At 40.3% G+C, this 569962-nt stretch overlaps 38 protein-coding genes and 3 long non-coding RNA genes across 67 annotated transcripts; 21 read left to right on the plus strand and 20 right to left on the minus strand.

The window, feature by feature from the left end:
• The first annotated feature begins 4373 nt into the window (after positions 1-4373).
• On the plus strand, positions 4374-16234 carry rnd1a (Rho family GTPase 1a). Its single transcript, XM_044038017.1, has 5 exons — positions 4374-4639; positions 5474-5561; positions 10649-10758; positions 11585-11719; positions 12723-16234. The coding sequence occupies exons 1-5, from the start codon at positions 4520-4522 to the stop codon at positions 12966-12968; spliced, it is 699 nt and encodes a 232-aa protein (XP_043893952.1). The 5' UTR covers positions 4374-4519; the 3' UTR covers positions 12969-16234.
• An 8521-nt stretch (positions 16235-24755) lies between these two features.
• Positions 24756-31463, plus strand: ddx23 (DEAD (Asp-Glu-Ala-Asp) box polypeptide 23). Its single transcript, XM_044037992.1, has 17 exons — positions 24756-24850; positions 25768-25901; positions 26030-26149; positions 26406-26499; positions 26591-26656; positions 26753-26891; positions 26981-27114; positions 27294-27406; positions 27510-27653; positions 27785-28010; positions 28295-28440; positions 28562-28739; positions 29017-29259; positions 29342-29493; positions 29585-29693; positions 29903-30077; positions 30728-31463. Exons 2-17 carry the CDS (start codon positions 25768-25770, stop codon positions 30949-30951), a joined length of 2397 nt encoding a protein of 798 aa, XP_043893927.1. The 5' UTR covers positions 24756-24850; the 3' UTR covers positions 30952-31463.
• A 905-nt stretch (positions 31464-32368) lies between these two features.
• Positions 32369-56026, minus strand: cacnb3a (calcium channel, voltage-dependent, beta 3a). 4 transcript variants are annotated; one of them, XM_044037999.1, is made up of 15 exons: positions 55580-56026; positions 54097-54189; positions 43691-43810; positions 42625-42747; positions 42407-42522; positions 42233-42312; positions 42125-42144; positions 41138-41215; positions 40925-40983; positions 40699-40799; positions 39766-39917; positions 39563-39667; positions 37909-38079; positions 36776-36821; positions 35193-35256 (listed from the first exon to the last, which is right to left on the minus strand). In XM_044037999.1, the coding sequence occupies exons 1-14, from the start codon at positions 55661-55663 to the stop codon at positions 36792-36794; spliced, it is 1332 nt and encodes a 443-aa protein (XP_043893934.1). In that variant the 5' UTR covers positions 55664-56026; the 3' UTR covers positions 35193-35256; positions 36776-36791. The 4 variants fall into 4 exon arrangements, with proteins under 4 accessions (XP_043893932.1, XP_043893933.1, XP_043893934.1 ...); XM_044038000.1 differs by having other exon boundaries at positions 39572-39667; positions 55580-56023; XM_044037997.1 differs by lacking the exon at positions 36776-36821 and having other exon boundaries at positions 32369-35256; positions 55580-56024.
• Positions 56027-59200: 3174 nt separating this feature from the next.
• On the minus strand, positions 59201-59864 carry LOC122777067. Its single transcript, XR_006361283.1, has 2 exons — positions 59676-59864; positions 59201-59571 (listed from the first exon to the last, which is right to left on the minus strand). It is a non-coding gene; the product is annotated as an uncharacterized LOC122777067 (long non-coding RNA).
• On the plus strand, positions 59264-106916 carry LOC122777042 (adenylate cyclase type 6-like). 2 transcript variants are annotated; one of them, XM_044037981.1, is made up of 24 exons: positions 59264-59538; positions 62986-63268; positions 63358-64297; positions 85779-85928; positions 89089-89210; positions 93008-93119; positions 93404-93531; positions 93652-93810; positions 94944-95085; positions 95397-95525; positions 95624-95652; positions 95752-95899; positions 95991-96088; positions 97996-98083; positions 98181-98297; positions 99530-99688; positions 99866-100041; positions 100231-100257; positions 100349-100378; positions 100743-100875; positions 101005-101268; positions 102210-102414; positions 102530-102654; positions 104012-106916. In XM_044037981.1, the coding sequence occupies exons 2-24, from the start codon at positions 63249-63251 to the stop codon at positions 104138-104140; spliced, it is 3630 nt and encodes a 1209-aa protein (XP_043893916.1). In that variant the 5' UTR covers positions 59264-59538; positions 62986-63248; the 3' UTR covers positions 104141-106916. The 2 variants fall into 2 exon arrangements, with proteins under 2 accessions (XP_043893916.1, XP_043893917.1); XM_044037982.1 differs by lacking the exon at positions 59264-59538 and adding an exon at positions 61054-61331.
• A 3092-nt stretch (positions 106917-110008) lies between these two features.
• On the plus strand, positions 110009-116052 carry LOC122777051 (polypeptide N-acetylgalactosaminyltransferase 6-like). 3 transcript variants are annotated; one of them, XM_044038005.1, is made up of 8 exons: positions 110344-110406; positions 111318-111734; positions 113052-113227; positions 113989-114138; positions 114292-114526; positions 115105-115219; positions 115301-115495; positions 115590-116052. In XM_044038005.1, exons 2-8 carry the CDS (start codon positions 111361-111363, stop codon positions 115746-115748), a joined length of 1404 nt encoding a protein of 467 aa, XP_043893940.1. In that variant the 5' UTR covers positions 110344-110406; positions 111318-111360; the 3' UTR covers positions 115749-116052. The 3 variants fall into 3 exon arrangements, with proteins under 3 accessions (XP_043893942.1, XP_043893940.1, XP_043893941.1); XM_044038007.1 differs by lacking the exon at positions 111318-111734 and having other exon boundaries at positions 110009-110406; XM_044038006.1 differs by lacking the exon at positions 110344-110406 and having other exon boundaries at positions 111289-111734.
• A 1423-nt stretch (positions 116053-117475) lies between these two features.
• On the plus strand, positions 117476-128647 carry LOC122777049 (glucose-6-phosphate 1-dehydrogenase). Of its 2 annotated transcripts, none has more exons than XM_044038001.1 (13): positions 117476-117687; positions 119669-119790; positions 121120-121157; positions 121287-121395; positions 121866-122083; positions 122223-122381; positions 122876-123001; positions 123906-123999; positions 124924-125110; positions 125206-125441; positions 125849-125925; positions 126960-127052; positions 127578-128647. In XM_044038001.1, exons 1-13 carry the CDS (start codon positions 117522-117524, stop codon positions 127666-127668), a joined length of 1716 nt encoding a protein of 571 aa, XP_043893936.1. In that variant the 5' UTR covers positions 117476-117521; the 3' UTR covers positions 127669-128647. The 2 variants fall into 2 exon arrangements, with proteins under 2 accessions (XP_043893936.1, XP_043893937.1); XM_044038002.1 differs by lacking the exon at positions 117476-117687 and adding an exon at positions 117703-117883.
• Positions 128648-129306: 659 nt separating this feature from the next.
• On the minus strand, positions 129307-138787 carry LOC122777056 (glycerol-3-phosphate dehydrogenase [NAD(+)], cytoplasmic). The gene is made up of 8 exons (XM_044038013.1): positions 138627-138787; positions 136497-136674; positions 136259-136399; positions 135562-135700; positions 134675-134787; positions 132250-132486; positions 130767-130873; positions 129307-130695 (listed from the first exon to the last, which is right to left on the minus strand). Exons 1-8 carry the CDS (start codon positions 138668-138670, stop codon positions 130599-130601), a joined length of 1056 nt encoding a protein of 351 aa, XP_043893948.1. The 5' UTR covers positions 138671-138787; the 3' UTR covers positions 129307-130598.
• A 6726-nt stretch (positions 138788-145513) lies between these two features.
• LOC122776802 (zinc finger protein 184-like) lies at positions 145514-147692 on the minus strand. Its single transcript, XM_044037526.1, has 4 exons — positions 147250-147692; positions 147071-147152; positions 146376-146547; positions 145514-146179 (listed from the first exon to the last, which is right to left on the minus strand). Exons 1-4 carry the CDS (start codon positions 147443-147445, stop codon positions 145514-145516), a joined length of 1116 nt encoding a protein of 371 aa, XP_043893461.1. The 5' UTR covers positions 147446-147692.
• Positions 147693-156867: 9175 nt separating this feature from the next.
• LOC122777045 (PDZ domain-containing protein 4-like) lies at positions 156868-176340 on the plus strand. 2 transcript variants are annotated; one of them, XM_044037990.1, is made up of 8 exons: positions 156868-159494; positions 168043-168096; positions 168470-168786; positions 169429-169516; positions 169606-169704; positions 169797-169859; positions 170692-170793; positions 172597-176340. In XM_044037990.1, exons 1-8 carry the CDS (start codon positions 159435-159437, stop codon positions 174577-174579), a joined length of 2766 nt encoding a protein of 921 aa, XP_043893925.1. In that variant the 5' UTR covers positions 156868-159434; the 3' UTR covers positions 174580-176340. The 2 variants fall into 2 exon arrangements, with proteins under 2 accessions (XP_043893925.1, XP_043893926.1); XM_044037991.1 differs by lacking the exon at positions 168043-168096 and having other exon boundaries at positions 156869-159494.
• A 126-nt stretch (positions 176341-176466) lies between these two features.
• On the minus strand, positions 176467-195988 carry kdm5c (lysine (K)-specific demethylase 5C). Of its 2 annotated transcripts, XM_044037978.1 has the most exons (29): positions 195646-195988; positions 193719-193866; positions 191785-191862; positions 191568-191690; positions 191311-191481; positions 191024-191158; positions 189457-189513; positions 186897-187020; positions 186343-186617; positions 185837-185995; positions 185623-185742; positions 185380-185538; positions 184252-184433; positions 183969-184131; positions 183764-183883; positions 183488-183682; positions 183169-183350; positions 182938-183062; positions 182698-182845; positions 182534-182624; positions 181969-182351; positions 181736-181874; positions 181405-181584; positions 180519-180647; positions 179674-180417; positions 179526-179568; positions 179229-179428; positions 177563-177751; positions 176467-177479 (listed from the first exon to the last, which is right to left on the minus strand). In XM_044037978.1, the coding sequence occupies exons 2-29, from the start codon at positions 193860-193862 to the stop codon at positions 177471-177473; spliced, it is 4767 nt and encodes a 1588-aa protein (XP_043893913.1). In that variant the 5' UTR covers positions 193863-193866; positions 195646-195988; the 3' UTR covers positions 176467-177470. The 2 variants fall into 2 exon arrangements, with proteins under 2 accessions (XP_043893913.1, XP_043893914.1); XM_044037979.1 differs by lacking the exon at positions 189457-189513.
• Positions 195989-197550: 1562 nt separating this feature from the next.
• iqsec2b (IQ motif and Sec7 domain ArfGEF 2b) lies at positions 197551-229981 on the minus strand. 5 transcript variants are annotated; one of them, XM_044037828.1, is made up of 14 exons: positions 228216-229981; positions 206396-206693; positions 205939-206253; positions 204709-205763; positions 204425-204586; positions 204120-204242; positions 203860-204026; positions 202985-203124; positions 202747-202872; positions 202546-202645; positions 202281-202442; positions 201767-201958; positions 201480-201529; positions 197551-201136 (listed from the first exon to the last, which is right to left on the minus strand). In XM_044037828.1, exons 1-14 carry the CDS (start codon positions 228680-228682, stop codon positions 199958-199960), a joined length of 4536 nt encoding a protein of 1511 aa, XP_043893763.1. In that variant the 5' UTR covers positions 228683-229981; the 3' UTR covers positions 197551-199957. The 5 variants fall into 5 exon arrangements, with proteins under 5 accessions (XP_043893763.1, XP_043893762.1, XP_043893764.1 ...); XM_044037827.1 differs by having other exon boundaries at positions 197551-201160; XM_044037829.1 differs by lacking the exon at positions 228216-229981 and adding an exon at positions 206786-207660 and having other exon boundaries at positions 197551-201160.
• A 2880-nt stretch (positions 229982-232861) lies between these two features.
• LOC122776803 (histone H3.v1-like) lies at positions 232862-235100 on the minus strand. Its single transcript, XM_044037527.1, has 2 exons — positions 234919-235100; positions 232862-234715 (listed from the first exon to the last, which is right to left on the minus strand). Exons 1-2 carry the CDS (start codon positions 235098-235100, stop codon positions 233893-233895), a joined length of 1005 nt encoding a protein of 334 aa, XP_043893462.1. The 3' UTR covers positions 232862-233892.
• Positions 235090-276702, minus strand: LOC122777518 (membrane-associated guanylate kinase, WW and PDZ domain-containing protein 1). Its single transcript, XM_044038812.1, has 18 exons — positions 276418-276702; positions 264501-264790; positions 261601-261717; positions 256335-256454; positions 252373-252546; positions 250430-250619; positions 248596-248666; positions 247277-247438; positions 245959-246481; positions 244462-245014; positions 243352-243412; positions 242862-243269; positions 238530-238730; positions 238367-238443; positions 238134-238280; positions 236167-236305; positions 235704-235807; positions 235090-235226 (listed from the first exon to the last, which is right to left on the minus strand). The coding sequence occupies exons 1-18, from the start codon at positions 276498-276500 to the stop codon at positions 235158-235160; spliced, it is 3489 nt and encodes a 1162-aa protein (XP_043894747.1). The 5' UTR covers positions 276501-276702; the 3' UTR covers positions 235090-235157.
• A 1964-nt stretch (positions 276703-278666) lies between these two features.
• gpkow (G patch domain and KOW motifs) lies at positions 278667-286185 on the plus strand. Its single transcript, XM_044038815.1, has 11 exons — positions 278667-278858; positions 278978-279147; positions 280478-280623; positions 281823-281929; positions 282267-282471; positions 282569-282701; positions 283318-283495; positions 283631-283751; positions 284914-284983; positions 285479-285564; positions 285654-286185. The coding sequence occupies exons 1-11, from the start codon at positions 278683-278685 to the stop codon at positions 285774-285776; spliced, it is 1515 nt and encodes a 504-aa protein (XP_043894750.1). The 5' UTR covers positions 278667-278682; the 3' UTR covers positions 285777-286185.
• pqbp1 (polyglutamine binding protein 1) lies at positions 286186-289361 on the minus strand. Its single transcript, XM_044038816.1, has 7 exons — positions 289296-289361; positions 288625-288692; positions 288404-288515; positions 287835-287935; positions 287425-287622; positions 287285-287342; positions 286186-286828 (listed from the first exon to the last, which is right to left on the minus strand). The coding sequence occupies exons 2-7, from the start codon at positions 288689-288691 to the stop codon at positions 286678-286680; spliced, it is 687 nt and encodes a 228-aa protein (XP_043894751.1). The 5' UTR covers position 288692; positions 289296-289361; the 3' UTR covers positions 286186-286677.
• On the plus strand, positions 289342-292614 carry timm17b (translocase of inner mitochondrial membrane 17 homolog B (yeast)). The gene is made up of 6 exons (XM_044038817.1): positions 289342-289417; positions 290698-290797; positions 290881-290944; positions 291087-291215; positions 291306-291416; positions 291747-292614. Exons 1-6 carry the CDS (start codon positions 289356-289358, stop codon positions 291806-291808), a joined length of 528 nt encoding a protein of 175 aa, XP_043894752.1. The 5' UTR covers positions 289342-289355; the 3' UTR covers positions 291809-292614.
• Positions 292615-293053: 439 nt separating this feature from the next.
• Positions 293054-316545, plus strand: cacna1fa (calcium channel, voltage-dependent, L type, alpha 1F subunit a). The gene is made up of 47 exons (XM_044038813.1): positions 293054-293716; positions 294706-294895; positions 295067-295172; positions 297177-297316; positions 297449-297594; positions 297685-297837; positions 298488-298684; positions 298768-298871; positions 298978-299120; positions 299208-299276; positions 299362-299428; positions 299531-299557; positions 299898-300058; positions 300167-300392; positions 300492-300699; positions 300812-300932; positions 301358-301430; positions 301551-301614; positions 301704-301761; positions 301853-301949; positions 302133-302262; positions 302348-302407; positions 302502-302608; positions 303621-303708; positions 303834-303941; positions 304059-304111; positions 304225-304371; positions 304832-305033; positions 305115-305273; positions 305363-305473; positions 305557-305640; positions 306740-306757; positions 306863-306991; positions 307096-307161; positions 307303-307394; positions 307785-307944; positions 308835-308962; positions 309464-309560; positions 309651-309753; positions 309858-309959; positions 310306-310430; positions 311137-311474; positions 311557-311739; positions 312885-313273; positions 314036-314148; positions 314251-314580; positions 315807-316545. The coding sequence occupies exons 1-47, from the start codon at positions 293698-293700 to the stop codon at positions 316011-316013; spliced, it is 6198 nt and encodes a 2065-aa protein (XP_043894748.1). The 5' UTR covers positions 293054-293697; the 3' UTR covers positions 316014-316545.
• A 2088-nt stretch (positions 316546-318633) lies between these two features.
• Positions 318634-335317, plus strand: sypb (synaptophysin b). Its single transcript, XM_044038989.1, has 7 exons — positions 318634-318714; positions 320679-320744; positions 330241-330365; positions 331605-331803; positions 331913-332104; positions 332194-332506; positions 333599-335317. Exons 1-6 carry the CDS (start codon positions 318697-318699, stop codon positions 332473-332475), a joined length of 882 nt encoding a protein of 293 aa, XP_043894924.1. The 5' UTR covers positions 318634-318696; the 3' UTR covers positions 332476-332506; positions 333599-335317.
• A 1524-nt stretch (positions 335318-336841) lies between these two features.
• Positions 336842-348393, plus strand: plp2b (proteolipid protein 2b). Its single transcript, XM_044038955.1, has 5 exons — positions 336842-337258; positions 344576-344731; positions 344823-344921; positions 346299-346395; positions 347012-348393. Exons 1-5 carry the CDS (start codon positions 337160-337162, stop codon positions 347023-347025), a joined length of 465 nt encoding a protein of 154 aa, XP_043894890.1. The 5' UTR covers positions 336842-337159; the 3' UTR covers positions 347026-348393.
• A 1748-nt stretch (positions 348394-350141) lies between these two features.
• On the plus strand, positions 350142-373754 carry prickle3 (prickle homolog 3). 2 transcript variants are annotated; one of them, XM_044038700.1, is made up of 11 exons: positions 350142-350348; positions 357532-357614; positions 365510-365693; positions 365912-366025; positions 367260-367397; positions 367736-367939; positions 368413-368599; positions 369422-369766; positions 371079-371384; positions 371469-371846; positions 372278-373754. In XM_044038700.1, exons 1-11 carry the CDS (start codon positions 350307-350309, stop codon positions 372724-372726), a joined length of 2430 nt encoding a protein of 809 aa, XP_043894635.1. In that variant the 5' UTR covers positions 350142-350306; the 3' UTR covers positions 372727-373754. The 2 variants fall into 2 exon arrangements, with proteins under 2 accessions (XP_043894635.1, XP_043894636.1); XM_044038701.1 differs by lacking the exons at positions 350142-350348; positions 357532-357614 and adding an exon at positions 362071-362132.
• A 38-nt stretch (positions 373755-373792) lies between these two features.
• Positions 373793-377343, plus strand: fam110a (family with sequence similarity 110 member A). Its single transcript, XM_044038702.1, has 2 exons — positions 373793-374397; positions 375645-377343. Exon 2 carries the CDS (start codon positions 375810-375812, stop codon positions 377097-377099), a length of 1290 nt encoding a protein of 429 aa, XP_043894637.1. The 5' UTR covers positions 373793-374397; positions 375645-375809; the 3' UTR covers positions 377100-377343.
• Positions 377344-377853: 510 nt separating this feature from the next.
• Positions 377854-387308, plus strand: mfsd2al2 (major facilitator superfamily domain containing 2a-like 2). 4 transcript variants are annotated; one of them, XM_044037264.1, is made up of 14 exons: positions 378328-378761; positions 379420-379539; positions 379608-379732; positions 379841-379973; positions 381337-381415; positions 381489-381652; positions 382516-382606; positions 382695-382816; positions 382945-383028; positions 383138-383221; positions 383897-384009; positions 385230-385373; positions 385483-385647; positions 386561-387308. In XM_044037264.1, the coding sequence occupies exons 1-14, from the start codon at positions 378657-378659 to the stop codon at positions 386856-386858; spliced, it is 1827 nt and encodes a 608-aa protein (XP_043893199.1). In that variant the 5' UTR covers positions 378328-378656; the 3' UTR covers positions 386859-387308. The 4 variants fall into 4 exon arrangements, with proteins under 4 accessions (XP_043893200.1, XP_043893198.1, XP_043893199.1 ...); XM_044037265.1 differs by having other exon boundaries at positions 377854-378761; positions 379841-380047; positions 381337-381652; positions 386602-386707; XM_044037263.1 differs by having other exon boundaries at positions 378314-378761; positions 379841-380047; positions 381337-381652.
• Positions 387309-387821: 513 nt separating this feature from the next.
• LOC122776919 (peptidyl-prolyl cis-trans isomerase FKBP1A-like) lies at positions 387822-393154 on the plus strand. Its single transcript, XM_044037718.1, has 5 exons — positions 387822-387993; positions 388091-388138; positions 389576-389688; positions 390382-390556; positions 392251-393154. Exons 1-4 carry the CDS (start codon positions 387957-387959, stop codon positions 390511-390513), a joined length of 330 nt encoding a protein of 109 aa, XP_043893653.1. The 5' UTR covers positions 387822-387956; the 3' UTR covers positions 390514-390556; positions 392251-393154.
• A 2737-nt stretch (positions 393155-395891) lies between these two features.
• Positions 395892-401090, minus strand: LOC122776924 (syntaphilin). Its single transcript, XM_044037725.1, has 5 exons — positions 400980-401090; positions 398940-399055; positions 398347-398475; positions 397996-398145; positions 395892-397325 (listed from the first exon to the last, which is right to left on the minus strand). The coding sequence occupies exons 2-5, from the start codon at positions 398981-398983 to the stop codon at positions 396083-396085; spliced, it is 1566 nt and encodes a 521-aa protein (XP_043893660.1). The 5' UTR covers positions 398984-399055; positions 400980-401090; the 3' UTR covers positions 395892-396082.
• Positions 401091-402381: 1291 nt separating this feature from the next.
• On the minus strand, positions 402382-409503 carry rad21l1 (RAD21 cohesin complex component like 1). 2 transcript variants are annotated; one of them, XM_044037724.1, is made up of 13 exons: positions 409350-409503; positions 408823-408952; positions 407956-408055; positions 407536-407639; positions 406777-406881; positions 405739-405840; positions 405516-405623; positions 405112-405341; positions 404937-405018; positions 404707-404849; positions 403632-403742; positions 403347-403421; positions 402382-403170 (listed from the first exon to the last, which is right to left on the minus strand). In XM_044037724.1, exons 1-13 carry the CDS (start codon positions 409494-409496, stop codon positions 402994-402996), a joined length of 1614 nt encoding a protein of 537 aa, XP_043893659.1. In that variant the 5' UTR covers positions 409497-409503; the 3' UTR covers positions 402382-402993. The 2 variants fall into 2 exon arrangements, with proteins under 2 accessions (XP_043893659.1, XP_043893658.1); XM_044037723.1 differs by having other exon boundaries at positions 406777-406884.
• Positions 407779-436418, plus strand: LOC122776928. Its single transcript, XR_006361275.1, has 5 exons — positions 407779-408003; positions 408851-409922; positions 411447-411500; positions 422116-422239; positions 432041-436418. It is a non-coding gene; the product is annotated as an uncharacterized LOC122776928 (long non-coding RNA).
• Positions 413598-422172, minus strand: LOC122776926 (opsin-5-like). Its single transcript, XM_044037730.1, has 7 exons — positions 422109-422172; positions 421052-421118; positions 417058-417148; positions 416778-416940; positions 415966-416093; positions 415502-415836; positions 413598-414992 (listed from the first exon to the last, which is right to left on the minus strand). Exons 2-7 carry the CDS (start codon positions 421091-421093, stop codon positions 414555-414557), a joined length of 1197 nt encoding a protein of 398 aa, XP_043893665.1. The 5' UTR covers positions 421094-421118; positions 422109-422172; the 3' UTR covers positions 413598-414554.
• LOC122776920 (EMILIN-3-like) lies at positions 430448-433973 on the minus strand. Its single transcript, XM_044037719.1, has 4 exons — positions 433825-433973; positions 433547-433666; positions 432869-433407; positions 430448-432643 (listed from the first exon to the last, which is right to left on the minus strand). Exons 1-4 carry the CDS (start codon positions 433971-433973, stop codon positions 430692-430694), a joined length of 2760 nt encoding a protein of 919 aa, XP_043893654.1. The 3' UTR covers positions 430448-430691.
• Positions 436419-442973: 6555 nt separating the features above from the next.
• On the plus strand, positions 442974-452906 carry samd10a (sterile alpha motif domain containing 10a). The gene is made up of 5 exons (XM_044037731.1): positions 442974-443313; positions 446225-446406; positions 451242-451410; positions 451504-451644; positions 452487-452906. Exons 1-5 carry the CDS (start codon positions 443301-443303, stop codon positions 452507-452509), a joined length of 528 nt encoding a protein of 175 aa, XP_043893666.1. The 5' UTR covers positions 442974-443300; the 3' UTR covers positions 452510-452906.
• A 63-nt stretch (positions 452907-452969) lies between these two features.
• LOC122776921 (uridine-cytidine kinase-like 1) lies at positions 452970-466591 on the plus strand. 3 transcript variants are annotated; one of them, XM_044037721.1, is made up of 15 exons: positions 452972-453138; positions 457055-457242; positions 457488-457594; positions 458648-458818; positions 459647-459718; positions 459849-460038; positions 460126-460187; positions 461623-461639; positions 461811-461909; positions 461983-462076; positions 463560-463622; positions 463711-463833; positions 464081-464188; positions 464443-464599; positions 465151-466591. In XM_044037721.1, the coding sequence occupies exons 1-15, from the start codon at positions 453050-453052 to the stop codon at positions 465231-465233; spliced, it is 1623 nt and encodes a 540-aa protein (XP_043893656.1). In that variant the 5' UTR covers positions 452972-453049; the 3' UTR covers positions 465234-466591. The 3 variants fall into 3 exon arrangements, with proteins under 3 accessions (XP_043893657.1, XP_043893655.1, XP_043893656.1); XM_044037720.1 differs by lacking the exon at positions 465151-466591 and having other exon boundaries at positions 452971-453138; positions 464443-464975; XM_044037722.1 differs by lacking the exons at positions 461623-461639; positions 461983-462076; positions 465151-466591 and having other exon boundaries at positions 452970-453138; positions 464443-464975.
• A 936-nt stretch (positions 466592-467527) lies between these two features.
• Positions 467528-485630, minus strand: si:dkey-70p6.1 (uncharacterized protein LOC570575 homolog). Of its 3 annotated transcripts, none has more exons than XM_044037728.1 (7): positions 485067-485630; positions 476745-476971; positions 475235-475292; positions 475016-475049; positions 473480-474027; positions 470645-470782; positions 467528-470040 (listed from the first exon to the last, which is right to left on the minus strand). In XM_044037728.1, the coding sequence occupies exons 2-7, from the start codon at positions 476876-476878 to the stop codon at positions 469513-469515; spliced, it is 1440 nt and encodes a 479-aa protein (XP_043893663.1). In that variant the 5' UTR covers positions 476879-476971; positions 485067-485630; the 3' UTR covers positions 467528-469512. The 3 variants fall into 3 exon arrangements, with proteins under 3 accessions (XP_043893663.1, XP_043893661.1, XP_043893662.1); XM_044037726.1 differs by having other exon boundaries at positions 473480-473943; positions 474971-475049; positions 485067-485627; XM_044037727.1 differs by having other exon boundaries at positions 473480-473826; positions 474971-475049; positions 485067-485625.
• Positions 485631-487494: 1864 nt separating this feature from the next.
• LOC122777433 (sodium/potassium-transporting ATPase subunit beta-1-interacting protein 3-like) lies at positions 487495-490336 on the plus strand. Its single transcript, XM_044038674.1, has 3 exons — positions 487495-487740; positions 488495-488632; positions 489932-490336. Exons 1-3 carry the CDS (start codon positions 487687-487689, stop codon positions 490031-490033), a joined length of 294 nt encoding a protein of 97 aa, XP_043894609.1. The 5' UTR covers positions 487495-487686; the 3' UTR covers positions 490034-490336.
• A 3974-nt stretch (positions 490337-494310) lies between these two features.
• spats2 (spermatogenesis associated serine rich 2) lies at positions 494311-513737 on the minus strand. Its single transcript, XM_044038673.1, has 13 exons — positions 513638-513737; positions 510076-510364; positions 508811-508890; positions 507968-508076; positions 507437-507486; positions 506968-507190; positions 506412-506591; positions 506159-506294; positions 501629-501687; positions 499681-499790; positions 499410-499512; positions 498262-498407; positions 494311-497949 (listed from the first exon to the last, which is right to left on the minus strand). The coding sequence occupies exons 2-13, from the start codon at positions 510098-510100 to the stop codon at positions 497698-497700; spliced, it is 1473 nt and encodes a 490-aa protein (XP_043894608.1). The 5' UTR covers positions 510101-510364; positions 513638-513737; the 3' UTR covers positions 494311-497697.
• Positions 513738-515287: 1550 nt separating this feature from the next.
• On the plus strand, positions 515288-519644 carry pym1 (PYM homolog 1, exon junction complex associated factor). Its single transcript, XM_044038647.1, has 3 exons — positions 515288-515586; positions 517585-517678; positions 518171-519644. Exons 1-3 carry the CDS (start codon positions 515556-515558, stop codon positions 518682-518684), a joined length of 639 nt encoding a protein of 212 aa, XP_043894582.1. The 5' UTR covers positions 515288-515555; the 3' UTR covers positions 518685-519644.
• A 2550-nt stretch (positions 519645-522194) lies between these two features.
• Positions 522195-527119, plus strand: LOC122777413 (matrix metalloproteinase-19-like). The gene is made up of 9 exons (XM_044038641.1): positions 522195-522853; positions 524131-524219; positions 524305-524435; positions 524513-524725; positions 525270-525515; positions 525597-525695; positions 526211-526375; positions 526530-526657; positions 526740-527119. Exons 1-9 carry the CDS (start codon positions 522752-522754, stop codon positions 526977-526979), a joined length of 1413 nt encoding a protein of 470 aa, XP_043894576.1. The 5' UTR covers positions 522195-522751; the 3' UTR covers positions 526980-527119.
• LOC122777414 (transmembrane protein 198-like) lies at positions 527120-535844 on the minus strand. 5 transcript variants are annotated; one of them, XM_044038642.1, is made up of 5 exons: positions 535685-535844; positions 533687-533977; positions 530463-531038; positions 530225-530358; positions 527120-528648 (listed from the first exon to the last, which is right to left on the minus strand). In XM_044038642.1, exons 2-5 carry the CDS (start codon positions 533817-533819, stop codon positions 528499-528501), a joined length of 993 nt encoding a protein of 330 aa, XP_043894577.1. In that variant the 5' UTR covers positions 533820-533977; positions 535685-535844; the 3' UTR covers positions 527120-528498. The 5 variants fall into 5 exon arrangements, with proteins under 5 accessions (XP_043894577.1, XP_043894578.1, XP_043894580.1 ...); XM_044038643.1 differs by lacking the exon at positions 535685-535844 and adding an exon at positions 534537-534979; XM_044038645.1 differs by lacking the exon at positions 535685-535844 and adding an exon at positions 531922-532026 and having other exon boundaries at positions 533687-533739.
• Positions 535845-537833: 1989 nt separating this feature from the next.
• LOC122777576 lies at positions 537834-542743 on the minus strand. The gene is made up of 4 exons (XR_006361340.1): positions 542426-542743; positions 539061-539162; positions 538176-538328; positions 537834-537905 (listed from the first exon to the last, which is right to left on the minus strand). It is a non-coding gene; the product is annotated as an uncharacterized LOC122777576 (long non-coding RNA).
• Positions 542744-542977: 234 nt separating this feature from the next.
• LOC122777575 (thyrotropin-releasing hormone receptor-like) lies at positions 542978-545347 on the minus strand. The gene is made up of 2 exons (XM_044038901.1): positions 544472-545347; positions 542978-543951 (listed from the first exon to the last, which is right to left on the minus strand). The coding sequence occupies exons 1-2, from the start codon at positions 545249-545251 to the stop codon at positions 543553-543555; spliced, it is 1179 nt and encodes a 392-aa protein (XP_043894836.1). The 5' UTR covers positions 545252-545347; the 3' UTR covers positions 542978-543552.
• A 3942-nt stretch (positions 545348-549289) lies between these two features.
• Positions 549290-557533, minus strand: LOC122776775 (osteoclast stimulatory transmembrane protein). Its single transcript, XM_044037476.1, has 3 exons — positions 557503-557533; positions 550114-551128; positions 549290-550020 (listed from the first exon to the last, which is right to left on the minus strand). Exons 1-3 carry the CDS (start codon positions 557529-557531, stop codon positions 549667-549669), a joined length of 1398 nt encoding a protein of 465 aa, XP_043893411.1. The 5' UTR covers positions 557532-557533; the 3' UTR covers positions 549290-549666.
• Positions 557534-559048: 1515 nt separating this feature from the next.
• On the minus strand, positions 559049-569381 carry slc13a3 (solute carrier family 13 member 3). The gene is made up of 13 exons (XM_044039208.1): positions 569113-569381; positions 568403-568668; positions 567905-568083; positions 567147-567216; positions 566032-566211; positions 565826-565951; positions 565546-565638; positions 565329-565433; positions 565151-565248; positions 564149-564261; positions 562495-562656; positions 561753-561890; positions 559049-561670 (listed from the first exon to the last, which is right to left on the minus strand). The coding sequence occupies exons 1-13, from the start codon at positions 569218-569220 to the stop codon at positions 561500-561502; spliced, it is 1809 nt and encodes a 602-aa protein (XP_043895143.1). The 5' UTR covers positions 569221-569381; the 3' UTR covers positions 559049-561499.
• Between the last annotated feature and the right edge of the window lie 581 nt (positions 569382-569962).

The raw sequence follows: 569962 nt of genomic DNA on the forward strand, positions 1-569962 counted from the left end.
CCCATATTAGAAGAGAAATATGAATTTAAAAAATAGATCATAAATAATTTATAATAATTTATAATAAAATACAAGTATGCAATCACACTAGGATATTTGTTTCACAAATATCTACAACAATAAAATGCAGTACATAATGCAAGTACATTTTATGTTGGGAAAACAAATTTAAATATTTTATCCACCAAGAACTGGCAACATCCCTGCAAAAGATACCTAAGAGAAGTGTTTTGAATTTATTCCGTTGTTGGAATCACCATGCTGATTAAAAGGCTCTTTCTGTAATTCTTTTTTTACACAGACAGAGGGCAGCACACTGAGAGGCAGGGGGTTCATCACTGAGTTCCATATCTTGGAATTGTAGATAAATGGAACCTGTAGACACGTGCCCATGTCTGTTCTCTTCAGGCTGTTGTAAGACCAAGAAATATTCAGGTTCACAGTGAAATGCTGTGACATCAAGATGACACATGGCTTTTTTGTTTATTTTTAAGAGGTAGATTTTTGTGATTCATTCCTTTATTTTATATTTTTCTGTCTGAGGAGGTATGTGAAATGTGTAGGAACAGCATTTGCATTACTGTAATTTCATACAGCCTAAAACCCAGTCTCACTGAAGTGCTGTTCAGACTGAAGGCTGAGAGCTGTGCAGTGTTGAGAGCCCTTGTCACTTATGGTCCTCCTGAAATATAATATAATACAACACTCACTCTCTGCACGGTATTCTGTACATTATTGCCCACTACATATGATCAGCTCTGTATTTTATTTACTCTGTATCAAATCATGACTTATCCATGATTGACATTCATATACAGTATGTACCATGATCTTGACATTTACAACAAGACCATTTTATTTTTCTAAAGCTGTATATACTGAGAGAGGTGGTTTGTATATTAAATACTTTAATAATGGACTATAGTTTCTTTGTTTTTTGCAGCTTCAGTGAACTGTGACAGTGTTCAAACACAATTAACAGACAGGTATTACAAACACATTTCCCACCTTCCATGATTGCACTTGTGTTTATGAGAATACTCTTGATTCACACCCTGATCTACATAATGCAAGAGCTTTCAACCACATCATACTTGAATTATGTAAATTACCTTGCTTCAAGGCATAGTGGTTGTGATGGGTTTTCCTTTTCTTTTTCTTTTTTTTGGGGTGGGGGTCCTTTCTCAGAAATGATTATTGGATTTGGGATTAATGCATCTCTCCTTCTCTCTCTCTCTCTCTCCCTTTCTCTCTCTCTCTCTCTCTCTCTCTCTGTCCCTCAACCATCAGTCCCTTTGTATGTTAATAATTTCAGTGCATATTAATGCACATGATGTACAACAACTCATAAAGTGAAGCAGTACTCCTATACTTGATATTTCCAGCAGACATCAGAAACATTTTTCCACATCTGTTCACAACTGTTTCCGAGACTTCAGAGGACATTACTTTGACTAACAGTCATATCCTGGAGAATCCTACTCATGCAACATGTCTGCACTTAAAAGTGAATAGTTTTACGTTACGGGAAATTGTTGTTTGTCCATGGAAGGAAGAAAAAGTCCCCATAAAGTGACTGTGTAAACAGATTTAGGTTCCCACAACAGCAGTAGTACCTGGAACACACACACACACACACACACATACACACACACAGTGTCAGTGGGGCAAGGGTAAACAACCCTGAGTGTGATAAATGTAGGTCAGACAGTTGTCAGGTGCCCATGCTTGCATGTATATTCAGCGTGGTAACTGTACATTCTTTTGTACTTTATTTGTTTTGAAAAGAAAAAGAACCATTCCTTTTTTTACTTAATCTTAACTCTATGTGAAATGGAAACAAACTTAACTGGAAGGAAACAAATGTATTCTATTCAGTTTATATAAGTTTGGGATGTATGACAGAAAATCAGTGTGAACCCTGAACCAGCGGACGCTAAATTGGACTAATCATTTCTCAATTTTTTGTGTCCAATACCGATATCACAAACTGGAGTATCTATTGATACCAAAATTAGTCCGATACAGTCATTTTCGACCACTTGAACTATGAAGCTGTTAACAATGCGACACGAAAGACACCAATCTCCAACTGTGTAACTGTGAAGATATAAACAGCCCAAACATGACTCAGCTAAAATGCTTTTGCTGATTTGTATTTACATTTTTACAGCCAGTGCATAGTAAAGCATGTGACATAAGGATTTTTCTGATTGTATGGGATTTTGACCAATATTGGACTGATCCAGATACTGACCGACACTGATTCCCATCCCTGGTTTAAACCTGGGATTTTCCCACCATGACCTGTCAGATGGCTGTCGTACTCCCTCATTAAAAGAAACAAAAGGAAAGACAAGGATTTCTCCACAGTTGAGGTGTTGGTGAGGGATTAATTGTGACACACTGAGTCTTCAACCGTCTGTAGCTCAGTGTCTCCCAAAATCAGTGGGAGAAATGGAGCGCGAGGCATTAAGCGGAGGTACTGTAGGTGAGTGTTTATATATCGTGTATGTGTGCGTGTGGAGGCAACACGGCAGGAATTCCAATGAAGCAGCACTGTGAGGCGGACAGCGTATAGTTTTACATCTCTGCACAAGGCAGCAGGTGCAAATCATGTCCCCCGTACAGATTTTCCACACTTTACATTAATGCCATCATTTATGTTCAGCACAACACGCCACGCTCCGCTTACTCCTCGAATGGCTGACACTCATGAATTCTGTTGTACCTCTGATTGATGAAGCCATCTGTCATGTGTTTGGGGGCTGGCAGGGCCGCGCTACACTTGTATGAGCATATGTTAGCTCACTCATGGGTTACATGTAGAAAAAATAATCTCTATCTATCTATCTATCTATCTATCTATCTATCTATCTATCTATCTATCTATCTATCTATCTATCTATCTATCTATCTATCTATCTATCTATCTATCTATCTATCTATCTATCTATCTATCTATCTATCTATCTATCTATCTATATCTATCTGTCTTCAAAATATTCAAAATACACTTTCACAGAGAAATGACGTTCTTGTTCCTGTATCAAGTGTAAACACGGTAATATTTCGGCCCGCAGTCAAAGACACTTCAGGACTTCCCATGATGAGTCCTCTGTGTGACAGTAAAAGTCCAGATCATGTTCTCCGTGTTTACCCAGAGTAGTTGAAAGTTATAGTTCAGTTTGACACACAGTCAACAGTGACTTCACTAAGTAAACGAACCATGACCAGGAAACAGCCTGACGCCCTCTCACTGATAACAAGTCTGACAAAACATAAGAAAAACTCATATATCAAGAATATGTTTGACACCTTATCTTACCTTAATGGACAACTTTTTCTGAGTGGAAAGTAAAGGTTTGTTAAAGTCTCCTCCATAGAGAAAATCATAGTTTTTCTCAATTCCGTTTTTTTTCAATTTTGAATCAGAAATCTGACTTTTTTTCTCTCACAATTCTGACTTTTTTCAAAAGAAATTTAATTTTGACTTTTTTTCCCCTCAGAATTCAGATTGTTCCTCTGAATTGTCAGACTTCCTCAATGTTTCTGAATTCTTTTTTGACTCTTTTTTCTTCACAATTCGGACTTTTTACTCATAACTCTGAAATCAAAGACACAATTCGGACTCTTTTTTCCTCACAATTCGGACTTTTTACTCATAATTCTAAAATCAAAGACACAATTCTGACTTTTTTCCTCACAATTCGGACTTTTTACTCATGATTCTGAAATCAAAGACACAATTCTGACTTTTTCCTCACACCGACTTTTACTCATGATTCTGAAATCAAAGACACAATTCTGACTCTTTTTCCTCACAATTCGGACTTTTATAATTCTAAAATCAAAGACACAATTCTGACTTTTTTCCTCACAATTGACTTTTACTCATGATTCTGAAATCAAAGACACAATTCTGACTATTTTTCCTCACATTGGACTTTTTACTCATAATTCTAAAAATCAAAGACACAATTCTGACTTTTTTCCTCACAATTCGGACTTTTTACTCATGATTCTGAAATCAAAGACACAATTCTGACTTTTTTCCTCACAATTCGGACTTTTTACTCATGATTCTGAAATCAAAGACACAATTCTGACTTTTTTTTCCTCACAATTCTGACTTTCTTGCTTTGTTTTTTTTCAAGTTTAGTTTCCAAAAACATTCACACGTGTCCCTAATCTTCTTCCATACGGCAGTGTCAGGTTAGTTTAGGTGGTGCATTGGTGTCAGTGAAAACCTGGCTACAGCCCTGCAGCTCTGCCCTCCTCCTCCTCCTCCTCCTGCTCCTCCTCACTCATTGGTTGCTGTGCTAATATAAAGTTCAGCTGAGGCTCTCCTCCCCTCTGCTCTCCTCCCTCTCTCTCTCCTTCTCTCCTTCTCTCTCCCTGTATCTCTCAGACTCACTGACTGGCCGATCAGCCGAGGAAACACCAGCAGAGAACAGAGGACTTCACTCCATCACTCCCACCACTGTGTTTCTGTTGATTTTCCACATTAATCTGCAGCATGAAAGAAAGAAGACTCCCCCAGCCTTTTGTAGCGAGGTGTAAACTGGTGCTGGTCGGTGATGTCCAATGCGGGAAAACTGCCATGTTACAAGTGCTGGCCAAGGACTGCTATCCTGAGGTATGAGAGGATTCATCTCCACATTTATTTATTCATTCATTTATTTGCTGTCTGCACTTATTATTGTAGCATCACTTCATTTATTCAGAAAGGCAGGAAAACTGAATATGCCTGAAACAACACAAGGAGCTTTTAAATTGTTTTTCCTGCACCACATATGTTTTTATATCAAGTTTGATCTCCTATTGATACACATTAATACATCACATATTATTTTGTATATATTAACTCTCAATGCATTTCTGTGCACTGTACTGTTTTTTGTGTACTGCAGTGAAGTCAAGATTGTTTGACTAGTGTGAAATAAAATATAATATGAATTGTAGGGCGGCTCTAACGATTATTCGATTATTAATCAGTTACTAAATTAATAGTGAAATAGTCCACTATTTTGTTTATTGGTTTGCAGATTTTTCAGCTTCTTATATGTGAGAATATTTTTGCTATTTTGCTCCATAAGACAAAGAAAAATCATGAAAACTGAATCATTACCTGATCATTTCCAGGTTTGGTGAACTTTGATACACATGTTTCAGGATTTTCTGACAAAAAAGTTCTTAATTAATCATGAAAATAATCGACAGATTAATCGATGATGACAATAATCCTTAGTTACATTTCTAGGAGTGATATTTTACAGGATGTGTAAGCTCTTTTAAAGCTTGTGAATTGATTGGTTTGGTTCATTGGTGAGTCTCTTTAAAAAGCTACCAGGAAGAAAATCTCCATTTCATGCCACTCCTGCTGTTAGTCAGATTCAGTAAATACACGTTACATATAATAAGCAACGTATAAAATCAAGCTGAATGTGCTCCTTATGTCCCTCATGTATAGACGTACGTCCCCACTGTGTTTGAGAACTACACAGCCTGTCTGGAGCTGGAGGAGCAGCGAGTGGAGCTCAGCCTCTGGGACACATCAGGTGAGGCTTTGTGCTCTTCTTCTTCTTGTTTTTTTTTTACTCACTCACACTTGAATAAAATGAGTGTTTACCTCACAGTCCGTTTAAAAAGCCGCCCTATCTGCCATGATCAAGGTGTTTGGGTTTGAGCAGAGATTGAAGGAGTCGGTTTCAGTGCTGCATTCAAAGGTTAATTTGTGGAACTTGTTTACCCTCCCAACACCACAGTCAGTCTCGAGAGAAGCCCACCGCCCCCCCTCCGTCCACCATTGTTTTAGCGGCAGTGTCACTGTTTACACAGACGTCGCTATCTGTCAGTCCTGTTTTGGTGCATTTAAAGCACCTTTTTAACTGGTGTGAAATCTGCAGAGAGACCCTGCCGGGGGATTAATCACAGACAACAAACAACTGTATACAGTGAATAATGTAAATGTATTAGACCAGCTAGCTGCAAGAGAAATCTTTCAAAATGGAACGTTCTTTATTTGGCAAATAACAAGAAATAATAATGTGCTCTACTATTTGATCCTGTTTTTCATGTAAAAATGAATGGATAACAGTAATAATTGTATTTTAGCTTTAAAATGATAATTTTAGGTGAAAGAGCTTCTCCATACTGATGTATTAACCATTACAGAATTTTTTTTTTTTGATAATTACCAATGCTGTTAATTTAGGGCAGTTGTGACTGAAATACATTCAAGATTTCTTTATTGTCATTCCAACACACATTAGGACATGAAGTTGGAACACAACTGCAGTCTCTAACACCCAAAATATAACAAAAAAAGAACTAAACCGTGGTGACTTATGGCATGACGGTACTGAGGTAAAATGTATAAATGAATTAGTGCAAAAGTGCAAAAGATTTGTTAACCATTGTATCATTTTGCACATGGAGTCATTGGAATGAATAAATGAGCCAAAATGAAAACAATTACCAGAAATACTCAAAAATTCTCATTCAGACTTAATTTCAATAATATCTCAATGTTCCTGCTGCTCTCGTTGATTGAAACTCTGCTTAAATCCCAGGTTTAAACAGGTTTTTGCCAGTTTAAACCAGTGTGAATGTGCTTTAACAGCATTCAATCTCTGGTCAAATGACTCTGGAATGCACTCTGGTTTTTATTGGCTTGGGCTCTGATTGGCATCAGCAGGATCATAAGGGTGCAAAGATGCTAATTCTTTCTACGTGTCTGTGTCTGTTTTTATCAGCGATGTGCCGTTTCTGGTGCAACACGGCAATGTTTTCTATTCATCTTTGCAGCAAAACATGGCTGTAATAAACCCATGTTTCTCAAACTGTGGTACGTGTAGCACCAAGTGGTTGTTTCCCGGTGACTCCAGGTGATGCAGGGTTTAAAAGGTTGTTATTGTTAGAGGCTAAACCAGATGAAAATTAGAATTAGAAATAAAAACAAAGCATAAGTTCTTGCACCTTCACACCATATATGCGTTCATCATTGCTGATTGGTCTACGTTAAATGGTCTGTATTTATATCGTGCTTTTATAGTCTTGGTGATCATGCAAAGCTACTTTACACTACAGTTTTCACCCATTCACAGGAGCAACGTGGGTTAAGTGTCTTGCCCAATGCATGTAGACTAGTGGAGCTGGGAATCAAACCCACAACCTTCAAATTGAAAGAGCTATCATATTCATTTGCATTCTAATTCAGTATATACACACACACAAACCGTATTAGAATATTAATCTGCTCTGTTTTATTTAAAGAATGAATCTTTTATTACATTATTGTTGAATTTCCATTGATATTAGTGTAATTCAGTCAGGATGTTCTAGCCTTTTAATTAGCTGATAAAAATGTATCCATATTATAGTTTGCTCGAGCCTCAGGAGGCTGTTTCCTCTCAGTCCCCTCATTCGTTCCTATAACCCACATGTCTCCAGTCTCACTTTCACTTTTAAAGCAAAAGTTTAAACAAAACCCCACTGAATAATTTGGGACTTTCCACATCAGACACATTTCCCAAGGCAGCCTCATCATCATAAACACTTTCAAGAGCAGAAACTATTCATGGTTTAAAAATGTTAACTTGTCATCTTGACGTACAATTTTCCAAACATGTAACTGGCAAAAATAATCTCAAATTACAGCGGGCCGCTGACATCATGACCTGATGTAGACATACAGTACATACAAAAATCATGTAAATAGGAGAAAGAGGAGAAGCCGTGCACTGCAGTATACATTTCTTTCATAACAGTTCTGGTTGAGGCATTGTGCTCAGAGGAAGTGGAGCCGTGCCAGTTGGCCTCCAGAGGGGTTGTTTCACAGGAGAGAGGGGGAAGCCTCGTCCATGCAGGGGGTGGAAGTCTGTAAGAGTGTGGGCAAGTGTGTGTGTGTGTGTGTGTGTGTGTCTCTCTGTGTATGTGTGTGTTGTACAGTTGCTGTGAACAGAAGGCACAAGTGAGGGAGACGTAGAAAACATCTACACAACCTTCTTTGTGCCTTATGGTGTTTGCTGCCTTTAAAAAAACAATGTATTATGTAACTGAACAAATGTAGGTTTGTGTGTTTATCTCCCACGGAGTACAAACTTTATGGACAGTCGCTCCTTTCTGAGGAAACATTACATAAGCCCTATTTACATTTGCAACACACACGCGTGCACGCACACACACACACATGCAGTAAGCATTCAGGTCATGGACACACTAATGAATCTATCTTTTTTCACTCTCCTGCTTTATTATTAAGTTTAATAGTAGAAATCACAAGATCATAAAATGAACAGTGATCATCGAGGTTTCTTTATTATCCCTCCAAAAAATATGAACATAATTAGAACCACATCACAGGAAACAAATGTTAAATACAAGAGTAGAATAAACATTGAAGATCCATTCAGACGGCTGATTACTGCAGGAATAAACAATGATTTAAAGCCGTTTGCTCTGCACCGATGGCAACAACATAAAGTGTTCCCTCTGAGGATGATTCAGGTCGACCAGCACCTGACCTGATTTAGTTCTTGGAGGTCGTTCAGTGCTATTCTAGTGATTCTGCTGCACACATTTCATGATGCCCTACAAGCTAAAGAAAGTGACCTGTGCCAGTAAATAAAAGAGGAAAGTAAGAACAGAGTTCATAAAACAAGAGTAAAACGTTTTCAAAAAAGTGGACTGCGAAGTTTACGATAAAAAATGCACTCACTGATGTTATTATTGCTGCTTTTCCACGACATGGTCCCGACACGACTCGCCTTGCCTCTGTACAGCGCGGTTATTTTGCTTTTCCATTAGCAATAGTACCTGGTAACTGGTAACTTATTTAGTACCTGTTCTGGCAAGGTTCCAAGCGAGATGAGCTGATATTATGATACTGCCGGCCACTGATTGGTCACAGCCGTCACAGGAAGAGGCGTGAGCAAGACGTCCGACACAAGAATCAAACTGAACAATGCCGAACTGTAGCTCAAACAACTTTTAGCATGGAAATGTCTGAAATGTCAACATTTAACAGAGGAGCCGCTGTATTTCAGTTCAGCGACAGACAGAACCTGTCTAGTCACTAGTTGGTGTTTGTCGTATGTAAAAAAAAGTTTACGGCAGTTTCATGCAGTCGTGCAGTGATGACTCCGCCCACACTGAGGAGGTACTATATGGTAAGGGTTAGGGTTACAGAGTCGAGCCGTGCCGAGGCGGTGGAAAAGCGCCATAAGTGCCTTTTCGCAGACGGCATCGACACAGGGTTCAAAGCACATCGCGTAGTCGACGACAGTACTGTAGTATTTGTACTGTTGTACTATTTCGACCAGCAACCACAGGAGAAACAAAGGAATGTCACATGTCACAATATCACATGTTTAAAGACATGTTTAAAGACTGCTCCGTGTAGTCAGGATCATTAAAAACATAATTTTATTCTTAGGAACAGACATGATTTTGGTGGGTATTTAAGTACGTACGTATTTTAATGCCAGGTGGTAAAATCTGTACTTAACCCTGTCCACTTATGCTCTGATCTCCGTCTAGTACCCAATCATTTGGTTCATTTGTGAATGAATGAATTTGTGGATTCACCTAATGTCCTCACGATTGATCTTAAAATAATAAAAGCTTAAAATAATATAAAATGTGTGTGTCTCAGAGACCTTAGATCACAGCAGAGGTGACGGCTGCTTTGATTCGCTTCAGAGAAATGTTACTGATAGATTCTAGTCGTACACGTTGTCCTACTTCATAGACTGGATATAATTCCATTTGAAACATATTAGAAGTATCTATTCTTGGTATCATTATATTGTCTTTTATTTGCAAGAAGTGGTTCTGGTCTGCATTTGGCCCGTTGGGACACGGTGTAGGAAATGAATTGTTAGCGTTGTGGTATGAGGAGTGATAAGGTGGCAGAGTGAAGACAATAGAGAGCGGACATCCTCCACGTCTGTTTATAGCACAGGAAGCTTCCGGAGAGAGAGCCAGAAAAAGCTCCACACTCTGGATAAATGTACTGTTTTCGGAAACTTCCTTCGCACCCTTTTACTCACATTCTCATTACTGCGGTGTCACATTAATGTGACAACAATGAAAGTAGACTGTGATTGAGACCGTCCATAGAGGGCAAGATTAATACTTACCACTGGTTAATAAACCAGACACAGAACTGGTAGAGATGTCATTTCAGTTCTTCATTGTTCACATTTAAATTATTTCTGACTTTGTGATATGAAAGGTATAGTTTGGATTTTTTGAAGTGTGGTTGTATGACATTTTATCAATATTGACAGGCCACCAGACAGAGACCCATACAGATTTTGACCATTTAGAGTTCATCTCGCTGTCAGACAGCTGGAAACTTTAGTTTGTAAAGCGCTCGCTCTCCTGCACCAAAGTCCATAGAAAAAAAGTGTGTTTTTAGCTTGTGAAGACAAGAGATGCACTGGACTACTGTTTCTCGTTTGATAAGTTGACATTTTCGAACACTGAAGTCTCAACATAACACATTTGGAGGCAGCAGTGGATTGACAACTCCTGTGTGCTGTGATGTTTCTCTTTGTTACAGGGAAATAGCGGAGAGAATGAAAAATCATGTTCCTTAATATAAAAATGAAACTTCAATGACTGTGTTCTCTCCTGTCAGGGTCGCCATACTACAACAACGTGAGGCCCCTGTGTTACAGCGACTCTGACGCAGTGCTCTTGTGCTTCGACATCAGCCGACCTGACACGGTTGACGGTGCCCTGAAGAAGGTACGAGGACGACAACACTGTATTAACTGTGTATTTTCTCAATGCCACTTTTATGTGTCCATGTTTGTGTTTCAGGGTCACTTTTGTACACTTTCTCTTGTCTTAAATACAGGTTAAAGACAACAGTTGTGTTGTTTTTGTATAAGGAGGATGTCGTCACCTCCTCAGTTTCCTATAAAGCTGCAGTAAATAAATTCTGATTTGTATCTGTTATAGTGATGCTGCCAAACAGAATCAATACACATTTAGGTTAATGACAGAAGCTGTTTTGTGTATTCAGCTACATTACTGTAAGAATCAATCCAAATAAGCAGGTAGTGCCAACTATCGGTTGTTTTTCTTTCTTTGACTCTTGGCCAGCTTATGTTGTTAAAAGGCCATTTTGGAACATCTCCACCTTGATCAGTCTATTATTCACAAAAAGTTTAATAAAACTTTAATATACACTTACGCTTTAGGTAGTTATGTGTGCATTAGGGCTGAATGATTTTGATTAAATATCTTATTGTGATCACTTTGACTGAAATATCGATTGTGATATGATTTCGCAATATGAGAGGGAATTGTAATATTAATTTGAATAATATATTTAAAATGATTCCTGTGTGACATTTGTGCTGATCTGTGAGAAACAAAGATCTGTTCTTCAGTCTGTAGAATATGATGTGTACAGGTCAGGACAGTATTTAATCTAAAATGGTCATTTGACACACATTTTGCAAATTGCAGCCCTAGTGTGCTCCCTCATCTTGACTCTGCAGTTTATATATTCCTTTGACAGTCTGATGACACTTCTCTTTATTTATTTATTTTCTGGGGGGTAAAGTGGAAAGCTGAGATCCAGGACTTCTGCCCCAGCACACGGATCCTGCTGATAGGCTGTAAGACGGACCTGCGCACGGACGTATGCACACGCATGGAGCTGTCCAATCAAAAACAGAGTCCCGTCTCCCATGAACAGGTTTGTTTTTTTTACTACTGCATTTTAGATTTCTCTTGCTTGTGTGTAAGAATTAGTGACACCTAATGGGACTGTAGATAGTTCATTCATTCATTCATTCATTCATTCATCACGGGTCCCAGCTGACATAGAGCAAAAGGCGAGTCACACACTGGACAGGTCGCCGTCTCAGGACCACATGAAGACAAACGACCATCCACTCTCACACTCACACCTACGGTCAATTTAGTGTCCAAGTAACCTTTTGCATGGAAAACTCCTCCATACACACTGGGATTCACCCTCAAAATAGGAAACATTTGTTCCTTCAGGCTGTTGAGGAACCCTGTACCTGTATCTGTAACTCAGAGCCCTTTGCCTACAGTACATATTTCAGATCAATTATTTACTTATGCAAACATACTTATGGGTAGGTGTGGCTAGTTCTTTCAGAATCAGCTGTCCATCAAGTCTTACGTGATTTCCGTATTCCCGTAGCAGCCTCCGCATAAAAACCACTTGAAGCTCAGCTTTAACTGTTCTCTATGGGATGGCACAGGATTTCACTGCGGTTAGCTCGACAGTGATTGGACAAATGCGGGGAAAAAAACGTCACTTCCACGGAAGCTCATCTTCTCTCGGAGTCAACGGAGCAGTGGGAGCGGGGCATGGACGCTGTGCTTCTGTATGATGATTGGAGGAACTGTGTGAAAGGCGGAGCCAGTTTTTGATCGACAGCCCTGCAGAAACATACACAACAGCGGAGTCTTTTCTGCCTAAGTCCTGTGTGGATTTTGCGAGGGAAGTCTGCAGACAAATACCTGGTCGTTGTGTGTTATTTCCTTAAACACTATTATAGCATTTCAGTTTTACATAATTATCACATTTTCTTGCTCTAGTTGTTCGTTTCCCCTGTTTCCAGCAACCACCACTGCAACAAACCCTCTTAAATGTTACACACGGCACCATCACTCTACTGTAACTCGTTATTCACTTTTACCTGCGTATATTTTTTCCCTCCTAGGGTTTGTCCATGGCCAAACAGCTCGGAGCCGAGGCGTACCTGGAGTGCTCGGCGTTCACATCGGAGAAGAGCATCCACAGCGTTTTCCGTACGGCGGCGCTGGCCTGCATGAACAAGCTGCAGCCTGCCAACAAGCCCAGCCCCGTCCGCCGCCTCTCCAAGAGACTCCTCCACCTGCCCAGCAAGACGGAGCTGCTCTCCTCCACCTTCAGCAAGGACAAGTCCAAGAGCTGCGCCATCATGTAAATACTGTTGGGATCACGGTGGAGGACGAGCAGACTGTTGAGTGCTGTTGGAGCTGGTTTCGGGGCACAGATGCAGGGAGAGAGAGAGCAAATACGTGGATTCCTTCCTCTTTCTTTCTCTCTCCCTCTCCATTGCAGCCCAAACTCCCTCGACCATGTCACGCATCTGTCTCTACTCTGAATCTGAACTTTTTGGACCGTCACCAGCAGTCGTCACAGTGACAGTGATACTTTTTTGTTGTTCTGAGAAGTTTAAGTTTAATTCTTTGCAAAGCGAGTGTGTGACAGGCACTTACAGTAAAGGTCCTGTTTTCTCCTCTCAGAGGCTGATGTGATCAGTCAGCTTAAATAAGGCCAGTACCTCCTCGTTTCCAAGGGGTTGTAAACACTGCATTACCCTGATGAGACCCACTTGATAATCTTGATAGTGGCGCCCCTTTCCCCCACCATCTTTTGATTTAAATGCCTCCTTAAGATCACAATACGGGCTGAGTGATGAGACAAAATGTAAAGTCTGACAGGGCAGGAAGCCGTATGTACACATTTTAAACAGTGGTCCCTCAGGAAATGATTCCCCCCACTTGACCCCCTCACAGTGTTTTGTTCCGGAATTAAAGCTGACGGTGGAGGAACGAGGAGAAAGAAGGGAGGGATTTGGCAAGCAAGAGTCTTCACTTGTAGAAAGGTGGTGGGAGGACGAGCTGCCGAAGGAGCGCGATGTGACTCAGCACTCGCATGAGCCACGAAACGCCGCAGCGTGGATGAAAACAAACAGAATCTGAGACATGTAAAGACTGAACATGTTCTATCAGATTAGACCTTTCATTCTCCTTTCAGTCTTCATATATCAATATGGCTTGATTTTAGTGGAGTTCCATACGTGTTCCAACAAAAACATTAAATATTCTTTCTTTTTTTAAAAAAGATAAAACAAAGATTTCTTTGAATACGAGCTAAACAAGATGGATTTATTTATATCTGTTGCTTCATGGATATTTATTGAGGAGTAAGTTGGGACTTTTTATTGTAGTTACATGTCTATAGTGAACACAGTACAACTTTTAAATCTTAATTATTTGATAATTATATTTAAGACACCCATGCTTCCATTGTTAATATCTGCATTGGTTTCCATTAGCTCCCAAAGTTTTGGAGAAGGTTGTTGTACCAAACAATGCAGACTGAAGCAAACATGTGACTAAAAGCTGACAGAGAAAGAGAGAATGTTCACATGATCATCTGGACTACAGAAATTGTGATATTCTTCTTCTTCTTCTTTCCGCTTCTCACTTAAGGCCACAGCATCTATCTTCTCAGATTTTCTCTTTTTCTTCCCTCTAACAACCAAGGCTGAGCAAATCCATCATTGTCTAATTGAAATGGCAATTTGAAACAAAGCCATTAGCAAATCACAAAGGGTTGTGTTTTATGCCAGTGGAAAAGAAAAATGCAATACATAGATAATAGAAAGGCTTCATGTTTTACAGTTCTTATTCTTGTGATAAAATGTAGTAGTTTATATTTTTGATGGCATTTTTCAATGATTTGAAGGTCACACCATCCTGGGTATTACAACCTACTCAGAAAGGCTTTAAATTGAATTCCCGCCACACGTGCATCAACACTAAATGTCTCCTGAGATGGTGGCCTGATGTTGCAGGGTTTTTGAATCGATTCATAGGTCAGCTCCAGGTGGAGAGATTTATTATTTTCTTTCTTTTGAGGTTTTAATAATATATCATTTTCATTTTCCCTGCAAACTACTAAAGATTTTCTACTTTTAAATCCGCTTTTGTCTCGGATGTTTCTACACTTGCTTCCCTGTGACGGTTCCGTTAGCTGTTGATGTTGTTCTTCTAGTCACTCGAGTCTTCAGGCATTAGCCGCTGTTGACAGCTCAGTTAATAGAGGAGTCTGTGATTTGTAGGTCTGCACCGAGAAGCCCCGGACTTCTCTGGATGTACAGCACACTGGAATTAATGCGTTACCTAGCAACAGCGCGAGCATGGACTCCTGTCTCCCGGAGAAAGGGGAGGGATGGCTCTCCGAGAGGGCGCCTCGCCTTTTATTTGTAGCATCAGACAGAAGCCACAGCGAAGGTGACGGCTGGACATTTCAGGGAGCAGCAGACACTTAAATAACTCAACACTGGCTTTAAAGAAATATGGGTTGTTGGGAGCAGTAGCATTCCGTCTTAGCTCATGTCTCTGCAGTTCTTATTCCATTTGTCCTGCCATCATAAACACTCTAAATTTTGACATTTATTATCTTAGGGTGTGTGCAGATGATTCTCAGACATTTAACTCACTTATAATAGAAATACATACAATGTGAGGTGTATCCTGAAAATACAACTAATGTGATCGGGTAAGCAATCGAATTTATTTATTTAGTTTTTAATTCTCCTCCTTCACTCTCCTTATGGTATATATACAAATGGACAGAGTTTGCTGGTTTCAAGAGGGGACATCTCCACTGGTTGCAAAAAAGAACTCCATTTTTCAGAGGAGTTAATGGTCTCAATTGCTAGTTTCAGGTTCAAAAGAACCGATAGAACGTGGTGTCAAATTTGTGTATTATGCTCACATTTAAAGGAAAATAGACAATAATGTGCGTTACATGTGAGTGGACACATCCAATAGTCACCTGGTGACATCTGTGAGCTCCCGTTTGAGAAAAAATGTGAACATGGTCGCGGCTACGTCCTGAATCTGGAGGCTTCAAATTCAGATTCTCATGGATGACATCACACCCTGATTGCCACTTTTGTCCATTCTGAGTCGATGATCTTCCTCCACTGCTGCGATTACAAGCGTTTGCGTCACAATTATCGGCACAGTTGACCACTATCATAACAATGACGTGTCTCAGTAGTTTACGTCTTCCGATAAGACACACACACACGGAAATAACTAAGAAGAAAAACTGTTGCTTAAAGCATCCACAAGATGGGATTTATGACTTAATATTGCATTGTTATAATTGTCTTCTAAAGACGTCTCCTATTTGAGATATTTAATTGAATGCCTTTTTTTAAAAAAAAGAAAAACCTGCATATACTCTGTATTTTTTTCTGTTGTACATATCCTTTCTGTTAAAACTGTTTTAAAAGGAATTTTCCCCTCTGGAACGAATGTTACTGAAGCAAAACTACATGTGTCAAGTTGCCAGTTACGGCTTAAATTATTGACTGAATTCTGTAATTGTTATTGTGATACGCTATTTTCATCTCTGAGTCTTTATTTAAATAAACAAGTCTGAAGTTCATTTTTTAGAGTATTGTTTTCTGTGCTAAAAACACGACAAACACAAATCGTGTAAATGGTAACATTACTGTATGTCAGATACGCTTGTCTTTTTATCTCTCAACTTCATTTTAGTTTTAATTCTGTATCTTTTCTCTCACGTCAAATGACACCAGATTGTGTTTCTTAGATTCAGGAGCTTTTATCGAAGTAGGCCAAACAATTATTTAGGTAATTAAATCAAAGTCAAGGCTCTCTGTGGAAAAAAAAGTCTATTTTGTCTTCATAAAGAATGATAAATATACTTGTTCCCATGCCATGGACACTGTGGGTTCAGATACAGATGCTATCACTGTCTGTCTGACAGAGGCCAAATCATTTCAAATTTGCATACGTTCCAATTTTGGCACAACAATTTTTTTTTGTTCAGTCCCTCAAGACAGCGTGGCCTCCAATAAGATGATTATAACAGCTTCACAGTCAAAACAAATATAACATTAAAAGTAACAAAAAAGGACAAGATAAAGTTAACTGACTTGTAACAATCTGTGAAATTCTAATCTTAATACAAGGAGAAATGTATGTGCTGTCTTCTTGTGTCGGTAATTATATGTTACCCATTATATATGTTCTCACTTGACTACTGAATACAGTATATTTAAATTAGCCACGAATAATAAACTTTCTACTCTTCTCTGTTAAATTCTATATCACATGCAAAAGTCAAACGCTAGAAATTTTGGGTAAGTTTCAGTTTAGTTTATGAGCAGATGGGGATTCTGAGAGAAAGTAACTGAAAAGTCTCTTTTTTATGTCCACAACTCTGGCTGTAACTATCTTTTTTGTTGCCTTTTTCAAGTTTGTCCCAGTAATTTTAGATCTTTTAATCTTAGACTCATATTGGGGTTCATATTAGACCACATAAGAGGTCTTTAAATGGGGAACATGTAGATAAAAAGTCAAAGAAAACTCCAAGGACTATTGTTATAGTGGCATGGCCATGTTATACTGTTTAAAACAAACATAACATGAACAATTAACACAAACACAGGGCTAAGGCTGAAACACGTCAGTACATATTACATTAAAGTTACATTAAAAGGTTATTAATAGTTCATAAGAAAGTACCTCAGAGTTTTTCTTTTACTTTCTTTCTAAAGAGGAACTTTTGTTTTGAAAATAACCATGAAGAAAATGTCTGTTTTGGAAATACATGTGTGACATGAGCTCTCTGCCATGTTGTGTCAACATTATTCATCATTTTGTGTTTCTTAATTACACGTCAGACAGCGATTTTTTGCTCCTCCTCAGTCAGTTTCAGCTGTGACACCTCTGTCCTTTCAGTTTCTGCCACTTCATCTTATCAGAAAGCAAAATTAACATTTTAAGAGAATTAACACTGCTAAAGCAAACACGCCACCACATGAGTGTGTGAGTCTGCTGTTAGTGCTCAGAATAGGATCTATATGAAGGATCCATATTTGTTCATATCAGTCCTATTAATACACAAACCAAGACCATGTATTGACTATATTGATGTCTTGGGGATCAATCTTCCTGCTGGAGCTCACGTGTGGCTAAGGCCATAAAGCTATAACAAAATATTGCTTCAAAAATATTAAATATTAATTCTGCTGCTACTGCTGTTTTCCCCCTCCTGACCTCCAGTATTATATTTGCTTCGTCTTTCACTTGACTGATAGCGGCTCTTATCTGGAACTTCCTGGCTTCGTCCTGCTGTCACACTCTGCCCGCTGATGTTATGAGGTGGATAAAGTGGTTAAATGTTTGTCATTCCTGAACTATCACACACACAGGATACAGCGGCGAGACTCATGACCTCTTTATCCATCACCCTTATACAACAGGAGGGGAGGAAATTGTGACTGTACACCCGGCCTCGCTCGGATAAAATTCAGTCTCCTGTCGACTCCAGCATTGATTTTCCACGGCAAGAAATGTAAAAGTGGTTCGATCATCCTGTGGATAAAGTGAGCAGCCAGCCTGTGTGTCTCCAAGGCTCCTCTGTCTTATCTTCCTGTCTCTCTGTCTCTCACATATACACACATTTATCAAGAAGCGGCCCGATGTCGTTGCATGTCTCTGATGAAGAAACATGGAGCCTGTCACACTTTAACTGTTGTTTTTGCTGCAGAACATCCTTCAAGGCCTCTTTCCATCCATCCATTTGGGGGAGAGAGAGAGAGAGAGAGAGAGAGAGAAATGGTGGAGAAAGTGCAGCTGAAATTCCTGGTTCCAGCACAGACAGGTGATCTGGTGAGCATAGATTTGATGAGTGGGCAAACAAGAGGGAGGGGGTGGGCTATATGGGGCAGACTGAGACTCAAATTTATCCAGCCTCCTGTATGGCATCACATAATTATTTGGTAGACAGCAAGCAAGAAAGAAAGGTAGGTAGCAAGGAAGGAAGAAAGGTAGGTAAAAAGCAAGCAAGAAAGATAGGTAGGTAGCAAAAAACAAAGACAGACAATCAGCAGGTGATTTGTGTAGTCTAGACATATTTGTGTGTTTCTTTCTGGATGATGGAGACTGCAGCAGAGACAGAGAGACAAGATCGGGAACCAGAGGAGGGATGATTTAGGGAAGAGTTCTGTCATCTGAAACCCTATAAGGGAGAAAGCTAGAGAGAAAGTGGTCACAGTGCGGCGCAGCTCATTACCACATGGGCATGTCGTCTGCCAGACATGTCAGTCCAGTCCAGACACACTTAAAACCATGCATGTGATGCAGTGTCTACATATTCATACGACTGAGCCATCAGAACTCTCAACCACCGTGGTGGTAGCAGCAGCAGCGACAGCAGAGATGAGGCTCTGCAAAGCTGCTGCATGCTGCCTGGTTACTGATGAGCTAGACTGACGTACTGTAGGTTACATTACCACACACACACACACACACACACACACATTTGTTTTTCTATCTACATGAGGAAACCTCAGAGACATAATGCATTCTCTAGCCCCTTACCCTAACCTTAACTATCACAAATAAATGCCTAATCCTAACCCTTTCCCTAAACCTAAACATAATTCTAAACCCAAAACCAGGTCTTAACCCTGAAAAAGCCCTTTAACCTAGTGGGGACCAGACCTTCTGTACAAGGTCAAAATGTCCCCATGCAGAGAGAGTTTGTAGGTTTTTGGTCCCCATGAGGATAGAAAAACATGGTTGGTTAATGCCTAACTCTCACCTTAAACTAACCACAAGTCAAACCTAAACTTAACAAGCTCCTCAGAAATTAGGTTCTGCCTCATTAGGACTAGGTTTTGGTCTCCAGGACAGCTTCCCTGACAAGGTCAGTGTTTATGCCAAAAAAGGTCCTATAGAGGGGACAAATACACAAGTGCGCACACACACACACACACACTGACACACTGAGCTCTGCCTCAGCTGCTGTGACAGTGTCATAACTCCTGTCTCTGGATAGAAAATGGGGTTGTATGTCAGCGGCTCAGCTGGGTGATGAGTCGGGGGAAAGAATGTCACATATGGTCGTCTGCCTCTGTGCGCTTCCCTCCAGAGGACATGTCCACTGTGACAAGCAGTGTGATGTCACTACTGCTCTGGACATGGACACAATCACAGCAGCAGAGACAGAATGAACTGAGCCGAGGGGATGAAAGGACATAAAAAAAATTAACATTAACATCAGGAAAATAGACCAAACAGAAGAGGAAAAAGACGATGACGATAGTGACAGTGAACGCAAGAGCAAGAGAGAGGTTGTGTATTTGTTCAAAAAATTCAAAGTTGTTTTCTAAAAAAACAACATTTCCATATGGATAAAATTTGACAGATTCTTTTCAACTTGTTCTCATGTGTTTGGGCCCTGAGGGAGTGTTTGTGTGTATACAGCACCAGTGCAGGGGCGGGTGGGTATGAGAAGTATTTTTTCCTATCAAATTGCTCAATGACCAGAAGTCAGAATTCTAACCTTTCCCCCCAGAATTCTGAGATGTAAGTCAGAATTCTGAATTTTTTTTAATCTTTTAAATTTTGTTTCCCAAAAGAATTATATATAGAGTCCCTAATCCGCTTCTGTACTTTTAACAGCCCGTTAATAATTCCTCCTCTGAGTAAAGGACCAGACCACAAACGGCACATGAGAAGAATAGAAGCCAAATTTCGCTGACTGCACCACCAGTTATCGCAGTGACGTTTGTTTCTTTCAGTCAGTCCACTCCTCCGTGTGTGATGTGACAGGCTGGTTCAGGCAGCCGGGGAAACTCTCAGCCTCTGTGTGCTTTGAGCTACTACTCAGTCAGGCACACAATCATCACCAGACAGCAAACCGCAGTCTTTCTATAGCTGTTAGCCCCGAGGACTGACTCACATTAATATTAATGTTAAGCTGTATTAGCATATTGTGCATAATATGATGAGAATAAAGTGTAATAGTCAATAAATAGACAGTAGGCCTTATTTAAATTACATTTACAGTTGTAATTATGGTATTTAACTATAGTGCTGCTGTGCCAGAACATTCCCACTGTCTCTTTTTGTGTCTGTTGTTGAACACTGTATTTGCAGTGATGTGTAATGATGTGCGTGTGAAGTGTTGTATGAATGTGTGTCAGTGTGTGCGGTGTATACTAAGCAGACTCTGCTCTTCATATTGCAGTGAGGTGAGCCAGGTTCACACACCTCGGGTGCTCAGCTCAGGTCTGCTGGAAGATAAGACCCCTACTGTATGTTCCCCTGCCAGAGGTCAAGGAACCTCCATTGTCTGTGCACAATGATCACCTTCACCACATCTACACCCACTTCATGCCCACGTGGCCCATATCGGAACACCCCGAGGGAATGTCAAGAGTGAGGGCTCCTCCAGCGGTTTAATTAGACAAGCCTGCCTGACATGCGGAAATATGGAGGGAGGGAAGCTGTGGAGAGACAGGGGGTGAGGTTCTTGGGATGGGGGTTGACTGTAATTGTAGGAGTCATTGTAGGGAGAGGGTTACTGTTGGAGATGTGGTGTGTACATCTGGAGGACTTAAAAAAATAAATAAATCTGAAATAGCTGAAATTCTAAGAGGAATCAGCCAGAATCATCACCATGTTGAACAAGATGTTACACCAATTTTTAAATATGGTCACTGGCTCACAGACCAATTTTTAGAATTTTTTTTTTCGAAAAAATTGTAACGATTACTTTTAAAGCTCTAGTAAGCAAGTCTAAATATATAAAAAAGATGTCCCTTACATTCAAACCACTCAGTATGTTTACATACAGTTTAATCAAGCTAAGGCCGTAGTCCGACTAAGAGAGGCAATCAGACAACTTGCAGAGTCTGCCTCCATAGGTGGGGCTGTATCTCTATAAGATAGTGTGTATTGAATCAGTTTCCTGCCAGCGAAGATGGCGCGATGGACGGTGAGATGGATCATGCTGTGGTTCTGTATGTTTCGTACCTGCTGCACATGATAGTTTATACATAGAGATTTGGGAGATTTGATGCATGCACAGAACTACAAGTTCAACTCCAGTCTGACATGACATAAAGAAAACCAAATTATTGTCTTTCATTAAAATCGGATTTTTAACATGCATGTAAACACACTGTGAAATGAGTTCAGCTCCACGCGACTTTCTCTCTCTGTTTCTCAGTATGATGGGGTTTTGTTTTTGTGTCTGTAGTGACACTGTGGTTGATCGTAAAAATTAAAGGTGACTGAGCCATCTATGTTTGGCCTCAGTGAAGCAAACACATTGTCTTCTCTTAAATTCACCTTTTTAAAACTAGCTTTTATTGATTTTATTGTTTGTTTTCAGAGTTTGTGCTTTGTAACTTGCCTTTGAAAAGTGCTATATAAATAAAGATACTACTATCATTATTAAAAACAGTCATATCTGTGCCATCCAACACTGACTCTCTAACCAAAGTGTGTTTTCAAAGCTTCAATTGATTCTAGAAAATATTTCCCCTTCGGTCAAGACTTTTACCAAGTTATATCTTAAACTCAAAAGTGTCTTGACTGTAAGCATTGACCCCTAAAACACATTGTTTGCCAACCTTCTAAAATTGATCCCTCTTCTTGCACAAAGCCCCGCTCTAATCAATAGTCATCGATGTGAATTAGGTAATAGCTGACATTACACAATGCTGGCAGAAACCAGTTCAGCTGACCTGAAAAGAAATGCTGTAGAAAGGCAGTTTTTGGTGGTTAAAAAACAGCTGAATTGTAGCAAACTTTAATTCACCCCTTAGTTGTTTCTTTCCTCATAGACAAGTGAAGCTATGTTGCACATTAAAATTAGACAAAACAAGACAGAAAACAGGACAATGTAGAACTAACACATTTGAAACAGCAACATAATTCAGGATTTTAAGCAAGATCGATGAGACTTTAAATTGAATAGTAAGAGGATACCTGATAGTGGATGACTGTTCCAGAGCTTTGAGGTTGCAACAGAAAGCATGTTTCTTCAGATAAAAGATAAACGGTGTGTTTATCTCTTATTGAGTCTTGTCACTGTCACCCTGCTGTGTCATCTCTGTAAGAACACCAAAATAAAAATCATATGTCATGATAAGGTTTTTTTTCTCCAAGATTCTTATTTTGTATGCTACTAAATCCCTCGCTGGAGTCAGGTGTTGACATACTACTGTCACCTAATGACACATGATGATGTCATGGAGATGGGGAGGTGCTGAAAAATTGGGAAAGAAAGTGTCATGTAAAAGTGCTACCAATTTTACAAAAACAGCAAACTTCACAATGGACCACAGTGTTTAGATTTCAGATTTAAACCAACATAACAATAATAATAATAATGCACAACATTAGACACTACTAAGTGTGATGTATAATGTATAACATTATCATTCAAGATTATTTATTGTCATGTACATAGATAGCATGAGGTAGAAAATAGATAATTCTCCATTCAACCACTTAAACACATATGATATGATACGATATGACTAAAAACATTCAACGGCATTTTCCTTTGTTGACTGTGATTAGTTGACCGCAGCTGGAGATAATTAGCTGAGTTAACCAGTGAGAGAAACACAGCTGAGGCCGATTAACCTGCCTAATATACAGTGAGAGGTCTCTGATTCCTTCTTCATTTTGGGTCTGAGTTGTCAGCGAGAAAATATCTCTAATGGTGTCTGGCTGTTTATTGGCCAGACTTTGAGTTTGGGTTGTTAATTGTAACTTTTGAGTCTTTCTGTCACTTTTAATAGACTTTTTGAACTGGGCTTTTTTGTTAGTTTCCTTGAATATTACCCCTACCATTTAGTGTTTGTTAAAAAGGTAAAGGTAACATATGTACAGTAATTAGTTAGTCCAGGTCTGTCTAGTACATGTAATCCAGTCTTTGACTTTTATCTTTCCAGCTCATTGTTATTTATTTTACCCCACTTTCTTCCATCATTGTGTGTGTGAATTTATTTTTATACCATCAACTTTGATCTGCTTCTCCTGAAACTGCTTCACCTTCAAAAGCCCTCCATAAATCTCTCGTGGATGGAAAAGGCAGGTCCGGAATATGAACGAGCATCCAGCGAGTGTGGACTGCAGTCAAGCATGGCAGCATGCTCGACTACTACAAACGCCTTTCATCTGTTTGCAGGAGCATGCATACTCTCAAAGACACCAGAGGATTTTACAAAGAAACATTGTTTGGTGTCTGTACTGGCTGCACTTCTTGAATGTTAATATGCTTCAGAGGTTGTATGTTTTTAAGAGGCACTGGAACATTGTGTGGTCAATAATAAACTCTGACTGCAGAACTTTTAATCCTCTTTCAGGTAATCATCAGACTAATAAGAGACTGTCACACTGGAGGATATTGAGGCAAGGTTTGTTGTTCAGTCATGACAGTATAAATTAATACACTAAATGGACTGAGTCCGACCAACTTTATCATTTTACTTCATTGTTTTATAGAAATGTTTTTATCTTTTTTGTGATAAATATTAAAAACCCCATTCCACCTTTCATCTTTTCTTATATCTGTCAGGACACAGCTCCTTCTACTAATACAAAGTCTGACAGGCTGTACACTGAGAGGTGTAATGCTGCCCTCTGCAGGAGAAAAGAGTTTTGTTGTTGAAAAAGAAAATATATGTATGTATGTTTGTGTTATGTTTAAATCATGTCAACGTAATGCAATAATGTCATACAACTGTAATAAATCTACAGTATTTGTATTTGTATGTTTATTCTGTAAAGGATTAACTCACCGAAGATGTCTGTTATTAAATCCAAGAATCACGAACTTTTAGTTACGAATAATACAGTTACTTCTTTGGGTCAATCTTGTCATGATTTTATGTTTTTGAAGTCAAGGTACGCCTAAAAACGCCACTCTGTCACTCATTTCCATCACTTTGTAACGAAGATGCCACCTTGTTGGCTTGTACTGCTATTTTAGACAGGCATTTAGATGTCCATGTGCCAAACAACCGGGGTCCTGAGAGCACACCGCCATATTGCAGGGAAGTGTAGTTTAAAATCCACTTACTCCCAATCATTTCCACACTAACTGCAACTCTAAGTACTACAATCCCGACAGAGCCTTGCTTGGTTCAGCTCGTGTCGGCGCACTTGCAGCGTCTTGTTGAAGCGTAGCCGTATCGTAGTGAGTTTGTTGACAATTGGAAAAACGGTAAGTTTAATTGTTGCAAACCACGTTTTAATGTGCTGTTTTTCATGACGTGTATATATCTGACACAAGAGAGTGTTTGAATGTTGTAGGGTTTAAGCTGGTTCTTGAAAAGGATTAGCCTTTTTTGATAAGTTGTTAGCTAACGTGAGGAGCTAGCTTGCACACACTGTTCACTACATTCATTCTGCAGCTAATGTATTTTGTCACTTCAGTTAGGACGAGCTAATCTGTAAGTATTCTGAAAGACTAGCACGAATCTCACTTCGATTATTTGTGAAATTGGACCATAAAAGCGGATGTTTAAGGGTATCTTGTGTTGTCAAAACTGCGTTGTACAATATTCAGCTTGAAACGGAAGGTCATTATAAACGGAATAAACTAGTTTATATATGCACACATTTCAGTTTTATAAAATTATTTTGCTCTCACAACTTGGTGTACACCAGGGCTGCAACAGCTTGATCTCGGAAATGTGCAAATGTTCACAAGTGCAATGTCAAAATTGAAAGATTTGCAATTATTTAAAAAATAAATAAATGTGACAGCGACAGCGTTATTATCGATTATTTCAGTGCTGGATGAATTCACCTGCCCAAAAATATTTTTAGCCCAATAATATGTAGGTAATCATGTTTATTGATACACATCATGATTTTGCCTTTTTCTTATGTGAATGTAATGTCTGAGATGCAAAAAAAATATTATTCTTATCATCTGTGAAACATATCACAACCATAATATTCTTTAATTGCACATGCACCTCAATACAGACATCTAATTGCACTTGTGTATCTTAATGCATAAATGGTCTGGTGACTTTAATCTGTAGTCTTCAATGTGTAACTTGAAAAACTTCAAATTGTGCCATAGCAGCGAAACTGTAGTGTTTTGGTAAAGAGAAACATTTGTGTTTGCAGATGGCTGCCGAAACAGACAAGAAGGATGCAGAATCCTCAGGGCCAAAAGACAGAGAGCGGAGACGCAGCCGTTCCCGAGATCGTAAAGTCCGCCACAGGTCTCGCGAAAGGAATCGCTCCAAATCTGCAGAACGGTAACTAAAACACAGACACCAAGACGTTTCTTATAAACTTCACTCACACATTTTGTAAATTTAAAATCTCATAGTCCTAAATGTCCCGTTGGTTGGGTATTAATGATCTGATTATTTCATATTTACAGGGACCGTCGCATGAAAGACAAGGACAGAGACAAAGATCGAGACCGAGATAAGGACAGAGAGCGGGGCCGTAAGGAGAGAGATGCTCATCGGCGTGATAAGGATCGGAGCAAGAGGTCCAGGTATGTGAATCTTGAGATGCACAGGTTTGTAAAGTGGAATTGAAACAGATGTGTAATTACTGAGTTTTAACAAGGAAGAAGTCCTTTGTTGTAATTTTTTTAACTGTTTTAGGTCATGATGTTTTTACCCTCAGACTCAAAACAGCTTATGATCATTGCCATTTTCTCAATCTATAAATATCATTCACATCAACATCCAGGTTGTAATAATAACAGGGAAAATGTTTAACATACTCTCCATCTTTCTCTTTTAAAGGAGTCTCTCCCCAAAGTCAAAGGATGCAAAGCTAAAGAGAGAGAGGGATATAAAAACAGAAGAGGAGGAAGATGAAAAGAAGAAGAAAGATAAGGTTTGAATTTGCCTTGACTGAATCTTTCATAGTGTAATTTCAGGTCCCATGTTGTTGTTTTGAGTCTTTAAACTGCATTGCTTCTTTTCAGGCCCAGCCCCTTTCATTAGAAGAGCTTCTGGCCAAAAAAAAAGCAGAAGAGGAAGCTGAGGCAAAGGTGAGACATAACCTGAGGAAAACATTTTGTTTTAATTTTAAAACTGTTATTTATGTTTTTCCTCACGTATGACTTTTTCCTTTTTTTCCTTTTCAGCCCAAATTTCTGTCCAAAGAAGAGCGAGAAGCCGAGGCATTGAAAAGGAGGGCACAACAAACAGAGGAGAGGAGGAGGTTGTTGGAAGAAGATAGGAAAAAGAGAAGAATGTTCCAGGACATGGGGAGAAAAATGATGGGTGTGTATCGGCGTCTGCTCTGTTGCAGACATTCTCCATTTTATTATACACGTTGACATGAAAATAGTCAATGACACTGTCTGTTACAGAGGACCCACAGGAAAGGGAGCGACGTGAGCGGAGAGAGCGAATGGAACGAGAGAACAATGGGAATGAAGATGATGAAGGAAGGCTAAAACTCAGAGAGGAGAAGGATAAAGGCAAAGAGCTTCAGGCCATCAAGGTTTGTCCTCCAAGAAAATGTTTAGTTGTGTAGTTTAGTACTTGAGCATTTAAAATTAAATGTGTAACTGATCTGTTAGTTGACCACTACATAATCGTAGAAGAAATACTATTACTATTAAACTATGTCTAACTGCATTTGGCTTTCCTTTGGATCTTTACAATTTCTAATCTTTACAGGAGCGTTATCTTGGTGGGCTCAAGAAACGTCGGCGAACTCGTCACCTGAATGACAGGAAGTTTGTGTTTGAGTGGGATGCTTCTGAAGACACATCAGTGGACTACAATCCAATGTGAGTCAGCAGCAGGCACACATTTAGTTAACTTCAATCATAGCAGGTTTTGGTTTGCTGGAATGTGTACGATGTGTCTAAAATGATATGATCTGTCCCCTAGTTACAAAGAAAAGCATCACGTGCAGCTGTATGGACGAGGCTTCATCGCTGGCATCGACTTGAAGCAGCAGAAGAGAGAGCAGTCACGTTTCTATGGCGACCTGATGGAGAAAAGGCGCACACTGGAAGAGAAGGAGCAGGAAGAGTGAGTAAATCATCAGCGAGGGGCATATTCATCTAATCCAAAAAATAAACATCAGAAATCTTAAAATGTGTAATTTGACTCAACAACTTCACCTCCACCCCCAAACTATCCAATCTTTCTGCTCCTCTCAGGACGAGACTGAAGAAGATGCGTAAGAAGGAGGCCAAGCAGCGCTGGGACGACAGACACTGGTCCCAGAAGAAACTGGACGAGATGACGGACAGAGACTGGCGAATCTTCAGAGAGGACTACAGCATCACAACTAAGGGAGGAAAAATCCCGAATCCCATCAGGAACTGGAAGGAGTACTCACTGCCAGCACATATTTTGGAGGTCATCGACAAATGTGGCTACAAGGTCAGATCACTGAATCATGTGGTGTTTTTGTTGTATAAAAAAAACCCATTTGATTATTTTTGTTATCTGTATATTTTTAATGTTAAATCCTGCACATAGTCCAGTTATGTTGCTGCTAAGTTGAATATAGAGCTGGTGATGATTTGGTAGAATGAAAGGAAAAAAAGAGTGGTAATGTAATTTCTTATGTAAAAACACTATTTTACAAAATTAAAGCACACCCCAAATGTCTTTGGTCAAGGTAACATAATTTGCTAATAGTTCATTTTTCTCTTTAAATGCAGGATCCAACACCTATTCAGAGGCAGGCCATTCCCATTGGCTTACAGAACCGTGACATCATCGGTGTGGCTGAGACTGGCAGTGGTAAAACTGCTGCTTTCCTGATTCCACTGCTTGTCTGGATTACTACTCTGCCAAAAATAGACAGGTAAAACCATCAAGTACTGACTGCTAATTTTGTCACGCTCCATTTTAATTTCAATGCTTTTTATTAATGCTTATATCTTCTTCCTTATGTAACAACTCATTTTATTCCCCCGTCGCTGCAGGATTGAAGACTCAGACCAGGGTCCTTATGCTGTGATCCTGGCTCCTACTCGTGAGTTGGCGCAGCAGATTGAAGAAGAGACTCTGAAGTTTGGTAAACCTCTCGGCATCCGTACAGTGGCTGTGATTGGAGGAATCTCCAGAGAGGACCAGGGCTTCCGTCTCAGGATGGGATGCGAGGTGAAACATTCAGCAATTACACTTGAGAAAAGCCACTAAAACAGTAACTACTTAATTTAACTAAAGGAGTACAGTTAGCACCTAGTGACCACAAAACTGTGAAAGCTGTGAAAAACTATACAGCGTGTAAAACAAAAGTCTCAGTTTGAAGTAATAATAATGAGCAAGGCATCCTCGTGTTTAGTGTTGGGAAATGGGAAATGTAGTTCCAAAATGTATGTGATCTTAAATACCAGAAAGAAAAAGAATATCATTGCTCATTTTCCTCATCTGACAGATTGTCATCGCGACCCCTGGTCGTTTGATTGACGTGCTGGAGAACAGATATCTGGTCCTGGGCCGCTGCACCTATGTGGTACTTGATGAGGCCGATCGTATGATTGACATGGGCTTCGAGCCAGATGTCCAAAAGATTCTCGAGTACATCCCAGTGACCAATCAGAAACCTGACACAGATGAAGCAGAGGACCCTGAGAAGATGAAGATGAACTTTGAATCAGGAAAACATAAATACAGACAAGTATGTTTATCAGTGTTTTTGCAAACATCTTGATTCTCCTGTACCCATTTTAGTTTTTTAACTGTGCATTTGCACCTTGCAGACGGTCATGTTCACAGCTACCATGCCTCCAGCTGTGGAGAGACTGGCCAGGAGCTACTTGAGACGTCCTGCGGTGGTGTACATAGGGTCTGCTGGCAAACCTCACGAGAGAGTCGAACAGAAGGTCCTGCTTATGTCAGAGGGAGAGAAGAGGTGAGACAGACACAAACCATAAACTCAAGAGAATTACGTTCTGATGAAAGCGACAAACTGAGTGTTTGTGGTGGTTTTTTGTCTGATGCAGGAAGAAGCTTCTGGAGGTGTTGTCCCGTGGCTTCGAGCCTCCCATCATTATCTTCGTCAACCAGAAGAAGGGTTGCGATGTGCTGGCCAAGTCTTTGGAGAAGATGGGGGTGAGTAACCGAAGCCTGGGCCACAGTGTTTCTCAAACCACCATCAGTGTTTTTACTGATTCTAGTCAAATGTACCTTAGTGATGGTTGATCTACTCAACGTGTTAGTAGTACTCTTAATCCTGTTTTAATGTGTCCTCCAACCTCAGTAAAATTAATTAAGTGTTGAACAAATGTTTAACTTTGACTGTCTCTTCCACATCGTCACAGTACAATGCCTGCACGCTGCACGGTGGCAAAGGCCAGGAGCAGAGAGAGTTTGCTCTCTCCAATCTCAAGGCTGGATCCAAAGATATTCTGGTGGCCACAGACGTTGCTGGTCGAGGTATTGATATCCAGGACGTCTCCATGGTCCTTAACTACGACATGGCTAAGAACATTGAAGGTAAGAGTACTACAAAAAAAAAACATACAGTACACAAAGTTGCAAATACGTGAATGTGCAGGCGACTGTATCGATCTAACTGCTATGAACTGATCGGTGGCCTGTTCTTAATGTTATGAAACATTATGGAGGTAATATGGTTATGGTTATGGTTTAATGGAGCTGCTGTGCTGCTGATTTCTTAATTGTGTTGCTTCAAACAGATGAAGAAGACTCTCACGAGACTCGCTACACTCACGACAATCAATATGCTTGCAAAACTAGTTAAAGATACAAGTTAAAAACGATTCACCTGAAACATGTAAAACATTGAATGAAAACATGGATGTCTCTGAAATGTTTTAGTTAATATATAAATATATAAAATAATATAGGATTCGCCAGTCTTTTATGAAGTATTTGTGACGGTGAGCAGTAATGGATTTAGCTTATTCTAAATCATGGTTAGTAAATTAATGTCTACATTGAACAAAATATTATATTCCATGGAATCAGAGTGAATGGTTCCAGAATAAAAACTGTCTTAGTGTCATTACCTCTCATTGTATCTAATCACAAATCAAAATATCCTCTACTATTTGATGATCCTCCTGTTTTCATAATTTCACCGTGGTAACAAAGCGCCCCCCTGGTCTCTTCTTGTCTTCCAGACTACATCCATCGTATCGGTCGTACTGGTCGTGCGGGTAAGAGTGGTGTGGCCATGACGTTCCTCACCAAAGAGGACTCGGCTGTGTTCTACGACCTGAAGCAGGCCATCCTCGAGAGCCCGGTCTCCACCTGCCCCCCAGAGCTGACCAACCACCCGGACGCTCAGCACAAACCTGGAACCATCCTGACCAAGAAGCGACGCGAGGAGACCATCTTTGCCTGATTTGCTGCGGCCGATTCAGACTCTTTTTGTCCCGTGTCGTATCCACACACAATCTGTCTGTCTCTGTTCTGCATCTTACATTTTGAAGTGATTTGTGCTCATGGTCTATTTCTCACCTTATTTCCCATTCTGTCAGACTGTTTGTGTCTGCAGACAGAAACACATCAGGTGCCACAGAATTGAACCCAGCAGTGAGATAAAAAGTCAGTTTTCATCATGTCTGTAAATGTGAGTATGTTTGCTCATTTCAGAGACTTGGATTACTTAACAGGACACTGATCGTCTACACTGTAAAATGGCTGCTCTCTATTAAATGTGATAAATACCAGCTGGGAGGCCACTGCACATGTGTAGTAAGTGCTAAAGTTTTGATTATGTTTTTTTGGAAACCATTACATCATTTGAGTTTGCTCACTGTTGATGAGACCAATGCCAGTGCTTTTACTTCAAATTCATCAGATGACTTAATTGCAGTTTGTTGTTTTAAATACATTTGTATGAAGTGAATATAACACATTTCTCTGATATTTGTTTCTTTTTCCTGAATGACCAAACCTGTGCATGACCCGAAATTCAAACAGCGTTTTTCTAATTTTAGATTTTGAGATTCCCATTTTCCTCAATTTATTCTTTTCAAGGTCCCAATTTGGGTCACAGCCAGTATTCTCATATAAACATATAAATATTATTAGTGCCACATCACAGGAAACAAATAGAATCAAAATCCATTAAGAAGACTGATTACTACAGGAATAGATGATCTATCCTGTTTGTTCTGCACCTGGGCAGATTCTATCTGTGCCCTGAAGGCACCAACAAGAAGTTGTCTCTCAGGATGATTCGGGTCGGCAGAGATGGTCTGATTTTTTTCCACTTTCAACTGTTTTCTATTCCAGCGATTTTTCTGCACAATTTCAGGATGTGATGCAAGTGAAAGTGACCGGTGCCAGCAGATGAACACCCAAGTAAGAACAGAACAGCTTAGGGCTGAACGATTTGATCAAATATCTTATCGCTGAATTGCATTACATGGTGCACGATATCAGACGGCATGGTACTTTTTTTTTACAACTCATTTTCTTTTGAAAAACATTTGAAATGATTACCGTGTGATATTTGTGCAGATCTGCGTTCTTGTCAGATTTGTATAGGTCAAGACGATAGTTGATCTAAAATTTTGACACATTTTGTTTTTAACAAATATTGCGATCATGAATTGAGATAAAATTTCAATTAATTGTTTAGCCCTACAACATTTTCACAAAAGTGGTGTTGAGGTTAGAACTGCGTGGTTTATGATTTAAAAAATGCATTCAAATCTACCTTTTTACAGACGACATTAGTCAGTGGGACACATTGGGGGGTTTTAATCCCCTGGGAACTAATGAAACACAAGAATGACACAAACAGTTAAAAGTACATAAAATGTGATGTTTATTTTTACTCTTTTTTTAGTCATATTTTTCCTCAGCATTGTAAATCTATTTTCAAATAGAAAGCATTCTATACAGCATCAGGCAGGAAATGTCGTACTTTTTACACATTTTGCTGTCTCTTCTGTTTAAATAGAGGGAAGAGGCGTGTCGGGTCACGCTAGCACGCTGTGGTCATCTGGTGGATACATCGTTATATTTAGTGCAGTTATTGCATTACAAAGCAACCATCCCTAAAACAAAGTAGTGCAATTCTTTTTTTCTTTTTTTTCTTTTCTACTCACATAAAAGAGGAAGTCCAGATGGTCTAAGGCGTTCAAAGTTTTTTTTTTTTCAATGTTCGGCTTAGTATTGCATACAGAATAAGACAGAGGAAATTAAATGATAACCTTTGTAAAAATTGTGCTTCATAAATTGAAAAACTTCCAACTGCTTCATCAGTTGCTAAATTGGTCCGCTTTGAAGAAACATACTCTGCCAAAATATAATGAAATAACTGGTGACGTGAGACATGCAGGGCTTTAAGAATTCACTCAATCCCTTTTCTTTTTTTTAAATACATAAAAAAAAAGAAATCATGGGCCTGATCTGGGGCAAATATCTAAGTGAGTGATTTTTAAAGTTACTCCAAAAAAGCATGTCCACCCAATATCATGGAAAAATGTTCTCTCAATATCCTGTGGCTAAATCAAGATGTGTGTTCAGATTCTTAGTAATAGTAGTGCTGTTAGTGGTGTGAGGAGTGAGTAGCCCCGAAGACAAGACTATCACTACAAGACGACGAGGAGAATCAGAATCAATGCATTTACTAAAATACTTAACCGTAAAAAGAAACAATCAGATTTCATGCAACACTTGCATAGATTTTTTTTTCTTTTCTTTTTTTTTTTTCCTCAAATCATGCTGATTTTTTTTTTTTTTTTTAATGTTTCCTCTTCAAAATATACAGAACACTAGATAGCAATACCTGTGAGACGTGGAAGCAGTAAAACCCCTAAAGCAGACCATGACAGTAATGACCCTGTTTGTGTGTGTGTGTGTGTGTGTGTATATTAATATATATAGATATAGATATATATCTATTTATATCTATATATATGTATTTATCGGCTCATGGACTAAAAATGGCGCAGGAACAGAACGGTGTTGTGCCACGGGGGTGCTACGAGTCTTCCAGGAGCACGACACCTTCTTTTTACATGAGGTTGAGCGAGAGATGAGTGTGCGGGACTCAACACCTGAGGATCTGCCTTGATTCAAACAAACAAACACAAAAACTGCAGTACACAAAATGAAAGACAAAAGAAGGGGAGGGGTGAGATTTTTAAGGGTAGGAAATGTGGATGCTACAATCAGTAACGTGCTACAATCGAATTACGGTTTGGGTTTGAGAGACCGGGGGTGGGGTGGTGCAAAAGGCATGCGAGCTTACAGTACATTCTCTGAAGCCTGGATCTGAAGAGCAGCCGCGGCTGCGTGTGCTTGAAATATAATATCAATGAGTCGACGTAAACAAGCAGTTTGGCAAATAATTCATCCCTCGAAAAGACAACATTCCCTTTCTCAGTTGTGTTAACATTCTTTTTTTTTTGTACATTTTCAGAGTGATTGTGCGACAGCAAAGACACGTGACTGTACTGTAAGTGACACTGACGCTGTACTGCAGCTTCATACGCTCACACTGTGTCTGCTTTACAGAATGACAAACTGTGTGTGTGTGTGCGTGCGTGCGTGTGTGCAAGTCTCCCCAAATGTCATTCGCCGTCTTCAGAGTAAAAAACTGACAACACATGGATGACGGCATTTTTTTTTTTTCTGAAACGCCAAAGAAGTCCGTAATAAACAAACAAACAAATCAATCAATAAGTAACGTAGCAATGGATCAAAACCAGGTGCCCATTCACTATATACATTGAAATCAAATGCATCACTATTCCCCAATAAATTGATTCAACGGTAGACATTCCTACATTGGTTAAATCTGGACAGATCATTCAGCTCCTGTTCTGACTTAATGTGCAAATAGTCTTAAAATAATTATACTCATGCAATAGTAAAGATAGTTAAAAGTCTTAGGAAGTTTAAGGCCAGTAAATGAGACATCGTACATTAGAGAAACCTTTTTTACGCAAAGCAGCTAAAGTTTGAGTTTGCGTAGAGCTGGTAGCCTGAAACCTTTCCACTGCAGAGGTGAGTAGCCCTGTTTGACTTTAATCTGGACGACTTGACCTCGAGGAGGTCACTACATCCCCTCAGTAGAGAGAGAAATTAAAAGTGGGAGTCTGGAAGAATGAGATTGTAAAATACTGAACGTCTACACTGTTTCATAAACTGTTTCTGATTCTTGTTTGTTTTTTTTTCCCTCTAAACGTTGTGTAGGGGACTGTTTTGGCTGACGGTGGGCTGTGGGTGATGTGGACGCTGAGGAGAGAGGCTGGGGCCACCTTGTTCCTCAGTAGGTGTCTCTGGGCCACGGGCGGCTGCGCTGGCGGTTATTCCTCTGGTTGTGACCTTGCTGAGCTTCGCGCTGGAGCAGCCTGTCCTGTGACTCGTGCCCGTTGGCACTGTGAGCACTCCCCGTGTGCCCACGGTGAGGCGGGTACATGTCCCTGTACGTGCGAGCATGGCAGGGAGAGGCATACTCATTTTCCTCCTCTTCTTCCTCCTCCTCTTCCTCCTCCTCCTCCTCCTCTTCCTCCTCCACCCCCCTGTGGCATGGGCTCCCCCTGCAGCCACGAGACAGGGAATCGCTGGCCTCATCGGACGGCATGAGACTGTCCTGCTCCAGGGGGGAGTGGGCCTCCTCGCCCGCCTCTTCCTCCTCGTCACCCTCCAAACCCACCGCCTCACAAGGCTGGGGCTGGTTCTTGTTCTGGAGGATTTGTTGCACCACAGGGGAAAAAACAACAACACAGCAAGAGTGAAACAAAGGAAGATGCTCTGAACCAGGACAACATCTCACAGTAAGTTTTTCTGCCACAGACGCACAGAGGGTGGACAAAACAAAGCTAACACTACATCAGGAAGGATTTTGAAGAGATGGTTCAAGTCGATCAATCTGGGAATGTTCTCTGTTATCCAGGTTCTGTTTGTTATTGTCAAGAGTGTAAATGTAGGCAACTGGACTTAGTGGCTTTAGTTGAAAACATTTCACTTCTCATCCAGCTGGTGGAAAAGTCCAGATATCTAAATTCCAACTGAACTCTTTCAAAATTTGTTTCAGTATCTCACTTCCTCACTCAGAGAACTGTGGTAAGAATTCCTTACCTTCCCTCCATCACTCATGACATAAAATGCTTCACACTGTCACTAAAACAAAACGCAGCTGTACTGATGAACACAGACAAAAGGGATTGTGCAAAGTAATATGGCAAAGGTTTTAATTCAGGGGTGTCTGATGATGTGAATATTTCAGGTCACTTCAGACTTCAGACAGTAACATTTACTTACAAATGCACTGTTTTATAAAAATTAAATTTTTATTGTCACAATGAACATAACCAAACCAAAAAAGAAAAGAAAGAAAAGAAAATGGCCTTTCTTTTACATCTGGAGTCAAATTAAATAATTAGAGGATAATATATCTCCTTAGCTAATAGGTACGTGACCAATTTTTCGTCCAAGTCCCTTCCTGGCCACAAATAATACATTATAAAGCCGAAGCTGCATACATACGGCAAATTCTTGCACACGTTCATAAATCTGAGCATGTATATAGAGTGGGATGCAGTATCTCAACATGCATAGGTGTAAATGATGTTGCTGTAATATGGCAGCCCCGTTGATGGTTGGCTGTTATTACATTTTGAGTCTCTTCAAAGTCCTCCAGTGAAGTGTTCACAGTGTTTTATCTGCATATATACACTAAATATATATATGTACAGACAGTGAACAGAAGAAATGCAGGTGAAACATTTGAATGGAGGGTTGGGGGTTCTTTGTTCTTTGCATTTATTTCCACTCAGTATATTAAAACTCTTTTAAAACTCATTCAAGGTAGCATTATGTGCCACTGTGAGCCGGGAAGCATCATTCACAAAGCATGCTGGGAAAAGGAAATAGAAAAGAAAACAGGTGAAACGGTGAAACATTTCATGATTCCCCAAACGCAATGTTCACCGTTACGGCGTTAAAATTAAAGCCGGAGCTGAAATGTGTCGTGAACGTTCTCCCAGGAAGCGTGTGGAGCAGCTTAGATTCACTTGAGACCATTAAACTAAAAAGGAAAGATGCAAGAAAAGAAAAGAAAAAAAGAAACACGTCTTTTTCCTGTGGTGAGATCTGAATGAATACAAATGCGGTTCATTCGCCGTCTCAGCCCCTTAGTCGTGTTCAAGTGAGTAAGAGTTGAGGGGTTGAGAGTACAAATGTGAATAAACCCTACTACTCACCCCGTTTTGTAAGCGGTCATTCAATTAATTCCTGTGTTTCAGAAAACTGCAAAAATGTCAAGCATGGATGAGTGACAGGACAAACAAGACAACCTGAGACAATCAGTATAAAAAATACAGGGGATCTGAGATGGAAGAGCTGCTCAGGACAGTGACGTGTAACATGTTCACAACAAGATTCTGACTTTAAAACAGTTAGCAACACAGTTCAGTAAAAACCCGAGGTGAATCTGAATAGTCTTTCCTTGGGGGATCAATACGCGCCACTGCGATTGATAATCTGACATGGTGACCATCGTGAAAGACAAAAATATTGTGTAGTCTGACCCCGGCATAGGTTTAGAATTGCTTTAAAATAAAAGTTGTTTGTTTATCGTAGCATTAGAATAAATCTCTCATGTTTACTTCAGGCAGGAGCCACCATCTTGAGCTGCAATATTTCTACAGCAGACCAAACGGACGTTGGTTTATGAAACTTTTTCACTATAAAGTTCTAAAATGTGATGTCACCGAACAATGCCGAACTGTAGATCAGTTAAAAAAAGACTTAAAAAAGCTAAAAACATGCATTAATCTCCAACATTTAGCAAGGGCATTTCTAAAATCTCAATATTTAACAGAGGAGTCTGGTGTAAATAGCGACAGTTCTGCTGATAGCCAGCGATCGTGAGTCGAATCACAACCCGTTCAGCCATATTTCAGTGATTCTGGTCAGGCAGGAAGTAGTGAACTAATCTTTTTAATTATCTGATCCTTATGATTCCGAACACCGAAACCAACAGCTTCTCTATCACTACTCACTATTTTGTGTTTGTGTCACGTATAAAACGACATCACGGAAGTTTCGTGCAGACGTGCTATGACGAGTCGAGATAAGAGCAGTGCTAGAACTGTATAATGGAAAAGCACCATCAGTGTTTTGAACATGGATGTCACTAAACTGCTTCCCCCACATGAACTTGAGGCATAAACCAACAAAAATAAAGAAGAAACGATAGAGGAAGTAAGAGAGAAGAGAGAATTCGAAGGACGTATTTCTATAACTCGCTCATTTCTTTTCGTCAATAATCACGGGACTATTCAGAAACACCCCTGCTCTCCTGCCTTTGAAAAACACATGAAGACAAACTCACCTGTAAGCTAGAGATGGCAGAGGGCGGGGTCATCAGACTCTGCTCCAGTAGGGGATTGAGGGGTGTGTTTCCAGGGAGGTGAGTGGCACGCCAGTAGATCTCCAGGTATTCAGCCAAGTGCTCGCAGGCGTCTTCCAGCTGGTTCTCATCCAGAATGACATCAAACATATCCTGCAGGTGCACAACGACAGACAAAATAAAACAAGATGCAGAGTCTGCAGCCGCAGTGGCTGCTCCGAGAGAGCCTCGACTACAACATGCTCACAAACATGAAGCTAATCTGCTGAAGAGATGGGACAATCTATCAATTCATCAAATAAATGATCAACTGAAAATCACCCTGAGACTATACAGTGTGATTAGACAGTGTGCTATTGCCAATAAGCCAATATTTATTAGTTTAATTACTTAAACTCCATTTGGTATTTTCCTTTTTTTTTAAATTAGGGCCCGAGCACGGATGCTAGGGGCCAAAACGGCTCCTGGCACGAAATCGTGTGAGTAACCTGTTGTTATCTTTCAGATTATTATTATTATTATTATCCATGGCTTTGCGGTCATTTTTGAGGAGATTAACGTGCATAAAATCTTTGGAAACTTTGCACAGAGGTCAGGTCTGGCGAAAATGCGATATGGGCATAGGGCTCTGACCTGTGCGTTGCTCAAGGGCTCTATAGTGCCACCTAAAGTGGAAACAGCCAAAATTCCACAGGGAGATGGTATAGCCCAAAACGAACAAAAAAGTTGGAACCGTTTTGAAATTTGTTCTAGTTATCTTTTGTTTTGTTCAATTTGACCTCATTTTGTAATCGGGCAACGCCAAAGGCACCTCAAGTTTTTTTTTTTTTTTATACCTGTAGGTACATTAGAATTCTAATTTTATTTTGCCAGGAAGATCCATGATGTCTTTAGTCAATGTGGACTAGAGCAGTGTTTCTCAATCCTGGTCCTCAGGGACCCACTGCCCTGCATGTTTTTGATGTTTCCCTGCTCCAACACACCTGACAGTGGCTCCCAGAGGACCAGGATTGGGAAACACTGGACCAGAACATGGATACAAGGGGTGGGTCGGGCCAGTTTTGGACAAAAAACGTTTTTTGAGTCAGGTGTGGTCACGACATGGTCATTTGTAGTTCTTTTCGTGAAACATATAAAATGAAGTTACTCAAAACTGCATTTTTTTTAATTGCTATATAGAAAAACCAGCATGCACATTTAATAAATAAGTGATAGTAAGTAGAATCTGACGTAGGGTTTCTGTTTTGAAGTGGGGTTTACTTTTGGAAACAGACACCTAGGATGTTGATGTTCTCCTTTTCTTTCCTCCACAACAACTCAAAATAAACCACGGAGGTTGGATTATGTAAATATTTATCAGCGGTTACAGTTCAACAAGAGTTGGTGCTTATTTAGTATATAACAGCTGTGTGTGAGTGGAAATAATCAGTTTCAAGAAGAGAAAACAAGGTTTTGAGTGCTGTAGTGAAAATTCCAAACCTTGGAGTTCTTATGGCATAAATTACATTGTTTTGTTTTATATTTGACAAGTAATCAAATATGTGTGTAAGTCAGTTTAGTCATATAAACCATTCAGATTGTACAAGTTAAATAGGCTTGAACATGCTTGTAAAAGAAGAAAATCTAACCCACTCCCCTCACTCACAGGAGGACACTGAGAGAGTTTGTCTGCAGCCATCAACTGCACGTTCAGGTGTTTGCTCTGAGACTTCCCCCTGGATTTTATGAGCCTCTGGAGCACCTGAGAGAAGGGAAAGATGACGTCAGAGATCGAGGAGGACGAGGCCGCCCTGGAGGTGACGCGCGGCTCGGTGAGTGAGTGAAGTAAAGCTACTGTACCTTTGGTGAGGAAACTTTAACGTAAACGATGATGGGCGCGAGGGAGGTTTTGGCGAGCTGAGCGGGATGGTTGATGGTGTCGGCGTCCAGGACCACCAGCTGTAGGGTTTTGGCGAGTTCAAATATCCTCTCAATCTCACTCTGAACCTCCGCTGCACACATTTGAAAAATTTGAAAACTTTAAGTGTGAGGTTTTCCACAGATATTTAGAGACATTCACTTTCAGGAGCTTAGAAAATCTCTAAGTCAAAGGTCCAATGAGGGTTTATTAGGCGAAATTGAATATACTACCCATGTGTTTAAGTGTATAGTAAGTTTGAGAAAACATGATGCATAAACCAACAAAAAAGAAGGAGGAATCAGCAGAGAGAGTGGAAGAAAGGAGAAAGTTGAGTTAAGAGAGTTGTGAAAGAGTATTTAAATTATTTTTGATATGGAAAGGCTTCAGTGTCCTGAGGTGATTTTTTTTTTTGACTGACGATCCAGGCAACACAGATACATAATTTTACTATTTTTTTTCAATAAAGTTGTATAAAAAGTGGGGAACAGATTAAACCAGGGGTCACCTTTCACTTCATCTCACTTGCATGTATCCATATGATCACTCAGTAAAATATTATTGATATCGTTTATAAAAAAACTGTGATAATCGTTAGGAGTAAGCACTGGAATTAATGTTTATACAATTGAATGCATAATATTCATCATTTAAATGTTAAATTGCATAAAATGTTAATATGGTAGTAGTCCTCCATATTATTCTCTACCCTTCAGGTAACTCTCGGTCTCAAAAGGGTTGGTGACAGTCTGTAACGTTTGGAGAAAACGCTTCAGTATTCATGGTAAAGATGGGAAAAAGAATAAAATGAAAATAAATTGCAGATGGGAATGTAGCCAGCAGGAGCCATATAGTGTGGTGAAATGATGCATTACCTAGGCTGGAACGAGTGTTGGATCTCTCCATTATGGGTCTTTTGTTGAGGACAGATCTCTTGGCTAAAGACAGGTCGGCAGTTACACGGGTGATTGAGATTCTACAAAAAGCCATAAAATGCACGGAGATAAATGTTTGGCCAGACATTTTTTACGAGATCATTTTTAAAGGCCTGAATTTACACAACTGCGGCGGCCGTTCTGTGAATTTCTCAGCTTTACTTACCTTCCCTCAAATCTGTGTTTCAGGAAGTCAAAGAGCGCTTTCTGCATCATATCTGTCACCTTGATTTGGAGGATAAGAAAAAGACAAACTGACAAAATCTGAAGTGTTCACTAACTTGAGCAAAGATATAGAGGAAACACTACATTTAGATTGCTAACAAAGCATGCAATGCTGCAGCGGTCAACTTCAACAATTCATTCTGCAGACACTGACCTCATAGCCCTTCAGCGATGGTCCCACGAGGACCACTGGCCTCATAGAGGGCACCACGTCGTAGGGAGGGACATGTTCCTGCCAGAAATAGGGGAAGACAATAGGTGAGGGACGAAGAACATAGAGAAAAAAGATGGGGTCAGGTTTGTTTGTTGTGAGAAACTCTGAAAGGACGTCTTTTTAAGACCAATTACATTTAAATATCCTGACTTTCATCACCATTTCATGTAATCATTTCCGAAAATCATGGAAAACCAACAGAAAGGTCCACAAATATTAAGTAAATAGAGTTTGCATAGCTGTATTTTACAAATATTCTTCCTAAGATGACATATATCTTTATTATAATAATAAAGTAACATGATTATTCAATTCAAAAAGGCTCATACTGTCTTCTTGGTAATATACTTGAGCTTGAGTTTCCTTCAGTCAGACAGAAAAATAACATTTTAGGGTCACATGACGTTACACATGTGTGACACATGTAACCGGATCTCCGGAAACGGAACAATCGACCCGGATGAGGGACCTCCCATCCTATAATCGCACACCTGGGACGCTGTCCTCGACAGGACGTCAGACAGCAGGGGGTGTAGTCGTCCCCCTGCTGTCTGACAAACCTGTATCAAACAGGAAGCAGGACACGGGCACATGTAACATCACGTGACCCCTCGGGGGAAGACCCCAGGAAGTGAAGTCCAAACATGTCAAGGTAATAAAGAAAAACAACGTATTTCTCTGTCTGACAGAATTAAACATATGCTCAAATATGATTAGTAGTTTTAATATGATTCATCTTTCATCTTACCTTCCTCGCTACTCGAGCAAACTACAGTAATAATAATATCTAAAATCATTTTAGATGTTTAACAAATGTATGTTTTTATCCCTTGAATTCAGTGATGGAATGTGTCCCACTGGTGTCTTGATAATGGCCCTTAAAGTCAACATCTATGCATTAAAAGAGGGTGCTGTTTTTTTTGTTACCTGTTTTTGCTTCTGTTTGGCTTGAAAAGACAAGAAAAAAAAGATTAAAGGACAGCAGTGGTGAAGTGAAGCAGCTGCTTTCTGCACCAGCAGATCTGTAATACTTACATTCACCTGCAGATGGCGGTGTGGTCCTCCAGCTGCCAGTCACCATGTCCCCTAAACTGGAGGAGTTACCTCCTGTTTTCCTGCGACAGGACAACACAAATGTGTCAAACCTGTGTGTTTGTGGTGGAGATGATGTCATGTGACAGTAACGTGTGGTCAAACGTGTGAACTGACCTCTGTTTCTGCTCCTGTTTGAGCCTCATGGCCTCCAGTCGCAGAGGGCTGGGGATGAACGTGATGTCTGCCCCCTCTTTAACGAGCCGGCCGATCCACCAGTCATTGTTGTACTTCTGTGAAGTCAGAGTCCAGCGCAACATCAGCTCAGCCTCTTTCATAAATCTGATTTGTTTAAATATATGCAGGAGGCGGTTGTCCTCCAGACAAGCACTCACTTCTTTGATGTGCAGGAAGTCTTTGGCATCAAAATTGACTGCAGCTCCTTGGACAGGACAGTCCTCATCCAGAGCTCCACAGTAACTCACATTTGTCTTTACTGCAAACGCTACAGGTTTGGACTGTGGATGACAATAGACACACAGAAATAACGAAACAGGCGGTCATTGATGGAAACTACAGTATAGATCACACATTGGCAACATAAGGTCCAGGGGCTGGATTCGGCCCACAAACCTGGCCCGTGACGTCCTCATAGGTTTAAATGTTGTGATATTAACAGCCTTGGAACTAAAGATGTTTTTAACCAAATTATGATATGATGAGATATGTGAGGAGACGATGCTCAGGAGTGCTATAACATTTTTACTGTAAATGCAGACCAAACATTTCAGCTTTGCACCTTCACATTAATACAGATTTCTCAAACTTGCCACTTTAAATCAACTTCTAATGACTTATTGCTGTATGTTTTTTGTATTATTCATTTTGCATCATAAAAACCTTTTTTATATTGTCAACGATATATCAGTCCATAGCAACAGAGGCACTTTTATTTTGAAATGCTGCAAAAACCACCACTCCTGAAGAGTTGCTTTTCCCCAAAACATTTAGATTTATTTTTCACTTGACTGGCCCAGTGTACACAGTGTATAAATGGCGGTCCATAACTGGATTCATAGTGGCCCAGTGAAATAATTGAAGAAATAACTAGAGAAACACTTTTCACTGTCCCTCAAAGACACCTACAGTAGATCTATCAGGTTTGATAGCACCAATAGTTCTTTTGTATTCAGTTAAAGGCACTGTTTGTGGGTCGTATGTGACCTATATTTATTTCTATAGGACAATTTCATTGCTAGTTCTTTTATTATTTTTTGAATGCACAATTTTTCATGTACATTTTATATTTGTCCTCACCTGCTGCTGCTTACTGGCTGCAGGAATTGCTGAGCCCAGCTAGATTTCTTGGGTTGGAAAATGCGGCCCAACTGAGTTTTGTTATCGAACAGTCCTGCTCTACAGTGTATCCAAGTATAAAAGTCAGTGGACACAGAAACGTACCTTAGCTCTGTCGAGCTGCAGTTGTGCCTGGCGTTCGGCTTCACGCCGATACGCCTCGCGGTCCTCCTCTGCTGACAGGTCTGAATCCGACGGTCTACTGGTGTACGAATCAGCTGACCCCTGTCAGGAGAGAGCCCACAGTGCATGTGGTCAGGTTATTATGTGTGATATATATATATATATACAGTATTGAATTATACTTTCTTGTTACTATGAGGTCAGTATTCACAGAAGCGCTGGTTTCCCTGTTCTTATTTCTGCTTTCATGTGTTCGCCGCTCTGCAGTGTGCGCCGCGTGTGCAGGTGTGCGCTGCACTGCTGCACTAACACGTCTCTGTATTCATGAGCACATTCATGTGTGTGCTTCTCCAACACAATGCGCTGCTCTCCCACACCAGCCATCTCCTGGCAGACCAAATATAGCACAAAGGCGGCAACTGCTTCCTCTTCTCTCCTGCTTGGCCCCAATCCATTCCATCATCCCCCACAGTGCAGCACATATACATCCTTTCTATCCCTGTTTATTCGCCGAGGGACGGCTCCTCATTAGCAAAATATATACGCCGGTTATCATTTTTCATTGTAAGTGGTTTAAGGACACGTTGCTCCCAGCAATGGTCGGCACATTACGCTGGGAGCTGAAGATAAAGCAAACAAAGACCGAGGCATTTTACACAAATGTCCAAAAAGAAAGACCGAAAAAAAGGGTGGAAATCACTTGTATATTTGCTGCCGCAACAAGAATCCTGTGACGCTTTTCCCAAATATCTGTCTCATACTGAATTGAATCATAGGTGACTTATTCAAGTAGTTGACGGAGTCAAAATGAGTCATGTCCTTTGAAAGAGCAAAACTGCCACACTGTCACAGGTTCTAGACGCCTTCTCAAATAATAAATATTAAACTAAATATATTTGCAATGTTCGTTTTTGCTGAGGAACAAGAACTAGAACTCACCACAGAACCTCGGGGATGATAATGAAAACATTAGCCATATCATAAAAATAAATCTGTTAACTGAAAGGAGTAAGAATATAAGAATTATCATCAATTAATTGAGAAAACGCTGATATTCTTTTAATGGATTTTATGCTCATTCCTGTTTAAAAATTAAGAACATAGTGTTCTGTAGACACTGTGTGTGTGTGTACTTTTTTTTATTTCATCTTAACTTTTTAATTTGTCTGTTTCATTTTATCTTAACCTTTGTGTGTTTGATTTATCTTCTTAGTGACCTTGAGTATTTGAAAGGCACGTCATCATCATTATTATAATTAATATTATTATTTACTTGTATTATGTACCATGTCAGGGCTAGTTGTCCTCATGCAGACCAAAACCTGCTCCTCATGAGGCAGAACCTAATTTCTGAGGAACTGGTTTAAGTTGGAGCTAAGATTTGAATTGTAGTAAAGTGAAACCCTCAGTGCTCACACGGCACAGATCAGTGCCACAGGTGCACTCTTGGTAAAGAGGGTGTGTGTTTAGAGGTGACATCTTCTCACATATATGTCTCACATATATGTCTCTTTTATATCGTTCTTTTATATTGTTAGGGTTTTTTTTTCTTCTTAATCGTGAATAGCGATAATTAGATAACAAAATAGACAGTTTTCCTTTTATTTTAGCTCAGAAAAATAAGCCAAGAGAACTCTCATATTCTCATATTTCACAAATTCTATCTGATTTAAAAAAAAAAAACCTTGAGTACTTTTTGCTCAGGTGTGTTTATCCGTTAGTGCTCACGTGGCACAGATCAGTGCCGCAGGTGCACCCATGGTAAATGGGAATAATACACAACTCCTTATATGGACATCCTGAGGTGGTATGTTTATAGGTCACATATTCAGGCTTTAAAAAAATGCAATGTTTTTTCTTCGTATGTGTTGCTGAGTCAAACGTGTGATTCATTTTATATCGCATTTTTAGTTGTGATATAATATAGCAATAATTGTGCAGAAGTCACAAAATAGACTGTTTTATTTTTGTTATTTCCAAATTTCACAAATTCAATCCAATTGAGTACTTTTTGCTCAGGTGTTTTTGTATAGTTATAATTGTGAGTTGGTGAAAATGAAAAAAAAAAGTTTCATCAGATTGCCTAGGTTGTGCTGAAAAAAAGCATATAAGACACTCTATATTGTACAGTCTTATAGCCTCTATATATACTGTGTTTTGACACAGTAATGGAAAAAAGCAGCCTAAATGCTCTAAATTGACTGGTTATAGTTTTGGTTACTGCTTTGTAGGCCGGCCAAAATGAATGAAAGTCAATGTAGTGTCCTACCTACAGCTGCACACATGTGTGAGTGTGTGTGTGTGTGTGTGTGTGTGTGTTCCCCTATATTTGGTATCCGTTAGGCTTTGCTAAAGGAACTTAGTCCTGAATCTGTCAGTCAAGAGAACGGCTGCAGCAAAAAAAACAATTCAAATCAGGCAGAGGGGGGAGAGAGAGAGAGAGAGAGAGAGGAGGAAACAATGTGACAGGAGACAAACATGAAATGAAGAAGGGACAAATGGAACACACCAGTGACACGACTGAAATGAACGCTGGACACGGGTCTTACAGAAACGAAGCAACCATGTTAAGAAACTATATAACGGCACATAACACAGTCATCTCTTTGGTTTTCCTGTGCTCCAGAGTGCAGGGACTCAGTCCACGGTCATCCATCTTTTGCCAACGTATACAAATGGATCCTCTAGAGGACCAATTAGCACCACAAAAATACTGGTGGTGGTGGGGAGGGGGAGGATGGAGAAATGCCTGAACATGAAAAACAACCAGCACCATTTGTCTTTCTCTGCACTTCAGAATGTACGCGTATAATAATATAGAATACAAATATGAATCCACAGCAGAGAAGCAGCAAGCGAGCAGCTACTCTTGTTTCTTTCGTGTGTGTGTGTGTGTGTTAGATAACTAGATTTTTTAGCAGGTCTGCAAGGCAACACTGCGCCAGAGCCAGGGATGCACCGAGAGAAAAGACAGACAGATCGACGGATAGATAGATGTTTACAAGAATGTAAAGTGACTGATGGATGCTCAGAGCAACGAGAGAGGTATAAACTATTTATATGACGAGATAAAGCAACGCTGTCTCAAGGGGAAGATGAGATTAGAGCATAATAAAATGCTATGAAAGAGTGGAGTGAGACCCAGATATCCATCCTTGTCGTAGATGTGGGAGGGTGGAGGGTGGAAGGTGAGGAAGCACCGTGGCCGTGATAGACAAAAGACACAAAGATAGCAGAGATGAAGCCAGAGTTGCATACCTGGCTGATTTAGACTGAAAAGTGGATTAAATATGGTAGTGGGAGGAGGAGGAGGAGGAGGAGGAGGGGGAAGGTGTTACTACGTCAGCAAGCTGTTCAATGATGTCAGAGCACAGACTGCTGCCTCCTCTGTCATTCATTCATTCATTATTAATGGGTTTTTTTAAGACTCGAGGCTGTGGACCTGCGCTGCACATGCTCCTGTTTAAATCCGATAAAAATGAAAACATTGTTGTGTCTACAAAACCTGCATTTCTTTACTTTCTCTTTTTTTGCTGGTTTTGCAGTACAGAGTAACAGTCTCTGTTTTCTTTTTCACTGCTAATGTCCCTGTCTGGAGGCTAAATTTAACTTCCTTTTCTGCTTGTGTGATTCTTTTTTTTTTTTTTACACACTGCAACAGGGGCCAACAGGGAATGGTGTCATCCAACAAGTCTAATCCTCCAGGGGACCGAGTGGTCCAACAGTAGGACTGAGCGATTTCGAATAAATATCTAATTACAAATATTTTGACTGAAATTGCGATATGAGATTGAATGGTTATTTTTTTCCATAATTATACTCATTTTCATTTGGATAACAGGAAAAACATTTTTTTTTCTGTTTTCTTCGGCCTGTAGAATATCATATGTAATATATAATCTAAAATGGTCATTTCACACACATTTTGCCTTTAAGAAATATTGTGCATCCTGCGATTGTAATTTTACGGAACCCCGGACATGACATGGGAAAAAAAATCTGATTTGTTGCCATGAAATACTAATTTGTGGACACGCAATATTGTACGAAATACTAATTCTTTAGTACTAATTCGTTCCCACAAAATAGGTCAAACGTAGGCACGGAATGCTAATTCGTTGTCTATATCATAATACTTGATTATGTTTAACGGGGCGATGTCCTGATATATGCATGGACTATATATACATGGACTTTTACACTGCCAGTGGTGTCAGAAGACTAAATAAAGATGGCTTAATAGCAACAAGAAACAAAAAAATGCAAACCAAACAAGAGCCTGGGTCATATGAGGTTAAAGACTCAAATTTATCATTGTAAAGTGGAACTTTTAATGAAGTTTCTCATGCAAGTAAGGCAGATTTATAATGTGCTTGTAGAGAATAAATGCATAAGTGCCATTCAACCTGTTTCTAACTGATCCAAATAACTGTCGTCAAATTTCCTGTCTTCTCTAAGCCCGTCCAATAAAAGGAAAAATGCCATAAAAACAAAGACGAGACAAGACTTGGAAGGAAGGAAGTCATTCTTCATCTTGCACATGAAAAGTGACAAACAGCAAACAACAGAAGGTCAGCTCTTTTTTTTTCTCACTTTCACACAACTGTGCGGTCACTATGTGAAGAAAAACACTGTTGCTTTCAGAAAACAAACCAATGTTGGACGAGGGACAGGGCTGTGGAAGATGTCGAACCATCTGACAAACACAAAGCATACGTATTGGCCTCTGAGTCACAGCACTCACAGTATGACAGTGACAATGCTTTGGCATTGAACAATATGTAGTGAGTAACTTGCTATTATAAATTATTGTCCATTAAATTCACGCTATTGGCAAATGAGTTCTTAAAATGCTGATAAAGCCCATTTAGCTCCATGAAAACTCTCCCTGTGTCAGAGTCCTGCCCGGTAACTGCGATTAAATACACACAGTGTCATACTATCATGCTTCGTTTTTTTTTACTCGCACATTTTCTATACGAATTTCAGTTAACCACGGCCGGTGATAAGAAACATTTAAAAGATAAATAGATAAACTTCACGCGCACTCACAAAATATGACAAAACCTTTAAGAGGTCAAAATTAGAAGTAAAAAGTATGACAATGGCTTTCAAAATACAGTAAAAGAGTTAATAAGAGTGATTTATGTTATACGGCACATCTTAAAAGTAGTTTTATTATGAAAAAGAAGTATATTTTTGTCACCACCCACAGCCAGTCTTGTATAAAGTACTTTAAGTAATACGATATTTTCTGGTAAGATACTTGTACCCAAGTATCACTTTAAAGGCATATTTCACTGTTGGAAAGATGAATGTCTATTAAAACTGGGTCATCTATGTAGTAGAACTGTGAAATAATATTTGAAGCCAGTGCCTTCTTGGCCGAGAAAGGCAGGAAAAAAACAACAACAACTCCCAGCATGCACTGTGCTCGCTGCCCCGTGAGACTCTCAATGTCTCCAGCTTCAAAGCAGACGGCACTAGTTGTGTAAACACACAAATCCCTGTGAGGAATTAAATATATAATAAATATAAAAATACAGGCAGTGGTTGCCAGTCAGCTTCTGGTCAGTTTCTAGTTTTCACCGAAATGCAGGTCTTTCCACTTGCAGCCATATCAGTTTGAAAACTACATTGGATCATTGTCTGTGTTAGCGCGAGTCAGCGTAGGGCAACATGTATACAACTCTTTTACTTTTACAAAATACTTCTGCTATTCTAGCAATACAAAGCCACATGCAAGTAAAAGTCTTAAAGTGTATGACATTTACTGTCCTGAAGCTCAGTGGTAGGGCAAGTTGTCTTTCAAATGGAAGGGTGTGGATTCAATTTCTGGCTCTGCTAGTCTAGATGTGTCCTTGAGCAAGACACTTAACCCCATGTTGCAGCTTGTGAATGGGTATGAAAGATGTGTGGGGGTGGAGTGGCTCAGTGGTTAAGACCCTACCTTGTGTACCAAAGACATCATGGTCGCAAGTTCGATTCCACCCCTGGCTAATTGTACTTGATTCCATTGTAAGTCGCTTTGGATAAAAGCGTCTGCTAAATGACATGTAATGTAATGTGTGAATGGGTGAATGACAAAACAGTAGTGTAAATACTATCGCTATAAAATACAGACCATAATACCCACTCTTCTTCTTCTTCTGATTTGATAGTAACCAGTATCAAAGATAGTTTGAGGAAATGTAGTGGAGTAAAAGTTGCTAGAAATATAAATAATAAAGTAAAATACAGATACGTGAATTTTGTTCTTTAGTGTTTGTACTTTGTTACATTACAACACTGCCTGCAGCGTTTAGGTCATTTTCGCCCGTGCTCGAACTCTTACACTGTCTTTTTTTTTGGGTCACTCGTCAAGTCCCAGTACTCGACTCTGTTCTTCTCGGTATAACAGTGTTCGTGAATCAGAGTCGTGTCACACCCAGTGACATTCCCGCACAACACATGAGGGAGTCATTTGTTTTACGTCAACAGCGATGAAGGCGAGGATGAAGCACGACAGCAAACGTAGCACCAGCAACGTGAGACACTGAGAGTATTGCTGCAAAACGGCAAGAAGCGTTCAAGAAAAGCTTCAGAAGAAGATTGTATACTTGTTAAAGAGCATGGATGTTCAACAGTTTGACAACATACAGTAGAGTCTTCTAGCAAATAGGGTAGCGGATCTACCACCTGAGAAATTACTGAGCTCTCTAAGTAACACCATTATCACCGACGTTAAAATACAGTGGCGTAAATAGGTCGAATAGTATTTCTCCTTGGGAACCACGGTGCTAAGGGATTCAAAACCAGTTCCAACTGTTATTTTTAGAGTGGGATTTTCGATCTAAAGCTGCAACAAATTTGAAAAATCTGTGGACAAAGCAGCTGTTTTCAGTGTTGCCAAACTGAATTATTTATCACCAGACTCCCTTTAATCTCACTGAATGCTGATTGATGTGCGACATAAATTCTTTGTCTTCTTTCTCTTCTTTTTTTTGAAGACACTGTCCAAATTAATACCACCAGAGGAGGCTCACGTACCACAGTTTGAGAACCATGGATTTAGACATTATGTGAGGTAGAGGTGCTACTGTAGCAGTGTTTTTGGTAATTACTCAGAATTCCCCAGGGAGGCGACGGAGGTTACCGTGCATTAAAGAGTGAACCGATGACGGCGCAACATCAATAATTACAAATTCAACCAAGTGTCATCCATCCATCCATCTGTCCATCCGCCCATGTCGACACCTTGGACATGTCACCAGGACAGTTTGTAGAGACAAACAACCATTCACACTCACATTCACACCTACAATTAAGTCAGAATCTCCGGTTAATGTAATGTCTGTGGACTGAGGGAGGAGTAATAATAACAATACATACCTGGACACTTCATGTCTCAGTGTGTAAATTGTATGATTGAATAAATGGATTAGAAACACACTTTCTTTCTTTGAAGTTATGTAAAAACAAAAAAAAAATGCAGGGAAGGCACTGCTAAAAATCTAATTTCTCTGGCTTTATTTGCAGGAAAGAGATTCTGCACAACAGCAGAATATATTATTCAGGAGGCTAAAACACCTTTTCCTCAGAGGGGGGGAAAAAACTGCACGCTCCAGTGATTTGAAAATCCAGTCGCCACATATCCAATTTCAAAAAGTGTTCGATTAACTGCACGGGTCATAATTCAATGTCAGCACATGCACATAAGGAGCTCTCTCTCTCTCATACACAATTCGATAAATAAATCGCTCTCCGGCTACTGCAACAACAAACGTCCCAGACTGGCTGGGCAGGACCGGCCACGACACACGGGATCAATCGCAGCAGCAGATTTACAGACGTGTGGAGACGTCACACGCGGGACGGTGCCAATCAGAAAGTAAAGGACAGGTGAAGGAAGGAGAGAGAGGGGAAGCACGGAGGGTGGAGGACATGAGGGGAGTTTTCAGACCGGTAGAAGGAGACGCAGACTGTGCTGGGAGTCATTTGTACTTACTTGGTGAATGTGATGCTGCTGCTGCTGCTGTTGCTGGTCCCTTCCTCTTTGTAATGCTGTGAAATGCAGACACACTGCCGTGCTGTGCTGTGCTGTGCTGTGCTCCGTCCCCTAACCAGGGATGACCTGCACTGAAGCAGGCTGCTTCGTCTCTCTTCTTCACCCCACCTTAGACCATCACATCACTTCACATCCCATGCACGAACAACAACAACAAACGCAGGTGTTTGCGTCACTTCATCAGGGCCGCCTTTTTCTAAATTTAAACCACAAATTGTCCGTTCACTCAAGACAATCCAACGAGCGCAGCACGAGAGGGGCAAGTGCCCCCGTTTCGATCACACGCGTGTATCTACAAATCGAGAGCTCCTACTTGTATAGATTCACACGCCATACATCCACACTTATGGCAGCAGCAGCAGCAGCACGCTGCTTATTGTATCCTGCTGCAGAAATGAGTCATACTCCACTGCTCCTCCATAGACACCCCACCCCTATCACAGACAAGGAACTATCTGCCGTGTCTCTTAAAAATGTAACTCCTCTCTGCAGGAAACACCGAGTCATGTGAGGAGGTTGTGAAATGACTGAAATGAGGCTGAATAAAAAAAAGGTGAACAACACATCATGAAAACACCACATCATGTCATAGGCCTCCAAAATCAAAGCGTCATGAATGTTTAATGCCGTGCAACATTAGGATAAGTAATGTCCCCTCATAGAGAATGTGTCTGCTCGCCTCACGCTGCTCCACATTCTCCCCTCATGCTGGAACAGTGCAGTATTCAGGTATTTTCAATCATGTTTGCAGGCCAGAAAAGGAGTTTCATGGAGACCTTATCAATACAAATGTGTTAATTCTTTCTGTTTAACTACTTCATTCCCAATTTAGATTCACATTTAAAGAAAAACATACATATTTTATGATTATTTTGTTATGATTCTGTCATTTGTTGGCCAGGACCCAGTTGTTAAAGACATTTTTTTTTCTTATTGGGACTTTCCACCCCTCTCTGCATGGAGTTTGCATGTTCTCCCCGTGTGTGCATGGGTTTTCTCCAGGCTTTACCATGCAGACCTGATGACTCATTTTTATTGGCTCTCTCATTAAGTGTGCAGCTCACTAAATAATAATAACAATAATAATAATAATAGTAGTCATAATAATAATAATAAAAACAAAAAAAACAATATAAGGTTAAGTCTACTAGTTACTACAACATTATCCAATGATTATTAAAGTTGTATTTAAAATTCTTCCCACTCTGACTAACAGACTAAAACCACAGACAAGGTTATCGAGTAAATTAAATAATAAACTCAAGTACTTTTATAGTACTTTATATTATAAGTATTTCCATTTTCTGCCTCTTTTTTACATTTGGTCTCCTACAAATTCACAAACATTTTACTCAACAATATTTAGCTGATAAATGTCTTACTTTGTATGAACAAGTATAATCAGCAAATAAAGTGCAACGTGTTATTGTTGTTATAAGGTAATATAAATCTTTATTGATCCCTTTATTGATTTTCAAACCACCCAGCAGTGAAGTAACATGCCGGTGCCACCTAATTGTGATCGAATAATATAACAGTTATAACGTGAAGTTGTGAACATGTTTAAGGAGCTTTAATATGAAGGAATAATTATGTTATTTTGAAATGTGGCATGTGTAACGTTCGAAATGTTTAAGTTCTATGTTGGAGCCAGATGATTTTTTTCACCCCAATGTTCAACCATTGTATTCTTTTCTGATGTTCTCAGCTCTGGATGAATAAGTCAAAGCTGAGGGAGCGGATCAAGGAGACACTGTGTGATCTTTAGGAGGAGGAACGTTCTGTCCTCTTTGATGTATATGGAGGAAGCTCCAGAACCTCGGGGATCTGGTGGTTTGGTTTTGGACTGAGCTTCATCAAACTTTTCAACTCCCTTTTTTTCCCCCTACAGGAGTCAAAGTCTCTCGAAATGAGTCAGAATGCAGCGTCAGAAACGACACGTGGAGGTGAAACCCAAACCACTTTGATTATTATACACCGTGTATTCTTTTTTTCCCCCTTCCACTCACACAGATTGTCTTAAATAACACTTCCTCCCGAGTCTTCTGAGGCACGAGCATGACCTAAAAACATTAATTAAAAATGGGATTTTCATGGAACACACAAGTCCACTTTCAAGCGTGTTGCTGCCCTCTACTGCCCAAGAGGGTAACTGCAACTTGTCAGACAGCTCAGTGGGTGAAGATGCAGATTAGAAACCTTAATGAACTGGATTCCAGTGGAATAAATGGGTTGTTTTTTGTATTAGATATTATTGGCGGATAGTCTACCAACAACAGAATATGTCTGGGCAATAATCCAGCACATGTATGCAGTGGATGGATAAGGGAGAGGTTTGTACCTGACGTTTGATGAAGCTGGATGTTGTGTCAGACGACGTGCTTCCATCTGAGCGTTTGAAGCGGCTCTTGCGTTTAGGCAACTTCCTGGGCAGCTGTGATCAAAGAGAGACATAATGATGAGAGAGAAAAGCACAGTGAGGTACGTGTGTGTAAGGTAGGGGAAGTGTGTGTGTGAGGGAGTATGTGTGCTTGTGTAAACCTAAATATAAGATAACATTCAACAAAACAAATGTATCTACATTTATAGCAGGTTCTTCACCAAACATGAGGTATGATCTACATTCTAATAGCAGTATCACAGTTAAAAGCTGTATACATCCTATATTATTGTATGTTGATATTGCTGATGATGATGACGATTATGGAGCAAATTGAAATTAGAAACAAAGGAATCACAATCAATTACATTATTTTGTTTTTTTTTTAAATGACATCATTTAGCTTTACTTTGGTTATATTTCCATGTATTGTTTGTTTTCTTCTCATTTTTGGTACAAACATTGTAATGTGCGCTTGCATATACTGTTGATATTATAAGATTTGTCTTCTTCCTGCTCCATTGTTTTTGGATATTACATTGTTATTGTTGGTTATTGTTATTTTTCGTCAGAAACATTTGTTTCATATGTTTAATGAAATAAACTTGACAGACAAATGATCTATATCATGTGAGGAAGGTAAGAGGGAAGGGTCCTCAATCCATTGCTCTTCCCTTAAGTCCAAGTTCTCTTTTTCAGATTTCTTCCTTCTCTCTGGTAGATAAAAACCCACATTTTGACAAAATGCAGTACATTTTTTACATTTTCAGTAAGATTTGTGTTCATAACCAGCTCTAACTTTGCTGTAATCACAGATGAGTGGAGCTGCACCTGCTGGTCAGTGTTCAGAGGCCTCCTCCTCCTCCTCCTCCTCACACAAAAGCATGGATGTTGCAGTGAAAAGCTTTAAGGCTACAGGTGAGTTGTCTCTCACACCTTTAAACACAACAGTCACATGAGGTGACTGCTGTTTACTGCTCTCTGAGTGTGAGTGAACAGTGTTGCATTAAACAAATAAATAAATGAAAGCATCAACACACAGTGATGCACAAAAAAAAGGCCTGATGTGAAGAAAACAGGAAAATGCACCCAGATTTTCTGTTTCACTGTGTCCCTGAACGCAACACTGTATCATCGCACCAATGGCGTTTTTCCCCCCTGTTTTTCCCCCTCATTGATCAAACGCCGATTTGCAGTTTCAAAGAAGGCGGGGGTGTTAATAATAATAACAATAATAATAATAAAAATAACAATAATAATAATAATAATGATGATAATAATGATAAAATATAAATAAATGAATGACAAAAAAGTAGCCTGGTACCAAAACGCGACGTTTCGAATGCAACAAGAGCCGGAGGAGACGCTGTCTGACTGTGTTCCACTCACACTCCTCTCTGTGACTGATGAAATGACACAAGTGTGGACATTTTCTTTTTTTTACCTGGAAATAGTGCGACTGAGAGCCGGTTTCCATGGCAGACAGAGGGTCTACGACAGGCGATTTGGACATTTTGACTTGCACCATCTATTGAGAGCGCAGGGAGGCGGGATGCACACAGACATGGGTTCACACTGGAGGAGGAAACAAGCGACGCCAAATACATCTATATCCAGAAAAATGATAAAGATACTAAAAAAAAAAAAAGAGAGAGGATAAATGAAAGAGGAAGCGGCAATGAAGGCGATTAAAATCCACGTTCACGTCATGAGGAGGTGCTATAATATAAATCAAAAAATTAAAATTAAAAAATAATAATAATAAAAGCGCGTGTTATATCGGAGAAGATGTGAGGCGGCAGGAAAAACAGCGGAGCGATAATAAACCGTTAAGACTGAAGCGTCATCGCTCGAGCAACAGTACAGGTCTGTACTAAGTGTATGTTTGTGTGGGGGGGTGTCAGGGATGGTTTAACCGGCAATAAATAAAACCACCTGGTCACACTGACATTTTAACCAAACACTTCTGTATTTTTGCATTTATTTCTCTTAATATACTAATATACACATGATATTTGTGGATGTTGGGATTCATAATGTCGAAGTAGAGGAGCTGGTGAGACCATGTTCTGATCAGCACAGCCGTATTCATCTCCTATAGGGGCTCTGGGGCAAAAGTGTGTTGGTCGGCCCCCATTGTGTAAGCATTTCCAATGTTGTGTATAAAAATAGAAAATTAAATGTCTTTCTGTTACCGACCTACCTACCTACCTTTACTGGTGTAGTACTCGAGACCGGTCTCGGTCTCAAGATAAATCAATAAATTGCCTGTGCATTTTTGGATTAACTTGTTAATATCATTACTGTGATTTTGCGTAAATCGTATTGCTTCGGGTACAACCAAAAACTTGACTCATTTATCATTTGAAACTCATCTATAATAAAATGTGGTTACCTGAACCACAAAGACTTTTTGTGCATAAATACTTCCAAAAGAAAACACAGCACAACGTGTAAATTATGCAAAGCGACGCTAACGGAGACGGCTGGGACCACGTCCAACTTTTACTCTCTTGGTCTTGTCTCGGTCTTGACCCCTCAAAGTCTTGGTCTTGCCTTGGTCTCGATACACTGTGGTCTTGGTCCCGACTTGGTCTTGGTTTAGGTGGTCTTGACTACAACACTACCTACCTTTCCTACCGCTCTCAACGGGTTTGGTCCGAAAAAATCTGCAAATGAGGAAACACATTTCTTGCAGTTTGTAAATCATGTGTGTTGAAGAGTAATTCTGGCTGCCTGCTTAAAGGGAAAATGTACAACAGTATGTAAAGTACCGCCTGTTAACTGCGCAGCCTACCATTTATTTCTGTCTTCCTTTATGTCGCCTACCTACCTACTTTCTTTCTTTCCGTCTTTCTGTCTTTCTTTCTGTTACCTACCTACAGCCTTTCTTTCTGTTACCTATACTTACCTACCTACCTACCTACCGTTAAGACAGTTCCTCCAATCGTCATGCAGATCGTCCCCTTGTTCTAAGCACACGTTTAGTATTGAAATGTAAATACAACACAGTACATATTTGACGTTGACATTCTAGAGGCAGCTGAGCTTCACTTGTTGTCTTTGAGCTTAGAGAAATGCTAAGCTCTCTAAGACTTAAGAACATTCTCAAATGTTCATATCCCATCTGTTTTATAATGAAACGTTAAAAGCTGCTTTAAATCCCTCTTGTGATCGTAGCACTAAAGTTGTTTTTTGTTTTTTGTTTTTTTTTCATAGGCCTGGTAGCTTGTTTCTCTCCCAAGACATGACATGGCAGATTTGCAGTTAATTATTTCCCCGCATTAGAACACTGTATGTGAAATATTTAGATAAATAGTCATATAGAATAATAATAAAAAAAAACTCCCACTGAATTTCATAGAAAATTTTATTAGAACTACAATCAAATATGTGTCCTGCTCAGATAGGTTCATCAGTTAGAAATGATCTGATTAGGAAAGTAAATTGTAGATTTACTGAGGGCCCAAGAATGTTTTATTTGCTCCAGGGTCATTTTCAGAGGTTATTCAGAGGTTTGTTTAAAACAAAACAAAACTATGAATTCTAAAGAGGATTAAAAACAAAGGTTCAACACCTTTGTTTTCAATCCTCCGTGTTGTGCGTTTACATTTCCTCTGCGTTATCCCTGAAGGACTCACTCTCTCATGCTGGAGATCACACAGTTGTGTTTGACAGGCTGAGCTGAGCTCGCTGCAGACGCCAATTCACCACTAGAGGGCGTGCCGAGTTACTGAAAGTGGGAACATGAGAGAGAGTGGTGTGAGCAGCGGCGCGCCTGAGCTGAGCCGAGCTGAGTCAAATCTGCCACAGTGACACACCACAAAAACGGAACTTTGTGTGTTTCCATTTCAGAATTAAAGCTTTTAAGAAAAAGTCAAGCCGTGAACAACGTACAGTGGCGATATTTTTTTAAGCGTTACAACCAATATAAAACGATTTAATTTAATATCATAAATCATAATTGTGTTAAGGGGCTTTACTGTCTGCCTAGCACACAACTAAACCTTACAAAACCGTTGTTTTGTTTGTTTGTTTTGTCTTGTTATGGTTTTGTTTAGTTTTATCTTAATTGTTGGTCATGGCTTTGCAGGTTTTTTTTATTAATTGAATTGAATTGAATTGAATTGAATTGAATTGAATTTTATTATTTATCTATTTTTCTTTCTTAGTGGGAGAGAAGGGATAATGGGTAATTATGGTTCTACATCTGTTCTGCCTTATTTTAAAGTTTTTGTTGTGGTCAACACACCTTGAGTAGTGTGAACATTTTACCACCTGACAATAGAAACCTGCATGCTTGGTATTTTTAATGTACTGCCATATGTGACCATAAAACATTTAACCAATTAATTGAAACATATTCATTTATGAACATCAACAGACAAATACACAGTATAACCAATGAGTAAATAATCCAATGTATTTTAAAAACACAGCACTGGCTACCATAGTTTTTAAAACCCCACTGTGTTTATAGCTGCATTTCACACATGGTATTTTTGTTGCACTGAATACTTTTACATTAAATATTTAAAGTACATTTCCTGGTTAAAGTGTATACAAACAATAGTACTGTGTATTAGTACTTGAGTAACATTTTCAAAACAGGTGCTTAAATATAAAGATATTATTTGAAAACTGTTTTGTTTATGTTTCTCAGTCAGATTCTCAGTCATCCAGTTTTTCTGTTAGATTGCTTTCCAGTTGCCTTTATTCTAGCACTTCAAGACTTTATGTACCAATCTTTTCATCTATCATTATTATTTGACTTCAAATCACACTAAGAAAACATATGTATTTTATATATTCAGTTTAGGCCTTACACAACAGACTTTTAAGAAAGAAGAAATCTCTGGCAGAACCGGACTGAAGAGAGTCTGAAAGGAGAGGGACACAATACTACCACCACCTCTACTACTACTACTACCACTACTACTACTACTACTACTACCACTAATACCACTACTACCACCACCACTACTTATACTACCACTACTACTAGGATTACTACCACTACTACTACTAATGATAAAATAATAATAATCATCATCACATCTGGAGCTTGAAATTATTGGGTTTTATTTAAATGATTGGCACTTTAATTTTGAAAAAGGTAACCGGAAGTGATGCGTCTGTCTTCCCCTTCAGTCTTGACTGTGGTGCTCGGAGCTGAGAGAGGGTCAGGGGGAGGAGAGGCAAGGGAGTGGAGCGAGAAGACGACAAGAGAAGATCAGCCACAGGGTGACCAAATTAGGCGCACCATCCTCGGACAGTGAGGCCGCTGAATGCTCCTCCACCCTGACAGCTCCACCCGACGACCACCGCGCGGAGGAGGCATCATCCCGATCCTGAACGCTGGCGATTGTCCTGTCGGGGGAACAGCGCGAGAAGATGGTCACGGTGAGTCCACGTCTTTCTCCATGTAAACTGACGCTGACACACACACACACACACACACACATACACACACAGCAAGCCCACATATAATAACAACAACAGTGATAATAATAATAATAATGATAGCTAATGTGTCTCACATGAAGCGCCCGCTCTACCACTTGTCTGTCAATACTCTCCATTTCTGCTGCTGCTGCTGGAGTGAATGACATAGCTGGCGACAGTTGCTGTAAGGCCTACGCACACACATACACACGCGCGCACACACGCGCACACACACACACACACACGAAAAACAGTCAGTAAATGTCCAATATTAACATTACACGTGTGTGAGGCATGAGATAATGAGACTGAGCTGCATCACGTGTGTTCTGCTGTTAACACAAACATATGTCCAGTTCTATATGTGTATAGTTCTATATATATATATATATATACATATGTGTGTGTGTGTGTTGTTTTAAATGAGTGTTAGTCCTCCACTCATTTACTGACAGATGCTGAGGAATGTGCAGCAGCACCAACATGTTTATATTCTGTGTGTGTGTGTGTGTGTGTGTTTATTTGTCCATGTTTGTCTGTCAGTGCACTATAATCCTGCGCGCTACTGCTTTGCTGCGGGCTGAACATTTGGATAAATAAATAAATGAATAAACACACTCACATACATGAAACACACACACACATAGGGAGATAGATAGGTGTGTGCATGTGAATGTGTGTGTGTGTGTGTTAAGTTGAGCTACCGGACGAATGGCTTCATGGTTCCCGCTATGGCTGTCACACAGGCCACAGTGTTATGTAACAAGAAGCCTACGCTGTTTGAATGCCCCGCTCCTATCCCCTCTCTCTCACACACACACACGCGCGGACACCCACACGTGCACGCGCGGCATGCATGCCTTCCTGTGCATGGCTTTCATACAGCGGATCACAAACACATCATCATCATCATCAAGAAGAAAGAAAGAAAACAGATGGAATGCAGGGTATATATATATATATATATATATATATATATATATATATATATATATATATATATTAAGCATTGTGATTGCATGATCTATGTATGCATCTGTATCGTGTCAATGACGGGAGAGAGAGGACATGTCTGGCCTCCGTGAGTGGTTGTGCAGTACAGTATAATGCTGCTGTTTGCGCCTGTAACAATGTAACAGAGTGTGTGTGGATGACTGTCCGGTTGAAAATGTCTTCTGCGAACAGTCAGAGAGTCAGAGTCACCCCCGCCTTCCATTCCCTGCCTTCCCCGCCTCCCCCCTCTCTCTCACTGTGTGTGTGTGTGTGTGTGTGTAGGCACCAGGCAAACACGCACCAAACGCGACTGTGGCAACGCTTGCAAAAAGGGTACAAGCGCAAGTCGACCTTGTGCAGGGGAGTGAGGGACGCAGCAGCGGCAGCCGGTGAGGTGGAGGGGAGGCGTGTGTGTGAGTGTGAGAGAGAGGGAGGAGGTGGAGGAGGAGGAGGAGGTGTGGTGTTCTCCTTGAATGTGGTCGATCCGCTGCCAGCTGCTGGGAGGAGGGACACAGCCCGGACGGATACGTGCCAGAAAAGGGCGCATGTATGCACGCACGCACGGACGCAGGCAGGCGGGCTGGCTGGCGAGATATAGCGACGAAATGCTATTTTTTTGCTGCAGTAACTCAGCATGACTTTCTGGTGAAAGTGCCGGTCGAGGAGGAGGCAGCGGCTGCAGCAGCAGCAGAAGCGGTGGCTGCGTTTGCGTATCTGCGTGTGCGCACTGTGCGGATCTCAGAGCGTCTGGAGGCCTGGTCAGTGCTTAGACCAGATGATGGCAGTGGCTGCTGAGGCTGCAGACTCTACTGTGCGTGTGTGTGTGTTCATAATTCATTCAGGACATAGATGATCTCTCCACCGAGCTGTTATTACATCTGCTATTGACTAAGTGCTTTAAGGATGTTATATCGTGACATCACAGCAGATATAAATAACATAGAAAGGTGATCAGGTCAACATAAAGATGCATCTGGCCCACTTTAAAGGGACAGTTCGGGTTTCCAGGTTTTTCCATGAACCAGCCTTGGTGCATGGACGCCGATAACGTGACTAACACAGGACTTACACAATGAAACTGTTAGTTTGCATGATTCCATCAGTAAATTCAAATGATGTTATGTTGTGACTTCGGGGTTAGCAATGCTTTGTTTGGATTTATCCAAATGACACAACATTACCACAAGAGGTAAAGAGATAAAAACAGCAGCTCCAAGGTCTCATTAAGCAAAAAATCAACACATTTTCTCTCTGGACTTGGATGCAGTAGAGTGACTGGACTGCAGACTTCAGTTTCTTGAAGAGCAAGTCAGAGATCGCAAACACAAAAGAGTCGGAGTAAGTGAAATTGCAAAGAAAAAGTGTTTTTTCAAACAAATGAAATGCAATCATTTTAAATCATTCATTTGATATTTTACTATTTTTTGATTTTGCGGTTCATTTTTGTTTGATCAGTTCATAAAGTGTTGTTTGCCTCTTCGTGAAAAGATATTGACACAAATCTAATTCCCGGACCAAGACCAGTAACTAGTAATGTCTCAGCAGCGATGGGTTTAATCTAATGCAAAAAGAGCTGCAGATCCTGTCATGGTGTATATATTATTACTGTGTGGATATTTGTCTTGACAGTGTTCCTGTTGTCCAGCAGCATTTATCTGTGTTTGTTCCCCATCTTTTATGATTGTACGTGATGATAAACAGAGCCACAGTTAAGAAAAGGTGTCCTTTTTTTATCTTCGGCCACAGCTGCCTCCAAAACGCTGATATTTTGTGTTTGTGCCAGAGCTCATGGTCGCGCACAAGGGTCAAACCGACCAAGTTCTGGTTCACCTTTAAAGAAGTGCTGTCCCGGTCTTTGTGCCCCATAGATTTGAAAGCCTCTTGTTTTACCTGTAGCTTTTTATACATGAGACAAAATCTCAAGTGTGTGCCTGGTTATCCAGGAAATTAGATTAATGTGCATTTAGCAGAAAATTCGATGCATTTTATATCCGGTAAAATCTGTGACGAAGGAGTGCTTTGTGAAGTCTGAATGCAGCTGGGAATGCTGAGTCCTCTGCCTTTCACTCTGTCTCCATTTGTAGTCTATGGGGAAAAAATGGCACAATGTAAAATATTTCAAAAATAGGAAATATTGGACAATAATTGCAATAATAATTGTGGGAGTTTAGCAACCAAAAAGGGATGGAAGAATATGAAGTTTTATTAACGATAATAAACAATAGGAAAAGATTGGGAATGCTGACTCAACAATAAGTCACTGAATGTGACACGGGCCTGTTTACTAACACGAGTCTTAGCACTGACACAAGCTGTCAACTTTATTTCCATGCATTAATGTGTCTCATCTGATGTATCTGGCTTTTCCTGTTTGTCACTTTTCACAATTTTTACTGTGCATTTGTCCTGTAGACCCAGCAGAAGCCGTGGAGATAGAGGCCTGGCAGCAGTGACGAGTCTTCACATTAACTGTGGTCCCCGATTCCTGGCTCTGGCACAAACATCTGGAGCTTTTGTGAAGTGACTGGCACTTCCCGCCCCACCCCGCCCCAACTCCAGTCACTACCACCCTGCAGCCCTGCAGTGTGGCCTCCACACACACCCCTCCTCACTACTACAGAATTTTGTCCAGGGGGATAAATGAGTGAACCGGCAGCAAGAAAAAGGGCGGGGACATGTACCAGAACCCCAACAGGTAAATGTACAATCGCAGATTGATAGAGGAGGAAGTGTTCTTGTTGTGTCTCTCACCTGTACTCACAGTTTCTCTGTCTGCCCTCTTAGAATGTCCTGGTTCAGTGGTTTCCTAGTTGCCAGGGTGGACGACCGAAAGACTGCGTGGGGGGAGCGCAATGGCAAGAAATCCAAACGGAAGGGAGGCTCATCTCTCTGCAACCCGCGTTACATGAGCTGTCTGCGGGACCCGGATGCTATGGAACCCCCCTCCGGAGCCCCCCTCCACCAGCATCACCGCGGAGGGGTGGCAGGGGCTGCGGGAGGCGGGGGCAACTTTGGCGTCCGCTGCGGCTGGCAAGAGGACCACTACGGCAAAAGGGGCATGCCTCACGGGGAAGGGGTGGGGTTGAAATCGGTTAACTTGGGCTTTGAGGACGGGGAGCTGAAAGGAAGGAAAGCGGGGTGTAATGGAGGAAGTGGCGACATGGGTGACGAGGGCCCCAACGGCGCAGCAGGGGTGGTGACGGCTGCGGACTGCTGGCACAGGGTGGTGCGGGTGTTCCAGTCCAAGAAGTTCCAGTCCCGCAAACTGGAACGCTTATACCAGCGTTACTTCTTCAGGCTGAACCAGAGCTCCCTCACCATGCTCATGGGGGTCCTTGTGATCGTGTGCGGCATCATGCTGACCTTCCACTGTGTCCACGCCGCCCCTCACGTGGCCTACGCATCGGCACTCTCCGTGGCGATGGCCCTCTTCATGGCTCTCATGGTGGTTTGCAACCGCAACGGCTTCCACCAGGACTACATGTGGATGGTCAGTTACCTGGTGATCGGCGTCTTGGTGTCGGTGCAGGTGTTTGGGGTGCTCATGGTGGCACCCAGGAGTGCTTCAGAGGGCATATGGTGGTCAGTGTTCTTCATCTACATCATCTACACGCTGCTGCCGGTGAGGATGAGGGCGGCGGTGCTGAGTGGAGCGGTGCTGTCCATCATCCACGTGGTCACGACATGGCAGATTAACCAGGAAGACGAGTTCCTCTGGAAACAGGTGAGAGATTCTCTTTGTTTGTTTTGGCGCCAGTGGTACTTTTGTTTCAACTTTCTTTCATGAAGACGTCTACACTGCAATTCTTTCTGATTAATCAAGTTTATGGATCAACTTTTCCTCACTTTGAACATGTTGATCCTTTGATGAGTCCAACAGCACGGATGCATGTTGTGGAGCCAAGTTTTGCTCAGGTTCTAAAGATTTTATTTGGATGATCTGGCGTGATGAGAGTTGAAGAGACTGTTCTATATTTGGAAAAAATATCACAGTGGCTTTGTCCAGCTAGTAATTCTGTCATGCAAAGATCAAGTTGTGCTTGTCTCATTCTGCCAATAGTCAAGTGAAAGTTTATTTGCAGTATATTGTACTTTTGAAGCGACCATAGTGGGCCAAAGTATGGAACATGATTAAACTATAGGATTAAAACATAGGAACAAATATGCATCTAAAGAGAATAAATAGAGAAAACAAAAAGCAATAAAAATAACTTTAACATCATAGATCTTGAGCAGATGAAATCAGGTCTGAAGCTCACTTTGAATTGAGAGGACGTGTGTTGATATAAATGTCAGTGACTCTCTCAGTAAAAGTCCATCCTTCTATCTTCAAACTGGATCTTGCAGAAGCATCAGGTTGGTTGACGTCAGTGCTTTTGATGGCGCATTCAGCCAAAGAATATTTGAATATAACAGAAAAACAAACCACCTCTTCAGGGTTCAGTTGTATTCAGGTTATATTAACATGTGGCTATATTGGCAACATTGCAAAAATGGTAAACACAGCATGGACACATTGACACAAGGAGCTACTGTTTTTGGCTGAGACAGTGTGGACGGTGTAGCTTACAGTTGTCCATATACATTTCCAGGGAGAGCATTTGCATGGCTGTGTTGTTGAATCCTGGTTCAACTGAGGGCCTTTCTGTGTGGAGTTTGCATGTTTTCCTCATGTGCGCGTGGGTTTCCTCTTGATTCTCCTGTTTCCTCCCACAGTCCAAAAACATGCAATCATATGTGCATGTGAATGTGACAGTGAATGGTTGTTCATCCCTGCGATGACTTGTCCAGATTGTTCCCCAGCTCTATGTCAGCTGGGAGTGGCTTCAGTTTGCCACGACCGTCATGTTGAGGATAAAGCGGTGGACAATGAACATAATAATAATAAAAATCTGCTGTTTTTCATCAGCTTGTTGCTCTCTGTCAAAGCTACTTGTTTCTTTTAGAGCTGAAGTTAGCCGTCTGCTGCTGGAAATTGGGTCAAAGAGTATGGATGAGCTGACGCAACACTCAGTGTCAATACTGGTCCAAACCCCAGTGGATTAGCTGTATCAGAAAAATCCTTCATATCACATAAATGCTTTACTAAACACAGACTTCTAAAGTGTAAAGTGTTAAATCATGACGTGGGCTGTTTATTTCTTCTTTATGAGGCAGAATATTTGTCACATTATGTTTTTGAAATGGCTGGAATCTGTGTCAAACATCAAAAGTGGTACGAGCCATCCCTGAAGGTTTGCTGCGGTGCATCATGAGAAGAGACACCTTTGACAAATATTAACTAACTATAACTATATTAACTATATTAACTTAACTGCTCTAAATAGGATTCAGCTTCACATTCCTGCCAACTATTAATTCATTAACAAACGGTGTCTGGACCAATATTAATACTGCCAATAATACATGCGTCTCAAATGAACTCATATCTAACACAGTGACGTACATAGTGGAGATTTGTTCATGGGGGAGACACAATACAATATCTGAGGACACTGTTGCGCTTCAGTTTCCTAAAACAAAAATAATGACAATAATAGTTAAAAAAAAATCAACTTTGCACTGATGAAAGGATTAATCGAATATTGATTGATAACGAAATACATTTTTTTGATAATTGATTAATTGGTTAATTAAGTTCTTTAATTTTTTTTGTTTCTTATATGTGAATATCTTCTGCTTTCTTTGTTCCATATGAACTCAAAACATATTTATTCAGAATGACTTAAAATTCAGTAGCATGCCAACACATTTTTCTAATTTTATTGATTCTTATTTTATTATGCTTTTGTGGATTTTATTACTTATTTTAAAAGTTTATCCTTTCCGTTTTATGTGAAGCAAAAGTGCTATGTAAATAAACATTAATTGACTGATTAATCGATTCTTGGTTGCAGCATTCGTTTGAAGCCACTGTAAGATTAAAGTAGGTAAAATCAGCGTAATAACTGGTCACATGATCATGTCTCATCCTGTATTTAAACTGATATTTATGATACCATGTGAAGTGGCTGCACAGCTGGTGCTGTGTACGTACACACAGTGTATATTTATCTATATATATCTCTATATATATAGAGAGAGATGTAAATATGCATGCATGCCACCGTGTTGTATCTGCATGTTTATATTTACTCTGAAGAGTCCTGCTGAAGGTCAGTGGGCTGCCCCGACTCGGCTGGACCGCTCTGTGTGTGTGTGTGTGTGTGTGTGTGTGTTTGTGTGCTGTTGTGGGACAGTGGGAGAATACCATGATATAAAGCGGTATCACTCAGGTCTCTGTGCTCTCACACAAGGGACGCTTTGTACTTTCTCCAAGGGTGGGGTGATGGCCGGGCCCAGTATGGTAGCTGCCTGCTCTCTGTGCAGCCGGAGCTGCTTTTTTACAACTGTTCATATCCTTGGGGAGAAGTTTTAATGGCGAGACCATTACAAGAAAACAATAAGGGGATATAGAGCCAAACGCTGTGAGCAATCAGAGACATGTTCTCACGTGCGTTCGCTGGATTTCTGACAATGTTGTGATTGTTTGTTGTACACATGTGGAGGGAAGTACAGGAGAGAGTACAAGGTTTGGGGAATCGTGGGAAGTCGCTAACATCCATGAATGATATACCAGAGTACAATCCATCACGACATTGTTTGCCGTCGTTTAACTGAATGAATGTCATGAGATAGCTGCAGCAGCGGCAAGGCTGTTTATTCCCGAGCTCGTCAGCGTGCAAAGTGTGACACGGTGATACGGCGTCATTAATCACTGCTTTACGCTTGTGTACAACTATTTCCTCTTTCTGCAGTAACTCATTAACCTCACTGGGTTTCTGTGGGTGACTACGGATATCGTCGGATTTTATGTGGTGGTTTACGGATAATGCTATGTTATACTTTAGTGCTGCAGGCAGTGTTGTAATGTAGCAGAGGATCTGTACTTTTCCTCCACTGCATTTCCTTTAACTATCTTTGTTGCTCGTTACGAGGAGAAGAGTTGGTTATGGTCTGTATTTATACTTTACACTATAGTTTTGTCACTCACACATCGTTCATACCCATTCACACGCTGCAACATTGGGTCGTGTCTTGCTCAAGGACACACATAGACTAGCAGGCAGCCAGGAATTTAACCCTCAGCCTTCCAGTTGAGAGACAACTCGCCCTACCACTGAGCCACTTTGGCTCAATCCTAACTTCTCACTTTTTTAATACTTTTACTTCTAAATCTTAAGTACAGTTTACATCAGAAAATGACTTTTGATACTTAAGTGCAGTAAATGTTATATACTTTAAGACCTTTACTTAAGTAATAATATAAAAATAGTGGCATTTTCTGGTCAGATACTTGTACTTTTACTCAAGTATCCCTTTAAGGTACGAGACTGGCTGCAGGTATAAAGTTGTGAATACATCTGTACAGCTGTGTTCAGTTTGAAATTGTATTGCTGACTGGGACAGTAATGTTGGATTTATACTCATTGCACTTATAAAATGTCTTGAGTGAGAGAAAGTGTGTATTTTGGACATTTGTAAGTTGCTTCATGCCCCAGTATCATTTTTCAACTGTCAGACCAAAACATAATCTCCCTGTTGCTCTCTTGATTGTTTCACTGGACACCTCCTTTCTTGTCCTCCTCCGTTATATCAAGGACTCCATGAAATCCATCATTTACATACTGTATAAACCCATGTTTATCAAGTTTATTGTCATTTTTTGGCAAAGAAAGTCTTTCATTCATTGTCAAGCGCTTTATCCTCCACATGAGGGTCGTGTGGGGCGCCGGAGCCAATCCCAGCTGATATAGGCGGAAAGACAAAAGATGAACGCTCACACTCACACCTACAGTCAAACAGTGTCCAATTAACCTCTGCATGTTTTTGGAATGTGGGAGGAAACTATAGTAACCAGAGGAAATCCACACACACACACACACACACAGGGAGAACATGCAAACTGCACACATAAAGGCCAAAACTGGGATGTGAACCGGCAACCTTCTTGCTATGCGGCAACAGTGCTGGCCACGTGTTCCGCCGCTTGGCACCTCAAAGAAGAAAATGAATGAGTTATCGTCGATACTTTTTTTTGGTCATTGACAAATCAATCAGCGAGTAAGTAGAGTGGAGCTATTTGTGCGTCACAGTCTCTGTTTGTGTTTCCCTTTTTTATTTTAAACTCAAGGTTTGCAGAGGAATATAAATGACCCACATATGAAGTTCACACATGAAAGATGTGGTCACTGCCTCAAGCTGTTTGGCTTCTCCCCCACCCCCCCAGCCCCCAACCCCGACTTTCCTGCCTCAGAAAGTAGAGCAAAGGGTCAGAGATCAAAGTCAGTGTTGCTACTTTTGGGTCAGCAGCACAGCGACAAACTCCAAACCACGGGAGAGCGGCAGCCGCAGTAAAGATCATTTAAAGTCTAACAATCCAGTTTCTCAAGGAAAAAAAAACACAGTTATTTATCCGAGTTATGACCGTTCAGCTCTTTTGTAATGAAAGGATTCTATATGCCGCGTTTAAAACAGTTGTGTGGATGTTTCCTGAAGTTGTCGATCAAATCCGCTCATGATGTTTAAAAACATGATTATCACGAGACGGTTGTTTCTGAAGTTGTATTGTTCTTGTGGTGTTTTGTGTTTTTATTTTTGGTACGCGTGTTTTTGCAGGTGCGTTTAGCAGAATCTGATGTACTGTACTTGTTTCCACGTATTTGACGTTCGCTGTTCTAGCCTTACCAGCCGCAGTGGTTTCTTATGTTTTGGATACACACACACACACAGACACACACAGGGCCTTGCTCTGCTGTTTCTTCTCATTTTTTGTTTTGCCAGTGTCTCTGATCCTCGGACTCCTCAGCTGAAATCAATTAGCTGCAGCAGTAGAGCACACACATGTGCGTGATCCACCCAGTGACCCATCAACACACACACACACACACACACACACACACACCACATCCCATCCTTTGTTCTGGTTAAGGCCTTCTCTCTTGAATGTTTGTTTGAATTGAATCTATTGTCCTGCATCTTACGCGCCTGTTTAAGTATGAATGTTGTCACGATTTATACATGTTTTATACATGTTCGCTTCACACCGATCTGTGCTGATAATGTTCTTCAATGGAAAACTATTGGATTTAGTCTCGGACACGTCTTAAAGCTGTACATTCTTGACTGCGGCAAGTATTTGCTTTATGTCCCCAACAATGGCGAGCATTGTTGTGTGGATGTTGTTGACACAAGGACTGTGAGAGGTCGAAGACTGGTTCCTAAAAATATCCAGCCCGTGGCGTTTTCATGTTAACTGTTGCGTCACATGGAACAGTCTTATCAGAGCCTGCGTCAGAGCACCAGGCAGGTTCATCTGTCCCCATCGTTTCTCTGCATTTATACATGCTGGACCTGGACTTTCACAATCTCACAAGCCACACACACACATAAACACAGGCTCACGCATCCCTATCCCTTTAAGTACTCTTATAGTCTTGGACAGCTTAACCAAAGTGTTATCCCTAACTTTAACCATAACCAGCAGATGCCTAACCCTAACCTGACCACAATTCAAATCTTAAGTCTAAATCTTAATTCTGCCTCAGTAGGATCAGGTTTTGGTCTGACTGAGGACTACTGGTCCTGACAAGGTCAGTGTTTATGCCAGAAGAAGGTCCTTAAGTGGTAACAAACACAGATTTAAGCCACTTATGAAAGACCTTTTAAGCTTATGATATCTTAAAAATATGATCGCTATGTTCGCCAGTAGACGACTTTTCTGTAAACTGCTCACTGCCCGCACCAAAGTCCGTAGAGAAAACCAGTAACTGCTGTGTCCCTGCGATATAAAAACACTGTTTTTACTCTATGAGCTTTGGTGCAGGAGAGTGAGCGGTCTACAAACAGGAAAGGCTTATAAAAATGAGTGAACACAATTGTAGACTTAAGCAGGTGTAGATTTTATGAGGTATTTTTATTAGGTGCAAGTTTTATTAGTGGCTCAATTTTTTTTTGTTTCCTTTTTTACCTGCTGGCGGCCATTTTATCATCTAAGACCGAGTCTCTGACTCCTTGGTGGTTTCATGGTGGTGCAAGCAATTCAAAGTCAGTACCTCATTTAAATCTGAACTGAATCTCTTCATCTATTTAAACTGCATAGACTGACCAAACTTCCAAACCGTAACTCTTCAGTGCAGATGCATGCGTATGCTTCTGCACACGCCAGGGACCGTTTTATTGTTATTTCATCGAAAAAAAGTGTTCTTTCTTTCAAAAGATACCAATATAAAGATCACATAATTTCTACTTTTAAAAGTAGAAATGTAAAACACAGGTTTTCCCTTCGACGTGATGGCGAACCACGAGCATACGACTGCTGAGCTGTCACATAGGCCATGTAATAGCCTGGACAATGACACATTGTTTGATTGACACACATAGAGACAAACCACATACATGCTGCTTTAACAGTTTATTATTGTTAAAAGGTCGTCAGAACGTGATAAACGTCGGTGTAAAATCAGGAATGTTTTAGTGTTTTGACGTGCGACTTGAAACGGGGAAAGACAAACTAGAACGAGACAACCTAATCCCTCAAAAGCCCTTTCAGACTGCCAAATTGTCCTTATAAACATAGAATAACACAATACACTACACAAAGGTGAAGGGGCTGCTCATGTAGTTTATTTATGGACCTGGATGATTTAAAAAAAAAAGTAATCTTTGTTACTAAAAGCAGACCCTGGTGCATTCTGTGATGATTTGTGGTCTTTGACCACAGCAGAGACAATGGTCTAACCCCTAAAAGCCCATTAAACAACACGGAGGACAGATTTGGCCTTTACGTGGGCTCCGGGTCAGGAGACCGCCAATGTGTTTCACTGGTCTCCATGTCAAGCTCCCACTAAGTGTTTAAAGTGTTCTGTATTAAGATAGAGGGGAAAAGACGCTGCTGCGATGCACTCAGACAAACGGACATTTCCTGTTTTATTTCTAATTTCCAGGATGTTATAAAGACATTGCATATACTTGCACTGTATCAGCTGTTCACTGATTAACCTTATGTGCCCGACGCTGCGAGAAACTCTGATCCCAGCATCAGGTGGTGACGATCGCCTGTGCCAAAGCACCAGCTATAGAATAAGACACCAAGTGTAAGGTAAAGGGAGGAGGCAGTGAGGTGAAAATCCGATATTCTCCCCACGCAGACCTTCCACTGCCTCCTTGATAAATAATTTGTGTGATTAACGCGGCGGCAGCATTTTAACAAGGATACCTGTCACATGTACACTTTGCTCCCGACCGTGATGAGCACTGACTGATCGGATCACACACACCTTTAGTCATGTTTAACCTGTCTTTTTCTTTATTGTGACAGTGTTGTCAGTATGTTTGCGTAAAAATCGGATTGAAAAATGCTCTGCATATGGAAACACACTTCTTACCCCCAGTGAATACCTGGAAATAATAGAACATCATAAACGTAATTAAAAAACAATACAACAGCAGGTCAAGGTTTTAGAGGAAAGAATAAAATAGCACAATCGTGTTGAGGCAGACGCTCTTCATTCAATAAATCAATTTCCCGCTAGTGTGTTTACACTGCGTGTCAAAAGTCTGATTTTAGTCGGACTGTGACAATAGTTCGGCTTTCTTAATGTCATGTAAACACGTTAGTCCGACTAAAATCAAGCTAGTCTTAGTCGGACTAACATACCAGGATAAAGCGATTCATAGTTGGACTATTCCTGCATGTAGACGGACTGGAGTCGGACTTGGCGTTCTGCGCATGCGGTCTTTGCCTTTTACATCAGATGTTTTAAAATAAACGTTCTGCTTTTTTATTGGATGTTTTATAATTTTTTTCCTCTGCATTCTTTTAAATCACGTTGAAAATCAAGAAGATGACAATAATAATTATATTGTAGCATTAAAAATATCATTTTGGTTGAAGAGCTTCTACATACTGGTGATAAAAAATGATTTTGATAATTACCAATGACATTGGGTGGTGTATATCTAGCTATATATATCTTTTTCTATATACAGTATCTATCTATCTATTGATATATATATATAGATATATGTATACATATATCTATATATATGAAATGTGAAAGGATGAGGGTTAAATGGATACAGGCAGTCAATATTTGGATCAATAAGAGCACCGGAAAAGGTTGCAGTCAGTAAAGCATCACTTCTGAGAACGATGGGGAACAAACAACATTGCTACAGTGTGTGTGTGTGTGCGTCTTCTTCCCTCAGTGCCTGTGTTCAGTTAGACCCCGCCGTTGTCATGGAAACAACTACAACTCAAGCAGCCGAGACCCAGTTCAGCTTGCTGGTGTACAGTTTGGTAACCATTGCTTCGAGTAAGAGAAAAGACAAGAAAAGAAAATCAGGTCAAAACTGATTACAGTGGTTTCCTTCTCCACTCAAGCTCCAGTTTTGGTTCTGGAGGAGGGAGGGGTCCTTCCCTCCTCCAGAACCGTCTTTGTCGAGATGAGTCCCTCATTAAATGGGGTGATGAAAGAGGAGAGGTCATACGTGTGGAGGTGGGGGGGAAGGGAAGCACAGGATGTTGTTTGCCAGTTGTTAGGTTCATGGACGTTTATCTGTGGTCACTCACGGTGACTGTGCATGTTTGGAGAGATTCACACGACTTCAAGACAGTTAAATAACTGCCCTTGTTTTCTTCTGCTATTCATTTATGTAAGTTAGTTTCTTTCGCTGGCAAAGATAATTGCTTTTTATTGCTTATTGCAGCATTTTTTTTGTTGCTATAATAGGCTCTTTTTTCCCCCCCGTTCTTTTAACACAGCAGTTATTGCTGAACCTGTTGTCAGTCCACAGCGTGTGAAGCCTAGCAGCCTTGCAGGGGGGCCCATGTGTTCCCAAAGAACTTGATAATATTGTGAAAATAACTCCTTAATTTTCCCTCAAACCTCCCTCTTTTTTATGCAGCTTCTACTTTTCAATGCCAAAATATGCTTTAATAGTCACACTATCTCCACAGAACTCACACCGGCCTGGTTGCCAACACAAATGTGTGTGGTCTGGAGTAGTTTTTGTTTTTAGTGTTGAGGGTTCTGTCTCCCAAGAAACAGGGAGGAAAAGGGAAAACTGACTTATAGTGGCAAAAAAAATGCTATTTTTCTAAAGGTTCCTATGGTTTTGCTCGCCGCTACTGAAGGGGCAAATGTTTGATGTACAGATGCACAAAAAGAAAAAAGGGAAAGGTTTGTAAAGAAAATGGGGGCAACGTGATTTAAGAATCCTTTCAGTACTACTTAAACCATGTGTCGGACCAGTAAAATAATAGCATAATAACCTATAAACAACAGGATCTCCACATTTTCCCCTTTGTTTTATATTTAATGACAAAATTGAAATTTTGAATTCTTGAGAAAAATAAATGCAATTTCAACATTATTATGCACAAGTTACACAAAACATTAAGTCACAGGTGTCTGGAACTGACAAATGTAGTTTTTCACATTATGAGCAGGCAGTTTTGGCCCGCAGGCCGTATGTTTAACACCCCCTGATTTAACCCTGACACTGAGCGCGCTTTGCATTACCGCAATTACGCAACGGTTCGTGCCATCGGAAACAAATTGCAAAGGTTTCTGAAAGCTGAGAATCAAAGCCAACATGTGGTTATTACGGTAATTTCACTCGTGCTGTTGCAGGAAGCCAGCAAATCTAGAGTTCGAAAAACACCTGTACATAGTTTCCATTCTTTTGGCCTGTTTTTGCACATTGAGACTCAAACAAATGTTATTTTAAATATGTTTTCTAGTGTTCAAATTTCAAGTTTAACACGCAAAAATCTGGTATGTGTACAACTACAGTGTTTTTCTTCATTTTAAATTGTTAATACACTATTTTAACATGCAGTAAATTGTACATAACTGCAAAAAAGTAGATTAATGTATACTCGCATGTATATGTTTGAAGATGAGAAAGAGAGACAGAAAAGTAGTTATTGCATTCATCCCAACAGTAGTCACGACTGTCGCTGTGTTCAGTGTTTTTATTTCCCCCAAAGAAAATGTTTGTTGCAATGAAAAATGTTCCTGAAATAAATTTCACTTTGGGGAGCAGAAACTATTACAGCTTATTTGAAGCATTTCCTGCTATGATAGATTATATCAGCCGCCCATTTTCTTTTATGATTCATGCCATGCATTAGTTAGTTATTCAGTTGGGCTCATACACACTATTCTTCTTAAATACACAAGAAATACATCACTAATTGACAAACTCCTGCTCCTAATGGAGTCTTGAGTAAACTGCGTTTATTATTATGAATGACCACATTACAGAAAAATAAACGTGTTGATGTCTTATTGAAACACATATTTCTCTGTAAATGAGGTCTGGAGTGACAATAAATTAAAGTGTGATTAATTGACAATTGAGTTACAGTGTTATAATGTGTGAATATGGCGATTTTAGACACAGCAAAACAAATACAATCAGATCTTTTTCTAATGAAGAAATGAATTTATAAGATTAATGAGCGGCTTTGTGGTCTCTTTGTACTTTGTAAACATCCATGATGTTTCAACTTCCGGTTATATTTCCCGTAATATTCATATTCCCCTGCTGCGTGTGCATGATTTTAACATGAAATTATGAAACTATTTTGTAAATTCAGGCTATTTACGTTCACGTCTTATACAAATGATTTCATTCACGGTGGCTTATTACCACTTTTCCACGTCTAAAATCTAAATGTCACAGTGTTGAGCAGGGGTCTCGGGGGCCACTGAGTGTCTAGTTTGGCCAGTCGGGGGCTGGTCAAGTGAAAAAATCTTACTCCAACTCTTTGTGAAACATATAAACATTATTATATATATGACGATGTTTCACATAATTCTAAAATAAAAGTGTTTTGTTTTGTTATGGGGCGATTTGTATGATGCATAATGAATCTATTATTAAAAAAAACATACAGAAATAACTGTGGTGGGCCGAATGAAATTGACTGGGGGGCTGCATGTGGCCCACGGGACGCAACTTTGAGACCTCTGGTCTTGAGTATCTACCAATACCAACATTAGTTTGTCTTTTTCATCTTTTGTGCCAAAATAAATGCATGCAAACTCAGTCTGACCCAGAATGTGTATATTAACTTGATATATTTTGTTTTCCTGTATCCGGTTCACGAGAGAGTAAAAGGATTTCCGTGGTGTGTGTGTGAATGTGAACGTTCTGTATTTTACCAAAAGCTTTAGATAATGAATGAATGAATGAATGAATGTTTTGTTTACATTGTGCTGCTTCTTTTTCATTTTGTTGGATGTTGTTCCTGGAAAACCATTTCCTTAGAAAGGACAAAACTGCCCTGCTGTTCACCCAATCCCTCGTCTTTAGACATGACAAAAGTGACACGGGCGGGTTATTGTGTCTCCACAGATTAAAGGATTATTATTAAGGATTATTTAACATTTACCAGGTTGAGACACAAGTGTGTATGTGTGTCCGCTCACAGAGCATCTCTCACCTTTTAGTGTATAGTCAGTGTATAGTGAAGACGAAAACAGAGTGACAGACAGTGTGAGCAGCCATGACTTGACTCTTTATCTGCTGATGCGGTTCTGGTCATTCCAGATAAGAGCTGTGTGTAGACACGACGCTCAGGCTGAGTACACAACACACAGCAGCAGCTGCCTGACACACACACACACACACACTCTGTAACAAAGGCTGAAAGTGAGAGTGCGCAGGAAATGAAAGAATATGTAAACAAAAAGCCAACACTCACAGTGAAAGTTAGACGTGAGAGACTCTTGTTGTGTGTTTTGCGACAAGTGAAAGTGTCGTCATCGTGTTTTTGGTTTTCCAGAGTGTGTTTTACACGGCCTGATGTAACGCAGATGTTCTAAGGAGTTTCCAGATGTTCCTCAAAGGCCGGGGCTAAGCTCTCGTTGGCTCGAGTTCAACAGCCAAATTGTGATCAGTCACCGCTCTCCCTCTGGAGAATTCTAGAATCAGCGGCTCTCTCTCTCTCTCTCTCTAAAGACGTTTACTGGACGCCGCGGCTTCGTGCTTTATTCCATGTCAGCAGGAAATAGTGTTCATGTTGTGTTTACGCGCAGTGACCTCGACAGTCTACGAAAGCTGCGGGTCGTGTGAAATTAAGCAGGATCAGTCAGTCAATCGACAGATTGTCTAACTCCTCCCACAAACTGTGCAACTAACAGCAATCATATTTTTAATGCAAAAATACAATTGTTATTGTAATCCATTCATTTTCAAATGGACTGTTTTACAAAAGAAACAAACAGTAAAGCACATTTTTATTTCTTGATTAAGATAATTATAATTATAATTATTTACTTGCTTTCCTGAACAACTTTTTGAAAGTATTTATCTTTTATCGTTTTTACGACGGGTAATGTATTTGTTAAGAACTCTATGTTATTGATTTATCATGTTTTTGTCCAATACTGTAGTAGGTAAAACAATTATTTTATGCTTATATTATATATATTCAGGTGAATTGTTAACCGCTTCCGACTACTTAATGTCCTGTAAGAAAATGAGACATTAACCCCTTCCTGGTAATCTGTGTGGTTTGCGTTTCCACCGCACCACAAAGTTACGGAAAACGACGCTTGTTTCTCATCGTCCATCCCCTTGTCGTACGTCCTTTTCTCCATATTATTGAAATGACTGATAGCGAAATGAATACGTTCTTCTTGCCACATCTTATTTTAAAGGTCTTGCAGCTGCACTGTCTTAATCAGTGTTCTTCAGCACACAGCCCCGCCCCTCTGGAGTTCCTGGTAATCTAAGAAAGTCCCTAGTCATGAGTAGGTTCTTCTTTTGGTGGTCTTGTTTGGGGTCTAGAGAAAGGTTTTCGACGGGGACGCGCCAAGGTCTTTCATGGTAAATGAGTCAAGTCTGTGCGGTGGAAGCGGAGCTAATGAAAGACAGTTTAATCAAATGAACGTCCTAGATTTAGCGTTATCATCCACAAATCATCATACAACATCATACAGAACAAATACCCAGCAAACTCAAGTTCCATTTACACAATAGTCATCATTTGGTGTTGTATTTGAATGCAGATCACAGATTAAATGGATGGATGAATGGATGAATATAATACAGTGCAGTACAGCGACTGATCTTGACTTCTAATATGACTTTAATATTACTTGAATGTTGTCGCTCTACAGTGTTTGGTTGCTGCGCTCTGTCCCACGTCTGCCTTCACATAACGTTTCCACAGGAATGTCGACTCTTGACATTCAGGAATAGATTTAAAAATCATAGATTCTTATGAAAATGGATTCAAATGACAGTAATGAAAACTAGAATTTGTACTAACAGCTTGAAACAGCCATGCAAAGACTATGAAAGTAGCAGCCGACATTAAACCTGTTCTAAAAGTTGATCCACTCAGCGACATTCAGGGGGTGGGAGCTTGTGATGAGTTTTTTTCTACATGGTGGTTGTTATTGTTTTTTCGCCCACTCTTAAAAAAAACTCCAACTGTTGTTGACTGCTAAAACTGTCAAGTTGAAAACAAGTCAAGCCACAAATCCAGTATGCTCTTGATGCTCTCAATTAGACAAAGTCCTGAGTCTCTCTCTCCCTCCTAGTCCTCAGCAGGTCCCCACGCTGCTGCACCCTGTCTGAACCTGGGTGGGGGACTGAGTGCAGGTCTTTGGAGCGAGCCTGTGGAATGTGGGTGATAGTTGCTAAGTGAAAGCTGCGCTGCCATCTCTGATAATTCACAGCCTCCGTGGGTGTGAGTCTCGGGCCAACACTAAGCAGAACCTTTCACAAGACTGAGAGAGAGACGGAGGGAGGGAGATGCTTCATCGACACTGAGTTGAAGTGATGATGACAATGATTGTATATACATATACTGTATATACAGTATATGTATATGCACTGTATATACTGTATATGTACTGTATATACTGTGTGTGTATATATGAACAAAGTGAACATAATACCCACATACAGTGATACACCTACACCAAGTACAACCACAAATATTGGACTACCTAAAGCAGAGGTCTCTGCAACTTAATATCAAGTTATAATGAGTTATTTTAAAAACATTTTCAGAAGCAAATTACTGGATGTAAAATGTCAATTAAATCATGTGAGTGATGCTGGTGTAAGTGACACCAGTGTACACTGATCATAAATGAGTCAGACTGAGTCTGAATAGATGAAGTGGTGCATCAAAAATACCAGTTGCCAGGGGAAAAAATGCTACGCTCTCTCCTTGACCTGCTGGTTTGTTTTGTGCCGCCGCATGAACATACATTCATTCACATGCTAACCTTCCTGTGAGTGTTGTGAAGTGAGATGGAGAGCCGGGCAGGATGGGGGCGATTAAAGGACGAGCCACTGTGTGTGAATAATACGGCAACAAGGTGATATTATAGTAATGCTTTTGTAACAGGGAGGTCATATTTTGGTATCAGAATACATACAAGCCCTGTATGTGTTTTCAGTTGCATTAGTTTGGACACAGAGATACTACTAGAGCTGCATGATATGGTCAGAAAATTGTATTTTGACAGGTAATGAGATGGGATGTTATTCATAATTGGAACAACTTACGGCTGAAGACCGGGGGCTTTTATTCTGAAAATAACACTTTTAATCGGTATAAACGATGTCTGACCTCCTGTCCTGCCCGTCATCCGGCAATTCTGGCAAAAATAGAACACATGCATTCAGTGAAATCCCCATGTTAAACACACAGGGATATACAATACATCCAATAATTTATAGTTATCTAAAGGTTAATTCAAAATTTCACATTTTTCAAAGCCACTTTTTTTACGTGTAATAAATTCAATTTTTTATCAAGTCACTGAGTTTGATTTCAATTTTGACCCCAAATAATCTGGATTAATCAGTTTTTTCCATAATCGAGTAGCCCTAAGGAAGACTCATCATTTTTGCATCTTAACTGTCATTTTCATGATGAAATGTATCAAAATCATGATTTTTAATTTTAGTCTGTCAACTAATCACATAATTACAATGTCTTTTGATATTAATATTCATTTACTAATTGTATATTAAATTAAAAACGTAAGGTTTGGGTTAAAAAAGTATAAAGAAATCCAAGAAGACCAGTGTAAATCCACTGTTTATGCAAAAATATGGATTATATCTGCTCAAAATGCGCTCTGATTCACTGATTTGTGTCCGTCCTGTAGGTCTCTTATAGTCCACAGTGTCCTACGTTCCTCTCTCCTCTTAAAACTCTGGCCCAGACTGAAAAGGGGCCTGATGGCCTTAAAAGTCGATGTTTATAGACTCACTGTCAGGACCACAGACTTCCTGCTTGAGTTAATAGCAGGTCTACTAAATCCATCGTAAAGGAGAAAAGAAATTATAAATAGAGATTCAGAATATTCCATTAGCACCCCGACTGTCTTGGTCTGCTGGTCCACTGTGGAGATGGTCACCATAGTGATGAGTGACAGGCAGTGCTCACCACACTACTAATACTATCTTGGATTTACTTTTATTTTTTTCTTCTTCTTGAAATGAAGTATCTCATGGTTAAATGGGACTGAAATTCTTACTCACAGTGCCAACTTAGCAGCTGCCAAGTAGCAGGACTGCAAAATAAATAAAAACATGGTGTGCATAACAGTAACAAAGTATAAACATTTTCTTAATACAAAATATACATTGCTTGACAAAAATTATAGTTATTTACTTAAATATTTAAGTAAATATTTGCAGAAAAAATTAGTTTTAGTGGTTGAATGTTATGCTTGACTAATTTTGACTCAAATTTGGGCATAAAAAGGTGAATTCAGTTTGTTACAGGTTTTTGAATTTTTTTTTAAGTTATTTATGTTTTCTCGTTTTTTATGACAGGTGGTCTAATAAATCTGTTAAGCACTGTATATAAACAAGTTAGGTTTTGTTTATTAAATATGTTTTAGTGAAACATTTATTGGCGCATGCTGCAGCTGAATATCTGCCCCCTCACTCACAGAATATAATGTAGCCTGCACTTCAAACTCAAAAGACGTTTAGTTTGTTCACTTGAGTAGAGCTGATATAAATTCTCATTCTGTGGTAATGAAAAACAACAGTTCATACAATCAGTTGAATGTACACTTCTAATACTAATGATTTTTTCAATTTCTGCCAAATAGCTTCACCTAAATTTTACACACTGGACCTTTAATATCATCATTTCTATATCAGCTTGTGATGTGATTATGCCGTGGAGAATGTTTGTCGTGAACTACAGTACATTTTAATCTCTGTTGTGCTGAATGGCCAATATTACTGTTCTGTCTATATCAGAGCATTTCTTACATAACGGCATTTGATATCCAGGGATTAGGCTGAGGTCGTTTCCACAGAGTGGCTGGTTGGCTGCTATGTCAACCATCAACACCCAGAGATATACAGTCTACTTTAACGGCAGAAAAAAAATGATTTCTTGTGACAGGATGTTGAATTCCTGGTTCATTTTAGTCTTTACAAACTGAACACAACCCCTATAATAGGCCGTAATCACACTGGTTACCCAGTAATGGACACCACCTGGCAAAGGACAGTGCAGTGAACAGAATAGAATAGAATGCATAGGGACATAATAGGGACAACTGAGTATAATAACACACTAGAACTACATGCTAAAACTACACAATAACACACTAGAACTACATGCTAAAACTACACTATAACACACTAGAACTACATGCTAAAACTACACAATAACACACTAGAACTACAAGCTAAAACTACACTATAACACAAAAGAACTGCATGCTAAAACTACACTATAACATACTAGTACTACATGCTAAAACTACTCTCTAACACACTAGTACTACATGCTAAAACTACACTATAACACACTAAAACTACATGCTAAAACTACACTATAACATACTAGAACTACATGCTAGAGCTACACTATAACACACTATAACTTCATGCTAGAGCTACACTATAACATACTTGTTCTACATGCTAAAACTACTCTCTAACACATTAGAACTACATGCTAGAATTACACTATAACATACTAAAGCTACACTATAACACACTAGAACAATATGCTAAAACTACACTATAATGTACTAGAACTACATGCTAAAACTACACTATAACATACTAAAGCTACACTATAACACACTAGAACAATATGTTAAAACTACACTATAATGTACTAGAACTACATGCTAAAACTACACTATAATGTACTAGGACTACATGCTAAAACTACACCATAACTACATGCTAAAACTACACTATAACAACATGCTAAAACTACACTATAACATACTAGTACTACATGCTAAAACTACTCTCTAACACACTAGAACTACATGCTAAAACTACACTATAACATACAAGAACTACATGCTAAAACTACACAATAACATGCTAAAACTACACAATAACACACTAGAACTACATGCTAAACTAGCCTATAACACATTAGAACTACACCACAAAAACTACACTACTAAAACACCCCTTACAAGTAAATAAAGCTAAAAAAATTAAAGGGTACAGCTTTGTTTATCTTCTAGCCAGCACTTAACCTTTGTTGTGAACAGTTTCACATCTGATATTAATTTGATTTCAGTTGGCAGTGTGTTCCCGAGTCGACAGCCCTTAATGGAGAATGTGTGATTATGACAAAGCTGGACTCAATGGCACAGGAAAGGCAGACGGTATATAATACATGATGAGTTGTGATAAATGAGGGTGTGGTTGAGCACAGAGGGCACATGCAGGTGCCACAGTCTTACACCGGGAGTGTGGCAGCATGCATAGGTGAAAGCAGGTGAGGGCTGTGCCACTGAGCTCTTTAAGTGCCCGAGTCCTGTTGCGTAAACAGGGGACATTTTACTGTGTGCTCTGTAAACCCACCAGCCTTTGCCCTTTTGAGAAAAGCAAGCAATTAGTTTGCGCCTGTGAGCTCAGACACATGGAGTGTGACATGCATGTTGAGTGAACCTCAACACATGAATACTGAGAGCAGCCACAGCTGATCACATGTGGAGAGAAAACACACACACATTTGCGCAGCGTTTGTACTAGTGAGCACACCTCATAGACATGATGTGTTCCTTAGCCCTTTGCAATAACCTTAACCATCAACCCTAACCCTAAAACAAGGTCTTAACCCTGAAAAAGTCATTTTAAGGGGTGACAGAAGGTGAGGACCAGCCATAATGTCCTCACTTCCTATGTTTTATATGTTTGATTGGTCCTCACAAAGATATCCATACAATAACACACACACATGCATGCGTACACACACACACACACACACAACACTAACAGGAGATACTCACCTACTGTACAAACCCTGACCTTAACCACACCACAAACTTAACTTAATTCCTCATAAATGTGGTTTTTCCACATTAGGGGACCAGGTTTTGGTCCCCATGTGGACTACTGGTCTTGACGAGGTCAGTGTTTAATAGAAGCACACGCACACACACACACACACACACACACACACACAATGCTCCAGGTTTCACTTTTGTCTCACGGCTATTTTTGCTTGAACAGTGAGAGTAATGTAAACAGAGCTGAGCGCTCTGAGCCATCTGCCTAATGTCACTGTGGCCTATATCTGTCCTATCTGTCTGTCTGTCCTGCTGTCTGCGTGCCTGTCTGTCTGTCTTGCTCTTGATGTTCTCATATTGTTTTTTCCTTCCTCATCTTCCTGCTTCTTACCACTTATTTCCTTCCTTCCCTCAACATCTGTCAATTTCTCTGATTCATCTGCGTTCATCTGCGTTGTCCATTACTGAGGTGTGTTTTTTCTTTTTTTTGTTCAGCCACACCCCTCGTTTGCCTTCTTTTTATGCTCATCTGCTCGTTACCCATCTGTCTCTATTATTGTGTCTACAATACCTTTGGTTCACCTTTATCCTTTACTGCAAGTACAAAGGACTCAAGGATTTTAAGTATTTTATTTAGTGTTTAAATGTATTTATTTTTTTTAAATCACCATTTAAAGTGCATGAAAGGTTTTTGAAGTCCATATTAAGAAAGCAAAGCAGCTTTAATGAGTGGATCTTAATTAGGAATCAGATGAATGAAAAAGAACATTTGTTCATGAAGTTAATTTTTGGATTTATTTTATTATTTCAAATCAAAAGTGATTCTGTGAGAGGAGAGAAGCAGCAAGATTACTCCTCAACGTCTCCCAGCAGTGCTGCAGCATTATTTCTTTCTTTATTTATTCATTTATTTCACTTCCTGTTGAAGCCATTGATCCACAGTCCCTTTCCCTAAGTCACATTGTTTTCCAGTCTGGTCTGTTGAGCTGCATTCACCACACAACAATCATTAGCTGTTTTGATCCCACACCCAGAGCGCAGAGCAGCAGCTCCACACACACACTCCCCGTGTAAACAACGTGGTGCACTGCATGTGAGGCGATTAAAAACAACAACGTGATTTAAAAAACAACAACAGGTTATGCCCGGCCTTTGCCAAAAACACAATGACAGCAGCCACTGCTGTTGCCCTCTGATGGACAGTCAAGAAAATACACGCTTCACTTTGCAGAGCCTGTAGATGACACTTGTATGTGATTTTTTTTTTTTTTCATTATTTTGATACAGATTTAGACAGCTTTACCAGGGGAAACTGCAAAAGCAAAGGAAGCGTGAGGTGATCTATGGACAAAACACAGAGATGAGATTCTCAGTAAGACAAATGGATCATAATAATGAAACGTGCCACATGAGCTGCGCAGATACTTTGACTTTTCTTCCACATTAGATACAATAATGCTCCAAAATGTGTTGCAGATTTTAGGATTATATTCTGAGATATAAACTGGATCCACATGTTAGCCACCAACAAAATAATAGCATGTTTCATTATAATAGTAATCATTGCTCATCAAATAAAAATATGTATACTATTTATTAAATATATGATAGTTCTGCACTAAAAGGAGGTTTTATTGTGTATCTTTTCAGGAATCTGGGCTTCCTCCTTGTCCACAAGTTGCCTGTAGAGTCACGTGTGTCACTTCCAGGCTGTAAACAGCAGCAGCTCTTTAAGGAAGTGGCCCTATTGTGGGGTCAGAAGCACTTCCACAATGCAGTTGGAGAATGTTTTTTTTGTACATTGGATGTTTTTTCTCTGACACATTAAAACACAGACAACAGACTCACACACAGTAGAAATTATTAGACGGTCAGCGAACTATGAGGAGCAAAGTGGTCCCACAAACAGAACTGTTTCCTGTCAGAGGAAATGTTTTGTGTGTGTGTGTGTGTCATTTATAAGCATAGATTAGCTACAAATACTGTGCAGCTGCAAGTAAACGTTGCTTCCTTTTTGTCTTCCTGTAAAAATGTGCAGATGCATTTTGATCCCGGAGAGCAGTGACATAAATATAGAAGATAAACAAACAATCTATTTAAAGTCTGATTTGTACTTTTAGCCTTTATTGTCCTCGTCTGCTGTGGACACCGCAGCAGTGGAGACAACGCTGACAACTTCCTGGGGCCCCAGGAACAACTGATCACAATATGGCACTTCTCCACGACACAGTTCCAGCACGTCCTGGCTCGACTCTACTTGCTTTTTTGCTTTTCCATTAGTAATAGTATTTGGTACCTGGTGCTTTTTTAGTACCTGTCTCCAACATTTAGCAAAAATATGTCTAAAATGTTAATATTTAACAGAGGAGTCTGTTGTATTTAGTTTAGTTTAGTGACTGTGTCAGACGGAGAAATCTTTTTAATTAAGTCACTAGTTGCTATTACTATAGCAGGTACTCTATTAATGGAAAACCACACCAAACCAAGTAGAGTCGAGCCGAGTCGTGCTGGAACTGCATAGTGGAAAAGCCACAGCATTAAAAATTATGTGTAAAGATTAATGACATTTGATGGTCAGACTGCAACAAAAGGAGGAGTCCTACACTCATCCCCAGGAAACTACGGTGGCCTTCATATACCAGAAGGCCGCCACAATTAACTTATTATAAGTGCTTTTAATCCTGATACGCAATTATGCCCATATACAAGGCTTATTTTAAAGCTATGAGAACTAAACAAGTATTATTTTAAAGCATTTATATAGTTATACAAACATACTTGTGGCTACTGTATTCAGTTTCTGCTAGCAGTGATCACACATTGCTGTATATCTATTGTCTGTCTTCTCATCTTATGATTGCCTATGTTGTTTTTTCTCACCCCCCTGTTCAGGTGAGTGCTAATGTTCTGATCTTCCTCTGCACCAACATCATTGGAATCTGCACCCACTACCCTGCTGAGGTTTCCCAGAGACAAGCCTTTCAGGAGACCAGAGGATACATCCAGGCCAGACTGCATCTGCAGAGGGAGAACCAGCAGCAGGTATGTTTGAACTCATGTCAAAGCTGTAACTGTAGTTCAGCTGTAGTCAAGTGTGGTTGTAGGGCTCAACAATAAATTCAAATCTTATCAAAATCGCAGTATGGCAAACTGCAAGATGCGCTATATTTTTGAAAGGCAACATGCTTGTCAAATTACCATTTGAGATTAAGTCAATACACTTGTCACGACACAAACAAAACTTTTTAAGAAGCAAACAACAAATAAAAAAATCTATATATTTTATTTGTTTAAATTTAAATTTTATTGTTTGAAAGTGCACTTGTTCTTTGCGCTCTGTGATTTGTGAGGGAGCGCAAAGAACAAGTGAGGGAGTTCAAACAAGTGAGGGAGTGCAAACAACAAGTGAGGGAGTGCAAAAAACAAATGAGGGAGTTCAAACAAGTGAGGGAGCACAAACAACAAGTGAGGGAGTGTAAAGAACAAGTAAGGGGGTTCAAACTAGTGAGGGAGCACAAACAACAAGTGAGGGAGTTCAAACAAGTGAGGGAGGTCAAACAAGTGAGGGAGTGCAAAGAACAAGTGAGGGAGTTCAAACAAGTGAGGGAGCACAAACAACAAGTGAGGGAGTTCAAACAAGTAAGGAAGTTCAAACAAGTGAGGGAGTTCAAACAAGTGAGGGAGCACAAACAATAAGTGAGGGAGGTCAAACAAGTGAGGGAGTGCAAAGAACAAATGAGGGAGTTCAAACAAGTGAGGGAGTTCAAACAAGTGAGGGAGCACAAACAACAAGTGAGGGAGTTCAAGCAAGTGAGGGAGTTCAAAAGTTCAAACATGAGGGAGTTCAAACAAGTGAGGAGCACAAACAATAAGTGAGGGAGGTCAAACAAGTGAGGGAGTGCAAAGAACAAATAAGGAGTTCAAACAAGTGAGGGAGCACAAACAACAAGTGAGGGAGTTCAAACGTGAGGGAGTTCAAACAAGTGAGGGAGCACAAACACCAAGTGAGGGAGTTCAAACAAGTGAGGGAGTGCAAAGAACAAGTGAGGGAGTGCAAAGAACAAGTGAGGGAGTTCAAACAAGTGAGGGAGCGCAAACAACAAGTGTATTTTCAAACATTAAAATACAATAGTTGTATTGTTTGAAAATATTGACACAAATCTGAATCATAAGTATTGTACTGACCTACAGAAAACACATCTTATTCTATCTTTGTTTCACACAGATCTGCACGAATATTACACAGTAATCATTTTAAATAAGTTATTCAGATGAAACTGAGAATAATTATGTCAAACTTACCATTCCCTCTCATGTCGCAAATCATAGCGCAATCATTTCAGTCAAAATGAGATATTTATATAAAATGTGTTCAACCCTATGTGGTTGTTTGTGGTATTGACATAATTTAGCAGCTCTTACCTTTGCTGCTGTCACTGATCACATACACACGGCTGAATGAAAGAAAAACAGGTTTTGCCACCAAACAAAAGGCTCGCCTGATTAAATATACGCCTGCTTAACCCTACGACGCGTTATAGACGTCAGTACATGGCTGCAGTGCTCCTGCATATTGACGTATTTCTGTTAAAATGAATTACGAGGAGTGAGTTTATTAACTGACATTTGGGGACACGCTGCTGCTGCTACCATCAGTAGATTTTCTTAACTGAGCGAGTTAAAAATGCTCAGCTACTTCTTCATGTGTTTATAAAACTGAAAAGCAGTTTGTTTTGAATTTTTTTACTGAATTACCAGATTGTGAGACTGTGTGTGCACTTAAAAAGGATTGATTTTTTTATTCAAAAACAAACTGGATTCCACTCAAACAATTGTATTCCATTCCAAATCTCAGTCTTCAGACATTCAGACATAAAATGCCTCTTCGCTGTTTTTCATAAAGCAGGTGTTTATGTTAAAAACCTTTGAAATAGAAAATTAAAAAAATGTGCAATTTGCTTAATGCAAATGAAAAATCAACTTTCCAATAATCAAAAGATGCTCAAGATGTTAACATCAAGCAATATTGATTTTTGATAATATCCATTTTTAATTTATTTGTTTTGTGTCAAATAAAATTCCATGCCAAACAATTTATTGTATTTTAAAATAATATTTGTCTTATCTTATATATCTTGTGTCATGGATCACCTGTGAGTATTTACACAGCAGAGAGACTCAAACATGAGCAATAAATAACAAACACGCGCAAATCTGCATCAGCAAGCGTCCAGTCACTTTGAATCCGTCCAGATTTTAAATGCTGCTGCTTCTTATTATTTAGTTATTATTTTATATTTTTATATACTATATTTTTTTATATACTATTAGATTTTTTGACATTTGTAATGTTTTCTGTCGATTTTATGTGAATTTAATGAACAATAAAGTAGTCTGAAGTCTGATCATCAGGGAACTACCTTCATCTGAAAACGAATAATTGCCATTTTCAAAGTAGAAATTTGTCTCCTCTTTTATGTCCCTTTCTCTTATTATGAAGCTATTGATATGTTATTATTGTAATATTACAGTTATTATTGTCCATATTATTTACTAAAGTGTTACCTTCAACTGTAACATTAATATCTATCAAGCAGCATCTGTCATGTGGGTTTTTGTGGTGTATAGAAAAAGAAATTAAATAAATAAATAACTGAATAATTGGAAATCATTCTTAATGTGAGAGTGATTTTTCTTCCTGGAGTCATTTGACCTCTTGATCACGTGATTTGGGTCACACTTCATGTTGCTCGACTCCTGCAGTTTAATTGAATCCCTTCACGGCAGAAGAACGAGTTTTCTCCTAATAAACGGAACAATGCGACGGTGTTGTGTTAGATAGTGTTGTGTAGCAGGTGTCCGTTTACTGACGACGACGACACTCGTCAGAGGATTCACTTCATTGTTGCTTTCAGTCTTTTCTTTTCATGTCACACGTTGCCTCATTGTTTCACTGTTGTCTCAACATCTGTTCCGGTCACAGATGCTCGGCAGCTGTGCGGAAACTATGCACTGATTTTACTTTATGTAACAGCCTTAATATGGACATACATATGAAATATGGACTCTCATTCAAGCTCAGACTTGTCGTCACATGATTGCAAGAAGGCACACGTTTGTCTGATTTGTACAGAGACAGAGAGATAATGTTGTCATTGACACCATCTGCCTTTTTTTGTTTCTTCTTCCCTGTGTTTTCCAGGAACGTCTGTTGCTGTCAGTGTTGCCAAGGCATGTTGCCATGGAGATGAAGGCTGACATCAATGCCAAGAAGGAAGACATGATGTTTCATAAGATCTATATCCAGAAGCACGACAATGTCAGGTCAGCAGGGAGGGGACGCTCTTTATTCACGGCTTCATTTTTTTAATCACCTTTATTTTCTTCCCTATGGCCCTATGAGTTATAACCTATTCTATATCTGACCTGTTTTACAGTATAAAAGAATATTAGGACCACATGGTTTATGGTTTCTTATATTCCAGATACATATTATGGCTGTAATAATAAGTTCAAGCACTGATTATTTTTTAACCATTTAACAGCGAGCGTATCACAGACAAAACGTTTGTAATTACTGTAATTACGCGTCTGTTTGTGTTATCGGGAAAATTCCAACAGTTTCTGAAAGCTGACAAATTTCACATCAAGGCCAACGTGTGGTTATTACGGTAATTTCCCTCACGCTGTTGCAGGAAGCCAGCGAATCAGCGTCTTTGTCGCCAGAGAGGGAAAAAGTAGGAAAAACGCCTGCATATAGTTTCCGTTTTTTTCACGCAAAATCTATGTGTTCGCGTACAACTACATTGTAGGTTTTGTTTTTCTTCATTTTAAATTGCTTATACACTATTTTAACATGCAGTAAATTGTAAATAACTGCCAGGTATTGAAAGTTATTCTGGAAAAAATGGGCAAAAGCACTTTTTGCCCATTTGACCAGGACATTTTCTGGTCAAAGGGTTAAGAACCTAAGTATTATCTGTTCATTCCTATTTTATTTTACAGGGTTAGGGTTTTAAGTCCTGTTCACCTGTCATAGGACAGAGTGTCTTTTATTAGTTTTAATTCATTTTTTATTAGTAATTCCTTTGCAGCTGAAGTGCTCATTCAATTAAACCAATGTACAGCATACATGTACATTAAATGCACCACCTTGAGTCCATCTACAATATGGCAGGTCAAAAACAATAAAAACAATTTTTGTTTGTCAGTGACGTCTACAGTACATTTAAATAAGAATACACTGTAAAATAGCTGAAACTAATGCACTCATTCATTAATGAAAAGTTGTTTATTCATTTATGATTAAAGTTATTAATCACCTTGCAAAACAACAATATCTACTTTTCTTATTGTTTTATAGTTTGTCGTCCAGGCTAAATAACGTCCCGTGCACTTTATGGCGTCCAATCATCCAAACGTTATGTCAACAAGCACGCGCTTATTTTGTCGTGTAAACTTCCTGTTATCTTTAGGAAGTGGCCCGGTCGGTGTTTTATCGCGTAGCTTGACATCTGCTGCTCGCGATCACCTTCCACCTAATTTTTCTTTTCTTTTTTTTTAGCAAATATTTGAGTAGTTTTATAATCTGACAAACAGTGTGAAGGACTGATAGAGCTGTAGCCTCAGGAGAGACTTTGACAAACACTGACTTCTCTTTTTTTTCTTTCCTTTTTTCCCCTCGCATAACAGCACTAACTGCATACAGTAGCTCTGGGATCAGTTCCATTTATATTATTATTAATATTTATCTCATGCATTAATCACTCTCCACTCTCAGCTGTCACATGACACGGATAATGTTTGTTTACTTTACTGTGCAGCTGTTAATGGAGACAAAACATCCACAGCACAAGTTTTTCTGTCTAATAACAAAACATGGTTGCACACATGAAAACATGGTGGTCTTGACTCTGATATTAAACCCTGACTCGAGACAAGACTAGAACTATCTTGACCCTTCCTATCTTTGTGATCTGCTCCCCACAGTCACTAAGATCTGCAGCTCTTCTCAGTCCAAAAACAAAGCTGAAGCTGAGAGGAGTGCTCGTTTCCAGCTCCTCAATTGTGGAATGAGCTGCAGCTCTGCATCAAACAGGCCCCCACACTTCTTTGTTTTTATATTTTGCTTAAAAACAAGATTTATTGTCTTTGGCTTATAACCCAGAATGAGTTATGTCTTGTTAATCTTTTTTAGTCCTCTTATTGTGTTGATTTTGTATCTTGTGTACTGCGCTTTGGTCCAACCTATGGTTTCAAAATGTGCGTCATCAGTAAAATTGGATCGGGTTTGGACTAAAAAGGTAAAATCAGTAAAATTATAAAACTAAATAAATAAATACAATTAGTATGAAATGGTAGAATAAATGAGATGATATTATATTATATTAGTGCAGTGCCCAGGGTGGTTGTTGTTACTATTACACAGCAAAGGTTCAGTGACTTTTTTATTTGCATATGGTAGAAAGCAAAGACTAATACTGACATAATAGCATACCATAAATATGGAAAACTGAACCACATGGTTGCATAACAGTTGGTTGGTTGTCACCGGGATGCAGAGCTAGAGTTCAGTAGGGTGACAGCTGCAGGAAAGAAGCTTCCAACAGATATGCGAATAGCACTGACAGACACACACACACACACACATACAGACAGACGTTCCTGGAATTTACAGATAGATTTATGTAGAAATCCATTTCCCACGTCAGAGTATTAGGGCCCAAAAAAATAATACAGTTGTAATACTATGACATTTTGTATCATTATTTAATCTAATTTTAAAATTGAATTGCTCTGCGTTTCTCATCTTGTCGCAGCTTGCAGCTCTTTGCTCGATTAACAACGACGTTATTCTTTATTAGAGTCAAGTCGTAATATTACGAGAAAAAAAGTCTATGGAGTATATGGATGTGTTTATCTTAGAAATGTAAATTCAGCTGTGTAAATGATCAGGGCTGCTAATTTTAACTCATATTTATGTTTGTCGGGCCCCATGGGAGTGGAGTGGCTAGCACTGTTGCCTCACCGTGAGAAGGTCTCCCATTCGAATCCCAGTTCGGCCAAGGGCCTTTCAGTGTGTGTGTGTGTGCATGAGTTTTCTCCAGTATCCAGTAACATGCAGAGGTTCATTTTAATTGTGGTGACCTGTCCAGGGTGTGACTGCGCCTCTCACCCTATGTCCAGCTGTTTTGGCTGCAAAGGTTACACACTGCAGATTTAAGTGGTATTTTTTGTTTAACTTGTAAATGTAAACAGAAATGTTCTCCGCTAAAGATTCACCCACATTCATGCACAAAGACGCACAAAACATGCACACGTATACACACGTAGTGTCAGAAGAGGGGAGAGTGAGTTTGACTCACTCTTTGAGCTACTAATTAACATTAGGGAGGGGATATTTAATCACCAACAGCCAAGATAAGATAATCCCTGAAGATGCAGAACTTCAACACATATTCAATTAAATGTCCCCCACACACACACACACACACACTGACAAATCTCCTTCAGAAGATGTTAAGGTCAAATCTCCTGCCTCTGTCAAGGTCAGCAGCTCTGATAAAAACAAAAGTCAGCAGAAATACAGACACTGTGATAGTAAACCACTCGAGCTCTATTTAGTAACATTAGTAACATTAGTACAAGTTAGTATTCACACGTGGGTTACAGTGTTTCTCTGGACAAGGTGTGGATGATTTCATGATTTCAGTATCTGATTTCAACCCTCACTTCAAGCTGGTCAAGTCAGAATCACAGAATCACATCCACTGCCTGAAATGTCCTTTATATACATCTGTTTAAATTACTTGAAGCACTTAATTATTATTATTAAGAAAAATAATAATAATAATAATAATAATAATACTAACAAAAATTCCGTGACTAAAAATGCCATCCGTCCTAGGCCGGAACAAGTTGTCATATTCAAATCAAAACACAACTACCAAAATAAAAAAACGTGCAGTTGAACTGATCTATTTTCATTTGTGCTACTGTCATTGGAAAATTAGAAACTGTACTCATATCTCAAAGTTCTCCTCCTTGCAATAGAATGTTTTTTTTATAGTTTCTCAGCGTCTCACTCTGTGTCTTCCCACCTCTTGCTCTTGTGTCCACAGTATTCTGTTTGCAGACATCGAGGGTTTCACCAGCCTGGCCTCTCAGTGCACAGCTCAGGAGCTGGTCATGACGCTCAATGAACTCTTTGCCCGTTTTGATAAGCTGGCATCGGTAAGGAGACGCCGCGTCGTATGTATTTTTGTCAAAGGAATAGTTTCACATTTTTGAGAAAATCGCTTTAGCGGAGTGGACTGTGACCAAGTTTGCTGCAGACGCTGAACTTTTAAACATAAACAAACGTGCGATAGATTCAGCAGCTGAGTTAAAATAAGAGAAATAAATCAAAATGCCTGTTTTATTTGGATCGATTAAGATTACTGTTACAAATGTGACTGATTTATGTGAAATCAAACTGTTCCTTTAATTATTTTTAACATCACACACCTTCTCTTTAGGAGAACCACTGTCTTCGTATTAAAATCCTGGGCGATTGTTACTATTGTGTGTCCGGACTGCCTGAACCGCGGGCTGACCACGCCCACTGCTGTGTAGAGATGGGCGTGGACATGATCGAGGCCATCTCGTGAGTAGTGGCGGTGTTTGCTTTTTTTGTTGTTGTTTGTTGTGTTTAGTTTAATCGTCCTCCTTCACACTCACTGATCCTCTGGGTCGTTTGTTTGTTTGTTTGTTTGTTCGTTTGCAGGTTGGTGCGTGAAGTCACGGGCGTCAACGTGAACATGCGCGTCGGCATTCACAGCGGACGCGTGCACTGTGGCGTCCTGGGACTCAGGAAGTGGCAGTTTGATGTGTGGTCAAACGATGTCACGCTGGCCAATCACATGGAAGCAGGCGGCAAAGCAGGGTAAGGGGGGGAGAAAACACGGGGTCACATACGCTTGTAGAGGAACTATTTCTATGTCTTGTTTATGTCTGACAAAAGGTGACAAAATAAAAAATAAAATATTCGTATTCAAGGAGATTAAAGCTGTCAACTACCCATCAACTTTCTTTTGATTTGCTGCTCACTTGATCAATTCTAATCAGTGAGAAAGAAACATACGTATGTAGATAGTCTCAAACAGAGGACCCCTTTCTTTCCTAAGCATGTGAGGAAACTACGGTGGCCTTGGCTAACCACAAAAGATGTCAAACGTATTCTGTTGCAAAATACAAAAGGCAAAAAGGCAACATAAACCGTTATACACTTATAAAAACAATAACCCTTTCCTAAATGTTACAAATTGGACTTTTAAGTTTCTGTATAAAGTAGGTTTACTTGAAAATGCTTCCTAACTTCTGTAGTTGGGTTCTCTTCTCTCTATAATAGTGTAAGGTCTCTGCCTGAGATCATTTATATTGTGATATGGTGTTATATAAATAAATAGGATTTTATTTAGTTGTAATTTATGCTATTATGTTACATCTGTTTTTAAATCAGTATAGATAGATAGATAGATAGATAGATAGATAGATAGATAGATAGATAGATAGATAGCTAGATGTGTGCAACATTTACAATGACAACACATTTACATTTACATGTCGTCACATGTTTGAAAAGGAATAGGCAGAAGTATAAACCTATATGTACCGATGCCCCATTCCTATTACACACACCTCAATATATAGACTACTTTATCCCATCACCAAATATTTACATATTTACAGTCTTTTATACAAAGTTGTTAATGGTCTGAGTACACAACACAAGAATATTTCCATCACCGTCCTGGATTAACCTGCTGTTCTTCATCCTTATATTTATTTAAAATGTGTATTTTGTATATTCTTTTAAACGGATTTATGTTTTTTACTCTGCATTAATTCATCTGTTGTTAGACTGTTCCATATGTTCATAAAGGATGACTTTCATTCGACTAATCTTCATTAACCATTAGTCAAATAATCATAAATCAACATTCACAACAATAAGCTGAATTTCACACTATTGTCGAACGATGGGTAAACTTCTCTTTTGTTTTTTTGCCTGTGCAGGAGGATCCACATCACTAAGGCCACACTGCAGTATCTTAACGGAGACTATGAGGTGGAGCCCGGCTTTGGTGGCGAGAGGAATGCATACCTGAAGGAGAACAGCATCGAGACCTTTCTGGTCCTTGGATGCAGTCAGAAAAGGGTCAGTGCACAAAAAGCCTCACACACAGCTCAGTGCAACTGTAAAAGGTTTTCATTCTCATTTTATCGGCCTGGACGTGGAGGTTTGATGCTTTTGGTGTTTGGTGAAATAGCCCAAACTTTCAGGGGCTGTGTGGACGTGATTCCTCTGGCACAGTTTAGAGTTTAGAGACTATGCAAATGAATGAGGTGGCTTCATCGTTTTCATTCTGAAGAAGCAGCAGAAGCTGGTTAACGAGTTCTGTTTAGTGTTAATCATTGTGTATGAGTGTCGTGGTGAACGAGAACCTTTCTGTCATTCGTCGTGAGCAGAAGGAGGAGAAGGCGATGATGGCGAAGATACAGCGGACGAGAGCCAACTCTAACGAGGGGCTGATGCCACGCTGGGTCCCAGACAGGACCTTCTCCAGGACCAAAGACTCTAAGGTCTTCAGACAAATGGTGAGACTCAACATTAACACGCCCGAAAAAAAACAAAAAAACAGACTGCAGCGCGTCTGTGCAAGTGTTCATTTTCGTCCATTTGCTTTCTTCTTCAGGGGATCGATGAGACGTCCAGTAAAGACAAGTGAGTTCTGACACTTAATGCACTCATAAACGTGTGTTTGGAAACCGCTTCTCTCTTCATCTCCCATCTGATCTGTTTCTCCTTCTCCTCTCTGTGCAGCCGTGGCGTTCAGGAGGCCATGAACCCGGAGGACGAGGTGGATGAATTTCTCGGGCGAGCCATTGACGCCCGCAGCATTGACCAGCTAAGGAAAGACCACGTGAAGAAGTTCCTGCTCACCTTCCAGACTTCCAGCCTGGAGAAAAAGGTTCAGATGAAGACTTACATTTAATGTGCTTGCTTATCATTTCTGTATGCAGCTGCCCCTCCTGATGCTCCTCCTCTTTTCCCTGTGATAGTATTCTAAGAAAGTGGATGATCGTTTTGGAGGCTATGTTGCTTGTACTCTTCTCGTATTCTGCTTCATCTCCTTCATACAGATCGTCATTTTTCCACAGTAAGTACTAAGTGCACTCACCAAATAATCCCTAAATATTTGCTCAGTACCTTTACATGCACAGTTTAATCCAGCTAAGGCCGTAGTCTGACTAAGACAGGCAATCGGACAACTTGAGTCTGAGTATACATGCGGAGGAGAAAATCCATTTACTCGCGCTGTACGTCTGACTCCGCCTCTGTAGGTGGCGCTGTATTTCCCATATTTCACGCTAGTGCCTTATTGAATCAGTTTCCTGTTGACCTTTACGTCTCAGAAAAACACACAGCAAATGGTGAGATGGGGTGAAGTGGATCGGGCTTTGGTTCTGTATGTTTCCTACCTGCTGTACAAGTCTCTTCGTCAGTCCAAAAGTGGGTCTCTGTAGCTTTCGCTCTAGCTGACGCCATCGTGTTGTTTTCCGGCAACAGTACTGCAGGTTTTACTGAATTATTGTCTTAGTCCGACTAAAATCGGGCTTTTAAATGCACGGTTTTTGTTACAGCTGTGGCTTTGCTCATTAAATTTGGACCTAATCATTTTTTTTTTACATTTTTACCGTTTAGATTTTGGTCCCTAGTCACACAAAAATGGCTAAGTGAGTGAGGGGCATTCTATAAGTCAGTGCATTTACAAACATGTTAAAGTTTGGTTTCAGATCTCAGTCGGACTAACATACCTGGATAATTTGTTTCATAGTCCGATTACTCCTACATGTATACACTTAGTCGGACCAGAGTCGTTTCCAAAATCTCCTCCCTGGTCTTTGACCTGGAAATAGAAGGAGACGGCGTTTAAACTGCAGTACTGTTGCCGGAAAAGAACAAACAACATGATGGCGTCAGTGAGAGCGAAAGCTCTATATAAAACAACACGTTTGGACTGATGTACAGCGGGTTCGAAACATACAGAATCCACAGCATGATCCATCTCGCCATTTATATGTGTTTTTTTGTGACGTAAAGGTCAACAGGTTGTCTGGTTGTCTGTCTTAGTCGGACTACGGCCTTAGCTTGATTAAACTGTGCATGTGAACGTACTGACTGAAATCTAAACATATTAATTGTGTTATCACCTTTTACTGCGTACATGAAGCTGGATTTTCTGTTGATTTTCATGTTAATCTTTGTAGTGAGAGCAGTAAAGTGAACTTGAAACTATTTTCTAAGAGATGATGAAATCAAGAGTTTAAAAGCGTTTTTCTGCAAACTGTCAACCATAAACATAATAATCACTAAAGTCATGAGTAAATGAATTATTAACACGGTAACACCATTAACTATAGTTTATCAATTCTCCACAAATGGTATCTCACCTGTGCTCAATAATAAAGCTGCTGTCAGTGTAACAGTTGGGTTGAGATGTGTTTTTAATGCCGATCTATTCTAACAGCTGTCAACTGATCTGTGTCACGGGTGCTTTTTGAGTTTCTTACAACAATTTATCCAAGAATGAACTCCACAGTGAGGCAGTCCTCTCTGCTTGTGAGTTTAGGCTGTTTGTCAGTGAATGAACGTCCCTCCTTTATCAAATACACTCACGAAGTGAGATAGAGAGCGTGTCGGGAAATGACAATGTCGACTATGGACAGGAAGTGAGCCAAAAGAGGACTAAGTCTGCAACTGGAACTCGTTACATGCTGTATTATAAAGTAGTTAATCATAATAGACCTAAAAGGTAATGTAGAAGTGATAAAACCCACTGCAGCACACAAGGACTTCAAACACCAACACTTACAGGTGATGTTTACATAAATGTTAATGTTTGTCTAGAGGTTTATTCAAAAAAACTCCAAAGCTTCGGTATTGTTGTCATTGCTTTAGATTAACCAGTTTGACTGCGGCAGCTTTTATCCCAGACAACAGCTGATTTGTGAAACAGAAACAACATTCTTTGTTATAACTGCACTCACATGTTCTTTCCTGCAGCACCCCGGTCATGCTGGGAATCTACATCAGTATTTTCTTCATCCTCGCCAACATCCTCTTCATCTGTGCCATATACTCCTGCATTAAGGTTAGTGGAGCTCATTAAGACACGTAATGGTTTTGGTGTATTTACTGTATGAATAATATGCAACTCGTTCATCTTTGCTGTTTGTTGTCACATGAAGCTCTTTCCAGGTGCGATGCAGACTGTTTCCAAGAAGATTGTCCAGTCTCGCACCAACAGCACCCTTGTTGGTGTTTTTACCATCCTCCTCGTCTTCATCTCTGCCTTTGTTAATATGGTAATGATGCAAGTAAACGTGCGACACAAACACACAGACATCACTGGAAAATAACAAAACAAACGAGTACATTTTAATCGTCATCAGCGTTTCCCGATCTCCAAGTTTAAACTACATGATACATTTCTTCTTCTAACCAAACTGCATCACAACCAGCTGCTGGTAAAAGGTAGGACAGACAGACCAACAGACAGAAACATTGTTTCATCAACAAAATGAACAGACACTAGGTAATGACAGTAAATCTGTGTAATGCAGCTATACTGATGCTTAAAGCAACACTATACAACTGTTTTTTAACCTCAAGGGGGTTAGCAGGTAGGGATACAATGAGAAGTGTGTAGTATGTAACATCTGTTTGGGTTTTCTGGCAGAAATTAAAGATACTACCCATAAATATGTTTTATATAAGCGTATAATCAGTTTAAATAAAACAATCTTCTCTGTTTCTACATTAACCCAAATGGAAAAACCAGCCAGAGCAGAGTGAACATGAACATGGAAGAATGTTCCATTCCTGGAAAGCAAAAGCCACCATATAGTTTTCTGATGCACTTGGGAAATGAAAGAGGAATTTTTGGGTTTATTTCAAATCTGCAGTTTCACTGTTTATCAGTTGTCACTTATTTTGACACACTGGCCCGTTAAAGAAATGCAGCTGCTCAAACTGCCACAGTCATACAACACATTTACACGCACAGTATAATCAAGCTAAGGTCATAGTCCGACTAAGACTCGATTTATTGGTTAGTCTGACTCCGCCTCCATAGGTGGCGCTGTGTGTCGCTATAAGCTAGTGCATATTTAATCAGTTTCCTGTTGACCTTTACGTCACAGATATGTATTGAATTATCCAGATGTTAGTCCGACTAAGACTAGCTCGATTTTAGTCTTACTATATATCTCAGTCCGACTAAAATCAGACTTTTAACATGCATGTAAACGCCCTGAGTGATAACAAATTCAAGAGTAGTGCTGAACTGAGGGTCAGTCAGAAGGCTGTTACATAACAGACAGTGACAGTGAACATTAGAGGTGACTTAATGTCTTAACTTCACTGCTGTATGTTCGTCAACCGTCACTATGCCAGTAGATCATTGTTTAGGTGAAGCTCTATTTACGCCCGTGCACACGGAAACACAGAGGTTTACGCACACAGAGCTCCGTGAGTTTAAGTTGGATGTTCATACCATTCTGTCCTGAACACGTGTATGTGTGTGATTTTGCCGCAGTTTGCTTGTGACACTACAAGCTTGGCGACGTGCGTTGCAGAGAAGCTGAACACGTCTGCGGCGCTGGTGACGCCGTGTCTCATCCGCAGCTTGAATGTGTCAGTGGACGGGGGTCTCGAGAGTTGTCCCAGCCAGGGTCCGTCCTGCCCCTTTCCCGAAGTACGTTCATTTCTACTGTTCATCAGCGTTTTGCTGTTTTAAAAGTTTGTGTCTCGTGTGCAACCAGTGGAGCCACTTTGAAAAGACTAAAAAGTCACATTTGCATCTGTGTGTTGTTGTTTTTTTTCTGAGACGCGCTGATTAAACCTCTTTTGTGGTGTTGCCGTCTGCTGTCAGTATTTCAGCTACAGTGTGCTGCTGACGCTGCTGGCCTGCTCAGTGTTCCTGCAGATCAGCAGCATAGGGAAGCTGGCCCTCATGCTGCTCATCCAGCTCATCTTCCTGCTGCTGGTGGAGTGGCCACAAGTAGCACTTTTCGACAACGCGGACCTCTTTGTCACCTCCAATGCCATGTAAGTGTATATACAGTGTACTGTATATATGTTGTTTAAGTTAGATTGTACATAAAGCTTCATCCCAGTTCATTTCATGAAAGTTATTTAGGGTTTTTTGAGTATAAGTGTGTATGTGAATAATAAAACACAACCTCCAAATCGTGGTGTATTAATTCTAATTCCTGTTTATTTTGAATCTCTTCACAGTGATTTAAATGAAACTAGTGCTCAATGGTAAGATCTTATTACATTGTAATTTATATCACAACAATTATAATGCTCTATTTACCAAAGTGTGTTTTTTTTTTTTTTTTTGCACTTTTAGGTCCAGTTTCAATGAAACTACAAACCAGTGGTAAGAATACGTTCATTGATTCTACTCCATTTCTCTCATTTATCCAGTAATGCAAAGTAATAAAGTACATATACTTGAGTGCTGTTTGTAGTCATGATTCTTGTACTTTATTAATATTTTCCCTTAAGTTTTATTGCTTCCACTTCTTTCTTTCACTGCATTAGTTCAGGTGTTATTTTAGATAAAACTTTAAGTTTTCCACTGGCAACAGTTTATTTTGAATGTGACATTCTACAAAATGAGTACTTTCACTTAATGTACATTTGAAATTCTCAATGTGACAATTTTGTCCGAAAAAGACTCCTGCCACTGTTACTAATTCCGTAAATGTGCCTTTAATGACCATGTTGTCGTCTATTTGCAGCCCATTTGTTGTGACCAAAGTGTCCCTGAGGGTCATGACTCCAGTTATCCTCACAGTCTTTGTCCTGGCACTGTACTTGCACGCGCAGCAGGTCGAATCCACTGCACGCCTCGACTTCCTGTGGAAATTACAGGTATGTGCTTTGCCGCGCCACAAGAGGGCACCGTCGCACCACCAGACTAATGAAGGCTGCCTCACACAGATGTGGTTTTGTACTGTCACAGCTGAATATATATATCTAATAAAGACTCTTTGATCTCAGGCCACAGAGGAGAAAGAGGATATGGAGGAGCTGCAAGCGTACAATCGTCGCCTTCTCCACAACATCCTGCCTAAAGACGTAGCCGCCCACTTCCTGGCACGTGAGCGGCGCAATGACGAGCTGTACTACCAGTCCTGTGAGTGCGTGGCGGTCATGTTTGCCTCCATCAGCAATTTCTCAGAGTTCTACGTGGAGCTGGAGGCCAACAACGAGGGAGTGGAGTGTCTGCGGCTGCTCAATGAGATCATTGCCGACTTTGATGAGGTAAATTTTGTTGACGTGCATTTGTGAAGTAGCACCAGTCATTACTGGTGTGTAATAAGATTGGTTAAATGCAGACATAAATTCACTATGATCAATTTGTGTGTGTGTGTGAAAAAATAAGAAGTTCTCATTCTAATTGGTTCGGACCAGATGTGACTCAAGTCTGACTTAAGTTGCAGTTTTGAGGACATGAGACTTGCTTGGGTAATGTTGGTAAAACACTCGACTCAGACTTAAGTAAAACGACTCGACATTTTCTCAAATACTGAGGGGTTAACGTGACAATTTGTCTTTGAAACACGGAAAACATTGAGTGTCTGCTTTTGCAGTCTGGTGTACAAACCTGGCAACCGAGCGACACCAACACCACACACAGGTTAGGTGGTTGCTATTTAACGTCTTGGTGGGTCAAAAGCTGGTTATGATAAGCGCACGAAACGCGCTTATCATAGCATAATTTTTTTAGATTAATATTTCAAATGCATTTCCATGGTTTAATGTAGGCCTAATGTCAGTATTCTAAAATTTAAAGCCATGTAGGTTTTTTTTTTTCATTTTATTAATGTTAATTATGTGGGTTTTTTTTTATTATAAACAATTCAGTTGTATGGGAATATGAAGCAGTCCTTCCATATGTTTTTACTTCTGTTACATATAAAACTTATGCAGTTTAAAATTGCTGTCATTTTATATTTAAATTTGGAATATCTGGGAAATCACAGTCATGTAAGAAAACACTAAAGATTATCATAATACAGTATTATAGGGCTACAGGAGCCATATTCTTTTCTTTTGTTTTTTCCAGACAAGTTGATTTACTGATGTTATCGCGACATAAAAATGACCAGTACAGCTGTAACAGCTGAATCCAGGATCAGAATATCCAATCCACTTTGGTTGGTGCCAAGTTTTAATTTGATGTCATTTTTTTCATGTCTCAGATCATCAGTGAAGAGAAGTACAGGCAGCTGGAGAAGATCAAGACAATTGGCTCCACCTACATGGCGGCCTCGGGTCTCAACGACTCCACCTACGATAAGGAAGGCCGTAGCCATATTACAGCACTGGCCGACTACGCAATGAGACTAAGAGAACAGATGAAATACATTAACGAGCATTCTTTCAACAACTTCCAGATGAAGATAGGTACCGGAAAATGACTTAACTTAATATAATTAAAAAATAATACTTAATAAGTACTAACAACAATGCTTTTATTGATGCAATGAGATGTATCCTTTATTTTATCTTTGCTTCCCAGGGCTCAACATTGGACCTGTGGTAGCAGGGGTTATTGGGGCACGGAAGCCTCAATATGACATCTGGGGAAACACAGTCAATGTGGCGAGTCGTATGGACAGCACAGGTGTACCTGACTGCATACAGGTAAAGTTGTAATGTTTTATATGTTCAGTAAAAAACAATACAAGTTATTAGTACTAATGTTGATGCTGCTTCATTAACAAAAGGTCTGATACATAGTGGTGCAAGATAGCAGCCTTGTTCTAACGCCACAAAAGCTAAATTATCTTTATTTTATAGCAATTATACACTTGTGCAATGATAGTATATTTAATATCTGCCATTAAAACCTTCGCCTTATGTTCCACATATATGTGTTCTCGCTGTCTAGCAGATGCTAAAGTAAGTGGTGATTGTTCATTTATATAGCACATACAATAATAGAAATGTAGGTATAATTTAGGCAAATTTGTGACATTAGGCATATATGGAATCATCCCTTCGCCTAGAGCCCCAGGGCGCTGTCCTCTCCCATGCCCAAGCAAGGGACTCCTCTGCCGGACACAAGTGCCTCATGCACCCCTCCTCCCTGGAGCTCCAGGATTCTTTTTCTACTCTGCTAACACACGTGCCCCTATTAATATTGTTAATGCCATTATTACTGGATGTTGCGAAACTGAAATCTGCAAATAACTTCCACAATTGTGTCAAATGTAGTCTATTCTGATATATTAGCAGTAGGAGCAACCAATATACTGGTACGCATTTTTTTTCTTAGCACAATTTTCCTCAAATTTGGAGAATTTCCCGACATTAGCAGCCAAGACCTATGTGTTCTGCGATCCAACACAACCGGGTTTAGTTTACGCTCCGGCCACTAGATGGTGGCAAAGTGCTTCCAAGTTTGATCCTTGGTATGTGTGGAATATGTGTCAACCAGCAATATTGGGATACATACTGTACACCACCACCTGTGCAAGTTTAAAATGTAAATCTATAAATATACATTTTTGTTTGATTACATCTCAAAGTTGATCATTTTTTTTATTTAAAATGTGTGAATATGGGACATTTAACTTGAAATGTCTCTAAAACTGTACAGTTAAATGTCTGATTTACAGTATGCTAGTAGTTATAGATGTCCTGAACACAACCCAGTCAGAACTTATGTAAAATGTAAATTTTACTACGTCTCAAAGTTGATCATTTTTTTATTTAAAATGTGTGAATATGGCACATTTAACTTGAAATTTCCAACTTTGCCGCTCCCTATCTCGTACACCATGCGACATTAAGATAAACGTCCAATAACTCTAGCTCCTTGACCTGTCCACAATGACCTTATTTTTATTTTACAATTACAACATGTAAAATATGTAATATTTTGTCACCAATTTGACAATAAATCCTCAATGCAAAAGAAAAAGTGCTAGAAATCTTTTAAGTGGACATTTCAAATGTATGCAGCGTCCTGTAAATGTGCCTTCTGGTCTGCTCACAGGTGACCACAGACCTCCACCAGGTGCTTTCAAACAAAGGATATGTGCTGGAGTGTCGCGGCGTTGTTAAAGTCAAAGGTAAAGGGGAAATGACGACCTACTTCCTGAATGATGGACCGCCCAACAGTTAGCAGCGGCAGCAGCGGCGGCAGCAGCAGCGGCAGCAGCAGCAGATGCTGGGAGGATCCCCACTGCATGGACACTGCACCACTGAGTGAGGACTCACCGTGTGAGGCAATGGCTACAAAGCAGAGATGCCATCACTTGAATCCCAAGCAAAGAGGAAAGGAAAAACTTTCAAGACTCCAAAACAGAAAGTGTTTCTTGATGAGAGGAAAATGTTCTCGGGTTGCGTCTGCCATTTTGGGCTCACGTACACATGTTGAAGGACAAGTGTTTTTCCTCACGTCTAGCCTCTCTCTCAGGCTTTTTGAAAGATGCAAAGTCTGTTTATTTAAAACAACGCCTTTTAGCCTGTGTCAAAAGAAGATTACCGCTGTACATAAGGCTACTTTTTATTGTTTACTTTGTGTTTTGTTTATTTCTGTCATTATTTTTTTTCTCCCACATGAATTATCAACAGGTACTCATGTATCGTTTCTGAATTATTAATAATTTATTTTGGATCTCAGTGTTTTTGTGCAAAGAAAAAAGGTCCTTTTATGAAGAAGTGTGAACACGTACTGCACAAATATCCAGTTTATTACACGTTTAGGAGGTGTGTATGTACATGCATATTTGTGTGTGTATGAATATATATGTATAAACTGAAGGAGGAATATATCGACCAAAGACTAAAGTATTTACTAAAAGCAAGGCAAGACATGTTTTAAATGTTCTCGCTAACGTCAGCAATGACCACCGCCTCTGTTCTTTTAGACAGCAGGCCTGAACCTTTTGATTTTTTTTTTTATTCTTTTTTTTTTTTTTGCCAGGCTGCGACGGCTGCTTCATTAGTTTCATAACATATGTACAATTACTTTGTTTTGTCTGTCGATTAGGCATCAAAAAGCAAAACGATTAAAATGGAATCGTTTTGTATATATATACATATATATATATTGCCCACAATCTTTAGGAAAAGATGAGCAAGGATGTTTTTGGAGAGCGTTATATATGAAATGTATATTTTGAGAGTAGAAGTGGCTCCGGCGAGAATTCATGATCACTTCCTGTCAGATGAGTTCCTCCTAGAGCTCGAGCAGCCCGTGCACGGCGAGTTTCAGCCATAACAGTATGTCGTCAACAACAACAGCTCCTTCCCTTTCAGAGATGTATTTTTTTGGTCCGAATGGAAATGAAGGCACTCGGGTCATAGAGTTGTTCCAGAGCCATCGGGGGGGCTTGGGATGAATGGATGAATGGGTGTGGGAGGTTGGATCAGGGGGTTGGATTTCAGCGCAGTAGTCCCCAACAGCCCGATTCTTCTATGAAGAAGAAGAAAGAGATGAAGGGAAAAACAAAAAAACATCGAAACAAATATTGATTTTGACTGAATTACTGTGCTTTGTAATCCTGGATGGGGCATAACTATTTTCACTGTGAGGTTTTTATGATACAACAAAACTTGCTTTCTTGCCAAATCATAACCGCTTTGAAGCATGTCTGATTGTGGTATCTCAGTTTTTTTTTTTCAACTTTTGTTTTTGTTTTAATGTGAGGTATTTTTGTATCACTTCTGTATCCCATCATTTGTATATTCTTAATATTATTATTATTATGATGATTCTGATTATAATTATTATGCTTATTCTGATGATTTCATTCCAACGATAAGGATCAAAGACCAGCACGCTTTCTCTGTAAAAAATGCCAGTTAAGAAGCTCACGCTTACTGGTAGCAACTGATCAACTGCAGCCAACAAACTCTGCCATTCACTCCTATGAAACGTACAATACAGTATTTCAGCTGGCGGTAGGCGTGATCATGTATAGTAAGTAATAACCAGTAGCTGCCTTTGCAGCTGAAACCGGAGTGTACGTATGCAGACACACACATATAATATACAGATGATTCACTGTGCTTTTTTTAAAAAAACATTTATTTATGCCACAACTGCAGTATTGTAAATCTCAGTCAGACGTAAAGGTGACCTCTCCTTCCACACGTGAAGTTTCCCCTGGTTTGACACTGTGTGAGCAGGACAGGCAGCGTGAGTGGGGTCGACATGCATTTATTCATTACTCACTCAGTTTTGATTTGCCTTAAGTTAATAAAAAAAAAAAAAAAACAACATCCTAGAATAATACTAAAACAGGAAAGTGTGCCTGCTCGCTCTGTCTGGACTGCTGATGTTTGGACTGGGAGGACAAAAAAGAAAGAGAGATAAGGGCTTGTGGAATTATATTATTATTGCAGTGATTCTGAATCAAACTCCGGGAGAATCAGCCCTGACTTAAAGCTCAACAACGACAACAAAACACTTGATCATGTTTGTACCAAAGCCAGCACTCGCAGCCTTGTGCTATTTGGTCACTCCTGTGCAGCGGTATGATATTCGGCCTCGGGAATGGTGGGTGCACCAGAGTACAGTAATGTAAGGGAGATCACCAACTATCACGCCAACTGTGACCAATGAACGATGAGATTCATTTAAGCAAAGAGTTTATAGAATGGACTTGAGTTTATAAAAAATGTGCATTGTATGTATTCTATTTCTATTGGCTGTCCATAGACTTGTGTTGATTGTTAACTCTTGGGATGTTTTTTTTGGGGGGGGGCGGGGTGAAGCGAGGGGAGGAAGGTTGTCCCCCATACTACTGAAACAGTGTTTTTGCTCAGGCCTGATGCATCCTTTCCATATTTGTTTTTGTTTCATTTGTGTTTTCCTTCGGTTGGAGGAGTCGAGAGGAGGGGGAGTGTTCTGCAGAGATGAAGGACAAGAGGAGTTTGAGGACTATGACAAAGAGAAAAATAACATTTCCCCTTGAAGAAAAAAAAAATAAAAAAAATAAAATCAATGGCAGTTGATTTTTTCTTGTGGTCATATATTATTTTACTCATCATGTTACTCAACAGTTGGGAATCAGAACAAAACCTCAAGTATCGGTATCGATAAGCAGTATCAGTATCGATAAAATCTTACTACCATCCCTAGTGTGTAAACAGTGAAGTATTAAAAGTTACATCCGAGAGACAGTTAGCCTGTGTTTTCTGAAGCTCCCAGCAATCATCCATCCATCTTCTAGACCGCTTTGTCCTCCACGTTCACAGGGGGCGCTGGTGTCAGTCCTGGCTGACATAGGGCGAAAGGTGGGGTCACACCCTGGACAGGTCGCCAGGCCATCTCAGGGCGGAGTGTCCAGTTTTTGGAGGAGGAGTGGGAGGAAACTGAAGAACCTGAAAATCCACATGGGGAGAACATGCACACCAGTGGCAGGTGGTGATATATTTGTTTTTGTATTTTAATGAAAAGTGTGTGCATTCTCAGTACTACAGCGAGTAAGTCTGCGGTAAACATTTTCCTTGTTTTTTATAAATTATTTTTAGATGATTCTAAATCATGGGGCCAATCATGGCCCTCAGTCAGATTTTGTATGGCCTGCTGCTCCTGTTTTATAATGTATTATTTATGGCCGGGGGGGGGGCCATATTAATAATAATAAAATCTGGTGAGGAGTTGCGTTTTGAAACCAGAATTCAGGGTTTGCAACCCAGCTGTGGCCGACGGCTACAGCCATTTATCTTTTATTGTGTTATTTTGGTATTAGACTGTGATAGAAAGGCAGATATTTTTCATTGTTTCACTCCTGCATGGCTTACATTTGGTTACATAGCCATTTAAAAATGACAATTGTGACAATGAAAATAAAATTATTTTCATTGTCATTGACATTCAAAGAAAAACAATGAAAGACTAGTACCATCAGCGGTTCTGAACAGGTTCGAGCTCGAAACGAGTCCCTGTATTTTTTATTCTGCCGTGGGTGTTAACTGCAATATTTTCGAATATCTATATTTTTAAAGAAGAAAAAAATTCTACTGATATTTATTTTGTCATCATGAATTATAAATGAAACAGTTAAAAACAATGTGATGTGTTATATATATAGTATGTTACTTTGAAACCAATGATATTTAACAGTCTGCGGTTGGATTAAGCAGTGAGAGAGTTGAACATTTTGGTTTTATTAACAAATAATCTACCGCCGAGCCTTAAACCTTTTGTGTAAATTACTGGATTAACCATTAACCAGCAGGTTCCCTGCTTTTCTCTAATTAATCAGAGATTATGCAAAAATAAAAGCTTGAGTTCTGAAAACTGATCTGTTTTTTAAAAAAAAAAAAAGTTGAGGAAATACTGTATCTCAAACTGTTTGAAGGTCATCAACAGTGGATCTTAACTGGGCTGAGGGCGCCCTCTGCTGTTAGAGGAGAAGCTTTGGGTTTCAGGGGCAGTTGTTTCATTTAGTATGGTTGTGGTTTCTTTCTCTCAAGTGTGCACAACATTTAAAAAGGTGACTTTCTACAATTGATATAGTTTTGACTTCCAAGTAGTGCTCGACAGACTTCTAAAAACAGGCTGAAACACTGGTGTTTCATTTAAAGTTCTGTTTTATTTCACGTGTGTTTTGTGCTAAATGAGCAGATTTGAGATGTATTTTGCTGTTTGTTATGGTGAGCTGTGATTCAATTTGTTGTTTAATTTTTATTCCTTTCAATGCTAACATACGGGCGTTTCATTTCACAACATTTTCAACAATTTTCTGTTTTCATGTGTTCACAGAAGCCAGTGTCCGTGTCCACAAACCGGCAGCAAAACACACAGACTGGATTTCACTGACTGAACTGGATGTGATTTACCTGTGTGAGTAGACAGACTCATTTCTTGCTATTTTCTTTAGTTCTTTCTTTCCTTTCTGTCCTCCTTTCATCCCCTCTTTTGTCCTTTTCCCCTTCCTTCCAGATGTTGTTTCTGTCTACCATCGCTCCTTTCTTTTCATTCCTCATCCCTTCTTTCATTTCTTTCATTCTTTCATCCCTGCCTTCTTAACTTCTCTTCCAGTCCCTTTTTTTGATTCAATGAAGTTTTAGTGCAACCAGCAGGGGGCGTCACAGCCACTTCACCACATCAGCCTCAGTAACAGTGGTGCAGGTGGAGAAGCAGAATAAAAGGAGGAGTTTGAGGAACTTTTTTTTCTTACATTAGTAAACTGCTCTAATTTCTTTTTTGATTTGTTTTGTTTTTTACGTAAGTTTGAAAAGTTTATTATTTTTCATTTATAATTCACATTTCAAGTATTGTCTTGGTTGTCGTTCCTCCTTTTATGGACCAGGGTTTATGAACATAAGTTATTGTTTTTTTTGTCATTATTATGTAAAGCTAACTGCATTTTCTACTCTTTATTGCTTTGCATGAAATGTCATTTTTACTTTTAAGACTTTAATCTTTCTACATCTTTATAACCTTTTTACCTTGTTTAACTTTTATGTTTTGTTTCGTATTAGGGCCACATTGAGAAAAATAAATTCACAGGCGTCGAGAATAAAGTCTTAATTTAAATGATTAGAGTCATACATTTACGAGCATATAAAGTCCACTTTATTTAAAATAGAATCAGAGATACTTTTTTGTAGCAAAAATCTGACTTTGCATTGTTGCCATGGCAACACCGTTAAAAGATTTGTCAACATGTTCAGCAGGCATCATCTACCATGTGTTTTAAGTGTTTTCACCAATTTTGAGATCGGGAACCACCTGCCAATGATAGTTCGGGAGGCGGACACTCTCTCTGAATTTAAAGTTTTTGATACTCATCAAAAACAGGTGACTTTTTGGACTGTCCTGACATGATTAACATTTGTACCAACTTTTGTTTATGTACTGTATGTGAAACATTTAAAAAAAAAACAGTTGTTTTCCCATTTTGTTTAGCCCCTCCCACTTCCAATTTTCAACGCTTTTTCACCGAACAACTTTCACAGTTGTTTTAAACCAGGACTGATGCGGCTGCAAAAATTAAAAAAATACAACATGTGGAGTTAAGGTTTAGTTATAGCACATTTTAAAACAACAAAAGCTGGTCCAAAGTCCTTCATACTAGGGAATCAGATAATCGAATAATAAAATGATAAAACATGAGACTTGAACAGAAGGTGCGTATATAGAGACAGTCATCAGATTTGAAGCAGCCTCTGAAAATAAGATCCAAGAGAAAGTGGTTAACAGCAATTTACAGCGTATCATAAATCTATTGTAAAACGAAGAAACTGCACTAAGAAAACTTATGGCATTATTACAATATTCAAGACTGTTCCTGGTAATGATACAGTAGCTGTAAAAACACAAGCTTTTTATATCGTCTGTCAAACTGGTTTGAGCAGTCGTTACGTCTTAATGTCTAAGGAAGAGCACAGGTGGAGGAGTTTGTTTCTGAGCTTCAGCCAAGAAGAAGAGTAAGTACAACAATCTATTATTCTGCCTAAATATTGCAGGGAACTCAACTATTATCAAACATTATTATAGTTGGATGTCAACATGGATTTTGACCATTTTATCAAACACCTTGACATGTTTTATCCGGTGAGAAGTGTCTTGTAGAAATACTGTGTCTTGTACAATACTACATGTGTACAAGTTGTACACTTGTAGTATTGTACAACAATGCACAGATCTGTTATACGGTTGTACTCGGTGGTGGAAAGCAATGAATTACATTTACTTGCGTTTCTGTAATTTTTTTACTTAAGTATGTTTTTTTTTCAAATACTGTACTTCACTACATTTTAAATCACAAAAAAACAGGTGAATTAACCTTTGACACATTTTGACTGATACATTATGTGTTTACATATTTTATTTTGTCGGCACTTTAATTTGTAAAGGGTTGCCTTTAATTAAAAGCATTTTTATTTTTTGCAATACAAAGAACCCCAACCTTGTTAAAAAAAGTAACTAAGTAACTTTTACTCCATGTACATTTTAAATGAGCTGCTATTTTACTTTCACTTAAGTACATTTTACTTGAACTTAAGTAGAATTTTATCAAAATAGTGGTACTTTTACTTGAGTAGAATGTTTCTGTACTCTTTCCACCCCGGTTATACTGCATAATACACATAACTAAATGAATACATGTACGGTTTTAGCAAATTAATTTGTGTGTATCCACACTGTACCTTTCATTTTCATAATTTGCATCTATCAAAAATACATTCTGCATGTGTGTCTGTAGAGAAACGTTTTCCAAATGATTATAACATGTGTTATAAACATGCAGCACCTTAAGACTTTGCTTAAAAGTGAAGAAAAAGTAACAATTTCATTTGTGTGATGTATCTTTGGACCTTTCTCTTTGGAATCAAAGGTGCTGCTCCAGTCTCTGAAGTCCATCTTCCCATCTGCATATCATGTGTCGCAAACTCAGACGACCAGTGGTTGCAGTCTCCTGCTTTTTAATTTTCCTTTATTTATTGATGCAGTTAGCAGGTGTAGTGAGAGTGAGTGGACCAGTCTTACCTGTTGAGCCGTTCCTGCGTACATCAGGTTCAAAATGTTTACCTGGTTTTTACACCAAGGAGGAGCTGGAGCCTCACTTTCGCAGGCCTCCCCAAAATGCCAGTGCACCAGGAGCAAATGGCGAAGCCTTTGTTATGACACATAAACTGACTCTGGATGAAGAATATGAGAAGTTATTTGGGCTCAATAACAACCAGTTCTACCAGTTTGCCAGTGATCGTATCTCGCTGCATCGCGATCTTGGCCATGACACCCGGAACACAGAGTGAGGACAAGCATTGTTTTTTTATTTCTGTATGTAGACTCAGAAACATGATTCTGGAGAAGATATTAGTCCATGGGCCAGGGACCAACATTTCATTTGTCGGTACAGCTAAAGAGGACAAGACTTGGTCATAATCTTTGAAAAGGTCCATGTCTACAGTAGAGATGACATTTTAGCATGATCGACATTCCTGGGTGGCAACTGTGTCACAGTAACTACGTCAAGTGAAACAACCCTAAAGTAAATAGCAATGTCAGACGCTGGTGCATATCCTGGTTTAGGTTCATGGCCAGGGCATTTTTAAATGACTTATAATATTGTGTTTGATGTCATTTCAAAGAGAAGCTTATCATGGGCAGTTATTAACCTTAAATAATCCTTATTGACATGTATTTTTTTGTTGCGTTACCACACAACTATATAAAGAATAGTTTCTAAATGTGGTGAGGTTCATGTTTTAACAACTTCCCCCTTCTACTGTAATTTATGCCTCATATCAACATGTCACAATGGAATCGTATGGTGCATTTCCTGAATCTTTAAGAGTCCTGTGAGCACTACACTTTCTGACTTTTGTCTCTGATCTTAAAGGTCACAGAGATAAAATGCTAAATATATTTAACCCTTAGTGCTCACAGACACAGATCTGTGCCACAAGTGCACCCATGGTAAATTGCCGTGGGAATAATACACAACTCCTTATATGGACATATGTGGGATTTTATAGGTCACATATTCAGGTGTTAAAAAATGCAGGAGGGATTCCGTCTTCTTATGTGTTGTTGAGTCAACGTTATGATTAATTTTATATCGCATTTTTAGTAGTGATATAAAGTAGCAATAATTGTGCAGAAGTCACAAACATAGACCTTTTTTTTAGACCTTTTAGAAGTGAACTTTGAACTGTGATGTTATTACCAAATTTCACAAATTCAATCCGATTTTAAACATTTTGAGTACTTTTTGCTCAGGTGTGCTTATATAGTTGGTGAAAATTAAAGAAATGTTCAAAGTATGTACATCAGATTGCCTGTAGGTTGTGCTGAAGAGCTGAAGTGAACTGCATTGTTGTGTGAAAATATCCTTAATGAGGCGTAAATGAAAGTAAATAAGCTCCCCCTTAAAATGATGCCAAACACAATATTCTATAAGTCATTGAAAAATGTCCTGGTAATGAGATAAACCAGAATATTAACCATTAACCACTAACTTGGGTTGTTCAACATACCAAAATATTACAGAGGAACATGGTACCAAAACCTGGTCTGGCCCATGGCCTATATGTTATAAATGTGACGCCTGTTTGACTCTTGACAGTTGCCTGGAACAAAAGTTTTGGAGATGTCCTGGTCTCCCAAAAACGTCTGTGATCATCGTGTTCCATAATGAGGCCATGTCCACTCTGATGAGGACAGTCTACAGTGTCTTACACACAGCGCCTGCTGCTCTGCTCACAGAGATCCTACTGGTGGACGATGCCAGCACAGATGACAGTGAGTGCAGTGAAATTATTGTTATTATTATTATTATTTTGTGTGTGTATTTACAATCATCTGAATGTAAGAATTGTTTGAAGTTAATTAATATAATTAATAATTAATAGCCCTCTGTATGTCGCTCTGTATGTTATATATACTAGTATTATACCAATGCATACATGGATGTGTCACTGGAATTATTTTAACATGGAAAAGTCTAATTTGTACAATTTTCTTTATTGCTTTGTGCATTCTAAACTTAGTTCATAGAGTAACTTTGGAAAAACATCTGTACATAGTTGCCATTCTTTTGGTCTGTTTTTGCGCATTGAGACAAAAACTCAAACAAATGTTCTTTTAAATATGTTTTATACTGTTCAAATTTCAAATTGAACAGGCAAAATCTGGTGTTCATGTACAACTACTGTATAGTATTGTTTTTTTTTTTTAAATCTTCATTTTAAATTGTTAATACACTATTTTAACATGTAGTAAATTGTAAATAACTGCCAGATATTGAAAGTTATTCTGGAAAAATGGGCAAGAGCACTTTCATTCATTCATTCATTCATTCACTCACTCATTTTCTGGCCCTTTATGGTTAAAATAAGCAACAAAAGATTTGAAGGTGTGAAAGAGTTAACATTACATCACATTTCACATCACATAGTAACAGAACCAGAACGTTAAAGACAAATAAAGGAGTTGTCAGTAATATCAGAGCTAATTGTGTTTCCACTAAAGTCATAATAACAACAGTAATTAGTTTTCTTCAGATGACCTGAAGACTCTCCTGGATGAACACGTACAGCAGCTGAAGATAGTGCGCGTGTTACGACAGACACAGAGAAGAGGCTTGGTTGCTGCCAGACTGCTGGCAGCAAAGGCTGCACAAGGAGAGGTCCTCACCTTCATGGATCCCCACTGTAGGTATCCCATAATATTTTCATGCTTGGGTTTGATTGGTATGTGAGAAGGGAAAACACCACTGTATAATCACCTGCTATCAATAAAAAAGTCCTCTGATGTAAGTCGTACAGCAAGCAATTAACCATGCACAAATATTCATGTGTTCATAGGTGAATGCTTCAATGGATGGCTGGAGCCTCTTCTAGCACGTATATCGGAGCAGCGCAGCACTGTGGTCAGCCCACTCATCTCCGTCATTGACCAATACAATCTTAAGTTCCATAAGCCGTTCCTTCAGCTGCAGTATCACATTAGAGGGAATTTCGACTGGAACCTCACGTTTGGATGGGAGCGCATTCCTGAGGAAGAGAAGAAGAGGAGGAAGAACGAGACATATCCCATTAGGTAGTCACACACAATTCCATGTAAATGTCTTTACCTGAAAATCTAGTTATTAATGTTATGGGGTCCCCACAACATAAGGAATACCAGGCACACACATTGTATATAACTAACTAAGGTAATCCATTTCAGATCTGCTAAATTTGCTACTTTTATGAATGAAAGTTGAACATGAATGTGAATTCAGATCCATCTTAAATACACACAGTGGTTCTTCACAGTCATGCCAACGAAAAGTACACATTTAAGTAGTCGGTAATTGATGCAGATGACGTCAACTGCCATAAAACACCAAAGAAGAAAAAGAAGGGGCATGCCAATCATTCAATTCACATATTTGGATACCGTCAGCTTCTAAAGATATATCAACATTTTGGTTCCTCACAGTTCAGGCATTATGAGCCAGAGTGCTGTGAAAACATGCTATTATAAAATTGCAGAAAAGAACAACAGGAAACAAAGCAATAATAAAAAATAACTTAATTCACACTAACTTCTTCACAGTTCCTTAATGATGTGAAGGCTTTCTTTGTTTCTTTTGTTTTACCTACATCATTATTGATTTTTTTCTGACTTCATAGAACACCCACCTTCTCTGGAATTGTGTTCTCTATATCTAAATCATACTTTGAGGATATTGGGACTTATGACGACCAGATGTTCTGCGGCGGTGAGAATTTGGAATTGTCCTTCAGGGTAAGAGATTAAGTGTGTTTCATGATACAGTACACTACATGTTAGTACTGTACAAAATGGTAATAATCTTCTCTACTGCAGGTCTGGCTGTGTGGAGGTCAGCTAGAGATCATTCCCTGTTCTGTTGTCGGCCACATTTTCCGAGAAAACAGCCCCCACACCAGCTGTAATGAAACTATCGCCCGCAACCTAGTGCGTCTGGCTGAGGTCTGGCTGGATCACTACAAATGGGTCTTCTATCGTGAAAACAGAAATGCAGCTGCAGTTTTTCTAAAGGTTCGCCTTCACAAATGCGTCTTCCCAAACTGTTTGATGTTGAAATACACGGTACAGTGTCACATGTTTCTTTTGTGTGTGTGTTTTTCTCCAGAGGTCCTTTGGAGATGTTGGTGAACGTCATAAACTCAGGGAGAGATTAAAGTGCAGGAACTTTGCTTGGTACCTGCAGAACATTTACCCAGAGGCCAATGTCGCTCACATCCCGCCTCCCATCCATCAACTGGCCAACAACTTTACCAGCATTGGATAGTCTCTCGAATGTTTGCAGTTGTAAAACATGCAACTGCACTTTCATCCAAAGAGAGGTTGCAGACCCCTGCACTTGTTTAGTGCAGGGGTCTGTATAGTTCTACATGTAAAAAATGCATATATGTAAATATATATATAAGAAATATTGTCTTAAATTAGTCTCAAAATAAGAAAATAAGAGGACATGCAAGGTACATCTTTTGAAGAAGGTTAAACTCTGTTGGAACACATTTATATGTCATGCAGATTGTTTGCTGGCTCAATTTCTTTTCAATTATATCTACTTTTGGTGTGTTGTGAGAGCACAAACTGTTTCATTGTTTGTTTCAGGTTAATATTTCGGCAGTTTTCCACCATGATCCCAGCTCGCCTTGACTTGACTCGCCTCACCACGGCACGCCACAGCACTTTTTCCACGTTTTCCACTACAAAAATAGTACCTACTCAAAGTGGGCGGAGTCATCACTGCGCGGCTCGTTTTACACTCGACACACAGAAACACACAAACGAGTGACTGGTGACTTGTGAAGCAGTTGTTTTCAGTCTAATTGAATCATTAGAATCAGTTAATTAAAACTATTTGTTCAGTACTTCCTCCATGACCAGAGCACAGACTCCGTCTGACACAGTCACTGAACTGAAATACAGCGGCAGGGTTTGTGATGTCTCTAAATACACCAGACTCCTCTGTTAAATGTTGAGATTTTAGACATTTCCCTGGTAATTGTTGGAGATCAACCCATATTTTTAGGATTGTTAAGTAGTTTTTAACTTATCTACAATTCGGCATTGTTCGGCTTGATTCTTGTGTCGGACATCTCTTCCTGTGACGGCACCCAATCAGTGGCCAGCAGTCTGGTGATGTCACGCATAGTATCGCATCGGCTCGCTTGGAACCTCGCCAGAGCAGGTACTAGTACCAGGCACCGTGGCGAGGCGAGCCGGTGGATACACGCCATTAGATTATTGAGAGAGCTAAACCCACACAAATTTATATGATCTGTGTTCTCCACTTAACATATTTACTGGTTTTGTCTAACAAACACATTTTTGTGCAAACCCTTGAAAAGATATTCCTTCAACTGTGTAGCAACTCATATTGCAACACACGCTTCCTGGTTGCACGAGGAAATAATGCAATTTCAGTTTCCTCATTCTTGTCACTACTACGATACCTCTACATTTACTTGAAATTCAGTTAAGGGCAGAAAGTATGTGGTGTTTTATATCATTGTTTTCATACAAAACTACTTAAGAATGACGACAGTGTTTATCAATGTTTGAGGTATTCCATACGGTGGCCTGGAAGTGTAAACCATTATTATTATTACAAAACATGAAACACTAACAAATCCCATAAGAAATAATTCTTTCAGTTTCAAGAGGGTTCTATGCACATTGAATAATTTTTGTGAAATTATTCAATTTGTCCACAAACCAAAACGATTCAGCTTGAATGATTTCTTAGTTATATGGAGCAAAGAAACCAAATATTCACATTTAAGAAACTGAAAAATCACAGAAACTGGTTTTAATTATTTAGAAAACACTCAAACTGAATAATCGATTATCAAAATAGTTGAAGATTAATCGTTTCAGCCCTAGTGTAAACATACACAAATATCACTTAAGTGAAAACAAGTGAAAACAGCACTAAATTTGGCTGAATTGGTATGAGCGGTAAGATGAAGAGCCGTTTGAGGGCCTCTTCTCTTTGGCTCGGCTCTTCTCGATGAGCCGAGCCAAATGATCTCGCTCACTACAAAGAGCCGGAATGCCCATCACTACCACAGCCCTCTCACAGCCACAGTTACCTGTAAGACCTTCACAGCCCACTAGGAGGCCGCAGCCTATACTATGGGTTCACGTAAGCCACACCCTCTGGCAATGGACCGTGACGTCACTGAGTTCGACAGTGATGGGCACACAAGCGAGCGCTGGTGAGTTTCTCCCAAACCAATAAAATCCCTCAATTCTGCCGTGTCACTCTAACAGGGAAGTAGGCAAGTCTCGCACCCTCGGTAGCAGACTGCCTCCTCCTGCGTGAGTCAGCTCCGGACAGTGTGTGTGTATTTATCTGTCGCCGGTGCTTCAGTGAGGGTCTCTCTTCCTGCTTATCATCTCATTACCGGACTTGTGAGTAGCATCTGTCGTCGCCGCCGTTTACCGTGTCGGTTGTTTTTGTTTTTCTTTGAGCGTGGTGTAGCTTGTCACTCCCAAACTAACAGACTGCCTATCAACTACTGTTATCATAATATCTGCATGTGAAGCTAAGAGCGCATGACAGAGCGGTTTTATCCGCACACATAACCAGTGAAACTGTGTTCGTTCATTAACAACGCTGTGTCTAACTGGATGCCTCGAGCCAACATGGACGAATAGGAAATTATCGACGAGTTTTTAAATGTTAGCTTGTGTTGTGTTGTTAGCCCACGGTGCACGGCTTCACCGCGGTGTTGTGCAGCGAAGTTGAGCCCTCTAAATACGGGATTTGGTGGTGGAGGATTTGGCTAATATCATTACAGTTTGGTGCGTATACTGTTTTTCCTGGTATAAACAATGTGCTGTCAGGAGCAGTAGCCCTGATGCTCTGGTTGAAAGCTTTTTGGAGGTAAAATATTGTAAATTGTGGTTAAGGTTGTGGTCACCAGTATTCAGTGTCTATACAGCACTGAATATCACCATGTTCTTTAGGGACATCCTTTGGGACACTGTCATGTAGGGGCAATAGGGAACTTTTTAACTGCACCCTTTTTAGTTGGAAGGGCACCCACAGGAAACAACAGTTGCAACTGTATAGTGGAAAAGTGCCATTCAACTCCACACGTCTTTGGTCGCTTTCCATCACTGTAGTATAGTACCTCCTCATCGTCATACTACGGCTGCACAAAACTGCTGTGATGTCATTTTATGTGACAAACTATTGACCAGCCTAGCTGTTGATTTTGGTGTACTGAATCTTTAGAATCAATTTATTAAAATGTATAAGTTCAGTACTTTGTGCATTAACCAGAGCGGACACAGTCACTGAACTGAAACGGTAATAAATCGGTAAAAAGGTTTACCTGATAATGTCAATCAACCAGCAACTTTTCAAACAACCAATGATAGACCGATAGATAGAAAACTTTGTCCTGATTCAACAAAGTTACACCCAGATTACTGTGTATGAGCAACAAAACAAAGTATATCATTAATCATAACTTGGTGTTCTTAGATGTTGGGGGTTGGTGCTTTATGATGTTGCAATAACAAAAAAATTCAATTTTCTTACTGAAATGATAGGTCAGTTTATACAGAATATGCGCTACTGCATAAATATAATCTTATTTCTCCCTGGTCATTAAGTTAGAATGTGACATTTGATCAACCTTCACATTGATTTTGTAATTGTTTACATTCCTCTGGCCTCAAGTTTTTCAAAGATGTCATCATGAGAAGCCTGCATAGTCACCTAACCATGAACAACTAGAAGACAGTAATTAAATGAAACCATATGTCTTTTGCTTTGGCTAAAATGAAGTAACACTCAGAGAAAACTCAAACCTTTTACTTCTCAGAAGCATGCTCTTCCTTTTCTTTCATTGTTGGATGTTGAACAAGGAAGTGAAGAAGGAAATTGTGATGCTTTAACTTATTTACTTATTATTTGCCAGCTTACCATATTTCTTACAATAGCACTGAATGTTTAAGTTGAAGATTCTTTTAAGGTAAAAAGGAGAAAACAGGATTTTACTGATCTTTGTATGATTGGTAATCTCTGAAGGATGCTTTTATAAATGTTTTATAAAATGCTTTATGAAACACATGCTGTGAAGCGATCTCTGCCACCACTGTCTTGTGACAGGGATGTTAGTGAGCGCTGCAAATGTTTGCCATCCCTATTTTAAAACTGGATTTTCCGTTTATCTGCTCTTTTAGAGAAAATGAGCAACATCCCCCTCTCTCGCTCCGAGGTGTTTGGAGAGCTGAGGCAGGAGCTGTACGATGATGAGGAGTTTCATCAGACTGACGTTCACGTCTTCTTCATCATGGGAGCATCGGTGAGAGTCACAGTCTACAATCCACAAAATGGATTGAGTGCATGTTGACATATTTAAAACATCTGCAATAGTTTTACATGGTTAGTGAAGGAAATGTTGAAACTGATTTCATAGAGATTCCACAAACAAGCACAACTAATGATCTGAGCCTTTAAACGCCCAAAGATAAGACTTTATTAAACTTTGCCTATTTTGTTAATAGTTTATGGTACTTCTGACTGGAAGAATGTGCATCATACAGAATACTTTTTTGTTGAACAGCAGGTTTGCTTGACTATACAAATATGTATATGGACATTGGATTGGAAAAACCCCACCAATTGTACTCACTGAACATTTGTACATAATTTCTCTCTTAAAGGGATTTAATAAACCAAGAAATAAAAAAATAAAAAATCCTCAAAAGTTTAGTGTTTTTTTGAACATCCCTCCACTCTGCTTATTTTATTCAGCAGTAGCTTTTAGTAGCTGTGTCTGTTCTCCTGCTGCTGGTTTTTGCAGTGTCACTGGCTGTCAGCATTTTTCTTTCATGCGATACACCAGTCTGTGTGCAGCTTTTTGTTTGCGCCTGTTTTGTGTGAGTGTGTGTGTGTTGCTGCAGCGGTCGAATGTGTTGTCTTTTCAATTTTATTATAGATTGATTACTGTAACTCCACCCCGTTTTCCACACATGCACATTTACTTACTGCTTCTAAATTAATAGTAATTGTTATTCAAAATGTGTGATGAAAGAGTGCATCAAGTTAGATATTGTTGCTTTGCATATGAGCTCTAATGACTGAACTGAGAGAAATTTTGAGTGTCCACATAATCTTAAACAAAGGTGTTGCAGAACAAGTTTGTTTAAACAGAGATGACCATGTACAAGCCAGCAGTGTACTATTGTAAATTTAATTTATTTTGACTTCTTATTTCTGGGTATTCTCATACTTAATTTTAATGATGTTCATCTGAGTTAGCTGTTAGCTGGGGTGCCTTCTGACACTGACATACACATCAAATGGCATGTTGCCATGTACGTTGGTGTAGCCGGAAAAGCAGGCTATTGTTTATTGTGTTCCTCAGCATATTTAATTCAGCAGCAGGACACTGTTGGCTGATGTTAAGCACTTGCTTCCAGTGAGATTAGTGGAGTTGTGTGATTCTTAAAAAAGCAAAGCAGCCTGCTCACCTGCTGTCACACAGCGTGACCTGCAGTAATGCAGCGTCTTTTGCATTGTGGTGTATTATTACCACTTTTGCATAGTGCAGAAGTATTATGTATTCATAAATGTGTGCGTAAGCTTTTATTTAAGGTGAATAATTCTGGTTGTGTGTTTGTACTTTTAGGGGGATCTGGCTAAGAAGAAAATCTACCCAACTCTGTGGTGAGTAAACCTTTGACCTCACTTGAAAGGCTTTTACACGAATAGCACAGCAGTGGATGGTGAAAGATTATAATCTGAAGTAGAGCCGCTGCTGAAGGTGTAATGGACAGTAATGTCTTTCTCTCCCAGGTGGTTGTTCAGAGACGGCCTCCTCCCTGAGCAGACGTATTTTGTAGGATTTGCTCGCTCTAACATGACAGTAGATGCAATTCGAGCTGCTTGCTTGCCATACATGAAGGTGAGACTAAAGACTAGACAACATATTATAACTATGTACATTTAAAATGTTCAAAAGCAAAAAATGAAAAATGAAGAATAAACTACATAAGTATTGAAGTTATTTTCTTCTTGTTTGTGTGCAGTATTCATTTATGATTTGGTGGAGTAGCAGTGAGTGTCAAAGTAAAGTAAAATAATCTTGAATTAATGTGTTGACAGTTTATTATTATATTGAATTAGTCAATGTTTGCTGATTATAAACAAACGTTGAATGAGTCAATAAAAGCTCATAAAGCCTTTCCTGCTGCCCCCAGGTGGCAGGTTTTTTTTTTTTTCTTTTTTTTTACAAAATAGTTAAGTCATCACAAAATGATTTTATTCACACTATATTCACATATTCACTTATATTCCGCTCGATGTTTAACTGTTGCATGTTAAAAGAGCCAGTTAAATCAGCACATGCTTAAATGTTCTCATTCTTTGGCCCAGGTGACGGACACAGAGGCAGAGCGAGTGTCGGCCTTCTTCAGCAGAAACACGTACATCAGTGGGAAATACGATGACGCAAGTTCCTTCACTGACCTCAACACGCATGTCCTGTCTCTGCCTGGAGGACCCAAGGCAAACCGTCTCTTTTACCTGGCCCTGCCACCCACCGTCTACCACAATGTTACAGAAAACATTAAGCACCACTGTATGAGCACAAAGTCAGTGCACACCCTTTCTTCTTTGTTTTCCTCTCATGTATATATTCCTGTGTTACACTGTTTACTTATTCCACTCTGCAATGTTTCACTCTTCAGAAACATTTTTTTCTTCTCACGGTTTTGCATTTGTGTTATTTAGTGGGTGGAACCGGGTAATAGTAGAGAAGCCATTTGGACGAGACCTTCAGAGCTCTGAGGAGCTCTCGGCTCACCTCTCCTCCCTCTTCTCTGAAGACCAGATCTACCGCATAGATCACTATCTGGGCAAAGAAATGGTGCAGAATCTCATGGTGCTCAGGTAAGACAAATATCTTTGGAATAAGTTTGTGTCCGGTTTTCTTGCCTTTTATTGAATATGAGCACTATGAAAATGATTAGTTTTAAGTGGTATAAACAGGGAATAATGTAATGTAAATATAAGGATGATGCATTCATTTTTCAATCGAGATTACATCAAATTTGTTTGTGGTTATGGAAAGAGACTTGCATCAGTTATGTTGATTTTATGGGAAGCCGTTTAAGTAAGAATTATAATCAAACCATTATTTTTTTATGTTGATTCTGTATGTGGACAAAATAGATTATATTTGACTCTATATTGGTGTCTGTTGAGTCAGTTTCTGCTGGCTTGTTGTTTAGAACCCTGTTAATATAATGCACAGTAAAATAGAGACTGGGCTTCAGTGAAGAACATAAAAGAGTATAAATGTTTATTGATGTTGTCACGCACAGATGTCACTTGTGTAGCCCTTCCTGTTGAGCACAGAGCATTTATGTTTATGTTTGCTGCAGGTTTGGGAACCAGATTTTTGGGCCAATCTGGAACAGAGACAGTGTGGCCTGTGTCGTCCTCACCTTTAAAGAACCGTTTGGCACTCAGGGACGAGGGGGCTACTTTGATGATTTTGGCATCATCCGGTGAGGGGGCTGTGACATATTGTCTTTGTGGTGTGAATTTAAATATTGATGTTTTGTGTACCCACACTTGGAGTGAAGCTACAACTAACTGCAGGAGATTTTGTCTTGTATTTGTTAGCAGTTAGTGTACAAGTGATAATTGTTTGTCAACAACTGTAACCTGTGTAACGAATAAAGGGTAATATTGTCCTTCAGGTATAAAGGTAAAAAAAAGAAACTAGGTCTAATATTGATTTAACAACAACAAACTATTTATATAGCTTTTAACTTAACCCGTAGTGATCTTGGGCATGGATCTGTGCCACAGACACAGTTGCTGTAGACATAATACACAACTTCTTATTTGGACATCGTGTGTGTGTGTGTGTGTATGTTCATGTTCATGTGTCACATCTTCAAAAAAAAGAAATCTGAGTACATTTTGCCCAGGTGTATCTATATAGTTGGTGAAAATGGGAAAACAAATAATAATGATTCATCAGATTGCCTATAGGTTGTTCTGGGGAAAAAAAGGACATAAGACACTCTATGTTGCACATTTTTACAGCCTCTGTGTATACATTTTAATATAGTAATGTAAAAAAAGCTGCCTAAATGTTCTGTGTTCTAAGGGTTAACTATAGAAACTAGTATCTAGTAATATTGAAAAGAGAAAAAGAAAACCTTGGTGGACTTGATATTTGACAAACGTCTCACATTACTGTAGTCCAATAATAGTGAAGTGTAACTTGTAAAAGGTGATTAATTATTCCGCTTACTGTAGTAGCTTAGTGACCATGCTTAGGTTTGACAGTTACAGTCCCAATTGATCACATGATCAGTTGTAATTGTAATCAGTGTAATCAACTGCATGCATTTTCTCTCTCCTGTATGTGTGTCCACCCGCTTTCCTTGTCGTGATCAGTGATGTCATGCAGAACCACTTGCTCCAGATGCTCTGTCTGGTTGCCATGGAGAAGCCAACGTCCACCAGCTCTGACGATGTCAGGGATGAAAAGGTACACCATCATGTTAAAGATATACTTTTTTTATTGTCATTTAAATTGTTATTATTCAAAGACGTCTTACGATATGTTGCCACTGGCTCAACATGTATGGGCATATGGGCACATCCATATCTAACCATAAAAAATAAATGTATGTCTCAGTACCTGATCCAGCATGATAGCTGAGGAGACCTGCAGTATATTAACTGTAAAATCTCAGTAGTAGCCAATGACTTTTTATTTAAAGTCAGGAGCCTTTTATTTGATAAGTTGTGTGTCCTCCATCTTTGTCTTGGTAAATTCAGTTTTACAAGAGTAAGTTTCACTTCACTGGGTTACCTTACATAAAATATTTGCCCAACACTACAATTAATTCATCAATAGACTTTTAATGTGAAAAAATAATGTTCTCATATGATGGGGTTAACGTTAATCAGGCGTATGTTTTTTTGACTGATGCTAATTAGGACAAAAATATTGTGAATTTAGATATTTTTGTTAAATGTAGAACGTGATTGTTGGTGTGATGTGAGCTGCTGTAATAAGACACATGTAACCCCACCTCCTTCAGTTGCTTTCGGCTTCTCCCTGTCTCGGGTTTGCCACAGTGTTTGACATGCACACATGATCAATGATCAGCCCTCAGGCCCTGACGTCCCAGGGTCGTGATCATGTTGGCCTATTACATAATTTTTTTTGGGAGGGGGGGCTTTGGAGTTGGCATGGAGAAAAAGGAGAAGACAAAAATATTTGCCTGCTCTGTCTCCAATATTGGTAGAGACAACCTAGCTTTCTCGACATAATGGCGGGAACACGTTGGCTGCCCCCTTGATAATAGCCTCTATTTATTGTTACTAGTCACCAGCAATAATTAAACTCTACCATTATTTAATTATTGAAAAAAATTATTATGATTTTTGTCTTTTTTTCTTGAAGGTGAAGGTGCTGAAGTGCATCTCTCCAGTGACCATGTCAGATGTGGTGCTGGGCCAGTATGTCGGGGATCCTGACGGTGAGGGAGAGGCTAAACAAGGTTACCTCGATGATCCCACAGTTCCCAAAGGATCAACACAGGCCACCTTTGCCACCACTGTGATCTATGTGCACAACCATCGCTGGGATGGTTCGTATATTGTTTCTTTTTTTTTTTCCCCCAAATACTACTAATGTTACACTTTCCTACATTCGCCTGTAAGACATGAGATTCCTCCTCCTCAGGGGTTCCTTTCATCCTTCGCTGTGGTAAAGCTCTGAATGAGAGGAAAGCTGAGGTGCGGCTGCAGTTCAAAGACGTTCCGGGAGACATTTTTGCGAAACAATGTCACAGGAATGAGCTGGTTGTGCGTGTGCAGCCCAATGAAGCCATCTACGTCAAGATGATGAGTAAAAAACCCGGCGTGTACTTTAGCCCAGAGGAAACTGAGCTGGACCTCACCTACAGGAGTCGATACAAGGCAGGTTCAGGATGATTTAATAAATGCAGTACACACTGTGGCCGTGAAATTAAAAGAAGACGATATATTGTTATTTCCTCAGTTTTGTTGCAAATAGCGTCCTCTGCCAGAGAACGGTTGCATTCAGATTTCTATACTTGCCCAACCATGAGTCCAAAATCCATGGTTATCTAATAATCTGAGGAACCTGGAGCTAGTGAGGTTTTCTCCAGGTTCTCCGGTTTCCTCCCACTGTCCAAAAACATGCAAATTTGGAAATGATGCCAATTGGACACTCTAAATTGACCATAGGTGTGAATGTGAGAGTGGATGTTTGTCTCCATGTGGCCCTGTGATGGACGGGTGATCCATCCAGGGTTGCAACCCGCCATTCGCCATGTCAGCTGATTCTATGCCCTTTTTTTTAGGACGTGAAGCTTCCTGATGCTTACGAGCGCCTCATCCTCGACGTCTTCTGCGGGAGTCAGATGCACTTTGTACGCAGGTATGTCTTCCCAATGGACTATATGCACGCAGCGTATATAGTCCTACTTACAACTTCTGCTTAAATATAAGCCAGCTCCATTACCTTCAGTCCGTTGTTGCTAATGGGAAACTTAGACTTAGTGGGGTAATATTGGTGATTAAAACATACATTTTCTTTCAGTAGTTGTTTTAGTAGTTTTCGGGATTCAACTTAGCCTTAAATGAAAAAGGCATCTAAAGCTGGACGCAATCGGGGTGTGTGTTTTAAAGTGGCTCTGAAGAACAAATCACAAATAGGAAAACACAACATTAACTTAGGAAAACATAACAACATTAACTTAGGAAAACACAACAACATTAACATTAAACACACACCCCAAAGCAGAAAACACAACAACATTAACATACGTTATGTGTCAGTCAATGTCGTCGTGTTTTCCTATTTTTGTTGGTGATTTGCACTTCAGGGCCACCGTAGTGTACTGATTACTGACCCAACTGCAAATGGATGCTGCTAACAGCCAATGAAAAAAAGTAGGTGGGACTCAGGACATGGTGTCAGAAGGACAAGAAGTAACATCACTTCACACATACCTGTCTTTTCTTCTTTAATTTCTCAGATAGCCGCCAATCAGTTTGTCGTCCAAGTTTGTTTACCCTTCGCACTGTCGCTCTTGTCGACTCCCCTGCGAGAGTTTGCGTGTGATGTGTTCAGTTGGTTTGACATCCAGTCTTTGATCCCTCGTCAAACGCAGTAGTTCAATGTGTGATCCCCAGTCTTTCATTCATCATAAAAAACTATGCTTAAACCAGTCCCAAGCTTTAATTTTATCGTCATGAGGGGATGACAGTGGAGCAATGCTGGGACTGTGCGCAGCCACTGCTGAATTCTATTCATTGCTAAATACTCTTGGGCTGGCTTATTAAAAACCTGTTATGACATGGCTTTTGTAACTACTTAAAGTGTGCTAATGGTTTTGAACACTAGATGGCGCCAAAGCTGTCGAGTCACTTTATGACGACATTAACTGCTCAATGGTTTCATCTCTGCAGTGATGAACTACGGGAAGCATGGAGGATCTTCTCGCCTCTCCTCCACCAGATAGACAACGACAAGCCAAAACCGGTTCCGTACAAATATGGGAGGTAGGAAATGTTCATCATAATTTGCAGTTGTTATTCGCAGACATCTTTCTTGTTCCCTGAACTGCCCCCTTTAGGAAGGGGTTTTACACGACCACAATCCCTAAACATGTCTTAAATCTTTTGAACCAAGATAGATTTTACTTCTGCAACTTTTTGCGGGCTGCTCTTTGTATTTTCTTTCAAGCTCAAACCTGTTTGCAGCCGTCTCACCTTACAGTTGCTGTTGCCTCAGTCTGTCCTGACATAAAATGAATCGCATCCTGTTTGCAGCACATGATCACGAGAGACACAAGACCTAAACGCCACTATACTGAAAAACACAGTCATGTGGTGTGAACTAGAGAAAAGCTCTCCACTTTTTACTATGTCTCTTTTAGATTTTTTAATTATTTGTAATAAATGATTCATGTTTTGTTTTGATGTGGGGGCAAAACCCAACTTTCCACCTAAATGAACCTTAACAGCCTTCGCAGTGCTTTTAACCGAGAGATGAATTAACTGTAGAATATTTCTCTTCTGTTTTAGCCGAGGTCCAGCAGAAGCAGACGAGCTTTCAAAGAGAGTTGGATATCGCTATGCCGGCACGTACAAATGGGTCAATCCTCACCGATTGTAGAAGGGTGGAGCGTTGGGATAGTAGGAAGGGTGTGGTAGTGTCAGCGAGTCATGTCATGTTCTAGTATTGGAGTGCCTTTTGAGGAAGAAGAGTGTTCCACGAGGTGAATCCATCACATTGGCAGCATAACAAGAAGCTATTTGAAAAAAACAAACAAAACAAACTCAGGTGTAGCAGATATTCCATGGTGCCAGATGATCAAACTGAAACTGTCATCACAGTTTTACATTATACTACAATGTTTTGGTACTCTCTGTCCTCCATTAATTCACAGTAGCTTACTTAGTTTTAATTTAAAGGTTGGACCAAGTCAGTTGCAAAGGGAACAAAAAAAATCAGGATGTTTAGGAAAAGCTTTAAGTGGCTCTGTGCTACCGTCTCTACTAAATAGACCTTTGTTTGTCAGGATTGTTTAATGGACGGCTAACGAGAACAGAATGCAGTGACAACAAAACAGTCTGAGTCTGCACTCTGCCAAAGATGGGAGTGGAAGTGGACAGAGCAGAGACGATGATTGTCCACCTCTTGTCCTGCTTATTAACCATTTGATTATAGTACCTATAGTGCTTTGGCTGCATTTACTGATCTTTAAGCTTTGCTGACAGGGAGTTGAAGTTATTTATACAGCTTGTATTACTGGATGTTTCATTCCTCCGCCTGGGACCAAGGAGAAGGTGCACTTTCACTTCAAAGCATTTACACTGAAATAGTCTTATCTTATCGTATCATTCTGGACCAGGAAAGTTGGCTTTTTTGTTTTGTTTAGTAGCCTCCCTCTCAACTAGTCCCTTATTGATATTTAGCAAAGTTTAATTTTCTCTTGTTTTTGTTTTCCTTTATTTCATAGACAGCAGTCATCTCTGTTACAGGTCATCAGTGAATGTCTTTTGTAAGGTCCAACTGCATACTATTGCTGTTAACTCCACACTAATGTTAAATTAGCTCTATTTCCACAACTTGTAATAAACAATTGACCTTGCTCTTGTGTTCATAAAGTTTCACTGCCACCAGTAATTGACTTATCGATGGGTTGATGCCCAGAAGCCATTTTAATAAGGTCTGTTCACTAAATATTAAGTTGTATTATAAGTTGAAAAATAATAAATTAAACATTTGTAAACCGCAAAAAGGTTCATTCTAGCTCACAAAATGCTTCACTCTAAACTACGCTCTTTTCTTTGGCTAGTGTAAGGAGGTTGCACCGTCACTCCAACCTTGAAATTACACTGGAGGTCACAGCAATATCACGTGATTCTTCTGAGAAGACTGCAGTCAAAACTGTCAAGGTAAACAAACTTGCACTCGCCAAAGAAAAGAACAGTTAAGAGTAAAAAAAACAAAAAACATTTTTGATTTACCAGGGACCATCCACTTCTCTGTTAAGTGTCAATACAGCCGGTCTCAGATTCTGAATTCCTATCCGGACCACCACTAAAATCTAATAATTTCTTCCTTGGGGTATATATTATATATGAGCTTCTATCCACTGAACATTTCATCAACCTCCAACTGCTAACAAACATGGCTAAAAACAATCTCTTGGTGATGGTAATGGATGGAATATTCTGGCAGTTTGTCTACTGGTGCTGTGTCGACAGACTGAGATAAAAGAGAAAAGAAATGATTCCACAAGTGTTGTTTGATGAGGAAATTCATTTACTCACAGGCACATGTTCACATTATGTCCAACATGCATGAGCCACGACACGGACGCTGAGTGTCGGACAGGGTCACAGTAACAAGCGATGTAATGGACGGAACGTTAAGGACTAAAAGAAAAATGGACGATGGTTAAGATTTAGCAACCGTGCGTCCGGAGGCACTTTTCATTTTTATGTTACAGTATGTTCATAATACAGTACACAAGAGGAAGTTAAAGATAAATTGTGGAAGAAATAAGGTAGTATGGTATTGCAGCTATGAAAAAAATGGACATGAAGTGGCCATGGCATTCTCTGGATGGCAACACACATTTTAAAAGGAGGTGCCATGGCCTGAGTGGAAATCTGAAAGTCTGAATGCATGCGAGTTTGGTAGTAATTGGAAGTCTTTTCATGACTAAATGGACAAAGAGTTAACTGTCATGTGCAGTATTCTTGCATATTGATGATTGATGAGGCAACGTGGCGGTTTTAGTGTTGTGATTTGGCTGTCGTTTAAAAGTAGACAACGTGTTATGATTTCATCCATACGGCAGGAGTAGTAGGCCCAAATAAAGTCGCAATTTTACAAGAATAAAGTCGTAATATTATGAGATTCTTTTTTTTTTTCACTTATTATATAATGTATTATATTAAATAGCAACAGGACACAGACGTAACCAGCGACTGCTACCAGCCATTTCCTCCTCCTCCAGTCCACAAAAGAGATGATTTCCTCCAAGTCTGTGTGATTCAACAGACTCCGTTTCTTTCACAATCTGTTCAAAGTCCTGATGCTAAAGATAATGCGGTGCTGGTGTGCCAAAAATATTAAGTATTTCTGTATTTGTGAAGCCCCAATCAAAATGTAACTTCACAAAATGCTCCACGTTTCTCATCTTGACGCAGGTTGCAGGTTGCTTGCATTATAGTTACGACTTTATTCTCACAATATTACGACTTTATACTCTGAAGATTTTTTTTTTAAAAAAGAGAAAGATTCTTCAGTTTTCCAAGTAAAGTAATACAATTATTACAGTTTTAAAGTAATAAAATTAGGCAAAACTGAAACCAACAATTATCCTTTAAGTTTCAGAATTATCCATGAAATAAAACTTCAGCTGAACACTGAAAAGTGAGTGTAAAAAAATCTACTCACGGGCTGGAGGTGTTAAGTTAATGTGCAGCCATGGAGTGACTGATCATCCTGCCCGATCATTTCTGATGGGCAAGAGGTGAAAGGTGTGATTTCTCTAATGTAGAAGGCACTTGGTCAGCTTTGTAATTCTCTCACATGTGCTCCGGGTGGTTCTGCAAACAGCTTATAAACTCTGAGACCGGATGACCCTGGAAGCAGATCTCGTACACTGCGTTGAACAGAGGGAACCTGGAGGAAGAAAGAGCAACAGTTAGATTCATGTCTTTTTTGTTGGCGTGGTGCGCTGCTGCTCGACTCACTTGTCAATGAGGTTCTTGTGCTCGAGGATGAGATGGACCTCAGCTGCCGTCGCTGGTCCCTGAAGCTTCTGACCATTCAGCATCTCTTGCTCCAGCTCCTCAATGGACTGGAAATAAAAGAGGAAACATAGCGTGTGAAAGTTTGAACTTGTGAGAAATTGTCCACACGCAGCAAGTTTGCTGAAAATATGACCTTTGATATTTGATTACATTTTAAGCTGATATACACAACTCTTGAACGTGTTTATAATATTAAAATGGGACAATTCAATACAGTGCATGAAGAAACTGTGTTGTTCCCTATCCAGAACAATCAAGAGGATGGAGTTACGTGACGGTAGTATGAGGAAAACACCAGATATTTCATAATATTGATGAATATTGTGGTGGAGATGATATGACTTGTGAAAAATAAAGTACTTAAATATTAGTCTAAAGCTGAAAAGAATGATTATTTCATGATGAACCTGTTGATTTTTTTTCCCCTCAATTAGTCGAGTACTTGTTTGGTCCAGAAAATGTTGAAAAATGTTAATCAGTGTTTACCAAACTGGAAACCGATGATGCTCTCAAACGTCTTGTTTTGTTGGTAAACCAATTATTTTCAGTTTTAACAAGTGTCAAATGGAGCAAAGAAACCACAAAATATTTACATTTGAGAAGCTGAAAAATCAAAGAGCTTGTTTTAATTATCAAAAAACCTGTCTAAAACCAAATACTTGATTATTAAAATAGCTGATGATTCATTCAGGAATTGATTAATAATCGTTTCATCAAATAATTGTTGCAGCCCTTATTCAGTGCCCTTTTAGCTTATTTTGATACGAAAAGTTTCATGCTTTTAATTTGAAAGACAAAAGCTCATAGGCGAAAAAAGTGTTGCTGGAAATATCATTTGACAATTAAACAAAATATTTTTAACATATTTTCCTGGGTTATTAGGTTGTGGTCCAGGACTGTAAAATGTGAACCAGTCAACCTGGAGAATAAACATTTCTTTCTTAGTCAGTGTCCTGATGTGACTCTTGAAAACCTACTTTGTTTATTCAGCTCATTGCTGATGAAAGCTCGTCAGTATTTCATCTCACTGACGTTCACTGACGCTTCTGTGACTTCCCTGACGCTCAGTATCTGGTTATACTTTACAACAAAATACAACAAATCAGTCTATTTACAATGTGCTGTTATTTCTATGTCTCCCTTCTGTTACAGTGCAGATACATTAAAAGAAGATTCCATAATAATAATTTAAGAGAAAGAATTATAATTTGATTTATCTGGAGCTTCACTTTACCAAATAACTATTTAAACATTATGCAAAAACTACTCTGATACTGATTTTAAAGTGGATCCAATACATTTTCCACCTTCCTTAAATATTATAAGAGAGCATTTAAATAAATTCATGTATTCTACTATCATCGTTAACAAACTGAGACCAGCTGTAAACTTGTGATTTCTATTAAATAAACTCAGTTCTCACCTTCCCTGTCTTGACAAAGGCCTCCGCTACTTTGCGGTTACGGCCGCCGTAGCAGGTGGTGATGAGGTCGGCAACGCCGCAGCTCTCCAGGAAGGTGGCAGAAGACACTGGTCCAGCCGTGCAGAAGATGCGAGCAAACGCGATCATCTCCATCAGCCCCAGTCTGATCACTGCCGCCTTCGTGTTGTCCCCGAAGCCCAGACCGTCACAGAAGCCGGCCCCGACTGCAACGATGTTCTGAAGGACGGACAGACGAGGAGGAGGGGAAAAAACATGAGCAGACTGTGGACACAAGCCTGCAGAGACACCTGGAGGACAATTACAACAAGTGTCTTTCAAGAGGGAGGAGCCATGCATAGAGGTAGAATTGCACAATTATTTTTATCTTAAATGAATCAAGAATATTTTGACATTTTTATGTTCACACAAAGGACAATTTGTTCTATTACGTCATAAGAGTGTGGAATATTAATTTTCTGGTCATTAGGGATGCAGGATATCAGACTTTTTGCCGATATATCCGTTATATCAGGAGTGCTTGCGCCGATAACCGACACCAATACTGATATATATGTCATTTATTCTCTTCTGCAGTGAAATTAACCCAATATTTTCCATACTCATTTTAAATATCTAAGCATAAAAAACAATAGCTGTAGGGGGCCCTAGCATAGAAGTCAAGGAGGTGGCAGCTTTTTCAGTCTACTACTTTAGTCATATCGGTGGATCTTGGCGTGTTTGCTGATATCCAATATACAGTACATACATTTTAAAGCCAATATCCGCCGATACCGTATTCCTACTGGTTTGTGTGGTGATATTTCTCTATATCGATATTCACACTTAGGATGTAATTTTTTAACTGATATTACAAGAAAACATTAGCATAAAAATGAAATAAATCAATTGACGTTTCAGTCCACTAGATGGTGCCAAGTACTCACTATATATAATTTTGCAAATACTCAGTATTTTTGCAATATCATGATAATATATCGTATCATCTCTGGTGATTCCCACCCTTAATGAGAATAGTAATCTAAAACACAGTTTTCAGGTTAACTGATAATTCAAATAATGATTAGCTGTTCCTCTGGTGAGAAGGACGGAGCTTTTGTCTTTGTCTGTGCAAACATTTGACAGTTCAGAGTTAATACAGAGGTATTACTGCAACCTCAAAAGGATGATGTTCTCAAATGTTTTGGCCCCCCCAAACCAAAATTATTCTCTTTGTTATGTGGAGCAAAGAAACCAGAATAATATTCACATTTAAAAAGCTGAAAAAGTAGAGAACCTGTATTAATTAAAACAAAAACATGAATTGATAATCAAAATAGCTGACTATTCATTTAGCGAGTGATCAATAATCAACTAATCATTGCAGCAAATGCAGAATTAGTTATTTTTACTATTTTCCAACAGTGGACTTGTATTTGGATTAAGGCTGCAACTAAAGACCACTAAATCCACTCCTTTTTTGTTAAATTATCAAACAGAAAAAAAAAAAAATTACTTGTATTGTTCAAAATGTCAACATATATAAAATGATACAAACACAACAAACAGTGAAATTTGAGAAACTGGAACTTAATTTATAATATATACTTGTGTATATAGGGATATATTTATTATAATTATTGTTGTTATTATTATAATAAGAATAAGAATAATGACACAGACATGTACAGTATAAGTCACTTCAGTTTGCATTCTGGAGATATTTTTTAAACTGTTGATCTATTTTAGATGTCATTTCAACACTGAACTGGGTTGGTGAACTTTGTATTGTATAAAAGGTAAAACAGTATGTTCAGACACACTGTTCCATAATTACAGCTATGGAAGCTAGACTGTCAGCTCAGTAAGACTAATAAAAAACTTAAAAAAAAACCCTAAAGACACACATATATGTATATGTATATATATACACACATATGTATAACAACAAATTATTATAAGTCTCCAATTTCCCCTTGGGGTTTAGGTGCAATCAACCACAACCTAGAGTATGCAAAATGGGAGCTCCTGCTATTGTTAAAAACAGTCAAATTGTTCCTTTTAAATTTACACTAGATTCAAAACAATGTCCCGGGTTTGATGAATGTTGATTTCTGTTGTGGCACAGTGCACTTTCAAACTCACTTCAAAAATGAATACAACTGCCTTCCCCTCAGAATAACAAGTGTCCCTTTTTGATAAAACACTTGAAAACACTTCACACACCACTCTGAATGCTATTTTTATAAAAAAATAAATCAGATTTCCCCCAGTAGGATTGATATAATGCAAATGTGACTTTCATTAGACTTTTACAGAAAAAAATACTACTAATAAAATAGACGCCTCTCATGCACACAGACACACACCAATTGTAGTGATAGACAACCCCTAACCTAAACCAAATCACAAAAACACAAAAACTCACCTTCAGGGCTCCACAGATTTCCACCACATCGTATTCCTCTACTACAGTTACTCTAAAGTTGTCGGTCTGCATGAGTTCCTTTAGGAGAGCACCATGGTTTTTATTCTTACATCCTGGGGCAGAAATAATACACAGGTCACCTTCAATCAAATACATATATTATTTTATGATGAGTTACTTTTAGATATTAACTAATGGACAGCAAGTGAAATTTATCAGCTGTGGCCCAAAAAAATACTAAACCGGTCATATCAGGTTAGTGTTTGTTTCACACACACAGTTAATCCTGTGATGGCCGCCGACATATAGGGATTTCAAAGCATATGCCGACCTGAACCGGCACAATCTGTCATTTACACATCATCAGTAAAAAGAGATTAAGGGTTTACTCTCAACGTGACAATGCACGGAGCTCAAGAACACAAACGTGCTTCTCATTTCAAGGCCAAATTAAAATCTGAATCCAGCTGCAACCTTGGCATAAGTAAACAACAATACTTTCATTTTAAAAAACACCAGCACTGTGCTAGGCCCTAAAACATATGTAAGGGTGAGTATATGATACCGATATTAGTCTTTTTATACCATTTATGAATTATGAAGCCATGAACAACACAGTTGTACTGAGTCATTTCAAAGACATAATTGTCAAACTGTGTAACAAATATTTTTCTCCCCAAAAAGAAGAGATAAACAGCTAAAACATGACTTTCATTTACATTTTTTTAGTCTGCATGTAACATGTCATATTTTTTTCGATTGTATCGGATTTTACATTTTTATGTGTCCGATATCCAATCCAGTGACTTTGACCAGTACCGGACCAATACTGATACTGACTGATACTGATTCCCATCCCTATTTTAATTATTAAAAAACAGTCTCACCAATGGTGGTCTCGCAAAACTTCCCATCCGCAACCTCATTGGCAATGTTGGCCCCCATCAGCACGCTCATGGTGATACCCAGCTTCTCCTGGATGACGTCAGAGATGAGTTTAAGTCCATCGGGTCCCTCGTCTACACCCTGGTTAAACAAAAAAAAGAGGCATATTTACAATAAGCAAGACCAAGCTGGAATTTGGGTCAAAGGTCACACTGACTGCACAACTGCTTTGCAGCTGCTTCAACAAGGACATGGTCTGTCCTGATAAGAGCAGGAAATCGGGCTGCGTGATTTTAGGAAAACCTGTGAAATGTAATAACATTGTTGAATACTGCGATGAAGATATGATATATGATAAATAAATGAAGAAAATACTTAAGAATATGCTTTGGGTTTGCTGCCAACATAGAGCAAAGCAGTGAGTAGCATATGCAGACACTGACATGCATTATTTCTATTCTACCAACATGGTTTTACTGACCAAACTAATCCAGCACAAGGAACAGTCAAACGTGGTTTGAACAGTCCTTGTGCATCATGTTGACATTGCAATGATGGTACATTTTAGAGATACGGTGCAGCCTTACCATAACACACGAGGTAGCACTCTTTGCTTTTGAATTCTGGAGACAAACAGTGATAGTTCATGTTCGGGAATAAAATAAATGTATTCAAAAAAAAGAAAAAGCCAAATCAAACCTTGATGAGGGAAATCCCCAGTGCATCACTCTTAATCTTCCCCTTCATGGAATCACACGCTTTCCCAACAAACTGATGAGGGATCACAAATACCAAGATGTCTGCATCTCTGGACGCCTCCACCAGGTCTGGGACGGCCAGCTGATGGAGGTGAAGACATTTAAAATACATCAGCAGTTAGAAAACTAAAACAAAATCTTGGGAATAGAGCGCATTTAATAGAACCATAACTTCTTACCACATTTGTGGGCAGCTTGTGTCCAGGAAGGTACTTCACGTTTTCATGCTCGGTGTTGATTATTTCAGTCAGTTTGCGTCCGTTGACCATCTCCTCAAATACCCACATTTTTACAGTGTTGTCAAAGTTTGAATTCTGAGCAGCATTGGTACCGACTATCTTGGCAATAGCAGAACCCCTGTGTTGTGAATAATAATAATAATTAAAAATATTTTCAACTTACAATGCATGAGAATTTGTGAAAATGGGAAGCAACAAGGTGAGAAAACTGTTAACGTGCATCTCAGGTACAGCTACTAAATTAATTGCCAGTTAATCAATTATGAATGATTGTTAGTTGCAGCCAAGTCTTGAGTGGTCTGGGTTAGTCCATTAGTCCATTCACACCTTGATGGGAGGTCTAACCAGTGACTGAATGACAGACTTGTAATTACCTGTTTATTTCTATTGCTTTGATCTATTACTATTTCTCCATTTGAGCAGGGCGACCCGGTCAGCTGCATACAGATGGATATGTATGTGTACAATCATACTAGGACTGCAACTAAGGATTATTTTCATCATCGATTAATCCTTCAGTCAGAAGTCATAAAATGTCATAAAATGTCAGAAGATGTACAAAAATGTTGATCCGTGTTTTTAAAACCTGGAAATGATAATGTTCTCAACAGTCTTAATGCTTTCTTTGTTATATGGAGCAAAGAAACAAGAAAACATTCACATTTAAGAGGCAGAAAATCAGAAAACTTGTTTTAATTCTTTTTTTTAGAATTATTCAAATTTTTCTTTTTTTTTTTAAAGCAAAAGTTTTTCCCTGGTCCTAACTATAGATGTCATTTAGTCTCTTCTGTAGTAAAACTGTCATACTATTTTATACTCATGTCGCAGCAGACATGCACACATTTTCTTCACTGAGCAAAATAAATAAACAGAAATAAAATAGTAGTTCTAGAGGGCGCCAGCATAGAAGTCAAGGAGGTAGTAGCCTATTTAGCCTACTGTTGTAGTCATTAGTCATAATGTGACTCTTGGTGTGTTTACCGATATCCATAATACATCTATCAGCCAATATCTATAATGCTATTGTGCCAATAATATAGCACATCCCTAGTTTTATTAGTTGAATTCTGTATTTTCAGTCTTTCTGTGAAGTACAGTGAGTCACAGTGAAAACAAACAAAACTGTATATTTGATCTGTAACTGTCTCTCTCTCTCTGTCTGTCTGTGTGTTTTCCTTCAGATGCTGTTATGCAAATGTGGTAAACATTAAACATGAGGTTTAAGAAAACAAACTAAGAAAATGTAACACACATCTCCACTCTCAGGCAAATGCCTGAACTTCATTTTCCCAATCTCCACATAATCTCAACCATGATGTGATCTATGACAGGAACATTTCACAACCTGACACATGATGTCTACAGTACCAGAGAGTGTCTACAGTGATGATTAGCCTACAGTAACACACGGTAGTGACACTACAGTGGAGCCAGCCCTCTCAGCCCCCCTTCAGGAGACATGAGCTCTCCTGGAAACATGATTTGTGAGATTTTGATGTGGTCTCTAAAATATTGGTAAAATATTGTGTTTTGATTGATTTGTACATTTCATTAATTTGGCAGGTGAATGCGCTCTGATACGTGTTTTGATGAGGAAATGAGACGTCATCAGGAGGAGGAGTGTTTGCCAGCGAGCAGGTTAGGTTCACGGAGTATGTTGCCGGGGTAACTGACTCAGCATTAAGCTGAACTGGCTTTGTGAAACCGAAAAAACAGAGTTTCCCTCATCTCAGGGTTAACTAACTCAGAGTTTTCACTCAACCTTCTTTCTGAAACGGGCCCCAGGTGTAAACCACGGCGAGATAACGACACCTGAGACCACAAAGTCCACACACCGTGACTGACATGTGGACAGTTTTTCTGAACGCGTCCCCCTATTTTCCCTACACATAAAATAAACGAATACAGAAAATACACGACTATAACCAGCGTTAGCTGACTGTTTTTCCATACTGACTGTGCTAGCAACGATCACCGGGTTCACCATCACCAACACACACACACACACACACACACACACGATAACAAGACTGTTAAAAACACGGTTTGACAGCAGCAGCAGCAGCTCACCAGTTTCCCGAGCCGATGATGCAGACTTTACTTGGAGTTGCCATGATTGTGATGAGGTAAGCCGGTGAGTGAAGTTGGACATTCACGGTTTGACTGAACCGCAGTGGGATTATGCAAGCGACACTAACACACACACACACACACACGCACACACACGCGCGGACCAGCGAGCTGATTTTATTGGTCTGTCTGAGAGGAGACACTGGCTCCGCCCCCTGTGCGTTGCCAAGTTTGGTCATTCATGAAGCTGGTCTATAGGTCAGTGTCCTCCAAGCGACGGGGACAAAGGTCTGCTGCCCTGATGCTGAACTAATAAATAACACATGGACCGCCATAAAACTCTTAAAGGTCCAGTGTGTGACATTTAAAGAAGATGTTTTCTTTTCAAAAATGGAATATTGTTCTTTAAAAGGTGTACAATTACTTTACAAAAAAAAAAAATTTAGTTGCCACAGCTTTATCCTAAGTGTTTTATGTATCTTACAAAAGCCTGAATGGACAAACTAGCCAGAGCATGCGTCATTTTTTTAGGCTCACAAACACATACAAACCCAGCTACTTTCACTGTTAATTCCACTTGTGTCAAAAGCTGCTACTAACGATTATTTTCGTCATCGATTGATCTGCCGATTATTTTCTTTATTGATCGAGTAATTTTTTGGTCCATAAAATGTCAGAAAACATTAAAAAATGCCAATCAGTGTTTGTCAAATGTCTCATTTTGTCCATAAACCAAAATAATTCCGTTTGAATGATTTCCATGTTATATGGACAAAGAAATGAAGAAAATGTTCACATTTAAGAAGCTAAAACAATCAGAAATTTTGTTTCACTTATGAAAAAAGCTTCAAACTGATTAATCGATTATCAAAATAGTTGACCATTAATTTATAGTAATCGATTAATAATTGATTAATTGAGTAATTGTTTCAGCTCTACTTGTGTCCTATTTGTTGTGTTCTGTCATGAATATGCTACTACTTCACACCACTAGGTGACATGGTTGTAAAGCAGAGTTTTACAGACCTGTGTAAGAGTACAGAGGAAGAAGATGGCAACTACCTGTATGTCTTCTTACGCTGCTGTGCAACAACCTGATATTTTTGTTACCATTTGTTCAGTAAACAGCCTTGTTAAAAGATTCCCGAATCGTTTGTTCATCAGTTAACATCACAGTATTTGTTTCACTAAAAGTCACACACAGTACTGTTCAATTTCAACGATACAATATTATCACAAAGTGACCTTGTGACCCTATCCTTAACCTCGTGAAAGGCCCTATCAAATTGAAGTTATTGTTATTGTCATTATTATTATTATTATTATTATAATAATACCACAATTGCAAAATCAGCTCCAGTGAGAGCGAGCACTTGGCTCCATCTAGTGGACTGAAACGTCAATAGATTATCTTTATGCCACAATTTACTTTGATACTTCTCAAAAGCGATATAATATTGCCACATAAAACATCACAATATTTCTCTGTATCGACTGTGCTTTGCTTTTTTGTCAAATACCACGTAGAGCCTTATTATTATTATTATTATTATTGTTATTATTGACGGGTATTGCTAGCTTGAGATACGTTTGCCTCCATGTTGTTTTCTCTGAACCCCTCAGTTAAACGTGGTCTACTCAGGGATGGAAATCACTCCCTGTTTCAATCTCTGACTTCCCATGTAAATGGAATGGAGCATTACTACAATGACAAAGAGGTCAATCCTTTTGGAATGCAAAGGCCACCATCATTCCCTGAAAAGCTTCTTTGTTTCTTACAGTCTGCAGTCTCAGAGGTGGTTTGAGGCAGTCCTGGTCACTGAGGCAGTTTTTTTGTAACTCCTCATGAGTCTCACAAGTTATTACATTTACAGTTTTCTGTAGATGCATTACAGCAACCCCCCTTCTGCTCCCTCTTGGCTCAGACCTGGTCAGAGGATGTCTCTGTGAGAACACATTTTTTTAAGGTGGCATAAATTAAGCAGTGCAGGACATGTACCAAACCCTTTCTTTGACCTTAAGCTGCACAGCCTTTCCCATTTGTGGAGCAAAGGATGTGCTGGCAGAGAAGGTTATTAACAACACAGTTCTCAAGGAGTGAATAACTTTTTAAATTATTTCTGAATATTACAGCTCAGCATGCTTTATTAAAAATGACATAATCATTATGTCAAACCGAGTCTAACTAAATGAGAACCAACCTGATCAGGTTATTTATTAACTTTTCAATCTGTCTGAGCCATTTGGCAAATCTGTATTATTTAACAGCCCTAAGTTTGTAAAAGAAATAAAACTTTATGGGGGATTTTCACAGAAACTGATAGGTGTTGAATCTACTTTTCGTTGTTGCTGTTGAACTGTACTGTATTAGATTTTTTCCACTCCCACTTATATCAGTCAGGGTAAGTATTTAATCAATTTCTAAACAGGATGTTCACTTGAATTGGCAAAGGAATCATCATAAGGGAAGGTGGATATATGTTTGCTCCACAGAGAGACTGTTGTGTTTGCTAAATAAGCAGACACATTCAAATTCACAAGAGCAGCCACACTCTCTCCAGGAGAAAAATAAATAAAATGATGCGGTCTAACAGGCTGAAACAAAAAGGGGACTTTATTGCGCAACAGTTGGACAGAAAACAAAAGAGGCGACTTAGGAAGGAACTCAGTTTGAGATTCAGCAGTCTGGTTTCTGTGAGTCAACACAAATGGAGAGAATCCAGCTTATTCTGACAGAAAGTGTCCACCGCAAACATTATGACCTACAAGTGCTTCCTCTTTGTACTATCTCACTAACATTCACTCAACAGTCATTGATTTTATACATTATTTGTGCTTTATGCTACAGTACATCTGCCAAATTTTTGCAGCTGTTTGAAAACAGAAAAGCATTATAGCCATGTTTAAACATATTAGCATTACACAGGGAATACTGTATAGTATAATTTAAATGTGTATTTATATGCATATAGTACCCTGAAAAGAAACATACTAAAACAGCCATTCTTTGTACTGTATTGTTGCTTTGAATTATACAAGAATACGATTGATATTGCAGGTGTTTGGTCAGAACCAATAAAACTAGAAATTTCAGCAGCGAAATTTCGAGTGTCTCTGCTGTTCTTGCTGCCGATGTCGTCGAGTGCAAGACTTGTGCTGGTAAAGGAGTAACATTTGGGTGTATTGAACCTTTAAAAATTTAACTATTTAGACAAAGTGGTATTTTGGTGGAATCACCCTTTAAAAGAGACTGACTCTTAAGCTGTGAGGATCCAAACTGGGCTGGATTGTGATCATTTCGTCGATCGTCTCCTATTCATGTGTATGTGGAAATTATTCGCATTTTTTGCAATTTCTGTCGCCATGGTTGCTCGAAAAGCTAAGAAAAGTAACAGCCCACCATTCTAGATCAAACTGCATGTTTTGATATAGGATAGGATTTTTGTCAAATTTTGGGCAATATACTAAACTATGATATTTTTGTCAAATTTTGGATGACATACTAAAGTATGACTTTTTTGTCAAATTTTGGATGACGTACTAAAGTATGACTTTTTTGTCAAATTTGGACGACATACTAAACTATAACTTTTTTGTCACATTTTAGATGACATACTAAACTATGTCTTTTTTGTCACAGTTTTTGTCATTTGTCATAGTTTTTGTCACATTTTGGTAGACATACTTCTCTCTCTCTCGCTCTCTTTCGTTCCCTCCGCAATGCAGTTGCCTCACGACTGCATTAGCACCATGTTACAGACACCCAGTGTGTCCAGCTGTGGTGGTGCACAGCAAAGCAGCGTAAACATGTTGTTTGGAGAAAGAAATCGGTGAAAGAGCGTCACCTAAACCGGCGGCATTAACGCTGCTACTGCTGCTACTGCTGCTGCTGCTGCTGACTCTGACCCCCAGCCCCCACAGTGACAGACAGACATGTCAGTTAGTTTACCCGGGGAAAACTCACCCTCTCTGGGCAGCAGCCGGAGGTTCTTCCCCGCGCGTGTGTGTGTGTGTGTGAGAGAGAGAGAAAGTGCGCGTATGTGTGTACCCAGCTGCTTCTATGTCAGCCTAAGTGAGTGTGTATGTGTGTGTGTTTTAAACCCACTCGGTCCAGATGATGCTTCCCAGGATGACTCCCATTGTCACAGCATCAGCACCATTTGCCTCTCGTCCGCGATGCCACGCCGAAGACACGTCAGCCAATCAGCTGCTTAGATGCGAGGGCTGAAGCCCTGCAGCCAATCATAGACTCCGTTTCATTTGAACGACAGCTGAGAAGATCAATCGGATTCACCGCTGATCTATAAACCGGCGCCTAACAACCAATCGGATGTGTACAGTTGTGCAGACGGACTCACTCTTCATCATCACAGGGGAGAGAGTGATCTTTGGTCGAGAAATCAAGTGTGTGTGGAAATGAATCATAATAAAAACAGAATACACATACACATACTTTTCTGTAAAGTAATTATTTAATTTGGGCTTGTTTTTAAAGGAAAGCTGATTTATTTATTTTTAAGTGAGTGTTCAGCATATTTTTATCATATGGCTTCACGTCCAATACTTTATTTAAAAGGTCCAGTTTTTACAAATGCCTTCATTAATGTTGAATTCAGTAATTTTTAGTCAAGTTTGTATATATATATATGTATGTATATATACATATATATATATGTATATATATATATTAGAGAGAGAGAATAATATCTAAATAACGCAGTTACACACACGAAAACAGGAAAATGAAGGCCCTTGTTCAGACCGGGTCGTGAACCCTGCTCTTTTTTGCTACAAGGCAACAGCTCTAAACACTACCATACAGTGTGGCCCTGATAATATTGTTTTATTAACCAATAAAATATGCATTTATTCAGTTCAAAGTCCAAAGAAATGAAGGCATGAGGGCATATTATTGTTCTTGTACCGTGTACCGTACTCTTTTTCTGCAGAGTGATTGTATGAAGAGCTCACAGAATGTCGAGGTTATATGACACAATGATTTAAGAGGTTGTTCCCAGAAAAGAGGCAGACATTTTGGGTCCATTGCACTAGTGCCACCGTCAGGATAAATCAGAGAGAAAACTATAAACCATGATTTCTTTTTTTCTTCCTTTCATAAAACATAGATATGTTTTATAAATATAAATATATTTTTATAACTGTATACATACATTGACATTACATTGTATTATTTGCATGATCATTTTGGTCCAATTCTAGGTACAGACACAATTGTGCACTTTGAGATCATTGTATAACATGCCTTATAAATAAAATGTGTTATTATGTATATGAAGGCATTCTGTGTCAAGTCTAGTACATGTAGTGACATTATTCAGTAGATGAAGTAAAAGTAGTCTGTAAATACTTAGTGAAACTTTTACTCAGTAGTTGTAATGTGTATCATCAATGATCATCAACTGAAACTACATTTAACCCCATGTGGGATTGATAAAATTCATCTTAAAAATATGAAGTAGATTTAAATAACTGCACTTTTAAAGACTACTTGAAGTTGATCTTAAGTGGTATTCGTCTCTGAGGTCAGTTAGTGAGTGAAGTGTGTTTAAAGACGCACATATGAATGTATGACTTGTCTCTTCACAAAGGTCAGTGTGAGTCATCCATAACTCTAAATCCCTGCAGCAGACAGAGAACTACTGTCAATTCATTGTAAATTATGATTTCTCAGTAATTCACCTTCTCAACAACAGTCAGAGTTTAATATCAAAAACATTAAAGTTGTATTGCATACAGTGCAAATTGTACTACAGCACAGATTAAACCTTTATTACAGGCACAGTACAAAACATCCAACTCCTGAATTGAGAAGTAACATCGTCTCAACTGAGGAGCTCTCACCGAGTATAAAAATAGCAGCTTAATGGGTTTAGTCCCTTACATTAAAATATAACAGCAGGTTATGAGGAGAAGTATTTAAGTGGAGAGTGCAGCCGTACAATCATAAACATATAACATAACAGTACTTCCATACAAGCCCAAATTATCTTACGCTTTAGTGTTAAAAGAGTTATGCTAGAGACAAATGGGTCAGTCTAACAATTTGGCAAATTATTTGTCACAAACGTTTAACAATGCTGATCCAAGGCCTTCTGTTAAAAGTGAGAAAAGTCAGATTTCAATTTCCATGTCATAAGCAATTCTTTCTCTCTTGACTGGCTTGGTGATTCGCTTTTGGGGAGTAACATGTGGCAGTTTACGTGGTTCCTCCTTCACCACAGCCCCCTTAACATTTACTGGATTGCTTAAGATATAATCATAATTTCTTTTAACCTCAAGAAATGCCGATGTGAGGTATTGAGGTGAAAAGATCTTTAGTGAGGTTGGGAGTTCTGGGTGCTTGAGAAAGGCAGCAGGGCATGGAGGTGGGGGTGGCCTAAACAAGTTATTTTTCTTTACTGAGGGCTTGTCTGCTGGTGCGTGTGGCCCCAAAACATTATTTTTCTTCACCAAGGGCTTGTCTGCTGGTGGGTATGGCAGAGAGAAAGTTTTTTTCAACCGTGATACAGGGATTTTTGGTATGGTTTCACAGTATGAGACATTATGGTCCTCAGATAAAGGTGTAGGGATTGGGGGTGCAGACATAGTAGTTGTGAGCAAAGGTGTTACAATCACAGCATTCTGAGCATCTTCATCCATTTCACGAGTCTGGCTTTGCTGAAGCATCACCAGTACACTGTAATTTGGTATCAAATTATATTCATCAGGTGAATTTCTTTCCTCTAGTAACAGATTACTTTTTTCTGGCATTAGATTATTTTCTTCTGGCATCAGATCGCTTACTTTTAGCTTCAGATCACTTACTCCTGGCATCAGATCACTTACTTCTGGCATCAGATCACGTACTTCTGGCATCAGATCACGTACTACTTCATCAGATCACTGAATTCTGGCATCAGATCACTTACTTCTGGCATCAGATCACTTACTTCTGGCTTCAGATCACTTACTTCCAGCATCAGATAACTTTCTTCTTGCATCTTTTTACTTTCTTCTGGTATTGTTTTAATATATCTGTTACTTTCTTCATTTTCAGAGCAATCCTCTTCAGTCTCAGGTACAGCCTTAGCTATAGGACACGACATAACGTGGTTATGACGTCGACAGAAGAGCACTCCACACTTGCCGCACTTCCTGGCATCTTTGACGTGTAGCAGTTTATGACGCTTCAGGTATCTGCTTGAAGTGAAAGATCGGTGGCATATGTTGCACGGAAAGGACGGCTCATCATTTTTAGCACAACAGTGCTGTGTAAGACTGACCTGATTTGTGAACAACATTCCACAATTCACACAGACTAATTGTGTTTGTTCTTCATGCAGTTGTATGTCTCTTACGAGCCGAGATTCAGCAGTGGAGTCCTCATTGCTCAGCGCACACCAGTACCCACTTTCTGGTACAACTATACGTTTCAGAAGCACAATAGGTTTCGTTTTGTTTATATTTAGTGTGCATGCTGATACTTTTACTGATGGGGATGTCTTGTTTGGGGTGGAAGCTTGTGGCTTGATTGTTGTAACTTCAGATTCATCCTAGAAAATGAAGATACATCAAAATAAGAAAACTGTTTCTTTGTATATATATATATATATATATATATATATATACAAAAATGCTCACTAAATAGGTTGATCTCTTTCTACCTGACATTCCCCTGCATACACTGCAATGCCTAGAATGCAAAGATGTATGGATATAGATACAGAAATAATAAATAAGTGTTATTACCTTTGTTATTGAAGAGGCTGATGGTGTCTGTTCGTCCGGTGAGAGTTCAGTGTTAGTGTCCATCAAAACAGATGACTGGTCGTCCACAGGAGAGTCAGCCTTGGATGGAGATTTTAGATTATCCTTGCTCATGATGGTTTTGTGGAGGCGCCTTCTTTTACCAGTAAAGTATCTTTGAAGAAAGTAATTTGAAAATAATGATTGATCTAAATACAAAGTAAATATAACGCAGATGTATTGGGAACAAGGAAACGCAATACAATCTAAAATAAAATATACTTTCCACATCCTCCAGAAGTATTCTGTCATTTCAGCCTCTGTTTGGCCTTCATTAACAGAAACTATTTCATTTGTATTTGTATGACAAACTGAAAACTGGCTCTGTCGAGGAACACTGTCAGACCTGACTGAGGGAGCTTCAGTGTGTATGCAGCTGCAGTGTCACCATGGCTTTTATACTGCCAATTACGAGAAGTAAAAAGCAAACTGAATTGAACAGGCCTCGATAAAAGGACATGATTTGAAATTATATGTAACTAAAAGCATGTTCATGTCCATAAAGTGCTACAATGTCCATATTTACTTACTTGTGTTGTTGTTTAAATGTTGGCACACTGTGATGCTACTACCTTATTTAACTCATCAAGTTTAAATGCTTTACACTGTGAGTGTGGACTGTGATTTACGTGTCTTACTTTTTCGCTTTCTTCTTTGGGCTCCGTTTAGTAAACACAGAGGGAACAAAGTCAGGACTGTTAGGGTCCATGGACGCAACTCCTGTAAAACGCGTAAACACAGTTCATTGGAGTTAAACCACGTTTCGCCACACATTGTGTGCATTCAAAACTATATAAACAGCACGCTTATAGCTTACTTGATGTAAAATGTGCGCCACAAACGCGAGCATTTCCGTTCAGTTCCTTGGTGCTGCCGTTGGCTTGTTGAATTGCTTGCAGCCACAAACGTCTTCGGTTGACTTGATGTCCCGACGGTAACCGGTAAAATTTAACTTTGGTGGATGAGGTGCGAAGGTTTTCACAACCAGAAACACAACAGTCCAGGTTCTTCATTTTAAAACAGCCCGTTTTTTTGATCAGAGTAGAAACGAGTCAAAGGGGCAGCAACAACAAACTCCATTTCCGCACGTGCATGACTGTGGCACGTTGTCGTGATTACGTCATTTAATTATCAACGCTTTGTTTTTAGCTGTGAAACAACTGATAAACAACAATTACGTCCAAACACGACGTTCATTTGTTATTCAAGCAAAGTTCTGCCAACATTTATTCAAATTTTTACAAAAAAATTATGAACTCAAGTAACAGACAAATGACCCGGAAGTGAAAATAAAATTCCAAAAATAAAAGCGAGTCGAAACAGTTAAAATGAGAAAGTAGAAAAACAACTGTTTGGTTATTATAACTATATTATTATAGATTTTTGGCATAAGCCCAATGCTAATGTCGTCTTAGAGCACTGGGAATTTATTTCAACGTTCTCTATAGAATGTTGGAATTCCGTGGAGTTCTTATGAAGCTACTTATGCACTTTTTCTTTTCTTTTTTCCTTCAAAAAGAAAAGTAATTTTGGATTCATACATATTGCTATATAATTTCAACTATTTAGATGAATCTAGATGCTTTTCAGTGGTTTCATTGTATTAAATAAATCTGCACAAACATAGTACAAACCAATACATATAATTTGACATATGAAAGAGTATTTTTTTTGTACTGATCTACTTCATTATAGTGTCCTGGATGTTCAGCCTTGGTTTAACTGTGCTATTGTTTATTGACTGAGTTTCTTGAGTTATTTTGTAGAATCAGGCTTTAGTAACACATAAAATAATTGTTCAAAACACATATCATGGTCCAGTGGGCATTCATCATTCCTTGGTAAAAAGAAATTATATTTATTTGGGTAAAAATGTCTTTCTTTCTTTTACAGTCTATTGTTGAGCACACACTGAGGATGTACGTGTAGGAAAATATCAACTATTTATTTGAATAGTGAATTGTTCAATTCATGGCTGCTTTTAGACTTCTCTTAATTAAGATTTGTTAAAAAAAATATATTTCAGTTCTTTGTCAGTGTTCCACCAACAGATGTCACTGTTGTGTAATGTAGGGGTGTGCTTCTTGAGGATTTCAACATTCTACTATAAACAACACCATGCACTATTTTATTTAAATAATCATTTGATATAAACTTTAGTAATGCTTTAGCTATCATCAATCCTTCTCGTTCACATTGCCCGAGTCCTTTTGCAATATCTCACTTGAGCTCAAACCTAAATCTGCTGCTGTGCCATAAGTTCACAATAATGACCCAGCAGAACTTATGGACAGCTCTATTGTTGGGAAAAATGCTGCTTTGACATCTTGTGGTGTGTTCTCATACACTCAAATGAAAATCAATCTGTAATGCTGGCTCTGAGAATTGAATCGATATCATTTAATTTCCACTTGCACCTGCAACGAGACAAAGACCAGAGTCGTGCTGACTCCATCGTTAAAACTAAAGAGACAGACTGCTGAGGATTCTACAGACAATTCTCAAGTAGTTATCACATGCTTTATCCTTTTTTTTCATATCCTGTACTCCACTGCCCACTGCAGTTTCATTGCTCATAGCATGGTTCTCCAATATCAACAAGCTTGTGACCTGAAAAAAAGATAAATTGGCATTGCCACTGTGTCCCTCACTTCCCTCCTTCCCCTCTTTCTCCCTCAAGGTGACTCCTCCATCTGCCCCCTCCCTGCTTTTGCCAATCCCTCTCTCTGCAGTTAATCAAGGTACAGTTATTGGGATTTGCTCTGGTTTTGAGAGCTATCACTACCCCAAGCAGTGCACCTCCGCCAAACCTTTGCACTGCTTATTTGCCTCTTAGTCTAATAGTTGTGGGTCATAGAAGTTGTCTTACATTTCATGATAATATATTTGCACTCCTACAGCCCATGAAAACACTTAATCTGTTATTTTATCCTGCTATAGGAATGAGTCGTGTCTTCCTTTCAGTACACAGTGTCCCCCATTTTAATTACCCTCATATTCACCTTGTCTGGCATCTCTTTAAGTAGGAGGTGAAAGGACAGGGAAGGAGAATAAAGAGGACATTGAGGAGGAGGGTGGGGTTGGCTGTGGAAGAATGGGTGGCCTGTTTTTGGATGAAGGCTGTGGAGAGAAGAAAGAGACACAGAGAGAGGGATGCGAGGCAACCTGTCTCTGTTTTTGTTCACAAGTAGGTCAGTAATACAGAGCAGATTGATTTTTTTTTTCTTATTTTTTTATTTTATCAGGCACGATTATCAGAAGTCATTCTGCAGCAGCACCTCTGACACATGCACAAGCACAGCATCTGTGTCTGTCACTTTGCAGGAAGCGGCTGGCATGTTGTTACCTGGTGGAGATGACACCTGTACACTGACACTGACAGCCTTTTCTCTGTTTACCTATCAGCACAGCAACACACAGCCATTTCCACCGGGGGACGGGGACGGCCGTCGTCTCCGTCGTCACCGGCTGTGTGGTGAAGGGTTGAGCCCCAACAACGCAATTACACGTTCACTTCACCCACACAGTCAGTCAGTCAGTCAGGCTCCCTCCCCTCACGCTCCCTATCTCCTCCCTGCTTTGCTTTGCTCTGCTCCCCCCTTCATGTTTCTGCAATGTCTGCCCCGAACCCACCGTCTCTCGCTTTACATGATACGCCTCAGATTCTTCTCTTACACCTTTAACCTCCTGCAGGATCCTGTGGTAAAGCCTACACAATATGAGGAATTAGTTCTGGTCACTGGTGCAAAACAAGAATACAAAGAAAATACAACATTTAAGAGTGAGAGTGCAATTATTTATAAAAGTGAAATACAAACTAAAATTTGTACAGTATGTAAGAGCAGAAATAAAAGACTGGACAATTTGTTGGAAGTGCAAAGTGGCAATTTATGGGATTCACACACAAAGGACAGTGGCTGAGCCAGAGCTACCTGGGGCGAGAGTGCGGAGGTGGAGGGCACAGTGCTGAAGATGAGAGTAAAAGCAGGAAAAACAACAAGAAATGGAGTGATTGTGAGGGGGGAACAGAGTATGAGAGGAGTGGGAGGGAGGGAGGTGAGGTTTTCTGGATGAAGAGTGGGACGTGAGTGGAGAGAGAGTAGGTAATGATATATTGATTTGCCTGAGCCTGGAGCAAATCAGTCAGAGTGCGTGGGAGGCGGAGATTCACAGCTTGCAGATGTCTTAAAAACACCTGGTGGGATAAGTTTAGTTTATTATGTGTTCACAGTGAAGAGGTATAATTTATACACATCTTCAAGGCTTAAGCTTATTTAAAAAATAAACAACACTATTCATAATTCAGGCTTGCATTGCAGTGCTCACATCTACAGAGCGATATGAGGGAGGGGGTTTAAATTGTTTTTGTGTAACGAAAACGATATTTCAGCTGTCAACGAGAGTACCGAGCTGGACCGGAGTTATATCAAAGCTTCTGGCTATAAAAGCAAGCATTACAAGAGGAGACAGTCACTGGGGATCACATTAAGTGAGATCACTAAGGGGGGAAAAGGAGGTGTGGAGTGGAATTAATGGGATTTTGTCTGTTTTCTCTTCATAATGCATCGAGGTGTGCGTGTGTGTCCTTGCACATGTGCCCCTGTGGGCATGGAGGTGAAAAATGTTCATATTGATTATTAAATACATTTCTGGTTGCATGATAGGGTCATCATTGATTGGAAGAGTCACTAAAGAAAAGCTCTGTATAAATATGGACCATTTACCATAAAGATGATGCATTTTTGCTGAAAACTGTCAAAGGAAAACTAGGCTATTGGCACTTTTCCATGGCTTGGCACGGCACGGCTCGACTCAAAACAGTTTTATATGGTTTTCCATTACTATAAAACCTCCTCAGCGTGGGCGGGGTCATCATAGCACGGCTGCATGAAACTGACGTGATGTTTTATTTACGACTCACACAATTCAGTGTAACTGAATCATTAGACTCAGTTCATTAAAAAGGTTTGTTCACAGATTAGTTCAGTACTTCCTGCGTGACACAGTCACTCAACTGAGGTTGTGATGCGGCTCATCGCAGACGGAGATTAACACACGTATTCAGGATTTTTAAGTCTTTTTAACAGATCTACAGTTCAGTTTGATTCTTGTGTCGGACGTCGCACTCATGATTCTTCCAGAATCCAGTACTGACACTCCGACAGTCTGACAACGTCACACATAGAGTCAGCTCAGCTCGCTTGGAACCTCGTCCGAGCAGGTACTAAAAAAAAGTACCAGGGACCAGGTACTAGGCTTTGGGAAAGCAAAAAAAAAACCCCGAAACATGCCGAGTCAAGCCGTGCATATGTCAGGGCTGCTGCACCTTCCCCCCCAGGACTAGGCCTGGCTGATTGCTCACCTGCGACCAATCAACTCCACCTCCTTCACTGTATTCAAGGCAGACTGTTTCTAGTCGCTTCTGCTAGTAATCAATTAGACGATCTTAAACGTCCAATCCGTCATCGTATTCTTGTCTTCAAGCTTAACAGGCTAAGAATTTCCTGGAATTCCACATTTCACATTGTCACAGGGCAAGCAGCTTTTTTTTTTCTTTTTTAATGTGAAATCTGGGATGATTTATTAGTTTAGGATATTGAATTAGCTCTCGCTGAGCCTTCCTTTAATCCAGAACTCTACGTGACTGCTGAGGCAGCGCCAGCAGACTTCCTGTTGTGCTAATACGGCAATAAAGTTTCAGCCCATGCTGTTGCAGCATGTCGACAGAAGGCTGAAGAAGCGGCAGGAGAAAGTGAACAGTCGCACAAGCAGTGGATAGGAAGACTCCATATTGTTGTCGCTTTGTTAGCACTCAAATTAATTAGGCCACCCTCACTAAGCCTTCCTCCTCCTCTACGGTACCATGGTAATCACCTTTCCCTGAGGAAAATCTCAACGCCTACGACACTTCTTCTATGACTTACTCACCCAAATCCTTTTGTTTCTACATCTGTAGAATCTCCTCCACCACCAAACTGTCTCTGCTTCGATGCCTCCTCTCATCGTTTGTGATGTTTCTTTGCAAAAAAAGAAGCTCTTGAAATCTTGTTCTCACGTTCATTTGTGTTTCACAGGTGAGTTATTGCCGTTCAAAGTCACTCCCTCCCTCTTTTACTGCTAACCTCCCTTTTTCTCCCACCTCTACTCCATCTTTGCTCCGTGCCAAGACGTTTATGACATGAGAGCAAAACACAGTGACAGTTGGGAATTGAAGATCTGGAGTTGTGATGAATGAAGGATTTGAGAACAGTGATGTGGCTGACGTTAGGGAATAACACTCCTCCCGTACCTGCTCCATCTGTGTGACGAGCAGGAAAAGCCATTCATTTGTGTAAGAGTACTAAGGCAGTCGGCGTCTTGAGACGGACAGAAAATTCATTTATTCTAATAACACTCAAGTGTCTCACTCATAAAAACTTAATTCTTTTAGTACATGTTGTACCACAGTTTTTAAACATGAAGCTTTTACTTTAGATCTTCACTTTAACCAAGAACAAAAACTCTCTTTCCAAACTGCTGAGGATGATAAATAATGACCTTTTGTAGTCTGCCCTATTAGTATATAAAGTATGATAGCTTTGTTGAGTAATGAATCAAACACTGGCAGCGTGGTAAATGGTTAAAGGTAGCGACAGAAACATTTGAAAGTTTCATCCCAAAATGAGTTACATGTGATTATTTTTTTTTGGGAATTTCAACATCATAGTTACCCAGACATATCATTAAATGTATATAATAATACAAAAATAAACATCACATCGTTGTAATGAATGTAAATATATAAATATCTTTATATCAACATTAAAAGTTTTTTAAAATCTTGTTTGAGGTTAATCAGACGATCATCCGCATAAAGAAAAAAGTACATTCAATGCTTTTAATTAATAGAAAATAGTAGGTGGTTAATTCTGGTCCTTGTGGGACATCATTATCAGTCTTCTTATGTCTTAATTGTTATAGTTTTCTTTAAAAAAAGAATAAAATTAAATATTATGTTCAAAAGTAGAGATGGGAATCGGTATAAGTCCAAAACACCTATATAACGCAAGCTTCACTATGTAGACTGTTAAAATGTAAATACAAATCAGTCATGTTTGGGCTGTTTCTCTCTTCTTTTTTCGGAGAACAATATTTTGGTTCACAGTTGGAGAATTCTGTCTTTGAAATGACTCAGCACAAACGTGTTGTCAACAGCTTCATAGGTCAAAAATGGTCAAAAATGACTGCATCCAAACAAAAAACACCAAAAAAAGTGGCATCGTCCCATCCCTATTCAAGAGTATCTAAGGTTTTGTATTGAGCTGCAGACACAATAACAAATGATTTAAGACCTCAAGGCAGAATAGATCAGTCAACATCTTCCTGCTCTCCTATGATACAAGTGTTGATTTCTGTCTTGAATCTCTTTTCTTAGTCAGTTAATTAACAATTCTGCCTTTCTGCTGAATTTGTTTTCGCTCAAACACAATTAGGCACAGTTCTCAGTTTTGTATCCCTCGCTCTCCCTCTCCGGCTTTCCTGAATCTTTCTTTCGCTTATTTTTCTCCACAGTCTAAAAGTCTCCATCTTGTGACATCTCCACGGCGCTTTGGGGTGACTGACCTTCATCGTTATGTCCGTGAAATAGCTTTTTTTTTTCCACAGAGTGAGTTTTCCAGAATGTGAATGACGCTGCTGCCGGGAGTCATTTTCTGTGACCTGTCACTCATCACCTTTGACTATGATATGGCAGTCAAGTCACTTGCTCACACTTAAGACGCAAAAGAAACAGAAAATATGTGCAATATGTACAGTATATAGCAGCATTGTAGTATGTATTGGCAGTCTATTCCACAGAGATGTAAATAAATGATGAGAGCACTTAAGATTCTGCCAGTATTTCACCGCTCTGCAGCTTTCAGCCTTCTGCTCGTCTCTAAAGAAAATAGACTTCACAAAAACAAAGAAGTTGTTTTTCTGTCTTTTTTTTAAACATATTTCTATTCTCTGAACTCTGCTCATCCCTCTCTTCAGCTCCTCCCCCTTTTATTCCCCCTCAGCACACTTCTCCCTGCTGAGTCACTGTCAAACGCTGCTCTTATTACCTTTTACTTTCACTCGTGTATGCATATTACTTCGCATTAACATGAATTCAAGACAAACTACAAGACACCACTTTTCCCTGATGTGGAATGTGGGGAAGTACAGCGTGGAACATTATCTTTGAGAAGATGAAAATGTGTTTCAGATTTTGCTCTCAAGATAGAGAGGTCAGCCTGCATACAGGAAGCATATTTCAGGCTACCTGACCTTTGGTGAGGTAGCTTCAGATGTTCAGGTCTGTGTTCAATGACCTCATATTTCAAGAATAATTTTTTCACGTATGGATTGACCACCAAAACAGAGTCCAGAGCTTAACCCCATTGAGACTCTTTGGGACGTGCTAAAGGACACACAAGGTCTGAGCAAAACAAATCAACGCAACTTTGGCTTGAAATCAATGCTGTGACATTGCATAAGCTTAACAAAGCAATACAGCAGTGAATGTGTGTCATAATCAAAGCTAAAGGCACCGTTTAATGGTGACAGGCATCAAGACAAGATATCTGTCTGTCTGTCTGTGAGTGAGTGAGTGAGTGTTTATGTAAGTCAGTGTTAAGTACAGTATGTGTCGTGCACTTGGTAACAGTGGCTCTGCATCATTCTAAAATATGTGTGTGTGTCTGTTGAACCAGACGCTGTCACCATGAAATGATGTTAGAGACTCACAGCTCACAGCACAATAATACTGCAAGAGGCGAGGCTGTGTGTGTGTGTGTGTGTGTGTCTTATATTTGTCGCTCTGAGAGACATTTTCACTTCTTTTATGGGATTTTTGGTGTTAAGATCTGGTTTTAGGGCTAGGCTTAGACACTTAGTTGTGACGGTTAAGGTTAGGGTAAGAGGGTAGGGAATGCATTAGGTCTATGAGTGTCCTCACTGTGAATGTAGTGCAAATGTGTGTGTGTGTCTTCCTTGTATGGGTATCTTTGTGAGGACCTAAAAACCAAACCAATTAGGACATTTTGGCTGGTCCTCATGTTCTGTCACAGGGTTGGGACCTGGTTTTTGGGTTAGAATTGGGTTAAGGTTAAGGTAAGACACTTAGTTGTGATGGTTAAGGTTAGGGTAAGCGACTAAGGAATGCATTATGTCAATGAGTGTGCTCACTATTAATGCTGTGAGTCACTAGATTAAGTTGCTAGATTAACTAGTCATGGTTAAGGTATGGTATAATGCTTTGTTTAGGGCTCTAAATGAATGGAAGTCAATGCAGTGTCTTAAGAAGAATAGCTGCGCAAACCTGTGTATTTGTGTGTGCGCGTGAGTGTGACCCGCGCTTACAGAGGTTGCTCTTTATTTCTTGACAGCTGATAAATAACTCGATGTGATGTAGCGGAGAGATAAAAAGTTCAAGCACATGAACACAGAAAAACAGAGAATTTGAGAAGTAGAAAATTACAGCATCCCCTCACAAAGGTCAGCCCTGAGTGTAGATGTGTTCTGTAAACAAAAATCTCTCTCAGCTTGTTGTTGAAATTGGTGCCTCTAATCCCTGTTCTGCCTCCGGGACTGTCTCGCTTCCTTGGCATTGGTGCTGCAGCAAATGTGCCAATGAAGCCGTTTTTTAAAAACTGTAAATTAGCAAGTGAATGGTGTGACTGGAGTGTAGAGGTGCACAGGGGAAATTTCTCTCACAAGTATCTGCCAGGCTTCTTGATACTTAAAATGAAATATCTCCATATGTATCTCCCCTTCCCTCCCTCGACAGGTCATTTGATTACGGCACAAAACTGTTGTTCCACACCATCTCCGCTTTTCCACCGCTCTCCCACACAGTCATTTGCATTTTTCACTCTTGGCTCTCCTCCATGTCTTTCAATTCTTCCTGTCACACCTGTTATTCACTTGTTTTCCCCCTCCTCCCCTACCCCTAATTCCTTTTCCCCTCCTTTGTGGCAACACAGAAGCTCATCTAAATGCACTGCCACTCATGAGCTGCTTTGGGCATTTTTACTGATATGAAGTGCATGCAGTCATCCCCTTCTTTTTTAAAAACCATCTCATAACAAATCAAGGTGACACAGGACTGCCTAAATGCCATAAGATGAAGGTATATCAAGGTACTTCCCCCCAGTACCTTGATATGTCAATTACTTTTATGCAGCTTTGCAGGTTATCTCGTCCTGTCCTGCTCAAATAATATGCATAGGCTTTCCTGTGCTTGCTCACTTGCCTGCAGACAAGCAGAGAGGGGGAGAGGAGAGGAGGAGGAGGAAGAGGGTAGCAAATGAGGTGTGGGTAAAAATTATGGGGGGCTAGAAAAGAGAGAGCTGTAGCCCAGCCCTGGCTATGGAGAGAAAGAGGGTGGGGATAACACAGAGACAGAGAAAAGGAGAGAGAGATTATGCAGTGTAAAATCCAGAGGCGCTTCAGTGGTAGTACAGCGTACATATCAGCAGGCTCCCTCACCACTGAGGAGCAGCCGCTTTTTGTGCTCCCCTCCCGGCTGCAGTGGGGGAGTGCATTTACCGTCGCGCCCAAGGGGAGAACCCAAGAAGTATCCTCCAATCAGCCGTTAGTGATTTCTCTCATCTCGTGAGGGTCCTGATGGTGATTTATCACTGACCCGAGACAGGCGCTGCATTCTCTACTCAGCACTGTAGCCACCTGGAATACTCACCATGGTTTTTATTTCTTCTCTTAAACACAAATACCCTCCTGTGGATCTTTCACACAGACTGACCGGAGGACAAAAGGAGGATTTAAATGGACTTACTGACTGCCTTTCTTGAATATCCCCCATTTTCTCTCTCCCTCTGCAGATTAAAGATGGACTAACTTTTACATGTGGATTTTTGCCATACGAGGGCATCTTTTTTTGTTTACTCGGTGCTTTATAGCTTTATAGTAGACGTTTTATTCTGAAAGTACTTTACTTCGCATGTATCATTTTAGACAGTTTACTGCAATAATCATGTAGGACTGATACATAGACAGAGACACACCTTCCTGCTGAGCATGTCTCTCTGGGGATTGCCCAGTGTCTGCTTTTGACTATCAGATTGTCTTTAGTGTTTCTCCGTGAGGTGGCATGAGTTGTAACAGGCTGTGTTTGTGCATGATTTATTGGTCTGAAGCCAGAGCTCAGGATTACACTGGTTCTTTTGTGCAGAATACAGGTGTAGTCGAGCCTTGAATAAGGATCAGCAGCTCTAACACCTTGTCGCTGGCACCACACAGGGCCATGGACCACTCAGACAAGCCTCTCCAGCTGCGACTAACAGTTATCTGTCAGGGGATTAAGATAAAAGTTTGAGCAGCACGATGAGAGGTCAAGGACGGAGGCTGGAGGACCGCGGAGAAATTTATTTCAGGTTATCCTTGAGGAATGAAGACTGAGGCTAAACATAGAGTAAAAAGAATACAGGGCTGGTTTTATATATGAAAGCATAGTAGGAGAAATGAAACATCACAGATAAATTGTCTGTGAATACACACGTTTTATTAGCAACATAAAACCTGTCAACATAAGTCAAATTATCGGTTGAATAAAAAGCAAACCGTGATAAATAGCCTCAATATCGGCAGTAACTGAGCGAGCACAAAATCAAATTGATCCATGAATTGGTTTTGATATTGATTTCTGTCGATGGCCAGGACAGAGTCTTGTCTGATCCCTACTAAAGAGGTCACTAATTTAATCATAATCCATCATTCGGCCTCATTTCAGAGTGCTGAGTATGAGAGTTCTGCTTTGAGAATCAATCTAATGCCTGTCATTATGTCGACACACTGAATGAACACAACACACTCCTGCTGCAGTCTACAATAGCAATGTGTGCATTATAGATTTCTGGGCGTGTTCTGTTTACACATCTTTAATTATTTGGGGAAATAATGATTTGGTTCTGCTGACATTTAGAGGAAACTTGGCCGGTTGTGTGTGTGTGTAGTAAGACGTGTGATGATACACATATGGTTGCCTGTCTTGATGCGTGTGGAGTTGTGCACACTTTTTACCAGTATGTCCGCTGCACTCTGCTTATCTTAGTTGCACAGGTGGGGCTTAAGGATTTCGGTTGACGGTGTAATGGTCGTCACTTTGCACAACTTGGTGAGTTACATTCGGGGAAATTAGGTTTTAACAATGCATCGATCCTGAAGTGGAGGACCAGAGGTGGTAGGGAGAAGTTATCACAGCACACACACACACACACAGTCATCTTTCAGCAATCCTAGAGAGTCTAGTATGTGGGACGTTCAGTGTGGGAGTGAGGAAAGCAGGAGAAATTCTTTGATAGCTGCATTGTTTGCAGAGCACTTGTTCAAAGAGCATTGCTGAATGTTTGCTGATGGGAGGTCTAGTGCTGGGAGTAAAAAAGACAACAACTCAGAAACAGTGTGAGGGAGTTCAGCTGGAGTTCTGCTGGGGGAAAAACCTCCTCTATCCTGCACTGTGCAAAATTAGCAAACAAAACAAAACTGTCTATTGCAAGTGTCACCTGTGATTTCTGCAGTGATTTGTCTCATCGAGCCAGAAGGACTCTTACAACACGTCAGATCTCTAGGTCCAGTCTGCAGTTATGAGATAATCCTGAAGTAAACTTGGACAAGTCCCGGTTTTAAACAAATAAATGGAGACAGAGAAGGACAAGTGCAGCTCTGAGACAACCTTCACTTTTAAATCGACTCTGGGTTACAACACTTGATTTGTGAAAAAGAAGAAGAAGAAGAGGAGGAGGAGGAGGAGAAGAGTGACGCAGCCAATTAAACTGTGTCGCCATCGCTGGCAGGGATGAGCCGTGTGTGACTCTGAGGAGAAGTGTGATACACCACAATCCTGCGAATGAGGGTGGGGCTCTCCCACTGCTACAGACAAAGACCGGTCCTGGTGTAAGACGTGGAGTAAGACGGCCCTGGTGTGACAAGTGGTCAGTGGCTTTTGGACTCGCAAGGTCCAGCACTGTGTCAAAAGTCACAATGGGGTGCAACATGTGTGTGGTTCAAAAGCCTGAGGAGCAATACAGGGTCATGTTCCAGGTGAGCAATCAGTCTCCTCCCGTTCCCCGCTCTCTCTCGCTGTCTGTCTGTCTGTCTGTCTGTCTCAGTTGTTTTTATTTCTCTCTGAGTTGTCAAATATAAGCTTCTTTTGTGTCTTCAACTAAAAGTTATGTTCTTTTATTTTGGAACCTTATGTCCCTAATGCTGCTGGATGAGTAAAAATGTAAACAAAGAGTTCTGTCTGCAGCAGAAACTCATCATGTCACACTCATCCATCCATCTTCATCCTGCACATGCCAATCTCAGCTGACATAGGCAATAGGCGTACACCTTGGACAGGTCACCACATAGAGACAAACAACCATTCACTCTCACAATCAATTTAGAGTGTCCAATTAACCTAATCCCAATATTGCATGTTTTTGGACAGTGGGAGGAAACCGGAGAACCCGGAGAAAACCCATATACACGCGGGGGAGAACATGCAAACTCCATGCAGAAAGGCCATTGTTCCATGTCACACTCACTTAACCCTAAATCATTCTCAAATTAAATTCCCAATGACCAGTCAGGCCCAGTTATTTTTACTGATAGAGGTACAGTTAAAAGTGAAAATAAGCCGTCTGTTTATATTATTACAGTAGCTGATTAAAACTCATCTCACCTCTGCAAAAAAACAATCTACCTTTTGTACCAGATTTGTTTTCATCTTTGAGCAGAACTCACACAAAAGAATGACCCATCACTGCTTCAACAAGGGTATGAATTACTTCATAGTCATTCAGTGAAGATAATAGTGACAATTATGATAATAATGCTTCACAGTGATTAGGATCACATCAGAGAAACAGAGCCCAGCTTCATGTTGGCTTAGATGAAGTAGAGTGGTGCAGAGCCACAGAGGCAGCAGGATGGATGGGCTGTTAAAGCTTGGCTAAAGTGTTATGGAAGAGAGGGGTTGCCACGGTTACCGCCTCAGTACCACCTGCCAACTGGGACCACAGACTGTATGTGAGTAAGCTCATCTGGCTGCGTGGTGCCAGAGGAAGCCAGTGCTCGGTGACTCCGTGATAGATGTGGAGACCGGAAAATAAGGGGCCCCGTGCTTAGTAAGCATGAACGCCGGCTCAGCACTCGTGGGTGCAACACTTTGAGTATCTGTGGCACCGGGAGCCACAGCTGGGGCTCTGTTGCATGTTGGAGTCAGTTAACTGGGCCACGTGTGGTGCCAGAGGCAACAGCAAGAGACAGAGGAAACATGCGAGAGACTAAAGGCACAGTAACGAGCCTTAGAGGGAGACAGTTTAAATGTCAGGCTGATTTTCTGCCGTTTGCCCTCAGTTATCAAAAGGTAATTGATTTGAGCGCTTCACGGAGCAGGAGTAAATAGAAAGGTTTGAAAGACTTCTCAAACTTCTGAGGGGGAGAATAATGACTGAGTGTCTGTGTGAAGTCTGAGATGTGATCATAAAAGCTGGAGCAGGCTCTATAATTCCATCAGCAGTGAACGTATCTAAGAGGGTCAGCAGCACTGACTGCATTTAGAGTAAAAATCTAAAAGATCTGCTCTTGTGACAGTGTGAGGTCAACTGTCTTTTTCTTAATGCCTGAATCCCTTTCAGCTCAGTCAGACGCAGCATCCCAACATGGCTTCCAGACAGGTGTGGTCATGAGAAGAGTATGCATGGTGACTAATATGTGGTAGAGAGGTCTAGTAAGCCTGAAACAACAACAAGGCTGGAGGAGACACAGAGGGCACTGGACCAGAGCCAGAGCCCTTGGCTGTGAGATGTTAAACTAGTGCACTGTAATGAGTGCAGATCCAATAAAACCCTATTGATATTGTGTTAACTTCTAGAGCACAAAAGAAGAAAGAAAGACAAAAAATGTATGAAGAAAAGATTCCAAAATTCCGATAGCAGTCGAGAGGCAACATGCTGCTCTGACCGTTAAATTTTATCTCAGTTATTACATGTAATCATTACAAGCCCAGCGATTTTACTGCGCAGATGGCTGATTAATGCCACGGTCATGCCAAGCGAAAGACGGAGGTGTCCGGTCATTAAGAGGAATCATCATGAACCTCACATTTATCTCGCCCACATTTCATGGCTGCGTATCTTCCACTTGGAGGTTTTAAGGCTACGAGGTGTTTTCCTTAACTAACATGTTTAATTAGACCCTCAGATTAGTCTATACAGAACGACTGTGCCTTTAGACAATGAGTACAGCATTAACAGCTCGCGGCAACATCAGCCTTGAAAAACCAGAATGTTTAATTTAACTATATCAAAACACTTGCTTCTCTTGCCAAAGGAATAAAACTCATGTATTATACATGGGGACCTCTGCCTCACATACATATGTTTCATGTTGGGGCTTGGTACACACACACACACACACACACACACAGACCTCTCTACAGACTCAAGTTAAAAAGCAATTTTTTTTTCTTTGTGTGATGATTGACAGACTCGGCCGTGCAGCTAATTTTGAGCAAGGTTTAATTTTTTACATACATTTCACAGAATTCCTGACCCTCACACTCACTCTTGCAGTAAGCTCCTGCCCCCCCCCCTCCCTCCCTCCTAGCCCTTCAGCCACTCCCTTCTTTTTCCCTTTTCTACCACGGTCACTGTAAAGCGGGAGGCAGTTTCCGTGGCAACCATGCAGCATCGTTAAACAAACCTAATGTGCCTTCGTGCCCAAATACACGCGGAAACATATGGGAATCAATGCACACTAACAAGCCGATGATGATAGTCACTGGGTAGACAGAGATGAGAGCACACAGTGAGGGAAGGCGGTCACAATAAAAGGAACACCTGATTGTATATGGTGTGTGCTGGAACAAAAGAGTGTTCCAGTTATGTATTTTGTCCTCTCTCTAGTGTTTACAGGTGAAGCTGCAACAATGAACCAGTAAATTAATATTTTGACAATTGATTCATTGGTCTGATCAGCACTTTTCACCATTTTCAGACATTTCTGGACCAAGAAACTAAATTAATCAAGAAAATGAAAATACAACTGTTGATTGCAGGCAATACTGACCCTGCGATGATGTGTATATATACATATATTTTTTATATACCGTACACATATATACAGATATATACACATATGATCATCACAGTATATATATATATATATACATATACACACACATGTATACACATATATGTATATGATCATCGCAGTATATGTTACATACATATAGTTTTCCTTCCATTATTCCACGAATTGCCATGTTTAGCTCCCTTTATATACAATAGAATCTACTATGTAAGCATTCAGTGCATATAAATAAATAGAGCAATAAAATAAGAAATACATACAAAGAAATTAAATACGTTGTTTTACAAGTTTGCTAAAGCACACACTATTTTCAACAGTATTATATATTATTTGTCGTTTTATTGTCCTTCATTGTCTATTTATATATATTTCCAATAGGCAAGTGAGTAAAAGTGCAAAAGAAGCAACTCATGAATTTGTTCATCATGAATGAATATGTGGCTATTTAAGCGGCATAAAGTTTAATTATTATTATTTACCAGCATCTGTCTGTGAATGATAACGGGTGGAGTTAAATTTCCTCATCACAAATCATACAACAGTGTAGTACTGTCTGTCGGCTTCCTGATCTTTGCCACCTGCAGACTTGTGACTGACTGACATGTAGACAACACATCAGGGGGTGTGAGGATGAAGAGGATGTCTCACTCCTCAATCATTCATTCATAGCACAGAGGAGTGAAATGGAAAAGAAAAATAGAAGGTGGATGCCATTTATTCTAAGGTCATTTCCTTCAGTATTGAGCATTTTCTTTTAGTTTTTTTTAAAACGTTATTCTATCATCATTACCAACACAACAATTCTGGTCAATGATAAATGCATTGTACGTGAATGCATATTCATATACTCCGTATTCCCACTGCGACTTATTAGCTTCATCAGCATCATTTCAGAGATTCTCTGAGCTGCCTTTGAATCAATAGCTTCTTCTCACAGTGTTATCAGTTTATAATAGACACCCCCCCGTGTGTATATTTAAATGAGATCTGCAATATCAGACAACAGGGGTTTTATAGTGTGAGCGGGTCAACGCCGTCTCCAAATTAATTGATTTGCTGAGGATGTTGCTGCTCCAGGCTTCAAAGCACCGACGATGAGAAAAATCAATTACTGAACAAGTGGAATTCAATGTGTTTGGGGGGAGAAGGTGTGAGCCATGCATGAGATTCTTTTGCATGACCAATGTTAAAAAAAAAGCAAAAAAAGGGGGGCAAAACATGAATTACCACAATTAAGATTAAGACTGTGACAGTGTTTTTTTCCCTCACATGGAGTGTGTGTGGGATCATTTGTAGCCATGTCTCATCCTGTTGTACTGCACATTCATTTGCTCCTTAAAGAGCTTTCAGATAAAACCTAATTATGCGTCGACTAGTTAATTCCACACGAGTTTCTGTCCTGCGTGTGTGTGTTTACATACAAGAGCTCAAACCTATTTGCATTCCTTGAAAGCTTGTTTTCCTCATTGCTTCTGCATCATTACCCTCTCTTCACCTCCCCCCGTCTCCTCCGTGCACTCGTTGTCTTTCTTTCTTTCTACACTTTGAACTTTGTGCGTCTCTTTCATGTCTTCACTCACATCTTGGCCCTGTCCCCGCCCTCAGCTTCACAGTCACCACGGCCCACCACCTGCTGTGAATTTATTTTCCTCCAAATTTCAGCTCTATTTTTAATCCTGAGAACAACATTACAAAGTTAAACGTATACAGAGGCTATAATATATAATATATAATATAGAGCAGGGGTGTCAAACTCATTTTTGTTCAGGGGCCACATAGAGCACAATTTGATCTCAAGGGGGCCGGACCAGTAAAAATAGTAAAATAATAGCATAGTAACCTATGAACAACAAGAACCCCTTTGTTTTTTCTCCTTTGTTTTATATTTACTGAAGGATAATTTTACAAAACATGAAATTTCTTGAGAAATAAGTGCAATTTCAACAATATCATGCCTAAATTTACTATTTACACAGCACACTGGATCTATAAAGGCACAAACATTTAGTCACGGGTATCTGGAGCATTTGACATTACATTTAGATTAGTGTGAAATTTTAACAAATTCATCCTGTGGGCCGATTGGACCCTCTGGCGGGCCGGTTCTGGCCCTTGGGCCATATGTTTGACACCCCTGATATAGAGTGTCTTTTTTTAGCACAACTGATAGGCAATCTGATGAAAATATATATTTAATTCGGATTAATCGGATTGAATTTGTGAAATTTGGCTAGTTTTTATGAAAACAAAAATAAAATCTGTCTATTTTGTGACTTCTGCACAAATATCACTACTAATCTCTAATAATCACATAAAATGAATCATGTCTTTGACTCAACAACACATAAGAAGACAAAAGATGCATTTTGCAAAGCCTGAAGATGTGACCTATAAACACACACTCCCAGGATGACCATATTAGGAGTTGCGTATTATTTACCTAAGGATAAAACAGACATAAGTAGAATAAGGGTGGGGTTTGGTACTCCATCACTTGCATATTGTGCAGCTCATTAACAGCAGCTGTATGCCGTGACCCAGTAACCCAGAGATGATAGAGAGCAGCACACGTCCAAGGGTAATGGATTCCCGAAAAAGCCGTCTAACACACATCAACCATTACCCCGCGTGGAGTCTTCTTCAAAGCAATCTCAGCACCTCTCATTGATAATGAATGAGAAGTCGGCCTCTCTTCTCTATCAGTATTCATACCTGTCACTCATGACCTCATGGAGCACTTTTCTATTAGCCCCTCTCTAATCCTGCAGAGATTAGCCATGTGGTCATGAGAACAGTGCACTGAAGCACAAACGCTCTTTGGTGAGTTGGTGATGTTACCCAGTGTATTCCTCTAATCTCCCCATACATGCTACACGGCATTAATTCCTTCATCATCAACAGAAAGGAAGCACCTTATTTGTCTCCAAGAGAAGAGGCTCATTAAGAAAGACAGCGAGATTTATGAAGGAACATTAGCGTGAGGGGGCACAAACACACACACAGACTTGGAGAAGATGGAGAGCTGGAAATAGATAGAACCAGAGGAGTGTGAGTTATCATCTGCGGGGAAGGGACACAGCAGACAGAACTGCTGAGGCAGCGCGGCCAAAGAAAGCCAGAGTCTGGAGAGACCGGGGATGAGAGGAAGCAAGAGTGAACATATAGGCAGCGGCGGATAAAAGGACAGGAGGGAAATTAATGTTTGCATTGAAACACAATGGCAAAGGAGGAAAGATGCACCAGAGGAGCGGTCGTGGTGTTGTTGGAGCGGGATGAGAGAGAACCATATACATTATTAATAATAAAAAAAAGAAGAAGTAGAGAGAAACGGTTAGGTATGTAGCAAAAACGTTTTTGTGCTCGGCTGCACAAGGGAACATTGATTTGACATGCAATTACTGGAAGGACATGAGAGGAGAGAGGGAGGCCGGGTGGTAAAGATGTGGAGACAGTCAAGGTCAGTGACTGTGCACATAAATGAGACTCTACAAAGGCCGTCTGGCACAGTAACTGTTACTAACATCGTGTTACTCTCTGACTCGCATCAAATTCATTCTAGAAAACTGATTCTACTCACACAAGGTTTCTATAATGAATAAGAGCCCTCAACAACAACAAAAAGCCATATGAGTACGGTTATTTTTAAAGGAAATGTAAAGGATTATCTACATAATCCAGACTAACTTCTTGTTAAACAAAAGATGAATAAATCATTTTAATTTGGCTTTTAAATGAGTTGGACTTTGTATGCTGCTAAATTGTAATTTATTGTGATATAACAACACTAACTAGTTACACCATGCTCAGGCAGGGTTATTGTCATACTACAATAAATAAACATGTGGCATTAAAGAAAGCGGCATAAAAGGTTTTACAGTCTAACTCACCCGTAGTGACGTGAACTGTGCAAAAACACACGTTTAAAATGTTTAAACAAGGGAAAAAAATAAAAATAAATTGTATTGAATTCCATTTTATACCAAGCCTTAGCCTACAGCTATGCAGTAACCCATGTGAAGGTCCAGTGTGTAAAGTTTAAGGCGATTTATTGGCACAAAGTTACAACAAAAAAACAACATATTAAGCCCAAGTTGCCCCAATTGGGGGACCCAGAGAGGTGCTGGGTAAAAATATTGTGGAATACTGCACTAAACAGAATATAGTTATTGTTGCACATCAAATTAAACAGCTGGGCTACGACTCCATATTTTAAATGTCACAAACAAAGCTAAAATAACAACTAAATGCATGACTACATATCAAACGTTTCTGGATCTAACTCTACAACACTTTATCCTGAACACACAACACAGTGCGAACGAAAGCAGAGACTCCACAGATTCTGAGGATATAAGTCAAAGCTACTCAACAGCAAAAGCACCACTGAGATATCGCCTTACGACTGCTGTTAAATCTGCTCTTACCTTTGATGTTTCTCCGTCAGAAGTTGATCAGGCCAGACACACTTCCTGTTTTACACTCAAATCATTCCCGGTGTCTCAAAACGGACATTAGGACCCTGGGGGAAGCATTATTATCTCCATATGCAGCAGCAGCCTGTCTTGGTCACATGCCGGCGTTCTGCTGATTCTGATTGGCTGACAGTGCTGTTGATGTCATTTTGGCTCAGTCCTGCCATCTTGTGTTCGTTTTTGGAATGGGAAATATAAAGAAGTCTATTTGAACATTAAAACAAAGTCATAAACTGTTTTTATTGAACACTAATTGTGATTTAAAAAAAGAAAGAAAAAGAAATATGTAGTTTTATGCATGAGAGAATACAAATGGCATAGATGAGACCTCGCCTGTACTTTCTGCACTAAAACCTCTCTAATTTAGTTTTGCTTCACTTGATCAAAAGCAGCCTTTGCAGAGATGATGTTCACATATTGTACTATGATTTAATAGAAGTTGCATCATTCCATACTCAGTTGTTTTCATTTACTCTTCACCAGTAACACATGTAGTGATATTAACAAATCTCACAAGTGTCCCCGTTTACTATGACACACAAACTATTAAAATAAACCTTGCGGTTGCAAATTTCTCTATCAATTCATCACATTTCCACCTAATAATTCTGGTCTACATTCACACATTCAAATTCAAGCAGAACATGTCTCAACTAGAATTGTTTCACGTCTTCCAATCTGATAATACGAGGCCCCAGAACAAATTACATTAGTACTTTTGAAACACATTTTCCTTTTTTGTAATATAATTAGGTTTTTTTTTTAATCCAAACGTATTTGTGGAGAAAAAAAAAACTCATTTCTAATTCACACAAAAGAAAGATAACAATGTTTTGCTGGAAAGTGCTCACCAAGAGACGAGTATGCAAATGTTATGTACAAAACACAAGTCAATTTAATGACTCTTCTCAAATGTGTGCCTTTTTCCTCTTTCCTCTTTTCTTTCTCTTAATGAAAAGAAGCAACGTGTTCTATTCAAGGCTGTAATAACTTTCTGAAACAACCGTTTTCCTGCTTTCTTTGTTTTCTCTCCACAGAAGGGTCACATAAACGACATGCTGCGCTCTTTTGATGCCGATGGTCGATTAAAGGTCTTTGGTTTAACAGTTTTCTGTTCGTCTTCGTGTTCTGTGCTGTTGAAATGTTTCTCCCCACGTTGCTGTTCGCTAATATAACCTCTTTATTTTAGGTTTGTAGCTGTAGTTTGCCGTCCTGTTTCCTGTCTTTAACTAACTCTGATAAAAACCTGTCTATTCCTCCTGTCTTGTTTGTCTTTTCACTCAGCGTAACACATATTATTTTTCAAACCCCCGTCTGTGTCTTGGGTATTTATTTGTAGTAACTCAATGTCTAGAATGAAGGTAAACTAACTACATCATAGTCTGTGCCACAAGATGTGGTCATTTGTTTTCATGGAATCGATTTTCTTCCATCTCTTTGACCTTGATGAATTTTGTTTTCCAGGTGAACGGGAAGGAGCTGTCCCGGCTCTCTGGGGATCCCACTCTGGACTTACGGGACCCAGTACTGTCCAACATACTGAGGCGGGGGGCCCGCAGACGGGCGGGTCAAGCAGGAGCTGCTGCTGGAGGAGGATTAGGGCTAGTGACCATGGGCATGGCTGACTGTGTGGACAGCTGCACCCAAACAGACATCAGCTTCCAGCATATGTTGACTCTTAACAAGAGCGGCCAGCATCCCTGTGGAGCTCCACCCCCACCTGACCCTCCTCCGTCCCCTCCCCTGCCACCATTACTGGAGCCATATCTATTCAATGAACTGTGAGTTGGAGTCGTGTCCCACATGCCCAACTGCAGTCTAGTATAAAGTACCTAAAAGGGTTACGTACAAGTATCTCACCAGAAAATGACTTCGGTAGAAGATGAAGTTACTTTTTTATAATATTACTTAAGTAAAAGGTTTTTTTTAAAAGTGTATGTATATGTATACATATATATATGTACTTATGTACTTAAGTTTTAGAAGTAAAAATATCAAAAAAGTAAGTAAGGATTGAGTCATAATGGCTCAGTGGTAGGGCGAGTTGTCTTTTCAACTGGGAGGTTGTGGGTTCAATTCCTGGCTCTGCTAGTCTATTATGCGTCCTTGAGCAAGACACTTAACCCCACATTGAAGTAAAGACTAGAAAAGCTCTATATAAATACAGACCATAATACCAACTCTTCTTCTTCTTCTTCTGATTTTATTTGGTAGTAATGAGTAACAAAGATAGTTAGAGGAAATGTAGTGGAGTAAAAGTAAAAGTTGCTAGAAATATAAATTACAAGTACAGACACGTGAATTTTGATCTTAAGTACAGGAACAAAGTATTTGTACTTTCTTACATTACAACTCATCTGCTGCTTTGGTTCTAGTTTTATTTCACACATTTGAAGTCATATCCCGAATATTCTCTTCCTCAGCTTTATAGAGCCTGTTTACTACGACCCCACCGACTACTTCGATATCACTCAGCATGAAGTGGACAGGCAGGACGAGCTGGAGTATGAGGTAAGAGCCCATTAACAAGTCGACATCTCGCACAGAACGCAGCCCCACTGTTCTGCGTCTGACAGAATCTAACTTTTCCTTCACGGCAGGAGGTGAACCTGTGCAAGTCTCGTCAGCAGGATAAACTCGGCCTGACAGTGTGCTACAGAACCGATGACGAGGAGGACCTGGGGATATATGTGGGAGAGGTAAACACAGTGGTGTGAAATCAAGTGTTCAAACAGTTCTCTCGCAGTCACTCACCTCACCCTGTAAAACAAAATCTTTCTCTTTCTTCCAGGTGAACCCCAACAGTATCGCTGCCATAGACGGTCGCATCCGCAAGGGAGACAGAATACTGCAGGTGTGCATCTCTGAAACCTCAATACGACTCTTCATAATTCAACAATTACAATAAGATAGATAGATAGATAGATAGACAGACAGACAGACAGACAGACAGACAGACAGACAGACAGACAGATAGATAGGAAGGATGTAGGTAGATAGGAGGTAGGTAGAAGGTAGCAGGTAGGCAGTAGGTAGATAGGAGGCAGGCAGGCAGGATGCAGGTAGGTAGCAGGTAGAGGCAGGGTGTAGGCAGGTAGATAGGAGGTAGAGGCAGGCAGGCAGGCAGGCAGGGTAGAGGTAGGTAGGGGCAGGCAGGTAGGATGTAGGTAGGCAGGTAGGATGTGGGGTAGAAGGTGGTGGTAGGGTGGGAGGTGGCAGGCAGGCAGGCAGGCAGGCAGGCCAGGAGGGGTAGGAGGTAGGTAGGAGGTTAGGTAGGTAGGTAGGTGGGTATGTAGTGGTAGGTAGGAGGTAGGTAGGTAGGATGTAGGTAGATAGGAGGTAGGTAGGATGTAGGTAGGTAGGAGGTAGGTAGGTAGGATGTAGGTAGATAGGAGGTAGGGTTATCATTGTTATCCATGAATTCTCAAATGTACCGATTTACAAAAATAGATATATAATACAGGTTCATCACATGAGGTTGCTAATAGTGCAGCATTCATTCTCAATCCTTTCATAATAGACTGAAGGTCATCGCCCTCACTTTAAGCTTTAAGAGATTTCCATTTTCAAATTCTAAAGAAATCACGTTTCCTGAAATGAGTTGAATTAATTGAATCCAGCCTTCGTGCAAAGGGTCTCACATTATCTGACATTAACTCAGCTTCATTATTCTCTTCCTCTGTCAGATAAATGGAATGGACGTCCAGGACAGAGAGGAAGCAGTAGCTATTCTCACCCGAGAGGACAGCACTAATGTCTCCTTACTCCTCGCACGACCCGAGATAGAGGTGAGGAAATTATGGAATTATACACAGTCTTCAGGGAAAACTGCAACACTCAGTCTTTATATTAACCTAAAGAACATTCTTCTCCTTTTAATTCAATGTTTAAACTGAAACAAGTGGATTTATTTCATATGCTGCATGTATAGTGACTATACTCTATAATAATATTTGGTAACACAAGGTCAGTTTAAAGCAGAAGAAAGAAAATAAAAGCAGAACACGTGAGCGTGCACGGTTCTCTGCTCCGATCTAACATGGTTACGAGGTGACCCGCGTAAGGAGGCATGAAAACATGATGGTAAACACAGATTACATGAAGAGAGAGAGGCAGAGACAAATAGTGCTTATACTCCTGGTGCTAATGTGGCCCTGCTTTGTTTCCCTCAAGGTCATTCTTGCTGCAGATGAGGGCATTGTGCACACCAGATGCTCCTCAATACACTTTGTGCACAGTGTTTGTGAATTAAAAGTGATTTTTTTATTATTATTATTATTATTATTATTATTCACCATCAGACAGACAGACAGAAAGATCTGTATGCTGGCTGCATTTGTACAGATGGAGTTTGAGGGCAGATTTAAGAGGCACTCATTAAAATGGACAAAAACACACACACACACACACACACACTTCTTCTCTGTTTAAATATGTCCTTGCTTTTGGAGAGATGAGCACTACCTGTGAAAGGCTGATGAGATTTATTTTGCCGAGGCACATTCCCACATTAAGATGCGTGAGAGCGTGAGAGAAAGAGAACCATCAGAGGAAAACGCGCACGCAGAGATTAAAGCTAGAGCTGTTGTCTTTGGGGAGAAAGAGAGAGAGCCGAGTGAAAGTGGTTGTCGAAGAATAAGAATGAAGACGATGATGATAATCAATACTTCATCTCGCAATCTGCACACAATTCACATGCAAATCAAACCAATTAGCTGAGATGAACTCCACTGTGAGGAGTGGGTTGTTTACTAATTTGAGCACAAGTATTTGCATTATATTTGATCCCTGGTTGGATCCCAAACAGAACAGAAAAGTAAACAAATAACAAACAATAAAAAAACTATTCATGTGTGAATGTTGGATCAGTCAGGATCAGCATTTCATCCTCTATTAAAAAAAAACAATGAAACTAATCCCTTTACCATCAAGTAAAACATATATATACGTGTGTTCCTTTGTTAGATTTTTATTTTATTTAGGTGATTCAGTTGAAACTAAAAGCTGTTGCAGGCGTTAACGTGGCGTGAGACTGTCACGCTGCTCTGACTCCATCTAGTGACGGATATGAAAACTACCGTTTACCGTCGTTGTACAAATGTGCAAAAGAGAATGAAAGAACTCGACTGGTTTTAAGGATTGGGGTTAGTGGGTTATCACAAATATTCCACACAGCTTTTTCTTTTTCTTAGCTCACTGTTTTCATTCATTCATCTTCTAACCGCTTTATTCTCCACATGAGGGTAAATCCTAGCTGACATTTGGGACAGGTACTCCATCACAGAACCACGTAGAGACAAACAACCGTCTGCGGTCAATTTAGAATGTCAAATTTTGCCTAATCCCCAAATCTGCATGTTTTTGTGGGAGGAAACCGGAGAACCCAGAGAAAAGCCACTACACGTAACCGTGTGGCCTGTTTATTGTTTTCCTGCCCTCAAAAGGTCAGTGTTGTTCTGATCAAATTAACAAATAAATCACACAATTAGACTCATCTCTTCTACCCAAAAACAAGAGGCACGTTTGTTGCCATCAAGTATAAAGTTTTCCTTTTTCTTATGTTTTCTTCAACAATGAACTTTCTTTGACAGAATGACAACCAGCTGGATCCAGATGAGTTGGACCTGGATCCACTGGACAACGAGGTCCATCTGTCCAACAGCCACACAGCGAGGAACGGCACCTCTATCCTCGGCGCTGGACCAGATGCCGTTGCGGGTAGAGGTGGACCAGGTGGTCACGGTTTCTCGCTAAGCAGGGATTCGCCCGATTTGCTGCAGACCGTGCTGAGCAACAGCCAGGAGCTGGACAGTGGGGTGGGACGCACAGACGAAAGCACGCGCTACGAAGAGTCGTCGGAACATGACCTCCTGGGAGACGACCACACGAGTGCCTCCAACACAAACGCCACCAACACACCTGGCAGCATGCGTAAGTTTTTGTCGAGCAGAGGGGACAGTCCGCCCTTGCTGCAGTCCCAGGACCTCCAGTTCAGCACTGACTCCCTCTTAGGGTTGGACTGCGTCAGTGGAGGTGGGTTGGAACAGGTGGAGCGACTGGAGAGGAGCTACATGGCAGATCCCATGAGGGTGATGATGCCTGGGCTGACTGAGGAGGAGTGTGAGAGGTACAAAGAGCTGCTGGAGATCAAGTGTTACTATGAGAAGAACAGTAGCGCCCTGCAGATACAAGATGGGGGCTGTGTCCCACTGGATGTGAATAGGAATGAGAGCCTGACGCAGCACGAGATGGCTCTACTGGAAGAGGAACTGCGCCACTTGGAGTTCAAGTGTCGTAACATCCTGAGGGCACAGAAGATGCAGCAGCTGAGGGAGCGATGTCTGAAGGCTTGGCCTCTAGAGGAAAAGAATGGAGCAAGCGCAGGTACGTTGGTCAGTGAGGACACCTGTCACCACGCTCTGTCAGATATCAACGAGCTTCCAGAGAGAGAGCGCTCAGATAAAGACAGTACGAGTGCCTACAACACTGGAGGGGAAAGTTGCAGGAGCACACCTCTGGTCCAAGAACAGTACCCATCACATTCTACCCAGAGCCTGGATGGAGGAGAGTCTCTTTGCTCAGCAGGTATGCAGTGTCCAACATCCACCAGGCAGAAAGAGAGGGGAACCAGGCCCGAAAGAGGGGATGGGGTGCAAGTGAACTTGAACCAACTTTACTCACACACTCACAGAAGAGCAGCTGATGCAAAGACATCCAGTCCTGGAGCTAAAGTTAGGTCACTGTCCCGGGATGGAGGAGCAAGGAGGGGCTCAGATGGTGGGATGAGGCGTAACCCAAAAGCCAGCGTGACAGCAGAGAGGTCTGGCGGACGCAGTGCAGAAAACAGCCCCTACCTGTCCCGTCGTCAAACTGAAACAAATCCACCTCCGCGCTACCTGAGCTGCATGCAACTGAGGTCTCTGTCCACCACCGAGCAGCTCGGTGGACTCAGAGGGACTCTCAGAGAGGGCGGCATGGAGACTGAGGGAGATGCCAGCCCGATGAGCTTGGGGAGCACATGTAAAGGTGTTGCTCAGGCTCCAGGTGCCGAACCATTACCCTTGTCCCCTTCTCTGATGCCTACCTCCCCTCGTATGGAGTGGAAGGTGAAGATCCGCAGCGATGGCTCGCGCTACGTGGCCAAGCGGCCGGTGAGGGATCGTCTCCTGAAGGCGCGCGCCATGAAGATCAGAGAAGAGCGCAGCGGTATGACGACGGACGACGATGCCGTCAGTGAAATGAAGATGGGCCGCTACTGGAGCAAGGAGGAGCGCAAGCAGCAGCTACAGAAGGCCCGAGAGCAGCGGCGGCGCCGAGAGTTCATGATGCAGAGTCGCCTTGACTGTCTTAGGGAGCGCGAGAGGGAGCAGGGTGGCAGTGGTGGACAGCAGGGGGCGACACAGCAGCAGGAAGCAAACACTATCCTGGAGCTTTGCCACCGCAGGAGCATGAAGAAGCGCAGTCGCAGAATCCTGGACAACTGGATCACGATACAGGAGCTGTTGGCTCATGGGGCCAGGTCTGCTGACGGGAAGAAAGTCTATAACCCCCTGTTATCTGTCACCACAGTCTGAGATTGAATAACAGCCAAGGTGGGAAGCAGAGAGCCAGGGAGAGATAAGAAATGTTTAGATAAGAAATGTTTAGATAGAGCCAAAAGGCTGAACACAGCCTCCTTCAGTACATCTGAGCACAAACATTTGTCTGCAGCAGTGCAGCGACACAGCGAAAATAGCAAACCTTAAATCGTTGGACTGGAGAGAGAAGAAGCACATGACTGAGACTGTCAGGGTTCGTGTGTCCAGTAACAATCACATCTTCCAAAAATGAAGAAACAAATCACACACGCATATTTACAATAGCACTGCGGTGAAGCCGCCCTTCATTGCATAATCCCAAAAGGCACAGTGTGTAAAACAGTTAATGGTACAGTTGCATGTTGCAGCTGAATCACCTCACCCTTCAGACGTGTTGGTGAACCTCTGCAGAGCAGACTCATTTACATTAACTGTCACAATGAAAAGCAACAATTCATACAATCAGGCGACTGTGTAGTTATTTATATTTTACTTTGCTGCCAAATGAAAATAATTTCACCTACATTTTACACACTGGGCCTTTTAAAAATGTGTCTGACTGTGTGGATGTAAAGCAGTCAGGAAAATGCTTTCCAGTCATTTCATGATGTTTTACTTTCCACGTGTTACACATTTCATCCAAATTAAATGAATTAAAAGAAAACAGGCCTGTTTGGGGACCGGTCCAGGGTGTGATCCCGCCTTCCATTCTGTGTCAGCTGGTTTTGGCACCAACGCCCCCCCACACACGTCGACCCTAAAGTGGAGGATAAAGTGATAGAAGATGAGTGAGTGAGTGAGGCCTGCTGGGTTGAAGAGTGGACAGAGATGAGATGAGGTGGAACTGAACATACTTACATTTTTCAGAGTGAGAATGCTGCAGCGAGAATTGTCATTCATGACGCGTCTCTAGACGAGGAAGAGATGCGGTGATGGTGATGGATGGCACCACCTGCTGTTCAGCCATTAGACACGTGTTGTAAAACCTTTTGTGAAAAAAAGAAAATGACAGAGGAGACAAAAGTCTGACGCGTGTTCAGGAACCATGCAGCTGTGAAAAAAGAAAACACTTCTGTGCCATGAAATTGTATAGTTAGTGTCCATTCAGGATCTGTTTTTCAAAGCAACATCATGTGTCAGTTAATGTAGTAGAGACATTTTTCCTTATTCCTGTCGTCTGCATGTACAAATGCAACATTTGCTGTCGCAGCACAAAGGCTTTTTGACAATGACGAGCTGAGCCGTGCCTTTGTTTCAGGCTGATTTACAGCACAACTTTCCAAGTCTTAAGGACTGAAATACTGTAGCTAAGAGAGTTGAAGCACAGATTCTGACAGGCCATATCGAGAAATAAAAAAAATAAAAAAAAGCACAATGTCAATTCTGCTTTACATAGTCAGGTCAAAATGTACTGCTGTTACACTTCTGTCATCAGTCGCAGTGTGAGCTCTATCCATGAACTATCCATGTCCTGTCTGATGTATTTCCAAATCAGATTGAGAAATGTGTTTTGACTTTTTAATCCGATGCTGATTTTTTTCCATTTGGCTTAGATGCATGTTTTGATATTGACACCTTGTAATTTGAGACTACGCGCCTTTAACATAATAATGTAATTGTGAATGTCTTTCTATGAATGTGTTCACTGCATAAAGAAAAAGAAACACATGGTGTATTTGTTTGTTGAATATTGTGACGTCCAGTGTCTGCCATTTTGCAGTGAAAGCTTTTCTAAATAAACGCTGTGATCATGAAAAACTGTTGTCGGTTTTACTCGATTTGGCGCGGCGATTCGATCACGGATCTTTAGAAACGGATGAGTCGACATCTCCTAAACAATTCTAAACCTTTATTTTTCTAACAAGAGTGAAAAGAAACAAAGGCAACATTTAAATGAAAAGTTTATACACAAACTCACGACAACTGCGTGTCTGCAATATCAATAATAATAATAATAATAATATAATTTTAACCCAGAAAACAAAATAATCTGTGACAAAGTGAGTTACAGTGAAGTTACCTTAAATCTGTAAAGAGAGAGACAAAAGGCCAAGTGGAAAGGAATAAAAAGGGTGGAGAGTCATAAGGATGGGGGGGTGGGGCTTAAAAAAATGAAGGAAAACAGAGGTGAACAACAAAAACAAGGAGGTACAGATAATCATTTTGGGAGAGTAGCACCAAAAACATTAATGCCTGTTTATAACACTTCCCAAAATGTACTCAGTTTATTCAAAAAATGCATATCCCCTCAGAACCGCACCAAACACAAGATTCAGTACAACTAAAAAAATACAAGTGTAACCACGGCGCTGCAATCTACGACCAGCCTTCAGAACACTGTGCCACACCTCGGCTTCAGACTGTCCCGCGTGACCCGACAGCTTCTCCAGCGTCCAGACGATGAGCTCGAGTGACGTGAAACGGCAAACTGCCAACGCTGACGCAGGCTCCGGTTGAACAAGCGTTTAATACAATTGGGATAACATACCATACTGACTTGACCTCAGAGACGACTCTAGACCAATGACATTCCTATCACATTAAGTCCCACACCTGTCCTAACATGTTCACAGAGGGGGGTGGAAACGGATCCAGGGAGGTGGAGGATAAAGTGTGGGGGAGGACGAGGAGTCTGGGAATAGGTGATGGGACAAGATACGTCGGAGTTATGCATGAGGCAATGGAGTGTAGAAGAAGAGTCATTGCTCTGTTAGTGTCTGAATGTATCAATGACAGATGAGGAGGGCGGGGGGCGGCGGAGTAGGGGAGAAAGGGGGGGGGATGTCCTGCATCTTTCTATAGCTTGACATGGGTTTCTGGCACAGAATGCTCTGTCTCTTCAGCTCTTCTGACGTGTCCAATTTAACAGAGCTCCAGCGTCGACTACATCACAAAATCTGTCAAAAGATAAAAAAGATTTCAGTCACTTCCTGAAAATAAGAACATATTTATAGTCCTGGTAAAGACAGGGGGCCGTTACCTCTGCATGGGTCTGAACAGGTAGGTGAGGGGAGGGGCTGTGGCTGAGAGGACAGGTTTTCTTGGACTCCGAAGCTTTCAGTGACTGTTCTCCTGCTGCCTCTCCGCTGCCCCCTCTGTGGCTCTTTCGCTTCCTTTTGGACTCCTTGGTTCGGCCGCGGCTGTTTCGTCTCTGCTCCGCGAGCTCAATCTGGGGGTGTGCGGTGTTGGATATTAGTCTTTACACTGGCTTCCAGTCACTTATAGAATAAACTTTTCGATAGATTCTACAAATCACTAAATGCCTCGCTCCAACACACCTGATTCAAATGAATGGGTCGTTATCAGGCTTCGTCAGAGCTTGATGACGAACTGATTTGAATCAGGTGTGTTGGGGCAGGGACACATCGAAAACATGCAGGGTAGTGGGAAACACTGACATGACATTTTAATGACATTTAAAGAATATACACCTCATAGGGCTCGGAGATCTACTGACTTAGGTCAGATAGTCAAGCCCAGAGTTCAAACTAAATATGGTGGAGCAGAATATAGTGGTTGTGCTGCACACAAGAGGAACAAACTACCAGAGGAACTGAAATCAGCACTCAATGTGAATATTTTTTAAATACAGGTTTGAGATTATGATTCAACTCTTTAAAGCATTTCTAAATCTTGATCTTCTGCACATAACATTCTTTTAATTGACACATTTTATGCTGCACTGTCATATTTTATGCTCCATATAATCAACCTTTTTGTTTTCTTCCATTCATGTTATTACTCTGTTTTATTTATGTTGATGATCTTGTTTAAATTGTACATTTTGATGTTTCCAAAGTTTAAATGTGAATTTACGATACAATGAGTTGCCCTTGTGTGTGAAATGCCATACAAATAAAGCTGCCTTGCATTAGAGGGGAAAACTGAAATGTAACAAAACACTGCAACTCATTTCCCCATGTGATGTTGAAATTCAGTTATATAGAGTTGAACCCTGAGACAGTGAAACTCAACACAATTACTACTTCATCACTGATTTAGCATTAAGACTGGACAAGGCCAAACAGTGACCCTGGAGGAAAAGATATTCACTATATGGCACATACACATTTTCTAAAAGGTCAAATTCAAGCTCTTTTCAAGCACTTTCAATGTCTATTTCAAGCACTTTTCAGCTGTAGTAAATAACTTTCTCATCTGAAAACATACAGTACATACTTAAAATTATTATTCATGTGTTTTGTAATGAAAGGAGGATAAGAAATTAAAGAAAACATATTTAATGTTTCAAAAATGTGAGACGAGTTTTCATCTTACAAATGATTTCATTTGTCCATCTAACTCAGATAGTTATTTTTTGTGAATTGAATTCACAAATTAACACTGTATCCGTGTTGTGCAAAATCAAAACAACAAATGAGGGAGGACAAACACTTTCACCCACAGCACTACTGTAGTAAATCTACACAAATATTAAGTGCTTTTCTATTTTTTCCCCAAACTGGGTAGTGGTTTCAGACCTGACTGTAGGTGCAGTTAATGTTTTGCATTTACATTTTATTCTTCAGTTTAATATTACATGTTTAATGTCCCTTTTTGATTATATTGATACTATGTTGCCAGCACTCTTATCTGAGTTTTAAGAGGTTATTGTTATTTATTCATGAACTGTTTCTTTTCCAGACCTGAATGAGTGTGTACAGTGTTCCTCTCGGTGGGACAGACGACGCTTGGAGAACTCTGTGAATGGCGTTTGTCTGGTCCAAGGAAACCTCCAGCAGATCTCCTTCCAGCTGCAGCTCCTCCAGCTGGGTCACGGTGGCTGGGGAAAGCTCCACCACCTGGCCTTTTAGTAAAGGCAGCAGAGGCAGCAGGGACCCCACACCTGAAAATTATACACAGAGCAATGTTTGACATGACTGGTGTCTGCAGTAAAGAGTGAATGAAAACAACCTCTGGTGGAAATTAACACAAACTATTACCTGTAACATTCGACTTCTTGTTGATGCCATTTTCACATCCAGCCTGTGGGAAGATGAGCCGTGTTAAAACAGGTAAAAGCAGTATATTCTGTACAGTTTGCAGTGATAAGTCTACAGTGCATAGACACAAGAGGAAGTGGGTGTTAACCTGAATGCCGTTGCTTTGTTTTGTGTTCTTTTTGGGTGAATCTGTCAGATCGATGACATCATCTCCTTCCCCCCCTTCAGAGTCTGACAAAACAATGACTGAACTCTTTTCAGTCTTCTTTTCCATGTCTTCCTCTTTCTCTGCTTCACACTCCAGAGTGTCTTTGAGTTCCTGCAGCTTCTGCAGAGCCTGCTGCAGCTCTGTCGTCTCCAGCGCCTCTTTAGCTCGGCCCTGCCAGGTGATGGCCCTCTCTGTGAGGCACTGCAGTGCTTCCCCTTCAGGCAGACGCACTGGCAGCCTCTGCAGGGCGACGAGTAACGCCAGGATTGTTTCCAGGCGAGGGCGCCGCGACCGCTGGCACCGCGGACACAAGAAACGTGAGTCCCAGTCCCACCAGCAGAGGGGGTTAGTCAGTTGTCCAGAGGAGGGGAGCAGGGAGGGGAAAGGGACGCAACTGCCATGGAACCAGTCCTTACAGAGACGGCAACGGAGTTGAGGAGCACAAGGCTGCCCGCCGCACACACACACTGACTGAGGAGGAGTGGTGCCTGTGTGGTTGCTGCTGCTGCCGTTCTCTTTTACAGAGTTCTCTGAGTGGCTGGATGTGTCCGTCTCCATGGCGTCATCCCACCTCCCGTTCTCCTTGCAACTTGCAGAAATATTTCCAGTTTTACACATGTTCATTTGCTGCAACCTTAGTAGTGCGTCTTTCTCCTGGTGCTCTCCTTGTTTGAAGGCCATCACCTGTTGTCAAGACACAGATCAGGTGCAGGTAAACAACCAGTGATCATGCATCATGGCATGAAATGGATACGAAAAGAAAAAGAAAAGTTCCATCGACTCACAATAGCTGCAGGGTCCCTCAGGTCCTGAGCGGAAAGGCCCAGAGTGTTGGTATCGGAATCATCCGACAGATCATCCAACGCCTCTGTAGCATTCCGCCTTTCCCTTCTTTTTGCACATGGACATAAGACCTGCAACAGCAACACTGGAGTCAGATGCCTAATATGGACAGCTTTTAAAAGACATAGTTCAGATTTTATTGCGTTTGAATGAGATATTGACTGTTATGTTACCGTTGACCAGTCTGGGAGCCAGACACTCACTTTCACTGACAGCATGGCAGCCATCAGGACAAACCTGATAAAAAATCTACCCCAGCTTGTGTTTGATATCTTGAGAATATGTGGAAACTTAAGTTTGAAACCACTCACTCTCTTGCACCAACATCCATAGAGAAAATCAGCACAAACACACAGGGACACAGGAGCTGCTGGCTACTGCTGCTTTATGTGTTAGGTTTCTGCTATGTAGTCAAATCCAAACAAAGAACTTTAAACAAGGAATTCACAAGATAACATATTTAAACCTACTGATAAGGGCAGCAGGAGAACAACAACTCCTGAGGGCCATGACTTGAAATTGCAGAAAACATATCCTCGAGATATTGACTTAAGCAGGTGTAGATTTGTTTTAGGTGAGGTTTTTTTGTTCCTGGTGGCAGCCATGTTAGCAAGCGTCGGGTTCCCTGGCATGTCCACAGAAACACCAGTGCTCAGCGGCAGCATACTCGATGTTGATAATACATATTAATACATCATACAAACGGCAATCAAAAAACCCGATCTATCCTTTTAAAGTGGAGTGCAAAGTCGGTTAGGCTACACAGACATATTATATTGTTGTTTATTTCAGTTTAACTGTATTTCCCATTTTATCCTATGTGCTCACCTCTAGCAGACTGTGCTGACTGCTCTTCTTCAGGAAGGTCTTGGTAGCCTTGTCCCTCCAGGAGTGAGCGCTGGCCACCTGCAGTTCCAACTGCCTCAGCTCCTCCATGTAGACAGGCAGGTCCCTTCCAATTGCCACCAGGCCCTCGAGGTCATCCAGACAGGGGTAATGCTCACCATTCTTCAACAAACAAAGATAATTAATATTAAACACAACATAATGTGGTTTAAGGCATCTTACAATTCACAGTGTTACAGTTAAATAACAAACTAAACCACTAAAAATCGAAATAAAACAGCCTTGGCTAAAAGACACTCTTTTTTTTTTTTACCTGGATTTCCTCCAGGTCTGTTACCCAGGCCCGTGCTCGTGTGAGACAGCTCTGTAGAGATAGAATGTTGGGAAGCTTGACTGGGATAAGCTGGGCCTCATTGACAATTGCCTCCAGGGTAGAGAGTGGATGTTTTTGCCTGTAAGAAGAAAACAGTGACAAACAAACCTTAAAGTCTTTGAAACAGGACAGACTGGCTGTGAAACGACAATCCCAACGCTTATTAGTTTTACCTTTGCTCTAAGCAGATCTGTGCCTTCTCCTCCCAGCGTTCTGCAATCGTAAGCAATTCCTGAAGCTCTGCCATGGCCGTCTCCACAGATATACTCTGAGGCACGTTGCAGCCTGCTTGCATTAGGTTCCTCAAAACCTCCAATGTGACCTCCTGCCTTTCACCACCTTCTGTGCCTAGGGTGCGCCTCACCTCTTCCAGCCAGTGGCCTTGCTCCTTCAGGCCCTGAAGCAAATTACACTCTGGCACCACAACAGGCAGCTTGCTGCCCTGCTCCAACAATGTCTGCAATTGTTCCGGAGGTGGAGAGTCCCTCCTCCAGCCCCTGTCATTGACCAATGCCTGGGCCTGTCTCTGGAAATCCTCAACTAAATGCAGAATTGCCTTGAAAAGCAGAGGATACAGAGGTTAACCTTGGGTGACCAAAATACAAATAACATTTAAGCTAAGAACATTATAGCAAAGATATCAAGTACATATTTTAGAAGTGTATTCAATCAGTCTTGGAGGAAAAGATGAAAATAAAAGCTTTGTTTAGCTACTTTCAGTCTGGTTTTTTTTTTTACCTGCACTCCCTCCAACTGGCTCATCACACAAGGCAGATTGTGCATCTTCTCTACCAACGATTTCAGCTCGGCCAGCATCATCTTGCTTTCACTGAGAGACAACCATACGTAAGCACATGTAGGTGTACAGACAGTGTAAACTTCAAATGCATGTTCTCTCCTACCTGGTCTTTGTGTTACTGAGGAGTTCAGTACTTGTCTTTTGGCAGTGATCTATGTCTTTAAGGACTGTGTTGAGTTTCCGGAGAAGTTCGTTGTCTGGAAACTTTTTCTCTGTTGCTTCCATCTTCAGGGTTTCCAGGTCATCAATACCTGCAATTAAAGAACCATTTGATCTTGCCACGTTCTTTTAAAATCACATCTTAATGTCAAAACCAAGGGATTTAATCGTGTGTCTTTCCCACCTATCTTGCTTCCCTCTTCTTGCTCAAGAGCCTCCTTTACTCTATTGGCCCAGGAATCGAAAGACTCAGATCGAACCTTTAATCGGTGTAACATGGCTAGCAACTCATCGAGGGTATATCTGTACCTGTAAAGTCAAGGGATAGAACAAAACCACAAGATTCAGTAAACAGAAAATCGACACAGTGGTAACATTACCACCAAACATAATGAAAATATTTAAGTTACACAACCTGAGGTAGAGTTTGTCAGTGGGGCAGTTGCACAGATCCTGAGTGTGATAGAGACACACCAGATGCTCTGGACAATTTGAGCAGGCCAGAGCAGAGAGGAAGCATGTGGTCTTGCATTTATCACACTGTCTCTCATCATCAGGCAGCAGCTCAAATGCCTCACGCTCCGCTTCAGTAATACCCTGAAGGTGCAGGACATATGTTTTTGAACAATCACAAACAAAAGGAAGTTAGACATGGTAATTAAATCAAACCACTATTCACTTACGGAGACAGAATCAGGAAATAAATAAATGGAGAATCTACATATATATCTCACCCTCTCCATCAGAGCCTTCCGCAGCTTCCTCTCTTCCTGAACGATGATGAACATTTCACGGTGTGTAGCAGCGGCCAGGTTGAGATCTAGTTTCTCTGGGCTGGTAGCCATTTTACAGGTGAGCTCCTCATGGGAGAATACACAATACCTCCTTAAACGCCGGTAGTGCTCGATACAGGAGCGGCCAAGAGGCAGCTAAGTGAAAGAGAGAGGAATGATCATGGGAGTCTTGTGTACGATGTCACAACCTGAAACAGAGAGTGTAAACAGACATACCCAGTCTGCAGTGCAGAAGTTGACAGCTTCAGCAAAGTTGTATCCCTGATTGAAGCCACTGTGGTAGGCTCTGGGGAAGGTGATGACAAACTCACCAGCACACTGGTTGGTTCGTACAACCTGCAAATCAAACAATGAAGATTTAAGCTTTTTTATTATTATTTAAAATATTTCTGCTGTATGCATGCATTTGTGTACAACGGACCGGTACACCGTGAGACATGAGGATATTGGGGTTCATGATGGTGACGAGCTGGTGCAGGAGGTCAGGCTGGAACTCAAACAGCTCTGGCGTAAGCTTGTTCATCACCTCCTCAAGTCGCTCTGCAGCCACAGAAGGAACTCCATACCATGTCTTGGGTTCACCCCTTTAAATAATAAGACATGGGTAGACAAGGTTAAGGCTCATAATTGTCTACACATTAAAAGATGCCATCATTTTAGCCAACCATGCACAACACCCACAGAAACACACAAGAATTTTGTACCAGTGCAGGTAGTTGATAGAGTAGCTCCAGTGGTCCTCAATGTGCCAGCAGAAAGCTGAGAACACCATGCCAACATAAAGCCAAGGAACCTTCATCCCAGAGATGTCTCCATTAATATGGCACAGGAGTGACTGCTCCAGCACAGGCATCACATTCAAGTTCCAGCCACTGCGAGCATATTCCTGACAGAAAAGGACAGAGCGCAAATTACAGGTAAGCATGTAGTTACAAGTAAGCTGTTTCATGTAAAACAATAGACTCAATGCTGCATATTTATGTTTACAATGACAAATTGGTTAATTGAAAAATGATGGGACTGTCACAGAATTAATATCTCCTCTTCTTTAGTGGGACAGTGGTAACAATGTCGTTCAAATGTACAGTTTTTCTGAGAAATCTGACATGTGCTTTTGCAGTGGTTTTGTCTCTACCTGTGTTGTATTGTTAATAATGCCTGATCTGCCATGACTGTGAATTCAAGAATTTGGGAAAGCATGTACACTATATGGACCAAAGTATTTGGCCACAACTATTAAATATTGACATTTTGAACAATGCTATGCTTGCAACATTGTGGAAACTGTTTGAGGAAGACTCTTTTCTATTCCAACACGATTTTGCCCCAGTGAACAAAGCAAGGACTATAAAGACATGTTTTGACAAGTTTGGTGAACAAAGCAAGAACTATAAAGACATGTTTTGACAAGTTTGGTGTGGAAGAACTTGACTGGCCTGCACAGAACCCTGACCTCAACCCCATAGAGCACCTTTGGTATCAACTGGAACAGAAATTGTCCAGCAGCCTGACCTAATAAATGCTCTACAGAATGAATGGACACAAATACCCAGAGAAACACTTCTATATTGAGGAAAGTCTTCAGAGAAGTGTGGAAGCTGTTATAGCTGCAAAAGAGGGACCAACTCCATAATAAAGTACTATATATGTATTTGTATACATCATTACATTGCCTGTTGGTACTTTTGTCCATATTGTGTATATTTTATGTAATTAGCACATTATAGAAGTTTCACATTTTACCACTGTTGGACTGCAAAAGTTGTCTGGTTGTAATCAAAAGCACTCAGACTATTGAGATTACAATAAATAAATAAATACAATGTACATACCTCCTCTTCCTTTGTGAGCTTCTTCTTGCCATTGTTCATTGGGAAGCCACTGCCAAACTCCTTGGAGTGTATGTCCGCTCCGTACTCCACAGTCACGTCTTCCTCAATACTACTGACTAGCCTCCAAAACTCCCTCTCCACAAGCTCAGTGGGGACCATCTACACCAACAAGAACAAATATCCTTGAGTTTAGTCACCACAAAGTGCCAGAAATATGGCTGTGACTTGTGTAGGCACGCTTACATGGACAGGCATATTGAAGTAATCTGCTTTGAATGAATCAGCCATTTCCCCAAAACTCTGCAGAGTGTACTCTCGTGTAGCTTGTTCAAACCCAAATGCTTCTGTCGGCTTCTTGCACTCCTAAAAGTGGAAAAGTCAAACACAATGTTGCGAGTTAGGAGAAACCCAACCTATGTTGAGAGTGTTACAGTCACAGACGAGCACTTTTTCTTACCTCTGCCACACATTTGGGACATCGCCAGTTGCCTTTGGGAGGATCAGAGAGCGGGGGTAGTAGACAGTAGGTGTGATAGTTATCATCGCATCCATCACACAGCATGAGTTTATCATCATCGTCACCCCGACCACACATTCGACAAACAAAAGACTCCACCTTTACAAAAGCGAGAAGAGAAAAAAATTTGGGTCTCAGGATTAGAGCCAGAGGAGTAAATGTTTGAACAATTACTATGTCCCTATCAGGAACTGTTTGCATGCTTCAGCGCCTATTAAATTCAAAGGTTTACACTATGAAAAGAAGAAGTCACTGATCTGTCATACCTAGTATGTAGTTTGACAATTAATAAAGAGCAGAGTGCTTTGTGTTTGCACCGACATCTTGTGGTGGTTGAAGATTTCAGGTAAGAGAGTTACACAGCATGTATCGAACACAAATTTTTGTTTTGTTTTTAAACAAATCAGCACAACCTTTTTCTCGGGTGCATCTTTTGATCTACTTACACACTGTGGGTTGTTGAGGTTGCTTCTAAGCCTCATAGTCATTTTGGTGCATGGCTTATCTGGATCATCATCCTCCTCCTCCTCATATTTTCCATTCTGTGGTTCTTCTTTCTTTACTTCTGGCTTAATTGTGAGGCTAGGTGGAGGCAGTTGGGGACTAGATGTGCCCCCTTCACTCTGCTTCTCCTGAGGCTCCAGTGGCTCTGCTTTCACTAAGGTATCAGCAGGTGCAGCAGACACATCTTCCTTGATATTAACAGTCTGAGGCAGCTCGTCTAAAAAAAGAACGAAAAAAAAAGAGAGCATGGAGTGTTCAGAATCAAGTTTCCAGCCATCACAGACAATAAAATCTTCACAGACAATAAAATCTTCACACTATAGGGTGATGGCATGACGTATGTTATATCCAAACTGAGTCAGAAATACTTGACTTTGTCTTATTGCTTAAGCTATGTTTAATTATTTGTGAAATTGAAATTTCTAGGTTTCTCATTGTTACAAATGCCAAAAGTCAATCAACTGTATGCAAATTAGAAGGTGGTTGCGGCAGTTACCTTTCTTCCTGATGCCTTTATACCTCGCAACCAGTCCAAGTCCCATCATCTTTGGCCCTGCGCCATAAATCTGTAGCTTCTTCAGTTCTGGGTTCTTCTCTATGTCCTCCTCTGTCGGCTCAGGCTGGATAAAAGTACATTCCCATTAGTAAGGGACAGAAAGGCTGCTCCTACTTTCCAAAGCACATAGAGCAAAGCACAGGCTAAGGCCAAATGCAGAACAAACAGTTGAAACATAATAGCATAGCAGTGCATCACACCAAGGGTTTGTGCTGGGTTAGACAGTAAAGAAAAGTTAGCCTACTTAAAAGTGAAAGCTTCAAGGTTAAGACCCACCACCAAGACACACAATCACCAGCAGTTGCAACCATACAGTTATACTTGAATGTCTTTTAGATTTTATCGACTAACGATTCAGTTTTTGTTTTGTTTTTTTAAATCAAATCCTGATTTGTGTTTTTAGTGTTTTGTTTATAAGAAAAATCATCAAAGGGAAATTTGTATTTTGCAATTGTTTTGGCTAAAAAACACAGAAAATGCACAACATAGGTTTATAACTTAAATTTGAGCCATAAAGACTGCTGAGATAGAGCTCTACTGCCTCTTCTGCTACAGTCCATTTGTTCACTGCTGTCAATTCCAACATTTAAAACTGTTGTGTTGTTTCTTTGTCAGACAAACTTTTTTTAGATGCGTAGAAATGTATGGTAACATATGGAGTTTATTAACTGGCTTAACCTTGCAAACCAACACATTTGTTAAGAAAGGTGCATTTCAAATCAAGTTTATTATTATTATTGTTATTATTAATAAACTAAAATATTCTGATTTTAGTTGAATATTTTTGTAGTCAGGGTTGTTTCCTGATCTTGTCACATTTTTAACCCGAAATTCTGGGCCACCAAAGCTTTGACAATGGGACATTGGAAGAGGCGCTTTTACAGAGCTTACTTGTCCTTTCAATCTGGAAACTGCTCAGATTTGGAGAGTTCTGCCACTGCTGCATTTTTGTAACCTTCCAAAACTTTCAAGTCAGCTATTTAAAATGTCATTTAATATGAATGCATGTCTTTTATATTGCACTGGCTAACATTGTTGAAGCCTATTCCTATACAGATGGCATGTGTTATCAGCCCTCTCACTGAATATTGAACAAGTGTATTCCTTCAAATCATTTCAGTGCAGTTATTACATCTCAGTTTCACGATTATCTTTAGAAGCCTGGCTGCAATGTGGGCGCTGGTTTCAGTCAGCCATATGATTGCAAACATCAGCAACAGACACAGGTCTTAACACAACTTTCAATAACCACTCACTGGAACTGAAAAGCACAAAAAAGTGGAACAAAATTCATATATTTCAATACATTTAGAACAGGCTCCATGTCTGGACTTTGTCTCTAAACATCCATTTTAAAGTGCTATAAGCTTAGTCTGGGAAAGAGTTCACTCTTCGATCTGTTCACCGCTCAGGTGTGGACCAAAAACACAGCACACATGTAGTTAGACCACAACCTGTATTTCCACAGCAAGAACTCACTCTATACTTGTCATGACAACATCGCTCGAGTGTCAGTCATGTCACAAAAACAGGACACAACATCCAAGGTGGATGTGTTTGCCACTTGTGTGCAATTACACCTTCATCTGTGCAGACATTACAAAAGTGCATTGACCAAGTGTCTATCCAAGTGGGATGAGGACTGAACACAGCAGACAACAGGACGTGATAATGAAGGGGAATAAACACAACGTTTGGCTTAAAAAAAAAGAAAATTTACAGAAACTTTAAGGCCAACACATGTTAAAAAAAAAACACGTTAAGCTCCAGCGCTTCAAGACACCCAATACTTAACCTCCTGCCTGACTAGCACAAGAATATTAATCCAACATTACTGGGTTCTTCTGTGAGTGCACTCTAAAAGAGAGCGCATGCAGCCAGAAGGCTTAGCTGCTGTATTGAGTACAGAGCAAGGCAAAACAACAAAGGCACACAGACAGCCCAGCATTACAAGTCAAGTACAACCACAGAGAAAAGTGCATGAGTGAAAGGGAGAAAGCTACAGAGCACAAGAACTTAACTAGACTCTAAAATCGTCAATTTGGGATAAAGTGAAAGATTCTACATATACAATGGACTGTGCTATTGCTGAAGTATTAGCTCACAGTAACTTCCGCAGTAACTTTGTAAATTTGCTTACCTTTAAAATTTTAATTTAAAAACAAGAGACCTCTGTTCAATATGAGATGGCACGGTCTTGTTTTTTAAAAATAATTCTCGAGCTTGTTCCTGAAGAACAGCGTTTTAAATTAAATTATACAAGCGAGCAGGTTAAGAAAATCTTCCACTTTGTTTACCGACTGATCTGGAAATCAAAGTGCATGTATTACTATGGCAACATATCTGCTACAGTTATGCCACCCACTACACATTCGATGTATGGCTGCATGTTAATGAAAAGTTGGAAGTAGTTGGTGAGGTGGTTTAGGTAAGGAGGAAGAAAAAGTGTGTGTGGGGGGGGGGGCGCAGAAGGTGAGCTCATGTGCTCAAGAGGCAGTACCGCAGAGATGAGTTCAGAGCCAGTGGTGAGAGGATGGGGGGCCAGATCCTCTGGACCCTGCAAGGGGAGACAATAACAGTAACAATAAACTAAGACAAGAGGGGAAAGTGGAGATGGGAGGAGGGGGAGAGCCGGAAGAGAACAGAACCAGCTATTGTAGGAAAAATATCAGTGGGACACATTATGAGACATGGGTCATATTCATTGAAGGATATATTAAATCCAACAGGAAAGCTATGCATAATTAAGATTTGTTTTATTTACACTGCAGTCTGATAGACCAGTGTGTTGCTAGATGGTTTTACTGGTATACATCAGTGTCTTCTGATTGAAGTTGAAAGATACATTAAAATCCGTTTGGAAAAATCCAATTGCTCCATTATGACTGTGAAGCTGCATGTTGTAAACAGCTGATTATGCTGTGGCACCTACACGATTTGTATGAAATGAGGTCAGTATGGGAACACAATTTAGGTTGGAATATGATTCTTGTTACGTGAATGCAGTGTTTGTTTATGTGGGGGATTTAACAAATGAGAGCAAAACCATGGTACCACAGTCTTGAATCACATAAGAGAATTAGGTAACCAACCATGATATTCTAACCCCAAACTTGCTGCCACTGGAGAAGATGGTGCAGCCTGTTGAGCTTTCAATGCTTTATTAATGTAAGAAAACTTTTTTTCTTTTAATTAATACGAACATTCTCCACTGGAGCATCTACGTATTTATGCAAAACAAAATGTGTGTTCCAGCATGAGAAATGAAATAATATGATGAGTAAAAGGAGTGTTAGGGTTGAAAATGACCATCATCAGCTTGCATTTCATTAGCATGATTTAACATTATGGTTTGCTGGTCCTGTAATGACAGCATTAATGTAAAGCACAGATTTGTGTAAACATGTGACTTATGAAAATGATTGAGGGGATGGAAGACAGTAGAAAAACAAAGCAGACACTTGCATAAGCCATGGAGCAGAGAGTAAAAAAAACAGCAGGATTAAGCATAGCAGCATGGCAAGATGGAGGATAAGCAAGCTTGGATGCGCTCGAGTGCTACATCACATTTACCCCAACAAATTTAGGAAACAAAAGTTTGGATTTTCTGTTTTTATATCCTGGGTGTTAAAAAACCTACATCATAGCACATTTTGTATCAAATTGGCAATAAATATTGAACACGTAATAAATGAAGCCAATTTACAAAGCTGCAATCATTAACACAACAAGTACAAGTAACATCATCTGTGGCAATGGTTTTGATATATGGTTTGGAGCATGTTCTGTGAGGAACCATCAGTGATAAAGTGCTTACAGGTGAGGACACTGGATGGTTAAAGTTTACAAGTGGCACTGCTGAAAAGGAACTCTTCTTTGACAAACCATACTTCAAATGATTCAAGGGATTTCTGTGTGCTTGAAAAGTGCAACATAAAACATTTTTTATCTTGATGTGGTAAGACACACTTGGAAATGTCATCCAACAAACTGTTTAAGTGACAAAGAACAGACTGGTAACAGGTAAAGTTACCCAATGACAAATATGAGCAGGTACGCTCACTCACATCAGGCTGGCATCGGTTTGCTCTGCGTCCATACGTGCTGGTTTTGGACGGCTGCACAGACTGTCGCAGGGGGATTGAGTGGGGCTTGTACTCTTTATCCACATCCTCACCATCGTAATGCTTTGGCTTACAATGCTAGAAATGACATAAGGACAGAGTTTACATGAAAACATATCCATAAATACCACACAACGTTTCATATGTGACAGAAACAACAAAAAATGTATACTGAATACCATCTATTGACAGATAACACAAAAAGTAGGGACAAGAATGTGAAGAGATACCGGCAGGCTGGAACCAGACTGGAACGTTTCAAAAGGGTAGACAATCCTCTCATAATGTGAGCGCAACAGAGAACCAATGTTTTTGCCTGTGGGGTAACCAAGCCTCTGGGCCACACGAGCCCAGCGTCGTTCCTTACAGACCATCTCAAAACCTCCTTCATCTGTTACAATCTGGAAAAAATTGCATTTTGTGACCAATTTAGCATGTATATCTCAAAATGTATATTCAGAATAAAAGCAGTTCTGTTCTTACTTACCCTTGACAGACTGAAAAGATCAAGGATGCGCCTTTCAATGTGTGGGATTTTTAGTGAGGATGCCTGGATTTCCCAGAACCTGGCAATGCGGTCCAGATAATTGAGCTTCACTCTGGTCTCCGCCTAGAACAAAATGCATGACCACCAAAATTACTGGCCAGTTGAATGAAGGACTTGATCGCATGATGACAACGTGCACTGTTAAGACAAAACGTACCTCCAGCTCATTAAGCCTTTGGATGCGAGGTGTGAAGCGGAAGGTCTCCAGCTCCACTGAAAATGGTGGTTGCCAGTCCTAAGTGGCACAAAGACACAATTAAACTTGTAAGCCTATGTGCTAAAGCATTAACAGATAAATTACCCCTGTCATTCAGGGAGCTTACTAAAAAAAGCAAATGGACATGGGCATAGGACATTAATGAGATTGTGAGCTTTGTTTGGTCTGACTCAGCTTTAAGGCTCAAGAACTTGGCTTCAGTTTAATATAAGTGATAACTAAGGCTGCCTATTAAAGAGCAAGTGAAGTTCACACTACAATTAATGCCTTATTTCTTTCCTATCACCTCATCTTGGGATGGACATGGTAGTGATAAGGCTTTAATTAATAAGGCTATGAAGTTACAGAGGTTACCTTTCCACATTAAGTAGGCCTCTCTTGTCTGTTTTTAAATCTCTACTTAATATGCACCTCTTTTTCTTGGCTTTTAAAACAGTGGGAGATGTTGCTTTCAAGCTGCATATATTCTTTAGGGTTTCTCTCTTTATTTGAAAGGCCTTTTGCTTGTGTTTTATTGCGTTTTATGCGTAAATGTTACTGTACAGCACGTTGGCTGACTGTGTGGTTTTTAAAGGCACATTATAAATAAAACTGGATTGGAATGGATATAATTACACACCATGTGTAGTTTTCCACAAGTAACCAGTCAACTCTCTACTCTCTGATGTTTTGATGTAATTATTGTAAGCATATTAAGTCTTCCTTGCAATTATGGGAGAATCAGAAAAAGTTATATAATATTCTAACTCATCACATCAGAATAGATGCTATTGCACGTTCATACCGAGATGACTGAGATGCCACAAAAGTGGCGTCGTGCCTTCACTTTTTATTCCACGTTTAGACAAGCGTTTTCAGGAGGAAATCAGCGTGCATAGGGTGACGCAAAAGTGTGTGGAATTGTGTGGACAAAGTTAGCCCACCATCAACTAGATCTCCCAGGTTTCGTCCAAAGTACTGGCGCATGTATGTGACGTAAACGTGTACGCGACGTGAGCAGATAGGGTGACGCAAAAGTGTGTGGAATTGTGTGGACAAAGTTAGCCCACCATCAACTAGATCTCCCAGGTTTCGTCCAAAGTACTGGCGCATGTATGTGACGTAAACGTGTAGACGTGAGCAGATCTGAGCAGAGTTTTGCAGCTGCCAGTGTAGACGGAGACGCTACAGCGGAGCGTATTCTAGTTCTCCACTCTGGAGGGTGGTTTCAGATTTTTGCGTTTTTTTAACCCCAAAAACGCCATCACCGTCTAAACGAAAGGCACTTCCGATAAAATATTTTGTCATTTTTACCCGCAAGCATCCTCGTGTGAACGGGGCTTCAGATAATTACAAAAAGCATTCCATCTGTGAGCACACTGGTAATACAGGATCATCAGTCATGATATGAAAAAACATGTTTACTCAAAAACAGCTTCACAACACAAAATAGAGAAAAATAGAAATCTACATCACTGATGTCACCAGAAATTGTGCCTCTTGATGATTTAGTTAATATCTAGTCTAATTTCAAATTCATATACCTTATAATTACGGGGGTGGAGTGGCTCAGTGGCTCAGTGGTTAAGACCCTGCCTTGTGTACCAAAGACATCATGGTCGCAAGTTCGATTCCACCCCTGGCTAATTGTACTTGATTCCATTGTAAGTCGCTTTGGATAAAAGCGTCTGCTAAATGACATGTAATGTAATGTAATAATTTCCTTCATAAATAAACAATCTGTGCATGTTACATGATACTCACAGAAAACTAAGAACAATCAATTTATTTACACTACACTGATGTGTGATCTAAATGTCATGACCGAAATGAACATATAAATAAATAAATACATTTATTTATTTAACATAAGTCAAGCACAAGCAAATATTTACTTGAGGAGGTCGGATTTTGCAGATTCCAGACTTCTCTGCAATTGGACGTATCTTGGCGATGTAGCCCAGGGGATCTTGGAACTCCTCCCATGATGGCTCAAATACTGGACACTCCGGAGGAGGTACAAACTCTTCTCCCTCCATTGCCCTGACAACAGGAAGGTCAACAATGCAAAACAAGTTAATGAACTCTGGCAGATTCACGAATGACTGTGACTGCATCGTACAACATCCCAAAGAGCAATTTTGAGAGAGTAATTCTTATTTTTCTTTGTTAAGTACAACTGTGACTAAATTACCTCTTCACATTGTGGAGGAGTTCAGTGTGGTGTAAAGCCAAAAAAGACTAAAGCAATAGACAGAAAGGTATACTTTTACAACCATTTAACCTTCACAGACAACATATACAAGACATGTATTACAATAATGTTTCAAATTACAGAAAGCACTACCTAAGCAAAGGAGACTCAGTTTACCTCTGTGTTAATACCTACCTCTGTATCACAATTACAACCTAATACTTACTTCCTTGGGCCCTAACCTACATCCTCAGAAAGTTTATGCAAATTTCATCCATTACATTTTCCACTACACTGCACACAACCAAAAACATAACCTATTCGGCAGAGGTAATAACAGGCAAAAAAAAAACAACGGCCTGTGGGCACATTCTATTTCATAAGGTTAATGAAAAATTCAATAAGAAGTCAATACAACCAGGGTTCGCTAAGTCTAAGGGCATATTACAAAGTATACAATAACTTTCTGCACTTGTTCAGTGTAATCAATTCATTACTTAATGGCCCAGTGGCACTAACTAAAACATTTGTTAGTCTCTATATGGTTCAGAATTCATCATTTAGCCAAGCACTACACTGACCTAGTAAATAGTTATTAACCACAGACAACACCAGGATGGGAATTTTTTCCCCATCAAAGTATTCATTGTTTAACCCCCTCCCCCACCACCAGACACAACAAAACAACTGCCATGCTTTGGTCAATCAGTTTTCCCATTGTGGGAAGGGGCAACAGTTCTGACTATGTAATGCTTTATCAGACACAAGACAACAACAAACAAATAGTTTAAACACAGAGGAGATGACAACGTTTACGTAAGCACGTGAGCAATACAGCACTAGGTAAATTGTGATCGCAATAATCATAGAACACTGTTCTGTGTCGTCACTGGGGATTCCTAGAAGTCATAAAAAAAGAGAGAACTTGATGCCATGGACTGGCGTGGCATGTGTCCCACCTAACTTACTCTTGATGGACTTACAGACAAACAATGGCGTGGAGGCCATGAACCCTGAGGTATGGAGGGCCATGAAGTCATCACTACTCGTGAATGGGTTGACCGACATGACTATCCTACACCTAAAATAATTAATCAATTATGCTTTGGTCCAATGATGTTCACTGAATTGTTTAAATAACACGGGATACAAACAAGAGTTAGCTTCTAGCAATTAAACTTGGGATAACTGGCATTAAAACCATGCTTACCTTCCAAAGATAAAATAAAGAAAATGATATGACTTCGGTTATTCATAGGTGGTTGTCTATGTGTCAGTCCTGTCTCATATTTGGCCAATCATGAGGTCCAGTGTTGTCTATTGTTCATCTTTCATGGGCAACAACGCCGCTTACAGCTAACGTTAGCATCGAGGCCTCCACTTCTTCCTCAGCTCTGTCTCATTGCTTCTCACGGTTGTTAGACAACTAGCTAGGCTAACATTGTGGGAGGCTTGACAAAACTAAAGTCAACACTATCAACCATTGATAAGCACAACCTGCCAACTAAAACGATGCTAATAACCACACATATGACATTAAACTGGTCTGTGAAGCAAAAAAAACTACATATACGGTTATTAGTCGAGCTCCTTTCATTTGAGTGTGTGGTTGTATTTCCGAGACTGACCCAAAGACACCTCGATGTCCCGGGGTATGATAGGGCTGCTGGCTGCTCTCCTTCCTCTGTTGTTGTGGTGACTGGTGGTTAGCTAACGTTGGCCAGCTGTGCTCGGTCCAGTTGGCTGCTAGCTACCGCTGCTAGCAAAGTTGACCGTATTTCAGCCTCGGTTCTCCATAGACTCCGTCGTGTCAAACGACACGGGCTCACAGCATGAGTGGCAGAAGTTCGTTTAATGGTAAATGAGAGTATCAAACTTAATCGGTCGAGTCGTTCTCAATCATTTCCCGATCATCACCATCACTCTCTTCAGGCCATCCTATCTTTCTTGACGAGACGCCATCTTAGTTTTTTTTTTCTCACGACCAAAGCACAACCTGTAATCTTCACACCACGTCCGTCACGTTTACTCCCTGAAAGTAGTCCCCACGTACGCACATCAGTCGTGTAATTATCATATCTGGGTCAGCTGTCATCACATTTTGTATCCATCGATCAGTATTTTATGCTATTTCTGTCACATTAATAATATTTTTTTTATGAATACGCGTGTATTGAATTAGTTTACATTTTTTCATTTCAAATTTCTTGTTTAATGTCGAATGCCTATTATTCAAGGACCTTTTTAAATTTTATTGTATTACTCTCTATTCTGATGCAGGTCATACTCACTCTTATCCGTCTTCTTGTCTTGCTTAGGATTTAATATTCATTTATTTATTTATTTTTAACTGTGCCTCTTGCGTATCCTCTTGAAGAAAAACCTCTCTGAAAGCATTTCCTCAAATCCTTTTTTGTGTTTTCCATTTTTATGACGTATTCTGGCCTTTGTGTGCATGAATTGGAATGTGTTCTATATATACATTAAACGGAAGAGAGCTAAAGGTTTTGCTTAAAATAGCTTTTAAAAAAGTCAAAAGCCAGCTCAAGTCTAGCTGAAATTTAAACAGATGACAACTAAAGGTTAGCTTAAACTCATCTGAACAATAGCTTAAAAAGGTCAAAAGCTAAATTAAAGTCAGCTGCCATCATATTTTGTATCTATTATCAGCATTTCATGTTATTTAGGTCACATTTCTAATATTCTGCATTTATTTCATGAGTTTTTAAATGTCATGTTTAATTTTTAATGCCCATTAATCAAGAACCTTTTAATAGAAAAAGAAAATTACTTTCTTACTCTCTATTTTAATGCATGGCAATGCTTGTCTTGCTTAGGATTTCATAAGTATTTAATATTCATTCATGTATTTATTTATTGTTAACATTACCTCTTGTGTATCCTCTTTGAAGACTCTTCTTCAGATAGCATTTCCTCAAAAAAGCTACCTTTTTGTGTTTTCCATTTTTAATGATGTATTCTGGCCTCTGTATGCATGAATTGATATACTGTGCCTCCTGTGTATCCTCTTCTTCAGGTAGCATTTCCTCAACTCCCCTTTTGTGTGTTCTATTTTTGATGATGTATTCTGGCCTTTGTATGCATGAATTGAATGTATATGTATACCAACACACACTTATTTTGTGCATACTCTTTGAAGAAGTAATATTCAGATAGCTTTTCTTTTGCTTCTTCTTTGTGTTTTCAGTTTTTTGATAACGTATTCTTGCCTTTGTGTGCATTAATTGAATACATACCTTTGTGTTACATGTTATTTATCTAAAAATTGCTTAAGAAACAAGTTGACAAGCAAAATAAGTCATAATAGTAAAAGAATAAATGGTAATTTTGTGATAATAGAACAATAATTTAAGGGTCTGTATTATTTTTATAAGGTGGAATATCACGTGGTGCATCATAAGTTATGTGAAAAATACATTGATAAACCACAACACTTAAGCTGGTGTTTGTTTTTACTGTTGTGAGTGATCCAGTTGTGTTTAAAACAGACAAACTACACACAGGCAGGTGACTTCACTGCAAGGACACTTTAATTTATCAGAAGCAATAAATATTCACATCTCAATTCTCTATTCTTTCGGTACACATAATACAAACACAAAGAAAAAATGTAAATAATCTGTTTAAAATAATATCAATAAGTGCACTGACATATAATCTTTTTTAGGCCTTAATAATTTACGTCATGGTAACTCATTCTCTCACCTTCAGTCTGAAATAATAAGAAAAAAGAAGAAGCCAGTTTTTCCTTTTGGCCAACATCTATTCCCGTACCTCTTTTACTGTATATGTACATACTTAGTGGCACTCACATGCACGCACTTCAATACAGACTGGGAGCAGATCATCCCATAGTTATGATAAGAAGCCTATCTATAATATAATATGTACATTCAGGTTTATACAGTACAATCTATTCAATAAGTGCAGACATTTTCATGCAAGAAGATTTTTAACTGACACCATAAAAATAAAATGCTAGCCAACAAAGCGCTATAAAATATTTGTCTGACATTCATCACTCTGTCCAAATCTCTTTGAAATTCAAATCATCTTGAATTTCTTCATCTTCTTCACTTTGACTTGTCCTCTCTGATTCATTCTCCCCTGAATCAGAGTATGTGTGGCTTCCCTTGGTAATTAATGGCACTGGAGGTAATCCACACCAGTGCTTAATTTCAACTTCAAAAATTGCAGTAGCAAAAGGGGAAAACACTTGCACAAGGCCCACAGAAAAAAAGGGAAATACAGTATATACCTGCAGGCTATGTTACATTCTTGACTTTGCTATACTTTTTAAACACCCCAGGTGCCCTCAACAGGATGCCATGGCATCAAAAAATAGAATAATACATTTCTAAAAGTGGCAGAAGAGGGAGGATTAGAAGAAGGCCATTTCTGACTTTAAGACATCACGTGTGCAAAACCACAAAACCTCATGTAAAAGCGTGCTTCTGCAAAACATAGAAAAACACACATTGACTAAATCTGATGACTACGCGGAAGTGAGCACAGTTACCTGGAGTCAAAATGAAGGAATAGCATCTTCCAAAATAAATGTTTTTTTTCCACAAACCCGTTTTCTCCTTTACTGGGAGCCTCATAAAAACCAACAAATAAACAAATGCATTCAAGTGCAAGTTTTGGTAATCACCCTGGTTGGCAAATTGTGCCCCTGTTTGCTCATGTCAAACAAAATAGAAAAGGAGGAATATTGTGTGTTCAAAAATTATTTGAAGAAAACTAAACCTCATTCATTGTTTTCAACAATCGATAGATAATACTTATGAATAAAAAGACGAAATTTAATGGAAACCGTGGTACTGTGTAAATAAATCACACATCACATATTAGAATATCCTCGCACCATTGTGGTAAACTCAGGGGATTTATATGTGCGTAATACTCTCTATAACCATGTACAAACATCTGCTGATATAATTTATCACTGATCAAAACAAGTATTGGACAATATTCATCACTCATAGCAGGTATATTATAATATCAATAAAACAGCAAGAAGCTTCAGAAACATTCAAAATATATTATTGATTGTATCATTAATTCCCATACCCCCACAAGGAATGCCTTATAAAGCCAGGTAGCTCCTGTTGACATGTAAAAGACTGGTAAGCAAAAGACTGTTAGGAAACCGTGCACTGGTTTTGAATTTTAAGACAAAGCAACATATCTGAGGTCTTCTTTAGTGAAAAAGATGTTTGTCAGTAAAGCAGAATCGGCAAAAGTGGACAGAGACATCATGAAGCCAAGGAAATTATTGCAAAGTCAAGGGACTTCTTTTTGCAACACTCTGCTCTTTTTAACGCCAAACCCCTTTTTAATGCATTTGGGCATTTGGTGGTTTACACTTATCTTTTTACTTGAGTCATTATTTACATCCCCATGTAAGCAGCTGGATATATATATATATATACAGTATATATATATATATTGTTCTCTGTTTTTCCAGTGTCACTTTATCACATCGTGATACTTTACATATGAATATGAATAGTCTCATACAGACTCAGCTAGATTTCAAACAATTAAAACTGAGGCAATATACCTATATAAATGTAGTTCCATCTTCGATTATATGGCTATAGACTCTATTGTGTGTGGAAATGTGGGACATGGTTGGTTCTGCAGTTGTGCATATACTGTAGGTGTTTGTTTTCATGTGTGCAGGTTTCAAGGATCTGTGCAGGATCTGTTTAACTATAGCTGTGCTCTTTATCTCCACCTACATATGTGGGAAACGGAGGTGAAAGTAACAGAGGCGTAGCAAACTGCGTTTCCTCTTGTCACTAGAGCCGCTGCTGTTACTTTCTGTCCTGGCAGACTTGGTTCTGACCCTCGGTCTGCCCACCTCCTCCACTCTGTCATCTGACCTCTGACCCCTGGGGCCCCACATTCTGCTCATACCACGGTACTTATCCGGTTGATAGGTTTGGATTTGGAGCTGCCCCCTGTACCTGTCGCTCCAGCCCCCGTCACCTGTGGCCCCTGCTGAGGCTGCCCGGGGTGCTGGGGGGGGTGAGGGGAGAGAGGTGTAAGAGGGGTAAGGGGGGACGAAGGGGGGGGTAAAGGGGAGTGCGGTGGGGGAGGGGGGATGGAAGAGAGAGGTGGGTACTGGGGCAGATACGGGCCGACGGGCGCTGCGTGATGCGCATTGACGGTAGCGGATGGTAGATTGTGGGGCAGAGTGCCGAATATGAAGTGTGTTTGATGGGTGGAGTGGCTGGCTGGGTGTGGTGTGTGCACGTGTCCGGGGTGGGTTTGGGAGTGTGCGTGGGGGTGGGAGTGAGACAGGGTTAGTGGAGGTTTGGTACCAGGGCCTCCGCCCCCTCTGATAGAGTGTGCGGGCTGTGCGTGGTAGAGGGCAAACTGTGGGTTCGGGGAGTGTTGGGAGAGAGGAGAAAGGGGGGGGGGACATCCCACCACCATGTTGGCGTAACGACCCGTGAGCCCATGCTGGGAGAGCTGGGAGAGATGGGCCAGCTGTGGGTGCTGGGCGTGTGTTGGGCCAAGCGGTGGACGACAGGGTAGCGGGCCTCTCTGTATAGTATGAGGGAGCACACCTTGCAAAGGTGGAGGAACAGTTGTGTGGACGTGGTAGCGATGGTGATGGTAATAGGGTGGTGGGGGCTGCACGGGGCCCACGTGACAGAATTGTGTGTGCAGGGCCTGGATCTTGGAAGGCCCCCCCTCCACCTGGCACAGAGATGAAGGGGAGTGAGGAGGGGGCCCTCCCGTAGTCAGTGGGGGTACAGGTGCGGGGTAGGGTGGCCCCGGTGGAATAAGGGGCCCTGGCGGTTTGGCGCGTTTGCTGCCAAATAGGGAACCCAGGAAGGAAGTGCTGTTGTTGTTGCTGCTCCCCCCAGGACCGCTCCCCGCTCCTGCTCTCTCTACACTGCTGGAGACTCCCCCAACTCCTGTCCCAGCAGTGGTGTGTTGTTGCCCCGGCCCACCCCCCACCCCCATTCCGGGGCTCAGGATGGGGCGGTGAGGCCGGAAATCTTCTGTGCCGTAGCAGCCAGGGACTACACCTGGCACTGGATAGCGCTGGTGAGGCTGTGGGCTGCTAATGATGGAGCCCTGGGAGGATAAGTCATCATCATGCTTCAGAAAAAAATACACCATCAGAGAATTGTAATACAGCTTCTGATCCCAGGTACATCATCATTCACAGGAAATATTTGTATTTGGAGAGGAGAGACATGCTTGGGTAAATATGGAAGATCACAGCCATGCAGAAGGTGTCAGATGCGAGACAGATACACATGGACACTATGCAAAAGCATGTACTGTGCACACACACGCTACCGACATGCACAGTGTGCACACGTGGAGCTCGCTTGGGAAGGTAAAGCAAGTGAGTGAGGGGAAATGTAGGTCTGTTAAACGTTACAAGTGTACATCTAGTCTGACTGAGACTTACTTCCATGGTACTGTCCAGAGAACCAACACTGTTCCTGCGACCACGTTTCCCTGCATCCGACCAGGAAGAATCAAGTTAGCAAAGAGTGAAAGGCAGGAATGTTTGCTCATGTGGTGCAATGTTTTTCTTTTGCAAAGATAAGATCTGCGTAAGCTGTGTGTAAATGTCAGCAAGAAAGAGCAACAGGATGTAGCAGAGATGCAAATCATTGTAGGAGCCCTGCAATTCCACCAAGATGACAGGAAGGAAAAGGAATTAACCCCATCGCTGTGGTTCCGCCGTCTCACCTGTCTCCGATAGGTCCCTGAGAGATGAGCTGAGCGCCGTGCGTTTTAGACCCTCGCCCACTGAGCAGTTGTCATCAAAACTTGTCCTTCCCAGGGTGCCATTCACAACATCACCCTTCACACCTACTCCCCCAACCACACCTCCAGTCAGCAAACTGGGCCGCATTACACCTTTCTGTTTCTCCAACTCCGCTGTAAAAAAAAATGACAGAGAGACACAGAATGCAGAAGAATTAGCCTTAAACCAGTTACCCACAGGGTCAAAACACTCAAAAGCATAAAGCCCATCAACATGTGTGATTGGTTAAGAAATCACCAGATCTAATCTAATGCATTCTTCTTTGCTACAACCTACATCCCCAGATCATGTCATCAAAATCTGTTGTTAACTTTGTGAGGTATGCTGTTCACAGACAGACACGGACAAGAACATAACCTCCTCGGTGAAGCTAACAATGATGATGCGTCCTACAAGACACACTTCACAGTAGTGACCAGTAGATGGCGTACTTACACTCAACCCTGTATTTCTCCATCTCCTGCACTTCAGCAATACTCTCCCTGAGGTCGCTCACAAAGCGGGTGCGGTCTTGCTGACTGGGTGCCATAAAGACGATAAGAACCTTCCTCTCCCCACCCAGAACTGCTGAGGTCAGGCGGATACCATGAGGATAGTCTAAACATGTAAACAGAGAGAAATAAATGCCTGGATCATCATAGCTGCAGGGTGAGCACAAATAGTTTATTATAATTTGCAAAAGGACAAACGGTTTCCTCACATGAGTTCTGAAACATGTGCACTTGCATCTCAACCAACGGGAATGATTGTCTGAAACTATAAGTCACTGAGGTTTTCTTCTTCTGGAAGATTTTGGTCACCTGTCGCACAAACCGGATGGCATTTTTATACAGGGTCCTATATATGAAGTACATCATTAATGAATGTGTATTTATGAAAAAATAACGAGTGTCAATCTTACCACCAGAAGGTCATTAAAGAGGAAGACCTCTCGTTGGTGCACTCCTGTTCTCTGAGGTCTGTTTGGATCGGGCACCTCATAGAGCTGGCAGCAACACACCAGCCTACGGTGGGGAAGGGACAGCACCTGCGGCGACAAAGAATCAAACTTGACAACTTGGAGCGACAGCATCGCATTGCAGGCTATAACAAGACCTTGCACAATAACATGTTTTGAATCTATGCCCCATGTAACTCACAGGCTTCTTGCCCACAATGACCCTCTCCACCGCTTGCACCTGGGACACATGGTCATCATTGGTCCGAAGTTCCCATTTCTGTATCCGCTGATAAATCCCAACAAGCAGGTCCCTGGGTATATCTTGACCGTTGTCAACACCTTGGTTGGACACAGGGGAAAAGATTAGCAGGGGGAAACTACTAAACTACTACTCCAATCTACTTATACTTTGTGGGTTGTGAGGGGAGCGAATCCCAGCTGACATCCTGGACAGGTCATCATCATTCATGCTGACAGTCACACCTAAAGGCCAATTTACACCTCATTCAGACCTGGTATTATTATCTGTCCTGAGTGATCCAAGAACAGGTCTAAAAGCCTCTTTTATGTCCTGAAAGCATCCTCAGATCCAATCACAGAAACTACATGTGGAGGCGGTCTCTCTCTGTCACACACACACACACACACACACAGTGACAGCAGACACATCTGTACTGTCAGACTTAATGAAAATTTAATATTGTCAGTGCATAAAGTCACAGAGGACTGTGTATTTTTAAATAAAGGGTGGAGACGCCAGAGTCAGCCATATGTGACAACAGGAGACACATTCAGGGCACATTTGAATGACAGGGGTGAACAGTCCTACTTATCGCTGTCCGTATGTGAACAGATCACTGAGGAAGACAGTTAAAATTAGGTCTGAGCGGGGCCTTAGAGTCTAAAATGACCCTGAACCCATCTGTCTGTCTTTGGGCTTTGGAGGGAGGAAGTCTGAGAATACGCACAAACCCACTACACACACAGAACGACAAGATTTAACCCTGAAATCATCGTATAAACCTTTTTACTGTTAAGACATATATCAAGTACATATTTCAGCATTTTCAGCACCTCTCAGATTCTTGATAAAATCGTCCAGTTTCATCTTCCTCTCTGCTTTGACGTTGGGACTGTACATGTCTGTGTTGAGGAGGATTATGGCAAAGGCCAAGATGAAGATGGTGTCCGGGTTCTGGAACTGCCGCACCAGGGTGGGATTACACACACAGTATCTCTGACTGCATGAGGAACAGAACCAACACGTTCAAACATTAATATTTTCAAACTTCAGCCACAGTGGCACAAACCCTGTGTATCTGACACAGACAGACCTGAACGCCTCTATGAGCCGCTCCACTTTTTGGGCTTCTCCCTGGACTTTAATCTGAGCCTGGAACTTTCTTAGCGCATCATCCAGGTCCATTCCTGAGAAGTCCATCTCATCCACCACACAGCTGAAAAAGGAGGACATTGCATTTTATTTTAAAGCAGTGTCAGTAAAATACTGATTTTATCACTGATCTTATCAGGTCTGTCAGTAAATCTAGAGGAAACATATATTATTTAGTATTTCACGTCTCTTTATGAAATCAGGAACAAGACTGGAATCTTTCCGTGTTCTCAGTTTCATACTCACTCTAAAACATCTTTGTTGAATTGTTTCTGGCGGTTTCCCAGGAACTCTCCAATCATTTGTCTGCTGAGGCCCTTCCTCTCAAGGATGAAGCGAGCAATCCCGACGGGAGTGTCAGAGACAAACCCTCTTTCAATCAGATACTGGATCCCTTTCTCCGGCTTCCTACAATCAATGCAAAGTGAAGACAAGATGTCTTACAACAATATCCTTCGTTCAACTGTATAATTGCCATCAAAACAGTTGCACTTATGCACTTTTCGCTGATTTGCGCTTCATTATCTTACTTGTTGAAGAGGTTAAGACCTATGCGGTACTGGCGCCTCTGCACCACATCACTGTTGAAGGGCGGAGAGTCCCAGCTGTGGCGGCTCTCTCTCTGGTAGGTCTGCTTGCCCAAAGGTGGCAAAGGCTCCCGCAGGCTGTCCTGCGATGAGGAGCCTGAGCTGCAGTTGACTGTCTCGTTGGAGTTGGTGGTGGAGTTGAGTGAGTCATTATCACCATCAGAGCAGCACGGCTGCTCCAGACCACCGGGGGGAAGAGCCGTAGAGGAGGAGGATGAGAGTGGGGTGGTGGGGGGCTGCTGCGGGGACGAGGAGGATGAAGGTGTGTCAGAGTACTGATGGTGGTGGATAGGATGGTGGTGGTGATGGTGGTGAGCAGCCACCTGGTGAGGGATATGTGTTGGTATGGGTCTGCTGGGGGCCCGTGTTTGACCCTGGGCCGCTGCTGTGGAGGACTGGCGGGGGCCTGTGTTAGGGGAGTGTTTGAGGGTTCCCTGAGGGGAGCCAGCTCCCACCCCAGACTCCTGCTCGTAGACCAGCTGTCTACTCAGAGAACCACGGTCTGAACGGTCACTCATATCCACTGAACTGTCACTGGGCGGCTCAATAGTGAGGAGAGGCAGATGTGCGCCCCTCAGACGATAGTCCCTGCACTCTGTGCAGGGAGTGCTGCGTCGACTGTTACTGCTACCCCCTCCCTCGGTGTCCCTGCTGTCCTCGCGCCCTCCAACACCACCACCGGGGCCCCAGTACTCTGTATCTGTGCTGCTGGGTGCTCGGTCAAGGGACAGCGGAGACGACGGCATCCCATCATCCATGTATAGGGTGACATCACTGTACGAGGTGGCTGTGCTGTCGCCATGCATACTCAGTCCTCCTCCAGCTCCCCTTGTTCTCTCGCCCAGACCTCTTTGGGAGGAAGGGTTGCTGCTACTACTCCACACACACTCCCCAAAGTCTTCACTTATGCCTCCACCCTCCCTGCTGCCCTCCTGGGAGTCATTGCGACCTGCACGGCAGGTAAGGGCGTCATCTATCGAGTCCGCTAAAGACTTGACCTGAAGGAAACACAAAGCGGAATCAGCGTTAATAATGTTGACTTTGGAATGGCAGAATTTAAAACGTGGGATTATACTTTATGGGTTACATGTTTGATAACAGACGAGCAAGAGACGAGCTGTATTCTTTACAATGTCAGCAGCACGGCACAGAACAGAAAAGACACAATGTTACCTGTTTGGAGAAGGAGTCCTCAAGGTGGGTGTAGTCTCCTGGACGCTCTGTGTCTGGCGAATGAGGAGGCCCGATGGCCACGCTGTGGGTGAAGTTGGTCTGTGTCTGGGCCTGCTGCTGAGGTCGCTCGTCAAAGGAATACTGCAGTCTCATGTTGGACAGGATGATGCGGCGCGTCATGCGGCTCTCTGAGGCGGAGCTTCTGAGGCGCTCAAAGTTCTTGTTCATGCGATACTGTCTAAAGGCAGTTTGGATGGTCCTCGCAGCTCTGCGACTTACAAAAGAGCCACCGTACTTTCTCTCCAGCATCTCCACCTGGCAACGAAACAGAGACAAGGATTGCATTTTCACTAACTATGATTCCCCAGTGAAAGGAATTTAGCATTAAAATGTTTGCTCATGTTGTCGTTTATTTATCCAAACCTTTATTTCACATTGAGATTCAAATCTGTCATACCTTCTTGTCCTGCAGATCTGTTGAGAGTTCATAGCTGTCTGAAAGGGCCTTGCATCTCTTGTTCTCTTCTTCCTCTTGCTTGCGGAGGGCCAGACTAGCAGGTTGGTGCCGCGTCCGTAGCGCCCAGGCCAAGCTGGCTGAGCTGGAGCTGGCCACGCATTGGGGGCCTCTGGCCCCAGAGGGTACACTACTGCCGCTGTTGTCACTGTAGAGTTCGGAGCTGCGCAGGTATGGCATCTGGCTGAACGAGCCGTCTTTGTGGGCGCCCGTCTCTGGACACTGGGACTCACCTTCCACACTACAGAAGCAAACGGAAGATGTGGGCAAAAATTACACCACGCATACGGAGGATAGGCGACAGGATAAACTATTGAATATAATGGGACTTACGTGTAGACCTTAAAGCGACGTGAACCTAACCATCTCTTGGTGGAAGACATGATGAACTTGGATCACCGGTTAACTTCTACTGAGACCACAACATTCCCTCTCTATATCACACGTTAATGATCCAGTACAGTACAGGCCTCTGCCCTCTTTCCTTTAATGAGTTCCAAGGATGGGTTAATCTTTAGATAGTCATTCACTGCTTCTCACCTTCTTCTTCTTCTTCTTCTTCCCTCTTTCAGTCACTGTCTTTTTCTCAGCCTGTGCTGCACAGACATTGCAGTGACGCCACATTTCGAGGAATCACCAGGCACCAAATCATACTCCTCCTCTGACACATACCAGCAACACCATACTGACAGGAAAAACCAGGTTGTTATGTCAGTAAAACAGGCACCTGCGGTATGTCGTTAAATATCGAGTGACAAAACACACGAAAGCAACGTCTCACTCAGTCTGTCCCAGAATCAGCCACGAATTCTCTCACCAAATCACTTGCAGAGTTTGTCTGGCTCAAACAGTCCGGTCAGAATAGCAGGAAGAAAACAAGTGAGACAAGAAATCCTCTGGTGTCCTGCTACGCGTTGTTGCCCCAACAAATTCCAGCCTGAATCGAAAACTCTGTGAGAACGATACAGTCACACGCTCCTGCCCATATTTCCTGCACTAGTAATGGCCACACCCCCTTCTCTCAGCTGTGACCTGTCCCATAACAATACAATGAGAATGAGGACAGGGTCAAAGATGTGTGAGTCCATCTGTAGTCATTCAGCACATGACACCCATCACAATGACAAATCATATTCTGTGTATGTTGTTTCTAACATTTGTATAGTTTAGGTTCTAGAACACACTTTAAAAGTATGAAAAAAAGGACCGAAATGGTGCTTTGTTGACTTTGGCCGTCGACACAACTCGACAATGTCTGCTTCCCTTCCATGTTTGCGTTCCACTGGCTGGCAGACATTTCCTGTTCAAGTGTTGACTTGAGACAAGAAGGAAAAGCCGTGTATGAACATAGAAATGCCATGTGAGCATCTCCACTGGTTACAGATTTAATCTTGTGAGGAACACAACTAAGATACAACAAACACTGCGGTTTCTTCCTGTGCTAAAATGGAGGAAATATTGTACAATGCACAGACTTTCAGCAGGACATCCTGTGCCTCCATGCAACACAAGATATTGTTGAGTCTCCCATTATGTTGCATAACGTGAGTCATATAAAATGCCAGGAATAAAATTTGACAATTCTGACATCTACAGGACGCCGCACGTCGCAGCAGCTAAACCATGTAACATTTAAGAGGTGGTATTGGCAGGAAGTGGATATACTAACCATACATGTGTGAACCAGAAAACAATTGGGTTTCTTTGCTGTAGAATAAGTGTTTTAGGGCCTTGCAATTTTGTGCAGCCTGAACCGACATGTGTTTTGATAATCAATCTGTCGCCTCACCGTTAGATGTCACTGATTCTCACACACTGGACCTTTCATTCAACTCTTTGCAAGGAATAAATCATAACATTTTGTTTGTTTCAATTACAATTATTTGTAGATCAATTACACGCAACATGTTTTTTTTTCCCCCAGTGCAGTATCATTTAACATTCCTCCTCCTCCTCCTCTCCTCCTTAAATAGAGAAGCTGAGAAGAGGGAGGGAGGGGGGGAGGGGGGGTTGCTTGGTGACTGTTGCTGTGGGACCTTTGTGGGCGGTGAGGTAGTTGTTAGGATGAGAAGTGTAGTTGCCATGACAATGTATTGACTGTTATTACCATTGAGGTGGGTGTTGAAGATGCTGCACAGGTTGTGAATGACAGTCTACATAATGTAGTTGGTCTTCATATGAAAAGTGTAAAAAAAACACAAAGACATCATGTACGTTTGCAGCATGAGCCGTGAAAATATCATGTCAACTTAACAGCGAATGCTCGAATTTAATGCCTGAATTAATCTTTGAATAACCTGTGTGAAATTGGGGGGCCTTCAGAGCTGCATGAAACTGCTCCTTTTAAGGAATGGAAACTGTAGCCACATGATGAGTGCCTCTGCACAGTGCCAACAGGTACACACTGCAGGCAGGGACTCAGCCGAACTTCCTGCCATCCACATCAGCAGGCACAGATGGTGTTTTCATCAACTGAGTCACAGAAACCTTAAAATACATGCAACGCAGCAGTAGCGAGCGACAAGGCCAGTTTCATCAGTGTGATAAATGTTGATTTTTGCACTGATTTTACTTCTCAGATCTAAGCTAATACAATCAAAGCAGTTACCGGGCGATTTTATAGATCACAAAACAGTTTTTTACAGTTCAATATCTATTCTATCTATATCTCTGAATATGCCGATATCAAATTGCATTGAATTGAATCAGAATCGACTCACTTCAGGTAAAACTAAATCAGAGATCCACTCAATGGTTAATGTGACAGTTTCCACTGTGGTACTTCTCTCCAGTTTCTATGCAGCAAGAAATTCCAGCGTTTCCTTGAGGCCAATCAAAGGTCTCATCTGTTTCAGCATTGACTTTTTTTATTCTCTAAGCAAGACCTTGAACACAGCGTCTAAGGACACATGCATTCTAGAAAACTTTCATTTCGTATTTGCCTGTGGCAATAATATGTGGCGAGGATGATATTGAGTTAAAAAAAAAAGAAAGAAAAGAAAAGTTTCTTGTATAAAACATGAGTGTGGCCATATCGCAGCTGACATCTGCACCTCATTATTTATGTAGGAAACCCTGTATTCCTGTTACAGGTCTGTCTCTGTCTGTCTCTCTCTCTCTCTCTCTCTGAAGAAAGTGAAAAGAATTCAGAATGCAGAGATTACTGGTATTTGCTAAAGGAACGAAGTGAACTGAAGTCAGGTGCATTCCCAGTAAAATACACTGTCAGCTGCATGCCGAGCCCAGACTCATCTCCCCTGCTCATATAATAATAATGAGCTGACTCTGTGTGTGTGCGTGTGTGTGTGTGTGTGTAAAAGTGAAAGCGCGGCAGTAGGTCTGACTGTGCCATTGAACCCACAGCAGGACATGAAGACAGAGGGATTAACCTCGCTGCTGCCAGCCATGGAGACGCCAATAACCACATTGATCTGTCTGTTAACTCGTTACAGCCTGAGCATCGACTCGAGAGCAGTTATCTCGAATCTTTACTCATTACTTCACTGCCAGCACTGGTGTCAATTTCACTATTTTTCTAAAAAGCCAAGTCTGACTCATTGGTCACTTTGTGTCCAAAACAGACTCAACGTGACTGTATTTCTTTTATTAAGATGTTTCAAATAAGTCCTGAGGCTTCTGTGAAGAAAGGTTAGACTGAACTCCTATTTTAGGCTGAGGCTAAGAACACCTGTCTGAAGAGGAGGGGTGTGAATCACAGGTTACCTCAACGGGTCCATGATGCCAAAAAATATCACTGATTCAATGATTCTGCGATAATCAATATTGCGAGACAACCGTACAGCGATACATCATGATATCCGTCTAACTGAGCCTATGAAGTACATGTGACTCCTGTTTAATACAAGTGGCACAAAGGCCTTCAGCAAGCTGGAGGCTCATTACTTTGGTGATGATCTGATGGTGTTTGCCGTTCGTTTTTCTACTTTTTTTTTGTTGCGAAAAAGAGATTGAAAACACAACCTCTGAAATGTCAACGTCCTCACTACTATGAACTCGTTGGCACATGCGAATTCCACTCTTTCAAAACGGCCAAACTGACAAGAGACAATCGAGATCATTCATGGGTCAGATCGGCACATTCTGCAACCGCCAACGCTCCCGGGGCCACTTTGTCGTCTCAAGCTGTGAGCTTTTCCCTTGACGCACGCACACACACACGCACACACACACACACACACTCACTCCAATTCTTTGTGCGACTCAGAGCCTCCAGTACAGTCAGACTCAGTGGTTTTATCAGCGGAGGTTTGCAATTTTATATTGACGCCAAGTAGCTAGTGGATTAACATTTAAAAGGCTTACATAAATGTGTAGGACGAGGCTGAAAGTTGGCCGTGTGTCACGTAAGCACCGGATAATCTCTCAACACTGACGCTGGAGAGAATAAAGAGAAGCAGTTTTGTATAAAGAAAAACTATTGTAATCATTCATAAAAAAAAAAAAAAAAGGACTTTTCATCTTTCTTATGATAGTGACAGTTTGTGTTCGACATCTGCTGTGGCATCTTTTGTGACGATCCTCATCCGCATAATTAGAATTTCTCAGAGTTTGTGCTCACATAATCACACACGCTATAGCTGACAAATCCCCCTGATGACCATCAAACTAACATGGCAACCCTTTGTGTCACTGTTTCTCATTTTAAATACTGATTTAAGGAGTTATTCAACAAGTCATACCATTAGTTTCTTTCGCAGCTGTATACTATAAGCCAGTGTATCGTACCGTATAACTTTGTGAATAAAATGTCATTTCTGAATTGTTACTGCCTTTTCTGTGCTATTTTGAATAGGTAAACCATTTTCAAGACATATATAAACTTTTTGTGAACAGATACTCATACATCTACCTAAAATGCTATTTTTCTGTGACAAATATGCATATATATATATATATATATACATAAAGATCCAAACCCCAATCTCTGGGAAAGAAGACTGCTCTTTCGGCATGTAAGTGTCTGGCCCTTAATTCTGACTTTCAAAAGTTTGTGATCCGTCATCTGAACAGCCTGTGTGCTGTCACACGGGTCGCTGTGTAAGTGTCACTCTCCCACCAAACGGATTACTTCTTTTAACAACAATAGGTCAGTGATGACTCAGTCGTATTGTATGTATAACTGTAGGTAATCTACTGTACAAACACACCCATGTACAACAACACCATGGTGCCAAAAGTAAACAGTCTTTTATGACAGTGTTACAAGTTAAAGAAAAGTTCTTACCATGCTGCTACTGTCAGAGAAAAGTCCCACACTGGCTGGAGTCTCGTAATATAAACACTCCCTCTCTCTCTCTTTCTTTTCTTTTTTTTCCCACTCTCTCGCGCTCATCCACTCACTTTCACTCAGGCTCTTGTTCGCCCTCCAAAGCTGTACAGGTTACATTCTTGACAGGCTTCTTACAGCGACCGACTTCCCTCTCGCCGCACCGCAGCACCACTGACACTTTTATTACACAACAGGAACAGACAAATAAGAGACACGTATAAGTGCATTATTTATTGAAATCAGAGACGGAGGCATGTCATTACTTAAAATTAAAAAGGATTATGAATTAATTAAAATGATTGGTTTACCTTGATGGATGCAGGGGAGAGCAAGGACACATGGAAAGTGTCCTGATGGCTTACGGCTTAAACAGAATGAATGCACATATTCCAAATAATATTTTTCTTTAAATGACACATGATATGGTTCAGTCACTCCTGTATTTGCTGCAGTACAGCCTATACAGACACACATATACAAAGGTGTACGTATGCATGTATTTCCTTATCAAAGTTAATATTCAATACTTACATCATTATTATTATTGTTTGTGTCTTTTTGGCATTTTTCTCTCTCTCCCCTTTGTAGCATTCATGAACTAGCGTTCATGGCTATGGTTTCTAAATAAATAGAAGCCATAAACATGAACAAAAACCGCTAAATAAATAGTATAAATCAAGTCTTTCAACAGTGAAAATTTATAAATTAACTAAAAGATTACATGTTCTCATTTTTTTCCGTTTCTCTTAAGTTCACTAAACTGAAAAATGTGGCAAAAAATCCCCAAAAAACAAAGATGATTTTCAACCAAAAATAGATACGTTTCCACGCAACAGCAGCAATAATATGCTAATCAGGTTACCAGCAATTATGTGGTGGGTACGGAGTGTTCTTTGGGGGGGGGGGACACACATTGACAATTCAAGGAATCAGGGATTAAGTGCACCACACCATCAATACATCACTGGAAATAGAATTTCTATTATTAATTTTCCCGAGCTGAGGCGTATGTGTACGAGCAACATTCTTACACCGACACAGAACAAGTATTTCACCTTCAGACACTTCAAAAAGAAAGAAATGGAAGCGTCTAAAGCACGGAAGAGATGTTGATTTTGTTTAGAATTGAATCAGCGACATAAAAGTCCCTGAGGTCAAAAAATAAACATCATATACAAGAGTTATATAGAAGATATGGAGTCTTTCACATATGAGGCTTGGTTTCTATGATGCTGCATACTGACAGATCCAAGTGACATGACGTAAACTAGTGGATGTGCACGACAGTAATGAGCAGATACAGGTGATGCATTCTGACAGTGAGATATGCTGCAAGTAAAGAAATAAATAGCAGACGACACACACACACACACACACACGGAGCGAAAACGACATCAGGCTTCCTCAAAATATAAATAGCAGCACGAACCAACGTGTGATACACACAGAAACTGTCACAAAGACTACAGAGTTGCATGCAAATCGATCTGTTTTCCTGCCTAATATAGACATTTTTTTTCCCCTGGCAGCGTAAACTGTGATGTAGTCACAGGTGTATACGGACAAGTGCGACGTGGTGCGGTCAGTCACACCTCGGCTCAGCGGGAGGAGGGGCTGCTGCAGCCCGAGGCAGAGCAGCAGAATTGGTGGGCGCCCTCTTCCTCAGCCTCCGCTCTTGGAAAAGCAACGTGGGACGAGTCAAAAAATAAATATGAATAAATAAATAAATAAATAAATAAATAAAAATACAGAGGAGATGGCAGAGGAGACAGGACACAAGACAAAGAAAGGGCAGAGAGCGAAAAGCAGCATGAGACACAAATAAGCAGAGAGAAAACACTGTAAGCACACACTACATCTGGCATCTTTATGAAATGCCATTAGGTGGCAGTGTTGGAGCACAAAGCCCTGATGTGTCAGAGTCAGTTTTAAAGGGTAGCTGAGGGAAGGAGAGAAGAAGAAGGTGAGAATTCACCAGGTTCACATGTGACTCAGTCCACCTCAGTCCCACAGCTTATTGAAGATAACTGCTCCCTCTCCCCCTCTCTAGAAAGGTGGTAAATGTGCCTAACTTCAGCGATTAGTCACTGCTGGGAGCAGTAAGAGACGAAAAGCACATGCTTTTTGGAAGGGTGATAATGGGTGCATGAGGCAGGAGAGCAGGCACAGCGAGAGCAAAGAGAGTGAGTGATGATGATGATGGACAGGTTTGAGGGAGAGCTGGAGGCTGCTGAGAGGCTTTGGGAGATATTTAAGGGACGTGCAAGGATTCTTATGGGACTTCTTGAAGGGATTTTAAAATATTTCAATGTGTCACACTCATAGACTGTATATAAAAATCTGATTCATACTGGTCTGCATTTGAAAGAGGCAATAACATCTTGAGATAAATCTCTTCATGCATGTGCCATTTCCTGTATTTCCTGCCCAAATCTCGCGGGATTGTCAATGTCACACGCGAGATTTGACTGCTTAACAGACTGTAATAATGCACTCAAACAAGGCATGGATACAGGCCAAGCCACAGCACCCTCTGCTGGACAACTTGGAAATGACTTCAAACTTTCTAATGCAATTCTAGGCTGTATATTTCAAACTCCTGTGGGTTTTTAAGCTTTGAGTTTGAGTCACCTATGACTGTACTGAGGAGCTTTATTAAATAAAATAATTAAGGTGACTACTTTATGATAATGATTGTACATGATGCACCAGGTTAGAGAGATTGGTATGCAAATGGGACCTTGTGAATCAGAATCAAATTGAATCGAGAAGTCAGTAGCAATACCCAGTCCTGGACGTAGTCGTCCATTTGCAAAACAATCTCCTGTTGGGAATCTTTAAGATTTGCTCTTTGAAACCGGAAGTTCACAAAGGTCACCTGCAACCAGGCAGGTGATACCAGCTGTCAATCACACTTGACCTGAAACTCATCAGGAACATTTTAAAACGGAGTTCTTTTTTCCAGCAGTCACCCCCGGTGGATACCTGGTACTTCCATCAAACTTCCTCGGCTTCAATCAAACCAGAAGATTGAGTCACTTTCTTTATACAGTCTATGGTTGTGTTGACTGTACTCAGGCCGCGTGGCGGCCCTTACCTGTCCTGCTGCTGTGAGCTTTGGTCAGAGGTGGGACAGCAGTACTGATGGAGACTGATGAAGCTGTGAACAGTCAGACTGGCGGGGAACAGTGTGGCAAAGGCAGCGCTGCTTGCCGCTGTGGGAGTGGCGGGAGCCGAGGTGGGCTGCCCCGAGAAAGACGGCAGCCGGAGACTTACGGGGACCAGAGACAGACGACGCACAACACGGTCGAGACATGAAGAAAGCAGAGAGAGACAAGACACACAAAGAGTCAGCGCCAAAGCAGAAAGAAAGAAAGAAAGAAAGAAAGAGACAAAGAGAGAGGGCAAGTCATAGAGCGCCAATGGTAGCACAAGGAATGGCACATTCATAAGAAAAGACAGGTAGATGTGTGATCATTTGAACAGGGTGTTACAACAGCAAGGTGACACTCTAACACACACACACAGACACACACACACACAGACACACAGATTTGTGCAAGCTAGTCTTCTTAGGAAACTGCTCAGGACCAAACACAGCGTTTTCTCGAACCTAACCTAAATCTCAGGTTAGAGTAGCTACTATCCTCCTTTCAGTTGGTGCAGGACTGGATCCACCAACTACCCTGCAACCTCAAGTCTCTGGGGAGGAGGAGAAACATGAACAATGCTTTCCAGTATTTGTTTTATTTGTATAAGACTTTTTAACCCTTTAACACCGAGCGCATCGATGCTACCAGTGCGTGGTTACCTGATACTGTAATTTCACTCGCGGTGCTGCAGGAAGCCGGCGAATCAGCGTCTTTTTCACCAGAGGAGCGAGCTGGAAAAACACCTGTACTTGGCCTGACATTGAGACTAATTTTTTTTATTTTAAATAAGTTTCATACTGTTCAAATTTCAAATGCAACATGAAAAATCTGGTGTTCATGTATGACTATGGTGTTTTTTTCTCTCAATAAAAACCGTGATTGCAGTAAATTGTAAAATTGGCAAACTCATTTACTCAAAGGATAATTTAATGGCCCTTTTAAGGTTAAAATAACCACCCAAAAAAAAAACCCAGACAGACATTTTGAGACTTAGGTGTTAAAAGGGTTAACCTCTAGTTGCATATCCAACATATAGCCCTTTTAAGAGGTTTTTTTTTATTTCTTCATGAAACATCAAGCAGTAGCAGCAGCAGACAGCGCGTGTATGAGAATGGGAAAGCTCTCTCCGTAATGCATGCACACAGAATACAAAAAGCTACTCTTCTGCTTGAACTCGAGATGTTCCATGTGCAGATTGTGAGTGTGCAGCTGATGAGTGAGCAGTGGTTGAGATAAGTATGTAAATGGCTGGTTTCTCACTGGGGCCAGCTGCTGTCAAGGACACGCAGTCCCTGTCATTTTAGCATGGGAACACTCTCAAGCCCCCCTTTCTCTTTTTTTCTCTTTTAGCACGGCTCATTCAGAGAAGCATAGGGACGGAGATGGGATGCAGAGACGAGGGCGAGCACGGGGGCAGTTGCAACACTTGAGCAATTCTCTCTGCAGTGTGTGCTGCTTGTTTCACGGCCAGCTGTGAAAGACGAGGCGGCCAAACAGAACAACAGAATGTGTTATTCGCTTTAAAAAAAAACACAAATCCAAAAAGGCTGAAACAAGGAAACCTGATTTCAACTTGAAGCAATAGAATCTCTTCTCGAGTCTTACTGGGCTCATACTCTGCCAGAGCTTCTGAGCGCTATTTCTGTCCACAAACTATTAAAAGCAAAAATCACTGAGCCAGAACATAGAACTGGGAATCATGTCGCCTAATTACCATGATCACAGACACTGTAGAGTTAATTTGGAATCAAACCCCACGTACACAGTACATTACATTGGCTAAAAGTGACCAAAATTCAGCTTTTCTTTTAAAAAGACACACTCACACCAGCTGTAATCAGAATGAAGTGCAATAAGCATCTATGAAATGACAATACAAGATATGGGATCAAGTCAAGTAATGAGAATAGTGACATGATTATGCAGCTCCTCTCTGCTTCATAGTGCTTTCATAATATCTGCAGCAGGCAGATTTTTCATCAGGTGGTCACACTGCAAATGAACTCACATCATGTTCTTCTTTTAAACCCTTTTACCCAATAATTTCGCTCAGAAAACTACGAAAAAGAAAGACAGAAACAAACAAACAAAAATAAAAGGAAATATTACTCAAAAAATAAGGATTTTGCTCTGTTTGTGTGGGGTGTTTTCAGTAGCACCACGTTCCACAGTCATTTGTTTATATTTATTCGTATTTAATTGACATCTCTCTACATCATGTGTACATAGTAAGCAGGTATTTTCCTACATGTTTATTTGTTTCAGACGCAAACTTAGTCCACACATAGAAACTACTCCTGGGCTCAGACCTGAGAGCAATAGACTGATAAGTTGAGACATTTGGAAATAATCACACTTTACAATTTCCGTATCTACAATAATATTACATTTATTTCCCTATTCCTTTTAAACATGAAACCACGAGTGTAGCAGACTGAACAGCGAGCGCCTGTGAGACAGTTTAATGGTTTCTAACCAGAGGGGAATGAGAGTGGTAAAAAATGAGAGTGTTTAAGGATATAATCATGTAGGTGGAGCACTACGGATAAAAAAGTTCCAATTAAAATGAGAATGAGCTGCTCCGGCTATTTTAACTGTGCACCGCGAGGAATAAGTGCACAAGACTATGCCATGATTAAGATTAAGATTCGAACTGTGGGGACTTTGTCGCGCTGTAAAAACCGAGACGCAGAACATTGTGGACGGGAGAACTTGCTGGCGACTTGTTCGGCTCTGACTGGAGATATGAAGCGAGGCAGAGGTGCTGTTATGTAAGCGTGAGCCATGCTCGTACACATGTGGGGCTGTGCGCTGCCAACATTTGAGTTTCACCAGCAGTAACTGATGCCTTTCCGTTCCAGTATCCCCGCTGTGGCAGGTGTTGAAAGGCTGATCTACGATCCCAATTCTCCGTTGGATCCCTGAGTGCCATATAAAAAAATCATATACACACACACAATGCAGCGGTCCTCCTCCTTCTCCTACTCCTCCATAGAAGAACAAAACACACAGACAACCCACACACACACACACACTCTCTCTGTGTATGTATAAACCTCTCATTCTGTTAACAGGTGCTCACAAAATAACACAATCACATTATACGGACCAAAAACATCAAGATATGAATCGACACCGAAGCACAGGTCACAGCATTTTAGTGGAGAGCAGAGAAGACACAGGATGTCCAGGTGGCACATGGGGGGAGTGTGTGTGAGGTGGCGGGTATTTTGGTGAGCTGACAGGAGAGAGTGGGAGGAGAGAGAGAGAGAAACACACGAGTGTGGGAGAGGTTGAATACGGAGGAGGGCAAGGGTGAAAATAATCAAGAGAGGAGGAATGAAGGGAAGGAGGACATGGAGGGGAGGAGGAACGAGAAATGGAAACAGGATGTGGAGTGATGGCCGTTGCTGGAATAAGTGTTTCCTTGAACATGTGCACTGGCATGGGGGTGTCAGCGTGTAGGTGAGTCTATGTATAGACGAGCGAGGAGAGAGAAAGAGAGTGGCCGTGTTGTGTAGAGCTTCACAATTTGGGTTGATTTTTGCCATGTTATTTGTTTTCAAGTTAAGTCTCTTTTCCTCTGGCTGCTGTTTTAGGACAAAAACAAGGCGAACCAGAGCGCAGTCTTATAATATAAAGTACCTTAAAGTATCTTACCACAAAATGACTTTGGTAGAAGATGAAGTCACTTTTCGTATAATATTACTTAAGTAAAAGTCTTAAAGAATATGACGTTCACTGTACTTAAGTATCAAAAGTAATATTCTGATGTAAAATGTACTTAAGTGTTAGAGGTCAAAGTATTAAAAAAGTGAGGAGTAGGGATTGAGCCACGGTAGCTCAGGGGTAGGGTGAGTTGTCTTTCAACTTGAAGAATGTAGGTTCAATTCCTGGCTCTGCTAATCTATAAGTGTCCTTGAGCAAGACACTTAACCCCACAATGGGTGAATGGTAAAAGTGCAGAGTAAAGCAGATTATCAAGACTAGAAAAGCTCTATATAACTACAGACCATTACCAACTCTTCTTCTTCTGATTTTAATTTTGTAGTAACGAGTAACAAAGATAGTTAGAGGGAATGTAGTGGAGTAAAAGTAAAAGTTGCTTGAAATATAAACAATAAAGTAAAGTACAGATACATGTTGTCACAACCCCAGGGTCATGGTTTCTTTTCCTTGTCTGTGTGTGTGTGTGTCTGCAAATGAGTGTGCGACGGGTTTGCAGGTGTGTGTATTTGATTAAATGACGTGTGTGTAATTTAATAAAACCCACACCTGCAAACCCATGGCACACTCACATGCACACACATACATGTTTCCCCTGTGCATAACTGCAGAGGTAATAGTCTCTTCTGTAGTGAAATGAACCTACTATTTTGCCCACTCATGTCACAGCAGATGTAGATATTTATTTTCTTCATTGTGAAAAATAAATAAACGTAAAAACAAATCATAATTGTAGAGGGCGCCAGCACAGAAGTCAAGTATTAAACCTAACAAAAATGCTTTACAGTTTCTGGTTCAGTGTTGGTAGAGCTGAAAGAATGACTTGATTAATCGATTATTAATCGATTAATCAAGTCATTCTTTCAGCTTTCATCATCAAAACAAGATTTCTGGTTGTTTTAGTTTGTAAAATGTGAATATCTTTTTATTATTTATTTGCTCCATATAAATAAATCATTGGTTCATGGACAAAACAAGACATTATTTCCAGGTTGATCAACATTTTTCAACGTTTTCTAAAACAATCGACAGAATAATCGATAAGTAAAATAATCGTCAGTTGCAGCTCTATGGGTATAGTGGTTAGCACTCTCGCCTTGCAGCGAGAAGACCCGGGTTCGAGCCCCGGTTGGAACAAGGGCCTTTCTGCATGGAGTTTGCATGTTCTCCCCGTGTGTGCGTGGGTTCTCTCCGGGTTCTCCGGCTTCCTCCCACAGTCCAAAAACATGCGGGGATTAGGTGAAGTGGACACTCTAAATTGACCGTGAGAGTGAATGGTTGTTTGTCTCTAGCTGTGTGTGGCCCTGAGATGGACTGGCGAACTGTCCAGGGTGTACCCCGCCTATCGCCCGATGTAGCTGAGATTGGCACAGCACCCCCCGCGACCCTCTGGTGGAGGATAAAGCGGTAGATGATGATGATGACTGCAGCTCTATGTGTGGGTGTCCTTGCTGTCTTCACGTGCTGCAGATCACATCTCCTTCAGGATCACAATAACAGTCCAAGTTGAAAAAGTGATGATCGAGATGATGTGAGTGTGTGTATGTGTGTTACATTTGTTTAACTGCAAAGAAGATAAAACAGTCAAAAGCCCGACCGTCCGCTAATTGAATTATCTCAAACAACAATCGTTCATTGTTTCAACAACTGTTTGATGAAGCCGCCCGCAGTCCGAGAGCGCTTCCATCTTCATCCACGTGGCTTTACTGGAATATAATCTGACAATCTTCCCATCTAATTCAACTGCAGTGTGAGCCAAACTGTGATTTCACCATTCCAACCCCATTGTCTATGAAACAAGAGTGTGGGAGCGCACTGCGTCATCCCACCTCCAGCGTGTGACCCACCTGACTCCTGCTGACAAACAGAGATGTTTGATAACCACACATGCTGCACCGTAGCCCAAAGTTAAGTGTGTTTTTAATACACCCCCCACCACCCCTTTTTTTTCCCCCTCCCTATCACCAGCCTCCCCCCTCTGCTTTCCACTGCGAGCTCGAGTCTCCTGCTGCTTGGCAACAGTGTGAACTGACTGTGTGGGCGTTTGGCGTCGAGTGCCAGGCGAAAAAAAGGAGGGGCACAGTTACAGTTACGGCTAAACTACGCACACCAGGCACCTGCTGTACGCTGTGAGTCTGCGTGCATAGGTAAGAGTGTGTGTGATTTCACCCAGATTTCAATGAAACGTCATGTGGGAGAAACAGAAGGAGCAAGTCGAGGAATTATGTTCCTGCAAATCACCAAAGGGAGATTTGGTTTGGAGTCTGAAACGGATCCCGGTCATAATTGTCTGTATTTCTCACCATGGAGAACCCACTCTGAAACTTATTGAAGGAAGAACCTGTGGTGAATAAAACGCCGCTGCGCTCATCTGTCTTCAGTACGTCTTCTTCTGTCTTTCACCCCTCTCCCACACTCCTAACCCTCTCTTCTCTTCACTTCTCTCCATCTCTCTATTCTGTGTCTCTCGCCCACTGAGTTCTTCACAGAAGAGCTCACAGCGTTCCCACGGTAACCAGTCTCCCTGATCTGCTCCGCAGAACGCGTGCACGGGTGTTTGACAAACATCCCGCCTGAAAGTGACACTTACTTTTTTTTTTTGATGGGGTAAACAAAAAACAATAATGAGTTAAGTCATAGTAGCAGCTGAGAAAAGAGAAAAGGGCTGTGTGAGTGTGATTAGATCCACAGTGATGTTTAACCCGCTAATGAAGGACCAGCAAGCCTGGCACTCTGCCTTCCACACTAATAACAAAGCAACCATCAATCTCTGCTCTAACTGACCATGGCTGCTGTTTAGACACAAGTGCCACTTAAAGCGAAGCAAAGAGAGGCTGATTCCAAATGACAGAGGGGTAAAAGGAGGAGGAGGAGGAACAAGAGGCAGGAAGTCAGGATCGGGAAATGTCAGTGCCGTCCCTGCACCTCACACCTGGATAGGTGAGGGGAGTCGGAAGTGGAGGGAGGGAGGCAAGGGAGGGAGGGAAGAGGAAAATGCAGTATAAAAACTGCATCGACGACAGCGTTACAGTTTCCACAGCAACTATAGCTCTTGCAGCGCTCCAAGGACATTCTACTTCCTGATTTAAGTTTTACATCACAGCTGCAGCGGTCACTTGTCTCATTGCCATTTTGAGGACAAAGACATGTGATGAAGATGAGGGTACGGATGATTATAAAAAAAAAGGCAGTGTATACAGTGTGCAGAGGCTTACGTTGGTGACACTCTTCTTCTTCTCCTTCTTCATCAACTCTTGTCTTTGCAGCAAGAAGACCCGGATTTGTGACCCGCTCGGAACAAGGGCCTTTCTGTGTGTTTCCTCCCACAGTGCAAAAACATGCAGATGTGGAGGATAAAGCGGTCGAAGATGAATGAATGAATAAATGGATGAATATTCTTTGTCATTGTGCTGTCCAGATGCTCCATGAGTATCTGGATTTGTGTAGTTTCTGACTCTTTAACTTGTGTGTTATTTGTTATTATTATTTACTTTTTTGGGGGGGGCCACAGCAAAGTACCGCATATGGAACTGACCCTGGATTCTCTGAAAACGGGCCCTCTGCCTTATGGGCTCTACCACCTCTATCAACATATACTGTTATTATGAAGGAATCTTACCAGAATATTTCCACCCTTAACTTTCATTAAGCATCGCCCGATGTAGCTGAGATTGGCACAGCACCCCCCGCGACCCTCTGGTGGAGGATAAAGCGGTAGATGATGACTGACTGACTGACTGACTGACTTTCATTAAGCATATTAATACAAACACTGGTATTTTTGCATGGCCTGTAAGACTGTAAATGCTGCATTGTGCTGAACATAAACATCTGCAGAGAGAGACGAGGTCACTGGTGTACAGCTCGGGCTGAAACTGTTACCTGAGTGAATCATCAACTATTTTGATAATCGATTTATCGGTTTGAGGGTTTTTGCATTATTAAAAGAAGCTGTCTGATCGTTTCGTCTTCTTAAATGTGAATATTTTCTGGTTTATTTGCTGCACGTAACAAAGAAATCATTTTTGTTTGTGGACAAAACGAGAAATTTGAGAACATCATCATTTCCAGACTTGACAAACACTGATCAATATTGTTCTACATTTTCTGACATTTTACGGGCCAAACGATTAGTCGAGAAAATACTCGACAGATTAAGGGATTATGAATATAATCGTTAGCTGTAGCTCTAAATGCAGCCACTGCTACTTCAAAACATGTGAGCAATTTACATATAGTTATTATTACAAGTATATTTTCCTTTTTTGTTTTTTGCCTGATGTGTGTGTGTTATATTTCACCTCCATTTATACTAAATGACTATTTGTAAGGGTCGAAAATACAAATAAAAATGAGTGTTTTGTGCAAATGTGCTGCGTGAGGCCTTCACTCAGAAATGCAGAGTAAAAGGCAAAAAAACACCACCTACGTCCACGTGCCTCCAACGCACACATCCGTCATTTGAATTCACATCAAGATAAACTGCATCAGTAATCATTAGCTCAACTGTGATGCTTTAATTTGCAGACAAATTACATATGCTGTTGAATCCACTGCATATCCAGAAATAGAAAATCCAAGCAGGATGGAGACCTTAAGAAAACAGCTGCTTTTCGCGGCTTCACTTTGTTTGTTCGTGGTTCTATAAAAGTTCTGACTCCAGAGAGATCATCTCTCATCACATCTCACACCGTTTGGAGAAGGTTAGTGCAGCCTCAGCTGAGCTTACCCACACATTTGCCTGAGGCTATTCCTTTCTTTTAGATGCATCTGAACTATCCTAGCAACGGTATAGGATGGAAAAACAAACAGGCGAAATACACTGATGAAAAAATTACATTTAATTAACTTTCCCAATCTGACAAAAATGGAAGGAGAAAGGGAGAGCGGGTGAAGAAAAAAAATACAGTAGCACAAAAGTCATTTCTGCAGTTTCTCTGAGTCATATCTGCAGCAGTGGGAAACAGGAGCAGTGATGGGGGAGAGAGAGAGTGAGAGAGTGAGAGAGTGAGTGAGTGAGTGAGTGAATGTGTAAAGTGCGTGTGGGTATGTGAGAGAGTAAGCAAAGAGAGGGAGAGTGGGGGGTTGTAGAGGGGACGGTGTTTTGGAGTTTGACAATTATGCTCCTGCAGGAACAAAAGCCAATTACTGTTCCCCAAATTCCCCGGAACTACATTAACGTCCGCATGCCGAGAGCGATGCCTACAGTGTCCTGCGCGGAGAAGAGGGGAGACGGAAGAAGACGAAGAGAGACACCAGCGCCTTCACAAAGCCTCCGAAGAAAACGCTCACACAGCAGTCTGAGCAAAGCGAAGAAGGGGAATGATAGCTCTCCTTTTGTGTGTGTGTGTGTGTGTTATATAATTACACTGCTCTGATTTTTCAGCATCACCAGGACCTGCAGCTGCCCCCGCCTCTCTATCACATGAGCTGCATGCGTGGAGCACATCATGAACGATACGGCGAGACCTGTCGCACCACTGAAACATGACAGCCTGCGAGGCAGACCGCAGGGTCACACGAGTAGGCTTCTTAATAATGGACATCCCAGAAAGGACACATCAATCACCCACACACACACACACACACACACACACATACATACAGTAATTATCACCCCTGGGCTGGTGTTAATGATAATCTGGTCACACTAATTAACCTCTCACGCACGCTGTGTGTGCTTCACTCACACATGGGGATGTGAGAGGATATAGATACATGAAAATGTCATGATATTTCATGGCAGTGTGTTGATTCTTTGAAGCTCTGTATTGAAGTGACAGCAGTTTCCCTTTGCTTGTTGTTGTGGTTGTACTTAAGCCTCCGACCACTAGTTCGACTCACTCCCTCTGCTTCCACTCCTCTCACTAGACTAGACCAGGTGGTTTCTCAATCCTGATCCTGGGGGACCCACTGCTCTGCCTTGCTCCAACACACCTGATTCAAATAAATTGTTCATTATCAGGCACCACAAGGTCCAAGGTCCAAATCCAATACAATTTCTGATGCAATACAATGCACTATACATTCACTTAAGAGACATTTCAGATTCCCTGCCAATTTTGCTGGGATTATGAATGAGATTTTCACAGAGTTCATGCTGCACATAAATCTGATCTCTCGCTCTATCCTGGTGCATCATCAACTGTCCTCCACATGAGGGTCGCGAGGGGCTGCCAATCCCAGCTGACATAGGGCGAAAGGCGGGGTCACACCCTGGACAGGTTGCCAGTCCATCACAGGGCCACATAGAGACAAGTAACCATCCACTCTCACACCTGCAGTCAATATGTCTGTCCAATGTCTGTCCACTCCAAGATTGTCCAATTTGTCTAATCCCCAAATCTGCATGTTTTTGGACTGTGTCAGGAAACCGGTGAATCCGGGTCTAATTGCTGTTTTGTGGTGATAATGAAGTGCACATAAAGAAAAAAACTCTTGAGCAGACAATCACGACACCAAACATCTAAAAAAAAAAAGTATTTCTGGTTCTAAACCATTGATGGAAAAGTAAAATCTGCGGACTCAGCCATCATGCAGTGACTGTCACCCGAGAGCAAGAGTCTCCCAAAATCTGTGCATAGCAAACCGGAAAAGCCATAGATTAAAATTATCAATGTCCTAATCCCAATATATCCCAGTATATTACATCATCACCCCTGTATAGGGAAGCAATGTTATGTTCTTACCAATACACAGCCCTGCTCACACAGGCACATCCCATTTTATAAAGACACACCTATTATCTAATATAGGCTAATACAAACTGCACTTGCATCGAAGTGATTGTCGTTTACAGCGGGATAATGGTGGAGAAAGGTACGTTAAGAGATGCTCCATCCATGTTCAATACATAGACTTTATGCACTTGTTCTCCATGTTGTGAATAAATACAGAAATCCTGGACTTTTAACTTCTCACAGGCGTTTGGTTTGCTTCAGTTAGACAGACATCGTGATGTATCGCGATACGATTGTCTGGCAATGAATTGATTATCAGAGAATCGTTGATATTGTGATATTATTGGTATCGTGGAGTCATGTGTCGTGTCGTGTCGTGTCGTGGGGGACTCTGTGATTCCCATCCCTACGCATGCACGACCTCTCCAAAAATAAAATTAAAAAACGAAAGAAAGAAAAACATCTGCCATGCTCACAACAGGCTGTGGCAAAGCCTTCAGTCCTGCTGCTACTTGGAGGAGGGACATAAAGTCAAATATCATTTCACCCTGAGGCGTCTCAGACTCTCATTGTTCACACTGCCATTAGCAGGAGGAGAGGGGAGAATGGGGACAGCATTGGGGACAGCTGTTTATTTACATACTGCTGAGAGAAACAAGAGGAGACCAGTAACTTTGTTCTGATGCAGTTGCTACCAAAACGACTTCCTTGTCTGGAAACAAAATTGTGAGAGAGATGAGGACTCCTGCTGGCAGGAAAAAAAACTAATTGGGTAAAAACAAAGACTGCTCCCTGAGCCTTTTCCTTCTCTGGCCCAGGTTGCCCTCTCATATCTCCCTCTCTCACACACACACACACACACACACACACTGTTGACAGATGGCAAATCAGTATGTGTGTTCCACCTTTTCTCTTTTAGATGGAGGCATGCTGAGGGAGGTTACTCAGTCGCTTTCGTCTCCCCTGTCATCTTTTTCCCTCGCTCGCTAATATCTTTCTTCTGTCTCTCCCTCTGAACCACGCCATATTTCGAGTGTCATGACCACTGACGATGAAGGGACTCGTGTTTCTGTGTCTGATCCATTATTAGAGCGGAGGGTGTTTGTGGCTGACCTGAACTAATAGGCCAGCTTTGTGCCGGGCTGAGTCACAGCCAGACGGGGACAATATGGCTCTACAGTGTGGGCGACTCTTTATTAAATGTGACAATTCTTATGACACTCTTGTCTCAGCCTGGATTCAGAGTCAACTACTGCCACGACGGGGGAAAATAACAAGGGAGGCGCTGCAAGATTATTACATCTGCAAGATACAGTTGCAGTTCCTCACTGGCGGTGAGAGCCAAGTCTGGAGGTGTTGGAGAATTCAGTAGGAATCAGACACGAAGGGAAAGTTCAGTTCCCTCTTCACATGCGAGCAAGAAGGAATCAACCAAGTGCAAGTCGGGCTACAACATCACATTTTCAGAATCCACGTGGCTGAGAACAGCAGTGGTTCCCACCCTTGCTTGTATCTAAGACAAACCAGTACCGCCCAGCCCACCCCAACCCAAACCCATCAAAATCACAAAAATCACTTCCTTGTTTTCTTTTTTCGATACCAGTGAGTCTTACGTACTTTGATGTTTCTCAGACATGTGATATTTTGTTTTACAGATGCTGACAACAGGAACGCGATCAGGTATAGCTACGCAGTAATCGTCACAGATTGTAATGTTTACAACCTTACAACCTCAGAGCTGACAAATCTGCACCCCCACGTGTGATCTAGGACCCCAGGTTGGGAACCAGGGCTCGAGAGCCAAATCCCACCCACAAATCTGCTGCGACAGCTTCCATTTCTGAGCGTCACATTCACAGGAATGACACATGTAGGACTCTTGTCGCTGGTAATGTGAACACACACAGCCAAGTGCACACAGTAAATGCAGTATAGCTCTATGGAATTGGAATTGAAGACATCATAAAAGAGTGAAGTCTCGCTTCTTTCCATAAATGGATCCATGAAAAAAAGCATAATTTAAGCCTTTACGTCAGACTACTAAGATATGAATGTCTTGCACATATAAAGCGCAAGTGGGCATACATACTCACTTTATTATCTCACTATTGAACACCCACATGAATAACTAATATGTGCTTCTGTGTAATGACTCAATCACCACCTGGGAGGCGGGCAGAGAGTTAGACAGTGACAGAAAACTCTAATCATTAAGGGATTTGGTCAGATTTGAATAAATCACTGAGAAAAGAGAAAAGATCCAGTGAGAATTACTGAGGTGATTGTGCGAAGGTAAGAGTGTGTTGAAGGCACACAAACTACAGTTACACTATGTACTTTTTCACATTAATATCTGCCTACTCACAAAGCGTAATGCTTCCAGAACAAAAGCCTTCTCTCGCTGAGCAACTAAAAGTAGAAGACAGATGCACTTGCTGTTTGCCAACGCTGTGTTTGCAGCAATCTGACATCAGGTTGGCCTTGAGTTGGGGGACGGAGCAAACAGTGGGTGTATTCTTCATACAGAAAAGTTCTCATCATCATCATAAAGAAAACATTAGAAGTATAACCTTCCTGCCTGGGCTGCAGTTTCTCCTCAGCAATACTACTATGCAACTCCTACGCACATCATTACACAAATCAAACTCTCTGTGGGCAAAATTACACCAAGCATTTTGAAAAATGGACAACACTTGCACTTACCACTCTTCCACATAATCCTCCAGGATTCTGGACAAGGATATTGGACGGCATATTAAAATATCTATTCATAGGTTTGGTAGCATAATGAAAGGATTATCTCTGGTGACTAGAAGGGCTGCAGCTCATCATCATCATCATCCTGATATTATAAAAGGCTTAGTATCTGTCACACAAAAAAAAAAATCTGTAACACGCCATGAAGAAGAACTTACTTTCTACGTATGGTGGAACTGGCGTTGGTGTCTGTACTGTCGGTGCGTTCCAGCCGGTCTCGCTCGGTGGTAGAGGAGCCGCAGGAGAGACCTCTGGTCAACCTGGTGTGGGTCCTCCTCTCTCTGCTGGGCCCTGCCGTCGTGGTTGATCCAGTTGTCGCCTGAGCTGTTTGGGCACTACCGTTCCCGCTGCTGCCACCACCACCACCACCACCACCACGATGGCTGGTGAGCGACAGGGGCTGACTGTGGTTGTGGTTCTGCTCCGGTGTGTCCGAACCCGGTGTCTGCGGGCTGCGGTCTTGTCTCAGGCCCTGGTTCTCCTGGCTGACCCGGTCCAGCTGGCCCTCCAGCTCTTCTATGCGGCGACGCTGAGTCTCCAGGAGCTTGGCCTGGCTCTCAATGATGTTGTTGAGCTCCAGGAGGTACTCCACCGCCCGGTTAGGGCTCTCTGGGCTAGTCTCCATGGTGGACACCCTGCCTCTGAGGGTATGACCACCACCGCCGGCCGCCGCCACCACAATTTTGACCCCGTGGGGGCCCGGATCCACCCCCCCCACCAGCCCTGATGAGTGGGGGGGAGGGAGGCACCGAGGAATGCTCTGGTGAAAACGAACAGTGAGCTTCAGGTGTTCACAAACAGGAAGTCACTGAGATTTAAAAAGGGTTGAGAATGTCAGCGTGACTACATGTCCTCAAGCAGATACGACCATTATAGCATCTTAGCGGCCATTAAAAACGATGCAACGCCATGACGAGAGTTCAAAGATCAAAAAGAAGCTCAGCACACTGGTCCCACGCCCTGAAGTCACATCAGCAGGGAGCAGTTCAAGATTTAGGGGCATCATGGTGAATTTGGAGGTTGAACCCAATTATCAATGGCATAAACTGATATTTGTGAGTCAGAAGTAAATATTTAATCCACTTCTTCTTGTCCCGATGATTCCGAGTACAGTATGGAACTACGAATATTAATAAATCTACTTATATGTGGCTCATATCTGCAAAATATTGTATTTAATAGCATCAAATACATAAGAACTTTCTAGACAAGCAGGGGAAAGGGGGGGTGGGGGGTAATTAGGGAAGGGTGGTGCTATAGTTATCTGTCACTAATGAGGCTGTCAGGCGCTGTCAATCATTACATAAGACAGAAAAATCTGCTCCCTCCCACGGAGAACATCCCCACAGTCTCCCACTGTTACTTTCAACCCATGGCTTTCTGTGTCTTTAAGGCGCAGAAACTGAGCACAGGAATCTTACGAAGTTCATGGTTGAGGTACAAAAAAAAAGATTCCTCCCCTCTGGTCCACAACAACTACATCCCAGTGTCTTATTTTCAGATTAGTTCCCGGAGAGCGCGTCTCTGCGGGTTTTCATCCAAGAAAAAAACGCGAGTTAATTTCCACGTCACGCATTCACAAGGACTGAGAAAAAAAAACTTGACACACCTGTATCAGTTATCCAGAGTTTTTTTTGTTTGTTCGTTTGTTTTTATCGACTGTCTGAAAGTCCAAATAGGCTGTTAAATGCAAACTGGAGGCTACTTTAGTTGTTGTTGTTGGTCGGTAAGAAATGCGTCGTGACAAACAAGGATTCTTAATTTCCTACTTATCTGTGGAGACGAGTTTCAGTCGCGTCGTGTCGGTAAATCCACGCAGCGGCAGCAGCAGCAGACAGCAGTGGTGCGGTGCGGTGTGGCGCTCTTCTTTGCGTACAGTCTCGCAGAGGTTTCGCTAACCCTTTGGCGTCTGGAATTCAAAGATGCGTGCGGCTGTTTCTCCAAAGCCACCTCTGTCAAGTCAGACGGAACAATACATGCACGACTTCCGCCAGAGACTTTCAAAATAAAAGTCACAGGGGAAAGTTTTAGACAGCAGGTGGAAACTGCACTTGCAAACCACATTGAATAATCTAGATCCCAAGAAAATGTCCTCAAAATCTGTCCATGACAAAGCACAACCTAATCCAATATAAAATATAAGTGGACACACATAAAGTTACACACAGTTCTGCCTTTGCAACAAAAAAGACCCGGGTTCGCAGCCCAGTCAGAATAAAATGTACTAAGTGTTAGTCAAAGTATTAAAAAGGTGAGTAAGGATTAAGCAATGGTGGATCAGTGGTAGGGCGAGCTGTCTTTCAACTGGAAGGTGGTGGGTTCAATTACTGGCTCTGCTAGTCTATATGTGTCCTTGAGCAAAATACACCAACCCCATGTTGGAGTGTGTGAATGACAAAACTGTTTACTAGTGTAAAGCAGCTCATCAAGTCTAGAAAATCTCTATATAAACACAGACCATTACCAACTCTTCTTCTTCTGATTTTATTTGGTAGTAACGAGTAACAAATATAGTTAGAGGAAATGTAGTGGAGTAAAAGTCGCTATGAATAATAGAAATAACAAAGTAAAGTACAGATGCATGAATTTTGTACTTACGTTCAGCTCACATACAGTAAGTGTCCACCGCACAGCACATAGACAAGGCATCAGACAAGATGGGTGCAATTTTATGAATATTCTTTCCAAATCATTGGAGAAAACGTCCCTGTAGAATAAAAACTACTAGTACAACGTGAAGGTGATGTTTTATTTTGAAGGTACAAACATAATCTTGAATTTTCATCCTTGTTTGTAGCTTTACATCCTACACAAATCCTGTTGAGTGCCTCAGAGCAAAAACACAAAGTAATGCAAATGCCTACAGGACAGTGTAGGTATGATATTAAGGGCACTTTAAACACATTACATTTAGCAGTTATCTTGATGTGAACAGTTAAATGCTTTAAGTGTATGTCCTTCTGCAACATATACATACACACACACACACAAATACATGTATGTGTGTGATACCAGAGATTTTTTCTTTTTTTTTCTTTTTGAATCTGAGCTGACTCGAACAGAAGGATGCAGCTTAGGACAAGAGAGAAAGACAGGCCCCAGAGCGATGTTATTTTTAGTGGCGGCACTTAAGTGCACACATCTAAACTGAGATGCAGTAAATTCCTCTGTGTGTGTGTGTGTGTGTAAGAGCCCATACACCAACCACACACGCAGGTGAAGCTGCTGCTGCTTTACAGTACAGGAAATAGATATAAGTGTTGCAAGAAAATCCTGTTCTTGCAAAAGGCAGATTAAATAATTCAATCTTTTTACCACCTGATTCATCCCGTCCTCTGATTTCTATGGATGCATTTTATGGAATCCTTAAAATACTGTCAGATTTCGTCCTCTCTGTCACACACACACACACACACCATCATGTCAAATCTCATCTCTCCTAATACACTGTAGCCTATCATTTTGCTGCCATCTGCTGTCCATTACTGTGGCTCCCGTGGCGTTGAAAGAAGGACATGCATTACCACTGAGGGGAAATAGGTTCAGCAGTTTTATTTGTGGTTTTATTAGAATACAGTTTGAATACAGTTCAGCTATGTAATCCCCCCATAGGAAACAAAAGTCTAAAAAAAAAGAAGAAAAAACAGAAGTTTAGCAAACATTATAAAATAACTCTTACATATAGGTGACTAATGCAGTTCTCCTGAATCATCAGAGCAGGTTCATTCAGTCCTGTGGTTTGGATTAGGATTGCGGGGGCACACATGAGGGAACGATTTTTTTCAACACCATCCAACCTTTAGAATATTATGGTCTGGTAATGAACAGCTGTAACAGTCTGCGTCTTCAAATGCCACTGCTTTAACACTGAGATCGTTTGAATCCACCGCGCGTTATGAAACTGATGTGAAGTCACTCTGTCGCTTCTCTAGAGCAACGTGTAATGAAGACCTGAGTATTTCCAAAAAAGATAATTTCGTAGAAAAATAACATCTCACAGTATCCACTCAGCTTGGCTCCTGCTTTTAATAACACAAAAGGAAAGAAAACAACAACAATATGTGCTATTCTGTCATCTCAGATTCTGCAGAGGCTGATGACGCTTTTCATTTCTGTGGATTTACTTATTACTTTCTTCTTTCTTTTGGCATGACTGACATTACTAAGCAGCCCACCCACCTCTCATATTAGAGACCTCGGAGCAAGGGTTTTTCACAGTAAGAAAAAATCTGCAGTTAAGATAAAGTGGTTTATGTTACCAAGGCAACTGTACGTGGCACAATGAACACAGCACTCTCTAGAATCAAGACAGTGATTTTGTTCTGACTGCACATACACGATATTAACAGTAGTGGAAATATGCACAATGGATGCATATTTTTGGCATCTTGTTTTCTTCTGAAGTAGAATATGACGGAGAGCATCCCTAATCCACACTCAAGCAGCATATTGCGAAACATTCAGTTTAAAATCAGGGTTGGGTACAACATAGATCTGTTTAAATTTTGACCCTTCACAAAAGCTATAGAGCAGTTTTCATATTTGTCATCACACAGTAATATATAATATGAACTTTTAGCTGTTGTAATATATAGATATAATGCATGTCTTCACATATAGTTATTCAGAACTTTTCATGTATTACAATACATTAATACAAATCAGGGCTTGGCTCCAGTTAGTATTCATATATGTATATATATATATACATATGTATATATATATACATATGTATATATATGTATATATATATACATATGTATATATATTTTTATATATATATATATATATATATATATATATATTTTTTTTTACAATAGGTTCTGTCATTTATTTCTCTAGAAATTTACAGAATATAGATTTCACACCTGCGGTCAAAAGGGGATCTGCATTATAACAATCATATATTCACGTTGAGTATAGAACAGCGTTACATTTTGAGGCAAGGTCCACAAAAGACAAAGAGGATAATGTACAAAAAAAAAACCACATCGCACCGTCTCCTCTCAGACCAGATTGACACGTTACAGTCATGGACTGTTGCATTATTATTGCTCAGTATCTTCATGAGGTATAAGTGAAAGTCTTTGTGGGGAGGGGGGAGGACACTGTGCTGATATAGCCAGAGAAGCAGAAAGTGAATAAATGTGCCTGGAAAAACTCCTAAAAATATCTACGGCGACGACTGTGAACGTGAAGGTAATGAGTGCAACACAGTGTGGGGCAACGGTCCCCACGGAAGACAGACAGAAGTGGAAAAACACAGAACTTCACCACGTGCAGGTGTCATCTTACAAGTTAAAATATATGAGAGTGACATTTAACATCAGCCAAAAGAGTTTGGCTGCAAAAAGGCACAAAGTATATGACTTCACACGATCGCACGACACCGTAGATATCAAAGTGACTGAGGGAGAAAATGTGGAGTCAAGGTCTAGCAGTGTGAGATGGACACAAACTGGCACTACTTTCCATTACAACTTAAAGGAGCTAAACGTTATAGTTTTCTACTATAACGATACGTGTGGCTGTGGCTGAAGTGCAGCCTCACTGCTGAGCTCATGACAGACGCAAACAAGGATCCTGAGCTCCAGCCCAAAACAGTGACAGAGGAGACTGCAGTATTTTACTCGCGGACACGTGACACTGATGAGGTAACTAAAGCAACGCTCCAGTCTTTGCTTCGGCATCTGGAGTCTGTGTTTGTTGACGTTAGCCAGACTCTATTCCTATACACACTTCAACAACTCATGCACTACTTGCTTTGGTAAAAGTGGGGGGAGTCAACCGCTGATGAGTATAACATCACATCTGTCCCTACTCCAATCAGACCGTTCATTCATTGGAAATAATCGAAGAGACAGCACTTCTTCCTCGTCCCTGCCTCTTCTGTCCTCCAGGACGCCTGTTCCTCGCTGTGACCTGTTCTGACCGCTGTTGGCTGGGTGTGAGCCAAGGGCCCGGCAGCACCACGGCCCCTCGCCTGCCTGCGCCTGTGGCAGCCAGAGAAAGGCCTGAGATACTGGCGGCAGACACGCTGCCATCAGACTGGCTGCCCCCAGACTCTGACTCATCGTCCCCCAGCTGCTCCACAGACAGCGTGGAGGTGAGGAAGGAGAACAGCTCTCTCTGGGACACTGGATCTGTCAGATCGATGCCTGGTAGAGGCCTTTCTATACTCCCACTCTCAGCGTCATCATCATCATCTCTGTTGTCATAATTCCCCTCTGTATCTTCATTTTCACCACCATTATTAACCCATGACCTCTCCTGCTCCTGCTCCTGCTGCAGGTTCTTCTGCCTCCTCAGCTCCCTGTACTCTGTTGCCATGTCCCAGTTTTCCTCTTCAGCTGCCTCCCAGTTTTCTTTGGGTCTAGGAAGCTTTTGGTCAGGACTTGGAATGGGTAAATTAATATTTTCTTCACTCCCTTTCCCCTCAAATTTTGCTCTCATCTTCTGCACCTGCCGCTCTTGCTCATGCTGTTCCTCCTCCTGCTGCTCCTGTTCCTGCACCTGCTGTTCCTGTTCCTTATGTTCCTCCTGCTGCTGCTGCTGTTCCTGTTCCTCCTCATATTTATCTTCCAGCCTCTCCTGAACAGAAGGTACCCTCTCTTCCTCCTTAGGCTCCTCCTCAACCTCTGCCTCCCTCTTCCTCTCCCTACTCCTGGTTTGCCTGCCTCTGCTTCTGCTCCTCCTCTCCCTCTCTCTACTCCTGCTTTTCCTGCCTCTGCTTCTGCTCCTCCTCTCTCTCTCTCTACTCCTGCTCTTCCTGTCTCTGCTTCTGCTCCTCCTCTCCCTTTCCACTTTCCTTCCACTGATCACTGTTCCTTTTTCTGTGTCACTCCCGTCATCACTCCTCACAACATCTCGGGGTAAACTCTGAGATCTTGTTCTCCTCCTCCTCCTCCTCCTCCTCCTGTCCCTGGCCTCCTCAGACGTCTCTCCCAGCTCAGAGACGGGGCTCTGCAAACCTGAGCGCCCGCCTCCATCCGAGTGTCGCCTTCTCCTCCTCCTTCCAGTCCCCTTTTCTTTCTCGCGTCCATCTGCAGACCTGCTTCTCCTCTTATGCTTGGAGCTGCGCCCCCTCTGCCCAGTGGAGTCTACTGCAGCCAAACTCTGCTTCTTGGAGTGATGCAGGACTGAGGGGGGAGTGATTCTGCGCTCATGGCCTGGACCCACGTTACATGAAGAGAGGGGAACGGAAAAACAAAGATAAAACAGATTTAATACGCTGAAAACATTGTGGAAATCTCTTGTTACACAGCTCTGTAATGATTTCTTTCTTATTTTATCATTATCATTATTATTTTTGTAAGCGGTGCATTGGGTGAGATTATGAAATGGCTCCTTTTCTTTCCTTTTTTGGACAAAAACCTTATTAGAAACACAGATAATATCTATTAGTGTGTTTTATTATAGTGCACTTGGTGCATTCTTCACAATACTTGTTACATTTGCATAAATATGGACTGAAAAGCTGGTGAATTGCACTCACAGGTAGGCCAATAAGCACAATATTGTACATTTCTACATGAAGATCATGTTATCGTGAGGACGTTTCGCACAGGCTCGTTTCACTACAAGTGAAGACAGCAGTGGTGAGGGAGCAGAGGGAATGTAGAGAGAGAGAAAATGGGAGAACTAACAGGAACCATTACCAACCGCGTATTCTCTGTCCGTCCAATGACATAGAAGCAAGGTTCGCCTAGCTTGGAGTTGGTCATACATAGAGACAAACTGGAGAGCTCCACTGAGAGAGAAAGAGAGAAAAGAGTGGAGGAGAAAGGAACGTTGGGAAAGGGCAAATTTCCAAAAGAGGGAAACCAAGAAAGCTCAAATGAAGGGAGGAATATAAAGTGAGTATGTAAAAATAAAAAAAATAAAAAGAATAAACCAGTAATGTGTTAAAGGTGGGAAAACGTCCAAAGGGAGAAGGAAACAGAAGTGATTTAGTTAGAATCAATACCACAGACAAAAGTAGAAAGGACATTCAACACATGACAAATGCACCGCATGCCAAAGACAGGTCGATTTTATGATGATTTTATGATTTTATAAAAATGTGGTAACGGCCAGAACTGACACCCACACTCTTCTACCAGGTCTCACCATAGTCAGGCACGTAGCCGTTGCCTCTCTTGAGCACCAGGTGGATGCGGTGGCCTCCTCTGCGGATCTGCTCCACAGCCTGGCTGTGGGTCATCCCTGCTGTACTGTCGCCGTTGATCTCCACAAGCTGATCGCTCACCTGCAGTCACGACAACACAGAGGCAACAGTACTTTGTTATCGATTGTGTGACTGGTGGTTTATTACAGGCCCGGCGACACCTGGGGTCATAAGTTTAAGCTTTATATCGATAGAAAACTATAGAATTATTGGCTGTGATGCAAGTGACATGAGATGGAAGTCACATCACTAACAGAATTTTGCCTTTATGAATTATTCTATAGTTAAAGCTGCAGTGTGCAACATTTTAATCATTATAGAAATCACATGGGGCATGGCTGTCGTGGCTGATGTGTTATCCACAAATAAAGACGCTGCCACTGTATGACTTCCTGCAATAGTACTGCAGTTAATACATCATCTCCTTCTACTTCCGGGTCAAAGGCCAGGGAAGACATTTTGATGCATGCGCAGAAGTCTGACTCCAGTCCGACTAAGCATATACATGCAGGATTAATCGGATTATGAATCAATGTTACTGTTCAAGTATGTTAGTCTGACTAAGACTAGCTCAATATTAGTCTGACTTATGTGTGCACATGACATTAAGAAAACCAAATTATTGTCTTAGTCCGACTAAGATCAGCCTAAGTTCATTTAAAATGCACGTAAAGGTAGAATTCACTTCTAAAACTGGGTACTTCAATCTTTTTTCAGCTGTTTTACTTTACTAGAACAATACAGCTGTTGTTTGTCTTGACTTCAAATGTATCACTTCCTGTGTGCAGCATGTCGACGGGCGATCAACCAAGATCAACCAGTGTTGTGTGAACTCATTTGACAATGATATGAATGTAAGAGACATTTGTTCTTTATGGACTTTTTTCTATAGTAAAATCAACACATTTTTATTTATATATATATATATATATATATATATATATATATATATATATATATATATATATATATACACACACATATATAATACTTGATTAAACAATATTATCCTATATTATATCATATATTATAGTGATATATAAGTGAAATAGAGCAGGGGTGGGACCTGATAAGATTTGAACATGAATCATTTAGATTAATTTATATTTTATGTAAATGTTTCATCATCATCATCATCATCAATGACTTCAGTGGTTCTTCACAGCAATAAGGCTCTTGGTTTTTGGAGAGTTACTAATAAAAGACAGTGAGCCACTTGTCACAACTATGCGCAAAATAGAAATGGAATTCAGCCATCACTCATTTAGGTGCTTTTCCTTGTGTGACCCGCTGTGATTACACTGTGGTGACTGGGTGACACATTAGTCACTTTCATTACTAGAAAAATGTCGAGACTTGACAGTTCACAGAGGCTGTGTGTAGTTTTACTAAGAGCTACAGTTAGAATGTCATTATACACACACACACTGGTAATACCACTCTCATGTTTATGGAACAAAATACTGAAAATGAAAATAAAAATGAAGTGATAAATTACCAAGTGATCTGATTAATCTGAAGTCACTTTGATTAAATCTAATGCAAAGGAGGCATTAATCATTTCCCCTGTCTTTTGTTTGTCATTCATCATTCATTTAGACAAATCTGCTCTTTGGCCTTGATTTCACCATCTTTTTGTTTGGCTTTTTATTGATTTGCCAATTAAGATAAAGACACTTTATTGATCGCCAACAGTCAATGACATACAAATACTGTATACTAATTTAATATAATATAATATAATATAATATAATATAATATTGGTAGCTATATTGTTAATACATTTCAATATAAGAGCAGTAGATGTACTTGTCTGCTCCCAACTCTGCTGCTGTAATAAGTGACTTTACTAAATCAAATCTAATCTAATCTGTATGTATGTGTACAAATGCCAGACACAGACACAAACCTGGATTTTCTGGCTCCGTGAGGCTGGTCCTCCCTCCATCAGCCCCAGGACATAGAGGCCCATGTTGTACTCACTGCCTCCTCTGAGGCTAAAGCCGAAACCTGAGGGACCACGATCCAGGTCCACACTGTAATATCTGGAGTCACGCTGGAAAACAAGGGCAGAGTCAGTGGGAGGACTGTAAGGATTATCAGAAACATGTGACTGAAATGAGCTGATGGATATGACCTCACCTTCGGACGGGACCGCTGACCTTTTCTGCTCCTGTGACCGAGGTCATTTTCTGCTGTTTCTGAAAGGCTTGAAGTGTCTGGAAGAATTAGGACACAGATTAGATAGTGAATTAAGAGCCGGGCTGCATTTTACACTGCATCTAGAGTATGAGTTGGCGCTCACATGTGCTTGGACGGGGGACGATGGTGAGCCTCAGGGTGTTTCCCGCTCGCCGTAGTATCTGAGCGAGCTCCCGGTGTGGCAGCTTGACCACCGAGCGTCCCTCTACGGCTTCTAGTCGATCTCCGGGCCGGATCTGCCCACTTTTAGCGGCTGGGCTGCCACGACGGACCGTCACAAACCGGTGAGGGAGGAGAGAAGCAGCTGAGGAGAGGACAAAAACAAACAGTTACCCATTACGACTACCTTAAGTGACTAAGCAACTTGGAACGTTCCCTTTAAGTGAATGCAGAGAGTAAGGAGTGTTGTCAAATACTGATACATTTAATATCAGAAAGATTTATCTCACTTATGTCTATGCCAGATTTTCTAAAACAAGCTGTAATTAAGCTTTGGATTGCTTTTGGCAGGGTTTACTTGATAAATTACATCACAAAAAAGTCTGTCTTTAGAGCCCCCTCCCCTCACTGTCTCCTTGAAACACTCTGCCCTTCTCCTTTATCTTTATCTTTGCCATCTATCAACCCATTATCTCCCCCCGCTGACACAACGGGAACTGTTCTTTCACTGTTAGATTATAATCTGTCTTTGGAAGTCCCAAATCTGTCAAATTTCAGATGATAACAGACTTCGGAGAGTTACACTTTACTCGGCTCTTCAAAGATCCCCAAACTTGCAGACTGTCTGCATTGGCGTGCCACTGGCATACAAAAACACTGGTAAACCCAGAGCAGAGATACTTGCCGCCACCACATAATATCTCATCTCTGTGCAGATGAGTGCTGACCATCTAGAAAAGACACCACATATACTGTAATTGTGTAGATAAAGTTGTGAATAATGTGTGTTCTGGTTTTTAATACAAAGAGAAAATTAGTCTTATGTAAACATAAACTCATTCCTATCCTCTGTGCACAGAGACTGCTCACAAATAATCTTGTCTTTTAATCCCCCTGCACCAAATAAAAAACCTTGTACAGTTTTTAGTGAAACAATTTGTCTCTGTCTGCTGATTCTTCATAATCTATCTTCTCTCCCTCTTTCTGTGTCTTACTAAACTCTCTATTAATCGACCTGTGACCCTTCTTTAAGGCTATGCTGTGCTTTGCTGACAGCTGGGCCCTCTAGAGACTGATGTGAACCATCCAGCAGAGTGCATTTAAAAAAAAAAAGACTCATTCAGCATTTTTAAAGAAGAGTAAAACAGAGTGTTAACAGTGTGTTAACAGAAGAAAACTGTGATGAGTGAACTGTGTCATATGAGCCCAGAGACACAATCTGTCTGTGGCCTAATCTGGGTGACCCAGGCAGAAATGGCAATCAGGTCAAATTTAAAGCAAAGGGAGCTTTGCAAATAGTCTTCTTATCGTGCATTAAAACATCAGTTGAGCATCAAGAGTCGCTTAAAGCACACGAGTACACATGCAAACAGACACACACTGACCTACGCACAGGCAAAGGGATTGGGACAGATGCACTCATCCTGTGCACACACACACACAGACTTAAACTACACAGATGCATGCAAATGGACTGATTTATGCCATAGTGACTTTTCCTCTGGCGCTCGGTGTACTCCCGTCTACAGTAATCCCACTGCAGTACGCGCAGCAGACTCTGACACTCTGCACTGTTCGGTGCTGAGGAGAGGGCGCAGTCTCGGATCGTAAAACCCCACTCTGCAGCCACAGAAGCACTGGCCGGTGCAGACATTTCCCACACAGCAAAACTGATTAAACTGATACCAAGGAAGAGAACAGTGTTGACAGTACAAGTGTAGGTTAGTTGCTGCTTAAATCCGTCCACTGTCCTGCCTGTGTGGCTCAATAATGACTCTAATACACAGACGTCATGTCATGCTGCTTTAAGCCTGGCTGGATTAAAGAAAAATATATCTTTTTTCATGCTCCTCTTGTCACTGCAAATATCAGTATGCATAACTGACAATAGCCATTAGTTAATGAGAGCAGGTGAGCTAACTTTCACACAGACAGAGTCAACAGGCAAACTTTACACACACAACAACACAACAGTATTTAAAACCCGTTCTTGGTCTCACACATGCACAAAAGCTGAACGTGAAATGCTGCACCAAATCAAAGCACCCCCACCCCCCATTTTTAAAGGTAAACATACAACAATAATCCCAAGCATATAATTACGTTTGGACTCCTTCACAGTTTTTAAAGCAGACTGTAGTCTCTCCAGCATGGCTCTTTCATTAGCAACGTGCAGAAAAAAAACAAAAAAAAAAACGCAACGACAACAACAATCCTATTTTCCACGTCCTGAGGACGTTGAGATTCACATGTGAGCGGGTTTTGCTGTTCGCTCTGTTGCTCCTCTGTGAGGGAAATGTTCAGTGTAGCATTCAGAGATGGAGAGCAAGAGAGAGAGCGAGGGAGAGAGAGGGGGGAGAGTTTTAATCTTTTTTTAAAAAAAAGCAGACGGGATGCTTTTACTGCAGAGTAAGAAGGAGAGAGAGTGGGCGGGAGCTTGTGAGGGAAAAGCAGTGCAGGGGGAGACTGATGGAAGGGGAGAAGCAAAAGATGTGTGGAGGCAAAGGGGATTTCTTTTCTCTGACATGTCGGGAGTGAAATGAAGGGGTGAATGAGGACACGGAAGACATAGAGGTGAGAGGAGAGGAGAGGAGAGGAGAGGAGAGGGAGAGGAGAGGAGAGAGGAGAGGAGAGGAGAGGAGAGGAGAGGAGGGAGGAGAGGTCTCTGAGCTGTAGCGACACGAGCATCCAACTACCATAATATCACCATAAAAAACAGAAATGTGTGTGAGCTCAGGCCATAAAGCAAATTGAACCGCATCAGACTGGAAGAATGCAGCCAATGTGAGGCATGGGAAGGGGGAGAGGCAGTAATACATCACTGATGCGACGCTGCGGTTATCCCTCTTTCCATAAGCACAACAGTAAAAGCTACTATAGTCAGGATACGGTCGCGTCAATGTCCTGTCAGGTCAGACTGCATGGAGTGAGGTGGATATGAGACTTTTGGCTAAAGTTAATTCTAAAAACAGACAATACAGCTCAAGTACACCCCCAGAATGGTACATATAAATCCTGTAAATAACCTATAATATTCTTTAAAGAAATGTTCTTCCACGAGTATGGCAAAGAGGTCGATATCCATCCCATGTCAACACAGATATCATATTGCGTTTGCTAAATCGATACACAAATGTAAAAATTACACAGTTTTATGAAGTAATGGGGGTTTGTTGCCTTTGGATAAAGTTATACTTGTTACTCCACTCTGTCTCCAGGCTACCTGAGAATAGTGTCAGTGTTCTAATCTAAAATGATACAAGTACATTTAAAAATGAAAAGTATGTATAATATGCATGCAACCATTTCATTATTAAAGTAAGCCATGTTCGTCGAGAGACTCTGACTCATCCAGTCCCAGAGCCTGGATCAGCTGATCCCTCAGGAGGTGCAGACAATTCATATAAAAACCCACCGGAGAGAAAATGTGTTCTTGTGGGAATAGAAACAAAGGTAAACATGTGTGTATGTGTGTGTGTGTGTGTGTGTGCAGGATGAGTACATCTGTCCCAATCCCTTTGCCTGTGTGTGAGTCAGTGTGTGTCTGTTTGCATGTGTAAGCATGTGTGTGTAAAATCTCAGGACATACAGTATTTGGGTTTTTTTTAATCTCTCACATAAACATTGTAATAACTGGTCAAAGAAATGCTGATCATACGGACAAGGAGATGAGATGAAATCCACATGTTTAACGTTGTGTATTTTGTTTATATTTTGTGGTAAGATGTATTTAAAATAACTATAATATGAAAACCAAGCAGCACTCATGCCCTTACAGCAAGAAGACCCAGGTTCGGACACTCTAAATTGACCATAAGTGTGAGAGTAGATGGTTGTTTCACTCTATGTCAGCTGGGATTGGCACCAGCGCCTCCTGCGCCCCTCATGTGAAGGATAAAGCAATAGAAGATGGATGGATGAAAACCAAGACCTAAAAGGATCATGGATCATCTACTTTCATTTTGATTTCCAGAAAACAGAGCTATATTCATGCCAAGTAATAAAGTCCAGGATAAGCCAAGTCATGGACATCATAAAACAACCTGAGGGGTTAAGAGTGAACCATGACTCAGCTGGTTTCATGTGGCCACGGTCACTACTGTGTGACCTGTAATTACCTAATGGTGCATGTGTCCACAAGGGCATCCAAATGAAACCTGTTTCCCTGGGCATGTGACCAAGTGGTTCTATTGGCCCAGAAAAACCAAGGCCCCGTAGTTGCATAAAAAATAATAAAAAAAAGAAAGTTTGAAATTCAAAGACACTTGGCTCTCACCTTTGCCATTCTCCACATCCTGAGAGGCAATGACAAAACCAAAGCCCTCTCCCGGCTTTCTCCTGAGCTCCACATCAAACCCTCGCAGTGGCCGGGTCTGTTCGGCAGTCTGCCTCCCCAGACCTGAATCAGGCACCATGACACCATCCGCCTCATCCTCCAGGCCTGTGTTGATCCAGTCTTTGGGCTCCATCGTCAGGGTCACTGGGATTGACTCCAAGAAGCTGGTGCTCTGGACCAGCGAGGATCGTGTAGGGGTTGGAGGCATGCTCATGGAGGTGCGGGGCACAGGCAGCGTCTCGGGGAGTCTGGTGGAGTCTTCTGAGTCGTCGGGTGGGGGAGGTGGGTGGAGAAGGGGCGGTGGCAGTCTCCGACCAGAGCCGGGGGAGACGGACGAGTGATAGATACCTGATAATGACAGAGAAAGTAAGTGTGAGGTAAATGTAGCCACACTGAGAAAAATGTTCGATCACAGGCTGCAATAGTTTACCTCTGTGAACCAGTAAGATGACTTCTCCCAGTTTGGTGTGTTCTTGGAGAACGGTTTGTACCTGTGAGCAAACACAGTATATTTTACTAAAACTTTAACATTTACATTTCAGCATTTAGCAGACGGTTTTATCCAAAGCAACTTACAAAAGAGGAATAAGCTACATACAAGAAGTCTTGGAAAGAAATCCACTAGATAGGAACAGTGGCCTGACAGAGGGTGAGAGTGCAGAAGTGGATCCAAGTGCAGAAGGAGATTGTGCAGGGGAGGAGGTAAAGGTTAGTGCTAGGACAGAAGATGCTCTTGGAAGAGCTGGGTCTTCAAGAGCGTCTTGAAGACAGACAGGGACTGTCTGTTCCTGTTCTGCTCAGAAGGTCATTCCACCAGCGTGGAACGACACATGAAAAGAGTCTGGACACCTCATCCTAATACTTACTGTTGTATTAGTGCTTTTCAAGTCCTGATGACATTTACACTCATTTACAAACACATTCCCACAGCAAATCTTTATAACTATCACACATCTTGTACTGGAACACATTGCCATGTAGCCTAACAGAGCCAGGGATCAAACCCCCAACCTTACAGTTGGAAAACAACCCCCTCTAACACTGATCCACAGCCACCCTGTTATCTTTTCAAATAGTCTTTAAGTAACAAGGCTCCTATTGAACAATACCAGCTGTCACTCACACTGGTGTCCACTCAGGTGCAGTGCTTTCTTGTCTGTTTTCCTCTTAATTGACCTAAAAGACTAAAACTAGCAACTGAGAACATTAACTGCCCAGGAAAATGTTTACTGACGGTTTACTTACTGTAAATCAACTGAAAAATAGGATCATTTTCCCTTAGACCTCAATTCAAACAGGGTTCTCAATCAGTGGAGTCACCCCCTTCCTTTTTCTCCATGTCACTTTTCAAGTTAAAAGACTGTGTCCATTTAAATGTAGTCTATGGTCTTACCCCAGTGATTACTTAGAGATGAATAATAGTATTATCATAAACAAAATTATTACGTTAAATCTTTTTTGTGAAACTGTTGTGTCACTCCATGGTGCAAAAAAAGCAAAAAAGAAAGGGATTATTCAGATTACATTATTCGCCAATTACCTGTGAAAAGCTTAGACTCTGAACATCAGCACCATTGATTTTGACAATAGCATCCCCTGGCTGCAGAGAGCTGCACTGCTTCCTGTCCCACACTCTTCTCACAACAGTCATCCTGCCTCCAGAACCTCCGGCCGCCACGCTGAAGCCGAGGCCGCCGTCTCCTTCAGACTGAGCCAGGACCACTGGCACCAGCTCTCCCCCACTCCTCGCTCCTGGAGAGGACACCCTGTTTGGACTGGCAGTGGGGCTGGCGTTGGCATGGAAATCGTTGACGCTGTGGTGGTGGTGGTGGTGGTGGTGGTGGTAGGGGTTGTCAGAGGTGGAAGGAGGTCTGAGGTGGGAGGTCTGCGGTCTGTAGAGATGGGACTGAGAGCTGCGGGGGCCGCCGGGCGAGGACTCTGCTGGTCTTCTGGGCGACTGAGGCATTGGCAGCCGGGATCCGGACAGGGTGCAGGTGGAGAGGTCGCTCTCAGACGACTTTGATGTGCCGTATCGTACATGATGTTGGGGTGTTGAGAGGGAGTTGTTGTTGTGATTCCGAATCATTGATGCCCTGATGAAGAAGAGGAAGCAGAATTGTAATCATAATAAGGAAACTGTTCTCTGGTGTCAGTCATGAGTTAATTTGAAAGATTTTATTGAAGGCAGCTCAGATCAGGAAGAACTGAGACAACACCAGATTCTAGTGAGCAGAGTGCCAGCTCTGATACATACAGATAATAAGCCTTGAGATGGTATCTGGTCCCGATACCTGGTGCCTTAGTATCAAGGGAGAGAACCTTGAAAGGCGCCTAGTTTGTGTCTTATCATACATTATGGCTGTTTATACTGAACACCAGGTCTGGTTATAAGAATATGTGAGTAATTACACTTAAAGATGGTTGAAGATTAGAATTTTTTAGGCCTACAACTGATGATTACTGAATATTTATGATTGATCACTCAGTCAATTACTGTCTCAATTAATCATTTAGCTTCAGATGGTGAAACCGGCTCATTACAGTTTCCTGCAGCAAAAAATCTAAATGGTTGTTTTCTGTTTTTTTTGTTTTATTTTGTTTTAAATTTTGGAGAGAAAATAATCAAAGATAAAGCTGGAACATTAAAATATTGTAATCATAAAAAACAATTCAATGGCTAAAAATCATAAAGGATGACAGTTGCTAACAAAATGATTCAGATTGGTTTTTGGTGTTGATTTGGTTTATGTTTACTGGATTTTGTAGTGTTTTCATGGACTATGGTTTGTTCTCTATGTTTTTTGTGCGTTATTTATTTCCTGTTTTTTGTAGTTTTTTTAGCTTTGTTTTCCTAGTGTGTATCTTTTACAACCTGTCTCTCCGTGTTATTTGTCTGCCCCAAATGTCTCGGGTGTTTCTTTGCTCCAACACACCTCAGATTCAGATAAAATGCTCGTTATCAGGCTTCTGCAGAGCTTGTTGATGAGCTCTCTATTTGAATCAGGTGTGTTGGAGCAGGGAAACATCATGTTGTTACCTGTGAGAGCCAATCGCTGACACAACTTCACTGTCGCTCTGGCTGGCCTGGTCAAGAGACTGCAGCCGGGCCAGTCTTCTCAGGGATCGAGGTGGACGAACGGGGGACAACGTGGCAGTGTTGCTCAGACTGGAGCGTCTGTACGGCGGCGGCTGCCTGACTACGAAAGACATCGCGTTTCCATTTGCATCCAGAGTCACTCCTGGTTCCATGTAGTTCACGTCACCGTGGACCCCATTAAAGTCGAAATGCTGGGCGTGGTGGGTGGGTGTTGGGAGGCGAGGTCGCTGGTGAAGAGGCTGAGGCTGGGTGGTGGTGGTGGGGGGCAGGATGAAGGCACCGCTGTCCAGTGGCCTTGGCGGGGACTGCTTTGGACAACCGTCGGGGTTGTAGAGCATTGGATACCCTCTTCTGACCTCGACGTCCACGCTGTGGCCCACAGGCACCGACTTCAGCATCTCCACTGCTTCTTTGTGAGACGATCCCAACACGCAGACGTCATTGATGTAGACGAGGATGTCCGCTGATAAAATATTAAAGGAAACACACATAAGACACCTTATACAACATTTTTATTGTCAACTTCATCTGTTTTGTTTTTAGGAATATTTTTTCAGAAGATTTAGAAAGTCACATCTAACCTTTTTTTTTGTTGTTCATATGCTTGATTGTACGTGTCGATTGCCAGTGAAACAGCGTCTGTGTGTTTTATGTGGGTGTGAATTAATCCAACAAACTAATCCCTCTAAAGCAGCCTATTAACTGATATGAACTAGATCAGTCCCTGCAGAGACACCCTCTGCTCTGGATTCCCAGCGTGGTATTAACTGTGATTAAAAAAAAAAAAGTGTAAGTGGTGTGAACACTATTTTGGCAACCCAAAATTTCACAGGATGTGGATTTGGTTCGGTTAGGGTTAGTCTAACGTTAGACATGAATCAGTTAATACTGTAGTTGAAGCTATTCTCTCGGAAGTCACGGAAACATGTGTGTGTGTGTGTGTGCGTGTGCGTGCACGTGTGTGTGTGTGTGACCTGAATGTGTACAGTGGCATATGCATGTGTAATAATGCTAGATTATGGTGTGCTGCGACTGATTTGTGATGCACACTTGCTGTGGGGAAATTAGTACCCACAAGTATAATCCCAAAGAGAAGAGACCGAGGACTAGAGAAAGACACTGCAGTCTGCTGCTATAACAAGCATATTATTATTGTAATTTCATGGGATTTATCTCACATATATGTACATATGTATATTTTTATTACAGCAACACATCTTTGTTACTTTTCTATCGCATCATTTCATTGTATTTTTACCTGTCTTGAGTGCTGACGGTCCAATCTCAGTCACACTGTAGACCTGGAGGAACTCCCTCGGCCTGCTCCCGCCCACAATGTTGAAACCGAACCCTCTCGATCCTTTGGTCAAGTGTGTGTGCACAGGAAAACCACGCAGATCCTCAGGCAGATCTGTGAACCCTGACCACAGACACAGAAAGAGGAGAAGAGACTGACTTACGTTTTTGGTTGAAAGATTCCATGAAAAACATCTCACCTCAGCACTATAATGTGGGTCATTTTCATGTTACTTCACATGAGAGCAGTAGGATAAAGCCAAAAGTTATCATGATAAAGGACAACTGGTTGAGATTGTCATGCCCCGCCTTCTTCTCTGCCTGCGTCTCCTGTTTTTCCTGCATTCACCACGGCGTGCACTCAGTTCACCTGCGGGCGGGAGCTCACCTGCTCCCAATCTAATCGTCAAGCCTCTACTTATTTCCTGGTTCTCCAGCCTCTCGTCGCCAGATTGTCACTCAATACTGCGATGAAATACGAGATAATTATAGATTCAGCTTTGCTTCTGAGTGAAAGTTGAAGAAATCATTTACTACTGTTTTAAACTGTGGTTTGAAACACTTAATAAACACAAATGTTTCATAAATCTGAGGTAAAACATTAATAGCAATTATGTATTGTGTGTCGCAGAGAGAATTAATAAACTAATATAACTAGTAAATAATAGTATTGATATAAAAATGTGCCCTACTTTAAATCATACACGTCTGCAGAAAATATAATTACACATATTTTGGTTTCCTTTTCCTTTAATGCTGTTTTTGTTAAGTGTTTGTCGGTCTGTTATGCATATTTACATGTTATTTGTACCAAAATCCACACTAATCCCTTAAACATGCAGGCAACTGTTGCCACAACAGTGATTATATCACCTCCTCCTGGGGAGATGAGTGTACTGCACTTGACTGACACAATCTGATGGCTTTCCTGCATTTGGCAATTAACAATATTTAGAAAAAAAACGTCAAAAATTGACGCCGTCCTTGTTCAAATCTAAAAAACAGTAAGTCGCCAGTCACATGTCATCCATGTGCCGACCTCAGCAGTGAGTCTGGCTCTTTGCCAGTAGCGCCGAGCTTCAGGCCTCAATCACTTACGTTCTCTGATCACCCAAAAGCTCATTCCGTCTCATTTGTCTCTAGCGAGCCGGCTGTGTCTCTGATTTCCGTTCTTAACAGAACATGCGGCTTCATCGACAGTGAAATGTGTCACCCGTGTTAAAATAACTGCATCTTGAGAAAAGAAAAAGACAAAGAAAAAAAGAGAGAACAGAGGCTCACAGTCGTTGTTGTAGACGGTCTCCCTGCTGAAGGCTCGAGGACGCTGCCAGCTGGTCCTCTTTGGGTTGCGACTAAAGAGACAAAAGAGGGAAAAGAAAAGAAAAGAAAAGAAAAGAAAAGAAAAGACAAGACACTCTCCTTAGAACCCTAATATTACTGGAATTAATATGACAGCCTTGGACTGTGTCACAGTTAGAATGAGAGATGAGTTCCACTGCAATAAGAGCATGTTTAATAATTAGTTTGACATTTTAGGTTACAGGTTTAATAGCTTTCTTTCTGAGAACTAGACCAGCAGATCAATAGCGCTCACTCAACAGCCCATTAAATACGAAGGCAGAGGCAGGAGATAATTAGCTATAACATAATTAAGCTTGATTTTAATCCGTGCTAAAAATGAGAGTCTCGTTTTGCTTCCAGTGATGTCTGTTTCCTCCCTAAATAGAGAATTAAAGCAAAACTGTGTCTGCTCTCCTTTAAATTCTGGTTACTATTCGACTGGCCTCTGTGGTCAGAAATCAAGCTTAGGTTATAACGTAGTCAGGGTTCATGGAATTAGATTCAAGATTATTAATGGTCACGCGGGTTATACAAGTACACACATGTGGAAAAACTTGTGCTGGTATGTTCCCTTTGGAATGAAAAATAATAAAATACAAATAGAATAGAATAAGAATGGAAATAATAATACATTTGTCAACTGCTGTTGTTTTTTAAAAATGTGCTTTATTAATAAAATTGGATTAGATTGGATTAGAAAACGGTGTTTCACAAACTTTATTCTGTATGGTGACTTTTATACATTTTAAATAACCAAATTAATAATACACTGCAAAATGTGACAAGATGATCAAATTTGTGCATACTGTGACGTTTCTGACCTTTCTGTGACCTCTAATATCATACTGAAGAGGTAAGTCAGCCGTTTGCAAGTGTTGACTTATTTAAAAACGTATGTAACATTATGTAAATCTTCAGCAAAAGGCTGGACAACATGTTCTTTTGCAATTTTATTCCACAAAATATTTCCTTCCTGAGATCCAGCCTCTGCAAACGACTGCTCTAGATCAATGACACAGTAACTGTCAGAATATGGAGCTCTTTTACACGTACAGTACTTTTCCCTGTCAGCAGCTTTAAGTGACTGGGTAAGGGAAAGGTTGGACTGTGGTTATGCAAACAGAAAGTGACTATTTTTACTTTACTTGTGTTTCCTGCTTTTGTCGTTGTGTTTTATGTTAATGTTGTTGTGTTTTCCTAAGTTAATGCTGTTGTTTTCCTATTTGCCGTGGTGATTTGCACTTCAGGGCCACCGTAAGTGACTGATGGGAGTAGGAATCTATTTGGGCTAAAGGGGAAAGTAACTTTCTTCCAGACAGATTCTTATGTTGCTGTTTCCGCCTTTTTTCCAGACTTTATGCTCATTATTTCCTTGCTTCACCTTTGTATTGTGCAAATAGACTTAAATGATGAAGAAACCTTTCCTTTAAAGGTCCAGTGTGTAACAGTAAGGATGGTTTATTGGCAGAAATGCAATATACTACCCATGAAACTGTTAAGTGTATAATTGCTGTAAAATAAAAATGGTTTAGCCTTAGAATAAGCCTTTTATATGTACTTTAGGAAAGGGTCTTGCAGATATACTGTGTCACACAGTGTGCATTTTCAACATCTTCTTGCAAAGGTCACTGCAGTTCCCTGAAGGGCTATGAAAGGGAGGATTGGGTGGAGGAGTCCTCCATTTAAAACAATCTGCTGTGTCACCATTGGATAGGATTCATTTGTACACACTGGACCTGCATCAGAGATGTGTGTAGACCAGGTGGGCACTCACTCTAAGTACAGAGACTCTCCTGGATCACTGAAGGCCTGTTCCCAGTGATCAGGCATCGCCGCTCTCACCCTGGCCCCACGTCTGCTGCCGATCACCCCATTCTCGATGAAGCTGCCGTCCCCGCCGCTGCTGGATGCTCGGGGCCGACCGGAGGAGCGGTGGCTGCTGTTGATGCCTCCTGCAGAACCTCCTGTGATGATAGGTGATTAAAAGAAAGGTGTTGAAAATCCACCCCGCCCCCAAAAAAACACTGTGGCTCATTATCGAACAGATGCAGTAGGTGAGAAAGTGTCTCCTGTGCTCTGTAATGACCTGATGCCGTGAATTCCATGGGGGTTGTCGGGCAAAAAAAAAAAAAAAAAGACCTGTGGTCAGCATCTTAGACTGCTTTGTCCTCACTTTGAGGAGGAAACAGTGTGTGTGTGATTGCCATTCTAGCAGAGGAGGGGGAAACAAGAGTTTCCTCTGCGCAGCTGTCCTTGTAGCTGTCCTTCAGCTGTGAGCTCTACCATGGATCTGAGACACATCAGACGGAACGTGCGGCGCCACGAGTCCTGCTGCACACGAAAAACTCTGGCCAAACCCAACCACCCACACTATAACACCTTAGAAAGTGACTCAGCAGAGGTCAGAGTGTTGGATAACTCGTCCACTCCATCCTGTTTTCATCCTACACCCGATCCCAAACTACACGCTGCTCTACCTTCCTGTTTTTAACACGTCCCTAATTATCTGGATCTCTGCCTGCCTGCATCTCTCACCTCCCACTAGCCTCGCTCTTATATTCTGTATCATCCTGGCTCCCTGCCTTCACCTTTACTACCTCTGTCATTACGACCCCTGCGATATCACTGCCTTGTCATCTTACCCTGACCTGCTCTTCTACTCTTTCCCAAAAACAGCCCTTGTAACTTATAATGTCGCCCCAAAAAAATTTAACTATAGTTAATTTATTCAAGAAGATAAAAATTCTGCATGCGTATTTCCATTAAGGGTTATTTTATTCTTCTATATACTTCATGGGGCATTGACCCTTTTAGAGACTTTGCACAGATCTAGATAAACCTATAGAATACACAATGTATTCATTAATAATAAACATGAATTGAACTTTTCGGCTTTGTGATGCAGCAAGTTAAATTACCATAATAACCACATGTTGGGTTTAACATGCAACTTCTCAGCTTTCAGAAACCGTTGGGAGTTTTTCCGGAAGAACACAGAAATGCAAAGTGCGATGCGCTCGGTGTTAAAGGCTTAAAACAACATTGTGAAGCAGAACTTCTTTTTCACTCACTTTTTGAAGAGCTTATGTATGAAGTAGTAAGAAAAACAACCATATCACAACAGTGCATCAATACTCAGAAATATCAGTCAACACTTAGACAACACTAAGTTAATTAAGACTTCTGTTTTGATTTTTGATTTCTGATCGTATATCTGAAGGCATTTGATCCATTTAAAACATAATCAACCTAGATTAAATTGCTTTATCATGGTGAAAAAGTATCTTCAATAATCCTGTGTTATACTTACCGTGACTATTATTTCAATTTATTTAAAAAAACCTTGTTTCTTAGTTCCTCCTCCATCACATCCTTGTGTGCAACCTTGCGTCCTTCCCTGTGCAGCCTAAAGCTAATGACCTTCCCCTGGATGTAATTCAGCAATCGATGAGGCCACAGCCCCGCTGAGAGTTTACAGCATACTAATCGTGCTAATGATTGATTAATGTGAGTATCCGTGAAAGGAGCGATAGATACAGGGACAAGTTAGCATTTAGCCGCTGGCAACTGTGCGGCGTTTAACAGACACATTTTCAATAGTGTCGATACTTCTTTTGATTCTTAAACCTATTACATTAAAAGTATTACGCCTCGGTTTGTCTTCATAGTTTACACATTCTGCTGTGCATGTATGAGCCAGGTGTCGGAGACGCTTACCTGACAGGCCTGAGTCGTCCTCGCTGTTTTCACCTTCGTCCACGCTCTTCTCCAGGTTGCTGAGCGATTTGCTGCGTGTGCGGAAGTTTCTGAGGAGGTTTCGATGTTCCTGGTAGGTGATGGGAGGGCTCTCTGTGCTGATGTGCACGGGCCGAGGAGTGCCGTAGTAATTTCCTGTGACAGAGAGGCAGAAAGTCCAGATTATAAATCCGATACACTGAATAAACTGTTCTTATGTTGCAACTCTGTTGATATAAATATTAAAGGGATACTTCATTTGCATTTAGCTTTGTATTAGTAGAATAGGGGTCGTATTTTTGAAAAATTGTGCTTCCCAACCTCATTTTCCCCTGCATCGCTAATTCCCCACTTTCTAGACCCACTCAAAGGGGGGCGGGACCTCATTCCCAGTGTCCGCCATCTTTGCTAACAGTTACGCTAACAGGACCAAGTGTCACTGGTGGGCACGTAACAAAGAAAAGAATGAAGATATTTCTCAACTCAGGGTAAACTGAGGTTAGGAAGCCCTTTTTTTCAAAGATTCTAACAATATTCTAGTAATACAAAGCTAAATACAAAGCAGTGAAGTATTCCTTTAAGATCCATAGCAGTGCACAGTCTGCATTTATAGTAGCGGTAGCAGTAATAGTACTTTATTCAGTTATATGCAAACAGCACTGACTGCAAAGCCACAGACAAAAGTTCATGTATGCCTTATATTATCCCCAGAAACATATGCTACTTCTCTAAAGATGAAAACAAAAGAAAGAAAGAAAAATATAAACATAAGGGTAAAAAGATACAGTACACACAGTGCATATGCAGTTGTCCATATGCTGTATATACACATACAAATACACACTTACACATGCACATACTAACATAACTTAAATCCCTCAAAAATAACACATTATATAACACTATTCCAGTGGTTCTCACACTTTCTATACCAAGTACCACCTGAGAAAATATTGGGTTTGAAGTGCTATACTTCATATGGTATAGTGAAATCAGATTAAGATGGCATGGGCCATAAGGTGGCTCTAATTATTATGATTATTTTGTCATTTGTTTCTTTTTCGACACAATCTGGTCAAAATTCCTCAGCTCCACTACGATCACATACTCTCGTGTATACAGTAGAACAGTACTTCTGATTTTCCTCCAAGTACCACCAGAGGAAGCTCGTGTACCACTGCTTTATTTGTTTGTTTGTTTGTTTGTCAAGTTTATTTCATTCATTTTGAAAACTTAAACACATAAAACAAATCTTTCTAATGAAAATAACCATAACTAAAATGTTAAGGAAATACAATGAAATGTGTTAAATTTGAGTAACAAATGGATGTTTTTTTTTCCCAGTTTTTAAATTTGCTTTTTTGTCTAAACTACTGGGAAGGGAGTGAGTTTGTGTATATTATTGTAATTTTGTTTTATATACTATGTAAATTGATTACTTGGGATAAAGGGGCAGAGATATTATTTTTCTTTCTGCTCCTTTTCTTTCAATACTTTTCTATTTTGTGTTTATATTATGTTGGGTGATTTTTTTTTATTTGTGAACGAAATTAAATGAATAAACTAAAATAATAAAAAGGAGCAGAAATAGGGAAAAAAATCTTATAGTATCTGCCGCTCTTTTACCGTGTGCTAGTGCACAATACACGAAGATAACAAAACAAAACATGGAAATATAACCAAAATAAGGTCATATTTGTTCAAGAAACCGTACCACAGTTCAAGAACCGTCTGTTCTACACCCTCTGTACATTACATACAGTATATTGTTAATATAATGAGTTCCAAAATGCTTTGAGTACCTGATTTAACAAATAAAGCAAGGACAGCAGGGTTATACTCCATGTCTGTGTGTACGTTGTATGTACATGATGTCTCCCTGGAGATCACCTGCTGCATAATATGCTCTATGTTCTGCTGCAGCTGCTTAAGAAGAAATGAAATTACCTCCACCCCACCTCCATTTGGCTCACGGAGATCCAAATGGGATGAGGGAAAACATTAGATTAGTGAACTCGGCAGCAGGGTCACCAGCCGTCGCCCATTTACCGTAGATTCTGCAGGCTCGTGCATGCACCGTGCCGCTGAACCCTCCCCGCTGCTCTGCTGTAGGGATGTGTCTGTCAATGTCACACGTAAGGCAGGGGAGGGTGACATTTATCGCTGCCATTAAACTCTTATAAATTATGGATGCTAATGTATGGAGGCTTTTTAATCAGATGCAGCAATCTGACCCTAATGGGGGGGGCGGGGGGAGGACGGCAAAGTAGATACTAGGTAAGCATCACCTGATGGCATTAATATGCCAGACAAGGCTGTAGACTTTACCAAGAAAAGTCTGCTCTTATTAATTATGCAAACCTCATTCCTCACAAGAAGAAACTGTTGAATGTTTATTTGGCAGGAGGACACGTTGAGTAAATACAAAAACGATCAGAAAACGCTCTTCAAAGGAGCAGTTTGACATTTTGGGGGAATATTTATGAGAAGTTGCATGAGGGTGCAGCCAATCTGAGCAGCATGTTAGTTTAGAGGAGGAGACAGCTTGGCTCAGTACAAATGTAACACAAGCTGTTTCCGTCTGTTTCCCAGTTTTAAATGATAAGCAGAGGCCATTGGCTGCCAGCTGTAGCGTCACATTTCACATTTACTACTAGATATGAGAGGGAGATAGATGGGGTATCTTGTCATGGGGTCAGTTCCTGCCCTTTATTTTTGTTAAAGTTCTTGGTTTCCTGTGTAGTGTGTTCTGCTGGCTGGTTGGCGGGGCGGAGCTTCTGAGCCACTCACCTGCAACTCATCTCCTCGTTTACTTCTGCTATTTTGACTCTGGTTTCTGGATGGTCTACTCCGTGTGGTAACGACCCTGTTTCTGTGATTCTCCGAGACTCTAGATTTTGTTTTGTTTTGTTTTGTAAAAAAATTTGTTTCTCCTTTTTTTTGCAAAAAAACGATTATTTTGGGTTCAGTCAGTTTATCTTTTAATATCGTCACCTATCTCGCTCTCTTTTTTTTTTTATCAAACTCTACTCCAATGTCAGACTGTATCTTTGAAGTATTGTTCCTGCAATGTCAGTTACATAAGATACCGACAGCTTGCACCTGCAATAATACCTTCTTATATAGGGCAATGCATAACTGCAGCTGTTATATTTTAGTCACCAATTATTTTAATTACACTGTTTATATGTTTGTTCAGTATTCAAAGAAACTGCAGTATTATAATTAAACGGACCTGGATAATTACACAACCAGCACTGCATTAAACACAACAGAGTAGAGTTTAGTTCATAAAGGTAGTTTCAAACAAGTTAAATGTGGTTGTCCAGTGTGTAACATTGACGAGTAATGTACTGCAAATAAATATGTTTCTACTGGGTAAAAATAAATGATTTGGTTTTCAAAATAATGCGCTTGAGGCAAGGGCCTTGCTTTCCAGAGGCCGCTATCTTGTACCGTCGTGTTTCTACAGCAGCCTGATAACGACAAACCAGCCAGAGCATGTGATTTGTGTTTTGAATTACAAGCTTACTAAGCAAACAAAGAAGAACTGTATTATTTTTGCTGCAGAGAGGCCACTGTAGTTCCCTGAGACCCTCGGGAACGAGAAAGGTGAACAGAGGAGTCCTCAGTATGTAGTAGTACACACTGGACCTTTAAAACATCTTTAACAGTCATTGAAATACTTGGAAACTCAAAATGTTTCATTGCAGGTCACTACAAGAGTTAGTTTTTTGGGTTTTTTTGTTTGACATTTTTAAAAAATATACCATTTACATGTAGAATCAAGATCAGTGAAGTTACCATATATGGTTCCTTGCCTGTCTAGGGTAAAACATTTTTCTAAAAGATGTGTATATATAAAATTATTATTATTTTTAATGTTAGGGTTACACTGTTTTTGCACAAACATTATAATTACATGAGATGTTCAACATCTTCACCTTTGAACTTGCCGCTCTCGAGCAGAGCTCCGGACTCCTCCAAGGAGAAGAACTCCTCAATGGAGACAAAGTTGTAGTCCACACCTGAGATTTCCCCGTCTCTGGGCAGCCTGGTTGTACCTGTGGGACGGAGACAAATAGGAAATATTATGTTATACATCAGAGCCATAAAGGGAGAGAGAGAGGGAGAGAGCTACCGCTGGCTTCACTGCGGTTGACATGTCAATTAATCAAGGCCGGTGCCTCTCATCTGGAGCGTTCAATCTGAGTTCAGTGTTAAACAAAACAGCAACTCAGCAAGCTATAAATAGCCCAAACATTAGTTTGATAAATGATATACAGTCATTCATTCATTTTCTACTGCTTATGCTTTACGGGGAGTGGTCGGAGCCAGTTACACTGTGTGAGAGGCAGGGAAACAATCTATACAGGTGGTCAGCCTATCCCAGGACAATCCAATCCAACTTTATTTATAAAGCACATTTAAAACAACTGAATTGAAATCTGTACGTACATAGTACACGGATAAACGAGACATGAACACATACAATAAAACAACAAAAACATGAGAACATCCACAAAATCAGTAAAGCACCAGGAATAAAGGTTCAACTCATGTTGTGGTAAAAGCTAATGAAAACAAATGTGTCCAAACAGGAAGAGAAGAAGCCTGACAGCCATATATGGTTATAAGGTATATGGTTAAATACACTTCGACATAATGTTTATTTATTCCACAAACACGCTTGGCAGTATATGTACTGTGTATGTAATCACTTTGAATGTTTAACCTCAGACAGTGTGTTTAAATATGTCTTTTAAAACCACAATAAACTCGTTTCTTCAACTTTCTCTCAACCACAAACACCCGTCTTTAATCATCTGACAGACAGTCATAAAAAAATGTTTTATATTGGCTTTATCATGATAACTGATCAACCAGCCCTACACAGGGCCAAAAATACAAACAAACAAACCTTCACCTCTGTGGTCAGTTGAGACTCCAAATAACCTAACCCCAATCTGTATGTCTTTGGATGATAGGAAAAGCTACATGGACAGAATATTGAAATTCCACAAAGACCGCAGTCAAACCAGCTTTAGTTAAAGGTGGAGTGGAAGATTATTTAATTGTTGTAACCAATTAATAAATGCATTGTCACAAAAATGAAAAATGTAGCCTGATCTAACTGTTTCTAGAGGATCTCCAACCCTACCTTTAAAGCATTCACCCTCAAACCAAAAATGTGCCCTTTGTTATTAGGAAGATCACAATAACTATGGCAGGCATTTACCAAAGCCATGTATTATGAATAGACCAGTAAGAAGGGAATTAAACATTCATGAGGCAGTGTGAAAGTCTTGAAGTCTTTCCATCACCTTTGCAAAGATGTTGCACACAGATGATCAATAGTCTGTCATCGTAATTGATTTGCGCTGACCTTGGCCTGGGAGAGAGCAGTGGGTCCAAACCACCACCACAAGAAAAAATACATCTCACTTCATCACAGGGCTGAAGAAGACGTTTTGCTGTATTTCTACCCAAGTTTCACAGATCTCACTATTAAATACACGTTTGGGCATGTAGTGTGAAATGTATCACGTTGGTTGAGTGAAAATCTCAAGTAATTTACAGACGGAACTATGAGACGCCCGCTCTGACCTTGAGATGACTTATTTCTCCCCCGAGGACAAAGACATACCAAAGGAGATGTCTCTGTCCTTCTCCTGATGGACCACATATGATGTCAGTGTGGAGCCGACAGGAGGGAGTCACACCCAGCTTCCCTATAAAACCTATGATTAATGCACCGCTGTCCTGGGAGCAGCTCCCCCAGCCACAGTGACACATGTGCAGGAGTGCACAGAACATGCACGCAAACACACACCATGCACAGTGCAGCACTACATTGACCTGACCTCTCCTTTATTGTGGCATATTGCATAGTTACTGTAAGGAATATGGCTGTGCCAGTAGTTGTATAAAGCTATTTCTGTTGGGCTGAATATGTTTCCACAAAGCAAATAAGATGCAACACTCGATTAGAGCTGAACGATGTTGAATAAATACCTCATTGCGGTTATTTTGACAGGAATAGCAATTGCGATATGACTTAAAAACGATTATTGTGTGTATTTGCGTACATCTGTGAGAAACAAAGACGTTCCCTTCAGTCTGTAGAATAAGATGTGTGTAGGGTAAGACAATAATGAATCCATCCATCCATCTTCTACCGCTTTTAAAAACTCAGGACATTCAGTTTTCCCTCACAGAAGAAAAACCCAACAACTTGGCAACACTTAACTTTGTGTCATTTTCCCTTTAGGAAATAGTTGCTGACAATTCTTCCGTTCATTGACTAATTGATTGATCGACTAATCAATCCAGTTTTTTCCCTGTTGAGCTCCTTACAACTCAGCCAGAGGAGTCTGACCCTCAGTCCCTGGCTCATCAGGAAACTGTCTGGTGCTTTTTAAAGACGATGAGAAGAGCTGTGACGTGATTGGCTCCTGTAAACTCCACCTGCTCGCACTGTTTTAGTATCAGTGCAGCACCAAAGGCTGCGTGTGCGCCCCAAAAACCTCATGCGTGCCCACAGGATTGAGCTTGCAAACCGTTAAAAGGGGAAATAAACTGTCCATGTGTCTTAATTGACGATCCAATAGCGAGACATCTGAATGTGTGTGTAATTCTTCTCCTTTCCCTCAGGACACACAGTATCACTCCAACTGATATGGTGCGAGGCAGGGATTCATTATCTATGCACCCTTCTCGAAGATATATATGACATGTCAGCAGGGGAACAGGATAGATTATTGACATCTTCTTCTTCCCCCCGCCCCTTCCCTGTAGGCGCCGCACACTGATCCCCCCGGGACTCGGGTGAGATAGGGATTTAAGAGGTAATTACACAGAAGTCTGTCTCAACACCCTGAGAGAGCTGTCTGTCAAGATCATCGCACACAAATAACTAACAATGAATCCTCCAGTTGAAAAGGCCACAGACGGTCTGCCCGACGACGCAGCAGCAGCAGCAGCAGCAGCAGCGGCAGGCGTCTTAGAATAACTTAATGATGATGTTTCTTATCTCTGATTAATTCTTATTACAAAGGACTTTTTCATGAAGGAGAAAGAGACACAGACGGTCTTTGAAACCATGACATTGGCTCTGAATTGTCCAAGGCCACATGTACAATTGGTTACTTCAATGAAAGGAAAATATATATGGGAACGTTCAGAAGGGTAATGTGAGGTCAGCAAAGCCAGCACTCACACAAATTGGTACGAATGTAGAGAGAAAAGAGGGCAATCGTCGAGTGCGTGGTAGAGAATGCTATGTTACTATGTTACATAAAGAGGTTTACACGTTTACCTGCTCCCCAGGCTGCCTCAGTATGAGACCAGCAGACTGCAGTAAGCCCCTCCTCCACTCTGTCACTCTGGCACTCTGATTTTTGCTTTTAATTTAATTTCCTGCTTTAGATTATTGATACACTGGTCCACATTTCACTAATTCTATCATTCATTTCCATTTTTATGCACTGCCCTCCTGACAAAGCCTTTGTCATGATATTTATTGCATCGGTGCCAACTCAACCATCAGACAACACTGTCTCGACAAAAGGATTCAGCGAGCGAGGTCCTCTTTAAATAGCACCGTGACACTGAGCCACAGTTTCAGAGGAAGAAATAACATCCAAAAGGAACAAAAAAAATCTAAACTTAAGCTTTCTAAAAACCTGAATGATTCACGAGACGAGGCAAATAAATCTGCATTATGTAACGTATCGTTTTGATTATTAACAACATAAGCATAAATACTATGACAAGATGTCTCCTGAAACAGGAGGAACATACATGGACCTGAAGGGGGCCACAATGAGCCGCCGACAAAAACGTCTCAGCTGTTACATCAAACACAGCTGCCTCCTCCCAAGAAAACAACAAAAGCAAGAAGAAAACTCTGCTGCTTCTTTACACGTACAAGTGTTCTGAAATTAGATTTCATGCTCCTGAGCCATCACGTGTGTCCTGGTATCAGCATGAGAACAACGGCATCTTACTGTGTCATCTCCTGCAGATCAGAGGATTACACGACAGACTGAGCCTCCGTCTAGTTGTCACTACGAAAGGAAAATGAACTTAAAGATGTGGAGTGGTCCGAAGTTTGACGCCAACAACGCGGAGAGGCAGACTTACGACATTTTAAGGAACAACAAATGTTCCGTTTCTATAAATCCTTATGTGAACAAATCTCAAAGAGGTGGTTCATCTGATTTCTTCCTCCATTCACTGTTTAATTCTGATTAGAAAACGCTAAAGGCACAGTTTCTTTGTGCAATGTAACATAATCTGTGCACATGCATGACCAAGCATGGTATGAATACAACTGCAATCACACTATATTATATTATGAGTGCAGGTAAATAGATTGAGGAGCGCTGTGGGGTTTGACCTGTGTCATCTTCTGTCAGCCAGTGTGTGGTGTGGTGGCAGACTGTCCCACATGACCTACTTCCCGGACTAAAAGAGAGATTAGCAACAACTCTGCACACAGCCACAGCAAGGTTAAGACCACGGACACACTGGGTGTTCTGTCTCCTCCGTGCCACCTTCTGCACGTGAATAAAAATGGATATAAAACGCAGAAAACGCAGCAAAACAACCAAAGCTATCACACGACTCGGCTGCTACGTCCTTTTGTGCAGTGACATCATATTATAGAGGATTAAGACAGCAACAGATGTACAACAACTACGCTGCCTTTGAGCTTGATTTTATTCATACTCATCCGAATGAGACTGTTCACTGCATGTCTGGAAAACTGTGCAAATGAAAGGAACAACCCTTAGATGTAGCACCAACCTACAGAAAGCAATAGTCTGGGGGCAAAGGGGTGAGGACTGTGAGGGGAGAAGCCACTGAGGCTAGACCTGCTGTCTTTGTGACAACACATTCTGTTGCTATGGAAATGGATTGCACATGTGGCATTTCAGTTTCATAAACAAGCTTTCCGGCGATGATGTATAATTTTTTTTTTCTCTCCCCTGCACAAGTTGCATACATTGTCACAAGAAAGTGTGGGAAAACATTCCTGCAGGTTTAAATGCCAATTAACACCAAGACGTTCACACGGCGACAACTATGTGATGTGTTATCAGGCGATTAATGAGCTCAGTAACTGTGGCTGCGAGGACGTGAAAGTGGAGCAAATGAAACAAGATTAAGAGTGAAATGTGGCGTACACGAGGCAACGGGACTTACAAGGGATGGCGCGGAGGTAGAGGTTCTCTCGGATGACCTGCTGGAGCTGGCTGTCCACTGAGCCCGGTGTGAAGCACTTGCTCAGATACAACCTGAGATCCTTGCACAATGTGGAGCCTGAGGGAAGGGCAAAGAAAGAGGAACGACATGAGAGAGGAGGAAGAAGAGGCAGACGAACACACACACACACACACGTGAAGATATCAGCTGTTTATGCATCAACAGCCCGATGATTAGATTTGGTTGTAGCCTGTCAAACAGAGACTGATTTAACACATCACAGCCGTAAACTCGCACATTCACACATACTGATCTTTCTATATCACGTCTATCCTGGGTTTATGAGGTGTTTCCCCGAGTATCTCATGCAAACAACCCACTGAGGTTGATTGTTCCAGACAAACAGGTGGGATGCTGTCACCCAGGGAGTCTGGGACGATCACCCGGGCTCAGTTTCCTCTCCCTCTCATCTCTTAATATCATCTCAAGTGCTTTAAAGCCTCCGATGACAGGCCACTTGCTGTTACGAATGGTTTAGGCGCATCTCCAGCTTGTCACTCTGACAGACGACCACTCTGTCAGTGCCTCCCCTGCAGACTGACACCCAGCAGTCGACACCTCTGCCTCCCCTTACCCCCTACCTTCTGTTACTGTGGTTCGTGCAGGTAAAAAGAATGTATCAGAATTGTCAGAATGCCTTAAAAAAGAAAAAACCCTCACAGTGGCGTAACTTTGTTAGTGCAGGCAGTTGACTGCGTGTACATATGAGTGGCCACATATGGCATTTGCCTATAAAGAGAAATGAATCTAGCCAGCTGCCTTTTGGGAGATGTAATGGGCTTTTGTTCATTATGTTACGAAACAGCTGCTATTTTCTAGTCTATTGAAGAGCGAAAATCTCCAACCTGAGCGTCAGCTCTTTGAAACCAAATGAGCCGCCTGTGCTGGGGGTTTTATAATAAATGTGAAATCATTGTACCTTGTGCAAACATTTCATATAAACATACAAGACGCTATTAACGTGAGGCAGTCGGGTGTCAAGGTTAATGGACGACACAGACGTGAAGCAGTAGCATGCGGTCAGAAACCACTGTGGGAAAATATAAATCTTTTGAGTGTTTAATGGATAGATCACATCACTACTCTGGTCCACAGAGTAACCGCATTAGTACTAAACCTTCAAACTGCTTTCTACCTCTGGGGAAAGAAGCCAAGCGTCCTTTGTTTGAGATTTGGAGCACAGGGAGTTGTTGTAGGAGTAGGAGTAAGGAGGAGGTGTGGTACAGCAAACCTGCATATCAGCTCATCCATCACTGTCCACACTGTATGCAGTCAAGCTGCTCAGGGAGAGCCAGGCATACTTCAGGAATGATAATGGATCCACCAGCAGCAGAGGAACTGGGAGCAAAGGTCCTCGTTTATACCCCTGTGGCCAAATCAGCCATCAATCTGACCAGCAAGGCCATCAGGAGCAGCAGTCAGGTGACACTCTGGTGACTTACTGCTCTGTCCAGAGCCAACAAACACATCCATTACCCCCAGCACCCTGTTCTTAACACCAAGGCCCCTCACGAGTGACAGACATCTATATCGTCACACATGTCACCCACAATTTTGACCCCCCCCCACCCCCACCAACATATTGACAGATTGCCTTGACATATTCAGACTACTAACTGACGAGTGCACATCAGCATCAGAGAACAGTCCACAGACTGCAGATTTGGCTCGTGGGTGTCAGAGCGCGGTTACTGAACAGGATCATCATGGATGACAGATAACGCTGGAGAAACACAGTGAAACAGACTGATGAAGCAAGTGAAATGAGGCGCAACATGTGAAACCGCCTACAGCTTTATAGGGAGGCAATTAAAGAATTAACGCATGATTATGATTGATGTGTAAATCGTACATGCCAGTAGCAGAAGAAAGACGCGTTTATCTAACTTATAGAGAGTGAGTTAAATGCAAAGTGTGTAAATTCTCCTGCTTAATCCAAACAATAATGAAAGACCTAGTTTGATGACATCAGGAAAGAGCGTGGGATCATCGCAGACTGTGGACTACAGAGCGTGGGATCATCAAAAGATAACACACTGGCTAACTGGTAGAACCACATTTTTGTGTTTTTAGCCTTTAATTTCAAGATTATTTTATCCTTTCTTCATGCATATTGTTAAAAATGTATGCCAGGTTGTGCATTTTTGAGAGTTCTCAATTTTGTTTTCATGTATTTTTTTTATTTTTTGTCTACTGTAAAGAATGTAAAATACTCACACTGAAACACCTACACACAAAACTGTGCACTATTTTCTGATGCATTATGACAGAAAACGTGGCAATTTAAGGGTTAAAACTTTAAAAATGCATTCATGTTTGATATGTATGACGAGGACTGATGTTAGTTTAAAAAACTGCTTTCAAAAAAAATTATTATTCATCCAATTTTTATAGCTTCATTTTTTATGAGCAGACTTTGGCACTCTAGTGTGCTAACGAAAACCAAAATGCATATAAACAAATGTTTCTGCTAATCTTTCACATATACCAAAAATAATCGGTGGCATGAAGTATATTGAAATTCATTTATTTATTGTGTTTTCAGACCCATTAAATGAAGGTGCATCATGACAAAAATGTGGCAATATAAGGGTTAAAACTTAAATTTGATATGCCTGGAAAGGACTGCTGTTGACTTAAAACAACTAAGTGTTAATAGAACACAAGTTAGAGCAGAGATAGGTTAAGTGGATGATGTCATTAAAGGGCGTACAAATTGAAACAGTTCAATACCTTTGATAGAAATACTGATTATATAAAGAAGAGTGCTGGAAAAGTTGAAATGTATCACATTTTAGCAGAAATGTTACATGTTATCTAATCACTTTGAAAAACCATACCTGGTGACACAGTTTTGATGCGGATGGGATGGGGACAGGAGTTGAGAACGCCACGCACGTCTCCTAATGTCATCCCTAACACAGGTGTCCCACCAATTTCTAGGATGATGTCACCCACTGTGAGTCCGCCCCCCGGTGCCGACGTAACAAAGGGACACTCTCCATAATCCGCTCCGCCGCCAATGGCGAGCCCGAGCTCCCCCGACGAGCCGAGCAAAGGGACGAAGCTGTCCTGGACCCTGGAACGCCAGTGCAGCTTCTTCACCGCTGTCTTAGACATGGCAAATGAGCTGGAGAGGAGGAAAAAAAAGAAAATGAGATTAAAGGGTGGGCAGAAGGCGTGAGAAAAAAAAAGTAGCTAGGGAGAGATCATGTGACTTCTGGTAGAAGTTTTTTTTTTGCTATTTAACCTTTGCCAGCTGTCAAGGTCTGAGGTCGAGGGAGTTGGTGTGTGTGTTTCACAGCAGAATACGTGAAATCCATGAATAATTCCAGCTTCGTGGGTTGTCTCTGAGACCGGACGAGTTTGATGATGCAGGAATAACACAACACTCTTGTTTTATGCAAACATACTACGGCATAGTACACGAATGTCCAGTGCAAGTGAACAGACACACAGACACTCTCCCGCATGCTCTGTGCAGTTGCTGCAGGCTGATGGTATGTTTTCATGTAAACACACACACAAGGAGGAGTGAGAGCACATTCCACCACATCGTGAGTCACATGGGAAAGTCTGTTTGGCGTTCGATAAATGTACGGGTCAATGAATGCACACTGGTTGTGACAGGCAAACTGAGAACCTGGCTACAGATAAACACCACTCATTTCTGTATCTACAGAGACGCATGGCGCTTTCACACCAATATGGATTTTCATAGATTTTCCTGGACATTGAATAATTACCCCGTTTTTGCCTGCATATTGTATTCCCGTGAACAGACTCTTTCTTTTCTCTGCTTTAGACACAGTGTGATTTTTGGTGAACAGAAGGGCGAGAAGCCTGAAGGTAAAAAAGCAGCGCCGAAAATAAAAGCAACATGTTTTCTCCCGGTGAGCAGCTGTGCGTGTCTGAGCTGAGGATGGAGCTGACACATCTGAGACGGCCGGGATGTGACAGCTGTGATATCCGGAGAGATGTGGTCAGTGTTCCTCTGACATCCTGACGGCGGCATCGTCACTTTGACACACGCAGGACTGAGTAAACAGAATCGCACAGCGTGTGGGCAGTTTGACAGAGAGAGAGAGCTCCTTATGGAGAGAACTAGTTCAAATTTTAGATCATAAACGAACAATTGTCTCAGCATGCCCTGACACAAGTGAAATGTGAAATGTGGCCTTGGCTGTTTTGTCCATTTTGGCTGTTAAATGACATAAAATGACATAAAAAGGCTAATTCTAACACTCTGAAAAGCAAACTCTTTTTTATTTTAACACTGGACCTTTAAAGTTCTCCTCCTTGCATTAGAATCAAGAGTATTAATCATCCTGACAGTGTCAGACAGTGACACTTGGGCGGGACAGCGTCAATTGTTCCAAAAATAACTCTGTTTATGTAAATGAAAAAATGCCTCTCACTTGATTTATTACACCAGTTTATTCTCTATTTGAAGAGTTTAGGTATTCAATCACTAATTTCCCGGTCTTCTTCAATACATCATGTCTATTTTGTAAGTTATGGTCCGAGTTAGAGTGGAATAGATTAGTGTTTCCCAAACTTTATATGTATGGGGACCCACTTTTTAAAGATGACAAACTGTCACGACGCCACTTCACAATATAAATCCTTACAAGAGCAAATCTGTTTCTAACTGTAACATTTCTAACTGTGTTTACGACCATTTCTGCAGCTGCTAGTGTTATTTTTAATAGCTGACCCACTCATTTCCAAGTGACACCGAAACAAATGATGTCCCACGACACATCTCCGGGTTCAGACCCAGTCTCTAGGAACGACTCAAATAGACAATCAGACTGGCACCAGGGGTCCCTCAATCAACACGCTAAGTTTTTGACTAGTTTGGTGGTGTCGTGAAGCAGCGTGGAATCGGTGGTGGTCCATTACTGACAAACAGACACCATTTCCTTCCACGCTCTGATGTGATGATGTAGCGGTTTGTCCACATGTGGTACAGTAGTACACAAATGTGTTTGCAGCATTCGATATGCGCTTTACGGTAGACATGAAGGTAACCAGTGCTTTGTAATACACAGAAGAGTCATAGGAGAGTATTTAGTAAGTGTTGTTGCCTGTTCTGGCGCTCAATAAATTCAGTCAAAGTTCAGGAAAATTCTCCACGGTCCTTTAATAACAGTAGAGACGGGGGAAAGACGATGTCTGCTGACCAAACTAGTCCGTTACCTTGGATGTACATAAAGATTTCCATGGATCTAAAGAGTGTTGGAAACTCTTGACTAATCTAAGCAAACTACTCAAAAGTCGAAACATTAGTCTTGATGTTTTTAATTTTTAATTTGAAAGCAGAAATGTTAACGTCACATATGTACGAAGTGCATTGAACTCATTTGGAAGAAAAAAAACTAATTTTTTTCCCCCTCCTGTTTTTCAGGGCAAAGTCCTCAGGTGCCAGCATAAAGTCGACAAACTACTGGTAATGCCATCGATGTGACTATCAGGACTATCTCCCAGTGTCTTAAACCCAGATCAAAGTAAAACTTGATTAAACTAAACAAGCCGTACATGTTGTTATAAATCGAACTCTCAATAAAGGAATGAATGCGTTTATTGTTTCAAATGCGCTCGAAACTTTACTCAGAAAAACCAACCATGAAAATAAATTACTCAGAAAAACAGACCAACATTTTTTTTTTCAAGTGAATGCAATGTGCTTCCGTACATATGCATACTGATGGCAAACAGTGACCTGTCCGTCCTCACACTTCCCAACACCACCTTCTCATCTAAATATGGTCTCTTCTAGTTTTTAAAAAAAAACAGTGGACGTCAAGGCGGATTGACATGACAGTGACATATTCACAGCAATGGTTGTTGCTCATTTTTGCCAAAATGTCACACCCTTTCACTTACTTAAGAACACCAGCGCTGACACAAACCAGCTCTCTAACATTGCAGTTACTGGAGAATATTGACGTCGCAGTTTTCACACGTCACTTCACCTGCATGTAATCCTGTTACTGTAAGTGACTGTGTATGACTACGATAAACCCTCAGCTGGGCGGGTGTGGAAATAACACAGTGAAAACACAGCCCCAGTGGTGGCAGGCTGGACCTTTTCACCCAGCAGACCTAATGAGACTGCTTTACAGAGTGTGAGAAGGACAGGACATGAGTAATCCTCTCCACTTGATTGGTCATTCGACTGGCAGATCTGACAGAGATCCTCTATTTCCCTCCTCTCTCCTGCTGCCACAGTAAAAAAGAGAGTCTCTTTTTTTTATGCACAGACATGGACAGAATGGGGAGGAGGAAAGCCGGGAGCGAATAGATTAAAAGATAAATAGGGTGAGGGTAACGTTTATCAATGAAATACAGATGGATTGCACACATTTGGGGGAGGAGAGGAAAAAAGGGGGGCACACAGAGAGAATGCATCACAGTCTGTGTTTTGGCAGAGGAATCTCTCGTTTGACCTTGCAGCTCAGGTGACACGAGTCAGAGCCTGAAAAGCGATTGAGTCGGTTGCCAAAACACTGAGAATCCAAGAACACACATTGTGCATCTCAGCCGCTGGTTCAAAGCCAGCATTCATCACTGTGACACTGTTTACAACGGCGTTGTTTTATCATGGAATTATGCGTATTATTCCATCGCTGCTAAACAGCGCCTCCAGTTACTCTCTCCCTCTCTTCCTCTGTCACTCTCTAGCCCACTACCCCACTGTGAAACCTTCTGCGGCAACGTTGTCGACCTGCTTCCCCAAAGCCAGCCATCCACCCACACAGAGAACAGCAACGCGACATGCGTTAAGTGTGTCGTGAGACGGGAATTAGAAGAAAAACATAAACTTTTTTTTTTCCCCCATCTAATCATAAAAACCATGTTTCCCCCGTGCATCAATCTGCAATCGTAATACTATAAGCTGTTAGTCTCTTCATGCTTTATCTAAAGATTTTGCGGCAGTCGTGATTAAAGTGCTAAAAATAAAACTGATAGTCTGACGGTATTATCCTTTCCTGTTGAGCCCACAGAGTCTCAGTGTGTATCTATTATATGCAATGGAGGCTGAGTGTGTTGTGCACAAGTGGTAACTGTTGTCTTGACCCCGTGCGTCTGACTGGGGTTTAATGAGACCCGGCCTGTCAAGTCCGCTGAAGCCTGGACTCGTCCAGCAAACACACAGACACACCCTGACGCTGCTTTGCTCTCGCTCTGCTGCTGCTGCTGCTGGTGTTGATGTTTCAAACTGGCCCTGCACGCTCATCTTACTGTGTCCATTAAAAACAGAGCGCTGGGTTGACACTGAGGCTAGAGAGGAAAGTTGTATCCTCACATTAGACACCATGTCTAGTTTTATTATAATTACATATGTAGTATACAATTTAATGTATATAATAACTTTTAAATATTAACAAATGTCCGTTACATTCAATGAGTTCACACTATTATACTGATTAAGCCCATCAGCTCCAAACAACGTGTTTCTCAGTGTGTGTAGGTGTTGAGATCATACAGTGACATTCCCACACTGCACACAGGAAGTGATTTGTTCTATGCTGACACGGATGGAGGTCACAGCAACATTGCGGTAGCAGCTACAAACTGGTTGGAGTATGACTGAAAACACAAAGATGCGTCCGCAAAAAAGAAGTTTCAGAAGTGACTGAATGCTATTCTCTTACAGTATTTCTCTGTGCCGTAAATTGAGTTGTGATTGTAAATTGTAATTGTAAAGAGTTAAAGAGGCTGAAAAGTGGAACAGTGTTTTACTCTTGGACAAGATACACATTGATGAAGTAACTAAAGCAACATTCTAGTGTATATGTACATATATACAGTATATATAGATACACATATATACATATATATGTATATATATATATATATATATACATATATATATATATACATATACTATATATTATACTATGTCTAGCATAGTATCTACTACTCCATATAAGTTACTATTATCAACTACACTGAGGAATACAGGAAGATGCATAACATCACTTCTTTCACAGAAAAGTTTGCCTGACTCCAATTCATATAAATGAATTTCTAATGAATGAAAGTTCATTCATTAGCATTAAAAATTAATAATGCTGAAATAGCCTTACGTACGGCGCCTTTACTGTAATTGTCCATGAAAGTCACTCCAGACAGTTTCTGGAGCTTCTCCTGCCACAAATTTCCTGATAATATCAAAGTGAACCCCTGTGAGAATACAGCAGCAAGTGGAGGATTGTCCTGTCTCCTACAAGCTCAAGCCAGGCGCCACCGTGCCCTGGGTGTTCTGGACATTCTCCTCCCGTTGAGCAAGTGTCTGACCCAGACAATATCCCGTCGTGTTCATCATGTATGGACAACAAACAGAAAATGTCCAGGCCATAATATTTCTTCATACATTTTCCATAGCTAATGCCTGGAAACAACTCCCGTGGCAACCAAGGCTTACAGCATAGGGGACAATGTAAACGTGCATGGTGTCATTTGTCTGTAGCCATTACGCTGCACAATTCATTTCAACATCATAAAAAGGTTGTCAATTTCATCTGAAATGACAGTCCTGGATGAAAAGACGTCAAAATATTAACATCAATCTGTCAGGTTGAGGTATGATGGAAACCTCTTGATGGCTAAAAAAAAGAGTCAGGGAATCATGAAAGACATTAGAATTCAGTCACTGCAACTATGTTTGTAATTTCATGGCTCGCGACTAACTCACTCCAGGAAAACAAGCACATCAAACAGCGAGGAGGACACACTATCCTGATTCAAGGATATCTAACGCTATAAAAAGAGAAGCTCTGAGATTTCTGACCTTCAGGTCATGAAAGAGCTGACCGATACATATCTTGTTTCACTGACTTCCTCTCCACCAGTGACCTCCTCGGAGTTTCTACAGCTTGCAACCGTGGTCCTCATGTGTAATTTCAAACCACAGCAATCTGTCGCTGGTACAACACACACACACACACACACACACGTCCTCTTTAAGCTATTCTTAGTGTTTTCTTCCTTTTGCTCATTGTTTAATCAGAAAGCATAAATCATAGGCTCGAGGTTATTATGCCTCAGTGTATAGTACAAACAGCTGTGCCTTTTCACTCTAAATGGCATTAACAAGTGTTTTTAATCATTTCAGGGTGATTATTTCATCTCAACTAGGGACTGGGAATGAATATTTCATTATTCATGCCCACCATTTATTACAAAACGTCAATTTGTTCACGTGAAATTTTCGTAAAAAGATGGCAAGCGGCAAAGTGGAAAATGATTTATCAACGACTGCATCTGTTATCTACGGAAGAGTATTAACGTAGAAAGATATTTTAAAAACCAAAACAGTATGAATTCTGAGATTCAAATTAGACTTTAATCTCAGAATTACGACTTTAATGTCAGAATTCTGACTTTAATCTCAGAAGTCTGACTTTTTTCTCAGAATTCATGCTGTTTTTTTGTTGTTTTTTTACATGTGGCACTAATACTCTTCCGTATTCATCACACTGTGTCGGTAGTGGCGAGCATTTAGTGAGTGGACTGCGCGTGTGTTTGCAGAAGTGATCAAATTGAAGAGATTTGTTGAATACATCTTGAAGCTGCTTCTCTAATCTCAACACACTGCAAACCCTGCATTACCTTTACTAGCTCTGGAGTTTAAAATAATTAAATATTCACAAATAATGTGAATATAACATTAACAAACAACAAATGTCTACACTCTACTAATACAGCATGTATAGGAGTGCTAATAATAAAATCTTAGGTCCTGAGTCTAAAAAAGCCGGGACCATTTTTCCTTCTCCTCACAGCACATCATCATAGTGAAAGCAATATATTTATTACAGTATAAATTAAGTGAGGAGTTATTTCAGGTTAGATCTCTGGGTATTCATTTATTAAAGTTACACAGATAAGCTCAATAATTCAAAGTCAACTTCAAGCAACAAATCAAGGGCAAGAGGGAATAGCGGTTGACTTTCGGCTGGAGAGCATCTTGAAAGACCTTGAGGAAAAAAATGGTTCTAAGATAAACACATCAATTAAGGCGAGTGAATAATTGAATTTCTCAGAGGAAAGTTACTCTTTGCAAAGGCAAAGGAAACAACAACTAATCCCGGCAGATTTATGCAGCACATTGTACTTTGCGGATGCACACATTTCCATTTGAAATGGCACAATTTCAACCAAACATCAATCAAATAACGGTTAACTATGACTTTGCCCTTGCTGGACCTTGTTTTTCATCCTTGTATCAGTGACGTGACTGAGGAGAAAAGCAGTGACCATCAGCTCTCATGATCCAGCCCCACCATGTTCCTGATGTCTATCGAGATGCCGGGCCTTATCCTCATCAAAGCCGCGTCTCAGCTGGTGGAGCGCTTCCCTGACATAATCGGCTTTGACCGCAGCTGCAGAGTTTTATCGAACTTCTGCAAAAAGAAACTTTTTAACACAATTAGCAGCTGCTGCTTTGATCTGACTCTGATGCTTGGAAAGGATGACGTACGTCACTGAGCGGAATGTCTGTGCCGCACGAGCAGCAGAGACGTTGTGCTGCTTTGATTTGGTGGAGCCAGACTCGTTCTGTTGTCCGCGTTCTGTTTCAACTCTAATGAAATCAGCCTGTTCATAAAATCACCCAGAATACACTCATGCAATAATGTTGCAATCTTATTTGGTATTTGAAGGATAAACATTTGCTGCACGTCCTTCTGTTGAATGAGGACGAACGACGAACAAAGTATTTAGTCAATCAAAGATATACAGTTCAAATCACAGTAAACTGAGGTCGGCACTTAATAATCAGTGAAATCATAGTTTTTCTGATTAACTAATTCATCGATCAAATGGTTTATCACCATTAAAAAAATGACTGACACGAGGGGTCACTGTGGCTAGCATTGTTGCCTCACAGCAAGAGGGTCGCCAGTTCGAATCCCTTTATGTTCCCCTGTGTGCATGCACTCTAAATTGAATGGTTGTTCGTATCTAAATGTTGACCCTGCAATGGACTGGATACCTGTCCAGGGTTTACCCCAATTTCTGACTTCTCAGATAAGAAGCCCAGTGAGTCGGCTCAAATTTGGATATAAAAAGGTGAATTCTGTTTATTTTTTGCCAAATAAATAAAAATAAACATGTTTTTGAAAGATTTGTATAGATATGTATGTGTGTTTCATCTGTTAAGCACTGTATATTGGGCTATAACTAGTGATTATTTGCATTATTAGTGCGCTTGTTGTGCTCATTATTCAATTTTTAATTATTTGGTCTAAAACTGTAGAAAAATATTTCTAAACGATCATTTGTCTTCCTTCAACCAAAGCAAAGGAAAAGCCAAATATTCAAAATTTACTATATAAACTCTAAGCAAAGCAGCAAACGACCAAGAGCGATATTAAAATCAAACAATAAATAATAACAAATCTTGTGCTGCCCTAATTCCACCTCCAGCTGCAAAGTGAGGAAAACTAAATCTTCACTTGAGCCCATCCCACACCTTTCCAACACTGAGCTCCTCTCGTCCCTCTAACCTGCAGTGAAACACACATTGTTGCTCATCTTCCAGCATCTTCCCATGGGTGGTGATGTTGGAGTCGAGCCAAGTGAGGCATCTTAAATAACCAGTGTCCTTAAATTTAACTGAACTGCTGCACTGGTGCAGTGGCAGACAGAGTCTTTCTCCCGGGGCTCCGACCTCACCATCTTATCTGATATCTGTGTCCCGACCTCTCGCTGCGAACACTGACACCAAATGTGCCGTGTGTAGCAGTGAGCTAAAGCTCCCCGATGCTCGCTCCCTTTCAAATCTAGGGCAAAATAGACAATAGTGGCAGATCAAAAAATAAAAGATTTAATGCTTTTGGGGCTGTTAAATAGTGACATAGAATTGCACTGAAACATTTCCCTTCCTTATGCAGACAATAAAAACAATAACAACAGCCTTTCTGCATTCACTGCACGCCATCAGTAAATGCAAAGCCTATACCACTGTGTGCTTTTATTAAAGCCGCTCTTGTTTTGACACAGTGCAGACGGATTTAGAGTAAGATTACAGCATTGTTAAGCGACTAGAGTGACACCTGTACATGTGGCAGGATATAACACCAGCTTCTTTAATGTCACGGGACAGGGCACACATTAGCAGCGGGGCATGTTGTGTTGTGTACACTCGGGTCTGCCGCACACTACCACTGTGACAACAGGACGTCCTACTCAATCTGCCAGGATGTACAACACCCCTCAGTGTGATCAGAGACGAGCAGTTTAATTAAACTGAGCAGATCAGCAGCCTCGGCGGTCATGACGATGAGTAAGAGGACGAAATGAGGAAAAAGCAGGCAGAAATTGGAGTTAAAAGTGGATGACTCGAAAAGAAAGAGAAAGCAGACATGGGTTAGTAGACATACTAACCTTGACTGTTGTCGTCTTTGGCTGAAATCATAATCAAAAAAAAGATTTTTTCATAAGTAAGGACAAGAGTTCATGCACGTGTGCTCGCAGAAGTGGTCACTTTTATAAGGTCACAGTTTAGTAACCTAAGCAGGCCTTTGTGTGTGTGTGTGTGTGTGTGTGTGTCTAAGAGGGATAGTGCTGATTCAGTAGTGATGCTGAAGGTGACCCTGGCCTGCTCCTGCTGCCTGTCTCTCCACCTGATATTGATCCCAGTTGTCCAACTCAGATCGGACTCAAGGATACATGGATTCATTGCCTTCTTGACATTTCAAATATGGCACTGTGTAAATCGTCTCCCCAGACACACTATGATTGATTAGTTATTGATTTGCTACCCGGGCCTAGTGTCCGAGTCTAACCATTTGGCAGCAGCTTAGCTCATCCCAAACATTTACTCTCATAATGTAGGTAAGCACACACACACAAGCAATCGGCCCGGTGAGGAAATGTCATTTTTTTACATGTCGAATTTTCATATCGGATTTCACTTGGAAGAGTTGAGAACTAAGAATAGAAAGGGGTTACAACTGCAGAATCCAAATGCAGTGGCTGGGAGCAAAGGTTTGGAACACAGATGGGCGAGTGTGTCTGTGTAGCCCTGCCCTGTCAAGGGTAAACTGCCCCCACACACACACATGCACACTTTGTTTTCACCACACCTTAAAACAGCAACATGAATATGCATGATGGCAAAGGACACAGGAGGCACATAATTAGACAATCAGCAACTCCCTCGTGACAGACAAGAAATGCTCCTCACTTGTCAGCCGTGAAAGCGGAGTCATGCTAGTTTGTCAACAGGCAGCCCCCGCTCAAACTTGGGACAAAAGAACTGGGATCAAAACATGGACAAACACGGAATAAAAATTAAAAAAAACAAAGTCTTTGCTTTAAGCAAAACACGTGCTCATGAGACGGGAGAGAAAAAACAAACAGTGTGGACACCATACATGTCTCTTCTTCTTCTTCTTCTCTCTCAGTCAATGAATGATTCATAACACATCAGCATAACCTTGACAGCACTACAAACCTGAAGCAATGAACACTGTTAAGTCAGGGTCACACATCCATCACTTCTAAACAAGCTCCCTGTATCAAGCATGAGACACACCCATAAAAACAAACAGCAACAGTACTCACATACGGAGGAGCCGCGAGGCACACACAGTCCTACACACCTGGCTGTGAACTGCACACTGCATTAACTGCAATTGTCTCTTTTCTTATTGCGAATCCGGCACAAGTGCAACCACAGTTTACGCCTTCATGTGCCCGACGCCTCAGTCGTTGCTATGCATTTATTTACAAAACCATTCTGGGTTTGATTCTATTCCTCTATCCGTCGTGTCTTTTAACAAAATCGTCTTCAGTCTACAGTGTCTGTGTTTTACGCGACTTTAATTGTATCTGTTTTTTGTTTTTGTAATGTAATTATGCTGCTGCCCACTTGGCCTGGTTTTCTTACAAACTTTACAAACGCATGCACACAGGTAAGAACATGACACAACACTTTTTTTGGATGTTCTCCAGTGTCCACGCTTGCATAATATATGAAAGGAATCCTCGCATTAAATATTTTACTGCAAAAGAGGCAAAATCGACAGGCATGTTGGCACACCAGATGAAAAAAAATCTAAATTAATCCAGACTAAATTACATAATGCCAGCTCTGCACGTCATAGTTCACTCAAAATGTCACGGAATCAGGAGAAACCGATCAAGGAATCTACAAGTTCATTTGCTGATGATTCAATGACATTTAAACATAAACAAGCAGATTTTTTGTGTATTATTATTATTATTTTAGAGTCAATGATGAATGTGCTCTTTTAGATTTGGTTCCGGCAACAAGAAAGGTATGACTGTGCTGAATCCAGAAACACACACAAGCAGCTATTCTTCTGTGGACACCACATTGACCCCCATTCATATGGACAGACTAAACAAAGCGTTATCCTCAACCTCAACTATAACCACAATTCAAGACTAATCCCTAAACTTCACCAGTCTCTCAGACACCAGGGTTCTGTCTCGTTAGGACCAGGATTTTGGTCTTGACAAGGTCAGTATTTTCAGTCCTAAAAGAGACATACACACAAACAAACACCTGCTGTCATCTGTCAGGTTGACACTCTTATCCTTAAGATCTGCCTCCATCATCACATCCTCACTGTCTCACTCACACACTGACTTACACAAACTCTCCCTCACTCTCTCTCTTTATCTCCCTCTCACACCCTAACACACACACACACACAAGATTCTCACATTTCTCATATTTAGGGATAATAATAAAATAACAATAATAATACTGACCTGCCTTGTCGCTGACACACACACATTCTCTTCAAGCAGCTCAGCCTTTCATAGAGGATCCGTTTGAACGCGTCTATATACATTGACCCGACTGATGGTGTGACTTTAGTTGTGATATTGATGTGAAAATAAATATGTGTAAAAGCAGCAGCAGCAGCAGCGTGGTGTGGGTGTGTGAGTGTGTGCGTGTGTGATACAAATCAGCTGTGGGGAGTCAGTGATGAAAATCGATGGTATCCCAAAGAAAGTCTCGAGAGGATGCGCGCGGCTGACGGGATATTTGGACTCTAGTGATGCTCTGAGATGCTCTGTGTGTGGTGATGTTGGAGAGAGAGAGGGAGAGAGTGAGAGAGAGAGAGGGGGGAGAGAGAGAGAGAGCACTCACACACCAACTGTGCAAATTGAGCAGCTGCTGAACTGATAAGAAGGACAGTGTCATGCAGAAAATGGACGCTGAAAGGTCAATAAAACAAAAAACGTGCTGTTTTAACTTTAACACACCACAAGTCGTTCCTTCACTTGAACAGTCTCTTACCGTCATGCTCTCTCTCTCTCTCCTCCGTCAAATCCTTCTCCCCTTTTTTAGCAGAAGAACCTCGTGGACGATTAATAATGTGTTTGTCATGTAAAATACAGACAAAAGTCCGCGGCGTCAATGTAACCAGTGGGTGTCATTGAAGTGCAGGCGCGGCGGCGCTGTTTGTTTCCAGGTCGCAGAGACGATGGATGAGATTATAGACACTCACACACACGCCGCACACATCTGTGAAGCACAAAGGCAGGTTTTTGTGAGTTCACGCTGCTCTTCTTCCTTAAATACACTTTTCCGCGTACTAGGAAACACAAAAAAGAGGCTAATGAGGAGGTTTCTTCTGAACAAGTTAGGATGTATAACGCAGGGCAGGAATGAAAAGAGTTAAAAGTACCGCCCCTTATTATTCCCTGAGTGTGTGTGTGTGTGTGTGTGTGTGTGTCCACCTGCATCAGCAGCATCACTTTTCGCTTACGAGGTTACAACCCGTGGGAGGATAGTGTGTTTTTGTTTAAGTGCCTAACTTGCATTATTGTGCAGCTGTGACAGGACAAGGTCACAGCAACAGATCCTGAGGTTATTAAGTTCTGTCCATAGTGTACTATAGTATTTAGACCAACTTCCAGTCATTCCAACACAAATATTAATCGTCACAGAACTTAACACCAATAATTCATGCTTTTCAAAATCAGAAGGCTGGTCCATGACTTTACTCAAAGTGTTGTCAAAAAATAGAATTGTATGTGATGCACAGTATATATATAGTGCAATTAATATAAAGTGATTTAAAATAAATAAATAACTTGTAACTGCTCTAACCCAGAGGCCATTCTACAGTTTCTTGGGGCCCTAGGCAAAAATTCACAGGGGCCGCTCCAACCAGTGTTCAGCCTTTTATGATAAATAATCTGAAACTCACAAAAAGGTAATGTAAAAATGTTTTGATGATGATGATGAAAAGTGCAAATAAGTATCTTCTCAAAATAAGAATATAAACATTTACAAGATGCAATTTAAAAATTGCAGAATTCTGAAGAGCAATAAAAACATAATAAAAACCTCTTGCTCTTTTTTCTGCTTTCTTTATCTGGACATTATTAGGGCCTACCACTGTCATTGCAAACTCTCCACTTTGTCAATGCTGTAGTGATTCAAAGTTGGGGCCCCAAGCATTTGCCTGCCTTGCCTGTTGGCAAGCAGCGCCCCTGTCTAACCCAGTGGTTCCCAAACTTTTCACAGTCCCGTACCCCTTCAGACATTTGACCTCCAACCATGTACCCCCTATTCCTGCACACAAAAAAAACCTTGTGTCTCTCTGTTTGTCTTTGTGTACCCCCTACATCACTTCATGTATCCCTGGGGGTACAGGTACCCCAGTTTGAGAACCTATGCTAGCATATGTCTGTCTAACAGTAATACCTAGCGTAGCTATGATAAAAACATCAAAGGTACAAAGGTCAACAGTGGCCTTTAAGATGACATCGAAGGTCATAAAAGTACCACGATACCACAAAGAATATGACTAAAACATGACTATAAGAAGCAAAATATAGGAACCAGAAACAGTATTTATATGATGTGCAATATGGAGGTAAATGGAGACAATAATTATGAGAGCTTCTCCTCATCACCTCTGCTAAAGAGTTGCCGTACCTTTAATTTAGCTGTATGGTGGGAATTGTAGTCATTTCAACGCCGTGCCTTTCCCCTCCCTCTGTCGGTTTCAACAAAAAATGGCGTCGCACGGAGACGATTCAACGCCGTCTGAGCAACAAGAGGAGAAAAAACCCGCAGTGTCGTTTGGTTTTACGAAAACACTCAGCAGATTTAAACCCTCTACTCTCGACGCCGATAGAAAGAAGGACGACAGAGATTTCTTGACTGGAATTGATAGAAAAGAACTGCAAAGGTGCGTATGCTATTGCTAACCGGCTCAAAGCTAGTGTTTGGATTAGCTTATTAACATTGGACTGTTACAACGTATGTATAATATGCGGCTTCAGTAATTAAAATGTTTATTTTTAACAGTACAAAACCGTCTGAGAAGCCCAAAGAGCTCATCATCCCTCTGATCCAGAAGAACCGCTGGCAGAAACCGGACCGAGCGGGTCAGAACGAGGGGAGAGAAGGCGAAACACATGAGACAACCAGGGGCAATGACTCCGTGGAGTCTCAGGCTGTCAAAGAACTCATCGAGGGTATGTCGGTGTTTGTCCTGCACACCTTACGTATGAATATGTCAATCTTTAAAGTAAATTGACATCAATGCAACTCCTGCAACACAACATACATTACAATTAGGGCTGGACGATCGAACTATCTAATTGCGGTTATTTTGACTAGGAATTGTATTTGTTTTTACATATGCATTTGTTTTGATTTGAATAACACATTCAAAATGAATACTTTGTGATATTTGTGCAGATCTGTTAGAGACAAATATGGCTTCTTCAGTCTGAAAAATACACTGCCTGGCCAAAACAAAAGTCGCCACCTTAACTAAGCAAATAGGTAAGGTTTGCTACAGTTGGTCAGGTGTAGGTTCAGCAACATTATGTGCCCAAAGAATGAGGTCAGCTGACTACCTGAATATAATGAATGACCAGATTATTTTTTTTCTTCCCTGATGACATGGGCATATTCCAAGATGACAATGGCAGGATTCATCAGGCTCAAATTGTCTCAAATTGTGAAAGAGTGGTTGAGGGAGCATGAGACATCCTTTTCACACATGGATTGGCCACCACAGAGTCCAGACCTTAACCCCATTGAGAATCTTTGGGATGTGCTGGAGAAGGCTTTGCTCAGTGGCCTGACTCTCCCATCATCAATACAATATCTTGGTGAAAAATGAATGCAACACTGGACGGAAATAAATCTTGTGACATTGCAGTAGCTTATGGAAACAATGCCACAGTGAATGAGTGCCATAATCAAAGCTAAACGCGGTCCAACGATGTGACCCTTTTCTTTAGGTGGCGACTTTTTTTTTTGGCCAGGCAGTGTATAATAAATAGATGTGTGTGTGTGTGTGTATATATATATATATATATATATGTATATGTATGTACAGTATATACATGTAGGTCATTTGTTCTAAAATTACATTTTGGCTTTAAGAATTATTGCACCTTCTGCGATTTAATAAAAAAAAAAAAAGATTAATTTTTCAGCCCTAATTAAAAGATCCACTTCTTTTTGATGATGTAAGGCTTAGTTATAAACATGTTTTTCAAATTTTAGTTATCTAATGGATGTGGCAACTGCGTGGCACATGAGACATTGCACAGAGACAGGATGGCTTCTCTCACAGGGCAGTGATCTAAGTTGAATCTCTAAATCCAGGGTGTAATATGTAAAACTAGCGCAGCAACTATTAATCGATTACTAAATGAATCGTCGAATATTTTGAGCTGTTTTTGCTGTATTCTGTGTTCTGCATGTGTATTTCATGCTAGATCGAAAGGCTGAAGGCATTAGGCGCTCCAATTAAAATGCTCCTTCTTCTTGTCTAACTTATGTTTGTAGATTCACGGAGGCAGCTTGATGAGTGGCAGAATGGCCCACAGGCTCAAAGTGACCCGAATCTCTCCATTCCCTTGTTGATGCAAAACAAAGTACCTGAAGGCTTTGAGGATGGAGACCTTGTCAAGGTGGATTTACGGCCTGAATCTGTAAGTATGGAGAACAACACAGAAACAGTAATTCCCTGCAATCTGCAGCTGAGAGTTTGTCTTTAATTCAGTGGTTAAGTGCATAGAAAAGATGCTTTTAAAAATGTCTTGAATGGCTCTGATGTAACATCAAGATCTTCCCACTGCATTGCACTGAAGTAGATAGGTGATTTCAAAACATGAATTACTTTTAGTCAGATATCTAATTTTTAGTTTGTGAAAGACGGTATAGCTGAGTGCATTAACACCCTCTGCATGTGTGAATGTGCATGTGGGTCAGTACAGTATGGCGTTGGTGGCAGACAGCCGTCAGCATTATCCCCCCTAGATGTGAAGATGACCTCTCTCTGTTCCCTCTTATCAGACGCTTGACACGTCCCGTCGCTGTCATCCCCTATCTGCTCTCGGTCACTTTAGATGTGCCTGTCAGAACATAAGAAACTTCACTGGGGCCTGGAGCTCATTTTAATGCAGTGTTGCCTGTGAGGTTAAGCCCTCAGCTTCTCTCAGAGGGGAAGCCTTCAGCAGAGTTAGATAAGCAGAGGGGTCACTGCTCACTGCCTGATCCGTCTGTGCTGAGTCTGACAACGTGAAGCCAAATGGCTGAGTAAGACCAACATCACTAATGGCTTCAAAGTCTTTCTGGGTTCCATAACTCAAATATTACATAAGCACCAAATTTAAAGATATAATATGTAACATTTCTGCATAAAAATTTCTAATGGCGAGACGACTGATGACAAAATGTTTCCAAACATTTTCTTTTGGACCGTTTAATTTTGGTTGTCGTCGATCTGCGCCATCCACTTTGCTGCTTCTGCTTTCGGAGGAAACCTCCTATTAAACAACACAAGGACATATTTAGTACTACTACTTAGCCAGTGTAGTGTCTTTTTAGTATTTCTGTGCATTTGTCACTATTGGATCAGAACTATTCATTGCTTTTTGCTGTGAGTTCTGTGATCAAAGCTTTCCCATTGACTGAATGCACAGTTGAACCAAATGAGACAACAAGGAGACAAATAATTAGACAAATAATTTTGATTCAGAGGCCCATAGCAGCAGAAATGTCATGTCATACTATGCATATAAACACCTATTTCAAAAAGTTTTTCTTTGGTTGTTTGAGCTGTTAAGATACGTGTTGAGATTTCAAAATTTATGGAACCGTACTTTGTTTTTTGTTTTGTTTTTTTTAGTCGACCGAGGCAGATTATGACAACATTCCTGTGCAGGCGTTTGGACTGGCTATGCTGAAGGGGATGGGGTGGAATAAAGCGGAAGGCATTGGACGCACCTTTAAACAGTAAGTAACACATTGACACCTTGAACCGACGACTTTGTCCACAAAATAATTGCCTAGCAACCGTTTTGATGATCTGTTAATTGTTGAAGTTGTTTGTATAAGCAAATATACCAACATACTTTAGACTGTATGATGAAATGTGGGAATGTACTGCCTGATTTTCAATCAATTGAACAAAATAATGGTATTATTTTCATTTTTACTATCTCACCCACAAAACCCAAGCTGTAACAAGCTTCTAGCCTGTTTCACATCTTCCCTGTGTGTGTCTCTCTCTGTTTGTCATTTTGAATGCTGAAGAGATTGTTTGAACTCAGATCTTTACTGTCTGCTACAGAGATGTGAAGCCAATTGAACACCAGCTGCGTCCAAAGGGTTTGGGTCTTGGAGCAGATCGTGCAGCGATAAAGGACCTGGAACCCACTAAACGTCGGCGACCTCCCAAGCCAGGCGAGGAGCGAGAGAAGGAGGAGGAACTAGTGATGGGTCCTGGGGGGTTTGTGCTGGTGCAGTCAGGGGTTCATAAAGAGCTGTATGGCAAGGTACAGTAGATTACACAACTCATACAATACAAATAGTACAACTGCCTCTTTTTTTATGTATATTTTCCTCTGACTTTCTGTCTTTACTTTGATGCAGATCGAAGGTCTGGATCCAGACAATGCTCGAGCTATGGTGAAGCTGGCAATCGGTGGCCAGACTATAACTATCAGCCAGCACACTATCAAACTCATCGAACGCAAAGAATATGAGAAATACAGCAAAGACCTCAGTGAGTAACTCTGAACACATGAACAGAAAAGTGTAACATATGCTCTTAATGGGTTTGATTTTATGTTCCTTTGTCTGTTTTTGACCATTTTCTTACCATTAGTAACATGATTATTTATATTATGTTTTTTTAATCACACATCAATGTGGGTTTTATCAATACAAAAACATCGGAAATAAGAAACATAAAGCTTTTTTTCTCAGTGAACAATTTGAAGCAACCTGCTGTTTTGTGAATAGATTAATTGCTTAATGGAGTATCATTTAAAAATGTGATTACCCATTCAGAGCACAATGTAACTGTGAGTTAAACTAATTAACATAGGCTTTGGGAAATTCTTTTTTTACTATTTATAGAACACTAATTGAGGAAATAAATGGCAGATGAATCTGTAATGAAATAAATGACTGAGCTAAACAGGTTTATTCTCTAGAGACATTTTAGTCTTTATGTGGTCGGAAAAAGAATATGAAAGAACATTTTAGCGACTGCTTGTTTTAATACACATGTACTGTATTTGCCCCTCACCAAGAATAAGAAGTTTGTCTTCATGTTTGTCACCGTCATCACATATTATTTAATGCCATACAAATAATACTGTCAATATTTTGACCAGGTCGCCTCAGTAAAGCTCACAAAGACAAGGAAAAGCAGAAAGAACAAGACAAGGAGCGCGAGAGACAGAAGGAGAAGGAGAGGAAAAGTAATGGTGATAAGGTCAATTACAAGTCATCGGAAAGGGATGGAGGAAAAGAAGAGAGGAAGAGGAAACGTGGAGAAGCAAGTGACGACAGGTATGTTTCTACTCAAAGATGGAGAGACAACAATTTGATTCACTCACTATTAATTTTTACCACATTGCACTTCTATTTATTGGCTAATAAAATTCTTCATCTTCTATATTTTTGTTTTTCTTCTGTTTCCTCTAGAGAGAAGCCTCCAGTGAAAGAAGTGAGGCGGCCGCCAGCGCCACGTTCCTGGCTCCAGAGAGACTTGAAAGTTCGCTTCATAGACAAAATGTTTAAAGGGGGAAGGTACTACAACTCAAAGGTACTTAACTTATTAATTCTCTTCTGGGTGCATTTTAACTCTATTTTATTAACCTCAATTAAAATATTGCAGTGATTAGATGTTATTCAATGTTATTTTAATTCTGATAGTGGAACTGGTGTTCTTGTTTTTGTCAGAGGTTTGCTCAAAATATAATTGCATAATTGCATCATAAAAAATGGAAGAGAGTGATAAAGGACAGCTCAGACCCCCTGGTCTACCTCCATGTGATGTGGTGGTGATATCCAAGACCACAGATAATCTTCCATAATTTTTGCACACAGAATTTTCTTATATTCACATAAGTCAGTGGCTCATGTATTTGTGATATCTTTGAATATCAATAAATGGGTGCAAAAGGCAAAAGGGTATTTAACAGCTGTATATAGAGTAAACTAGCGCCTTCTACTGGCCATAGGCTGCTATAGCACACACATATTACTTTATAACAATATTAATTACTAATTTCAAAGTAAAGTCTCAGTAGGTAAACTCCTGTTGCTTTACATTATTCCCTTGTGTGATCAGTCACTGGACTGAACACGTCAAACGCCTCCCAGATAAACATGAAGGAAATTTTCCATTTTTCCTATTGCAAATTGGAAATATGATGATTTTAGTGAGGGGCTAATTTTAATTTGCACAAATAAGCAGAGGGAAAAATGCTTTTCCTGAAGTTCTATTTTGTAGGATACCTCTGTTTTGATACACAAAATGTTGATGTCGTCAAAGGAACCAACCTCAGTTTACGGTATAGAACAGCATGAAAATAGAGCTCTTATATTGGGTTAATTATGTATTCAGTCGGACCGTTTATACAGTTCAGCCAGGCTTTTTCTCTTCATAAGTTTTCATTAGAAGCTGCAGTTCGCTTGGTTACACCTGGCTTGACCAAGCTGCACCTTCTCGTCCTGGTTTGACGTTAGTGCAGCTGACTAAGACAGGATGAATTTAGTAGCATAGATTAAGGCCCGCTTTCTCAGATATCTTATATTTCTTAATTCTACTTTTGTGTACCAGGCCCTGGAAACGTGTTTTTAGTCCATCTTGTTTGAAAAGATAATTTCCCATTTAATTTTACCCGTACATCTCACTCTGGTGCAAATACTTGTGGTAGATACTGGTGTGATACATTTGAACCATCTACCTTGTTCTCTTCTAGATGTGTGTGGAGGACGTCCTGACGCCAAATACGTGCGTGTGTCGAACTGAAGAGGGAAGACTGTTAGACGGTACGTTATTAGTGTCTGTTGGTGTTAACTCTAGTTTCTCTCCCCTCACTCTCAAATTAGAACTGTAAAAGAAATAACATCTGCTAAAGCTGTTGAGTTGGGTATTTCCCTCTGCTTATAGATGTCCATCTGTTTTTGTTAAACCCGATGAACTGCAGGAAGTAGATAATGTGGTTTTTAGATCACTTAAAGATAGTTGTAATAGATTATACCATGTTAGTTTCCACTCCCTACAGCTATTTTGAGATGTTACAGTAGACAAATCATAGATGTCAATAATGAAATTAATGATGGCTCGGTTCCATTTAGCTTCCCCAGTTTCATGGTGCATGCGCAACCAGCATTAATGTGAATATATATATATATATAAATACATGTGAAAATGGCTGTTATGCAAAGGGCCCTTTATTTTCTAATATATACTGATACATTATTATTATTATTATTATAATATATAATAATAAATTTAAACAGTGTTTCTTCTTGTGCCAGCAGATGTGAAGCAGGATATGGTGGAAACCATTGTTCCAAAAAGTGAACATGATTCTATAATGGTTGTACTGGGTGAACACAGGGGTCAGGTAAGTGATCTGCAGTCATAATTTCCTGCTGCATAAGATTGAATGTGATGGACTGACACTAATAACTTGTCATCAATTTGTCTTTTCAGGTCGGCCGTATCCTCCAACGGGACAAGAACAAGTGCAGAGCGATAGTTCAGCTCGACCAACATGAAAAAGTGCTCTCGCTGGACTATGACTCCATATGTCACTATGTTGGTGCAACTGACTGAATCAAATTTGAATTTCTATTATTGTGATAATCGTGAACGGAGATGACGTCACGTGAGTGACTTTTGTTACTCGCCAACATACAGTCCATGTGATTTATTTTCTAATGTGCCACAATGGGGAGCTGCATCTTTCCTCATGACGTATTATGATCTTATTCAATTATTTTTCACAGAAAAACTGTATCCCATCTGCGATATTTCTGACCAGTGTAAGTGTAGACAGAAGGCTGCACTAAAACAAATTTTGTTAAAAACTTTTCAGTCCTCGCAATATCGTCAATCGCAATAATTTTATCAGGATTATCACGTTGGGAAATGTTTACACCGTCCCATGTCTAGTCAAATGTTACCAGTTCTTTTTCATCCCATCTGTTATGTAATATTCAGAATAAAATGAAATGAGATTTTATTCCACAGCAATTTTTTTAATAAAACATTGTCAAAAGCTGCAATGAGTCATTTTCAGTTTGGTTCAATTTATTATTACATAATGCACACTAATAACAGGCCTTTTTGACATGTGTTAGCAGGTGATGCTGAAAACATTAACAATGGCTCATACTAGTCAGGTATCTATGACATTAAGCCAACATGCACCCTGAAAATGAGGACGCTAACTGGAACTCAGCCATACATCATTTTATTATTTTCACCTGTGCTTTTCCTACCGCGACCTTACAAAATGTCTGCCATGAAAAGCCCTTACTGCCCTAAAAACAACAAGAGGGTCAGTCGAGTTCATATAAAAACATATTTACAACTGATCTACATGTTTGACAAGAGTGTAAATGCACTAGTAGCACATTTTCTGACACGTTGACACGTTTCACAACAAATACGGGATATCGTTCAGCAAATGCTGTGTCAGGCGAGCTGCGTCTCCCCCGTGGCAGTGAAGTCTTTACTCCTTAGGTATCTGGTTTGCTGCATTAGCCCGGAGCACAGCTCCTGGACTGGGGTACGGCCGCTGCTGGAACAGAGGCCCTGCTGCGGTGGTGTCAGCACCCGTCTTTGCCTCGTTGCGCTTGGGCAGACCACTTGACCACGAACCCCTGTAATGATGAACATATCCTTTAATAAACTGACTCAATATGTAACGACCATACTCCAAATATTATAGATCAGTTTAATGAACATGACAAGCATGACTCCTCTTATAATTACACATACAGTACATGTGATCGGTGACTGTGGAGAAGCTTTAAGTCTGTGAGAATAACCGTGATGGTATCAGAGTGATGTCATTGCGCTTATTAGGTGTTGTGTTTGAAAGAATTGGGGTTTATCAGGAGGTGACTAATTGAAAAGATTTAAGTTGGATTATGGGAAATGTAGGAGCAAGGGTTTCCTTAGGGCTTGTGCAAAATGTATGGACTGTAACCATGTCTGTCAATTCCCAAGATGCAGTTTCCTAATGTTCATATAAATTGGATGTGTGTATGTTTGACTTAAACTGTGTGTGTGTGTGGTCTAGTCTCCCCTTTACTGACTGTAAATAATTATTTTACCTTGGAGCATCAGAATAAGCACTTGGATCCATGGGGTCCATCTCATCATCCTTTCTACCTGAAAGCAAAAAAATATATACAACCTCTGTTCATAAAAACATTGTAAGTTTAAAAATGCTTGGGTAGGAAGTACACGTTACCTCTTTTGTTCTTGTTGTATGGTACAATGTCTTCCCTCCTTGGCTTTCTTCTGTCTCTGCTCTCTCTGTCCCTCACATCGTCCCTGTCTCTGTCTCTGATACGATCCCGGTCCCTTTCTCGCTCTCTCTCCCTGTCCCGCTCTCGCTCTCTGTCCGGCTTTTCAAACTGCCTCTCAGCTCTTTCCTCTCCTGCATCCACTGAAAGTGAAAAAATAAAATGAAGGCACAAAGTAAATCCCTGCTGGGATTGAAGAAACAAAGAAACTGCATACTAATAGACATTTTTTTCCACATTTTGACATGAAATAGTTACTAAACATACTTTTTTTCTATTTAGGTGAATATACTTGAAGCTACCTCATTTTTGCAAGTGAACATGAGAGTACTACAGAGGCTTAATAATGTCATACCTCTTATTTTCTTGGCAGCTTTTGTTATCACTGCGGTTGGGTCATTTGGGGACAGCCAGGCCACCATTTCTGTCTCCACATTCCAGTAATAAGGAAGACCACTGTGATTTGAAGGAAAAACAACAATAAACTGACAAATTAGCAACCATATTATGTTCTCCGATACACATTTTTAAGTTAGGGATTAAACTGCATCTCACTATCTGTAGTTAGTGTAATAATAGGACCAATCATAAAAATGGCTCATAAAAAGAAAACATGCAGCACTGCAAACACGCAGGGCTGCAATGATTATTTGATTAATTGCTTATAAATCAATTACTAAATTAATCGTCAACTATTTTGATAATCGATTAATCAGTTTTAGAGATTTTTTTACACAAGATATATATTACAAGATTTCTGAATTTTCAGAGTCTTAAATGTGAAAATGTTCTGTTTTCATTGCTCCATTTGAAAAAGGAATCATTAAACCTGAAAAACTTTGGTTTGTGCATAAAACAACACGTTTGAGAACATGATAATTTCCAGGATTAGAGTATAGCGTATCCAGTACAGAATATACTTACCAAGCAGGGTCAAACACTTTGTACCAGTTTGGCGGTAGATTCTCTATTCTGGTGGCTTCGTAATCTACATTGTTGTCGTCATAATCTTCAGCAATAATCTCTTCATCTGCCTCTGATTGAAGATGGAGGAGAAGTGATGATGTTATTTGACACAGAAATGTAAGTATGAAGAGTAAGACGTGCTACTGAATACTACAGATTATATGTGTTTTTCCAATTACCTTTCTCTGATGCTTTAACAATCCCTCTCTTGGACAGGCGGGCCAGCAATGCTGGTGGAAGAGGCATCCTAAAACGCAGGAAATCAAGTCATAACGAGAAAAAACGTTATATCTTTTATTTGCTGACTGTTGAATGGCCAACTTCAAAGCAATCTCACCCTACTATTAAAGCCTTCATTCACAAAGACCGGCCTGGTTCCACAAAACTCAGGTGTGTATTAGCGAGTATTCAGCTTCGTCTACTTTTTTAAGACAAACTATAATATACGTCAGATTTGACAAGATGACTAGTGGTTTTTAATGTTCTCCTGGTCTGATTAACCAAAAGAAAGAAAACTGGAGGAGGCTATTTTTTGAGTAGGGGTCGCCTTCCTCTTGCTGTGTGATCCACACATGCTGATTCTAAGCCGTTGTGGCTTGTTTTTGTTTGCATAAATATGTTAATTTTAGCGGCGAGTTTTCCTTTTTTTACGAAAAAAGAGTTGGAGAAAGAGCCGTGTGCATTTTGAAGACACAGTGCGACGCCACACGATCGGTAACTTCGGGGTAACAGTTAGTTAAAATTAGACCTATAATCACACGGGTGGGTCTTTCAGATAACTCACAACTACAATAATAGTAAATATATAGGTATCGACCAAATAAATATGAATTAAAATCGTCTTCTTTACCTGTTTTAGGGAAATCCAACGAGTGGAGCGACGTTTCGAAGCAACACGCGGCGCGTTTTGATGACGTCAAACTGTCCTCCTGACGACAACAAAAACATGGAGGAGTATGTCCGTGAACCCTGGTGAGATTAGTTTCCTTAATAACAGCAGTATCTCTTTCTGTTTATTCAACACTAAACGTTTAATATATAATATTTTATTGTGTTATTTCTGTCGGTGCAGGAGCATAAAGGGTCAGTGGGTTTGTGTTAGCCGTTAGCATAGTGAAGGAGCAGGGACATTTAACGCGATTAATAAAGCTGGGGTCAGTTTGTGCAAACACAACCCGGTTTAAACCTCAACAGCTATTAAAGAAAACATAGCATAGTTTATATGTATCCACGGAGATGATGTTACAGCAGTATTACTTCCAAATGTGTGTTCTGTGGAGAGGTTTAAACCTTCTGTTTACTTGTAGCTTGTTTGTTTTCACAGTTTTCTGATATGTGAACCTGCAAAAGGCATTTTGTACATATACTAATAAATGCAGTGTTGTACAAATTCCACCTATCTGTACTTTATTTTGTTATTTATATTTTTTACAAACTTTTACTTTTACTCCACTACATTGTCTAAACAAACGGTGTACTTTTAACTCTAATTTCCCCTAACTACCTTGCTACTATTAAAATCAGAAAAAGAAGCATTGGTAATGTTCTGTATTATATAGCGCTTTTCTAGTCTTGATGACCACCACTCAAAGCTGCTTTACACTAGTTTTGCCATTCACCTATTCATACCCCTTCACTCTCACATTCACACAGCACACTTTCTATCACATCTTTCACAGTCGCCAGGAGCAATGTGGGGTAAAGTGTCTAGCCCAAGGACACGTATACAGATATATATTAGACCCTAATAATAACATGTAGCTCACTCAAAACTACTGCGCTGAAGTCATCTTTAACCTTGAACTAATTCCCAGGAAACTAAGGCCTTGGTTTGTTTGTTTCCTGGTAGAGTCCCTATGATTTTTAGGTTGCACATAACATTTTTAAACCACGCCAAACACAGTGAATATTACAGAATATGAGACTGGAAATGGAATATTATTAGTTTCAGAAAATGTGTTGCAGGTATTGAATATTTTTACTTAATACATGACCAAATCTATCAACCAGTTGTTATGTTGTCAGTGATTATTGTTTCAGATGTAACTTGATGACGCATCAGTAATGTAAACCAAGTTTCTGTGTTGACAAATTGACCTCCTGAAAAAATGCCTCTTTAATAAATCTAAATTTCATGTTGTATTTTACTTTTCTGCATTTTGAGGACTGAAATTGCACATAGCAAACACAAAGTTTATATACTTCTGATGTTTGTCCAATACATCCTCACTCTATTCAATGCCTTCCTGCAGTCCCTGGAGGATAGTGGATGATTGTGGAGGTGCTTTCACCATGGGTGCAATAGGTGGAGGGATGTTCCAGGCAGTCAAGGGCTTTCGAAATGCCCCTGCAGTGAGTTCAAATCATAGTTGTTTGCCCTCTTATACATGGCTGGTTTATCAAAGACAGAACTGAACAGTGCTTTTACGTTTTAGGGTGTCAGGCACAGACTGAGAGGAAGTGCTAATGCTGTGAGAATAAGGGCTCCACAGATTGGAGGTGAGGACATCTTGTTTATGATAAACAATGCTCAAAAAACAAACTTAGAATGATTTATGAAAATGTCATTGCCTGAGAATTAAAAGCTCATATTGAACTTGACTCACCAAATGTCACAGTTTTGCTGTTGGTGTTTTTCTAGGGAGCTTCGCTGTATGGGGAGGGCTCTTCTCCACGATCGACTGTGGTCTAGTTCGCCTCAGAGGAAAAGAAGATCCGTGGAACTCTATAACAAGTGGTGCAATGACAGGAGCAATTCTGGCATCACGCAGTAAGAAGAAGTCCATGTAGTCAACACCACACTGCCATGCCACTGAGCTATCAAATTTATTTAGTTACTGTGTGTTTGTGTTTTTACTAGGTGGGCCTTTAGCTATGGTGGGCTCCGCTATGATGGGAGGAATTTTGCTGGCTCTCATTGAGGGTGTTGGGATACTCTTGACCAGATATACGGGACAGCAATTTCAGAATCGTGAGTGAAGTTTTGCAAATTGTGATTTTTCCACAGACATACAGAATGTAGACAATTACCATGTGACACCATCAAATATGATTTACTGTACTGAACTTTCAAATATATATTATTAATCACAGTTTTTCGTTTGGCATAGAACAATCCAAAATCATAACATTTGCAAGTTATGCAATGCTAATTGCATTGTTTCAAATTGAGATTTCGATCGCAGTGGTCAGGTTTGTAATTACAGAACATTAATTAAAAAAACACACACACACACAAAAAACACAGAACCTTGACAAATCAAGCTTACTTTATTTTAGTTTTCCTTTCTTTCTCCTCCAGCTGTTCCCTTTGCAGATGACCCCAGTCAGTTACCACCTAAAGATGGCAGGCACTGGCAGTAACAGCACGCGGGATCAAGGGGCAGTTTCACTGTAGAGACCAGAAAGGACTGAGAGCAGCTGTGGACACCAAGAGACTATAGCAGGTATCAGGTTGAGTGGGTGTTGCAGATACTGGTCCCTACAATGGTGTTACGAGCTCATACCTCAGGGACAAACTCGTTTTTGTGAAAAAGGGATCTTCACGTTTGTTGGTTTGTTTTGCTGGTTTGTTTTAGAAAAATCTGAGCTCAACAAAATCTTATTCATGTCTTTGTTTGCAGCTTCTCCTCCTCCCTGGCAGCTTTTCTTAGTCAGAGATTTTGTCAAACAATTCTCATTATCTTACATAAAAGAAGGAATTATTTCATGTCTGTATCACTAAAGAATAAGGATGAGTGGTTAGAAGTGGTAGCTTGGATCAGTGATACACAATTGTCATGCACCTTTGAGTTGATTGCTGGATTATGCATTGTGCACTTTTTAAACCCTGTTTCTCTGGGCTTTACTTGTATATGGTATGTTTTTGTAAATAAATACGTAAGTAGGAGGCTAAAAAGGCTCTAAAGCTGCTTTTTGTGACTGAAGGTATTAAATAATATTTTAGGAAATGTCTATGATTAAATTTGTAAATTTTCAAGGATAGCGTGATAGTGTGGACTGAAAGGCTCAATTCTTTTTTTAAGAACAAATACACAAAACAAATATTTTCAGTGTCAGCTATTGGCCAAATTGTTATTTTCATCAGACTGAAGAGATTTACAATCAGTGCATCAGTGTTAAATGTATGTTTTGTTTTATTATATTTATCATGCAGAATTTAATTCAAACAATAAAACCATCTAATGTTTGTAATTTGGTGTTTTTTTTTATTTTCCTACTGCTTTTGAAAGCCTAAAATTATGCTCAAATGTAGTCTAAACAACAAATAATATTATAGATATTTTATATATTACAGCATAGCCTGGGTTCAAGACTATGGCCATTTTTCACAAGTCAACACCTTTTCTAGAGGGACCAAAAATCCCAGAGAGTAATCAGAAGCAATTTGTCTGAAAAGGTAATTGAATAAGTAATTGTTTTTACATAATCATCCACTCTTTAAGTCGACAGAAATTAAAATAAACAGTTAAAAAATGGTATTTTGGTATTGTCAAGATATGGAGCATGACGTTTTTTCTAAGACTCTCAAACTTTGCAGGTAAGATCATCAAAGTATGTGAGGGTTCAGGATTTAAGGGGAGACATTGGATCTGGGCCCATGTCTTTCTATTTGCTGTGAAAGTGCGCCCCCGTGTAGCCTTTGTCCTGGAACTGCACCCTGCTGTTTCTGTTTAGAGTCCTAAAACAAGTTCCGCCAACCTGCTGTAATAAACCATCCTGTCATCTCCACCCTGACATTCACTTCTTAATATTCTTCTTCCTGTATAACGTTAACTCTTCAACAAAGTCCCAGTGAGCCACAGAGTTTCTCTGAGCTCTTCCTCCACCTTCCCCTTGACAGATTTCCACTGTCATCCTTTTAAACGGCTCAGCGTGCCTAATCCTGACGACTGACCACCGAGGATATGGGGACACGTTTGTCGTAATATTTCTAGCCTTTATGTGCCTTCATAGATTAAGAAGGAAAAAAATAGAATATATTACAGTTTACATTTACTGGAGTGAGAAATTAACAGAAAGCAGCTTTAATTGGATTTGCAGGCTGCAGGCAGGCGGTGAGCAGGATGGCCCTGTAGCCTCTTCTGAGCTGTACCGACACGCTGCATATGGATATGAAGAGAAGACAGGCTGCAGGTGGTGCTTCCTTCAAAAACTCTCTCTGGAAAGTTTTGCATCTGTGATCCATCACGCATCGCAGATTAACTGAGGAGTTGATGGTGGGATCTGTTTTGTGGCGTTAAACTGCGGACATGGATGGGGCAAAGAAAGGTAGGGAATCGACAGCAGCACTGCAAAAATTTACACTCATGTAGCACATAGTAAAATAACTCATAGAAATAGACCTATTTTGTCTGCTACAAAATATGTCAGTGCTGTTTAACACATCAAAACATCTATAATGCAGTTTGTTTAAAGCATTTACTTTGAATTAAAGTGCACCTTGTGTCATATTCAGTGTTGTAAATATATATAAGTGTATATCCATGTGCTTCTGTACACATGATTGTGAGCATTCCTCTGTAGTTTGTACGGGAGTGAAATAAAAAGTGTCCCCACACACAGGCTTATTATTCAGCAGGATGTGGTCAACAGGTGTTCCTGGGCTGAGTGCCACACTGCTCCCAATAAGGAAGTAGGTCACATCTGGTATAAGGGCCATCAGGACAGAATACCTGTCTGTCACTGCAGCTATAGTAAGATAATAAAATATGTGCTGATGTCAACAAAGCATCGAGATTTGTGACCAAACAAAATTGACATCCTTCTCTATTAACGGTGCAGTGCGCACATAGAAATGATTTTAAGTCCAGGATTTTATGCAAGTCCAGTTTTTAGGTTTTTTTTGTTTTTGTTTTTTTTTAATGTGGACTTAATATTTAAATAAAAATCGCTAATATCTTGTGGTATCTTTTATTTACCGAAGATGTTCATAATTTTGTGTCTATTTAGTAATACAACCCAAATTACTTATTACACACTTGTTTTTTCCACAAAACCACCAAAGACTACGTCTGTAGAACTCTGGATATGAAGTGGGGTTGTAGATTTTACACCTACCAGAAGTTTCTTTGTTTTGGTTCACTTTAATTGTGTTTAGTGACAGGAATGGTGTCCACCAGTATAACTCACCCACTATGTATGTCTGTAACCCCAGATTTATCATATATTCTCCACATTAGATTTAAATCCCAATGTCCATGACTGTAACACCTGTATTAGCTTCATTCCTTCATTTTGTGTGTCCTTTTTTTTAACAGATGCTCCCCCTGGGGGCGATGCAGGCAAGTCAGACACCCTCGGGTCAACTGGCTCCTCCAGAAAACGAGGTGGGGGGGCCAAGAAGGCGATGCAGGCGAACAAGTCTGCACTGCGGGCCCCCCGAGCTCTCTGCTGCCTCACCCTCAGCAACCCCATCCGTATGGCTGCACTGGCCCTAGTGGAGTGGAAATATCCTTTCATGGTGGGGGGTGTCAGTGTATGTTTAAAAGCACAGTCCTGCTTGTGAAACCTGTAATGTGTTAATAAGTTATTGTTGGTGTTGATGTTACTGTTGTGCAGGGATTTTCCTGTACAGATGCACATCTGAGGCTTTTTAAAATCCTTAACTTTAATTCTCAGGCCCTTTGATATTTTCATTCTACTTGCCATTTTTGCCAACTGTGTAGCCATGGGTGTAACCAAGCCATACCCAGACGATGACTCTAACGCTACCAATCACCAACTGGTAAGGTTCCATCAGAGAAATATATCATACAGTATTTATTTAGTAGTGTGTTTGGTGGTTGTTGTTGTTGTTGTTGTTGTCGTTGTCGTTTTGTGAGGGGCTTGGTAAACATATATCAGACCATGGTACACTGAGATATAACAGAAGAAAACAATACGTTGAGATTCTGAATAATACACTGAAATGTGTTATTATATAGCACTTTTGTTCTGGACAAGAATTAAAATAAGGCTGATTTAAACCAAACAAGCAGCTGAGAGAGTACAGTACAGCGCTAAAAAAAAATGTTTTATGGAATGTAAAAACTCAATCTATATACTCCACAAGAATAATGATCCAATCTAACCTACACTGAACAAATACTTATCTAAAGGATCCTGTTTATGTAACATCACAGTCAGAGTGTCCATCACAAAGACGTGAATGGATGTTAAATACATAGCTGAAAAAAATAAATGACTGCAGATGTTCCATATCTCAATTTTATATACTTATATACTCAATCATTGGAGATACAGCATTCCTATAATATCTACATTCCTGCTGTCCAAGGCAGGTTTACTGGTGAAGGTGGCAACAATAACTGAGAAAGAAATCGTGTTCTGTTGGATTGTAAAGGTATTAGAAGGCAAACGTTACACTGTGACCTTAGCTATGTGACCCTGTCAGGGATCATGACATGACTTAAACACCAACCATCTGCCTCATCTCACTTCCCCTGTCCCTATGTTGCTCTGTTTCTTCTTTTTTCATTTTTGATCATTTTTCTTTGCAAATTATGTGATATCCAATTTTTTTTAATAAAAACAATATTTTTAACATTATTATATTGCTCTGAAAGGTCATGATGTAGTTCGCAAACTCAAAGGAATCAGAATGGACAGATTTGATGTGATTTTAGCTGAAGCATTAGCTCAGAACACATACCACGCAATAAGGGTGAGACCTTACTCTTGGTTTCAGTCTGACCCTTTGCTGCATTTATTCCTCTTTTATTTCCTGCTTTCAATAGCAAGACTATTAAATCAAACAAAAATAACAAAAAAAAATGAATGAACACTTTAAAATTTATAGTAGCAGGGACACAGACACAAAGAGTTGCAGCAGGATAGATGTAAGTAGATCCCTTTATTGGATTTCACAGAGGAGCTAAGCTGACGGTTTAAGATTCACTTCCTTACAGAGACCTACTCACTTCATACCATTGTTTTGGATCATGTTATAATGATCAATATAGTTTTCTTCTTACACCCTTATTTTACATCCAGCCTCATCATGCATGAATTGATGTAGGTTAGTAATAATTAGACGCTCACGGCTGCCAAAAAGGGATTTAGTGATGAGACTTAAGCTTGTGTCAGGCACTGGGTTAAGAGGTTAGAGTGTCACTGCAACCATCCCATAATAACAACAAATGTGACGTAGCAGGAAAAAGACAATTAATGACACTTATTGGTGTCTGGAGTCAGGGGCTTTGCAACAGTTTACCCAGAGGAGATCTGAATGTTAGAGCCAGGTCATACTTACTATGATCCAGGTCCACAAGAGCCACCTCGTATTTATCAGCATGTGCATATTTATGCCCAAGGTTCCTTTAGTGCTCTTTAGTGCTGAGTTTACACATACGCTGACCTCCTCTTAATACCTCAGGCAGGTTTCCATAGCATGTCCTTTGTTCTTATTTGACCTAAACAACAGCCAACTGGACTGGAAAGTGTTATACTGTGATGCTTTGCAGTCCATGCAAGAACTGGCACTGAAGCCTGCAGTCGTCCAGTATGTTCTACGCAGTCAACTGTGGAAATAGCCAGATGGGGCAGACAGAATTTGCAATGCATGGACTCTCAATGTCTCTTTTGTGAAAGTTATTGGAAAGTTTCTGTCTTTATTTTACTGTGACATTTCCTTCAATATTCCTCCGTCATTATTCCTCTCAGACACACTAACATTTAAAAAAGGTTGTTGCTAATTGCATCCCAACATCACAATTTCTTTTCTTCACAGGAACAAGTTGAATACGTCTTCCTCGTCATCTTCACCATCGAGACCTTCACTAAAATTCTTGCCTACGGTTTGGTCATGCACCCCAGCGCCTACATACGCAGCGGATGGAACTTGCTCGATTTCATTATCGTCATCGTCGGGTATCGTTTAGTCCTTGTTTTCTTTATTTCATGTAACTAGGAAGTCAAATAGAGAATAGAATTTATTTTGCGTGACTTAGTCAGTTGTGTCTTTCATGGTGAAGTGCAGCAGTTGTGTGTGTGCATACGCAGGTTGTTCAGTGTCATAGCAGAGGCCATGACAGATCATAAGCCAGGAGAGGCCCATCATGCTGCAGGAAAACCTGGAGGCCTGGATGTCAAAGCGCTCAGAGCGTTCAGGGTGTTGCGACCACTTCGACTTGTATCTGGTGTACCAAGTGCGTTTATCGTTTGTTTGTTGAGTGTCTGCGTTCAGACGCTTCCTCCCATATGCACCACTTTAAAGTTTGCGTGTTTTGTCTCGTCAGGCTTACAGATTGTGTTGAACTCCATCATGAAAGCCATGGTGCCCCTTCTCCACATCGGTATGTTGGTCATGTTCGTCATCATCATCTACGCCATCATCGGCTTGGAGCTCTTCATCGGCAGGATGCACAAGACGTGTCACTTCACCACCACAGGTCTGTGCTCTCTGAACCTTTAAGATCCAGTCCGTGTGTGGAAATATCTGAAACACTTTGTAACGTTATATTTTTGTTATTTTTATTATATAACGGTGAGAATGCAGATTGTAACAAACACTTCCTTCTTTTCCATGCATGTTTGCCTAAGTACATATAAAAGGCTTATTCTCAGGTTAAGAAAGCCAAAAATATTAATGTGAATTAATGTACATTATTTCACAGCAGCCATATTGACATGTCACGTCAGATGAATTGCAGGCGTAAATAATCAAAGGACTGAATGGCTGTGTTCCATTTACCATCGTTAATTGGATCTCTATCATCTATGCTTTTCTCGGTAAAACATGTCAAAATGGCTGCTTCCAAAAGGACTGTTGTCATTGTTTGATCCGTCACACACTGAAGGCAGGGGCCAGCAGGAACTGATCGAACTAGCAGTATTTAATATTGCATCTTTGTATGATTATCACTGACATCATTTTAAACAAAATGCTGTTGTGAGACATATTAAGTGGCCAACTTTGAACCTATGGGTAGTTTATTCAATTTCTGTCAATGTATCCTCCTAAATGCTCCTAATCCTAAAAAACATTAATACAGTTTTCATGCTTATGGCTTTCTCCTTGACCTCCTATTCTGTGCTCCAGGTCTCATAGTGGAGGACGACCCCTCACCCTGTGCTTTTGCCGGTTCCGGTCGCTTTTGCGTGGACAACGGGACTGAGTGCAGGGGCAAGTGGGAGGGTCCCAACGGCGGCATCACAAACTTTGACAACATCTTCTTTGCCATTCTGACAGTTTTCCAGTGCATCACGATGGAGGGCTGGACAGATGTTCTCTACTGGGTAAACAAACATGCTGCTCAAGACCTTTGCAGTGTACGTGTCAAGTCTGAACTTTAAGTACAACACTCTGTGTCTCTATACAGATGAATGACGCCATTGGTTTTGAAATTCCATGGGTTTACTTTGTGTCTCTCGTCATCTTTGGATCGTTTTTCATCATCAATCTTGTATTGGGTGTGTTGAGCGGGTGAGCGATCAATCACTGCACTGCAAACCTCAATTTCCTGTCACACTTGTTATTTTATAAAAGACAAATCCCCTGATTTTCTGTGTGTGTCTGTGTTTATACACAGAGAGTTCTCCAAAGAAAGAGAAAAGGCTGTGGCACGTGGCGAGCTGCAGAAGGCGCAGGAGAGCAAACAGATGGAGGAAGACATGATTGGCTACATGGACTGGCTCATAGAGGCTGAGGATGTGGACGAGGAAGGAAACAAACGTTAGTCAAATTTCCACGGATGTACACACAGTCAGGTCCAAGCAACACTTACAACACTAATTGTGAAACCAAATATTGTCATTAAAGGTGCTGCGATTGCAAAGAAAAAGATGATGAAGAAGTTTGGCTGGTACAAACACAGTGAGGATGGTGGAGGTATACGTCAGCTCTCTCTGTCTAGTATTGTCTTCATCATTATGATCGGATTTTTCTCTAACTGTGCTTGTTCCTGTGGTCTCAGCCGAGTCAGACTCAGATGATGACATAGCTTACCTCGACGATGACAGTGGCTTCTGTGCATCCCTCATGTAAGTAAAGTAACAGCAATCGTTTTTATTTATGATTAACACACTGGAGAATTGCATCATGTTGTGCTGATTTCTCTTTCTCCAACTGTCTTGTTTTGTCAGGGCAAAGATGATGGCTAATAGCTTCTGGTAAGATTTTCAATATTACAAACTGTGTACATGACAAAAGTCAAAATCAGTGCTGTTGTTGAGCTGATGTAAAAGTGTATCATAATGGTGTCATAAAGCTGATAAGTTTTTTTTTCCCAGTTAAAAATCCCAAGTATTTGTAATATCTAATATCTAAGTAGTTAAACCTGACAATGTGGAGGACAATAGAAGGATAAATTCCCCTGAAACTGAAGGAAAGAAGGTCTTTTAAGCCGTTGTACACTTATACAAACACACTGGACCTTTAAACCTTTATGCTACTGTCAATGTGCTCAGTCACGTCTTTCTTAACACAGTGTCATGTCCACTCTCTGTTTAGTGACCAGTTGTGTCAGCTGAATCACAATTTTAGGAAGAACTGCCGTGTTGCTGTTAAAACCACAAACTTTTACTGGTTGGTTCTCCTGCTGGTGTTCCTCAACACTGTGGCCAGTGCTTCTGAGCATTACGGACAGCCAAAGTGGCTCACAGAAATGCAAGGTAGGAGCACTCACCTCCTTTTCAACTTAACCTTTGCTGATTTTCCCCCCCTTTGCTCAGATTACGGGCCGTGGAAACATGACTCCCTCTTCTCTTTTTGTCTGGCAGAGCGAGCCAACAAGATCCTGTTGCTGCTGTTCACTCTGGAGATGCTGATGAAGATGTACGCCTTTGGTCTGCAGATCTATTTTATGGCGCTTTTCAACCGTTTCGATTGCTTTGTGGTGTGCGGCGGCATCCTGGAGACTATGCTTGTCGAGATGGATGCCATCCCGCCCATCGGCATCTCTGTGCTGCGGTGCATCCGACTGCTCAGGATATTTAAAATGACTCGGTAATTAATGACAGGGCTCCACAAAGCAATCAACTCCAGCCCTGACGCATCTTGTGTGTATTTCCTGAACTTTTATCTGTACTTTCCTCTTGTTTCCAGACACTGGGCTGCTTTGTCGGACCTGGTCAACTCACTACTTAACTCTATGAAAGCTATTCTCTCCCTTCTTCTCCTGCTCTTCCTCTTCCTCATCATCTTTGCCTTGCTGGGAATGCAGTTGTTTGGAGGCAAATTCAACTTTGATGAGATGCAGATGAAGAGAAGCACCTTTGATTCGTTTCCTCAGGCTCTGCTCACCTGTTTCCAGGTGTGATGTTTCACACGCTTTTCACTTTTCAATAATACTAACTGTACAGCATTTACTGTGGTATGAATTACAACTGTGTGACTCAACCTTCTCTGACGGTCTGTCTTTGCAGATTCTCACTGGAGAGGACTGGAATGCCGTGATGTACGACGGCATCATGGCCTATGGAGGACCCATCTTCCCCAACATGGTGGTGTGCATGTACTTTGTCATCCTTTTTGTCTGTGGCAACTGTATCCTTTTTTTCAGCAAGTGGTCAACAAACCAACAATGCTTGAAAATTGATTTTTTTATGATCCATAAACTGTGGTCCGAACATTACAGTCAGGTTCAGGTTACTTGATTGTAGATTTCTCTTGCTGCAAAGAGGAAGGAGTTCTCAAAGGCTTAAATATCAGGCCTCAGCAGTAGAAAAAACACTAAAATCATGCAAAGTAAAATAGAGCTTTCCAATAAACCTGTGAGCCAAGAGTCACTAGGGATTATTTGTCATAAATTATGATTGCAGCTGTAATAAAGCAGTTTATTGTTGTTGTTTTACACTTTTGGAAATTCACCAAAAAGAGAGTGAGAGTCATCGTTATACATATGTGGATATTATGTTCTGTCTTTTGATTCCCAGTGGATCAAATATGACTCCTTCATTTCTTGAGATTAGACATTCTGCTCAACGTCTTCTTGGCTATCGCTGTGGACAACTTGGCAGGAGGTGGCGGGAAGAAAGACGTGGAGTAAGTTTGATACAAAAGGTGGTAATAAGTGAGACGCTACATAAAATGTTTATATTTCAAAGCAATTCATAAAAATGGTATCGTACTCTCCTGAATGAATCCTGACATTCATTATTCCAGAGAGAAAAAGGAAGAAGAGGAAGAGTGGGACGATGATGAAGAGAAAGAGGATGAAGACACAGGGGTAATAATGTTTTCCTGATGCTATAATAATGTTTTTATTTACTGAGTCATCAAAGTTAATGAAGGCTGATTGTGTGTTTTTGTCTGTAGAATGATGAGGACGACTGGCAGGAAAATGAGGAGCTGAGAGCCATTGAAGGACTTGAAGGTGACTGTGATGGACGCCATTAGCCTGCAGGAGGAACATGTGACATGCAAATTAACACGCATACCTTTTTTTGCTCTGTATTTTATTGTAGGAGTGGCTCCATTAAAGCCAGATTTCTCAGGGCCCAAAGAGAAGATCGTGCCGATTCCTGACGGAAGCTCATTCTTCATTCTTGGAAAGAAAAACTGGTATTTTGAGAATGGACACTAGATTTGATCGTTCACACTCAACCCAGTGATATTCAAAAAATCTATAATAGTCTTACTTCTAACTAATTTAGCATTTAGATGTGTAATATGTCTTCATTTAAAACCACTTATGTAAAAACCACCTTTCTTATTGTGTGTGTTTAATTCCCTTGCATTTCTCAGTTTGCGAGTTGCCTGCCACAACCTCATCCATCACCCCTACTTCACCAACTTCATCCTCATCTTCATCATCTTCAGTAGTATTTCCCTGGCTGCTGAGGATCCAATCAAATCCCACTCATTCAGAAATATTGTAAGAACAACCACATCAGAGCTTCATCAGTAGCTCCTCTTGCAATCGTCTCACCTGCCCTCATACTGATTTCTCGTTTCCTCAGGTGCTCGGTTATGCCGATTATGTGTTCACATCCGTTTTCACGGTGGAGATTGTACTAAAGGTGATGGTTACATTGGAGAGTGATGATGTGCATAAACCTGTGTCATTTGACAATGTTAATGCTCAGTGTCTTTCACCTCCTCTCTCATGTCTAGATGACAGTGTACGGAGCTTTTCTGCACACCGGCTCCTTCTGTAGAAACGCCTTCAACCTCCTCGACCTGCTGGTTGTCAGTGTGTCGTTAATGTCTTTCTTCCTGCAGTGAGTAGATTTGTGTCTAACTCAAACTCTTATAATGAACTTAAAGCGTTATACAAACGTATGAAGCTCATTAAATGTGTTAGCTAATAAGGGATGGAGAAGAGGTGAGATTTAAAAAGTTCAAAACTTCTCCCCACTCCTTTTGAACATTTATTTCATTAATTTCAGTCTTATTACTATGTCTTTCTTTGTCAATTATGTTTGTCTGTTTTCTTTTACATAAAACCACTCATCAATCATAAAAACGGAACACTTTACATTATCCAGTGAGACCTGCTCTTGTTTTAGACATCGTAGTACAATACAAAACATCACAATGCGACACAATACAATATGATATTATTTGTTTTGGGCTCAGTGATGCTGCATACATCACAAGCAATACATATAAGCTACACATATCACAAACATATTAAGTAAAAAAACAAAACATTAACATTATAATTATCAAGCTTCCAACATTGCACATGATCACACATTGCACTCCAGATGGTATTGCACATAAATGAACAGCATAATGTACAGACGGATAATAATAATAACTTATAGCACCTTTCATACAAGGATTGCCGCTCCAAGTGTTTCACAATAAAAGGAAATCGAATTTAAAAAGAAAAAAGATGCAAATACAACAATAAAAGGCTCGAGTCAAGAGGTTTAAACCCAGTTTTAACTTTAAAATTAACCAAAAAACAGCAAATAAAACACAACACAGAGTGGAATGAAAAGGAGTTATTAGAAGGCTAGAGTAAAAAGATAGTTTTTAAAAAACATCTAGTGAGCTGGCTTCACGGATATCTAAAGATAGTGTCTTCCAAAGTTTAGGAACGTTCTTTACCAAAGATCATAAAGATCCGAAATGCTGAAAGAAGAACAGCACAAATTTGTTTTCCCTATTACTTTCACGGTGGACAAGTCGAGCCAGAGTTCATTATTATTACTTTATTTTTATTAGTTCATTGGTTCTTTATTATTAATTATTACAAATTCTCTAAATGCTTTTTGCTCCCAGTTCAAGTGCAATCTCTGTGGTGAAGATTCTCCGCGTGCTCCGTGTGCTCAGGCCTCTTCGAGCCATCAACAGAGCTAAAGGCCTCAAGGTGAATTCATTTTTATCTTTCATCATATGAAAGTGGGCATATCGCACCGTATAGTTACGTTATTGGCATTTCTGTGGTCGATCAGTGTGTGTAAAGTTATCTTACGGCTGCATTATGTTCAACAGAATGTGGTGCAGTGTGTGTTTGTGGCGATCCGCACCATCGGTAACATCCTGATCGTCACAACGCTCCTTCAGTTCATGTTTGCGTGTATTGGAGTTCAGCTCTTCAAGGTAGATTTTCATGCTGGTTTTCTTGTCTCTCTTGTGTGTGTTTTTTTTATTAACATAAATCACAAGGACATTTTTTAACTTTTTTTAATGGTTTAATTTTTGTGTTTCTTGTTACAGGGCAGATTCTACAGCTGCACAGATGAAGCCAAACACACTCCAGACGAGTGCAAGTCAGTTTTATTCTATTGTTTCTCAACATATATACATAAAGACCCTTTAAAAACCCTTAACATGCTCTGTGTGTGTGTTCTAAAACACGTGTGCGTGTGTGTGTTGATTTTAGAGGAACATATGTCGTCTATAAAGACGGGGACATGAACCACCCCATGGTGAGAGAGAGGATTTGGCAAAACAGCGACTTTAACTTTGACAATGTGCTGAACGGCATGTTGGCTTTATTCACCGTGTCGACGTTTGAAGGCTGGCCACTGTAAGTCGCAACGTTTGCAAAGTTTTTACTTAAAAGCATAAGATACAAGTGGTTTTAAAAAAAGAAGCAAAAAAAGCCCAGATGTTGCACACTTTTAAAAAGGCTAAATGTAAATATAATTTTCTATTTGTTTATTATTCTTGTCTTTCTAATTTTGTACATCTTATTTTATACTTTGCACAACAATTTTGTTCTTATTTATATACAAGGACAACAAAAAAGCAAATTGATATGTAATACAGCTATAACAGTAAACAGTACACAATTAAATGAAGAAATAAAAAATCGAAAATATACAGTTTATAAAACATATAGAATATGTGCAATTCCACTGCAAGTTAAAGAACTGTACAGATAGTGCAGAGGGGAAAACCCAGTTGTGCAAAAATAGTGTGTTTTGCTTTTTTTTATCCAGGAAATGGTTGTCTCACCTTTATTTATTTTATTTACATACATACAGGCTCCTTTACCGGGCTGTGGATGCCAATGCCATAAACCGTGGACCCATTTACAACTACCGAGTAGAAATCTCCATCTTTTTCATCATCTACATCATCATCATCGCCTTCTTCATGATGAACATTTTTGTGGGTTTCGTCATCATCACGTTCCGAGAGCAGGGAGAGGCCGAGTTTAAAAACTGTGAACTCAACAAAAATCAAGTTAGTTTGACTTAGTTTGACAGAGTATTTGTATCATTGTCCTGTTGTGAATAACGTTCACTCCTCTTTTACCCCGTGCAGCGCCAGTGTGTGTACTACGCACTGAAAGCTCAACCCATAAAGATTTACATTCCCAAAAACCCATCACAGCTCAAATTCTGGAGAATTATCAACTCCAGCCAGTTTGAATATGTGATGTTTGTGCTAATTCTGGGAAACACTCTCACTCTGGCTATTCAGGTACCTCCTCACACAGACCACTCAAAAAGATACAGTAAATATAGTATTTTAAACATTATAATACATCTGTTTACACTTGTGTCCCTCAGCATTACGAGCAGTCTAAGAATTTTACCTCCGTCATGGACATCCTCAACATGATCTTCACTGTGGTTTTCACCATAGAGATGATCATCAAGTTGCTGGCTCTGCGGGTTCATGTGAGGCTTTTGCACGTTTCATAATACCGACAGACGCCACTGTATATTTTTCACTTTAACTCTGATTATTCCTGCTTATGCAGCATTACTTCATCGACCCGTGGAATTCATTTGACGCTTTGATTGTCGTGGGGAGCGTGTTAGACATCGCAGTCTCAGAATTCAGTGTAAGTAAATGTGGCCTTGGAATAAGCGTGTTATATGTACAAAAAGGAAGAAAAAGGACATTTCACAGAGAGTGGAAAAGTGTTTACATCATTTCTAGTTTGCAAAGGCCTCTGTAGTTCCTTGACTTCCTTGAAAACCCTTATAATCAAAACAGGGAAACATTTTTTTTATCTCCAGGTAAAATAATACTGATGAGGATGTTTTTCAAAGTTCAAAAAAAGCAAGAACATGATTTAAATTAATCTGTGCAGCTGTTCCACTGATCCACACCCTTAACTGATGTACAGTGTTTCTTGATATTTGTTCCAAATGTTATTTCTACATTTCATTTCCTCTGAGGTGACATTGACGCTCTCTGGTTGTGAACAAATTCTGTATTCTTTTTGGCAGAAGATCATTTTTTTTTAAGTGCACAGGTCTTCAAAGTCCACTGAAATGTCTGTCACTGGACCTTTACTAAAAGTATAGGGGCATTTTGCTATCCAGTATTTATAAGCACATACAGTAGTTAATGCCTGTGCAAATGCTTGGCCCTGACATGCATCTAATAAATTCCAGTTGTTATTTGCTTGTCTTATTTTGGTCAAAGAGAATAAATGAATTTAGCTCCAAATTTGAATAATAACAAGTCAAAGAAGACTTCATAATAGTTACAGACCTTTTCAAGAGTAATGCAAAATAAACATTTAAATTAATGGTGTATAAAATGTGATCCTAATCTTAGTGACTGCTTAAAAGAAACTTTACACAACAATCACAGTCACACTTTTCACCAATTCACTTGTAGACACACTGATTATTTTCTCACACGCTGGTCTGTGGTTCAGTGTCTTGCAGATTGAAGGAGCTGGCGATCGAACTAGCGACCAGAAATTAAGAACTGGCTAGTAGTTTGTTCCAGAATTATGGTTATAATAAATACATTGAACTTTCTTTGACTAGTTTTAGATCAATACATCATTTCTAAATCTCAACTGCCATTCACTTCACAGAATAAGCAATAATTGTGTTGGGATTTAAATTTCTGTCTCCTAATGATTTTTGTTTGAATGTCTTTCCTCCTTGTCCGTGTCCACTTGTTATTGCCCGACACTCCAGGGAGGAGGTCATGGCGAGGTGGGTCTCAGATGTGTTTTAGGATTCATTCTTTTATTCTTCACACATGACACATGAAAACTGTATTTATTAACCCGTTGTTGTCTCTACACATTCTCCGTAAAGGGTAAAGGAGAAAGTGGGAAAGTGTCCATTACGTTCTTCCGACTGTTCCGAGTCCTGAGGTTGGTCAAACTGCTCAGTAAAGGAGAAGGTATTCGAACGCTTCTCTGGACTTTTGTCAAGTCCCTCCAGGTCAGTGCAGCGCTAAAAAAATATTCACAAAAAGTCTGAAAAAGAAAACCAAATAAAGGGTGGGTTTCAGTTTCTTGTATCTTAATCCCAGTTTTCATCTGCAGGCTCTGCCTTATGTCGGTCTGCTCATCGCCATGATCTTTTTCATTTATGCTGTGATTGGTATGCAGGTGAGTGATGCAGGACTGGAAATGCACATTTTCACTACCTAAACCCTGATGAGACAAACAAAGAGTTTGCCCATGGTTCAATAAAGTTATCCTCCAGGTTGAACTGTCTGTCTCTCACCACACACACTGTTCTGCTTGTAGACATTTGGGAGAGTAGCTGTTGATGACAACACAGAAATCAACAGAAACTGCAACTTCCAGACTTTCTTCATGGCTGTTCTGGTGCTTTTCAGGTGAGAGGTTTTTTTCAGGAAAGTGGCAGATGCTACTCTTGTGGCCAGGTTGTTTTTTGAACTCTTGTTTTTGAATGTATCAGATATACAACACAAATCCACACATTCTTTTTTAATGGAAGCAATTTCTCACCAGGAGTTCACCCTTTTTTGTATGTCCTTGTATTATTTAAACACTGACTTGTACATGTGTGAACAGTGGCGTACACAGACATTTGTAAATGTGGGGGCGAAAATTAAAATGGCACCTACTGCACATGCAGTATATCATTTCCCACATTCTCACACACCTGTGTAAAGCCATACATTAATCTAAAACCAAGATGAAGGATTTACTGATTTACAAGGAGGACAAATGACAGCAGTGCTTTGTCTCTGTCTTCCTTGAAGGTGTGCGACTGGAGAACAGTGGCAGGAGATCATGTTGGCAGCTCTGCCTGGAAGACGCTGTGACCCAGAGGCTGACATTGAACCCGGAGAGGAGTACTCCTGTGGAAGCAACTTGTCCTACGTCTACTTCATCAGCTTCTTCATGCTCTGTGCTTACCTGGTGAGTGCAGCTGAGGACAGCTACAAATCATCCTCAGATCATTTGCAGTTAAAACTATTCTCCTACTTTGACGCGAGTTAATAAAGCCTCTTGACTCTACGTTCAATTTAGGCATCATTGATTCACACTTGTGTTTTGCAGCTTATGAGGTGAGGTAGGATCAAAGTCAGATGAAAGTAGAGAGGATGGCATTACAACAGCAGCATTGCAGCAGTTTGAAAAGCTTACCCTCTCTTCTTCAATCCCCGGCTCTTTAACAGCCAAGGATTTTGTTAATCCAGGCAGCATACCCAAATCACAAAATCCTCATTTAAGAATGTGCAAATATTTCTGTAAATGTTCTGAGACCTCAGTGCCATTTTAAGACATTAAACTGATTAAAAGAAATATGAGATAAGAACAAGGTCTAATGTCAAATATATATCCATGGTGTGTTTGTGTGTAATGAGAGAAATACTCCCAGATCCCAGAATCCTTTAATTTTCATTCCAACATAGACAAGCCCAAATGAACTTTAAATTTATGACCTCCCCTTTTGTTTTAACCTCAAACACCTCACACAGATTTAATTTCACCATAAGTCCACTGTGGACCTTTATCTGAGCCATTATTCATTTTCTCAGTCTAAGCTCTTGGTCCTTAAAACCTGATTTACAACCACAGCGTCCTGGTTCATTTCCAGCTCTTCTCCGTATGTGTTTCATCTATGGAGTCTCCTTTTAGGTACTGCTGACATCCATCCGTGTGTTTATGGTCTTTGACATTTAGCAGAAACCCACCGAGTACTTTGAGGTGTCTTTGTGTATTTTTTTGACATCTGCTCCTAAATCACACTTTATAAGTCCCAAACTCATGGCCTCTCTCTTTCTGTCCCTCTCTTTCTCTCTAAGATTATCAACTTGTTCATCGCTGTCATCATGGACAACTTTGAATACCTGACACGAGACTGGACTGTGCTGGGCACCCACCACCTGGACGAGTTCAAGAGAGTTTGGTCCGACTACGATCCAGAAGCCACGTACGACTTGTTCCTGTCTGAAAGGCGGAACCAGTTTTTGATTGACAGCATTGCAGAAACATACTTGACAGCTGAGCCTCTTGTACCTCAGTCCATAGTTGCTAAGTCCGCTTGTTATAAGCGACTTTGGGCTTGTTTTTCTGTAATTTACAAATATTGGTAGTTGCAGGTTGGACTAAAGTGTAGTTGCATAATTTGGGCTTATTCCCAGCTCCATGAGTTTGATAGTTTGTCTGCTTGTTGGATCCGTCCACTCCTCCCTTTCCCCGTACACAGAGGTGACAGCAGAGTTTTTCCCACCCATGTATAAATAACTGGGCCTGAAATGAGTTTCCCCTCTTTCACACACCAGCACCCGCCACTGCAGTGCTCAGTAGCTGGATGTTGATTGATTTAAGAGCATGTGCATCAAGTTACATTCATTACTCCTCTCAATGTTTCCAAGAGATCCTCAGTTAATTGAATCACTCAGTAAATGACTGGCTTGTGTTTGTCCTGCAGCGGCCGTATTAAGCACATTGACGTCGTCACGATGTTGCGAAGGATTCAGCCACCTCTCGGTTTTGGAAAACTATGTCCTCATCGTGTTGCTTGCAAAGTAAGTCAACACAAAAGTCAGACTTCACTGAAGGTTTCTTGAACATGGACGCACAGATCTCACTCCGTCTGCCTCATCTCGTCCTCTCAGAGGCTTGTTTCCATGAATGTCCCTCTGCACGGTGATGGGACAGTCACCTTCAACGCTACTCTATTTGCTCTGGTGCGAACCTCGCTGAAGATCAAGACTGAAGGTGGCCAGCACATGCAAACACAGAAACTCTGTCACATGTGATACTATCCTGCTGAGTGTAATTAGGTGGCTGTATTTCTTAAAGGATTTCTTTGTGCCCCTCAGGTGCCATAGACAAGCAGAATGAAGAGCTAAAGCTGATAATTAAGAAGCTTTGGAAGCACACTAAGCCCAAGCTCATCGATGAAGTCATTCCTCCCCCTAGAGGTACTTTAGAAAATTACAAAGCTGTCAGCCATAATGGAAGAAAAGTAGAGATAAGAAAAGCAAAAAAAAATTCTTCTATAAATGTATTTCTAATCATATCTATTGAGGTGAAAGAGGTAAGAGCACAGGAAATGGATCAGTTCTTAAAAGTGTACTATTTCTTGCACAGAAGATGTTTTGTTTGAATCTTATTATCAAGAGAATTGATTTTTAGTTTCTCCTTCTCAGAATTCTGAGTTTAATGTCAGAACTCAAATATTTTTTTCCTCTGTGGCCCTAATCCTCTTCCGTATGCCTCCATCACTGACCACAATGATGTCATTTCATTCCTCTTTTCTCACTGCAGGTGATGAGGTGACATGTGGGAAGGTTTACGCCAGTTTCTTGATCCAGGACTATTTCAAAAAGTTCCGCAAACGAAAGGAAAGGGAGAGGAAATCCAAAAGGAAGGACAAGATGGCTTCTCTCCAGGTGACTTTGAAGACTGATTTCAGACAAACAAAAAAAACTGCTTTGAGAAATTGAGTGTGAATATGGATTTACCTTTTACATGGTTTGAAATGTGCGATTTTGTGTACATCTCTTTTAAAACATCCACGTTGTTTATTTCAAATTTATACTCTTATGGCTTGAGATTTCAAGATTTCAAGCTTTCAAGCAAAGGATTAACACATTTCAAAAGGAATATATGTAAAATATGTACAGCAGTGACTTTTAGAACAACGGCTATCCTTATTCATAACACTAGATGGAGTTAATTGACAAAGTTTCCATAAGAACACTGAACCACACAGATGCACTTACACTGTGTTCTTGTTCATTTACATGCAGTACGTACACAAACTGTTCCACTGTCTGTTTTATTTAATATAAACACTGAACCTTTTCTATTTATTGATGCATAGGAGCAAGATTAATAATGAAAGTGTGTCTGCTTTAGTAAAGCAGCAGATAATTACTATTCTTATAAACACTGGCAATGTGTAAAACACAGAGGGAGAGAGGGAGTTACTTTTGGGGAGGAGCAACAGACCAAAACATCAAACCGGAAACGTAAAGTTTGTGGTTTGTGAATACTTATTTACTGTTGTTTAACATTTTATATCTAAATACATTAAAATTCTTACACATAGCACCTTTAACACTGAGGGGTATATGTATGTATATGTTTTCTCAGCAAGGGCTGCGGACGCTGCAGGACCTGGCTCCAGAGATGCGTCTGGCACTCGCCAATGACCTGGACGAAGAGGAAGGCGCAGAAACATGTGATGAGGTTTTCGACAGTGGGCCTGGGACCTCGGTGACCACCACGCCCGCCAGCACGCCAATGCCACCCATAGAGATGCTGGTGGAACAGACGAGTGTGATCGTCGAGCCAGAGCCCAAAAAATTCAACATGGGCGTGATCACAGAGCAGGTCATGGGTCGACAAGAGCACCAGAGACCAGGATCAGAACTGGAAGCTGCAAGTGTTGTCATAAAGCAGCCTGTCAGGTCCAAGCCCCTGCCCACCAGGTGTGTTTCTCTCTTCTTTACATGATTCACTCCAAATTCACTTAAGTTTGTCCAAAGTCATAATGAGCTTCCTCTTTAACAGGGTGAACAGGGTGGACTCCCTCAGTGAGGTACCTGCTACTCCTCCTCCTCCTCCTCCTCCTCCACCACCACCTCCCCCAGAGACTCTGACAGCTGAAGAACCTGTGATGGCAGCTACAAGTGGAGCAGCCGAGCAGGTGTATATTGGTGAAGGTGATGCTTTGGGTCTGGCATCAGTCGACAGGTAAGATGCAAGAGCAACAGTGAGAACACAGCAGCAGTTTGTAATAAATGACTACAATAGGAAAAGTGTGACATTTTGCAAAAAAAACCACATAATTTTCCAGTTTGCAAGTTGTGGCCAACCAGGAAGTACAGTAAGAATATATTGAATAGCCACCAGGGGGGCGACTCCTCTGATGAATAGAGGTCTATGTGAAAATTAGCCTGCTTCTCCCTTGATTTATAGCATTTTCCTGAGGAGTTTATGGTCCCAGACACTCTTCTTCAATTGTACATGATCTCAGTTTTGTAAATTATTTCCCCTTTTTTAGAAACGATAAATCACACGGCACATGTGAGTGTACACCAGTGTGATTGACAGCTGGTATTGTCCAGATAGATAGATACTTTATTGATCCTCGAGGGAAATTCAAGCATGCAGTAGCACTTTACAGCAGCAGTGTAGGTTAGTCAGAAAGTAAACAAACAAGGCCTAACTGTTAGTAGGAGAAGTTTTAAAATAGCCTAAATATTAACTAGATAAAAAACTTAAACATATGCTACATAAATATAGTAGAATGCAAAGAAGCAGTAAAAGTACAATAAAATACAATGCAAAGAGGCAGGTTTACCAGATTGACTGTGTGAATTACAAGAGACTAAAAGTACAGAAGCGTATTGCTGCCACACATACAAAAAAAGGTGGGGTGCTCAGTATTACGTTATAACGAGAAACTGTCACATTATAACGAGATGTTTTCTCATTATAATGAAAAAACAACCTCATTATGGCAAAAAACAAATAATTTTATTTATTATCCTACATTTTTTTTAAGTATATGAGATTTAATAAACACATGAGACAGCTACAAGTAAAGGGACATCATTTTAATTCTCCTCAGACAAGGCTGAACATGCATCTTTGGGGCCTCCTAGTGGCTCAGGGGCCCATATGCATTTAGCCGGGTTTGGGTAACCACATAAATTAGCTCAGTTGCTTTGAGCCTTTAAGAATGATTAAATAACAGAATCTGTGATTCATAAAACATATAGTTATTGGAAATGGCTATTTTATCTATTTAAAATAATTGTGGCAAATGGCAGCAAAAATAAATAGAAGCACTATAAAGTGTGAAAAAGCTCATGATGGAATCTTGACATTTGCAGATACGTGTATCCAGAAGCTGTCTCTCCTGTACCGACTGAGACAGGCTACAATGGACAGAGTTTGGAAAGAGCGAACAGCATCGGGGAAATACCTTATGACACTTACGATGTGAATGACTTCAACGGTTACAGTGACACAAACGTGAATGGAGGGAGTGTCGCCACAAGCCCCACCCCCTATTCCACAAACGGATATAACGGGAGCGACTATGGCGGCTACAGTGATTACAACGGCAGCGTCATCAGCGCCAACGGTAACGGAAGTGCAGTGAATGGCTGCAATGATAATGGCAGCAGCGTGAGAGGTTACGCTGGGAATGACTACAGTGCAAATGAAAACGGCGGCTCACAGTTTGTCAGGAGGCGGCTCCTTCCTGCCATACCCAGAGGTGAGAAACCTATATGTGTTATATGTGTTGGTAACTGCAAGTTAAACTAATAATAAATGGCCCTCACAACAGCTTCAGGTTTTACTTTAGATTTAATTATCCAGTGTCAAAATTAGTGACACCTAATGGTGATTCTATCAAACAGAGGACCCCTCTGCTCACCCTTATCTTTCCCAAGTGTGTCAGGAAACTACGGTGGCCTTCACACACCTGAACGGGTGATGTTTTTACTTTTTTTTTGTGTAGTAACGTTCTGACTGGTTTATCCATTCAGGCTGCTGCAGAGACAATGCCACACAAAATAGCAGCCTCTGTAAAGAAAGGCCCTTGATTAATGCACATACAGTATGACAGGTGTATTCTAAGGTTGCAAAAACCAAGGAATTGCTATTTCAAAGCAGTTATACACTCATACAAATTCAACTTCTGCCAATAAAAATCCCAAATGTTACACACTGGATCTTTAAGAAAGCTTGTGTTCCAAAGAGTTTTAAGAATGTGGCTTTTTAGCAGGCAGAAAATGTCTACAAACAATGCAAAAGATTGTTGTATTATGATAAGTATAATGTGGAATAATCACAAATGGTATATTCAATAAATTGCACAGGTAGTTTGGGTGGAAGTGTTTTATCCGCTTGCACATACTTGAAATATTGATTTTTGTTCTAATGGTTACTTTTGCCCTCCCCCAATTTGTCTTGAAAAGTAAAAACTCACCTATCCTGACCTACTTCCCTAACACCGTCTTGCTTATCGTTTCAGGCCGTAAACCTACCTTCAACTTCCAGTGTTTGAGACCTCAGAGCAGTGTGGACGACGTCCCCATCCCAGGAAACTACTGTGGGAACTCATCACCATCCAGATCCCGTCTACAGGTAAAAACCCAGGACCTACACGTTCTCCAAATTCTTCTCTTTCACCCTTCTCATCGAGTCTCCCCTCACTCTTCTCCTGCTCTTACCACTTTCTTGTGTCAGGCGCAGCACAGCCTGGACTCTCGGCCCAGCAGTGTGTCCTCCATGTCATCCGTCTCCTGGACACACACAGCAGCAGCTGGCACCACTCCCGTACCGGGAATAATTGCCCCCTCGGGGCGCAGGGGCAAGCTCATCTACACTCCTATGATCCTGGTGGACGAAGCCGCCGGCACCAGCCAGCCACTGTGGGCCGACGGCTCTGCCAGCCTCCCTGCGGGAAGCCGTCCTGGATGGTACCCGGGTCAGGCCAGGAACTTCAGCAGCATGAGGATGCCACCAGTCAACCAGGGCTTCGTGAACAAAGGCAGCGCAGACAGTCTGGTTGAGTCGGTGAGTCAACATCATGTACAACTTACAATATAAACATCCACTTTATCATTTTTACTGTAATTCACGGCAGTTTGGGTTCACTGTTTTAAAACAGTTAAATCCTGTGTTAACAGATTTTAAAGATGGGAGTTAATTGACAGAAACTGAATATATGTTTTTTGTAAATAAAAATAAAATTGTTTTGCATTCATAGCCCTTGAACAAACTTTTAATACGTAATTTAAGCAAGGGCATTGCCTTACCATTTTTCTGCAGCAGCCTTAATGGACATTTTTTGAGTACAAGCAGAGGTGGAAAGAGTACTGAAAGTACCACTATTTTGATACAGTTTTACTAAAGTACTGGTCTAAAAGTGTACTCAAGTTTGTTTAGAATGTACTCAAAGTAAGTTACTTAGTTACTTTTTTAACAAGGTTGGGGTTCTTTCTTGTGTCATGCAAAAAGAACAAGCGGACACAAATCTCACATAAAAATTTTTTATTAAAGGCAAACCTTTGCAAATTAAATTGCTGACAAAATAAAATATGTAAACACATGACGTGTCAGTCAAAATGGGTCAAAGGTCACAAATGCTTCAACTTTCTCACTCACTCAGGACCATAATTAGCACCAATTCACCTGTCCGCTTCATTCACCTGTCCTCATCATTCACCTGTCCTTCATTCACCTGTCCTCATCATTTACCTGTCCTCATCAGTCACCTGTCCTCACCATTCACTGCCAAAGTTTCCAGAAATGTTGGCCTGAATTTTTCTAAATTCAAGCCAACATTTCTTTACTCAGTATTGGATGTGAATAGTAAAGTAGAAAAAAAGTATTGAAGTAAAAATTACTTATTTTTACAATTATAGTAATGCAAGTAAATGTAATTCATCACTTTCCACTGCTGAGTATAAGTATGTAAACAAGGAAGAAGAAGAAGGAGGGAGTGGTAGAGAGAGTTGTGAAAGTAAATGTATATTATTTCTGGTACACAAAGGCCACTGTAGTTCCTTGAAATGCTTGGGAATGCACTTGTTGTAAAGTTTCATCATTAGATGGCACTAATTCATACACATTGGATCTTTGAAATGGTATACAACAGAGAAAATGTATATAAGACTTTATTTGACAGAAATAACTGTTATGTTACGTGCACGTCTCATGCACAGGAGTCACGAACAACATAATTAGTGTCTTATATTTGTGTTTGTCTGCCTCTTTTTTTGTCTTTTTCCCAATGTCAGATCTTGATCTCCGAGGGTCTGGGTATCTATGCCAGGGACCCGAAGTTTGTGAGTTTCGCCAAGAAGGAGATTGCTGACGCCTGTCACATGAGCCTGGACGAAATAGAGAGTGCCGCCACTGACCTGATAGTACGTGGAGCCAGCCAGTCCATCTCTCGCTTTGAGGAGGACCTCGCCGACGAGATGAACTGCGTGATTTCTTACTGAGATCAGCTCAACAGATAGAAACTGTATGTTTTTGTCCTGTTTGGAGAAAAAGAAATGATGTGCTTTTGTTTGTGAATGCCAAAACACAAATGCACTTATTCTAAGAGCATGTCAGCATGTGGCAGGACTCAGCAAGGTTTCCCGTGAGCACCATGACTGCGGTGTTTTGCAGAAGAGCCTGCTGTAAAATGACAAACCATCATCACTGTAACACATTGTATTTTTTTTCCTTTTGTACCTTTTGTCATTGTCACTTCAAACAAGTAGTTTTTTTTCAGATGTAATCCTAGCACCAGCCTGTAAAGTCAGATTATCTTCTAATATTTATTAGATCGATAACAACTTTACACTTTGTTACAATGATGAGTCTGTGAGTGCCCAATTGCATTAGCTATTTGAGAGAAACATTCTATTATGATTTACTGAATATCCCCTAATATTAAGCACAGCAAAAAATAATGTATATATATATATCTTTTTGTCTAATGAGGTGTTGTATCCATTATGTATAAATAAAACAGGTTTTCTCTAATTGATTGTGAGCAGAATAGCCCCAAAAGTAACCAAAATGTTTTCGGGTTGTAGATTATGAACCGAGGAAGAGATTATTAGATGTTGGTAGTGATTCATTTGAACACATTCTGTTCATAAAATGTCACAATTGGCTTGAAAATCATCCAATCCCCTGATTAGCCACACCTGCTTGACTGCTAGTTAACTCAAATATCTGATCAGCCAGTCACACGGCAACGATGGACATGGTCAAGATAACCTGCCTGAAGACAAGACGGAGCGACGGAAAAAAAGGTGCTTTAAGTGACTTCAAATGTTGTGTTTGTTGGAGTTTTTCAGAAACTGCTCATCTGCTGAGATTTTTATGCACAAACTGTCTCCAGGACGTAAAGAGAAGAGAAAATATCCAGTGAGCAGCTGTTTACCTGAGAGAAAATGCCTTGTTGATACCAGAGGTGAGAGAAGAATGACCACACTGGCCAAATCATAACATACATTATCTCAAGTGTACATAGACAACACCATGTAGAGAACAGGGAAACCCAACAATTCACACAGTGAGCAAACACTACAATACCAGTGGAGAGAAAAAAAACTCCCTTTTAACAGAAGATATCTCTGACAGAACTAGACTTAAAGATGTGCAGCTATCTGCCTTGACTGGTTGGGGTGAAAGGAAAAAGGGGCAGAGAGATGGGGCAGAGACAGAAGAAAGAGACCAGGAGCCGATACACAACAACTGTAGCAAGTTATAAGTTTAGACGGGACAGTTCTGAGTCAGTGATGACATGTTTATAGAACTGCAATGTCATTTATACAGGCAGCAGCAGAGATTGTTGATAAAAAATATATGCTGATATCAACTTAAATTATAGCATAATAATAATTGTGATAATATGTATGATAATAATAATAATATTAGCCTCGAAACTGGATCTGGATCCTGCAACCTACAAGACCTACAGAGAGAGGACAGGAAGGAAAGACACAAACTAGGGAGAGAAAGAACAAGGTTAATTACATGTAATCAAGTCATATTCGTACCCTGAGTGTGAGGGAGTGAATGTGAGTGAATGTGAGTGCACCACAGGAATTCCCCCAGTAGTCTACTGTTGTCAAGAACAAGGGCAAGGCAGAACAAAGGACTCAAAGGCAGGATTCTGGACATGATTCAGTCAGTAAACAGAGTTTCCAGGCAGAGGTTCGGTGCAAAAAGGCAGGCAAGTATCTATACATGTAAAAGACTATGACTAAGGCTGTGGTGAAGAGTGCTGGAACGTGAGCTGTGAACATCAACAAACTGGCAGCAAGACAAGACACAGAGGGGAATATAAGCAGGGCTTGATTGGGGAGTGATTGCATGCAGGTGAGGGAGACAGTCAGGGATCAGGTGCACGCAGACGATGAAGGGGGCGGGGCAGACAGGAACCTGAAACAGAGACACGGGTGAGTGATCACAAAATAAAAGAGGAAGACAAGACATGGAACATGAAGGGAAAAAAACAAAAAACAAACTGATTGAACTTAGTTTTGAACTTATTAATATCTTTCAATATTTTACTTTCTTGGAAATGCATGATTATTATTTATTATCTTTATCTTTACTGCAGGATGAATGGAGGACTATCTTATCTTAAAAATATTAAACTTGTATTGGATTAATAAAACCTCTTGCTGAACTTTTCCCTCAAACCCTTTTTCTGTGCGGCAGGAAAAACAAAGATTGGTGAAGATAAAATACCTTCATCTGAAATTCATATGTGATGTTTCTGCTGTTTGTTTTATGACCAGCAGCAGTTTCCAAAGCTTCACTGACCTTTTTATTCCCTCTTAACATCAACTCCTGCTCCTGTTTACTAAAGCGTGAGCAGCCCCAGCCTCTGTGCTGCTGCTGCTGCTGCTGCTGCTCTTCTTCTCTTTATTCTCACTCCTCCAGGGCAAAATCTCAGCATAATCCCTCAGAATAAAGCCGCGCTGTGATTGGACACACGCCTCCTCTATGACTTTCACTCCGCGCGCGGTGATTCGTCACGACGTCACGACGCCGCAGCTCGTGACGCAGTCCCCGGCTCTTCCTCCTGGGCGTCTTCCTCCCTCTGGGCTGTTCCGGATGAGCCTCCATCCCTCCCTCCGCCCCTCTGATCCTCTTATCAGCGAGTAAGCGGCCAAGATGGATGTTGTAAACCAGGTAAGGCTTTGTGGGGTTAAATCATCTCCTTATTTTTATTATCGTGATTGTTTCCTTCGGCAGGTGATGTTAAATGATTTCTCTCATGTTCGTTTTGTCGCGCGCTTTTTTAGAATATGTGTTTTTGCCACAGCCCACCCTGTTTTTTTTTTCTTTTACGCGTCAATGCAGCGTTTTCGATGATTTGTAGTGGAAATTAAAGGCATTTAAAAGATGCATTTGTGTGAAGGAGCAGCGGTGTGATTTTGAGCCGCTGTTGCTGCGGGAGGTGTGATGATGATGGAGACCAGAAAGGAAGGATGTTCAGACTCCGCTGCTCCTGCTTCTGCTGCTGCAGTGACATTTAGTAAAGGAAGGAGATGATGTAGTGTGTTTTTGAAAATTGTTCATTGTCTCAGTTTGTCCGCTGTTGCTATGATAACATACAGGAATGTGATTCATTTCTAAGGCCCCTCGGTGTTTGCGGATAAAGCCGCAGTAGGCCCCGACACAGAAGGACGCGCGCTCTCTCTCCACTCACTCTGCTCTGTGTCACACACGACACGGTTTTTACTGTGGGGGGAGAATAATCAGGTGTGAAATAATGCAGGTGTGATCGTGTTTTTTGGGTGTGTATATACATATTCATATGTGTATGTGTGTGTGTGTGTGTGTGTGTGTGTGTGTATATATATATATATGTATATGTATGTGTGTGTATATATATATATATATATATATATATATTTATATATATATATATATATATATATACATACATATACACACACGTAAATTGTCACTTAATGCGTCATGCGCATAAGATGGATGTTTGGCATCATCTCGGCGCAGGAGGTGACACAATGAGAGAGAAGAGTGGTCTTCAGTGGGAGATGGTGGAGCGGAAAAAACACCATTCTCTGCTTCTTCTTATTCCTGTGCGGCCATTTATTGACGCGCGCGCGCGCACACACACCGCCTTCTTTGTGATGCCGCATTCACCTGCGCACATATGCCTCCACCTTTCTCCTCCTCAGTCACAACACAGGTTTACCACACGAAAGAGAAGAAGAAGAACTCTCTCAAACCCACTTACACACACTATTATTTGTTTTAGTGCATTGCATTAACTTCTGCTAATTTTAATTTAACCATAACCAATTAATGCTGCTTAAGCCTAATCTCAATTTACACTTAACCCTAACAATAGATAGATAGATAGATAGATAGATAGATAGATAGATAGATAGTAAAGGTCGCCAAAAACCAAGGGTTTAAATAAATACAACTGCTTACCATGAAATACATTCCTCCAACTTAACTTATCTCTGACTCATCTCCCCAACACATACTTATCATGACATTTTATCACTCAATGTTTACTAATAAGGATGCATGATATTGATAACCCATATATTGCCAGTGCTTGGTCCGACATAATGTATACAATATCATATTTTTCATACTCATCCTGGAGCAAATGTAGATATATATATTTTCTTCATTCAGCAGAATAAAAATAAACATAAAAGACAATTAAAAATAGTAATAGCTGTAGAGGACAGCAGCATAGAAGTCAAGGAGGTAGAGTAGCAGCTTATTCAGCCAACTGTTATATATCCCACAATACCAATCATTTTAAAGTCAATATATACCGATGTTATCGATATTGTGCTACTTACTAATGTTGTAAATCATAGACTTCCATTCAAATAGAATTGTTTTTGCAGCCAGCACAGTCGCCCTCTGGAGGCTATTCAATAACAAGGGTTTAAATAAATAAAACCCGCTAACCATGACCAGTTAATGATAAGAAATTAGCTAGTAACACGCATACACCTCAGCATTTGAAGTCAATAAAAACAATGACTGTACTGTAGATAGTTTATTCACTGGCAGCAGAGCAGGCCTGTGTTGTCATGGATTGTCTTTTTGTGAGCTGATAATTCTTCTTCTCTAATTCTTTTTGTTGTGTTTTTTTACAGTTGGTGGCCCAAGGGCAGTTCACGGTAGTCAAACAACCTTTGGGATTTATAAAAGTTCTTCAGTGGGTAAGTCGTTTTTAAATGTTTTTATTATTTACACATTTTTAATGGCATTTTCATGTTGTTTTGTGGGGTTTTTTTTTTACATGGAAAATGTTCCATTTTATCACAGCTGTTCACTGTAGATGATAATTCCACGTCTCCTGACTGACACATTTGTGACCTTCTGTTGTACAGAGGTCATATTGTAACGCTGCATGGAGCTTAATAATGAATGTGGCTCCACACTCTGAGAGGATAAAATGGTTCACGGAGGAAGCCGCTCTCACTTACATTTACCTTTTTTTTCAACTCTTCGTAATGTTATTCCTGAGGAGTCTCTGGTTATGATGATGCTGCCCCAGCACGGCCTGAGCAGGAGACACCAGCAGGACGGACGTATTACGTCACCGCTGTAGTAACACGGTGCCGTTCCACTGAGACAAATATAATGACACTTTGTCAAATCCCTCTCAGAGGACGCGACCTCTGCATACCAGTGCAGTATATTACAGCTCTGTGATACACACAAGTACACAACACAGCCTCTAACACCAGAGAAATGGAGCCACAAAACCTCTGATGTGCCTCAGAATAAGCAGTAAGAGTAGCTTATTGATTAGGACATCATATCCTATATTAAGACAAATAATCATCAAACCATAAAAGTAAGTAAGTAAAAACATATCTTATATCTTATATGCATGGTTCTCAAAATGTGGTGCGTGTAGCACCAGTGGTACGCAGGCAAAAAAATTATAATAATTACAGTCACCTTATCTCTGATTTCACTATACCAGTGTGTGAAGTATCTGTGAGGAAGAGGAGGATGATGAGAGAGCAAATTATCTTATTGGGAATTAGGAATAAATCTCCGACTGAAGTGTAGCTGACTGCGCAACGTATTTACACCTCTGTATTTTAACGTTGGCGATAATGGTGTTAGTTTGAGAGCTCAAAATGTTCTCAGGTGGTACTTGGTCTAAAAAAAGTATGTAAAAAGAGTATTTTATGAATACACACATCTTAGCTCCTGCTCGCCTCTGTCTTATTCAATCAACTTATTCATCAATTCATCTTATTCCATATATATATGTATATGTATGTGTGTGTATATATATGTACGTATGTATGTGTATATATATATATATACATATTCCTATATATATCAATCAAGACAATAACATAAAGACATAGTTTGGTGATGTTGGGATCACATATAAAGTAGGGATCATGAGCTTCACCTCAATTCCTGATTAAGTGACTGATCCATCTTTTTCCCAACGTGGATTTGCATTCCAGCTTTTTGTTATTTATTTTATTTTATTTTATTTGTCCTTTATTTAGCCAGGAAGGTCCCACTGGAATACAAGATCTCTTCTTCCAGGGAGTCCTGGTCAAGATAGCAGCATATCTAGTACAAACAGTTACAGAATCAACTACCCTGCCACGCCATCCCTCCCTTGTTTCTCTCTATTTTTTCCAACATGGCTTTAATTTGTGAAATATGTGCAGGACCGGTGGATCTGTGGTGTAACACAGAAGAGTCCTGGCATTTTAGTACAAAGCAGCGTTTAGAGTGTTAAGTACCCTTATGTATACTGTAAAGTACCCAGAACAAAGCAGCAGTTCTAAAAAAAAGCAAATGACGTCATTAAGGTCATTACCTTCAAAATAAACATGGTTTTCTATGGATTTAAAGAGTAATAGAAATCATAACTCTTGAATATAAAAGAAATCCCCTAATTTTTTAGTTTTTCCAATGTAGAAATGTTACATGCGATTCCTATAATTAAACATATAATGTGTTGTTTGTCCTCCATCAGCAGCAGCAGCACGGTGAGGCTGCTGGGTAAACAGCAGTGCTTCTCTACGGCAGTTTGTTTTGTGTACAGCTGGTGCACCGCACCACACTGCTGCGAGTACGAGTACTAATTACACAGACGGACCCCTCAGCTAAACAAGGAGCTCACTCTCTATCTGTGAATCCAAGTGCTCCTTCATTTCATTTCTTTAGTCTACGTTAAAGCCCGATATTATGTCAGGAATTGGAAAAGTAGCTTCTCTGATAATTGATTCTTTTACATTTACTCAATTATCAGGCAAATAGTAGTTGCTCGCTCTCAAATTTGAGAATTTTTGGACAGCTTATACTCTTATCAAAACAAGCAATATGACAAAGGTCTTTCGTGACCCAAGGTTAATCATGATTAATGATCGTTAAATATTTACTTTCACTGTAATTCTGTGCACATTGTGGATGGGTATAGAGGAAGGAAATTAGCTTTTCAACCGGCTTTTCAGCCCGGAGAACGTAACGCAAACACACACTTACAGTTTGAAAGATGCAGATGGCCACCAGGGGGCGACTGCACTGGTTTAAAAAGAACTCCGTTTGAATGGGGAAAAAATTCGCCTATTTCTGACTTGATTTATAACGTCATTTCCCTGAGCTTCTAACGGTCTCAATCACTAGTTTCAGGTCTTCTCGCATAAAACTTAATATTAAATTTGGATGAATTATTGTCTTGATCTACACACATCTTATTCTACAGACATTATTTAACACAGATCTGCAGAAAAATAATGAGAATAATGATGTAAGAATCATGTCGCAATTCCTGTCAAAATAATTGCAATTAGATCGTTCAGCCCTACTGGTTTGCAGGTTGCAAAAAAACTATCTTGCCTTTGATTCAATTGTCAATCTTGCGATACCAAAACAGGAGTTCATCTTGCAACCAGAATTCTTTTTAAACACACAGTCTATAAACACATTTATACAGTCGTAAACGTGCGTGCCAGAGCAGCCCCGCTCTATAATAGGCTCTGCAGATATGCCAGGGAAAGATTCAGAGGCATGGAGCAGTGGATCCTGCTGCATGACTCTGTAGTCCTTCCCTGGAGCGGTGTGAGTGTGCCAACACCTCACCACTGCCTCCCCGGGTCACAGCGAGCCAGTGACCAATCAGCAGCCGCACTCGGGAAGCCAGGCTCCATGAATCATCTGTCAGAAGGCCTGCATGCCTCAGCGTCAGCCCGGAGGAGGAGGAGCTGCAGGAGCTGCTGCCCTTTCTGCATTAATATGGGCATGCATCAGGAGAGGAGAGGAGAGGAGAGGAGAGGAGAGTCCTCGTGGGTATTTTTCCAGATTCAGTGGGAACAGGCAGTAAAAATAGATGCTTTTGTAGAGTTGAATCAAAGCAGTTCTCTGGCAGCCACCATGCATTGAGATTCCTTCAGAATAAAAACAAAGCATATTCTATTCTATTCTATTCTATTCTATTTAGAGCTGAAACAATTACTCGATTAATTGATGATTAATCAATTACTAAATGAATCGTCAACTAATCTGATAATCAATGAATCGGTTTAAAGCTTCTTTGCATGATTAAAACAAGATTCCTGATTGTTTCAGCTTCTTAAATGTGAATATTTTCTTCATTTCTTATAAAACAAAGAAAATAATTGTACGTTGCAGCTCTAATTATGTTCATATGTTTGAAAGTAGAACGACGGATGGAGCTGTAAACGGATTGTTTACCCTTTAAATCAGTGGTGTATGTCGGGGGGTTTCGGAGGCGAGATGAGTGAAAATATGCATGTGAAAGCTTCAGAACACAAATGTTGTGAGATATAAAGTGCATGTGTGAATCATTTGGCTTTGCCCACCTCCCTCCTTCCATCCCTCTCTCTCTCTCCCTCTCTCTCTCAAAGCCCACATGTGACGTATGTTGGAGGACATTGAGTTCCCAAATGCAGCCGATGTACTGAGCACACTAAACACTGTGTGACAGGAGTTTCCACTGCTTGCAGGATTGGACATTTTCACTCTGTGACTCACTCACAGCGAACACAAAAAGGCCGTTTGTGAGAATGTGAATTCATTTTCACTGTGGTCCCTAATGTGCGATAAAAACGCTGTAGATTTTTGTTGTAACTCACAATGATGAAGCCTGGCACAAAACTATAGCGTTGTTTATTTTTTTTTGCACTCGTGCCTCTGGCTTTGTTGGCGTGTTATTTATTCATTTATTTTATATATTATATAATGCTAATGGCACGCTGTAAATGTCTGTTATATAAAATATTAGAACCTTGGCAGTCGGAGGAGATACGAGGGAGGGCTTTCGGTCCAAACACTGTAAAAATATTTTTATACATGCACACATTTGTTTGGACGAGGGTGGTGCGGTGACTATTCAGTCCAAGTTTTGCACGCTCCAGAGAAACGGCCGTCCAGGAAAACTTAATTTTTGGGTTGAATTCATCTGCTACAAACTGGAGAAACCAGTTATAGAGACTCAGCCACTCCCCAAATATTACAGTCTATTACTTGAGAACGTGTGTCAAAATGTAATTGCAGATGAATTATTGTCTCGATCTATAAACGTGTTATTCTACAGACTGATGAAAACATCTTTGATTCTCTCAGATCTGCACAAATATCGCACAGTAATCATTTTTAAGTATGTTTTTTTTTTTTAATGAAAATGAGATTAATGATGTAAATATCACAATTGCAATTCCTGTCACAATAATCGCCATCAGATATTTATTCAGAATCGTTCAGCCTTAGTGTCAAACTCATTTTAGTTCAGGAGCCACATACAGCAGTTCCCGGACCAGAAAATTTAGTATAATAACCTATAAACAACACATTTTTCCCTTTATTTTTACATATAATGAAGTATCTTTTTACAAAACATATCATTAACAACCTGAAACAAAGCTTGAACACATTTGCATTACAACGTACTTAAACAAAAAAATTATAGTATCTCTCATGATAATGAGAAAAACTATGTTTTTATATGGTTAGATTCTAATCCTTATGTAAAATTCATCCCTGCAGGCCATATCAGACCTGGATCTGGTGAGCCGGTTGTGGTCCACGTGCCATATGTTTGGGACCCCTCGTGTAAACAACTACACAAAGACCAGATAATCAGGATTAATGACCACAATGGCTTTCAACGGTTTCATTGCATAAGAAACTGTAGACAGCACGTAGATTTGACGTATTATCATAAACTACACTGTATTATTATTGACACACAACACGAAAACATGTGCAGTTTTCCAAATACCACACACATCATTTAGAAAATAGTGTCACCATATACATTTACACAGAAGAGAACACGCACGTGATTTATTTACAGAAGGTTGCTTTTTTTTGTATGATTCTCAAAAATCATTATCAGTGTCTGTCAGTCAGTTTATCGTTGACTACTGTTATTCCTTCTTCTTCGTATTCTTATCCTTATTTTGCGTGCACCCGTTTTTATGTAGAGGGACACAGAAAGAAAAGACAGAAGGACAGGCAGTGTGAGAAAAGCTGTAGCCGACAGATTGTTTGTATCTCCTCCACACAGAGGAGCTGACAACCACCCAGCATACCACGGAGGCTAGAAACCAGCCTCTGCCTCCTCACTGTGTGACGCTGCCAGCAGTGTTACCATGGCACCTAACACTCAGTGTGCCACCATTTCTTTTCTCAGTCTGGCTGTCCCTCACCTCCTCCTCCTCCTCCTCCTCCTCCTCCATCACTCCATCCTTCCACTCGTGTATCACTGTAAAAGTGCAGCTCATTATTCTTTTTCCCACTCCTGGTTTTAGACATGATTGCCAGTGTTGGTCAGATTCGGTATTTAATGGATCGTCTGCCACGTCTTTTTATCTTATAACACCATCATCAGATTATGTTAATTTGTCCAATTAGATAAATGTCCAAATACCTTAAGAATTATTAACATTGACTGAGCTGTGCTGTGTAGAATGTGAGCATGTTAACATATAAAAGTAAGATCATCTGCTGAGGCTATGTTAGAGCAGCTAAAATGGCTGCTGACTTATTAGTAGCATTGCTTTTCATATGTGTATATATATATATATCTATATATATGTATATAGATATATATACATATATATGTATTGTTCTGAGGCTAAATGTCATAGTAACACCATTCTTTTTAGATGATTAAATGATTATTAAATGATTTGAAAACTTTCTCAAAAAACACACATTTACAGCTTCTTACTAGTTCTACATAGTTAAAACGTAGACACTTTATTCAAACTTCAAAGAATATTCACATCATTCAGTCCTTTCAGAATTTTGAAAATCTTAAAAAAATACTCAACTTTATTTATAAGACGACTTCTCACTAGGGTTGTGGTTGCGTTTGTTGATTGACTGACTGAAAAAGTTCTTTAGAATAGAAGTCGATATGAAAATCTGAAGAATCTACCTCTCACTTGATATTTATACAGTCACTAAACCTTTTCCTGAAATTATAAAGGTCCCAATCGCTAAAAGTCTTCTTTCCAAGCAAATGATGTCACTTTTGATAATTCTGTTCCCTTGTTAGAGGAAAACAGACGATAAAACATGGCGTCTGCGGACAACACTGTGATTGACTGTGATTGACGATAAGACATGTGCCATGTTTTATTGTCCGCTATCGTGAGCGGACAACACTGTGATTGACAGCTGCTATTGTCCAATAGGAGTTGGGTGATGGTTTCATGATGTCGTATTTAAATACACAGACAAGACGGTGCAAATTTATGATATTTTAACGTAATCATCTCCTAAAAACTCCACTTTTTTGTGCCTGATACCGATATCACAAACTCGAGTTTCTACCGATACCGATATGAGTCCGACAAAGTAATTTTAGACAGTTAATGAACGTATGAAGCTGTAAAGGACACTTTTGTGCCGAGTCATTCCAAAGATATAAATCTGTGTAACAAATGAACAAGTTCAAACATGACTCAGCTAAAATGCTTTTGCTGATTTGTATTGAAGCATGCGATATACAGTATGTAGGATTTTGTTTGGATTTGACATTTTTATCTGTCTGATATCTGATCCAGTGATTTTGGTACTGACCGATACAGATTCCCATCCCTGTAAAAGTTGCTGCTTCCTTGATTAATTCTTCACTTATATCTCTAACTCAAAACACTTAAAGCTCAGTCAGTTGAAGGAGTATGAGGCTTGCTATTCATAAAGAGAGAATCGACTATTATTCTTCACCAGTGTCTTTGAAGTGGAAGAAGGAGCAGTAGGAGGAGGAGGAGGAGGAGGCAGCTGTGGGTCTCCGTATTGATTCATCTCACGAGACTGAGTGAACTCTCTCAGAGGGATAATGAAAGAATCATATGTACACTGGGAGCTATGAACAGCCTCAGTAATAAAACAGTTCAAATCATAACAAAAGGAGATGGATGGTCTGTATCTGTTCGCGCTGTAAACCGAGTGTTGCCGACACTGCACATGCTGTAGATCTGCAGCTTTACACCCTTTTATTCTTAAAATGTATTTAAGTAATTTAAGAAAAATGGGGTTCACCAAAAAGGCTGATTTTGTTGGCTGGAAACAGCATGATTTTGTGTGGATTTCAGTGTCAAAATCAGTGCACACTTTGTACTTAGAGACGTAGCTGCTGTGGTTCAGGAGGCAGAGTGGGTCATCCACTAATCACAGGGTTGGTGGTCAGTCCAACTCTGCATGTTGGAAATGTCTCGGTGCGAGATAGTGAACCTCAAATTGCTCCTGATGATGTACTCACTCAAGCGTAAAGCCCTTGAGTGATCATTACGATAGTTTTGCACTATTTCCTGAAAACTAATCTTCCAATAGTTCCAGATAGGATTTTCAAAATAAGAGAGTTTTTCTTGGCTCTACTCTCTACCTTACTCCCACATTCATCAGCCCTACAGTCATTTGCATTGATTGTAATTAAGCTTTTTGCACTGATGATGGGTGAGGACTCAGGATTCAGGAGAATCCGCTTGAGTCTGGTTTTATTTTACTCTCAAAATGCCTCCCTTGCATTTTTGTGGAAAACGATGATGTCATAGTCCCCCCTCATCATCTTCCTCTTTATGTCCATCCATCCGTCTTTGGTTCAGTGTATGCATGACAGGTCGCCCGTTCATCACATAGAGACAAACAACCATCCACTCTCACACTCATTGTCAACTCGAAAGTGTTTTTGGACTGTGGGAGGAGGGGAAACCAGAGAACCCGGGAAAATCCCACGCACATATGGCAACACACGCCCCTTTTTAGGGCTCAAGGTGATAAATGAAAGTGGTTTAGTATTTCATCCACTAAACTATGCGTCACATCTACATCAAATGTGATATTGAAAAGAACTCGACAGACTTGTGTTTGAAATGCGCAGTGACATTCCCAGTGCTTAAATGAAGACATTTGGACATGAGGACGTACACATTAAGAGTCCTGTCCATCTCCACATAATTATGCCAGCAGGTTTTCTCAAGCATGAATTATATGATACTTACTATTTTCATATAGATGGTATATCTACATATAAAACTGTATACATGATGTTCAAATTAGATTACAGATTACATTTCTTTGGGTGGAGAAGGGACAAAAATGGCTCGACAATGGCATAGACAATGTCGTGCTTATGGAAAACCCTTTTTAAAAATGACAAAGTAAAAGATCGTGCAGCCCGAAAAATAAAAAATGGCCGTGCAGCAACAGAGAAGGACGACTAAAGCGACCACAGTGATGTTTGTGTCAGACAGTTACTCCGTGTAAATCCCACAAACGAGCCTCTGACTCACATTAGTGGGAAAGATTACTGTAAATAGTTTAGTGTGTTGGAGCCTGCAGTAGGTTCAGGCCTTACTACACGATGACAGATAAGAAGGTAGTGACATTACTTTGTGTGTGTGTGTGTGTGTGCTGTGACTGGCTGTACGATCACTTGTAGTTAAGTATTTGGTGACAGATGGGAGAGCACCTCAGTCAGATTAATAGCTGGATTTTCCATCCAATCGGATCTAGGCTGCAGCATAGGGAGGGTGTGGTAAAAATAGTCTGACTCCACTAATCTGCTCTGTGTGTGTGTGTGTGTGTGTTCACTTTTATTTGTTGCCTTGTAAGGACCTTCTTGTCATAAACACTGACCTTGTCAGGAGTAGTCGTCCTCATGGAGACCAAAAACAGGTCCCTAAAGACGCAGAACCTAAGATTTGAATTTGTTTTCAGGTTAAGGTAAGGGTTACTGGTTATGGTTATGGTTAAGGTTAGGGAGAACACTTTGTTCAGGTCGTCCTTAAAAGAACAGCCGTGCAAACCTGCGTGTGTGACTTTATCTCCATTGCCATTGGAGCGATTGCAGCACAATCTCTATTTCGTAGGCTAACCCAAAATAAAATGACAGAAAGGCAACATCATCTAAATGCAATGGGTAACCATGGCAACTGTGTAACCTGGTGATACCACTGCACTGATTTGCACCCTGTGTGTGTGTTTTTGCAGCAGCCGCTCACCACGATTGGTGGAACGTGGGTGTGCTTGAAGCACTGCAGGTGGTGAAAGCACCGTGTCACCTGTTTTACACTAGAACGCTTTGTTGATATGGCTGCATCATCCGTGACTAAACTATAAACAACAAATCACTGTGTGTGTGTGTGTGTTTTCTCTTTTTACACTCTGATCTGATTTGAATCTTTCTTCTCTCCCTCGCAGATCTTTGCAATCTTCGCCTTCTCGACATGTGGCAGTTACTCTGGCATGTTCAAGATGAGTGTGGAGTGTAAAAACCGGTCGGATAGTGACCTAGACATTGAAGTACAATTTGAGTATCCATTCAGGTATGTATTTTGGCCTTGCTTTCTCTCAGAACCAGAACCAGAATCAGAATCAGAATACTTTATTCATCCCAGAGGGAAATTCAATTCGCCACAGTTCGAAAAAACAGAGCAGATCAGAAAATAGAAATCAGTGTAAAATATTGAAAATCAAGGTACAAAACTAGACATAAAGGTATAAGAACGAGAATCAAAGTAAAGTATCAGAATAAATGTACAATATAAAAGTAGAAATATAAAATATGAAGCATAACAATAAAGTAAAATGTAAACGTTTAAATGAAATAAAATTATGTATCTCAAAAGTTGTGGACATATAATACAGTATGTACTTGAAGAGAATGATTTGCAGTATGTATATGTATACATATATATCATGTACTGAAGTGATGACAGACAGATGATCTGTTCAGTTATGTACATACTGTAATTATAGGTGTATATTGCAGTTGTTATATAAATTGGCTTCAGGTTTTTTCCTCTTTAATGTTAACATTAAATATGAAAACTGCTTAAATGGGCTGTATGTAAGATTATTCATACAGAAATTATGTTTTTAATGCCAGTGAAGGTCATAATGTGACTTGAAAAATGGAGACCTTCCGTACCTTTCCAGGAATTTATTTACCCGGGGAGAATAAATCTAGGTAATCTTTGTGCTTTGCGTTTCCACCGCACCTCAAAGTTCCAGAAAATGACACTCAGCAAATACAAAGAGCCTGGACGTCATCGTCCGTCCACTTGTTGTACATTCCTTTTCTTTTGCTCCATATTTTTGAAATGACTGTTCTTCTTTTAAAGGTCTTAGGTTTAAAGGTGGGTTGCAGCCGCACTGGCTCAAACTGATGCAAAATGTGTTCCACCAATAAGTGTCTTCTGCACACAGCCCCGCCCCTCTCGTAATCTGAAAAGTCCCGAGTTGGGATTAGGTACTTCTTTCTTTCATGAGGCTGCAGTTCAGTAATGACCACAGGTGTCGCTATAGCACGACTGAGTATTAGGGCCACATTGAGGGGGAAAAAACTTCACAGTCTTCCAGATTAAAGTCTTCATTTACAAGATTAAAGATGTACATTTACAAGAATGTCTGGAGGCTAGAGGTTTAAGACAAATGTTGTTGTCTTATTTTGCCATTGGCTGTGACATTTACAGCTCTATGATCGATGAAGGACTTTCTTATCTTATTTTTCCAGTCTTTGCTCGTGCTGTATTTTCACTGATCATTTCTGTGTCTGTTCTCAGGCTCCATCAGGTTTACTTTGACGTTCCCACCTGTAAGGGAGGGAAGGACGAGCGTCTGTTCCTGATTGGGGACTACTCCTCCTCAGCCGAGTTCTTCGTCACCATCGCTGTCTTCTCCTTCCTCTACTCGATGGCAGCCCTGTCTGTATACTGTTTCATACTGGAGAAGTACCGTGAAAACAACAAAGGCCCCCGGATCGTGAGTTTGTTCATCCCACACTTTCTGGGGATAAAAATCCTGCCGAAACTTTCATTTTATAGTCCCTTGTTTGGCAGTAAAAGTGATTTTCTGGTCCCCCGATTCCCAGGACTTTGTTGTGACGGCGGTCTTTGCCTTCATGTGGCTGGTGTCTTCCTGTGCTTGGGCTAAAGGCTTGTCAGATGTGAAAGGAGCCACTGATCCAGAGAATGTCATCAATCAGGTCGCGGCCTGTGAAGAACAAGAGAACCGCTGTCGTGAGATTTACGAACCCAAAGTCTCCGGCCTCAACACCTCCGTGGTGGGTCCTGAATTCTTCATACCGAGTGTATGTGTTGTGTTGATTTGAGGAGAGACACAGTAAACACTTATCTCCCTTCTGCTCCACAGGCCTTTGGCTTCATCAACTTGATCCTGTGGATAGGAAACCTGTGGTTTGTGTTCAAGGAGACCGGCTGGATGGCTGCCTTTGCTGGAACATACGTCCCATCGCAGGAAAAGCAGCCCGCTCCTGACTCCTTTGCGCAGGGAGGCTACGGACAGCAGGACCCCTACGCCGGCTCCCAGGGAGGCTACCAGCCAGAATACGGCCAGCAGGGAGGCTACAACGAGGAAGGAGGTTACAGCCAGGGCTATGAACAGCAGCCCACCTCCTACTCTAATCAAATGTGAGCTTGTCCAGCCAAACCACAGCTGTAGGATGGTAAGTTCAATGACTTTTCCTCTCATTATAGAGGTAATGATCTAATCTTAGTTGTCATGTAAGGTCAGACTGAGGATTTATTGGGTAATGCCAGTGTTTATTAGGTTAATCTGATATATGGTTATGTCAAAATTTAGTTTTACTAGTTGGGTTGCCACTTTTTATCTGAAATATGGATATAACTCACGTTTAAAGTTCAAAATACAGCCTAATTAGTGCCTGGTCCAGCAGAGGGCGCAGTGAGTGCAGCTTGGCGTTAGATCCACTTTGAATTCATCAGAAGAATCAAAAGAGATGAGGTCTCACTGCTTTGTAAATGACAAACAGACTTTTCTCGCGGCGCCTTTGCTCTATTGGGTGATATTCAAATGTGGAAATGTCATTCTGACGTGTGAAACATAATCATTGATACACCTGCATCAATTATCAATGTTAAAATGAAACCTTTCATAGGTGCTTACTAAGTTAATTATATATGAAATATGTATCTAGTTTTTGAGGGGATGTCTGTCTTTGCTCTATTATACAGAGTAAGATGTCATTGGAATGTCTTGGCCTGATTGTGACTATTTAAAATTTGCCGAGCATCATTGCGCACTACATTCAAAATACATTTCAATATATATATATATATATATATATATATATATATATATATATATACATATATACATGTGTATATTTTATATGTCCAATATTTGATCCAGTGATTTTGACCGTTATCGGACCGATACTGATTCCCATCCCTCATTTTTACAGTGAACACATAGCGTCATCTCCTCCAATATTTCCAGAGACAAGAGAAATGCCTCGTGTCACATTTTGTCCACTCAATTATGGCGATTATGACTCATAAAGTTATATATAAAATTCTTCATCGCAGCACGGAAGGCGAAGAACGTTAATGGTCACAGAAACATGACTAACGCGTGTCAATCTTGGGATTATTCGCGTCATTAGATGCTTCTTTTGGGAATTCTATAGGAAACTCTATGGAAAATGTGAATTATATAATGACACATTTACCAATATTTTCCCCTCCTTCCTCCCTCCATGTCTCTCTCTCTGCTTTTACCTTTCTCCTCCTCTCAGGGTGACTTTGTGATGTTGGAGTGTGGCTCTCGAAGCACCACCTATATTTCCACACTGTTTGTCTGTTTGTGTATCTGTGAGCTGACCGGCGGAGGGTGGGTGGGAGCCACGGAGGGAGGAGAGCGGTGGGGCCCGGGGGGGCGGGGAAAGGAGATGCCAATGTGGTGCGGGGGGGTTCATGGGGGTGAGGCAGGGATTGGGGGGGGGACATCTTTGCTGTTTATGATGTTTATTCTCGTGATGTATTTAAACTGTAGAAGACAACCGAGGATTGTCTGTTTGGTTATACGAGAAAAAACTTGAATACAAATACCAAAACATTCGTTGACGAACATTTAAGAGAAATCTTGCGATGGAAAAGACTTACATTTATTGGGGAGGGGAAAAAAATGTAGTGATATTTAACTTGGGAGAATGTATTTGTCTGTGATGTGTAAATATCAACATGTGATTATATGTACACAGTTGAATAATTGTGCACTCCATATTAGTTGTTATACAACAAATGTTGAGCACAGAGTTATTCAATTGCATTACTTTTGGTTCTTTCTAGGAGCTCACATAGTTTAACCTTTTCCCTTAAATTCCCTTAATTGAATTTATTCATCTCAGAAACTCTTTTTTGTTCATGTTTCATATATGATGGGAAACAATTTGGAAAGTGTTGAAAGGGAAAACAAAGTGAGTGAGTGAGTAGAGGGGAAAGTGGAATATAGAGCAGTAGGTTGAGTGGGATTTACAGTTTACAGATAGATTGTTTATGTTTTTCTATACATTTTTTTTTCCCATCAAATATCACAACGACCTTGAGTAAAATACACATTAAATAACATTTTAAATCCCGACATACAAGAATAAAAAAAAAAACTGCATAGGGTTAAGGAAATTAGTGAGCATGGTAGCATCTCGTATTTGCTGTGCTCTATATAGTGTACTATCAGTATGTGAATCAGGGGCAGAGAACAACAGTTTTAGAAGTGCGTGCGTGCGTGTTTGTTTGTTTGTTTGTTTGTTCCGTTTTTACGTAATGGTACCCAACACATTCAGTCAGTGAGCCTCGTCTTGTTTTTTCCGATCGCCTTTCACAAAGTTTAAGACAGAGTCATATAGTTTTTTAACGGGTGTTTCTATAAAACACTGAAATCAGTGACATACATACATACTCACATTAACAGGAGCAAGGCACATGAGAATATAACGTATATTAAACCTGAAATATCTTGATTATGCCATGGTAAACAAATCTTATTATTATTATTATTATGCAGCTGTCTAAACAGTACGTGTCCACTTTATGCTTCTCCTGCATCCTCAATCCTTCTTTATCTATTTCCCTCTTGATGAAGGCAAGTGAATTTATTGCATGCATCTTACATCTTATATCCTAGAGCATCCCTGGACATATTTTAGAGGCCGAGGCTCAAGCAGGAAAGCACTACTAGACGACACAACAATTACCGCGTTTGATCCATCATAGTCATTTCTTGCACAGCACACACACACAGCAGCTCTGCTATATTCTACTCAAAGCACAAAGTAAGTGCTGCAATAATGACTTGTTTCCAGACATAGATACACCTGCCAGTCCTCCGTTTGGATATTCAAGATCATGTTTGCTGAAAGGTCAGAGATGTCGTTTTGATTGGTAGTTGCATCCACAATCCCTTTCAATATGAATGGCCCTCCACCCCCAGTATATCAAAATTTTTCAAAAGAAATTATATATACACACACATATATATGTGTATATATATATATATTTATATATTTATATATACATACATATATGTACTAAATTCTTTGGTTCAGGCAGTTTAGAAGCACCTGGCTTTTCTCTCTTCTAGTCTCCGCCCCCTCCCACCTCTTTCTTTCTGTCCTTTCCCTCCATGTCTTTCACGGTAGCTCTTATGAATATGCTGAAATGAAATATACTCTGTTGTTAGTGGTGAATGATGTCTTGTGATAATCTCTACGCCTTTGGATAGTGCTGTGTTTATTGTGTATGATGTATTCATATTAGTATTTATGATAATGAAAAGTCAAGAGGAAAAAAAAAAAATCCAAGACTCTCCAGAATTCCGCTGTATTCTTATTATTATATGGGATCCATGTGTAACAAAATGAAATAAACTTGAAATTATTCTGTTGAAGGTTAAAATGTGTACTTCTGTTCATAGGAGGGTTTGTTTTTTTCCGTCTTTGGGCAGTTTGTTTTGTAATGTTCTTATAAGTGATACAGTCTTCAAATAGAAAGCTCTAAAATGACAATATTGTTTATAGATACAGCACGTCCTTGGCTGGTCTATTTCTAAGGCATTTCAACACCATTTTAGCAGGACATGGGCCAATATGTAGGTTAGCGTTATTTGCAGACTGACGATTTATACAAAACTACACTTATGTTGTGCTTTTCTTGAGCAAAATGCAGCGCTGGTGGCTCTCGCAGGTTGCTCATATACAGCATTTTGTCAGCTTCTGCAGCTGCTGCACCATATTATTTTATTCTATACAAATGGCAAATACAATTGTGCAGTAGTTGATACGTATTCATTTGGGCTACAAATTAAGTATGTTCCAAGTGTGTGGGAAAGACTGGGTGAAACATGGAGACAAGAAGGAGACACACAATGTATCCACAGATAAAAGATTTATTATTTTATTTTTGAGATTTGCCCTCCATTTTACAGTTTGTGTGACATCAAGAAAAATTCAAAATATAAATAAAAACCATCCACGCAGGAGTGTTCTTGCTATTCATAACTGATTTTAAGGTATTAGTGATATAATGCATTAAAAAACATACTTATGAATCAAGACCAGGTTAAGTCCAATCCAAAGACACAGTGGCATGAAGACTAACAGAGCCGGGAATCAAACTCAAACTCAACATCAATAATAATACTTTTACTTCTAAAGTTTAAGTGCATTTTATGCCACAAAATTACTTTTGATACTTAAGTACAGTAAATGTCATACACTTTAAGACTTTTACTTCAGTAATCTTCTAAAAGGTGACTTCAACTTCTACCAAAGTCATTTTCTGGTAAGATACTTGTACTTTTACTAAAGTATCCCTTGTAGGTACTTTATACAACACTGATATAAACAAAAATGTTTTCTTTTAAAATGTTCAGTTCCATAGTGGACAGTGAAGTATTCACATGAGTATGTAGAGTTGTAGAATTTCTGAGCTGCTCTTGAACGCAGCAGCTCAACTGTGGCGAGGCCAACGCCCCACTGTCACCTCCTCACTCCTCCTCCACCACACACTGAAAGCAAGAGTTTTTCCGTGGAGTTTGCTGTGGCTCTGACTGACTCACTCACATCAACCAGGTTTTTTTTTTAAGACTCGGAGAAGTCGATTCAACCGAAAGAACTTCTCGCCAGCTTGAGCGGGAGCAACAGCAGCAGCGGTCGGTTTAAAAAAACATTGCGACCGTTAACATTTGAATTTCCATCTCGAGACAATTTTTATTTTGGTGGAGTTCAGGCTCTAAAACAACAACAACTCACTCGCTGTACGTGCATATAACAAGGTTGTTGATACAGGTTGTTACAGAAATGGCCGATACAACCGCGTCCAGCTCCGCCGCTAACTGTGTGGAGAAGCTGAAAAGTTACGTGAAGACCCAGAAAGGGATTATACTGGCAACAGAAATAGTAAGTTCACTCACCTTTTCACCTACTGTGTAGCTTTTTACTAATGTTTTACATTTGCTTAAGTAGCGATGTAGATGTTTTATGCATTGATTATTAATTCCCCATGCTGTTTAAAAACCATGCTCTAATCTGTTTCCCCTCGTATTTAGGGTTAAGGGATATTTGACTCATTTTAAGGCAGGAGTGTGTGGCCATCAGGGGAACGGAAAGCATGTGATCTAGGGGGGGTTGAGGGGTCATGAGCAGGGGTTAAGGGTTTCTCACCTGTCACATGAGCTCCACTCTCTTCTCATTTGGCATCAAAGAGCCAAATGCTGAACCTAAATGGCAGATGACAGTTTATATGGGTTAACCGTTGTCAGGCGTCGCCCCCTCTCTGCTCCTGCTCGTTACCACGGACTGTATACTATTTGTAGGCAGAGAAGTGAAGCCATGTGGCCCCAAATATGGTGACAAGAAAATGCAATATACTGTATGTCTGAATCATCATTAAGTCACTTTTTTTTGAACATCTGGCACACAGGAGGAAACAGAAAGACCACAACTACACCTTTGTGTCTATGTTGAGTGAGTTGCGTCAAAGTGCAACCACATCCTTTATGGAAACCATTTTTATTTATATTGTCCATGACCAGAATTCTCACTTGATTGCCTTGATTATGGCAATGCTATTTATTATTTATGTTCGGCTCAGTGTCAATAGACACAGCAAACTATGGAAACCAAAATAACAATTATTTCTCATTGGACACTTAGGCTGAGGCTAAAGCTTATTTACACCCACCCTTCTTACCTTACATATCCTAACTGTAATCACTTCAAGGACAGTGTTCTCGGGTATAGTTTCGGGTATTTGTACTTAGCTTAATACATTTGTGCCTGTTTTCCCACTACATTTTAACAAGAACGGTTTGTACTTTTTACTTTATTACATGTATGGACTGAGATTATGTGAGGGAGAGGAGATGGGACACTACAGAGCTGATAATCAGTCCCATGAGCAATATTCTGACATCAGTAATAGGTCATGATTTGATAGTACTCTGCCCCTGATGTCATGTTAAGAAAGCATATTAAGCACTCAGCCTATACTGTGTGGTCATAGTGTGTGTTTGTGTGGATGACAGGCACACCAGATTTAACACACAGCGTGCTGTGGAGCATTGTTATAGTTGAGCACTCATTAAAAAAAGTTTGAATTTTTCAGGGCTTGCATCCTACTGGTTTTTGCAACCCAGTTCAGCTCAGGCCTGGTACCAGTGATATATGCCAGGGTTGGGAAACACTATTTCAGGAATAATGGTGCCATAATGAGTCTTATTAATAAATACCTTCTTTCTTTTTGAAGTAATTGCTGAAGTATGTTTAATAAAATAAGCCTAGGTTTACTTATGTAAATGATTTAAACACTTCTACCTTTGTGCAAGTTCATATCTGGCCTGTCTCACCATGCACATCTACTGCGGCATACCTCACAGTAAAGTGTGGACTACTGAAAATGTTACTGCACTACAAGGTTCACTTGTTTCTAAAAGCAAGGGAAGCTTTTTTGTATCAGTGATGAAAAGCCTTGTTCTCATAACTCAACAAGGCCATTATAGAGCAGGCTGTCAGATGTTGGTGGTCAGTGGTCCACCCACTGTAAAAGTATTTTTTTCTTTTTGGATGTAATGGAAATTCCAGGCTGTGTGTGAAGTTTGGCCTCAGGAACAAGGAATGTGTGAATTGCTTAGCACACATCTCTGGTGTGCCATTCAAAGATACACACATTAGTGTGTCGTTTCCTCCCAGTCAGGGCTTTAAAGGAAGTCATCGGTATTTTGGATATCTGAAGACAATGAATGTTTACAATGAAGACAGAAAGCCGGTGTAACCAAACTGGAAGACAAATGTCATTGCAGCTTATTACAACAAATCTAATAGGAAATAAGATTTTTAACCACAGTAGCCATGATTGCAAGTTAAAGGTTGAGGGGGGAAATAGAATTTTTGACTATATGCACTGTCAGTAGGTTTTCACAGTAAGGTTTCCATGCCGTACTGGTTTTCATATAGTTTGCCTTTCCTTTATTCTGCCTGGCAGAGGCATGACCATACTTGAGCACATGAAGCTGCAGAACAACATACAGGTCAAAGCCACACCCATCTACAGCAGATTGCCATGTGTTACATCTTAAGCCAGTAGTGAGTAGTAGTCAGTAATGAGTCATGCACTCAGATGATCTTTCACGTTAGCATTGCGTGCTTTTAATCTTAAGGATATGGAGTGATCCCATTGTCTAATGACTACAAGTAATCCTTCATTATACTCCATTGGTCCAAATGACATGCTTTATCACAAGTTGAAACAGGCGTTTGGTGTTTTTTTCTTCTTAAATGTGAATATATTAACTGGTTTATTTCCATATAACAAAGAAATCATTGAAACTGATTAATGTTGGTTTGTGGTCTAAACAAGACATTTGAGAACGTCACCATTACGAGGTCTGGAGAACACTGATCAAAATGTTTCAACATTTTCTAACATTTTATGGAGCAAACAAGTACTCAATTAATTGAGAAAATCAACAGATTAATTGGTTATTAGAATAATCGGTAGTTGTAGCCCTAATCTGCCATTCATGTTCAGGTCAAAGGACTACACACTTTCTTCACTTTCTTTCTTTGATCAACATTACTATTTGATCAGCTGTAATGTGTGCAATGCTAAGTAAGACATTAGTATAGCCATTACCACCTTACAATCTTTCACTCACTATTGAGTTTGAAGTATAAGATTCAAAAAAGTAACCGCCATTGTCACCTTGCTCCTTTGTGGTGTTATTGTTTTCTCCTCCCTCCCACTTGTTCTTCTTGCTTTTTTTCCCCAGTGTGTTTTTGATGTGACACATTCATGCATGTGTGAACCAGGGTGGGGAAAAAACACCACAGGACAGACCAACCACTGGCAATGGGAGTTGTTGTAATCACTTCTTTTAAGAGGGATCACCCAGTAAAAAAAAAAAACCCTCTACTGTTATTGTGAAAGAGGCTTTCGAGTAAAATGTGGAAGAAGAGTTCATTGAGGAAAGATGAGGAATAAAAGAAGAGTGATGAAATGATTTTCAAAGTTCCATTTTGCTCTCAACATGCATGTTGTAGACGTTAGTGCGCCCACAGCAAGTGCAAAAAAAAGCCCCTAAAATGTACGTGACTTCCCTAGCAACCATTACTATTTTGTGTGTCTCTGCACAACAGACTACATCCTGGCTCTCGTGTTGCCTCTCACTATAATTAGCCAACCATTCCAAACAATTTAACCTCCAGTCAGTTTAAAAGAGTTGCGCATTATACAGATATGAATGGATCCTAGTTGAGATCTTTAAACACTGACCCCATGCAAACAGATCCACTGCTGTGTGAAAAACATAGGAGTGTCAACATCTCAGAGCCTTTCTTGTTCTCAGGGATCCATGCAGTGGGTGTTCGTCTGAGTGACGGCCCCTCTGGTCTTAATAAAGCCCCTTTTGTCTCAGACCTTGGCCTCGACCGCCACGCTACTCTACAGAGGCAGTCTGTGCCTGTCTCAAGAACACATGAACTACTGATGCATCAAACTGGACGGCTGCGTGTTTGTGTAACAGTTGCCGTTTAGGGGAGGGGAAGCAGCAGTGACAGATGTAGGGTTAGTGTCGAGTCAGTTACATCATGTGTGTATCATATAGACCATCGTGATTTGACACTTGCTTCCAGGTGGTCTGTGTCTGAGAATAAAACACTGCAATGTGCAAAATGTGCTTTTTAAAATACCAATAGACATGATTGATGTGGTTAGTGTTGTGTAATGATTAATTTAATTTTACTCGTCCCAGAAAAACAATGCAGAGAAATGTTTCAGAACACCTGATTTTTATGTACAATGTACAGTGAAATGCTAGGTTGGATGAATGGGTCAATGTACAAATTCAATGATATATTAGTGAGAAAAACATAATATTGTATTAGACCTGTAACAAGGGCTAAGCAATATTGCCTACAACGAACCTCACAATATTTACACAAAATGACACCAGTATGTTAATGCAAGCAGATCCTTCTTGCAGACCCTTTGCATGTTTAAAGGGGAAACCAAGGTAAAGAAAATGGCACATTATGCTACTACTCTGGCCTAGCTCTCAAAGAAACTGAACATTTTTATTACATTACATTACATTACATTACATTACATTACATGTCATTTAGCAGACGCTTTTATCCAAAGCGACTTACAATTAAAAGTGCATGTTTAAATGCACAATTAAAAGTGCATTTAAACATTTAGGTACAAATAAGAGCTTCAAGTAAGCCAAACTATGAAGTGCTAGTCATAAGTGCGATGTATACGTTTTTTTTGTTTTTTTTTTGTCGTTGTCGTCTTAGTCGAGGTAGAGTTTCTAAAGATTCTAAATCAGAAATACATGTTATTGTTTTCTTCAAAGATATTATGAATAGTCACAATTGGCCTATTTTTTTAAATTATTACCGACGTATCTTGTATTTCTTATCCAAACCATGTCAAAGTTGGCAATGCACACACTGGTGCCCTTAGGAAGTCACCTGCCAAGTTCAAAGCCTGTCAAGCGACCTGCATAGTCGTACTATTAACAGACAGACGGACGGACGTCCCTTGCATTTATAGATAGATGTTAAAGGTCTTGCCCAAGTCCTAATTGAGTCTCAGTGTCAGAGTTGCAGACAGAGGAGGGCATGTCTGACACACTCACAGCAGTGCACTTGACAGAGCAGAGGCTGCACTTGTCTCACTTCATGTCTCTATTTACATTAAAACCTTCGGTAAAATGATCAGAAAATATTTTGTCTTTGATTCGCTCCTCTGAGTTTGTGTTGGTTCTCTGCGTTCAGCATTTAGCTCTGTTGACCACTGTTCCAAACCCTCTGTTTCGTGAGCTGTAGCAGCATTATGTCGCATTTCTTGACACTTTGGACTTTGGACCATCCACTTAATAACAGTTGGTCATCATTTTATTGCCATCACGGTTCTGAGATTATGTCCAGAAGTGACTATAATCAAGTGGCTGCATGGTAATGCACCATATGACAAAGCAATTCAATTTCCATAAATAGAGTAACCAAAGTGACATCATTTGCTTTCATGTATTACTTTAAAGTATTCCATATTGGTCTCTTTAATGTCTTTTAACATGTGTATACGTCGATTGTTCACATTCTAACTGTCTTCAGGATTTCATTGAAAAGAGCACTGGTGATAAACATTTGGTCATAGGGTAGCATAGACTAACCTCTGAGGTGCGGAGAAATATACACTAGCTGAAAGTGAGTTTGTGGAATTTCCAAGGCGCTTGTGAGTTTGGCAGCGCAGTAAATGCTCCACGAGCACCTTCCTGGCTCCTCTCCTCTTCCCTCAAACTGAACACAAGAGTTTTCCTGTGACGCTGCTGAGACCAACACGATATTACACCAAGATTTTTTTTAATCGGTGAAGTTGATTCAACCCACCATTTGAAAAAATAACTTCCAGTTAGTTTGAGCGCAAGCAGCAGTTCTAAAATTACTCGGTGTCCATATGTTGTCACACAAAATGGATGATTCAACTGAGTTGGCTGATATAACTGGAATGGCTGATCTAACCGAAATGGCTGATCTAACCGAACTGTCCGATATAACCAAAATGTCTGATACAGCTGCAATGACTGATACAGCCAGGCCCAGGTTCGTTGTTTATTCCCGGGAGCAGTTCAAAAGTTATGTGAAAACACCGAAAGGCTTCGTACTGGCATCAGAAACAGTAAGTTCACTCCCCTTTTTACCCACCGTAGACTTAAATTGCAGGATGTGTGAAAAACTGAAATCTAAGTGAACCGGGAAATCTCAAAATGCTACCTTTGCGTTTTTGTGCATACAACCAGTACGCTACCCTACTTTGGGCGGACGGTGATGTCATAGCCCCACCTCTCTCTTGCTCCTGAGTTTGCTGTTGCTGTCTTCGCTACATAAAGTTGTTGAATGATCAAAATGTCATAATGACAACAGCGTTAATCTATGGATCCTACCTGCTTTAGATCAACAGCCCAAGTTAGTGGTGCTACTGTAATGGTGTGAGGGAATGAATTCTTGATACACTTTCTGCCAAGGAATGAGTCAGTCACCATTTTAATGCCATTGTGTATTTGACATTATGGCTAGAATTTACCGTAATTGGCTGGCTGTATGGTAATGGACCATGTTTCAAAGCAAAGGTCATCTCAGTTTTCATAGCCATGACACAGATCTGATTGTAGATCCAGCAAACATCTTTAGGTTGTGGTAGAAAGTGGGATGAAATATGGCTGACATGTAATCAGATCAAGATCAAAGTGGACCATAATCTCAAAAGTCTTGCTTTGAAGATGGGTCTGTTTACAGAGAAAAGAAGGAACTAACCAGTATTGCTAGTGATGGGACAGTATGGGATATTATTGCTCATCGTGATAAACAGCACATACAATACGTTAATTGTGGTGAATTTCTATTGTGATCGTGAATGGAGACAAACATTATTATTTCATGCGAGTGACTAGAAAATCCTTTCTAACTCACTAACATACAGTCCTTGTGATTTATTTATTAACATGCTGCAATGGGGAGCAGTGTCTTCCCTCGTGACTTATTATTTCACACAAAAAAGTGACGCATAGTCGATGTTTCGATCTGTTTAAGTTTAAGAATGTAAAAACATTTTTTTTTCTTTTTCAACCATGGCAATAATATAGTGAATTGCAATGATTTTGGTCAGGATGATGGTGGTAGGCAATGTTTATATTGTCCCATGACTACATACAACAGCAGGCTTCTGAGGCGTAGGCTGCCTACTTTTATGACTTCTCCACATTGGCAGATTTCCAGTGGAATGGACTGAGAAGAATGCACAAACTTTCTTTCCCCCCTCATATGAAAAGGGTGGAACAAACACTTGAGTATAAATCTAATAAGAAAGCAGGCTGTCATAGTCTGACAGAGTGCTATTTGACTCGAGTGCAATACTATCTGCTCATGAGTATAGACAATATTTTTTCCTGGCATAGAAGACCAATGTTTTTATGATTGATTGAACAATGTTGGGTTTGAATGAATTATTGTCTGACTGACAATCCGACTGACTGTGACTGTTGAGTGGACAAAGCTCCTTTTCTCTAACTGAGCACTGAGATGAACCTTCATCCTCAGATTAAAACATCTCATCAGTTTTCACCCAAGTAACCTGTGAAGTGTAGTAGAGTGTAGTTTTCTAGCATAACAAAATCTCTTGATTTTTTCCCCACCTCCCCCTATCGCTCTCAGCTCCTCAGTTTAATCATCCTCATCTGCTATGCCGCGTCTCTGTACGGAGGATACTCTGCTGTGGCCATCTGTGAGATGATCTTCTCCATGATTTTCTTTGGCATCTTCATGATGGAGCTGGACAAGCAGATCCTAGTGGTCAACTGGCTCTGGACTGTGAGTTAACTATGTGATTTAACACCAACACACACACACGTCTGTGCACGGTTGCACAGGTCTTCACCTTCCTCTGCTTCTTTTTGCACAGGATCTTTTCCGCGCTGGTGTCGGTGCCCTCCTTTACATCATCACCTCTCTGATTTGTGTCATTGGCGGAGCCGGGGACGGCGCTCGTATCGCAGGCGGGGTAAGTGAAGCCGCTGTGACTCAGCCGTGAGTTTTCAACGGAAGAGTTTTGCTGCTTGTTGTCACAATTACAAATTACTTGAACTGCAAATGTGGAAACTAGTTAATTACGTCATGGGTGAGATGCTGCAGTCAGTTGTTTGTTTATAGTATAATCAACACCCTAATTGAGTGAAAGCAGTCAGTCAGCATTGAAATCTGAGTAAATTTCAGCCTCAAACTGTTCTGATCTGACCTTTTGCCAAAGAATGTCAAATACCAGCCAAGGATCTTTTTTTGTCTGTCTGAGACACATTTCATTTTCATGCATCAAAGACAAGAAATATGTTATGACTTTATTTGGTAAAAAAAACGTTTTACTGTACAGTACTTTAGTCAAACCACCACAGTGGTTACATTTCTGGTAATGTACATCATCTGATTAAGGGGATGGGTACACATTGTTTTTTTTCTTACTAGATTTTAAAAATGCTTCCTAAATTTGACTTGAAATCAGTCACTGTAGATCCTTTGGTCTAAGTGGTTTAGAAGCTTGACTACTTCTCTTCATGGGCTAACATAAGAGATATGACATGTTAGGTTGTATCATAGCTAAAGAGGATGTACTTTTAGTTGCAACACCTTGTAGTGTTGCAACGCATCTGACAGGACACAAGAGTAGCTTCTAACTAAAAGGAAGGAAAACCGACACATTGTTGCTTATATGGTTCCAGGAATGGCTGGATGATGCATACGGCTGGAAATATCACAATAAAAATGTTTCACATTAGTCGATATTTATTATAATCGAGACAAATGTCAGATAATTATAGACTTGAGTTTTACGCCTGAGTGAAAGATGACAACACATATAACTGCAGTTTTTAACTTCTGTATGGACAGAAACATTTTACACATCCTAAGCAAAACATCCACTGCAATTATGTGTCCTTTCTCAGAGTATGTTTGCACAGTCCATACATATTATATACAGTATATGTATACCTTTGAAATATCGATATTGAAGAAAGATTTTTGTATTATTACTATTACTTATACTATTGTTGAGTTCTGTTGACAATCACATTCACTATTGCAGCCTGTGCCAGTTTATGCCTTGATCTTTTGTTTATACACCACATGTACTTGGGGATGAAGGCATCACAACGTTGCCCTGCAGTGACTGTTGTGCTTATATTCCATTACACACCATCCCAGACAGTTTTGTCGTTTATTCCACTCTCAAGTCCGAGAGAGATTCTGACATTTTCAAGGTCTTGCAGTCTTCACTTGCTTATTGTGTGTCACATGTAATATATTATGCCAGAATGTTGTGTTTTGTGTGATTGATTGATTATTACTGTGATTCTGAATCTACCTTGTCTTTTTTGTTTTTTAGGTGTTTGGTTTGATCGCTGGTCTGTTGTTTGCTTACGACACTTACACCATCTACATGCAAATCAAGAGCAGCAGGCAGCACAATCCAGCTCCCACCCGTAAGAACAACACATGCATATTTACATCACACACTCATCAACACACAACAGCACTCTAGAGTGTGACCAAAAATCTCTGGAGTGTGACAAAATGTCTTTCCTTGGTCGCACTGATGCACCGAATAGTTTCCTTTTAAGTTGATCAATACATCTAGCAGGAGATCCACTTGTCTCTGTTTTGCATTTTACATTAAACAACTTATTTACATCATAACAACTTTAGAATGATCAGGAAAATATGTTTAATAACTGATTCATTGCTCTACGTTTGTTCTTGCTCTCTGCATTCACAGTTTTCAGTTACAAATGTCAAACAGACTGAGATTAGTGATCATTAGAACATATTATTTTCATATGAAGATACAAGCTGGATTTTTGCTAGAGGTGGAGTCTTACAGTAAAATCCCTGGTGGAAACGTTTCAGTTTCAGTCAAAAGTAATCGCAATTAGATTCAGCCCTAGTGTTGATGAGCATGCTGTGTCTAAGGAGCCTGAACATTATTCACATAATTAACTGTACAGCAAGTGTATATTTTGTTATGTAGGACAACAACATACTTTACTATACGAACAAGATGTTTGTTTTCCTCAATTTCTGATTGTTTCTTTATTGCAGATGACTCAGTTTAAACACAGACGCGTGCACTTGTGTCAAGAACATTGAGGAGGACTGAGAAGATATTTTGTGGCGATTTTAACAGAAGGGTGGAGCAGAGGAAACGATGGACAGTAAAAACAAATGGATCACAGTTTTTTTGTTTTTTTTCAATGCCACTGAAAGGTTTGAGCAGATGAGAGATTTGTTTTTAAGGCCGTGTCTGATGGAAGGATGACATAGCCAAACGTGAGTGTCAGACATAACCCCGTCTACCACACGAGGAAACCCTCTCAGACACTTTTAGTCCAACCTCAACGTACCACTGATTTAAAAAAAAAAAGAAAAGAAAAGGGAAACTGTAAACGATACAGTGTAAAACTTAATTTGATGTCGTGGAGCTTGTCTGATACATGTCTCCTGTTAACACACTGCTGTATTAAGTCGTAACCGTGTCACCTGAACTAAAAGGTGTAATAGACACATGAATGGGTGGTTTAGAAATGGTTGAACATAATTATGCTCCTCTTCAGTTTGGTATCTTGAGTTTTCACAATGTTTTAAACATTTCCTGCTGTTACTTAATCATTACTTCCTGTGTGTTGCAGTGCCTTGAAGTCTCATTTACATTAACCATTACCTTACCCTGTTCCATCTTTTACACATGAAGTGGCCTTCTGTCTTGTATCAGCAATCTTTTTGGGTGTTTTTCTACTAATCAGGGTTTAGTCCACATCATTGGCAACCATAGATGTCCATTAACTGTCAACATGTTCCTAATTTGAGTCTCTGCTTTCGCCTGTCTACTTTGATTCTCAGGCGAGATAAGATTAGATTAAGTTTAATTGCTCCAGCACTGGAAATTCATGTGTTATAGCAGCAAATATTCAGTGACAAATAGAAAATAGGTGTTGAATAAACAGAAATATATAAACTCAGAATATTCAGATTTAAGAAAACAAAAAAGAATGAAAACTATTTGAAAATAATATTTACATAATGCCCGTATACAAACCTTTCACTGCAGAGATTACATGAAAATTGCTCAGGTTGTGTTTTTCTTTTCTCTTACATTTTGTGTGCCTAATATTTTTTAAATAGTTAGTTTTTACAGTCCAGTTGTGAAATAATTTTTATAATAAGTTTTTGAGTTTTATCGGGCCGATGAACTAAGAACAAACATCTGAAGAAATATCAAATAGATGACATATTATGAATCATAAGTATGTTCTGTATCTGTTTCCTGTACCCTTTCTGTATGATCTGTCTAAAACATTCTTCTTGTTACCGTCTTGTTACCACAATGATGTTTCCTAACAGGTTTTTCATGAGTCTGCAGTTTGTAATTTTGTAATTTAAAGCATGCCATGCTTTGGGGAAATAAAAGCCATTGTCACTGCAAAGAAAATCTGTCGATACTACACAATCCAGTTTTGCTCAACAACGGCTTGATCGCGAACTGTGACTGTCTGGATACTTTATGTGTAAATGTGTCTTCTCTTAGATTGCCACTAGATGGTAGCAGACTTTTACACTTCAACATTTCAAATGGACTGCTTGAGCCTCATAAAGTGTAGGAACACGATTGTAGCTCTGTCAGAATATGGTTTCATCTCTCTTCATAACTGTTATTCAAATATGATGAGGGGATGCCATGTTTCAACAAAACTTTTGCCAGGATGTTGGGTTGACTGCAGCTTTTATCTGTGATCTTTTTTCTGGAAAAAGTCTTTGTTCCTGCTATACGTACATGCACTTCCTTTTTTCCAATTTAAATATCATATCATAAAAGTAATTTTTGCTCCTCTGTTTTCCCGCTGTGGCACCACTGCCTTTCAGTTGCAGTGAGCACTGTAGTATATTACACCCATGACATTCTACAGACTCACAGCGGAACGTTAATCCTTTGTTTTGGCTCACACTGTTATCAAATTAATTCCCCGTCTTTCTGCTGCTGTGGCAGCCTGAGTCCAATAATACCTTCATCCTCTAAAAATATGTGTTGTATTGTTCAGTACGTTCTCTTGTATTTAAGAATATTAATATTTCAATATTACTGTGTAGATCAGGGGAGCCACATGTGTCCCTTCAGCAAATGAAAAATATTTAAAATGTTTGTATTTCAAAGTGAACACCTCTTATTTAGGTGTTTTAATATTTTGTCAACTAAAAATGTGTCCCAACCTCTGTCTACATCAAATGTGATATTTAAAAACCTGCCCAAACTCAACAGACCTGTGTTTGAAATATGGAAATCCATTCCCAACACCTAAATAAAGGCCAAATATGTACATGAAGACGTACATATTTGGATACATATACTTATGCCAGTGGGTTTTCTCAAGCATGAGCTACATAAAATCCAAACGGAATGGGTTACTTTTTATTTTATCTATTGTCCACAAATAATGGAAGGACACAAATAGGTCTACATAGTTCTGTGTTTTATTTAGAAATAGTTTTATTTTAAAAAATGTGTGGTGTTTTCGTTTGTCAAGAGCTATGAAATGTCAACATTTTCCTTTATGTAGTTCTTAAATTTCATAAATGCAAAAAGCTTTAGTTATTCAAAACTCAAAGTTTATTTATAGAGCACATTTAAAAACAACCGAGGTTGACCGAAGTGCTGTACAAAATGACGTCAAATACCAAAAATTCTATTTATATATAAAACTTTATGATGCTATCTTCATTTTATGGGTCAAATAGCATCTCCAATTAATTATATTTGGGTGGTGGTTGGTTCAAATAATTTAGTTTTAGTTCCCAGTGTATATGAATAATTTCTAGCGGTCAAGAATAAATTTCTACCTTTTCGTGTAGCCTGGGTGAAATAAAGCTTTGTTTTTGCTGCCTTATGCCTTCAGGTGAAGTTAGAGCTTCGTCAAGTTAAACAGGAACTATTAGGAGGAGTGTGTAGCGTTTCTTGCTTCAAAATAAAAGCACAAGCGCTTTCAGTTCGAGTGAATGGTTGTTTTTTCCCGGAATCTACAATGGTCAGACAAGTAATGTATGCGTTTTCTTAATATTTGAATGTGCGGTTTGCATATGCTCGAGTAATGTAACACAAATTGGTTTGTATGTGTTTTACTCTGAAAGGCCAACAGGAAGTGTTTTTCATGTTGGCCTCTCTTGTCGCTGTATATTCCAAAATAGTTAGCCCAGGCGGAATGAGGAGTACTGCTGGATAGTCTGCGACGAACATCATGTAGTTGGAACACACGCCTTGTCAATTTATACAACAGGACTTTTGTGTGTCTTTCCCCCGTTTGTTTACCCGGACACTGGCTGTTTTTATAGCCCAGCAGACATTAAAATGTTCCTGCGCGGCTCCAAAAAGCGACGGTCCAACCGCTCGGTAAGTTGCTTTTTCTTTTTTTCTTTTTTTCGCTAACGCATTTTTATTCCTCAGTGACTTTTACAACTCACAAAACACTTGAAACTCTTCCCCATTGAGTGTCATTTCACCACAGAACGCACGTAATGAGAATATTAAGAATGTTTTGATGCAGTTTTCTGTGTCTTTATTAACATTAGGGGTTGAAATGAACTTGTAGGGGAGTGAAGACAGAAAACTGTGGAAGTTTGTCCCCAGTTCCTTCACCTGTCGTTGTTCCGCCGAATTGATTTAAGTAAACACTTCAACAGTTTGTCCACACTATGTGTAAAGTACAATTGGTTGTTAACTAGTGTTTTATTAACCAAAAGAGACTACATTCTTTGTTTCTTGAGTCACTTCGGGCGCCTCAGGTATAGTCAGGAGGGGTCAGACACTTTACGTCATCGATTTTTTTTTTAACCTGGGCAGGTTGCTAGGATGTGGCAGCTGTAACCTCAACATGTTTATTACCCGCGTTGTGTTTTTATCATAAGAACAATTAATTAGAGCTGCATCTAAAGATTATCTTCATCATAGAATAATCTGTCTGTCTAATTTTCTTTAGTAATATCTTAATCGTTTTGTCTTTCAAGGCCAAGTGTGTAACATTTAGAGGGGATATTTGGCAGAAATGGAATATACTATAAAATAAAAATCATTTGGCTTTCATAGCTTTTAAAATAACTCTTACATGTACTTGAGGCGAGGGCCTTGCTTTACAGAGAACGCCATCTTGTGTCACCATGTTTATACGTCAGCCCGAAACAGACGAACCAGACAGCGCGTGTGTTTAAATTTCTGAAGCAAAGATTTACTAAGCAAACGAAGAAGAAGAATGATGTCAATATTTTTAGTGTGTTAAGGCTACTCTAGTTCTCTGATGCACTAGGGAAAAAGAGGGGTGAACAAAGGAGTCCTACATTTTCTGCTATCTGCAGTCTCACCATTAGATGTCACTAGAGCTGCTATATTTGGTCCATGTTAGCCGATTTTTCACTGGTGCGACTATTCTGGGGATTTCATCTTAATTGTGCATTGTGTAGTATACATACAACGTTCACAGTTTACTCCCTCATAGTCAGCTCTCGATCGGCAATTGTATAGATGAAAATCAAACCTGTTTGAAATCATCTGTGCATCAGACTGTATAGCGTGCGCACATAAATCATTAGTCATACAGTTTGAGTTGGGGGTTTACAAAAACATGCAGTTTATACCCAGCTTAACTGTTACAAGGTAGACATATAAGATGCAGAAAATTATGTAGACTGTTATTGTTTCCCAAACCCATTTAGTAATCAAATAATAATTAATTTATAAATTAATCATTATAGAAATTCAGTTGCTCTGTGAAATCATTGTGAATTTGCCCAGAACCCAATCCGCCAATGTGATGAGTTTACAGACCAAATTAGGCTTGTTTTCCAAAAGCTGTGTGGCCATGAAACATCTGGCCATGCAACACAGGCTTGGAACATATTCAGACTGTGACAGTGTGAACACACTACTTTCTGTCACCTCATGTGTAAGTCTACTTAATACTAAAGTAGATGATTTTGCTCTTGTTCCAATTGTATTTAACAGAGATCCTGTAATGTACCCGCATTATGGGCCTTTTGTGCAAGTGCTTTAACATCGTGTAATTACCCAGGACACCTCTTCTCAACTTACACATACAATAACCTGATTAAATTATTAATGAGTCTGTAAATATTTCATGCTTCTCTCCATCACATAAGCACAAGAAGTGTGAAGTGTGACTAAAGAGAGATATTTGTAAGTGCAGATACTTACAGATACATTTGTCTGTACTTATTCATAAACAATTTGTGATTATATGTTATATGAATTATTGCAGAACATTAACAACACAACTCAAAGGCAAGTTTTGTATAATTTGATTTGTGAAACGTCAGGATGTTTTCTATGACCCAAAACCTTAAATATTATATTAAAAAACACTTAGTATGTATGCAGAAATATTTCATTTGAGAGGTAGAAATGTACAAATCCTTGTTTTGTTTTTTCATACAGTGAAAGATTATCATTAACTTTGCTGATTATTCTTCTGGTAATCCTCTTATTGTTTACCTGAGTGAAAATGTTTGATTTGGTTTTAATGCAGAGTCATTGAGGTACAGCAAAAATATGCTGAAACAGTTACCTAATGAATGATAAAGTTTGGGTCCTATAATTAATGTTACTGGCAGTTTAGCTGTCACAGTTTGCAATTGCTGACCTGCGATCTGTACAGCTCTATGTCTGATCTTGTCCAGTGAGGAGAGGTGCATGCCAAGGCAGCAAAGGCCCCTGACCCCTGACCTCTCCTGTTAATGTTTAACCCTCCTACACCACAAGTTGAGTAGAGGAGCAAGACCAAAATGACACTCAGCCATGTCTTTTGAATTTCAAATTTTTGTTTAGACTCTCTGTGTGGCCCGACAGGCATCTTTCAGGTCTTTTATCTTTCTGTTCTCTCATATTATTGCACTTACTCCCTGGTTGTGCCAATGTGTTTGCCCTTTGATATCAAATAAGGAAGTTGGCAAGTTTTCAGTTTTTCCATTACCTGGTTACATGGTTACTTGGTAGCAACAGAAAGCTCAGGCAAACTGAGGCAGCGGCATGTGATTCAACCCACTTTAAAAAAGGAGGGAGCTGAGATGAAAAGTTTGACCCTGTGTGAGCATGTGAACTTGTGAACTTGCATTATTTACTTAACACACAGATTTAGTTCCGCAGTAACTTCCCTACCACCACTTCCGTCACATCCTTCAAGTGCAGCACGACAGACAAACCTCATTGTGGGTCACTTACTTGACACATTATTTTTTTGTTTGTGTTAAACTGAAAGGAAACGCATGTGACACCCTCAAGTCTCTGCATAGCCTTGACACTGCCACCATGATAAGGAAACACTCAAGGAAAAATAAAACTACTTAGCAGTGGGTAATGTTCAAGGTTCACAAGTGGTCCTCCATTTTCTTTTCTTTTTGTCAAAACACAATGAAGAACTTCAAGATTCCTGCATTTAATTTCAACAAAGACCATCAGTTGGGATGGATGATTAATTGCAGTGAATTACAATTACGAAGGTATCCATGATGCATGACATCATTGTTTTCTCCTGAGATAAAGTCATCTACAGGTCTTTTGTAAAAATTGATGGACAGACCACGTCATGCATCATACCATGTGAAAGACACAATAGTTTTATAGTAACAAAACCAAATCGCTGAGCTGAGCTTTATCTAATACATTCAAAGGAGGTTCATGTCCGTCTCATTAACCTCTAAGATCAGTCACATTATTCCAATCCAAATTCCAATAATCACGAAATTTGACAACAAAGCTGTGGAGCCCTGAGACTTTTGCACAGTACTATATATAATGCTTGGAGAGAATGCAAGAGAGGCAAGGTTGAGATGTCAAAGCATTTTGAAGATGGAGGTTTCAGGCAAGAGGAAGACCTCAGAGAAGGTTCATGGAGGACATGAGGACATGTTGGTGTAACAGTGTAACAAGTGATAGGGCAAGATGGAGGCAGATGTATCCATTGTGGCCACACACAAGTATTTGCCCACACCTGTTAAGTATTGAATTTGGGTGTTTCAGGCTTAGACCCCTTATCTCCAATGAAGGACACTCAGAGTTTCAGCATACCAAGACATTTTGAACAATGCTATGCTTCCAAATTTGACGCAACAGTTTGAAGAAGACCCGTTTCTATTCCAAAATTATTGTGTCCCAGTGCTCAAAGCATGGACTATAAAGACATGGTTTGGCGAGTTTGGTGTGGAAGAACTCCTGCACAGAGCCCTGGCCTCATCCCCTTGGAGCCCTTTTGGGATGAACTAAAACAGAGATTGTGAGCCATGCCTTCTCATCCAACATCAGTGCCTGACCTCATAAATGCTCTACAGAATGAATGAGCACAAATTCCCATAGAAACACTTCAAAATCTTGAGGAAATTCTTCCAAGAAGTGTGGAAAATGTTATAGCTGCAGTAGGGGGACCAACTCCATGTTAAAGAGCTGTATATGTTTTTGAATATGCCATTAAGGTCCATGTGTAAGTGTTATAAAGCAGTTATGAGGTTTAAAAAAAACACCAGTCAAATATGGCATTAGTGAAGAAGGAGGACAGTGAAAACATGAACATATTAAGTGTCATTTCATTTCTTCTCTCTATGAATGGAAAGTCAGTAACACCCTGTAGTATCCTGTAGTGTAATCATCTTGGGTCGGCTTCAGTTTCCAAAAGAGTTTTTATCCTGCAGCTATTTACTTTTATACTCTGTAACCCTAATAAACGTAATATTTAGGAGCGTAGCCGTACACCAGTGTGAAATGTACAGGCATCCTGTAATGTGTGCCTACCAGGCTCAGTCAGCATATCAATGTGTGACTGTTCAAGAGAAAGAAACTGACAGGTTCAGTCACCCAGAAATCATGTGTATGGCTCATTTAGCCCGTCAGCTTGTCATCTTTCATGCCCGCTTGTGTTAACATACTCAAAGTGTGTGGTAGTTAATGATCCCAGTGCGTGTTTGTTTCTGTGTGTTGTTTTGTGGCATTTAAATACAGGATGTGGAACTATTCTGGACTAACTAGTTCATGTTCCTATAAAACTGTATGTACTCTGTGCAGACAACCAACCCTCTCCACTGTGGTGGAGACATTCAGACTGTCTATTAAAACACATACAAAGGTAATGTTATGATTAAAGAATACAATAAAGCAAGCTGCCCTTTACTAATACCTTGTTTAGTTAAGCACTTAAAACCTGTCTTAAAGGGCAAGATATCGGTGAGATAAGTATAAAGAGATAAGGTGCCTTTAATCAAAGTATTTGTATATCATTTTGGAAATGGTCATGAAATGCTTTGCTTGGGAAATCACGCATGAGCTAAGAAATGATGATTAAGTGTTTGTGGTAGGGCAAAAGAAAGACCAAAAACACAGCTGAGCAGGTAGGCACAGGTAGCTCAATGTGTGCGTCACATATCTGCGTTTTATTGCTTTGCTCGTTAAACTCGGTGAGTGTCTGTGGGTGTACGCACGTTACTCATCCTCCTGTAAAATGTGTTTAAAGGTAAAGAGCTAGTGTTATTTTTTGAACCGTTTTGAACTAATCCTCATTCAGCGAAACTCCTAATGCTGACAATTTGAGATGCTTGCTGTCATTAAATGTGATATATGTAAAATATGTACAACTGCAACCTTTAGTTGCAAACATTAAAAGGTTTATTGCTAGATTTAAAAATAAATAAATAAATAAGACACTGCTCTTATGGAATTACATTGTGATCATAAAACACAAACACAACTGTCTGGTTTATTTTTATAAAAATATACTTGTATGTTTAAATTTTTGCCTTTCCGCAACAGGCAGGCAAAGTGTTTTTGCTTTAGAGCAGCGCTGGAGAATTATCACATGATGAGAGGAGACGATTAGGTGAAAATAATGGGCCCACAGAGTGTTTAAGTAAGGAAGGGAGAGTGTTTGCTAACCTTGGCTGAAGTTCCTCGTGTCGCTTTCCTGTCCAACTTGGCATGTCTTGCAAAGATTAGTTTTTTTCTTCTCCCCTTGCTACAGACACTTTTAAGAGCAGTACGGAGACTTATTAGGTTCAGGCATTGTTGAGTAACTAAAAAATTAACGCAGTATTTGGCCCACAGATGAACATTTATTTTATGAGTGCTCTGGCTGAACCATTGTTATCAATGAAGCCAGTATTTCAATTTCAACTTTTTCCTCAATCTCTGATCCCACATCAGTTTTCCTCATGTCATCAGTGTCCACATCAGTTTTTTAATCTCCCTTTATCATCTCTCTTGTTACAAGCCTCTCACAGTCTTCTTTCTTTTTTTATTAATGAACTGTTTTAAAATTGTCATTTTATTTCGGCTGCCCTGGTTTCTAAAGATTGGCTTTGGTTGACCTCTAGTTCAGGGTGGAGAGAGTGGCAATAAAAGAGGCACCATTCTCCATGTTACCTATGAATAACTGTATTTCTGTAAGCAATTATGGTGTTGCTTAAGTCCACTTTTGTTTGCATGACCCAATTTGGTAACTTTGGCAATTGGCAATTTGGCAGCAATTACAGGATCTTGCAAACTATACAGTGCAGAGTCAGAGAGGACTAATACTGCATTATTATAAGAGCTAATACTGCATTATTAGTCTAATTATGAACACATAATAAATAAAAACCCTATATGAACAGTAAGAACTGTTAGTTGTTCACACAGACGAAAGTAGAGTGCATTGGATTTACAGCATTAGAGGGAGAAAGTGGAGACAACATGGAGAGGGAAAGGGTGCAGCTCCTATCCTGTGTCTGCTTCCTTCCTCTCATCTCTAAAAAGGGGCCTGTGTGTTTCACACACACATTTACAGGTTTGCACAGCTATCCTTTTCAGGACTCTCACTGATTTCCACTCATTTGGACAACCAAACCAAAGCATTATCCCCAACTTAAACCAGTCATTGTCTAACCCTAACCTAATCACAATTCAAAACTTAATCAGCTCCTCAGAAAAGAGGTTCTTCCTCATTAGAACCAGGTTTCTGTCTCCAGGAAGACTCCTGGTTGTCCTAACAAGGTCAGTGTTTATGCCAGAAAAGCCCCTAAGGTAACAAATAAAGTCTGATATGAACTAGCGGACTTAGTGCTAAGCTTTACTTGCTCTTGGCATAGTCGGATACACTGCTCAGCACGTCTAGTGAAATGCATTTTTATGGTTTTATACCAATTTACCTCCACTGTCGCTTGAAAACAGACAGTGAACGCTCCTCATACCCACACTTGGATTTTTGTGTGTGACTGGATTTAAGGGCAAACAGGAACCAGTAACGCCAAATTTAATACCCACTGAAAAGTGCATTATTTTACACCACCTAAACAGATGTTCACTTGCATGTTCAGCCAAATGTATTCTTTATCTGCCAGTTCATGCATACATACTATGTATTGATAATATAGGTTTCTGATATAATGTAGGGGAAATATTTTAACTTGACTCTTTACTTTTAAGTCCATTCTACTTGTGGCTCGAGTGCAAATGCCACAATCTATTTATTCTCGCCTCCTGTATCCAATACTGAGAATGGTGCTTCATGATGTGAGCTAAAGTGAGCTTTGTGTTTTGTTTGCAGCAGGAGGAAGAGGACCCAGACAGAGGCCAGCCCTGTATGCACTGTGGGGATCAGTGCCCTGGCTTCCGTGTCCATGGCTGGAGGTATGAGTTTCAGGGTTCTTAAACATTACCTTGACAGGAAATGTTTTTCTTGTACTTTATCTGGTACAGTCACGGTCTATTCTGCTGCTTTTTTGGATTGTGTGCAGGCATTTTTAAGACTGAACTACTCACAAGAATTGACTGATTACAGCATTTTGAAGCTGGTGATTTATTTTACCCCACCAAAAATGTACTTTACAGAATAGCAATCTCCCAACTATTTTAATACCAGTTTGTTTATATACTAGCTTTGGCACAGCTTTTTCTTGTAAGATGAGATCAGTTAATATCCAGACTGCAAGCTAACTGGACAGAAATCCTACGAAAGATGTTAAAGCTTTGTGGGGGAAAAGAGAAACAGACAGAAAACCAGAGAATTACAGAAGACCTTCTGCTCGAGCTGGAGACAATATGGCATGCAAGTTGAAATTAATCTAACTGAATGTCTGAAAGAAAGAATTTGAAAATGAGTGAAAAAATCTGAATACATCCATTAGGACTGTCCCAATAATAATTGCAAAAATGAACAAGACTATTGCAGAGGAAGACCAGATATGACGGCACCTTGTATTGAGACTGGTTTAGGCAGAAACACTGCTGTGTCCCGTTAAGGACACCAGTGTGTGACACCGTATTGTGTCACTAATACGCTCTACCACAACTCCAATTACTTTTGCTTTGAACTGCTGTTTCTATCATTATTATTATTAATTTGCCGGAAATACTTTGTTTTCTAATTCATCATAGTCCTCCCTGTCTTTTAGCAACACTCTCACTAACTCATTGTGTCACACATTTATTCATGTATGATCGTTATAGTAGCCTAGCAGTTAGTGTAGCAGCAGGGGCTACTCGCTGAAGTTATGAAAGTGAACAACTTTCACACTTGTTCATGTGTCACATAAACGCCTTACGCTGTGACACAACCACACTGAAGGAGGGGCTACTGGAGGGAGTAAAAAAAGGACTTGTCACAAGCAATCAATATTGTCCTTTACTGCGTTCTGTTACAAAAATCATGTATGAAGAGTGAAATTTGTAAACTGGATACCAAGAGAATCTTGGAGTTAAACATCCTGTCTCCACTCTAATTGTGAACTTTCAGTGCAGTATACACCAGTGTCAAACTCTGGAATGGGCTGAACATTCTGTGACTTTTTTACAGTAACTGACAAATCTGTGAAGGTCATAAGAGAGCATGAATTGAGGAATGAAAGTCACACTTTTTGTTACCTTTTTAAAGTTTGAATGAAGCTACATGGAACCAGTAGGCAATTCATTTGAATTAGAAATAGTTTTTGGAAATATGTTCCAACATTATCTGATTTATGTTGACATTTTGATGGCCTCGCCATGCATGAAAACTCACCAAACTTGGTGTGCACATCAGGACCTGTGGAAATTGAGTTTTATGGCCATCCGATGACTTTAGCTTGAATTGTAGGTTATTAACAAATTTTGTGTTCCCACTAGCCATGCTTTTGTTTTTATTCTACTGCTCACTAGATAGAAAGATTCTAATAAATGTGTGGTCTGTGGGGTTTTAAAAGAAGTCAGCATATGGGAATTAACCAGTATATCTGTGTGCATTCGCCCATGCCTTAGGAAGAGCAGCAACATTACAAAGGAAATCAGCTTAACTGTGACCTCTGTGCTTGATGAGTGCAGATATAATCATGACCCAGTCAGGGCAACTCATGAGGCTGGTCAGTTGCACTGACTCCATAAGGATCAGGACTATAAACGCGTGAGTGCAATCAAGCTTCGGCATCCTACAGCTGCATTTACTTTATGCTAACATGATCTTCATGGAAAAAATTGAAGTGCTACAGGGCAGCAGGATTAACAATAGCCACCCTGCAACATGTGCAGCATGTCATTGCTGTGGTGATTAAAACCTAGGACCAACTTCTGTGTCAGAGTAGCATTTGTCATTTATTATACAAAGAACAATGCCATATGGTGTATTGGCTCACACATTTAATACGAAAAGCATTTCCTGTTCATCTGGACACACAGTGCTTGTATGTAAACATGTGAGTGTGACACCAGTGTTCTCTGCAACAAAAATACTTTTAATTCTTGTAATTCTTACTTTTGTGAAGTTAAAATCAATCCACTTGAAATGACAGTCTGTGCACCTCTTACATCAACATACCCAAGGAGCTGTTTGCCACTATCAAAGGACCTTCTGAAAAACAGTTTATTTTCATCTATTCACCAGGGTCTTACACACTTTTATTTGAACCCCTTTTTCTCTCTTGTGTCTTTATGTCTCAGTGTATATCCAGCTGGTTTGTTCTTTTGGTTCGTTTAATCCTGTCAATAGTGATAATAAGATTAGGCCTTACTGCTGTGATAGTAATGCTCTCGACTGCTTCATACCTCCCTGTCTCCCTCACTGTCTTCCCCTTTATTTATGTCACTGAGGCTTAAGCCTTTTTTTTTATGTGACTCTTTTTTTTCATCAGGTTTGATGTATAACAAGATGAAGTGGACTTTTCTTTTTCTGGAGACAATCAGTATGTTTCCATGCGCAACTGTCGTTGTTCACTTTACTGCTGGTTGAGCGAGTAAAACAACAGGTACAGGAATGTGTACTTAGTGTAAGCAAAAGACTGTAATTGTATCTTTTCTATTCAGGTCAAGACAAAAGAAGTTAGAATGTTATCTAAAACATGTGTGCTGTGCTCTACCTCCAGCCACACTCAAGTGCTAGTGTGGCCCCTGTACATACTTGGCTGTGTTTACAGTAAATTGAATCTCTACAGTATTAACACAACACTGTTACTGTGGTTTTATTAAAACTGCTCAGTTATGTTCATTTTGGCTGAAGGGAAAGGTCAGAAATGACAGACTGGTCTTGTTTGGACATTTCTAGTCTCTTCGCTAATCCAGGACAATGAGGGACATGAAAGTGATTAAATGATTGAGATGTATGGGGGTCACTTGCTTGGGCCTCAGAGTCTGATGCTAATTGCATCTTCTTTAATAACCAATTTAGAGTCACACCTTCCCTTAAGGAGAAGATCAGCCAAGTGACCACAGGCTCAGCTGCTGATGCTCGCTGAGAGGGAAGTGATCCATCTTTATCCCAAGCTTTCACGGGCAGAGCTCAGACTGGGGTGGGGGGCAGATGGTGCTTCCGCTGCCCAGCAGTGAGTGAATTAAGTTACTTTTGACCCACAGGTCCCCGCCACGCTTCAAAAGTGTTCAAAGTCGCCTTCACTATTAGTCTGGGTGGCCATGTGGCAATTACTCAGTTACTAATTAGTGGCAGAGAGTTATAGGACAAGGCCCATCTGTTTCATAGAAGCACATCTAATGAGGGTTACCTAGACCCAAGTGAAGGCTGTGTCAGTTATACATTGTCACACCAGTTTTAATAACTATATATATGATAAATGTGTTGTTGTAAAGTTACTTTAAAAAAAAAAAAATGTCATTCCTGTTGGGACATTGTTAGTTAAGTAGCAACTAGGAATAATTAATCTACTAGAAGCAAGAATGTAAAGGTAACATTATATGTTTGAAGGTCCAAAACAAATAGACACAAGCACTTTATCACACAAGACAAAGAAAAGCAAGAGCTTTACCTTTTAAGAAGATGGGAGCGTAGACTATTTTTTGCAATTTTATATTGTGGCTATCAAAATTAAGAGTAAAACTCAAAGTTGCACTGTTGTTGAATTGTTCAATAGAAAATATAATAAAAAAAAACTCAAACCACAGTGGGTCTCTTCGAAGCAGACGTGTTTTTACACACACACTGATCGTCAGTGACTTGACCAAAGTCAGATGAGCTGGAATGGATTCAGAAATGTGTCGTGACTTCACCAAGGCTGAAATCCATGCTGTCTTGCTTGCTGTTCCACCAGAGACAGGTTGGTTTCATGCATGGCCATCTTATTCGCATGATATGACAAACACAAAACAGCACAGCACAGCATTGCTCACAGGCTCAAAATCTGCTCCATTTGGATTAATAACTGCGTCAAAGCAACAATCGTCCATCTGGTATGAATCAGTCAGAAGAGGAAAAAAGACACAGTTTACTACTCACCATGATTGTTACTCAGAGCCTCATCCTGAGACTTTCATTTCTTCAAAAGCAGAGTGAGTCATTTGCAGGTTTTAATTGAAATTTGTGAAAGAACCTTCTGTTGTTTGTACTTAATCCTCTCATTATAAGGACGTTGAAGAATTACATGAGCATGTGTGTACCTTGACAACTTTGGTTTGTAATTTTGTGACACGTTTGGTTGCGTTCAGTGCGGTGATGCCTTTTGTTTGAGCCCACTGTTAGGACGGAGGAGGGTGGGAAATCGGGGGTGGTGGAGACATTGAAAAGAGCTGCACCGACAGAGAAATGACCACATGGAAAGGAGCTGCTGTAGAATATGCTGCATGTAGTGAGTGACAGGCTGACGGGTAGTAGCAGTCGTCTATTGGATGCAAAAGTCTGGATGAGACGGCGTCATCAGACCAACCTGTGCTAATTTGTCATGATTACAGCAGGTAAAGAAAAAACCCTTTTACTGTCTGACAGGATTATAGAGACTAGTATCTAGAAACAGTAATTAAGTTGGGACATGTAAGTTGTGTGTGTTTTGTGTCTTAGTCTGACTTTATGTTGTTTTGTACACATATACAGGACTAAAACTAAACTGAGGTCAGTGTGGGATCCAGGGGAGGGGCGAACAAGCCCTAATCTCAGTGTTCAACCAAATTAAAATTAATGTTTAATCCACTGTGCCAAATTTCATGCAAGTGCAAATTCAGATTATTTCAGATCCATAGTCAATATATTCATTTTCTCTGTACTTTTCCATCTAATACTCTGCATCAGTGTAAGAGCAGTTCTGTCTTCTGTCACCTAATTTATTACCCTTTAAAATCTGTATCAGTTGTACTATCTAGAGTTTAATGCATGTATAGTTTTGTTATAATATAATCGTTCAGTTTTATTAAAAGTGCAGTGATAAATAAAATAAATGATCCTTTGGTAAATCAAATGTTTTTTGATGAACTGATAAATGCGATGATTTGTGTGTTTTGTACTCTTAGATGGCAAAAACAAACAGATTTTTCCTAAAGCCTAAACCAAGTAAATTTGAAAATAAATGTATAAATAATAACTGTTTTAGTGGCAGTTCAAAGTATATAGGCAACAAACACAAACAAAAGCTACATCATCACCAACAGTTGCGGCACCAGATGTCTCAGCAGTGTCAGTGACACTGTGATTTCTGTCCAAACATCTGCTGTGTCTTCTGTATGATAACACATAGCACAAAGAACCTCGTATTTCTGTTTGTATCTTTTGAGGCAACACAGTTGAAAACAATATTACTGATTTATATTGTTTTGGTCTATGTTTGGTCTTTGATTTGGCCTGCAACATTTTCTTCCTCATTTAGTAGTTTAAGTTAAGGAGATTAATCATTTTATCTGTGATTTTCACAGCTGTTTGGTGAGTGATACAGTTTATCATCTGGAAAATAAGAGCCCTTGTTGTCAGCTACCATTACTCTTTGAAATCATCTGTTTTATTTAACTAGCCACATATTTATGTCTATCTACAAATGTCCACCAGTCCAGGACCACTTTCCATTAGAACTACTGATTCCTATTTTCTGCGCAAAGAGTTGTATAGTAGTTGTATAACATAGTTGTAGTACTTCAGAGGCTTGTGATTCAGATAACTGTACAGGACCGGGCACTACTCACTGTGGCAGCCCACTGCTCCTAATTCTAGGATGGGTCAAATGCAGAGGGATACTTTCCCCAAGGGGATTAATAAAATTTAATTCTTCTAAAACATCAGTTAGAAGTGTAAAGATTTACATTTCAGAAAACCGTTGTTTAACAAAGGGATATGCTTTGAAAAGCCTTCCCTGGAAACTATACAGTACACCGTCCAGCATTTCCTAAATTTTTAGTATTGGTTTGTAGTTTTATAGAAGAACTGTGTACAACCCAGGCTTTGGCTTAACTTAACCTTAATGGAAAGATATTTAATGAGCAGGCAAGACAAAGACAGACGTGATTCTATACTTCCAACTTCTTTGTCATCTATCAATTATTGTTGGTTGCTTTTGAGGGTTGGCGTCTGTTTATGATTAAATCCTTGTTGCTAATGCTTTCATCACGCAGAGGCGAGTGGTGGACGGTTGTGGGGTAATGGTGGGATGAGACCGGGTGAGACATGGTGCTTCTGCCATCTGTCCCCCCATGCCAGGTCTCCGGCTGTGTCCTCCTACCCACTTATGTAGGAATGTGCTTGGATAACTCCCCTCCCTTTTGTTACAACACACAAATACAGCTGGGACCAGATTTGTGCCAACATGGCTTAGTCTAAGCTGAGCCGCTGTGTGTTTACTATTATTTATATAGGTTAAAGCGACCATGGCATGACCTTAAAAGGTGCCATGTACCCAGGTCATATTACAAGTGTCTACAGCCTGGGAAAAGACATGGGAATCCCATTGTATCACTTTGATATCTCTGTTTTGTCAACTTTCTGATAATTAACTTGTGTTGGGTAAAGAGCAAAGGGGTCTTGTTCACTTTGAAATGCAGATATCACCGCACGTTATTAACCTTTCAAAGACTTCATACAGGATCAGATGAAGAGCTCTTTTGCACTTTACAAGCATTGGTTTGTGTATAAGTGCTTGCTTTTTTTGGTTGTGTGGGGGTTGGTAGCTGGGATAAAGCAGCTTTGTGCCTTGTGAACTTGAGCCACAAGTTCCAGCTGGCAGACTGTTATGCAACACGTATCACAACAGAGATGTACACATGCAATACATCCAGCATATGGCCACAATTGTCGCGTCCATTCAAATATGAGACGCCGTCACCCCCCGAGGTGCTTTCATCTGACTCCACCGATCCCACACACAGGCACACCCTCCGCCATTTTGAGGATAACTAGGTGAAGATGGGTTGTAATACGAAGCTGAGGGAGATTATTGCTCCTATCTTCACCTCCCTCTCTTAACTACCATGGGATTGACGGTCAGGCTTAAATGATCAGTGACCTCATTTCCTCCTTGTGTGGTAGAAAAGTGGCTTATGCATGTTTATGCAGTATGTAATTTCTGCTGTTAGGTGTGTCTCTCAATCAAGCAGTAACGAAAGGATCCACTTGATATTTTCAAGCAGAAATGTTATATATTATATGTTTAAGCAAAAATATATTGGTAATGCAAATACAGGTCTAAAATGTCACCTCCTTCGGCTGACATGCCATCAAAAACACGGTTCAACCTGGGGGGAGGGGTCATGTTACATTGTTTCTGAAGAGTAATTTAAAAATGGCTCATACTTGAAGCCCATACCTAATCTGGGATGGTGTGTGGGTCCCGATGTAAGTCTGGAATGATGTTTGTGGGATGTAGGACATAAAAAGTTTGTTTTAATTTATTGCAGATTTGGTTTCTTTGTCATGTCTTTGCTGTATCAGTAATTTCTGTCAGTGACTGTAGTTGAGTCAACCGCAAGAATGTGTGTGGGCTGGTTTGTGACAAAGTGTTCATAAATAATATGGTTACAAACTTTGGGAGTGGCTTTATGAATGTGGTGCTAATATTCATTGATTGTCCTGCTGTTCAGGTTTATTTTATGAGCTTGGCTTTTTTTATAATAATCTGATTATTGTCTAGCTTCATTTTCAGGTAAAAAAAAAAAATTGTTCTCTGTATAGGAAACCAGAGGTTTGAGTCAGATTCAAAGTGTGAATTTATGTCTTGCACCTGTGTACCTGAAGCAACAGAAGAACCCACCTGTTACACAGATTTGACATTTGATCAGTTTTGGCTTGTGTTGTAAATCAGTAGGAAAAAAAAGTCCCCCAGGCAGGGACGAAGCTCACACTGACCCTGTCTCCACAGGAAAATCTGCGTGCACTGCAAGTGTGTGCGAGAGGAGCATGCCGTTCGCTCTGTGCCGGGTCAGCTGGAGAAGATGATGACGAAGCTGGTTTCAGACTTCCAGAGACACTCCATCTCCGATGACGACTCGGGCTGCGCCTCCGAGGAGTACGCATGGGTCCCACCTGGGCTCAAGCCCGAACAGGTAGCAACCAGTGTGCAGAGCAGACATGGAGTGGAGACGTAGATGAGCTGCTTCACTAACACAAACACTTGGACTGAAATGTGTCCAGACTGAAACTAAATCTGATAGCTGGAGGAATATTACAATAATTTGTTTGGTAACTGAATAAATTGCTCTCTTTATTCATGTAAACCTTTATCTGAATCCAGTTCTCTCTCATTCTCTCTCCCTCTCTGCAGGTGTACCAGTATTTTAGCTGCTTACCTGAGGACAGAGTGCCATACGTGAACAGTCCAGGAGAGAGATATCGAATCAAGCAACTGTTGCACCAGCTGCCGGCGCATGACAGTGAGGTAACAGCTACTGTGACTCTGACTTCAAATCTTCTTATTAAGTCTCTACACACAGCTTTATTTTGTCATTTACGTAGATGCTGTTGTACAAAGCAAATAAATAAATAAAAATGTTGTTTTGGGTTATGCTGCCTTTTACATTTTAAATATTGTTTACACCAAATTGTATGAAGTTATTTTGAAATCTATGTTGTATAGCCATCACTGTTATTTGCACGAGGCTCTTAAGAGTGTCAAATTTGTTGGTGAATATGCATGGTACAGCTGCTGAATATTACTCTTCCCTCCCAAGTGTATGTAAAGACCCTATGTAGCCTTCAGTTTGCATCAAAACTCAAAAGATGTTTAGTTTTGCCCCTCGTGGACTATTGTAAAAACATGGTGATCAGAAATGGCAGCTGACCTGGCTCCTGATAAAAATATAAAAGGCTCATTCTTTACGTATTTTCAATTTCTGACAAAAAAAAACACTCGGACTTAAAATACTCGATACTATTAATTATGATATTATATTGTAATAACATGACAGTTTTTTTTCTGTATATAAAAATCAGAAGTTCATAGACATCACCTGCTTCCTGGCTCCTAATCCATGACATCAGCTCACATCGGGCATCATCACTAAAGGAAAAAGGAAACACAACAACGCACAATAAACACAGATGCTATATTTAAAATCCATCAGCCTCCATAGGAAATGCTTAAGTTTCAGTAGACTTTGAATAAAAATGAATGACTGGAATGAAGGTATCATTCCATTACATTTCAGGTAAGACAAACTGTGGGGACCAAGTATGTGCTGTGCTTTATCACCTATTTTTCTCACAATGGAGACATAACTGACACCATTCCATTCACTGTGACACCATGTTCTATTGAAGATCTGACACTAACGATTGAGACCATTAACTCCTCAGGATAATATTTACTGACACTATAAATCCAGAAAGAAGTGGGCTCTTTTTCCCATAGATCTCTATCCACTAACTTTTTTATTGTAACCATGGGGGTTGCCCCCTGGTGGCTAACTGCTACTTCCATCAACTATGTCCATTTTTCATATTCTTTCTTTGTAGTAACAATTTAGAGGTGTCTTTAAAACAACATGATGCGTCTTTGTCTCAGTGAATCTCTACCAGCCAGTTTTAATACACCTTAATGAATCAAAGATGAAAAACAAAGCTGAGAAATGTATTATAATTTTGTTTTTAAATAAATGTGTGTGTTTTCACAGCCACAGTATTGTAACTCTCTGGACGAGGAGGAGAAGAAGGAGTTGCGTCTGTTCAGTCAGCAGAGGAAAAGAGAAAACTTGGGTCGAGGCGTCGTCAGACTCTTTCCAGTAACTATGATGGGGGCCATATGCCAGCAGGTAACACAGTGGTTTTAAATGTGTTTCTTCGATGTGACAGGCCAATATTAAGCTTGAAACAGCAGAAGCTTTATGCAACATGAATACATGAACATGACGTCCTATAACGAATCATTGCAGACAAGTTTTTTTTTCTAATAAGACTGGAGCAAGTCCAGGTGCATGTAGGTGCAGGCATAGCTTAAGGGCCACAGCACACTGGCATTTAATGATTACAGGTCTGTATAAGCAATCTGCTCAGACTGAGACCTGAAGCATTAACCAGGATATACCATCTCAATTTCTCACCCTCTGCACCACACGCCCCACTCACCCCCAAAATAAATGTTTTTTCCCAGTGTGACAGACAAATCTGCGGTGGCGACATAGCGGTGTTTGCCAGTCGGGCCGGACACGGTAGCTGCTGGCACCCTCAGTGTTTCCAGTGTGCCACCTGCACTGAGCTGCTGGTGGATCTGATCTACTTCTATCAGGACGCACAGATCTACTGCGGCCGGCACCACGCTGAGAGGCTCAAGCCCCGCTGCCAGGCCTGCGATGAGGTGACCTGGCAAGATTCCCAACCAGTCTGAAATGCTCTGATTTTAAAAGTGCAGTACTAGTCAGAGTCATGATGGTGTAAGAGGCAGACATAGCTTCATTTAGCAAAGTTCAAATCTCTATTTCTCTCTCTGCCTCCTTTCTGGCTCTTCTTTAAACCGCCCTCTGTCCAGTGATGATTTATGAAATGGAAACTTGCACAGGATGTTTTAATTTCCACCTGATCTCTCGTCTCTGTTATTTTGACTGTTATAGATTTTCGTGCTTTCTCCTCATTTTCAGCCTCTCACTGTGACTTAATTGATTAGTTGACGCAGCAGACTAATGAATCTGCACCACTCAGGTTTTAAGACCCGGAGAATGATGACAAGAGCATCATCCCAAATTGTTTAGTAGTATTTTGGTACAACTGATTGTGTGTATTTCTGTGCTTACTGACCCCTCCCTCTCACACGTTTGTCTCTCAATCTCTCAGATTATTCTAGCAGATGAATGCACTGAGGCAGAAGGAAGATACTGGCACATGAAGCACTTCTGTTGTTTTGAGTGCGAGGCAGCACTCGGCGGTCAGCGTTACATCATGAGAGAGAGTCGACCGTACTGCTGCTCCTGCTACGAGTCTCTGTATGCAGAGTACTGTGATACCTGCGGAGAACACATAGGTACCGACTTAAGGCTACATAAAACATTTACTGTATTGGTGTTTAAACACAGCTTGCAGCTGTTGTTCACCTCAATTTCTGTTTTGAATTTGTAGCAGTGTGGGAAAGTGTCAAATGGTTAGAAACATAATATAATTGATCAAATTGATAAAAAAATAGCAATATCATATTAGTTTTATTGTTTTAAATATACAGTGCTTAACAAATGTATTAGACAACCACCTAAAACAGCATTCGTAATTATATAAAAATAATTTTTATGTTTCTGTAATGGGTTATACACCAGTATGTGCTCTTTAACCAGAATGATATTTTTAATGCTAAAATATAATTGGTATTGTTATCCATGAATTTTCTACTAAAAAAATAATTAAGCACTTTATTATTTCTTGATTAAGATGTCAAATTATAGTTATTTACTTGCATTCCTGAACAGAAGAATTTGTTTTAGTGGTTAAATGTTATGTTTGATTAATGTGTGCCCAGTGAGCCGGCTCACATTTGGGTATAGAAAGGTGAATTCAGTTTATTTGCCAAATTAAACAAGTTTTTGAAAGATTTCTAGAATATTTTTGTCTGTACATTCATATATTCATACTTGGGAATGATGAATAATCAGTATAACACTCCTTCCCTTAGCATAAGTTTCATAAGATGTAGCTTAAAAACATGTTTGTTTTTTTACATATAATCAGTCTAGTGTTATGGAGGTTTCATTAAAATGATTTATACACATAAATAACCACAGTGAGATAATAGATCATTTCAAGGTCTGCAGCTGACAGGAATGATATGTTTAATCATGACATCATTTCCTCTCAGGCATTGACCAGGGTCAGATGACATACGAGGGTCAGCACTGGCACGCCGTAGAGTCCTGTTTCTGCTGCGCCCGCTGTCGACTGCCTCTGCTGGGGCGTCCCTTCCTCCCTCGAGGGGGGCTCATCTTCTGCTCCAGACCCTGCTCGCTGGGCGAAGACCCCGATAACTCTGACTCCTGTGACTCAGCGCTGCAGAGCAAACCACCTCAGCATAACAGACACAGCAGCAGCAGCAGCAGCAGCACAGCAGAGAAATACCAGCAGCAATGTGGTTCTCCGCTGAAGCCACCAGAGGGCGTCACCATCACTGCAAAAGACTGCATTCATACCGCAGTGGAAAGCCGAGGTGAATATGGTTTAAATCATATCAGTACAGCAATAAGGGGAAAACTTTAAATTAAGTCAAATAAACTTTTATTTTTATTTTGGCCTGTTTATAAATTACTTTAAAAAGGCTTGTAATAATAGATGTTTACATGTAAAATCACAGAATGAACACAAATGTAGCATATTTTGATTCATATACTGTTGTGTAATAGCATTTTCAAGTTCATAAATATTCTAAAATGTGAACTATAGATGGAACTTGGCTGCGTTAATTAACAGTATATGCATCAACAGAGAAATATAACCCTGGCCAAACTAAAGAGCCAGCAGGCCACTAAAAGCAGGTAGAAGAAAATAATTGCTTTTGTGTTCTCATAAATTCTGATGATGCAGCGCTTGTGTTTTTACTTACAGTTGTTTCTAGTGAGCACGGTGTTATGATGCACAAGTAGGGTCACACTGTAAGACTGTGACAACCTGTGCTCACTCAAGCACCTTCAACTTGTTAATAGTGTGAGATGTATCTCCAGCTCCTATTTGACTGATTTCTCTCAGTCCATCATCCTCTTAAATGCAAACATGACAACAGTTTTTTAAAAATCTACTAATTCGAGGCATCTGTGCCGACAGACAGACTTGAGTCTGACGGCTCTGAAACGTCCAGCGTGGTCTATTTCAACGTCAAAACATTGAAATATGCCAATACTGATATGTTCATACACTTAAAATGAACGGCGCAACCTAACTCAGACAAGTTATCTTAGAGTTTTTATATGATATTCCATGTTTGTAGTTGAGCTGTGATATGCAAACTGTTGCTTGTAAACTTTGCATTCGTCTTCTTTTGTAAAATGCTGTCAGACTGCCGATGTCTTTGACATGGATGTTAGAGGAGGACTGACTGTAGCCTAAAATGAAAAGCTCAAGATTAAATAAAATCACTGGACATTCTCTGAATGTCCAGCTCTGAAAACACCCCCATTAGCACTTGGTACTTTCCTTTTGATGAAATTAACCAGAGACTGAAATTAACATGGCAAAAAAATCAACCAATCACAATTTTTGTTGAGACAGAACAGATCGACCAATAAATCGACCTTCGACTAGTAGCTTACAGCCCTAATAGTTGGCGTCTTGCTTCCATGTTGCCTATACATATATATGTACATATATATACATATATATATATATACAAATGAATACTTTTTCTAAGGCTATAAAGACCAAACAATATTTATTTTAAAGTGAATATACACGTTAAATGTGTCACACTGGGTCTTTGATTTTAACAGCACCAAATGTAACACATTTCTTTGCCCTGCCTCTCTCAGGCGTCCACTGCACGGCTCCAGTTCAGAATGGTGTCGCTACACTCAGTGTTCATCCTCACACAAGAGGCTCCTACTCGCCACTTCCCCACATTCATCTCGGAAATGGCTTGGGTCCCTCTTGGCCCAGTGACCTTCCACATTACAGTTTACTGCCGGGGAACGGTGGCATCAAACCTCCAGTCAGTGGTCCTCAGTTCCAGGGGGAGCAGAAGGAAAACACTGGACTAACTGGTCTCAATTCACGAGGAACCTCAACTTCTAAAGACTGTAGAAACTGGGTGGAACAGACAAATCAGGTTATGCAAGGTATCAGAAAATCACATTTTCTTTGCAGTACAGCAGTACAGTGTAATTTCCTGTGTTTTAACCACATTATTCTTTTGTATTCAGCGTTTCCTCCCCAAAAAGACTCGCACCTGATTTCACCCGACTCACCTCCTCCGCCTCCCAACAACCCAACCATCCTCCCACCCCCTCTGCCCGTCAAGACTCGAGACTTGATACCCAGAGAGTCGCCCCCGCAGAAGATCCTGCAACCGGAGGACAGACCCTCAAATTCTCCGCCTCCGCTGACTCGCACTGGCACGGCGAGGGTGAGCTTCAGAGAGCCGATTAGCAGCAGCTACTCCGTCGATGAGGACGAGGACGAGCCTGAAGAGGTGCTGCACGAGGGAGAGGAAAACCAGGAGGCTGAAGATGAGATGGAGGAAGGTTTTGGGAGCAGGTTACATCTACAGAAGGGAATCCCACCACAGATGGATCTGCTGGGTAAGAGAATTAGTGGCAAGATTGTATAGTGCAAAAACAGGACTTTTTCCCAATGCACGTCAGGGAACTACGGTGGCCTTCACATACCAGAAAGGATGTAAACTCTTTCAGAACTCTCTCCACTCTTCTGTCTCTCTGTCATGTCATGTCATGTCATTTGTGCAGTACTGATGTACTGATGAAACATCCTGCTCTTTAGTCGAGTATGTTTTATGATTTTCAAAGGCAAACCCTCTGTAAAACACAGCAGAAGCTCCACAGCAGCTCAGTGGCAGCAGGTGAAAAATAAATGGTTTTATTTTAAAGTGATTATACACTTTTACAAACATACTTGTGAGTAGTATATTCAATTTCTGCCATGAAACACACTGGACCTTTTATATTCCTTAAAAGTTTGGAAAACAAGGATTTTTTATTTTTCTCTCAACCAGACGGATCTTCCTACCGTCAGCGGAGTCCAAGGCGAGGGTGGAATCGGCGTATCCCCTCTGACCCGGCCCTCCAAGCAGACGCAGAGAGGCGATTGCGACGCTCGCGGACAGATCGGCCCCAGCTGGACACCCTGGACTGGAGAGGCGACAAAGAGAGGGACTGCTCTAAATCTTCTTCCCTGAGCCTTCAGCAGGGCCATTACAAACACGAAGATTCCTGTTCTACATGCTCTTCGTCCTCTGATTCAGAGGAGGAAGGCTTCTTCCTCGGGCAGCCCATACCCCTGCCCCCGCAGCTACGAAAGCAGCCGTCCATGGACTGTAAAGACAGGGAGGGGGAGCAGGAGGGGGAGGTGCAGAGGGACAAGGGACTGAGAGGCAGCATACGGCGGAGAAGAGCAAACAGTCTCGGTGCAAAGGACAAAGACAAAAACTGTGCTATTTCCTAACCCCAAACAGCTGACATCACCACACAGTGTGCTATATTCTGCAAGAATAAACAACGGCCTTTCATTTTCTGGTCTTATGATGGTGACATGATGTTAAATACAACAAACATGTGGATGTTTATAAACTACAGCCATTAGAGCAAAGTCAATTCTGACGCTTACATGAGCTGTTTTTCACACTTGAATTATCCACTGGGGTCTGATCATTTTCCACAGTTTTCCATTTTACATATGTTGAACGCGGCCGGAGATAGACTGAGTGAGACGCATTCTCTGCAGCAGGGGAAACTCCAGAACATCCCACAGGGGCTCATGCGGTCATTATCAGCAGATTTGACCAGAGCACTAGTTCCAGAGAAAATGTCTGGAGCGACTCCTGCAGACATCTGCCTTCTCACGGACGGGACTTTTCACGTTTGAAAGCAGATTTTAAGATGTGACATTGTATAAAGATGATGTATGAATGAGTCGTGCGTGTATCGATGGATGTTGAGTGATTTTGTTTGGAATTTAATTTAACATCCACAAAAAAAATACCTGTGTTCTCCTTCTTATTTTCACATAATTTTCACATATGCAAAACCTCAAGTAGCATCAGCAGCTGACGGCACACTCCTCCATTACCGTTTGTAAAAAAAGAAAAGTACGTATTAAGTATATCTTATTTTAACTCTGCTGTAACCTTTGTCTGCTTTTATGTGCAATTATGTATGGTTGTAATATATTACATTAAAAAGCTAATAGTTAGTGATGGAGTATGATTACTTCAGCACAACTATGGTAGTTTTTATGATTTAAAGTGAGCTTGCTATGTGTGAGTGTGTGTCTTAAATCGTTAATATGAAAACAAATCTGTACACACTTCAAGTCTGTAATCACATGGCTTGAAGGTCATTTATTTTTGTAAACAGTACTGGGTGTAGGTCCTCCTTTTATTTTGGGTAAAGAAAGAGGAGATAATGACAGTTGTGTGTGATTGTGAGACTTTTTAATGATAACATTAAATGTATCTCTATTGTTGGTCTAAATGTGTGTGTGTTTTTTTAGTTTTTGCTGTGTGTAGCCTAAACAGAAGAAAATGTTACCTGGGGTGAATTTATTATTATTTATTTGTAATTTGGCAAATATTGATTGACCAACTATTAACTTTAAAAGGTACCAATGTACTGCATTTGTTTAAATAGTTTTCATTCATTTGTTTTGGTTTTGGACAAAACTATCACTTTGAGTAAGTAAGAGTATAATCAATTAATCAGGAAAATAATCATTATACTTTGTATATTGTGTATATGTGTTCTCTTTAGTGCTGGACATGTCATGTATTTTTTATTTTTTTTATGTAATATAAGTATACTTGTACTGAAGCAGAGGATCTAAATACAAAAAATACAGTCTGAGGACTAGATGATAGATAATGAGTTTCTATGAAGTCATGTGCTCAAAGGAGGTCGGTGTGCTTCCTTGCAGGAGAGAGTGAGCGGACCAATCAGTGTGAAGAGGCGGGCTCAGGAGCGGCACACATGAGTTGTCAAACAGGTTTGTCTTGTGCTTCTCGGTGGTTTCAAACATATTCACACTCACACTTTTGTTTCAGTGCAGAAACGGAGTGGAGTGTCGCCTGGTCTGACGTGAGGACTTCGCGGGTGTCCGAGGACGGGAGCTCAGCAGCAGGTGAGTTATTTTTCTGTACTAATGACTAAAAAAAAGAAAGGAAATTCAAATCTAAAGCTGCCTAACCGTGAACCTACACCTACATAGAGGCAGACTGAAGCCTGTCAGGGCATGACCAGTGTGTAGGCCTTGACTCTACAGGCCTCCACTAGGGACATGTTTCTGTTGTTTACTTTCCTTTTGTGTAATTTGCCTCTGCCTTTAGTTTCATTTACTCAGCAGCTGAATGTGCCGTCTCTTCTTGACTTAGAAACACTCACATTTGGAGGCTCTATTTTTGTTTGTCAGACCCACCTCTTGACATTCCTCTCTGGTTTGTAATACCCCAGCCAGCTATCTTAATCATATATCAGTGCTGGGCGTCTTTGCTGAAGTCAAGCGAAGGCAGCTTGCTTTGTTTGTGTGAATTAGAGAGTGCAGAGGACCTGAAGGCAGGTAAAGGACTGGAGAAACGGAGAGTTCTACACGGCTCTGTCAGCAGGACTTTGGGCTAGACTCAGACTGGAATGGTAAAAATGTGGAGAATGCGAGTGGCAAAATTCAAGCGGCATATCTTAAAAACACACTCAGGATCTTCAGTGTGTGCACAGCAGTTAAGTAAAAATAGAAAAAACCTGTATTTATAAAGTTTAGTCTTGTGACCTTTACCACAGTTAAAAGGTTGGTACCAACACAAACTATGGACAGATCCTGAGTTTAACCTCCTTGCTTTAACTTGTAGTTAATAAGGAAGTCTGCATCAGAGCCTGGCAACTGGCTGCTTTATTTAAAGATGAGGAGTCATTGTTCCCTAGCAGCAGTTGGTGTGTGTGTGTGTGTGTGTGTTGCCTCCAGACAATAGCTCGTTGACAGCTGGACAGCTTCCCCATCACACATCCCACACACACTTCTGCCCCTCTTTTTCACAGGCCTTCCACTGACTCAGACTGAAGTGTCACTTTTTATTGTGTGTTTGTCTGCGTGGAGATGGATGACTTGGAGTAATTGTGCCGGCAGCCAATGAACTTGTTGGATGAAGACGGCTTTTACAAGGGTGATTGGCTGTGGTCTGAAGTTAAAAAAAAAAGGCAGGGTTTATATGAGTGAGGGGTCTTTGTGGTGAATCCTGTAGCCTCACTGTGTTCGAGGTCTACACAAGGTCTACACGAGCCTGAGATAGAGTTGTTCACTTGTGTAGTAAAAGTGGCTGTTTGATTGAGCTGCCTTTCCTTCCCACTCCTCCTGACTTTGGTGTCTCTCTTCCACAGGAAGTCCTGAAATTCAGCTGAAATGCTGCAGCCACATCTTCAGAAATGAAGGTGACCGTGCAGCGGCTGTGCAGACGTACAAAGAAAGGATAAAGTCGTGATTCCTGCATTTGGCTGTAAAAGAGAAAGAGTCAAGGAGGCGGTAAGATTGCAAATTTTCACAAAATGCCTTTGGAGACTCTCCAGCGCCCAGTCAGGCAGACGGCGAGGACCCCTGCGGCTGCTACACCCCCACGCTTGCGGCCCAAAGGGCCAGTGGGGCCAGACTTCTATCGACAGTGCCCAGCAGCTGTAGGTAGGCCAAAGCAGAGTGCAGTGGAGAGGCTGGAAGCAGACAAGCCTAAATACGTCAAGAGTCAGGTGGCTCTTACCAAGCAGCAGCCGGTGAGGCCTTCTGAAGTGACGAAGCCTCTGCTGAGCCCCGGTACTGCACTGCGACCCACCAGGAAGACCCCCACCAAGACAAAAACACGGCCGGAGGGTGTCCAGCTGGACTTGGAGCACCTGACTAACCTCATCAGCGATGTGAATGATGTACCCCCGATGGCCACCATAAGCCCAGAGGACCATAAAGTCCATGACTGTGTCACCACTTCACGCGGCTCCCCTCGTCCTGCGCCTCTAGCGGCACCACAGAAAAAGGAGCGACCGCGTCCACCTCCTCGTCCTGACTGGTCCACTCCAGCAAAGGTACGATTAAAGGCTTCGGGTTCTGACAAGTCGGACAGTCTAGGCTCTCCAGGATCAACGGCTGCAGGGACAGTGCGTAGAGTGGACGTCATGCCTCAGGCCAGACCCGTGAGGACACGCTGCGGACCAGCTCAGTTCATGCGGCAGCCACTACACCCCATACCTTTACATCCCCAGTTTCCACTCCGCCCGGCTGTTTCTCACCTGCGTCTCTTCCACCCACGAACAACACCAGGCTCTTCGCCTCTAAAGCCTGTCGTTGTTGTTCCATCTAAACCTGAAAACCCTCCCTCCTCTCCAGCTGCAACCCCTGTAGCTGCTCCTCCCAACCTCAGCATCCCTGTATTCCCTCCTCCCTCCCCGGCGGTCACCCGTTTGTCCTCCTCCAGCTCCAGGAAGCGCCCGTCTCTGACCCGCTCCAAATCAGACATGAGCGATCGATACTCCAGACCCGGGATGGAGCAGGAGCGCTTCTTCAATCTGTGCGGTCTGGACCCTGCGGACCTGCAGGAGTGGGTTGGATCGAGTTCTGACATTGTTTCCCTCGCACGTTTTCGCAGTGTGAGTGCTCCGGGGTCTGAGTGTGCAGGCTCCGGCAGAGAGGTTGAGGATGCAGAGGAGGAGGAGGAAGAGGCTGCTGCTGGCAACACTGCAGAGCGTGTTCCCTATGGTGTTTCTGTCATTGAGAGAAATGCAAGAGTGATCAAATGGCTGTATGGACTCCGCCAGAGCAAGGACACGGCAAATAAAAGCACCAACTTATAGGTTGATGTCCAAAAGAAATTCAAAATCTCATGCTTGAACTAGTGGTACGCTTATGAGGTGACATAATGGTGGCCAAGAAAGTCCTTTTTTTTTGTTATTATTATTATTATCATTTAGAATTTTCTGTTGCTTTTGTGCTGAGTTTCTCAAAGAGGCTGTTACCCTTGTTATTATTACAGTTGCTGTTGAAATGACAGATGACATTCTGCTGTAAATGGACCTCATTAAAGAGAATGTGAGAGCAGGTCGCATGGACGTCTGTGTGATGCATCAAAAACTTGAAAAATTACTTAGTGAAGCTTTTTCTCTTAGAACGGTCAAAGCACGAGTTAAATCCCACCTGATACAATGTGTAGATGAAAGCATCTTGTTTTCACAGAACTGTTGGAGCATGAACAGGATCAACAAGCTTCATTTGAATAAGAGAAGTTTCACTGTTTTTCCACAAGAGGTCAGAGCAGTTCACACTCACACACTCTTCTTGTAGTCAAACGAAGCTTCACATAAATAAACTGTAACTAAGAAACAAATAGCTTTTATTAATGTTATTATTATTATTATTTAATTTATTTTTAGTCACAAGAAGTGGAATTTAAAAATAAGTCTTACATGGACTTCAGGGTATCAGAAGATAAACACTATTTAAATTAATAAATAACCACAATAAATGCAACAATATAAAGAAAAGAGACACAAGTTCAATAAAAAAAAAAGAAATTTACTTTTTGTCATACAAGTAAATACATAAATACAAGAAGAAAAAAAAAAGCATGCATACAAACAAATAGTGACGGTAACCACATACTTCAGTCCATAATAGTCCATTTTTTTCTGTTATTTTCAAAAATACTGGTTTGTCCTTCAGTCAAAAGTTTGTTCCTTAAAAGAAACACAAGTCTCCTCCCAAATGTCCTTAAATCCAGTTTGATTCACATTCGTCATTTGCGCTTTGCCACAGTTTATAATCAACATGCTGCATGTCACAGATCAAAGTTCTCCAGCAATTAGAAATAAATAAATAATAATTATACTGTATATAGAGAGAGATATTGTCCTGTTAAGTGAACAATATCTTGGAGACTGTGAGGAAAGAGTACAGTGTCTTGAGAAGGACAAATACAATCAAACTGTGACTCACATTCAATGAACCAAATACAGGGACATAGATGGGGTTGGAGTGGCTCAGTGGTTAAGACCCTGTGTACAAAGACTTGGGTTAGGGTTAGCGTCTGCTAAATGACATGTAATGTAATGTAGATACACACATGCTCACCTGGAGAGAAAACTTACACCGGGATTTTAAACCGTAAACATGCACATCTCCCCAAAACATGTCATAGACTATGTTCACGTCACAGGAAGCTGAGGATTTGGACTTGATGTGTGGAGAACCCCTACTCTCTCTCACGCACACACACACACACACAAGAGCTGTCAAACCAGATTCTGTTGTCAAACAAGGAGGATTAAACGTATACTGCTCTGAGGAGAGCTATTGTTGCCTCATACAGGCAGTGGAAGTCTGTACCTGCAAGTCTCTCTTTGCTGCTACGAACGATGAGTTGTTTGACGACTTTTTCAAATCAGTTCCAGACTTTAAAGAATCGGCTGTTAAAAGAGAACGTGGACAGAAACTCATGCAGCGAGGATCAGCGTCACAGGGTGAGTGTTCAGTTTCCTTTTGAACCATATTCAAAAACACAAGATTTCCAGTCTACATTTTGTACTTCATCGTCATTTCTTATGACTTTTTTTACAAACTGAGCTTCTATTTAACAAATAAAAGACATGCATTTCATAATCTACACCTGCAGTCACTTTGTGCAGGTGAGAGAAAATCAAAATAGTCGATCTTTTAACTCCACCATATCTTAATCTAACCACTGTAATTTACATCCATGTTCACTATTGTTTTTATTTTGAACTTACAACTTCTTTGTGACTGATGTGTAAGACTAAATAACGAGAATACTGAGCTGGAGTTAATCAGATTAGGGCAGAAAAACTGAATGATTACAAAAGGTGTGAATATTGTCAGATATCCGTGTAATATCATGTACACTATCCCTCATTTTACCTATTTATAGCGTATATATCCCAATATTTATGTATGTTTTTTTTTATTTTACATTTGTATTCACTTCTTTATTTATTTTAACTATTAATATTATTATTTATTATTTTACTATTTAACCTGAGCATACAGCACTACTTTTCACACGTGTGTACTTGTAATAAAAGGTGTAGGTCTAAAATTCTTGCATCTGAAAGTTGAAACTTCATTTTCTTCCGCCTTCCTTTAATCCGCTGCTCTTCACAGCGGTCGGGGGGGATTCCTCTGGCCAGGAAGATATGCTACGCTGTGGGTGGGGTCCCTTATCAGATTACTGCAGTAGCTATAGGAGTCTCCATGCAGATTTTCCTTCTGGATGTGGTGCAGGTAAACGTTCACGTTCAAACCTCACTGTAAACAGATGTTTGTGATAGCTGGAGCATGAATGTTCACAGATGGAGGCCTCCTACGTTTCCATGATTTTGTTTGCCAGCCGGGCCTGGGATGCGGTGACCGACCCTCTGGTTGGATATCTGGTGAGCCGCAGTAAACAGACACCCGTCGGCAAACTCATTCCATGGTTGGTTTGTTCCGCCCGCCCATGTTCCACTTGCACTTCATCTTGAATTTAGCTGTGATTCGTCCTCGGGTGCTGAGTCCAACAGAGCCAACCATGTTTGTCTCACAGGCTGATTCTTTCCACTCCATTTGCTGTCATGTCCTATCTGCTGCTGTGGTTGGAGCCACGAGGCCCCACGTCTGTGCCTCTCAGTGTCCTGTGGTTCTTCACTGTAACCTGTCTGTTTGAGACCCTCATGAGTGTAAGTCAGCGTAAGTGTTACAGACACTCCTCGCTCCTGTCCTCCATCTGCATCTGGTGCCCAGTGATGAAGAAGTAAGTGAAGTCTTGTGCAAAACACAAGTTTGACTCAGGGAAGCACAGATTTATCAGCTGATATTTTCTCCGGGTTCTCCACTTTCCTCCCACAGTCCAAAAACATGCAGATTTGGGGATTAGGCAAACTGGACACCCTAAAATTGACCGTGTGAGTGCATAGTTGTTTGTCTCTGTGTGCCCCTGTGTCCCAGGTGTACCCCACCTCATGTGGATCTAAAGCAGTAGAAGATGGATATTTGTCTTGTCATGAGCAAAAGAGAAGACATTTCCTGTTAGAGACACTGTTGGTTTTCTGTGTATGCTGAAAATAACCCCTTTTAATTAAATAAGAGACATCAGAAAATCAGTTATTTTATTGTAATCAGAGCTGGTTCAAATTGGGATTATAGGCCTCTTGAAACCTTTTTGGAAAAGTCTGGCAGAAAACACTGACCAGTGGTCCTCATAGAGAGCAAAACCTGGTCCTGAGGACTCCTCTGATCACCCCTCCATTTCCTAAGTGAGTCAGGAAACTATGGTGGTCCTCACATACCAGGAACACTCTTCTCCAGTCTCCTCAATGTTTATGTGGACAGAGTTGTTCGCCTTTGTTGTAGTGTAGTTAGCTTCATCGTCCACGCTCTGGCTGCTTTGTCCATCAAGTGAGGCCTTTATGCTCTAAATACACAAACCAAGTTTTTATTTTGATGCAAACAAGATAGTGCTGTGTTCCGTTTCTGTCATATTGAATGTTACACCCCGGACCTCTAAGTTAGTTTTCATAGAGTTTTTTTCTTCCTTGGAATAAAAAAATTAATTAATTAGTAAAAATAAAACAAATAGAGCATCTGTATCAGCTGTGTCAGCCAAATGGTTGTTTTGGACACTGGTGTCTGTGTCGTTGTTGGTATAACTCCAGACGTTCTCAGTCACTTTACTGCATCATGTTTAGTTAATAGTTGTTTTCTTTTCAAATTAATGTTAAAAAAACTTAACACACAGGTTGAGCTCAGACTGTTTTCCTACTAATCATTTCACATTCTCTGAGATTTATGGAAATTGTTCTACTGTAATAATGAATCATTGGTCAATACTTTTACTTTTGATACTTTATGTACAGTATTTTTACATGCATGTGCCTTTGTCTTCTCTTCACTATCGCCCCACTACAGTCTTCTGTCTTCATCTCTCTCATGTCACCATGGTGACACCATGTTACCGCTGCGTCACCATGGCTACTGAGTTTCACACAGCTCATGCGCGCTCAGCTGGCATCATGTTCTCTCTCCCTCTTCGTCCATTAACAGTGCTACAACGTCCCCTACCTCTCCCTCAACATGTTCCTGGGCGGAGACCAGAGAGACAGAGACTCTGCCACGGCCTACAGTGAGAGACTTTACCTCACATCCTCAGTCAAATGCTGATCATGACACCCACCCCCCCTCGCTCCTCTGTGCAGGAATGAGTGTGGAGATGGTGGCAATGCTGCTGGCCTCCATCATCCAGGGTCAAGTCGTGGCCGTGTACAACGCAGAGAAGCAGGAGGCTTGTCAACAGCTGGACCAGAACCATGAGACGCCTCAAGGCACGTCGGCACCACAAGCCGCATCACTTCGGGAAACGGTAGAAAATCTCAAATGTAAAGAGATTACGCTCATATTTCTGAGGCGGTCGAGCAGCTTTGCTTTGGCATTGTTCTCTCGTGGTCCCAGGAATATCTAGTTACCCCATGAATTACTCTTCTTAGCCTGACATAGACACCTGGTACCTGGTATTCCTTATGTTGTGGGGACCTAAATCTGTTTGACACAGTCACATTATGGGGACAAAAATCAAGTCCCCGTAATGTAAATCACTACATTTTAAGGTGAAGTCATGTTTTAAAGTTAGGCTGAGGTTAAGGTTAAGGATTAGGATTAAGCCAGTAGTTGTGCTGGTTAAGGTTTGACAAAATCATCAGGAAGTTAAATCTCATCTCATCTCAAATGAATGTAAGTCAATGCAACATCCTCTGAAGTCAGAGAAACCAGTGTGTGTGTGTGTGTGTGTGCGCGCTGTTCATTGTTATAGAGCAGCACAAGACTGAAGGCATTCAGTCGATTCAATTCAACTTAAATAGATGTGAGTTTGCAAAAACAAGCAATTTCAGCTCATTTCAATCCTATAAACGAAGGACGATTAGTTCAGACAAAAGAAACCATTTCACAGTGGAGGGAATGTTCACTTTCTTCACTCTCTATGAACGAGTTTGATGAACACTGACATTTTCTTTTCAGAAAATCAACTACAAAGAGACTTAGGAGAGACATGACACTACTATAGTGACACATACAATGAGTAAAAAGATGTGTAAAACTATCACAAAGAAGCACAATGACTCCAAAGAGGCACAGACGTGGTACAAACTGATGCAAAAATCACCACAGAGAGACAAAAATACACCCACAGTGAGTCACAGTGAGTTTTCTTTCTTTTTCTTCCTCCAGCAAAAGGCTTTCCTGACCTCAGGTCTGGTCGTGGGTGCACTGTTCTTCCTCTGCAGCCTGGTTCTCTTCCTCGGGGTGAAGGAGCAGCAGGGTGAGTCAGAAAATAGGGAAGATGAGGTCACTGGAAGGTTTTCTTATGCAGACATATCGAGTTAAGTCAAGGATCTAATTATTTTCAGCTCCCGTCTGCCCTGATGACAAAGTGCGACCATCGTATTTGGCCTCGCTGAAGATGCTGATGTGTCACGTTCCTTACCAGCGGCTGGTGCTCGGCTTTGTGTTTAGCACTCTTGCATTTCAGGTATAGCTTATGTTAACTGCGGCTGCAGATGAGACATATTTGTCCTGTATTTTATTTTTATTCGCTTTTTTCTCACGTAGTCATGATATTTTTTATAGTTCTTTCTCTACTATCTGCTTTAATCTCAGATGTCCTGGAGTAATTTTGCACTTTTCTGTAGCCATGCAGCCGGACTGGGAGCCCACTTCCAATACCTCCTCCTGGCTCTGTTGGTACGCTGCTGTACCACACTACTATTATCACACACACACACACCTACATGTGATGTTTTAGTAGCCTTCTGAGGATTTACTGATAAAACACACAATAATATTTCCACAGGCTTCTGCCTCAGTCGCAGTCCCACTGTGGCAAGCAGTTCTTCTGAGAGTGGGAAAGAAGGCCACAGTTTTCATTGGACTATCAGTAAGAAAACACACACACACGTCCCTGCACAGTGACCTGAGGTCACTCTTGTATAAAGTACCTTAAAGTGATACTTAAGTAAAAGTACATGTATCTTACCAGAAAATTAAATTTGTTAGAAGTTGAAGTCACTGTTTTTATAATATTATAAAAAATATTTAAGTAAAAGTATATGACATTTACTGTACTTAAGTATCAAAAGTAATTTTTCTGCTTTAAAATGCACTTAAGTTTTAGAAGTAAAGGTATTAAAAAAAAGTGAGGCGTTAGGCTTGAGCCATGGTGGATCAGTGGTAGTGCGAGTTGTCTTTCAGCTGGAAAGTTGTGGGTTCAATTCCTGGCTCTGCTAGTCTATATGTGTCCTTGAGCAAGACACTTAACCCCATGTTGCAGTGTAAAGATGGCTGAATGACAAAACTATAGGGTGAAAAGCTCTATATACTGTAAATACAGACCATAATACCAACTCTTCTTCTGATTTTGTTTGGTAGTAACGCGTAACAGAGATAGTTAGAGTAAAGTAGTGGAGTGAACGTAAACATTGCTAGAAATATAAATAACAAAGTAAAGTACAATAACAAAGTATTTGTACTTTGTTACATTACAACACCGCCTGAGTTTCCTCACACTGTAAGTCAAACTCTCACCTGTGCGCTCTGTTCATGTCTCTCACAGCTCTTCATCCCCGCTGTGCTCATCATCGCCTGTGTTCCCACTAACCTGCCGCTCTCTGTGCTGATGTGTATTTTGATGGGATTCAGCGTGGCGTCTGTGTTCTTGCTACCATGGTGAGTCACGTCCCCCTGATAATAGTCCAAAAAATACAAAAATAAATCAGTCCTTCCCTAGGCCTCAGTCTAATCTGATTAGTATGAGAGCTGAATGTGCACATGCATCTTGGCTGGTCCTCATGTGTTTACATGTGGTTTAAGCGTGTGATAATGGAGGGATCAGCAAGTAAATGTTGCCACATAACATCGTATCTTCATCAGGCAAAGAGCCTTAAAACGTCTTCAGTCAGAAACAAAGACCCAAGTTTGCTGCCTTAAACTAACAAAAATTGGACATTGTCTTTAATCAGCAGCGTGTTACGAAGACAAATGTGTGTGAGACACATTGTGCATCCATGACAACAGTGGTGCTTTTATTTTTCAAACCAAACATTGAGTTTAGGTTAACTGTCAATTCTAGCAACACAGTCTGTTTGAATAAGTTCATACTTCTTTTCAGAATAAAAGCTCTGAACTCGATATGAAATATTATTTTCTTTCTGAAGATTAGCAAATAATTTAAGATCAGATTTGTTAAATCATCTGCCGGGTCAGATACTGATGCTGGCGGGCCACTTTTGGACCATGGGCCACCAATTGCTGACCACTGTGATAATGGATGGATGGATTATTGAACAGGCTCAGGTGTTCACAGTGTCAGGAACATTGACTGTGTATAAAAATGGATCCAAGCCCTAGGAAGTAGCATAGTTTTGTAGTAGCGACTCCACTGGTTGCCGAATTTACTCAGTTTACATGAATAAATTGACACGATGTCAGTTTTGTTAAAAGGTGGATATAGAGGATAAAGTGCGGCACATATGAGTGGACACCAATTTGTTTTATCCAATATGAGCCTGGTTGTCTGGCCAGGTTTCAAAAACTTTACTGGTGCCAGTCACATGGTGGATCTCAGTCTGTGGTCTGGGGGATTAAGTGGATTATCTGGATTAACAGTGACTGTTACAAAATACCCCTAAAAACACAAAACAACAAAGACAAAGAACAAGAAATAGACGCCAGACAAGCACAAAGACACACAAAGTAACAACAAAGATGATAAAAAAAAACACAAAATGAACTGAAAACTACGACAAAACATGAAACAAAGACAAAAAAAAAGATGCAGAGTGGTTCATCACCAGAAAATGTCAAACTGATCCCACAGACCATAAATAATGTCCGTTGTTACACACAGTGTCTGTGCCCACGTTCTGCTAGAGTGTCCATGTCCACAGGTCTATGCTTCCAGACGTGGTGGACGACTTTGCCGTGAAACATCCCTCCTGCAGAGACCTGGAGCCACTCTTCTTCTCCTGTTATGCGTTCTGTAACAAACTGGCCGGAGGTCTGTCTGCTGGAATCTCTACCATGATATTACAGTGAGTCATCATCTCACTTCATGTGTTATTTTCTCTCTCTCTGTGTAGGTGTGTGTGTAGGTGTGCGTGCTGATCTGTCACATTTAGTGTTGTTCCTCCCTCCCCGCAGGTTTGTGGGCTACAGAGCCGGCGCGTGTCACCATGGCGATGAAGTGGTGACGGCTCTGGTTGTGCTCTTCTCACCGGTACCCATCGCACTTCTGCTGATAGCGATGGTCTTTTTCTGCTCCTACCCAATCAACGAGAGGCACACAGAGCAACTGACCACTGTCCAGTAAGTTCAGAGGTCTCAAACTCGTGGCCTGCGGCCCACATGTGGCCCACCAAATGATGTTATGCGGCCTGCCCCCTTAATGTCAAATTAGAATGAGAACTGACCCACGACCGATAGATAGATTTTTACTTCAGTGAAAATGTCTTCATGGATATATTTATTGGAACATTGTGTTATGATTTGAAGCTAATTTCGCCGCATAGTTAAACTTTTGTTCCACATGACAAGACACTCCCCGGCCTCCTGATGTAGATAAATAAAGATAGAAGGAACATAACACATTACAGTTTACTTCCATAATGAGCACTCAAAACACACAATATAAGTTAAGTAAGTTAAGCTTTTTTTTGTATTTAACTTTAGGGTTATTTGTAGTGAAAATGGAAAAAATGGAAAACGGCAATATTCCTTGGAGGTGCAATGTGTATAAACTAGTGACACCTAATGGTGAGAATGCAATAGTGGAATACAAAAGGACTTCTCACTTTTCCATACAAACTACGGCCTGTTGTATATTGTAGCGACTATAAATCATAAATTAAAACGCAACCATGGGGCCGAGTCGGCTCTGAGCACAAAAGTCATCTTGACGTCCATTTAAGTTTATAAAAAAAAACGAAGATATATGACGGATATTAAAAGTGTAAAGTGCCCGTCAACAGAAAATTACAGATATCAAACTCACCCTCATTGTACATTATATTTTTTTGAAACTATGCCATGTTTATGGAAAACTTTAAGAACAAAAACAAGCAATGTCAACTCCTGGAACATTAAAATTCATATTTCTCTGAAAAGCTCTATGCAGCACATTAGTCTTACCTAACAAGAACATGTTATGGAACAATTTTCACACTCTTAACTAATATACAGTTCCTGTTATTGTTTTTTCTTTTTCTTTTCTCTCCATCAGGCCTGAAGCTACATCATCAGAAAACGTAGAGCAGCCAACAGTTTTACAGCAGCTCTGTCCCGGGGTGAGGTCATCTTCACAAAATGACACAAAGACCAACACATTGCATGAGTCACGTTCCTCGCCCTGCTGCTACAGTCCTCGGCGCGCACTCGAGTCGTCCTCACCTTCAGATGTTCGGAATGATTCTGCAGAAAACGGCAGACGTAAATCAGTCGTCCAGTCAGACGCACATAAACAGAGACCTGACCGTCGAGAGCATTTAACAAACACAAGGTCCAAAGTGTCATGGGTATAATAATAATAATAATGATCACACAGTCTTATAGTTTGACATTATTTTGGAAATGCTTAAGCTACAGCCAGCAGCATGTACGATACAGCTAACTTTCCTTTTTTCCAAAGATTTACACAACCTTCTCCTCAGGTTTGTCCTTGGTTGGAAAAAATGACAAAATTTGTATTGTATTTGAACTGGAGTGACTATCATTTAGTGGGATTTACTTCATTTACAGTAGCTTCTAACTTATAAATAGAAAACATTTGTTAAAGACGTTATACATTGCTTGCATTGCTTTGTTAAGAGTCTCTCTCCTCTATGTTTCCTCAAATAAATTGGGTTTGTTGTTCATTTACAGTTTAATTAAATTGTAATTGGACAGAGAACACTGGAAAGATTAATCAAGGGTCAAACTGGGAGACTACTGCTTGGCATTAATTTTCCAGAGATATAAAATGTATCAAGCTGTATTGTATTATTGTCATAATTCTTTACATGTTGTGAATTCACTGTGTTTTATAATAGAGTACTTTGTTAAAACGTATTTCAGCGATTGGCTGTCACTGATGTTTTTACAATATAGTCACAATAATGATGATAATAATGTGATAATAATGTGATAATGCTAATACAAACATAATTATGTGTATTAGGGCTGAACGATTTTGAATAAAGTGTATTCAATTTCATTTCTGCCAGTAAATCCTCTTGAGTGATGCATGGACCTTTAAACCTTAACCTTAACTACCACAGCTAAATGCCTAACCCATCATGCTTAACCTAAACCAAAAAAGCCCTTAAAAGGACCAGACAAAATGTCTGTCACTTTCCCAAAATGTCCTCACTCCTAATGATTCATATGTTTTTTTGGTGTGTTTTTTTTGGTCCTCACAAAGAGGCACATACAGGAACACACACACACACACACACACACACACGCACGCAGAGAGAGAGAGAGAGAGAGAGAGAGAGAGAACCTCCTCCACCGTGACTCTCTGCGTTGGCTCTCCTCCATCTCTGCCCACCCGCTCGTCAGCAGCAGCAGGCCGCCCCTGCCTCCTGCTTCCGCTCGCAGCATTGTAGGGTGGTCTTGAAGACGGAGACTGAGGAGCGAAAATGGGAGTAGAAATTGAGACCATTACTCCGGGCGACGGTGAGAATAACGGTTCCTCTTCACGTCAACGGTTATCGTTGGTTTAAAGTGTCTGCTTCGTTTTCATACGCGCTTCGTTTCCCCTCTTTTTTTCCAGGACGGACATTTCCGAAGAAGGGGCAGCGCGTCGTGGTGCACTATGTCGGTGAGTAGGGGAAGCGGGGGGGGGTCACACCGGGGCTTCTGGCGGATTTGGTTGCGTTTACTCTTGGTGAACATTGTCCGCGGGAGTCCATTTGAATAGCGTCAGTCGGTGCTGTGTGAAGCCCGGTGTGAACGCGGAATGAAGTGGAGGGTGGAAACGGCAGTAGCGGCTGCTTTTTAGCATAGCAGCTAGCGTCTGGTATGCTGTTTTACACATCGTTTCTGGTGTTTGCTCGGCTAACAACACGCAGTGTTTGATTCTTATATGTTCTCCACGACTGTCATCACCAACTCTGTAATGATACGGGGTTTTGTCATTATTCAGGGCGTTTGGAATGAAGGAGCTAGAGTCTCTTGCTGACAGCCGCCCAACGCAGAGCCAACCAGCGCCTTAATGCTAGTCGGCTAACTTTAGCTCCCCGTTGACGTTAAATACACTGAAGTACACTTAAATACATTTTAGAGACAATATTGTGCAGTTGTATGACACTGCATGCATCTGACAGCCACGATTTATAAAATTAGACTTTACAACAAATAAATAAAATACAGGATTAGTTTGGGAAATATGATGTTAAACACTGTAACCATCTTTATGAAACAACCTATGGTTGGTATCATCACTTATACCTTGCTTCACCTGTTAATCTACATACATACACAGAGTATGTGTGTTTATAAATGGATTACGATTGAAACAGTTACTCGATTAATCGTTTGATAATCGATTAACTAATTTCTTTTTTTTTAAATAATTCAAACACATTTTCAGATTTTCCCAGCTTAAATGTGAGTATTTTCTGTGTTGTTGTTTTTTTGCTCCATATTGCATAGAAGGTCATTAAAACTGGAATCATTTTTGGTTTGAGGACAAAACATCATCATTATTTCCAGTTTTGAAAAAACACTGATCCACATTTTATGACATTGTTGAACCAAATGATTTACTCGATTAATCGGAAAAATCATTGACAGATTGATTGTGGAAATAATCGTTAGTTGCAGCCCTAATATATGTGTGTATATATATATGTGTATGTATATATATATATATATGTATATATATATATATATATATGTATATATATATATATATACACAATTTGTTGATTAGTTAAAATGACAATGAAATACTAAAAAAAAGACTTGAGCTTGATACCTCAAATTGACTTTACATTGATAACTGTAGTTTCCCGGAGTGTAATTTTTCAACTTTTTAAACATATATATTTTCTGGTTTCTTTGCTTCATATAACAAAACCCAACAATTTTGGAACAAGACATTTTCATGATTTTAATGTTTGGAAAACACCAACATTTTTATGGACCGAACGACTAGTTAAAAAAAAAATTAATCGATGATGAAAATAATGGTTAGTAGAGGCTGTGTGCGGTGATATAATCATTTAACAGCTTCCGATCTCTTGGTTTATATCAGGCACACTGGCAGATGGGAAAGTGTTTGATTCCTCGCGGTCCCGTGGGAAGCCGTTTAAATTTAGGATCGGTCACCAGGAGGTTATCCGTGGTTGGGAAGAAGGAGTAGCCCAGGTGAGGAACCAAACCAATGCCGTTATGTAAATGAAATATGACACAACAAGCAAATCTGCCAAAGGTTTTATGGAAACTTTTGGTAGATATAGTTTGTGGTGCTGTTCAGGTGTACGTATAAAAAAAGAGTTTTTTCTCTTTATTTGGTTTTGCCTCATTATACCCGAGCAAACAGACTGTACCGCTCAGGAGGCTGCAGTCTGTACTGCAGGAGATTTGCCTCATTATATACGACCCTCTTTCACCACAGACTGCAGCATCCTAAATGTTCCAGTTGAATCTCAAGAGTAAAAACAGTTCTGCGTGTGGTGTTTTTAATTGTTGACAGATTGATTTTAATGACTTGTGTACTTGTGTTTTTTATATATATATGTATTTTTAGCTCTCATTTACTGGTTTGGTAGATGGGTGTTTTTTCTTTTGTCATGCACAGTGGTGAACTGTGTACACTGTGTACACTGTGAACACTTAACTGTTTTTATATCGTCAAAATTAATAATTGAGAGAACAAATAAAAACGGATAGATCAATAATGAAAACAACTGTTTGGTAGTTGAGGCCCCAGTGTGTGTGTGTGAATACATATTGTATGTATTATTAAACAGTGTTAAATTATGGATTGTGTACACGGTTGTGTTTAATTCAGTAGCAGCAACAGTAGTAAAAAAAAAAGTAACCTGTTCTCCTCCACAGATGAGCGTAGGTCAGCGGGCAAAGCTGATTTGCTCACCGGACTTTGCCTACGGCAGCAAAGGTCATCCAGGGATCATCCCGGCAAACGCCACTCTCACCTTTGACGTGGAGCTGCTTAGCCTGGAGGCATGAAACTCGTGCACTCACTATGTTAAATTCCACTCAAACTTTCAGGGTAAGTCTTCAATTAAGTGAAATCACACTGTCTTGTTCTTTTATCCCCAGCTCAGGTTCTTACACACTCAGTACATTTATGTGAAGTTAGAAATGTTTTAATTATTGTTGGTCTTAAGGAACTTGTACTATTTCAAATTTCTCATTCATCAAAGTTGAACTTATAATGTGGTTGTGAGTTGAACTACTACTGTATATATGTTCAATCAGCACTCTGCACATGTTCCACCGTTCCCAACAGCTCGGTCTGACCCGGAAATAACAACAAGCCACGGCAAAACCATTGTGCAATCAAATCCAGTGCATTTCTGGACTATTATGCTCTGTCAGCGTAAAAAAAATTTATTTTTAAGTTTGTGACTGAAAGAGAGCCATAGAAAGACACTTGACACTTATCATGGGACGATTTTAAAAGTGTACGTCACGATTATCCTTCCCAAAATAATTGTGATTTATGATATTGTTTCGATGATGATGGAAAAAAATGTGTTTTAACATATGTATATGTATATATATATATATATATATATATACATATGTGTATATATTAGATTATATACATTATATATATATATATATATTACATTCTTAAACAGGTGCATCCTTCTGTCTGCTATTACGGTGGTCAGAGACATTTAATAAGATCATTGATGGTGAATGAATAAATAAGTCATGAGGAAAGGTGCAGCTCCCCAAACCCACATTAAGAAATAGATCACAACACTGTATGCTGGTGAGTTAGACAGGATTTTCACGTGAAATATAATATCGTATTAACACGATAATAGAAAATCACCACCATTAACTTATTCTATGTGCTTGTAATCTCGATAACCAATAATATTGTATATTGTTCCATCATTACTTGGAACCAGCTAAAGTTGTCAGTGGTCTGTAATGCAGTAGGGCTCTGGACGTCATGTGACTCGAATTGTTTACATCAGCATGTTGGCAGGAAACGTTTCTGCGGCCAGTGACCGTTTCAAGAGTTCACTGTGCACTTTAATCCACGCAGATTGGACAATACAACGCAGAACCTGACAGACGGTGACCGTTATAATGTCCCTGCAGTGCTTTTCATGAGTATGGAAACAGCTGGAGAGGACATTATAACAGACTTGCAGTATTCTGATATCTTCAACTTTCTGATAAACACTTACGCTTTCCTGTATGTGTATGTGTGTATATATATATATATATATATATATATATATATGTATATATATATATACACACACATACATATTACATGCTGTATACAGTATATATAGCTCTATAGGTCACCTGTAAAATAGACTTTGACTTTATTGTCCCTAAGGGGAAATTCTTTGTCACAGCACTGTACTTTACCGCCGCACCATCCGCCCTTAACACATAAGTCACAGTTCCTAATACTAATATTAACAAGCTGAAATGCAATACATCACCACCGAGTGGAGCGTAACTGGACACACTTTGTTCAATAAATCAAATCTTTCACGAGTGCTTGTCTTCTGGGACAAGGCTGGTCGTCCACTCAAATGACGTCCCTCGACTTAACTGTGCTGGAACGTTCGGAGCGTTATCGTTTACCGTGAAGTCACATTTAGCTCTAGTAATTAAGCTGGGAATGATGTTAAGAGCTCCAGTGGTAAAAGCCTGCAAAGGCTCTCTGTCTCAATCACAGCACTAAGATTCGCCCTCTCTTCACTGCAGGTTGACTCCTATCTCGGGAACATGGAGGAAATATGTAAACAGATGATTCCTGCTCTTGATTCCTGCATAGGACCTATTCACTAGTTCACTCTCCTTTTACATTTACATGAATTATTATGTTGTCACTTGCTTTAAAACGTTTATCCTTCATACTGTCCTTTTAGAATCCATACAGTAATAAGTCATAGGCCATCCCATCCCATGTATTATGTCAAATTCTGCTTTGTATTTTTATGATGATGTTTATTTGTTTATTTTTGCAAATGTGTCTGCCATCAGGACCAGGTTTAAGATACGAGTGTCTGAGATGCTGAATCAATCTCGTTCATGTGGCTCTGTGGCCTTTTACACTAAAATTGTGTTGATTGCGCGTAATGAATTGTCTTGAATTTAAAAAAAAAAAGAAGAAAGAAAATAAATTGCTGTTTGACACAAAATAATATTTCTATGAATGAACTTTGTGACAATTGTTTGACAATGATTAGAGGAAAAAAGTAAACGAGACACTGTATCCGAGGCTTTATGAATCAAGCACATTTACAGCCATTAAGAGAACACGGGACTCTGCAGATGTTAGGGTTTTTTTTACTTTCTTCTGCACCGGAACATCCATTCATTTGTAAGAGTTAAGTGACTTTATTGTTTAACATTAAAACTGGGCATTATTTTGTCTTGTTGATGGCTTGTAAAATAAACCAAAAGAAGGTCTTGTGGGGAAAAAGTATTTGGTCCCTGGTTAAAGGTTTGTTTAATTTGCATGGCAGGTTTCCCCCCACAGATCTGTAGGCACATCCTGGTGGTTTGTGGTTATCTTTATTTGAAGGAGTTGTGTGTAAAAAGCTGTGGATGTTGTAAAGGTCTGTTCCTTACTCGAAACACATTAAAAGAGTACTTTTAACACAAACTGCTATTTTTCTTGTCCTTCCCTTGGATGATTAATATCTCGCGGTATCACCTCAACATATTCTCTTTTAAAAATAGACCAAATCATTTTCACTGAGGGATGAATATTTAATGGTGTTTCAATTCAATGTACAGCAGAGATGCATGAACATGTGATTCATGTTTTTATGTTCCCCATATGACGGGAAATATCAAGGGCATTTTGTTGTCTTGTGCATTTATACTAAAGTCGAGCACAGTGACTGCAAAAGTCTTAGGCCACCATTGGACTTTCATAATTGATAAATCTGTCAGTCATTATCTCAATTTATCAAGCATTTGTTTGGTCCAGAAAATTTTAGTTATTAAAAAACATAAAACTGGATTATTTAATAATCCTTGCAGCCCTAATGACCGTGCAGTGTAATTGTTTCCCAATTACCTTACTGGAACACGTCCAGAAGCATTTTTCAGAAAAAATAGAAATAAATAACAGCGTCTACAGGTTCAAGTGTCAAGTAATTACTGGGAACCTACCCGTGTTTTCTCTACTATTTCATGTAGAATATTATGTGCTGTGAAAAAGCTCTAGATCTGCTTTATTCAGGACATTGCTCGAGCTTTCTAGACACATATTGCGTGATATTTAAAGTTTGCTAATGTATGAGGGCAGATATTAATCACGTCATTGCAACCCAAATGCACAGACTTTTGCACACTTTAGCTTATTTAAAGCTGGTGGTGCCCGAAAGACTTCTGTTCAGTACTGTACATACAAAATCACTGGACAGCAAGAAAAAAAGTACGTTTTCAAAAATAATGTGCTGATCCAACCTGAAAATCCACTTTATATATGATTGTTGTAAATGTGCACGAATGGCCATTTCTTTGCCTTAAGCTGAATCATTGAGCAAATGAACAAAACAAAACTGAAATATATGCATATTGTATGTAATTGTATTAACAACATTTCAACCTATGTCACAAGTAAATATATGATCTTGTACTATAGCCCCTTTTCTACCATCATTTAGTAAAGATTTTTGGAAAATCATGGCATGTTTCCTCCGAAATACCCGGGGGAAAAGACTCCCTCGACCTCAAACTTTGCCCGAAAGAGGTACCTACTCGCGACTCAGCTGCAGCTGTTATACTTTACTATAAATTGCAATACAGTGTTATGATGGTGACCTTCACTGACGCAGAGAATAACTTGCTTGTATGTAGTATCAAAATAGGTTTTCACAAAGCTAGTGCACAACTGCTCATTCGAGTGCTTCATTCATTCAGGATTATAATCTCAGAAATATAGCTACAGACTCAGAAAATGTAGAAACCAGTTGGGAGTCAGGTAACAGTTTATTTAGATGTGAATAGCAACAAAGGACCTGACCTGCTTCATTCATCAGTTTAAATGAATATAGGTGAGCTGATGTTCAGTGTGAACAGGAGGAAAGAAACAAAGTCCGGACAGATTTAAACTCCAGTGGGTTTTTATTTTCATTGGCAAGTGATCAATGATGTGTCTGTTGTGCAACTGAGCACATGCTCAACCTTCCTGATGAAACATAGCATTTTCATGAGTGGATGTACAACAGTAAAGTATTTTTTCTACCTAGTGTCTCTGTTACTTTACTAACTTTATGCAAAAAATCAGTAAAATATGAATACATTCGAGAAGCATTCAACTATAGACAGTTTCACTTCTTATTTCTTTTCCCAGCAGATGAATCCAGGTTGGGGCTTTTTTTTTATTCAAGCAAAAATAATCCAAACAAATTGGGTTACATGCAAATTGCAATAAAGAAAAACCCCATTTATAGAGCAGGCAGTAGCAGGAGGGTCAGTATATTTTGGTAGTGCATGTGTTTTCTATAATGTACAACTAGTCATTTGTTTTCTAAGGCAAGGCATGATCGCACACTCTTAAGTAAAATCTAAAACCCTTAAGGAAAAGTCTTATGAGTGGATGTCCAACACACGACCAGAATGGCCGAAATGTCAGTGTTGTTGTGGCTGAGTCTGCAGAGGTTGGGAGTTGCGATCTTAAAGGTCCAGTGTGTAACAGTTAGTGACACGGTGAGACTCCTCTGCTCGCTTTCCCTTAGGCTACAGAAAACTACGGTGGCTTATGCATACCATAAAGGATGTTGTTGTCCGTTCATGTGCATAGTTATCTTTCTGTAAAATGCATGCTTTGGCCTAGGGATGCACGATATCATCGATATTGGCAGATATTGGCTTTAAAATGCCAACATCTGCCGATATGACTAAAACAGTAGGCTGGAAAAGCTGCTACCTCTTTGACTTCAATGCTATTTTATATCAGCTGTGACACAAGTATAAAAAAACATGATGTTAATTTCACTACAGAAGAGATTAAATGACCTCTGCAGTTGGGCAAAAGGAAAGAAAGTCCAATATCGTGCATCCCTACATTTGGCTGGTTCATTTCAATTTGGCAGTATAACGGTGCTTTCTGTTTACGTCAGAAGTTAGAACTGGGAGTTAAATGAGGGAACGTCACCTCCACTCAGAAATGGCGACGTCAGACTAAGACTGCAACACATTATAAACATGGCCTCTTTACATAAAGTCTGTATGAAAGGTTTATTCTCCTCCTGCAGAAGTTAGTTGAACACCGTGTGAGAGCAAATGGTTGTTCGTCTCTGTATGTTGGCCCTGCGTTGCCTTGCAGACCTCTCCAGATTGTACCCCGCCTTTCACCCTGTGTCAGCTGGGATTAGCTCCAGTGACCCCTCATGTGGAGGATAGAGTGGTAGACGATGAATGAATGAATGAATGATGTGAATAGTGAGGGTGCATCGACGATTCACCACAGTGTCTGTGTCGCCGCTGAAGTGCGACACAAACATGAACCATGTTCAATTTCTGCCAATAAACTGAATGTTACACACTGGACCGTTAATGTCGGAGGGAGCACAGAGTGTCAGGTTGTGGTTCCGTTCATGTTGGTCGGTCTATGTCCTCTGCCTGCACCCTGGCGGCGAAGCGAGTGGAGCGCCACAGCACAGCAGCCTCTCAGCAGCGACCCAATGTGATACACGGGCATGACGTCCCGCTGCGCCCCTCGACACAGCCACGCCATGGTCGGGACCACGGGTGCTGCCAAAGCCAACAGATCTATGAGGAAGTAGCGGCTCCAGTGGCACAGCTCAGGGGAATTCTCGTCTTCAGCTTCCTCCTTACTGTCCTCTATCTCCAGCACTGTGGCCTCCTGCCTCACAGGCAGTGGAGCTGCAGCGTGGGGTTGGCAGGTGTGGGGCTCTGCTGCTGCTCGGTCAGATAGTAGCGTCTCTAAGCTGTCTGAATGCACGAAGGGCGACGCAGGAGGTAAAGACGATAGAAACAGATGTGGCTCTGAGGGAGTCACATCTGCGGAGGCTAAAGAGATGACACTCAGCTCCTTGGTTTCACTTTCCTCACACAGCCAGGTCATGGTGGGGCTGCAGGCTTGGGAGCAAACCTCTGGCTTTTTCTTCACAGCAGGAGCAGGAACAGGAACAGGAACAGGAGCTGGAGATGGAGATGGAGATGGGATGGGATCAGTTACGGGGGCAGCTGTTACTGGGACCTCCTCCTGAGGTAAGTGCAGGAACAAGTGATGATGGGGGACGTATGTGTGTCCACTGCACCTGCAGATGCTACTGAGACTGTGACAGGAGTGTGAGACTGGCAACACGGTCCCTCCGCTGTACAGCCTTTCATAGGTGGAAGAGCGCGGTACAGTAGGGGGGACCCTGATGTGGCCCTGCGGTGGCAGCTGCTCTGACAGGAGGGCCGCTTCCAGGAGCAGGTGGGTCTGCCCCGTGGGGCGACACGCTCCACTCGCCTCAGGAGTGTTGGCGCCGCGCTCCAGCTGCAAGGCCTCGCTGCTGAGTCGCGTGCGAGGAATGCCGCGGCTCAAAGTTCCAGCAGGAGAACAGCCACAGGAGCGAGACCTGCCCCCTGGCTGAGCTCCCTGCAACCCTGAGTATGGCTTGTGGTCATGGTGGTCCTGTTCACGGACACTGAGGTTGGACCTCACTGACTCTACCACTTCCTGGAGGTGCTGAATCTCCTTGCGGGCCTCTTTAAGTGCTAACTGGGCCTCGACGCGGTGGCATTCCTCTTCTATCCAGTCTTCCTGCATCCTGTAAAGTTGGCCCCGCAACTCGTCTATTTCACAGTCCCTAACGGAACACAAGGAATAATTGAATGGTAGTCTTGTTCTCTTTTAAAAACAAATGTGTCACACAAGAAAAATGTTTTAAAGGATAGTTGACTTCGCCAAAAAACATGGCTGCCAGAGGAGACACAAAGAGAAATGCTTAACAAAAGCTTATCTAATAAAAATCAATGCCTACTCAAGTCAGTGACTGAATTATGTGTACTGCTTTATCTCAACCTTTTCCAAGTGGGAACTGAATCCTCTGTTGCTTCAGAAAAACCGCCCACTCCTGCACCAAAATCACAGCACACAGGAGTTGTTGATTTTGTGACTTTGGTGTTTGAAATCCTTTGTTCAGCTTTTGTGTCCCTGTGAGCTAGACGTGGAGTTTTTCAGTGGACTCAAGTAAGTGAGTGGTTTACAAGTGTCTTACCACTGAGATTAGGCTATCTTAATATTCTTAAGATATCTTTATTAGGGGGGAGCCTTTTGTTAAATGGACAAAATGTAGTTTTCCTTGTGTCCCCACTGGCAGACGTGATTTCGGTGAGTTCCTGGAGACGTCAGTGAGCTGGTAGTATGTGAAACAGTCAGCATTGATTATGTGTCGGTTATATCTTACACTTCATAAAAGCAGAACTTTCTCAATCATTAGCAAATACTGGTGTAACGGGCAAACAGAAAGGTTTTACCTGTGCTGTAATCTCTCCACATTCTCCCTCAGCCTGGCGCGCAGATGTCGTATACACACCTCCTTCTGCTGCAGAGGTGTGAGGTACTGATCTGGGGTGGGAGGCCTGATCCCATGGTTGTCACTGCAGGCTGTGTGCTTTGCCTGACGCCTGAGTAAACACACACGCATGCACTCGCATAAAGAGACCATTTACACTACAGTGCTTTGTATAATCACACGTGGGAACAGTGGACTGGGAGCGTGGCTGAGAAATGGATTAATGAATGGTGACATTATAAAGAACAGTGCGTCTAGTATCAGCACCAGTTGGCAAGAGAAGGTGATGTAGTATGATTCACATTTGCGTTACCTCGGAGTACTGGGATATGTACGAGCTGCGACGCTTTCCTCTGGGACCCTACTCCGACCAGGGTAGGTGTAAGTACTGGATGCATCATTGGAATATCGCCCGCTGCCACCACCAGTGCCCACTGAGCGCCTTAATAGAAAAAAGCAGGGCAAATGATACATGCTTACTAAATACGATGATCACTCAAGACACTTGGGGCTCATTCAGACCTGATATTAACATCTGGCCTCAGTGATCTGATCACAGCATTTACACCTGGCATTAAATGTGTCCTGGATGCGTCTCCTGTGACCACATATGACTGAATCTGGAATCCCCACCCTTTGTTCAACTTCTAACTGACATCATTTACAACAACAAAATGATCTGATTGTACAGATTATTTTGAGTAAAACTAAAACTGCCACGGATCAGATGACGTCAGCTGAGGAGGCGGGCTCTAATCTGCCTTGAAGACTGTCTGTGATTGGATCCGAGGACACATTCAGGATGGATTGGGAATGTTTGGACCTGAACCTAGCGTGGTCGAATCACTCAGGATGAGATCTGAACAGGATCTTAATAAGAGAGGTGTGACATGGAAGCAACAGTACCTGCGCTGACCTGAGGAGGACTTTCGACTCGGAGTGAGGGACATGGGTGTGCAAAGGACCTCCAACTAGTCCACTGATGTCTCTAGAGAAGGATGCTGGGAGCCCGTACAGCCAAACTGTAAGAGACAAAAACACATTAAAAAAAAAAAGAACCTGTGAAATTCGTCTTCATTCCTCAGTGATCAACGCACAGAAGCAAATGATTTTCCTTCACATACTGTGTGCTCATTATGTACTGCACTGTAAGTCAGTGACAGCAGTGACTGAAGCCTCCTTTCTCTGCTGACACAAAGGGGGGCACAGTGAGTTCACAGTCAGTGCAGCTGTGTCCTTCATGTCTGCAGAGTCTGCAGATGAACATGATAAATCCTCACAGTGACTGGTGTCACAGGGTGAAAACAAAGACAAGCGGGGGTCACAGAGGTTATAACGTCTCTGCAGTGAGTTAAGATTTTCCCATTACTGTTAATAGAGGAGTAGAGTGGCGCTGTATGTGCAGTAGGTTGTTCACGACATAAAGTGGTGGCCAGGTGTGTTTCTCAGACGAGGAAAAATATAGCTGAGATTATTGACAGCAACACCTGCACTGAGTGATGAGAGTGTTGCAATGATTCAGCCTCTTCGCTTCTCTTTTGGTTTGGATTCTCTCCACCACACTCGACATGAGACAAACCAAAGAAGAGGGTTGTTCTCGAGCAGCTCAATGTTCCTTTGACAACAGCTGCTGTTATTAAGGGGGAGTTTAAAGTTTAAATTGTTCCCGACAGCTGTGCTGGTAGCGTGTGATGGGGGAAAAAAGCAGTGCATATACTAGAGATGGCATGTGTGTCCGATACCGATATCACAAACTTAATATCTGATGTCTGACGTCTGTCTGACACAGTCCTTAGTCCTATGAATGTGTTAGCACCACATTTGTGCTCACCATCTGAAGCTATTATTTTGTCTGTGGATGGAATATATGAGATTTTTGGATTGTATCAGGTTGTGCGTTTTTAATCTGCGATATCCGATCCAGTTATTCAGACCGATACTGATACTGGGTATCGCATTGGCTCATCCCTACCATATATATTAGATGTGTAGTGTGAATGCATGTGTGAATGGCATGACTGTAGTGTGTAAGACTAGAAAAAAACACTACATAAGAGGGATGTAAGTAAATATTGATATGACTGCAATATTTCATGGATCTAGTTACATCAGCTCTAACTGTTCTTGAAATCAAAACAAAACACCATCCCCCTTGTGGGCGCAGTGACGGAGAGCTCAGTTCTCCCTCCAACATGATAATGACACAAAACCAGAATATAATACTGCTGTAAATTGACCTAAATACCAAAGTGTGTCTAAACAAAAAGTAATGATGAAGGCCATCATTTCAATGTCACTCCCAGGATTTTACAAATACATTTGACTTAAATATTGACTATCACTTAAAGAAACTGCGGATATATTCCTAAAATATAGGTCATCATGATCAAACTCTCTAGTGGCTGCAGACACAATAGGACGTCAGCATTTTCTTTGGTCCTATATTTAAATTCTAGGACAATGAGACAGGAAATCCCAGCTTCCTTTCATCTGGCTGCTGCGCAACAAGTGGCAACAAGGAGTGTTATTGGTGAGAAATACGCAATCATCTTACGTAAGTGCTGGGATCTGTGCAGGTGGACAAAACTGTGCGTAAAGGAGCGTTTAATCGTGGACACTCAGCTGGGGGATGTCGTTGATGTTATTCAGTATGTGTGAGGATGAGGATGCGATGAACAAACCTCATCCTAATGATGATGAAAATGATAGTGACGATGACGCCTTCATTAGAGCAGTGTCAGATACGCAGACATGACTGCGGTTTGCAGGTCCAGCTGACTACAACTGTGTCTCCAAACACCCGCAAGACAACGCACACATCAATGAAGTCCCAGCTGTTTGTCCTACATACAATAATAACATTACCGGGTCTCTCTGAGTCTGTGAGACGCACAGAGACACAGATAAAAGACAGCCTGCTGCATTCACTGCCACAACAAACTCTACCATTTCTGCAGGAGGAAGTTGTGCGTCGTAGAAATGCCTCGGTTCATGGTGGACGCAGGAAGAGAAGATGCTGCTGCTGCTGTTGCTGAGAGAACATCCTGCACCCGCGAAGCCCGGAGACGAAATGAGGCAACTGCGTTTGCTGCGTAGCTGCTTCTTAAAGTGACAGTATAAGGAGGGAGCGCTTCATTCTGAGCAGGAGCTAAACCGCAAATGAGTGGATATTTTCCTAGCTGAGAAGGCAACAGTTTAATAACAGCTACAACAAAAGCCCCATCACTGCATCTCTGACACTCAGGTCAAAGAGCACCCAGCAGTTTTCATAAGATGCTGAAACATAGGCCCTTGGGTCAGAATGAATTAAAGTGATTCCTTAAAGGTCCATACGAGTTCTTTGGAATTGCTGCAGAAATTTGCTTTGAAATCGGGAGGCGTTCAGATTGAAAAGGATCTGTAAAAATTCGATCAGAATCGCATTTGAAACCACCTCCGTGGTTTGAATCAGCTTCAGAAAAATCGGATCTCATGTGTTTTTTAGCTGTAAAACTGCCAAAAAAATCAAGCTATAGATACAATCTCTATATGCTTAAAAATACAATTTCTGAGCTGCAGTGTAAACAAGGCCTAAGATGCAGCAAAAATGAACAAGACCAATGCTGGATTTAACCTGTCAGAGTTCACTGTGCACTTCAAATCCAGGGAGTTCAACCAGTATCTCACATAACTAATATATTGGATTTTTTAAATGCCCCTGGGGTGCTTTTTTTGTTTGGAAACAGCTGGAGAGGACATTATTCCAGACCTGGAGTATCCCGACATCTTTATCTTCCCAATGAACCTCCATTCATCTTACTCCAGAGAGTCACTGAAACTTCACAAGAGCCTGGAGGGAAACAAATGGACATAATATAAAAGGAATAGTGGGAGATAATGAGTCTTGTGGTTGAAGCCTTTGTGAACAGGTGTGTTTCAGCAGTCCACCTGGAACGTTATGAAGGTGTTGGTGAGGGTCAGAGTGAGCGCATTGAGTACTGATGTGGAAGGATTCTGTGATTAATCTGATGAAAGAAAACTGAAAGAAAAGAAAGTGATTGAGAGCCAGGGTGTGGACGACATGTCTATGTGTTTGTTACCATGAAAATTGCAACTAAATTTTCTAGATATGAGCTGCAGTAAAAAATATTCCAAATACACAATGTATCATGTCTAACATTATATTACATATGTCCAGCCTTAATAATGTCAAATTGTGCTTGCAGTAAAAACAAACACAGAAAATATTAATTCATACTTACGTAACCAAATATGTATTTTAATTCTCGAAACAGAACTTTAAATAGATGCTTAAGAATGATGAACAGATGGTCATGAGTCAAAGTAAAACCTGCATTTTAAAGCCATTTATTTTCAACAGATCAGAACAGATCTTACATACAGGAGGCGAAGCCTGACTTTCTGTTTTTTTTTGTTATTTTTAGGAACAAATAAATAAGAATAAATAGAAGTGGAACACTTACTGAGCACACAAGAACGTGCAGTCCTAAAATACCTCCAAGAATGGCTGCATAACACGAGGTGTTGCAAATATAAAACAATTAAAATATCAATACTTTTAAATAATCTTTGAGATTGTCACCTGAAATATTTAGAGCAGAGGAACCCTGATGTCAGGAATCGTGTGAGGTCAGAGGACTAACAAACCTCTTTCATTGATAACCTTCCCATTGCTCACAAATGAAAAAGTGCCAGGAACAAGCACAGAAGTATGTGCAGCCTTCACGAGACACAGGGTTTTTGCACGTTTGCCCAGTTTAACTTCAAACTCCTGCAGATTAAATCTAAATCTGAATTCATACAAACATATCTGACATATGATGAAGTTGTGGTTTAACAGAGAAAACTATTACTATTATTATCATTAATCTATTTATTTATTTTGTGCAAATTACCCTGCCAAACCACTGTGATTCAGAATCAGTAGAACCAGAAGTCTAATTTGTGTATTGTGAGTTTACTAATCGTAGAACTTGGGTCCCGGTGTGACGACGATGTCCTCATAGGGGGCGCTCTGATGAAGGTGCAGGGCTTGTTGTTTTTTCAGGACGAGCAGACAGAAGAAAGTGTTTGCAGCCTGGAAGCGCGTGCTCCCTGCACAGAGTGCCTTCACACTGAATGTGGCATCACTGTTGGTCTGACACAATCACACACAAGAATTTAATTATCCCTTGCCCCACTGAACACTTCTCATCTTACCAATTTTGATCTGTCCTTTAAAGAGAGCATGGGCTCTACCTTACATGGAAACGACAGTCCTGTGTATCAACACAGTTAGCTGGTGTTATTGTGAATTTATTTTTAGTTTCTTACTTTCAGACTGTTCAGGAGCTTTTGTGTTCGCAAGGTTATCCTCTTCTCACCAAAGTCCTGGCTGTCCAGCACAGACTGCGTGTTACAAAAACAAAAGACCAGAATTCACTCAGGGATACTGGGCACATCTCCAAAGCATGCGAAATTAACAGCTGCCATCTGTCAAATTCTGATACAGTGCTGGCCATTTACACAGATAACCATCCAATATTAAATCACTTGGAATCAAACATAGAACAATTCCCTGACTCCCTCCTTTCCCCATTTGTGACTGCATGTGTTCACCTGAGTGTGCAGGGATGTTGACGGAGTCTCCTGCTCCAAGCGAGATGGATGGACAAACATGGAGTCCTCTGAAGGAAGTTCTGGACAAGTACATTCTGACCTGTACTCATCCTGATAAACATACAGCACAAATGATAGAAAATCAAACTTCTTAAGCTGTTGAGACACAAAAAAATTAATTTATTGAATGAAGTCAACCTTGGTGATATATCGTCTTCCTTCCTTGTGCAATACGATAATCGATATGCCAGGGAAAATATCAATATTTCACTTAACAACTTAAGGGGCTCAAAAGTAAACAGTCCCTGCCAGTTTCACTCGCCGTGCGTCATTACTTGATGACTTGATACTTACGGTGGTGCTGCTCAAATGAATGAGGGAAACTCAGGTGGAAGTTACTTGGCTGAAGAAGAGGGAGTTTACAGTGGGACAATGGTGGAGAAAGCTAGCTACTTAAAGAGATGCTCCATGCACGTTCAATACATAGACTTTGTTCTACTACGGATGTGGAGTGGCTCAGTGGTTAAGACTGGTATCCTGAGTGAAAGACATCATGGTCGCAATGGTCGCAAGTTCGACTCCACCCCTGGCTGATTGTACTTAATTCCACTGTAAGTCGCTTTGGATAAAAGCGTCTGCTGAATAACATGTAATGTTCTCTATGTTGTGAATAAATGGAGAAATCCTGCGCTTAACTTTTCACAGATGTTTCGTTTTCTTCAGTTAGACAGATATTGCGATGTATCGCTATATAATTGTCTTGCAATATATTGATTATCAGAGAATCGTTGTATCGTGATATTATTGATGGTTATTCCCACCCCTTAATGTGACGAAAGAATGAACATTATAATACAAGTAACACTGTTCTAGATGTAGGTGAGGATTTTCTAATGTTTTAAAAAAAAATTTATAAGTGTAATTAAAAGAAAAGGCTTGTGTTGCAAGCATCAGTTTTTAAATTTGTTTATCTTTACTTTGTCCTTTCAGCTTTTAAACAAAAGGCTCAACTAGGGTTTGTAAACTAAAGGTGATAAAAGGTAAAAAAAAAAAACCCAGATACTCAGATACTTACTTGGAGTGCTGACTCGTTATCATCCTGGTTGTTGTTTATTTCATCCAAAGCCAAAAGCTTAGTGTTGTGTGTGTTTTCAGTGTTGCTTGTTGAATCCATGACACTGATGTCGTCTCTGGTGGACGTGGTCACATCCTCCTGAACTTTAGCAGACATAATAATATAGACAGTGTGAAACAGGCAGACAAAGGCACGAGAACAAACAAACTGCTTTGACTTTATGTTTCTACCTTCTTCTCGGTCCTGGCGTACCTCCTCAACCTCATCACAACCACCAAAATATTTCACATGGAAGACAGTCTTAGCAAAGAGCTGCAAAGGCAAAGTGAGATTTAACAGTGACAACAGTTATGACTTTATCACAGAAACATAATCATATGTGAAACTGCAGTGAGATCTTTTGACCTCCTTTATCTGTGGAGTTGGTACACTGGAGCATGGCTGAGCAAAAAGTTTGTCTGCACCACCGCAATCCTTCCATTGCATGAGCTGCACAGTTGGTGGGGCCATGTCCATGGCAGTGACCAGGTCTGAATAATCGGTAAGCTGCTCTCTGATAAATTCATTGGTCAACTCTTTAGTCAGGTCCACAACTAATCGACGTTTCCTCTTTGCCCTCCTCTTCTCTTTCTTTACTAAAAAGGTAAAGGGTAAAAGGAAATTTTAACATAGTAATTGTTGGATATATAAACACTGTGCATCTCAGAGCATGGATGCGAGCATTTCTGAGAGCACCTCAACACCTCACCGCGTTAAAATACACATGAGTTAAAAGAACCAGAGTTTGTGATGTGTTTGCTTGTGCCTACGAGTGATGGGCACAGGTTCAAGGGCAAAGGCGTCTTCTACATTGTTGAGCAGGGTAGTTTCACTCAATGACGGAGTTGCTGCCTCCACTGGCTCTCTTCTGTTAGCATCTGGAAAACATATAGTCTAATTTTAGTTTATTGTGTCTTTGAAACTGCACACTGTGCTGCTATATCATCGAACCAAACCATCATGACAGGATGGACTGTAAATAACGCTGATCACCTTGTTGCTGATCGTGCAGTGACGTCTCTAGATCTTCATTTCGAGGCTCTTCTGAGATGAAGTCTTTGGGCTCAGCAGGATCACTGGAGCTCATAAGAAAGTCTGCAAAGTCATTAAAATCAAAATGGTCACGAAAGCAGCAAAACCAAAATCGCAACAGATAATGACTGCCCTTTTCCTGAATGATAAAGATGCCAATTGTTTTTGTGTGAATGTATTCTTCGACAGATTTTCTTGCTACAGTGTGACACCACTGGTAGATGAGTTGGGTTATCCTTCACTGTTTTTTTATTTTTAGCTATTTATTTCTTTGTGTCCCACTTCAGTGGCTGAATCCTTGAAAAGATAATAGTCCATAATAAATACTGGTCCCTCAGAGAAACTGAAGGCCAGGCAAGCCAAAGAGATTCCTGTAAAACTGTGACAAATCAAATACATGCAACAGTTTAAACCAGGACATTGTCCTCAAACTGTGGACAAAGTGCAATATTTGCTTGTAAACTGAGCCATATCCAGAGTACAATTCATGAGTTCACATTACAATGCCAGGGAAGTTGCATCATATATACATATAGCTTTAATTTTCCTGAACTCATTTTTGGGGACAGCAGGCAGCAATTTTCAATTAACCAGCGCCAGAAAGAACCCATGGCACACAGCACTGCCTGCCTGGCATCAAACAGCAGGCAGTCTGTGACATTTAGGAGCTGAGAGTACCACTTCTCTCCCACCAGAGGTAATTGGCTCCAAAAACAGAACTAAAAGAGTTGGCACTAACTCATGATATTTTTTCTTCCAAGATATCTGACTACTTGTCTTTTCTTACAAAATAGCTTACCCTATCACCTTTTGAAAATGTTGACATTGTTAACAAAGTTTATGCTGCCTCCAAGTGGTGATAATATGTTAAATGTAAAAGTTCAGCAAAGGGTTGCTCAAGTACCAGTGAAAACAAATACCAGTGAAAACTCAAACATGCGATATTATTTTTAGTTATATACAGTGAAGATTAAAATATATAAAATTTTCAGTAGCTACCAAATAAGTCAAATGTTTTATCCTCATCACCGAAGCCGTCTTCCTCCTGTGTGAAACTCTGGAAGCTCACATCCAGTACTGCATTTTGGTGACACTTGGATTCACCTACTTACGGGAACAAACAGCAGTGTCTCTTAGTACAATTCAATTATACCAGACTTTGGCTGCACAGAAAAAAATACTTCATCAGTGTTTCTCAAACCTGGAAATTATGTTCTCAAATGTCCACAAACCAAAATGATCAAGTTGTCATGATTTATTTGTTAATTGGAGAAAAGAAACCAGAATTATTTGTGAAAAGTGAAATTTATCACATTTAAAGACACTAAAAAAACTATATTATCAATATAGTTGAGGATTCATTTAATAATCAATGAATCTAATAACAGTTGCAGCTCTATACAACAGTGACCTTCAGTGTGACTGCAATCCCAGTTAAAATATTGCAGGGGTGTGGTTGCAAGATTTTTCAAAAATTAAACACTGCGCTAATACCTGAAGACACTCTTACATCTGACAGTAATTTTTTTTATTTTTATAAACATTTAGCATATTTGGTTAAATTTCATGTAGCAGCAACAGGCGGAGACTGAAAGTATAAGTGTGTCTGCTTTTTAATATGAATTTTATGTCTCGATATAATAAATGTTTTACATATATCACAATATAAAACGAAACCCAAAACAAATCTGAACTAAAAGGGCAAAAGCAAATAACACATCAAATGAGAAAACAACATGAAAACAATCTGGTTCTTACCAGTGCCTGCTACATGTGGAATTGTTTTTCCAAAATCCTCCTTCAGGGTTATTTCCTCAAATCTGCTCTGATTCAGTGAAAAATGGTCCTCCACATCTGTGTCACTGGAGCCAGTATGAAGACAACATGGTGTGGACAAACAGACTAGTCATTAATTGGGGCTAGAGAACCAATCACTTACGCTAATGTAAGTGAAAGGGTAATCCTCGTTTCAGAATTCAAAAGATGAAATTACAACAGAGAAACCGAGTAATGTTTGTTCGTAACCACAGCAGGACAGCAGGCCTCCGCTTTCCCATATCAGCACAAATCCCTGATTTTTCTTTCATGGCAGAAGTGACTACGTCTTTTTTACTGCAACATAAAACAACGCAGAGCAAAAAGAGAAAAACAACAGTTGTGCACAAGATGGAGCTGTACCTTAGGGAAGGAAGCTGGGCATCAAAAGAAGTGAAATCTTCAATCAAGGTAATTGTTTTTAGTGTTGCCTCGAGCCCCTCCTTAGGCATATCTGTCTGACCTGGTGTGTTGAGAGAAAAACGAGGTTAATAAAAAAAACATACTTTAAAGCTGGAACTTAGGGAGGTAAGATGGTGGTGAGAACAGCAGGAGCTAGAAACACCTCTAAAAAGAGATGCATTTGCAAAGACACAAGAAAGGAAAAATAAAACTTTTAGTTGCAGAAATTCCAGAACAGATTATTTTCTTCATTAAGATATTTTATTAATTTATCAGTCCCACTATGAGGAAATGTGCTGTGTTTAAACAGGGTGAAATACTATATCATAAAAACCTTTCTTAAATGTTTCCCAGTTGGTGACATATGTGCAATATGTTTATCAAGTGTAATATAGGTCACTAATTACCATATGTAATTGGACTAATCCCATCTGATATGGCCGAGAGTTGGGGTTCACCCTGGACAGGTCACCAGTCCATTCACTTTCACACTCACACCTACAGTCAATTTAGAGCATCCAATTGCCCTAATCTGCATATTTTCGAATGTGGGATGAAGCCGCAGTTCCAGAAAGGCCCTCTGTTGAACAGGGATCTGAACCAATGACCTTCTGAATGTTTTTTAGGCTGTGCAGTGGGAGTTCTCATTTTTGTTACAATTATCCAATGAACACATCCATTTGACCATAGCGGTCACTTCCCTCCATTTGCGCAGCAATAATTATAATTTCAGCCAGTCCAATGCGAACACAGAGCTGATCTAAGGTGCCACTGTTTGTCATCTCCATTACAACCCCAAAACAGTCAAATCAAATCAAGGTGTGTTACCTGGCCTGAATGACACTTTTATTTTAAGCAGAGCATCGTTGCAGTCAGCGAGCAGGTACTTGGCTTTTCTGGAGTAGATCCTGACCACACCGAGGAGCAGATGACCGGACGTCCGCAAACCCAGTTTCATCTCCAAAAGATAAGATGTACTTTATTAATTCCACATAAGAGAATACAATGTAATCAGAATAACTAAGAATAGAAGTGAAACAAAATGAGGACATCATATAGGACTAAAATAGAAACACGTTGTCTCCCAGTTGGTTGTATTTTGGTATTTTTTTTTTCTACTAAAAGAGAACGTTCTGAGCATGTTGTCATGTGTTTAGATACAATTATAAAAAGGTTTGCAGTTGCAGTCACCTTTAGCTTAACATTTAAGGTTACAGACAATTGTACATATGAACCACAGAGGAATGTATTTATATCCCACTTTCTTGAGTTGTATTTTGGGGTTTTCTATAATTGTAGAAACACATTAAACCATAGCCAGGTACATAACATTGGAGAGAGGGTTTTAGACTTACCTTTGGTGAAATGATGTCTCTGATAGTTGTCTCCAAGTTGCATTCAAACACATGAGCCTTGGTGAGCTTCCTTTCCCAGTGCGCAGCTAACCAGATTTTGGCTAAAGGTCCTCGCTTGGAGGTGAAGAGTTGCGTGTAGAACAACATATCGGACAGAGATAGTAGCTATCACCTGTGACAAACACAACACTGACATTATAGAGTAGCAGGGTGTCGGTGGTTATTTATTATATTTATTATTTTACTCTTGAGTTTTACTCGAAGTTTTCAAACGTCTGTTGGAAAAAGTCGGTTAGCTCAGTGTTTGCTAGCTGCCAGTTTTTCTTTCCTTTCTTTTAAAGATAGCATTAACGGTAAACAACATGGCGGCGGCGGCGCCACGTCTTTCAGTTTAGCTCACAGGTTTAGTAGAAACACACGTTTAGTTTAATTAACTTAAATATTATGTGAAACATTTGAGGAGGTAACTTGGAAACAGGACAATTCATCCTACCTTTACTTTAAAAGTACCGCGTTTTGACACGACAGGCGGCGCGTGGACATCAGCACGAGGAACAACATGGAGATTCGCAGGTTCGTCCACTACTGCTTTTTATTTTTTTTACTATTGTCACATAAATAAATAAATTGAAGCGGTTGTTGTTTTTTTTTACCGTTTCGATGATAAACACGGCGAACTTGCTAAAAAAAATAGTTCGCGTTTGCTTTGTTTTATTTCATGCACCAACAGCTGTTAATGACCTTGATACTGTGGAAAAATGATGATGAAACCTCTTTGTATTGGCTTTTATCACTTCTTATATGTTATTTGAATATCTCATACTTCAGTAATTTTTTATACAATGAATGTTCATATGCGCAAATACCATTATTTTTTCAATAGCTTCCACATCATGTGACCTATTGACTCCAAACAAATACCAAATAGTATGTGTAAAAACTTGAGAACACACATTTTTCAGAGTAAAACAACAAGTATTTGTGACCTATCCTACACTCTAATCAATGTTACTGGTATAATCTATGTTTGTCCCAATATTTCATGTTGACAAACATCTGCTGTGAAAAAGGTCTATTACACCAGGTTTATTCAAGAAATACTTGAGCATCACATACACATGTTGAATTTAGTTAAACTCATACATTTCAGTCACATTATTCCAATCCAAATGCCAGTGATCACAGAATTTGACTGACAAACAACAAAGCAGTATTGCTAAAAATATTATTGGAGGACCTCCAGAAAATACGGGAAATATGCATACAGTTTTACAGGTACAGGTATAGCTGTACATGGGCATTGTGTTTTTACATGTGTGTGCACTAGAGGGCATCAGGACATCACATAGCCAGCCACTGCAGCCAGACAGCAACACTGTGCACTGGAATCCTCTGCTCTCCATCATGCCCTCATATACATATAATACTAGGGCTATTTCCTTGATTAATCGAGTAATCGTTTGGTCTACAAATTGTCATAAAATGTTTATTAGTTTTTGTAAACCCTGGAAATGATGACATTCCCAAATGTCTTGTTTTGTCCAAAATGATTCAGTTTGAATGATTTCTTTGTTATATGGAGCAGAACGAAACCAGAAAATATTTACTTTTAAGAAGCTGAAAATCAGAGAGGTTGGTTTTAATTTTTGAAAAAACACTCAAAATGGACGATTGATTTAGTAATGAATTAATCATTTAATTAGTAATTGTTTCAGCCTTACATAATACACAGTGATAATGTTAATTTAAGAATGATTAAGAATGACTTAATCAATCATCAAAATAATTGCCAGTTATTTTTCTCTCTGTGGATTAATTGATTCATTTTTAATTTCTGTCAAATACAGCACAAGTTAATGATTTGATGGAAGTACTCATTGCTCAAGCAAGTCCAATACATGAATTCATGTATTGGACTTGCTTGAGCAATGAGTGGTTGCATCTACTGGTTGAAATAACACAATGCAGCAAAGAGGAATCAAACTATGAACACTGCAACATATACATTTTTTGCATGTTGCTATAAAATTGTAAAGCAGCTTTTAGTTTTGTTCATGTGCACTTATTATAACACACTATCATTCTTGATTCATGCAGGACGGCGTAGACGTGAACCTGCAGAACATGACTGTGGACTGACTCAGCCAAGAGGTAAAAGCCTGAACACAGAAACATCTCTGAATATCTCTGAGCCAGAACTTATGTACTTCTTAACTGGAGAAGTCGATGTCCTTCCACCTACACATACAAAGTGGTTAACAGATGTACTGTCCTTCATGAAAGTGGAGGTTATTAGACAGACCATGTGTTTGACCGTGAATTTGAGTGCATCTGGCAGTGACCTCCCAACTCCTGCCTCCTCCTCCTCCCTGCTGACCTTAAAAAGACTATGATGAAGATTCTTTCTTTCTTGTGCAGTGTTGTAACATAACAAAGTACAAATACAAAATTCATGTTTCTGTACTTCACTTTGTTAGTTTACTACATTTAGTCTATTTTTGTTACTCATTACTACCAAATAAAATCAGAAGAAGAGTTGGTAATGGTCTGTATTTATATAGAGCTTTTCTATTCTTGATGTGTTGCTTTACATAGTTTTGCCATTCACACGCTTCAACATGGGGTTAAGTGTCTTGCTCAAGGAAACATATAGACTAGCTGAGCCAGGAATTGAACCACTTCCAGTTAAAAGACTAACTTCCAGTTAAAAGACTACTTGCCCTACCACTGATCCACCATGGCTCAGTCCTTACTCGCATACTTTTACTTCTAAAACTTAATTACATTTTATATCAGAAAATTAATTTTGATACTAGTACAGTAAATGTCATATACTTTAAGACTTTCACTAAAGTAATGTTATAAAAAGTGACTCACGTTCTGATAAGATACTTGTACTTTTACTCAAGTATCCCTTTTAGGTGCTTTATATAAGACTGTTTATTGGTTTATTTTCATCTATTTAGTGGGGAGGCTTCTAAACATTGCTTTAAAATGTAATAACTTTGTATGATACATATTGTTGGTAAAGTTTGTGAAACACTGCATGTCACCTTGCATGGTCTAATATGTCTCTGTGCTTTAAGGAAGCTTCAAATACAATCCAAACTGGCCAAGATCTGAGACTGAGAATTTAAAAAAATGCCAAAGTTAATTTGTGTTGTGAGTGAACTGCATGCCTGCAGCAGTGCAGCTGCACAAGAACAGCTGGTACAGCAGAGAGAAAGAGAGAGAAGATTCTGGGTCAATCAGTTTTTTTAGGGACACTGAGAATAACTGAATTGTAGAGATGAAATCAGGATAAAAAAAAGCTCAGTACAATATTTTAAGTCTTACTTTGTATGAGCTCCACCGTTTTTACCTCAGAAGAGATGTTTAAATGAAGCCCTTTAATATTCAAGTGCTGTGCTGGTTGAAAGCTCACCCCATCTGTTTCAATCTGCCTCTATAAATATGTAAAGTCATCACTATGTAAAGCGCCCTACACAGAATATTCAGTCAAGAATCTCACAAATAATTAACAGCAATTTAAGTTATAGTTATTTTAAGTAGCTGTATAGGTTTCATATTATTCAGTTTATACTTGTAATTAATCCTGAAGCTGTATACACTATCTCACTGTGTCTTTGTATTGGTCAGGTATAAAGTTTATTTTTAAGGCTTCCTTTTTTTAATGTGGGGGAAATGAGTGACTTTGTATAAGTCCATCTGTCATGCATATTTGCTTGGACTTGCTGCTGGCATGGGAGTTTGTATTAAAAACAACAACAGCGCTATATTGTATTCAGTGCCCTAACAGGAGTAGATAACTTTAATACACAGATAATTTACAAAGGAAGGTTTTTCTATTACCATGATTCAACACCGAATGGGCTTTTTTTAATATGTGCTTGTTGGATGCACATGCAATATTATCTTCAAAGGGTTGGCAAACCCCCCCAGCTGTAGCTTTGCTGTCATCATGATTTTGGTGAGTGTGCTCAAAGCTACTCCTCCAAAAGAGGAGTCTTTGCCAAACAAACAAAGATATGATGAAGCTGAAGTGAAATGGAAGAAGTGCAGTTCCCGTTCCCAGAATATGTTTCCAGTGAATCTACCGGGTCATACATTACTTTAAATTGTTTAGATTTGTTAATTGACATGGAGAATGGCCTTTTTTCAGCAAGCGCTCAGTTTATGTGACTATGTTTTTGGAATGAAGAGTGTTGCAGCGGCTTTTTTAATCATTGGCAAATACAAATACACATCTTTATAGGTTTACCAGTTTATTTGAACTTGTCTAAATGAACTTGTTCCTTATCAACATTTTCTCACATACAGACACTTAAAATGAGTCAAACAGGTGTATTATTTGCTTAATTTTCACAGAGGAAGTGTTTGGTTCATTTGGTTTTTTTAACCATCACAACAGATTCCATTAGTGACAACATCCACAGAAATTCAGGCATTCAGCATGTGAATATTTGATCAAATTTCATTAAGATGATGATTGATTTTAGTTGGTTACATATTACTCATGTTGTCAGAAGAGAGATTGTCAACAGTTTCTTCATCTCATTTGCAATCCTTCACAGTAACTTAGCACAGAGCCAGGCAATACCTCAGTAACAGTATATATTGTGATATAACTGTCTTTATTATAACAAATGATCAATACATATATCAATATGATGTTCCTTTTTTTCCACCACAGATGTTTCCCTTTTTAACAAGTTTTTTAAAGTCAATTTTGCAGATGGGAATTGTTTTTATCATGATAACCAGTTTTGTTTTCGGGCGTCAATTATTAGGGATTATCCAAATGTTCAGCAGTGTTCCACAGTATGCAAAAGGAGTGCACAACTTTCATCAGTGAGCTGCTTTAAAAAATGTCACACATCGGCCTAATTAACCTTGAAGCTGGCAGGGGTTCTCTCATCTAATTTTCTGCTCCTTCTGAATCCTTTTAAATCACAGCTTATTAAAATGAATGGAAATGAGCCGACACAGTATATAGGGAGTATATATGCTCAGATGGAGCATATTGTGGATTGTTTGGGAATCTCAGGCATTTCACAGTAAAGGAGTTGCCCTGAATGACATTGAATTGTCTTGGTGTCACATACTTAAGTATTGTCCAGGGCATTTGTTGTTTTGCTGTCTTGTAGAGCACCTTTCCTGTCTTGTGTCTACAGGAAATCAGCCTGTGGTTTAGCTGAGAGCTTGCTAACTGCCACCTCTCTGTAGGTGGATTCGCTCAGGATGCACGCAGTCCTTAGGGTTGGTGTCACACGGCACAGTGCCAGTGCAGTGCAGACACGCCCCATAGCTCTCCTGCTGTCCGTTTGAGAAGCGCATGGAGACGCCCATGTCACTGTTGTGTTGCGAGTTGGATCCCAAGCGTTCTTTCGGTTCTGACTGTGGACTTCCCCTGGAGATCCTCTGCCGTAACATAGACGTGTCTCTGTAAAGACACTCACGGAAGTTGGGCTTGCACAGCAGGTAGACTATAGGGTTGTAGATGGTGGAAGACTTGGCAAATATGGCAGCAAGAGCGAAGGCAGCAGGAGGAACTTGCGTGGCTTCTCCGAAAGCAGCCCACATGGACACAGAAGCATATGGTGTCCAGGCGACCAGGAAGCCTATACATACTGCTACTGACAGCTATAGAGAAGAAGCATGAAAGCAAGTGATGCAGAATAATAATGAAGTTTCAAACCAGTAGCAAAGTCAATATCCAATATCTGTAGTATCTCACACACACACACACACACACACGTTTGTGCAGTTATTCTAGAACACTGCATTGACTCCCATTATTTTGGACAGCCTAAACAAAGCATTATCCGTAACTTTAACCATAATCAGTTAATATTTAATCCTAGAATTAAGCTAAACATAATTCAAATCTTAGTCCTAAACTTAACCAGTTCCTCAGAAATTAGGTTCTGCCTCATTAGGACTAGGTTTTGATCTCCAAGAGGACAACTAGTCCTAACATGGTCAGTGTTTATGCAAGAAACAATTTCTACTACTCACGAACACACACGCACACACACACACACACAGAGCTGTTTATGCATGGGAATGTTCTACAAAGGTTAGGTATTTTATATTAACTATGCAAAACTTGAAAACAAGTGTGCTAAAGTGACACATTCATATTCTCTGACCTTGACAATGACAGCGTGTGCATTGTTGGTCTTGGTCTGTGGTGACACATGCTGCTGGACGGCCTGACGTGACCCCCGCACTGTCAGCAGAATGAAAGTGTAGGAGAGGAAGATGACGGTGCAGGGCAGTGCATAGCAAAAGACGAAAAGGCAGACGATGTACGACAACGCTGAAAGATCGTGGTTGGGTGCGTGCCAGTCAATGCAGCACGCTGTGCCATAAGGTTCCGCACTGTAATGTCCCCACTGTGCCAAGGGCCCTATAGCAAACACGGATGCGTAACACCACACTCCAGCCACCAGGAGGCAGGCATGTGATGAGGAGAACTTGTTACCTGATCAGACAGGAAGTAAGGTCAAAAAAAATGCCCTGCAGTTATTGTGGTTATTTGTCAACACATGCTTTGTAAAATCTGCAGATGTGGCAGCAACATGCACATCATTTTAATTTGTTCTTCCCTCACCATGGGTAGGGAGACAGACTTTAAGGCAGCAGACTAAAGAAAGAGCTGTGAGGTTGGTTAAGCTGCACAGACCAAAGAGGACTCCACACATGGCATAGAGCTGACAGGTGAGCTCTCCAAACAGCCACCTGTATACACAGAGAAAACGGAAATATGGCAGAGACATATGGCATTTCAGTATTAATTAACTTGCTTTTTGTTTGATTAATCAATCAATTATGTGGTTTATAGTTTGTCAAAAAATACTGGAAGAAAGTCCTCCTCACGCATAGACTGTATATAAAAAGATGACTAACTCTATTGCTTTGCTGAAGTGTATTGAATAGTTACCTGGAGGTGACACCACTGGTTGCAAAAAGAAGTCAATTTGAATGAAAGTCTATGGGAAAATGACTCTACGTCTTTATTTGTAACATCTGTAAACTTTTTCGTGAGAAGTCAATGGTCTTGATTGCAAGTTTGTAAATTCTATTCCAATATAGAAGAAAATAGATGGAAAAGCCTAACACATGGATAGATGGACACCAGTGTGATTGACAGCTCCTATTGTCCAATAGGAGCCTGGTTGCAGGTAACATCTGTGAATTTCTGGTTGCAAAACCTTAAATTGTTAATCTCAATGCTTTAAAATGACAGTTTAGAGATGAGTGACACCACTTGTCCTCATCCATGTCCACAACCCAACGATATTTATTTTATAATGATTTGAAATAGTAAAAGAGATAGTTCTCAAAGAGACATTTGGCCTGGCTTGTCTTGCTCAACGAAAACAAAAGATTTGACTTCAATAATACATGAATAATATGACATACCTGTGTGAAAAAGATGAAGGAATTGCCAGTGGAAATAAACTGAGTGTCATCCCAAGGTCACTGATGCAGAGATTGATGATGAAGAACTCTGCTGGCTTCAAGGTCGACCACTTGTGATATGCTACATGTAGCAAAGTGCAGTTTCCTATGAGGGACAGAACACCTTAAAAATAAAAAGAGAGATTGAGCAGTGCAGGATTATCTTGCATTAGTGGGGACTGCAAGGCGTCCCCAAAGGACCAAGAAAGCAGAGATTATCTTATTGTGTGTGTGGACTTACAAAATACGCTGTAGAGTGAGCCCATGAGTATGTCAAGCTCCTTGGAGATGGTGGAGGCAAACAAAGCAGACGTGTCCGAATTATTTCCCATCTAAAATGTTGTTTACACACATGTTAATTGTACAAAGTGCAGTAATCGAAAGAATTTACAGAAACTCAATACTCCAGTTAAGTTGTTGCAAGCTGGAATGCAAAAAAAAAAGTATTCAATTACTGCAATAAAAACTGTCTGTTCTCAGTCTTTGTTGCACTGTACTTGTGGCCTGCAGGATCAGATATAGGAACAAATGAAATAAAATAATCCTTAATAAAAGATGAGGACAGTTTGTATTAAATACAAATATAGAGAGCAGGATTGACAGATGGAAAAAAACAATAAGTCTGTGTCTTTCAGGATTTACAGCAGGGGATGGATGGGAGATTTGGAGCTCAACAACAAATCAGTTATGATGAAGATAACGCACAAGTAAAATTTGAAAAAAAGATGGTGGAATTTGTCGGTTTGTCCCCAGCTGACACGCGCCGACTCATGATCCAAACATGCACATTCGCAAATCAAATAAAACAAATGGGGTGATTCAGAAGATGCAGGAGTGTGGTCAATCTGCCATGAAGGAGAGCTGACAGTAGCTCAAGAAGAGAAAATAAATTATCTAAATAGACTGTTGGAAGAATCTTAATAGTGTCCTCAGTGTCAGCTGAAGCATGTCTATGGCACTCAAGCCCATTGTTATGAGCCATACTCATAATCTTGGCAATCAGGTTCTTCTTGCCTGTGCTATTTACGATCAAGATGATGATTGCTATTCATAGCATCACTTTGCTTTAGAGGAGACGGAAGTAAGAAATGAAAAGAGTTCTGCAGAGACAAATCTGGAGCAATATTTGGGAGCACTGTCAAACATGATGCAGAGGCAATATTGACTGTCAAGGTCACACAGGATAATAAACTTCATTACTATGCAAGTGAGCGCCACAGTCAATGACAGAATGTCCAGGCCGTCTGAGTGGAGATTACTCAGCAGAGTTAAGTAATTGTGTCCAGTCACTCAGTACATGAACTCTACTGTTGTGTCAACATGTGGATGATTCTGTTGTCAGTTAAACACATTTGTTTTATACAGTTGTTCTCTTGTATGTAGTTATTTCTAACGTTACCTTCTTTAGGTTGAGAACAATCAATAAATTGGCCATATCAGAGTTTTTACATTACATTACATTACATGTCATTTAGCAGACGCTTTTATCCAAAGCGACTTACAATAAGTAGTTTCTATTCATTCATCTATTCATTTAATTCTGTCACCTTATATCGAAACATTATATCCACTGATGTTGATAATGATTACATTGATGTACAATCATCATGTCTGGCTGTTTTTTTTCCCTTTCTTCCAGAAATGAAATTTGAAGAAACCAGACAGTAAAATTAAGAACAACTATGTGATAATAATATTTTTGACACAACGTAGCCTACGTTGAACTATTGTTTGATTGTTATTTTGTCATTGAAAGAAAGACAGACAGATGTGCATTTGTTATTTCTACGAACAATTCTAGGAACTAAGACAACACTACTTTTGTTGTGTCCAGTACCAATATCACAAACTCCAGTATCTACTGATATATAGATATTAGTCCGGTACAGTCATTTTATACCATTTAACAACACATTTGTGGTGAGTAATTTCAGAGACATAATTCTCCAACCGTGTAACAAATATTGTTCTGCCAAAAGAAGGAAATAAACAGCCCAAACATGACTCAGCTAAAATGCTTTTACTGATTTTTCTTTACATTTTTACAGGCTGTGCATAGTGAAGCATGCGATATATAGGATTTTTGGATTGTATCGGGTTTTACTTTACTTTTTTCTTTTTTAACCTGTATCGGGCTGATATTGATTCCCATCAGCTCTAATTGTTCATAGTCATGTCAGTTTGGGAGGACAAGGGTGGACAACATGACCTTTGATCCACTGGTAGATTGACATCTGTCTAAACTGTCTACTAGGGCTTTACAATTAATAGCAAAATAATATGACAAAGTACGATATCCAAATCAAAAGTAAAGCCACTGTAACCAGATCTGTCACTCATTCACATTAACTGTCCAGTCAGTAAGGATGAGCAGCCATTCCAGTGCTGACAGACACATCTGACTGTCTCTCAATGCAAGGACATGCATGAGCTCATGAGTAGTGACAGCTACGATGTCTGCACAGTTTTCCAGAGATTGGTCGCCATTGGCATCGTTCAGTCTTTGACTTGATCTTAACATACAATAAAAGCTTTCATCTCACATCTATGATGTTCTTATTCACTGACCACTAATAACTCTTAGGTATTAAGTTGATAGTCTGACACATTTTAATTGATTTACCCCTTTTATTCAACCTGTGCATCATGTTTCATGTTGCTTTTTGTGATTTTTATGGAAGGAAAAACAGCCTCTGTGTCACTGCAGTACATCATGATTTTCACGCATAATGCATCACCGCTACAAAAAAAGTACCTACTCAACGTGGGCGGAGTCATCACTGCACGGTTGCGCGAAACTGCGGTGACTTTTTTCACGCGCACACACAAAAACAAGTGACTAGTAACCTGTAAAGCAGTTGTTTGTTGTTTGTATTTGTTCAGTACTTCTCCATGACTGGAGGAGAGACTGAAATAGAGCGGCAGGGTTTGTGATGCCGTTCCCGATCAGCAGCACTGTCGCTAAATACACCAGACTCCTTAATTCTTTTTAATCGATCTACGCTTCTGCACTGTTAGGCTTGATTCTTGATTCACAGTCTGGACAGCAGCAGGGTCTGTGATACCGGTCGCTGCTCACAATCAGCGGTGCTGTCCCAAATACACTGGACTCCTCTGTTAAATATTGATGTCATCGTCCATCGGCACAACCCTAATGGATATACTGAGAATGCTAGGTTGATAGACTTAATCATTGTGACCTCATTATTTGTATATATTTTAAAGTTACAAACTAGAGCTTTAATATATAGATTTTCCAAAACTAAAATGTGTCAGTTTGTGCTTGACTGTGTCTCTTCTCTAGCTGCCTCCTCATGTGACAGTGACTGACACTGACAGTGAAAGCGAATGCCACACGGTGCAATATTTACACCATGTTTTAGCAGCGTGACAAAGAGTGGTTAGAGGCAACTCTTTCAAACCATCTCGGGGCATGCTGTGACATATCTTATGTAACCACTGTGTGCAGAATCATCATGTGAGATGATTTGCACCTAACAGCATTGTAGTATCTGACAATACTGTACATCTGCATTACTGATTTGCTTTTTCCTGCTAAATCTTTGTACCCCTGTGTTTCTTACACATCATCAGCAAATTTGACTCAGATTTTTTTTTGTATAAATAAAATATTAGGAGCGTTAATTTTATTTTTGAAATTGTATAGCTTTTTATTTAAGGAAAATAAAGGTTGTCAAAGAGGAATTGATCAGAGGGCGATGTTGACCCAGTTTGACTTTAATTTATATACTTAGTAATTTATTAGAGCACACTAGATCTAGATAGATTAAGATAAATACTTGTATTGGTAGACAAATTAAAACAAAATTTTGCTTCAGCAGCTTCATTTAAAACAAAGCACAAGGGATAGCAAAGACATAAACATCACATTAAACACATTTTAAATGACTACAAATAAAGTTAAACACACAACAATCACAGCAAGGAGAGACCAATCCTTTCACAATGAGTTTGGCCTTGATTTCAGTTTTTAATGACTAATGCTCAAAATATGCTTCAATCTGATCCCATTAAGTCCAGGGTCTGTATATGTGTTTTGATGGTAATTGTTTGTATTCAGTATTTATTGTAAAAGGAAATCAGAGTCACAGACACTGTTGTTAGCCTGTCTTACTATGTTGTTGTTATTTTAAGATGATTAATAATCTATGATATTTGAGCAGATTTTATTGGGGACAATTTTTTATGAGAAGTTTCATGCAAACAATACCTACCTTGGTCATTTGATACATCTTTAACTGGACTGCTTCTCTCATCAGAATTCTCTCATGGTGCCTGAGCCTGTGGGAAGGTCGGCATGCGCAACAAATGCAAAATAAATAAATAAATACAATCCTGCCACCCTCATGCCATCTTCACTCCACCATGACTGCTTCTACTCTTCATGACACAAACATATTACGTAATCACAGTGTGATTGAGTATGGTAAAGCAAATGTTTCTCTGTGTTAGTGGTGGTTACATCATGTCTTTTTGTTTTTTTCCTCGTACAGTTGCTTCCTTTAATTGCCTTTGAAGCTAATCTTAACGTGAAGGTCATTCACTCTGTTAACTGGTTTACTATCCAACATAGAACCATTACAATTGGTTAGACTCCTTAGACTGTATTAACTCTCTATTCTAGGACAAACAAATGAATCATTGCACGCATGTTCATGTTCCTGTATAAAAGGCAACATCAATAAGCAGTCCATGAATGCAGGCATGCAGGCATGCATGCACTGCAAATTAAAAAATGTGTGCAGGCAGCCGCAGATTAGGTCCACAGATTCTATTCAAAGAGGTCTGTGTTGTGACAACTTCAACATCGGCTAAAATGTAAAGAAAAGCATTTTTTATTTTTTTATTTTATGAAGATGAATTTTCAGAGATGTCATCATTAATCCTGCCGGACATCCTGCAGTGTGGCTTTAATGTTTGTGCCTTCATTTCATCAACATTACAACAACCACAATGACTTCTTTGAGAAAGTATTTGATTGTTGACAGAATATCCTTCTTATTACTACTTATCAACAACTGTGAAACAGTTGTAGTACACTGCTACGTGTATAAAGAAATAACAGAATGACTTTAATACAAAATTGTCTTTGTTCCTGTATATCATGATCCACGTTTCACAGCTAAAAAGAAAGACATAAAAAAACATACATCTATTGATAGATCAAACATTTGCCTCATCATCCTGTTTTGCTATTTTCAAGCTTTTAATTCAAATCAACTTTATATTGTGCCATAAATTGACCAGATGCCTCACCGCTGTGCCACTTACCTTCCAGGAAGGATTGGCTTGTCTACGGTCCACAGTTTCAATCATGGAGACCTCATGAAGGACACAGAGGAGAGAGGAGCTTGGCCAGTCACCGAGTGGGAGCGAGAACCTGTTCCAGGCTCCAGTTTGAGGTATTCTCGTCCTCTTCGACGACACACACATCACATCTGACCAGGAGGACGCGCTTTCAGTCTCTCACGCGGCATATGCACTCATAATCGTGGAGATGCACTGTAGGCTAGTGATAGCGGCAGAGGGAAAGAGAGGGAGAGAGAGAGATGAGTATAACACTGGCAAGCTCAGAGTGTCACTGATGACACAAATTCCCGCTCCTCCACCCCGTTTCCTTTATCCATCCAAACTCATTACTTCCCCACTTTACTTATCTCCTTCACGTGGTCTTCTTCCTACACTTTTTTTTAAAATTTGTATTATTCACAATCCCTACATGCTTAAATCACGCATCAGTTTCTACTTTTAACACAGCAGGATGAAAAATAAAAAAATCAGCTGATTATTGTATTATTATTGTTTTTTACTCCCAAGGGAAAGCTGAAGAAAGGTTCAGTTTTAAAGGTCCAGTGTGTAACATTTATTTATTGGCAGAAATGTAATATGCTACCGTTTAATACGTCTAGCCACGTCAAGCAAGGGCTTGGCTTTATGGAGGCCACCATCTTGAGCCGCCATATTTCTACTGCAGCCTGAATGGACAAAAATGAACATGAGCATGCGTTATGCATTTTGAAGTGTAGGCCTACCATGCAAACCTACAAGGTTTATGAAAGGCAGCAGAGTATGCTGTGGAGGAGTCATCACCGTGTCAATCTGCAGTCTTACCATTAGATGTCACTCATTCTCAAACACTGGACCTTTAATTTTCTTTATGGGCAGAAAACATCACACATATCTTTGTGTGATCTATGTGTGTTTGTGCAGTACATACACATGTATTTGAGATACACTGAACCTATTGATTTGGAAGAAAATCATATCATATATACTTGCATTCCTGAACGGAAAATTGGTTGTAGTGGTTGAATGGTATACTTGATTAAAGGGGACATATTATACCCTATTTCCCCCATTAAAATAGTTCCCTGGTGTCCTAATGAACATGTCTGTGACATGCTTTGGTCAAAATACCATAAGGATGAAGCATCATAGCAGTTCAATAATCCTGCTAAACCTGCCCCTTTCAGAACACTCGGTTTTCGTGCATGGTCCCTTTATATGCAAATGAGACACAGGCAAACACACACCCACTTCATCCAGGGGGTTTCTGATTTGTCCTCTTTACAGCGCTCGCTCACTCAGTTCTGTTCCCTCTGCTCCATACCTCTCCCCCTCCCTCCACTAGTTCTCTGACAATATATGTCTTTTTAACTGATTTTCACAGAGAGTGAAGCACCGCTGATCGCCACCGCTAATCGCCAGTGTGTGTTTGTACGTTGGTGAAATACGTTCGCTGACTAAATACAGTGACCGCTGGCCACAGTCTGATGCGAACTGCTGCGAACACACAGAACAAACAGCACACTTGTCCCTCCGCGTTGACATAATACCGCTCTTCCTCCCTCGCCTGCACTCTCGCAGGGACAAGGTGGAGCTAAGGTGGAGCTCTCGAAGTAAACTTACTGGTGGGGCGGTAACATTCGCGGTGAAATGCGCATGCTGCCGTCATAAGCGCAGGGAATTCAACATCGAGTGTTTTATCGCCTATACTTACACTAAGGGGGACCACGCAAACATGACTGAGTATTCTTTTTCCACACTTTGGTGACTGGTAGGGCCTCCAGAGTCCCAAATATAAGTATTGAAATGGTTAAAAAGTTGATTTTGCATAATATGTCCCCTTTAATATCTGATTTCTTAGAGAAGCCCAGTGAGCCACATAAATAACAATAACATTAACCAGGTTTTGAACAACTTCTTGGAAAGATTTCTGATATTTATGTTGTTAAGCACTGTACTTTTGACAATGTTTTTCTGACAGTGGTTTTGTGTTGTATTTAAGCCTCAAACCACGATTGGCAGCTTCCACTCCTCAATAGACCAAGAAAACTGGATATTGTTTGTTCATATAACATTGCTTGTATATGTGAGTTTTTCTTTAAAAAGCCTATTATGGGAATCACAATACAATATATCCCAATTAATCATGATATATTGTATTGAGACTTTTTTGAGACATTTTTGCCAATACACAGCACTAGTTGTGTATTGTGCACTAGATCAGTGACTGTAATGGGGGATAATCAAAACCCGGAGGAGAAAAATCTGTCTTGTCGCAAAAAACACTGACACAGTGTCACATCCACAAAGATGTGACACTGTCACAGTGGTTTTTTATCCTATTTAACATCTTAAGAATATTTTTCTCGGAATATTGAATAGAGTTTGAATCTATTTGAATAATATTGTTGTTTTCAGGATGCGCCTGTGATATTTGAGATAAAGTGAGAAAAGTGAGAAGGAATTTATGATTGTGATGTTTATTCGTGGCAATAGATAAATGAGTATTAGATGGCATGTGCCCATTTTTCATCTTAATCTATCAGGATGATGAGCTGAAGCGGTGCCATGTTAATTATTTTCCCAAGTGAATGCCAGTTGCTACAGTGGCACCGATGTTTAATATGCAGTGATAAATTACAAAATGTTTGAAGCATAATTTGTAAACCAAAACCAAAGAAAATACTTGATACTCAATGCCATTGATACCATGGGGGGGAAAAAATGAAGAAACATTTAGAGGCATAATTTTTTTAAAAGTCTGAAACGTTGCTGTTGACAAATAGCTCGTTGTGTGTTAGGTAGTGCTCTGCATATATATATGTATGTATATATATATATATATATATATATATATATATATATATATATATATATATATGTGTATATATATATATATATATGTGTATATATATATATATATATATATATATATATATGTATATATATGTGTATATATGTATATGTATATATGTGTATGTATATATATATGTGTGTATATATATATATGTATATATACATACGTATATATATGTATATATACATATATATATGTAGGTAGATAGTTTTCGTTTGTCCATATACACTATAAATAAAAAGACTATTATAGCATTTCAGATTTACATAATCATATTGTTCCCTTGTTCTAGTGGTTTGTTTGCAGAATTTTTGTCTAAATAACTGGGCCTGAAATGAGCTTCCCCTGTTTCAAAGACCAGCAACCCGCCACTGCACTGTGCACATCACTACTGTTGCAAACGAGTATCAAATCCAATACTCATGTTTAGTATTGATTGCTATCTCAGTATCTTATATGTTTTCACACAATAAATCCAGTCCTTGTGGGGAGCATCTGAACAGCGCCTGAAGCGCTGTGTCATTCTCCTTTATCATAGCCACTCGTGCAGTCTGCCTGCAGCAGCACAACTCCCAGACTGACTGTCACTGAAAGCTGCTTACGGGAGCGTGGGCTCGCTCACTGAGCTGTGCCAAGGCTGCAGGGGCTGTCGGAAAGCTGTAAAGAGCAGTACTGTCACATTAATACCTCAGCACAAAGCCCTGGTCCTTCTCAGGCCGCCCGCTCTCACACTTTTAGATGAACTTAATGTCATAGCCTGTGGTCCACTGCAGTATCAAAACCTTTAAGGGACTCACAAGAGATGACAGTAGGCAGGGAATGATCAGAACAAGAGGGAATCATAAGAGATCATTCGATTGTAAGACGCAGTCACTTTCCATCACAATATAATAAAGACATCAGTTAATGTTTGCCAAAGACGTTGCATAGCTCAAGGGATGACAGAGTGGGTCAGTCAGTCCACTACTTTAGTCTACGCTGAAATATCTCAACAACTATCAGATGGAATGCCATGACATTTTGTTCAGATGTTTATGGTCCTCAGTGGATGTACCCCACTGTCTTGGCTGGATAAATTGGCTTTTGAAAACTTTAACCCTCTCATGACCATCATGATAATCAGGCCGCCTGGATTTATTTTGATTTTATGGCTATAGAATTGTCAAAAAATGTTCAATGAGTGGGTGCTTCTGCCCCTTTTTCCAAGATAATGTTCACTTTTGATATCTGGCAGTTATTCAACCAGTAATTACCGTAGTGAGAAGCTGACGTTACAATAGTGTGACACACTAGAGAATCTTGTCTGTGATTGAAGGTCCTGAGGGCTACCGTAATGACAAGTATATTGGCGCAAAGCTCTATTCTCTATTTCCTCTTTTCTGGAATCTATCCATCCATCTTCTACCGCTTTGTCCTTCACATGAGTTGTGGGGGTTACTGTATCAGTCTCAGCTGACATAGGGCGAAAGGCGGGGTACACCCTGGACAGATTGCCAGTCCATAGTTTTTGATTTCTAGATATCTCAAACGGTGTACGAGTTATGGTAATGAGGAGCACACATGCCAAGTCCTGTCGATGATGACAGGATGGTAACATAAGGGTTAAACCCCAAGCCAAATTTTGTACTTATTCTATACAATATCTCAACATCTAAAGGGTTGCTTAGCAAAATGTATCCCTGATGTTTGTATTTCTTCCCCACGTTGACTAATGCCTGTGACAACCCCGCTGACTTTTCCTTTAATGCCATCACAAGGTTTGACATTTCTGATTTGTGAAGTAAAATTTCTAGACGGCAAATGGAGCGATTGTTGTAACATTTTGTACATTTTGTCTCGATCTCCCTCAGGATGGGATTTAATAATCATAAAAATACAATCAAGGTTGGTACTAAATAGGTTTATTGTCCTAGGGGACACATCTATGTTTCCTCACTCCTCCTCCTCCTTTCTCTATTGGCTTCTCCCTTTAGGGGGCACAGCAGCAGATCATCTGCCTCCATCTTGTCCTATTTCTCGTGTCCTCTTCTGTTACACCAACTGTCCTCATGTCCCCCTTCACAACATGTGTGTGAGCTATGGTGTTAATGTGTGAAGCTGCATGTTATGCGACACAACATTTTGTGTTGTTATTAATGTTTCAACAGCTTAATTCCACCCAGCTTCTCATCCTTACATATAAATGTACAATCATTTTCATAAATATCAGTAAATTAACTTAAGACAGAGGGCAGAATCTGTCCTCCTGCCTCCTGTTATCTTAGCTGAGAGCAGAAGGAGTTCCTGTAACCTTTAACAGGCTGGATTAGGACGCTTTAGGCTGTAGAATTAATCTGATGAGCTATTGCTTTATGACTAATTGGTGCTGCTGGAAATTTTTGTGAATATAAAATAATGATTGTCTTTTCCACTGCAATACAGGGACTGTCACTCTTATTAATAGAAAGGAAAAAAATAAATGTCAATTTCAGACAATTTTATGCTGGAATAATCTAAAACAATGCATCATTTATATGACCATGAGTTGATTAAACATAAGACTTAATTTTTTTTCTATAATGTATAATCATTAAACACATTCATAGAACCATGGAATCTTGTAAGTAACATAATCATCTGTCAACAGCTGGTGCTTTGGTTGATTTTCAGTTTCGTGATGAAGATTATTGATCAAATTTAGATGCATCTTTGTCTGATGATAATGAATTTATTAAACCCACACATTCAAATAAAATCAAATTAATCTGCATTGACTTTCACAGTACTTTAACCTATGTGCAAACAAATAAAGGGAGAAGTTGAATAATTAGTGTAACTGTATTCCTGTCTGGGGGTTTAAACTATCAGCCATGTTGGAAAAATCTATATGACAGACCAGTTATATTTCTAACCTTTTCAAACAGTTTGTTGTCTAGAATATATAATATCAATTATTTGATATTAGATAATGCAGCCCATGTACCCAAGTCCACTGTGACTGCCATTAACATTATTAAGGGTTTACTCTGCCCCTTGCTCTGTGTCCCCTGGGATTTGCTGCAGATAATGATGGGTGTTTCGTATAAATCTCTACACGAAAATCCATTTTCGTTTTATTTATACAAAAGACTACTTATTCATAATATCTGCAAGTATATATTTGATATTCACTCCACTGCAAGGAATTGGTTTCCATTTTCTCCAAATGCTTCTCACTCTTTACTGGCAGGAATCCAAAATCTGTGATATTTAAAGGCTGAGCACAGGTTTTACATAATGACTCAATATGTCATCCTTTTTGACAAGCAAAACCTTATGTTCACCATGTTTTCTTGGTATGAATATAGCTTTTCACCAACAGTGTGGTCAGTGTAGGACACAATTTCGGTACAAGTAGAGTGTTGTATGTTACTACTACTCACAAAAAAATTAAATCAAATTCTGGAACTTGTGAAGTAGAAGAAGAAGAAGCCCAGAGTCCTTGATTCAAGGTGACCCGTTCCAGCACTTCCTCCTGTATGAGCAAACTAAAAATCAACACTGTCCCTTCCCTGATCATCACTATAATGAGGACAAAAAGTCCTTTCACCTTAAGCTTCCGCTGAGGACATTATATGGGATGATTCATATTTTAGACTGCTGCAGCCTTCTATTTACTTAAATATGCGTCGTCCTCTGTCTGTGTGCCAGCTTTCTCTCTTGCCTTTTTCGGGGGCATGCCTCATAATATACCTCCAGTGACATTATGTGTGGTGTGCTGTGAGCATAATCGGATCTGTGAGTGAGCAGTGATGAGACTTTGAGTCAGGGGAGATGATTTCACCAAAAGCCCCGATTCCCCTTTATGTCCAAGTGTCTTCTTTGAAACGAGCAAGATTAATGTGTTGTTGTCTAGGTTTGCGTGACGTAGGAAGTTAAAGCTTTAGTGCGTAACCTTTGATGGGTCTTTTTTATGTTATTATTCTGCCTGTTTGGTCTCTGTGAAGAGAAACGATTTAATCTGTTTGTATACTGCATCCGTTATCTGAAAATGGGCTCTGTCAAGCAAAACTGTCAGAAATTACTAAGGGAGTGTTTTTGTATATACGACAGCATTAGGGTGGGCAAGAAGCAAACCACTGAATGACTCGGTTTTTTGAGCAGTGGCATTTCTTTCTGTATTTTTTCTGTAGATGTTTCTTTGTGTTTTCAGTCATACTCGAAACCTATTTGCTTTACTAGTGCAATGCTGCTGTTGCTTCTGTTTTTGTCTTGACATAAAACAAATCCCTTCCCTGTGTACAGCATGGGAATGTTAAGCTGACAGACTTAATCGGTATTGTGTCAACTCATACTGGTTTAAATTAGGGTTGAACAATTAATAATAAATGTTATCAAAATTGCAATATCGCCTGCTGCAATTTTCAAATCGCAGGAGGCACAATATTTTTTACAGCCAAAATGTGTGAAAAATTAGCATTTTTAGTGTTCACTGCATATTTTCTTATCTTGACATAAAAAAGAAAGGTTTGTAGGTTATATGTGAAAAGTTGCTTGTGGAGACAAGGGATATATTTGCCTCCTTCTCACTTTCGGAATTCCACTATTATCTAGGTTTATGTTCTGACCAGATTTGATGCCTATCCTTTCTTTATTTGTGCCTTATTCCCTGGCATTTCCATTTTTATTAGTCACCTCATGTCTTAGGCTAAACTGTTTTCACACCACACTGGCCTCACCTCACACATGGGTGTGTTTTTAATGGTTGTTTGTCCAACTGAGGAAAAGGAACTGACATGGAAATGTTATTAATAAGTTGACCTATTGCACTTTTTTTAACATACAGTGTAGAGAGAAGAAATGAGCTCAGGCAGCTTGGCTGGTCTCCTGTTTTTTTGGACACAGAGAGAGAGACGGAATGAGATGTCGCTGTCACCTTGGCAATAATGTCAGTTTGTGAATTTCTTGTGCTACACATGACCTGTACCCAATAACTTAAGTTTTGGACTCATTTGCTTAATCTTCAGTCCTGTCAGGCCTGATTTATTCCCTGCTGTAAGGATTTCTTAATTTATTATTTATTTTGATTTATGTGCCTTCTTGTGGCTCTCCACTTTTGTTCAATTAACACCGAAGTTACACACATCAATTATCTGAAATACTCAAATACATAGCCATCTCAAGCATTTCTTGTGTGACATGTCTGTTCACAAAGAAAACATGAGTGTTAAAGTAACATGTTTATTGGATTGTCAATGGAAAACCTCAAACGTGGACTGTTTATGGCTTGAAATAACAACATTTTATGCAGAAGAGAACTTGATGTTCAAGAAATGACACTATACAAAAATTCATTTTTCTAGTCTAGACATAACAAAAACAAATACAAAAATCTTAAACATGTAAACATGTAAACATTGTTAAACAACTGTTCATATAAGAATATGTTGTAGGCTTTAGAGATACAGTACAGTAAGGTGCAGGATTTTCCTCAATCCCTGGGGCTAAAAAAATAATTGCCCATTAAAACAAACTGTTCATCTTAGCACCGTGTTTTGAGTCTGTGTTCTGTGAAATCAGTATTAGCTGCCATTTTTATTTTTTTAAAAAAAATCATGCTTATTTCAGTGCAGGTTCAAAACCTTTGTATTACACAATTCATAAAAAATAAACTGGCTATTTAGTGGGCCCCACACCTGCAGACTATGACGTTTTCTATTCTTATATAAAATCTATTGTCCATAGAAACTGAACTAATTTATAGTGAAGATGTCACCTCTTCTTGGCACTGCTTCCACCTCTAAACTTTGCTGTGTTGGTTCTGCCTTTTCAGTGCAGTTTCTGAGCTCCCCTCTCAGCTCAGTCAGCTGCTGAGCATGGCTGGACAGAGTCCCATTTACTTGCAGGAGAAGTCCATTCGATTGTTTCTCTAGTTCCTCCCTGATTTTCTCCAGGTCATCTGCCAGATAAGTCAGACCTTTGCACTTGTCCTCCACAGTAGCAACACGCCCATTAACCTCCGTTACCTCTTTCTGGACCCCCATAGCTGTGCTTCTGCAGCCACGCACCTCCTCTGCTAGTCGCCTCTTCATCTCAAGCAGCTCCGCCTTAAGGCGGATCAGTCGGCGTTCTCCTGCCCCGAGCATAGACGCCTGATGACCAACCAGCTGGACCACGCCCTTTATCTGTTGGGCTAGACGAGCCTCTCTCTCATGCCAGGAGTCATTAGCTTGACCCACCTTGTGGATGACAGTTCCCAGGGAATTCTGGAGGACTTTTAGTGTGCGGTTGACTGAGCGAACATTAAACTTCAGGATTGTGAGCTCTCCCTGGAAGGGAGTATCTCTTTCTGCCTGTATCTGCTGGTCCTTGAGGCTCAGATGCTGCAGGATATTCTGCAGTGTGATGTTCAGAGTATTCAAACGGTCATCTTGCAAGTCCTGTACATCCTTCATGCTCTGCTCTGCTGCCAGGATAGTGTTTGGTTCAGCAGAGTCTCCCTGGATGGCAGAGGCTCTTTGAGTAGAGGAATGGGAAGAGGAGCAGAGAATCTCAAGGCTAGTCAGGTGTTTCTGCACTCTGTCCACGTCCACCTCCAGTCTTTCTCTGAGTGACTCCACTTCTGTCTCTAGGGTGGGAACTGCATGGCCCTCCAGCAGTGCCGGAGCAGTAGCATTACCCAGCTCCTCCAAAGCTGTCAGCAAACGGCTCTCAACAGCCCTCAGCTTACCCTCCATTCTGGCTTCCAGGTCCTGACCTGTCTCATTTCTATGTGGGTTACCACTCCTCCTTCCTGTCTCACCATTTTTAATCTGCCCAGTCAGGCCAAGCTCGTCCTCAATGTACCCAAGACGCCCTTCCAGAATTCCCTCTATGTGGTCCTTGTGTCCACCTAGCTCTACTCTCAGGTGCCCCTGGGACTGGTTGAGGCCTCCCACTGACATTTCCAGCAGCTGCACTCTCTCAACCAGTCCACTCATCCGGCCACAGCAGCCATCTGTATCCTTAAAATCATGAATCTGTGCCTGGATATTTCTTACCTCTGTTCTCAAGTCTGTGCTGCTTTCATGTAGAGCATCTTCTATCTTTTCCTGTCTTTCAGCTTGCTCCCTCTGGCACTGACGACGCACGTCTCCAGCTTTCTCCTCACATTTGCCCTCAGCGGTTTCGACACGCTTCTCAAACCCACCAAGTACTTCTGTCCTGGCTGCATTCAGTTTGGCATCCATCAGATTCTCCAGAGCTCCCGTAGTAAAATTACCAGTGGAGTCTGATTTTACCCCTGCTCTATTTGACATCTTAACCAGTTGTCCATCATGTCCCTTCACTGTTGCTTTAAGTTCCTGCAGCTCAGTCATTTTGGCTTGCAGCTCTGCCCTGAGCTCCTCTACTCTTCCACTTAGTTCTGTAAAGCCTGAAAACACTTGTCTACCATCTAGCCCCTCTGCCTCAGCACCTCCGCCAGGAATCTCCACAAACCCTACAGTGGAAAGACTAGAGGCTATAGCTGGAGCTGGAATTGGGCCAGGGGCAGCAGAAAGTAGAGCTGACAGCATCCTGTTGGCATCCTCTCTAAGAGAAGCTCGTAGACTCTCCTCCAGTCCATTTACAGTTCCCCTCAAAGTCTCCAGACCCTGGTTTAGACGTTGCACATCCTCTTCCATTCGAAATATTCGCTCCTCTGTCTCATTGTCAAGAGTCTGGCCTAAGAAAAGGATAAAAAGCTGTTAAAATTGGGACAAACACACTGCTTTTATGATTTGGTGCAATTACAGTTTGAATCTGGTTCAAAAGAATACAATTCTTACAATTCCCACCATTCTTATATTTCTTAGTAAGAAAATTATGCAAATATGCTATTTTTTCACTCATCCATTTAACAGTCAAATCCATTAAGAATTAGAATGTAATTTTTGGAACTTGGACACACCTACGGTCTCACCCTCAGGCTGTTCACCACCAGAGGAAGGAGGGGGGATTTCCTCTAGGATATGTTCTTCAGGCCCTTGGCTGGGCTCATGTTCTTGGTCATGCTCTGTGTGATGTGGCTCCTGGTGGTCAGGCATTGACTCTGGCTCTGACTCTGGCTCAAAGGACTCAAAGGAGGTGTCTGGGTAGGAGGAGGTCCTCGGAGGCCCAAAGTGATGCATTGGATAAGAGTTAAAACCACTTGGGGGTTGTCCATTGGGTTGACTCCATGGGTTGGCTTTCACAGCTCCATGAATAGGTGGGCCCTTAAACATTGGACCCTTGAACATGGGACCTTTGTATTGTGGGCCCTTGAACTGTGGTTCCTTAAACTGCGGGCCTTTCATTGGCGGGCCCTTGAATGGTGGCATCATTCTGTGTTGATAAACTGGAGGACCTTCCATACAGCCATAACCAGAGTAACCTGGACAACAACGCCATTCCAGCTCTGTGACGGTTTTATGTGCCACCTTGTAGACTGGTTTGTACATCAGACGATACCTGAGTGGAACAACCAATATCAAAAATACAATTAACTCAATTTTTTTTTTTTACCCATGTCTTATGAATCCTAAATATAAACCCTAAAATGCTTTCATTAAAATGCAAATCAAAGACTAAAGATTTGTTGATTACTCACATGAGAGTAGGACATTTTTGACCCCAAGAACACTTGTTGTATTCAGCTTTTACGTAGGGAGCTGCCCCATCCTGCACAGTGAAGGGAACTGTCTTTTCCGTGACATATGCACAGTGGTTCCTTCAGAAGAGGAGAGAAACAACATCAGAAGAGATTTCAGTCATATAAATGATTCATAGTAGATTGCAAGAATGCAACTAAATTAAAATGTAGATTAAATTATATAGAGATGTTCTCATTGTGCACAAGACAAGGAGAGAAACAGAGGTGAAACTTACTTGTGTCTGCTAGTGGGTTTCCCTTGGTCATGGTGTGGATTGAGTCCAGCCTTGGTATGGTATTGGTGTGGTCTGTAGAACTTGGCTTCCACCAGTGACAAAAATTGAATGATGAAGATAAAATGACTCCAAACTGTTATAAAATGCATCCTTGAATATCCAGGTGTAATAGCAAAAGCTTGGTGATGTGAGTCTCACAAAAGACAGAAGAAGAATATATTCGTCCTTTCAAGGGCAACCAATACCCTAAATTCTCCACTCCACTCACTTGATATCGATATTAATAAACTGTTGTGTCTCAAACAAGAACACATGAAAAACTGACAACAGAAAAAAGGTCTCTGCAGTAGAGCCTTTGTTGGCTGTGCTATAAAGCAGAATGTTGGCCCTGGTGCTGGCTGTGGGTTTGTTGGAGTCTCTAATACTGACAACAGTCCACTGTGAGTTTGGTGGACTACACACGCCACTAAAAAGGTCCCACTGGCATCATCTACATAACTCCTCCCACTCAGCCTCCTCAAAGTAACACCAAGTTGACATCAGAGTAGAGAGCCGCCTTCACCTTCACAGTTAGTAGCACTCAACTTTATGAAAAAAAAGAATGTTTTCATGATACATCTCCATAAATTTCTACCAATAAGGACCTAGTCTCGAGTCCCATGAGCTGTTTTCCCATGGTGACATCATGGCAAACCACAGAGGAAATAGTGCATCACCTCCAAATTGCACAACACCCGGCCTTGTCCCAAAATAGCACGTTTTTTTATTTTAAATCTTAGTGTAAAAGTGAAAAAATAAATCATATTCGATGATGAAAAAAGTGTATATGTCTTGAACCTTTTGTTCTGCAGTGAGCAAAAAAAAAGAATGAATATGAAATTCCATTTGCTTTGGTTTCAGGGTCCTGGACATTGTTCGTGCTGACTCATTGTCACACTGTGACACTTTGTTCATATTTATACAATGATGACAGTTTCAGATGTCTGTTGTGACATGGTACATTAGCCATTAGCCTCTATTGTAATCATTTTAGCAAACAGTTTGGCCGTACCTTCTCACTCGTCCTTTACTTTTCCAGTTGAAGTGGATGGACGCCCCTAAAATGTATTTCTGATGAACACAACAAATGGACTGAATAAAAATACATATTGTATATATGGATCCACACCAAAGTAGAGCTATTCGTAGATATTAAACTCTGAATATGCCTGATTATTTTCATTATGATTTTTGCATTATTTCCTGATAATTTGATGGGTTCTTGCTTTGGTCATGTCCCTCGTCATGGAAATCCATTTAGTGAGTTAGTCTGCTGACAGTTAGACAAATAGCACTGAAAACATAACCTCCTTGGCACTGGTTATAAATATGTGTTGCTATATTAACACACAGAATATCTAATTATTTATGACATCTGAAGGTGAGACCACATTACAACATTTTGCTTATTGTTGAGTTCTCTAAAGACTTGGCAGTCTCTAACATCTTGAGCTCTTATGCTGAACACATGCACATTGACACAGTCTAAACCTGGACCTAACAGCAAACCTCCAGGAGCAGGAACAAATAAAAACAAATACTCTGTGTTGAAGGCTGTGACAGTACACACCCAGGCCCCAGAGTGCCGAGCCTCACAAACCCACACCTTCACTCACAACACAGGTCTTTGTGCAGGGTCGGCAAGAAGACTGGCAGCTCCACTCCATCACAGACACTTTCCACCTAAAGGCCACATTTTGAGCCGCATATATTAATCTTAATCAATTTACCCTAACAGTCTTCCAACAAAGCCCAGCTTTCACATTTCAGAGTGATCTGTGGAATTTACAGCAGACGCTTTTAGAGAACAAATTGAACAAAAGCAAAGCATTCTATTTTAACAGCTTTTTCTTTTCTTTCTTCTTTTTTTCTTTTAATATTTAAAACTGTTGATTATATGTTATTACATTTTCCTCTCCTGCCTGGGACTGCAAGGGCAGCATTAGAGTGGGAAAATAAGAAGCTTTAGCTTATTATTATTTGTGACTCTGCAGACAGCCGGAAGTGAGGTGGTGCCAATGGAGCAAACTAAATAACATACATATCTACAGGTGGCTTTAATGTTTGTGTTTTATGTGCACATGCAGTGAGTCATTTAAAAATTATCATTTATTCCAGCAAATTTGGTATCTTATCTATAGATTTTACGGTGCTAGTCAGTATTAAAATGGCAGTACTTCACTGACTGTTGTAGTTGCTGGTTATTACTCGCATTAATATTTTCACATAGAAATAAAAACTTTTCAAATGATAAAAAAATAAAATATAAAAAATATCACGTTGTTACCAATCTTTTTGACTTGTGACTCTTGACACAAAAGTCAGTGTGTGGTTGTCTAACCTTGTAACAAGTTAGCATAGATATTTCCTCTCAACACGTGACATGGTTTTATTTAGATAATTGCCTGTAGCTCTATTATTTATTTAATGACCTGTCAGATTTTTAATATGACCCCTTTGAGGGGGTCTAACTCATTGGTTGGGAATTGTGAAAATAAGCAGCAAAATTAAAATGCTTTTTATACAATGATACCATTTTTATACATTAATGACCAGTTTTCCAGCAAAACTATTTCAGTGTATATATTATATTCAGTGTTGATGTTAATGCTACTTTTCTCAAGGTAGCATCTTAAATGAAGGCTTTTTATTTGTAGTGTAGGAGCCGAGTCCTTCCACAATTGAACATACATTATGTATTGGCAACAGTTAATGCCATACATTCTTGGAAAACACATAACTGTCATAAAATTACCCAATTTTAAAACAGGGGAGAAACACTGTGGCCTTTATTTTGCAGGAATCTTTTGATTGACCCCTTTTAGAAGCAGGCCCATTTCCTGTATCCTGTTTGTACCAGGACCCACCTCTTTTACCTGGAAACACCCTGTTCACTTCAGATATGCAGCACAGTGTTTATGTGAGTTTGTGAGAGGGACAGAGTGTGTGTATGTGTGCGTCACACGTTCTCTGCACACTCTCTTAGCCTCATGATTTGTAAACAAGCTTTCATTGTATCAGTCGGAGCATGTTTCAGAGCGCACAGCGTCCATGCTCGTACTTTCTGGTCCGGTGAAACAAATGCAGCTTTATTCTGGCGGCTGGTGGCAGCTCCACCCAGAGTTTTCCTTGAATGGCATCACACAGTCACAGCTGTTTTAGCTTCCACTCACCTGCCCCTCACAACGCTTATGTCACACTTAAGCTGTTGAAAAGCTTCCCAGCATTGCTGAATTATGACCAGACTGAGGCCTTATTTCCCCATGTGCTCATGAAAAAAAGGGAACACCATATAACTGTGTAAGCCTATAAGTCTGTGCAACATACGGGGAGATGCATTTTTGTTTATCCCTTCTTCTCTGTTTCTAACGCCAGTGGTCCACATTCTGAGCCTGTCTGTAAATCTCTTCATGTGTGTCTTTATTTGGTGCCTGACTGGGCCGTGTAGCTTTGGCAGTGTTTGAACAAACAACAACACTGGCTTCTGTATATTTACATATCATTTTCAGCAGGTGTCTTAACTGGCATGGAATACCAGATGAGATGAAGATTGATCCACAATGAACATAAAGTTTTAATTTAAGTAGTTTCTTGCTCATTTTGAACTGGATAAACCTTCAGTCATTAATTGTCTCTTTGTTATACAAGAAAAAAAAGATAGAAATGTTTTTATTTATCTGCCTTTAAATGTAATCTATTATCAAGAGTAGAAATTGCTTACTCTCTCTCAACTGGACTTACTTGAGTTAAAAAGTCTGGTTTCCTACAGCTGACCCCTGAGGATGATGATCTGGTCCTGATTATTCGATTAATTGATTACTAATTGATTCCTAAATTAATCGTCATCTATTTTGATAATGGATTAATCGTTGTGTTTCTTTTAGTAATAAAAACAAGCTCTCTGGTTTTTCAGCTTCTTAAATGTGAATATGTTCTGGTTTCTTTGCTCCCTGTCATACGAAGAAATCATTCAATCTTAATGACATCTTATGAACGAAAAAGACCTTCGAGAACATCGTCTTCGGTAGAAACAAGGTTTCTGCGGATTTAAATATATATTTGGTTTAAAAGTCCTTTTAAATCAAACGTATATAACATTGCTCCTGTCATTTTTGGTTATTTTAATACAGAAATGCTACACATTATATCTTTAACTAATTAAGGTATGATTTTGTTATTTGATAGAATTATAGATGAACATTTTAGAAGTTTTCAAGTTCAAGTTTCCAAGTATCAAATATGTGTCTTGATCCCTGTGCTGTGTTCACTCACTGTTAAGTTTTTAAGTACTTTTTATGCAATAGCTAAAACTAGGTTGAGATGTGTGTACATGGTTCTTGGAAGTCAAGTCCTCGAGCGGCATCATCATCATCTCAAGAATGTAGTCATTAAATAAGACAAACATTGGTCTGGACAAACGTTATTTGGTGGCCACATGTTGTGGCACACTTCACAGGTCAGCGAAGAAGTTCACTGTGTGTACTGTCGCCAGACTCATGGCAGTGAGTACACATCAGGAGACAGCCAACACACACACACACATTTACACATGGGTTTGTGCAAATATCCTCACATTGACTTCTGTTCATTTGAACAGCCTGAACAAAGCCTCATCATTAAACCCAGTTCATGCCTGACCTTAACCTAACCATAATTCAAATCTTAACTACTTCCCCAGAAATAACATTCTGCTTCATTAGGACCAGGTCTTCATCTCTATGGTCCTGACACTCAGACCACTTTACAGAAACCCTTAAGCTCAAAATTATTAGCTTTTCTTTATGCTTTCCGTGTGATAAATAGCCCCATGATTTAATCTCCATTTGAAGTTGAGATGTTTTTTGTTTGTTTGCTTCATGCATAAAAACATCTCCATACTATATTCACATTTTGTTAAAACTGAAACGTAATTCTATATTAGCATAACAATTTGAAATTAAACTATAGATGAACAAAATCTTCCTTAAAATAACAGAAAACACATTGAAAATTGAAATTCTCCCAACAATGTTTCTTTGCTGGAGTTGGGTGGAATAAAAATGAAGGATTTTAGGGGGGAAAGCAGTAGCTGAGAGGATGGAACACATAAATGCCTTGAAGGATAAAGTCTTCTGTTGGACATTTAAAGCATCATGTCCTTGCCCAACATTGTTTTTCATATTTCCTGTAAACTTCACTGTCAATGTGATAAACACACACATCATTTTTTTTGTTGTTGTAATCACTTTGGTGCATTTTGTAAGGGAAAAAAAACATTTGTTAGTGAAAATGTAGTTTTTTATCTCTTTAAAAACGATAAAACCATTAAAAAGTGAGTCATGCATCTTACAATGCTGTACCTATTTATTAAAAAAAAAAAAAAATCATTGCTTTTGAAAATATAGAGACAGTCCCAGAGCCCGTCAGTGTAGACAGAAGAACACTGCCCTCTTGTGTTGAAAGCTGGTTTAAACATGACAATTTAAACCACACTTTTTTTTCTCTTTGGACCTTTTTTATTTGCTAACTTTTTATTGATATTGATTTATTCTCTTTTTATCTTTTAAATGTCATGTCTTTACTCAGCTTTAGCTGATTCTGTCTGTTGGTGTCCATTACTGGTGATAAAGAAACTGATCAACAGATTAATTGATTATTTTGACTTTCTGATTAAGTCACTGATCCTTTCTGTCTGGAAAAACCTTGTATTCCACCTTTTTTTCAATTTGCATACCACACAACCGTCACTCTCTCTTTTCCTCTCTGCCTCACTTCACGTGCGTTGTATCACCAACACAACACATTTTGTACTAGTTTCAAAATAAAAGAAGAGTGTTTATTAAGAGTGTTTGAATGTTTATTACTTGTGAGTATTTTCAAAATGTATGTAAAACATAGGAGCAGATATGTAAAGCTGACATAAAAGAAAGCTTTTTTGGTCCTAGTGCTACAGTGGAATATGGACTTAAAACGAGCAGAGCCATAGTTTTAACCCTAACACAAAAGAAAGCTGCTCATTAAAGTATCCTCCCATGGAAGCCATCCATTTATACTGACCCTTTTTAATCTTTTTCCTGCACTAACCAGGCTAAAGTACAAGTTTAAGTGGAGCTCCAGTGCCAGTGGCTTCAGAAACATCTGCAGAAATGACTCATCGCACCCACACACTCCCAATTAAACCCAAACTAGTCTGGCGGGCTTCATAAACCCATGTTCAATATGTGTAAGAACTGGGTTTTAACTACTCTGTGTTTCACTTTCTGTGACCACTGTTTAAAAAAAAATGTCCACAGTGACAAAAGGGGAAGAAAACATGTCCTGCTTTATTTGCTGCAGGACATCGGAGAATAACTAGACTGATGATGTGATCTATTTCAAATAACTATTTATCCCATTATGCAGGTGCACGTTGAATAGTAATTGAAGTGTGTTCAGTATTTGGAACAATGCAATTCTTGGAAATAATTAAATACCATACATGTCGTCAAATGAACCAGAAACTTAACTTAGCTTTTAGACTGGTCACAGCCACTTTCCACTTAAGACCACCTCCATCTAAGATTAAGAAAAACAGCACCTTTACCATTCACTAAATCTAGTAAATCTGCAACGTTTTATTTAATATTAATATTTAGTTATAATTGTTTTATACGTTGAAACAACAAGGTTTAATGTGTGAGGCTTTGAAGGTGGTGATTTAAATGCCTTTTGCACAAAAAACACCTTTCTCCTTACTTTTCTGTATGTTTCTATGTCACCACCTTCATTGTTTTTAACAAATAAGGCAGACTATGGTCCTACACATGTAATTACCCTTCGGCCACTGAGGGGCAATAAAAACCACTTTTGAATACAACTTTTAACTGTAAATTGTTAGGAAACATATTAATTGAATATTAATACATTCAGGCAAGATGATCATTTATGTGGAGTCATGTTTAATCTGTGAGTTTGAGGACATGTTTGATATTTTAGATTTTCATCCAATCTTTATACTTTGGTCATCAAATCTCCATCACTAGAGAGGACAGTTAAAATATTATCCTGATTCTTTTTATTAATTTGACTGAACTCAAAATTACATTTGTATAAATATATCATACAAATGTACAGGTGAGAAACTCAATTTATTTCAGTCTGGATCCTTCAGGGGCAATTCCTCGGCTGTTCCCTGAAGTTCTGAGGCATGTAGCTGTGTAGCGGTCTTTTTATGTATTTGTGCTCTTACCATAGTATATTTGAGCACAGAAAAATGGTTGACAAAAACCCAAAATATGTACAAAACAAACAACAGTTTAAATTTTAGCCAGATATATCATCTCTCGACCCACGGCTTAAAAAATGCTACAGCAACTACTCTATCGATCTATTACTATATATTGACTACTAAATGTATTTGAAATTATAAATCTAGACAGACATCTGACCATTTTCTGACATAAAAAAATAAAAACCTATAAAGTTGCAGTAGGCAGATTGCTAGAAAAACTGTTGTTTTTTGAGGGCTGTCTCTTCTTCCAAAAATCATACTTGAATTAATATTATGTGACACACTTTTCCTTCAAAGATATTCGGGTTAAATCAGACAAACACACAAACAAAACGTTATTTACTGTTGCTTTTATTATTAGTCACATGAGGTTAAACTCGTCTGTGATGTGTCATCCACTGCCTTCAGTGGAACTAACAGTTTAGTTAACAGGTGAGGGCAGATTTGTTCAGTTTGCCGTCTATGGTGTAGAATCAGAAATAATTCCATGTACAACTTTTCACTTCGGTGTTGTGATTGTCGGCTCAGTAGAACGGTTTATCTTGCTTGTGTCCTTTTGGGCCAAAGGGCATTCAGAGTGAATCTACAGTCAAACTGTGCACGCAGCGCCCTCTGCTGCTTGATGTCGCACTAATTACAGTCTGATGCCTTTCTAGGCTGCATTGAATGAACTCAAATTAGTTTTTATGGTTTGAGATTGAACGCCCCACGAAGTTCGAACAGCTATATGAATTTTGGATAAAAGATCAGCCAATCTTTCTCATTAATAATCTGTGATTGGTCAAAGCCTCTGCCCTACATTAGAGGATAATTGGCCAGATTTGAACAGTGATTGGGACGTGAGCAGAACCCGGCAATGGCCAATGAGAGCGAGTTGACTCGGAAATGGAAGTTGCGTACATTTGTTTTGTGTTTCTCAGTACAAAACATTGCACAGCTATTAAGTGACTACGACTACAGTCCACCTCCATGTCTCCATGTTTATATTCTGAAGTCCCGTTAAATCACGCAGGTTTCTGTGAGATTCCAGTTCTCTGGAATATCCTCCCTGAAAGTGTGTGGTCCTGCGTCGTTACCATCTGCTCAGGATTAAAACGTTGAAAATCGATTGCAGAGTTTGTTGTGTCTGTGTCTCCCATGTTTTTAAAATCAAGTCAGATGTGAAAATCCTCATCTTAAAATGACGGGAAAGAATTTGCAAAGGGACATGAGAGGAGGTGCTGAAGTGTCATTCTCTCTCACATCACTTGATTTAGATTATGCTGAAAGGTTAACATGGAGTTATTGATCAATTATGCCCCCAGAAATCCTGCCTACTATTGCGATTATCCATTTGTTGCACACTCACAATAAGACATAAAGGGAAAGGACTATCTTTAAGTCCTTCTGGGTGATTAGTTTGGTGATGGGATGTTGCTCACAGGTCAGTTGTCTACTCATCTGCAGCTGTTCTTCACTCTAAACCCAGATTAGAACAGTAAAGTGTCTTAATGGGCAGGTGTGAGCAGGAGCTCTGCTCTCTGATATTCTGCCCCGTTGTCCTGCAGCTCTTCTGGACAAACCCCACATAGAGGCTCCGTCACAGAGAAGGGCCCGCTGCCCACGGGCGCGCACAGAGCTTCCTTTATTTGGGGGAAAAGGCATCGGGGGGAATTCCTTCTGTTGGATGCTGCAGTGATGAGAAGCCTTTTCATACGCCTGTTTTTCAGTCTCCGCTCGCTGCGTTAATTACAGGGCCCGGGGCTGCACTTTGAGATCACTGCAGCTCATGCGGGCTCTTGAGAAAAAGCCGCGCGTCTGATTCTCACGACACGGATAAAAAAAACAAAAAAAAAACCACCACATACACACAACACGCACGCTCGCATGCGCGCGCGCGCCGCAGGAGCCAGAGGAACCAGTCAAGTCAGCTGCTCGAGGACGCACCTGATTTCAGTCCACAGACACGAGCGCAAGAGCATACCGTGGACAACACGGGCTGGTTTATTTCATTTCCTCCGTCTGTAGTAGTTGTAGCAGGAGCTGCGAGCATGTGGAGCCGCTTTTCTCCCGTCAGAGCCCGCTCAAAGTTTTGACACAGCGCGGAGACAAGCGGAGGAGAAGAATAAGAGAGGAGGAGAAGAGAGGAGCTGCAGCTCTGACAGACGATGGGAAAGGTTGAATAGATTGACTCGGAGACGCAAACACCATGGCAGTGGACGGTAGGCACTGTTTCCTGTTCATTTCACTCCTTTCAGTTAGTTAAAATCTTTGAAGTTGCTTTCATCCAGTGGAAACTTTAAACCATGAAACCACGCGTGAGTTGTTGTTTTTTTTCCAGCTAAACCCAGTAGTTGAGAGACCGGTTTGTAAGGTATGTCAGTGATTTTCGTTTTTGTAACAAACCAACCGCCTATTATTGTTTCAGTGTAGAGAGAAGGTGGACAGAAAACATTTCATTTACAGCTGATGACAAACCTGTTCTTCTACATCATTAAATCCGCCATTAGAAATAAGATCACAGTATGACAACTTTTAACCAAGTGCTGTTTAAATGAGAGCTGAATCATTTGGGGAAACAATTTTTTTGACAGATGTGAGAATTTGTGATTTTTATTCATTCATTTATTTATTTATTTAGTTATTGGCTTCAGCTCAATATTTACTGTGTAATGGGTTCAGGACATGACATGACAAAACACTATAGGACCAATGTGTGGGATGTAGTGACATCTAGGGGTAAAGATGTATTTTGCTGTCAACTTAATCCTGATATAACATGGTCGGACAGACTCAGGGAAGAGGAAAGTCATTTAAAAAAAACAACAATTTTCAATTTCCACATCATTATAAATTAATAATTAGTTGATTTTGAAAATCGTGTTCCATTTTATTGAAGACCGCTCAGATCTGAGGAGAACTGAGACACTGACCTGGTGCTGAAATGGACAGCTCACTGGAGGAAACCAGCACCACAAATTAATTGTTGTGCTGGTCAGTTGCTGTTCTCTCACAGTCCTCCTTTACAGCATTACAGTTGTTGTTGTTGTTGTTTTTTAACCCCATAACACACATTGTTATGGGGTTCCCACAAGTCCTTGGAATCCTTAACAGTTTGTGATTTGAAAAAAGAAATGTCAACGCCCTAAAAAGTTTTTGGAAATCATGCCTAAATAGACATGGGTCATTGAAAGTGCTTGAATTTTGTGCAAGAAAGAAGTTAAGTTTCATGCTCCCTGCATTGCTTGATGTAAGACTAGGCCTACACAGAACAAACATCGAGTCATTACTGTTGTGGGCACTATCCACTGTCTCACTCTGTTGACGTATGATTCCATGCAGAACAATGAGCGAGTAACGTTTAACAAGAGAGAGCAAATGACGTGATGTCTCTGATCTTTGAAAATTACAAAGACCGACTTTGACCAAGATCCCAAGGACAATCACTTGTCCAGATAAAGAGTGTGCTTCAAATCAATAAAAGTGAACGTCATGGATGAAGTGGCTCCAAGATGCTCTTACATCTTAAGCTGTGTCAGCACATTTGGCCCATGATTTTGAGGGAATTGGTCCTGGAAAGTCCTTGAATTTGATGTCAATCAAGGTGAGGGAACTATGCTGTAAAATGTCTTTTGTATGTTCATTAGGACATTAATCGATTACTAAATGAATTTTTAAACTATTTTGATAATCAGTTTGAGTGTTTTTTAAAGAATGAAGTTTAACTTTTCTCATTATTAATCCTCTTAAATGTGAATATTTTCTGGTTTCTTTGCTTCATATAACAAAGAAATCATTCAAATTGAATTCTTGGACAAAGCAAGACATTTGAGAACCTCGTCGTTTCCAGTTACTGATCGACACTTTTTTGATCATTTTCTGACATTATATGGACCATATGGACCAACAAGTGCTCAATCAATCGAGAAAATAATCGACAGATTAATCCCTTAGTAAAATAATCCTTAGTTGCAGCCCTAATCTTCATCATCTTGATTTCAATTTTCTTTTAAAAAAATACCTACAGCATCATATGGAGACTCTTCACACCTTGTTTTTAGTTTATTTAAGTGTGTTTTCCCTCTGGCAGTTTACATGCATGTTTGTTAATGAAGAGTTTTTCTCCTCCTGTAGACGGATAAAACCAAAGGCAGTAAAAGAGAAAACTCAGTCTGACAAATGGTCCTAATTATCCCTATTTAATCAGTGAAAGGGGCCCATTTGTGTTTGCGACAGCAACCTGGTGAAGAAATGACACAGTGAAAGAAGGCACAACTTGGAGTTGCACCTCAAAGAAACAAGAATTGCATATAGTGGATCGTTTTATTCATGTTAATGTGACGGTGGCTCGCCTTGATGATTGCAGTGCTCTGCTTTGGCCCACTCTCTGCGGGAGATATTGAATGTCGGAAAAGAAATGGCACAAAGGCAGAGAAACCAAAAGACGCTTTTTGATCTCCTCAAACCGTCATGCCCCCCTGACGCTCTCTCTGGGTCTGTGCTCTTTTGAAATTCTCTTAGTCCATTTAAGATTGGCTATTGCATGTGCACGGTGACGTGTGCACAACTTCAACACGGCAAAAAAAATAAAAATCCTTCCAATCTGGCACATGAATCAGTAATGACCCATGGCTTTTTGCCAGACTCTGTGCCAGTAACAGCGTGTTTACCATAGTTGCACACGTTCTTTAATTACTGGATGTTGAGAAGCCACCTGCTGTTGAGTGGGCTTGGAAGTCTGCCTACAGGCCTCACCGTGATGATGAAAAGCCTCACAGCTCCAACATTCCTCACCTGCAACGTCTATATACACAATAACAGTTAAGCCTGACCACTGGTGTCTGTGAATTACCCAGGAGCTTGTCCGGGCTTAGATAATCTTTACCTCATGCCGTCTGTGTTTCTTCGGGGCAGGTACCAGCAGCTACATAATGAGACTTAATGACTCGATGAGATCATCCCTGAAAGACAGTTGTTGAGGAGTGTTCAAATTTGTTTTCAAGTCGTGCAGAGTGAGAGAGGGAGTCTTTTCTTGTTTTGTTTTGTTTTTTTTCCAGAGCAGGTTTCAGGCTGTTTTCTGATGCTCAGGTGTGGCCCTCTAATCATTCCATCTCCTTTTCTTTATCTCCTCAGCTGCTTCCAGTTTTAGTTTTTGCCGGCCAGCTGTGGAGTACAGAGCTCTGTCTGAGGACTTCAAGCACCAGCTGAGCCGACGGACCGGTGGGAACCTAACTTGGCATGATGGGCGTGGACAGAAAACAGCAGGAGGCAGGACAGTGAAGTTGCTGCAGCAGCCAGGCACTGAGGCCCTGCAGGTATTCAACACCTAGGTGTCAGACCGCATGCTTAGTTCATGCAATGATGTGCTATGATGACCCCCCAGGTGTTTCTGTGGTTTTCCTCCTATAGATCATGGAGGTACTCCATGTCAAGGGTATTTAATTGCAATTCTGAGAAATTCAGGTAGAGAAAATGTCCTCAAGCAAAGGTCTGCAGTTTAATAATGCTTTAAAATATAGGTATCAATATCTGCTTCATCACATTGTGCCAGAGATTATCAAATTATAAAAAAATCACTTTTCCCAGGCCAAGTAAAAACAACCTTAAAATATGGTGCTTGATTTAAAACTGCAGTGAACAACTTCTAAATATAAACAAATGTCTGTTGCATTCAAAACATTTTTAAATGAGTTCATACACTTCTGATAAGAGCCTGTACACATGAGAACAAGCTTATTAGAATCTGTAAATGTTTTGAGGTTTTTCAGCTTTTTCTCCACATGGAATCAACGTTTTTGGCTCCCTAAAAAGCTATTTTTGGAAAACAGGTCCCAGAGTGAAAAACGCCACCGTAGCGTTTTCGTGTGTAGAGCCAATACGCTACTTCGGGAAAGTAACAGCGTTTAAGCCCCACCTTTATTTCTCTTGCATTCACTGTTGCTATCTCTGTTGTTTTGGCCTTGTGTCACCTGGCAAAATTTCCACACTGCACACAAGTGATTCACAGACAGAACACAGACGGAGGCACCCTTGAGCTAGTAAAGTGAGACGGCTGTAAACAGGTTACAAACAGGTTGGAGTATGACTGAAAACACAAAAATACGTCCACAAAAAGTTCCAGAAGTGAATTCTACTGCTCAAAAAAACCCAGTCGTCCAGCAGTTTGACGGGTTGGCGGCTTTTGGTCCCCACCCTCCTCTGTGCTGAAACACTCCTTCAGTTGGGTCTCATAGTATTGCTTGACAGAGCCTGTTTTCAGATGAAGGACAGATCATAAAAAATAATGTTACACTGTTTCTGTTCATGAAGACCAAACCGAGCCAGAAAAAAAACACGATCAACCATAAAAATTGCACACTGCAGTGTTAAAGGCCAAGAGTAATTTAGTTCCCTTTTTGAAAATAAACCTGCAAGAATATATGGAAACAAGTCTGAGAGTGTTGTATTTGTGCATGATGAAAGATGTTGGTGGAAATGTCAGTGCATCTTGGGTCAAAATTTAACAAGTCCCTGCTCAGCTTGGTTCACTACGGACATGTGGACAGAGCCAGAGCGAGGCTAATGAGAAGGGTTTTTCCTCAAACAACGTGGACAAAAACTATTACAGGAACTGCTGCAGTAGCATCATTCTTATTTCAGCCAAATGTCAGAATCACTAAGACGAGGCTTTGCTTTTTTCTTTTCTTTATTTTCATTCTTAGTCTTGCTTATCATAAAAAAACTAATACTTCCCTTGTCCTGGTCTCGTCAGTGTGACAGCTCAGGTCACCCTCCACTGAAGCAAATGGACACTTTGTTAGCAGATAATGGACGTAGCCTCCTCCAGCCTTTTAGCCTGACTTTAAATAGCACAGGTCCAACTGTGGTGCTATTCCACAGCACTTACACTGAGAGCAGAAGGAATATACTTCATTTTGACTGTCAGTCTGCGATTGTTGTTGGCAGTGTGGCATGTTAATAATATTATGTCTTTATAAATGTCTTTATAGTATGTGAAACATCATTACATCCCAGTGGTGTTTCTGTCTCAGTTGATATTGATTTTGTTAATCTGATCTATCATTATCTGCTCATGCGGTCAGTGTCGTCCACAGAGACAGAACGTGTTCATTGTAAAAAACGGCCTCATTTGAAGCCCTTGGTTAAAAGGGAGTCCACGTCTTTGTCTTCGCCCCATGAAAGACTCTTGAAAGGCAGATATGAGCTGAAGCTTAAGCTGCTAACAGAGAACTGGGCTGGACTGATAACAGGAGTTGTACACAATGCTTTTTTGTTTGCCTCAATCGGTTGGAGGCACATAATGTGGTGGTCGGTTTATTTTTGTGTTGAGGGACATTAACTTAATTAGTGTTGTATCACGTCGGAAGCTGTGCTTCTGTCATTTTACATTGTACATTGTCTTTTTTTAGTTTTCTAATCTTACCCACTCTCCACCCAGTCTCCTCTATATCACGCTGTATGTGAGGAAAAAACAATACAAACACTCCGTCAGCCTGCTCTTCTTTTGCTCATTTTTGAGTTGCAAATAAAAATGTAAGGAAACACGAAAGCAAATCATTTGGCTGTACTGAAAAAATTGCAGAATTGGCGGGTATAGCAGGTGAGGAAACCACAGCATTCCTCCACTTACTGCAAGAAGCAGATATCACATGAGTAATAGATGGAGGCAGCAACGACATTTTCCCATGTACAGTATTAACAGCTAGTGGCACTTTTTAATTACTTTAATCTTCCCCTTCTTATTCCTTTGTGGTGACTGATTAACTTTTACGGCACCTTCTCTTCGTCTCCGTAAACTAACTTCCAGTATTCGCTCTACAGCAGCAAACACACGTAACAAGCACATTTTCTTTTGCTGAATCTTTGTCATTCCAAACTGCAGACCCAGAAACATTCCCAATAAGCTTCATAATCACTTAATCATAAAGGTCAGTGTTGACAAACACACATCCACTCATCCCTTGGATGAGGAACAATGTTTACTCCAAATCAAACATGTCAAAAAACTGATAATTCAGAGCACATCTATCTATCATTTTAGAAGTGAAAACATTCACATTTACTAATGGATAAAGTTCAGCGTGTGAAAATGAATTAAAATTCTTTAGAGCAGGGAGTTCAGAGATGAAATGATGAAGTAAATGTAGGACCATGTTAAACTGAATCGAGACAAAACACACATTTTATGTAACATTTTTTTATTTGTCACTTGTATTTCTGTTAAACTTATTAAGAATGACTTGTATTATATATAAAATACATAAAATTTAATATGAAGCCTCAGACTATAAACTCTCCAGTGCCATTCTGATAAAAAAAACATTATTAAAATTGAATTCTTAGCTTAGTTATTCTTAGTATTCTCTCTTTTATAAATGTTACTCCTTAGCGGGTAGTTGTCATTATACTCCACCGTCTCTCAAATGTAGTCCAGACTCTTTTTTTTAAGAGCACCAGTTTCTTGCATCTTGAAAAGCTGAATACGAGAAACTGTGAACTTGTTGAATTTTTAAACTGTGATTGACTCATCAAAGGCCCAGTTTGTTTAATCCGCTGCAGTTTTACATCCTGTACATCTTTGAGATTAAAGAGCTGGATCTTAGAATCATACTCGCCTACACCCTCCTCTCTCTGTGATGCTGCAGGAGCGGCTGCTTGCTGATCTTTTAGCCAGCATTTGATCTGCTGGCACATATGGTCACAACCGTCCCCGGGGACTTAAACGAGTGTGAAACCTGTTCCTGTTCATGTATTCTGTCAGTTGCTCATGTATATAATGTAAAGTAGGCCATTTTGTGTCATCTGTGTCTCTACCTCTGCCTGTTTGTATGAAAACGTTTGATGATGCATCATAAGTTTCATGATCAAATGTTTTTAGGCAGTTATATATTAGGTGTTGAAGCATGAAAAATAAACACTCGGTTTAAACACAGTTTAATTAAGCTAAGGCCGTAGTCTGACTAAGACAATCGGACAGTTGTGTATGTCTGACTCTGCTGTACATGTTAATTGTGATACTAATTAGATGGAACCTGGTTCTTGTGGTTACTGTGTTTCCTTCTACTTCTTGGTCAAAAGACGAGGGAGGACATTTTTGGCAATAGCATTAATAAAAGATGATGTGCATTTCCATATTTCCCCAATGACTTAAGGTCTACTTACTGTAAGTAGTAGCATTTATTACTATAAGGCTTTGTTAACCAGACAGCAGAAGTGATGAAACTTTCTCCGTTCCTTGAACAGAACAGATCAGATTACTAGACTGCATGTTTTTGCAGAAGTGATGAAATTTGTGAGCTTTATTGAAGCGTTCTCAAAGCTCACCACGCTATGGACTAAAGTAAATCATGTATACGCACAGCAAAGGTGGCCCTTAAATAAGTAAATATAGCCATTATGTTCCATAACGCGTGTACCACTGTCCTTCTCCCAGTATACAAGCACTAACAGGAAATCGCTTTATTGAATAAAGTGTGTCCGTCTAATAGCAGTAAAGAATAAAACATAAAATGTTTTCCTTGTCACTGTCATGTCACTTCTCATCTCTAACACAGCGATGAAGACACAGTGGTTCCAATCCTCTTTTGTTAGTTGCTGTAGCAACCAAAGGCTCTGAGGGACAGGACATGCAGAGTGTCCTGTGGAGGAGGTTTCCGACCACCACATACACACTGGTGTTTAAGTGTCTCCTGATCAATACGTTTCACATGTCGTCTTTCAGTAGGACAATGGATTTGAGAATTTCTAACATGGCTATAGTATGAGATTGAATTCGGACACAGAATTTGTGGTTTAGTTTAGTTAAGATGTGATATTTTGTAGTGGTGTTGCAAACATTTCAAATTTCTTTTTGTTATTGATTATTATTGCCTTTTGCATTTGTATTTTTTTCTAATTTGTCCAAATGTCCAGTGCTTTTGCTTCCATTGAGAATAAGGAGGAAATCCCTCTGAATTTCATGTTTGCAGAGATCACACCTGGATGTACAGTGTTTGTAGATCACCTCATAAATGTCAGACTTTCAGTCCCGCAGTTGCAGCGAAGACCTGGTTCACGGTGAAGCAGCTCATCAAAAAAAAGGAATGAACGTATTTTTCAAAATGTGGAACAATTTCTTTGATACGTGCCTGCATTTGTTGTCTGATTGCAGCACCGTTCCCATGAAAATTATGGGATATACCACACAAGCCCAACACAGCCCAGCCTGATCCGCCCGGTCGTGCTCTGGTCACAACAAGACGTTTGTAAATGGCTCAAGAAACACTGTCCTCACAACTACCTGACCTACGTGGAGGCTTTCTCCCAACACGCCATCACAGGTCACACAGCCCAGATAACGAGAACACACATTCAAAGATTCTTGTTTTTAAAGTGAAATTGTTTTTTTTAAGTCGGGTTCTTTCACCTCACAGGCCGCGCGTTGTTGCGTCTGAATGGGGAAAAGCTGGAGAGGATGGGTTTGGTGCAGGAGACGCTTCGACAGGAGCTGCTGCAGCAGGTGCTGCAGCTTCAGGTGCAGGAGGAGGGACGTAACCTGCAGCTGCTCAGCAGAGGTGAGGCTGCTGGAGCTTGTTCACTAATGAACATGTTATATGGTCTGAAGATTTAATTTTCCTCATTTATGGGTTTACATATTGGATTTGTTGACTTGTAACTGTTCAGAAACAAAGTAAACAACTTTAGAAGAGGGTAATGGTGACTTTAAAGGTCCAGTGTGTAACATTTAGGAGGGTTTAGTGGCAGAAATTGAATATACTGACCATAAGTATGTTTGTTTATGGGTAAATGGTTTGTATTTATATAGAGCTTTTCTTGTCTTGATGATCACACAAAGCTGCTTTATGCCACAGTTTTCACGCCCATTCACGCACACTTTCATACAACACATGTATGTGCAGTGCATTTTCTATCACTCGTATTTCACACCCATACACACTGGCTTTGTCAGTCATAGAAAGACGACTCGCTAAACCACTGAGCTACCGCCTTTTTATATGTACATTAGACAAGGACCTTGCTTTACATATGCCACTATCTAGAGCTTGCATTTTGAAGTGGAATCTTACCTCAGAAATGAAGAACAATATCCTTTTCTGGTATGTGAAGGCCACCGTAGTTCTGTGACATGCTTGGGAAAGTGAGGATTGAGGAGTCTTATAATAATCTCATTTTTATTTTTTTATCTTTTCACAATCTGCAGTCTCACCAGTAGATGTCACTAATTCTTACACACTGGACCTTTAAAAAAAATCTCAGTTATGCAACTAGTCCGTAGCTTAAAAGTCAGTATATTGCTGGCTATTCGATGAAGTTCTTAAAAATTCCCACTAAAAAAGTGAATGAACACATTTTCCAAAATGTTCAACCTTTACATTAATCCGTCTCTCTGTTGTAGGTTCCTTTGCAAGGATATCATAGCTGGTGTGGATCTATGGAAGTAACTCTGTGCCATCTGTCCATATGTATCACTGGAAGAAGACGACACTGTGGAATAATGGGACACATGATCAAAAACAAACAAACTCAAATATGAATCGCATAGATTATGTGCAGAATAAATGCCTCCAGTGCAGAGTAACATCCGGAGTTTGAATATGAAATTAAAAGTTGGAAGCTTTTCATTCACTATCTGCACGACAAACAGACATAATATTAATGGACTATGAACTGTGAAGGAAAAAAACATAGCACCCCGACAATCTGTTTTGGTCAACTGATTGACCTGCTCTGTGATCGATTAACTCCTCCTCTTGTACTCTCTGCCTCTTTGTCCTTCAAACCTTTTTTTTTTAATGTATGAAAAGAACAAATAAATAAATAATAATAAAAATATACTAATTCCTACTTGGAAATCAAAAATTGAAATGTTTCCCTTGAAGGCGAAGCCGCGTTGAAGCGCGCGATGATAAAACTACATTACCCACAGTCCCACAGCGCGTGCTGAGAAGACTTCCGTCCATGGCTTCAACCGGCCGACGCCGGCTCCGAGGTCGTCAGATCCCCATGGAAACGGAGTGCGGGAAAATGATGTCGTCCCGCTCGGACAGGTACATGATACTCTTGAGGATTTATGTACCCTTTTTTTTGTCTGTGTGAGTGTTTGTTTTTTGTTGTGGATGCGGTTTGTTTTTTGTTATTTATTGTGCAGCAGCGTCATGATACTGTCACGTAACCACACACGGAGACAGACGTTCCTCCTCTTTGTCCTTCAAACAGATGTTAAACCTGACATTTACGCTCTCTAATATTAACAGCATTTATTTTAAAAAACACATCACTGTCTATGTTCTTTATCGATTGTATAATATAGTGACGTAGATTCATATAATGTGTCGAAAACACGAAGCTCTCCAGAAGTATCTGTATGACGACACAGTCTTCCTCCACTACAACAATAATATCCATATTTAAAATAAAACTCCACCTGTTTCTGCTTCTTCAGCTGTAGCAGAATCATGCTCTTTGTTTTCTTTGACACGTTTAATTGCGTCCACTTTAAAAATTTCCCTGTAAATAATAACAGGGAAATCATTCAAACACCCTGAACTGTGTAAAACTTTGATCATCAGCCTTTAACTTCTGTTGAACATAATTTCACAGACTATTATGTGTAGCTACATACATTGATTCCATTCACAATAATAAAATTAGACATTTCAACTATATATTTATGCTCATGTATCATAAATCGAAGTATATATGCATATAAAGCATTTTATTACATGTTAAGGATCATGATTTAAAATGTCACTTTTTATGCAGCAAAGTGATCCCTGTTTTAGATCAGTAAAGCACTGCTTCAGTGTTGCTCCTTTTGTTAAGAAAGAGCTACTTTTAACTTAATTTACTATGCAGTGTTGAGATGAAATAATGTATAATAATAATAATGACGACCACAGGTTGAATCTTTAGTTCCAGTCTGCAAAGTAACTGCAGATCAGCTGATCAGAAATGCATGTTGTGGATATTTAGTAGACGTTTTAAGACCCAGGAAACATGTTTGCAAACTGTATAAAGTATAGTAAAGTAAAGTATAATGAGCAAAGTTACTGAGCTACTGTTGATCAGTAGTTCCAAAACACATTGAGTCAGTAGCAAGAGGACTAGATGTGAAGTATTTCTCTTCATCCAAGATGTTCGGTTTGACGACCTGGATAAATGAGAATCTACACAGACAAATAAATGAAGTAGAGCTGCATTAGTGATCAGTTATTTGTTCTGTAAAATGTCACAAATGATGGCCACCACAATTTCTGAAAGTCAAAAGTGACTTAGGCAATGTCTAAACTCTAAAGATGTTGAGTCGACGTTAAAACAACAGAAAAGGAGCAAAAGTACAAAACTGTATGACAATCATACAACAGGACAAGTTTTGAATGCATGCCTTTTAGTTTTAATGGATGTAATACTTCTACTTTTCCTTCCTCTCTTCCTCAAAACTGTTGTTATTTCTGTGTACTTTGTGAACACAACATTGTTTCCATGTTTGTCCTGAAAGCCAGATTCCTCCTCTGCTGCTGCTGCTGCTGCTGAGGTTTCTCTCAGTTTCCCACATTAAGGGTGTTTTTGTTTTTCTTATTCTCACTGAGTCTAAAGATGGTGGGTGAGTCATTAGTGTTTAGAGCTGTGATTTCACTCAGCCCAAAACAAGTTGAGGAAAATGTCTCCGCAGAAGCCTCATGAGAGCAGCAACAGATGCAGCTTTCGATTGATCAGTCAACCACCAAGAACTGTTTACTTTTTTTTTATTTAGAAGCATTTAAATCCATCTTTTCCTGACTTTTGCTGCTTTCTATAAACAAACACAAACAAAATAGTGTTTGTCCTTGGAAACAACACAATGTGTCAAAATATAATTTTATATTAATTATTGTCTTGATCTATACACATCTTATTCTACAGACTGAAGGAAACATCTTGTGTTTCTCACAGACCTGCACAAATATCACACAGTAATCATGTTTTTTGAATTCCCATTTCCTCTGATATCACAATTCCTGTCAAAATAATCGCAATTAGATATTTATTCAATATCCTTCAGCCCTATTGGAAACTGTGATGAACATGTTTGCAGCTGAATCTCCTTTTCTAATGTAAACGATCTACGGTTTCTTGTCGTGTGATTCCCTGTGAATCAGATCAGTGAATTTAGAGGGAGGAAGGATCAGCAGAAGATGTTCCATCCTCTTTTTTGATTACAGGAGCGTCTATTAATACCAGCCAAGCAGCTCTTTACTGTCCTCTGTGATCCTCTTAGTGTCCCACACACACACACTGAGGTGGACGAGGGGTTTTTCACTGCTCAGTCTTCACAGACACAGATGGAGTTATAGCACAAATGGAACTTTAACTTAAACACGTCAGCGTGGTTTTTTTTTGTGGAGGCCTGTTGTTGTTGTGGTGACGTGTCGTGGGGGAAAACGGCAAACTGGAGGCTAGAAAGTTGTCGTCTGAGGCAGATATTAGTCTGCTGGACTGCACAGGTGCCAGGATCTCTGGCTGCTGGTCGCTGAGGTCTGACCGCAGGTAAGAGCCGACTGTTTTCGTTGTTGTTTCTCTCCGGTCGAGTAGTCAATATGTGTGTGAGCCATAAATATTGTGTAAACATGGTGTGCATGGAGGTCAGAGGAAGTGCAGGATGTAGGTCAGCATGCAGGGGGGGGGTTCGTTGTGATTTAGTTGTGCTCCGTGGTGCATCAGCACTGAACAGACGCTTTAAAAACGACATTAGACGAAGCATTCATTAGTCCTGTTTGTCTCGTTTCGTGTGCACGTTTGTGTCACTAATAATTCACTAATTACTAAATGTGTCTCCTGAGGTTGTGACACCAAAGCTACGCTGGCTTTTATATGTTGCATAAACAGCGGTGTGAGAGTCTGATCTTAACCACAGTGATCTCAGCTGTGATGTGCAGGTTCAGAGTATCGCACCATCACTCGGGCAGTGGTGTGAGAAGTTTGCATATTAAAAAGTAAAAGCTCTTCATTAAAAGTAAAAAAGTGCAGTATATTTCTGTGTGAACATGCACTCTTATGTACACAAATTAATATTTTTCATTTGAAACTGATTTATCGTCGTGTTTGATTTTAATCCTGCAGGGCGGTGTCATTTGTTTCAACACATCAAACCTTTGTGTTTATGGATTTGACAACTTAAGGTTTGTATAACTGGACAGAAATGTTTATCTCTTCAATTGCAGATCTCACTTGAAGTCGCTGTTTACTGCACTTTTGTGTGTGTGCGCCACAAAAAAGAAGCCATTTTGTCAGACACCTACTCTTTCTTCCTTTCTTTCTGTACAAAATCACTCTCCTATCATTCTATATGCCGTGTTTGACGAAGACTTTGCTTTGAAGCTCTTAAACTTGAGTCTATGGTGAAAATACTCACAAGGAATAAGTTTCCATCTAAATTTTCTCCATGTATTTTGACTTAGTGACTGTAGACTCTCGAGCAGATATCGGTCCAGGTCTCCGTGGAAAACGCAGAAGAAGAGGGAATTTACGGGATAATGGTGGAGAAAGCTACATTAAGAGATGCTCCGTCCACATTCAATAGACTTTATGAACTTTGTTTCTATGTTGGGACATCTTGGCATATTGATTATCACAGAACCGTTGTATCGTGATATTATTGGTATCATGTATTGTGAAAAGTATCGTATTGTGAGGTACCTTGTGATTCCCACCACTAATCCAGACCAACAATAATCCAAATGAAAGGTAATAAAGGCAGGAATGACACTCCTGCATGATGGAGACACTAGTGGACACATAAATATGTGTTATGTCTCCTGTCTGTGATCCCTGTGGACATTTTTTGGGAAACACAATTATAGAGTGAATGAATGAGATTCTTCTCTAAATGACTATTTACTGGACTTTTCTTGTGTAGAGGAGGCCCATGTGTGTCTCCTGTGGGTGTTCAGGCTGTGACCTGTCCCACTGTTTGCTGTTTTGTAGTGGGAGTGGAGAGGACTCGTTGGACCGGCTGCTGCCTCCCTCTGGGGCCCCTCGCAGGAAGAGCGCTACCTCACTGAGTAAATCCGAGCCTCCTCTGCTCCGCACGGGAACACGCACCATCTACACCGCCGGTCGACCTCCCTGGTATGACGAGCACGGCGCTCAGTCCAAAGAGGCCTTTGTCATTGGTATGACACTCGCTGGTGATGTTTGGACTCGTCCTGACTGTTTTCTTCTCCGTCTTCTTTCACCACCTTTATGTTGACGTGTGGCTTTGAGCTGCCGATCCTGTCCCTGTTCACTCATTCTTCCTTTTTAAACCCATAAACACACATGCATACCAGACAACATTAGATACACTCTGAAAAGCAAACATAATGGGCCTGTGTGTGTGTGTGTGTGTGTGTGTGTGTGTGTGTGTGTGGATCTGCAGGCTTGTGTGGGGGCAGTGCCTCAGGAAAAACCACCGTGGCCAATAAGATCATCGAGGCTCTGGATGTACCGTGGGTCGTGCTGTTGTCTATGGACTCTTTCTATAAGGTGAGAGTCATTTAATTACTCCATCCATCCATCCATCTTCTACCGTTTTATCCGTTGACATAGGGCAAAAGGCGGTACATCCTGGACAGATCACCAGTCCATCACAGGGACTACATAGAGACAAACCACCATCCGCTCTCACACTCACACCTACAGTCAATTTAGAGTGTCCAATTTGCCTAATCCTCATAGTGCATGTTTTTGGACTGTGGGAGGAAACCGGAGAACCCGGAGAGACCCACACATGGGGGAGAACATGCAAACGCCATGACCCTTGTTTCTTCTTACTGCAAAGGCAAGAGTGCTAACTAACCGTGTGGCCCCATTTAATTACTAATTTTAGGAAGAAATCATCATCTTCTGCTTTATTTAACTCAGCCTCTGCAGCTCAAGATACGCAAAGGGAGACGAGGCAGCTTTATTTGTATAAGCACATTTCATACACAAGGCAACTCAGTGTGCTTTACATGAATAACAAAATGACATTTAAAGTTTTGGAAACATTAAAAGATACAATTTGAACAAAACCCAATTTTAACGTAAATTAAACAGAGAATAAAGTAATAAAAAACTATTTAATAAATCAAAAGTAAAGTAAACATTCTCCTGTCACCAGTTGGAGTTAATAACTGGTTATGGGGGATATTTTGTACATATAGAAACCCAATGGAATACTTAGTCGTGTGTTTCCACAAACAGCTGTAAGGGGAAAACAAATACGGTGTTTAATGGTAACACCCCTATAAAAGTATAGAAATAAAATGGTCTCACCTTAAAATTACAATCTTATTCTTAAATGACCACCATATAGTTTCTAAACTGTCATGTAAAGTGTTAGCAAAGACAATGATCTTCTGCTTTGATACTTTGAACTTGAACTTTTTTGACGATTGAATTGTGAGACTTCCTGAAGCTGTCACTTCAGTGTTTTCATTTAAGGCCCTGTTGTGTGTATTGATTTCTCTCACATAACTCGACAATAAAGTGAATAAGCATGTTTCCTAATCGGCAACGTCCTGTGAAATCTGAGTGTTCATCTGCTGTGGGTCACAGGATTTATCTCCCGAGGAGCAGAACCTGGCAGCGAGTAACGACTACAACTTCGATCATCCCGGGGCCTTTGACTTTGAGCTGCTGGTCTCCACCCTCAGAAAACTGAAGCAAGGCAAGAGTGTGAAGATCCCCGTGTACGATTTCACCACGCACAGACGACAGAAAGACTGGGTGAGTCGCTCGCTCTCACAGAACAACGTTCCTCTTTTTTTTTACCATGATTATGTTTAAAAGGGGATATTTTGCACAAACACATACACGCACATACATTTTTCAGAATGTATGTGAATATTGTCTAGTTTCTTAGATTTTTCAGCTTCTTAAATGTGAATATTTTCTAGTTTCTTTGATTTTTCAGCTTCTTAAATGTGAATATTTTCTAGTTTCTTTGATTTTTCAGCTTCTTAAATGTGAATATTTCTAGTTTCTTTGATTTTTCAGCTTCTTAAATGAATATTGTCTAGTTTAGATTTTTCAGCTTCTTAAATGTGAATATTTTAGTTTCAGCTTTCCAGCTTCTGCCCTGAATATTGCTCTAATGTGAATATTGTCTAGTTTCTTAGATTTTTCAGCTTCTTAAATCTGAATATTGTCTAGTTTCTTAGATTTTTCAGCTTCTTAAATGTGAATATTTTCCAGTTTCTTTGATTTTTCAGCTTTTTATATGTGAAAATATTTTCTAGTTTCTGTGATGTTTCAGCTGCTTAAATGTGAATATTTTATATCAAAACATTCCGCCCATTGAAGCTATTTGGTTAATTTTTATGTCTAAACAAAAAAACAAAGACTGTGCTGACTAAGTGTCACTGTTCACTTAAATGTTGTACAAGTTTTAGGAGCCTCAAACCTCTGAAGTAGTTAAAGCTCTCACATTGTACAGAATGAAACAGCTGTTTTCTTCACTAAACCTCTTTCTGAAAGCTTTAATCTTAAATACCTGACTGTTCATAAAGCAGCGTTCCCCTTTGATGGCTCACGTTTTGTGCTTTCTTTGTGCAGAAAAACGTGTATGGTGCCAGTGTGATTATATTTGAAGGAATAATGTCATTTGTGGACAAAGAGCTTCTACAGGTTAGCCCATGTGCTTTCTTTGTTTTTCTTGACTGAGGCTTAAATAATCTTCACCAGGCTTTGTTTGAGAGGCCGCGTTGCTCAGGTGAATTTCATTGAAAGGGTTGCTTTCGCTTTGCTCACCTCGTAGCTCCTGGACATGAAAATCTTTGTGGACACAGACTCCGACATCCGGCTGGTCCGCCGGCTGCGCAGGGACATCACAGAGCGCGGACGGGACATCGAGGGAGTCATCAAGCAGTACAACAAGTTTGTGAAGCCCGCCTTCGAGCAGTACATCGAGCCAACCATGAGGCTGGCTGATATAGTCGTGCCAAGAGGTGAGAAAAAGACAGAGACTGCCTCACTTTCCTGCGGTTAAACACACCAGCAGCATTTCAGTCTTTTCTCGTTTTTATCTCTGCAAGGTGGTGGGAATATGGTGGCCATTGATCTCATAGTCCAGCATGTTCAAAGCCAGCTGGAGGAGGTGAGTGGAATTAACACTGGCTGTGGTGTAGCGAGAGAGAGAGGGTGGCGCCATCATGTGGCTGAAAGATGCAACACACAGAAAGGAAAAAAAACCCTCACAATTACTCAAGTCAGTGTTCCGACCAGATCCAGAGGAAAACCTGATCCCAACCCCCCAAAACCCCACCAGCAACAAACTAACTAAACAATTTTAAAGGTTTATTAAAATTAAATAAAGATAAACGGGCAAACTGTCCAGTGTGTCCACCGCCTGTCGCCAAAGATGATGATCGGGCCTCTTATACTGGAGCCTCCTGTGCAGGACCAATCAGGATCCACCTAGACTCTCACACACATTTAAATCACTCAAACATGCACACACACTCACACACACACAAGGATAACGTTCACCAACTCATTCCTTTATTGTCCAGAAACTATTAAAAGCAAACAACTGTGGAAGTAATTCAATATTTATTTTTCTCCAATCTAAATCAAGCACTGAACCCTTTCAAATGCCCAACAAACAACTTACAAGTGTATTGACTATTTCAAAGTCGTATGTTTTTTGTTGCCTGAAGACTTAGAGAAATATTCGCTCCTATAAAATCTAAACCTTAAAGGTTCTTTTTAGGCCTTTTATCACGTATGCTGTACCTGTGACATTTGTTCTTTTTACAAAATAAAAGGATAATAGGGGAAAAGAATGTATTTCACTTCTCTGTGAGGCAGCAAAAGACCTTTTTTGATGATGAAGAAAAGGAAATAGAGCGCTGCTATTTGATGTTGATTGAAAAAGAAAATATCAAAACAGTGTGCTCTTTGGTGCAGGGGCGATAAACACACAGCAAAACACTAGAAGTTAAAAAGCCTTTTTAAGTACAGCTAATGCAAGGCAACATTTAAGATCTACGCACCAACTCAGGCTTTTATCAGAAGTGAGTAAACAGTACATATAAATATATATATATATATATACACATATTGTACATAATAATTATTCTACTTAAATGAACATAAATGAATAAAAACACACATATTGTTATTAGTTAGGACTCAAAGTTAAGTGAAAAAATGATGACGTTTTTTGACTTTTCTTTGTCTCGTTTTGTGATGTGACAACACGACTGCAATTGAAGCATTTGACTTTGGGAACAGAAAGATTTGTTTTGTTTTCAGTCGTCTAAATCGAGAGAAACAGACCCACCACAGAACAGAAAACTAAACTTCAGTGAGACACTGTTACTGGGTGACATACTCATGTCACAAATTCTTCCTGTTTGTGTTACATCTTCAGCAGCAGTTCAACAGAGTCATACAGCTTTAAATGATGCACAGAGGCTTTGTATTGCCATAGCATCTGTTCACAATAATAAAGATGTTGATATCGACACCGTTATCCTTTTAAAATCTGCATTTTCTTATTGTCTTTCTCTTGTCCTTTCATGATGCAGCGTGAGCTCAGTGTCAGGTACGCCGATACCTATTTTGACTTTGACTCTCTGTGGTTTTTCGTGAGCGTTTGATGACTTGGGTGTTCTTGATTGCTCTGTCGTGTTAAAGTCAGACTGCTTCATTTCCTCGAGCGACGAGCAGAATAACATAGAATCTTTTGATGTGAGCTACCTGTCCTCTCTCTCAGGGCGCTCCTGGCCTCCGCTCAGCAGAATCAGCCGCTTCCCCAGACGCTCAGCGTGTTGGAGAGCACGGCGCAGGTCCGAGGCCTGCACACCATCATCAGGTACCAACATGTCTGTGCCCCTGTGCAGCTTTGTGTCCATGGAACGGGATTTTTTATTGTTGCTCTGCCGCAGGAGCAAAGACACCAGCCGAGACGAGTTCATCTTCTACTCAAAGAGATTAATGCGACTCCTGATAGAGCACGCTCTCACATTTCTACCATCTCAGGTAGGTCGGTTACAAACTCAACATTAAACCTGCCTGACTCACCGTTTTCATAGTAACAATCTCTGTTACTAGGCTGCCACAGCATCACTACGAGTGAAATGTGGTGGCGACAAACTCATCGCAAATAATGATGACCCCGGCTCTGCAGGTTTCCCTCCGCTCCACAGTTTGACAAAATCCTCCAGGTCATTATTTTGCTCCACTCGACTCTGCAGTTGTGGTTCAGTGTCACACGGTGCTCCATGTTTTTTGGCAGGAGCAGTCATTGTTTTTAATGAAAACATACACACTCTGATGCACCTACTGTTCGCCTCCTGCTCTGCGACACAACATTTTGAAACTAGCAGGTGAAGCAAACCCAACATCGTATTTCCCACAGTAGTCGGCTGAGAGCAAACGCTGAGCTAACATTCAAATGAGTGATGTAATGTTGTAACTGCTGCATGTGTAAATGAGCGCTGAGGTGTTTGCTATATAAAGGTTCCAAAATCCCTGTTATTATAGACCAATAAATATGGATTTATTTTTGTTTTTGTAGTTTGAGAAGATGAAGAAATTCACCAACTGTAGAAACACAGCTGAGCAAAAACCACTAGAAAATGTGAAAATCGGATAGAATTCATGACGTTTGGAAATACATCACAGTAAAATTGATCATAACTCTGACTCAGCAACACATAAGTAGATGCATTTTGTATAGCCTGAAGATGGGACCTACAAACACACACCCCCAGGATGTCCATATAAGGAGTTGTGTGTTATTCCTGTGGCAATTTACCCAGGGTGCACCTGCGGTACGGATCTGTGTCGTGTGAGCACTAAGGGTTAAGGTGCTGTGTGTAAAAATCTGTGACATTTAATGATGAAACTCTTCTGCTCAGCACTCGCGTTCTCATGCTTGTCTGTTGTTGTAAGGAGTCATTGTTCTGCGTGTTCTTGCAGTAACTTTACACTTTAAAGCATGAAACGCACGCTCCAGCTGGTTTGTCCATTCAGGCTCCTGTAGAAACATTGTTTGATGATGGTGGCCTATAAAAGTACATATAAAAGGCTTATTCTAAGGCTACCAAACCCTTTATTTTACATTCTGATGTGTAATTTACTCAATTCCTGCAAATAGATGTTAAACGCTGGACCTTTAAATGTCAGATGTCACAGCTTAGAAAGTACCGAGTGGCATCAGCGGCCGACAGTGAACCTGACAAGTTTGGTGTAAAAAGCGACCAATTTTCATTGTGATGCTGAGTCTCAAACAAAGTTCAAGTCTCTGCAAGTGGATTTTTCACCTCACACTGATGTCAGACAAAAACAATTACATATCTGGAGAGTATGATATAAAAAGAATATGGAGATTTTTTTGAGGTAAATGTACTGTGGATATACTGAATTATATTTTCATTTAAAATAAGGTGCTTAGATAAGTGTTTTTGTCTTATTGGTGCACTGTGGTAAAGCCTCTCTTTTCTCTGTTACTCTGTAACAGCCGTGCACGGTTCAGACACCACAGGGCCACGAGTACGAGGGCCTCAGCTACAACGGCAGAGGCGTGAGTTATGTTCTTGCTCTTCAAGGCCCTTGTTAACATCCAGTCGAGTGTGTCCTCAGGGTCTCCCTCATTGCACTTGTCTCCACAGATCACCGGTGTGTCCATCCTGCGGGCAGGAGAGACCATGGAGCCCGCCCTCAGGGCCGTATGCAAGGATGTCCGCATCGGCAAAATCCTCATCCAGACCAATCTTGACTCGGGCGAACCAGAGGTAAATCAGATGGCTCATTAAACACCCAAACATCCTCAAAATCATTGACCTGTAGATTCCTGCGAGGAACCCTTTTGACTAAGTGAAAACTTGTGTTTTTAAAATAAATCCCACCAGACATGAAATGTTTTGATTGTTTTTTTTTTAATTCTTCCACATGATGTGTGTCTCCGTGGTAACTACCCTTCCCGATTTTGTAACCATGACAACCTGTCTCCTCCTCCTCCTCTCTGGCCTCCCTCGCCAGCTGCATTACCTGCGTCTGCCCAAAGACATCGGCGAAGATCATGTCATCCTAATGGACAGCACGGTGTCTACAGGCGCTGCTGCCATGATGGCTGTCAGAGTCCTACTGGTGGGTGCAGATTAACAACATCCCTCCTCAGTGAGGCTAAAGTAGGATCTCCTCATCTCCTCGCCTTTTTTGTTTCTGTCCTGATGGGGTTTGATTAGCACCTCCTCCACAAAAAGAAAGCTCAAATCCTTGTTTCCCTCTCGCTGTTTATCCTCCTGATAGTGCTAACGATGATGCAGGTAAAGCAGGTTGACGGCTGTTGTGTGCTTTCTGATTCGGTGTGTGTTTCTGTGTGTGTGTGTTGGGTTGGGCAGGATCACGAGGTGCAAGAGGATAAGATCGCGCTGGTGTCGCTGTTGATGGCAGAGCTCGGCGTTCACTCGGTCGCCTACGCCTTCCCAAAGGTCAAAATCATCACCACCGCTGTGGACAAGAGTCTGGATGATAATTTACATGTAATCCCTGGTATTGGTAAGCCAATAAATGCACATACTCACTCGTCAAAGTCTGAGTACGTGTGTCACACGTTTTGTCCACAGTTGAACTTCCTCGCCTGTTTTAAGTCTCTGAACGCATGAAGAACGCGTCTAAAGCGTGTCGGGTTTTGGATATGTGCTTTTAGCCGCGGCAGATGAATGATAACAAACATCTGTGTTTCAAGTTGACAGATTTCATTTCATGTCCCAGCAGATTTTAATTTTATGCTTGTGTCACTTTAGATGTGAAGCAAACTCTCTCCCTCTCTCTCTCTCTCTTGATTACTGCTGTTACCAAATATCCACATTAAACAGTCGTGTCTTTTCTCTGTAAACTGAGCATAAAATAAAACCTCTCTGACAAACATCAAGATGAATTGTCAATGTAATGTGTTAATCATAGTTCAAAATGAAGAATCACTTTTAACTTTAAGCTCTTTTTTTATTAATATTATTATCATTATTATTATTACTTACTTATTGTTTTCTTCAGGCACTAACCCACTCTTTCGCAGTAGCTCTGAGTCCACTGTCGTATGTTTTCAGGAGACTTCGGGGACCGCTACTTTGGCACAGACGGGACCGACCGCTGGAGGGACGAGGAAGACCGAGAGCAGCCTTCATACTGACACAAACGTCTGTGAGAAAATACAAAAACACGACTTGAGAACTTCTGTTGTTGTGCATCGTCCTCGGGCACAGGCAGACTCACAGATTTACTCTTTTGTTTGCCGCACATGAACTTTTGTACTCTCCGACAGATTGTGTGCATAAGGGATATTTTGCTCCGGTTTCCTTGAGTAGGAAATATTTTCCTACTCAAGTGCATCGGCGAGGTAAAACAGTGCCCTGTCCCTCTGAGGTGCAATAACACGGCAACAATGTTATTAAATACTCCAGGACAAAATTGCACCAGTTGTTCATAAATCCAGTTCCTGGTGTTGTACCAGTGAGGACTTAAAGGTCCAGTGTGAAACATTTAGGAGGGTTTATTGAATATACGACTCGTAAGTATGTTTGTGTAAGTCTATAATCGCTTTAAAATAAAAATTGTTTGTCATAGCGTTAGGATAAGCCTTCTATATGTACTTTAGACAAGGGTCTAAGTTAAGCAAAGTCTGCCTCCATGTTTCTACAGTAGCCCAAATATCTGTTCTGTACGGAACACGTCTTTTATCCTTTAAATACGGAAGAAATCATTATTTTCCGGACTGCTGACAACCCTGCAACCCCCGGCTATGCCAGGATTGAATTTTATGATAAGCTGGTGCAATTTACTTATGAATATACCCTTACAAATAAAACTATATTCACACTTTATGCTGCTGTAAAGACTTTTCTAGTGTAATTTAACAAAAAAAAACAACCAGTGTAGAATATTTAGAAATGTTATATTAACATATTCAAAGGGGGGAAATGAGTGTCATGTTGAGTAGAATCTACATGTCATAGGTTAAACACATTCACAGGTAAAAGCTCAGCGAGTATGATCTTTATCTTAAATTCAGGTTTCACTTTTCTGTTCTCACTGCCTCTTTCAATGTCCCCGGCTGGAAAATGGAAGGTGCGCTCGTTTTTATATATCTGGGCCGTCACATGCTAAAGATTTTTCCATGCTCCTCTGACTCTCAGGTTCACACGCAGGTCAACTTACCTCCCTCTCTGATGCACTTTAAAGCCTAAAGGGGTCAGTGTAGCTCACATTTAGCCTCTCTGGGTGTGATTTACAGTGTCCCTTTGGTAAATGTGTCTCTTTATACTTACTACACACACAGACGCTCACCGACTCTGCTGCACAACTTGAAATATTTGATGTCATGTCACACTTTGTGATCCCGTGATCAGAATTGCCTTTTATTGTCATTGTTTGTTTGCGCAAATTAATTTACTTGACGATATGATGCTGGATGCTCGGTCAGAATCGTGTACAATGGTGATAACAATGTGATTTGGTGTTACAAATGGAGCAGTAAAAGCCTTGAGTGTCGCAGTGTTTCCTCCCTGTTGTTCTCACTGTTACTCAGACAGCGGCTGTTTGTGACCAGATGTTCTCTATTGTCTCTGATCCTGTGAATTCCCAACAGTAACACTCATGTTTTCATTCAGTCCCCCGATCCTCCACACACTGAGATATGAACACATCACACGTGAACGTCGCCGCCTCCTCCTCCTTCACACACCTGAACTGTCTCGTGCTCCTACGTTTTTGTTTTGTTTTTATTTCTGCCCTCACTGAGCTGTGATCGCGGATGTCATGCGACTCACGCAGTGTTCTCCAAGACAGCAGAAGACTCGCTCGCCCATGTGACTACTGCCTCAAGGTTAACCTGTTACCATGGAGACAAGCCGGCCAATGAGAGTTCAGCAGACGCTTGCAATGTTGACTGCAAGCTTTTTGTTTTAAGGGGGTGACCTATTTTTTTTTTCCCTCTCTCTGCCCACCCCCCACTTTTCCCCCTGCACAGCTTCTCAGACCCCACTACTCCGGCACATGTGCACGCAGACACTCACATACATCAAAAAAACATGGGAAGGGTACTCACACACTCACACACTCACACACTTACACACTCGGCGGCGTCGTACTCCATTTGCAATGAGGTTGTAAGGATGTACACAAAGAAGCAGCCCTTAGATGTAAAATAGTGTGTGGAAATGTGTTAAAATGACACATTTTAATGATATTTTTCTGAATTTCACATCAAGAATGTAAGTATTTAGGTTGTGTTCAGGTTTTATTTCCTTTCATAGGATTCAAAAATATGTATATACAGGCAGCTTTGAGAGATCAGAAGAAAGGGTGTAAATAAAAAAAAATAAAATAAAAAAACAAGTCTTTGATTTATCTGTAGACTCGTAGACATACAGGAAGCTCTTCACCCGGCAAATTCTGTCTATTTTAATAACTATGAGATAAACCGCATTTTTTTTTAAAGTGCCACTTTATTACAAAAGTATAAACTTGACTGACATTTCATGAATAGTATTCTTGATATAAAACATTACAATCTTTTGCACTTAGCACTTAATTACACGCTTTTTGAGTACAAGACCCTGTAGTCTGAATAGCAAACACACAACATTAGCTGCCACATTTAACTTAGCTGGGGTTTTCCAGGAAAAAAAAAATATAATAATAATTTAAGAAAAAAACAAAACACTGTAGCTTCATGGCTTCAAAAACAACAAACGGAATACACTGAAATTTACATTGCAGCTGATTTGCAGTTTGTGTCACAAGATAGGTCATTCCAAAACACAGTTAAACATAATAGAAAAAGATAGATTTCTTGACACTGATGATATATTTATTATTCTTTCTCTTTTGTAATGTACATACACGTTGCATCAACATACAGTAATAATAATCACATTGTTTGCTGGGGATATTTGTCATTGACTTCTCCAGGACTGGGCTGTGATTCTTTGTGTTTATTATCCTCATGGTGATGCTTTTATGCTCAGTAAATGTTTTTCTTCACATTTTCTTCTTCTTTTATTTATTTTTTATTTTTTAAACACTGATAACAGAGAGAGGAGGAGAGAGTGTTCATTGATGGACTTATACACGTCAGTTCTATTGTAGTTCCTCAAGCTCTGCACGACGGTTAAAAACCACAAGCAGACTCGTGTGACCACAAGGAAGAGACTACGAGGATGGAGCGGTCCACAGATATGAGTGAGGACTGAGCAGAGGGGGGAGGGGGGAGGGGGTGTGTTGAATGGACTGTCTCCACAATTACAACCCGAGCAGTTCTCTTTAGTCTTGTTTCATCCGCACCATGTGTGTGTGTGTGAGTGTGAGTGTGTGTTGCAGACACAAGAGGAGACAAAATGAACACTCCTCTCTGCTCCACAGAGTCCCACCACGTCCCACCGAGCCCAGGACATCCGTCATCTCACTGGCTTTGTGCTCTTCAGAGAAATAAACACACTGAAAGAAAGAAAACAAAAAAAACAACAGCAAACAACAATAGAAAATAAAAAAAAAAACATAAACGTTCATACAGAGGTACTACATGACATGATTTTGATTTTTTTGTTTCTTTTTTTTGTTCTTTTTGTTCTTTTTTTTTTTAAGCATGCAATTTGTAGCAGGCAAAGTGCAGAAACAGGATCGACAAAGGAAAAACACATCATTTACAGACGGCAGTGGAGACAGTGTTCAGTCTGTGTCTTAGGAGACAAAAACATGAGGGAAGAATCTGGTTGTTGTTGTTTTTCTTTTTTACATGAAAATGGTCAAAATTAGTCAAAGCCTTTTGGAGGAATGCAAAAATGTGTGCAATTTTATTTATAATACTCTCATAATTGTTTCTCTTGGTCCCTGAGCTTTCAAGTATTTTTTTGATTAGTAATTTGTTCCGTTATATCATTTAAATTCGGCTCTGGATAACATCTTGACCAACGACAGAGAAAGCCCTGCTTATGATAAGTGCCACCAATAATGATTTTCACAATGCTGTGCCTTTTCCCCAAATAAGAGTCCTGCTCTCGGACCATATAATAATATAAATGACTATGTTTACCCGCTAGAATTGAGGAAGAATTTAGGCATTTTTACTTTATTGTGCTTTGCACATCATGTGTCGGTAAAACAGAAGTGCTACTGTTACCATTAGATTGCTCTGCAATGGTCTTGTGCTCATTTATTCTTCACTACCTTTGGATTCCTTATAAGGTTTATAGACTGGACTTTGTATTCAGCCCAGGTCATAACAGGTCAACATTACTGCCCCGAGGCCTCTGGAGCCTGTGAAAGGTGTGACGTTATGACTTGAATGTAAACAGTATGTGTAGGTGAGCATGACAAGGGCTCAGCCGTCACTCCTCGTGGTGGTGTTCACTCAGCTCCTTGTGTTGGAAGGACAGTGGGTGGGGGGTGGGGGGGATCACAGTGCAGCCGCCTCAGAGCCCTGTTACGTACATCTCCATGCCGTCATTGAAAGTGAAAATGGTGGTGGTGCTGGATGTGGTGGAGCCGTGCTTCAGGTCGCCGATGCTCTCGTACAGGTTCTCCCCCGGCAGCAGCAGGGCTTTGGCAGGCAGGTGCTGTAACTTGGGGGTCTGCTGCGTTGGTGGTGGCGGAGGAGGCTGCTGCTGCTGCAAGGGCTGCTGGGCCTTCTTCCTCCTTGGCCGCAGTGTGGCACACGTGTTGGGGGGCCTCTCCCGCTTCCAGCCGCCGCCACTCTCCACGTTCTCATAGGCCGGGTCACATTCCTCTGTCCCAATGGACTCGTAGCAGTGGTCGTCAAGGGGCCCCGCGACTGCTTTCCCCTCCTGAGGAGCCCACGTCTGCGGTTTGACCACTACGCTAAACCCCCCGTCCCGGTCACCACGCCCCAAGGTCCGGAAGCCAAGATTGGCTGGAGGAGACCCAGGTACAGCTCTTTTCTTCTTCCCTGGTTTACACACCTTTGAGTACATCTCAGCCACCTGAAGTCAAACAACACATTACTGAGATTACTGAGGTTCATTAAACAGGATTTAAAAACTCTTCAGACCTTATTTGAAACCTGATGTACCAGTCGTCCAGAGGATCTCATTCATGCTTTATAAAAGACTGCGATTTGTGTTTGAAGTCATCTAGCCTACGTTGTTACTCTCAACATTACATTCACATAATAAATTATCATTAAACCTCAGGTTGCACACAGAGACCAAGGATGTGCCATTGTCAGACATTTTAGTTTGAGTAAAGAAATAGAGTTGCGACGTGAAAAGATTTTCATTGTGCAGCTGACATAATATTTTTAAGTCAGCAAAGTATGCTTGAGGATTCTCAAACGGCCTTGAGGCTGGCTGCACAATTATTCATCGCACAATCCGATACTTTTAAGCACCACTAATACTGCACAGAGAAGCAAGATTCAGAAGATACTACTGGTGTGAAAAATGCTTTGTCGGAAAACTAATTGACAGTGAATTTAAGGGGTGACATCAGAAACATGGAGCTTCAGCAAAATGAAGTAAAAAAAAAAAACTAAAAAAAAACCAAACACAGGCAGATTGATGAACAGGCTGAGGAGTCCTTGCTCACCGCAGCAGCAGACGGTTGTATATTCTCCACCGTGTGAGCACCCAGTGGGCCCAGGGCTTTATTTTGCAGCATGAGCATGTCCTCATCCTCTGGAGGCTTCCAGATATATTGCTCTCCGTTGCCCATAAACATCACTTCCTGTCAACAGAACAACAAATAATAACTGAGGCGGCGCTGCTCACGTGTTCATGTGTGACAGCAGCAGAGGTGGAGAGAGTACTGGCATATTCTGCTCAAGTAAAAGTACCACTATTTGTGATAAAAGTAAAAGTACTGGTTTAAAAATGTACTCAAGTTAAAGTAAAAACAGCTTGTTTAAAATTCACTCAGAGTAAAAGTTTTTAACAAGGTTGGGTTTCTTTCTTGTGTTGAGCAAAAAGGACAAGGGAACATGAACTGTTTTTAATTAAAGGCAAATCTCTAAAATATGTATGTAAATATGTCAAATCAGTCAAAATGGGTCAAAGGTCACAAATGCTTTAACTCACTCAGAGACCTAAATTAGTGCCAATTCACCTGTCCTCATCATTTACCTGTCCTCTTCATTCACCTTTCCTCATTGTTCACCTGTCCTCATTGTTCACCTGTCCTCATTATTCATCTGTCCTCATCATTCACCTGTCCTCATCGTTCACCTGTCCTCATCATTCCCTAAATTTCCGGTGTGTGAATTTATAGTGTACTTCCAAAAAAAACCCCATACTTAATAAAAGTAAAATTACAAATTTTAAAAATGACTTGAAAGTACAAGTACACAAAAAACCAACTCAATTACAGTAACAGATAATGTAATCTATTACTTTCCACCTCTGGACAGCAGACAAAACAAATGACTTCACACAGAGCTGGTACAGTATATGTGCAGTGTATAGACTTCATAGAGTATTCAATAGATTTCTGCCTGCAGCATGTGGGACCATGTGTTTATTTTTCTGCATGACTCAGTTTCAACGTGTTGCATCATCCACAAGAAAGTCAGTGGCGAACAGCCGTGCGAGCAGACTGCGCACACATGTAAGCCTGTGAACTGGTCATGTAACTGAACCCGGGGTCACAGCGGCGACCACAACCTTGATGACCTCACACAGGGGGCGGCAAATAGTCTCCCACTGTCACCTGGAGGGCAGCACACAGAGCCTCACATTCACAGACTGTCGACACACCTGCTGCTGTGAGCATATGGAGGAGACGACGAGAGCAGAGATGGCCCCCGATCACCAGCAGCTCTTCAAACAATTTAACACCACTCGCCACCTGCACTTTGAAGAAATGTATGCAGAAGTGCTAACGTGTCACAGCACCATGCACGGTGTGCAACAAAAACTGACACAGCATCAACAAGGAAACAAAAATAAAGTAAAAAAAAAAGTACACAAGACCTAAGTGCTGTATACAAAATGCCCTTAAACCACACATGTTCTCCATGTGTGTCCAAAATCATGCAGAATTTGGGGATAAGATAAATTGGACACTCCAAATTGACTGTAGGTGTGAGAGTGGATGATAGTTTGTGTACCCCGCCTCTCGCACCAGCTGACCCCCGGCAACCCTTATGTGGAGGATGAAACAATAGAAGATGAATGAATGAATGTCCTTAAACCACAAAAATCAGAGCAGAGTGACCGATCACTGAACTCTACTGCTACAAAAGATACTGCACAAGAGCACAGACGTCACCTCAAGTCTTGTGCTTTCCATCATCTCATCTACCGCCCGTGTCAGACCTCCAGAGAACAACAAGCTGCTGTCTTCCTCTCCCCCTCCAGCCATCATTCCTCAATCACTGAAGATAAAAGTGACCACTGAGGTGTTGCTGTCAAGGCTTATTGCAAAGGAAATGTGAAGCTGTTACCTTTTTATGTGGCACCGAGGACAACAACACTCACAACGTGAGGAAGGGTTCCTCTTTCTTCCATTTATTTTCGGAATCAGTTCACGATAACTGCTAACACGTCCCGGTGATTAGGACACATACCATATGGATTATTGTACCTTTACATAAGCTATATGACCGTCCAAAGCCCTCATCAGGAAGGTGTGTGAGCTACTGTCAGCATGGACAGTTTACCCTGTTGAATTGACGGATTAGCTCCATCCGATCAGAAGATGAGAAGCAAGCAAACAACTTCCAAGAAAGTCCAAGAGGGCCAACAATAAAGGCTCACATGATTTGCATCTCTTCTTCCATACCTTCCTTTTTCAATTTGGACAACTGGACATTTGAATACATCGACCACTGTGGCAAGTGGTTTTAACATTTAATCAGTCAACAGGATATTCACTAACCGATATCTGCAACGTCATTCTTACTACGACATTATGACGAGTCACAATTGGAGTTTGTGATGTCTACAACTTCTCTCTGACTATCTGAGTCTGAATTCAAGATATCCACAAAGGACAATGTCGATACCTTCAATTGAGGATAATTACGGATATCTTGAACCTGAATTAAGACATAATGACGTTGTAGATATCTGAAAATAGAATTAGAGATATCTACAATGCAGATATCCGCAACTGAATTGTTACATTTATCGCAGATCAAGCAGTCTCTGGTATAAATGTTATTTGAGACCCTCATGAAGCAGTTTTGTAAGACAACAGTGTAAATACAATCACATAAGACGACTGTTATCTTCTTGGTCGTGGATGACCAGAACTCAGTGTGGACACTGAGGGGAAATGTAAATTGGTTAAAATCATATCGAGATACAAAAATGTAACATGGTTAATAGTGTAAGTGGAGTCTCACTGCGTCAGCTTCAAAAACATCATCTGTTAAAAAGTTACATTTTCCGTGTGTGCAAAAAAAAAAAAATCAACTCTACCAACCTTTGGGAATGATGGGACATTAAAGGCATCCATGTTTCTTCGCGGCAACTTTGTGCTATGAGGGTGTGGCGGAGGAGGGGCGGGGTGTGTCGGCGGGGCGTGCCGTGGAGGCGGCGCAGGTGGCTCCCCCATGTCGGTCCCGCTGTCCCTCTTTTGGGGCGCCTTGTCCACCTTCCTCAACTTCCGGACACAGGCGTACTCGGCCGTCTCCGGAGGATGAGGCGGAGTCATGACCTGGGCCTCGGGTTCAGGCAGCCCTCCTTCCACGTCTCCGTCTGGGTCCGGGGGCGCCGGCGTGTTCGCCGGGACAGCCGGAGGGGCGGGAGTGTCCGTCTGACCAGCCCTGCCTACCATGGCGTAGAGGGCATCGTCAGTACGTGTGGCTGAAGAGCTTCTGCCCACCTCAGAGTAAGTGTGCTCTCCGTCCTCTCCAGTCCCTGAAGGGATCTGGGGAAGCTGCCTGCCTTGAGAACGAAGGTCAGAGTTAGACCGGTGGCAGGGCAGCAGCAGAGGGTCCATGCTGGCTGGACGTTTCGTTTTAGACGCCTCTGCAAGCCACATACAGGCTGCTATTACTGTCCCATCAGCCAATGGCCATCATAAAGCAGAATTCACATACGTTTACTCCTCCAGGACTGGACAGTTTGTCGACCATTTGCAAAACAAAAATAAATCTCTCCCTGTAAAGAGAAAACTAGGAGCTGACAGTGAACTGGGAAGTGACACAGAGAGTTGAAGAGCTGCGTCCAAGTTGGCTTCAGTCCTCTGCAGTGGAAGCAGGACGAGTATGAAGCAGGACATATGCTTATATTTCTTCAAACCCGCTCAGGCTATTGTCACCGTGCCCACACAAATGCAGTTCCCAGTTGACTGCCATTGGTGAAGCTCCAGGATTTGTCTTGGCTCAGTGATTTCTGTCTTAAAGGGAGAGATTTGTGCTCAGAAATCATGATGACATGTGTACAGTCCAGCAGAAGGAGGCTGAGTAAATGTAAAGTGAATCCTGTTTTAGGGTCAAATTCTCCTCAGCAACGCCGTTGAACTTGATTAGAGAGAGGTTTTTGTGTGAATTTGAGATGTTTGCAGTGATTTCTACATTAATTTATCATTATTTGAGGTTAATTGTCCAATCTATGCTTCCAAGTGTGGCAAAAACACAAATCAAATTGATTTTCCATTTCCATTATTTGCCATTTAGTGGATAAATGGTTACTGCTCTTTGGTGGGAACCTGTCCTGACTTGCACGCTTACTAGTAATCAGAAAAATGACATTCACCTCATGTGGATACGGGAGACAACAAAAAATCAATCCTTGTGTCCAGTCCTTCTGAGAAGCCAAAAAAACATTGGCGTGCAGCTAAAACAAGATGCATGTTAAATTGCATACATGTGAAATTGCAGAAAAGGGGAACAAAACACAAGGTTTACACCTGGCAACAGTCAGACACTGCATGCAGAGAACAGGATTTGTATGCGAAACATGTACTCACTTTTGCCATTGCAGTTCATCTTGTTCATCTCTGTGTCAGATTTACTGATGGACCGCAGCTTCGACTGCCTGAGTATTCCCTGACAATACACACACACACACACACACACACACACACACACACACAATGCCATTTAAACACTAATTAAGACTGAAGAGGTGTCCTGAATGATTTTGGTCCCTGGTGAAGTGGGTTGTTTTGCTACTGCATCGTCTGCTGCAGCACAAACAAAAACCCCAGACCAGCGTGTTACCTGATACGTACCATGTCCATGAGACGATGTTTTCCACCTTCACCGGAGACATTATGTGTCTTTCCCTTCCTGTGGTAAACACAACCGATCTGTTATAACATTGACACTTACTACAGTGTGTCTGTGTGTGTCTGTGTGTGCATGTGTGTGCATGTGTGTGTGTGAGAGAGAGGGAACTGAATCATTGTCCATGTGCAGCTGAGTCATCTTATGACTGTGCACACAGCTGCTTATGTATGTGACAGAGAGTAACCTATTACTCAAGTACAATTTTGAGGTACTTGCACTTCACCTATAAGTATCTTACATGCTATACTAATGCATACTTCTACTTCACTACGTTTCAGAGGGAAATGTTTTACTTTTCACCCCACTGCATGTATTTGACGCTGCGTTTTATACATTTTAACTGCAACATGTTCTTAAGGATTAAACCAGATCGGCCACTGGCTCATGAGCCTTAAAACTGGGGTAGGCATGATCACTAGAAAAAGAGTTCATGTTGAGCCTCATCCACCTAATGCAGCAGTCTCCAATACGTCCACAGTCAGTTTCATGTGGCCCTCCACTTAATCTGAATGGTTTCTGTCTGTTTTTTTTAATTTACAGACTCCTTTTGCATCGCAAATAAATGTATATATCATGCGCTCCTTATTGTTCCATATCAAACCAGTCACTTTTGTTTCGAAATTCTATGAAATATCGCAAAGAAAACCATTTTTGCAATGTAATTATGAAATGTCGTGATATAATTTTAAGCTTAATTTACCTTTTTCCTCAAAAAGTCTTAAAGTATATGACATTTACTGCACTTACAGTACGTATCAAAAGTAACTTTCTGATATAAAATGTACTTAAGTTTTAGAAGTAAAAGTATTAAAAAAGTGAGGATTGGTACGGATGGTAGCTCAGTGGTAGGGCAAGTTGTCTTTTAACTGGAAGGTTGTGGGTTCAATTCCTGGCTCTGTTAGTCTATATGTGTCCTTGAGCAAGGCATTTAACCCCATGTTGCAGCATGTGAATGGTAAAACTAAAACTGTAGTGTAAAGCAGTTAATCAAGACGAGAAATGCTCTATATAAATACAGACCATTACCAACTCTTCTTCTTCTTCTTCTGATTTAATTTGGTAGTAACGAGTAACAAAGACAGTTAAAAGTAAGTACAGATACGTAAATTTTGTACTTAAGTGCAGTAACAAAGTATTTGTACAACACTGTCATTCTCTGTGTCAGCTTCACAGAAACATGTTCAGGCTGCTGTAGAAACATGGTGAGGTACAAGATGGTAGCTCCAGTAATGCAAGGCCTTTGCCAAAAGTACAAAGCAAAGGCTAAAAAAAATCCATAAAACAATGTTATTTTAAAGCAATTATACGTTTATACAAACATAATTATGCGTAAAATATTGAATGGACCGTTAAGACTCCACAGCGCTGTGTTTATGTGCACATGCTCATTGTCGGGGTCAGAAATGAGCATCCTGGGTCTACATATGTGTGTGTGTGTGTGTGCTCTCTCACCTCTGGCAGCCCACACAGAGCACCACAATAAGGATCGTAACAACGAAGGCTGAGGCAGCAGCGATAGCACCCAGCAGCAGGACCTTGCCGTAGGGAGGAGCCGTGAAGTTCAGCCCGTCCTGCATGGAGGCCATGTGGGAGCGCTGACGCTCACTTGCTCTCACACACACACACACTCACACCCTCACACTCATGCACGCAGGGAAGTGCCACGGTCTCACTGGGATCTGGAAGGAGGAGGAAGAAGAAGAGGGCACAGAGTGGTGCTTTAATGACAAAATGGTCTGACCTTTATTAAACATTAAGAACAAAAGCTGTGGACCCGTAAGGAAAATATGGCAGAAGGAAGGAGGAGTGAGAATTCCTGTTCAGAGCTGAAGCAGTGAAGCGAGGAGATGTTACGCCTCAGGCCTGAGCTTGTGTTTCACCTCCTTTGAAGGTTTACTCCGATATTTACATACAGATGTCACAAACATACAAAGATTTTCAAGCATCAATGTTTTACATTTATAGCAGAGGTGTCAAACTTGCGGCCCCCCCAAAATTGATTTTATATTCTCCACCCCTTAATATCAAATTATAATGAGAACTGGCCCACGACCTACTCCACCTGTAGCTGGATTATAGACAGAATATTATACTAAACACATGATTATTCACTGGTACCATGAAAAGTGATAATAAAACCTAAAGTTACATGAATCACACTTTTTAATGTATTTAACATAAAATGACCTATATATATGAGCATGTTTAGTGTTTGTATTACAGTTGTCCATATGTTATTTTTTAATTTTTGTTTTTTATTGTGAACTGTGTATCATTCCATCTCATAACAAACACGTTTACTTTGAAATTCTGTGAAATATCACCATGAATGTCGTTATTGGAATATTGTGATATGATTCAAAGCTATTTTTCCAGTTTTATTTTTCCTCATTTTTCCCCCTCATGACCAGACTGGACACTCATTGACCCGGGTTTAAGATATTTGACCACACCTGGTGACCAACATATATTAGACTTACTTGATTCCCAGTCTTGGACCTCTCTATGTGTTTGCATGTTCTCCCTGTATCTGCTTGGGTTTCTTCCCACCATCAAAACACATTTGGCTCTGATCAAACCTCCATCTGACCTTGAAATTTCATTGTACAATTTCAGTTGTATATTGACAACAAAATCCTTTCCTTTCTGTGCTTTCCTGTAGGTGGCCATTCTGCATCTATATATGGTTGGTACCTGACATGTGTAAAATCATTCTGACCTGAGGAAGATCCACACTGGACTGAAACTTGTCCTCAAAGGTTTTGTGGTATGGAGTAAGTGTGCAGGCTCTGCTTTGCGTTTTACCGGCCTTGTACCTTCAGAGGAAAGAGGTTTTTGTGTATCGTTGTTCTTTCTCCCACCAAAACATTGCTTTTTTAAACTTTTCTGCAAAACACGGGAAATGTTTTGTAGCATGAATTTGTACATTCTGTTCAGAAGAGCAAACGTGTTTCGAATATTACGTGTCATATCAACCTTTCTAAAAGTGTCACTTCTCATGTGAAGTGTGTTTTAACACTGACGTGGTTGCGATTTTATGAATTTTTATGATGTTGAAGACTCACTTTGTGTTTCAACCCTGGAACGTATATTTTGGTTAAATCTTGTCCTGTATCATTCACTATCGTAGGATCGTTTTGCTTCAGAGAGAATCTGTGGTTTTTCAGGGAAATTGCAGCATATGATCCAGACAACTGAGTCGGGCAGAAATACAAATTTCCTGTTTGTTTTTTTAACCGTTTCAACAACAACAAACCGACACAGTGAGTCAACAACATGCCAGCAGGCAGACTGACCTGAAACTCAGAGGAAGACAAGTGTGAAAGCAGAGTGAGCACACAAGAGCATCTTTCCTGTTTTCTTGTCGCCTTCTTTGCCGTCTGCCAGACAGTGTAATATGTTTAAAATAAACAATAGGGAAAAAAAATACAGACATAAAAAAACAAAAACACAAGCCTGTTCTAATCTCTATCAAATCGTGCCATCTGTCCACTGTGACAATGAGTGTTTATGTGTTTGTCCGTCTGAATGTCAGACTGCAGGAAACACACATCGTCAGAATTTGTGCTGAGATGCTTCACTGTCTCTGTGTGTTTGTGTAAATGTCTCTCACGGTCTACACTTATTCCATTTACAACAAAGATCTACTTACAAACACTTCCATGTGGCTGTTTCACTTGGGTTTTATGTATGAACGTCATCCTTTCTCGCGAATCTATGATTAGATGCCCGCAAAAGACGGAATTACATTTTCAGCGTCCAAATTACTTCAACAATTTGTCTGTCGTCTGGTGAGCAATATATATCTGAAGGCAGCGCGCCAGTCTGAAGGAGCTCTGTTTGTATTGTAGTGACCTGTAATGTTGCTGAGGCTAAATAAGGACTCAAACAACAAAAGCACGAGTTTCTGGGATGCTCTTCTTCACTTATCGCTCTGCTTCTTTACTTAAATAATCATCAAGCCTTGAGAGTTTGTGTGACAATGCTTTGATATCAAGTCTAAAATAGAATGCAATTATGTAGAGAGCATCACATTAACAAGCTTCATCTTCTGTTGCACTGAAGATCACACTACAAAATCCCTGAAACGTGTACAATCCCTTTTGTGTCATTTGAATTTCCTAAAAAAAGGCTTTTTTAATCTGGACTATGATTGTACTACAATCTCATTAATTTATTTATTATTGTGACCATGATATGACAACGGACTTTGCCTAACATTTAAGTCCTCATATTCAATCATCTCATTTTTCTTGAACCTAACCAAGTTGATTTAAAGGCTAAATGTCACTGAAACTGTTATCACTGTACTGTCACTCTCATCGTAAAAGAACTAGATTTTTCTTTTTCATTATGATTCATTTGAGTTTCATCCGGAGACCATGAATGTCTGTACACAACATCATGGCGGACAGTGAATCCTACAGCTGTCCAGGTATTTCTGTGGACTTACCCACTAAACTGACAGACTTTTACTGTGAAAGGTTAGCAGCTTCACAATAAAAGCCTTATTGTTTGTTCTCTGGTTGAAATACAGAGGGAACCAGTCCTTAGCGTCACCTATAAGAATCTGAACTCCCATTGTGAAGCTTTTAGAGCCGCGGTTTGACACAGCACCAAACAGAAGTTCACAGATGTCTCCCCCTGGTGGCTGTGCAATATTCTTGGTTCCTGGTTGGCTTCAAAGAAGAAACAGGTAGACTATGTCAATTTCTTTTATAGATAAGTGGTCTATGATTAAAATCTATGGAGCAGCAGGTGTTGGTGTTTATAAAAGCTACAAAGCTAGCAAAAGTTTATTGCCAGATGCATTTTTTTTTTATAATTTCTCAAGAAATAGTGTGGATCTTGATTAAAAAAAAGGTGTAATTAAAAATGTCAAAATTTACAATAGTGGACATCCAACATAATAACTGTCTCCTTCCTCCCACAGTACAAGAACATGCAGATTTGGGGATTAGGCAAATCGGACACTCTAAATTGACCGTAGGTATGAGAGTGTGTCAGTGTGTCGCTGTGATGGACTGGTGACCTGTACAGGGTGTGACCCCGCCTTCTTCCCTATTCTCCCCCCGACCCCCCCCCCTTCATGTGGAGGATAAAGTGGTAGAAGATGGATGGACTGTGATGATGGCAGGAAGGAATGAGGGAAGAAGAGAAGAAGGAGGTAGGGCTGCAATGACCATATTTGTCCAGCTTTTCCACTCTACAGCTCTAGATTTGGCTGAGTATCAGTCACGTCGTTTTTCATAACTATAGTACCTCTTCAATGTGGGCGGGGTCGTCAAAGCATGACTGCACGAAACTGCCATGATGTAATTTTACACTCAAAACACACACACAAAGCAGTTCCTTTCAGTGTAACTGAATCATTAGAATCAGTTCATTAAAAAGATGAGTTCAGTGCTTCCTGCATGACCAGTGAGGCTTGTGATTCGGCTCACGATAGCCGGCTTTCGGCAGTGCTGTCACTAAATACACCAGACTCTTCCGATAAATATTGATATTTTAGAAATAATAGAAAATGTTGGAGATTAAAGCGTGTTTTTATGATTTTTAAGTCTTTTTAACTGATCTACAGTTCGGCATTGTTCACTTTGATTCTTGCGTCGGGCGTCACACTCACGACTCTTCCAGTGACGACACTCTCTGACGTCAGTGGCCGCAGTCTGTCAATGTCGCATTTTAGTATCAGCTCGGCTCGCTTAGAACCTCGCCAGAGCAGGAACTAAAAAAAGCACCCTGTCCCTAATGATCGAGTAGAGTTGAGCCGCTCCGAGCCGTGATAGAACTGTAAAGTGGAGAAGCACCGTAACGGTGCAAATGAAGATTGTAACAAACCTCCGCTCACTCCTCCCTTTCCCAAAGGCGCCAGGGGACTACGGTGGCCTTTGCATACCAGAAAGGTAAGGCTTCTTCTTTTGTGTCGTACGTTTCTGCTTCTGCTGGTTTGTTAGAAACGTGGTGATCATCATGGCGGACCATCAGTTTCTCCCTCTCTTGGGATCGCCTGCTTTTTCAGTGATCCACATATTTGACTTGGTAGAGATCATTTACCCTTTCTGATGCAACCTTCCCATTTGTCCAGGCTTTGGACCGGCACTAGGAGTACACAGGATGCACACTGGGGTACATTATGACCTTGCTCAGAGGCCTGGCAGTCTCCAGCCAGAACCAGCAACCCTCCGGTTACAAGCCAGGTTTTCTCTCCACTAGGCCATAGACTGCTACCCTTGCCTAATGCTCATACAGTGGGTTCATTCCAAGGCTACAAAAACAATACAGTTTATCTTTTAAAGTGATGACACACTTATATCAAATTAACCCAAATGTTGCACACTGGGCCTTTAATGCCAGTGTTTTACCACACTCGTAGGATTTAAAGTGTCATATGCATCTATGATGCAACGATAATTTAGTGCACAGTTACACCAGCGTCGGTTTAATTATATCTGTCTTAATCTGACGACAGAGCTGAGGAGCTGGAGAGCTAATGAGAGAGAAGGGGAAAGGTGTAGGTGTGCAGGGAAAGAAAGGAAAGAGAGAGAGAGAGAGGAGGGGAGGAAGATGTGCGTGGGAGTCCAGAGGCAGGTGTTTGAAGACACTGAGAGCAGATGATGAGAGGAGGCTGTCACATTTCCCCCGTGTGTCCGTACCTCCCCACCCATTCTTCTCTCCTCTGTCCCTCTGCCTCCACCAGTGGTGTTCAGCCAGAGCGACGCCTCAGCACTGCAGTGTAATCACTGGCCCTACAGCTTCCTCGTCCGAGCCAACCCACTGGACGTAGAGCTCAAAGCCAGAAGAGCAAAAAGAAAAGGCCCTTCACCAACTGCTTTCTTGTTAAACAATGTGTCCCCCCAACCACCATCACCACCACCCCCACCGTGTCCCCCCGTCCCCACCCTGCCTGTGGCTCTCCTTACAAACTACCAGCACTCCCTTCCTCCAACACCAGATTTACCAGGTGTTGCCCTGATTGTGCATCACAGACCACGAGACTGTTGCTCACACTGCAGCATCGTTAATCATTACCCGCCACTTCTTGAGGTTTTAAAGACTACATGACAGTCCTTTCTTGATCTTTGTGAACAGTTAAAACAAAAAAGCAACAACACGTCACCACGTGAAGGCTGCAGTGTGTGATTGAAAGGCCAGTAAGTAGGCCACTGAGCCTAAAAATATAGCGCTCACTTTAAGTCCTCAAACCATTGTTTTCAGTGGTCGTAAAGCTGCCAGTTATTAATCAATTAACTGTTTCTCTGTTAAGCACCAAAAACCAGTAACAGAAATGATCTAAAGCAGCAGACATTATAACCAAATGTATTGTTTTCATAGACACAACAGATATTAGAGTTTCTGTCACATAAAATCAGTAAAGTGGAAGTGTTGACTTTTAAAAATAACCTGAATGATTAATCCACTATCAAAACATATTCATTCATTGATTAGATGACCCTGTTTTTTGCACTTTCTAAATTGTAAGAATTTTATTTTGGTCTTTTGATATGATGCTTTTTGATTTTAGATGATAGAAGACACTTGACTTGTCTCTGTTTTTGTTTCACAGACCAGAAAAGTAAAATAATATTGAGTTACTGTGCTAGATGACTGGATGAAAGCAGCCTGTTGACCTGAATCTAACGGTCAGTGACATATTTAGCCAATCACAATGACGTTCTGATCACATCATGTTGATATGCTACACTACACAAAACAATCAACACCTGAAACTGTGTAACTCCTTCAAAAGATAAAGAAAACGTGTGTAGTTTCATGTGTTTGTGCCTGACGAGGCCCAATCGTTGTTTTTTTTTAACTCTCATTCAAAAATGCCAGAACACAGCGAGAAATCAATATCACTGATAGGCTATCTTGTAACGTGCACTACATTTACATGTGTGTGCTCATTATTCATAAATACTGGAGCTGCTCTCAAACAAGCCCAGGCAGCCAACACAGTGTCCTCACTCTCTGCCAATCTACTCAGGTTTAGATAAACCACCTGGGAGCTCATGTGGAGCAAAAAAACCTCACTCTCACTGTGTGACACAAATAACAGCTGTGTGTGTGTGTGTGTACGTGTGTATGTGTGTGTGCGTGTACATATGTGTGTGTGTGTGTGTCAGGGAGGAGGGGGGAGGCTGCTATTGTGTGAGAATGTGAATTAGGTCAAATGTTTGCTTGCAACAACGATTAACCATGCCCCTGTGAGGGAGAAGCTGTGTGTGTGTGTGTGTGTATACTTGTATGTGTTACCTCTTTAGGGCCTTTTCTTGTACAAACTACTCGTCTTGTCAGGACCAGTGGTCCTCATGGAGACCAAAGCCTGGTCTTATTGAGGCACAACCTAATTTTTGAGGAACAGCTCAAGTGTGGCCAAATATTTTTGAACTGTGGTTAGGTGATGGTTAGGGTTGGACCTTAACTAGTTATGGTAAAGGTTAGGGATGACACTGTGGTTGGGGTGTAACGAATGAATGGGAGGGAATGCGTGTCTGCACAAATCTGCACAAATCTGTGTGTGACGCTGCATCACAAACAAACACAATCTGACATTATTCATCTAAAACAAATTATTAAATCACAATTCATTAATTTTTTTGTGATCACATGATTCACATCGCGGCCTATAACAGCTGTGATGGAGCCTCCATCATCATCATCATCATCAGCAGCAGCATCACATCTGTTTTGTTTGTTTTTAGACAATGCACATATTTATGAAGCCATCATGCATGAGGGACATGGGGGGGAGGTCGTGGGTCCTGTGTGTCTCATGATGACACCCACTCAGCGGGCATCAGCCATACACACACGCGCGCACACACACACACACACAGCCTCTGGGTTCTAAGAACAAACACCTCAGGCTGCAGTGACGATGATGATAATGATGATGGTGGTGATGATGATGGTGACAACAGGTTACACACACACAGCACGACTCAGGCTTACACAGAAAACCACGGTGCACAGGGTGTGATCAGGGATTTTCTTTTTTTGCAGGGGGGGCTGCGTGGGTAACCCGTGCAGGTATGGAGGGTAAAAGCGGCCACAGAGGAATGAAGGATGTCAGGCTCTGGTGCAGAGAGGGAGGCTGAAATGTATCACTGTTCAGTCTCTGTCTGATGATATTTTTTTCTCCTCCTCGTTTTCTTCTCCTTTTCATCATCAAAGCGTTTCCGATTCATTTGCAGATCAAAGCAGGGGCTGGTAAAGGATGTTGTGTCCCTGCAGGTCACCTGGTAACTTACACGACAAAAGCCAGTCCCCCACCAACCCACCCATCCCCACCTCACCTCACCCAACCAACCAACCAACGACGTTTATGAGCGAGGGAAGGAAGGAATGAGGGAGGCAGAGAAGAAGGAGGGAGGGAGGGCTGCAAATGTTAACGGAAGGTCTAACGTTAATTGTCGTTATGCCTCGCAGTCGGCAAAACGTATTACGCAGAGAGAGAATAGATTCTTCCTGCGTCCTTCTCATGAAATCACAGTGAAGTTCTGTGATGGTGAATCTTTTTGGGGCTGAAATCCATAGGGGGCAATGCAGTAACAGTGAGGTGGACAAACACGTGTCTCTGTGTCTGTGTGTTAAAGACATGACCAGTGGACATGAAGAACACAAAGCCTTCAGCCTATGCATGAAGAAAGGATATTAAGCTGGATCTACAGACACATACATGAATGACCCCCCCTCCATCCTCCTCATCCTCCTCCTTCTCCTCCTCCAGCCTGTCACACAGCTTTGCGCTATAGCATCCTATGTACTCACTCAGCTCAGAGATTTGGGGAGGCGCAGCATCATCACCATCATCATCATCAGCTTCCTTCAGCTTCTGTTCCCACTCGGACCAGGACTCGCTCCCCGCGCGCATAATCAACAACCGGCGACAACTTGATGGCTTTTTTCTCGGGCTTCACCAAACAGGAATGCAGCATATTGCATGTGGCATCCTCTGACCCGCTTTAACTGCGCGACCCCCGCTCCCCCCTGCAGTCAGTCAGTCAGTCAGTCTGAGCTGAGCTGTGATCAGAGTCCAAAAAAACCCGCCTGTGTTCAGCTGAAGCTCCAGTGTTAACATCCAAGTGCCAGGTTTCTCCTCCACAGTCAGTCAAGCCCCCTCCATCTCCACGCGCGTCCCCTCGGCTCAGCTACTGTGCTTCCATGTGACACGGGCAGAGCTGGAGACCCCCCCAATTATGAGTTTGTCTTTTGATTCTAGCGTCATCCCTCGGAAGGAAGAGGAAGTGCGGGTCTGTCGCCCTAATAATGAATGAATGGATGGATGGGGCTGATGCTGTTGTTAAGAGGATTCATCACTTCCGTGCTGAAGAGGTGCGTGTGCGCTCTGGTTCATTTCAGAGGCGATGAAAAGACACAGTCACAGTATATAAAGGACTGAATAAGAAACACACAGAGACATGTCAATTATACATAGTTACACTATTTTATTCTATTATTTATGGTGCAGTAATAACAAAATCATTTGATTTGTTTTTTCCACGTGGCAGCATTCGCCACATTTCACCCAGACTGCCCCCCATTACATGTTTCATATTATTATTATTATTGCCATTTATAATTTATATACACTAGAGAGCACAGCTGCACTGCATCGTCACACACACACACACACACACACACATATGTGTACAGCCTCTGTCTGTAGACCTTTTTATGATGTCAGTATGTTAGGTAAGCCACTACTCTACTACTACTACTACTACTACTACACTGCTACTACTGGTTAAAGAATTACACAGTGTTGTGTAGTTTTGTGCTGTGTCTCAGTCAAATCTGATAACACTCATACATCTGTGAAAGCCTGTTCCTCCACAACTACCACCACCTACTGGTGTCTGTGGAGCACAGTGTGAGGGCTTCTACCTATCAGGGTGCAGACGACGGTGTTGCTGTATGAGGGTCAATCCATGCCAGGGGATGATACTGTGTGTTTGTGTGTGTGTGTGTGAGACAAACTTTTGGTCTTTAAATGGGTTGTAAGTGTCCTCTTATGATACATAGCAACACACAGTGTGTTTATCTCTAGAAAAAAGACAGATGTAATGTGGAGCTCTACAGAATCAGGAGTTTGGGTCAGATGTGCCCCAAGATTTTATTTAAGGCAAAACCTGATTATTCTTTGTCGCATCCGTGTTGAGACATCCCATTATAAATGCTGTGGCCATGTCCAACATTATAACGCATGTCTGTGGGGGACTTTAAAATGACTTTTGAGGGATCGAGAGGAAACCTCTTTTGGTGGATGTGACTTTTACTTTTTTTTTTCAGATCATTTAAGAAACTGTACCTGTATCATAATTGGTATTGTCCTTGATCCTGTATTTTTATTTATGCTGTGTTTAATAAATTTGTCGTGTATGATAGTTGTTGTAAGTCTGTTGTTGTACCTTTAACAGTCAGTGTGTTTACATGTGTGTTAAAAGACCAATTTTAGTGGGACTAAGACAATAATTCAGTTTCCCTAATGTCACATAAGCACGTTAGTCGGACTAAAATCAAGCTAGTCTTAGTTGGACTAACATACCTGGATAATGCGATTCATAGTCCGATTATTCCTGCATGCATACACTTAGTCGGACTGGAGTCTGACTTGCACATGCAGGTGAACGTATGAACTACAGTTCTTTTGCCGGAAATTATACAGCGGCTGCGTCTTTCTTCAGACAATACAGCAACCACAAGAGCCATGCTCCATCTAATTTATATCACGATTAACATGTACAGCAGGTATGAAACATACAGAACCACAGCACGATCCATCTCACTGTCCATCTTGCCGTTTGTTTTTCTGTGACATAAAGGTCAATGGGAAACTGATTCAATATGCACAAGGAGGCGGAGTCAGACATGCACACCCCAATAAATGGATTTCCTGTCTTAGTTGGACTAAGGCCTTAGCTTGATTAAACTGTTCATTTAAACCTATTGAATGATTTAGAATGATTTAATTATGGTGAGAAACAAACGATAGTTGTGTTGCGTGGAGAGGGGATAAAAAGATTTCTAGTGTGTTTATTTTATTTTACGTAAAATGAACATCCATATCTGCCTCTGGTCAACACAATAATGTCCTAACGTGTCCTATCAGCATTCTCAGGTTGACTTTGTCCTTCAAGGTTCCCCTCTTCTGCTTTGTGGCACTAATCGCCCGTCATACACATCTACCCTCCCCCGTCCCCGTATAGTTTCCACGCAGGGACAGCCTACGTGTTTATCTCGTGAGGTGAAGTGCGCTGCTCATTTCCACTACACGTCTGGCAATGGACCCAAACCTCTGCAGGTTCGGTCCTTAATTGTGTTTGAGCAACATTTGAAATCCAGTCGTTCACACCTTCATCACCATCATCATCATCACCATCGTAAGAAGATGGGCTGCTGCTCGGCGCGGTGCGTGCTGGTCCTCCTGTGTTGCCTGCAGTTGGTAAGATGTTTTTCTCACACACACACACACACACACACGAGGCCTGTCACTGTCCTTCCTCTCTGCACTGCTGAAAATCACCTGTTCATCATCTTAAAGCTGCACGTGCACCTGGACAAAAAAGACCTGGATGTTTCCTTTTTCCTGATGAGAAACTTCCTTTTTTGTTGTTTGTGTTACTTGATTTTATAAACTAACCATTTTTAAAGAAGGAAAACATTTGTCATAATGAAAATGGTTTTTGAATATAAACTGGTGCAGGTTTTTATCTGTCAATTGTTGTATTAAACTGCGTATAAAACAGATAATATGTCAAAACTATTAGGAGTATTTTGCACAACTTTCTGTCTTTCAGTATAAGCCATGTTGTTCAGTAATGAAAGTAACTGTCACTTGAAGCCTTACTAACATAAATAAGTATCTTTTGTATTGCTCAGTTGGAGGTGCTGATGAAAAGCATTGACTCCCCACCAGTGCAGCCTCCACAATGAAAGGCTGCACCCACTTTGTAATGTGCCTCTGTCTTTTTCCCACCCTGCCCCCACTTCACTCACTCACTCACTCACTCACTCACGATGACTGAAGCTCAGAGGGCACAACAGTATAAAACCATAGCTGCAGTTGCCTTGACATTTTATTGTGTAAATGTACAAATGACAGCTCATCTCCTGTGGACACAAAGTGGTCTTTCGTAACTCCCCATTTTTGTCGGAGGGGTCTTTCAACTGTGTTTCTGCTTTGATGACCTGTCCAGATAACTGCACTGGAGAGGCAGGCGTTTGACTTCCTGGGCTACCAGTGGGCTCCCATCATGATCAACTTTGTTCACATCATCATGGTCATCCTGGGCCTGTTTGGTGTCATCCAGTACAGATCACGCTACGTGATCATGGTAAGGAAACTGTCTGGGGACAGTATGAGTACTTTAGTGGATCAAACAGACCAGTATAATAATACAGAAATACTCTATAAAGGTTATATGTTCTGCAGTAAAATGTCCCCTGTGATTGATTTGTTATTATTTTTGACTTTATTAGATTGTTAATACTGACCCAGCCACATCCAGTGTACTACTACTACTAGTGCCAAGTCCAGATAAAGGGGAGGGTTTCATCAGAAAAGGGCATCCAGAATTAGAAGCTTTGCCAATCAAATATGCAGATCACTGAAAACAATCAGTACGTTTACATGCACAGTTTAATCAAGCTAAGGCTGTAGTCCGACTAGTGCGATTTATTCACTGCGTACGTATGACTGGCTGTATCTTTCTATAAGCTAGTGTGTATTGAATCAGAATAAACAAAAGCAAACAAAATTTTGGTGCATGTGCAGAACGAGATGTCCGACTACAATCCAACTAAGCGTATACATGCAGGAGTATGAATCACATTATCCAGGTACTTTTGTCTGACTAAGACTAGCTCGATTTTAGTCGGACTAACGTGTTTAAATGACATTAAGAAAACCAAATAATTGTCTTAGTCCAACTAAAATCTGACTTTTAACATGCATGTAAATGATCCACTGTGGCAGTGGGAGAGATTGTTAATACTGATGTGTATATACTCTATCAGAATAAGAATCAGAATCAGAAATGCTTTATTTGATCCCCGTGCGGGAAATAGTTTTTAATACAGCTCGTCCAACCAAGAACAACAAAAAACAGATAAAGATTTACAGTTGTAGCTGCGTGTGGTTTGGATGAGTTAGTTTTAACTATTAAATACACAAAGTAATTTGACAGTTTAATGCTGTGGTATCCAGCATTGGGTCATTAGATGATAAATGTGTGAGGGAAAATGTTTTTAATGTTATACTAGAAAATAGGTATTTAGTTGTTCTTTTGGTTTTTATTCTTTATACGTCAAAATTGAAATCTCTTACTCCTCCTAAAAATCATCCACATTAATGGTTTGTTTTTAAATGGAGACACAAGCAGAAAAGGTTGGAAATGATGGATTCCTCCTTAAACAATCATGTGGATTCTGTAAGCTTATTGTATTTTTTGTCATGAAGTAGCAGTATGTGGATTTATTTCATGGTAATTTTACAATTTATGGAGGCCTGAAGTAGTGTCCAGTACTTCATCATGAACTATTAACAATTAGATTAATTAATTTATCTTGCTGAGAGGGGAGCCACGAGCCACATATTCATTCTTTGCTGCAATGTGGTGTTTTTGTTTGCTCAGTACCTGCTGTGGACGTTGATGTGGGTCGGCTGGAATGTCTTTGTGAGCTGCCTCTACTTGGATTTGGGAGGGCTTTCAAAGGTACGTCTAATGGTCATGTAACTGTCAGATAATTAAAGACCCACACAGCTACAGTGTCTAAATACAGAGTTCAGCCCTTCTATTAGTTTCACACTCGTAAATAAGAAGCGTGTACAGTGACAGGACTTTAAAGTTTAGTTTGCTCCGGGTAATGTGATATATAAAAAAGAAACCATTTGTATATATATATATATTGTCCCCCTGGCGTTCACTGAGTTTTTCTCTTGGCAGCCAGAGGCCAGTGTTGTGCCATAATAAGCCTCTTTTTCTCTTACATGAGAAATTATAGGGCATGGTTGGAATAGTTCTCGTGGTTAGCACTCTTGCAAGACATACATACTATGACTTTTTTGTCACATTTTGAACAACATACTAAACTATGACATTTTTTCACGATTTTGGACAGCATACTAAACTATGACATTTTTGTCACATTTTGGACGACATACTAAACTATGACATTTTTGTCACATTTTGGACGACATACTAAACGATGACATTTTTGCCAAATTTTGGACGACATATTAAAATATGACATTTTTGTCAAATTTTGGACAACATACTATGACATTTTACTGTAAGAGTGGCATGGTGGCATAGTGGTTAGTAGGTCTTGACTAACTATGTTCAAAAATGTTATAGTTTAGTATGTCATCCAAAATTTCACAAAAATGTCATAGTTTGTATGTTGTCCAAAGTTTGACAGAAACGTCATAGTTTGACAGTTTTGAGAAACCCCCCCACATCCTATATCAAAACGTGCGGTTTGATTGAGAATGGCGGGCTATCACTTTTCTAAGCAAATAATTTGCACATAAACATGAATGGAAGACGACAGACGAAATTATCACAACCCAGCCCAGATTGGATCCTCACAGCTTAAGAGTCAGTCTATTTCAAAGGGGGATTCCTCCAAAATACCACTTTGTCTAAATTCTTCAAGTTTTAAAGGTTCAATCCACCCAAATGTTACTCCTTTACCAGCACAAGTCCTGCATCCGACAACTTATATATATACACATACATGTTAATAAGAGATTGTTTTATTCTTCTCACATGGGGGAAATTTGCAGTGTTACAGCAGCCAAAAATCACAACAAAGTAGAAACTGAAGAAAAATAGGAATATTAAACACGAGTACTAAATATATGCAAAGAATTTTTTTGTAATGTACTGTATGTTGTTTTGTTTTAACTTTATTTATGTTTTATTTGACCGTAAAAATTAAATATAATTCATTAAAGGGGACAAGATCTTAATCCATCAGCCAGTTACAGTGCAGTAGCACAGATGTCCATCTATGCTGAAAAATGTCCACCAACTACACTCTTTGTTTGACGTAATTATTTTTGATATATAATTGTTTTGATGTACAATTTTACCATTTTTCTTTTCAGTACGTTGTGTGTGATTTCAATTTCATTTCGTTATCCAAAACTTGTATATGATTAATGACAATAAAGTTGAATCTCATCTCATCTCAATAGGACTTGACCACTGTGGGCATCCGTTAATATACAATTAACAGACAGACATTCATTGCATTTATATTTGTATGCTGCGTCCCTCTGAAAACTGGCTTTGTCAAGCAATACTATCAGAGTGGGATAAGAGTTTTTTCTCTTCTCGTTGTTGCTGTTGCCTCCATCTGTCTGGGACATAAAACAAATCACTTCCTGTGTGCAGGGTGCAAATGTGGCCCGGGAGACACAATACCTAAACACAGCTGTGCTGAGGCTTAATCAGTATAATGGTTTGACTTTACTGGTCATTTCTTCTAACAGTGACTTTCATTGTTTTTGTTTTGACTGTGAAATGTTTTGTGTTCTTTCCTCTTTGGTTTCACATTTTCTATAGAAGTCAGATGAGATCTCCAGGTATTGCAGTGTATTTCAAAAAAAGCCCCAACATTTAAAAGGGATTGAAGAGTCAAACATGATTTTTATGCTTTTGTATCCATGAATCCGTAAAAATGTAGATCGCATAAGATTGTAGTCATATAGTCCAACCTCGATTTCCCCTCCTCATCCGATCTGACTATGCTCGCTGTGGTTCTTAAGAATCTAACTCTTCAGGACTTTTTATCTGTTTGCATCTGAGACGTCACTGAGATGAACTTCAGTTGGTCCTCTTTTATCTTCTCTCTGTTTTCTCTCTCTCACTCCTCCATTTCTTTTGTAAAACAGGAATGTGATTCATGCTTGGGAAAGTTTCTAAGACTGATGGATTTTGATGTCATTGATTTTGGCAGAACTAGAGAGACACTGAAAAACTGAGTCTGACATTTGAAGATTTAAATTTGTCAGATGGAAAACACTGTCACTTGAGAGTGCACAGCCTGATACTTGCAGGCTGTGTGTGTGTGTGTGTGTGACTTTTAAATATAAACATGTTACATTGTCAGATGAGTTCACACAAGGCAGATTAAGCCTATTAACTCCACACAACTCACTACCAGAATTAACACGAGTGAGGTGAAACAAAGGCTGAAAGAGAACTTTAGGTGAAGGAATTAACCCTGGTTCTCTGACACAGTAGTGAGCTAGCCTTTGAGCCCACATGTGATCATTATGAAGACAGCACTTTACTCTCATGTCCAAGCCAACAGTCAAAGCCTCAGTTTTATTCTGAAGGTCGCAGATGCCAAATCCTGAAAATGTGTTTAATAAAGTCACAGTGGCCTTTAACCTCAATGTTCATCACTTCATAATTATTTTAGGAATCAATATACATTATAATGCAACATAGTAAAATCCCTGCAGCCATTTCTCTGCTTTACTTAAACAAAATCTCCTGTAGTTTTCTGTTGTTCACCGTCTTAAAGCAGTTTATATGGGGACCCACTTTTTACTGGTCACGACCCACTTAACATAAATCCTGACATGAGGTAAATGTGTGCTTGATAAAATGTTTCCGACATTTTTGCTCCATCCACTATTATTTTAAACAGATAGATCAGCCATAGAGATATTTCTCATAAATAAACCACCACTTCATTCATGTGTCACCTCTCTGTGATAAGTGAATTTAAAGTGTAATAGTGCCCTCTACTGGCTGCTCCTGCTATTGTGCATGTGTCATTTTTTTACATTACATTACATTACATGTCATTTAGCAGACGCTTTTATCCAAAGCGACTTACAATGGAATCAAGTACAATTAGCCAGGGGTGGAATCGAACTTGCGACCATGATGTCTTTGGTACACAAGGTAGGGTCTTAACCACTGAGCCACTCCACCCTTTTTGTCTTCTTTTAAACAGTGTATAAGATTATAAGAAAAAATGGAATAAACAATTATAATGTTTTGTTTTTCAGTGTATACCCGATTGAGTCAATTTTTTTTTTTTCCAAGAATGAGCCTTTTATGTTTATATCAGGAGTGGGTCTTCTCTTTGAAAGGGGCCACCGAAGGCTACCACAGTTTTTCCTACTTGTGTGGAAGGGACAGATGAGGTGAGTGAAATTCAGGCATGCAAAACATGCAGCTGTGGCTGAATCCCACACACTGTACCCTCAACACAAAGTTGCACTGATTGATGTTTTGAAGCCTCCAGTGTTCAAATGATTTGATTTTGTGTCAGAACAACTTGATTCATGTAAAGTTGAAGTATAACACCTCATCATCTCGAATATTTTGGTGAGTTACGGTGCTTTTCCATTACACAGTCTAACTTTACTCGGCTCTACTTGCCTCAACGACTCGGTTTGGCATCATTTTTCCAGCTGCACAAAACTTCCGCGATGTCGTTAAAATGTGACACACACACAAACTAGTAACAAAGGAGGCAAAGCAGTTCTTTTTGGTGTACTGAATCATTAAAATTCAGTTCATTACTGCATGACTGGAGCAGAGACTGAGTCTGACAAAGTCACTGAACTGAAATACGGCTGAACAGGTTGCGATTCGGCTCACAATCGCCAGCTTTCAGCAATGCTGTCGCTCATTACATCAGACTCCTCAGTTGAATATTGAGATTTTAGACATTTCCTTTGCTAAATGTTGGAGATTGACACAGGTCACAAGGATTTGTAAGCCATTTAACTGATCTACAATTCGGCATTGTTCATTTTGATTCTTGTGTCAGGCCAGTGTCCAGTGACGACACACTGACCATTTTAGTATTGGCTGAGCTTGTGTGGTACTAAAAAAGTATCAGGTACTATCGCTAATGAAAAAGCCAAAAAAAACAAAAACGTGTCTTGCCAAGCCATGCTAGAACCATCATTACAATCCATGATTATTCGTCCATATCACGTGAAAACACCTGCTGAAAAACACAAAACACATGAACACGATCAGTATTGCAAACCGTTTATTTGTAGTAAATGAAAAGTGTGCCATTCAGTGGGGTAAGCGGGCAGGGGAGTTGGGGACGGCTGATGTCTTTGGTCCAGACTCCGGTTGAGGGGACGTCAGTGAATCAGTGGGAGACAAGAAAAGGCACTTAAGTTTACAGTTGTCTCAGAGAAGTTGTCTTGAGAAGGACACAATGTTCTACTGGAAGAATGACTTAACTAGATGGTTTTTTTTTTATGCCTCATATGAATATCACATACAAAATGCCCCATGTGAGCACAAAATTATATAGCTACATATATGTATATACAGAAAAGAATCAGAAAAGAAAAGAAGGACGGAAATAATATAAAGATTAAGTGTTGAATTTATCCCCTTTGGAAATGTTTGCAAAAAAGGCAGCAACTTTCTTTTTTTTTTATTAACAGGATGAGATTATTTCTTTGGTGATGTCCGTAACGTCCCTAAAGTTATGAAAACAAAAAGTGGTTAAAATGAGTCGGAGAAAGCTCGGAACAGAAAACCTCGCTCTCTCTCTAAGTTTGGATTGGACTCGTCCAGCATCTCTAACAGAAGACTCACTGGTTTATTTCTGCTCCAGCAGCTTTGATAAGTTCACACCAATCCACGGAGGAGAGTTGTTAAAAGTTCAACCAACTTCAGTCAATAAAAGAAAAAAAAAATCTGTGTGGCATTATAACTGGCTTATGGCCCCAGAAAGCATTTAAAGGAGTAGTTAAACATTTAAGGAAATACACCTTTTCACCTCATTACCAAGAAACTGAACTGTTCTAGAGTCCCTGTTAGAACCTGCACTGGAAAACTAAAACAATAAATTGCTCACGAGTTAGAACCAACAAAATCTTACAACAGCAACCTTTATAACCGATTAAAAAGAAAGAAAAAAAAATTCTAAAAATGTGAATATCTGCTTTCTTCTCAGTGTCTTTGAGGTTGTGTATGCAAATCTCACTTTAAATGAAAACAAACAGAAAATAGATGCACCGATTATGAAAACAGATGATGGTTTATGATGGAATACTCGCTCGCCTGAGGTCTCCTGTTTGAATTACTCGACACAGATGAACTGAAAACAGAACTTTACAACATAAGGGCTCAATAGAACGGCCATCATATCCCTCCCGTCAATAAAACTGATTGTCCTTTTACACCTACACCTCAGTTTCCCGTCTTTTAACCCTGCTTGGATGGAAAAGCTCTTCCAAAACAACCCGTCGAGACTCGTCTTTTTCCAGAAAATATTTCCCAAAGGAAAAAAAAAACAAACTATAACGTAAATATCACCCCTGTGTAGCTTTTCCTAGAGAATGTTGTTTTTTTTGTTCTGGACAACAAAGCAAATAAGCATATTTCCAAAAACACATTCCCTTCAAGTCAAACTGGAGCCACATTTTGTCTCATCACAGCACAAATTTCTACTCGGTTATATAAATTTCCAGGGAGTTACTGGTATTTTTATTTTTTTTTAATCTAAAAAAAATGAAAACAAAACAACAAAATTAAAATAAACTCCCATAATCAGAAAAGCAAACGAAGAAACAAAAATGGGGAGACAACAAAATTAATTTCTCTCAAAGTTTTCCATGATTTTTTTTTTTTCCAAAGATTTTCCCTCTTTTCTCCCAAATATCTGCTTGAGGGAAGACTACGCGTGAAGAAGATGCAGCAATAATGTGACGGCCGCGCAGCTCCGCCTACGTACAGAACATCAAGAAAACAAGACGGTTTCCGTCCTTTAACAAGATCCCACTGCAAGAAAACAGGTTGCATCAAAAGATCAGCAATGAGGTATTCACCAGCTTTTTTGTTCGCAAAACTATGGAGAATATGACCAGACAATTCACTCCATCAGCAGCTTTGCAGCATCTAATTGGAAGCAATATATAAAAGATGTGTGAGGAGAACAGCATCAGTTTGATCAATGTTACCTTCACTAATGAGTTTATAAAAAGCGGATGAGTGGCTCTCGAACCTTCTCACACAGATTTGGAAATCACTCGTGTCCTTTACATGTGCCCTTTTTTTTCTTTTTTTAAACAAAAGCCACTGGGATGCAGACGTCCACGATTCTAGTCAAAGGCAAATGTGAAGTCTCTCTGTGACCAAAGGCAAGCTCGTCATGTATTTACCAACAAAGAAGAAAGGAAAACCTACCAGAAGAAAAGTCGAGAGCGAGCGATGAACCAGCATGCGGACAGTTCGTCGTGATCCTTTTAAGAAGATTTTACAAAAGCTAATGAGCGCTCTTTCTCAAAACAAATAACAGAGAGAGCAAGCCAACAACGACAGCGCACGCGCAAACCACGATGGCCAGTGGGACGGTAAATACATCGCCGCCTCGGGCAATATTATAGGAACAGTTAAAACAGGAAATGCTATTATTGGCGTTCCTGCTGTGAGTTAGATGAAAAGACGAGATCCCACGCTTGTGTCTCAGCCGCGGAGATAAAGCCTGAGACATGGAGCTTAGCTTGAAGACTGGAAAATGAGAGATGCTCAGAATTTCAGCTCACCAGCTGCAGGCCGTAGCTTCATAGGAAAGAAGACTGACAGCAGTCACCTCTGATCACCAACTCTCGGCCAGACAGCAATGACCTCATTTCCCAACTGTTTCAAAGTGTTCACAGAATTCCTCTCAAAACACATCTAAATGTTTCCTATTGTTTGTAGCAGCCATAAGAAAAAGCTCTGCATCACAGTTTGATATGTTTCTTTTCTCTCTCGTTTCCCCCCCCCCTTGCAAACATTAACATCATCTGTAGTGTTGATTGCATGTCTACTCTCCTGATGACAAAAATCCTGGGTCATGCTCAAACTACTGTTGCACTTTTACTACACTTTCCACGGTGAAGGCATTGAAATGATTCTGGGATGTGTGTGTGTGTGTGTGTGGGGGGGTGTGAATCAGAGAGCTGACACAGGCCACAGCAAAGAACAAACAAACAAACAAACAAAAAACAGAAATAGTACCATGAGTTCAACTTCAATGGTGCACGAGTTGTTGTCGTTCTCTGGCAAACTGCTCAACTGTGAAAAATTAACAACAGAGGCTGACGATAGCGTAGCGATGAGATTTCTCAAAGGAGGCTAAAGATAGAAGCCGTTAGCTAAACCTGGAGGGCAGGAATGGAAAAAAGAAAAGAGTGACTACAAACCAGCGAGAGCTTTTCAAGTCTGACAGATGAACGGACTGATGTAGAGAAGGTGGCACTACAGCTCAACTGATGGAACTATGTAAACGTGTATTCTATTCTTCATTGAAAGGAGTTAGTATAGTGGGAGAGTGTGCAGGACACGGGGTGGGAACGGGGAAGGGAGTGCAAGGGTTAGTTAGAGGGGTTTGATCGAGACGGAGATTTCCACTGTCAAGGGCAGTGCGTCCGCGGAGGCCTCTGAGGCAGCCCATTGTGAGAGAAGCGGTCTTGGTTGTGGGAGGATGAGGAGGAATGAGAGGGAGCTCTGGAGTTGGTGGAGTGCTGTGAAGTGTGGCCGCCATCACCCTGGTAGCGGTGGTTGGCGCGGCCGGCGTTCCTGTCATGGTAGGAGCTGCCGTTATACCGCTGACCACCCGAGTGAAAACCTTGTCCCTGGAAAGTACGCCTGTTCCCTTGGAAAATCTGAGAGGAGAAGGGGAGGGGAAAAAAATCAAAACCCACTCTACATTTAAAAATGATTCACATCAATATTTACAAAAAAATAAAAGGTATAAGTTTGAAAAATGATCATGTGCAAATGTCACATGATGGTGCAGTGCATGATGGTACTCCATGTCTCACTTTTGCCACTAGTCATAAGCGTGACGTCAGATCAGTCATAACAAGGTCCGGCAGTCAGTGATGTGTACTGTACTGTAAATGTGCACCCTGTGTGCAAAGGCCTTTAATATATCACTATGTGGATGTTCGACAAATGTATGTACTGCTGCTGACCTGTTTGTTTGGTGGGGGGCGGTTTTCACTGGGGACGCTTTGGGTCTGAGTGGGGGGAGGAGTTTCCATCAGGCTCGGGCTGGCGACAGAAGAGGACGTGGAGCTACAACGGGACCGATTTGAGTATCCTGTACGTGGATGATAAACTGTAAAAGAGACAACAGGGACAATCATTTCAGCAACCCTCACAATTCAGGAATTTATTGACAGTATTAATTAAATTCAAGCCTTCAAAAGCCACAGAAACTCGAGAAGCTTTTGTGTCGTAAGCTGCAGAAATACAAATATAACGAGAGGAAAAACATCGCAAACATAAAGACCCAAGTAATGAGGTGCAGAGCTCCCACTGTTAGTCTGTGTTTAAGGCTGTTTAATGAATAGTCAAAGGTTTATCAGCTCTATCAGTTCTTTGGCCATAAATCTATAGTTGGAATGACGACTATGGAAAGAAAATACCTGATGTGGTTAAGATTTCAGAGGAAGAAAAACATCACTATCACATAGAGACAGATGATAAACACTACTTTACACTTTAACAGTTTTGTCTACACGGCAGACATCTGCATTGATAAGATATCAGCATGACCATTTTCTTTTTTTTAATGCAACCATTACTTGTGTGCAGTCTTGAGAAACACTCTCAGTTCATTTCTCACAAGTACAAAAGGCAAATTTTGTGTATTTTTAGCTAAAAAGCTGCGTATTCCTCACATGAATTCCTGTTTCGTGTTAAGTATCAAGGGCTGATGATGACGACTGTGTGGCATGCAATAAAGCAAAAATGTTTTGGAAATGTATTGGTTAATGTCACATGCAAATGAATCCTATATTTATTGTTCATATGGAAGCTATCATGACACTGTAGAAATACATTTTTCACTCCTTGCTGCACGTGTTGACTTTAAAATGTGCTTTTAAGTCGAGTTATCATCAATAATTATTAAGTAAAAAAGGGAAATCTGTCCATATTTGGGATTTGAAGAGATGCTTTGTTCACTAAATTACATTTTCTTTTTTTCTGTCCACGCTGCACTGTAACAGATGATGTCAGAGACCTGACATAAAGAGCCGATGCAGAGCTTGATTTTTCATTGTTATGTTAGCAGCAGTGGTTGTTGTTGTTAAAGGAGATAAACAGGATTCTGTACCTGATCCAAACCCCGAGATGCTCGTCTTCAGTGGTTCCAGATCAAATGTAAATCTTACTGCTTTCCCAAGATCCTCGTCATATTTACGTTCACTCACAAAGTGCTGCAAAATAGAAAAGAAGTCATATGAATGACTTCTATTTTGCTAATGATACATTAAAACATTATCCAAGATACTGCAGGTAAATAGTATTTCACTCAGTGCTCACTTTACATTGAGTCACTCCGAAACAAAGCACTGAGGCAAACACAGAGACCAACTGTCAAGTACCTTGATGTCTGCTCGCAGTTCAGTCAACTGCTCATCCGACATGGATGCCGACTTGTCCGTCAGTCGTCTGAGCTCCTCTGCTCTCTTCTGCCGGGCGTCCAAAATCATCACTGAAAAACACAAAACATGACCCGTCACACACAAAGTCGCTTTGATGAACAGTGTCAAACCAAACATGCTCTCTGTTTCGCAGTGCAACACGTTTCAGAGATTAAGTCCAGTTAAGAACTACAATACAATGTGGCTGAACAGTAGTAAAGATGATCAGATGATCAGATATTTGACAACTCTGATCATTTGGTTTATGAAATTTGGGGAAAAAAAGAATTAGAAATTGCCAGTATTCGAACAGTCAGATTTTAATATTCAGTTTAATGTCAAGTATGAATGAGAGAAGCAGTTTCACACAAAAGATAGAATTATTTTACTGCTGATCAATAAATCAACTAATGTTTCAGCCAAAAGACGTACAAGTTAAAGACAATTAAATAACCGTTTTCAGTTTTGAAGTTTGTTCAGTTTTGTTTTCTAAGTTTCAGTTTCCCCAGCTGTGCTATTTTGAAATGAGTACAAAGTGCGCTTGACTTGGCATCTATAGGTAAACAAGGGTCAAAGATAAAGATAACTTCAAATCAAGATACCGAAAAAGTGCTGATTTGAGGGCACGGTGAATCTGACATGAGCCTTGTTACACATCGATCCCATTTTACCTCACATGATTAAATTTAGAATGAAGGCATTTTGCTTCTGGATGCTAAAAACCAAGTTAAATCTACCAACTGTTTACAATTATTTAGTTCAAGAACAGTGTTGCATGTCTCATCAAAACACAATTTCTTCTCATCTGGCAGAGAAAAAAAATTGTCTGGGCCAAAAACAGAAGCTTTCTCATTTTGATCCACACACAATTTCACATAATGTGTAACTGCCTGTACATCTAAAAACAAGACGCAAGCACATCTAAATGACAGTTTTCCACCTGGTGTGATGTCATCCCTAAGGCCATGTAATCAGAAGAATCTGGAGAAATGATACGTATCCTTATACAGGAGTGATGATACCATATATTGGGATGCTGTGATTTATTACCTTTTTTCCCCACTCCAAAAAAGTCTATTTTAAGGAAAAGTCATAGTAAAAATAACTGCATTATATCCATAAACAATATTAAGTTTACTTTTTCTAGTAAGAGGAGTGGAAGAACGGGGGAAAGAGTCAAATAGACCAAGTACAGGTCAGAGGCTTAAATGGAACAAAAAACCCTGACATTTTATAAACCAAATGAATGACAATGTCAATTGATCAATCTGCAGTTGCAGCCCCGAGCAAAAGCAGTTACAAGATGGATGTTACCATAGTAACAACAAATAAGATATCCCCAGCCTGTTGTCTTTATAGGAATATCCTTTTCCAGCACGAAAGAGCAACCCGTAAGTCATCATAAACGTAATAAATGACAGTTAAAACTTTGTGGAAATCGGCCTTTTGTAATGTCGAAGAAGTATTGGAGTTCCTCCGCTTTCCTCTCAATTCCCCACACACCTTGCACAAAGACAGCATTGAGTGTCCCTCGACACCTGACACTATTCACTTTTTCCAGGCCCGGAACACACAACACTCAACACTGCGAGGACGGAACACGAGAGAATGGCCTACTTGTACAAGTATGTAGTCTTGCTCTGTCACGTTACACACACACACACACACACACAGTGGCATGCTCCAGGTTTATCAGGACCCTAAGGGCACCAGCGCATGTTTGAAGAAACTGGGCCTGGCTGTTCCACAACAATCTCTTTTGCGGCTACTCCCGTCAGTGATTTAGGTCAGATTCTCCAGGCCCTTGAGTCAGGTGAACACATTATGCACTGAACGCGAGTGGCACCTGGGTGGTATGTGGAAAGCAAGGTTTCGGGTCAGTCTACATGCTGGGAAATACGGTACTTACTGGCATCTGCTTTCACTTTATCCATTTCTCCAAGGAGAGTTACTTCTCTGTCCATTAAACTAGGAGAAAAAAAAAGAGAGGGAAAGAAAGAAAGAAAAAAAGTTATTTTTCTTTACTCACCGTCTCCAACATAACAAATATTGTACATGTTGTCTTTGCACTGACATTACAGATAAATGTGTATTCACTTTGCTGTCAAAGAAAAGTATGTTTCAGTGTATGACGATGCAAAAGAGCTAGTGCAATACAGCTATTACAATATTTGAAGTGATAGTTAGTAGATTTTAATAGACGGCCCTGTTAAGAAGCTAAAGTTTTTCCTCACTGGCAGCCATGTTTTCGTGAGAGTGAGTGTTCCGTGTCTCGAGCTGGCTCCCAGCACTGACAGCATGCCAGGGTCACACACGTCGCAGTCAGTGCTGACTATGAGTTATTACCTCATACAACCTCACTTCAAAAAAACCTGAGCTATGAGCAGTAAAACATGAGAAGTGGTGGGTGTATTGTTCTCCCTCAAACCATTGTCACCTGACACTGGATTCTTTTATTATTGAAATACAGTATTGATATCACGCCACAGTTTTAAGCTTTGGTGTCAACGATGAGCTGCTGCGACAGGTGCAGAAAGCTGACTTTACGAGATGTAAACATTTAAATCATGCAAAGAAAACCTGTGAAGGTTTTTGGACGGCTGGTCAACATGTTCCAGCAGCTGCTTTCAGACTACTGCTGGTGGTGGTGGCAGTGGAGAAAGAAGACTGAAATGAGCAGCTCCATCCATCACTCTCATGAGGTCTCAACAGTACAACAGTGTGTGTTGGGGAGAAGAGTGAATTTAAACACAACTTTGTTTATATGAAGACCCCACAGGGCGTGTTTAAAGTCTCAGTATACTTTAAACAAAGAGCCAGTTTGGACCTTCTCACAGGGTCTTAAAAAATACAGAACTGGGGGAGGTTTACTGCATTTATTTGTGTTGTTGTTTTTCCAAAACTTTAACAAAGCCAACCACAGAGCAGTGCCAATCATGGCCACTTTGCACAGCCATCGACCAAGGATGCAGAGGTAAGAAACTACGAGTGGCCTTCAAAAACATTCGATGTTTTGTAATTTAGTGTGTTACGATAGGGGGAGAACATGAAGCCTGGCTTTTCACTCTTCCTCCTACTGTAGCATAAGGAATAGATATAAACTAAAGATATCTTAGGACTAAATGATATCAGCATTGCACTGTACTGTACTGCTGCTGCTGGGAGCTTTGGATTAACACTGTCCTGACTTTAGGGTGGATGGACAACACAATTTTTCAACCTTCAGCTTTTCACAGTAGGTTCGGGCAAATTCGAGTAGATTGGCATCATGATGATGGTGCTGTAAAATTGTGGGTTGGATGATGCAATCGAAAGACAGCGTTTTTTCTTCATTTCATCTTAATTGATGAAAGAAAGAGCAAGAGAGAGAGAGGGAGGTGGAGCAAGTCGTTTGGCATCCCACTTTTACACAACAGCTGACTGTTGTGACCATCTGCATATGTTTATGTTGCAGTTGAGGCTGAGAAAAGGAGCAGAGAAGATAGATGGTGTGGGACGAAGGGGGAAGGGCTTTATGATGGAGACTCCACATTGTTGTGTGGTTGTTCATTATCATCCAACCCTATTTTACAGTTGCCATCTCTTTCTGATGTGCAGCAAAACAAAGACCATGGAAAATAGATGGGAACAGAAGAAGACAGTATTTTGACAGCAGGTTGAATATCATCTTTTATTCAACACTACATGGATGATTAATAATGGTGCACTAACTAAAAGAAAGCTATTTCTGTGTATCTAAACTGGTAGCAGTTTGTAGGTTACTTTTATGTTGCGTGACACAGGGTTGCTAAAAAGTAGTACTGAAGTATGACTTACTGGGGTTTATAGCACTTTCTCTGTTTTAGGTGAGCATCTAGTTCTGCGCTTGGTGCAAACAGATCAACAGCAAGCCTCAGCCACAGGTGTGCTGTTAGAGCATCATGGGAGCTGAGGGTGTTGAACCCTAACAGCGCAATTCATCTTTTATATTTGTTTAACTGACAACATGCTCAACTTTTACAGGCCAGTAAGTACGGCAGCAGCTGAGAGCGGAGAGCGGAGCTAAATGGATATCCCATTCAGCAGAGAAAATCAACAGGAAACCATGGTATCAGGTTTCAGCTGCTCTGGAGAGAAAGATGAAGGAGCTCTTTAGGAGAAACGCAGCATATGCGAATAATTCAAAGAATGCAAATCTGACAGTAGACTTCCTGTTTTTCCTGATTCAGGTAAAGGTTTAAAAAATAAATATGCCTTATACTAAAATAATACTTTCTGTTTGCACAGAACATTGCTTTCACCATTCTGACAATCATAGACAGAAACAAGGCAAAGTCAGAGCCAAAGGTTCTGCTATAAATCTAAAACATAGGGTTATAAATGTAAAATATAAGTCCTTTTCTAAAAAAGACTATCCGGTTTATCTTCAACCCACTGCCACCAATTACTTAAACCGGTTAATGTCCTTTAACCAGCAGCTAAAGCTGATTATACATTTCCTGAACAATTACTATCAATTAAGTCTGTAAAATAGAAGGTGAAGCAGGTGAAGGTGAAGCAGACAGTATTGAGGAGGTATCTCTGCAATGTGCACACTCTTGCTTTAAATATCTGCCTCAATGAATCGTTTCACAATATATTTGCATAATTACATACTATACCAGCTGGCCTATAGATGGCTCATGCAAAACTACAAATGTGCAAACACTCTGAATGAATGAGCCAGAATTATTTCTCTTGTTGTTTGAAAGGTTTTAGTACTTATCACGTGAAAGTCTACTTAATGGTGTTTCTTGCTTCTTGGCGATCAATAATGTAAAGTGACAACAGAGGCATCATGAGCAGACTGAGGTTCAGCGTATAGAAACTTGTGCTTACCATTATGCAAAGCTCTGTGTCAGTGTCATCCAGGAGGACAAAGGTAAGAAAAAGCCCTTTGACTCAAGGATGACACAGCACAGCCTATGGAAAATTGCAGTAGCACAGACACCACATATGTGATTAACAACATGAGCTAAAGGAGGAATGTTGATGAACAGCCCATTTCAATTAAACTGTTAAGAAACTATGGATCTGAAAAAGGTCCCCTTTGTGCTCTTCGGTTTGCTACTTTTCCCACTGCAACTGAAGAACCATGGAGAACAGACAAATTGGAGACATGACAGAAAAACACTGTTTAAACCTAGTTTGGAGGATACAATTCCTACCTTTGAAAAGTCTTTAAGGCAAGAGTATGGGCTTAGAGAAAGTGCAAGTAAAACTTTGTTTAGACAAAAAAATACAGTAAATTTTGTAACCATAGTCTGGTTATTTATTTATGCTTTAAGCTGATCTGTGCACGTAAAAGTCTCTGCAAAGCCGCTGTATACTGAGAAGGGCGTTACACCGTAGGCTGCAAAGGCTCACTGAGTTAGGTCATAAATTTCAACACAGCGATGCCACAGGTGATTTTCTAAACGGAGCAAAGGAAACTAAAACTCTTCATGACACTTAATATCATCAGAAATCTACTGTGACCCATTTATGTATGGTGATGAATCTGAATTTCTTTCCAGTATGTCATGGTTTTTATTGGAATGTCGCTCAAGATGGAACTTCCCAATTCCAGGACAATCTAAATTCCAATATGACCAACTGCAAAATCGAGAGACACTTCAGTTATGCGATTAAAACCTCACCCTTCAGATGAGAAAATGTTTTATTTGTCCATAGATGCCAAAACATTATTACCATGATTTGTATATTTTCTGTGAAAAAGACAGATGCAAAAATTATCTCAATATGTTTTTTTTTGGACTATGTCGTTCAGCTTTATTTACACGGCAGTTTGATTAACATGACACTACTTCCAGGTGGGGGACCATTAAACTCCCAGTCTGTACTAAGAAACATGCAGGCAAAACATGGCTGAATGACTGTGTTTACTCTCTGATGTTCATCCTGGAGACAAATAATTTCAGCTTTAGAAAATAACCACCATGAAACTATTAGTGAGTTAAGTTTCATTTCACTCTTTCATTCGACACAACAGTCTCTTCTCTGTCTGTGCTTTTTCTTTTGAAAACAACTCAAAAAAGCTGACAACAAAGCCAACTGTGTTGCATTTAACAGCAAGGAATGTCTGACTCGCATCATAACATTGGTACAGCAGCAACTCCTTGTTTTGGGAGGGAAGTTGCATACAAGTCGAAGCATCTGTGGTGTCTGTGCTGGAACAATTTATGAAGTGTGTGCTGCAAACTCTGCTTCTTAAGTTCTTCAACCATCGTCTGGGACTTTCATAAGGGATATAAATTTGATCCCTGGTTGTTATGGCTGAAAGGAAGAATCTATGTTCTTGTTCTACCACAAAGACATTCTTGTGTTCTTTGGTGATCAACTTACATCCAAATATTCTACCACCTAAAAGATTTAGCAATAGCAATGATAAAACACAGATTTCAAAATAAAATTCCCATACCAGCTCTGGAGCTCGGCAAACGTCTGCTTCATCCTCTTGATTGACGAGTCCATCTCCTCTTTGACGACCATCCTGTAGCGAGTCAGTGAGGCGGTGCACCTCTGCAGGTCCTTCACAGAGCGGTCAATGGTAGAAGCTGAGAGGTCAACATTGAACAGGATTTACGGACATGTTAAAGAAAGACAACACATATTGTGTATGGTTAAGTTTTACAAACTATCATTTCGAAAAACAAGAGCTACAGCTGTCTGACCTATTTTCTTTCCTCCCATTGATGCTTGTCCATCAGTGGTTGACACTAATGAGGAAGAGGAGGGATGTGAACCCGAGCCTGTCCTGCGTCTACTCTTGTTGCCTCTGGGACCCTGGTGATTCCTCCCCTCTTGCTGGGGGACAGAACTTGAAACCGGGCCTTGACTTTCTGCTTCCGCACCTGCAGGAAGTCAGAGAAGTTTACCAAAAATAAAATAACGACAATTTAAAGTGTACTTCTCCTCAAACTATACTGATCCCAATAGAATATAAAATCTGAAAAACTTCAAATATTACTGACTTTTTTTATGCAGGTTCCCCTCTTCCAAATCACCAAACTCTACATTTGCAACTTGTCTATGGCCTAAACTATTAATACATTTCATTCATATCTATTAATCTAAAGGTTACAGTGATCTTAACCATTGGCAAACAAAACGTCATCACTTCACCAAGTCCATATGAATGGTTGTGAAACAAGTCTTTCCTAGAACACCTCAGCCCTGCCCAACTTTTGACCTTATTGTGTATCCCATTTTTAGCAGAGGAGCTGTTACCGGCTGTCTCAGACGTAGTGGGTTCAGAGTCCAGCTCTGCTGCGTCCAATGAAGCAGAGTCTAGCTGTTCGCTCAGTGAATCCAGCGACTCTCCATCCATTACGGATCCATTGGCATGAAAACCATTCATCTCATCCTTGCCCTCCTCTGGCAATGTGCTCTCGGGTGGAGTAGGCTCCGCTGTGGCCTCGGGCTGAGGCTTGGGCTTCTTTTTCTTCTTGGGCTTAACATAAAAAAAATGTGTCAGTTTCTTTTGTACACCATCTCTTGCTGAGAACAGAGTTGGCCGGGTTCAGAATAAGATGTAATATTAATTAAAACAATGTTAACTCTGAAGATTGATTAATTGATATGATTAATGACGCATAAAACAGCAAGCTTTAATAGGTGCAGCAAACATTTCATGACTAAGGGCAATTACAGTAACTAAACAAGAAAACATCTACGACACAGGCTTTCTGGTTCCCACCTTCTTTTTGCCGGTGACATTCCACTCCTTCAGGATCTCAACTGCACTACCTACGGCAGGGAGCAAACAATGATGACGAAGATACACAGTGACAGTAGGCATCTTAATACAGGCCTGCCCTAAAGTGTTGTTTAGACACCACCAAATGCGAAACAATGCAGTCTGACGTACAAACACAACTTCCTTGTTCTATATTTACACCTGCAAAACCAAATGCATGCGTGTGACGTCTGAATTCAAAGCATGGAATGTGCGACAAAAGCTTTCATGATGAAGCACAAATGTCGTGGGCAGCGTGCCAGGACAACAGGTCTGACTTTAAAACAGGTAATTTACGGTAAACTGAGTATTTGCAGACTTCGAGAGGTACCGTCAAATTAGCACACACAAATACACAATGAGTCACCCTTTTTCCTTCATGTTATTAAAGGGTGATATAATCAGTATGACAATGGAAAATCTTCTAACTATTTGAAAAGAAGCTTATAATCAGTCAATTCACGGTCTTCACTGGTGCTATTATACTGATACCTTCTAGGAAAGCTTGAACAGCTTTGTCAACGCAGTTCTCAAAATGCTGCAGCACCAGCACAATCTCATTGTTGCTTTTGTTTGGGACTACTGCTCGGACGGCACTGATCTGTTAAAAAACAAAAAGAAGCACAAAGTGTGAGGAACAAGATTAAATATATTCTTGAATATCTCAGGTAACTCTGTATTAACTGTAAATTCACACTGGAGCTGCTGTAACGTTTAACTGTAGTCTTGGTCTTACTCATACAATTCTTACTCATTCAATTACTACTAAAATAAAAAGTCTTGGAATAAGACATGCAAACAGCTCCTGTGCAAATGAGAAGATCATCAATAACTTAACATTATTATAATTTTTCATCAACAAAAAATGTCTGCCATTGCGGCGTTACTCTACTGCCATTTGGTTTCAATTTCAAACAAACCCACAAGAACATAACAAACCAGTATCCCAATAACCTACTGCCACTTAAAGCATTATGACACCACTGTAACAACTCAAGGTAAATGGGACATGGCTGAGTTCTACTGTGGTAACCTTTTATTATCTGAGGTGCACATCTATTTAGTATGTCAATAAAATTAACTCCCATTGAGACAAGAAAATCTGAGAGTCAACAGAGATCTAATCCTTGCATTTCTACTATAGTAATATAATACTGTTACTTCCACTCTTCTGTTTACTGTGGGCACACTAGAAAACCACTAATAAAGCTGGATGTCAAAGAGTCCACCAAAACAAAGGGAAACGTGTCATTTCTTTTGTCAAACTTAATTGTTTCCCAACGATAAAAAACCCTGCAGACTTTCCCTCATGCACAGCCAGTGGCCACGTCTTACCTTCTCCTTCATCCTCTCAGCTGTTCCTCCCTGTGACATCACCATTTTGGAGCGTGTGTCAAACACCACACCAGATGTATCTGGAAGAAACAATATGAATACTAATCTCCATTTTCTGTCCGGACCTTGAATCTTATTTGCAAACCACTGTCGAAAATCATTTGCATAACAAAACCAACACAAACGTCTTCAGATGTTTCCCCAAAGAGTCATCAGCCATGTTTGTGAATCCCAATCATGCATGTGTTTGTGAGGCCATGTGTTTTCATCTCAAGTACAAAAGCACATCAACTGCCATGTTTGTCTTCATGAACAAAACAAGGAAAACCAGTAACTCTTTTCAATAAATTGAAAGGGATTTGATTTGAGTTGTTTGCTTTCATTTCAATTATTTAAAAAAAAACCCAAAGACTATCATTTATCAAAATAAATGGTGAATAATTTAGTCATCTATTAATTGTTGCAGCCCTACTGCATTTACTTGCACTAGTGAAAGGGTATTGGTAAAGATATATAGAAAGAAAAACTCATCACATCTGTGCCTGCACAATTTGGAGTCTGCATCTGATTTTAATGATTAATAACCCCTGGAGTACTCCAAAAAGACATTCCTGCAGGAGGAACAACTTCAGCCTTTCCACAAAAGGCTGAATTAAGACTTGGCCATTAACAGCTGAGTGTGAAGAGTCAGGGTGAAGTCCAAAGTTAATCTGTAGCCATTTATAGACAACACAGAAAAAGAACCAGTGGACTGTTGTAAAAATGTGTTTTCCTGTGCACGGAAGTAGGTTAACATCGCGGTTTATGTCGACTCTACAGTATTCCTACATTGTGCTATTTACTATACTACAGACTCAATCCATCCATCAGCTACCGCTTTATCCTCCACTGGGTCACGGGTCACTGGAAGCAATACCAGCCCATACGGGGTGAAATCAATTAATCAGTTTGAAGCTTTTTTTCATTATTAAAATACAATTTCTGATTGTTTTAGCTTAGATGTGAGTATTGTCTTTGCTCCATATCACAAAGAAATTATTAAAAACAAGACATTTGATAACATAATTTCCAGGTTTGACAAACACTGATCAACATTTTTTAACACTTTATGGACCAAATGATTAATCGATTGTAAAAATAATTGCGAGTTGCAGCTCTAATAACAAATAATGCGTCTTTGTACAAATAATGCATACAAAACACTAACCACTGAACTTATTTCCCACAGTTATTTAAAAAATAAATAATATCAAAACAATACATACCCTTGTGGCTGTTTTTCTTTGCCATGTTTTTGCGTATATGGATCCCACAAATGCTCCGTTTAAATCTTCCTCAAGCCTTTAAAATAACTGTTATACAGATATGTCTGAGCTGGTGTTCCACTGAGGACTCCGAGAGAAGGGACTTTTACCAAGACTTTCTCCACCAAGAGATGCCAAGAAGGATTTCAGCTGGCAGGAAGGCTGGAACAACCAAACCCAGATCACTCCTCAAACTGTCAGGCAAAGATTCAGGTTTTCCTCTTCTTTCTTCACCAAGTTAATCAAAAATCTGTGTTGGGAGGGAGAAATTGAGAAAAAAAACTGATGAACTTTAAGAACTTGTGACTTAAAATGTTTTACTGACAGATTTCAGAAAGTAGAACTTTTTACCCACACTCAAAAATGCATTGAACCCCAAAGTTTGATTTTTATTCTAACTGAAAACTACAAATTCTCATGAAATGAAATCCTTTTCTTCCTGGCTACAGGATGAGAATGAAAAAACAGTTTCATTCAATTACCATCTGTCTGCCAGGACATTATGTATGTTCTATGGGATTCCTCTAAATCAGCTCTCTGGAGTGGTAGTAGGTAATTTGGTATTTGACACGGTGACTGTGACCATGACAAAAAAACAAACTACCCAGAGTATTTCAGATGTTCCTCTAGTTGAAATAACAGCACAGATGCTGGATGATTACATCAACGCTGTATTTGAAATTAAAGTAATTGACTATGTGTCTTTTGACATCATTTCACTATGACATGTCTATGGTAAATCAAACATTAAAGCAGCCACTGAGGAAGCCAACAACCCTGACAGAAAGATGTTCTTTTAATTCTGACAATGTTTCTTACTTTGTCAACTTCTGTTCTCTAATAAATGTTGCAACACCCATTTATTTATTTACAATCACAAAAGTATTTTAAGTTTGCAGTTGTTAAATTAAGTAAATACTATTACGAAATGGGGACCTTTAGACACTTTTGTACTTTGTAATGGGAAAAATACTATCTGGATGTGCATAAAAATCAAGCTTGCATTTGTCTGAGAATCAATGCCTTCACTACGCAGACCACCAGTCCACTCACTGATACGTCAGACTTTCCTGCTGACTACTGCAATACCTAAAATTCTTTACTTATGTCCCCTCCAGCCATAAAAATATCCAAATGTTGAGTAATCTGGATTTTAATGGGCCAGCTGTTTCCCTCTTTTAGGTTTCCCTTTCCGACCTGGTTACTCTAGAAAGGGAAACTTAAATGCTGTACAAACCCACACCCTGCAGATTAGGACTTTGCATGCTGCAGTCCGGGTTCATAACCACACCTTCAGAGACGTCAGAGTCACAGATGTACAGTCAACAAGTGACACTGCAACGGCCGGTCATGCAAATACCAAGACGCATTATGTTTATCAAGAGGGATGGTGCTTGACTTTTCAAGAGAGCCAGGTGCACAAGATGAGTGATGCATTCATGTGTCCAGAGTGGAGAAGCTGACCTTTTTAAACAAGGAGGATGTGAGTGACACATCCAAGTAGAAAACTAGAGGGGCTTCTGTTTACTGTAAAACTACAAAAAGCTTTTCAATCAGAGACTACTATGATCTCCTGGCAAAGAAATCACTTATCTGTGTCTATATGCAGTTAAACATGGTGCATTTATCTAACTGATCTGTGTAAATACACTTAATATCAATAATAAAAGTAAGACAATCAGATGGGTACCACTGTCATTATTTGCTACAGCATAGCAGGCATCTTAAACACCAAGGCCTGGGTCATCCTTTCTGCTTCACTTGTCAGCAGAGAGTGGCTACACATTTCTGTGTGCGTGTACACAGCCACGCTTCCACTTCTACTAAAATGACGTTGTGTCATTGAGTGATCCACGTTGCGTAGTGCTCCACACATGTGCACTCAATCTTACATTCCATTCCAGGAGCAGCGCTTTCTCTCCTGGAGTTCACCCCCCATATGTATGTCTTTGTATTTTTTGAGCAATGGGCAGTTCATGTGTGGGTACTGTTGAACCTCCTCACATGAGAGTCCAAAGCACACTGCTGCAAACATGGACCGATAACATAATTTACGTCACACCGACCATAATATCTGCATGTGTGGGAAGTATGATCAAGGCCAAATTAGCTTGTGCAACTTGCTGGAGTCAAATCAGCTTTTATATTGGATATATATTTTATATTGGTTCTATTTTTATACTGGAAACTGACAATCATTGCATTTTCAACATGCAGGTTAACTGAGATAAATTATATACAATATGATAGCCAAGCACACTTCACTAAACTTAAACCCCCCCTCACTCTGCAACACACTCAGAGACAAGTGAACATGTTCGTAGACAACTGCAATAACAGACAATGAAGTTTGATTAAAATTGTAATTTTTCCATTTATTTAAAAGACAAACTGTTTTTAGGGTTTCATTAGTTATTTCAACAATACAGTTAGTAAGGAGTGTTTATGTTTAGAGTAGAAGATGATATATACTATAAAAGTTATAAACTATTGAAGGCTGTGCTCATCAGTGTTTTCTGAAACCTGGGGATTTGAATAGACACTTGAAAACCTGAATATAAAAGCTCACATTTGTGCGATGTCCTTTATTCCTTTATAGGCTTTATTCATTCTGGCCCAGAAATCTATTTTCTTTTCAATGAACACTGAGTAAGCAAAGCTAAAAACATGTATCCAAGGGACAACTATATGTATATGTATATGTATATATATATGTATGTGCGTGTGTGTGTATGTATATACATCCATTTACATATGCTGAACAATCAATCTCTTCCAGAGTTTTTGCTTCAGTGGTGGCAATTCACAAGTTCTTTAAGTTCACAACTTAGCATTAAAATAAAGAGCACTTAATGTTCGATGACAGCTCCTGTACCGATGTTTCATCACATTTTAAAATGTAACAAAAAAATTTTAACAAATGCTCGACTTGTTCAACCCCCACTGCAAATCAGATTTTTCTTAAATCTCAGCCCAACAATTTGGATGTTAATGATGGCTAACTCAGCCCGAGTGACGAGAATCTGATTTCTCATCACAGTCACACAGCAATACTCGATAAAACATTTACATATAGAAATAAATCCAAACATTATTTAAATTAACATTAGTTTCATAACCAGGTCACTCGTTAATTTGGGAGCTGCTCGCTTCTCACTGTTGGCTCAAGTCCGGAGGTTACGTTAACGCTAGCTTGCTAACGTTACATCATTTGCCCTGCACAGCTCTGAGCTGTTGACCGCAATAGTGAACATTTAACGTAAAAAGAAAAATGTGTGTAAAAAGCAGCAGTGATACAGACTTAACCCAACGTGAGGCAGAAACGCCATTTTTCACAGACGGATCTTTGATTGAGCCGTAGCTAAAGCGCAGCTAGCAGACTATTTTGTCTTTTTATTCAATGATCTAATGTAAAGCTAACCATCACTTAGCTCCGCAATTCAACAAATATCCTCAGAGCACGGCTTTTCTATGCCACTGTTAGTTCTGTGTTTTCATATATTGACATAGCAAAAATACGTACTTGGTGCTGGCACGAAAAGTGTACAGTAGATTCTGGAAAGAGGTTACCGCAGCTCCCGCCGCCAGTCGTCTTTAATGCCAAGTAGTCTGCTGTTGGCAAAATTTTCCTCGACTAGTCTCCTTCTGGGTTGCCAGATTGGACTCAGAGAGCCCTCCTTTTTAGTACCTCTCTCAACACAGACGCAGTGGCGTAAGGGGCTAGACGATGTGGCCTAACACACAGTGGCTCTTAAACGTCTTGTGTAAAGCACCTTTCAGGGATACTTGAGTAAAAGTACAAGTATCTTACCAGAAAATGATACTTTATATAATATTGCTTAAATAAAAGTCTTAATGTATATAAAATTCACTGTACTTAAATATCAAATGTCATTTTCTGATATAAAATGTACAAGTACAAGTAAAAGTCTTTTTTAAGTGGTGAGTTGAGCCATTGAGCCATGGTAGCTCAGTGGTAGGGCCCTATAAGTCTATATGTGTCCTTGAGCAAGACATGTAACCCCATGTTGAAGCGTGTGAATGGGTGAATGACAAAACTATAGTGTAAAGAAGCTCATCAAGACTAGAGAAGCTCTATGTAAATACAGACCATTATCAACTCTTCTTCTTCTGATTGTATTTGGTAGTAACGAGTAATAAAACATAGAGGAACATTAGAGGAAATGTTTTGGAGTAAAAGTTGCTTGAAATATAAATATAGTGGTGTAAATAGACTAGCTACTACTAGGTTTTTCACAGGAGACTGATTTATTTATTTTCAATAATATAATTTGCTCTTTCATCATCCTCCTCTTCCTCACATAATGTATTACATTAGTATTTTATATATCTTCTAAAAAAAGTTGGCACCTAAAAAAAGGGTCACGTCATTGGACCGCCTTTAGCTTTGATTACAGCACTCATTCACTGTGGTATTGTTTCCATAAGATACTGCAGTGTTACACAGTTTATTTCTGTCCAGTGTTGCATTAATTTTTCTCCAAGATCTTGTATTGATGATGGGAGAGTGGGGCCACTAAAGCCTTCTTCAGCACATCCCAAAGATTCTCAATGGGGTTAAGTTCTGGACTCTGTGATGGCCAATCCATGTGTGAAAAGGATGTCTCATGCTCCCTGAACCACTCTTTCACAATTTGAGCCTGATGAATCCTGCCTTTGTCATCTTGGAATATGCCCATGTCATCAGGGAAGAAAAAATGCATTGATGGAATAATGTGGTCATTCATTTTATTCAGGTAGTCAGCTGACCTCATTCTTTGGGCACATCATTTTGCTGAACCTAGACCTGACCAACTGCAGCAACCCCTTACCTATTTGCTTAGTTAAATCCAGGTGGCAACTTTTTTTTGGCCATGTATATATATATATATATATATACAGTAGTATTTGTAATTAAATACCCACTACTTTAAGTTGATGTTATATCTTTTTCACATGTTTTGTTGCTACATATAATTATGTTCCATACACAAAGTTTTGATGTATGACATTTACTGGAAAGAGGAACATTATTGTCCGTTCTCAAGCCGAATAAAGCGGTGTATAGTGTAAAAAAAGAAAAGCGGCTAAAGAGCAAAACCTGGCAACCCATAATCCACGTCGTCATTTCCGAAGGCGAAGAATAGGGTGCGTTTGATTTGTCGTCCTCTACCCCCCGTGATTGTACGCACACTTTAGCGGCCGTTGTTTGTTATCCGGGGCCACAGTCTTTGCACTAACAGCCGCATGTGGTTGCTGACATGACAGCTCTCGCATGGAGGGAAGACACGTATCCACCGCAGATGTTTTAAATGTTGTATTATTTGTACGGCGTGGGGTCTAAGTGAGCGGGAGGACATTTGAGGACACCGGTTACCCGTCCGACTGAGCCGAGCCGACCGAGCCGACCCGAGCGGAGCAGCACACTCCACTCCACCAAAATGGCAACCCCTTATGTGACAGATGAATCTGGTAAGGCTGCTGCATGTGCCAGACCTTTGTTTAAATTAAACATAACCACATTCATTAAACATGGAAATTACAATGGAGACCAAATTAGATTTTCTCATTAGATTATGACAAATCATAACATACATAGCGCCGTTGTCTTACAGCTAGCTCTTGCTAATCTTAGCCGATATAGCTAACGTTGTGGTATCCTCTTTAGCTTAGCTTGTTGCTATCGCACGCCCTTTGGTGTGGACACAGTGTGAGTTACATGAGCAAGAACACGTTCTCGTGTGCAGATTCGTGGCTTAAAGTTTTAATTTTACGTCTGTTTACAATGATTTGACTGTTGATCGTGGCAGTTGGATAGCATGCAATGTAGCAACAACAAAAGAAAACTCAAATTAGCTGTTAATGTTGGATATTTACTGTGTTTTATGGTAATCAAACAGGCTTTGTATTGATGTTTTTCATTTAGTGTTTTTTTTTATTGATTCTCAACTCCCCAAGCTCATTTCACACAGTATCAGCTCAAGAAATCACAGGGTATTCGATACACGGTCCACGGTAACAATAATATCACCATACACAACGATTCTGTGATAATCTATACATTGCAAGAGAATCATATAGCGGTATGTCACGATATCTGTCTAACTGAAGAAAACAAAACGTCTTTGAAAAGTTCAAGTATTGAATGTGGGGCATCTTATCCTACTGTAAATTAACTTCCGCCCAAGTTTCCCTCATTTATTTGAGCAGACCCCTTAATTGGACCTGACCCAGGGTGGAAACTACTTCTAGTCTATCGTCTTTATTGTCATCATTAGGAGGAATAGAAAGTTGATTGTTTTGCAGTGAATATTGACGTTTTACCTTCACTAACAATCAATCTACATTATTACATAATAATCACAAAATATCATCAGAAAATGTTGTCAATGTGTATATTGTCAATGTTTTGTTCTTGTACCTAAATATGTTTCAGCGTTAGGAGGTACCACATGAATGTGTGTTCACATTCACAAGTGGATACAAGTTATCACACACACACACACATACACATGTTGTATGACAGCTTTCATTTTAAGGACTCTACACTGACTTCCATTCATTTGGACAGCCTAAACAAAGGATTATCCCTGACCTCAACCCTAATCTTAACCTAACTAAAATTCAAACCTTAGCCCAACACCTAACCAATTTCTCAGAAATGAGGTTCTGCCTTATGTTTTACTTTGTTTTACCAGGTTTTGGTCAGTGTTTATGCCAGAAAAAGTCCTAAAAAAATTACACACACACACACACACAAACACTAAACTAAACTAAACTAATGATGAAGTTTCACAGGTTAAAGCTTTGGTACTATAAACTCTCACAGTGCCATCTGGTGGTTTGGAAAATGTTACACCACCTCACCTCACTGATTTTATAATTTCAGCCTGGTGTGTAATAGAAGTCCAGGAAGCCTTTAGTGTCTGTTATTTATTAAAAACAAAAAAGTCCATGTTTAGGACTGCAATAAATATGCAATAAATAAATATTACATATTAGATGCCACTGTATTTGTAAAACCCAACAAAATATTCTCACTGATACATTTTGTTCATTATAAATAGACATTTAAAGATGTTTTTCACATGCCGATCAGCAAACAAATATTCACTCACCTGCTCACCTTTACTTCTTTATCCTCCACATGAGGGTTGCGGGGTGGGGGGGTACAGGTAGTACACCCTGGACAGTTTGCCAGTCCATTACAGGGCCACATTTAGGCAAACAACCGTTCTCTCTCACAACTACAGTCAATAGTGAGTGTCCAATTTAGAGTGTCCAATTTATCTAATCCCCAAATCTGCACTGTGGGAGGAAACCAGAGACAATTGGTTATTGATTAACCTTGGAGGGATCAACAACAACAACCAAAATAAGCTCACAGTTGAAAAATTCATTCAACGTTACAGTTTGTTGTTTTATGCAAATAAATCAATGTAATTGAAAATGTTGTACATGTTTCTTCAGGGAAATACATTGCTTCCACTCAGAGACCTGATGGAACATGGAGGAAGCCGAGGCGGGTGAAGGATGGCTATGTTCCTCAGGAGGAAGTACCAGTGTAAGTGCACCTTTTCTTTCCCTGTGGCTGTACACATTAGAGTTGCAGTTGGGAAACACTGATCAATGTTTTTCAACATTTTCAAGACCAAACAAGTAATTGAATGATCGAGAACATGATCATTAGTCGCGAGTACACAGAAAGTCTGATATCATTTGATTATGATATCATATTATGATATGATTAGTTGAACTTCTTTGAAAATGTTGATGGTTTGAAAATGTCTCTTTGAACTGTGGGAAGTTATAGCAAGATTTTGGTTTGATTTGAAAATTGGCAAGAGAATTCTACTATTATTTTTTCAATTCTGTGTACAGAATTACACAATACGGTTTATACCTTTGGGAGATGTAAGGTCAATTACTGGTCTATTTTATGTCAAATAGACCAGGATAACATTTTTAATCCATTAGAATTGTTCAGTAATCTGTAAAATCTAACTTTGAGTCATTCTGATCCTCTGTTTTATTTTCTGTTTCTTGCTGTTTTTAGTTATGAAAACAAGTATGTGAAGTTTTTCAAGAGCAAACCGGACTTGCCACCTGGCATGAGCCCATCTGAGGAAGCTTCACCCATACAGCAGCAGCAGAAGATCCCCGGCTGTGTCGACAGTGAGGGAGCCGCTCTCTCTAAGTCGGCCAAGCGCAACATGAAGCGTAAAGAAAAACGAAAACAGCAGCACCAAGGCCAGGACGGAGACGCGGACATGGAATCGATAAACGATGCTGTTGAAAATGTGTCCATTTCAGACAGCGGCGAGTCTTCAAATAAATCGGCAGCGGCGGCCCCCGTCTCTCCTCCCGGCGATTCCTCGGCAGCAGCGGAAGATGCTGCCGAAAGAGCCAAGAAGATCAAAAACCTGAAAAAGAAGCTGCGCCAAATTGAGGATCTGCAACAGAAAGTGGACTCTGGGGAAATAAAGCAACCAACAAAGGATCAGTTGGAAAAGCTGGGCCGAGCAAAGGCCTTACTCGAGGAGTTACAGGAGCTGGAATGTGATTCGTGAAGCAATAATGAACAGCAGAGTCAGACAGACTGAACATACATACACACTGTAACAGAACGAAAAGGACCTTTCATCATCACAGTTTCCATTTAAAGATAGTTTATTTTATTTTAATCATGAACTCTGAAAGTGAACACGGGATGTTGACGTAGCAGGCACTACACCTTCAGGACTGACAGGTCTGTGGTTCTTTTTTTTTTAAGACACAGATCTCTAAACGACATCACATGTTCTGCTCATATACTTCTATTAACCAGGCCATTCACTTATAAACGTCTGTTTAAAAAGAAAAAAAGGACCTCAGCGTGAATTGTTTTGTGCATGTCTGTCTTTTCCATTTTGTACCTTTCATACCATCATGTATCTCTTATACAGAAAAAAAACGAACAAAAAGATTTGTTGAAGAAAGCATATTTTGTTTTTCTGTTTTTAACATTTTTGTCAAAGATTGGACGGCCTCTTAAAGTCACTCTGTTGTACAGTCATTACATGAATTAAAGTTACTTACTGTGTAAAATGTTAAAATCTCATTGCTTTGCGATTTACATGAATAACAGACTTATTTTGGTGTCATTCGGTACTTTTTGGGAAGTGGCCCTTCCTTAAAGCTGAGCCTGGTGATGTATATTTTACAACAAATCTTATAGAATATCCAAAACCAGCAATGCATCAATCCAACACACATGCAGTATTATCTCCCAACAAACCTGTTTTTCTGTACCAGAGAACCCCATTGTTTTCCACTCTTGCTATGAATGACACATTTTTTTACTTGTTAAGGATGAACACGTGGACTGTGTTCACCGGGTTTATTTGAATCCCACAGGTCACTTCTGTGTATTCACTAAAATTGTATAAATCTGCCTGGAAGTAGTCGCCAAAATGCCCCACATACAGTATTCTTGCTTCAGAGATGCTACAAACTATAAATGACCCATAAATAAAAACCCAGCAAATCTATACTTTTTGTGACCCTTTTGTTTTTTTAGACTGTCAACTTACTGTTTAACGGAGCATCTGACTTGACTGTACTGGCACCACTAAAGGAGCATTTTAATTAAGTTCAACGTTTTTCTGCTGTAGCGGAACTCCTACGACGCTACAGCAGAAAAGGAGGCGTTCACTGTCCCCACTGAGACAAGTGTTGGAAGCACTGGTTACATGGGGGCGTCATTGTTACTCCATGAATGGGCTCCTACATTTTGGAACGATATAATTAGGGTTCGAGCAACAAGGTTGCAAGAACCCTATTGAAACTGGAAGGATTATTATTATTATTATTATTATTCTTATTATTCCCCCAAATGAATCGCATTTTTGAGGCCTTTCCCATACCCCAAAACTCACAGATTTTTGTGACCGCATCAATCGTGGTGTAAATTTACGTCTGAAAAAGGTTCGGGGAATGTTCGTTGAAAATTGAATGTGGGAGGGGCCAATAAGTGCGGCGCCACCTGTCCAAATTCACCATGACCAACACAAATATCGCACATGCACGAAATTCGGTACACATGTGTAGTGGGTCAGGATGAAGAAAAAATTACATTATGACCATGATCCAAACCCAACAGGAAGTCCGCCATCTTGGGTTGATTGGCGATTTTTTGGCGATTTTGGCGAATTCGCAGCAATGGTATTTGAACTAACTCCTCCTAGAGTTTTCGTGCGATCACCTTCAAACTTGGTGAGGTCCCTGTGGACCAGTTGAGGAGCTCACGGTATCAAAAGTTTTTTCAAATGTCGCATGGCGCGCGAGATAGGGGGCGGCAAAGTTCGTGATGATTCTGATGTTTCGCATCAGAAAAACAAAACTCTTATAACTTTGCGATGGAAGGTCCGATCCGAACCAAACTTGCTATGATTGATGATGGGCCATGGCTGAAGACGTCTATGAAAAAACGGTGAAGTTTGAAAACAGCGCCTCCTTGTGGTGAAAGAAAATACACAAAAAAAAAGTTTTTTTACGATTTCGGGAATAACTTTTACACAGATAATCGTACCGCACTCAAAATTGGTGACAACAGTCAAAACACATGGTAGATGATGCGTGATCAATATGACGACAAATCGTTTAACGGTGTTGCCATGGCAACGACGCAAAGTCGGATTTTTGGGACAAAAAATCAAACTGCTACAACTTCGCAAATCCTGGTCCGATCTGAACCAAACTTGCTAGGATTGATGATAGTCCGGCCCTAAAGACGTCTATATGAAAATATTCAATTTCGAAAACAGCGCCCCCTGGTGACAGCAGACAGTATGACAGCTTGTATTTCAATTATCTCCTCCTAGAGCTTTTGTGCGATCACCTTCAAACTTGGTGAGATCAATGTGGACGAGTTGAGCATCAAAAGTTATCAAAAGCTTTTTAAAATATTGTATGGCGTACGAGATAGGGGGCGCCAAAGTTGGAGATAATAATAATTTTTCACAACAGACAATGAAACTCTTATAACTTTGCGATGGAAGGTCTGATCCCAACCAAACTTGCTATAGTTGATGATGGTTAGTTCCTGAAGACGACTGTAATGCTGAAACGGTACATTTTGAAAACAGCGCCTCCTGGTGGTGGTAGAAAATTCTAAAAAAACAAACTGTTACAACTTTGCCAATCCTGGTCCGATCTGAACCAAACTTGCAAGGATTGATGACAGTCTTGCCCTGAACACGTCTATATGAAAATATTCATTTTCAAATACAGCGCCCCCTGGTGACAGCAGACAGAATTACATTTATAGTTTTTGATGCTGCTCCAACAGGGATTGTTGTATCCACTTGAAACTTAGTATGTGGGACCCCAGACCCTTCCTCAACATGTCCGTAAAAGGTCACCTCCCTACAGGAAGTGGAAGGCCCAAAACAGGAAGTAAAGTCTTACATTGTCCGATTGACACGAAACTGGATATGTGAGTTACGGGACCTTCCCTGAACATGTTTCCGGAGACGAACAGGAAGTCGGCCATTTTAAACAGGAAGTGCCCTCTAACTTTGCCGTACATTGTCCGATTTGCACAAAACCTTATATGGGACACCAGGGACCTGTCCTGAGCATGTCCGTAAAAGGTCACCTCCCTACAGGAAGTGTAACACCCGAAACAGGAAGTAAAGTCTTACATTGTCCGATTGACACAAAACTAGATATATGTGAGTTACGGGACCTTCCCTGAACATGTTTCCAGAGACAAACAGGAAGTTGGCCATTTTAAACAGGAAGTGCCCTATAACTTTGACATACGTTGCCGATCCCCCCCGAAATTTGGATCGACATGTGCGGGGACGCCGCTGAAAATAACTAGTACTGAAAATAACTAGTACCGCGCGCGGTGAATGAACGGGTGAGAGCGCGAGGCACGCGGGGAGCCGTGGCACACGGCGACCCGCGTGGGTCGGCTCGAACCCGTTCAGAACCGCGCGCGGTACTAGTTATTTTCAGTACTAGTTAACTGTTGTTTTTACAGAGGAAGTGTGGTTAGTTGTTTTCTTCACAGAGCTGCATTACAGAAAGCAAAGAATGTCCAGATTTATGTATCTTCTCACACAGATTCATCGTAATGGAGCAACAGCGGCAGTATTTCTGTCACGCAATCTGGAGAATAATCCATATCTTATTAAGTTGTGCAGCTTAATTTTTTCACACCACACATAGTTGACGGTAAGGCTGCAGTTTTCTATGCGAGTAAATTCTTCGTTCCGCTTCCTTTGACGTAAACAAACTTAAATCGGAAGTTCTTTGAGGATAAACACTCGCGTTGACAGACGGCTCTGAATGATTGTGTAAGAAGGCGTGATCGTGATGTGAGTGTTTGAAATATGTATTGTTTCTTTTGTCATCCGCACATTCCTTGTTAAAAGCTCAGAATGTGGTTTTGAGGAGGCAGGTCCCGAACAGATAAGTGACGGTATAAAAAGTGAATCCACCAGCATCAGGTCTGAAGGACTGATCCACAGACGTACATGGACCTGCAGTGATGCTTAGAAACGTCCAGTGAAAAGGTCCAACTTGATGTTTGTGGATTGCACTTTTATTTGTATCTCTCATTAATGGGACAAGACCCAAACCAGAGAAAATGGGATTTACACTGGATTTAATGATGCTTCTTCTTTTTGCTGTTGTGGTGAAGCAAGTTTCATCTGTTTCCCCGAGCAGAGAAGAATTTACAGAAGCAGTGGTAAGGAAATGCGGGAAGCTGTGTTGTAACACATGTAATACATAATGTCAAAGTTCAAAAATGTTCTTGTAGAATTTGCAAAGAAAGAAATAGTATTCAATCATTATTTTGAGGTTTCACCCAGTCGTGATTCTACTTTTCTTTTTCTACTTTCTTGTGTTTAAATTTTTGAGCTACAGTAACCCAAAAATAATCTTAAATTCTATGCTTACTAAATGTTTTATATATTTAGTGAAATATTTGATACATCATTTCAAAGGCGTTCCTTGATAATAGTAAATTCTTTTCGTTGTTTTGGGAAAAAGAATTTGTGTGGCACTGCTATAATAACCAACCATTGCCTCTGATAATGTCAATGCCAAATAATACTGTTCATTCTTGTTAACAAAAGCTGGCATCTTGAAAATGAAGTGCAATCATTTTTTGAGGCGTTTACAGTTATGTCCCAGCGGTGATCAATAACATCCATTTCTATTCTCACTCAGAGTGTAAAACTCTGCCAAGGACACTCAGTTTCCCTCACTGTTAACTTGGCCCTAATACTCTGTCGTATATCCAAAATCACTACAGAACTAAATCATTTCTTCCTTAGACCAAAACCCAGATCCACAGAAAATTTAATTTAAAAAAAAAAAAAAAAATCTGTAATCCATCATTTACTTTTTGTAATTGCTTTGGAAATTTGACATAAACAGCACGCAGTGGGGGAAATAATTATTTGATTCCCTGCTCTTTGGCATCAACTCGACTCGCCTTGTTTGGAGGCAGAGAAATGCTGAATGTGACCCCAAGAACACATCCCCACTGTCAAACATGGAGGTGAAGACATTATGCTTTGTGGCTGTTTCTCTGAGACCGCGGCAAGATTTCACCACATTGAGGGACCGATGAACGTGGGGCCACGTACCATGAATGAGAATCCCCTAGCCTCAGTCAGATCACTGAAAGTCTTCCAGCGTGACATATCCTGAGATGACCACAAACTTGGTGATGGACCACAAGAAACGTCTGACCTGTGCTTTGCAAGGGTTTTTCCACCAAGTACTAAGTCATGTTTTTGTCTGGATTTCCTTGTTGATATTCTGTCTCTCTCTGATAAAATAAAAATAAAATACAGTTCATTTATTTATCGGGGGTAAACTTCCCCCACTGGGATTGAGATTGTTTTGCTGTACATTAACACACCTAGCATTATTTACACATGTTAAAATGAGCTTCATTTAAAAACTGGCTGTATGTGAAAGCATTAGTAATGATCCAAAGTGCCCTCTTTTCAGGCGTATTTGAGGAAGTATGGCTACCTGCACATTCCACTGGACAATAAAGGCCCAAGCCATCCACGCGAGGCAGTAGCTGAGGCAGCGAGGTGACTGCATTTCCCATAGAGCTGCATTTGCCTGCGCTGGACGTGTGTTTGCTTGTTCCATTATACATTTTTCTTTGATTGTCAGAATCTTTCAGAGAGTAACAAACGTGCGAATATCAGGGAAACTAGACTCAGCCACGCTGGCAATGATGAACAGACCTCGATGTGGACTACAGGACTTTTTCACTGACAAATCTCTCAAATATCGAGTGCTGGGTGAGTAACTGCACTCATATTACATATGTGTGTTTTCAGAGAGCTGCATGACGTTGACTCATTTCTCCGCTGAGCAGGTCATTGGCGTAAGAAGATGCTGACCTACCGCCTCTATAACTACACACCAGACTTGGGTCAGGGAAAGACCCGCGTGGCCATCCAGAATGCCTTTAAGTACTGGAGTGACGTGTCACCTCTGAGGTTCAGGGAACTGCAGAAAGGAAGAGCAGACATCAAAATCTCCTTTCACAAGAAAGATAAGACATGTCCAGTTCCCTTTGATGGTCGAGGTAAGAGGGTGTATTATTACACTGACGTTAAAGCTGCAGTAGGCAGGTTCATGACCCGAGGTTATCTCTGCATCACTGAAACTCTCTCCAGTCCAATTAGCTTTATTGTTTTATTGTCAGACTCTCTTTTTCTTGTCTTATGTTTCTTTGCAGCATAAAAAGTTGCTGCTGCAGGAATTATCTTTCCACTGAGGCTTTCTCTACATGGAAATAGAAATTTTGACATATTTTACTCCCATCACGTCCAAATCACGTTCGGTGTGAACACAACATAAAGGAGGAGGATGCTATTCAAATAAAAAAAAAAAAAAAAGGTACAGGAAACCAAACTAAAATACAAAACAAGAATAGCACTCCTAGGTCTGACATGGACAATGAATATTTAAATTAAATTAAAACACAGGTCCAGGCCTTCAACGTGAGTGCACACACTTCCTACTGCACCTTTAAAATGACAAAGTGATCCCACAATGTTTTCTGATCTCATCGATACTTGGAAAAATGTCAGGTGTGTGTTTCAAGTATATGAGTTCTTCATCTTTAGGTCACATTTTAGCCCACGCTGATGCCCCCGAGTCAGGCATTGTGCACTTTGATGAAGACGAAGTGTGGACAGAGGGGAGGAGCCAGGGCTCCAACCTGAGGATCGTTGCCGCGCATGAGATTGGCCACGCCCTCGGCCTGGGCCACTCACAATACTACAGTGCACTCATGGGACCTCTGTACAATGGATACCGCTCCAACTTCAAGCTCCATGCAGACGACATACGAGGGATTCAAGCTTTATACGGTAACGCAAAAATATAAGTGTGTACGTGTGTACGCTCTTTGAAATATTAGTCACGCAACATGCAGCGTTGTTCTCTTTCAGGAAAGCCAAACCCATTTCCTCCACCCAGAAAACCAGCAGCAGGAGGTGGAGGAGCTGTCGTAGATCCCTGCAAGGCCACTTTGGATGCAGTTTTATTAGGTAAAGCAAGTCGCAATAAAGTGGGCCGTTGGGGGCTCCAGGCAGGAGGGATCTGTGGAGCCCCACATCAAACCAACTCTGTCTCATTTTTTCTTCTCAGCTTTTTGCTCTCTGACTTTTCAGACACACAAGTCCATGACTCATATTTTGCAACTCTGCAATTATGAAGCAGAAAGCTATAATGGCACAGGCTGTGTGACCTGGCCTTGTTTCAGATCTCAGCAGCCGATCATAGAAGTCCAGGCAGTTCTCACAATATTGCTGCATGTGGACTTCACAAATCACCAGCTGGTCTTCTGCTCCTGGAGCCAATCTGCTTCAAGTTTGACAGTTTGTGCATTCAGAGATGGTGGAGATCATCATTTCACCCGGCCTGACGATTCTCCTCTCTGTAAACTCTTGAGATGATCGTGTGTGAAAACTTGTTTGACAGTAACAAACGTCACATGTTCAGCAACTTCCTCCTTCTATGAACTGTATCTACAGATAGTGTTTTCTGTGTCTTGTCCCTGCAGGTCCTCTGCATAAGACATATGTTTTCAGTGGCCAGTACGTGTGGACAGTGTCCAACTCTGGCTACAGTTCTCTCACCCGGATCTCTGCACTGTGGAAGGAGCTGCCCGGGAGCCTCAGTGCAGCTGTTCACTCTCAGAGGACTGGCAAGTCCTATTTTCTGAAAGGTGGATTCATTTCATAGTTTCAGAATTACTAACCCCGACCAGAGGGGGGAACAATGTACCATTCTGGCAGGATGTGAACATTTTCTGGAGCTTACAAAATGACCATCCAGTTTTCAGCAGCACATTTGTCTTCTCTCCAAATGCACTCTCACAGGAGACAAAGTCTGGAGATTTACAGGCTTCAAACTTGACCACGGCTTTCCCAGACGCTTGGTCAACATCCCTGCAAACGTCAACTCAGCCTTGTACTTCAACAAGAATAAAAAACTTATATTTTTCAAAGTAAGCTTTACAAAGCAAGCATTACTTAATTGTTTAAATGCAGTTTCTGTAAATTAGAATAATAATATACTCCTTGTGTTAGGGATCTGGATACTGGCAGTGGGATGAAATGGGTCCAACGGACTTCAGTTCATATCCCAAACCTGTTGGACAACTCTTCCATGGGGCACCAAGTAACGCCGACGCTGCCGTAACATGGACAAACGGTTATATATACATGTTCAAAGGCACGCAGTACTGGCGCGTGAACCACAACCACCAAACCGTGGACAGGGTCTATCCTCAGAACACAGCTAAAAAGTGGATGCAGTGTGACGGCTGAGCCACCAGAGGTCACCAGGGGTTCAAGATAAACCTTATACTCTTCACTGTGAATGATGCTTTTTCACTGTGAATCATACTGTAGGACTCACTAATAATTAAAAATAGAGGACAAAAATGTAATAAATACAACAAAAACAATTCCATAGTGTTATGTTTATTTTTTTTGTTGCAACGATATGAAGTTACTCGAAAGAGGAACAAGACAAAGACCTTGTTGTGTGATTCAGTGAGACTGGATGTTGTTATCCACTGATAATGGTCGCCTCTTAAAGCAGTGACGTCGAGAGAAAAGGTAGAGAAGTAGACAACAGAAAGCTTGTATTGCTTTGGTTTGATGTTTTTCTAGCCGAGTCATGCTATTCTCATTATTTGATGGGATTTTGTTAATTTGACAGTGACACTTGAGACAGGTCGACAACCTCAAATTGTAGGTAAATGACAGTTAAATGTCAGTATTTACCACCAGAATGTTTTATCCACTTATTTACATTTTCTACTTTTCTAAAAAAGAAGAAATAATTTAAATAAGAGCCAGTCATTCACATGAATCAAAGAGTTCTTCAATCATAATCATAATCTTCAATCATAATGATGATTAAACAACACCAGACAAACTAGCCGAGTAACAGTATCTGCAGTTCATGTACAATAAGCTCTGATTCTGAATATTTGATATTTGTTACATGTGAAAAATGGACTGTGCTGAATTAGTTCAAATGTAGCCTCCAATATGAACTAACTTTTCTGTAAATTTTAATGGTCTTTATTTAACTTAAGTAAGCAATAAAAGGCATAATATGAATGATATGTACATGATATGCTGTTCTGTGTCCGCTATAACTGAATAGATAATTAAAAAGTGACATTTGAAACAAATGTAGTATCTTTTTAAAGATAGAATATTACATTCTACATCCTATAAAAAAAACTGTCACTGTCAGCAATTATTAGATAATATTCACCATTGTCATTTAATTGCCCAGAGTTGTAATTTCATAAATAACTTTAACAGAAATGTAAAATAAGTCCTTACTCCTGTTTACGAGCCATGCTGCAGCTGTGGTGGTTTATTGTCCATCCTTAATTTCACAGCATGTGCTGGTGTTAGTTTGTATTTTATAGACGTTTCATTTCACTGTCTCGACAGTTTTGTTTTCTATGTTTGCATCCAATGGGTCGAACAGTTTCCAAGAATGAAAGAAGTGTAGTGATAAAAATGAAATGTGTCTGTGAAGAAAAACTGCTCCACGGACTTTGTGATGAGATGAATTTGCTCACCGTGGACGTCGCAGGAGTTGATCATCTCCGAGCGTCTCGTCATTATGGAGGACGATCACCTTAAATCACACAGTGATGATTATCTGATGAAGCAGGCTGTATTAGTTTCATGGCAGCAGTCAAGATGATTGCCTTGTTTCCGGATGTGAACAGCTCACAGATCCAGGTTTAACATAATGGATTCATCACTCCTCACTCGGTGTGTGTATGTACAAATATTTGATGCAGATTTGATTCTTTCAGACTGTAAAACCTGAGGAGGCGGCAGTCAGAGGCACCATGGAGCCCGTCTCAAAGTCAAAGTCAATTAGAGTGTGTGTGATAGTGCTGACGCTGCTGCCGGAGGAGCCTGTTCCCATCTGACGCTCCTGAAGGCTCTGGATGTAACTCTGAAAGGCAAACGGGCCGGAGGATGCGTTGTTAATGCACTGATCATTTGCTGCAAGTTTATACAATGACAAAAAAGAAAATATCTAATTTTCTGAACTAATGTTAACATATTTGAATCTATTAGACCAGGTCTCGCCAACCTGTGGCTCCTCTTTCCCTAGTTTCATGCAGCGCTTGAGCTTGTGTTTTTTTTTTTCCCATGTATGTGTACCCATGTTCGCCTTAATTCAATATCAAACGCGCACATGCACGAGGGAAAACCTCATTGTTCAGTAAACAATTTGTGTCAAGTTCGCACAGGAAATGGCAGGGAAAAAATGCACAGCAAAACGAAAATACAAAGATTTTCAAAGAACAGGACGTTTTTAACAGCGTGGGAGAGTTAAACAGTCACACAAATCACGAGAATTCACGTTAATCAAGGCTTTTATCATTGGTTATTTATCTTTTTTTTTAACACTGCTACTATCTATATTTGTAATGTGTGTTTGATTGTGTGAATGACATGTTTATGCTGATTGTTGTTTTTATGTGTGGCTAAGCACTTTACTGGAGCAGCGCTCCAATTTCGTTGTATTTTTAATGCAATGACAATAAAGGCATTCTATTCTATTTATATTTTTTTGTTGAACGAAATGGCAAGCCATTCTGTCATGTCGTTGGTGTGTGACATTTACAGTAAATCTGGCTGAGCAGAGGTGTGTGTGTGTGTGTGTGTGAGGGACAGGGATGGGGGGGATGTTCATGTGTGCCCGTGTGTATGATGTGACTCTTTGCAGTAACACCATAAAAAATGTGGCTCTTAGTCTCTGAGTGGTTGGCCACCTCTGTATTAGACTGTAGTTCTCTACAACTAAAGGGTCAAATAAAGTGCATCTTATACAGCTCTCACAAATATTAAGTTATTTTTGCTCATGATGCATGCAAAAATAGCACTTGTAGCACTTTTCCAGTCTTGATGTCCACTCAAAGCTGCTTTATACCACAGTTGTGCCATTCATCCATTCACACACATGCACTCACACATTCATACAGCTCGTCAGGACAGGAGCCACTTGGGTTTAAGAGTCTTGCCCAGGGACACATCAGCACGTAGATTAATGGAGCCAGGGATAAAACCCTCGGCCTTCAGGTTGAAAGAGGACTTGCTCTACCACTGAGCAAAAAAGTTGTTAGTGAGCATATATGCTGAATAAGAACTCCCAAATCTGTTCTGAAATAAATCAGATTTGAATCAGATTGTATCAATGTGGCTGGTAATCTGAACACATCCATGGAAGATACGAAAGAGGATTAGGGCCACACAGGAAAAGAATATTTGAGTTCCGAAAAAAGAATAGAAAAACTCAAATATTTTTTTCCTGTGTGGCCCAAATCCTCTTCCATATTTATGAACCTACTATTATTACCATAAAGGGGAAGAACCAAGTCACGTGGCTGGTCAGAGCATGTCTTAAAACTGATGGCTAATTCTTCCTCTTTCTTTCTTTCGAACGGAAAATTGTCAGTGCAGAACTTTTCATTCTGAAGAAATGACAGGTGAATGAAACACATTCTGATCACAGGTGTACTAACCGGTGCCAAGACATCTCCTGCATAGCGTTTCAGGGGCGGAGGCCCCCTCCTCCTCCTCCGGTGGGATTGAGGTCGTCTCCTACACTCTCTGTATCTCTGCTTGTTGGCGTGTTTCTTCTGTTTTTCATATGTAGCTGAGAAGAATCCAGAGGGCAGAAAAGAGGAAGTCATGAATTTGAATGAGGAAAATCAGCTTTAACATGAAAACATTGGGAAGTGCAGGTGGGACTGAACTCACCTGCTCTGTGTGATACTCCTTTGGCAGTAAATTTCCACTGCACTAAAACACCCAAAAGACTCAACACAGGACAAATTGCGATGATCACCCAGTCAAACCAACACAGTGGGTCTGGGACGACTTGACGAAGCAGATCATAAACCTGATTAGGCAACATAAACGTCCCCACCAGGTAATCCACACCCAGTATCACAGTGGTGGCTCCCAACACAGACGTGTAGAAGATGCTGAACATTTTCTGCCACTTAAGCATGAACACAGCAGTGGTGATGCTGACGACCAGGATGCTGGTGAGAGGCACCCATGCAGGAGTGAGGCTGTAAAACTGTTCGATAACCACCAGGGTGATGAGAGTGAGCAGGGTCCCTAGCTGTAGGCCGCTGAGGAAGAGTCCCAGTGTTGACAACAACGTTGTCATCAGGCCGCAGAGAACGCCCACACCAAGGCAAATCCCCGCCTTGCTCTCTATCCCCAGCTGGACGTCCAACAGAGGCTCCTTGTGGTACAACAGAAGTATGGCTATCGTGCCAAACATGAAGCCAGAAAAAAACATGACCATCTTAAAGCAGCGGTACCCTGGAAAGATGATTAAAGACAAGGTCAAACAAACTGTTCCTAATTTGAATACAAAACCAAAATGGCAGTATTTTACAGATGCATCAGGGCAGACTTTCAATGATCCAACTGTCCAAACATACACATGATGTAAAATACAACCACATGGTCGGCCTCAAAAAACCTAAGAAAACAAAACTGGCTCTTTGGACAGATCACAGTAGGAAAATTGGTGTAAATAAACAAAGGAATGACGGCTGAGTTCCATTTAGCCTCCTCAGTTTTGGTGTTCATCCAGACTTAAATGAAATGAATGGTGCCATCGGTATGTGAACGCACCTTTTCTTGCATAAATACAGCGGTGCAAATAGGTCGAGCAAAGTGAGCTACGGACTTTTCACAGGAGGCAGATTTATTCCCAATAAGATCATTTGCTCTCTTATCATCATCATTCTCTTCCTCACATATAGTATGTGAGGATACATATTATTATTTGTTTCATTTTCTACACACTCGGTCAAAATTCCTCAGCTCCACTCCATGTACAGTGCAAGTACCACCAGAGGAAGCTCACGTACCATAGTTCTAGAACCATGGCTCTAAATCATTTCTATCATTTTTAAGCAGAGAAGGATCACAAACCTTTATGTGGAAAATTGCAAGGAAATTTACAATGTACTGAATATATCTCTGCATGTGTAATTTACAGTTGTTGTGCAGAAAGTTACCTTTTTCTTAACGTAATCAGAAGCTTACGGGCCAAGGTTAATTTTTGTTGTAATGCAAACATAGTGTCAGATTCCTTAAAGGTTGAGTCTATCATTTGATTTTGAAACACTTTTCGTTTTATTTGCTGAAAGAATCTAAAAAAAGAAAAAAGACAAATGAGATAAAAGAAGAGAACCTGATGTACTGGAGTCTGGAAAAGGTTGCACTCACAGGTTACACAGCAACTGAGGCAACCAATTATCTTCCAACTCCTCCCGTCTGCTCTCAGTCAATCAAACCTCTGCCCTCAAAACACACAGAAAATACAGCGTCTGAAGCTGAGTGGAGGAGAACACACTATGAGGACAGCTTCATTGATACACTAAAATGATCATAATGAGCCACACTGGCAGACAGGTTGGTCGATGACGGGTACACCAACAAATCAATCAACTTGTGAAACAATTAGTCATGTTTATGACCGTATTGTGCTAACTTTATAGTTTATCTCCTCCCAGACCAATTTATTTAGTGATAGCTATCGAGACATGAAGAGGATTTCAACAAATAACACAAAAATGGCTTTTTGGCTCAAATAGCTTTACATGCCTGAAGATACGCTTCACTGTAACAGCAACTTAACTGGCCCTTTATCTGAAATCTCACTGAGTTAAAGTTAGAGCTGCTTGGATGCTGCTGCTGCTGATGTGTTACACATTTCTGAAAATTCAGTTTAGAAATGAGTTTGTTCCAGTAAACAAATCCAGCTGCAACATCTGTCATTACCCTTTTTATTGTCAAGTAATACACTTGAGCAACTTTGGTAAAGAAATTTAACTTTAAAACAAGTGTTATATATATATGAATATGTTTGAAATATTTAGTTACATTCATTACACTACATTCAACTCTAGGCTACTTTGACACATACACACGTTGGCAAATGTGTGTTTGTATAATGTCACGTTTTGGAGGCAGGTCCACAGGACACACAACTCTCATTTGTGTTTGTATATTTTCTCAGTAAAAACACATTTGATACACGTTATTTGTTTTAACCAATTTAAATTTAATTTACTTCCCTAGTAAGTAATTAAGGACAAAAATGTCCACTTCCAGAAAACTGCTATAAAAATGTTTTTTTTTCCTGCATAAATCTCTTAAACAACTTCAGCCCTTCATGACAGTTTGATTGCTTGAAGTTACTGTTATTTAAGGACCCCCAAAAAAAGTGAGTCAGTAAAATTGACATTGCATTATTAGTTTTTGTGTTGCATCAGATTTAAAATTTACTACCTTCTTCAGTGATAGAGGACAAAAATGTCCACTTCCAAAAACTGTGATAAATATAGTACAGATTAATATTATGTTATGTTTATGTTTAAATAACAAGTTAAAAAAAAGCAAAAAATACCAAAACATCAATTTTTAATGTTTTTATAACAGTCTTTGGAAGTGGATGTTTTTGTTCTCTTGGTCAGTTTTTTCAGTGTTCTATTGATTTATTAAAAAGATGACTTCCTTACAAAAAATGTGCCATATGCTCTAACGAAGCCAAAATGATGACCAGTTTAAGAAGAAATGGACAAAATGTCCATAATAATGCATAAGGACTAAATTGTCTTCAAACAGCTGATCTGCTCTCACCTGAACAAGCTGTTTAATCAGTCACGTTAGGTTTAACACAACGCTATACAAAAGAAGTGACACGAGTCAACAGGTGGCTCCTCATATTTGCTGCCTCTGTCCGATTCATTCTCAGGACTACCCATCTGTCTTGTAAAGATTTGGGCTCATCCACCCTAAAGCCTTGGCAGCCAGCATACACCTGCCAGAAGGCTTAAACAATCAGATGAGGAACTGAATCACATGAAAGTATGATGAAATACTGACTTTAAGTGGGCGATTTCACTGTTTTAAATCTTACTTCGATACAGCAAAGTTTATCTCAGAATACATACCCAGAAAGCAGTAGATGAGGCCGAATGAAAGGCAAACGGAGCAGACAACATACGACATGACTTCATAGTTCATATTAATCTTAAGCATGCATAAGTCCACTCCCGGCTCCTCGGTGATTAAACTGACAGCCATTTCAGAGGATTACTGCTTCTGTTGTTGTGTGGCTGCTCTGCACACAAATCTGCTTTGTTCACTGGAGGGAGGAAACTGCAAAATCCTGCTTGTGGCATCCAGGAAAAGAGGAAACTCCTGACTGAAGAACTTGACTCAAACCGTTTCCTGCTGAGCACCTGCAAAAAGATAAATGTGTTCAGCTCTGTGGCAGCAAGTTAAAGCAAAAAGTTCAGCTCTAGGTTATTCTGTTTTTAATCATTAAATGTGTTAATCCTCAGCTAAAGTTTGACATCAACATAGGATCAATTGTTAAAATGGCAAACCACAAAATCCATCTATTATGGTGGATAATTCCTTTTCAAAACCCATCCTGTGTACTGTGTATCAGTCATATTGAGAGACTTCTGACCATCTCGTTCATTTGCTGGTTCAAAAACTTAACAGTAAAAGACAGAAACTGTCTGAATAATGTGGTCAAAGTCTGCTTTGACCACATTATTGGTGCATGCTTGAATGACCTTTTCAGTATGGGAGAAACGTGTCCTACACGAAGCAAAAGTGATTGGTGAATTCTCACTGATGTAGTTGGGGAGACGCTACAGTACCTGCAACATCTGAACAAGACAAGCCTGTTTCGCAATCCCATCTACGTACGACTTCAATTTAACATGAAACATGTTCCTGAATGGCACAGTTGTTATTTGTGTGCTTTTATGAAAGGATATAGCTTTTTACCCCATGTGTTAACATCTGTTCAGGAACCAGCGAAGGAAACTGGGGATCCCCTCTGAGTTTCAGGTTGTTTTGTTCAACGCAAGGATACAGATGAGGAAATGTCCTGGTGGCTCGGTGCCATCTTCGCACAGACTTATTGTTCCAGGTATAATGGTTTGGCACTCACAAAAACGAATCAAGTCTTGACAATGATACAATTTTAACATAGCAGTACCGCAGCATTGCTACTGTTACATTCACACCAAATTCTACTGAAGAAAATTACTAAGAATTAACATTAAAATATGCAGAATGGCCCATTTTATAATAATGAACTTAATTTTGTATTATTGGAATATCATTACTTATGCATGTACATTATGGGACTGGCACAGAGGGAGATTATTATTTCATAAATGTAATATTTAGTAAATCGCATTTAGGTCATCCTGTGTAAAAAATATTAAAAAAAATATGCAGATCATCCGCTGTGGTGTCCAGAGGGAGAAGCCAAAAGAGTAAGAAAAAAACCCAAACAATTATTATTAATTTGATTTAGGACAAACATTTAAGTTGTCAAATAATATGTAATAAAAACATGCAATGTTTACCTGAGTAGTAGAATTAATGTCACATAATAATAATAAATCACTTTAACCTATAATTTCAAGTATATAACAGCACAAATCACATATTCACACTCCTTTTAGCTTGGCTAACACTACAGCCACTGTGTGTCTTACTGCACTTTAAGGACCTTATAAGACGTTCAGGCAGATACCCTGGTCAGCAAATGGAATTAGTGGCGCTTACGCACGTGAGTGATCCTCTTGTCTGTTTATGTCAATGCTGTGTCCATTTACAAAGGTGAAGGTAAAACTCAAAAACACTTACACTTTCCACACTTTTCAGAATAACAATTGACACACTGTGGTGGATGAAAAGCTCCGGAAATGATTCTCTTTATATTGGTTTGATGTGTTGTTGTGAAAAACCCGTCATTAAAACGGATTCCTTCAGTGACTTTATTCTGCAGTAAGAGCAACAAGAAGAATCAAACACACTGTCTATGTAGCAGAAGGTTTGCCTGCGGAAACGGGATCAAAGAAATTCTAGCTTTATCTATGGAAAATGAAAACTTGAAATATAATAATATTTCTGTGGCCTACCTGAAGCGAGACATTATCTCCACAAAGCAGATCTTATCAGAGGAAGTAAAGTGCTGTCAGTTTTTTTTTTTCAAATTTCAGTATAGACCCAGCAGGGAGCAAGCTGTCAGGAGTCTGTTAGCTTTGAGTGAGACTCTAACTCTAACTCTCACCTCCTCTGTGCTCATATGCTCAACAGCTGACGCCTGACTGTGGGAGAGAGACCATCTGCCCCCAGCGTCAGCACAAGGTTGCTGCCAAGTCCAAGGCCGGACGAGTGCAGACTTCACCTCCATTACACATGATCTCATTGGAGGCTTAACTTTTTCACGTCAGGTGTTTATTGAACTGTGCATTTGCCGATACAAGGAATGACATCATATTAATGGCGGGCTTTAACTGCTATAATTATGTGTAATCCTCTTTGTTAACATGACAGGGTTGTGAAGCGTCTGTCATCCAGTTTAGTGTATTCAGTAGTTTTACACAGATGGGGACAATGGGGGCATTAACAAGGGTCAGTTATACTCGGGTTTGTCAGGTTCTGGGATTTAAAATGTGCAGTGAACTCTGGCACTTCATTTGTTGCAGAAGCTTTTCCTGCCAAACATGGCAGTGTAAACAAACAGAGTCACGTTATGTCTGGAGCTCTATAGGCATATTTTATCCATAAGGAAATCCTGGCTTTAGAACTTCCTTATTTAGGGTTCTACATTTTTCCCAAAATGATTCCCAATGCTCAATCACTGTATTAAGGGTTCTTTCTATGATTCAGGGAAAGCTATAAGCCACAACACTACAAAAAAGTCAGTGACAGATATCAGCAATTCAGTTTCTATTGGCATTCACCAGTATGGGGTTTGTCATTATAGATATCTACACTTCAGTTGCACTTAATAAAGATAAATTTAACACATTATTTTCTAAAAGAAGATGGAAAAACAGACCAATTTTTCTAATATTTGGTTAAATAAAGAATGACAAACGTTTTTTACATTTTAATTTGGGTTGTAGTGAATGATTGAATGAACGGATCATACACAGGCTTGATGCAATTTGTTATTTTTTTTGTTTGTTTTTAAACAAAAAAAAAAAAAAAAAAAAAAAAAAAATGCAGAATCCAGAGGAAAAATTATGGATGGTATTTTTTTATTTTTAAGTAAAATTCACTTGGCCCTAACCCTCGTCTGTATTTAATATGATTTCATATAAAAATTCAGTTTTCAATATAATAGACATATAACAAGATTAACAATACAAAACAAAAAATGAATTGATCCATATCTGGCACTACCAGTGATATGCATAGTCACACTTCTACTAAACAGGTTAAGTATATACTGTTTGAAGACTGTATTTATTCAAGCATCACTCTCATGTCCCCTGGCTTTACATTATGCAGCAGTAAGATACCGTATATGATGTGTGCACATACGTAGATTCAATTAAGTAGAATTGTAGAAACATACAGCTCACCAACACCTTTTGATTCAATTTACTCACACCATTTTTTTCCTCTGCAGCACTATGAAAGAAAATGTCACACTGCAGAAAATAACATTGATTTTAAACCAAACAGGACTCAGAAACGTTCAAAGTACACAGCGATAAACACTAATCAATATGAAAATGTAGGCCGAGGCTGCACAAAGTAAAGATGAAAGCTTTGCTCATGGAAGCATCCATTCACATTTGCTTTGTAATGACCCATGTTTTCATTGCACATATCCACTTTATAGACCGAAACATATCTTGCATGATGAACAGGCTTAGTATTGATGTTTGATTTTTCATCTGTTCTCTTTTTACATAGATTCATTAAACATCCATATGTCTTTACTCACCTCAGTGTTCCTGCTTCCACTCTTTGTAATCTCTGGAGACAATCCAGGACAACTATTAACAGAAAAGCAAATAAATAAATAAATACAAAACCAAGTGTGTGCTAATTGTTTTTTAAAAGATGAGATGAGACAAGATAAAATAAGATAAGAGAAACTGACATTGACTGCCTTTGCAGCAAGAAGACTCAATTTGGCCGCTCTGTTCTCCACGTGTGTGCGTGGGTTTTCTCCAAGTTCTCCAGTTTCCTCCCACAGTGCAAAAACATGCAGATTTGGGGATTAGGCAAACTGGTCACTCGAAATTGACCGTAGGTGTGAGAGTGGATGGTTGTTTGTCTCTACAGTATATGCGGCCTTGTGATGGACGGGTGACCCGTTCGCCCTTCCACCTATGTCAGCTGGGATTGGCACGAGTGCCCGCCGCAACCGCCATGAGGCAGAAGATGGATGGACAGCAACACAAGAAGGCAATAAAAGATGAATGAGAACAGATATTGCAACAGAAACAAAGTGACAGAAAAATACAGGATAAATAAAATATATATTTTATGGAAAAATTTACAAACAGTATAAAGGTGACAGTTTGACAGGGTGGCAACTAACACCTTTAATATTCTGGCCGCTATACAATGCATAGTGTTTGGTATGTACAGTACAGTAAACATCACCTCTGTCCTCCAGAGCCTGCACTGGTTTCCCATCCCACAACGCATCCAGTTCAAAGTCCTCCTTCTCCTCAACCAGGATCCTCACTTAGCTCACTTCTCCGGTCCTCAGACAACAACCTACTGCAGCCACCACCCAGGAACCAAGCACAAAACCTGGGGACACCCCAACCCATCTCCTCATTCAAATCTCTGCTCAAAACTTTCAAAAACGCTTTTTATGTTTAATAGTTTTTAACTTATGTCTCTTCTTTTTTTACAGTTTTGTGCTTTCCATGTAAAGCGACTTTGAGTTCATACAAAGCGCTAAATAAATATATTTATATTTCATTCTGACATGGGTTCGTCCACACTGAGTGAACACCTTAAAGAAGCTCAAGCATGTAAATATATCATACAGTGTAAAATGTCAATAAAAAAGACACTAACAAGGTTTCCACCGAGAAAGAGAAAAAAGACCCACTGAGCTGCTGAAAACATGTACATGCACATATATAGTGTATACACCGCTGCATCAGTTTAATGTACGACACGGGATAAAAGATCAGACCGTCTCATAGCAACCTCTCCTCAACCCCGGTTTCTATAAGACTGTATATGAAAGGTCTGGCAAAGGATAGAGAAAAACCCATGAATCATGAAACATGCAATATATCTTTTCTTTCAGCACTGCATGGTAACTGGTATGCTGCAGGTGGTGAATATTAGAGCATAGGTTATATTTACAGCACATTTTGTACATCCCACATACATTTCTACCCAGTAATGAACTGATGTGCAACATCATTACAAAAAGTAAACACACTGGTAGTACATTCTGTCTTTAAAACAACAAATATTGCGTTTTTAATTTCAGTATATTCAGCAAATCAGAAGCCAGTGTCTTACGTTTCAGGGGTATATGAAGTATCGAATCCTTCAACTCCCACATACGTGCTCTGTCTTGACAAAATCTGCTCTCTGCATGATGTAGTTTCAGTGAAGGAGCCTCTAGAACACAGAAATTGATTAAAACATCAGAGGATTAATGAGGAAATACAAAAGAGAAAACAAACACAGTCTCTTGAGCGTGACATAATGGGCTCTTTAAAACAACAAGGCCGCCCTTCAGTGTGTTGATACTAAGAGGACAAGAGCTCTTCACTAACACAGTTTATAAATGACCCATTGTCACAGAAGAATAGATCTTCATTTTCCTTATAATACAAAGAAATTAAAATATAGTACACGTTAGCCGACAGCTGCTACTCATCCTATCTTTTATTCATGATCTTTAAATAATTGGTACAATGGCGTTTCTTTCCGAGTTTCACATATTACATATTCAACAGCAATATATAAATACAAGACAGAAAGATATTAGATATTATAAGAGTCCCGGAGATGAAAGTTCACATAAATATCACTACATGAAAAGGCTACGGAACATTCTATTCTCACTGATAAGGATTTCAGTGTCAAAAAAAGCCCTCATTTGAAACTAATATTATCCCACAATAATGGCACATTATTCAAACGGCCTGAAATGTAAAGCTACACATTTAAATCAAACATAGCAATATGACACTTATATATAGAGACACTATAACAAGTAAAAGTCATGCATTCACATTTTTTTCCCCAGCAAAATGGAACAAAACATTCAGACATTACCATACTGTGGTTATTTTCTGCAAGTCCTCATTCAAGATTCAAAGAGTTTATTGTCATATGTACAGTAAGTAAGAAAACATGTTTCTCTGTGCAGAGTTGAAATTCCAAAGAAATAGATAAATAGTTAAAATAGATAAATATTTCAAGTTAATAAAATAGCACACAATAAGGGCAGTAATAATTGGAATTGCAATAGAAAGATCTGTTATATACAATGACTTATAAGTATAGATGTGCATGTTGTGCAAACTGAAGTAGATGAGCAGAAGAATCTTAATGTGCAAAATTATAATAGTAGTCGTAGTAGATGGCAGTGGGAAAGAAGGAGCTCTTGAGTCATTGCTCTTGAGTGTATTTTTTTTATCATTGCTATTTATTATATTTCTGTTAAACCTGACACCCACCCAGCAGAAGGACGTTTTGTTACTGTTCCTAAAATGTGGGCATATAATCTGTTCCAGAAAACAAAGAGGTGAAATGTAATACTCAAATTTTTCTTGAGAAAATAATATTGTTACATGTTAGAGGTGAGATGAAGAAATATAAATGCCATTGTCAGAGTATAATTTCTCTTCTGTGACTCTTCTATTGTCACAAACCCCGGTATGGAATTACACAGCCTATAAAATGTACAGAGATACTGACAAGGTTGATTAATGCACTGACTAAAGCAATCATACTATGAACACAGTGACATGGGTCATATGTTCTGGTCTTGCAATTCACTTAATAACTTCTGGGTTAGGGTCTTTGAAGCAATCTCCTCCATTTGTAACAGAACATTGAATTTTTCGGGGCCCATCTTCGTAAAAACAAAACCCAAAAAAACCCACTACATTTTGAGGCAACTCTTCTGTTTTGGAGGATTTTTCTCGTTTTAGGTCTGATTCTGTCACAAAAAATGATGAAGCATTCCTCTTTTGTAAGTCACTTTGGATAAATGCGTCTGCTAAACGCTTAAATGTAAATGTAGACCATGTGTGCTCTACATGATAAGAAGAATGATAAGACCAAGAATGACACATGTTGAATGTTTGATCTATGTAGTTTAGATCAGCAACACCATACAGGGGAAAGAGGGAAAACTGGTTTGTATAATGAAATGATGACAATGAGTTATGACTGAGACCGCAAAATTATCTGTCTATCTCCAGTCTATCTGTCTCTCTTAATGTTATGTAAATTCATGAAACAAGAACATAGCGGGTGAATAACTTTCAAGATTTACTTAAATTCGACACATTACTCTCATCAGTCAGTAAAATGTATACATTTGTAGGGTTGTAAAGATATTTGTTTATCCCACAGGTCAAAGTCTGTATACAAGATGCAATTACATAGGATAAACATCTGGTTTAATCATGTTATCATGACAGGGTTCGTGACTGGTGTTCTATAATAAACACCAAGAGCTGGATATGTGGAAATACAGAGACATCAAGATGTGTGGCTACCAGCAATAAGATGATTGTAGGCTTTTCTGGCAACAAAAAAGCAGTAGGCTATATTTTTAATATACCTGCTGTCAGTTCTGCTGCTCATATACAGATCACTCAAAAGACAACTACATATTTTCCTTCTCTGGAACTGATTTGTTATTCCATAGCAATCAGTTGGTGCCTATCAGACTGAAACTCTCTTGATTCAAACTTTATTAATTCTGTTGTCAGACTTAATTTGAGCAGATTTGCTGACCCTGAGTTGTAGTTTATGTTTTGCTTTTTCATTAGTGACCTAAATTCTAGGCGAAAAACATGAAGCAGTTTGTAAATGAGGGAAAACACTGCACCCATGCACTCAATTACTCTGTCTGATCAAACCTCCATGTGCTGTAATTATGGACCTAGTCTAGATATCACACATTGTCAACAAACTCCGCTGAGTAATAATAACAATTAAAATGGTGTCAATAGTTTGGTGCAAGCAGGTGAAACAAATACAGCACAGTAGTCATTAAGCTCAGTGGTGTTTTTAAATACATACTAATCTTAGCATGCTGAACTTGACAATGTTGGCCTGCTGACAGGTCGCATGAGGAAAAACACAGGCGTAAATAATCTAATTTATGATGATTATATACCATTTATCTTATCCTCATTTTCAGGGTGCATTGTTTAATAAATTTATTAGACCACCAGTCATAAAAACGAGAAAACAAATACTGTAGAAAATCTTACAAACACTTAAAAAATATATATTATATTTATTTGGCGAATAATAAACTGAAGTGTAAATAACTATAATTTGACATCTTAATCAAGAAATAATAATGTGCTTTACTATTTTTTGTAAAAAAGTAAATTTGCAACTTCATGAATAACAATAATTATAATATTTTAGCATTGAAATACCAGTATGTAGAGCTTCTACATACTGGTGTATTAACCATTACAGAAACATAAAAATGATAATTACCTGTTAATTTAGGGCAGCTGTTGCTTCCGGTGGTGGTCTAATACATCTTGTAAACACTATATACTTTACTTTCTAGGAGATGTCATGGCAGGTCAACTAACTTTGGCGTGGTTCACTTCACGTCTGCATTAGAGCACAACATCACAGAGACGCACAAGCAGTGTCAAATAAAATGCTGGACTTACATTTAGAAGAGCCGACACACGATGTCGTGTCCCGCAGAAAGGGGACAGCGGTGCCGCCAGCGGGGCGCTAGCTGTAGAGCTAACGCTAATGCTAGTTTGCCATTCTGTCGAAATTTCGACACTTTCTCCTCCCGAAACACACAGTCTGTCGTCTGATACCAGGCCAGATCTGCTGGAAGTCTTGTTGTGTCTGCCAATTACGCCATTATATATCCATATTTACGTCTTTAAGTGCCTGATTTAGGATAAACGTGCCCGTTAGCTCCTACAAGCGTAAACCTCGCGTTACCTGATGCCAGGTTAAAGGTGAGCGAGAGCTTGTCGTCTACTTAAATTCGAGCTGACTGAGCTGAACACTAAAAGCACTGATAGAGACTTGACCGAATATCTAATGAGTTCATAAATACAAAACACAGATACTTTTTATTTTTATTTAGACATTTGATGGAGGGAGGGTGATGGCGACGGGCCAATGTTAAGGTATTTTAACTGAACCGCATTTCTGCACCAGCAGAACACGTCCATCCAATCCAAAAAACAGCAATAGCTTAATTTAAATTTAGTCAAATTTATAATTTAATTTACCCCTAACTGCTCATGGTTATTTGGCTCCCCAGTGAAATACTTTGACTGATTAACACTGCTGTGAAACATATGATCAGCTCCTGGTGGCACAGAACTACAGTAGAGTCATCTCTGGAAAAAACTAAAATCTAAACATTACTTTGAATAACAATCCTTAACATGCACTAACAACATTATTTATCATGTATCACATACAATATCCACGTCGTCCACTAAACTTGCAAGTATATTTATTCCAAAAACATTACCTTATTCTTTTGAAATACTGATGCACAACTTAATGCTATCATGTCCCACTACACATTTCGAAGAAAAACATCTTAATTACCAGTTTTACAACATAGTAAAATATTATTCAAGCATACGTATCACAGCTAAGAAATCAGAAAACACAAAGAACATTTACAGGTTCCAGTGTTAACAAATACTTTTTTCGATAAGGTGTAAATAACATTCAGTTAAAACAATAAATTGAACCATATCAAGAAAATAAAATGCGCACAGTTTGCCATGAAGGAGCCAGAAACTCCGAGAAGCCTTTATCAAGAGATGCTGAAAGTACATGTGTCTTCATCCTTCACTTTGAACCTCCTGGTGGTTTGGCCGCTCACGTGATCCTGCTCTGTGACCGGCTCATTGCTCTCATGGGACGAATCCTTCATCACGCTGTAATACATTGGCACGTTATACTTGGCTGCCTTCTCTTTGTTCCGCCAGTTGCACTTGCAGAGGTTTTTGAAGGCAACCCGGAACTTCTGAGACATGAGGTTATAAATGATGGGGTTAATGGCACTGTTGGTGTAGATGCACATGCGGCAGAAGAGCAGGAACCACGTGTTATGGTAGGGCGGTTCGATGAAGGAGTTGACCACCACCAGTGTCCGGTAAGGCATCCAGAGCAAGGCAAAGAGGACGACCACCACAGCCAGCATCTTTGTTATCTGATGATACAGAGATGGAGACAGAGGGGCAAGGTTTTATAGGACAAAAGTGATGAAAGGAAGAGCATAGACATTACAGAGGTCAAGGCCGTAAGTTACCTTTAAAAGGCAGCCATACTTTGACCTAAATAACAGGTCTATTTTGTCAGAAAAGAATCTATGAGAACTAAAGGTTTTTCTCTATGTCAACTGTTGGGTGGTGATGAGGAAAAATTAGGTGAACACTAAAATCATGATGGGTATTGGTAAATATTTACAAAACTTGTGTTCACAGCAGCAGGAAAATGTCAAGAACCTTAGGATACACACTAACCTTTCACCATTTTTTTTCCTGGAGATTTTCCTGGTTTATTCTTTTGTAAGACTGACAGTTTAAAAAACTACAAATGAAAGAAATCATGGCTTAAATGTAAACCTTTTGTATATTGTTTACAGTGAAGTTTAAAAAGGGCGTTTCATAACCATAAATTACAATGCTTCAAGAGAAATAGTTGTAAACTGCATTTCAGTCAGCCAGTACCTGCTTCCTTGCAGAGACTGCTCCCTTGTTGGCCTTGTTCTTGCTGCTGCTGGACTGACCCTGGTGAACCGACCCTCCGCCAACTCTGTCAGTAAGATGCGACGGCAGAGGACTCATAAACAAAATCCTTGCGATGAGCCAGTAAAGGACTGTGGCCACAATTAGGGGGATTACGTAGAATAGGGTGAAGTCCAGGAAGTAGATTGGCATGTAGAGACTCCTGGAGACACGGTAGCCACAAGTGACCACCACTCCGTTGGTATAGACGGTTTCGTCTGTGTCCACTAAGAAGAACCACATAATACAGTAGAGTGAGGTGAAGACCCAGACTCCAGCTATGATCCTCTTGGCCCGGGAAACAGTGCATAAGAACTGTGCCTTAATGGAGTGACAAATGGCAATGTAGCGTTCAATGGTAAATGCCATGATGGAGCAGGATGACACGTTGATGCCCAAGTACTGAAGATACGTTATGCACAAGCATCCTGTGTAGCCGTATATCCAGAAGGCTACAACATCGGAGATATTGGGCAACCCCGCAGCCAAGAGCACAATGAGGTCTGCGACGGCCAGGCTGACCAGGTAACAGTTGGTTGGGGTCACCATGTGTTTAGTGCGCAGTACGACCAGCACCACCATGATATTCCCGGCGATCCCAACGCCGCAGATGAGCATTGTCAAAAATATTGTGATGACCTGCTCCTCAATGCGTTTCAGAGGCATTTCAGTCTGTATGAAAGTCCGAGTGTCATCCTGAAACACGGTCGTGTTGTTCGCCATCGTGTTTGCACCTGTGGCCTCAATTCAATTGATCTCCAGTGGCATAAAACATGAATTCTAAAGGCAGGTGATTCAAAGAAAGATTGCTCAGGCACTGTGCTAACTTTATGGACGTACAGAGGAGTGGAGAAGGAAAGAAAAAAAAAGAAAAATCAGCAACAAAATCACTAAAAACTGAAAGAAACATTAGTTAGACAGGCTGCAACTATAGCTGTGTATATGATAATTCTGTAATATGAATATATTTAATATGTTTATAAACACTGAAAACAGTGCCGCATGTCAAAAACACATCACACAAATACACTCCTGCCAGAGTAACGACTTCCTCAAACAGCTGCTCCTGGACTTTCCTCGAACAAGGTGTGAAAGAGCAGCACAGACTACTAAACTTTGAATTCTCTCCTGAAAACACACCTCTTCTCCTTGGCTATAATTCAGGGCGAGCTATAGACAACTTGTGCTGCTTCTTCCTTATTTTATTATATTATATATTTCTATATTTAGAAAATATATAAGTTTGCTCTTTGATTTGTTTCACCTGTTTCTGTCATGTGGTTGTTAGTGCTATATAAATAAAGTTGGCATTGACATTGACCCCTGGCCACACCCACAAATTACAAGATATAATACTGTAGTGAGCATACACAGAAAGAATACACACGCCTGCATAAAGTTTAATAGAATATTTAAGATATAAATATAGCCAGATTTGGGTTTTTATAACGATGTTTCAGTCAGTTCAATTGATCAGAATGAATCCCTTATAGTCTGTAATTATAATTCATTGTATATAACATATGTCTATTTACATTTATAGCTGTACTGCCCTTAACTATTTATCTATTTCAAATATTTATCTTTTTCTTTTGACTTGACATTTGTGTGGACAACAAAGTGCACAAGCAATCTTTTAATTCTGCAAATTAAAACAAATTCTTATTGTAGAATAAATATAATGCAGATATTAATAAGAGAGCAGTTACACAGATTTTATTTTTAGTGATGAAGACTAAAGTGATGAACACATCTGCAAGATTCATGTGTACACTGTATGTCTCGCATCGCAGAAAACACTTAAGACCTCAATAGCATTTATCGTAGTAATTATAATACCTGCTCTCCTAGAGAAGTCCAACAAGCCTCCACACAACAAACATTATTACCCTCCTGTTTTCTGAAATAAAGACAAAAATAATTCAAATCAAGCAAATAAAATGATGAGAATAAGAAAATAAATATTAGAGAAATAAAAGAGAGAAAAAAGGGCAGCTTACCATCACTCTGACATGGTCACAGCACTCAGGTTCAATCAACCAAGAAACAACTGCTTAGTTCTTCTCCACAGCTGCTCTAGTCGTAGACCTCTTTCTCTCTCTCTCTCTCTCTCTCTCTCTCTCTCTCTCCCTCTCTCCCACCTTTTTATTTTCTCAATCCACCACTCCCTGTCACATCACACTCTATTACAGTAGATCCCCACTGCAACACAAAGCCTTGTTCCGTCTTTGGAAATCAATTCCACCTCCTCATCCGTGCTCATAATATCACGCCATCCACCACTGTCGTGGCTGTGACTAAAAAGCCTGTAATTATCGAAAGGGTCGAGGAAGTAGTCTGCAATTGAACGCATCATCAACTGCAGTAACTGGTCATTTAATTGAAATGGCTCTTATTATGAAAAAGACAGGGTTTTTTTTTTGTTCATCCAGCTGATATAATATAGTTGTTAACACTTCAGCTTGAGCAAAATTTAAAAAAAAATGTGTTGTGTCTTGAGGAAATGTACATCACCAGGTTAAGAGTCCTGCTGTTCCCGTGATATCTGGGAATACTTTCACAGCTCCAGGCCATCTGACTGCGAGATGCTAAACATTATAGGTAAATGCTGACAGCTGCTTGTGATTGCTGAAAGTATTAGGTAAAACTAAAAGTCACTGTTGAGAGAGGGAGAGAGAGAGCAAGAGAAAGAGAGAGAGAGAGAAAATGCTGTGAAAGCAGATTCTAATAAACCACTAAAGAGCTGGGAGCGCTCTCTCTTATCTGCATGTACATGACAGGCACTTGCATTTTTATATAAGAATAATTTTCCATTTTAGAGAGTGCAGTCCAGCAGACAGCCTCTAATGAAGGGATAACTTCTCAGACAGGAAAAACTCATAACAGCCTTTCTCCAGATTATTGTCTGATTGAATGGTTGCATTCTAAGTAGGACTATATATATGTATGTATATATATATATATATATATATATATATATATATATATATATATATATATATATATATATATATATATATATATATGTGTGTGTGTGTGGAGCTATAAAATACTAAAAGCCTGCAGTTGTCTAACTTTAATATAAGTTCACATCCTGATTTTACAGCGTAGCATACACTGTTTTTTCCGACCTTGAATAGAGAAACAGAACAGCAAAATGTAAAATATTAGGGGACTATAAAATTATATGTGCCTTTCAAATCCATATGATGTTTGAGCTGTGACATGCAAAAGAAAGAAAAATACTGAGGTGAGACTCACAGCATCAGAGAACACTCGCCCGTCAATTTATTAGGTGCACAGGACATATAATAAAGTATGAGGACAGGAGCGGAGTGTTTTGCTGCTGTAGACCGTCTGCTTCAAGGCTATGCACTCAGAGATGATCTTCTGCATACATGGGGTTTTAACAGGGGCTTACACTGTTGCCTTTCACGTCAAGTCAATTTTATTTATATAGCGCAACATCACAAACACAATTTGCCTCAAATGGCTTTACAGTCTGTACAGCATGTGACACCTTTATATCCTTAGACCCTCACATCGAGTGAGGAAAAACTCAAATACAAAGCAAACCCAGGACGCACCACAGGACATGTTTAAATAAAAATTAAATCATCACTGCGGCGCCTCAGCTGTAACTGCGACTTTTAGTCTCTTTTAATTTCCATGCCACATTCAAAGTCACTTAAATCACATTTCTTCCCCAATCTGATGCTTGGTTTGAACGTCGGCAGAACCACTGGCTGATTAGATATTTGTGTTAGTAAGCAGTGGAACAACCTGATATAGTGGCTGGTGAGTGTATGAATTATTTATCGTTCGTATTACATTTTTGAATCAATTAATTTTGAGACAATCATGGTGTAGACATGCAGGAAGTCAGGAGTAAAAATAGATGATAAGGAGTTATTCTATTATTACTCTAGACTGAGGTCTTAAAATAAACTCCTGAGGACTGTTGGGAATTTTTAAGCAGGAGGGTGTTGATATTCAAAGGACTTTTGTGATTCTTTTTTGTCAAGTTACACTAAAATAGCTAATGATGAATGATGATGTGTGCATGAAACAGATGCATCTGGGGAATTAAAGTTATCTAGACCAATGGTGGCATCTAGTGGGGCTGCAGAGTAAAAAAAAAACCTATCTATCTATCTATCTATCTATCTATCTATCTATCTATCTATCTATCTATCTATCTATCTATCTATCTATCTATCTATCTATCTATCTATCTATCTCTACTCATGATAATAATGCAATTTCATGCATAAATCTCACAGGGGCATTGCAATAACAGTGATTAAATAAGAAACAAAAAGATATAATATTTACAACTCACCAGGTAAATTGTAAGGGACACATTCACTGCAACTAAAATGCTGCATTAAGTGTTTCCTACAGCAATGACTGCACTGAAATGAAATGATCACAAATTAATTGGAATTCGTCTTGTGAATGTGAATGTGTGCACCAAATTTAACCACAGTCCATTATTGTCGCGGTCATTTCCCCCAATATGACAACTCACGACTCAGCAGTGATGTAAAGGTCAGGAGATCACTCACTCATCTTCTGCCACTTAATCCTCCACATGACTGACATAGGGTGAAAGGCGGGGTGCAGGTCGCCAGTCCATCACAGGGTCACATAGAGACAAATAACCATCCACTCACCTATGGTGAATTTAGAGTGTCAGATTTTCCTAATCCCCAAATCTGCATGTTTTTGGACTGTGGGAGGAAACCGGAGAACCTGGAAAACACACACACACACACACACACACACACACACACAGGGAGAACGTGCAAAGGCAGTCAGGAGATCACCAGTCAATAAATATGTAGGTTCAGGAATCAAGAGTTCATAACGTGAAGACTGTGACCATTGGGTGGTGCTGTCTGACAAATCAAGGGATCACAAAAGTCACAAGGATCCATAGTCTGTGCACAACTTTCAAAAAAGTCTGTTCAGTAGCTGTGAAGACATTTCTCTGCTGGTCACCTCATGTTGGCATGGCAGGAAAAGCAAACACACAAATCAATAGGTCTCATTCAGCTTCACGGCACCCCACCTGATTATATTATAATCAATATTTTATTCTTGAAATCTGAAAGTCAAACACTGCAGTGACAACTTCACCCACTGTCAACCTCTACAGAAACTGTCTCTTCCTGCTCCTTTACATTCTGCTTTGCCTGCACTTTCTTCATCAAGTAGGCCATTCTCCTCCCCTGCTGCTCTCTGAAAAAAGATGCAGAGATTTTCCTGCGCAGCCGTCTGGCGTAGACCTCCAGGAACACCAGGGAGTAGCTCATCAGCCAGAGACAGCCCAGCAGGAGGGTGACTCCCAGGTTCGGTGCTGAAGTTGTCACGTCGCAGAGCGATGGCTCGGGGCTGAAGGTCCACTTGTAGTCCCTGTGGAAGTTTGTCAACTCTTGTGTGACGCAGTATTGTGGGATGAGACAGAGAGCGGGGGCGAACCACTGAACCTAAAAATAAAACACACACAAGAACAAATACACTGTGAGCTGGAAAAGTTAGGAAGCAAATGCTGTTTGATAGAATAAAAGGCGATGTCTTACCTTATAACTGACACTTATGCTGGCAGATGTAGGTGGAAAGTCCAGCAACAAAGGCAAAACCACCTGAACTATATGATACACAATATGATCCAAAGCGACAATTAAAGTGATCGCAGTGTAATATAACGTCACCACGACCAGTGATATGAAGCAGGAGGTACATTCCTGAGTTGTTATTCTACGGCACGGGGCATTGATCTTATTTTTGGTCCGTCTTTTGCCACCGACAGGAGTCGTTTCTTTCAGCAGCTCTTTGGAGAAGTGGCCATTGTCAAACTGAAGTGACGTCAGATAAGATTTCAAGTAGCACGAGGATTCAAAGATCAGTAGAGCAACAAAAATAGCAGCAAGGATCCTGTTCGACAGCAGTTTGCAATCTCTGATCAGATTCCTGGCATAGGAGAAGTTGACTTCCATCTGTCCAATCATCTTTTTAAACCTGCCTTTAACCTCTGACACATCAATGTGAGTGAAATGGTCCAACTTCCTCAAATTAGTGACGAAGCTCAAGTCTTCCCGTTTCACTTTGATGGTTTCTGCAACCAGGTCTTGCTTCGCCCGGTTCAAGGGTTCAGATGAGTTTAACAGAGTCTTTGTAAATCCCTCAGCGGTGCACTTCAGGATGTGGGCCACGGCGCCAACGTTCACCGTGATATTAGGGATGACGTTCAGCACCAAGATCATCACGGAGGCTGAGATGAGGAGTTTGCGGCCCTGTTTGGTGCAGACAGTGGGCAGAATCATGGTCAGCACACAGCGCAGAGGGTGACACAGGAACGAGAGCAGAAACACAGCCACGCTGTAGATGCACGCCGTCTGAACGGACGCCTCATGGTCATATCTCAGAGTCCTGAACAGCCAGTGATGAAGAAGGCCGCCAGTAATGATGGCGAGTGTGAAACAGAGGGACAGCAGAGTCAGGACGTCTCTGCCCGCAGGTGTACGCGCAGAGTAAACGTCCCAGAGATAAAGCAGCACAGATTTTAGAATCTGTCTGCGAGATCCTGTTCTGCTCCTGTTGAATTAAAGAGAAAAAAAGATGCACGTTGAACAATGTTATGTCCCGGGTCATATTTTCCACATCTGTGTCTCATTACTTTGCCCTTTTTTGAGCTCTGAGTTTGTATGTGTGTGTACAAGTGGACTTCCTCATATGACCTTTAGCAAGTTTCCAGACTAGAATGTGCCACTAACTGGACTTATAAGTGTCACAGGGAGCTTTTGCAGTGGGCACACAGTCTATGATGATTGAAAATAGAGGCTGTACAGTCCCATTTTTGGACATGCAGCTGGCCTTAAAGTTAGGGTGGGAGATCAGTTTCTGTAGAATTTTTTAATGTATTACTTAAAATCCTCTTCACACCCTGATTGTAACCGATTAATTAATGCATTGTCACAAAAATGAAAAATGTCAGTCAGCTGTGGAACGGACAGGCCTGTAAAAACACCATCCAATCTTATTGGACGGCCCGAACAAATTAATTAGATGATGCATCAATCAAACTGCCATCTGACCTCCCTCCCCCCTATGTGTGTGCCCCCACTTTGTGTATTAATTGCGCATTCTCAGAGACAACACCAGAAAACTAACCCTTAAAAAACGAAAGATAGTTTTTGGGAAAGCTACTGCCGAGAAAAAGGCCGATGCAGAGCGACCTTAGACCAGAGTGAACATCGATGCTGCATTTGAATGGTGGCGACAACTGAAAGCCCAGAAAGGGCTGCAAAGGGATGACATGGTGGCTCTGTTCCTATTGGACAGATTGGTTAATCTTACGAGAGTATTTGTTGTTTTATCTGCATCACATTGTCATTGGGCCACACGGTGATGTAGTGGTTAGCACTCTCGCCTTGCAGCGAGAAGAACAAGGGTCTTTCTGTATGGAGTTTGCATGTTCTCCCCGTGTGTGCGTGGGTTCTCTCCGGGTTCTCCGGCTTCCTCCCACAGTCCAAAAACAAGCAATGTGGGGATTAGGTCAATTGGACACTCTAAATTGACCATAGGAGTGAGTGTGAGAGTGAATGGTTGTTTGTCTCTATCTGTGATGGGATGGTGAACCTTCTCAATGTAGCTGAGATTGGCACAGCACCCCCCGTGACCCTCTGGTGGAGGATAAAGCAGTAGATGATGACTGACTGACTGACTGACATTGTCATTTGAACAAGTATCCAAAGAAGTTAGTGTCACCGAAAAGTACTGATGCTGTGCAGTGCTCATGAATCCGTGTGAAACCAACGCTCAAAGAAGAAGGCTTGGACTTTTGAGTTGTGTTGAAAATGTAGCCTGCTCAAACTGTTTTTCCAGGATCTCCAACCCTACCTTTAACTGGTTCACTGCAGCGTCACAAGGTCAGGGAGACTCGAGGAAGTCGATGGTGCCGTGTTAATAAATTAACTTTGAGGAAGTTTGAGGGTTAAATATGAGACTTGATCACATAGTGAAAACTCTGTTGCAGTCAACGGCACACTAACCGAGCAGACAAAACCAGTAGCTGACACAATATAGAGTCATCTGTAAAATGGATGTTCCATCTGTTTGAGTCTAGGCAACACAGTCTAGTTAATTGTTTTGATTTTTATAGAATGATATGGTGCGTTGAGTGATCTCCATTCCCTTCTGCCACATTTCTAAGTGAGTGAACTGTACAGTACTGTGGTGTGTAATGTTTCCTTGTAGATGGATCAGAAAAGTAAGCTTTAAAATAAATGACTTGGACACATCTCTGCTCAAACACTAGTGATGGGAAGTTCGACTCTTCTTACTGACTCGGATCTTTTACTCTCCGACAGTAAATTGAACTAATCTTTTTTTGAGTCATTCCGTTCATTTCGTTCATTTTCACAGCGGGTATCCCTCTTGTGGGCGTTGTAAAAAAGGCCGTGGTTCTCAAACACTTAACACTGTAGGCAACATCGTTTGCTTCAGCTGACAAAGTATAATAAACAAAATGCCACAAGCAATTCAAACCATATGAAACCATTGTTGTTTAACAGCACGACAGTGACTAGGTAGCTGTCACGTGACCTGAGGACGGACGCTCGCTCAGTTGAGTGAATCCTGACCTAATCATTTCTGTTTCCTTTCCTGCTGAGCTTATGCAGCTGCCTGCCATCGTGTGGCGAAGGAAGGTACTGCATGAAAATGAACGAATGAACCACTCAGTTGAGTCAGTCCTGAACTAATCATTTCTGTTTCCTGTTCTGCTGACTGAACTTATGCAGCTGCCTGCCATGTGGCGAAGGAAGTTACTGCATGAAAATGAATGAATCACTCACTGAGATGACTCATTACTCCCGAGTCATATAAAAGATTAGTTCATTTTGAACGAATCGTTCACGAACGACACATCACTATCAAACACACACATCTTCTACTCATGGTGTCATCTCCATACGAACCTAACTTATGAGCTGATGTCAGTGACAAAACTACAACTAAAAAAACTAAAACAAACTACAAACGACCAACATCAAAACTGCCTCTGTCCAAAGTTTAGAAAAATAGCTTACCAGCAAATCCATAGCTCACTCATTAACATATTAAACCTCTAACACTTTAATCCTTCACAAACACTAGAGGAAACACTCCAGATATCGCAAACCTCCACCAAGGCCACTCGGTTTCCCACAGTGTCAAAACAATCCTGAGTCTGGAGTCTGGAACCGGATCACTACTAAAATCTATAGTAATTTACATTCTCCGAAAATTTCATACAAATGTGCCTTTTGGTTTTTGAGTTATAAAGCTCAAAAACACACTAAACCTCCTTGGTGGAAATGAACCTTTTATTGACACAGTTAATGGTAAGAAATGGTCACAACAATTTGATTGATCAAAAAATGTTACCATTGCATTTCCAGAAATCACTTTTTAATGTCTAACCTTTCTATTAGCTCTCTTAATCATTTACATGACCCATTGTTACCCCAATTAATAATAAAAATTGATAGTTTCGTATCATAACCTTTATTCAGGAGCCATAATAGCAGATAATCAGCAGCGCAGCGAGGGTAAAAAATTCCAACAGTGACCTTATTGTGGCATCTTGGTTCAACAGTATTAAAAAATTCTTTACAGAATTAAACTAAACTATCTTTTAGGTTTTCTGAAAAAAATCTCTCCAACTATGGCATATACCACCAAGTGTACATACAGCAATATACGTGTGTGTGTGTATATATATGTATATATACACATATACATATGTATGTATATATGTATGTATATGTATATATATGTATATATATATATACATATATACACACATATATATACATACATACATATATATACACACATACATATATATACATATATATGTATGTATATATATATGCATTTTGAGGCAACTGCCTTTAAAATATGAAACATGTAAAATAAACAGTAGAAATGTATAAAACTGTTTCAACACTGCCTTCAAACCGGCCATGAATTCAGCCTGCACTGCCTTACATTTGCACAACAGTGAGCTCTCCTTACTGGAGTAGTTTTGTCTTCAATCTTTGGGCTTTTCTTGAGAGTTGAGTCACATCCAACTCCATTATCACCTTTTGAATCACCTCGAAAGTGTAGCGGCGCTGTGATGGATACTTCATGTTCAAGGAGTAAAAAAGTCCAAACAGCATGGCGGTTGCAAGGGCCACGTTATCCAAATCTTGTAGAACTACCACACCCTCGATGATGATGCCAACATCAGAAATGTCAATGCCTGGTGTCTCTCTGGTGACGTAGATTCCCACTTTTGTTTTCTCGATGGCACTCAGTGCAGCAGTCTCAGTCACATCCTGGTAAAAGATAAAGCATTTCTTAAAGCTTTTTTTTCTTTTGAACGTGGCAATTCTAATGCTATTATTTCTTTAAACCCATGTGAGCAGCATAGTAGATTACTGCAGCCAAATAAATACATGCTGCCATTCATGGTCAATTTCAGAGAGAGAGAAAAAAAAAGAAGTCCAGATCAAATGAAGAGGAGTCTTGAAACTATACATTTAGTTTTGTTTGAAAGACATTGGCTCACCAGAAGCCAGGTGATGCCACTCCGATGATTGACTGGAAGAAGCAGGCTGCTTCTGGAGTCACCATGTGACCCCAGGCAGCCTCTTTCAGCTTGATCATCATCATCATCTGGAGAGCACAAATCTGCTTCTGATAGGCCAATTTTTGTCATCAGTTCAGCATTCAATACCATTATCCCAGACATCCTCTACAACCAACTAACTTAAATCACCATTCCAGCCTACACCTGTCAGTGAATTACAAACGCAGCAGGTGAGGCAGGGGAAAACCACATAGAGCTCCTGAATCAGCACAGGCAACATTCATCATTAACCTTGAGTTGTCATACTGCAGGGTTAATTGAATGTGTTTTGATATATACCAAAGGCACAATCTACTCACACAGCACTCACCATGTACTCCTGCACCAATACGTCGGGATTCTCATTTAGGTAGATGCAGATTCCTTTAATGAGGTGCTCCCTTCCAGCATCAATGTCATCCTTAAGAATTATAACAAACAAAAAAGATATTTGTTTCTCCGGCTTACTCCCACAGTCCAAAAACATGCAATATGTGGACTAGGTAAATTGACCATAGGTGTGAATGTGTGAGTGAATGGTTGTTTGTCTCTATTGGCGTATTTCCCCCAGCTCTACTTGCCTCACTTCGGCACGGTTTAAGTCACATTTCCACTATTATAGCACCTGGTACAGTACTATAATAGTGGAAACACTACTTAAGCTTAAATTTGTCCTACTGGAACTTAACTACTTAGTGATGAAAGACTGATCTGCCTTTTTTAACCAGTCAGCATGTGATACCAGCATAATTGATTGCATATTAATCTTTTATTGACGTAATGCAATGCATATACACTTTACAGGTAAACAATTTAAAAGTTCTTACTGTCATCCTGGCAGCTATGTCCTTCAGCTTTTTTCCCTGCTCCCCCGATCGATTTTCAAACATTCTCAGCAGACTTTGAGAGAGAAGGTCAAGCTGCGACAGGTGAACTTTTTGAAAACACAAAAAAAAAACATTATGAAACACAAAATAGTCCACTTACAATATAAACAGGTAAAAGGCATTATAATTACGATAACTATAAGATACAAAGTCCCGTTCTCACCACAAAAACTTGAGCCCAGGATAAATCAGCTGACTCCAGATAAGGACTCTTTTTTCATTTGTCTGTCAATCTGCAGCAAAAATCAAAAAAGGAAAACAAGTGTATTTCAATAGTCATACATGTCGATGAACACGCAACGTTATTTAGGTGCACTGTATAAACAGGCATACACTAAAGTATCTAATCATTAATGTGTTTATTAGCTTCTCTGATTAAAACAGAAAACTTACTGCAGTCTAACCATGTTCTAACACCGACGAGGGTTGCCAACTATCCCGGAATTGACCCGTCCTTGACCGCTCCAATCCCCCCCACCGTAGCTACGGGACACAAGGGTGCTCTTATGTGGCGTAGCTCGCTCACCCGCCCCCGCGAAACATGAGGATGCGCTAACATGACGAAGGTAATGTAACGCACCCCCTCCTCCCGCACCCCGACGACGGAAAGTGAGGGCTCCCGACACCGGGACCAGAGTCCCTCATTTGGTGTTGAGGACGTTGGCAACCCCAGACGCGATAAGAGTTTCCATGATTTACGTAAAGAGAGTAAGGCGTAAAGTGGAGTAGCTAAGCAGCTAACAGCTCCCGCTCAAAAAAAAAACAAATGAAACACGGTGAACAGCGCACATAAGCTCCCGGCACTTATTAAACTTATTACGCGGTGACTCAAGACATCAAACTAGATAAAGTTGACATTCTGACAATATTCAATAAAAATTCAAGACTTACCAACCGAAGAGATGGCGTATGGTACACAAAAATCCTCGTGACGCGCAGGGGGAGCCCTTGGATGTGACGGTTGGCTTCATCTACCAACAATGCAAAGCGCGCATGACGAGATCACGTGCGATATCACGATAATTACAATCGCAAAATTATTGATTTGCTTCATCCCAACATGATCTGAACACATTCATGTAGTCTCTCTGCGTATCATGTCGTTTCTACACTATACAGTTACATTTAACTTTAAGACATGAGGCAATTGTGTTAAACACAACCAAGCTGCTTACATTAATCTAAGAGATGGCCAAATCCTTTTGTTTTATCATAAAGATATGGAAAATTTTCTTTGTACAAAAAACTTAAACTGGCTTACAAGCATTTTAACATAATAAAACTTTTGTTACACATGTCTGATTAACATTCACATGACATTTCTATAGAATGACTTTATGACAGATACATTCATCAATAAAAAAAGGATAAAATAGGATTATTTCATACAAGTAATTTAATTTGTAGCATCCTTTCCAACTTACCTTAAAACTGTGTCTGTGATGAACTTCATTCTCTCTATGAAATGATGACATGGAGTCACAACAGGCCTGGGAAGGTTTTATGAAAAAAAGGGGGAACTTGAACAGTCACAGTCAGGGTTCTGTTTGTGGGTGGCCTACATGTTTCCACGTGAAAATAGAAGCACACCGCTCTTCTCCATTCATGACGCAAAATCATATGGAGAGAGGCATGATGATGCGTTCACAAACACACACAGAAATGTGACACAGGCCACAGTGACCAGAGAACATATTCAGAGTGATGTAAGTAAGATTTGACAGGATCAGCGCTGGTGGATGTGAAACAGCCGACCTGACGTTTTCTTTTAAATGCTTTGACTGTTGTTGTTTTTGGACAATCAGTTTGTTTTTATATTGTCTGTAAGTTAGTAAGGTTAATAATCGGGTTTTGGGTTAAGTTTATGGAATGGAAGGAATAAATACTTTAATTTGGGAATTTTGGAGATTGGCAACAAAAAAAAGACACTTCATTGTCGTTTCCTTGCTTTCTGGATTAAATTTACTGACTTACTCACAAACTGAGACAAAAGCTGCTGCTGTGTTCAGACAGGAACTTTTACAAGATGGGAAGAACAAGGTTAGTCTCAGTGTTAATTAACCTTGTGGTTACAATACCTCTTTTGATTGAATAACTACAGTATAGTGAACCATATTCATTGTCCACCATGTTAGTGTTCACTGCTCACTACTGAGTGTGAGTGATTGATGTTTGACATGCATTTAAACAAATGGAACATGCACGTGTGACACTGTGTAAGTGTTACTCAGTGTTGGTTTGTGGTTGTTGATGCGTTACATTCTGTTTCTCTATCGTCAGCTCACTCCTTACTGAGCTGGCGTCCGATTGCGATTTTAAAAATGTGGGAGGTCGCAGACACAACAAACTTGTTTTAATCCTGAGAAAGCACAGACGAGTTCCTGAGGACCCGCTGCCCTGCAAGTTTCCCCCGCTCCAACACACCTGACCTGAGGGCAGCGGGTCCCATGGTCCAAACACTGGACTAGACGGTCCAGCCAAGATGCAGGACCACACACTTGGCGGTTATTCAAACAATTTCAGGGAGGAGAATCCACAGAAACTTGCGCGATTTAACGTGACTTCAGAATATAAACAGACATGAAGGCGGACTGCTTTCATGAATGTGTGGCTGATTGTCCAGATAGTGTTGGGGGGCGACAACGTCCTAATAAAGAAGAGTTGCATATTCTAACCAAAGGTTATTGCTACACACTGTCCAAGGAAGTACAAGACACTGGAATCTTGTGTGTTTGGACATGTGGGGGGTGGGGTGTCCTTGGAAAATGTCCTCCCCTGGCCCCAAAAAGTATGAGAACCCCTGCTATAAGTGACTGAATTAGTTGTAATCTGTTGCCTTTACTACCATTGAGTCTTTGTTCAAAGATTTAATAATATTTTTGCTGAACATGAACAAATAGTTCCCTTATTGTTTTAATCCATTTCCACAGAAACTTGTTTTCTGTCTTACACACACACACATACAGTATATAGATATTATTTTTCATCTTTATTGAAAGTGTGTCAAGTTTTGCTGCAAAACCACATTAAAGTCTCACCAGACACAAACTGCACACATGCAGTACACAGTACACACAGAGAGGATTCAGTGTAGAATCACAGTTCCAGTTACGATCAATGCAGACAACACAGACTAACAAGTGATGATTCAAACTTACAGTAGCTTTAGATATTAGAGCTATAAATCTTGGTTGCCAGGTTGGGCCCACGAGTGTTGTATCTGATGACAGAAAACACATTTTTAATGCCAGGTTGTAGGAGGGTTGTAGAGTTTTGTAGCTATGTTTATTTTGTAACACCATGGGACCGATCGCACTGACCCAGCCGACACTGAATAACCACACAAACTCGCACAAGTTAGCCATTGTTGATCGTAAAAATCAGTCCCCCAGACAGTTAACAACACCAAATGAATATTGTAAGGAATTTACAACGCTGTGCTCTCGCTGGCTCTCTTTCAGAGGCCACAATATGTCAAATATGTTAAACCTGGAGTGATTTATTGTGTGTTTTATTTAGGTTTCTCTCAAAAGACATCAGTTAACTTGCAATCTGACCACAAGTTGTTTTCCTGTTAGAAGTAGGTATTAGCAGCAAATACACAAACCACATTTGACTAAATTACCACAACAAAGAATTTAAAATAGTAGCTGAACTGTACGAACGTGAATCACTTTGTGAAAACAATTACATACTCATTCGATGGCTTTAATACTATACAGAGAAGACAATCATTTTTGCTCATTAAAATAACAAATATCACAGATACCACTCTCATTCTTTCAGTAGAGGTCAGTCTAGTCGTACCTTTCGTATAAACAGCTCTCTGCGCAGTCACAGATATTTAAAAAAAAAAAGAAAAGAAAAAAGTATTGTTTCTTGTTTTTGTTTGTTTATAAAACATTACCCTTTAACACCGAACATATCGAAGACGACACATTTGTGCAAGCGCACTCTGCATTACTGTAATTATGTGACGGTTTGTGCTATCGGATGTCGCGCCATTGCTGGAAGTGCCAGAGGAGAGAGTTGGAAAAACACCTGTACATAGTTTCCTTTTCTGGACTTCTTCTGGACATTGAGACAAAGACTCAAACAAATGTTTTAAATATGTGTTATACTGTTCAAGTATAACGCGCAAAATCTGGTATTCATGTACAACTACTTTAAAATAAATTGTTAAAACACTATTTTAACATGCAGTAAATTGTAAATAATCCCCAGATATTGAAAGTTATTCTGTAAGAAAATGGGCAAAAGCACTTACTCACAGGACATTTTCTGTCCCCTTTTATGGATAAAATAAGCACAAAAAAGTCCAGATGGCCATTTTGAGGCTTAGGTGTTAAAGAGTTAAAAAGAATTATTCTAATTAGAGCCGATAAAGGCTTAGGCTGCAGTGGAATTCTGTGGCATCACCATCACAGCCCTTGCTCTCCACATTTTCCACAACATAATCAGTGACAGTGAAAAGATGATACCACCGAGTAACTCATTGAGCTCTTTCTGCTTATTCTGTGTGCAATAAGTGTGTAATAGATCATGACATGTGCCAGTGACAGATTTATACAGTCTGGAAACTGATCTCACACACGTATAAGTTATGTGTAAACACACAATATACATTATTATTAACTACTACAACAACAAAAAAGAAAGAGCCACAGCAGTAATAAAGATGTGACAGATACACACAGACATGGTCTGTGGAGAGAGGGGGAAGAGGTAGAGGCTCTGATCAGCTCAGGTGTTTATGATAGGATGTGCATTTGATTAATGCACATCCCATCTGAGGCTGCAGGTAGATTCATAACAAATAACTATCATGGCAGGACGATGCAGCTCATGTCCCCATTGTGGCTGAAAAGCTACAGTATTCACGTTTCCACTGCTGGTGTGTTCTGTGCGCGGTGATACTTCCCGCACATATTATTTGCCGCCAGTCTATAATTTTGGGAATTTGTCCTACGTCTACTTGCGACTCAACTAGAGAACAAAATATTCAATCTGCTGCAAAAACTCCGACAGTAGACCAATTCCGTGGGAAAAAACAACTTCTCCAGAAAAAGGAATAATACGTTAATTAATTGTATTCAATTCATTTTCTGGGCATATTTAGTCACACTTTAAATTAACTTGTATATCTACTCATAAATTGCTAAGTTTTAAGTCTAATTTTCTTTATTATTACTTTCTTTATTATTGCATTTATTTTGGGGGAATTTCTAATTACGGCAGGTTTGGTCCTCCATGCTTGAATATAAAACCTCATTAAAAAAAACTCATTAAAAAGCCATTGTATTTTTCATTTTTGTGTCCGTGCAGACATCTACAGACAGACTCTTGTCCCTGTTTAGTGTTAAATCTGTACACAGTCCTTGGGATACTCCATTTATGCTCACGCTGTGATCGGGTGAGTGGTCAGAGAGTACCATTGAGCGAAGCGACAGACGAGAGATGCACATCTGTGTTGTTGCCGCCGTGAGCCCACTCCGGATACGTGTTCAAGTTAAACATAGCGACGCCCCACGTGTTCATGGCCAGAGCCACTGAGAGAATGCCCAGGATGTTCATGACAAAGCCAGTCTTCACCTGAGTGGACATGAGAATATGTGATGAACCACGAACCGTATGCGCCACATTAGCGTCACGTGCTGCAGTGACCTTGTCTTACCATGTCTTTGACCATGAGGTGTCCCGATGCAAAAGCGATGGAGTTGGGTGGCGTAGACACTGGCAGCATGAAGGCGTACGAACATCCAACTGTGGCAGGTATCATGAAGTACAGAGGGTTCACTGACACGCGGTTAGCCTGCAGGGACAAACAAAAAGACCAGACACTATTTAAACAGAAAAGAAAGAAAATGTAACTTGAATTCTAGCTAAGAAGAAAAGCTGTGAGGAGATACCAAATCTGTTAGGCTTAGCAGAAGAGAAATGAATGTTTGACACATAAGGAATCGTTCATTTGATGCATCTGTGCAGCCATGCAAATAATTAAATCCTTTAGGACAAATAGGCTTCAAACATGAACCCCCCCTTCTCCTCCAACCCACAAGAACATATTCACTGAACCTTCTATATGTCTTGTAAACGATTGTTTGAATGGATACTTTATCGTATAGACAACATTGCAAAGTACAAAACATCCAGATAATAATTACTAACGACAGCAGTTAATGTCCAACAGCCTACAGTCTTACACACATCTATTGCAAGTGCTTAACAAAACCCACTCAGCCTTTAACTGACATGAAGAATGAGGTCAGCAACAAACCATTTTCCCTGTCCACCTTGTAACTTTCCACTGAGCCTCACCATTCGTCTACCTACTGGCCCATGACAGTCTGTTACACATACAGTAAGTCATTGAAGCTGGACTCTCTGTGGAGCTCAAAGTTGAAAACCAGCCTTACCAGTTCAGCAATGACGGGTAAAAATATGATAATCGTGGCTGTGTTGCTGGCAAACTCAGTGAACGTGGCCAGGAAAGCAGTGATGAGCATCACAGCTGCAGCAGGAGGGACCTCGGCTAAAGGTTGGAGGTGGCCCCCGATCCAGGCGGCGAGGCCGGACTCCTGCCAAATGACACAAGTGTGGGTTAGGGGTTAAACGTCATAATAAAAGCAGAGCAGATCAACGGAGAGACAACAGAAAAGGAGAGAGACCACAGATTATATTACCCAGAATTAAGAATGAAGTGTCTCTTTGCAAAACAACTGTACGATTATTACACCTGACTTTAACACAGGAGCAACAGCCTGTTAGCTTAGCATAGCATAAAGACTATGTAGACCAGGGGTGTCAAACTCATTTTTGTTCAGGGGCCCACATACAGCACAATTTGATCTCAAGGGGGCCGGACCAGTAAAAATAGTAAAATAATAGCATAACAACCTATGAACAACAAGAACCCCTTTGTTTTTTCTCCTTTGTTTTACATTTAATGAAATATCTTGAGAAATATAAGTGCAATTTCAACAATATCATGCAAATTTACTATTTACACATCACACTGGATCTATAAAGGCACAAACATTTAGTCACGGGTATCTGGAGCATTTGACATTACGTTTAGGTTAGTGTGAAATTTTAACAAATTCATCTTCTGGGCCGGATTGGACCCTCTGGCGGGCCGGTTCTGGCCCCCGGGCCGTATGTTTGACACCCCTGATGTAGACTATGTATCATAGACTGTATAATGAATGCAAAAACAACTCTGTTTGAATGGAGGTCTATGGGAAAATAAGGCTGCCTCGTGACACGTATGAGTGGAGACCAGTGTGAGTGACAGCTGGTATTGTCCAGTAGGTGCCTGGCTATGTGTGTGAACGTGTGTTAATCAAAAAATAAGATATTTTGCAATCCATCCATTTTTATACAAAGTGCTATGTATCTGCTGCTTCTGTCAACCAAAGCTACCTTTGGGTATAAATAAAGTTACTTTGACCTTGACCTGCAACATTAACATGGTTCATCTGGCTTGGTAAATCTGAATAAAAAACATGTTATGGTATAGTTGACTGGAAATAAACAACCTTACAGTTAAGTAAGGTAAAGTTACAGTTCAGTTTTTTTGGTGTGAGGTTTTATAGACAGTCTGTGTCTTACATAAAGCTGACTGCACTCTGTGCTCCCTGTAGTGAGGAGCTACAGGACACAGCAAGGCAAACACGCAACAAAAACATGGCTGCCAGCAGGGACATCAGAAGAAAAAACAGATTTAAGCCACTTAACACCACCAAATAAAACAGCCTAATCTGACGAGAAACTAAACTTTGTATTACTCTCCTGCACAAACATGCAGAAAATCATAGATTTTACAATATTACAACCTTGCCAAACGTGAGGTAGCAGTTTCACCTCATACAACCACAAAACTCCTGAACTCACCCTTCAGAAGATAGTTAATGTTTAAACATAGACACCAACATAAATTTATGGTAAGATAAGACAGAGCTTTGTGTTTGTCAAGAAGAAAGCAAATACTTATATTTATGAAAAAGTCAAATGGGGCATTTATTTCAGGACGTGATTCTAAATATTGAATGTATTACTGTGTGTGTTTACCTCACAAGCTTTGGCCATAGCAAAGCCACCTCCGAGTAAAAGAATGATATTCCAGGGAATAGAGTCCTGGGCTTTCTTCCATGATAAGAGAGGAACATATGGAGTGTTTGAAGCTGAGAAGAAATATACAGGGAAACATAATCATAATTATTATGAGCTGGAGCTCTGAACAGCTTCAGTGACCCAAAATTATATTTAAGAAAGATAAATGCATAGAAAAAGTGGTACTGTTTGTTTCCTTCTCTGCAGTTTTCTACACTAGTTGGCGATACATTTAAAGCAAAGCACTGAACCCCATTATTCCTTTTTCTGGCATGTCTCCAGTGGTTTATTTGACCAGCTGAACACTATATACACAATCGCAACCACACGTGCCTTCAATACATGCAAGACACACACACACACAAATGCACATGCACACACGTCTGGATTCAAACACTCCTGGAGTGTGACGACATATCTTTAAGAGCTTATTCTAATCACAGAAACAGAGAAACTACTGTCCCACTCAGACTCCCTAATCTTGATTTTTCACATTCCAAAGGTTATTTCCACAGTTCCACAGCAACTGTGCTCGAGGCACAGACGTCACGTATCAGAATCGATCACAAATATCGACGTTCCGACCGAGCTCGGAGGCTGCACGTCACACTCGGCTGGACGGTACATTTAGTTTGTCCCTTTGTATGGTGAAACAATTGAAGGTGTCAAATGGAGCGGCGTACGTGAAGCTGTGAGAATAAAATTAGATGTTGGGAAATGTCCTGCCATGCCAGTGGTATTTACTTTACCGGAGTAAGAAAGACTATAACTGCTGTATAACCTTCAGCCCAGAGAAAGCTGCCCACATTGCTCACATACATGTGATGCATTGACGAAGAAGGACATACTTCCTGGTAAAACAAGGCATGCATGATGTGCTTGGTCTGCACTCTTGACTTTGTTTCCTTCCTTCATTTCTTATAAATTAAAAGTATCACTTCATAGTTGTGTGTCACTGACCTTGAGGGTCAAACCACCATCTCAGAGAGGGTTTCTGTGAGGGAAAGAAGAACAATATGGACACAATGACCACACCAGTGACCGCATCCGAGACGTACCTGCAAGAAAACAACAAAAAAGGTCATTCATTGTGATCATTTATTGCATGAAAGGTGATTGCTATATCTGTCTTTCTTACCCCTTTTTGAAAAACACAGACCAGCCGGTGACAAATTTAGGATCTCGTGTGAACAGCATAACAGCAAACAACACAAAAAAGAAAGAGATGGCTCCCTCTGCAAAACTGAAAGTGAGTATACAGCGGAGAAAACAAATATCAGTGAAAGGTTTTGTGATAAAAATGGACTCAATCACGGTCTATTGCATGAGATTTGAAAACATACAGGGGTCCTCACTTTATGGGCCCTAGTTTCCGGTAATCTTCCTCTATGAGAGCCCTGGCTCTGGCCTCTGCCTGGGCTCTCTGGTCATATCTCTTGAAGCACAATCTGCATAAAAAGTCAACATTTTTGTGAGACACACTGCATTTAAGGAAAAAGGAAGTGAGAGAAGAGCTTTCACAGCATGTTACTGAAAAACAGGCATTTTCTGACAGTGTTTTTTTATACTGCTGTAACTGAAAAACTACAGAAATCAACTTTTCTTAATCTGCAACAAATACATTTTACATATTACCGTGTATTCAATCCTCCATAGAGATATGAAATCCATAACCATCCCAAAAACAGGAAGACGACCATGAGTGGGAAAGCAAATGCAAACCAAGAGCCAAAGTTGATCACGTCACAGTCTGGGAAGTAGCTGTAAAACAAAAGGGTTGTAGGCAAACAGCTCCAAAATGACCATCTCTTTGTTCAAATGCTGCGGAAATGGACGGTCACCTTTTCAGCTGTCCAATAAAGATGAGGTTGGGCGCCGTGCCGGTGAGCGTAGCAGTTCCTCCGATACTGGATGAGTATGGAATACAGATCAAGAATCCTTTCCATACATTCATTTGATACTCCGCCTCTGATCGGATCTCCTCAGCTGTCCTTCTGTCAGTCTGCTCTGTCGCATCCATCCTTATCAGGAAAAGTAAGAGGTTTATCAGTGTTGTGCATTCATAATTTTAAAGTTCAACACTTAGTAATAATAATAGTTTCACGTGTTGTGAAATTCTTCCTGAGGGTTGAAAATAAAAACACGGGTCTGCAGAGGAGGTGTGGTGAAATATAGATGCTGAAACAAAAAGGAAGTTGGAGGAAGGAAGGGAGATAGATATGGTGATGTGGATACTTTTCTCCAGGACAGGGACTCAAAACAGGAAGCTTCAGCTTCTCTCTCTCTCTCTGTGTCTCTCTCTCTCTCTCATACGTGACTGTACATAACTGTCCCTCATTTTAAACCACTGAAGCTCACTGTTACACACATCTTGTTTGTTTGTTTAATTCATTAAAAACAAAAGATAAAGAAACAAAGTAAGTTGCATTTTCCCTGTAATACTGCTTTGATTTTCTGTGTTATTGGGTCAGAATCATTTCCCCCTTTTTTTCTAGTCTTTAAGCTGAGCTAAGCAAAATAGTTGCTGACTGCATTTTCATATTTACACCAGCAGGATGGTCAAAAGTAAACGTAGGTGTGAATGTGAGTGTGGATGTAGGTGTGAATGGTTGTTCATCTATGGTGGCCCCGCGATGGACTGGTGACCTGTCCAGGGTTTACCTGACCTTTTGTCCTATGTCAGTTCAGACTGTGTGAACTCATTTGACAATGATTGAACAAATTACACAAGACTGTGAGGGAGAGGGAGAGAGAGAGAGAGAGATGAGAGAGAGAGTGAGAGAGAGAGAGCAGGGTCAAAAAGCTGCAAGATGTATTTGACCCCAGACGGCTGAACGCTGTAGGACTTCCGGCTCTTCCAGGTGACCTATCAGGCACCTCAATGACCATATTTGCTCAAACATGCCATCTCAACACTGGCACAACACTAATTCAGAAAGAGTTTTGTTGTTCTTACCTTTCAGTTGACAGTATTTGTTTTTCCATGGGCTCAGAGGGCAATGGATGCAACTTCACAGTACACTGACCTGAAAGAAAGTCAATCAAAGAGCCTGCGTCAGGTTTACAGGTCACAATTAAGCTTAGACAAAGTCACAAATCTCCAAAAACTATAATATAATATGAGTTTATGAGACATTTTGAGCAACTGATATATTTAATATATGACTTTATGTCAATAAAGTGTCATTAATCAATTACCACTTGACTAACTTTGTATCTGAGGGAAAAACTGCACAAAGTTCACACAGAAGTTTACATATTAAAAGCTTCACGAGAACCAGTTAAACATAACGCAGAAAACACGTTTGCTGTCTTTTCAAGTCAAGTCAATTTCACAAACATCACAAACACAGTTTGCCCCGAAGGGTTTTACAGTCTGTACAGAAAGTGACACCCGACACATATTTTTCAAGTAAGGACAAATAAGCAACATGACTAAACTTGCATATATTCATTTATCTCTAACCCCATGTTGAAGCATGTGAATGGGTGAATGGCAAAACTATAGCATAAAGCAGCTCATCAAAACTAGACAAACTCTATATAAATACAGACCATGACCAACTCTTCTTAATTAATGAATAATAATAATAATAATTATCTGAGAGTTTATCAATTTGAGGGTCAACCAAAACAGTGCACACAGAAAATGAGCCTTATTGTTAACAGATAATAGTCAGTTAGACCATAAAAACACACAACCATACAACATACCATTTATTCCATCGCTGTCTGGATCCTCTCTGGACTTGCACTTCTGTTTCAGGGTTTCCAGGTCTCCAAACAGACTCTCCAGGATAGCATTAGCGATGGGTAGCATCATGGCTGTCGTGGCCGTGTTGCTGAGCCACATGGACAGGAAGGAGGAAGTCGCCATCATTCCCAGAATGAGCCTGGGAAAAATAAAGTATATATATCAGTACGATGCATCAGCAGGATGACTGCTGACCTGCAACCCTTGCAAAGAAATATAATAAAATCATGAAAAGACCAAAAGCAACAGTGTATTCAGATTTCCCGTATCCATGAAGATTTTTCTGAAATCTTCTTCTTTAAATCAAATTAAAATAATAAAATGGTACAAATCTAGATAGAAGTGTCCAGGCGTGAAGGCCTGACTGAATTTAAATACGATACTCAACATCATAAAGGAAAGAGAGGCATTGGTCCTCGAAAACAAAAACTTGTTTAGGTGTGGTCTTCTTCACTCACCAGGCAGGTTTTACTCCAACAATACTCAGGACCTTCAGAGCAATTCTGCGATGCAGACCCCACTCCTCGATCGATGAAGCCAATACCAGGCCGCTGAGGAAGAGGAAGTTGGTCTCGAGGAAATACTGAGGACACAGAGTTTTGGACGAGAGAATCCCCAGTGTTGGGAAGAGGCAGATGGGGAGCATCGCAGTGACAGCCAGAGGAAGAGCCTCTGTGCACCAAAACATCGCCATCAGCACCACCACATAAAGACATTTTCCCTCCTAAAAGACAAGCAAAGTGAGGTGGTTAATGTCCAGTCAACTTAAACAAAGGAAGATAAATAACAATCATTTAATTGATTCACACTGAGAGAAGTTACTATAAAGATGGACATTAACCTAGACTGATTTTAGACACACAAGTCTGTCTGTCATTTGTGTTATACTTATATATAATAATTATTTAATAATAACACTTAACATTATAGTACAGTAACAGCATAGCAACATGTGATAATATGTGTAACATGGATTATTTTAATGCAAATAACTTCACCCTGGTCGTTACAATGGTAATGGTGTGGTTGTAGGGTGAAACTATGACAGTCATGATAAGGATAGTTTGGTGAGGAGGATTATTGTGGGCTATCACTGTAATTGAAAGAGTTACCAATGTGACTCTGTCGTCATCAACGCTCAAATATTGTTAGAATACACACCACTCACCTTTTCCGGCAGAGTGAAAAGCAAAGGCAGGAAGAGCAGAGGAGTGAGCAGGAGGATCAGCTGCTTGCGGACGCACCACAGCTTCTTGGACAGCACTGAAAGCTTCATCTCCAGGGTCTCTTTGCGGGGGAAAAGGGCGCAGCAGAGTTGCGCACACAGGAGCCTGTGGCTGCGCTTTGAAGCCTCTGAGCTGAGCTCGGGGAAGATTAACTACAACACTTTGGCTACAGGTTAACTCCTCATGGGGGGACCGTGAAGTTAAAGGAGACCGACAACTTTCAGTAGAACTCTCTGGAGAGACTGACGCACACGCGCACACGCGCGCGCGCAGCAGGGAGTAATTATGCGGGAGTGTTTTCGTTACTGGCTACGAGTTACATTACTTTCACTGTGTTTACTTTTACATTTAAGTTTGGCGTCCTAGATATTTGTTACTGTAAAATACTATAAATTAACAACTGTTTATTCGAGCTGAGCTGATACTGAGTTTCAGTATCAGTATCAGTACAATACTTGACTGGATATTAGACACAAGATAGAAATGTAAAATACCTTAAGATCACAAAAATGCAGTCAGAGAATTGTGTCTGAAATGACGTGACTGTATTGGATTGATATCGGTATCGGTATTGTGTCATCCCTACTGTTTACTATAACATCACACTTATACATGACTTCAGCAGTATTTTCCTACATAAACACTGTATTTCACTAACTGTGAGTAATTGCCAGGCATAATTTAACTGTGATTTAGCCTTGTTTTTCTTTTATTAGTATTTCCCTGTAAATGCTGTATTTAACAGTGAAAATCGTATTTGAATTTCCCTGTTGTAACCACGCCCACGGGCAT

The sequence above is a fragment of the Solea senegalensis genome, linkage group LG11, assembly GCF_019176455.1.
Source record: "Solea senegalensis isolate Sse05_10M linkage group LG11, IFAPA_SoseM_1, whole genome shotgun sequence".
NCBI lineage: Eukaryota > Metazoa > Chordata > Actinopteri > Pleuronectiformes > Soleidae > Solea > Solea senegalensis.

What these genes read in the sequence shown, in the direction of transcription:
- samd10a (XM_044037731.1), top strand. An exon ending in CAGGCACTGAGGCCCTGCAG is followed by an intron (nt 446,407 to 451,241) that starts GTATTCAACACC and finishes GTCTGATTGCAG; the next exon opens with CACCGTTCCCATGAAAATTA. An exon ending in CCTGCAGCTGCTCAGCAGAG is followed by an intron (nt 451,645 to 452,486) that starts GTGAGGCTGCTG and finishes TCTCTGTTGTAG; the next exon opens with GTTCCTTTGCAAGGATATCA.
- LOC122776775 (XM_044037476.1), bottom strand. Translation starts at nt 557,531, where the DNA reads ATGAAGTTCATCACAGACACAGTTTTAAG. An exon ending in ATCACAGACACAGTTTTAAG is followed by an intron (nt 551,129 to 557,502) that starts GTAAGTTGGAAA and finishes TTAATTCAACAG; the next exon opens with GAGCAGAACAGGATCTCGCA. An exon ending in GCATAAGTGTCAGTTATAAG is followed by an intron (nt 550,021 to 550,113) that starts GTAAGACATCGC and finishes TTTTATTTTTAG; the next exon opens with GTTCAGTGGTTCGCCCCCGC.
- timm17b (XM_044038817.1), top strand. Translation starts at nt 289,356, where the DNA reads ATGACGTCAAACTGTCCTCCTGACGACAACAAAAACATGGAGGAGTAT. An exon ending in GCTTTCGAAATGCCCCTGCA is followed by an intron (nt 290,798 to 290,880) that starts GTGAGTTCAAAT and finishes TTTACGTTTTAG; the next exon opens with GGTGTCAGGCACAGACTGAG. An exon ending in AGCAATTCTGGCATCACGCA is followed by an intron (nt 291,216 to 291,305) that starts GTAAGAAGAAGT and finishes TGTTTTTACTAG; the next exon opens with GTGGGCCTTTAGCTATGGTG.
- gpkow (XM_044038815.1), top strand. Translation starts at nt 278,683, where the DNA reads ATGGCGTCGCACGGAGACGATTCAACGCCGTCTGAGCAACAAGAGGAG. An exon ending in TGGATTTACGGCCTGAATCT is followed by an intron (nt 280,624 to 281,822) that starts GTAAGTATGGAG and finishes TGTTTTTTTTAG; the next exon opens with TCGACCGAGGCAGATTATGA. An exon ending in GAAATACAGCAAAGACCTCA is followed by an intron (nt 282,702 to 283,317) that starts GTGAGTAACTCT and finishes TATTTTGACCAG; the next exon opens with GTCGCCTCAGTAAAGCTCAC.
- LOC122777433 (XM_044038674.1), top strand. Translation starts at nt 487,687, where the DNA reads ATGGGCTGCTGCTCGGCGCGGTGCGTGCTGGTCCTCCTGTGTTGCCTG. An exon ending in TCCTGTGTTGCCTGCAGTTG is followed by an intron (nt 487,741 to 488,494) that starts GTAAGATGTTTT and finishes TGACCTGTCCAG; the next exon opens with ATAACTGCACTGGAGAGGCA. An exon ending in GATCACGCTACGTGATCATG is followed by an intron (nt 488,633 to 489,931) that starts GTAAGGAAACTG and finishes TTGTTTGCTCAG; the next exon opens with TACCTGCTGTGGACGTTGAT.
- fam110a (XM_044038702.1), top strand. Translation starts at nt 375,810, where the DNA reads ATGCCTTTGGAGACTCTCCAGCGCCCAGTCAGGCAGACGGCGAGGACC.
- ddx23 (XM_044037992.1), top strand. Translation starts at nt 25,768, where the DNA reads ATGGCTGCCGAAACAGACAAGAAGGATGCAGAATCCTCAGGGCCAAAA. An exon ending in TCGACAAATGTGGCTACAAG is followed by an intron (nt 28,011 to 28,294) that starts GTCAGATCACTG and finishes CTTTAAATGCAG; the next exon opens with GATCCAACACCTATTCAGAG. An exon ending in CATGGCTAAGAACATTGAAG is followed by an intron (nt 30,078 to 30,727) that starts GTAAGAGTACTA and finishes CTTGTCTTCCAG; the next exon opens with ACTACATCCATCGTATCGGT.
- LOC122776919 (XM_044037718.1), top strand. Translation starts at nt 387,957, where the DNA reads ATGGGAGTAGAAATTGAGACCATTACTCCGGGCGACG. An exon ending in CGTCGTGGTGCACTATGTCG is followed by an intron (nt 388,139 to 389,575) that starts GTGAGTAGGGGA and finishes GGTTTATATCAG; the next exon opens with GCACACTGGCAGATGGGAAA. An exon ending in GGGAAGAAGGAGTAGCCCAG is followed by an intron (nt 389,689 to 390,381) that starts GTGAGGAACCAA and finishes TCTCCTCCACAG; the next exon opens with ATGAGCGTAGGTCAGCGGGC.
- iqsec2b (XM_044037827.1), bottom strand. Translation starts at nt 228,682, where the DNA reads ATGGAGACTAGCCCAGAGAGCCCTAACCGGGCGGTGGAGTACCTCCTG. An exon ending in TTCAACAAAGATGTTTTAGA is followed by an intron (nt 204,243 to 204,424) that starts GTGAGTATGAAA and finishes CTCCTTTTTCAG; the next exon opens with CTGTGTGGTGGATGAGATGG. An exon ending in CAGGGACCTATCGGAGACAG is followed by an intron (nt 201,530 to 201,766) that starts GTGAGACGGCGG and finishes GGTCGGATGCAG; the next exon opens with GGAAACGTGGTCGCAGGAAC.
- LOC122776921 (XM_044037720.1), top strand. Translation starts at nt 453,050, where the DNA reads ATGGCTTCAACCGGCCGACGCCGGCTCCGAGGTCGTCAGATCCCCATG. An exon ending in CAAAGAGGCCTTTGTCATTG is followed by an intron (nt 457,243 to 457,487) that starts GTATGACACTCG and finishes GTGGATCTGCAG; the next exon opens with GCTTGTGTGGGGGCAGTGCC. An exon ending in TCACATTTCTACCATCTCAG is followed by an intron (nt 462,077 to 463,559) that starts GTAGGTCGGTTA and finishes ACTCTGTAACAG; the next exon opens with CCGTGCACGGTTCAGACACC.
- pym1 (XM_044038647.1), top strand. Translation starts at nt 515,556, where the DNA reads ATGGCAACCCCTTATGTGACAGATGAATCTG. An exon ending in TTATGTGACAGATGAATCTG is followed by an intron (nt 515,587 to 517,584) that starts GTAAGGCTGCTG and finishes ATGTTTCTTCAG; the next exon opens with GGAAATACATTGCTTCCACT. An exon ending in CCTCAGGAGGAAGTACCAGT is followed by an intron (nt 517,679 to 518,170) that starts GTAAGTGCACCT and finishes TGCTGTTTTTAG; the next exon opens with TTATGAAAACAAGTATGTGA.
- LOC122776803 (XM_044037527.1), bottom strand. Translation starts at nt 235,100, where the DNA reads ATGGACGCGAGAAAGAAAAGGGGACTGGAAGGAGGAGGAGAAGGCGAC. An exon ending in AGAGTTTACCCCGAGATGTT is followed by an intron (nt 234,716 to 234,918) that starts GTGAGGAGTGAT and finishes AACCAGGAGTAG; the next exon opens with GGAGAGGAAGAGGGAGGCAG.
- slc13a3 (XM_044039208.1), bottom strand. Translation starts at nt 569,220, where the DNA reads ATGAAGCTTTCAGTGCTGTCCAAGAAGCTGTGGTGCGTCCGCAAGCAG. An exon ending in ATGGTGGTTTGACCCTCAAG is followed by an intron (nt 564,262 to 565,150) that starts GTCAGTGACACA and finishes ATTTCTTCTCAG; the next exon opens with CTTCAAACACTCCATATGTT. An exon ending in ACCTCATGGTCAAAGACATG is followed by an intron (nt 561,671 to 561,752) that starts GTAAGACAAGGT and finishes ATGTCCACTCAG; the next exon opens with GTGAAGACTGGCTTTGTCAT.
- spats2 (XM_044038673.1), bottom strand. Translation starts at nt 510,100, where the DNA reads ATGGCAAAGAAAAACAGCCACAAGG. An exon ending in TAAAGTGAAAGCAGATGCCA is followed by an intron (nt 499,791 to 501,628) that starts GTAAGTACCGTA and finishes TGTGTTTTTCAG; the next exon opens with TGATGATTTTGGACGCCCGG. An exon ending in GCCCCCCACCAAACAAACAG is followed by an intron (nt 497,950 to 498,261) that starts GTCAGCAGCAGT and finishes TTCTCCTCTCAG; the next exon opens with ATTTTCCAAGGGAACAGGCG.
- si:dkey-70p6.1 (XM_044037728.1), bottom strand. Translation starts at nt 476,878, where the DNA reads ATGGCCTCCATGCAGGACGGGCTGAACTTCACGGCTCCTCCCTACGGC. An exon ending in ATGTCCCATCATTCCCAAAG is followed by an intron (nt 470,783 to 473,479) that starts GTTGGTAGAGTT and finishes TTCTGTTGACAG; the next exon opens with GAAGTGATGTTTATGGGCAA. An exon ending in TACAACCGTCTGCTGCTGCG is followed by an intron (nt 470,041 to 470,644) that starts GTGAGCAAGGAC and finishes GTTTGACTTCAG; the next exon opens with GTGGCTGAGATGTACTCAAA.
- sypb (XM_044038989.1), top strand. An exon ending in CAATTTGAGTATCCATTCAG is followed by an intron (nt 330,366 to 331,604) that starts GTATGTATTTTG and finishes GTCTGTTCTCAG; the next exon opens with GCTCCATCAGGTTTACTTTG. An exon ending in ACAACAAAGGCCCCCGGATC is followed by an intron (nt 331,804 to 331,912) that starts GTGAGTTTGTTC and finishes CCCGATTCCCAG; the next exon opens with GACTTTGTTGTGACGGCGGT.
- LOC122776920 (XM_044037719.1), bottom strand. Translation starts at nt 433,973, where the DNA reads ATGCATTTTATAACAGTTTGGAGTCATTTTATCTTCATCATTCAATTT. An exon ending in AAACCCACTAGCAGACACAA is followed by an intron (nt 433,667 to 433,824) that starts GTAAGTTTCACC and finishes CCTCTTCTGAAG; the next exon opens with GAACCACTGTGCATATGTCA. An exon ending in CAAAAATGTCCTACTCTCAT is followed by an intron (nt 433,408 to 433,546) that starts GTGAGTAATCAA and finishes TGTTCCACTCAG; the next exon opens with GTATCGTCTGATGTACAAAC.
- LOC122777042 (XM_044037981.1), top strand. Translation starts at nt 63,249, where the DNA reads ATGTACCAGAACCCCAACAG. An exon ending in ATGTACCAGAACCCCAACAG is followed by an intron (nt 63,269 to 63,357) that starts GTAAATGTACAA and finishes CTGCCCTCTTAG; the next exon opens with AATGTCCTGGTTCAGTGGTT. An exon ending in CAGAAGCACGACAATGTCAG is followed by an intron (nt 89,211 to 93,007) that starts GTCAGCAGGGAG and finishes TTGTGTCCACAG; the next exon opens with TATTCTGTTTGCAGACATCG.
- LOC122777575 (XM_044038901.1), bottom strand. Translation starts at nt 545,251, where the DNA reads ATGGCGAACAACACGACCGTGTTTCAGGATGACACTCGGACTTTCATA. An exon ending in CAGTCTCTGCAAGGAAGCAG is followed by an intron (nt 543,952 to 544,471) that starts GTACTGGCTGAC and finishes CTGTATCATCAG; the next exon opens with ATAACAAAGATGCTGGCTGT.
- LOC122777049 (XM_044038001.1), top strand. Translation starts at nt 117,522, where the DNA reads ATGCCCATCACTACCACAGCCCTCTCACAGCCACAGTTACCTGTAAGA. An exon ending in CACCACTGTATGAGCACAAA is followed by an intron (nt 122,084 to 122,222) that starts GTCAGTGCACAC and finishes TGTGTTATTTAG; the next exon opens with TGGGTGGAACCGGGTAATAG. An exon ending in GCACAACCATCGCTGGGATG is followed by an intron (nt 125,111 to 125,205) that starts GTTCGTATATTG and finishes CCTCCTCCTCAG; the next exon opens with GGGTTCCTTTCATCCTTCGC.
- LOC122777414 (XM_044038642.1), bottom strand. Translation starts at nt 533,819, where the DNA reads ATGGCTGTCAGTTTAATCACCGAGGAGCCGGGAGTGGACTTATGCATG. An exon ending in CCTCATCTACTGCTTTCTGG is followed by an intron (nt 531,039 to 533,686) that starts GTATGTATTCTG and finishes TCATCTTTCCAG; the next exon opens with GGTACCGCTGCTTTAAGATG. An exon ending in AGGAGTATCACACAGAGCAG is followed by an intron (nt 530,359 to 530,462) that starts GTGAGTTCAGTC and finishes GATTCTTCTCAG; the next exon opens with CTACATATGAAAAACAGAAG.
- prickle3 (XM_044038700.1), top strand. Translation starts at nt 350,307, where the DNA reads ATGTTCCTGCGCGGCTCCAAAAAGCGACGGTCCAACCGCTCG. An exon ending in AGCGACGGTCCAACCGCTCG is followed by an intron (nt 350,349 to 357,531) that starts GTAAGTTGCTTT and finishes TTTTGTTTGCAG; the next exon opens with CAGGAGGAAGAGGACCCAGA. An exon ending in TACCTGCGGAGAACACATAG is followed by an intron (nt 368,600 to 369,421) that starts GTACCGACTTAA and finishes ATTTCCTCTCAG; the next exon opens with GCATTGACCAGGGTCAGATG.
- rad21l1 (XM_044037723.1), bottom strand. Translation starts at nt 409,496, where the DNA reads ATGTTGTTCTACACGCAACTCTTCACCTCCAAGCGAGGACCTTTAGCC. An exon ending in TAAAACATTTGACTTATTTG is followed by an intron (nt 405,841 to 406,776) that starts GTAGCTACTGAA and finishes ATGACTTTGCAG; the next exon opens with ACTTTCTTATGAGCTCCAGT. An exon ending in AGCTCCTGAACAGTCTGAAA is followed by an intron (nt 403,171 to 403,346) that starts GTAAGAAACTAA and finishes TGATTGTGTCAG; the next exon opens with ACCAACAGTGATGCCACATT.
- plp2b (XM_044038955.1), top strand. Translation starts at nt 337,160, where the DNA reads ATGGCCGATACAACCGCGTCCAGCTCCGCCGCTAACTGTGTGGAGAAG. An exon ending in TTATACTGGCAACAGAAATA is followed by an intron (nt 337,259 to 344,575) that starts GTAAGTTCACTC and finishes TATCGCTCTCAG; the next exon opens with CTCCTCAGTTTAATCATCCT. An exon ending in TGGTCAACTGGCTCTGGACT is followed by an intron (nt 344,732 to 344,822) that starts GTGAGTTAACTA and finishes CTTTTTGCACAG; the next exon opens with GATCTTTTCCGCGCTGGTGT.
- LOC122777518 (XM_044038812.1), bottom strand. Translation starts at nt 276,500, where the DNA reads ATGTATATAGACGCGTTCAAACGGATCCTCTATGAAAGGCTGAGCTGC. An exon ending in GTGTGTCAGCGACAAGGCAG is followed by an intron (nt 264,791 to 276,417) that starts GTCAGTATTATT and finishes CCTCCTCTCCAG; the next exon opens with CTCATTTGCCATGTCTAAGA. An exon ending in CGTCCCCCGTCCAAGCACAT is followed by an intron (nt 238,444 to 238,529) that starts GTGAGCGCCAAC and finishes TAATTCTTCCAG; the next exon opens with ACACTTCAAGCCTTTCAGAA.
- LOC122776802 (XM_044037526.1), bottom strand. Translation starts at nt 147,445, where the DNA reads ATGAAGAACCTGGACTGTTGTGTTTCTGGTTGTGAAAACCTTCGCACC. An exon ending in TGGCGCACATTTTACATCAA is followed by an intron (nt 147,153 to 147,249) that starts GTAAGCTATAAG and finishes CGCGTTTTACAG; the next exon opens with GAGTTGCGTCCATGGACCCT. An exon ending in CAGCCTCTTCAATAACAAAG is followed by an intron (nt 146,180 to 146,375) that starts GTAATAACACTT and finishes TTCATTTTCTAG; the next exon opens with GATGAATCTGAAGTTACAAC.
- LOC122776924 (XM_044037725.1), bottom strand. Translation starts at nt 398,983, where the DNA reads ATGTCCCTCACTCCGAGTCGAAAGTCCTCCTCAGGTCAGCGCAG. An exon ending in ACATATCCCAGTACTCCGAG is followed by an intron (nt 398,146 to 398,346) that starts GTAACGCAAATG and finishes GTGTTTACTCAG; the next exon opens with GCGTCAGGCAAAGCACACAG. An exon ending in GTGGAGAGATTACAGCACAG is followed by an intron (nt 397,326 to 397,995) that starts GTAAAACCTTTC and finishes GTGTTCCGTTAG; the next exon opens with GGACTGTGAAATAGACGAGT.
- LOC122777051 (XM_044038005.1), top strand. Translation starts at nt 111,361, where the DNA reads ATGTGTCGCAAACTCAGACGACCAGTGGTTGCAGTCTCCTGCTTTTTA. An exon ending in CACCTTCATGGATCCCCACT is followed by an intron (nt 114,139 to 114,291) that starts GTAGGTATCCCA and finishes ATGTGTTCATAG; the next exon opens with GTGAATGCTTCAATGGATGG. An exon ending in ATTTGGAATTGTCCTTCAGG is followed by an intron (nt 115,220 to 115,300) that starts GTAAGAGATTAA and finishes TCTCTACTGCAG; the next exon opens with GTCTGGCTGTGTGGAGGTCA.
- cacnb3a (XM_044037997.1), bottom strand. Translation starts at nt 55,663, where the DNA reads ATGGTGCAAGTCAAAATGTCCAAATCGCCTGTCGTAGACCCTCTGTCT. An exon ending in ACTTCCTGCACATCAAAGAA is followed by an intron (nt 42,523 to 42,624) that starts GTGAGTGCTTGT and finishes CTGACTTCACAG; the next exon opens with AAGTACAACAATGACTGGTG. An exon ending in CTGCCATCTCTAGCTTACAG is followed by an intron (nt 35,257 to 37,908) that starts GTGAGTTTGTCT and finishes CAAATCCTCCAG; the next exon opens with AACAAGAACCAGCCCCAGCC.
- mfsd2al2 (XM_044037263.1), top strand. Translation starts at nt 378,657, where the DNA reads ATGAGTTGTTTGACGACTTTTTCAAATCAGTTCCAGACTTTAAAGAAT. An exon ending in GTCGGCAAACTCATTCCATG is followed by an intron (nt 379,733 to 379,840) that starts GTTGGTTTGTTC and finishes TTTGTCTCACAG; the next exon opens with GCTGATTCTTTCCACTCCAT. An exon ending in CCGCATCACTTCGGGAAACG is followed by an intron (nt 381,653 to 382,515) that starts GTAGAAAATCTC and finishes TTCTTCCTCCAG; the next exon opens with CAAAAGGCTTTCCTGACCTC.
- LOC122777045 (XM_044037990.1), top strand. Translation starts at nt 159,435, where the DNA reads ATGGGGTGCAACATGTGTGTGGTTCAAAAGCCTGAGGAGCAATACAGG. An exon ending in ATGCCGATGGTCGATTAAAG is followed by an intron (nt 168,097 to 168,469) that starts GTCTTTGGTTTA and finishes TTTGTTTTCCAG; the next exon opens with GTGAACGGGAAGGAGCTGTC. An exon ending in TCGCACGACCCGAGATAGAG is followed by an intron (nt 170,794 to 172,596) that starts GTGAGGAAATTA and finishes TTTCTTTGACAG; the next exon opens with AATGACAACCAGCTGGATCC.
- kdm5c (XM_044037978.1), bottom strand. Translation starts at nt 193,862, where the DNA reads ATGGAGGGAGAAGAGTTTGTACCTCCTCCGGAGTGTCCAGTATTTGAG. An exon ending in ACCTCAACAACCCACAGTGT is followed by an intron (nt 185,996 to 186,342) that starts GTAAGTAGATCA and finishes GCTTTTGTAAAG; the next exon opens with GTGGAGTCTTTTGTTTGTCG. An exon ending in TGAGGGACCCTGCAGCTATT is followed by an intron (nt 180,418 to 180,518) that starts GTGAGTCGATGG and finishes TCTTGACAACAG; the next exon opens with GTGATGGCCTTCAAACAAGG.
- LOC122777413 (XM_044038641.1), top strand. Translation starts at nt 522,752, where the DNA reads ATGGGATTTACACTGGATTTAATGATGCTTCTTCTTTTTGCTGTTGTG. An exon ending in GCAGTAGCTGAGGCAGCGAG is followed by an intron (nt 524,220 to 524,304) that starts GTGACTGCATTT and finishes TTTGATTGTCAG; the next exon opens with AATCTTTCAGAGAGTAACAA. An exon ending in TTTGGATGCAGTTTTATTAG is followed by an intron (nt 525,696 to 526,210) that starts GTAAAGCAAGTC and finishes TTGTCCCTGCAG; the next exon opens with GTCCTCTGCATAAGACATAT.
- LOC122777056 (XM_044038013.1), bottom strand. Translation starts at nt 138,670, where the DNA reads ATGGCAACTCCAAGTAAAGTCTGCATCATCGGCTCGGGAAACTG. An exon ending in ACAAGCTGCCCACAAATGTG is followed by an intron (nt 136,400 to 136,496) that starts GTAAGAAGTTAT and finishes CACCTCCATCAG; the next exon opens with CTGGCCGTCCCAGACCTGGT. An exon ending in TGGGGATTTCCCTCATCAAG is followed by an intron (nt 135,701 to 136,258) that starts GTTTGATTTGGC and finishes TTGTTTAACCAG; the next exon opens with GGTGTAGACGAGGGACCCGA.
- rnd1a (XM_044038017.1), top strand. Translation starts at nt 4,520, where the DNA reads ATGAAAGAAAGAAGACTCCCCCAGCCTTTTGTAGCGAGGTGTAAACTG. An exon ending in CAGCCTCTGGGACACATCAG is followed by an intron (nt 5,562 to 10,648) that starts GTGAGGCTTTGT and finishes CTCTCCTGTCAG; the next exon opens with GGTCGCCATACTACAACAAC. An exon ending in TTGACGGTGCCCTGAAGAAG is followed by an intron (nt 10,759 to 11,584) that starts GTACGAGGACGA and finishes TGGGGGGTAAAG; the next exon opens with TGGAAAGCTGAGATCCAGGA.
- pqbp1 (XM_044038816.1), bottom strand. Translation starts at nt 288,691, where the DNA reads ATGCCTCTTCCACCAGCATTGCTGGCCCGCCTGTCCAAGAGAGGGATT. An exon ending in TGTTAAAGCATCAGAGAAAG is followed by an intron (nt 288,516 to 288,624) that starts GTAATTGGAAAA and finishes ATCTTCAATCAG; the next exon opens with AGGCAGATGAAGAGATTATT. An exon ending in GCTTATTCTGATGCTCCAAG is followed by an intron (nt 286,829 to 287,284) that starts GTAAAATAATTA and finishes TCATCATTACAG; the next exon opens with GGGTTCGTGGTCAAGTGGTC.
- cacna1fa (XM_044038813.1), top strand. An exon ending in CTCTCACTCTGGCTATTCAG is followed by an intron (nt 305,274 to 305,362) that starts GTACCTCCTCAC and finishes TGTGTCCCTCAG; the next exon opens with CATTACGAGCAGTCTAAGAA. An exon ending in GCTGTTCTGGTGCTTTTCAG is followed by an intron (nt 307,395 to 307,784) that starts GTGAGAGGTTTT and finishes TCTTCCTTGAAG; the next exon opens with GTGTGCGACTGGAGAACAGT.
- LOC122776926 (XM_044037730.1), bottom strand. Translation starts at nt 421,093, where the DNA reads ATGAGAGAAGCAGTCCAGTTAAAGATGTATCAAATGACCAAG. An exon ending in CTCACTCTACAGCGTATTTT is followed by an intron (nt 416,941 to 417,057) that starts GTAAGTCCACAC and finishes TTTATTTTTAAG; the next exon opens with GTGTTCTGTCCCTCATAGGA. An exon ending in CACACGCTGTCATTGTCAAG is followed by an intron (nt 414,993 to 415,501) that starts GTCAGAGAATAT and finishes TCTTCTCTATAG; the next exon opens with CTGTCAGTAGCAGTATGTAT.